At 42.6% G+C, this 576,716-nt stretch overlaps 4 protein-coding genes across 31 annotated transcripts; 2 read left to right on the top strand and 2 right to left on the bottom strand.

Annotated features, from left to right (window-relative positions):
- Positions 1-18,707: 18,707 nt before the first annotated feature.
- On the top strand, positions 18,708-97,985 carry MOB2 (MOB kinase activator 2). 6 transcript variants are annotated; one of them, XM_080405941.1, is made up of 5 exons: positions 18,708-18,757; positions 85,869-86,029; positions 87,229-87,322; positions 93,749-93,873; positions 96,670-97,985. In XM_080405941.1, the coding sequence occupies exons 1-5, from the start codon at positions 18,723-18,725 to the stop codon at positions 96,978-96,980; spliced, it is 726 nt and encodes a 241-aa protein (XP_080262067.1). In that variant the 5' UTR covers positions 18,708-18,722; the 3' UTR covers positions 96,981-97,985. The 6 variants fall into 6 exon arrangements, with proteins under 6 accessions (XP_080262067.1, XP_080262066.1, XP_080262069.1 ...); XM_080405940.1 differs by lacking the exon at positions 18,708-18,757 and adding an exon at positions 38,699-38,831; XM_080405943.1 differs by lacking the exon at positions 18,708-18,757 and adding an exon at positions 38,897-38,918.
- A 20,356-nt stretch (positions 97,986-118,341) lies between these two features.
- BRSK2 (BR serine/threonine kinase 2) lies at positions 118,342-434,440 on the bottom strand. Of its 18 annotated transcripts, XM_080405930.1 has the most exons (23): positions 433,121-434,440; positions 275,893-275,987; positions 224,726-224,811; positions 211,650-211,790; positions 200,679-200,795; positions 190,467-190,500; positions 189,495-189,563; positions 186,414-186,560; positions 178,980-179,011; positions 173,354-173,518; positions 172,631-172,728; positions 167,399-167,549; positions 163,475-163,540; positions 159,477-159,500; positions 153,586-153,646; positions 148,996-149,608; positions 147,813-147,861; positions 142,949-143,072; positions 140,378-140,558; positions 139,606-139,695; positions 131,087-131,134; positions 119,414-119,430; positions 118,342-118,745 (listed from the first exon to the last, which is right to left on the bottom strand). In XM_080405930.1, the coding sequence occupies exons 1-23, from the start codon at positions 433,212-433,214 to the stop codon at positions 118,473-118,475; spliced, it is 2,775 nt and encodes a 924-aa protein (XP_080262056.1). In that variant the 5' UTR covers positions 433,215-434,440; the 3' UTR covers positions 118,342-118,472. The 18 variants fall into 18 exon arrangements, with proteins under 18 accessions (XP_080262056.1, XP_080262057.1, XP_080262059.1 ...); XM_080405931.1 differs by lacking the exon at positions 131,087-131,134 and having other exon boundaries at positions 119,414-119,478; XM_080405933.1 differs by lacking the exon at positions 131,087-131,134.
- A 1,198-nt stretch (positions 434,441-435,638) lies between these two features.
- Positions 435,639-508,962, top strand: TOLLIP (toll interacting protein). 6 transcript variants are annotated; one of them, XM_080404071.1, is made up of 8 exons: positions 451,509-451,570; positions 452,135-452,286; positions 470,731-470,835; positions 484,567-484,716; positions 488,628-488,810; positions 489,905-490,057; positions 490,717-490,807; positions 501,079-508,962. In XM_080404071.1, exons 4-8 carry the CDS (start codon positions 484,678-484,680, stop codon positions 501,291-501,293), a joined length of 681 nt encoding a protein of 226 aa, XP_080260197.1. In that variant the 5' UTR covers positions 451,509-451,570; positions 452,135-452,286; positions 470,731-470,835; positions 484,567-484,677; the 3' UTR covers positions 501,294-508,962. The 6 variants fall into 6 exon arrangements, 5 of the variants coding, with proteins under 5 accessions (XP_080260196.1, XP_080260197.1, XP_080260194.1 ...); XM_080404070.1 differs by lacking the exons at positions 451,509-451,570; positions 452,135-452,286 and adding an exon at positions 435,639-435,715; XM_080404068.1 differs by lacking the exons at positions 451,509-451,570; positions 452,135-452,286; positions 470,731-470,835; positions 501,079-508,962 and adding exons at positions 473,014-473,151; positions 494,584-498,099.
- Positions 503,677-553,633, bottom strand: LOC308071056 (uncharacterized protein; the record flags this gene model as incomplete). The annotated part of the gene is made up of 28 exons (XM_080405917.1): positions 503,677-525,667; positions 527,156-527,199; positions 527,925-528,145; positions 528,356-528,504; positions 528,771-528,927; positions 529,553-529,957; positions 530,996-531,361; positions 531,889-532,061; positions 532,110-532,228; positions 532,650-532,801; positions 533,657-533,833; positions 534,440-534,461; positions 536,277-536,542; positions 537,284-537,418; positions 538,211-538,305; positions 538,764-538,928; positions 539,013-539,131; positions 540,503-540,726; positions 541,719-541,869; positions 543,243-543,490; positions 543,708-543,715; positions 544,336-544,642; positions 544,740-544,849; positions 545,687-545,777; positions 546,402-546,516; positions 546,923-547,184; positions 547,583-547,636; positions 553,561-553,633. The coding sequence occupies 28 exons, from the start codon at positions 553,631-553,633 to the stop codon at positions 517,245-517,247; spliced, it is 12,831 nt and encodes a 4,276-aa protein (XP_080262043.1). The 3' UTR covers positions 503,677-517,244.
- Positions 553,634-576,716: the final 23,083 nt, after the last annotated feature.

Genomic DNA, 576,716 nt, shown 5'->3' with positions numbered 1-576,716 from the left:
TACTATTTGGAAAATTAAATGCTAGGTTTAGCTCATAATTTTGTATCATTTGAATTTATTTTGAACAAAACATGAGCATACTGAAGTATGAAAACTATAAAATTATGGCATAAAATCAACATCAATAAAAATCTGTCTTATACATGGCTTCTCCTCTCCCAGTACCCGTGCAGCTGGGCAAAAAAAGAGCGATGTAACAAATGTGTTGCTACTCTTCGTGGCTGAGACTGGAGAAGGTAAATGTGGAATTGTCAAGGTGGAGTTGAAAATGTGAAAACATTAAAGTGTTTTTTATAGTGTTGAGAAGCAGGAAACAGGGTGGATCACTTTGAGGAAGAGGAGAATTTTCCTCTTGAGGCAAAACAAGCAGGTATTTGTTTTGCCGGTTGGCGTAACGTGGCACCCAGCATAAGTGTTGGTACTGCAATAACGGCAGCCACGGGGCTGGGGGAGCAGGCCCCAGCCACCTCTGGCTTCGTTAGTTGTGTCTGATCGCTGCTACCATGACCCTTCCTCTGTTTTTATAAACTCTTCTGGAGAAGGTGAGTATAATGACTCCATTAGAAGCTGTGGAGCTTCCTAATTTTGTTTGACTTGGCATAAATAACTCTTGCTTGGTAACTTGTTCTGCTCACTATGCACCACATCTTTTTTATTTTAATTTTTAAATTTCCGAATACATACACTTTCTCTCCAGAAGAGGGTTTTAGCAATTGCTGAAGAATATGTAAAGGCAACCTTGAAGTCTTCTTTTGTGGAACTGACCTTTAAATATACATATTTATAAGGAGTAACAGGTCTTTATAAAAAGCACCATAGTATCCTATAACAAAAATCGTTGGTATCACACGAAGACTATGTATTTTATGCTGTAGTTCCCTGAGCACTTTGGGCCAACTGGACTGCCGTGAGAAGTCCTCTCTTCTCACTACTCCAGCTGTTTATTCCCCTCTCTTTGCCAGCTCAAGTGCTTGAGGGATCTCGTTAGGAATTGGTTCCTGCTAGTGATGCAGGTTAAAACTAAAGGAAAGAAAACAGCATTTCAGCAGGTTTAACTGGGATCAGTTTCTGATCCAAGTCACTGTACTGCTGCACAAATTACCTCCACGTGGAAGAGGCACAGAGGGAAAGACTGAGAGACGAGGAGTGATGGAGGGGGAGTAGGATCAACTCTAATGGTGGTAGTGACAGCTTGCTGGCTGAATGTATTTGTGAAACTGTGATGTTAAGTGGTATGGTGTCACAGAAACAAGTTATGTACTGGATGAAATGAAACATTTTTTTTCTGTAAAACAGGCTAAAATTATCAATTTTCAGTTAGGTAATATGTCACTGAAAAATAAATATTTAAATGATTAAAAGTTGTTTCTCTTGTTTGCTACAACTGTGGATCCAGAAATGTCACTATGATAGACTATGCTTCTGTTTGGAGGAAGAAAATCAACTTTATATTTGATGACAAAGTGTCATCAGTCAGGGATGGCAAAATCTGACTGCCCTGGTAAACAGAAGAGCAGAGGGGCTGGGACAATTGCAGAAATGAGCTGTGTGTCGGTTTTCCAGGTATCCTGTTTAATTGCTGCAGATCTCGTGAGAGTCTGTGGTGATGGTTTATATGTATGTGTGATTTTTTTTTTTGAAATGCTAATTAGGTTGATATGTTTTAACAGATGCTTTAGCACACTTTCTATAAATGTGGTTCTAGCTGAGATTTAGCCTTTTAAACTTTATTATCATTGTTGGGAGAATAGCTTCTATATCAATTTTTCTGCTAAAATTAGGCTAGCTCTCTTATATTCAAGTTGCTGTGCTACAGCAAAGTGAATGCAAATCCCAGTCATTCTGTGTAATTTCTTTGTTCTGTCACTCTCTATGGTAAATAGTCAGCAAAAAAGCTCAACTCTGAGTTGAACTGGTTTCTTCTGTTGACATTACACTCCCTAACTGGGATGTGGCGTATCCTGGGGACAGGAACACATTCCCTTTGTGGGTAGTCCAATGTAATCTTCTGGTAAAGCACTGATTTTGATAAAACACATTGTCCGCTGCTGGATGCAGCTGTTATGTATGAAATCCTGGTTATTGAATATGCGATTATAGAAGAAAAGTGATAAATGTCCTCCCTCTCTCTTAGTGCCACAGATGGCAAACTCGTGTTGGTCAGGGCTACCGAAGAGAAGTTAGGAAGTAGGATGTGCATCACATACTGTCTGTTGCCACATGCTCCCAGCCAGATGTTTTGTCATGTGAAAATTCAGTGTGTAAACTTAAAAAACAAAACCACACTTTAATATGAAGCTACATGAAGTTCTCAGCTAAAATAAATTATACTAGGATGTTCTTAATTCACTTTCTTTGCAAGTTGTACTTTGGTGTGTGACTCATTGAAGATGACTGTAATTTTGTTCAACCTGAAGTTACCTAGCTGCTGTTCAGAGTACATTGACTCTTGTGATGCAGGCCACTCTTAACACTTCCAATTTTGTGTGCCGTTTTTCCCAGTAATATTTGTGCCCGCAGGATGCGAGGGGCAGTGTCAGTACGCTTGCTGCAGGGGGAAGCTCAGATGCGGCACTTCAGAGGGCTCTGGCGTGCTGGGAGATGCAGCCGTGCAGGTTTATCGGAGGCAGCTGGTTCTGTTCTGTGGACAGATCCATCTGGGGTGGAGGGGCAGCAGGGAGGGTGGGCCGGTGGCTGGCGGAGATTAGCTGGTGACAGTTTTGCTGGGAAGCATACCAAGTTTTAGCTGCGCTACCGTAACAGAGATAGGAGGTGAAAAAGGGACAGTGAAAAAACCCCAAGCTCTGCTGATCTTTTTCTGTCAGAAGAAACCTTCAAGATTTGGTTATCTGCATGTAGGTCTAATTGCAGCCTTGATTAGAGGAATGCCTGACACTTCCTACTTCAGTAAAGATCTGGCTGAGCTGCTGCAGACAACGTTTGGCGGTGCAGGGCCTGGATGAGGAGTTGGAGCAGCTGTGCCCTTGTGCAGGGAGAGGGAGGCTGTCAGGTTTATTGGATTACCTCTTGTCAGATCATGGCAGTGCATGCTTCTTAAATCCCTCGGGGTAGGGAGGGAGTGTCGGAGAAGGGATGGCTTATTTTAGGTAGACTGATTTAGACAGCAGTCGATTTTTCTTGTTCCTTTCCTGGGGAGAAATGTGGGAAGGTTTCATGAAAGGGTAGCGTTCGGTCTTCCACGTGTTCGCGTCTGGTGTGGTGTCTGTGGGCAGAAGCTGCGTGGCAGGTAGGAGCTGGGCAGAGGGCCTGCAGCAGCTTGATTCGTTTCTGTGCCTTTTTGTTTAACTTCAGAACATGGTGGGCGAGTGCTTGCTCTTAATGCTGTTCCTACTCTCCTGCTTTTCCTCTCATGCTTTTTCCTAAGCTTATGCTGGTTAAGTGTTGACAGTAAGCATTTGTTCAGCTTACTGCTTCCCTTTGTGTTAAAGGGTAACTGTGAAACCTTCCCATAGTGAAAGCAATGAAAAATTTCTGAGTTTACTTCTTGGCTGTTGGAACCTCATGTATTTGGAGAAAGTGATGGAGGTTTTGCGGGATCTTCAGCATTCTCGTAGTCTGTTATAGAATTATTACTATGTCAGGTCTTCGATCAGTTTCTTAATACATGAAGCAAATGCTTTGATCTCCCAACTGAGCAGAAGGGACTTGAGAATAATGCTTTTCAAACAAATACTCTTGGTTGGTTATCTTAATCCTGGAAGGGACAGCCTTGCTCCTGCATGTCCAAGTGTACTTCTGTACTGTCTTTTGCTGTGCTTGGAGAACTGCTGGTTACTACGCAGGAATGGATTCCTCTTGGTGAGGAAGGTCTCCTATCTTTTGCAGCTTAGACTCCTCTGCTGGTTGTAGTACTGGCTGATCTGAGAAGTGGGAGAATTGTAGGTACGTTCTGGGACCATAAGTTAGACATAAGAGATGAGTCAGCAAATACAGTCTTTTTAGAGGAAAACATGCAATGTTTGAATTGCACATAGACATAAACTCTGTGTTGTGAATGAGTGTCCTGTGCAGGTAACTCTATATGGCTGTGAGAGTCAACTTGGTGTCCAGAGTTTTGCAAGTGATACAGCTAGAGTTCTTAATCTTTTCTTTTAAGCATAGTGGGTGCTGGCTTGAAAATGCTTTTGAGTAGCAGTTTTCGCTCCCTCAGAGCACAGTTGTACAGAAGTGTTGATTTAGGCTGTGGTGCCACCGAGGCAAAGGATGGGATTTTCCTCAATTGGTTTTGCCACTAGCAGAATATTGCTGCTTGGCGAGTTTGTCATCTTCAGGAGACCATGAGATGCTGCACCAACAATTTGTGGCCGCATTCAGCGAGATGTCGACAAGAACTCTGCGGGATGAGGGAGAGAGTTAATGGAGGCCAGAGAGATACAGGCATGCCTTTTTAATGTTTTAATAACAAACTGATTGTCATTTGTAGGAAATGATAAATGATAAATCAGCTATGACTGAATAGTCCGAGATGTAAACGTAAAACTGAAGTTTTGGAAGGCATCTGTAGAAGATCACTAAATGAAGGGGCTGATGGGTTTTGGCTGATTTTTTAATTTAACAAAAAACTTCCTCGAAAAATTTGGAAGAAATTTTGAACAGGTGATCTGTGAGGATTTGAGCACTTGAGAGAAAGAGATGTGCTATATCCAGCTCTCACCTGTTTCCTAAAATCGAGGCTTATAAAGTCCTGTAGTTTAATTGTAAACTTTACGGGTTTTTTTTTCCTCCTCACCGTAGCCCACTCAGTCTAATTGGGAACATTTTACAATGGTAATGAACTTGGCAAGAGAAGAGCCCTTTGCCTGGTGCCAGAGTAAAGCAAATAAACAAATAAGGAAAACAAAAGAAGATCCCTCCTTGTCCCCTCTGCGGGCTGCAGGAGCGGCTGGCACCGCTGGCCATGCTGGCGGAAGGGTGGGATGGCCGCCGTGCATTCCACACAGATGGCCTGGACCCTGGCCACCCCAGCAGAGCAGAAAATACCATGCTCTCAGCCATGCCACTTGTGATTTAATTGGAACAGAAGCTAACTTTAAAAAGTAGTTAATTAAGCATCAATTAAAACTGTTTTTCTGTGTTTCCAGGAATTACACAACCATTTTGGTCTCCCCTTGTTTGCTCAGGAGAAGCTGAATTCTTCCATCGGACAAATATTAGTGGGATCTTCATCTTAAGGATAACATCTTTCCTTTGTGGGGCACCTTGCTACTAAGAAAGTCCCAGTATACCCATCTGAAGAGAGCGCAGGCGTCACCCGAAGAGAGTAATTCTTCTGTAGTCACCTTTTCTGATTCTTAGCAAAATACTGGCCTTCTACTTTCAAAAGTGATAAAATCATTCTTCCCATGTAGCAAATACCAGTGCTGTTGCTCAGGAGCATTTGGGGCAGCTGATTGTACTTCCAGACTGATTTATATATATATAGTTGTGATGATCAGTGCTAACTCCTGACAAAAAAAAAGTGACTACACCTTGTAGTTCTCTCGAACATGCACTCACAAACTGTGAACTGAGGTCTTAGTATTTTATGTATTAAGATTGACTGCAGAAGAAATGTGCTGGTTCTTGTAAGACAGGCACTCATCTGAGCTTATCTTGCATTTTGCCATCTGTAGCACTGATGACAGTAGCAGCTTCTTGCCATTAATCACATCTGCAGGTAGCACGGGAGGGAGGAGTGGTGCCTTTTCCTGTAGCTTACTTATTGTGTGGTCAGCCACCTTTAAGGAAGCAAAATGCCGTAACCTTAATTAAAGGATACAATAATGATGCTTTGTAGTTACTTAGCAGGCAAAATCTGACACCATTAAGGAAGTAGAACACCCTGTCCTTAATTGAAGGATATAACGATGTTTTGTAGCAGTTTAGTAGGCAAAATCTGTGATTAGTGTCACATATTGTTTTAGAATCTGGAGGAGTAGCTAATGTTTGTGGGGTGAAATAATTTTAGGAAGAACATGGAAAACTTATTCCACCTAATTCTATAGGGCAGTCTTTACACTGTGAAATGTTGCTCGTAGTTCAGTGCTTCCTGGTGTTTGGTAAGAAGCCTCCTCAACACTGCTGGAAGTATAAAAAGCTGGGCTATGGCTTCCACTAAGTGTTTAATGATGGGCAGAACGGTGCTGTTTAGAAAACTAAATTCAAGTAGTCAGTTTCCAGCAAAATATTCCAAGAATGCTATGCAAATCCATGTATGAGAATAACAAAGCACAATCAGATTGTCTTGCTGGAGGCTGGTGGCAGTTTAAGGCCAATGCTACAGCCTCTGCTGGTGTGCGGTACCTACCACCTGCATGTCCCCAGTGCCAGAGTGCGGAGGGAGAGGTGAGACTCGCCAATATTCTTTGGCTTGCAAGACCGCACTGTGGCCTGACGTATTGCTTTTAGGGGACTGTGCAGCTGTGGAAGAACGTAACTGTAAGCTGGAGGTATTTCCTTGTGATGAAAACAGCCAGCAACCTTGGATGAGTCTCTTTTGTTGCCCTACCAGAGTTTAATCCAAGTTTGAGTATCACAGCATGGACCTGTTTGAAAACCTTGTGTTACACTGGGGCATCTTTAGGTGCAGGTGAGTGCATGGTAGTTACCACTGCATTATTTTCACTGAAAATTAAAACAAAAAACCCAGCCCCAAAAGCAGCAGTATTTTATAAGGTTTGGTGTGTTGCTTTTTCAATATCTGCACTTTAACCTACAGCTCTTAAATTCTTACTGATAGCATTTTACAAACCTTCACAAGACTAACTGTTGTACAGATCAGTTTGCTTTTACATAAAGGTAATTTAATCGTACAAGTTTCATGCTAATGTTGGGTATGACTGTGCTAGGTCTATAATTTACTATGAAGTGTTTTTTCCTCAGTTTAACATTACTCTCAGGTACAAACAAGAGGACAAATTACTTGTAGTGCCAGATAAATGTGTACTTGGATGTCTGATGAAAATCTGTCTTTTTCATTTTTTTCTTCCGTGTATATTTCATAATGTCTGTTGTTCTAAAATGTCCAAAGGCAATTACCAAAACCGAATCAATGCTGGATAATTATGAGAGAAATGTACTGCCTGGAGCCTTTTATTCTAATATCACCTTCCTGCTAATTACCATTAGAGGAGAGAAATTACATTAGTCACTTGGAAAGGGTAGCAATCCCTGTTTTAACAAGCCATGTAGCTTTTTTCCACTGTTCTCAGCATCCCTTTGCCTGCTCGGTCAGGCTCAAGAGAGAAACCTGAAAGTACATTGTGCCTTGTATTGTGAATTGCTCTTTCTTCATTAGCCAGTTCTTCACCAGGGTTTATAATTATGGTGCTGTGAATTCTGTTAACTAATGATTTTTGGGTTCTGTTGAGTTCAGCTATTTTTTTGATGATGAATTAGTTTATTTCTTGCCTGAGTTGCTTGGAGGAGCATCTGTGCACCTAGGCTACCAAGGCCCTTCAGGAGGAGGTAGTGTCAGAGCTCTCTGCTTTGGGAGAGGTGGTGGCTGTGTGCCTGGTGGCTTCAGACCAGGGTGACACCCCCTGTGCAGATGGAGCTGGTGCCACCAGTGCAAGCTTCATCCAGCAGGGCACAGAAGACCAGCGGTAGCGGGGCTGGCTGATTACTTCAAGGGTATCCTCAAGGGGCAGAAATTTTTGAGCTTTTTATGTGACAGTTTAGCAAGTGTTAGCTGGTAATTTTTCAGCACAGGCAGAACTGAACTTTGCTTTTAAGGGTAAAAGAAAGAGAGAAACATACTATCCCTAAACACGAATGTAACAACATGCAGTGCAGCAGTTACTAGAAGAGAAGAGCATGTCGGTTGAGGATGTATGGTATTCCATCCAGGGAAGGGCTGGGAGGTGTTCGTGCACGAGTGTCCACATGTATTTGGGAGAACATGTGTTCCAAAATATGTGGTAGTTTTCAATAATGCCTTGCATAATAAAGTTTACCAGTTCATTTTCTTGATAAACTAATGGTTTGAGTTCTTGAAATAACTTGTCCATGTGAATAAATGAAAGAGGAAGTATTTCACAACAGTATTTCAGATCAGGGTTTTGTTATAAAAAATGTGTAAAGTAAGAAGTAACAAATATGAAAGGTTTGGGTTTGGCTTTGGCTTTTTTAGTTCTTAAATGCAAGTTCCCTCTTTCAACCCTGTTCTTAAAGAACTGAAAATAGGAAAAAAAAAAAAAAAAAAGAGAAATAGTTCATATTCAAAACATAGTCTCCAAAATGATTTCCAAAGCTGCTAGATAATCAGATAAAAAAGTGAGGAGGTGAGACATGGAGTAATACTGCTAAAAAGAGAAGGGTGGCTTTTTTTCCTCAGCCTGCAATGTCTGTTCCTTCAGCCCTCCCTCCCCAGTAACCGTTCGGTTGCCTTTAGTATTGTACAATGGGGAAAGCGGTCGGTGCCAGCTCATGCTCTGACCGCTCAGGTAGCGGCTGAGCTGCACAGTGGAAAACTTAGGCAGGATTGCAGCAGTCTGTGGTGTATCTGTTGTTGGGGAAACATTGCATAAGAAAAAGTAATCAAGTAATTTTGTAGAATAGTGGAGAGTACTTAATGACTTTTTTCAGCCTAACTGAAAAAAACCTAACAGATGCCGGTGTTCCTGGAAGTTGCTGAATTCATGGTCGTGGTGCCTGAATCAGGTATGAACCTGGTATCACATAGGTGGCAGAAAATGCAAATCTGCATTTGGTTATGTTCAAGATGTACCATAGACCTGTTACAGAGAATGTGAGAAGTTTCTAGATCTCAACCCTCACGGAGTCCTTGAAGAATATTTGATGAGGATGATAAAATACTTCTAAGCTTGCTCTTTGCAAGTAAGTTTCCTTACGTTTCCAGAGGGAGGGAGGAACAGATTTCTGCTGTCCATATTGTTATTAGTATTTGTTAAGAAAATTTACTAGGAAATGGTGAACATGGAATAAGATACTCTTTTTAGAAGTGGAGCTGCTCTTGTGAATAACTGGCTTTCCAATTTCTTGCAGTGGCTACAGAGTGCTAGTTTAGGACTGAGATCTGCATTTTTGTTTTGAATTTGGCCATTAGCATACTAGGTGACTTCAGACGTGTCTCTCCAGTTCCTTTTTGTTTTTCCCTTCCCATCTTTAAAATGGTGAACTCCCAGGTATGTCATTGAGATCTGCGGGTAAAATTGATTTTAAGACTGATAGTTATATCCTTGAGATATTTAGTCTGCACCTTATTAAAGCTGGTAAGAGAGCTGCAACATTGGTAGGTGTGATAAAAATCTGGATAGGCAGAGGGACAAATGAGTTCCCCTCCCACCCCCAACTTTTATATTGATGCAGACTGTGGTAGCAGAAAATGCAGCACACCTTTAATGTTAGGAAAGTGATGCCACCAGTAACTCCAAACTGGGGTTGAATTTCATTTTATTTCATTTTATTTTCAGTGAAACTGAAGTTTCAGTTTCAGTTTATTTTCAATCGGTCGGTATGGATGTAGTTATCAATGTGAGCTTTGCTCTCGCCTGTTGATTTGGAAAAACTTTGTGGGTGTTGGTTCTACAGTGACTGCTAGCACAACGCCTTGGCGATGGCTGATAACCTGCGTTTCTCATTGCAGCAGTGCTGTTGTAGGCCTGAAGAAGGAGCAGTGGTCAGAAGAATAGTTTTCAGCTGCTAGAAAGAATCTCGCAAAATAACATACAAAATATGTTTTAAAGTGGCTGTTCTGTTACATTTAGTACTCTTCAGTGTAACAGGGAAATTTTTGCTCGGGTAGTAGCCTGATTTGCAGCAGCAGTATTGTATGCAGTAATGAAGAATCTAGGGGCTCCTGGGTTGCAGATAAATGGAGAAATTAACAGCAAACCATCTGAAGAACAAGCTGAAATTAATGTCCTGTACAGCTGTAATTATCTGGGTTTCTGGAAAGTTATACTTTATAAATGGAATCTTTTCCCTGAAATAGCAAAAATCTGACTTTTCCTAAGCCACGCTGTCAAAAATGCTTGTATTTTGATTAACTGGGTAATGAGAAATAACCGTACTGTTGTAGTCCATGAAATGACTGATAGTGAGGATGAGGTTTTGAAACAGAGCAATTTCAATTCAGCTTGGCTTGTTTATACATTTTAAAAAAGTAAGCAAGGGTTGGCAATAGAGGTACCATTGTATTGTGTTTCTAAGTTATCTGTGAGATGCTACCAGGAATTTAAGATACATCTGGCATCACAATAAGCTGAATGAGTTCTGGCAGCATTTACAGTTGAAAGCTCTAAACGGTGTTTTGTGTACTTCACTTTTCAGGGTAGATAAATCTCTTCCTTGCACCATGTTTTCAAGGGAGCCTCTGAAAGATGCAGTGATGCAGCAGGTTTGTCAGAGGCATACTTTACCATCCTGGATGGGTCTTTTTTTGCCTAGAATATCTCCAGGCCTGAGTCGGATGGAAGGAAATGTGACACTCTTGGGTCCTGTGGCTTCAGCTTAAATTTCCATCTATGTTGTTGCTTAGGCTTTGGGTTTCTTATTGTTGCTTTACTGGTAACATGATAACTATGAACACATTTTTCACTAATAATTTTTCCACAGTGGTCTGGGACATGCTTGTCTGACAAGAGTATAACAGAAAACACCCTATTTAAAATTACTCTTAAGTCATTTGTGTTTCATTATCTTAGGAAAACTGTACCCTGATTTGCATTAAAAACCCTTCCATCTTCACCATCAGCTTTTAAATCTGTAATGGATTTCCTGTTGTGTAATACGTGTTTTAAATGTATATGACTGAGGGTTTTCAAGGGCAATTTCCCTCTCCTGTGAACTACTGCATCTTCATAAACATTTTCTGCCATCCCCGAGAAGGTAATTCTATGAAAGATTCCAGTATCTGAAGAAGTAGTTTCCTTCAGAAAGGGAAGTAATGTTGGGCTGAGAGCTTTCTTTAAGAGGAAGGCCACCACTAATACTAAGGATCTGAAATATTTTTCATCTCTTCCTGACCTATAGATGAATTGCGCTTCAAGTTTTTAATTTAAAGTCATCTTTCTGCTTGTCAAGCATGCATATGACCTGATGTATGAGATGCATCTGATTAGACAGTGAGATGTCTGTGAGAGAACGGAGACCTTTATGAAGGGGAGACTCTTCTCTCACCCTTTGCTTTGTGGCTGCCCTGTCTTTAAGCTGCTGCCCTAAACTGACAGCTATGCAGAGCTGTATAGCTTCTTAAGCTTAGCAAGTTATAAATGGTATTCCTTATAACGACCTTGGAGGTGAATAATTGCGTTTTCCCAGCATACGTAGGGAAGATGGAGAGTGTCGTACTTTAGTCTCTGTGACATGTTTCCAAAGGAACGTTGTGCAGCCTCAATCAAAGCAAGAAGATAACATGTTTACATGAAGGATGCCGTTGCTTCTATCGCAGATGTCATTCTGGAAGTGTAGTGAGAATGAGAGGAAGTGGAGGACTTCCTGCATTAGTTTTTGTGGCTATGCAAAGAGGCTCTCTAAATTGCAGCTGTGTTGCACAACTGATAAGTTATGTTAGGCTTGGATAAGTCTCTTGAGATGTGAACTAATATACCTCTTTGTGCTGCATGCATCCTGGTTAATTTGTTATTAACCTGGAAGTCCGAACAGCAGTAATAATGACTGTGTGTGCTACTTATCTCTACATTTTACCTTAAGTCTAATACTTTCCCACAAAATGTGTTGATGCTAGACTATGTCCTTAAAATACCATTTACCCCTTTGGGAAAAGCTTCCACAGTAAACGAAGTACTTGGCACATGAGTAAAAGGTCTGCATAAGGTGGGAGAAAGAAAGAGGTAATGGGGGGTCTTTAACAGAGTGGTGTTATATCCCCCTTACAGGTCTTTAGGCAAGAAAAGGAGAGATACTAAATGGGAAAGGATTAATTTTCGGAAAAGCTCAGCATATATGTGGTGTGCTAGAGGGAAGACTGTTACTTAAATTCCTTTCTGAAGTGTCCAGACTACTTTTATCTGATTTCTAGATTTTGGCTTGCAGGTACTGCTGCGCTGGATGAGACTAGTTGATTAATAATTGTATTTGACTCCTGCACGACGGGTTTATAAACAATTGATGAAATGTTACTAAATGTATTTTATTGTCTTTTTGGTGATGACTACTAAAGGGTTAATCATGTTTATCTGATTAATATATAAGTTTACAGTATTTTTACAGTATCTTTACAGTGGCTTTAGTGAGTATGTTTTCTATTTACTCAACTTCCAGTGTTAGTTTCTTTTTCAGCTTCTAACTTTGCCTGTCTGACCTTTTTTATTAGGGTCTGGGACCTTGGTGAACTTTACAGTAGGGGATGGGTGATTCTGAGGCCAGCTTGTGAGACATTAGGTTAAGGTGTTAAGGAGAGGTGAAGACTCTTTTCTATCTTAGACCTCTGTGCTTTTGTACCCTGTACATCAGCAGGGAAAGTGCTTTGGAAAATACAGGTTTGGGAAAGTGCTTTTTTAATACCTGTGGATAAGAAGTGTTACCATGGTGGTCAACTGGATAGCGAGAGAGCTTTTCAGAAACAGTAAAGCATACTGGATTTAATCAGCTCAGCCTTGCTGTCTTGACATGGATTTTTCAAATTATTTTTAATTTTTTTAGTGGTCATAATGATCACTCAATTTACAGAATCAAATATACTGTAGTAATGTTAGGAGGGGGAAAATCATAGGTGAAAATGACTTGTTGCTTCTGGGTATTTTTTTATTGGAGAAAATACCTTCTGGAAATCAGCTTGATTTTCCTGCCATTGTACTCTACTGCAGGTGTGGATATCCTGTATTAAAACGGGCAAATGAGAGCAGTACTGGTTCCCAGCAACCCAAAGGGTGTGTGTTTGCCTCTGATAACTGCAGGATGTTTAACATCACATGTTCAAAGATAATTGAGGACTCCTCTGCTTTCAATGAAGAATGAGATGGATTATGTCATCTCTGTTAAAGATATAATGCTGACATCGCCAATTAGCTAGACACACAAGATCTTCTGATGAGATACTGATCTTGTGTTTTAAGTTACTGTAAAAAAACCCCAGAAAACTCTTTCAAAGCAGAGACCAAAGACAGGGATGGCAGTCACACTGTAAAAGCTGGTCCATTATGCAACATTAGGATGAAAAGCAGCAGGGAGAAGCTGAACTTCCAGAGTCCAGTTGCTTTCCTGTGTGCAGTGCTGTTGACAACGTAGGAAATAATTAATATAAATGTGCATTACGAATGCTTAAATTTAAGTGCATAAAAAGGTTGGATGCTTTAAGTTTTTCATATTCATTACAGGCCACGTATATTTACCCTTTTTTGATGTGTGTTGATGTCTTTCTCAACAGTTTTACCCAGAGAAACACAATACAGATTTCCTTTTCATTAAGAGGCTCATTCAGGAGTTGACCCTTCCCCACAGGCTGGATCAGGTGGGAAAACTAAGCTGGCTATCAGTTCTTCTCTGCCTGGCTTTAAGGTTTGAGTTATTTTGTCTGTGTAGGTGTGAGAGTTCAAAACGTGGACTAGTCTGCCTGTTCAACTGCATGTGTTACAGTTCTTCTCTAGTATTGGGTGAGGACAGTGTTTCAGAACATGTCTGTCTTCTCAGGCTTTGTATAAAAAAATATCTCAAAGGTCACATAGAGTGAGCGGGCTAATTAAGGATAAAAACGTTTTCTTTCCGTGTAGTCATGTATCAGTGGTAAATTCAGAAATACTTTCTTACATTACTCCTGTTATAATTTTATTTCATCAACGTTACTTTCTAAGGCAGGACTGAAACTACCATTTAGTATCTTCCCTAGATAGTTTTCTTTAGGAAGCTTGTTCTGATTGGCTTTTTGAAATTGTAGTGGTGAAATTTTGTCACAGTATTGGAAACGAGGGCTTGGTTTTTTAAACTGCTTAACCTCCTTTGCTGGAATGGTGTTTGGTTCATGTCTTCCTCCTTTCTTTTTTTTTTTTTTTAATATATATTTATATATAGTTGAGAGCTGCAGACACCATAACTGTGTCTGCACTTTGCATGAAATCTCAGGCAAGGAGTATCAGTCGGGTACTGGCAACAGAATTATTTGATGTCTTTGGTTACTAAATAGATGAAAGCCGTGTAGCACATCGAAGGGCTTATCTAATCTATCATTGTGGTCTACACTTCTAACCTGACTTCCTTTTAGACATACAGAAGAAGCCTACACGGATTAAAGGTCATGGTATGTGTATTGCTGTCAGACTGCATCGTTATGGCAAATTGATGCATTTTGTTCCATGCCCTCAGTCTCTGTGGACTGTAATTTCTGTGAAAGGTGGAGATGAATAAACTTGTTCAGCCTTATTATTGAAACGTGGAACAGACATGGTCGTTCGGAGGTTTCTGCCCACTTCTCATACTCTGAATTATTTCCCTGGAATACCCTTCTTGTAATCATACCATTTGCATGTAGTTCTCTGTGTAGCCTGGCCGTCTGAGTCCAGTTTTTATGGATTTTTTTTTTTACAATTTTGTTTTACAAAAAACACAAAATATTGCTGTTTTAACTGCTCATGATGGAAGGGATGTGCTGAAAAGTGGATTTAGAATATGCTTCTGTTGACAGACAGGTCTCTTCTGTGGTTCCTTGGAGAGATCTTTGGAACTTAATGAATTTTTATTCTGTAGGATGGTAAATCTAATTGAAGTTGTGGATTTAAAAAAATTATATGTCAGTTCCTGCTAACCCTTTCACGCGATGGATGCTTTTCTTATGCTTGCAGACGAAGTGGTTCAGCAGGCCTAATATCTCCCCGCCAGAGAAACTAAGCATCTGACAGCTGAAGTAAAGGAGTGATAAAGCATGGTGAGACTGCCAAGCAGGAAGATACTGCTGTAGTGACAAAGCATGTGGCAGCACTCAGGGCTTTCAGAGGATAATCTAGCTGCAATGCTTTTGATTTCTAAGGGAGAAATTGCTAGAAACATGATGCGGTTTTATCTCGACAGTGCTGACTTGGACTGGGCTATGTGTGGTGTTGCTTCTACCGTTGCAGGAACAATTTGGCAGCATCTGCTTTTTTTGAAGTGTTATATATAACCTGTCCTCCACAAAAAAATTACAAAAAGGTCCTTCTTTTCTCAGCTTTACTGTGTGCTTTCAGTTCGGTGGTAACAAGGGGTACCTTCCCATGAGGGCAGTGTGGCCTGTCTGTTCTTGAATGCAGCCATTAGAGCTGCAAGTAAATGAGTCCAGACCACCACATCTGATAGCTGTACACAAGCATCACTGAAGCAACACAAGGGCAAAAGGAGACTATTCAGTAAAAACAGATAGGTTGAGATGAGTAGCCTTTTTGGTAGGTTCATATGGGGGTCAGAGTGAGAACAGTGGCTTTGAAACTTCTGTGTATTAGGTGTCATTTTTGGACCGAAGCTTTGATTTTATGAGGAGGAATTATCAAAGCTCAGTCTAAAGAAGGGATTTTCGCATGCCAATGATGACAGATACTTTTGCTTTGCCATGCTACTTATTTAAAGTCTTCACTTTGTCATTGTTAATACACAAATGGGATTTTGGCGTGCTGTCCATACATAGCTTTTTTGTTACTGGCAATTTTGGTCCTGCTCCATGACTATAAAAATTAAGATACACTTATGCGTTTTGGAATAAAGTCTGAGTGAGTTAAGTAGTTGGGTTTTTTTTTTTCTTTTTTTCTTTTTTTAAATAAAGACTCGATAGTTTCATCTTAAAGACCGACCACAGTGTTTCCACTGTGAAGGTAAATTGGTTCAGGTTGTTTACTGGGGTATATTTAATTTCTTCTGTGGTTTTAAAAATCTATTAACAAATTTAATGTTGTTTTCTATTGTATCTAGACTCTTTTTCAGGTAATAGCCACCAAGAGTGAACGTTATAGAGGACTTGAAAGAAGCTGCGAACATTTTTTCTTGCAGTAAAACGCTGCCCCCCCTTTTTTTTTTTGTATTTAAAGGGGCAACCAGGATCTGCTTTGAAGCTGGGGTGCGTTCAGTTTTTCTCTTTAAAAGAGAAAGTCTATCCTCCCCGCAGCAGCGTCGCGGGAAATGAAAGGTTATTCGGAGCTGGTACAGCCTAGAGAACAGGAGGAATGAAATATTTAGTGTTATTTAAAACAAGCACTTTTAAGATACAGAGTTTCACATGTGCTCTTCAGAATTTGAAGGGTGCCGTGCAGCAGCAGATCAGCCCCTCTCCTCCTCGCCAGTTGAGTAATAGCTCTTTATTTTTTCCTGATACAACCATTGCTGCAAAGTGACCCCTGCGCAGGGCCCTGGGTTGCTGTGTGGGGTGGGGGTCTTTGGGGAAGGGGATCCGAGGGGCAGCCCCACGGGGCAGGCGGGCAGCGGGCGCTCTCTGCGCTCCTCTGGAGCCTGGCGCGCTGCTGGGAGGTTGGGATGCTTTGGATGAGTTGGAGGGGATAGAGTCAGCCTCCAGCTATGGAAACTTGCTGAAGTGCATGCGGTGTCCTCCCAGCAGCTTTGAAAATCGCCTGGTGGCTGCTGCCAGCTGGGGATTGGGGGTGAGATGTGGGCTTTCCTGGTCCTGAGCATCAGGACGCCGGCGTGCTCTGAAGTGGCGTACTCCCCTTGACTCCAAGGGGTGTGCTTACATCTGTTCTGACAGGTTCAGGTGCCCTGTGTTCTACCACTTTAAACTTCGGTGCTCCTTAGTGTTCCAAGCTGATGTGTTGTATTTATCTTGCACTTTCAGATTTTGTACAGTATTTCAGTCCTTAAGTTATCCAGAGTTTCAGATTGTTACAAATAGCTAAATCTCAAAGTGGGACAACAGTTGAAAATGGAAACATTGCAAGGTTTGTATCTGAGAAAGTAACGTGATTACTGTTAGTAATCAATTACTGATTATGGTATATTTTATTAATTCAGTGTATTGAGTATATATATGAATATATGTTCTTTAGGTGTCTTGGTTTTACTACACAAGGTGACACTGTTGTATGACGTGTACTGCAGATGACAAAGGATAACTTTAAATTCATTTTTCTGAGGTTATTTTTGAACAGCTCACTTCCTGGTTGGTTTTTTTTTTTTTCCTTCTCTGTTTATCTGCTCTTTCGTTGCTAAAACCATGATGTGTCTTTAGTGCTGTAGTGCAGTAACTGGTTTCTGGAGTCTAGATGCGCTGGCACGGTATTACAGTATGTAAACATAGAAACCTGTCTGATGCTTTTGTAGCCCTCATGGGAAAGAAGCAGCAGAAAAAAACCCCTGATAAAGCAGAACCCTGAATATTGTGAAGGCTGACAGAGGAGAAGGAAGACCAAGGAAAACCGAGGTACATAAACGATGCGGGGACTGTGCGTGAGCTTGTAAGTAAAGAGTGGTGTGCAAGTTGCCCGTTGGACTGTGCAGGCTCCTCTTTCAGCAGAGGGCAGTGCGGGTCCAGGCTGCGGTCACAGGCAGCGTGGGGCTGTGCTGAGTTGGCCCCAGCACCAGCTTTTAGGAATGGCAGAATGCGGACATTCAGCTGGGCTTGTGAGAGATGGCTGGGGGAGGGCTGTGAATAGCTTTCAGAATCCCCGTGTAAAACGAGGGGCAATCTAAGTATCGCAGGACGGAGTTCCGTTAGCCGTTTGTGGCAGGGTTGCTGTATTCTGCAGTTGTCTGCTCTTTGGCCAGATAAATCTGTCGGTGATTCCATGTGTTCCTGCTCACAAAACAGAGTAAGTCCAGCCCACAGGAGCCAGCAAATGTGGTGAAAGCAAGACCTGCTCTGGACTGCCGCGCATGCTGTCTGCCGATGCAATGCAGGATGACTATTCTATTGCGACAAAATAAAACCAGCTTTTCGTTTTATTGGTAATCCCCCACGGCTTGTTTTTCTACTGGGGTAGAATGCATCTAACGGTGTGACTGATGGCAACGTGGAAGTGTCAAACACATTATATTAATTGTAAAAGCTCCATTTGAAGCCCTTTTCCCCCTGGTGCCTGTTTGTACGGTTTTAGGCAGCTTCCACAAGGTGGGGCTTTAAGGCTCCGCAGTTGGGAATTTTTCCCTCTTGACTAATAAGCAGAAAGATGAATGGAGTTTATGAAATCTCTTAAAACAGGTATAAAACGACCATTTCAATGCTTTTCAAGAAAGTGGGTAGGTTTTAGAAAAAACAGACTCGGATATTTTGGCTTCTTTAATACATCTGAGTCACTGGAATTGATGTTATAAAAGACGAAAGGAAAGATTGGAAAAAACAGTTCTCATTACTTATTTATTCGTTTGGAATTGCTATTTCTTTGCTTCCAAACTGATTTGAAGGGTAGGCAGAACTAGGTAGAGAAAAGCATTATAAAAATGATTGCTAAATCTCAGTTTATTGGGAGGATCTGTTTTGTTGGGTTTTTTTTAAAACAGTCCTACCCAAAAAGAAGAGGAGGAAACTTTAGATAACAGCTATTCTGATAGATAAAAGAAAGGCAGAAAGCATATTCCTTTCTTTCGTGCAGCTGTCTATTCAAGAGCGAGCTATGTATGTGTACCCTTTCTCTAGAAGAGAACCCTTTTCTGTTTTTCACTCTGCCTGCTAGAAGTTGCATCTCGCTGAATTCTGGAAAAGTGCTACTAGTATTTCAGGCTGTGTTTCAGTAATCAGTTTTCTTGGGCTTCCCACGTTTCTTTGAGTATCTGAGCTGTGTTTTACTCTATTGCCATCTTGTTGGAAATCCCCTGCTGTTAATTTTGTTGGAATGGAATTCATCATCTGCTCGCTGTGCTGCTGCTGGTAAGACAATTTTATACATTAACTAGCACAGAGGTGTGTGGCCATCAGCTGGTACTGTGGTGACCAAAAGAGGGGGAAGGAGGACTGGATGGGGGGTAGCAGCAGGAGGGAGAACCCAAAATCTTGAGTGTCTTTCCTGTTTAGCTTGTCTACTTCAAGCCAACCTTTTCTAATGATAATACACATTAGTAACTTATGTTTGCCACATCTTTGTGTGAAACAAAACTTAAGGATAGAAGCAGTTTACTGAGCACTTGTCACAAGTACTTTCCCTCTCGCCTTTCTTCATTAAATTCCTATGTTACTCTCAATTTGTCTAGACCAAGAGACTTCATCAGTACTTTCTGCAGGATCTATGTTGTCACTTCGTGCCTTGGCTTGAGTTATAGTTGAAGGTTGGGAAACATTTTCTCAAAGTAAATTTGTGTTGTTTCTTTCATGCTTTGCAGGTAGTGTGCTAGTATGCAAGAAATAAGAAATCAGTTACGGTTTTTTATGTTGTGGTTCAGGAGTCTCCCTAGGTCAACAAGCGGGACCCTTAAGCACTTGGAAAAAACTGTGTATCAGAAATCCACTTTCTCCATTTCTAATGTTGCTACCCTCCTATCCAATGGTTGTTTCCAGTTTTAGGCACATAAAGTAACATTTGACAAATGCAATAAAAAGCAGGTGCTCTTTATGCCTAATTAATAATGAGTTAAGAACCTCTCTGGACAGGCTGACTGCTACTGAGTTCTGGGCTTTCTGTAGTCCAGGAGCTGAGCCAGCCTGCTGGATCTGCAGCAGATCCAAGTTAGGAACTCTTCTTTAAACTTCAGTTTCCCTCAGATGCTATCACAGTCTTGACATGTTAAGAACTGTATAAAATGTATTTTTCATCTGGTTCAGTCTTCCCCCCCCCCCCCCCCCCTTTTCCCAAGTATTCTTGTCATGCAATATCTTGGAGTATCAATCAGTTTGTTACTAAGCTGAGCAGATGTATCTGTTGGTAGGGAAGATGTGGGAGACTGTTTGGACAGCTTTATGAAGAGCTCTTCCCTGTAATATAACATTAAACTAGATTTCTGAACCACAACCTCAGAATAGATACTTGACTTGCAAAAAAAAAATAATAATGAAGTAATATGAGCAGAGTGTCGGAGTGAGCTTGAAATCATGGGGGGTTGTTTTTGCCCAGATCTTGCAGGACATGCATGGTTGTGTGTGGGCAAGAATTCTTGCCCTTCCCTCCCGCTGCTTCTGCCAGTGTGGATGTCCAGTTTCCAAGGGCTCTTAAGTACTCCACCACTTCTGTTTCCTAGCACTAGCAGAAAATACCTTTCTTTTATGAAAGCAGTATCAATTACTTAAAAATATTGTAGGTGTATAGTCCTTAAGTTCTGTAACTGTGAGGTGTTCTATAGCAGTCGGTTCCAAACTCCAATGGCTGGCTGTGGAGTCGGATATTAATTACTTATTTCCCACACAGCTTCACAGAAACAGTGGTTTTGACAGGGAGTTTTGGGGTGAGTGAAGATAATACAGGTAAGGATGCTGAGGGTATATCTACTAGGGGTAAATATTTATTTTTTTATATTACACAGCCTAGTGCCCTGTTGACCAAAAGACCCTGAGCAGACAGTTCAGAAGCATTCCTCTGCTGGTAACAAAATACGGTTGTCTCGGAGCAAAGATTTTCTTAGCCCTTATTAGCTGAAAGATCACAGTTGCTTTATTTAAATGAACTTTGGTATGAAGATATCAAAATAGCAACCTAAACCAGATGCTTCCAGGGAATACACATGGAAAGGGTCTAAGTGCAGCCTAACCACCCTTAGAGAAAGGAATAGGCAGTTGGCAACTACTGAGCTGGATTCCCTTATGGTCCCTTTTCACTGCAAGTCCTGTTTTCAGAATAGAATGTGAAAGAAATGCAGCATAGCTGTTCGTTAGCTTCAGATCAGTGCGAAAAATCCCAGTGCAGCATACGAGGAGAGAAGGGGGATGATAGTGGAACATGTCACGACTGGGAAGATACAACTTGTCTAAGAAAGCTGCCTGTGGCTTCAGCGTTTGCTTTTTTCAGGTTTACTAGTCTACGGGATTACTGTCCCATCTTCTGTATTATTATCTTGGATTATTCCTCATGTTGCTGGTAGATCTAGATGCTCATGAAACTGAGAGACTGGTAATGCAAACTTTACCCTTTTGTTCCTGCTCTTAGTGCACTCTTGTCCTGGGCTGTGGTACAATTGCTATTAGAGATGTTCATGCTGAATTCCAAGATAGCCCTTTGCTGTGATGCAAGGAGAGTAATTATTACACATTAAGTGCTAGGCTCATTTTAGCTTTAAAACCAGAAATGAAAACAGATATGTGGAAGTAATTCTTAAGTTCCAGTGTAGCAACCCCTTTTTATTTCCCACTATTGTCCCAAAAATAGTCTAATTGCTCACCCCGAAGCCTATTACAGCTTAGCTTTCACTGCTGGACCAAACGTGTGCACTTCCCATCTGAATTTAAAAGCAACAACGTGTAGAATTTGACAGATAAAGCAGTAATCTGTATTAATCATAATGGATTCTTTTTGCTCTGTTAGCATATCCTGACAGGTGATTGTCTTTTCGGCTGTTACTGCAATTGTCTTTTCCCCTCTGCTTTCCCTCAGTTAATTTGCTCCCTTGGCCTTCTTTGTGTACTTAAATTCTGGGTTTTTTTTTTCTAGGTTTTCTTAAGAGCATGACTAATTCCATGAGTTTTAAAAGGTTTATCCTATCTCTTTTTTGTTCATTCCACACTCTCATACTCTTAGAAAGTTTTTCAGATGTGCTGGCTAGGGACCCAACCACAGAAAGGTCACTATGCAAGCTCAGCGCCAAGGGTGTTATCGGATGACATGGCTTCAGATCGGAGCCCAAACATCTCTCGCCATACTTGCTGGATTTTAGTCTTCTCTCTGTGAACCACCCTCACAAATCTCTAGCTTTTGTCTAAGCGTCTGATTAGTAAACCATTGATTTAAGGAAAGAGAGTTCCCCTTTCCAGGGGTAAGGTGATGGGTGTCTTGGCTCATAATGGGGTGGTTTGCTGTGTCTCCTTATGTTGCATTGACTCTATAGCTGATAGACTTAATTTTCTATGATTTCAGTACCTGGCTCACTCCATCCATGTTTTGTTAGCTAGCTGGTATTAGCTAAGGTTTATGGGTGGTCTGTAACTGGTTTCAGTTTTAAATAACGTAATTTCTGGGTCAGACTTTCAGTTCCTGGAATTGGGTGATGTTCTAGTTGTAGCCAACCGTTGGTTGTGGACGTATGACTTGAATTTCTGATGAAGCTACACCTTTTTTTAATCTATTGAGAAACCAAAGAAGGGAGGAGAGAAAACAGGAACTGAAAACCAGTTCATCAACTACAGCTATTATACAGTAAATGACTGCAAATGACACGGTGGACATTTATGAGCAGATAAATTTGAATTAGACAATCCTAAATGTTTGTGGGAGGAGCTATGGGTATCATCGTGCAGTTAGTATATTACCCTAATGAGCAAAGAGATCACACCCCTTAAATGAAAGGAGTTGTCTGAAAAGTTTGAAATATTTGAAATTAGTTATGAATCTTTTATGCAGTTCTGAAAAAGATCAGTTTCTAACGACATACAAATGTTAGGGAAAATAAAAATACAGTATGCATGATAAAAATCTGGCCAGGGTATCTAATACAGCTTATTTGTAGCATTTGGCTTTCAAACTATCCCTTAAAGGAATGGTGAATATTCTTCAAGATATTTCTTGTATGATATTTTGGTCAAAATGAGATGGAAGATACCCTCTTGCAGGCAGTATTATGACAAATGTACATGATAAAAGGGACAGGAGGAGATGGTCAACTAACTTCTAAAATCAATGGTAAACCTAAAGAACAAGAATTTGACTGGAAAAACACCATCATGAATGTGATAGCAGCACTGCAGTGTAATAATGCCTCTAGATTGTGTTGCTTTTCCCACCAATGAAGAAGATGGATTTTTTTTTTTTTATTACCCTTCAAAGGACTATGCCGTGCTTTGCCTAATTTTTCCCATCACATCACTGTTTTGGTAGTTTCCTTTGAGGTGCTGGATTTTTAAGGTCCTGCCCACAATTGGGAAGTTTTCTGTGCTGCTGCAGCTTCTCTGTAACTTTCCTGTCCCAGTTAGTTTTACTGAAGTTTTGTAACTTTCCTGAATTAATAAGAGCTACATTAGAGTCTTCCTGACAGCTCTAGTCTTTAAATGGGGACAGCATTTGATTTTAGAATAGTTTATGCCTAAATATATTCCGCTCTGAAGCATCCAGCTTTATTTCAGATTTAAACCCTCTTGGGTCTTGGAAGTATTGTTTCTTTTATATATAAATATATAAAATAAATCAAGTAATGTCGTAGCCTTTGATATGAGTATTGTTGAAGGAATCCTGAAGAGATCTTACAAAAACTTATGAAACTGTTGTTCAGTGAAGCCTCAGTTGGGAACGATATTTTTTTTTTTTCATTCTTCTATTTATTTTGGCAAAACTTTGGTTTGAAAAAGTCAGAGACATCAGTCATTCTCTGAAGCTTGTACATGAATGTATAGTGTTGATGATAATGCTGTGTTGGTCTTTGACTATACAACGGTCTGGTTCTGTTGTCCCAGTGCAGAGATTAAAAGGACTGGTTATCCAGGCAAGTCATAGTTTGAAAATAGTTCATTGTAGGGTGGTGGTCCTTAGTGAGTTTGAGTATGTAAACTGCTGTGTCTGGCACGTTTCAGGAAAACCTCTTGCAGATGACAGGGATCAAAAGGAGTGAAACCTGTCACCTGCCTTTTTCTTCTGCATCTCTTTGTAAGTAGTGAAAACCGAGGCTCTGCTTGTCTGTTAGTGCATTGCTAAGACCCCCTTCCTTTGCCCTCTTCCTGACTTTCTGCAGCTTTGTAGGGAGTAGATTGTATAAAGCATGCCCCTGGAAAGCAGAGGCCATTAAAAGGTTTAAGACAAATTTGTTTGAAGACAAAGAGGGCATTGAGGAAAAGCGTGGAGAGGGATTGAAGGGCTTTTGCAGTGCAACAGAGCCTTGTCTGTGCGAGACTCAGCCTGCCTCTCGGTTCCAGCAGGCTGCTGAGAAGCAGGCCAAGAAAAGACTCTCCAAGACCCCGTTCCCTTCATCTGAAGTCTGCCATCTGGACAGAGGATGGCTAGAGGGTTCCTGGAACATATAGAAAGGAATCTTGAGGGCTGAAAATAAATGCCAGTGGAGACAGGAAGTGTCTGAGACGCGGAGGGTTGGAGGAGGGGAGCTGCTTAGCATCCCTGCTCTGGAGGTCACAGCCCTGGTGAGGATGAGGCAGATGGGGAGAGCCTATGTGCCACGCTTGGAGGTGCACAGCTTCCCTCCGAGTGCTGAGCCCCCTCCGTTTACGGCTTTATATATGTGGGGGCATTTTAATAGTTTGTTACAGGGGTTCATCCAAGTGATTTGGGTCTTTTTCCATTGCAGGAAGGGGTGCTGAAATTTGTAGCTCTTGGCATACTAGGGATTTTGAAATAGAAAAGGCTTATAGAAAGATAGAACGGTGCCAGCTGGTCTTAAATCTTGATGCTGCGGTGTTTGAGTTGTCTGAAGCAGCGTGTTCCCTCAGCGTGGCGTTTGGTGGGGAGTGCTGCAGTTGGGTCAGGTGATGCTTCGAGGGGGCTATGCTGCCCCAAATGATTTTTCTCCTGTAGTAAAACCAATGAGGTAGGATATTTTATTCCTGTAGTGTGCTTTAATAAGTGTTTAAATACTGTAGAACAATATTCTTCCTTTCTGGGTTATGAGGGTGGCATAGGCTGTGTTCTTCTCAGACACCTATCTTTTCTTCCTATGAGAGCCTCTTACGCCTCTAGAATGTTCTTTGCATGACCTGTTTGTTGTGCATTTTTAAGGATAACTAGCCAGCTCATGGTGAGTGTTTTTGCTTTGTGTGCTGTCCTGTAAGTATTAAGTTGAAACAAGGTAAGTTTTAATTTCCTCAAGATATTTCAAAGAAATGTGGTCATGAAGCAGGTCCTTCCTGTTAGTGAGCTTTTCAATGCACACGGTAAACTACACAAGATTTTGGGGGCATTATCATCTAAGGAGTGCTCTTAGAAGGCCAAAACATTGATTCTAGAGAAAGTTAGACTCAGTGCATAATGAAAATGAGACTATCCTCAAGTGTGTACTGTATATCCCATGTGAAGGTGGTGGTACATCTCTTACTACTGACCTTGGAAGTGGAGTGTGCGTTCAGTGGCAGCACTTGCTGGCCCGCTACAACTGAGTGGTAGCAGAAAGTCTTTTCTGGGTAAGAGAGATTTCCAGAGCAATTGTTTTATTAGGTACGTGCACTGGTGGCCACCTCGGTGAGATCACCACAGATTGTTTATGGTTTGACTGAATCTTAACGGGGTAAGGAGGGCATGATACCTAAGAGGAGAAGGTGCAGGCTTGGAATGAGGGTCATGGCAACAAAGTTAAGTCATTCTCAGGTTCCTCGTGGTACTTATTCAGTAAATTAGCCTGTCAGCCTGATGTTTTAATACAGTTCCCTGGTAGGACTATGAAGCTAAAAGAGTATATACGTAAACAACAAAAATCTTAGTCTAGGAATTCTAATTTACATGTCGATCAGTAAACTCCAAATTTGAAAACCATATGAGTATTGTAAACTTCTTGTAATGGAAAAAGTAGATCCTTCTACAGCAACATCTTTACTGCTGGAAGGTTTGTCTTGGTTTTGTTTCCCTCTAAATGACTTGATGCACTGTAAACGATGATATATCAGGAAGGACTACAATTCAGAGGCTTTGCATGCAGCTACCATTTGAATCTGTAAGGGGGGAAGTGGAGCTTCTCTGTGCTCAGGTTAAATCTGTCTCCAGCAGCGGGATGTGTTACAGAGTACACCTGCGGTGGTGTGAAGTGAAATACCAGTTTACAGGTTTAAATGCATCTTGCTCATGAGGAAGAAATAAATAGTAGCTTACACAATCTCTGTGCCAGCTCATTACCTTACACATGGTTGGTTTTGTGTGGGTTGCTTTTTTTTTTTTTTAAATAAATCCTTAAATATTTTAGGGTTGAATAGCAGTAAGCTGGATTCTTTGATACGTTCAAGAGGAGTGTGACACGTTCTTTTCTATTGCAAGCCTTATTCCTGAGTGGTGTTAGTCCTTCCATAGAGCAGTAGCTTGCCAGAAAAGGAGTTTCAGTAGTTGGTCAATGTTTAAATGAGCCCTCACTGAAAGGGAGTCTGTTGTTGTTGTAAATGTCAGGATTTTAGGTTGCTGTTGCTTCTGCAGCAGTAACTTCAGAAATTTTGTTAACCTTTCCTGGCTTGTGGTATATGTAATTGGAGCACAGTGCAGTATGACAACATGGAGAGGGCAAATCTTTCTTTAGATAGGCAGAAAGAGCACAGAAGAGACTTGGTATTTACGCCAGGCTTGAAAAGAAGCCTTCTCAAGAATCATGTTGAGTTTTCAGGGCAGTGTTTTTTACCTTTCTGTCAGGAGAAAAAAAATAAGCAAGAGGCCTTTTAAAGTTAATCTTTTTGCACTGTCTAGAGACAAGGACAAAATACAGCTTAAAGATTATGGCAGTTGTTTCTAATACGCTTAGTCAAAACTTGCTGCAGTTCCTTTTCCTCTTTGAGCACTTGCTCTGTTATGCTTTGGTGGAGTTGGTGAAATTTATCATAGAGCTTTTGAGGAGCAAGCAGAGTGATGGAACATTAAAATACCTGCAGGTGAAAGGTGGAATGTTATGTAAAAAGATTAATGTAAACACATATGTATGTGCTTTCCTTGTAACACATCATTGCTTTATGCCTGACCCACAGTATGAACTCTCTCTTTGTTGTTACGGAGTCCCTGCAGCTGCTGGTCGGTGGTACACATCAGGGAAGCAACTGGGTTTTGTGTGATTGTGCCAAAATACGTGCGCGGGGAATGGAAGAGAAGGAAAAGATGTCCTTGAACGTAAGCTTGATTCTAATGTGTGTGCGGAAAATCTTGTAGTATACTTGAAATTATCTCGGTCAGTAAGTTAATAAGAAATGGTGACCTGTATTAACAAATGTGCAAGTGTTGCAGTGACATCCCCTAAATCTGGTGATGAGTATAAAATATCCATCGCTGTTTAGGAGATGGGGGAAACTGGAAGAGGCAGAGACATTACAGGGGTGAGGCAAGGACTCTGGCTCTGGATTTATAGTATTTTGTAGCTGCTTGCATAACTGTTTATTTGGCACTTACAACTTCAGAGATAGAGATAAGGCATCTCACTTGATTATCCAAATTCTTTGGTATATATTGTTACATAAGCACAGTGTATGAGGAAAATGAAATGCTGTAAAAAAAAAAAAAAAAAAAGGGGGCAAAAAAAAAGCTGACAACTTGCAACAAAGCTTTATAAGAACTGTTATGACTGGTATAGGACCACAGCTGGCTCGTGCCCTGGTAATGATTCACAGAAAATTGAAGAGCCTCTGTTTTTCACCACTTACGAAGAATAAAGCTTTTCGTTACTTCCACTTCAAGTGGGTATGTTTTTAAAGGTTAATAGTGAAAGTACAATAATACCAGTTTCTAGCTTTCACTGCTCTGAGCTGAGCTTTATCTTATTTGATGGCAATGTAGTGAGGTGTTTTGTTTCTAAAGCAAGCAGATAATCCACTGTTGTACTAGGATGTGGAGAGTCTAGTGGTGTATCTCAACAGAATATAATTTTTCGTTGAATTAGTTGTCAGAAGGAAAAAATAGAACAGGAGTGATTTTTTGAATGATGTTCTAGCTGAGTTTTAAAATAAGAAATGGGGTTTCAGCTGTTGGTGTGCAAGTTGATTTGTAAATGTGAGGGGTTAAAGCATGATGCTTGTTTGATGTGCTCAGTATGACCATAAACAGCTGGTCTGGGAATGCAGCAATCTGTTCTGGTGACTCCCTGGGATTGAATTTAATGGGAAATGGAGAGCTCTTCTAACCTTTGCAAAGTTTTATTTTTTTCTTAAGAAATTTGTAGTAACTGGACCAAAGAGGTGAGGGCTGCAGGTTGGAGCGAAAGGCAGGTCAAAGGTGAGGAAGCCGTGCGTGGTGAAGTTTGCTTTGTACTGTTCTTCACAGGCGCTTTCAGTTGTCAGATGGGCACCTGAAAAAACGAGGGATCCTATGCTGGCGCGGGAGCCTGAAGGGTAGGTGTGAAGTACAGTATAAAGGTTAAATACAATCATAGAGTGGATGTGGGTGCAAAGTACAGGTAGGGAGAAAGCTGGGTAGGTAGGGGAGGGAATGCCAGCTCTGCTGGAGGGAGAACGATTTCCAGTTATTAGAGGTTTCCTTCTTTCATCACCTGGAGCTGAACCCAGCAGTCCTCTTTGCCTGGCTTGCTTGTCTAGGCTAGCAGAGCAAATGCCATTGTAAAAATGCTCACGTATCCTACGGAGGCTGAGTGGTTACAATCTGTACGTGCAACAAGGCTGCTTTAAGGCCTGCAGTCTAGCTGTTGCATTTTGAAACTGGAGGTGCTTGACATTGCATGCCCAAAATTGCTTTAGCATACATCTTTTTGGATATGTACCATGTGGCTAAAATTCGGGGGTGGAGGGAAACGCCAGCTTGCTTGTTACACTGGTGATATCCCTTAAAAGTTATACTGGTGATATACTTTTTTAAGGTTTTACTTATTGTACCAGAAGCAGTTTTAGGACAACCCGTACTGTGTCTTAGTATTTTTTGGGTTTGCTTCTAAATGTGACAGGTAGAGGTGCTGATTACTCTTTTTACGTGACTGTGAAGATACAGCCAGGCTTTTTTGTGGATTGGTCCTTTAAGGTGTTTTTTTGTTGTTTCTCTAGTGGTGGGGGGGGGGGTGGTAGGGTTTTTTTTTCCCCTTTCGCCCCCCCCAGGGTAAAGAAATAAGATAAGTGAATGTTAACTTATCTCGGTAGATTAGCTTGCTTGCTGTCTCTAAACATCTGACAGAAGACAAGGGCGTAGTGTGAAAATGGCCCAATACCAGCTACTCAAGCTGCTGGAGAACCTAAGCTCTTACTCAGCAACAGCTGTACTGTTTGACCCTAAGCAATCTAATCCATTTTTGTCCCATTTTACTGTCTAAAATGAGAGAATACTCCACATTGCAGAGACCTAAATGGCTTGGCTAATGTGATAATTGACCTTTGAAAACTGTATGCTAATCAGTATAGGTTTTGCTTGTGTCCTGTTCGGCACTGTAGGCAAGGCTGCTTTTATTACTGTGGCTTAGTAACAGTAAGCAAAATTACATGAACTTGGATAAAAATCCAGCTAAATAAGTAAGTAAATAACAACAATAGTAATAATACATTAGATAAGTAATAGATTTTCCAGAATAGCATGTAAGGAGAATCTCCCTTCACAATTTGCTGTGCAAGCCTTTCTTCTGCCCTTTTCACCCTTCTGTCGCGAATCTAAAGTGATGTTTAGAGAGAGTTTAATGATTGGGTTTTGAAGTCATTCTTCTGAATCACAAATGCAAGCTAGCCACTCTGTGACCGTAAACAGTGTGCTTTATTCATCCAAGACTTAGGTTAAATCCCCAGTGCGTAAGTTGAAATTCTATAAAAAGGTTTGTGTCTAGAAGGAATGGCTCCACGAGTACCCAGCTTCTTGAAAACAAGCTCCCCACCTCTGTGACGTGCCTGTGTTTCCCCAGCCACAGCGAAGGAAGCTGTGTGTGGAAGTGTACGGGTAAATACAGCTACGCAGGTTAAAATATATGATTGTAGCCTTACTATCCCTTCTAAATCCTGGAAGAAGTAAAGGTGGAATCTATAAAGAAGGGAAGCCTAACACAAGTGCAGCATTGAGTAAACTGGATACGTTGGCCGGAGAGACTTGTAGGGAAGGAATAGGCTATGTGAGATGTACCCTTAGTTGTGCTCAAAGGAAAAAAAAAAAAAAAAAAAAAAGTATTTGCCCATCATACACACATAAGAAGGGGGTGTGTGGGGCTAAACTGATGATGTTTAAAATCTTCGATGAAACTCATGAGCCTTTCAAATGACGGGTGATACCACCTGTAAAACATGATGGTTTTGAGGCAAGTCTAACCTGTCACATGAAGTTTTGTGACTTTGTTAATTTGGCAGTCAGTTTTTCAAATTAAAGTCACTTCTCACTTATTCAGTTTTCAGCCAAAAACTGGTCCTCTCATTTAACCTGGATCTGTGCAGCAAGATTAGCCATCCTCTCAATTTGTCCTTATTCTGGGTAAAAGCACAGCAAAACGATAAAAATTCTGTTGTTAGCTTAGAAATTCTGCTTTTAACATTGAGTTACTCCATCTTTTGCGAGGAAGAAAATGCTTCATTCCCAGAGTAGGTTTATATTGCTTTGTTCTTCCCAATCACCTCTTGGCTGCTGAAGTAGTATGTTGCCATGTTTCTGAAGGCACTTAAGATCCGCTTTCTAGGCTAATCACTTTTAGGATGTGAGACTGCATATAGGGATGGGGATGCATTACGTGAGGAGTTAGGGATTGCCTTGGATTGTAGGTTTTCCCACTCCATAAGCTAGATGGACAACTACTCAGTGGAAGTCTTTAAAACCAGAAGTGTGGCGAGGCAGCAGCTGTGCAAAGTTCAGTTGAAATTTAGTGGTGGGCGTACAATTTTTTAAAATCTCTTGACTTGACAATGGTGGCGTATAAAGTAAGAATTTAGTAATTAGGATTTGCCTACAATATTGCCGTGGGAACTGAGCTCAATGTTCAACAAAAATCTTTAGATAAAGTAAGTGTGTATGCACAGAAGAGAGAACAAAGGGTAGTTATTCGGAACTGAAATTCAGCTTCTGTCATGTAAGAGGTATTTTGAAAGGCACGTGGCCTAAGCGGTGAGGTTTGAATTGAGAGCTGAGGACTTCTGAATTATGTTATTCTTTCATCTGGTGCTTGGCTTTACATGAGTCACTTCAACTCATAAGACCTTAGACCTTTTATCTTCTCAGTTTCTGGCTATCCAAGTGCTTCCCAAAGTGTCGTTACTGCCGTTCTACACTTTAGGAAATGGAGATACAGAGTGGAAGACATGAGCCAAACTGGTAGGTGTAGCAGGTTCTTCGTTCCTGGCCTTAAACTGTTTAAGTGTCAGGGAGTCTAGCATTTATAGCTCCCACCTATCCGATACTGACAGTCCGGTATTCTAGCCTTGAGAGAGTTTTTCTTCATATTCACTCTGTGCCTTACTTAATACAATGAAAATGCACAGTACAGATGGTGCCCTGTGTGTCTTACCCCTGGTAATGTAGAAAGAAGCAGCACTGAGATTTTGATTCAGTTTCAAAACAGTTTCCTTTACCTGCTGCACTTCATAGCCATTTCCTCCTGGGTTTTTCCACTCTGACTGTAACAATCACGGAGATGACACAGATTGCAGGGATTCAGGGCTTTCTTCCAAAGTGCTGTAAGAATTTCCAAATGTGCTGTATAAATGTTTGTTAGTGTTCTGATGTCCTCAAATAGGATGTCCAGACTCTGGCTGGGGTGAAGTACTCTTGCTTGCCTTTGAAGGATGGATGGCTGGGGTTATGCCTGGGATTTGTCTGCAAAAACACTTTTTTGTTGAACATTTAGGGTCTTGCAAAAAGGTGAGCAGCAGCTGAAGTCCAGTTAGGCAAGGCTTTGTTAGGGTCACCTAAAAAGCCAGTGTTCAAATAATTCATGTTGCTGCCTTTGTGTTTGACACACATGGTATTTTTCACTCTGCATTTAATTTCAGAGAAGCTGTTTTATTATGTGCATCAATTTAGAAGTACAGAATAATCTGCAAAAACAGCATTGTTTTTGTTTTGAGCTAGTCAATTCTCTCTCAGGGTGTATTACATAAAGTGTGTCTGATAAGTGACTCTACAAATGCAGGATATGATAACTTTTATGATTAGAATTTATTCTGAAATGTTCAATTCTCAATTTTCCTCCTGTTTTCATATCATTTAGCAACTGATAGATTAGCTTAAAGCTTCTGATTATAGTTGTCTTCCTGTAATATGTCTGTTTGGCTTTACAGGTTTTTGGGTTTTTTCTTTGGTGTGCTACCCCCACTGCTCACAAGCTTTGTTTCCCACATGTAATTCCTTTGGTCAAAGCCAGCTATATTCCATGGGTGCAGAAATGTTCATTTGTTAATTTTTACTAGATACTGAATTGCAGAGAGTGGATCAGTATTTCCCCTTCCCAAGTAAGCATTTTTGCGCAGATCTTTCAGACCCATCTGAATTAAGAACTGCAAAAGAACAACTTAGTGGCTGCCAGATTTGTCGTCTTTTACAGGTGTAAATGTTAAACTTCTTAAGTAAATAATTTTATAAAATTTATATTATTTGGCAATAAGAATCTGCATCTGCAGTCTGAACTTGGGGCTCAAGGGAATTTCCTCTAGTGCCAGGGGAGCATTCTAGAGTCCCATCAGTCTGCCTGTGCAGTGGCGAAGATAGTAATGGAAGAGATGAATGACTCTATGAGCATGCTGCCGCGGATGTGTAAGAGCAAGCTCATCATCAAATTTAAAAGGAGATTGAGGGTGAGGGCCTGATACTTCACATCGGAAATATTTTGATGACTGAGCACATAGCTGTTGTATATTTCATACCTGTTGTACTCACTAACCTACATACAGCGTGCAGTATGTCTTACAAAATTTATACCCTTATTATCCAATGGTATTTCTTGATACCTCTTGTTTTTAATGATTCATTCTGTATTTGACCAAAATGACAGACCTTTTTTTTTTTTTTTTAACTATCTAAAGACTTTTCCTTCCTTTCTATTGTTAAAGGTTCTATGTAATAAAACTCTTACTTTTGGAATGCCAGCTTTCTGTATTGGAATCTGGGTACCGTTTCGTGATTAGCAAAACCAAGCTAGTTTTAAACTTTTTTTTTTTAGTAGAAGAATTGCTTGCAGCTTTTAGTACCTTAGCGTGAGACCACTTGGCCAAACTTAAATAAGAGAGAGGCAAGTTGTGCAGTAGAAAACTTTTAACTACTTTTTCTTTCTGCTTGCTTTATAGGCTTCAGGGATTCACACATGCCTGATCATGTGTAGTTAATTTTAGCTAAAGTCTCTTTCTCAGAAATTTCTCTCCTGTTCTCCCTCTGTGGTACTTCCAGACTTCTCCTGGATTGTATCATTAGCTAAATTTTGCAGCAGAGACTTTTATACCGGCTGGGACCGCTCGGGTGGGGCGTTGCGGTAAGTCGTGCAGTTGTTTCCTGTTGGTGGACTAAGGGGCAGTGCCTGCTCCGAATTACCTGCCTGCTGCTCTTGCCAAGAACATCAATCTTCTCTTACTATTTATTATGCTACTTTATGAGCCTTCCTTTGAGATGGACAGGGTTGTGGGGGCTGATCTGAATGGGGGTCTTCATGCTCTGCAGCAGTTTGCCAGTTCTATAAATAACTGTTTGTCCACATAGCTGGTCTTAATGCCCATCTGCGTCAAGGAGAGCCACTTTCACCCCTTGCTAAAAAATTTATTTTGCCACAGTACTTGTGTTAACCCTGTGTAAGGACCTCTCTTTAACACTGAAACTGATTACTGAATTCTCTCTAGCTGCTTCTGATTTTAAAAACCTAGAAATCATTTAAGGTAAGTTAAAAATAATGCAGTTGAGCACTGTGAAGTCTGACACCAAACTCGCATGACATTAACTCTTTTAGACAGCCCTTCCAAAGAGTGATCTGTCTGTGTTCATTTGCTCCAAACCTACCTCCAGGAAGCTGCCCAAAGTGGGGGATCAAAGTGGGCAGTGTGCCAGAGGTTTGTGTTTCAGACAGTTTGGCACACACTGAAAGCTTGGTCTTTCCTGTACTAAGCCATGGGCAGATGTCCATTAAGGATGATTAGGCAAAATTTATATAAAGGCCTTGTAAAACCTTGTGTGGTTCTCCCCCCTCCCATCTTCTTACTTGAGAAGCTTTGTGTGGGCGTGTATTTTTTTCTAAATTTATAAACCCTGGCTTTTGCCCTTGTCCGGTAGAGACTGCTCACCCACCCTTTTCCGTTTCCAGGCGGATTGCTTTTCTGTTATTTCAGTTCAGTAACTTTCTCCAGTGCTGTCCTGTTTTGCTTATTATGAAGTGCTTGCAGTAACCCTTTTGGTGCTGCTGTCGTCTTTGCCTTAAAGCAGGACTGGCTGTTGTATTAATGTAAAAAAATATAATCTTTTCAAAAGCAAATTAAAGACCTCTCATGTGTTACGGCTTTCTGTTTGTATATAGGGAATGTGGTACGGCTTTCATTTGTATATTGACCGTTGTGGTGTCCCCGCACAGGATTTTTTCTTCTTTTCAATATGAAGCCAAAACCCCCACTGAAATGGATTTCTTTACAGCTTTGGCAACAAAATCCCTTCAGCTCTGAAGCTGAGGCAGCACTATCTTCATGTGCAGAATGAATTAGCAGAATTTGGGGAAAACGTTTCTTTCCAGCTATGTCTCAGAGTCAGTTTTCCTGTTCTTCTTTACTTTTTCGTTCCCTATCCAGCAACGATTGATACTGACCTGTAAGCTCTTTGTTTCCCCAATATCAGTGTTTAAATTAAGCCTGAATTAGCAAAGTGGTTAAGTAGAAGTGGACCTGACTGACCTACTATTTAATACCCTGTGTGATGTGCAAACTAATACAAAGTGCTGTAAGTGCATAATCAGACCAGAAAAGTAGACTCAAATTTGTTTCTTGTAACAATTCACTGTTTCATTGATTATCTTGGGAATTAACTTGGCTGGCCCTTAAGTGCAAGTTATGATGCAAGACAGTAGAAAACAAGGTTAAGCATTAGGTTAGTGTGTATTTTCCAGGAGAAAAGGGAGCAAATTGTTCTCTTCAGTTGTGGGACAAATGCAAATAGAGCTTTCAAAGGCATTGGAGGGAATGGGTCAAGGATACATGTGTAAAATAATACTAAATGTTGTAGAAGTAACTTCTAACACCTGGAAAAAGCCATGGCTCTGGAAAATAGGGTACATATGGGCACACTGTCTCCTCTCTCTTTCCTGACCAGATGTGGAGGACTGGGGTTGCTAGTGAGTGTTTCTTCTTAGATGTAGAAAGATGTTTCATTCATATGCAAAACTCCCTGGATGAATAATTAAACTCTGAGTGTACTGTAAGTCTTTCCAAGTAGTAGAGGACTAGCTATTCTCTTCTGTACCCAGCTTTTTACTTAACATGTACGTTTCCTTATTAAATGGAGATTATTTTTTTTAATAGTAATTGAAACGGGGATCTTTTAATGCTGTTTTCAAAGCACAGAGTGGCTGGGAGACGGATTAAAATGGTAAATCATCCATACTAATTTCTGTTATCTAAAGAACTGTACTTGAAGCTAATGTCCAGAATAACTGGGCCAAATGGTCTTGTTGAAATTCCCCTCAGAAGCAGAGCAGTAATTGGATGAATGTTTAGCCTGGGAACAAATAATCCATGCTAAAGTTTATGGATTCTGCTTAGGGAAGGGAATAAAAGAGAAGTGGGCTGTAAGAATGCTTTATTTGTCAGAAGGGATCTTAAGGGGACGTAAAGATGTTTTCCCTCCTCCCATGTGTTTTCACCGCAGTAATGATGATTCAGCTTGTGTATGCTCTCTGGAATGTGTACGTGTAGGGAGAGGAGAAAAGGTTTTCTTTAGGTGCAGCTACTTGAAAATAGTGTAGGAGATAATGTGTGTAGCATATTGCCTCATCATTGTTGCCTACTTCAGCGAGTTTGTCTTTATTTTCATGTTGACTAAAAATAAAGGGTTTTTTTATCTTTATTAACGAAATACATTTCTCCAGATGACCTCTCTGAAGCAGGAATTCATTGTTTCTGAAGCAGTCGTGTTGGCAAGTAGGCTTTAGCTGTGTTTCTGTGGTAAGTTCTTTTGTCCATGATAGCATTTTGGGATCCCAGCATCAATGTGGCTGGCTCTGGCTCCGATTGGACAGTTTATATTTAGTTGCTGGTTTCCTATAATAGTTTTCAGATGGAGATGTTAAAGAACACATACCCTTGTGCTGCTGTAATCCTTGACAGAGCATGGAGGGGTGAGAAAGAAAAAAGGCATTGGTGTCTTTCAGAGAAGCAGTTTGGAAAAAACAGCAGCTGCTTTGCAGCAACATCATGCTGAAATTTATTTTTAAGAGGTTAGGTAGCCAGTCAAAACAAAAGGCTCTGAAAATCCATGGGTATATTGCTTAAATTTTGCATCCAGAAAGGAGCTTAAAAAAAGCTGTGGGAAGGTCTGCTTTTTTTGTTAATTACAAAAATTGTGATTCTTCAGCTTCCAACAGTAGTCAATTGCTATTAAGTAATAGTCATCAGACACCACCTCCCAATAGCTCTTGTTTCATATTGCTGGCACACTTCCAAGGCAAATTAGTGGACACCCCATAACCGCAGTGTCATATATGCTTTAATTAAACTGTCAGGTGCATCTTTTCAGTGGGGCATGATTTATTTCACTTAAAACTGAAGACATGCCAGATTTACTCTGAGCCTGGGTTTAAGACCACCTCTCCAGAAATCTTGGCTTCTAAGAAGAAAACTTGAATTCAAGTGTGTGTTCGATTCTGGGGTTGCAGAGCATTTAGAAGTGATCTTTACATAGCAGTGATTTATTAGCTTTAACTATTTTTTCTTCTCCAAGTTATTAACCAAATGAATCATCCTGGTTTTCTTTGATAAGCTTCCAAGAATGTGTTTTTGCTTTATGCAGGACTGGTAGGTAGCTGCCCGCAGGGACCTCACTTCTAGCTCTTTGGTGGCTGTAGTGACTCTGCGCTCCCTCCTGGGGACAGCGGGGCCTGACCAGAGCAATTGGAAGAATCGGACCCTGGTGCCAGCCAGGCGTGTTGGTGGGATCTTTGCAAAGTTGATGGTTGAGAAGAACACATGGTATAATTCTTCCCCATGATGCGTGTGATAAAAGCAGAGTGCTGCTACCACTGTGGTGGTATTGTATTGGACCTGTGTGCAGCCCTGGCCAGTATAACTTATTTTGAGGAAAAGGAAAGCATGCTGTAGTCTGGTTTGGGTTGAGCTGGTTTGCCTCATGTGGTTACACTGCACAATTTCTGTTCTTTCTTCTGGCTAGCAGTGGGAGCAAACCATAGAAAGCTAGGGATGAGAGACACCTGGAGAGGTCACCTAGTCAGCTCTGGAGCAAGATCATTGCAAAGGCCTACAATAATGGAGACTTTGTAATCTATTTCTATACTTAAAAGAAAAAAAACCACACGCCACCAACGACAAAAAAACCAAAACCACCCCTCTACCAAAAAAAATCTAATATTAACATGGTTTGTTTCTTGCTTAGCTCAAGTCCCTTTGTGATGGATAGAGCAGGAAGAACATTTTGTTTCCTTTCTCTTTACAGCAGTGTTCTGCATTCTCGGAAGGTGTTCCCTTGTTTTGCTCTCTGCTTTCTCATCTGTGAGATTAATAATATTTTTGGTGCTCTCTGGGTGCTCTCTCCAGCTAATTATGCGTTTGTCCTCAACTAGGGTGCTGGGGGATGGGCACGATACTCCAGTTTAGGCCCGATAGATGCTGGGAATTGCTTTCTGTCTTGCAGACGCAGCATATTTGTACAGGTCAGTCTTGCTGCCTTTTATCAACAGTACGACATAGTTGATTTCTTCAGCCTGTAGTTCATTGTAACCCTTTTTTTTCTCTCAATATTTGTGATCTAATCAGTCCCTATACAAGTATGCCTGACTACACCTAACCGTGTAATGTTGGGCACCTAGAAAGAAATCAAGCAGTTTTGGGTTTTTTTAGGCTGTTTTTCTGTAACTTAAATTTTCAGATGACAAATTTGAAAGAACAACGCGAAGATGGGTTAAAGATAAAAATTCAGCTTAACAAACATTGTCATTTGGCAGTGTGATATTTGGGCCATTAAAATACAGAATAATGTTGTACTTGGGCCAGAGTACTGTGGGACCCTACCCATTGCTTTCTTCTGTGTAGGTAGTGAATATTGAATGTTTCTATTTGGCTAGTGTGCAGTTTTCCCATTATGCTAGAGCAGTTTCACCTAGGCCACAAGTGACAGTCCTTTCAACATTCATTGTTAAAAATGTTTTTCACGTGATTTATTACTTGAGTCAGTGCCGATTTGCTCACAGACAGTAAATGATCAGCAATTATCTGGTGTAATTTTTGCTTTGCGTGGTAGATTCACTCCTCTGGTCCAGATGTTCAACTGTGCAGCTGTTTAGTTCACAGCTCTCGGGGAAGGGTAGGGTGAACAGAAAAGGAAGGAAAACGGCCTCATCGGAGACAGTGCGATGGTGTGATTTATGCAGGGCAGCCTGCCCGAGACTGGGCTGCTAGAGGATATTTTTCTCTGCTGCATTTGAGCGTGACTTCACATCTGCCTGTCTTTTAACTTTCAACAAGGAAGATGAACCTTCTAACCACTAATTGCGTGTCCCTTTCCGCAGGTGTAGTTTCCAACTTGATATTAGGGGGAGAAAAACTACGGAAAAGTCTGAATGTTTGTTATTTAGGGCATCTTGTTTAGCTGCCTTGCGCTCTGACGGTAGTGCTGGATACTTGAGCGATAGTTGCAGCGGGCTCGTGAGAAGAGAGGAATAGATCCGAAGCTGCTTTCAGCCTGGGAAGCAGCAGCTCACCAGTAAAACACAGCTTTCTAACAGCATTTATTCTTGCACACTCAGGGAGCGGTGAAGGTGTTTTGTAAAAACGGCTTCTCCGTGAATTTTTGCTGCTTTTCCATGGTGGGAGGTGTGGTGGGGAGATTTTACACCTCGAGACTCTTGCTTGGCTGCAGGCAGTTTCCTCTGGGCTTCCTGCTAAGTGGCTCTGGTGGCGGTTTCACATTGTTCCTCTCTGATGACTCAGAGAAACAGGAAAGAGATCCCCTGGTGAACAAAAAGCGCAACCACCAGACAGGTGCCTGTATTCTGGTCTAGCAGAGGACAAACCACCTCATTCTGGATTTTTTCCTAAGATTCTTATCTGCAAGTATGAGACTCAAGAGGAATGGTTCATACACGCTGAATGGGTAAGAAAGAGCCTGCATCCTCTTTTGAATCTTCATCGTTAAAACCACATGAAAACGGAAGCCTTTGGTTTTCTTCCTAGTGATGGGGTATGTGAAATAATGACCAAGTCTTTTGTCTGAAAGAGCAGAGGATCACAGCATGTAAAATATGCAGCTTATTTAGCTTGCTTTTTACTGATTTTTTTTTTTTTTATTAGATTTACTTTTAAAGCATGTGCATTTGGTGGGGACAAGTTAAGAGTTGTCTGTGTGTTGAAGTAAGGTGGATCTATTCAGTAAAACCACCAAAGCATTAGGAACGGTGTGATTCCCGAAGAGATGGCTGCAGTCATTATTTTAAGCATTTGCCAGCAAGCAGCCTGGCTTTTGATATGAGCAAGAGCTGCAATCATTAAATGTGATGCTCCCTGAGAGGAATACAAATTACTTTAAATTTACTCAGTCTAAGTAGTTTCAAGTGCCTAAACCCACTCTGAGTTACTGTACTGATTTATTCCGCCCCCTCCCCCCCCCGTCCCTAAATCCTCTCAGTAACAGAGAATATACCATTACTGGAAAGAAGATAACCAACTAGATATTCCTTGTTTAAGGAATCTTTTTGTAATAATTGAAAATAGACAATTTTCAGGTGAAAGTATTTTTTTAATAATTGCATTTAATTTTTACTAAGGCAGATTATCGCATGCCTTCATACGGTGTGTAAGGTTTGTTTCTCAGCACAGCATACCTGACTGAAGAGGACCTGTACATCCGTGGTGTTGTGTCAACCGTTCATTAGTACCTGGCAGGTGACTTGACAAATGAAGAAAGTTGTTAGCCTTGGAGCGTCGTTCTGCTTTGCTGCTGCTACTTTTAACCTTCTGTAATGAGTAAGCATTGTGATAGTGCTTCACGGTGCGGTCGGCTTAGTGCTGCGTTCCTGCAAAGCCCAGATGTATTTCGGAGTACAGGTGTGCAGACCAGCCCAACACTGCCCAGTTGCTTGAAACTCACGGTCCGCTGTGCGCTCGGATGGCAGATGGCAGCACAAGCAGATCAGACAGGAGAAACTTCAGCAGTGTTGTTCAGCTGGTCTGCACTGCTTTTTGCCTGCCCTGGCTTGCACAATGCCACGTAGAAGGGTCCTTTGCATGGATGCTAACATCTTCCTGGTTTATCCTTAACTATTTAAATAACTGTAATAAAAATGCCATTATCTGACTGCTTACAAAATCAAACATAATTGAAAGTTACTACCTTAGAGTATTTGGTTTTAAGCTGTAAGATGAGTTTGTCACTCGACGGGATTTAGTTTGTACCAGATAGAGGTTAAGAGTATATTAGCATTAACTTGGTTTTTTTTTTGCAGAGGTTTTTTAACCCTTCGAGAGATTGTTTTAATTTAGAGAGTCCATTGATGTTGAAATGTAAAATGTAATAGATACTGCTTATGCTAAAGGAATCGTTTAGGTTTTAGTTATGGGAAGCACAATCTTTAATTGATTTGAGGTTTATTAAAAATGAATACATGGTACAGAACTTCAGGGAAATAAGTTGTGCAAGATCACCCTGTGCATCTGTTCTGCCTTGTTCTAACTTGCAAGATGCTGCATAATCATTTTAAGGAATTTCACTTGTTGTGGCCCAGTGCATACCTGGCATGACATTTTACGGCAAGCATTTAACTGGAAGTGTTGTATTACAGTGATTAAAACCAGTGGCACCCAATTGCTTGCATGAAAAAGAAGCTTCAACTGTGAGTTTGTGGGAGACTCCAATATTATCTGATTCTAACATGCTGATGTGCTTCGCTCTATTAAACAACAGATGCCGAGGAGTGAATTTATCTAATTAAAGAAATTCCTTTTATGTTTATCTCTTGCCTAGATGGTTTAATAATGCAAGGTAATGGAAAAAGAGCTTCAAGTATGTTTTCCTGTTTAGCCTAAACTTTTGGCGTGTCAGCAGAAAGGCTTGTTTTGATCTTTAGGGATTTTTGTTTGGGACAGCGTGTTCCACTTGCCAGGTGGAGCGGCTCCCTGTTGCGCAGGTCACTTCAGGAGAGGGGAGCTTGTTGGGGTGGAATGTTGTAGGGCAAAGACAAATGCTGCTGCAGCAGGTACCTGCACATGCCAGGGCCATAGCCACCATGGGATTACTCTTCACAGCCTAGTGCATGAAAACTGTGCGCTTCTCTGATTAAAGAGAAAAAGGGCGGGGGGAACTGGGTGGTTTGTACAGCCAAACGTGAGTACCTCAAACTCATCAGCATGTTCAGAGATGGAATTGCAGAGTATGGTGGTAAAGTTTCTGAGTATACTCCCAATCAGACAAGGTGGTGTTATGCTAAATGTATTGCTAAATAGTATTAAAGCTTAGTTGTTGTGCATCAAGAGCAACAGCAGGGAACTCTTTACATCAAAGGTCACTTTGTTTGCATCTTCCTTCTGTATTGAATCTTATTTTGTGAACTGGAGCTACTGAACTTGCAGTAAGTTCACTTTAGGGGGTGTAACTTAAGTGTTCATGAGGGAGAACAAGAACTCTGTTTGAACCCTCAATTTTTGAAATGAAAGTGTAACTTCTCCTTAGGTACTGTATCCAGATGTTCTTAAAAAGTAAATAAACCATGCCTACCTCATTATGTTCTCACAGATTGATTTTTATCAAGCTCTAGATGGTGTTTTTGTTTCAGGTGATGCTGATATCTTGGATGAGGCAACCAAAAAGGGTGATTGGAGAAGCCCAATCTCTAGGATACAGGGGTTACGTGAAGACTCTTACATCTTTTGCATAAAGATGCTCACTTTTCCTTTTAATAGTTCTGTCTCTGGTTTCATAAGGTACTCCCCGAAACTGCAGGTATTTGGTCCAGAAAAGCTTGATTCTTGCTTTTCATTTTGCTTGTCAACAAGGAACTGTAGCAAGAGTCATCGCAATAATTGGTTTTTTTGTTGTGTATGATCTGGTCAGGCTCTGACTACACTTGGAAACTCATAAAGGGGAAGACTGCAAGGGGAGCTAAGATACTGGAAAACATTTTCAAACCCAATACCGGTAAGAAGCTCCCCCTGCTTGGACTTTTGCCTGTTCTGTTGTGCCACAGCTAGACTATGTAAGAACTGTACACATATAAACTGGGAGCAACTGAAATCCAAAACTTCACTTGGAAACTGTGATTTACAGGTTTTCTTTGAGTGGGTCTTGCTGGATGTGGGCATGTTTGTTCTTGCTTTCTGAAGCGGGTAATGATTAAACGTTAGTGGAGACAGGGGTATTTGGTGCTGAGATTCATCGGAGGACACTGAGTTAGGAGACCTCCCTTAACTTGCTGAGCCTGAGGTAGAAATCTTGCCAGCATCTCTTTGACAACATTAAGTCAGCTTTGCTGTTATATGCTAACCTGCAGTGTGCTGATTATATTTCCTTGCATTGCAGAGTTTCTTTTTAGCAATGATCTGTTTCAAAGGTCATCTTAACTTGGGGGAGATCCCTTTATTCGGTTGGTGCTTTGTTTATTGATGGTGAAAAATGCACTGGCACTGCAATAATTTTAGCATCACTTTTTTTTTCTCTTTGCAAATGCTTTTTTTTTTTTTTTTGTCTTCCCATGTCCCTTTAGTATTTGGAATTACTGATAGTGTAAGTCTTTGCATACTGGTAAGGTGTCAGATAACAAATACTGTTTATTACACATCTATTTCCTCTTTTTCTCCTGATGACTTAAGTTCAAGGAAGGGTGTAAATCCAAGCGTGCATTTCACAAGATGTGACCTCAAACACACCCAAAACAAATATGCAGCTTGAACTTTGGTGGTGTGGTCTAAGCTTCCCGTGCCTTTTAGAATCATAGTATACAGGCTTACAGACTCCTATAACCTCTGTAGTAGCGCAAACGGACCCGTGCCCATGCTGTTTTGCCTTCACAATGGCCATGCCCACTGTAGGAAAGCTTTGCTGCAGTGTTAAGTAGATTGTGCAGTTATAGAACTGAAGAGCTCCTTTGGACAGCTGGCAACTTGCTGATCTTGCTTCAGATACCATAGGATATACTGATAAACGGTCTGCTAGGTAAAACTGCACCCAAATCGGGATTTCGGATGGCCCTGGTCAGTGAGCCCGTGTGGTGCCGCCTCATTCTCTTCTGCTTAGCACTGCAGTTTTGACAAGGCCATGCAGTGTGTGCTTGGTCTACAATATTTTCTAAATCAGTGCATGTTTAGAAACTCAACAACTGTCTTGAAGATCACTGTTTAAAACTAAGCAATGGTCTCTGCAACTCCTGCATAGTGGCCAGCCCAAACGCAGGGGGATGGAAACTGAACAGCATCAACAAGAGCTTATTTGTTGAAACAAATATGTAGCACAAAGTAAAATGTTTAAATGTTAATCAAATCAGTTTTACCTTCTCATCATTACTGTGTGTGATTCTGCGCTGCTTAATAGTTGCTGTGGCATGTTTTCCTGGGACGCTAAGGGCCACCGGAGCGTGGCTGGGTCACGCGTGCAGAAGTCTGGCAGGGGTGAGAGCTTTGAGCATGCAGGGTTTGCAGCTCGCTGCTCCGGGCACTTGCTCAAATTTTGAAAAGTTTGTGTTAAGCTTGTGTTGTTGGTGTTCCAGCTGAGAATTCAAGCAGTTTGACATCTCCCTTCCCAGTGCTGCCCTGGGCCTTTCTGAAAATGCTCTTTGAGTTCTGCTCTGCATGGAGACTTTTTTTTCCTGCATTCATTTCAGGACTATGTGTACATGAAAGTGATTATATATAATCAAAGGCAGAAGTAACCGATCCCTTGAAACAAATTCAAGTTGGACAGGGACAAAATACTTAAGAATATCTTAAAGATTAATGGATGTCCAGCTGACTGATAAAATATTGCTGGCCCCAAGATCTGTTTCCTCTGCTCCAAGTCGCTGCTTTAAACTAATGACTTGATCTTGAGCCAAGCACTGAAATTGAAAAATAAATTATTTTTCTTTTGTGTTTCCGTCTTCTGCTGACGCAAAGCAAGCCAAGGAGAAAAAGTAGTGTCTTATGTTTGTTTTGCCCAAAAAAGCAGAAATCGGAAAGAGCATAATAATAAGCCTGCTTCAGAAGGCTTTTTTTTATTCAGTATCGTTGCAACTACAGGAAAAATAGCATTAAACAGCTCATGAAAGCCCATTGAAATAGCTCCTCTGGCAGACATAAGTACTGCGAACACCCAAATATCTTATCTGAGGAGAAGCAGCTGCTTGAACTGCTTTACAGTCCTCCCAAATCACCACAGTTTGTCATGAAAAAAGGGAAAATCCAAGGGTAGCAGTACAGACTGTTATCCTTGGAAAGCACAGCCCAGATTTATCAGATTAAGGCCAAAAATATAGATTATCCACTTCAGTTTTTGTTGGATTGGGAATCCATTTTTTGCAGAGTCGTCTTTAGAATGCCTTATGGTGTCAAAAAATGTAAGCTGAGGTGCCGGGCCAGCGCTGCTGAGCGAACTCTGCCTGACTCCAGGTGATCCTGGTGCTTGCTCAGCTGCCGCCGGCTGTGCTCAGGTGTGGCTTGGTTAGGGGTTTGCTCCTCTGCCTGCTGAAGCTGACTGGTTTCCTTTCAGTCCGCTTCAGCCAGCGTGAGGTGGCTCCTCGAGTGTCATTACAATGCCCCTTGTTTTGTAAGGGGAGGGCTACCGCAGTGTGTGGATGTAGACCGCGATCTGGGGACCTTCTGCCTGCTCCGAGGACAGCCCAAACGTGGCATCGTTCTCACGCACAAGCAGCACAGGTTTCCTTTATGAAAGACTTCCCCATAGATCTCCCACGCCGCTCCCCTGCATCCCGTATTTACCCTCGCGTTACTGCCTGGTGACACAGCCAACGATGGGGACAGGATTTCAGCCCGGCACCTCTTCCCCGCACGTGGCAAGCGGGGGGACCAGGAGGGGCTGCTGGCCGTTCCTGACGGCTGCTGCGTCCCTGCGCCTCGGCGGGTCCCTGGCACGGGTTGTGGACCCCTTTTCCCTGCTGCTGGCGGAATGCTGCGAGGGTATGGAGCCATCCAAAGCTGCAGGAGAGAGGTGGTGAATGCTGGAAAGCAGCAGCAGGGCTGATGGTGGTCTCGCTGTCACCGTCTGGTGATAACTTGCCACTTGCAGCAATCCCACCGCATTTTGGCGTTAGTTATGTATCCTGGGCAGTCCTGCTACTGTCCATCTTACGTGAGAAAGTGACAGTATGGTTGCCAAGTAGAGGGAAATGGAAGTACGGTGCAAAATACTGAACAACTTCCAGAACTGTAATTCTGAATCTTTTCAGTTAATCTTCACCTTCAAGAATGGAGTTACTTTTATAGCGGCTGTGGGCATTGTTTTTGTAACTGTTGTCCTCTGTTCAGCCCGGCTGTTCTGGTGGCACTGGTCCTGCAACACAAGATTTATGATCTCAAATGTGTTTTCTTTGGGATTTTTTTTTTCTCGCATATGCGAGCATTCAAAAGGAGTTTACGCATTTTTATATTCATTAATGATGTATGCATAAAGGTTTAAACTGTAAGCCTTATATGGGGAAAGTATTACGAACATAACGCTTCTAAACAGACGATTTCATTAGAACTTGCAGTGTGAGTCATTGTTGTTATATTAATAGAGCCGTTCCCAAATATGGATTTGGAACTGGGCCGCCCTCATGGTGAATGCTGCAGAAGACTTACAGAAAACAAGAATTTACATTAAATATAATCTCTTTTTGGGTGGGTGGGGGTAACCTCTTGATCAGCTAGTTCTTCAGATCAGTGCAGCATGTAGTGTAGAATAATTTTGTAGTACTGTACTACTTTATGCCAGATGTTATTTTAGCTGGAAAAATCTGTATTGTCTTTTTATGTGAAAAAGTGGTTAAGAAACAAAAATCTCCAGCTGTGACATAGAAGGATGCTCATTTCAATACGTACTCTTAAAGCTAGCCTGATCAGTTTATTGCCAAAGGGTAGGAGATTTTTAAATCAAAGAATAACCTATAGGAATATATGCTCATTCTCATAGCTTGTGCAGCTAACAGTAACTCTTTACAAATATTTTATTAGTCTCTGCCAGAAGCAAAGATTTAATTCAGAACTCCAGAACGTGCTGCTGCAGGTCTTGTGTGTGTGTGTGTGTGTATTCTTCTCTCCCTCTTTTTTTCCGCCCCCCCCTCCCCCATAGTGTATATACTTACTGGAAATATCTTACCTCTTGATCTAAAACAATGTTGTGCTACACATTCAAGAAAACTGTTGTCCTTGCTCTTACACAGAATCTCAGGCAGTGATAAATGCTCATATTGGGATTTGAGTATTACAAAGATGTTGTTCCAATAACAACCTGGGGCCAGAACAGGGAACAACAAAACACTTCAGGCACTTCACTTTTTTTTTTTTTTTTTTTTTTTTTTTTTTTTTTTTGGCACCTTCTATGCCACTTCCCTCCATCCAAGTGCTTTGTGGAATATGTAGTGTAGTCAGGGCTTACTTTATAATGAAGCTAGTATATATGCAGGGTAAGCAGTGCCCACTAAAAGTAGCCATATAATTTATCTGTTGTATGCCAGAACTATTAACATCTCAGTTTATAGCTCATTAATAATAATTAGGGGCAGTAAACGAACTGTAAACTTTTATACCGGTTACTGTGAATTACAGAATCGGTAGCTTGACATGCAATGGACAGATTATTTCTGTTTCTTCCTGCTAAGATACTCTCAGGACTAGAGATTTTTAATGGGATATTCCTGTAAAAGCATAATGAACAAATGTATTAAATATAGCCATTTTAAAAGCTTTTTTTCAGTGAATTCAAGCTTTCTGTTAGAATAGAATGGGAACTTGTTTTCTTCCCTTACCTGCTGTCAGATCATACCTACAATGATGATGATGTAAATTGAGGTTTCTTTCCTCATACCTGTACTGAGGGGACTCTTGGTTATGGTCCTCTCTACAACTAAGAAAGAAAAAATAAAGCAAAGACCTGTTAATGATTTTTTTTTTTTTTTTAATCTTCCATTCCCAAAGCTCTACCCTGCCAATGATGCAGGATGAACCATCATTTTCCTCAGTACTGCTATGTCAGCTAAACAAAAATGTGAGTTATTTAACTTACTCTGTGTGGGAGAGAACATCAGCAATGCCAATGGATGCTAAAGATAACGAAGCATCGTGCATTGGCAGGAAAGATCCTAACGGACAGCACCATGCTGACTTTACATGTATGTCAGGTTTTAGTGGCTTGGGAGCTCTATTGCATGGCAGTGGTGCAGCTGCTTTGCTCAAAGGTGTTGAAGCTATTCTCAAAGACAAGTCTTTGCTTTCCCAGTCAGTTTTAATTACAAGTATATTCTTGATGCAGTAACACGGCAGTTTTCTGAGGGGAATTTAACAATCTTTTCATTATAATTTGATGTCATGGAGCTTGTTAGGGGATTTTTTTGTAATGACTGATGGCTCATAGAACACTCTGAGGAGGAACTACGTTGACTACGTATTTAAATGTTTTTTATGGGGTTAAATACTGTGTTTTGTGATATGCTGGGGACTCTTGCTGTATTTAAGATTATAAAAAAAAATAAATTTCTAGCTCTAAAAGGCTGTTCAGTCTGACCTTGACAAGTACAAATTAAAGTAGTTATTCAGGAACTGAAAGAAATGAGATTTTTTGCAGGTTTATTCCATCTTTTCACTAAAATAATTTGATTTCTCAGGGGCTGGAATATGGTTTTTGAGAGAGTTTGACTCCCACCCAGTTTAGCGCTCTAGTACTAAGCAGTTTGGATATTAGTTGCTTTCTGTGGATAACATACCAAACTTAGTGTGTGATGCAGTCAAGTCATTTTAGGATTTTTTTGGGGTAGCTCATACACAGGTAATTTCAAACCAGCATCTCAGGATTATTTTTTCCAGTGGAGAGCCTTCCTTCTGTTCATGCCAATTCTTTCCTTTTTACTAGTTTTTAATATACGTTCTTGGAATACATACAACCAACAAGAAGATGTGTTCCTCCGGACATACGATTTATGGTTATCAATTGACTGACATTCCTAGCAAACCTAGATACTTTTCTGTCCTAATGATTCCCACCCCCCACCCTCCCCCGAGCTAAAGACAATATTGTTTCTAGCTTATGGTTTCTGAAGTGGAGGTGTAGAACTTTGTGTGTGCTCTGGGGAGTCATATTCTGCACTTAAAACAGTATAGCCTCATTTATAAAATAGGGATAAAAACGTCTAGCCACTTTATAAGGACCTTAAGAGCTAATTAACTTGCACAGGTATTTAAAAAGGCGTATTTCTTTGAGTTTGTTGACTTTGTATGTAAAGGTAAGTAAAGTCTGTGCGAGGGTCTAACCAACCAAAAACTTGGGTAAAAATAAGCAATTTTTACATTTATGGTTAAGTCTGCATGAAATATAAATACATTTGAAAACAGCAGCACCAGGGTGAGTAAACATTAGTAAGCCCAGCCATCCTGTCGCTTACCTTAGAATAATTACTGGTCTGCACTTGAAGAACAAATCTCCATGTTGCCAAACTCCACCTTTTTCCTGCCCAGTCTGTAGGTGGGAGAGCCTTTATAAGAACCTATTTCCTGTTTCCCAGACAAGGGAGGGGAAAAATGTGTTTTCTCCTTGTTCTGAAAAACAAAAGCCAGGCAGTGACTGCGTACCTACATCGGAGGCCAGCCTGAAGGGGAGCCTGCAAGCAGCCGAAGCCTACAGCGAGCTCCTTCCACCCACCCCTGGCGAAACGGCGCGTGGCTCTGGCAGCCCGGCTCATCGGGATTTCCCCTCAAAGCGTGATCCGAGAGACAAACCGGCCCAGAGGTGCTAGAAGGGGCTGGATGTGTGGGTTTTATTATGTCACTTTGACCCAACCTTTGAAACATTGGAAAAATTGTCAGTATCTGCCCCCTTTCCTTGCAGGATTGCTTCCCAAACCCCGTATTTTCAGTTTCATGGATCAGTTTGTCACAATTATTGAGCTTTGAAGAGTGAGTTTTGCAAGGAACAGAGGGCAGAGTGGCAGGGAGGGAACATGTGTTGAAGCCACTCACAGAGTAATTGTAGCCTGTTCCAAGTGCAATGCTAATATCAATTTGTGGGAGCAGTAAAAACGTCCAGGATAAAAAAAAGAACAGAATTATTTTTTTCTTTTGACTTAGAGGGTTATCAGTGTAGGTGTGGCAGTTACGTTTCTCCAAGACAAAGTCTTGTTCATTTAGATTTTGAGAGCTACTCCAGTTCTGTGCCACGTTACATGAACAAGAGTAGCTCCAGCCTTTTCCCACCTTAAATTTTGAACGTTATTTATATGTGTGCATCCTGATTTAAAATAGTACAAATTGGGACTGCTGTGTTTTAAAGTCAACTCCACTGGTACAGATTACAAAAATAAATTCTACTTTCATAGAGGCAGCTTCAAACATGTTGGAGTTGATGCCTTCTCTCTGTGCTCTCCTTTTGAGAAAAAACTCCGTACTTTTGCTCGCTGTGGGAGAACTTTGTGGCCAATAATGCAGTACATGATCAATAGCGGCATCTCAGTGCCCACATGCAGGACGAGTAGTAGTGCATCACTGTGTATCGGAGAGGTCTATGAATAAGCACAACAGCTCTCCTAAAAGTGGTTCAAGAACTAAAAGCCAGGTCTTGAGTTTTGCAGAAGGCAGTTGTGGAGTCATCAGTTCCCTTTTCTCTCTTCTGGTCCGGAAAGGAATTGCGGGGTGTGTGTTTGCTGCTTTTGCTCTGTCCGTCAGTGCCCACTGACTCTAGTAGTTCTGGAGGGAATTTGGTGGGAGGGAGAGTTTCTTACTGTTCTGGAGAAACTTAGTGGACTGAATACATAAATCGAGCTCTTGACATTTTACATATATTGAGAAAGCTAGATGGGTTAGTAAGTTTTCAACTTCACTGCCATGATGCTGTCAATAGGAAGAAAGAAGTGTGACTTTCTACTTTTGTATGCGCAGGACAGTTTATCACAATAAATCTGCTCTGTAGCATGGGTAAGTATGATAATGATGAGGTGGTGTCTGTGTTACAAACTACATTGCAATACAGGTTAAATACTTTCATTGTCATGTCCCTGAAAAATAATTGCAGTGTCTGTTCCCCTGTAAGTACATATTGGAATATGGCAATGCAATTTCAAAACAGGTCCATCTCCGAGAATCAAAAAAATATTTATAAATAAAGTGTTTCTTTAAGAGCATGCTTCACCTCATCCTTAGGAGAGTAGTTGCCTATTTGCCCAGAATACATACTTCAAGCTTCATACATGCTTCAAGGTTGAGATGCTCAGGCTTAATTTTCTTTATTATTATAACTTAGAGTGATCCCTCAAAGGGTGGTTGGAAAACTGCAAGGCTGGGAGGAGATTATGGTCTTCTGGTAACCTGTGACTGTGGTCCTTGAGCTGATGCGTGAGCTGAACAGCTCTGCTTGGATTGCCCCTCTTCTCTGTCAAGTCAGTTTCCTATTTCTCCAAGTTTTTTCCTGTGTTCTGGAGCACTTCTGACTTCCTACGGCAATGTTTAACACCATGTCCTGGCAGCCTGGAACAACGGAACAAGGAGCGATGTGTAATTTTTCTCTGTATACAGTCTTATCGCTCTCATTTATGGGAACTGATGTAGTTACACACATGGTGTAACAGGGGCATTGTTCTTTGCAAGTGCATGTGTGAAGCTGTTAGCACGAGCCTGTTCAGCCGTACAGCTCAGCCACTATAGCGGCAAACCTCCCGCGAAAGGGACTTGCCAGCCCTAGCTGGGCTTCTGTTGTTTCTTTTAGACCTCCAGTGACTCTGAATTTGCTTTGTCGTGAGCTGCATCACAGGATTAAACTGACAGAAAACAAACACTATGAAAACGTACAGTTTCCATTTGGTTTGGGCAGGGAGGAGTGAATCGGAATAATCCTCTCTGAAGAAGCTGACTGATGGAGTGGCTTAGCTGTGTGGCCAAAAGATGCCATCAAAGTATTTCAGAACATTCTAGTGGCATTTTGTGCTGGTAGATGATTAAAGAACACTGTTAGGAGAGGGTTTGATAACCTTTATTTGTTGACTACATAAGCGCTGTTTAAAAACTGGAAATTAAAAAATTTCACTTGCAAGTTCTAGAGTGTCTGAATGTCAGTGTTGTTTCGTTTCTCTATAATGTTCAGCCAATTTTTGAACAACATTGCAGCTTTTCGATAAGCTACTATTTGTATTTGCACAGAGCAGATGAACGTTGCCTTGATGGAAATGCAAGGCTGTTTGTGAAAGGTTACACAAGTAGAACAAATGCCAAGCTGCTGATCCTTCTCGTTGCCAGTCTGTTTTTCTTAAGCAACAATCTGCTAGTAGCAGTTGCAGTACAAAAGCAGATGCGTACGGTACAGGAGGACAATCTGGCTCCCTTTGTTGCACGGGGAGAGAGCATGGGCTTTCCAGTTTTGTTAGAAGTTGATTATCTGGAATTGGAAATGAGGCAGTAAATGAAGCCCCAACGAAGGTAAACTGCAGCTTTTGCTTTCAGTAGAGGTGTGACACGCTGAAGTCGGGAAATGTCTGCAAGTTCTGACGTGCATAATGGCAATCTGTTAAGCCTTGGGTTTCTCGTCCACCAGGCAACCCAACCATCCTTGAGTATACTGAGCGTGTTAATGCAGAGGGTGAGGGTGGGTCATGTTTTTTAGCGAGTTCAGGTGCGGATTGAATATATTTTCTCTGAGTTCTGGATGTTAAAAGTAGCATCGTTAAAGCAAATCAAAGGATGGTATCCGAGGGAGTCAGGGGGCACAACTTATTTTGGGGTCTTTCATTGCTCTCCCCTGAATATGTTCCTTGTAGAGGATGGGACGAGGCATTTGCTCTTTCTGAGTGTAAGGAGTGAGGATGAGGAAGGCACTGGAGACAACAGGCAGCAAAGTGAAACCGAGTGGCTTTTCACAGTAATGGTTGTATTAGCAGATGGTAAGACACACTCATTGAAGTTTTAGGCTGTATCATCTTCCTTGCTCCTTTCTACACAGTCCCTTGGGTCAGATAGTTTAATTGGAATCAATACTGCTTTTTGCTCAAGGGGACTCAAGGATTACAGTGGAAGCAACACAGTGGTAAGGAGGTAATTTTATGTGGGAGAGGACACGACGTTTTTGCCATGTGCTCTCTGTTTGTTTCTTAGAAGGTAATCTTGGATGATAGTGCTGTGGCTTTTTCCCCCCATGGTTGTGGGTAAGGAAGCGAAGAAAATGGATTACAAGAAAAACAAGCTTTTTTTTTCTCCTTGAGGTTTTTTAATCAAAGGTAGTGCAACCTGTGTGGAATGAAGTGATCATAATTGTTACTAAGCTGATTAAATATTTATAAAACGAGCTATATTATATTTATAGCTCCTCTGTCTGGAGAATGTGAGTTGATGGTTTTATAGCTCTTTCTTTCCGTGCTCAAATAATGAGAACTAGTATTCTTTCTGTTGTCTTAAGATGCAAATACTATGTGAATTTCTAAATGTTAGAAACATAAACGTTTTAACCTTGCAACATTATTAAATGAACGATGGTCCTTAATTTGTTGGGGAATGAAGATCCAGATAGTCTTGTGTGCTTGCTCACCCTTATTAAGGTTGTAAGAATAGCTCTAGATCTTTTGATCAGTTGTGCTTTCATTGTCTTGAGTAGGCACTTGGATCCCATCTAAATTAAAAAGGCTGAAAAGACCTGCAGTATTTAAAGACTGAAGAAAAGATTTCTAATAATGAGGCATAAGGGAAATTTATTTTTTTTTTAGTTTCTCAGAAGGTCAAGAGGTAAATATAGCATCTAGCTAATGAAGTTAAAAAAAGGAGGGGGTGGAGAAGAAAGCTATAATCTAACAGGATAACAATCATAATTGGAAACATAAATGGATGTTAAAGCTAGATGATTTCAAATATTCAAAGGATGCGTGTTTAACGGTGGATGTGATCAGCCATTGGAACAAAATGCTGAGCAAAATAACATCTCTCTTGTAACATACACAAGTTGAAACCAGATGCCTTACTGGAAGGCGTGCTTTTGGCTAATTAAGCTTTGGGTTCACTACAGGGGTAACTAGACGGAAGGCAGACAGGAGCTGAAGGCTGGTTCTGACCCCAGAGCCTACCGCTCTGGTCCCTGCGGTGTGTGTACCTATAGCGTACCCGAGCATCTCTGCTCCGGGAGCTCCTGCTGTGCCCTGCACCTGATAGCCCCCGTGTCCCCATGGGCCCTGGGGGGGCTGTGACAGGGGCAGCTGCCCTGCCGTGGCCGCTGTCCTCTGGGCTCCCGAGCAGGAGATGGGCGGCTGCATCACCCCCTGCACGTGCGGTGGCCGTGACTGGTGCAATCCCAGTAGATCAGGCTTTTCAGGGAGGCATGGGTAGGTGCTGTGGTGTACGAGCCCAGCGTGCTGCTGGAGGAAACGTGAATCACTTGGTGGAAAAACCGGGCGTTACCTGCGTACGTGTTGTCTCCGCTCCAGATGTCTTCTGGCGTTGGTGGTTGGGGTATGAAGAAGGTTTTTGAGAGTACACCTGCACTGGAAGAAAGTCAAGTGTAGTTATAGGCAAAATGTGGTGGGTTTTTTGGTTTTTTTTTTTTGCTTTTTAGGTTGGTTTTTCTTGTACCAGTGTAGCTTGTTTTACTTGGGCAGTGCCGGGGCATGGGTGCGGGGTGACGTACACGGCACGTGCAGGGCACAGGTTTTGTAGCAAGTGCTCTGTCTACGGCAGCAGCCACGCCATGCTAGCGTGCTGTATTTGTGTAGGCAAAATATCTCCTTGGATCAAAAAAAGCGCATGTTTTCATTGTGAAACAATTAGAGTATGTAAGCTATGAAAACCATAGTGGGGACGCAACTATTTAGTTTATCTACAAGGTTACAACAGATGAACTCAACCCCACGAAGGGGTGTGCAATGCTGATTGTACCTACCTGGCAGATCTTGTCTCTGAATTTCAAGCTGTGATAAGTATTGCGTGTTTGCCTTGTCTTTAAAACTACTGTCCCCTGCCAAACCATTACCGGTGAGGACAAAGCAAGAGTCATGAGAGGAGGAGGAGCTGTACGTTACCTGTGTGTTGCTAACAGCTGGATCCTTGCCAATTCCTTGCCCATTCCTTCTCCAGCTGGCTGTTTAAAAGGTAAAGCTTTATCTGGGGAGGCTTGTTTCCTGAAGGACTGAACTGATTCCTCGGACGGTGATGCATAGTTTCTTGTCCCTTTTCTTTTGGTGTAGGGAGTGAACAGCCTTCCTTTAGCGCTCCCCCTGCCCTAGACCTTCCCCCCGCCCTAGACCTTCCCCCCATCAGGTATGCAGAAGGGCTTGGGGCTGCGGCGAGCCAGGGGGCATCTCGCTGCTCAGCCCATTGATAGCAGAGCTTCACTTCTCAGCGGCATTACTTCTGTGTCTGTTCTGTGTTTTGGCATGCACCCAAATGGTGAATGGATATGGATATCGACTTCAGCTAGGGGGATTTTTGACAGCTTCTTTATAAATTTGGTCATAGGGAAAGGCAAGAAAGAAAATACTTCGTACGAAAATGGCTAGTCAGCAGGCCTGCAGGCAGGGGTGCTAGCAGTATAGCTGCTGTCAGGTTCCAAATATGCATGAGCACTTGCATATGCAAACAAAGTAATACCTAATTTGTGGAATAACAATATTTTATTACTTTCAGGAAAAGCAATAGCAACATGTTTTGGATGCTGTATTATGAAAAGCAACTGCTGTACTGTTTTATGATAAAAGGATTCTTTTCAAAATTTGCATTTAGTTGGCCATGTATTAATGTAGAGTATGTATTGGGAAGAAAACTCAGATTTGCTCCTACCCTGCAGAGCTAAAATTCTGTGCCTTCATCCCCTCTCCTTCCTGGCCCTCTGAGGAAGCTGCATCATATTTATCATGATTCTCAAACAGGTTAAGATTCAGCCTTTTAATTTCCAGTTTAATATAGCACTTGAACACACCAAATTCTTTTTGAAGCTGATCGGTTCATGTGCGTATCTAATAGCCTGGTTGGATTGGGAAGGCTGGAACTGGATCCTTAACGGCGTTTGTACTTTCTTTTAGATTTAGCATGGAGCACGTAGGAGAGCAACAGGGAGCAGAATCTGTATTCTGTGTTTTACCATCCTGAAATGAAAACCTGAGTTCTGAAGTATAATCAGAAGCTCAAATAGGGAGTGCAAACCAATATACCAAGGTTAGCTTTTGAGTGCTTGGTTTCTTAGCTGTTCAGTGTCATCTTTTAATGTGACTGCTGCTCAGGTGGGCCCTGCGCTGGCTGATGCTTTGACAGAGGTATGTGCACAAGTAAAATGATGTAAGGCTGCATCTGTTCAGAAGAATTTTGCACGGTTCATACTTCTGAACAACATATGGAAGAGCTTGTAAAGTTGAGATGATATTTTCAGTCATCTGCTATGTTTTGTTCCAGTGCTTCTGGTTCATGTGTGTGAACTAGAAATACATTCTGTTTCTTCTTTTGTCAGATGTGCACCTATCCATTTGATGAGAACGTAAGGAAGAAACTCCTTGATGCCCCTTTTCCGTTGAATTCACATTTAGAAGTGAATATTTTACTGAAGCTTTAAGGCTATTTTGGAATCAGCATGCCAGGGTTTTTTATTCCTATGTAATGATCTTGTCTTAGAGAAAATTAAGGCAACTGTGGTAAAGACAAGGGAAGAATAATAGTGAAGAAAGCTGAAGGAGAATTGAATACCTGTTTTGTAACACTAACAAAAATACAGTTACTGAAATAAAAAATAACTGTTCCTTTACTAAAGTAAAAACAATGAAAAGATTGGTGTGTGTTTTTGTGGGAAAAAATTTCTAACAAACTAAGAATAGTGGTTAAATGTTTGTCCTCTTAAAAGTATCCTAGTCATGATGCAATTCTCAGCAAAATGTACTATAATTATACAGGGAAGTTGCTATTTGCATAGTGGAACACAATGTATTTTCCCTAGTTTCAAATAATTTTTAGAACAGAATGTTGAAAGAGAAAGGCTTATGTACGTTTGCTCGATACATACAGTGTGCCTTCAAAGAGCAGAAGCAGCTCCAGATGCAGGATGAATGCATATTCCAATATTCTCTTTCACTTCCCCAATAGGAAGCCTAGAAAAATACAAAAATACATCGGGTAGTGTGTATCACTGAATTTAGATAAAATTTGATATATATATGTTGCTTTAGAGAGGGATTCAATTTCACTTGCACCTCAGAGGTGGTATTGGCAGAGTTGGACTTTGGAGAAGTCTGGAATCATCCTTCCCTTCTCTGTTACCCCGCGGTATTTAGTAATTGTGTCTCCTTGGATCATACTGGATCACCACTTGCCTACCTCTTCATCCTTGCAGTAACGCCGCAACTTCAAGGCCATTTCCTAGCTACAAAGCAATTTTCATCATGCTTTTGGAAAAGATGTCTTTGCCATGCTCATGGTAATGGTATTTCTCAGTAGCTAAGTAGGAATTATCATAGTGTGGCATTGTCACCCATTGATCTGAGCCTCAGTACATATTGATATGGATGAAGTCCTGAAAGTGAGTAGTTTAGGGCAATTTGCAATACAAGGCATGAAAAATGTAAATAATAGTAACTTTTTTTTTTTTTTTTTTTTTTTTTTTCCTGGCTGTGGAATTGGGGTAAAGACTTATTTAGCAAAGTTCATGCAAACAAGTCTTGGTAGAGATGGAAGGTCCTCCCTTCGATTTCTGCCCAGTACATTAAGTGTGACTTTCTTGTGCTTGAGAGCAGGCAAGGCTAATTTTCTTATTGCATTACTAAACCATGATAAATGACAATCTTGTCTAACCAGACCAGCAAAGCTCTTCTGTCAGCCAGTGCTTTTCTTTGTTTCATAGTAAGTAAATATCTGTTCAAGACTTGCACTGGACTATGGGGGAAAGGTGTAAATCCAGCTGTAGAACAAATTCTAGGAAAAACGGAGGTTTTAAACAAGACAGAATCAGAAAAGCCTTACATACTGCAGCATTACTCAATGACAGATGTGTTTAACAGTGTTTTTAAACCCGTATCTCTCTCTCCATGATTGGCTTAAACTGGGACTCTTCAGTTTTGATTCTACCATTTCTTTTCTTTTTCCTTGATCAGATGAGATTTAGGTTCATAGAAGTTTCCTTTATTTTATGGTGTTTCTCTCTTGAGGTGTAATCCATGATTGCCTCTTAACCAGCGTTTACAGTGGTGCAAGCATGTCACAGTAATAAAAATACCTGTGTCTGATAGTCTAGCTATAATTTGGAAGGCAGTTCTGTCTTAAGTAGACCTTCTCATGACCTGTGTATGCTTCCAGGAGGGGCTTTTTAAAATGATTCAAATATTCTGAGCCTACAAAGGAAACCTCTGATGGTTTGAGATAATTCAGGTGGTGGTCTTTTATATTATTTTTGTATAGAGAAGTGGTGTTTTCCCTGATTTTTACTCTTTTGGGTGCTGTTTGAGGTGTTCTTTTTTGTTTGGTTTTGGTTTTTTTTATACTACTAGCATGATTTCACTCAGCAGCTAGCTTAACTTGCTTGTGAACAAGCGTCATTTAGAAACAACGAATGTGATGCAAACCCAATAATCTTTTGTTTACAAGCTTTTTAAATCTACCAGTTCCTTATTGAACTGGACCAGCATGCTTCCAGCATGTTAGCGCAGTGCCTGAAAAAAGGGTATGGTAGTCTTAACCTGAAAATGTATTATCTTGCTACTTTTTGTCCAAATCTGTCCAGAATTTGTAGGAGAGGGTTGATTACAAGATCATATGATCACACTGAATTTTGTGAGATGCTTGATTTTATACTGTCAAAGCGTGAGGTTCAGATCGAATGGGTAAGTGAATACACTTAAGCCATTTTCTTTTATCAGGAAATCGAAGTATGAAGCCTGGCTATATTTTTGTAACAAGTTTTAGGAAAATTCCAAGCAACGTACTTTAAGTTAGGTAGTTTTGTGTGGCCATGGCTACGTAAGCGTATATCCCACTGGCAGCGGAGCTCTCACACAGGCAAGATGGGCAAGTGCAGTGAAGACCCAAGACAGTGCTGCTGTGGGAGTATTATGGGTTTCTTGTTTGTAACATCTTGACTATAACCAAGTGTCAAGAATTGGCCTGTAAAATGTCAAGGTTGGTTTCCCCCCGCCCAGTGTGTCATTTAACAGTTCTTTTTCAGTATGTTAAGTTTTTCAAATGGCTCAAAATGCCTCATCAGCGGGATGTTAGGTTTGGGGATTGCTCAAAGGCAAGATCTCCACTTTTACTTGCAGGACTGTTTGAAATGCAGCCACCTAGCTTCAGCAGAGGTGAGTCCCTATGACAAACTACTTGTTGGTGTCTTTCTGGAGCCCTGTGTCCGTCTCCAGTACCTGCCTTTAACATGCACGCTGACCAAACAGGTTTTACTTCAGAGCTGTGGAGTGGCCCCTCCTCTGGGCTGAGCTGCCACCAGCTTTGCAAGGCTGAACCACTGCTGGAAATTTGTCCATCTCCTTCACAAATCTGAACTATTTCAGATTTTAACTTGTGTACTTTATGGCATCGTTTGCGTGGCAAAAGCTGTTATTGGCCTCCCGTCGCTCTGGTCTGTGCTGGGCCTGCAAGGTATTAAGAAATCAAATCAGCTGGGATGCAGCACGTGTATTTTGAGTTTGTGGAATGCAGACACGCACTGCTCTCTGGGTGTGAACCAAGTTAATTTTGTGACTTCTGGATTTTGTGGTCCTGCTCTTCAGAAGTAGTAGCTAAGGGATCATTCTGTAAGTGCCAGGAATTACAATTAATAGTTTCCCCTTTTTAATCTTACATAATGTAAGCTCTGTGTGTTATATTTCGTAATGCATGCCTGGAGAAAAATCTCCTAGAATAAATTTCACGCTGACTTCATGAATTGTTTTTCCCTCATGCTGTCATCTAAACGTGACATTACCAGATAAAATAATTTGCTATACTGAGATGAAGCCATTCTTAGCACCAAAAAGGAGGGAAACATATTTCCTTAGTGGCTCTTCATCTGCCTGGGAAAACTCTGCAAGTTCACTCCCAGCATCTCCCCTTTTTCCTTCTACGCCTTTCCCACCCAAGGGTAGATAGTCCTGACCAATACCAGTGCTGACACAGATACCCCCCTTTCCTGTGCTGATTACACCTTGGGCGCTCAGCCTGGAGTTTTGTGCCAATTTGCAATTAAGCTTTTGTTTTCCATGCCATATTTACCAAAGTCTGTGAAAACAGTAGTTGTGTTGTAAAACTTACAGGGAGAGTTCTGTATCTATGTAGCAAGTAGCTCTGAGTATGTTAAACAATCCCTAGGGAGAGCTTCTTAGCCAAGTTTTAGAAGTTTTACCTCTTTATGTGAAGCTTGAGGTCCAGCATATTTGGGGGAGGGAAGGAAAAGAACAGGAGTCTTTCATTTTAGCTTTTCTGTATGAAATGTGTGTTGCACTGATGCTTTGCTGGAGCACAGCCTAGTTAAACTTCAAAATTAGGGCAAGATAAAAAAGAACCTGAATGGTAAAATGTGAGACGAAATTCTCACTTGTATTATCCCTGGGAAGGAACTAACAGCAGCTGCAATGGTATAAACTAAGCATCTCAGTCTTTACAGTATGCTGTGAGGACCCCATGCAGCCCATCAGCAGGTACTCTGCTTAATAAGACTTCTTCCTCTGGCTTAACCTGTGAGAGGCACGTGTTGAAAAACATCCTTTGGGGCACTCAGAATGATAAATGCATTAGCTTCGCTGGCACATCTTTACTTGTTTGTGTTTTCTCCTTTCCTCCTCCCCCACTGGAAGAAAAAAAGGCATTTCATCCTCTGTGATAGATGTTGCCTGTCACCGGAGCTTCAGTGTCACCTGGAGTTATTCCTAGGCTTTTCTCCAGCAAACTTTGTCTATGCAGAAGACAGTTTTATGAGGGTGATAGATCTGAGCTGTTTATTTGCAAAAAATTTCCAGTTTATTGTTCCTTTGTATAGTGGTGCCAAGCATATAGTTTTGCAAGCTAGAAAGAGGAAAGCTCGCTGCCTCCTGAGGCTGTATCATTGTGATGTTTTGCTGTTCTGGAATGAACTATGGAAAAAAAAAAGTACTGTATGGGGACTGCTTCATCCATCATTATATAGCACCCTATTTCAGTGGTATACAGCACCTTAGTGCAGAAAGCAAAGAACCTTTTCAGTGTGAAGCAGGGGAAACTTTAAGCAGAATACAGTCATCTTGGAACTTGCCTGGGATTCAGAATGATTTTTAAAATCAGAATTATTTTTATAACAGTGCTAACTTTTCAGGGATGCTACAAGGTCTGAATCTGATGTTTCTCTCCAACTCCATGGAAGTTCATTGAGTCAGAATCTACTTGCCCCAAACTCGCCTGGAATAGCTGCTGTGGAACCAAGTGTCCTGCCGGTGTGTGTTTTGCAGAGGGCTTCTGCCACTTGATGTGGGCTGACTTGGGAGGACTGCTTAAAATGCAGGTGATAAAAATCAGCTCTGTCCCCTATTACATGTCACTTGTCCATGTGGAGTCTGAATGGGACCATCCCCTCCTTTCTCCATAGTTCTCAGGTACTTGTTCAGTGCTGGTGGAGTTGAGCCTCTCCTGCTGAGCCGCTGCTATTGCTGCGTCCTTCAATACGTTCATGGTCCTCGGCTCCCATCCACACACACTTCTTGGTGAACCTGGCTTAACTTGACACTTCAAGGGATTTTGGAACAATACCCACAAGCATGCCAGAAATACAGTACCTCTGAGATCATGATTTCTTTGTTTGGTACATACAGCAGCCAGCAGTCACTTTCCTCTTCCTTCTTTTCTTTATTTTTTAAGTGATACTCAGTGAAGCCTTGGTTCTTCTAATTTTGGTCATCCTTTCCAATATACATTCTTTGGAGTTCCTGGTGGAACTGTACTGATATTTTGAGGTATTTTGCTGTTCTTGCTGCAGTCAATTGTTTCTCATGTTATGGATTAGGTGAGAATATAATGTACCATTTTTTTTCTCTGCTTATTGCAGAAAAGAACCCCCACGCTACTGATGAAGCTGGAGGTGGTGGTTGCAGGATACTGACTTGTTACCAGAGCTTCCAGTAATGCAGCAAACGTAGGCGCCTTGTCACTTACTAGTGGGCTGCTTTTAAGCTCAATCTTTTATGCACAAACTTTCTGGAATGTGTGTAGCCACTGTTGATAAGGCTTGTATCGCAACACCCTTGTGTAGTCAGGAAGCCTGATTTCTCCTGCTGTTATCTCAAGAGTGGAGCTGAAACTATACCCTTGAAATCTTTTCTTTCCGCCTTCACTACGATCACCTCCAAACTGCTTGCTGACGCTGAGGCAACTTTGCCTTCAGCCTGTCTTCTGTCCCAAATCCATGCCTTTACTGTCTACATGGAGCAAAGCTGCTCATGCCATCTTTGCTGCTCCGCGAGGATGACAAAATGGAGAGCAAATGTAATCTCAGTATAAATGCCGCTTAGAGGCAAGCTAAAGGATAAAACGGTCTCATTGCTGATTTTGAGTGGTTCCAGAGATCTGGGGATGTGCTGTGAGGTAACAGGAAAGAGTACTTGGTTAGATGGTAGCAGGGCACACTGAAGTCAAACAAAAAGTCTAATTAGCTGTCAAAACTGAGCTGTATGTCAGGCAGGGACACACAGTAAGCTTCAGTTTGATTTGAAACAGAACTTTACAATCTGACATTACAAGGGCTCATTTTTATGCATATAAATGCTAAATTGTACCTCAATCAAAATAGTAGTTGTGATTTTTTTTTTTTTTTTTTTCTCCTTGACATTGTTTGCTTGTCTGGGTTGGTATGACTTTCTTTGCCAAATCTCTGGGTACTAGTATACATCCATGTGGTGGCTGCTATACACTTGATTTTTATGGAACCGTAAAAGGGGCACATAAATATGTAATTGTTAACTGCTGCTTTAACATAATTATAAATACAAAGCATTATTCATGACATTTATAAGTACCATTCTTTGGCTTGGTAGTGGGGATCAATGTAGAAACCTTTCCATCAGTGTAATGTAAGCACATACAGTCGCGTGTAGGTGGTGGGAAATGGGGCTCCCCTCTTCCCAGTGCACCATTTCGTGCCCTTACTCTGTGCCACTGGTGCTGTTGCTGTTTTGCTGATACGTCTGTAGGACCGATACAAATCATAAAGCTGTTGGCAGGTCCATTCACAGATATTTCTGTCAACGTTTTAGTGGCGATTTCCGTACACAGCTCCGTGAACTTTCAAAACTGGCTGGTGGGCAGGGGTTGTGCTGGAAGCAGTTTGACCCTGCTGAAGCATGCTTGTGCTACGGTCGGATCCAGCAGTTGTTACATGCAGAGGAAGTTGAAAAAGCAAGTGAAAAAGAGGCCACCGGTGGATGTAACTAGGCAGGGGGTCAGGTGGCTCAGGCACACCCTTGAGGAAGTGCAGGTACTCATCCTTCAGCATATGCATAGGCAGAGATGGGACCAGTAGCTGTGTTCAACTAAGCATATTGTCTTTAGATCGAGTGCTGCTCTTCCTGGATGCAGCAGCTTTCAAGTAAACTCATTTGTGTTTGCACATGTGCTCTAAATCTTGTTAAAGTGTGAGACTCTGTACTGCAGATGTGTTTTAAATTACTTATGTTGATGCCATATATATAAAGCGCGTGTACTTAAGTTGTGCTTCCTATAATAACTTTGTTTCATTTTTTTTATTATTTTGGAGCATTTAAAATTGACTTTGAGAGGCTGGGTTTTCCCACAACTTGCAATAAAATCCAGTACTGCAGGTAAACTGTAGCATGCAGTTGATCCAGAAAGGGGATATTGCTGGACGGGAGGAAAAGCGATAGGTGGAGGAAAGGCTGGAAAGGGGGCTGCGGAGACATGTGGTTGAGGAAAGGGAGAGGAAGGGGCTGGTTTGATGGAGAAGTGGGTCATTTATCTGGGTCAAAGTAAAAAGATAGCAGGTTTAAAAATTTTATTTCAGTTGATCTATTAGTTTTAACAGCAGAGCGTCAGTTGCAAACCTGTGTGAGACCACTGAAGCTCCATCTCTGAAGCGTGAATGTTTAGCTGTGAGAGTCATGGAGAGGCCAGCTTTCCTAACACAACTGTAACACCACAGAGCTGTATTTATTTTGGTTTGACCCCTGGATTTTTCTTTAATTTACTTTGGATAGACAGACTTTTATTAAAACTTAAGCTGCTTTATATCACAGGCTTGTTGTTTTTAGGGTGTTTTTTTTTTTTTTTTAACAAACAAAATTCTCTCTGTGCAGATTTCACTGGTGAATGAAGTGAGGGCAACTGTTCAGCTTGGCAGGTGTCCTTTCTCCATTTGCCAGGACTTGCTGTTTAATGTTTCTGTGACAAGTCACTGTTACTTCGGGAAAAGATTGAGCAAGCATCAGCTTTTTCAAGGGTAGGATAATCTTCTGCACGAAGCGCCAGGCCGCGGAGTGGAAAGCTGAGCTGTGTTCAGCTGCAGGCTTCCTGTGTGCTATCAGTGAAGTCATTAAAACTCCATCTGAAGTGGATTGCTTGGAGAGTGGGAATAAAAATACTTCCCGCTTCACAAGGGTGTGGATGCCTGGCTTGGACATGCAAGTAAAAGTGTGTAACTGGCAAACGCTGCTGCCCGTGTGGGCGCTCTGGGACTGAGCGGCAAGCGCGCTGTTCCTCCGGGTTGGGTGACGTGGCTGCAGTTTCTTGGGTTTGTGCAAACAGTGGTCACATTCCCACCCACTTTGGACAAGTGATGTTGTGTTGGTGACAGCAGCAATGATGTGATTTGTGCTAGGTTTGGTTCGGCAGTGTCGGTTTTCTGTTTACTGGGGACGATGCCCGTTCAGTAGACAAACCGGAGTGCTTGGCTGGGGAACTGCCCCATCCAGCCGCAGCCAGTGTCGCAGGTGTACGTAAAATGGCAAAACCACTGTGTTCTCTGAGATGTCACACATCGGGTTTTGGCGTGTCAGAAGAAGCGATGTCCTCGGGGCTTTGTGTTCTCACATTTTTTGCCATGGCTTGGCTCCAAATGCTCCAGCAGCGAGCTGTGGGCACAGCTGCCTGCCCAGAAGGTGTGTGTGGAGCTGTGGTTACATGCCGTGGCTGAGGAAGGAGCTGGATGTTGAGCACCTTTCTGAGGCCTGTTAGGAAAACTGATGGCAAAGTGGTTTCTCTGTGTAACACTTGCTGGTGTGTCACCGCAGGCCTCGCGTCTGGGGGTGCTGCTTGGTCACTCGGCCTCTGAGGACCATTACCAGGTGCCTGCTCTTAGCTCTGGCCATAACGGCAAGGTGGCTCTTGCTGTTGGCGATTTTACTCTTCTTCACCCTCTCGGTTTGAGCTCTGAGGCCTCGGTGCCGCTGCCGGGCTGGCGCTGGCGGGGCAGAGCCGCGTTCCTGGCAGCACGCACCCAGCCCGGCGCCAGGCCGAGCCCCGGCAGCGCTGCCCGGCCCTGCGCACAGAAGCCTCGTTATTCCCGTGTCTTGCCCACAAAAGCCTCGTTATTCCCGTTTCTCACCGGGCGCCCGGCGTGGCCCGGTACAGGTGGGGCCGGTGCTGCCGCGCTGCTCTGGGGCCGCCGCAGGCCGGAGGGGGCAGCGCCGGCTCGGGGGCCTCGGGGCCGGTTGCCGGCACCCCCGGCAGCGCCGTGCGAGCGGTGCCCCGCCGGGGGGAGCGGGCTGCGGGCTGCGGCCCCCGCCGCGGCCTCCGCGGGCCCAGTGGGGCAGCGCCAGGCGGGGCGGCCCGGCGGGAGGAGCCGCGGCGGAGGGGCCGGGCCGGGCGGCGGGGGAGAGCCCGCCCCGAGCGGCGGAGGGGCCGGGCCGGGCCGGGCCGGGCGGCGGGGCAGAGCAGAGTCCGGGCCGAGCCGTGCCCACCGGCGGCCCGGCGTTTCCCCCGCTCCGCGCCGCTCCGCGCTCGTCCCGCCGTACCATGGTCGGGGATCAGTGCAGCCTCCCCGCGGAACGGCCCGTCCTCGCCCCGAGTCCCAAACCGGGATTAAGCTGCAAAATGGTCCTGCAGGCGGTGGGCAAAGTGCTGCGGTAAGGGGCGGGCGGGCTGCGCCGCCGTGGGCGGGGGGAGCCGGGGGAGCCGCGCGGAGCACGGGGGCTGCCCCTGGCGCTGCGGGCCGTGGCCGCGCTCCCTGAAAAAGGAGTTTTCAGGACGCGAGAAGGCGGCGGGGGTGCTGGCTTTCCCGAGTAAAGAGCCTGGCCGAGACGCTACATGTGCCTTGGCACGTTTTCTGCAGCAATGTCGGAAGATGAGGGGAAAAAATTGCTCGTGTAGCTGAGAAGGGCTGGTGTGAAGGCTGAGGCGTGCGCGGCTGCGGGGGCCGGAGCCAGGCTCGCTGGCAGAGGACGTGCAGTAATTTGATTCGGAGCAGTTCTGACCCGTTCTGCTTTGCAGGGGAAAACATCGCCACAAACACTAGGACTAGCAGCCTTGCTCTTCGACAACCGCAGGTTTTTATTTCGGTTGCGTTGAGAATACTTCTCGGGGATCTGTGGAGAACGCCAGCGCTGCTCCAGAAAGGAGCCTTGTTGCTCCAGCGTAACTTTATTTGGCAAGCTGTCGTTTGTCCCGGTTTCCTGCGCTCTGTTGCCAATTGTTAAATGTTTGTCAACAGAAACATTATCCCTCTTCCTCTGTTGACTCACCCGCTCCTCTCCCCGAGCCAGTCTGGGGGAGCCCTTATGAAACGTTCTGGTCACAAAGCGGCTGAGCCCTGGCTGTGGATCAGCCCAGGGGGCTTGCCGAGAGCTGCCTAGAGTTGCTCTTAGAAAGTGCTGTGTTGCAGTACTTTTGGGTTTTTTTTAATTCCCCGCCCCCCCCCCCCCCCCAAAAAAAAAAAAAAAAATTTCCTGTGGAAAACATTAGTTTGAGGAGTTCAGGATTCTTCAGCTTTTTAACAAGTCTAACGGCCCTTCTTTGCATTTTTGGGGGGTGGTGTGTCTCTAATTCAATATGGTGTTACACAGCTGGTCATATCATAAAATCCTTTGGCCAGCGGCTTGCTATTCATGCTGCGAACCTTTTGAAGTTTTTGGTAGCTGTTCTGTTGGCAGCACTCCCAGATGTAAATAGATGGGTGCCTCGGTGGGGAAGAATTGCCAAACCTTTTGTTCAGCATCTATGGCAGTTTATTTTAAAGCATAGGTAACTTCCTGTGACTTAGCAGCAAAACATACATTTTTATGATTTGCTTGGTACACGTTTTTTTAAAAAGTATAAGTTAACGCTGTTCTTTCTCCTCCAACTGGATTACATGCAGAAACTGTGCATAATGTTATTTACTTTTTCCCCCCCGAGGTTTATTTTCTACATATGCTATAAGACTGTTGTGAAAGCAGGAAAAAGTTATCGTACATGAAATATTTTGGGCTTTGGAATTAATGGCATAACTTTATTTTGCTAATCTGTTATTGGAAGGGAGTGACTACTATTTTCTAGGAGGGGGTTTCTTTAATGTGTCTTTTCATTCTAGGTTATCTCCTTTTGCACCCAGTTAGAAATGTGAAGTCAAAAACTTACTTTAGATGCCAGACCGGTTCTCTTATTTCTCTTCTTGAATATACATCAGATGCCTTATCTGACCTTATGTCTGTTGCTTCATTTTGCTTTGTTTAAGTTTTTGTTCTAGAAAACATAAGCTTATCCTATTCTGCAAAGAGCTCAGGCAGCATAACAGCACATGTAGTAGCTAGGACTAGTATTTAATCATTCTATGATTATAGGAGCCTTGGTAAATACTAAGTCCAGTCGGAGTTTCCTCATTGCAGAAACTCTGTGTTAGTGCTTCAGAAACTGTAAGCCTGGTGACTGTGAAAGAAGAAACCATGTGAGACCTTGTTTAGGCAAAAAATGGTGGCTTATTGGTGACAGCTGTGGTGCGATTTCTTTGAACATACAGACTTCCAACAGCAGAGCTTTGTCTGCTTCATTGTTGGTAGAGAAGAGCAGGGGGCTTAAAGATTTGGTTGAATGCTGAGGGGTAACACCAGCCTGAGAGAGTGACCAGCTCGCTCGTTAGTGCTTATGTTGTAGTCGTGTGAAGTTAAATGAGATGAAGCCCATGTTACTGTAATGGTTTGCCATCTACTTCGGAGTGAGTGTAGGGCAAAGCGTATCGAATACCACTGTCGAGCCTGGCCACCTGAAACACTGCTGATGGAGTCTTCTGTGGTCTGTACAGAAGATGAAGGGATATTAAACTTCGGGGGAATTGATACTAAACTTTGAAGTAATTTTCCTTCTCCTGACCAGCCCTACACATGGCTCGGGGTTGAGATCAAAGGATATCTTTCTTGTGCGTAGCCTGGCGTTATGAAAAGCCCACTGCATTTTAGACTTTTTTTCTCAGGCATGACTGGGAACTGTCGTCACCACCGTTCCCTCCCAGCCCTCCACAGGCTGCCAAGGACTTGTAGACATTCACAATGGACAAGGGATTGAGTGTCCGTCTTCTCCCTAAAGTGCCCTCGGTTTCTGTCTCTCTCCTGGGCGTGAATTATAAAGCTCAGTTGTTCCAGTATGTACTTAATCAGTATGTCTTTCCTCCACAGCAAACTTTTACATTATTTACGTGAGTTGTGTGTGCTCATAACTCACTCTCTCGAAGCTTTTCACATGCATGTTGTTTTCATTAGTAGGTCCAAGTCCTTCTAGCTGCTGGGTGCCAAATAGTGTCTGTGTCACACTAGTAATAACAGCTGCCAAAGCAAAAATCAGTAAGCGGGAGGAAACCAGGAGGAAAGTGTGAGCAAGTGAAAAGGCTTCACAAGAAGAAGCAACTCTGAGAACCTGAGTTGAGTTTAAAAGAGCGTGGGGAAAGACAGCTGAACCAGAAAGGAGGGAAAAATGTAACAAAAGCAACAGATGTGCTCTCAGCCTTTCTAATTAATTTTTTATGAAAGCTACTGTTAGGTTTATTACTCTTTCAAAGTATTAGTGATTCAGCTGTGAAGAACTCTGGAGATGCTTGTATCTTTCATCATATGGGTTAGTAAACTGTGTTTAACACTTCAGGGATGGGACCAAGACTATACACTTGTAATGATTAAAAAAATTAAAATACCATTAGAAAAGTGTCATCTCGCCTTTAAAATTAATCATGGCACTGCTGAGATGAAGTTATGTATATTCCTTAGCATAGTGTTTAATTAGGGCTTTCGTTTCACTTCAGATGTTTTTGAAATATGTTAATCTCATTTTTCTCCTCTCCTGTAATGAATTGTGTAATTATTTAGCCCATGGTTAGGGAGGGGAAAAAACCAAAATGGATGCAGTTTTTTTCTGGTTTTTATTGTTTTTGTTTTTCTACAAGTTGGTGGCTCTGGAGAGGTAGAAGGGGAAAAAAAAACCCAATGTAAAAACTTGAAATACTATTCTACTTTTCAATATTAACTGTTCAAGTCTTTTGTGAAGCAGCTGACTCCTGTTAGGTTCCTTGCAGAGGTGTGCTTTTTACCGGCCTCAAGCAGCGCGAGTGGAAGACGCGGGTACACAGGGCAGCTCCCCTCTTTGGTCCCAGCGGATAACCGAGCTGGCCGTCAGCATTACTCAGAGCTGCGTGCTGGTGAGTTGAGGACACAGTGTTCGCTGCTGGTGCCAGTGCCTGAGTCCCGGTTCAGGTGCTCACCTGCAGCTCTGAACTGCAGCACGTTTGCTGCGTCGTGGCGCTTCAGGTCCTGCGCAGGTGACTTTCGGAAATCCCTCATGCAGCTTTGTGTAGTCAGTGTGTTTGCTTTTCAGTCTCCAGTGAAACCGAGTCCCTCTGGGACAGCTGACTAATAATCTCTGATACGGTGTCAGGAACGAGGAATGATGCCAGCTACAGAGTTGCGATGCCATTGTGTGGTGACTTCTGATAAAGTACGCTGCGGTTTATATGTATGCATAGTCCAGGGTGAGTGTGGGAATAGGTAACCTGGAACTCCTCTGCCTCCAAAGAGTTCCCTTCTTGCAGCAATGTGCAAGGATTGACTTGGATACCAGCCAAAACTTGAAACAAGCCATCCCACTCCTTTTGGGTAGGTGTGCCATTGGCATTACTAACAAAGTGGAATTTTTACAGGTGCTTTTCAAGAGTGTAGTAATGTCTTCAGTGATAGTGTGATAAAGATTGCTTCAGTCAGATAAATGAGCAGGTTTGTGTTGGCATCTTGGATGGTGCTATGCATTTTTACATCCAGCACGTACAAATTTTTGAAAAATCAAATTCCTTACCTATTTCTCAGATAATTCATAGCAAGATCAGAAAGAAACCAGGTTAATTTTGACATTAGATTCTATTTTTTTAAGTGATCATGCGAAGTAGTCTTAAACGTGTTCATGAAACAGGATGTAGGTGGGTGGAAGCGGGGTGTGTTTGATGTGGCTGCCTCTTCTCCGCTGCCTTGACTCTCGTTGCTGAAGATAGCTGCTGTCTGTGATGCTTGTGTGTATTGACAGGACTAAAGCAAATATTTAAAAAAAATCAATCTTGTTATATCCTAATTTAGGTAGAAACATTTTTCAATTATTTAGTCCATTCTGCAGTATTAGAAAGTAATTAGGAAGAGCCTTGTTATCATTAGCTAATCTGGTTAATGCAGAAGCCCAGGGACAGGCAGAAGGGGGGGGAGGGCAGTGTGCACGGAAGGGGCTTACGGGCAAAATGCTCTTCAGAACCATGCCAGCTATTCTTATCCTGTTCTTTTTCTTTCTTCCTCCCACAACTTTCCATGTACCAAAATAGTTAAAAAATGTTCATGGGTCAGGGCAACTGACATCACTGATTGTCGTGCTGCCTCTTGGTGAATATTTCCGTAGTGGGAGCCAATTCCTTGTTCAGTGAGAGCCTTTCAGCACCCGGCTACTGGGGAAGGACCAGAAGGACCAATGATGCTATGGGGCAGTAACGTCTTGTGCTTTGGCAAGGTGTGACCGGGCCAGAGGGGCTTTCTGGTAGCTCTTCTGTGTGTATGAAAGCACAGGTGTGCTTGTGGAGCTGGTTCTTTGACACAAATGTCCTGTCCTCGGGACAGAGCAGGTTGCGCTGACGGCAGGCGTGTGTGGCATTGCCAGCTTGGTGTGGACCCATGCGACTGGGACATGCCCTCCGGAGAAGCGGCTCTCCCTGCTGGTCCGGTGGTCTGGGCGTCCCCCGTGTCTTTGGGATAGTAGTCTGTCTGTTCCCTCGTGTTTGCTGCAGGAGTGTCGTGACCCTGGTGCATCTATGAAAGTTGGTGAGCAGCGTACGTTGTATTAAGTTAATGAAGAAGTCTGTGTCTGTCTTCAGAGGGATTTACAACATTGAGCTGTATTTTGGTTACATGTTCTACATCCTGTGAAGCAATAGCCAGAGGGAGAGGACTGCTACAATTTTTCTGTGTGTTGAAATAACCCTGTAAGGTATCTCCAGAGCTAGTATAGGAAGGGCACCTGCCTGAGGTTTAACAGCATCTCCCTCTGTTTTAGGGGCAAAAGTATGTTTCTTTTTTTCTGAAGATTCCTCCTGGACACTTTAAGAATATATTTGACTGTAATCTGAAACTTGCAAAATTATTCACCTTCCTTTTATCTAGTTTCCTTGGTATGCAGCTGTTTTCATCTGCGCAAAGTATGAGCGTGCAACATTCATCCTTCTGGCACAGACTGCAATTCCTGGTTTGTCTCTTTGCCACCTGGGTTGTAATAGCCCATGTTTCTGGTGCTGCTCTTTATGGAGAAAGTATCTGTATCCCAAGCTGTCTGTGCACGCCAAGTTCTTTACTAAATAAGTTTCTAAGAGGAAAAAGAATAATCCTCTGTAGAAGAGCTTTCCTGTTACTATTCTGAGGACCTTTGCTGAAGAGGTGTGGTGTTAGGAATGTGGTCTCCCACCAGTTGCTCTGTCTCTAAGATGGCTAAGACAAAATTGATCCATTCCCCTATCATACATCTTTCTCTGACTACACCAAAGCAGAGTTTGATAGAAGTGTTCTTTTGTTGAGGAGTGTTTTCTAATCCTTTTTCTTAATCCCTGATGCTGTGGGGCTCACAGAATCTTAACTAAGACTTTAGCAAATTGCTGTTAAAGAAGATGAGATGTTGCTTTTCTTTTAAGAGCTGCCAGCACGTGGTCTCTGGAAAGAGAAGAGCATGGGATGCACGGATTAACCCTTTCTTCCAGCTTTCTGAAGAAAAATACCCCACTTTTGGAGTTAATGGAGTCCATTAACACTGGAGCTAGGCTGGTTGAGCTTGTCAGAAAATGCTGCTCTGTTAATTTTCCAAGTTAATTTGTCTGATCCTAAAATAAGTTCAGAAAGGCTTTTGCTCAGACAGCAGGAACTGCGGGTAGCAGATGCTCCCCAGGTGAAAGGAACATTGTGGAAGCCTGCGTAATTCCTTTTATTTTTAAAAAAGGAAGCATCAGCAGTGAGTGCAGCTGTCCTCAGAAAGGCAGGTAGTGACAGAACCTTTAAACTCTTAGGACAGCTTAATATCAGGATAAAAAATTATCCCGGCATACCATACAAAGTACATGGAGTTAATGAAGAAAGGTTTGGGCGGCTTCATGTTGACTTAGAAAAATTCAAACGCTAGGAGAATTGACGTGAGGTGCACCTTGGTAACTCCACTCGCACTCCAGACACTTGCCCAGATCTGCTTTTCAGTCCAATGTGACCACAACTCCCAGATTCAGAACACCAAAACCTTACAGGGGTAAGTGCTGACAATCAGCAGGCTGCCTTTGGCACGGCAGGGGAAAGGAAACTGATAAATGAGGTTTTGCTGATTCTTCGTTCTACAAAGTCCTCAGTTTTGATGTGACTCATTTCTTCAGACCAAACTTGTGCAGGGAAAAGGTAAAGCTGAGGTCTTCAGACCATCATCTGTGTGAGACAGAAACTGTATTGTTTCAGCTGAAATACTGATTTTTCTGTTGTTTTTCAGCATATAAAGCATTCTTTCATGTCCAGATACATCGTTCAAATACATCACGTTTTAAATCCACACAACTAACTTAGCAGATTAGTTAGCTCGACTACTAAGTGATTTCAGTTAAGCTTTTTGAGGAGGATTCCCATTGATCTTTGAAGTAGAGACTTCAATATTGAGAAGTGGATCACCCAACAGGGATAGTGAGCTACTCCCAGCGACTTCTTCACTGGTTAGGGACCATCTTTCGTTTCTTCACAGTGAAGCTACTAGTGCAGCTACGCGTGAGCAGCACGGTTTCGTCTCTGCAGAACCAGTACGGACTGTGGGTCACTGCCAGGAGTTGAAACGGGGCTTCTCCGGCGAGCAATGCTGGCTGGCTTTGAGGAGCAGTAGCGGCAGGTCACAACCACCCGGTGTTCTGAGGCACGATGTCGGGCTGCAGAAGCTCGTGTGAAAGCATCCCTTCACCTGGCGTCCGGGGGAGGAATCTTAGATGTTGGTCTCTGCTTGTATGAACTGATTAATTGCAAGTCCACACGAACAGTTGAAGATACCACTTGTCATGTGCACCTGCAGCCAAGGGAATCAAACAAATTCAGTATGCAACTGTGCATCTGATTTTAATATTTATTTTTGAAAATTACTAGTTTTCCTTAGCCCGTTTCTTGGCCTTGCTTTCAGCATTTCATTAGAAGGAATGAATTTGTGTTCCAGCAAGCCCTTGGAGGTAACGCTGCAAGTTTGAATATATCTGTGGTTTTGGTTTCTTCTGTTTGCTAATGGATCAGTATGCATCTGTAAAGGTGCTTCTGCTTAAGCTTTCTGGTCTCCCTTGGTGTATCCTGAAAAGTTATAAATTAGGGTTGGGATTCACTGCTGTCTAACAAGCTAATTAACAGTGGCTGATTTAACTGTACCAGTAATTAAGCTGTAATTCACCCTACTATTTTTTTCAACCAGTGATTCAAATATTCTTTACTTTGGCCCATTATTCCATAGAGTTTGTATCTTAAATAGATTTTTCTTCCTCTGTTGTAAAGAAAGCAAAACTTTAATGCATGATTTTGTAGGAAATACTGAAACAGCTGTGTGATACTGATGACAAAACCGAACAGAGCGCACTGCATCGTTCTGCCACAAAGTTAATTTTTAAGCTACGTGGTTAGAGTAGTGAATGTTTTGTACATATGATTTTTAATGAAAGTTACGTAATTAAGATAATGCTTTGATTCCTTTTACCATCAACTCTTTCTTGCTCTGCGAGGAGACACAAATTATGCTTTCTAACTATGGGTTTCAGGTTTTTAGTTTAACAAGATGGTTCATATTAACACCAAAAGGTACTTGCATCACAGGATCTGATCGAAGGCATGCCGGGAGAGGGGGGATTTCCCTGAACTAACTTTGGTTTACATTAAAGCCAAAATGTCAGCGAAAGAAAACAAAATCCTTTTTTGATATTCAGAGCTGCTGTTGAGAGAGAACTGACCTCGACCCATGGTCATTTCTAGTAAATAAATATCGTTCCCAATTAAAATGCTGCAGTTCATAAAGTGCAAGAGATGAGTTTGTGGAGCTTGATACAGTGGATGAAAATTTCAGGCGGGGCTGCTTCTTCACACTGGTATTTCTTTGCCCAACCTGTTCAATAACTAATGACTGGGTAGGTAATTAATTCCTCACAGCTGTGTGTCTCACTGCAACAAGATGCACATGTGTGCGCTAGTACAACTGCTTCAAAAGTGAGTTTACAGGTGCAGGCATGTGGAATTGCTTATGAATATAGTGAAAACAGCTTAGTTTTTTCCCATGCTATATAACTTATTTGAGTTTACTGAAGCTCCTACAAAAAAGCTAAGCTGTTTGAAGTAGCTATTTTGTTACCGGTTCTTACATATGCTCTCAGTTGTGGTGTGCTCTAGCACTCTTCTGTCCTATTAAACCACATTTTTTTAGGTGTAAACCAGACAGTGTTTACGTGAAGGATTCAGCTGTTGAAGTCCCACCTTTGAAAACATCACCTATATGTAATCGTACGGTAGGCAGAACTGTAGTAGCAATGCCAAACAAAAATAACTAACTTATCCTTCCAACGCAAGACACTTTTTGTGCCTAAATAGTTGCAATTTGCCTGGTCCTGCGGGAAGTGCAAAAGACAGTCCTTTAGTGTTCCTCACCTCTGGGGAGCCGAGGAGAGAGACAACAACTAGGACTGAGCTCAGCTGCAAGCTGGCATGTTGCACCATGTTGAAAAATATTTATCTATTGAGAGCACAGACTCTCGGAGTGAGTATTCTCATTAACTCTTTGGGGAACGTCATGCAGTCCGTATTGCCTTTGTCCAGACTGCACAGTATAATTATAAATGTATTTGTAAACGTTTTTATAGACTTTCAGAAGTTGAGAATTGTAAAATTCAGATAACAAGCACATCAGATGGTATGTACCTGTCTTCCAAAACATAGTACGCGGGTAAGGCGGTGAGCTTGGCCTGCATATCTGACATACTTTATTGCGGGTTTTCTCGAGGCTACAGTAGTACTTACAACTAGTTAGTATTGTTAGAGGAATTTTTTTGTTTTACAGAGAGAGCTTGTAAGGCAAAAAAGGCAGTGAGGAAACTAAACCACTCTTACAAAGAAAAATCTGTCTGCGCCCTGGTACTCCGAGCGGAGCAGACGGTTTGTTTGTGTATCTTGGGCCATATAGCAAGAAGGCTGCCGAGGCCGGGTTGCCAGGGTGAGATAATTCCCAGCAATTAAAGCGCAGTTCTATCCTGAAAAGCAACTCTGTGCAAGCTGGGTTGTGAAATCCCACATTTACGAGGCCGTGAGGTTTCCAAATCAAATTTGCTCAGTTTAGAAATAAAAAGATAGCTTTGCAATCTGCCAGCTCTACACATTTCGTCAGGGTTGGAAGATAACAGCGTCTGCAGGGGTTTGTGTGCTGTGGTGGTGCCCACCCTCCCCACACTGGTGTACCAGAGCTGCTGCCTGGGCTCTTCCAGACAGGGACAGGGCTGCCTCAGCGGAACCAGGAGGAGCGGCTGCTGCCAGAACTTGAATTTCATCATGACACAGAAGTTAAAATCACTTTATTTAAGTGCGTTCCAGTATAAGATTACAGGATAATAAATCACTGCCTCAGTTAATAGACATGTCTGAAAACACAGGGAAATAGATATGTTAATTAAGAAGCTTCTGTTTTTACTACGGTACACTTATGTTTTCTTTGTTTGCAGAGTCTAAAAATCTTAAAAGAGAGATACAGATTTTTTTTTTAATGCGTCAATCATACTCTTTTTAGTTTTTCCTTGCTGTTTGCAAGAAGTTTTTCTGGCCTCTGGAATTTCAAGATCATGTGTTGAAAAAATACTCTTCTGGCTATTGCAGTAATAAACCCGACAGGCCTATATTTGCCTTTCCCAAAGTGTAAAAGGTGTTAACAGCCACCCCAGAACTTACTTGCTTTCAATTCTTGGTGCGGATCACTTGTTCCTGTGGCTCTGCATGGTGGGAGATGTCCCCACTGAGGCTTGCAGCATCTGTAACAGAAGCAGGCTCGCTATCTCTGCCATTGTCTGCTCTCAGTTGAGAGCCACTTTTCCCCTTTGCCTGTGTGTTTTAATTAAGAAATTTAAGGTATGCTGTAGATCTCTACCTTGCGCTGAAATGTTTTCCATTATAGAGAAAGAACTATTTCTCTCTGACTTCAGAAGGTCCCTAGAGAGCCAGTTCAGATACCAATGTTTCCATATACAGATATCCGTGCCCGGGTGAAATGCAGCTCGTTCCTGCTGTCTGGCTGCAGTGTGGGAGTACATTCACCAATGGAGGATGAAGAGGAAGCATTTGTGTGGCTAGAATACAAATGACATTTTTCCTTAAGGGGGAGGCAAGGATACAGGTATTGTGTATGGGCGTGATGGGTTTGGATGTGTGCCTGGGGACTAAAACAAGCCGCTTGTTAACAAGACAAACCCCAGAACGCAGAACTCCAGCCTGTGTTCTCAGCTGATGAACTCAGGAATGGCTGGGCAGAGATGCCCTGGAGAGTTGGCGTGGCATGGCCTCTCCCGTGCCTTGGTGCCCAGCGCCAGCGTCTGCTCGGAGAGTACGGTTCTAGGGAAGGAGGCATTGCAGGCAGGGGAGAATACACTAGGAGACACCTGAAGCTGGGATTTGCCACCTTTCTGCTCAGTTTTTGGCTTGCTTTGTCAGCCAGCCAGAGTTTGCCTACAGTGGGAGAGTTAAAAACAACAAAACCAGACCAAGAACCACCCCCCCACACCTGTCACGGGCCCAGGACTTGGGCATCTATGATGCAGTGTTCAGCTGTATGGTTTGTTCTAAGCACTGGATAAATTAATTGTTGCAACACTTTTAATCTATGACCTACTGAATCTCTCTTACCACAGACCTAATTTGGCTCCACGAAGAGCTCTTGCAAATAAACATCAGGGAAGATTTGTGACCTTTTTCTTGCCTAATCCCCAAATTGCCAAAATCTGGACTGTAGTAGATCGCTCGGGAAAACAAACTTGCTGAGGCTTCGTGTTGGCACCTCCTGGTCTGGATATATTAGGGCTTTTTGGCACAGAGGTGAGAGAGAATATTTCAAAACGAAAAACAACAGAGTATTTGCTTGGGTAAGGTAATTCTCTGTAGTGATTGGTTCCTTTTAAATTGAATTGCTGGCTCCTAGAAATAATCTGTCTCCCATCTGACATAGTTTCCCTGGCGTTCCTGGGGCTCTGTCCCACTCAGCCCTTCCCAAGTGTGTTGACTGGAGGGGAACTTGGACCAGTGCAAGGGTTGTAGTCAGAAGACCCTCCCCAAAGGCACCCGGAGAGGCTGGACACCTCCTCTCCGTCTGGGGAGGAGTTCTGGCAGGTACACCCAGAGAAGAAAGGGAACTCCAGTCCAGTGTGTTTTACCACAAGAATGCACTCTGCACATTCTTGTAGCATTAACTGAGCCGTTCGCATGCCTGGCCTTGCCTCTGTAGCCGTTCTTCCCAGAGCTGCACTGCAAGGAAGGTCCTGAGCAGAAGAGAGGGAGCAGCAGTGGTACCTGGCCGCCAGCAGATGCCTGGGACTTTCAGCACCGTGATTTGGGAGGCAGTTAATATGCAGCTGACAGGCCACTATGGGCAAACAGGCTGGCAAACACTGAGCTGGTGCTGGGGGAGCAAGGGAAGAGAGGAGGGACAGAAGTGGAATCATAGTCACGTAGGTTGGAAAAGACAGTTTCAGATCGTCAGGTCCAACTGCAGACCTAATACTGCCAAGTCAACAACTAAACCATGTCTTTAAGTGCCACTTCTACGCTTCTAAATACCTCCAGTGATGAGGTATGACTCCACCACGTCCCTGGGCAGCCTGTTCCAATGCTTGACCACCCTTTTGATGATGAATTTTTTCCTGGTATCCGATCTAACCCTTCCCTGGTGTGACTTCAAGCCATTTCCTCTTGTCCTGTGGCTTGTTACTTGGGAGAAGAGACCGACCCCTCCTCACTGCAGCAGAGACCTGCAGGGTCTCCCCTGAGCCGCCTCCTCCCCAGGCTGAACACCCCCAGTTCCCTCAATTGCTCCTCACAGGACTTGTGCTCCAGCCCCTTCCCCAGCGGGTGGGTGGGGAGCTGGGGAGCAGACAGGCCTGATGGACCCCAGGTGTAGCATGTGCCCGTTGCCCCAGGTCCTTTTTGCTTTGCCAGCAGCATCGGCTGGAAACTCAAGTTTGGCCCCACAGAATGTTTTGGTCTTTCTGTTAAGAAGCAGCATTATGAAATAATGTTATGGCACTTGTCATCCTTAACATGCCTGCCATGCCTTGGCACTGACTGTTCACAGCAGAGCATCCGGAGGCCAAGCAAAGATTCCCTTTTAAGGCAAAGAGCCACTGTGAGAATCCAGAAGAAAAAGTTTCCCTGGCATGTAGGGTACATTCTTCTTTCCTCCTTCTCTTAAATAAACTATTAGTAACTTTTAAAAACAGAACAAAAATGAAGAAGCAGGGCCAGAAATGCTGCCAAAGATATTTTATGCGGCGCAGCCCCCTTAGACCTGTGCAGCAACTGAGCCCTGGAGCTGACCTAGGGCAAGAGAGGAGGAATGAAGCTGAGGTCAGAGGGGTCTACTGGGGACCTGGCTTAAGAGGAGATCAGAACGGAGACTGTCTTAAAAAGCTTCGTCTCCTTCCCTTCCCCGGGCCCTGCAGAAGCAGTCTGACCGCAGCAATCCATGAACAGTTGTACTGGCTGTATGCCGCAGCTGGGATTTGGGCTTGCTTTCCAATACCTTCCACAGCTTCCCTTCCCATGCTGATGTTCTTTTTTCTTTCCCAATCCTGAACATGTATATGTACATCCAGGATTTGTGGTCTGGGTGTGCTGTTACATGGCATTTTCAGCTGAAGACAGCAGCGATCAGGGTTCAGACAGGACATGGGATCGCAGAAAAATCTCCAGATACTGATCTCGTATGGTTTTAAAGGAAGAGGGAAACACAGATATCATCTCTGGGTTTTTCTCAAAGGAAGGGCAACTGCTGATGTTCAAGTGAAGCTTGTTACTCACCTTTTCTTGAATGCTATACAAATAAAAATGTTGAATTATCAAGAAGTGGTTTTAAAGCTGCCGAGCGCCTCTAAGCTTCCCGTCCTTCTGCTTGACTGGGGAGAAGAACTGTGGGCTGCTGGGCTAGGGAGCCAGACAGCCTTCAGGAGTTTGTTCCTGTCCTGTAAAAACTGGCATAACCTGCTGCTTCGTTGTTCTTGGTGGGTGTTTGTCGCCAGGACTCACAAATTCTAGCTCATGCAGCTGTTTCCTTCCTGCTGTAAATGGGTTCAGGGCTCCCATACTTAACGCTGAGCGTTTCTAACCAGAAGTTAACAGAGAACTTCTTTCCAGTAAGGTGCCACAGAAGAACCAGAAAGGTAACAAGTAACTGAGCAGCTCACCTGGTTTTCCTTGCAGAGCTGTACCCTTCTGTGATGGCTGAACTCTGGATTTTCTCTGCAAAAGGAGTACATTGGAGGGAGGGAGCTTGCATACTGACTTTTTTTTACCTTACCATGTCCCGTTCCACTCGCATCCCATCTGACTCCATAGCCAAAGGAGAGAGAAGCTAAACCAAAAATATCCCATATACCTTTAATTTTGAATTACAAACCCTTATTCACTAGAAAATAGAAAAACATGAAAGCGCTCGTAAGGCTTGGCCTAAAAGACACAGTTAATATGTTGGCTTACTGCCTCCCTAGTTTGGTGTTTTAAGAAGCTAACCCCCATCCTCTTATTACCGAGAAAGTAGGTTTTGGCAGGAGTACTTCACTCTATAATACTTCATCAGCGGAAGATATTTTAAAACACGACACTTCAAAAGGAAAGGAAAAAATTACAGAATGAAATTCGAAGGCCAAGGTAATTTGATATATCTGGTAGTTCGGTGGTGTAGAGGTGCACCTAGGTGAGGGTGAACATGGTGTCGTTGTTGGAGACTGTGAATGTTCTACATAAATGTTTTGGTTGGGAATATACCATTCTAACCCCCAAAAATTTCTGGGTTGTGAACTATACAATTTATAAGGCGCAAGCTAGGTTACTTGACAATAACCCCCAAAACCTCAAGTGACTTTCTAAATACCGTTGAGTAACACTTCTGTGGGCATCTTATTCTTCGATCTTTTTTTAAAATAGGTTTTGTGCTACTTGTGCGTGCATGGCTAGGAACCGTGGGCCTTTTGCTCTCACCAGCACACGCTGAACACTTCACAGCTGGATTGCCAGCAGTGGAGACACGCTGCCTTCTACGTTTGCTGGGGATTGCTAGGATTGTACCAGTTAACCTTGGGTAAGAAATAGGGTCAGTTACTAACAAAAATAAAACATTACTAATCATAAAACAAGCATCTTTGTCCTGTAGGGTTCATAATCCGTGGTGATTTTCGTCCTCACAGACTTGAGATGACTTCTGAGTTTTGAGATTTGCAAACAGGGAGACAAATTTGTCACGTAAGGCCTGTTGGACCTGTTCTGTCAATGTTCAAATGGAAATCAGTGTGTTTGAGACTTGGCTGGAACCTGAAACCGGTGCCTGATCCAGAGGACACAAAGTGATTGGAGTTTTGCCTGCAGCTCTGCTCACCACTAGGTTTTTTTTAATAAAGTCTTTAACTTTATAAAAGTTGCTCTTATATCTGGTACTAAACCCATGTTAGTATGCCACATTAAAAAGAAACTCTACTGATTACTTGAATTTAAAATATAAAAAATAAAGAGCCGCTCACCCCAAGGGTATTTAGTTGGGTGTGAAGGCTGGGAGATGGTAACTGAGGCATCACTGTTTGTCCTTGAATTGGTTGCAGTTTCAGCTGCAGCGTAAGGAAACTGCGCAGCTTGCTGGAGGCAGCAAGAAAATAATATAGCTGTGCTGGTTCCCTCCAGAAGAAAGGAATCCTGAATTGATAGAGATGATGATAAACTGCATGATCAGTTTAGGGACATTTGGCATTTAATGAATCACTAGTGTTCCCTCTGTGTGATCAAGCGTGTAATAAATCAGATTCTCGTGACCAAAACCGTGGATCCATGGATGCCTGGTGCAGTTCCAAAGTGATGTGAACTACATCAGGTCATGAAGAATGTCCACGCAGGGGGCATTGCGTCTTGGATATGTCTTTAGCTAAATCAGATTACTTCACGTGTGCTTCTTTCCAAGCAAACGGTATCAGTTTAAAATTAAGCATGTCTTTAGTATTTGTGCCATGAACAAACTTTGAACCTTACAGTCAGTCTCTGCTATGAAATGGGAAAAATACTTTCCTTGAATGGTTTTAAAACTAAATACCTGGATGGTGCTTTGAAGATGCTCCAAAGTGTGGGGTTTTTTAAACCAAGAAACTACTGGGCATCAGATCAAGAAGGAAATGAGAGAGATTAGAGGAGGATCTTTATTAACTGAGATGGGATAAGAAAACAAGCTGGGAAATTGGCAGTTTTATTTGATCGTAACAAAGCAGTTAGACCAAGGAAAAAAAATACCATGGCCCAGTGGGCCTGTCGTTTGGTGGAGCGTCTTACATGGCTCTTTCTCCAGTGAAACTCAGGCACACCTCCAGCTCCTGTGTTTTCTCAGCTGAACATGCGACTGGGTACGGCTCCCTGCTAGAAGCCTTCAGGACGGTCGTGTCTTTGGCTGGAGCCAGTTTACCAAACCTCCTTCTAAGACTTCAGACAAGTGACCTGTCTCCTGCTATCTCCCATCGCTTTTCCTTCTCTGAAACTTACTCACAGGTGTGGCCTTGCCTGTAGCATCGTATTCAATTGAGTGCCTAAAACTAAATAAACACAAACCTACCCTGGGAGTTATCTAAAGAATTGGTTTGTATGCTGGTTTGCCTGTCAATAAAAACTGCGGAGTGCCGTCTCCTTGGATTCCCTAAAGACTTTTGTTTCCTTAATTAGTAGCTAAGCACTGATAGACAGGTTTGGGGCTAACCTTTTGACAGACCTTCACCAAACTGCTGTGTAACAGCCATTCCCCCAGCTGCTTTGGAGGTGCAGTTGGTCCAACGTGGACGTGTTAAGACACGCTTAGTAGAATTCTCGTATTTTTTAAGAAAGACACGGGTAAACATGAATCAGGACTTTGGTTTGCTTTAGGGTGCCTGTAGCGGTGTTTTCAAAGGTACTGCCCTTTTTGTGGTCTTATATGACATTTAGTTGTTCTTCAGTAAATAATCGTCTAGAGGTGATGGATTTTAGTGTTTCCTGAATAGAACAGTAAAACTCACTGTTGCGGCTTTTCCTTTCACTCAAAGCAGGCTGAAGGAGCTGCTGTCTGTGCTGCTGTAGGCGCGTTGCTGTAGTCTTCGCTTACAAGGGAGTTCTGGGACAGCTCAGAAATGGCTACACGTAATTTTTCGTGTTTGTGTGCTTCAAATGAAAAATTAAGAAAGGCGTCTTGAGTGTGAACAGCTCGCAACAAAGGGAATAATGGATGCTTCGCTTTGCACATTTGGAGTTGGTTCCACGTGGATGGTGGTTTCTTACAAGTTTTTGTAACGGTAGCGGGCTTGGAGGTAGGGGAGAGCGAAGCAGCTAACGCCTGAACTTCACGCTGTCTCGTAATTCTGGTAATTGTGAATGTATGAGCTTTGATTTATCTAGAACGTGGAACTATTATTTGTTGTTCTTAATCACACACAGTTGTGTTTATAAAGCTGTTTTTTCTGTACTGCTGTATGCTCCAGCTTTGCAAGTTTGTGAAGAAAATGCTTTAGTAGCGACTAGTATTGACACGGTTTCCGAACTAAACCCAATTCTACAGCCTAGACTGAGCGTGACTCAATTAATGTGAGCAAGTCTGACTTTATAATCTAACTTACGCCTAATTGAGGGAAGATGTGTGGTCTGGTTCAAAACTTGATGTTTGTAAGACTGGAATTTTTTTTAGTTTGTACTCGGAGTCTCTATTTGGGCCATGTAGTGCCCCGACTGCGCTGCATGCAGGTCATGAAAATCTGCTGGCAGAAACAATTTCCGTGGCCTTGCTTTTAGCTCTCAGTAGCTGCAGAAGATTAAAAAGAAGTTTGTGTTGCACATGGTGATGTGACATTCAGGTTTCAGGGGGGTGAATGAACCCTTTGATATCTGTGATTATGGACACTTTGCAGGTTCAGTGACGATACCCATGAGTCAGGTCCGTTTTTAAACCAAGCCAAAGCTTTGGAAAGGGGCAGAGCATGGAATCCTTCAGGAAGCTTCTGCTTGAAGCGCTCCAGTTCCAGGACAAGGCAGTTGTGGAAACACTGTGTCTATTGGAAAGACACAAAGCGGCTGAATATACTCATCTAACAGAACTGAGGTTTGGTGGTAATGAGGGGGGTTGGGTTTTGTAAAAGGACCATGTGTAGTCGTTTGCACTAGCAGACTCGCCAAATAGATTTAGTGTTGAATTTCCGTTTCTTTTCTTGAAACGAGGAGAAGATGCTGAAGTGAGAATGAGGTACACACTGCCCATTTCTGTTCAGTGGAAGGCTTGTTTCAGCCTCCTGTGTCTGGCTTCCTTCTGTGGTTTCCCTGCACAGCCTGGCTCTGGGACAGACTGTCTTTGACCTCTTCATCTCTCTCTCCCTTCCTCCTCCTCTCAGAAGACTGCTCTTAGCTGACGTGGCACAGCCCTAACCTGGGGCCCTTGGTTTGAGCATCCTGGAAGTAAAGCGAAGACACAAACTCTGTTCTGTCCAAACTGCTTCTCACTGGTGGCTTTTCTCCCCAGTTGTGCTTCATGTAGTTTGTCAAACCAGTCTTCTGGAGTTGTTTTCTGCGTGATTGTTACTGAAACTATAATTCTCTTAAAAATCCACTTATCCTTGAATGCCTGAATCCTGCCCTCCACTGCAACCAAACCCCAAAACCACTAAACCTAAATAGCTGAAAAAAACCCCAAAGAGTGTGTTCTAAATAGATCTTACCTGCTGGGCCTCTGACAGACAATGTTATGAGGGTGCTGTCTGGAGCGTGCCAGCCTTGGTTTCAGCAGTGTAGGAGTAAGGCAGCCTGTGCTGGGAATTAAGCAAATCAGTTGCCTGGAGTATTTTTTACTAGCTTAGGGCCAAGTGCATAGTTTTAACTGGATTTACACTGTTGACTTGTCAGGGGAAGGTAGTTACAAGTCTTAACATATTCCTGCAAAAGGAAGAGGTCAAACATGTTGCTTCATCTGCCATAAAATCAGGTTACAGACTATTGATTGAGACTGTTGTTTCATGCTATTAAATTTTCCTTGGATATCATCTCAAGTTCTGTGAAAATCCGAAGTCTCAGACCCCAGAATAAATTAAAGATATTTAAAGAAGCCGTGAAAGATGTACTTAAGGCCCTCCTGCAGTTCCTGCTCTCACGGACTTTTCTTTCTTATCTGTAGCTGATTTTTCCATGGTGAAGTTCATAGGAGATCTAGCAAAGTACAGGTTTGAAAACAAGAATAACTAGCTGATAACCAGGAGCTGTTGGTCTGAGCAGCCCCTCTGTATTCAGAGCCTTGCTCTGAGGAACGTCTGACTGCACGTCATAAAAATATTTTGTTGTGGAGCTGCTATGAGAATTAATCCAGGTTACTTCATTAAATAAACGTAAGGGACGAATCTTGGATGAGCTGCTGTGGAAAAAGGAGATGGCAGGAAATGTGGGGGAGTAGCCGTGCGCTGAATTCATCTTCGCGGGTACTGGTTTGTTTATTCTCGTGTTGTATTCGTATTCTTTAAAACGTGTTCTATGTCACAGGCATTTTCTCTCCAACCATGAAATCCACCTTTCTGATTAACATACGGAAAGAAAGTGTGACCGTCTTTTCCCTGCCAGAGACCTCCTACAGTGCTTTCTGTGCATCTGTGGTTTGAAAATATACTGTGAGCATGTAAAGGTATATTGTACTGCTGTCACTAGGTTTTCCTTATTTTTTCCTTGACGGTGGCCTTCCTGAAGTCTTAAAGTCCTTCTGGTCTTACTGGTTATAGAGTTAACTTCCTGGTTAGAGAGAAGTGTGACAAAACTCAGTGCAAGTTCAAGACAGTAACCAGCGGCAGTGCTGGCACGTTACGGTGTTCCTTTCTTGCGGAAGGCAGATCTGGGTCCGTCCCTGGTGCCGTGCTGACAACGTGGATGATGGGTCCTTCTGAGGATGGGTTTAATGAACAGATCAATAAAGAGCCCATAAAGAGAGAAACGATTATACTTTTTTGGGGGAAGGCACTGATACTTTAAACACCATTCCAGGAAAGACGTGTATCCCATCCTCACGGCAAAAATCAAGACTGTGTTTATCTCAGACAGGGGCAAAGTTGGTAATTGTGTGAAGTATGTTAAGAGCCACAACACGAGGTTGGTTTCCTTCGGATGGGATCTAGAGGAGTTTCAACAGCAAACAATGCAGTCATCTGTAAAGGTGGGCGTGACTTGGTTTTACAGGTCCTTAAAACCTTTTTAACCAAGAAAGCCTCACATTAAAAAATCCTGGCATCTCCACCTTGTATTATTGCCTTACTGCGCTTGTCCCTCACCATTAAATAGATCTTCTGTCTCCGATTAGGTGGATTTTGTAAACTGCAGTAACACTTGGCTGTACGACTGTTTAACCACACAGCTGAAAAGACCAAGGTGCTGACCCGCCGTCCTTCCTCAGAAGTCCTCACCAAGCCCCTGGCCCAGGAATATGGGTTGGGTTGAGATTCTAGCTTGAGGATGTTAAAAACAGTGTGAGAGGAAAACTAGTGATTGCAACAAACACTTTAGAAGTGGGAGATGAAGAGGCAGAGTATGCCGTGGAGATAAGTGCATTTTATGGAGCGTGGTTTGTCTGCTTTTATAAACCCAAATGGAAGGTTATTTCATAATACATTGGATTTTAAAGGATTTTCAGGAAAAAATGAACTCACATCTTTCTCTTTCAGGTATCCTGGGAGTTGAGAAAGTTTTTGTAGTTATCAGTGCTTCTAGCTGGAGTCACAGATGCTCGCTTCCACAGTGTAGGGCTGGAGTAGCGAGGGATGCCGTAGCGCTGAGGGCTGGAGTAGCGAGGGATGCCGTAGCTTTGAAGGAGCGGTGCCAGTACGTTGGGTGGAAGGAGCGTTTTTCCAGCTGGGAGCTATCTCCTTGCAGCAGGCCACTTCTGCTGTCCCTCAGATCCCCGTTTTGCAGGTGCCAGTTAACGGTATGACGCAGGAGATGGTTAGTGTGCTCGCGTGCGGAGCTCCTTAGGCACAGCACCATTCCGCTGTCACGACTGTTCGCAGGTGTGACGAGAGACCGTCACTCTCCCAGTAATTTGCTGGCCAAACTGGCAAAGGGGCAGTGGAGATGGAGCAGCTCCATCTCAAGTTTCTTAATACCATTCAACATTTCCAGTGTTACTTGAAAAAATTGACTGAGTTCACATACACTTTTTAAGAAACTATCTTTTGCTTTAAATAAAAAAAAATAATTAAGGGAAAGGGAGGGAAGGCAGGAAAGCAATGTAACCACAAATGCAGGAGTTTAGCTAAACCAGCTTCTTTCAGGTTTCTGTAGCCGTTCATCGACAGTACAGGTAACCTTTCTTCTCTTTCTTTAATGTCTTGCAGGAAGTCCAAGGGAAAGCCAAATGGTAAAAAGCCAGCACCGGAAGAGAAGAAACTTTACCTAGAGCCAGAATACACAAAATCCAGAATTACTGACTTTGAATTTAAGGAGCTAGTGATGTTACCACGAGAAATAGACCTCAACGAGTGGCTAGCCAGCAACAGTGAGTATTGTAGTGGTACAGCTCGGAGCTTGCTGTCCACACCCCAGAAGGCATTCATTCACTCTGTTCCTTGTTACTGTTTTCAGTACTTAGAAAAACACTCTGTGACTATTTGTGCTTGCTGCATAATGCACGTAATTATACCTTGAATAGTAATTAAGCTGTCTTATGTACAAACTGTGTTCAGCAGCATGGCAGCCTCGATGCATTTCGTCCTCCCGCTGCCTCGCTGTGCCACGAGGGCATTGAAGGTTTTGATGCTTTTTCGAGGACCATCAGATGCCCTGTGACCGTAAACTGGCTGGTTCAGCACGTTGCTGATGCAAGCTATTGATCTTCCAGAAGCATTGTAAAAATGGGAGTTCATTAAGATTTGTATGTAAAGCAGGTTATGCCTAAAGCCAGAAATTTTGAAGTATTTGGGTTGGATTTCTTTTCCCCACTCCTTTCAAGCTTTGGTGTGAATTTAAACTGTAGCCAAGTGGAACTTGGAGATGTGACTGACTACGGTGACTGAATGCTGTGCCTGTGCATGGCAGTCCTGATTTACAATCATTTCTTGTGCTTCTGCTTCACCTGCCAGCCCTGCAGCTATGACCCAGTCTTGTTTACATTTTCAACAGTATGTGATAAGCAAGAAACTACTTTGAACTGCAAGCTAGGAAAGTTTACAGGGACTCATTAAGAAAAAAGTGAGTGCCCCCTGAGGAGTATTAAGATGCTGTATTAACTCAGGAGGTTTTTAAAAAGTAGAAGTGTACTAGTTTTCATGCCCTTACTTTTTTTAAAGGAGATACGTTGTGAGAATTATTAATGCTGTTTTCTAGCCAATGTGCATTTTAAGTCAGACTTCAAAAAAATGTAGCAAATTGTTTGCCTTCAGCTTGTAGTAGAGTGTTATACTGTAAAGGTGAGGCTGATGACGGAGACACTTTCCAGTCTTGCTGCTTAGTGAGTAATAAGAGCTGATGCATCACGGTGCTTTCATCTTAAATCAAAACAAGAGCTTTCATTCCATGTACCTCTTTGTTTTGCAGTTCATCATTAGACTCATTTAGCTAAATCATGTTTAGATTTGTATGGAAGCTCAAGACTCTGAGGTCACTTCGCTTGCTCTGCTTAACTAATTGTCTGGAGGATAACCAGTGTGTAAAAGTATTTTACTTCTCATTTTTCTTTCTTTTGTGTTTATTTTTCAGCAACAACTTTCTTTCATCACATCAACTTACAGTATAGTACAATCTCAGAATTCTGTACAGGAGAGTCGTGTCAGACCATGGCAGTGTGCAATACGTAAGTCAATATTTACAATTACAAGGTTTCCATGAAGTCTTCAGAGTTGCCTGGGGGAGGATGTTGCGTTGGGTGGCACTGGGCCAGTGTTTTACGGCAGATCTGTACTTGGCGAGAACGTGGCAGCTCGTACAGCCTCTGCTCCCCCTCAGCAGTGCAGGGTGCTGGAAATCTGATTTTGTGGAGGGTTGGAAGGGTGAGAACCTGTGAGTGCTGTGAGCTGGTTTTACAAGGTCCGATCAGAGAGGCAAATTACCGTGTGTGTAGCTTGAGGGGAAGAAGAGCAAGGCACAACTGTCCTTACTGGTAACAGTGCCGAGATGCCATAGAAGGCCAGGGAGAGAAACTGACTGTGGGAAGCTCAGAGGGTGCCTCTGGTAGCTGGAATGCTGACAGAGCACCATGCTGCCGACAGGTAACCTCTAGCCTGACGTGAGCCCCTGGCTTGCCCAGGCCCCTTGAGCACAGAGGACACAAGTGGCAGCTTTGCAAAGAGTAAGGAAACCGTTTTGGTTTGGCACTTTCCCCCTGTAGGACTTAGTAGACTTTTTTGACGTGAACTAGCTGTCACTTATGAAAGAAAGCTTTGTAGTTTTACTGTACGTGGTGAATGTAAGAAAAAGTTCCCGTAAACTCCTGCTCTTGATTAGCACAGTCCAGCATGATGGAATATGAGATCTGGTCCAGTATGAATAAGCCTGTTGAGTTGTGTGGGTTTTTTCCTCCAGCACATGCGTTGATTGTCCTTTTCTTCCCTCTTCATGCATTTCCTGGGATTAATTTACTTGAGATGGATTTTAAAACAGAAGACCGAGCAGTTAATGTTATAGTACATCAAACAAACATCCCAGGGAATGTATGCAACAGAACCAGAGCTCTGTATTGTATCTCTGACAATAATTACGTAGTGCTTAGAAAGGAATCCTTGCTTAATGTACTGGGCGATCTTGTACACTTGAAATTATTATCGGGGGCTTTCATTGAGAGCACTCTGAAGAATGCAGAGTGTACAGAGAATACTTTTGCATTTAAAAGTTGGAAAGATAACTGTCAATAGAGAATTAAAGGCCATGCTAGGGACTTTGAAAACAGGCTGGAACAGCAAGTAATATCTGCTGGACCCAGATTTTATCAAGAGGAGACTGCGTGTCTCTAAATGATCTCTAAATGAGAAACAGTGATCTGTAAGATGAGCGTTCTGTTGACTTTCGCTCCCCATGCTTTCTGATGTTTAAATTCCTGATGAAGCACTGGCTTGTCCAAAGGAGCGAGTTTAACTGTTTATCCACTTGGCTGATGGGAAATAGTGGCTAAAAGGAGGTTGGTGGCAGGGAACCTCTCTTAGTGTCGTTCTGTTCTGTGCTAGGGAGTCTTAAACGAGTTCTCTGTAAGCATTTCATGCTGCAGAATAAAGCAAGGAAGTGCTTGTAGGCAGCTCCAGCTGTAGTCTAGATTTTTGGTGGTGAGGACTGATGGCAGAATGTTCCTGTTCTGTTTTGGGAATCTGAAAACCTGCGCTGTTTGGGAGTAACAGGAAGCATGTCTGCACTTGGGTGAAGCGCTTGAAAGGGTTTGTGTTTAGCTAGATTGTAACAACTGAAGTATCTTCCTGTACTTGGGGGCAATGAGTGATTCAGGTTTGCAAACTGTAGGCTGCATGTTGCATTCTTCTATCAAGTGTGCGGTGTCCATGAAAAAACTACCGAGGTGAGATCCCCCAGCTACACACCTCGGTATGGTTCAGCTTTCAAGGCCCTGTTCGTAACTCTGTTCTCCAAGTATCTCTTAACGACAGTTTTAGATAATCCTCATCTTTATAATCTACCTTTCCTAGCTCTTCCCTTTTGGAAGAGATATGCCTAAATGGAACGCAGAGAATTGCCCTCCAAGATGCTTGTTTGTTCATAGTTATGACTATGACAAAGCTGCCTGTCGCTTCTCCATCCCCCTCCTGCTTTTTAAAAAATCTTATCTAATGAAGTAAGGTAAGGACATGCTTATTGTCTTGGAGAAACACCAGTTGGTATAATTTACTGTGCCTTTGCTTTGTCTCCAGTATATAGAGTTCCACCTAAACATTAAGGGTCTGTTGCTGATCAACCTGATGGACACTCCCGATTTGACCTTCTGTGGCTGTGATCTGTTCGTTCAGCTACTTTGGAATAAAATAGTATCTGCTTATATTAGAATGTCACATAACTACATACCTTGGAATATGGGTGCACTTTGCCATTTTTTTCGGTGTGGATTTCTTAGGCAGTTCAGTACAGAGGTCTGCATTCTGTTCCCGTCTTTTGTTTTCCTGCCCAGTTCTCCAAGGTGCGTTTTGGATCACACCGTTCTGGTCATACCCAAGGAAGGTTACTCGTATTTACGGTTGAGGTGTTGAAGTAACTACTGAGAACAGGCTGCTTGTCAAGTTAACCTAGCAGATACTCAATCCTAAGTATAGAGTATTTGCTGGCAAAATAAACACCAGTTGCAGTTACATATTTGAGGTAAGGTTTTAACATCTCAGAGGAGTTCCAGCCAACTGCTGAACTGCAGACAGGTGCAGCTTTCAGGCCTCTTGTCAGATACATGGGATGGCGCAGCCATCTGCACACAACGAGGAAGGGGATTTCTGCTTTGGCTCACTAAGAGACATCTGACCAAAAGTTGGTCTTCTTGTAGAACATATGGCAGCGTTTGCTGGTAAGGTGGGAAAGTACCAAGAGAAAGAGCAGAATGGCCGGTTATCCTCAAAATTTAATGACAGTGGCACAAATGTAGCTTTGGGAATGACTTAAATTTGCTCATTAGTATGTTTATTACTTACTGTAAAGCAGTTTCTGTATTTTTAACACAGTATTTACCATTTAGATTTAGTATGCTTTTTATAGTTTATTATTACACAAAATAGCTGTAAAGCACCGTGAGCTGTAAACTGGTTTTATAGCTGACATTTGGGTAAAACTTCTCAAAGTGCTGGAGCGGAGTAACTAAGAGCCTACATAGGTGCTGTTCACAGGGCTGAGATTATAAAACTCCTGAGGCAGAAATCAAGGATGGATGCAAACTTCCCGGCAGCCCACAGATAAAAGTGAAAGGTTTCTAATCTTATACTTTCCTTTCTCATGTCTGCCTTGCCCTTAGTGTCTCTTTCCTTCTAGAAATCTTAATTAAAACTTGCATGCTTTGCGTTTTCTTATATTTATGTTCCCTGATCTGTGTATTCCTTTCTCCACCCCCATCTAAACATTTCTTTGCCCCTATCAAACCATCAAAGCCATTCCGAGTTGCTGACAAGCACTACGTTACTGCCACTTGATATCAAATGCCACTGCGTTTGATACCATTTGCTGTCTTGCTTTCTTCATAACTCGTCTGTTAGTATTCCTAGCAGGACTGTCTCGCCTTCCTTTCCAGACCACATCATCTCCACAGCGTTTGCCTCTCCCTCCTTCCAGAAGCCCTTCTTATATACCAGCGTAACGTCTGTTTTGCCTTGGCTTCTGTGTCATCAGCACGAACCTGGAATGTTTTAGAGGAGATGGGAAAAATATGCACATATGCTAAGATGCAGCATTGTGACTTCATATGCGTTATACTTTATTATTTGCGTCATAGGCTTCTTTCTGTTAAACCCATGGTCATTTCTCCCTGGGATTTGGAGTGGAGCTGCAAATTCCTCCTGCTCTCCTTACTGGGGAAAGTTTAGATCTGCCAGAATTTTTACATAGGAAATAAAATAATCAAAGTCTGTATAATGTGAGCACTTCCTGGTGCCTTTCAGTGTCATCTTCTTGTCCTTTCTGCTCCCCATCCATTGCCTAATAGGGGACTGTACTGCCCTAGTGCCAGCAGTGGAATGCAGTGAGGCTTCCGTGCCCGCCGAGCCGCAGCCTGCTTCCAATCTTGTCAACGGAGATAACTCCAGCGCGGGTGGGAGATGCTCATGGCATGTCAGGGGCTCCTCTCTTCCTCCAGGGCCTGTGAAGACTGAAGCACTTGAAACGCGGGGAAGATGCATGATGCTAACCAGCAGCACAGTCCCTGTAGTTATCCTCTTACTCTTAATGATTCTTATTTTAAATTCCAGTTTTGCATAATTAGCCTGATTTTCAAGGAAAGGCAAAAAGGGTATGCAGAGGGGTGGTGCAGCAGATTTATTCACTTGGGTTGAACTTCTACAGTTGCCAAACTTTGACTAAAATCCAACGATCCAGATTCATTTTTGCACCAAAGGCCAACGCTAAACTGTGCTTCCTGCCTTGCAGTTGAGGAGGTGTGCGGCGTGAGAGAGCTGCCGAGGTAACAGACAGTTCGCTCTGCTTCTGCTCTGGGCAACAAGCTTTGTCTTAAGACCCCAGATAAGTCTGGATTACCTAGAGCTGTCTTGCTGCAGCTTACTGCAGGACTAGACCAATGGGGGGGCATCGTGTCGTTCCGTCTGTGCGGACCGTGTAAAGGTGGTGAGCGGTGGTGGAGGACACAGTCTGCGCCCAAGGGCCCGAACACTAGTTCTGGTGCCTGACATCACTCTGCAAAGAACTTTTGACTCCTGCTGTTTCCTTCCACTTGCTCACCTTTTTATGCCCTTTTGCAGTCAGTCCTGCTCTTTCCAGTAAACAGACACAATGACCAAGCACCACATGCTGGAAATGAGCTGAAAGAAAAATTCTAAATCTTAAGTGTCTGCAGAACTAGTTTCCAGTTGCTTTTCCTCTCTTCAATTCTGAATTACTCTACTCATTTCTGCAGCTTCCTCTTCTTTTCATACAGCTTGGGGCATGACCAGTGCCATTAGTGCCTTCACCTCACCGCCCTCAGGTCCTTGAAGGATCTTTCCAGGCAATGAAAACACATTGTATGTGAAAACTTTTCAGTTGCTACTTAATACTTTTCTTTAGTTGACTCAGGATTGTTCTGCTGGTCAGTATACATAAAGCTTCACTTTCCAAGTAGCATGTATAGATCCTTCCAGTTCAATGCAGTCTAGTCCTGTCGGGCACATAAAAAACATTTATCTTTAATCTTTATCTTCCATGCAAATAAAAAAAAAAATGCAAAGGTGGCTAAATGTCACACTGAAGGGATATTTTGACTAGGGCTACAGTGAGGCTTGTTTAGTGATTTGTGTGAAGAACGTCAGATAACAGATAATTAGCCGACAGCAGCAGAGTTGGAGCTGAACAGGCAAGCAAAAAACGGCACCCTGGCTTCATGGGCTCACGCGATGGATGAGGTGTCTTTCTAGCCAAGTTCTGATGCTCAGACCACTTCCAACCTTGCTTCCAAAGGCAGCCAGCAAGCACCACCTACACTGTGTTCTGGGAAGACAATACAATGGGTTTCTTATCAATCCCATGATGATACAGGACTGCGCCTGGAGTGTTTGGAGGAAGCATTCGGGAGCTGGAACTCAAGACACCTCAAGTGTGACAGAGACAACAACAACAAAAAATATATATATATATATTTGCCAAATTCCTTCATTGTAAAACATTTCTTTCTGTGTGCCTAATGCAGTAGCAAGTTCCTGGTAACAGTTAGAGGTGCTTTAATTAGTCATGACTTAAAAAAAAATAAAAAAACAGGAACAAACCTTCAGTGCTTTCATAGCTTCAGATTCTCCGTCAGGTGGGGGATGGCTGCAGTTACTCAAGAAGATGCTGGCTAACTGACTGCGTTAGGGCTGCTTTTGAGGAGCTGGGCAATATGTTAATGTCTCCTGTTCCTTTTGGATCCAACAAGATTATTCACCCGGTGGCAGAGTCAAGTGTAAACGCAGATGTTTTGGGGAGCCTTTACCCTCTGTAACCTGTTCTCTGTAAACTGTAACAAAAGCAGTCAAGGCACGCTGGCAGCAATGTGCGGAAGGGTCCTGAAAACTTTCCCCAGGTGAGGTGTGGGCACAGGGTTTGTAGCCCTGCAGCGGCTGCGCGTTCGGCAGGGCCGGCTTGCACAAGCCGGTGTTTTGGAGCCACCCTCTGTCTGTTCGGTAATACTGCGCGAGCAGGTGCTTCATGTTCTGCAGGGGTTAGCACTAGAAGATCACCAGGTCATCACTGTGCGGTGTTGCTGCCCTTTAAAAATAGTAACATAATACTTTCCTGCACAGTTCTATGGACTGGATGTAAACCCTCGGTCTGCCACGGACGGGGGTTACCGCTGCCTGAGCGGAGCTGCTCCCCTGGGAGACCCGTCGGCAGGCGTTCTGGGAGCGCATTGACGGAGAGGAACAAAACTGGCTAGCCGAAACCCAGGGGGTTTGATGTGGAAGGATCCCCTGAAGGGAGTCTCTTCTGTAGCACCTATGATGTATTTTGGTAACGTTGCAGCTGTTGGTTTATATTCTTTAGCCGCCGAGATGTTTTAGCTCCTGGAGGAGCCGAGCTGAGGAGCCAGGGTGTAGTGTGGTGACACTGTCACTTCTCTCCACAGACAGTACTACTGGTATGATGAGCGGGGAAAGAAGATCAAGTGCACTGCTCCTCAGTACGTCGACTTCGTCATGAGTTCAGTGCAGAAGCTAGTGACAGATGAGGACGTTTTCCCGACAAAATACGGTATGTCTGCTTTTGGGCAGGTGCTTCCTGCGGCGCTCTGCAGATGCTGTGAGGTGCAAGCTGGCATTCAGCGTATGCGGTAACAGCAGACAGCTTTCACACTTCCTTGTTTGATGGTTTGGGGCTTTCTTAAGGGGTATTTTAAGTTTGGCTTATTCTTGAAGGCAGAGTTGCCCTGTTGGCATATGAACTTGGGTGGAAGTCTCACAGTCCTGTCATCAGTATTCCATCATCGATATATCTTTTTCTTCAAGCATTTTGAGATCTTCCAGCCTGTATTCAGAGAGGATAAAAAATTGAAAACTGTCAGCATGTGTTTAATACAGCCTGCTGCTAATAAAATTTAGCCCTGTTATTTCACTATTTCCAGTAAGGGGAAAATCAACTGGACTGCCAGGACTGTGGCTTGTCTTCCCTGCTCAGCCAGGCCTTGTCTCACAGACTGCTGGCAATCTCCCTTCCCTTCCAAAGATTAAATGTGATTTTTTTTTTTTAAGAACCAAAAAGCAATACGAAATTAATTTTAACTCAGATTTATATCCTAACAAGACTGCTACACGCAATGCCTTTGGTGAAGGGGAAGAAAATAAGAGACCTGAAGTTATTGTAGGTGGGTTTCATCAGGACTGAAAGCAGCTGCATTCCTGAGCCATTTCAACAGATAATCGGGGAACTAGGACATCACAATACAGCAAACACTGAGCTACTAGCGTTCACTTGAAAGCATCTTGATCTGGAAAAGGGCAGCGTCTAGTGAGACAGTGCCTAGTAAGCTAGCAGCAGTTGACTAATTTTTTTTTTTTTTATGCTTATTCAAGGGCAGTGAAGGTGTTTCATGCAAATGATTTGTCTGTGTGGCCAGGATGCACTTTAGACCAGTAACATACTCTGTACTGTGCACCATGCACAGGATGGCAGGTGGTGTCTGAAACCAGGACACCGTTACCACAGTAGCTGTGCAAGGATCATTTTTTTTTGTGCCAGCACAGTACTGGACCAGCAAGCACAATTTCATAGAATGGTTTGGGTTGGAAGGGACCCTAAAGATCACCTATTTCCAGCCCCACCCCACGGGCAGGGACACCTTCCAGTGGACCAGGTTGCTCCCAGCCCCGTCCAGTCTGGCCCTGGACGCTGCCAGGGATGGGGCACCCACAGCTGCTCTGGGCAGCCTGGGCCAGTGTCTCACCACCCTCACAGTAAAGAATTTGTTCCTGATATCCAATTTAAATCTGCCTTGTTTCAGTTTAAAGACATTACCCCCTGTCCTATTGCTACCTGCCCTTGTACAAAGCCCCTCTCCAGCTTTCCTGTCAGCCCCCTTTGGGTACTGTAAGGCTGCTATAAATAAAGTCTCCCCGGAGCCTTCTCTTCTGCAGGCTGAACGGCCCCAACTCCCTCAGCCTGTCCTCCCAGGAGAGGTGCTCCAGCCCTCCGAGCATCTCTGTGTCCCTCCTCTGGGCTCTCTCCAACAGGTCCGTGTCCTTCTTAGGCTGCGTGGGGGCCCAGAGCTGGATGCAGCACTGCAGGTGGGGTCTCGTGAGCGTGGAGAGGAGGGGCAGTAGAGGTCACCTCCCTCACCTGCTGGCCGCGCTGCTTTTGATGCAGCCCAGGGTACGGTTGGCTTTCTGGGCTGCGAGCGCACGTTGCTGGGTCACGTTGAGCTTCTCATCGGCCAGCACTGCCAGTCCTTCTCCTCAGGGCTGCTCCCAATCCATTCCCTGCCCAGCCGGGATTGATACGGGAGGTTGCCCTGTCCCAGGTGCAGGACCTTGCACTTGGCCTTGTTGAGCTTCCTGAGGTTCACATGGCCCACCTCCCCAGCCTGTCGCGATCCCTCTGGGTGGCATCGCTGCCATCGGGCATGTCAACCGCACCACACGGCTTGGTGTTGTCAGCAAGCTTGCTGACGGTGCGCTTGATCCCACTGTCCATGTCACTGACAAAGATGTTGACCAGCGCCAGCCCCAGTATGGGCCCCTGAGGAACACCGCTTGTCACTAGTCTCCACCTGCACGTTGACCTGTTGACTGCAACTCAAATGGAGTGGGACCATCCAGCCAGTTCCTTATCCCCCCGAGTGGTCCATCTGTGAGGTCCGTGTGTCTCCAGTTTAGAGACAGGGTTGTCCTGCGGGACAGCGTCAGATGCTTGGCACAAGTCCAGGTGGATGACATCAGTCCCTCTTCCCTCACCCACCAATGCTGTAACCCTGGCACAGGTGGCCACCAGCTTTATCAGGCACGATTTGCCCTCAGTGAAGCAGTGCTGGCTGTCACTAATTGTTTCAACTGCACCTGATGGAAGACACACGCTATTTCCTCCCATTTCTCTTCCCATGTGGTAGAATTTCAGCAGTGAAACGAGGGAAGTTGTTATATGCAGTTAGTCAGCCTGCTGCAGCCCACCCAGCCCCCTGGGGACTGGCCGCCCAAGCATTAGGTGCTTCCAGGGGCAAAATCTGCTGCTCTTGGGCAAACTAGGTAAGGACCCAGAAGAACCTCTCATTATTTTTATGCTCAATAACAAAAAATGTTGTGGTTTTAAAGAGTGATTACTCTTGATTTTTTGAACCCTTATGGTTTAAAACAACTTCAAATGAAAATGCTTAAAACCTCCTTAGATTCTTCCCCTGAATTCCCCTAAAAAGAAGGCAAGAGGATGGTACAGGCCCCCCCCCAGTTGTCTGCTGTACAAGGTGGGCTAGTAGCTCTTAGCGCAGCTCAGCCCAGACGCTGCTGTGGGGCTGAAGGTGACAGCTGGAGCTATCATGGTGTTTCTTATTCTTCCTTTCAGGCAAGGAATTCCCCAACTCATTCGAGTCTCTAGTGAAGAAGATCTGCAAGTACCTGTTCCACGTGCTGGCCCATATCTACTCCTCACACTTTAAGGAGACTTTGGCACTGGAGCTGCATGGACATTTAAACACACTCTACACACACTTTATCCTATTCATCAGGGAGTTCAACCTCGTGGACCCTAAAGAGACCACCATCATGGACGACCTCACAGAGGTCCTCTGCAGCAGCAGTGGGAGCAGCAGTAACGGGAGCGGCAATGGGAGCAGCAACAGCGCAGGAGCACAGAACCATGTGAAAGAGAGATGAGCCCTTCTACAGGATCAAAACTAACATTAAAAACAATATTATATATTCTGTGCGTATATGTCTGTACATACAGACATATACGGCAATGAGAGCTGAAAGAAATTAATGCTGCCACCGCAGGACGCGTAGCCGTATGGGACAGTATGGAGCTTTGGTCTAATGCGCCACCTGGCAAGAAGTTGCACCAATTTTATTTTATTTTCTGTCCGCTCCTCCTTTTACCTATTCAGATGGATGACGAGTGCTGTTTTTAGAGAAGAGCTGAGCTTGAGAGTGGGGCCACTCCTGTTTTTTTGGTTGGTTTCTTTTGTTTGTTTGGTTGGTTTTTTGTTTTTCTTTCTTTGGTCTTGAGTGCAAGTCCTTTGTCTTTCTAGGATGGTGGTCCTGCCATTTAAAAAATATCTATTATATTATAAGAAGTGACTTTTACTTTGAAGTGGCTTAAAGTGCAGGTTTGTTTGGGCTTTTTTTGGGGGGTGGGTGGGGTGGGGGTGGTTTTTTTGGTTTGGTTTTACATAGACTGCCCCTTACCCTGCCAGAAACTCCCCCGTTGAGTGCATCTTGCCCTTTGTTAGTTTGGAACGGGAAGGAACTCCTGGCTTGACTAGAGTAGCAACCAGGGGCTTGCTTCGTGTTGGGAGTGGGCACAGTTCTCCAGCTGTCCCATCTACCTGGTCACCACACGTGAACGTGCAAGAGGATCCACAAGCCTTTCTGCTTATTGCTCCTACAAGATATATACTCTTTTCTCTGCTCCCCTGCCTCCTCTTTTCCCAGGCACACCTTTACAACTGAAAAAGAGTAAGGTCACTGGAGTCCAAAACCCATGTGCAAGAGCCACCACCGTTTGCTTCCCACTGAACAGAGGCCCGGGGAGGGGGGAGAAGGGTACATTGAATCGGTCACCGCCTGTGCTAGAAAGATGGCTGTTGGCATAAAATTATATTGTTGGCTTATTTTAGTTCATCTGTTCTATAATAATAAAAACAAATCTATCAGCCACAAGCTTTGGTTTTGTGTTTGCAGCGTCAAGTCGGTGGAATCCACACATAGAGCTTCCCTTTCACCACTGAATGCTACTGGCCCTGCTGTCAACCAGCTTTATAAATGTTTGTCTTCCACCGTGTGACCTTACATTTCTAATCGATACCTTGCTCTTTTCGGTAGTGCTGGGAACCTCCTCTCCTCCCCAGGTAACCTGACGGTAAGCACTCTGAAGATAAGCAGCACTTGGAAAGGAGCAAGCTTCCTGTTCGTGTGTGCTTAAATTCTGCAAATGCAGTGGGCTCCTGGGGATTGTATCACACGATCTGTGGATACAGTATTGTATCAATATTGTATCTTGACAGTCATACTACTCTTGCCTTCACATTTCCACTGAATTCTTGTAGTCAGCACTTCCAGTTGGGAAAATGCCAGGTTTTGCTTGCAACTGTGCTTCTACCAAATATGTGGCAGCCTCTGAAAAATTTTTGTTACTGTTTTCGGTCGTTATCCTAAGGTTTATACGTCGTTAGTACCTGACCTGGCCTGAATCCTAGAAGGTTCTCCTGAATGAGGTCTGTGCCTGTAGTAAAAGTCAGTAGACAGAAGGAAAGCAAAGCAGGTGCAAAGAAAAAAAAAAAGAGGGGAAAAGCACAAGCAAGAGGACAAAAAAGCTTGTGAAGAATATCCAAGTGAGAAAAAGAGCAAGAAGTCATAAAAGTGAGGAAAAAATGAACAAAAAGGTAAGAGCACAGGAGAGGGGAAGTGGAGGCGTGAGAGAGAAAACGATCTCAAACTTGGTGAGCCCAGACCTGTGCTGTGGTTGTTCCCGGGCTGTGGGTAGCTTGGGAACCTGCAGGCAAACGCACTGGAGTCTCGCTGACCTCATCTGGGTGCTGTCACCAGGCTGTTCAGGAGCACGCCTTCCCCACCACAGCCTCCTGCTACAGCCTCCGTGTCCAGGGGAATGTTCCCAGCCTCCCTTCACACCGACGTGAGCCTTTCCGTTACAAATTCCCTACACTGACATCTGAAGGGAAAACCAGGTGTTGGCAGAAGCGACCACAGCAATGTCATTTGTCAGGCCCCTGTGCTACTCGCAATTGGAGCCTAACAGCGGAGGTCAAGGTAAAGTAATAGCAACAACTCACACCCAAGTATTTCTGGTAACTTCCTATCTACTTACAAAAACGCATTTGCAGCCTGAATTCTAAAAGACGATTTAGAAGTGATACACCTTTTGGAAGGCTTGACTTGAGCAAGAGGCAGTTCAGCTCTCGCTGACAAGACTGACTTGACTATGACTTAAGTTCAAGATCACGTAGTGACATCTACATCAAACGCAAGGGTGACTGTACCTTAGCGTCCCACAGGAGAACCGACAGAACCTCGCAGGACGTCTGGGAACCCGTGCACTGGGGCAAAGCAGCGAGCCGTTAATTCAGCTACCAGGAGAGCAATGAGGTACCATGTTCTGGAAGAACCCGCTGCTGTTCATGGCAGCTGTCCCAAGTTTACTCTGTAGACATTCAATACTCCTGAAAGCACAAGATGCTTCATCTAGTGGAGTAATCTTGTGTTTTACAAGCAGTTAACAAGAACACAAATAATGAATCCTATTTTAGTGTAGCCTATCTTGTTGGGTTTAACAGTGGGAATAAGGAAAACGCTGAAATAGCGCCAACACTAATGTTCTTCTTGTCAGGAGTAAATGTTACTGTAAAGCTCAGCCTCAAGGCATCCAAGAATATTTCAGAAGCTACTGGATTACGCTGTAGTACCATTAGATACAGAAGTGCCTCTAAGTCTTCAAACTCTGCTTGGCTGACGCCACCGAAGCTGTCAGTGGCTCTGCATGCTTGCAACAAACCACTGACTATCCCCACTGTAAGCACCCTGTATCCATAACAGGATAGCTTAGCTCTTCTGACACTGAGGATATTGTCGTGTTGCTGCTTTAGATGCATTTTGTGAATTGTTTAAAGCACTGTCAGAACAGCCGCAGCACCTTACCTCGGCTACATTCAACACCCCCTCCTCCCCAGGCCCTTTGCCCTAAAGGTCGTGACATACCACACCATTGTTTAAGGGTTGCTAAGTAAATAAACCAAAATAAAAACCACAAAACGCCCCAGAAAAGTAACCAAACCCTGCTAGAATACACCTTTTGAGCTATGTACACACCCACCCACCCGTGGCGTACGTGCCTTTTGCAGGCCTGGCCTTGTCAAGCACTCGGCTTTGCATGTGCCTTTGCGGAAGCCCTAACCAACCTTCAGCCTAAACCCGCGGCCGTGGGCACACACCGTCACAGGGCTAAAGCCTTTCCCTTCAAACCAACACCAGCCCTGTGCCTGTGTTGTAGGATTCTGTTCCTGACACCCGCTGCTCTGGACACAGAGTGACGTGCTGAGGTTGCAACAGTTTATATAGCAATGGGGTCAAACGTTAGAGAAAGCTGAAACTCCCCCCGCCCCCCCTTGACATTATCAGTAAGTCTTTGGGGCTGCAGCGGCCTTAGGAAATCCAAGCATAAATGCCTGTAAATAAAAACAGGAGGAAAAATACTTTCTTCATACATGCCACATGGCATAAATTGCCACAGGTTGTGTCCATGACACGGGCTACCTCTGGCCATCCCTGCACAGGAACTGCCACTGTGTCTTTTGCCCAGGGCAACAGCCACCTTTAGCTCTGGCCTCAAGGCAGTGAAGCTGTGTGGAGATCACAGGACCAGCTCCCCCCAGCCCTAAGGGAGGTCCTGAAGTGGCAGGGTGTGAACGGAGCCAGACAGCTTCTAATTCAGCCAAGCAAAATCAAAGCGATGCCTTTCTCCCCTGAGAACTGCAGAAAGCTATCAAGCCTGAGATCCCATAGAGCATGCTCATTTTATATATGAATAACAACCTTTTAATCAACACTCTTAAGAAAACACCTTGCTTCTTGTGGAACACTGCTCTGACAAGAAAATCTGAAAAGAAAGAAGTATTCCGGCCCTGAGATGCCACCAAACATGCACATACCAAGGTGCCCCTGGAAGTGACGGGGGGCTAAAGGTGGATCTGCCGGGTAACAATTAGCTCCTGCACGTTAGCACAAAACTAAAAAGCCGTCACAGAAACAAGCAGTCCCGTAAAAGAACAAGCCAATTGTGCGAGCGCTGACCAAGTATGCTGATCTCATGCATCCAAAGCCACACTTCCACGAACAAGCCCTTACTCACATCTGCCATGCAACGTGTCCCAGCCATCCTTAGCTCTCCACTTCAACTGTTAACAGAGACTTGAACCCAGACATACCGTTACCTAAACTGAGCACGGAGGAATAGGTGGCTATTTTCTTCTGTTCAAAGCTACTAAACAAATGAAACTGATGTTTGTGTCTGTAGCACAACTGGCAACACCGGTTTAAATCTAGTTGCAACGCCGGGGCGCTGGCCACGGTTACTGCGGAGCTCGGTATGGCTGCGTTACCCTCGCTGCCGTGGCAATACAGGCGCCTGAATACACGTCAGTACCTGGAGGATGGAAAGACAGATCTGGTCTCTTTACAGGGTGTAGCTATATGCAGTACAGACAAGTCCCAGTATTTCCAGGGGAACTGATAATATAAAGCCAGAAAAACACCAAACAGCTGGCAAAAAAACCCTCACTGTGCTCATGAGGGGGTCTCCATTCTTTTCATGGACAGAGGAACTGTTCTGGTTGTGACAGCTGTCACAAACAATAAGGCTTTTTAAAGCTAGATTAGCATGTGACTGTCAGAGAAAACAGGAATTATGGCCAAGCACTCAGATGAGAGAACATTTAGAGAGCTTTGTCTAGCCAGAAGAAAAAAGAAAAAAAGAAAAAAAAAAGGAAAAAAGAAAAAAGGGGGGGAAAAGGGGGCCAAAAGGGGGGGGAGGGGCAAAAGGGGGGAGGGAGCATCGCCAAAAACGGGGGGGGGGAAAGACTAGCCTCACTTCTCTGTTTCTGTGTTACCATCTGCTAATTATTTCCATAATATTTAAAAAAAAAAAAAAAAAAAAAAAAAAAAAAAAAAAAAAAGAGAGGCAGGCATTAAAATACTCAGATGCTTTCCCATAGACCAGCAAAGATAGTTAACATTTTCTCACAGAGTGGTGCAGGCTCTTCCCTAGAACTCCTCCTTTTAATGGTCTCCGGGACAGTTCAGAAGAGGCGTACGAAGGCCAGCCTGGCCGCCCAGCGCAGCAGCCCTCTGCAGCAGCAGCTCACGTACAGAAAGGTCACACGCTGCCTTGCAAAGGGCTCGGGCTTCTGTGAAACCACTGCCTCAGCCTGACACCAGTAAGGCTTAGGAGACACTTGCCCCAAAGCAAGCAGTGCCCACCAGGACCACTGAAGGGAACCAAAACAAGGAAAATAAAGTGGTCCTTGGCACCAGCCACTGATTTACCTACCGCCCCGAAACAGCGAAATGGCCTGGTGTTCCGCCAGGAGGGTGTTAATGCTGCTGTACAGGGGGTTGAAGGTGAGTCCTCAGCCTGGTAAAGAGCAGAAAGGCTGTGCAGCTCTCCAGTGCCGCGCACGCACTGGGCCCCCCATAAGGCCCCAGCGCTTGCAGTCCTGTCCTGCTGCTGCCTGCATGGGCTGGATTCCTTTAGGAAATGAAAGCTCTATTCCCAAGCAGGTGAGACTCCTAAATTCCTTTATTGCCCCCTCTTAACTGCAATTGACCAAGTGTCAGACACAAAAAGCTGACCTCCGTAGGATTCATTCCCAAAACTATCTCAAGAAATACTCTTCCTGAGTATCAAAGCTTATGGAGTAGCCAGGGTAGAAGAGCTAACTCCTATAGGCTGTCAGACAGTGAGATAGCTGTTACAGAAATTCATCCCAATTCTCAGTCTTGGCCAGTGTGGGGGTTTTGTTTAGTTTTACTGCAAGGTAATGCTAGAGCCTTTACTGGTTCTGGCACACCAGCATGCAGAGGCAGATAGCATGCATAGTTTATAGTTTTGGATGACTAAATGTAAGCGGTAATTTTACTTTGCAAGGTAGAAATACATTGATTGGGACACTGATATTGCAGACAACCAGAATACACATCTGCCTACTAAAAGAAATCACTTTTATGAATAAGAAGAACCCTGAGCCCGGCTCCACTTAAAAAGGATAATCCAGGACAGAGCTTGGAACGGACATTGAGTAATCTGAGATTTTTACAGTTACTTGAAATCTATATAAAACCTGTAAAAGAAAGAGCTCTGTGTCCTTTTCAGCCAGGTTTACTGACACTCAACAATTTGGGAAGGTGAATTTGAATCCTCATGGCTATAAAACCTGTCTTCTGCTTCTTGTATTCGCTTCTGTTGAGACGAATTGTGCCTGAAGACAAGCAGTACCCACTGCAGCAGAACTGTGAAAACGTTACCTACTTTAAGATAATAATAATAATAATAATGATAAATATCTTTGAATAACCTTATCAGTTTATCTTATCAGTTGTTTTGAACTGGCTTAAGTGAAATCTACAGATTTCATATATACAGAAAATACAGATGCTGTGCTGTGGTCAGAGTGTCACAGTCTGGGCACGTGGAAAGGACTGCAGCTCGGTCAGGTAGCTCCTAGCAAATCTTGAAATGAGATGTGCATCCAGACCTCGGTACTATGCATCATTGTAAAACTGTTATACCAGTGACACTCTCCATCTGCAGAGCCACAAAGACCCAATGCTTCCCTGAATTTGCACCTACTGACCCCATAAAGTTTGTGCACATACTACATCCCTCATTTCGCTCCCAGAAGGATGGCATTAGGAAGGTAGTCAGGCACTGCAAAGCCACATTTGTCGGCATCCCGCTGTCAAACAGACATCACATTGAAGCCAAGACACTTGGGAAGAATCAGGTGAAATCTGTAGAGCAAAAGAAAGCAGACACACCATTGCCAGATGGACAGGTAAGGCTCCTTCCATGTGAGATTTTTCAACTGCAAAGCCGCTACTCGAGGGAGTAAGCCAGGCCAGCTGAAGCTCACACCGAGCTCAGCACTGAGGCACCAGGAGGCTGCATAGCGTCACCCGCACGGCACAGCACAGCCCCTTGCAATTACCAGCAACTCTGTGGTGGATGTTCAGCACGTTACAGAGCACGTTTGTACCACACACCCCTGGCCACAAACTCCACGCTGCACGCCGTGACGGAGTGCACTTTGCCACTCGCTGGCTCATTGACCTGCGTGTGCTCAGGGCTGGATCACAGCTGCCAGGAACCTGTGGGTGCTGCTGGGACTGGGTAGGACTCACATGCTGCTTCTGTGGACTCCTGTCAGCACCGGGCTGAGAGCTGGTTTGACACCTTCACAAACCTGGCCCTGCCACACGGCTGTTCATGGGCCATTGTGGGCATCTGGTACCCTGGAATCACTTTTCTTCTGCCTACGTAAAACTATTAAGCTGAATTTAGTAACATGATGGCAACGTCGTGAATGAAGTTAAGCTTGTGGTATAACCACTGCTTAAATGTGAAAGCACAATGAATGCTCCAATCCATCAAGGAATTTTGATTGGATTAGAAGCCCTCTGTGCTTCATTTTAATCTCCCTGATGAAGGCAAAAAGCAAAACTACATCTGGATGAGAGATTAAAAAACCCATTATAACTGTTTAATTATCTGTTATTACTGGATTAGCATTCATTTCTTATCCAGGTGCTCCTCAGATAAATAGCTCAGGTGGTTTATAAAAGCATTGTTTTATTTTGCAGTGAAAGACTTCTGGTACATGAAACAAAAACACAGGGCTTTTTAAAGTCAGATAGCTAAACCAAAGAAAGCAGACTCCATCTGCCTGTCTCTTCTTCTTGCCTGCGCCAAACATTGGAACTGCTGGCTGACTTCAACTAACCTGAGAGACCGGTGGGGGTTTCAATGCAATTCGAAAGTTTTTACAAGTTTTACAGAAGCAAGCAACCATTGGAAAGAGACTAAGCCTGTAAATAAACCCTTGAGTTTCCTGAGCAAGGAAAAAGTTGCAAGCTGTGCTCCTATGCTACTGGATACCAAGGAACCTGTGTGAGAGTACACACTCATAAAAGTCCCCAAACACAAAGGGATAGAAGAGCTCAGAATCGACTGCTAAAACCACAAATCATGCAAATCCAGCTGCTGAAACGTGTGCACTTGTTCCACTGCTTGCACAACTGGGCCAGTCTGCGTGACCCAGGCTTCCTCTGCAGTCTCTCTGTTTGCAGATACCAGGCTGGATCATAGCGTACACCACAAGAGAGAGAAGAAACGCCAAAACAACTTTTCTTTCATTATCAAGATAGAAATGTAGCATTTGCATCTGCAAAGGACTAATCTGAAGTGATGTGCAGAGAAATGAAAGAACCTGCCTTTAGGGACAGGCCACCGCGGAAGGCTGTGGACCTGCCACTGAAACGTGCCGTTGCCAGGTTAAGATCTGGATTCAAGTTCCAGCCGAAGCCACAGAGCTCCTATAAACAACCGGGAGAATCACCGAATTGCTTGGCATCTCAGTTCCTGAACCTGCTTAACGTGGACAACCGATACCTCCTTTCCTTCTTGTCTGTCACACGCACACAAAGCTGTCCCTTGCTGCACTACCAAAGCACGCAAGGGGACAGACGCGTAGCTGTCACGTGCTGCTGAAACAAGCCTCAACAACACGCTGCAGAGTTTATCTGCCCAGGCTCCTGTGACAGTGGGCTCTACTTGACCTTTCCCTTTGAGAACAAGTAGGTTATGCGTGGTCCTTCCCCTCACACAAACGCAGACTCTGACGTTCAGCTGTGTCCCTGTCATACCGAGACTGAGCCCTGTCGTGTCTCTGCAAAGCTACGCAGAAGCCAGACAGGCTAGAGAGGGGCACGTTCCACCTCACTTTCATCCTCTCCTGCCTCCGCACCACACACCATACAGCTTGTAAAAGCCTTTAGGAAGCAGAGAAAAGACAGCGTCTCTGTTACCCCATTCTCTCCGAGGAAGGTCCCATGTTTGCTCTTCTCCATTGTAGCTCTTCAGCAGGGCATCGTACGAGGCCCGGCACAGAGCACGCCTGATCCCCAGCTGCTTCACGGAACATCTAATGGGTGACACCATATTCTGCCTCCCTTCAGGAATTGTGCATGCTACAAAGCTCATCTGTTTTCCCCACCCCTCTCCTGCGGGGAGCAGAGCAGCAGCAGCTGTGGAAGCCATGGGTGGACTGGGAAGTTTATCTTCATGCAAAACACATTAGTAACATGCAAAACGCACTGTCTGTACTTTCAGGTGGCGCCATGACACTTGGTTCTACCCTTACCACTCACCGCAGGAGCTGGCTGTGGCCAGTGCTGATCTGTAGGTTCTGGCTGACTCCCCTACTGCAGCCCACCACCCCAGGAGGTGGAGCAGGCAAGCGCAAGCAGGAACCTGCACAAACACAGCCTGGGGCCAACTAAGCAGAGACCAAGCACAAACTACACACACGGCTCAACAAGTAGTTAGCCCTTCCCATTACAGGGCAGTACAACGTAAGGAGACCAAAGCCCTCTGTCCTCCTTTCTCAAATCAGGCCGTCGGGCAGCAGGCTGACGTGCTGTCAGGCTCTCCTCTTTCCTCCCTTCCTCTAAAGCAAACCTCCAGTGCAACTCCGCTGAAATGGGCGGTCAGGGCTGTGTCTGCTTTCACACCCCTGTATGATCGCGCAGCCCAGATATGCTGTGAAGTATCTGGCAGAGCTACTTTTAGAACTAGTTTATTTTTAAATCAATGGCTGTAGCTGGCCCTTGGCTAGGTGACTAACCAAAACCGAGCCCCCACACGCTAGCAACACGGTTAAAACCAGAGCTAGTGCATCAAATTCAATTAAAACTGCACTGAAATTAAGAACTTTTCTAAAGGTTTTCGTTCTTCTCAAGTGTAAAATGCTCAGGGTAGGCCCTCATATAACCTGGGCTGAAGTTCACTGGTTCAAAGCAAGCCCACTTTTGTTTATGAGACTTTCAGGCTCATTTCAGGGTCAGGAGGGGACACTGCGAGCCACCGCTCTGAACTCCCAGGTACCACAAGGCACCACAAGAGCCCCTGCGAATCCCTGATTTGCAGCATTGCTGAGGGAACTCTCCCTGAGCAACACCGTTTCCTTCTCCACTTGAAGCTGGCAGCTAAGCCCCAACCCAAACATTTTCCCTGGGGCCGTTTGATAATCCAGCAGCTGTGTCAGCTGCAGTGTTCCGAACTGGGCTGAGCACACAACACAGCACAATGAAAGAACAGTGATGCAGAAGTGGAACCAGGAGCCAGAATTATTGCTCATTTAGGGTCAACTCTACAGCCAGTTTAACCCAACGAGGCCAATGGCCTTGTACAGATTTCTATCAGCTAAAACCAATTACCCATCTGTCTTGAAATGTTTCCTGCTAAGCCCCCTTTAGTATGTCTGGCTACTATTGCCACGTTCATTTTACCAATTAAACTTACTCAGTCTTTTGTAATGCATAAGTCACGGACATTATTGGTCCTCTTTTAAATATCAGGCAGTACAAACGTGATTCCTCCATCCCTCAAGGTTGATTTGTGTCTCAGTTGCCTGAACCGACATGCGCAGCTCCCTGTTGGGGCAGTGGCTATGGGCAAGCCTGTGCCGCTACTTCCTATGACCACCCCTTCCTAGGACAGGGCCAGAAATGCGCACACAGTCTCCACGTGCTCCTCAAAAGGACGGCACAACCCTGCTCCAAGGCTGTGTTTTTCACTGCCTCCTTTAAACCCTCGCCCTGGCCGACACACCTCCGCAGCATGCGAGAGATCAGCAAGCTGCAGGGGCACGCGCCCCGCAGGACGCGCCAAGTCGGGGCAGCCGGTCTGCGCGCTGGCGAGAGGCTGCGGAGACACATACCGCGTTCCGGCCGCACAGCAGGATCAAGGCCACGCCAGAGCACGGCACGGCTTGGCTGGGGCTGCTCAAGCCAGAGTCTCTTCTCGTAACAATTTTCTCCTCCGTCACTGCCTTGCAGATCACGCATACCTGAGCTCAGGGCTTGGTTCAGCTACTACAGTAACACGGCGTTTTCAGAGGGTTTGAGGGTTGCTTAACTATGTTCCCATGGAACAGCAGGAAAAAATTAAGTCAGCACTTAAAAATCTCAGCCACAGTAGCTGGACTAACCACTAAAACCTCTTTCTTTATGCAAGGGAAGGTGCTGCAGCTTCAAAGTTGGTGGAAATCCAAATGGTGCTCTCATACCACCTGATAGACCTAAACAAGAGCTGATGTACCGCCACCACCTCAGCGGCTCAACTCGTAAGTGGGGAATACCGCGTGGTGAGTACACGGAGCACTGTGCAGCAGGACAGCCTGCAGCCATGCCACCTTGAATCCTAACGGTAGCAGGGGAACCTCCACCAGACAGAGAACTTGCTGGTTCTTTATCTGTGGGCCTCCCTACCTGCTGCCAGGACACAAACCTCAGGTGTGCCAGGATTTTACAGGGAACAAGACGACTACCGGCTGCTCAGACTCGCATATACGCCTACTGACCTATGCTCCCATTCGGTCCAGGCTTCTTATTTTAAACTGTCTTAGGGTAGAGTGAAAGACTGACTAAAATTTACCCAACCAAGGAGGAAGACACCTCCAAGACAGGGAGTATGCCTGCGCTGCCTCAAACGATACAGGGAAACTTCAGCTCCTGGGAACTCTGAAGCGGTAGTGAGTGAATCAGTTCTGCATCACATGGCGCTACCTGAAGCACCAGCAGATAAGCCGGCTCCCGGGCTGGATCCAGTTGAGCTGCATTAGCCTGGCGCCGTGCCAGCTAACATAGCTCAGCCACCTCCCACACCCAAACCAGCTCATTTACAGCAAGCTCAGGCATCTCTAAGCAGAGGGCTGTTCCCAGCCTCTCAGCAGACACGTGTCTGCGCGCTCTGCTTTTGGCACCTAGGGGAAAAGCAGCAAGCTGCCTGTCCTTACTGCAAGAAAAGGAGTTACCAGACTCACCACCAGATTTACTCTCCAATGCTCAGGCTTGCTAGTTCGTTGCTTAGTGCAGTGATGAGAAATAAAAGATATTATGCAATATTTATTATTTGGATAACAGCAGCATTTAAAGCCTGCATCAAGGTCAATGCCAAACATCATTCCCAGACTAAGTCGTAATCCCTCAGCAGAAGGATCAGACCAGTTGACAAGCCAGTCGAAGGAGGCAACATATAGAGAAAGATGATAGAAACAGAAGGGATGAAGCCGCCTGGCCACAGTCACCAAGCTTATCAGTTCTGGACAAATAACAGATCTCAGCTCTTCCACAGGCCATCTCCTACTTCAGCTGCACCCTCTGCATTATCAGTTATCACAGAACACGTGCACCGCAAACACTGCCCTTAAGAAACAGAAGTTTATCAGCATCTTTATCAGAAACATAATGACCACAATCCCCCTCTCTATGAGGGGCAGAAACTCATGGGACTGGTCCTCCAGCTCCATCCCCGTGACGGGACCTGCTGTCCAAAGGGACTCACGCTGCTGCAGGCCTGTTTCTGGGGCTGGTGGAGGGGCTGCTGTGCCATCCCCAGAGCTCCCTGCACCCCGCCACTTACACTGCTACATGACAGGATGAAGCATCAAGGGCTGCTCCTACCTCCTTCTCTCGCTGTCAAACCAGACACCAACGAATGCCTGGTCAAGATGTAGAGGACAGCATTTACCCAGTCAGCAACTGCTGAGTCATTACTTGTACATGAATGACAATCAGGAAAAGCAGAGAATCGGGGAGAGTGGATAAAATGCAGTATAATAGCTGAGGAAAAGTTTGGCAGGGGTGAATAACATGATCTTGTGCTGTAAAGTCACCTGTGCAATATGCCACGTTAATAGTAATGTACTGAGTAGGGTTACCCTGGTAAGCAAGCCACGTGCTAAGCAGGGCAGTGGCATGAGCAGAACTGAAGAACCTGGCTGCCCAAAGGGCTCAGCGCCTGCCCTCCGTGTGTGCTCCCCACGAGGCTCTGCTCTTGGCTGGCAGCCCAGCACTGGGACGGCACCCTCCACAGGTCACCCCTCCCGGTGCAGGCGGCAGGGAAGGATCTGCCACTTCACAGGTGAAAAACACAGTTGCAGAAGAAAAAGATGCATTGGGAAGCTAATGGGGCAGCAAACAGGTCTGGGTTTGGCCGGGTGTTACCACCATCGCAGCGTGGCAGAGGCAACGCTTCAGTCTCAAGTTGAGCACTGACTCCTCCACCGCTGACTGAGCACGGTTGCCTGCAGCGCCAAGCTCTAGCATGCTAAACTAAACCTAAACACAGAAACAAGGAAATAGCACCGTGGACCTTCACCTCCCTCTTTGAATGCAATTCTTAATTCAGCCAACCCAGGCCTCTGCCAGGTGTGGCTGCTGGGGCCCTCCCGTGGCCCTGTTACACCCAAGAGTAGTGCTGCTAGCAACAGCAGCACCACCAGCTCTGATGGCACAGGCTGCACACCGCACAATCTACCTCTCAGCTGTAAGTTATGAACTATTTAGCGCCCCCCCCACTTACCAGGTTACACACTCAACAGAAGGCAAGGGGCAGGGAAGGGAAGAGAGCTGTGCTTTCTCTCAGATGCCGGCTCTCACAAGCTCAGCAGAGCAAGAGGCATCCTTCTTTACTGCTCTTATCCAATCCAATTAAGATTTCAGCCATCCCCTCTGTAAAGTGCTGACAAAGCCGTCATTGCTGTGCCATCCAACTACCTGGCAAATAAACATCTTCACACTGAATGGTTAAGGTTAACTGTTACCTGAATTTACATTTGGATTCCCTATAGGAGAATAAACTTGAGAAATATAAAACACTACCAAGCCACAGCGTGTGCCACAGACCCCTGTTCTGGGGCCACATCTCCACTCCAGAGATGTTTCTGAGCTATCTCAGCGCAAGCAAAAGAGTGTGCCCGAATCCCATGCGAAGTATAACAGCATCGGAATAGCTCACATCGAGATTCCTCTCTGAGGAGCCAGCAGCGTCAGGGACCCACGGCAAACTCGCTGTGTTTCAGACAAAACATCAGCTTCCCATTCAATGCCCAGTTTCTGCTCCTCAACTGCAGTAAAACAGGAATGGTCTAACAAAATCACCTACTTCTTATACCACACTTTCAACAGTGATCCTGAAAGCTCATTGCAAAGGAGCTGCTGCTGCCTTCCTCAGCATCTTCATCTCTGCAATGGTGAGAAGGGGCGAGCCCACTCCCACAGCAGGCAAAAGTGAAAGCCAGGACACTCCGCAGCCCCAGCCCAACCCTCTTTTCACCATCCTGTGTAGAGGCCCTGCTGCAGAAAGGTAACAGCACCCATCGAAACACTGGCCTAAAGCTGGGTTGACAGAGACTGGACTTTGGGACAGATTTTAGTCCCAAGACTCTCAGGGTTTTTTTAAGCTTTTCTGTAAACACAAGCTCTACCTAGTCCACACAAACACAAGCTCTACCTAGTCCACACCCATTTCTGCTCTCATTGTGCAACCGGGTGCTAAAACTGCAGGCTCTTGGGCAGCAAAACAACTTCCTACATTGCATTTATGCACAAGGGTGTGGATCAGGAACACTATATGAATTGGAGCTCATAAGCACTCCCATAAAGTGACATGAGCTCTCAGTGAGGACTCCATCTGTAACAGTCTTAAAAATAGCTTTTCGCATATCCTCAAAGCATCCCTAACGTATGTAGCTCCAATATATTCCCTCATGCATTCTTGCACCTAATCGTGAGCAGTGTGAGTCAGTAAACTGTATCAGAACCATGGAAATAATTTGCTTCAGACAGGAGAGAAATCAGTATTCACTGTACGATTTATATAAATAATAAGATTTGACCGAGCCAATTGCCACAAACAGCATAATACTGGAATGTAATTCCAGGTAACTCCAGCGTGCACACCCTGCTACCAAGTCAGGAATGCCTTGTTTCAGCTTAGTTTCATCCATTCTAAAACCCGATATTACTTTAAGAACAAGAATGTCCCGCAGAGGACACCGAGATGTGAAGCCACTATTCGAATCCAAGTACTTTTCAAGAGTATATGAGACTTTACTGTAAGCACAGCTGCTTTTCTGACAGCTCTTCTAGCTAGAAGTGCCTCCTATACCAAGGCTGGCTACTGCCCTAGCCCAGCCTGGTTTCCTTCTATTCTGGACAGCAGAGAATGTGCCACACTAGCAGTGCTGGGCCAGTACTGCCTTCTAGTCCCACGTACCTCCACATGAGAGAGAACGCTCAGTAGAAGCACAAAAGCCACAACAAAGAGGTCGTCAGTGAGAAGCTGAGAAGCAGAGAAATAAATCCCTCTCCTCTCCCCAGCAGCTGTTGCTGGAACAGGCTCTCCTGAGAGGTGGTGTGCTGTTCACCTCAGAGACACTGAGAAGCCATCCAGACAGAGCAGCAAGCAGCCAGTTTTGAGCAGGTCTCCAGAAGTCCCTGCCAACCTCAACTGTTGTGTGGTTCTGATTCACATCTAGACCCCTCTGCCCAGGCAGATGTCCCTGACTACACCAGCTATGGAAACAGCCTGACTGCAAGCAAACTCTTCCTTCTGCTAATGCTGTTGATGAAAGCTTGTCTTCCCTGACCTTGAAGCTGTGTTATCTGCTTTGGCTGCAAGAAGGCGATAATAGCTCCTGACAATGGCAAGAGTCAGCTCTGAGCCGGTGGAACAGGAAATCCCATTTCTCAAGCCCTTCAAAGCCTGCCAGCCTGCCTGGCACAGTTTCTCTCAGCAGCACTCAGTGAGATTAAAGCACTAAAAATAACCCACACAATAAGTTGTGCATTTAGAAGAAGAAAGGACTTGCCCTCAGTGTGGGTTTCCCTTCCACTTGTGGCCTCAAGTATCCCCAGACAGTTGAACTGCTAGGGTTTTGTTCTCCAAATTAAACAGGAGCTGCAGCTGCTGAAGTGGTTTTAAATAAAATAAGAAGATTAAAGGGTACAACAAAGAACTAAGATACATTCCAGTTTTTAAACAAGTGTCTCTCTTCCCTCCCTGTTGTTTTCTATAATAAGAAACTCAGAGCTAAATCTGTTTCCTTACCAAAACACTCTGCCGTTCTATCATGAGCTCACATAGAGTTGGTTGTATACAGCCAAAATGCAGCAAAGGTAGGGGGGACCAGTCCTGCAGACCTCCGTACAGAAGACAATCCCTGTGGGCATTCTGCTGCAGTGTTTAAGAAAGTGTCCAAGACTGTTGGGTTAAATGCAACAACCCCACCCCCCCCCCCAAAAAAAAAAAAAAAAAAAAAAAAAAAGACATACCTCTTAACAGCAGGCACCCGAATTAGCACTACTGAGAGGCCTTACACACATTTTGGTGTCTTCACAAATGCTGGTCTTTGCCTATGCCTAGTGTGAACCATTAAAGCTCAGTCATTTGTATCAGATCACTTTCATTAAAGACAACCTGACTACTGAGGAAATTTTCATGCATCACCTGTGAAGTCTGGACAATTTGCATTAGTACTCTCAAACAGAGCTGACTTCTTTCTCGGCCCCTGAACAGACGTACACTGACATGTGGCAATGAGAATCACCTTTATGACTACAGGCTCAGCTGCTCATTCGATGCATACACACTATTTATTGCTTATACAGCACATGTCAAGTACTGATTCAATTAATAACAGTTCACCTTGAGCACAAATACATTTTTCATGTATGCATGTATCTAAACAAAGTTATTATCCACATGCACGCAGACAAACAGCAAGTGCCAACCACTCTCACACACTTACCTTCAATTTACACTCAGAAGGTCATACGCTGTGTTGTTTTACCCAGAGGAAATCAGACAGATGAACGTTGAATGTACTACATTTTTTAGGTACTGGGTCCAAGGGGCTGGGCTCTCCAAGAGAAGCAGAGAGCAGAGCTCAGAATCACAGCAAATGAGGCGCAGGTGTCATGGCTCACAGCAGCCACTCCTGGTTGGGGGTTTGGGCGAGGGCAATAGCCACCACCTGACAGCAGAGATAATCCAACTACCTCAACGACAGAGGCAAACCAAAATTCTCTGCTGCATTTACTACTTGCCTTTGGATTTAAGCTACAAAACAGGAAGGGTGTTTTGCAAAGAATACTTTAAACATAAACTCAACTCACCCAGAAGTACAGCTCCTCCTGCACACTACAGGTGATAATATAACACCATGGAACTAGAGACTGTGTTATAACATGGTCAAACAAGAATGCAGAATAAATGTGGGTAGGCCCTAAGCATGAGGTCCTTCACTTTGCAAGCTCATTGTTTTCTTCTTAGAGCTTTTGGAGACCATCGTTAGCAATTCTGGGGACCCTAACTGTGAATACTGCTAGGGACATAAAAAGATCATACAAGTTTATGAACATTTCTGGAAACATAAGAGGGAGAAGCACCTGTAGAAGATGCACACACCTGTTGCCATGCTGCTGCTAAATCCCATTGCCCTGTGTTACCCTCCAGGCCAGTGCATCCTCTGCCTTTCAGAGCTGCAAATGATACACAGATAGTTCCCAGTTCAGGGTTTCCAGTGTTACAGGAACCAAATTCTGCAGCACTTGTGATTCTCCTCATCTTTTGGTCTTTGTCAGCTTCTCCACTCCCCTCATGCTTCTCCTCCCTCCCCTTTGGCTTCAGCAGACCAATAAATCTCCTGAAGACCTCCAAACCACTGTCTTCTTCCCAGATAAGAGTGTATTCTGTATGAATAACATGCCTGATATTGAAGCGATTGTGCTCCTGTCCCCCTTCGCCCCTCTGACACGTGTGTGTGTCCCTCCTGCTGCACCCTGCCCGCACAACATGGCTGCCCAGGGGCTGCCAGCCGGGGCACAGCCGCCACAGCTGTATCGGGCACTGTCCTGCAGCTGGTGTGTCCTTGCCAGCCCCCTGCCAGCCTGCCCGCAGAGCTGCAAGGCTGTGCCAGCACCTCCCATGCGGAGCCCCGCAGGCCGGCGCGCCAGGCTGCGGGAGGTGTCGCAGGCCGCAGCCACTGCCACGATGCCCCTGACAGGCGATGGCCCCAGCGCCCCCAGGCCCTGTCCCCACTCCCCAGCACCACCACCCAGCACCCTGCCCAGCCTCAGGCGCAGCGGGGGTGGGATGGCAGCAGCTCTGTGAGGCCCTGCAGATGGAGGGAGGCCCCGGGCCCCCCCTGCCCTCGCCTCGCAGCTGCGGCTGGGTTGGCCCCACAGAACCTTCCAGATGGTGCCACCCACCTGGGGACAGCGCTGCCCCGGCCCACCGCCCTGCACTCCTGCAGGCCCACCTGCTCCTCACCGCCCCCTCCAGCGGGCTACCCCTGGAGCTGCCCCTGCCGCCTGCTGCCTGCCCCAGGTCAGCGCTGCTGGGCGCTGCTGGCTGCGGGCTGAGGCGGGTGCTGCTGGTGGCGGCTGGGCATGGGAGTGTGGGGCAGGGGCTGAGTGCCTGTGGAGGCTGCTGGGGGCCTGGGCCAGGGCCTGCGCCTGCCGTGGGCCTGCCCTGTGCCTGGGCCTGCCATGGGCCTGGGCCTGCCGTGGGCCTGGGCCTGCCCTGGGCCTGGGCCTGCCGTGGGCCTGGGCCTGCCCTGCGCCTAGGCCTGCCCTGGGCCTGGGCGTGCCGTGGGCCTGGGCCAGCCAGGCCACATGGGGAAGTGCCCACGCAGGCCTGGGTGCCCCTCTAGCCCACAGTGGCCAGAGCTCTGAGCCTCCCGGGCAGCGGCCAGCCCAAAGCTGGGAACCCACTGCCCCGGGGGGCACCACAGACTGACTGGCCCCCCATAAACCCCCACCCAGCGCAGGCCGGGACCTACCTGAGGAGCTTTGTCAAATGTGTGTGACTGTTTCAGGCGGGCGGAGGAATCCTTCCTATGCTAAACCCGGAGGCACCACGAGCAGCTCAGGCTACAGAAAAGGTCACAGGCAGCAAAGGTTTGTGTCGGTACCGCCGTTTCCATCCAGCTCCCATCCGTAATGTGGGTTAATTCACACGTTACAGCAGACAAGTGGCCCTGTGGGGCCAAGTGGCCCTCGCAGACAGGGCGGGTGTCTGTGCAGCGAGGAGATGGTGGCAATTCCACGGCCAGGAGGACGCTGCCCCATGTGCCCATCATCCTCGACTCTGTCGACGCAGGAAGGCGCGAAATGCTACTTAGGGCCTGACGCTGGCCAGAAGTTTGTTTTCATGGACATAAACAGGACACTCCACAGCTCGTATCTTTACTGAATGAATTTATTGGTTTTTGAACTAAAGTTGCTCACAGTTATTTAACAAGGGATACATCAGATTTTTTTGTCCATTTTAAACCATTAAATAATGTCAGTTTGTGTCTGTATATGTGTGTGTGCGCGCGTGTGTGTCTTCAAAGTACAAAATAGGAAGGATAACAAGAGGTATTGCTTTCATTTATTCTTATATCTTGTGTAAGTAATCCCCTTCCTGCTTGTACCACATGGGTTTTGCTGATATAGGTATTTTTAAATTATTATTATTATTTTGTATTGAAATCCCAGCCTTTTGTAGAGGTACAATGTAACAGAAGCATCAAAATCTATACACAAGGGAAGAGAAAAGAGGGAAAAGAAGGACGGGGGTGATGGGAGGGGAGCTTGGAGGAGAAGTAGAGAGAGGGAGGAGGCAGGAAAGACAACGAAAGCAAAAGAGACTAATTTACAGCAATGTCATGCAATTAAAACTGCCCCCCTCTCCTGCACCCTTGCCTCCCCCCCTCCCCAGCCATCACCCCCTGGTGTCTGACATGCACACAGCAATACGAGAGAGAAAAGTTTAAGAATAGGGAAAATAAATAAATAAATAAAACAAGAAAAGAAAATAAATCCCTCCCATTTGGGGGAATGGGGAAACGGGGCAAAAGTCAAAGGTCTTTGCCCCAGTTGTGTCTTTTAAAAATTCTTTTTAATCTTCAAACCTATGTACAAGTAAAACTGGTCCAAGAAGGGGAAAATGATTAAAAAAAACCAACAACGACAGCAACAACAAAAAAGAACTCATCCAACATTATCATTAAAAAAAAATAAATCTTGCGATACAACATACACCCATAGGAACCCAACGAGCAGCAATCGAAGGTCATAAAAGAGCTGAACACTAATGCTAAGCCTACATTCTTAAAATCTCAGTCAAGAAGTACTTCTCACTGTGTTTTGTCTTCCACGCGTAAAACCACATCTTTTTTGTTTGTTAAACCTTTGAACTTGGGCCAGAATAAGTTACACTTGGTCACATAACTCTTGAGGAGGGGGAAAAAAGGCGGCAAGTCTTCTTTCTCAAAGTCACAAGATGAACGCTTACAAGGTTTCTGTGTCTTTTTTCCCCCTCCTCCCCAAAATAAATAAGAATCAATGTTGCCTCTACACAGTTATTAAACAGAAGATATATCTAACAGCTTATTTTTTTTAAATATATATATGTATATATAAATAACCAAGACCTAATAACTGAAACACAAAAAAAAGGTCCCCATCCACCCAAGCCCACCCTCCTCCCCCTCAAAAAAAAAAAACAAACAAAACAAACCAAAACCAAAACAGAAACAAAACAAAAACTTTATAAAAATATCTTGCAGTAATTTTTAAAGTTTACAGTAGCTTTGTGATTAAGTCTCCCATTGCCCTGACTCCACCTTGTCTTGCTCTGATGAACTAAGTGCCAGTGATTTGCACACACACACACACAGGAAATAAAACTCAAGGTAAGTCTCTTTACTTCCTCCTCTTCTTTTTTTTTCTTTTTTTTTCTTTTTTTTTCTTTTTTTTTAAGAAAAAAATCACCCAAGCCAACAAATGAAACTGGTAACTTAAAAGAAATAATAATACTGATATCAATGCAGCACTAGCAACACAACAATTGCCTCTAAATGCAGGGTGTGGTGGAGGATCCAGCTGGTCGAAGAAGGTCCCAGCGCGGTGGCACAGTGGCAGGGAGTTGACAGGTGGGGAGGAAGGTGTCGAAGGAGGAGCAGCAGTAGCAGCAGTGACAACTGTGCCTGGTGGCGGGAGAGACAGTCCTTGGCAGAGTCTTGTCCCTCTTCTTTGCTACCAGAAGTTGCCTTTTCCCTAAGTTTTAATGTTTTGTTTGTATGTGTTTATTCATTGAACCCCCTCTCCCTCCTAAGTTTACTCCTTTCCCCTTCCAGCAGGTCAAAAAGCAAAATGATACAGTATAAAAAAACCAACCGTTTTGTATATAGATGTATGTACGTATGCATATTTATATATAAATATACACACATATATACATGTATATATAAAAAAAGGGGGCAAAAGAAAAGGAAAAGGTGGTGGGGAGAAAAAGAAGGTTAAGAAAATCCCGTAATGAAGCTCCCCAATATTGTCTTGGTTCAACGCTTAGTTTTGAGTTGCTCCTGGCTGGTTTCTGATGAGAACGCGCTCTGGATTCATGAAACACTGCGCTCCCGCTACACCCGTCTCCTGCCCCGCACCCTCCCGCTCCGGGCTGAGAGTTCACCTGCGTGGACAGAAGTTGCCAAGGGTAAAGGTTTCACTCCAACAATTTGCAACCTCCTTTCAGCCCAGACTCTGCAATCCCATAACTGAGCAGATCTCTCTTGTGGAGCACCAAAAAAGAAAGAGGGGGATGGGGCAGGGAAAGGCGTGCACTGGGGAGGTGTCTGGGGAGAAGTGGGGGAGAAACCCACTTCCTGAAGGGAGAGGGGAGGCTGGGAACCTCAAACAGGACTGGTCCTTGGACAGTCTACATCGGTTGCCTTCCGTCAACAAGTGTCCGCAGAGCACAGAAGGTGAAGCCGTGGCTGACATGTTAACTTTTCGGGATAATTCCTGGTAGCAGAGCGGAAACAAGTGGTGTCGTCAGAAACACAGAGAGAGCATGAACAGAACAAGAAACAAAACAAAAGAAAACAAAAAATAATAATAATAATAATAATAATAATAAAAAACCCAAAAAATCAGGAAGGAGGAAAAAAGCAAAACATTCAAAAAAAGGGAGGAAAAAAAAACCAATTGAAAAAACCACAACCCAAGATCTGGTGAACTGGGTTTGTCATCTGTGCTACCTTTTCTTTTCTTTCTTTTCTTTTCATTCTTTCATTTGTTTGTTTTTGTGTTTGTTTCTGAGATATATATTATATATCATATATAAATATATATATGTATATATATACAGTCATTCCTTCATACAAAATTTGTCTATAGACAGTTTTGTACTGTTGTGGCAAGGTATATACATCCTTCTAGTTTAGAGGCTAGCTTGCTAAGGAATATTCTTTCATTCTTTCTTGCTTTTTTTTTTTTTTTTCCTAAGTTATTTAATTTTTTAATGTGTTTATTTAAGGTTGGTCTTGTAGGCCGACTGATGAGACCATCTTTGCCTTGTCTTTGCCAGCAGGGTACTTATTGTCTCCTCTAGACCCATAGTCATTAGAACCGGAATCGCTCCGCTTGCTGTTTGCGCTATGCTTGGTTGGCGTGCCGGGGGGATGGCTCACCTGCCCGTTCTTCTCGTCTGAAAAAAGTTGTTTAATTACGTCAAAGAAGTTACTCAATGGGCTGCCTGGGTACACAAAACAGAGGAGACAAAAAAAGAAAGAAAGAAAGAAAGAAAGAAAGAAAGAAAAAAAAAAAAACGGAGAGGGAAAGAGAGAGAAAAAGAGGAGAGAAAGAGAGAGAACAAACAAACAAATGAACAATGGGGTTTTTAACGAGAAGAACATGATGAGGAGATCCAGAGCCACGTGCGTGGGGGTGTGTGGGGGATGAAGACAATGAGCAGGAAGAGGAAGAGTGTTTAGGATGGGAGACCTACAGAAATAAAGAGGCTGGGACCAGAAAGCATCTAAGGAAAGGTCCTGGGCTTCTCCTGAGCGGGGAGCACTGCTGTCTCACCTGGCAGGAGGACACAGTATGGTGTGGCTGAAATAGGTCAGTCTATTACTTGGAGTCACTTGGCCACTCCACGCTGAAACGTCAGTGAATGTAATGCTGGATACAGGCAAATCCCATCTTACTGCTGCTGTTACAAACATGGGGCATTTCTACGTCATTGCCAATTGATGCTTTGCTAGACAGCCTTGCTAAGCTCTCTGGCTACACTGGGCATCAGGCTTTCTTTGCTTGCATTTCCTTTCTTTCTGAGCTATCTCCTTGCTCACCTTCCAGTCACCAAGCCTGAAGCACCTGAGTGCTCCAAGGGAAAGAGCATTTGAAAAATAAGCTACGGCTGACGTATTGCCACCTGCGTGTACGGTTGTGGCTTGTACTTGGAAGCTTCTAAGCACCTTCAGATCCTTCTTACGAGAGGTACCTGGAAATGAAGATGCTGAATGCATGGTGGAAGCAGGCTGTGACGCATCTAGCTATTCCGGGACCTGCCAGCGTCAAGAACTACTTCCCCACTGTCCTGAATTCACGTTCTTTCTACGATACAGCCTCCGTGACTCTGACACCCACTGTGGCAGAGCTGGAGGTGCAGGGCTGCCTGCCGGCAGAGCAGGGCTCCCATGACGCCAGCCACTCCGGCAGGCTGGGTGCTGGGCTAACACAACCTCTCATGCCGTTTGCCCCGCCGGCAGCAGGGCTGTGTGCTGTTCAGCTTGTCCGGCCAGGGGACGTGTGGAAGGTCACACCGAGGAAAGGCTCTGGGGTGCTACCGAGGGAAAGGGACCAGCTACTCCTGGAAAGGGAGCCTTTGGGGGGCATTTCTCGTCCCTTTTAATTTTCTTGAACTGCAGGATTAATCCTGATCAGACATAGGAGCGGTCACACTGAATTCTCTGAACACAGATATAGAAGGTGTTTTTTATCTAACACAGACCACGGAGGCGATGCCTGTGTGTAAGCATTACAACCGCACGATGCTTTTCTCAATATTATGACTGTTGGCTCCGTTGTTCTAACAAATCCAAATTATTTATATCTCACCTAAGTAATTTCATTCTCCACCTCCCAGAAAGGAACAGGCCCCTTGCATCTGCCTTCCAACACTGTGGCATGCTGCGTAGAGTGGAACCTTTTGTCCCCAAGATGGGAACATTCTGTTGGGAGCAAAGGGCTTTCTTCATAGCAGAGATTGCCACTTAGCCCCAGCTGGTGGCACGGGTGGCTTGGCAATACCGTGTTTCCCTTCACTTTCATTACAAACAGAAGCAAACAAGTTACTGCAGCAGGGAAGTACCTTCTATGCACGGTAACTTGTCTGAGGAGCTTGTTGAGCGCTTGCTTATTCTCCAACGGAAAACGCTAGACAGACATCAACTGGCTTTTATACAAAGGAAGAGGAAATACGTAGGATTTGTGCCCTGCAACACTGAATGTGTCACTCTTTGTTTTTCCAGCCCCACGCTGATCAGGTAGTTGCACCTTTCTCTGCGTGTGAAGAGGCACCGAGAAAAATCAGACAGCTGGCATATACAGCGAAGGATCTCAATCTTATTAATTTAATTCATTCCTTGTCTTCCTCTACTTGCTGCTGTGTGGTTAACTTCCTGCTGGCCCTGGTTCTGCCTGTGCATTCAGTTACACCAGTGCCACAAGAAATGGCTGTCAGCTTCTGGAAGGGCATCATTCAGCTGACTGACACCTTAGAGATGGGCCCAAACAGCCAGGCAAAGCACATGTCTCAGTTTCTGGCCAGGAAGAGAACGGCTGTCAAACTCTCAATCGCTTTGGGGTCAGACCTGCATGAGCTCCACCTGCTTCCTTCCACCGGCATGCAAATACTTTGGAAGGGGGATAGCTGTTCCACAGCTATGCCTTCTATATCCAAGCTTTCCCCAAGCCTCCCTGAAACTGTTTTAGGTTTGTGGGCGCATGCTCTGCTCAGACTCATTCCTGCTTCTTTTAGGCAGATACTCTTTTTTTCAGTGAAAAGAAAGAAAAAAAGAAAGCAAACACTCAGCCTTGAATGCAGGAATGTGGGCGGATCTGGTTCTTATGTGGCTTTGGACCCCTCATCTTCATAAGCAAATGGAGTCAGCAGAGAGAATGAAAAAAGAGCACTGAAAAAAATGCTGGAGAGGGAAAGACTGCTAGGTTGGGAGAAGAGGGGAGAGGAATATCTCTAGTTATTCAGCTGAGCAGTTTATTCAACAAGCTTAGAGGGAAAGAAGAGGGCAGAGTAAGCAGGGCTCTGCAGGAATCAGGGAGGCTTTTTGTTTTCATGTAGACAGGAACAGCAGACAAAAGTACAACTTGCAAGAATGGCGCAATAAAACATTTAAAAAAATATATTTATATATCTTGTATTTGCTGAGTCCTGATACAGGTTTTTTAACCATCCTATTAAAATATGCAGCCCCTGTTTCATCCACCCTTTCTCCTCCCCATGCCCTACTGGCTTTCAAGTGCCTGGAGATTTATTGCAGCAAAAGTATTTAACAGTCTGCTTTTCTTTGCCCGTATCACCACTGGATTCCTTACAATCAGCATTTTCAGTTAAAATTTTAATGGGAGGTAAGAAATCCTTGGGGATGTTTAAAGAGAGCTACTGAAAAATAAAATAGGCCATTTCACTAACCCTTTCCTTCCTTTGCCTTTTGTAGTACCTGGTCTTGTAATTAAATACTAGGTAATAATGCTCTCCTACCTTGCAGTCAGGGAAGAACTGATCCTACACCAAGCAATACAGACCATCACTGCACTGAGGCTGCCCACGTGACAGCTAGTTAGCCCACTCTCTTGGGCTGGCCTAGATGCTGGTCCTTGGATAGACAAAGAGTCCTCACATTTTTCTCTGGAGATACATAAACATGGGTCAGCTACGTTGGAAGCATGAAAATGGTGTGTGGTGTTGCTTCTCTTAGTTCTCAGTTCCCTTTGGGCTTACACGTCCAGTAAAACAAGACTTGAAAATGAAGGTGATGATGGATTAGAAGAGTTTTTTCAGCAACCTTCCGCTCCTAGCATTCAGTGCAGTATGTGTCATAGGCTCTTACACCTGGAAGTCCACCCGGGAGCCTCAAAAAGGCTGCCTCTCTCATTTCGGGAAGTGACATGACATCCCATTTCCTCTGGACAGGGATGAAGTTTTGGCTCACTGATTCTTCGAAACTTCTCTGGTGTTTCATGCATCTGTAACTAAGGTCTTCTTTCCCCTTGAGAGCAAATGTTCATCAACACAGAGCAAAGAAGGCGTGAAGGGTAGCGAGGGTGAGAAACCGTGAGAAGGATCAGAGACAGGAGGGGAGATTCAGGGCATTGGGTTTACATCTATTAGGAGGCGATGGATATGTGCATTTTTGAGTTAGACCGAGGAGCTGTAATGCTGCAAGACGGGGAAGGGGAATGGGTTTGAAAACAAGCACTGAAGCTTATGAAAGGGTCATGTATTGAAGGGATGCTAGAGAGAGAGATTAGGGAGGGGGCGCGGGGGTGCGGCACCTGTGGGTAGCACTGTCACGGCCAGCTATCACAGAAGAAGTCAAAACTGTGAATATGCATTTGGATACAACAGGCACTAAAAGGAAGAAGCCAGGCTGGAAACAGACACCAAAATGTAAAAGGAAGCCGGGCAGGTGGCTTGTATCAACCCTCACAGTCCTCAGCGTTTCATCTGCTGTTCTTAGGTCTGTCCTGACACTGACCTAGCCCCAGTGCTGTCTCGGTTTGAGAAGCTAAGTGGAAGTGGAGCACCCAGGGAAAAGAGGAAAGAGAAGATGAGGTGATTCACTCCAGGCCCCAGAAGTGACACCAGGAAAGGATGCACCTTGCAAAAATCTGCCCTGACCTTGCAAAGACCCGCAGAGTCCTCCACGGCAAATGACCCATGGCAAATGACGGGAGGTGGTGAACAAGCAGCTTCAGGACAAGCCTGGAGGCTTCAGTCCCTGATTAGAGCCTGCTGTTTTGTAACATTTTAAGACAGTCAGAAAAGGACTTGATCCTCTTTTCTTTGAAACAAATAGCAACATTCCCATTGACTTAATGGAAGCAAACCCTGAGGCACTTCCTTCTCCTGTGAAACCACCTCTCTCGAGTCTATGTATTTTTAATGCACTAATCTTTGTGGTGCTGAACACAAAGCTGCACAAAACAAATATGCCATCTGTGAGATTATCATCTTGCCTTTCCTTTCTGTATAGCCGGAGAAATTTTGAGTTTCTGCATTTTTAGCTTAGGCTTTGGGAGAAAGTGACTGGGGAAAGATGGGTCTCCACTGGAAACAGACACTCTTTGTCAGCCTGACTTCCCCTGTGCCTTCCCTCGTTGCTTTCACATCCTTCCTGACTGTCTTCTGCCCGCCTCTGCTGCTGAGGTTTTCCTCCTGTACTCACTCCTTTCTCTTTACCCCTCGTCTTTTTCATCCCTAGCTTGCTCTGCATTCCAATAGTAGCTGTGGTTTCAGTGAATCGTGTAACAAAAATCCAACTCTGTTCACAGGGAGCATGGAAACACTCTCTTGACGGGAGATCATCCATTCCCTTTCACACCCATTTTACTACTTTGACAGAGTTCTAGCCCTCCCTGTGAGGACCAGGAAATTTTTGCCTGTTTGTTTGGTTCCTGTTGGCAGAGTCCCTTCTGCCTTTGAAAACAGAACACTTAAAATACACAACGCACTCCAAGAGTATATGCTGTGAAAGGCATGACAGAAAAAATTGGCCCGTTCCTCTTTGTTTAGTTGTAATATCACGTAGGGGTCTTCCTCTAGACTATGGAGCCCCCAGCCTAGGCATTGTACAAACACAGATCAGAGAGGTGCCTCAACAAGCTCACCGACTGCTGAAGAAGGCTACAGAAATATTTTTTTGTTTCTAACGGCTGGAGGAAGACCCCTGCAGAAGACTGCAGAAGGGTGACAGAAAGGCCATTGCAACGCCTTGCTGGAGGCCACCACACAGAACCTCCTCCTGGTCTGTGAACCCATCCTAGGCCACCTGAAGTGAGCTGAACAAACTGCAGAAATGCCAGGATGGGTACTTGTCTAAAAATATAGGAAGTCACAAAGTGTTTCAAGACACACAGATGTGGTTTTTACCAGAAACATAAACTGTCACGACAGACTGACCGGAACAAGTTTTCCCATTTACGTTTCCCCCCCCCGTTAGTAACCTAATGGGACAGTTGTTCTGATTTGATTTCAGTTCAGGACTAGAAAATGGAGACGGCCAGTCCCCAGAACAACTCCAGTTTTAGCAGGACACCTGAGCTGCACCTGGGAAAGGTGACGTCCAAAGGTAACACCGGAGGAGCTTATGTTCCAGAGTCCTTGGACTCTGCCAGTGAAAGTGCCGACTGGGACCAGTGTTTGCAGGCACAGACTGCTGGTAGGAACTACTCAGATTATCACACACTGTCAGCACAGGTGTCTGTGCTACCGGCAGAAGGTGGGAACTTTCAATCACTACATACCCGGGCAGATCTGAACCAGCCTGACATCCGAATGCACCATGACCCATCCTTGTTCTCACTCCCCTAAAACGCCCCATGTCCTTTGCAGGAGGGTGGCCCAATATTCATGGCTAGCCAGATGCATCCAGAAGGCCATTCTGCCTCCACCTTGTACTTTTTCTCTCTCTCGTACCAGCACAGAGAAGCTGAGGTCAGTTCAGCCTCCCCTGTCACAGCCAGCGTAACTGAGACAGGGAGCTCTGGGGTAATGACTCAGGGAACGGTGCACACAGGCAGCAAAGACGCAGACAGCCGAGGCATTATTTCCTTGCTGCTGCCTTCTCAGAGCTAAGGCGTGAGCGATGAATCGGGAAAGAAACGTGTCCCTCGCTGGCGAAAGCTCTGCCCGATCCAGCACCACCACGTAAAGTTCAGCGAAGGAGACTCGGTGACGGAGCAGGGAACCATACATAGTTCGGACAGCTGGTGGCACTGAAGGAGCAGGCAAGGACTGTGGTGGGATGAAGAGATGCCAGATTCCGTTGGAATCACGCTGTTCTGGCAAATTGGCTGGTAAAGGACTCGGCCCAAGAATTCTTTGTATCTCCCTGTCCTTTGACAAAGATCTGCCTGCGCAAGTGTGTGCTGAGAGGGGAAGCTGGCGACCTACACTCGTAAAGCCACAGCAGACGACAGTATTCTGCTACCCATTCTCTCAGAGGCTACTGCTTGCTTCATTCCGACTTTTTGTCTTTAAAAATGTCAGAAATCTATTGGCACTTCATAGTATGATTTTTTCCTTTCCTGCCAGATGGATGTTCAAGTATTATCTTACGGGTTTTAAGTTCTCTGACCTGTTCCAAAGGAGAGAAACGACCTGTGTCTGCTGGTGAAATGTTGCCTCCTCATTTCCTCTGAATCAATCCCTTCAAACTCTGACTCAATCTTCCAGGGAGGTCATCTCAAATTTAGCTTAGCACAGCAAGCAAATATTCACATACAGTATCCTGAAGCACTGCCTGCTATAAATAAAGTACTGTGATCCTAATTAAAAAAGATATCTGTGTTTTCTGTATTAAATATTATTACAGAGAAAGAGGGAAAGATCTTGTATTGGGCAGCACAAATCTAGCCATAGCTGCCCAAACAGGCTCTGACATGTACCAAATAGCTCAGTACATCTGGATTCATCTTCAGTGCCAAGTTGCCATTTTTGTTGCTACCTTCTTCTACAGTGCAAGAACTTCAGTCATGAACCGGAAAAGAAATGTCTCCCCAACATAACACTAGAATGAAGACGCATGATGGCAGCGTGGGGGGAGCCATCCATCCATTTGGACCACCTAGGATACTAGTGGAATGGGCAAGGATAACTGGGAAACCTGGCTTGAGCTCAGGAAAATCTGACTTCTCTTACTTACCATGATCTACCCGTTATGAATGAATACGTGACCTTTCAGGTGGGTCTTCTTTCTTTAATCTCTCATTTGGGTCATAATTTGGACAGAAGAATCAGCCATGCTCAGAAAGACGAGCAGCCAGCACATTTTTCAGAAATGCTAATAAACCCCCCCTGTTCTGACCACTTCACAGTGCAACAGTGCTTACAGAGCCACACGCTGCAACCACAACTCGGGTGTGATGCAACCAGTTTTAAACTACAAAATGTATCCTCGTTTCTTCAGTAGCTTGGGATAGGCTTGCGTCTGTAAGAATCAAACTGTGATTGCGAGGAGCTACGGAGAGAAGCCTTGACTGCAGTGCAATTGCTCTGTGCACAGAGGATGCCTGGCCATAGGGGACAAGGTCAGATGGCTCTGAACAGGAACCTACGTCAAGTCCTAAACACTGGAAGCAAGAGATGTGAGTGGGATGCATTGGGAAGATCAGAGAATCACAGAATGGCTGGGGTTGGAAGGGACCTCTTGACGTTGTCCTACTTGAAGAAGCCCTTCTTGTTGACCTTGACATCCCCCGCCAGATTTAATTCCAAATGGACCTTAGCTTTCTTTGTCGCAGCCCTACATACTCTGACAACATCCCTATATTCCTCCCAAGTGGCCTGCTCCCTTTCCACATTCTGTAAACTTCCTTTTTCTGTTATAATATGAAAGATCTGAAAGGCAAGTGGAGTAGTTTCTGCTTCGATCAGATCATTGTGGTGATGGCTGCTGGTACACACAAGGATCTGTAAAGCTTTTTGTTTAACTCTGGTGCAAGGAATCAAGGTTTTGAATTGTAAGCAGCAACACAGGATATTTAAAAATAAACATGAGATCTTCTGGCCAGCCTGTTGTCCCAGGGTTACGGTCTAAGACTTTGCAGGAACCTATGTTTGTGCAGTGCCTAACATGATAGCGTGATGTGACTGGAGCTGTACTAGTCAGATCATCATACTCTTACCATCATCCAGTTCCATGGAAGTGCCGCTGATGTAAGCGAAGACTTCCCTGAGAGTCATGAGGGATGGAAACCAACAAGCCAAGACTGCCTTACTTGGAAGTAAAATTAGCCCCAGACAGCTACAGCGTGGAGACTGGAAAGTTTACAGGCTCCCTGGTGCTTCTCAGAAGGTGAAGGTCAAGAACCAGGAAGGCTTTGCCGAGCCTCCTGCCAGCAGCCAGCCCCTTGGCAAAACATACTGCCTAAGGACCCCCAAAACCAGGGGATGGCTGGGAAGGGGAGCTATCAAAGGCCAGACACCAGCTTTACTACTAGAGTCAACCACTCCAAGAAATTCTCAGCTCACTATCTAAAGGACTTAAAGCCGTTAAGGTCTGTACAGACAGATGTTTTTCTGAACAAGGACTACCGAAATGGCACGGTGGGCTTCTGTGTGGAGCATCAATGGCTCCAGGTCCCATGTGCCCAATCTACAATGACGCTTTCTAATTCCCCGCTTCGTGGCTGAAGCTGGAGGGTTTTCCAGTTTGTGTATTATCTTGATTTTTTTTTTTTTTTTAATGTAAAGGCTCTGCGGAACCTATTAGAACCTCATTGTCAATTATACAACGTACTCTGCAGTGAGACAGACATAAATACCAGATTAGATGGTAGTAAACATCTCAATCCTGCCTCAAAAGAAACAGAATCCAGCATGTTCTTTTACAGCTGTGTTGACTTTCTAAGGCTTAACTGCAGCACGTAAGGTGGTAAAGCTCATTAGTCACTAAACTGATTTGGCTCTGAATACACACAAGGAATAGATCAGCAAAGTCGGAAAGCATCACTCCTAGAGGTGGTTTTCAGGTTACAGCTGCGTTTTAAAGGTAAAGGTTTTAATTTTTACCAGGTAAATTTAATCTTACAAACAGATATGAAAGACTTCAGGGAAACCAGTTTAGTCTTTCTGACAACAGAAATGCCCATTCCCCTGCTTAAATGGGTGGAAACGTAGACTAAAATATTCCGCCCCAATGCGCATTTCAACTTTATAACAAGCCAAATTATTTTCTACTGTTGTGAAATACTAAGAATTGGCAGCAGCTTTCTAGTGTGCCAGGTAAGGTTTGATACAGCAGCTATTACATCATTTGGGTATTGGCAGCTCCTACGACATACCTCTGCTGCTCAACATTAACTTGTTTTTCAATGCCAATGGCTATATGCAAAGTCACTTCTCAGATTGATGAGCGCTGCTAGCAGATGAGATAACGTTTAAAGGACTAAATAAATTTGCTTTGCTGTTAATTACAACATTCAATGGTTTATAGTGGGTGAAAAGACATTCCGTATTCCCACCAGAGCTTTCCCATGGCTGAGCCAGGCATCAAGCATCTGGTCAGCTCTTCCTGCTCCAGTGTTAACTCTTCTGCAGGAATGACCCCCTGTGCTCACTCTCAGAATACAGAACAATGATGAGGTCAAAAGCCCCACACGGTATAGTTTTTCTTACACTATTTGTTGTTACTAGCTGAACGCTGCATCAACTTCACGGGGGGTTCCCTGTCCTCAAAGCCATAGAGGACAGTTCACCAACAACAGGCTAATTGCTGGTGTCATTCCCTTTCCCTCCCCTGTCCACCTTGCGGGTGAGCTCTCCTGCACACAAAATAGCTCTTCATTCGTACGGGAGGGTGGAATTCAGCACGGTGCCCTCACCACTGCTTACGTCGTGTGTGGGCACACCAACAGGAATATGATTTAAAGCAAGCAGCTCCATTAAAGCCCCATAGCCCATCCTTTCTCTTTCTGGATGGATGTATGTGTTCTGTCTGTGCTGTAGCTGCCACAGAATAGTGTCCCTGCTGGCCTTCACCTTGTCCTCTTTGTCACTTGTTGGATTGATGCTGACACTGTGACAGCTGGAGGGTTTGCCTGAAATGGGAGTGGGCAGTAATGCTCTCTATTTAGAGAACGCAGAGCACTGGCTGCTTATCTGTACAGCTCAAATAACTTGCAAGCAATCAGCAGAATCAGCGTTTCAGTATTTCCATATGATGTGAATGCCTGATCCAGGCAAGAAACAAAGACTTGAGGGAGAAGAGGGATTTGCTGTCTGAAGACTTCAAGAAGAAGCTGGGAGGTCTGCCTACAACTTAAATGAGTTTTCACGAGGAGATCTGAAATAGTATAAGCCAGAAAACTCAAATCAGAAAGTAAACAAGCTCCTCTCAGAGCAAAGAAAAGACTCCCACCAGCAAAGCTGCAACTTAAGGGAAAGAGATCACCTGAAACACGAGAAACGGGCCAAATCCTGCCTCAGTCACACATGCATAAACCTAATACTATCTCCCCTGCACCAACCTTTCTTTGTTGTTACAGACTCCACAACAACTCCAGAAGTTTACAAAGAGATGACACAGGAGCTGCAGGTCCAGCTGGAGAGTGGTACTAGCTCAGTGATGACTTCTCAACAGCTTGTGCTCCCTTTCCCACAGATATCTGAACTCTACCTAGGCACCAGACAGGAAACCTGCAGAGAACAGAGTTCTCTTGTACAGAACCTTTCCGTACAAGAAATGAGACAAAACCCTCTCTTACAGTATTTGGGTATTGTATTTGGAGGTGTCAGGAGGGGCACAGGTAATGAGAGAAAGAATACACTCCACGTGTGGATAGAGGGGAGGGAAGGCAAGGGACAAGTTAACCAAAATTCACGGAAGTCCAAGCAAGTTGAGCTGCAAGTTTTGGAAGAAACTCTTTTTTTCCTCATTCCTAGCAAAATTCTGAATCTCCAGTAGGTTTGCTACTCCTCCAGCTAGAGACACAACATCCTTCCCCAAGCCCAGACTGGAACTATAACAATTTACACTAGCTAAGTGTCTGACAGATAATATGCAGTGGGCCCTACAGAAGATTTAAAAGGGTCTTACCCCAAGGATATCTGGGGAAGAAGGGAGTGGATGCAAAATGGAATTAAATAACATAGCAATCCTGTCTCAATAAATAGCAGGAAACCAAGGGAAACAGTAGCTAGCAGGGCAGCATTCACCTTTGCTGTAGAAAATGCACCGAAGAATCATGTATCAACGGCAGCAAGTAAACAAAAGAGGTAAAAAAACACAGGAAAGAAAAAGAAAATCACTGGCCTGGGTTACAGTGAGGGAGGGAATCGCCAGTGCAACACCACACACTTGTGCTATGAAGGGGAAAGCTGTGGCGGAGCCTGTGCACCTGTGCATGGATGGGGAGGAGCAGAAGAAGGGGTACAGGCTCGTGTCCACCAGGTAAGTGAAAGACACAGCGGGCTGTTAGGGGGTGGGCAGTCTTGAAAGAGCGTGGGGAGCAGGGGTAGGGAAGGGGAACAGGTGGAAGGGAGAGGACGGCGCATTATTATGTTGCTCAGCAGGGGCTGGGGAAGGAGAAAAGGCAGAAGGGAAGGAAGTTCTTACCACATTTGGAAAGTCTGCCAGTCATCAACTCCATACAGTTAGTGGTGTCTGGATCATAGAACGGAAAGAGGAGGGAGGGAGGGAAAAACATAAAAAAAGGTTTCCACACCTCTGTGCATAAAGTAGTAACTTAGCACATTATTACCTGAAGCAGGAAACATGTACACATCTCCGTCTTTACACAACCCAGGCCAAATTCTGCCACCCGCTGTGCGCCAGTGCAAACCTGGCCCTGTGGCTGAGGGGATGCTGCCCCAGCCCCGCTGCTTCCACTCACCTCTTTATCGGAGCTATAGGTATCGATGAGACATGGGAAATACTCTGCCGCTACATTAGCAAACTAAAAGCCTCCAATACACTCTTTCACCTGGCCAGCTTTGCAAGTCAGCCTGCAACAGCCAGGACGTGCCCAGCCAGCTGACCTACATGCACCAAAAACCCGGAGGGAGGAGGAAATGCAGCACTGTGCTGTTGGACGTGGAAAGAGAAGGCTACTTACACAGCTCAAAAACATCTTTTAGACCCCGAAGGATAATGTCCAAGTATGAACAAAACTCTGCCTCTCTCATTCATGTGTAGTCTCTTACTCCTCTTGCTTTAAACACCGCTCTTCCCAGGCAATGGAATTACTTCTGGAAAGGGTGGCAGAATCTGGCCCTAAGACGTTACTGTCCGCTTTGTGTATAGCTCCCATTGCCACAGCCTCTGAGCGCTACTTACTCGGGTGCGATAAGCAGAAGGAGCTCTACATGTCAGCTTCGAAGCAGAAAGGACCAGCCCTGCTGGACACTTCCATGTGGAACCTGCTGGCAAGCCAGATCTGCGGCTGTCAGCCAGGATCCCCTCGCGTTTGGGGTGTAAATTGTTGTGTCCACGAGTGCGGGGTGAAGTGGAGCACTCGGTGCTGAGCTAACAGTTACAGCACCCAGTGCGGTCTCAGGTTGCCTCTGGCCTGGCCTCTCGATGAACACTTTGGTATTCAAGAATTGGGCTTCTTGGAAACACGCACACATATGCTGAAAATCCCCACTGCTGGGAAGCTCTATGCTCCCTGTTTGCTGAGAAGTCTGCAGGACAGAGGGAGGGATCCGCTCTCAGCGTTCCTGCCCTTAAATACCGAGGAAAGCAATACCGAGAAGGGGGAAGGGCTGCTCGATGCGCCCCGGTAAGCTGAACCCGTGCTAGAAGCGTGTGGATGCGTGTGTTTGCTGCTGCAGCCAGACCCGAGCTGCACAGACCAGCTGGGGGAACGTGCAGCGCAGCGGGCAGGTGCTCAGGCTGGTGGTGCTGCTCCAGGCACCTGAGCAGCAACGACACGCTCGCCGTCCCCAGGGTCAGAGGCAGGCTGCTCGGTGGGAGATCATACCCACAGAAGGTCTCTCAGAAAGGCACAAGACTGAGAAAAAGAGAAAGGGGGGAAAGGAAGGAGGTGAAGGAGAAGAGAGGCTTCAAGAACTGGGACGAGGCATCCGAGGTGTCAGAGCCAGGTGCTTCCCTGCCTCAGAAATTCTTTGGCTGCTCTGACTGAAGGCAGATTAAGCCCCCAAATTACATCTTTCCCTGAAGATGCCAAACAAGTTTAAGAAGTACCCACAGCTGCTGACTAAGCCAATGATCAGAAGTCACGATTAGGAGTTTGTATTGGTTTTTTTTTTTCCTTTAATAACTTGGAGAAGTTTGTGGCCTCATGCCTTTTAGTGGTTCCTGTCCAGCTCCCTCTGAGTCACCTCCGCTTTGCCATACCGCAGTGCAACACACGTCCGTAGTGGTAGAGCTCAGGGCATTCACCCAATCATTAGCAGAACCTACGCTTTGAAAAAACACCCAAGAGCAAGGAAAGCCTCAAATATGACCACAAGATTGTTTCTGACTCCAACACCTGGAATTTCCCCCTCAAGCCTGTCCAGACTGACTGGCCACACAGCTAACTAGCAGTCTGGAAACAACAAAGGCAGTATTTGGATCATGTCAGAGCATGTAAGCATTGTGGCTGGTTTACTAAGATTCTCCTGAAATGGGTATTTCTGTTTTCTTGTTCATTTTAACAAATTAAAAATCATCGTGTCTCCTTAATACTTCAGAATACCATTTTTTTTTCCAAGTCACTCGCAATCAGTATAGCTCTTTTTAGTATTTCATCTAAAGCTAATTGTGTAACATTAATTGTGTGATCAGAATGCAAACTGACAGACCTACACCAGGAAAAAAGGATTGTAACGTTGACTTTTTGACAGCATAACATCTTGGGCTCTGTACTTCATTTTGTTCCTAAAAATTAGGTTTGCAGGTTATAGAATTGGTTTTGATGGAGAGGGAAAAACACAAACCCTTTCTTGAAATAAAAGACCATGGAAAAATACCAAAGTAATGCTAATAAAACCTCTTATTTGTCTTTCTTGAAACTTCTAGACACAACTATAATTTGCATTCTCTACATTGCCATGGCCAGTCCCAGAAACTGCGAGGGAATTTATTTTTAATGTCTTTCCAACCCATGAGCTGGTGGTTTTCCCCCCATTCCTAAGGCACAGCAAACATGAGCGCACCAGACACAGTAGCTCATGCCACATCGCCTGAAAGAATAACGGAGTTAATATGCCTTCAGCTTCTCTGTTATAATTACTTTAATACTTCTTTAATTTCCATCATATTGTAACATCTGCTTTAGTAAATACTCTTCTATATGATAAAATATTTCATCATTTTAAAGTAGAATTTTCATTCTAATTAGAAAGACTTAGACTCTTGGCTGTCAGCTTCTGCTCATGGATAATAATCCATCACCCAGTGACTGTGGGATCCAGGTGTTCGGCGGGATGAATAAAGCCAAGGCCCAAAGGCTTTTAGCTGTCTGAGAAGTGTTGATGGGTCATCTAACTGCATTTTTAATGTGTGCTGTTTCATTTTTTAATTAAAGCATAGTGTCAGTGTCAGATCTCAATCCTTCTGATGACAAGGCAATTCCTTATTTCACAGAGATTGCTGGCAGTCACTCACGCTTTGGATTTGACCAAGCACCCTCACAAATGACACCCAGTACAGTTCATTAACAGATGGAAAACGCTTTGGTTAAAGCAAGACCTTCCTTCAAAAGGCCAAACAAGCTCTGAATCCATTAAAAAGTGCTAGTGTTCTGCTGACCTTTCTTTCCCAATTTTCTTTTAATTTCTGTGTTTCTGTCTTACATAAATTTCACCATCAAGCTGCCTAGTTTGTGATGCTTCTGATATCTGTGAGACTGAGACTTGTCCCAGCCCAGAAAATCTCACCCAAACAGCTGCTCCCCTGAGATCTCCAAACACTGGGCTAGGTCCCAGAAAGCACTGAGCATCTCCTGCCAGATGCTCATAGTCCCCAGTAAACATTTCCATTAAGGGAGATGATGTCAAGGGAGCCACCAGCTCCTCTGGTCCAAGGCAGTTATCATTTAGTTGGAATTCCCCGGTGTTTGGGTGCCTATTTGAAATGCACTGCTCTCCTATCAAAACTCTGGAGAGCTTGGACTTTTTTCCACATGCTTTATTTCAGGACTATTCAGTTAATTTTAATGAAGGCTGTTCAGTATCAGTACTAAAGCTCTTTAGCAAACAAACAGTGCTCTGCCAATCCAACCAGGCGTTACACGGCACCTTTTGTAGGTGGGAACCACGAGAGCAAGATGAAGTGATTGCCCCAGACGCTACAAGAGTGGCAAGATGTGAAGGATCGCACAAGAATGCAGGAAATTATAAACCTGGGACCTGGATGATCACCGGATAAAACTGACGTGTTCCAATTCCAAGCTGGCATTTGCACAGGTCTGTTTTGAGTCGGCAGCTGGAGGTTCACCTTGCAAAGCACTTCATTTGCTCCTCACTCCCTTTTCTGTCTTGACGATAAAACCCATCACACATTTAGAAACCGTACGTTTCTTACACATTTTTTGTAGCAAATTGGCCAGCCTAGACCCCTTGTGAGCCGTGAAGATGAACACCCAGAATCCACAGACCAATACCCTAGCAAAGTCGTTGGAGTCGTGTGAATGCGTTTTGCTTGCTGAGATGTACACCAGCACAGTGAGGGAGCGTGGGTGCGTACACAGGAGACACACAACGAGCAAGAATTTGCGCTGCCCTATTTTGAAGCTGGATATGGTCTCTAAACACTTGTTTCTGCTGAGGAAAGGCATTTCCAGCAGTAACACTGAGATGCTCTGAACTTTGAGACGCTAATGGCTAAAGTCTGAAAAGAAGCTACTAAATATAATAAAGAAACAGAAAACCTATTATGAGGAAGTTATAAAAGCTATTTCAGTATTGCTGATTGCCCAGAACATGAGAAAATAGGGAAAAATAAGAATATGCAGCACCCCACACTTAAAACCAAAGCCCAAAGAGGCAAGAAAATATTAGGGAAATAAAAATTGATACCCTGTGAATGATCACAGATGGCTTTTGCATGTCCCTATTCACCAGCTGTTTCTATTACTCTTTTGTGCAAAGGCATTGGAGGAAAACAGATTATGATTTAATGGAAAGAGCATTGGGCTGAAACAGGCACAAATCTGAGATGTTTTCCTCCATGGAGAGAGATCCTTCTATCTCACTAAAGGGCAGACCTGCCCAGGGATCACTTCGGTAGAGAGTACAAGGCTCCGGGACGGAGCTGTGCACGGACAAGACAAGCCCAGCTGCTCTCACGGACAGCGATCCTCGCTCTTGATGCAGAAGGGACCGTCCTTTCACGGCCTCCCTGGGCTAATGGCTTTCGCAATACCAGTAACAAGAACACACGGACAGCTATTCCAGTTCAGATCAAAGACCAAAAGTGCCTAGTGCTCTGTCTCCACCAGCAGCTACACAGACGTGCAGGAGCGTAAGGGCAGGCGAAGCACAGGAGCGCTTCCTCCTGACGCTGCCTCACCCTCACCGCTTTCAGGTCAGAGACCTCCCGAGCCCGCTGTGGCTTCCCTGTTTAGCAATCCTCATGAAGATCTCTCATCCAGGGAGTTGTCCAGCCTTCCTGTGAGTCAGAAGTACTCAGGGGAAGATGAGCATCTGCAAGCTCCTCGCATTCAGAACCTGCTGCAGCGAGGAGTTCCACAGGTCTTACCCTCCATGAAGACACGCCTCCCAGTAATTTTTTGGTACAAGGATTCCACTGCTTTCCTATGACGGCCTCTAGCTCTTTCATTAGGAAGAAAAAATGAACAACCAATCCCTATCTACTTGTTCCATGCCAGTCACGAGACCCAGTATTGTCACAGCAGTTACACCACAGCGGATTTAACGTCCTGAAACGTTAAGGTCAAAGGCTGATATGTTGCACTAAACGTGGCCAACTGGACAGTGGATTTTAGAAGTATTACATTAGCTTTTGGGATAATTTCATTTATTTACACACTTATTCAGGTAAGGGAGGGAAGCTATTTTCCTGCTTCAGAGTATGCCAGAAGAAATAAGCACAGCCAGTCTTAGGAAGGAAAAATGGAAGTGGATGGAGGAATACCCAGGGGGAAGGGAGATTGTAAGGTGCTCAAGCGTGACACAGAAACACACCTGCCTAAATCAGGTAGATACCAGGCTCACATACACACACACACACAGATGCATGGGCAACACGACATCTACAGACACTGTTGTGAGCTGGAGGAAACGAGAAAGAGGAAAGTGTGTTCTGAAACCCAGGCAAGCCGGCGTAGTGGGCTGGCATGCTGCTTAACAGATCAAAGAGGGGCAGGAGAGAGAATGACTATCAGTGCCATGTGCTTATCAGGCCTTGCTTTACAGGCTTTATCCTGTGTTCATTGAATCTTCCCCTTCTGCAGGCCTTCCTTTACATGCATGCGCCTTGCACAGGTGGTTTTCATCACCCCGCCTGTAACACCATTGGAACTAGAAGGCCGGGGAGACAACTGCGCAGAGGATACACCTGTGCATGATGACCTAAGAACATCTCCCGTGATGGGCCAGTATTGCTGGCCAGAGCCAGCAGTACCCTCAGAGATAGAGGAGGAGAGGCAAGGTGACCTGCGAGCTCCTCCCGTTGCAGCAGCGGGCTGCCTACAGCGTCCTCAAACCAGGCACCCGAATAGGAGTCCAACCACCACAATTCTGTGAGGTGTTCAGGGCTGGGGATATGGGAGAAGAAGAGAAACAGAGAAGACTCTGCCTTGTTTCTAGTGAGAAATGCTGCATAATTCCATGGCAATTTCTAGGAAGCTCCTGCACACGTCTTCCCAGCCACAGCTAAGCAGGGTGCTGAATGCAAACTCTTGCTGTCCCTTCATCCCTTTGTTTCCCATCACTCTCCGACTGGCTGGGAATGTGAACCACGGGGTCTCCCTACTTTGAAACACAGGTGTATCTTCTTGGTAACAATCCTTTTCCCCCTTTTCTCTTTTCCTTGTACTACGTGCTCCAACCTATTTTCAGGTTGAATTACTTCTCTCTCTTTCAAGAGACTTGCTTCAATATTCCTGATCAGGTCAGGTGATGTGATACAGGATAGTCCGGCATCCTGTCTCTCCCGAGTATCCTGCCTGGATAACTCCCTGCTGAGGGAATTCTCATTTTTAAGTTTCAAGAGACCACTTTCGTTTTTGTCATGTGAAGTTGTCTGTTCCTCTGGTGTTAAAGATCAGGCTGGACCTCCCTTGCTAGAATTACATGCTCTCATGTAGCTTTAGGCAATAGAAAGAGACTCAGTGAAAATAATATGATTTCTCCATTCTAGAACCAGGACAGAACTAAGTCAGATACATTTGTCACAGCACAGTTTGCCCTACACTTCTCCCTTAGTCAGACAAATGGGTTTTATTCCTGCTATAGTATGACTTTCTTAGGGAGATGCCTTGCTTCACGTGCAAGTGTGCAACAAGGTCCAAGTCCTTCTAGAGAGCCTCAGTACCTAGCACATACTAGGGTGAAGAAGTTAAGAGAGATCACCGTCTATTTACTTGAGTTTTTTCCTCACTGGAAAGCAAGGGTACACTTCCTTCCCTACGAAACAAGGAATGCCTGAACATCGTTGATGCAGCAGGGGTAATATGAACTAGATTTAAAGGATGCTTTTCTGTCTAATTTCCCTCACTCCCACTTGGCCCCAGCACTCCCCAAGAGCAAGGGCTGGCTGGCAGAAAACTCTGGTTGCTTCCTTGAGTTCGATTTAATTTCAGAAGTCCAGACAGCAAAAACCTGAATCAACCATAGTTCTCGTATCCTCACCTTTCCCGTTTCCTAACAGAATAACCCATGTGCTGGGCACCCTTGCAATCCAGCGTGCAGAAGGTCAGGCAGTGCTGCAGGGCAAAAGCAAAGTGGAAAACAGTATTTCCTGAACTGAGCATACTTCTCTGTCATGGAGTAAGCATACACTCTTCTAGATGGAGTTTTTTATCTTCAGCTGTGAAAGCCCTACTGCTAGACCAGAAGGATGTAACCCATATGTGCAATGAGCCAAGGACACCTGGGATTTAACTGCAGGATGCAATGCCTACTTCATTCCCCCACTTTTGTCTTGGTTTGTTCACACAAAGGTCAAGCGTGGAATGTGGCTCTCACATATAATATTGTTACTACCTTTTCATCATCATACGATGGGAAAACTCTTCCCACTCCTCCTGCCTCTGTCTTCTTCCTGCAGCCTCTGTTCTCTACCTTGCCCCTACTTCTCCCCCTGTTACAGTCTTTCTGCTTCTCTCCATTTTACCCTCCCTGAAGAACTCCCAATAGCTGAGCTTCCTTACTTTTTCAATTTTCACCTTCTTCTTTGTCCTGTCCTTTTAAAGAAGAGTTAACACTGATAATTTTTCATGTGTGTGTGTGTCACCGCTAGTGTTCACAGTGCTACATAACGGAGGGATAAGGCCAGTTTCTGAATTATCAGTTCAGGCTTGCCTGCAGATTCACACTGATGCCATTGCACAGGGTCACACACGTAAGACTTTCTGGACCACCATGAGGAATTGAAATTTACTTTAAAAACAGGTAAAATATAGCTTCTGCAGAACCTTAGTATATAATTTGTGCTACCACAGTATCAGGCCAAGAATTTGATCACGCTGCTGGAAACTATTAGCCACCTTTTGACCACCTCAAAATGCTGCTGTTAATGGCTAAGTTAAGAAGTAGCTCTCAACTTTGTTCTGGGACCCTCTGAAGTTGGAGGTTTCTAAAGTGTGTGTGAAGGGTTTGAAAATTGGGTGTCTTCTAGAGCATGTCCCTGTTCTGGGAGATTTTGGAGCTGGAGAAAATCTGGAAGATCTATTGATGATGCAGCTTTGGATGGAGGAGTGGGCAAATGGCTCTTTGGGTGGGAGGAGGGCAGAAGCTGTTCAGCTGGGGAATGCACTGGGAGTACTGGTGTGGGAATGAGAGAGGGAGGAGCAGGGTGGGTGCGGGGAGTTACTGCTCTGTCTGAACGGAGCTCGTCGCTTGCTGTAATCAGAGGGATGGCCTCCCTCCGCCTCCTGGTACTGAGAGGCACTTGACCTTCCTGTCCCTGCTGAAGCGAGGTGCTCAACAGTAGAAACTACTTACCTGATAACTGCTGCACTGAAGGCTGGTCATGTGTGCTTAACAACTGTGCCTGAATGGTTTCTACTACCCTCTTAAAACGACGGCTCGGACCTGCGAGGAGAGAAGAGGCACAAACGGCCGTGAGAGGAGCAGGAGCCAAATCCTCACACAACCCAGGGGCTGGAGGGGAAGGATCACAAGCGTCTGCCCTTCAGCCTCGTCCCCAAGAGTGTAGCTGTCCTTCGGGCAACGGCACGGCTCTGAGGAACTCTGGTGCAGCCCCCCCCCCGTGAACAGGGACCGTGCTGTGCTGGACCTAGCAGGAGGGAGGGTGGCTTTTGTGTTCTTTGGTAAAGACAGCAAGGGGGGTTGGTTGGCTGGTTTGGTTTAGCCCCGTGGGGGGGCACGTGGCTACCCAGAAGAAAAGGGTCAAACCACAACAGGTGACTGCACGTTTCTGTTCCAGCGGCCTCACCGTGCCCAGCCGAGACACTGAGACCTTTGTGTGAAACAAGGAGACAGCACAGGGAGGGCTCAAATCCGATGCACAGAGCAGGCATTTTAGTGCTAACCATGGTGGCGGCAGCTTCACCTCTTTGGGAATCTCTTTCCCTCCCAGCATTTCCATCATGACCAACACCATTTTTGTTCCTGATGTGCTTCTTGCCCAGTCTGACTCTCCCCCCAGGTCAAGACAAGTTATGTTCCTTCCCTGGCAGAGCTCTCTTTGCAGGTTCTGCCTCAGCAAAGAACGAGCCAGCCTGCACCCACCGCACGGCTTTGCCACGGTTACCTGATAGGAGTGTGAAAGTGACAGAATAGATCCCGTTCTCCTTCTGCGCCTCTCCCCCTTCTGTGTATGTTATGTCCACCTGGAACTTCACTGGCTTCTGGAAGACAGCAGGACCTCCTGTGGACTTGTACTCTGCACGGAAACTTGTCTGTGAGATGACACTGTGACTGAGGCTTGGGATCTGAAACAGGTTGACAGAAGGAGATAGTAGCACCAGAGCACAAGGGGAACAAAATGGCAAAATTTGATTTAGAACACCACACGTTTCCAGAGTGGGTAAGATTTGCCAGACTTGCTTCTGGACTTGGATTTTTAATGCACAGAGCGTTCTTGTGAAATCCGTCAGAGTGTAGGTTGCTTGGCACTGCAGAAGAATGCACCGCTCCTCACAGGACTGACCCAAATGTAAAGGCTGAATATTGATGGAATACCCACCATGCTTATAAAATCACAAATATATTACATTATTATAATGTAAAATATTTTTTACATTATTAATGTAAAAATACAATTAATTTATATTGCACTACAGAATTACAATATAAAAATCCAATGTTGCACAACTTCATACACTCAGCCTTCCTTTCCCTAGTCATCTGTCGCAGCACTCTCCAAACTATCGTTACACTCAGTCTCATAATCTGAAGGTCGTGACTTCAAGCCTCACATGGGGCAGCAATTGTCACAGCACTCTCCAAACTATCGAGCTGCAACAAGGTCTTTTACCATCTCATCCCAGCACACTCTTCATGCCAGTCCCTCTGCTGCCTTCGCCTCATCCAGGGCACACTCACTCTCTCTCACTTTTCTCTGTTTCTTCCTCCTCTCTTCCTCGGCTGCTCTCTCTTCATCAGCTGCCCAACCCCCTACCAGAACCAGCCACAGCTGCACCTTAGCTACATCGGCCAACGCGCCGCCCCTGAAGCCAACCACAGCTGTATATTATCAGTGCTAATTAACACAGCTTCGTTCCTCTACACTCATCTACCAGTTCCGAGAAATGTCTTTTGCTGAATGAAAGCTGATACTAAGGGAGAAGGCAGAGAAGTCAGTGGGATGTAAGACTGGATATAAAAAACCACCTGAGTAGCCTGGTCTGATCTCACAGCTGATCCTATTTTGAGTAGGAGACCTCCCCAAGTCCTTCCCAGCCTCAGCTGGTTGGTGGTTCTGTGATACCAAATAGACATCAGGACACAGAGCAGACACTTAGACAAGCGCCTGGGATATCCACAGGGAAAGCATACCTGCAAATAACTTACCCAAACCACAACTCCTATCAATGTGTAAAAGAACTCTGAGAAGCTTTCTGGTATCAACTGTATCTTCAGACCCGTGGTAGAATTTCATAACTGCCTAATTTTCAAGCAGTTACCATTCACAGTTCCTGCCAAAACGTAACATGCTCATGTTCTATTTATTGCTCCACAAAGGACCAGATTTTTTTAAAATATAAACTCAAATCACTTGGAAATCTGGCCTCTAATTTAGGAAGAAAAATGAAGACGAGTTCTTTGAGAAGCTGACCTTAAGGCTTAGGCTGTGACAATGCATTTAAGTTGACTGTAGGAGACGATTCATAGGGTTTGCACACAAATCACTACGTCACGCCTCAACCCCCACGTGAGGGGTATGTACAAGATCACCAATACAGACGGCAGTGCACGCTACGCAGGAGCGCAGCGAAACGCACAGAACCGATGCAGTAACATGGCTGCTGCAAACCACTCTGAGATGGATCCCAGCGCCTGACGTCTGCTACTATACTGCATCTGCTCCTTCTATGCCTTTACAGATAAAAGGATTATGGCTGGGTTTTTTCTGGAAGAAATTCATTGCAGCACCAGAGACGCTAAAAAGGAGTGCAGTGTTTTGTGGAAAACAATATCAATTCAACAAATGATATAAGGAATTAAGTCTCCTTCTCTTAATTCTATTGAAAAAAAGTCTTAATTATATTGTCAGCTACCTTGAATTGAAAAATCTCTTGAATTAACTTTACTGTGCTGACATTTTCCTCATTGGTACTTCTAGATAGTAAGAATAAGGGCTTTCTATAGGAAAAAACCGACAATTTCCCTCCGTTTTCCTAGACTGTAAATAAACAGCTTCTGCAACAACTGAAACTCCGGTCACCAGAGGAGGTGCCCCTTCTTTCTGCCATACAGCACTGAAGAGGAGATATAAAGTGACAAATGCAGATGTGAGACAGGATTTTCGTCCAGCTACAGTGGTGGAGGGCATAGCCAGCAGAGAGAGACCCAATCCGCTGTCCCAATGCTGTGACAAAGCAGCAAATCACTGTCTCGATGCCACACCAGCAGTGTGCTCCGACTGCAGCCGTATCCCAAGTGCCGGCAACCTGGAGACCCTGCCAAGGAGCCTGAGACCTTTTCTTGCTTCAAGAAGTACTATCTGCAGTTAGAAATTCAGACTGAGACCAGTGGAGGCCCGACTCAGGAGGCCACGTAAACGAACCCCGCTGAGGATGCACTCGACGGAGCCGAGCCGCTGCCCTGTAACACGTGGCACAAGGTGCCCTGGCTCCAGCGGGAAGCTGGGGTGACTTACCGAGAGGAAAGCATGGACAATATCAGCCTTAATGGAGCTTAGTGGTTTGTCCTTAATGACCACAAAAATCTGTTCTTCTTTCTCCAAGTTGATGAAGTTACCGAACCAGGATTTTTTGGCAAGCCTGACGTGATGAAAAGAAAAGAGATGGTTTAAAATATTGCGTGCTGTTTCTCACATACCCCCAGCTAGAAGGAAGAAATATTAAAAAAACACACATGAAAGTTTTGATAACCCTCCAGATGTGATACTGTTATTAACAGTGAGTAGAAAACAGTGTCAGAGAATATCCAAAACAACATTTCGCTTAGTGAAAACTGCTAAAATGATGGACTACCCTGCGTTGAGTCTGGCAGCATGTCACCAACAATGAGAAATCAGGAACAATGGTAACCCTTTTGACTGAGCCAATATACCAATTAATACTGCGTAGATAAAGTGCATGTAAGGCAGGGTTATATAGTAACCTTAAATAAATAAATAACACATTTCTGGTTTGTCTCCGGGGATCTCTCAATTTCTTGTGACAATAAGAAGATGCTGGTAACACAGGGATCTAAGTTTCCCCCTAACCAATTTCAACCCCTTTGGTGTTTTAGGACTCAGAAAGTCCCTTTTCTGAAGGTGGCCTGTTGGGGTGACACTACAATCACAGGATCTTGCTTTAAGTCAAGCTGTAGGCTTCACTGGACCTCCAATCTGTCAGTGAGTGAAATCCACGCCTATGCAGAGGGCCAGGACAAAGGCTGTCCCATGCATTAGTCCCATTCAGGGTGTCTGTATAACGAGTGAACTCTGGCCATCCCACAAAGGAATGAATTTTCAGTACTAAGGGAGAAGGTATCAACACCATGCACAACACAGCCCAGGCTTTCCACTGACAGCAGTTCCACTTCGCAGTTCCTTTCAGCATCAGATGGTGGTTTCATCATAAAATGAAATTGCTCTGCTTTTTCACACTGATTGTACCAACAAATGTTTGATTTTGCTTCTTGTTTCACCATCTCAATGCACTTTGTTGACGTTTCCTTTTAAGTAAAACAGGCTAAAGGAAAAATGCAGAGACATGAACGTTACTGGGACACATTACCCAGAACTTGAAGGTGGCACCTCTGACAGGTATAGTTTTGATGGCACAGAAGATGCTGTCAGCTATGACATACAGCCAAAGAATTGCCGGACCAACATAAACCCAGGAAAAATTCCACTGAAATCAGCCATATTCTAGTAGGGAAGAATTTAGCATGGAAATGTCAGAAATAAGAAGACCTGCCACCAAGAGATCACAGGTTTTTTCCTCCACAGGGTATTTTATAATGCCACGACAAGTCCATTTTCCAGCATGGCAAGCAACAGCCTTTCACTGGTTTTGGCGGACATTCACTGCTGTGTGGAAGACAACCTCGGCGGAGGAGGGGAGCCATCTGCAGAAAGCATTGCTGTACCTCCGCTTCCCAGCAAAGCAATCAACAGCTGGAGGGAGTCATCAGTAGATTCACTTGCTGCAGCAAAGACTCGGAATGAGGAAGGGCAGAGACTAGGAGAGAGAGGAACAAACTAGCAAACTAATTTGAAGTCTAGACCTTCGGGATAAAGAACAAAGCTTGACTTCAGCAGCATCCAGCAATTTGCACTCATTGCTCCACGGATCGCCCAGCTGTCGGCTCACCGCCCATCTAATGCGCACGGCACAAAGCCCACGACCAGAAGACCGCTCCACTGTGCAAACAATCATTTGCTTCTACTTACTGCAGGCAACCCAAAATAAGGGTACAGGAAGATGCCCTTGCAATTTGGTAAACCAGTGCCCCCCACTCAATTAAAGTGGGCTGGAAAACTGTCACTCCCTAAAATATTCATGGGCAGCTGTAACTACGCCGGTGAGCCAGATATTAGCATAGGGAGCAGTAAAGAGAAAGGGCCTCTCATTTAAATGGGTCGTTAAGGAGCCAGGGTTAGAGTGTGAAAGGAAATTACATACTAATTAGCTCATGTGTCTCACACACACCATAACAACTCTGCAAGCCCCTGGAGAGCTGGGGCAATAGCTCCCTGCATGTAAAGGGTCTATGCTCATTAGTAAATTAGCACCTGGTTATCCATCTAAAACGGCTGGTTGTCTTAGGCTTGCGTGTGCCACGGCCTGACCCGGGGCTGGCTATGGGGACTCCAGGGGCCCACGGGGGTCACACATGGACGCTGGGCCTGGAAAACGCGTGCATATTTAATTGCAGGTCTGCCGTGTTAAAATACGGCTTTTCATTTTTCTGTTTTTGTTAACGGTTTTGTTGGTCCTTCACTTATAGGTCTCCTAACAGGTTCAAGGGAGCCTGGGCCACAGGGGTCTTCTCCTGCTCAGCTGGGAAACTTGGTCTGGGGTCTCCAGAGTCTGGCTGAGCTCTTCTCTTTGGCAAGGTTATCGCCAGTAATACTGACCCCGGAGGATTCACTGAGTCTGGGCTACGCTCCAGCTTGTTAATCACTGGAACTCACTAAATAATTTTGCTGGTGTCACATAAGATGGAATAGATGCCAGTGGCCTCTCCTGTTCCTGGAATGAACCAAACCAGGCCAGAGCACACATGCTTTTCTCCCCCCGAGCAGCAGAACTAGCTGTGCCCACACCTGGGAAACACGCCGCCGAAGAAGGGGGGCAGCTGTTACGTGCTGCTGGCGCGGGTTAGAATGGGCATGCGCCAAGGAGCCTCGGCACCCTGAACGCGATGCTCTAGCATCTCACAAGATCAGGCTGTAAGCAGTATCAGATGCACTTAAAATTCACAATCTTCCCTCGTCATGGCAAACCTCCTAAGGGGGAGGGAGATGGGAGGTATGTGTGGGAGGCTGGGTATGTAGATTACTCTAGGGAATCTAATCAGGTGTCCAGTTGATGAAAAAGCAAATAGATTAGCATGAAAATGGAGGCTGGTGCTTTATTACTTCACACTGAATTTCTCGCTGCTATAATGTTGTTCCTTTTCCTACTTCTGGAGCATCTGACTGCGTCGCCTTCTGGAGAGCCTCACTGTGTACCCTACCTGTTCCTGAGCGCCCGGATCCATAACCTCCAGAGGTGTACCTACTTGGCGTAAGTAACAGCATTTCTCCCCCAGCAAATGCAGCTCTGCAGGTTTAACACAGCCGGAGCGATGTCTAAATGCCATCCCTAACGCATTCTCTAGGACTTTTCATATGAGGAAGCAGAGCCCTTCCCAGACATGTCAAAGTGCATTACCCACTCATCAGCCCCGTTAAATGAACGGCAGTCATCGCTGTACCAGAGCCGGGGCATGTATCTATCGTTCAACCATGAGCTCAATACAGCGCCTGATACGGGTATCTTATTTCTTACAGAAAAGGAGAAAACACTAGAAAAAATAAAGACATGTGGAAGTGGGCACTGAGCAACAAGACATCTATCGTTAAAATATAAACCAGTTCATTATTTTTTATGACTTTTATTATGTTTACTGCAGGGTGCAGCCCAATTGAACTCATTAATATGGCAATTATACAGAAAAAGAAAAAGGGCCTTAGGCTTTGACTTGCATCCAAACTGCCTCAAATGACAGGTACTACTTCCCTATACCAGCTTTTAAAGAGTGAGTGGGAAGCAGAGAAGGCAATAAATTAACAGAAAAACTTCCACCGATATACATACATGAAGAGGAGAAAATGAATTCTGAAGATTTTCTGCTTTAATGGCCTTAAAAACATTTGAGATGAGAATATCATATATTTCTTTGATAAGGATGTGTTCATTTTATGAAATTCTCTCATGCCTCTCTAATAGCAAATGCTCCGAAGTGTTGGAAACACAATTTATTCCGTTTATCTTCCTGGATTTCTTTTTACTAACCTTTACTATTCCCTACCTCTCCCTCTCCTGAAGCCTTCGCCCCCTCCATTCTGCAGCATTAGCTATAGAGTGCCCATCTTATACCAGATAAATGCCAGGTCTGGGGAAAGTTGTTAAGGCAACATCATTGTCACCAATTATAAAACTTTGGGCCCAAAATCTCCATCTAAGACTCATGAATATTTCACACAAGTATCTTAACAAAAGGCCAAATTGCCTTGGTTGGCAGGGTAGGTCTATGGGCACTGGGTGCACAAACACAAGCTGTGAAAATAGAAAGGAATAATTTGGCATCTGTTGCATATATTAGGAAGTGTTTGGAGCCGCGCTCCCTGGCAGGGACTTCCAAACCTGCCATGCAGTGACGCACATTTGTGCAGCGAAATGGCTGAAATGTACGTTGACTTTTAGGGAATGAGTCTGGTGAATATGAAACAGCTTCTGCATGTCCCAGTGCCGCTGCCTAGAATTAACACTGCGTTTACTATCGCAGCCAAAGATTCCTCTGAATTATCTTAGCAGAGGCTTCTGCATGTTATCCTGAGGATGCAAACTCTCCTGTACTAAGAGGAAGACCTTTTAGCGCACAGTTAGTGCCAGTATAAGCCACTGATTACCCTCTCCACTCCTCAAGAGTGGTCTGCTCGACAACCAAATGAAGTAAGAGAGAAGGAACATGTTACAAACCTAGTAAATTCAGCGAGCCATGAGAAAATGAGGTGGTTACTGGGAGACTGTTCCATCACCTGTTGACTCCACTGCCATTACCGAGGTATAGACTTTATCCAGGTCATCCCATCCCATCCCATCCCATCCCATCCCTTCCCATCTCCATCCAATGGTCCTTAGCAGAAGAACCATTTCACATCTCTATCCCGTTCACAGGACAACAGGTTACCATCAGATATTGACCCAGAACAGGAGTATATTGCCCTATGACATTCAGGCAAGGAAATTACATTGGTATGTGGTGGAAAAAAAGTAACATGCTGGCAAATTACTTACTCTGGGGATGATTCTGGGGTTAAATTAGACATCTCCTCTGGTGTAGGTACTGCCCATGCACGCACAGCCAAAGAGAGGGAGGGAGAAAAGAAATTGCTGATTCAGTACCCCTTCCATTTTCTGCTGTATACCAATGAAACAATTCTGGCTTTACACCCTCCTGCATTTGCCCACTGCCTCTGCAGACCAGTTCTGACATTTGAACATTGGCCGTACGTCTCTAGATCACTGTATCTAATCGAGTGCTGCATTTCAAGGCTCGCCCTACCCCTCCTTAAATGATGCTATGAATCTGACTGTAATCTTGCACTGGCTTCAGTGGTCTACAGTTCAGACCCAGCCCCTGTGCTGCTTGACACTCTCACTGCTTGACAACTGCTTCAAAGCCCAGCAGACACGGCTCAGTCACTGCTGCAATCCTCTGCATTTCCCTGAGACAATGCCCCTGACCATCACGGTTCAAAATCTAACTCTTCCGTGGCTGTAATCCTCCTTTCCCACGGGATCACATCCCAGTGCCCTGTAAAACCACAGGGTGCTGGGATAGCTGCTCATGACATCTGAGGATAACGCATGTGACTTTGGGTGCCCTTTGCCTGAACGCAAAAAGCCACCTGGAGCTTGAAGCAGAAAATTTTGCACATCTTAACACTCCAGAGACTCTCAAAAACTGAAATAGGCCAGCAGATACGAAACCACTGATTATATTAAGGGGATTTTTATACTAATTACCAAAGGAGGTAAAAAAAGCATTAACCAAGATCAAACAAGCTGTGCTTCAGAAGGACAATTTCAACCTATTGCCACGGGCTAGTTTTTCTCAGCTGAAGGCTCAGCCCATGGCTATGGAGAGGCAGCGCACAGCCACGGGGGAAACAGCAGAACTCCAGGTTCGCTGAACAAAATGGGTGGAGAAGCTGGAGATAAAATTTTCTTGTGTTCTAAGAGCCACAACAGGGATAGCAAGAGGGCTCAGGAGATGCTGTGGGAGCAGGTGCAGTGGCACGACAGAGCCTGCTCACACGTGCCTTGGGTTAGGACTGGCTGATGCCATCGCTCTCGTTTTCAATAGCAATATTCAGGCCTCAGGACCTGAAATCTGCAGAGCCACGGAGAGGTATCAACTCGCTGCCAAATGTCTGCCCAAATCAGAAGGACCCTGCGCGTCTGGGTGAGCACTCACCTTGCAATTTCCGGCGATGGAAGCGAGGAGACCCCAGGAAACTATTCTTGATTGAGTTGAGTCGTGTCCTCCATGGCATTCCTCCAATGCTGGGGCTGGATGGTGGTGTTGGGTTGGGTGTGCCTGCTGGGCTCTCCTTTGGCGTATGGACAGGTGTCCCCTTGGGGGTAGGGAGGGGACTTCCCCTTGGAGAGGGGTGAGGGGTGACCTGTATGATGGGGATAGATTTGGTGCTTGGGTCAGTACTAGAAGGGAGCAATCTAACAGGAGACATAGGGTTGGTCTGCACTTTAGGAACAGCCAGCTGTGGGTTAAAGCCGGCAGCAGGCGAGCGGCCCTGGGCGTTCTGCACAGGGGTATTCTGGGAAGAGGGCGCGCTGGTATTGCTGGTAGGGAGTGGGTTGGATTTAGTAGACTGGAGTGGTTTTTCGGCCAATTTGCTCTTGGATGGCAAAGTCTGCGTCTTTGGGTTGGGCTGAAGTGCTGGCTTTGGTTGGAGTACATGTCCAGGCCTGGAGGCGTTCCTACAAGCATCAGGGTCCAAGGAGACTTGGGGTCGGGGAGAGAAAGGGAGGTCGGAGGTCTGAGGGGGGATGAAGAACTTTCTGATAGGCTACAAGACAGACGCAGAGTGTCCATGCACATCAAAAACAGTGAAATACGCATAGAGCGGGCGAGCAGAGAAAGGAAAGTCAGAATAAAATCCATCCGAGTCACAAAGATGCACCATGTCACAGGGAGACACAAGAGATGGAGGTGAAGGGGTAGTGGGGGGAGGGATTTTGCAAAGAAACAAAAACGAACAAACAAACAAAAAACAAAAAAAAAAAAAGACATGCAGTTAGCTGGGAACACAGCATAATCAACAACAGCAGCAGCGGCAGCAGCAAGAACAACAGTGTCATAACAGGCTTCATCATATTAACCAACCATGTGTCAGCAAAGGAAAACAACAGAAAGAAAAGTAAAACAAAGGAAAAGTATAAAAAAAAACCAAAATGAAAGAAAGTAACCAAGAAAAAAAGAAGAGAGAAATCTCTCTGGGATTGTTCTGATTGCCCTGCAGTGAGAGAAGCACGATGCTGTAGGGAGGTGAGGAAGGGGAAGAAGAACCACTCAAGCCACAGACAAATTGAGATGTGCCAATGGGACCACCTCTTCCAGCTCCAAGTGCCTGTATGCAAACCCAGCAGAGAGATGGAACTCAAAACAGGTGTGTGATACACACGGGGTGGTAGGCGATACACACAGCTACTGCACACAGTGGTCAGAACCTCTTTCCTTCCTCTTTACCCCCGTCTTTGGCTAATGCGCACCCCGGCTGCGCCAGACATGGCAGAAAGAGGGGGCGAAGGGAGAGGGACCCCGCGTGGGCATCGCCTCTCCTCCCCTGGCCTGGCAGGTTAAACCGCTCAGCCTTCTCTTGGAGGCTTCCGAGCACACACCACCACGGGAAAAATACGAACTCAGGTGGTGTTTGGTTTGTCCACAGCTACAGCCAAAACTTGAGTGAGGCCTGGCAAATATTTTGTTTATCTGGGAAGAGATGATACTTCCCATCAGACTTTATGCTTCTCCGGCAACATCCCTCATTGTACTGAAGGACAGCTTGACAACTGGAATTTCTGTCATAAAGTCACAGCAATATTTGCCATTAAGTCCCAATTCTATGGAGGGGGTGGGGTGAGCCATTGTTTTGCAAGACACAGTTTAAAAAGAAAAACACAACCAAAGTTCATAATCCATCACCGAGTTACCAAAATGGGATTATGATTTTTTTTTTCCCAAACAAGAACATATACACACGTTAGAAGCATTTGGGAAACCAAACAAACAGCAATACACAGACTTGGGAGAATAGAAGCCTTTTAAAGGGATATTAGCAATCTAAAAATCACATTTAAAACAAAGGTCCTTACAAAACATTGCTGTTAACACCTTAGATTACAAGCACTGGCAGAATTGTAAAAATAGAAATCACTACTCAAAGTCTTTTGGTTTGGACTGCGCTCAGATTGTGAAGTCTAGAAATTACTATCCATTATAAATGATTTACCATTATAAGTTTTATTATTTTTATTATTATTATTATTATTACAATTATAATTATCATTATTACTATTACTATCCATTCTTAACACCTACAAGCTGTAACCAAGCACTGTCCATACATACCATGTACACATAACGATGCCTCAAATCTCAGTCCCAGGTAAGCACACTCACTATTGAGTTTACTTTCTGGGTTTGATGGATTAGCCCAATGCTGTCATATTCAAAAAATGCAGAAATGTATTGAAGACTTAAGTCCTAAAATTGTTTGCATCAAAGCTGTGTAATTACTTCAAAGGACTTAGGGTTAGGCCACCAAGACTAAAAGAAAATCACTACATCAAAACATTTGTGTTAGGATTGTAAAGTTAAAACTAAAGTGTGCCATGTTGGTAATTCGGATAACCCATGAGAAAGGAAGGGGAAAAGAAGAGGAAAGTGGTTAATTTATGGAAGTCACTACCAGCATCTGACAAGTCATCTTTTGCAAATGACACCAATGGATAAAAGTCAAAGACTGTTGATTGCAAAAGTTTCCTTGCAGTTTTTGTATCTTACATGTATGATGATTTGAGAAACAAATTTGAAAGAAAGTCGGTCGAATGCAGCTCCCTCTTAAGCCATTAAGAATCTGAAGGGGCACCCTTAATTACCACATTTTTAATAATGAAATAAAGAACACGATCAGGTCTGTTGTGCTGGTGCGATGGGGGACACCACTGAGATTTCAGAACTCCTAGTTGCTGGAGGATTCAATTCATCATAGAACTGAGCCTCAGCAGCACACAGAGTGAAATGTGTATTTGCTTTTTAAAGTATGTTCTCTTTCAATAATCTAAGGTGCTATTAGAAGCATAGGTAAGGACGTTTAAAAATTATGATTTTTATTCCAACATTTCCTTTTAAGCCTCACATGTGACCTGCCTTAATATTGTTAAAAAAAAAAATGATTTTTATTCCAACATTTCCTTTTAAGCCTCAAATTTGACCTGCCTTAATATCATTATGATCTGCTGAAAATGCCATCTGGTTGCTAAATCCCTTTGAAGACTATTTAATCAACTGCCTCTTAAAAGAATAATGGTAAGATACAGCAACGATGGAACAGATCTTGTCATCCTTATTCTTTGATGTAGTCCTACTGAGATGCCAGAAATTGATCCCAAGAGATCAATTAATGAGATTAAGATTTTGGTTTGCTACACTGGATGCTTATTTTGTGCACACAACTGTTTCCATGCTCTTTTTCAGTACATTTTGCAGTGGTGTAAGAATTCTCAGGCTCCTGCTTCATTCCACTGACACCCAGGAGTCCCAGTGCAGAAACAAGGAAATGGATCTTCACTGGTTCCTGGCCCGTTAAAGATGCAGAGGAGACCACAAACACATTTATGCCAGTTGCAAAACAGCGTAACAACTGATGCAAACCCAGAATGTGTTTCAGAAAAGAGTTCCACCGAGCAAGGAGCTGGAAGCTGTATCAGTCTGTAAACTTACAGCTGACAGCGTGTCTTTATGCAGAAGAATTACACACGATGCTACTGGGGAATTACAATGTTAAACACTTGGAAAACTGATGTTACCTTCATATACCTAAGAACAGATCCAGAGCATCCGTACCCTAACACTGTATCCATTTCCAGTGGGGGGATGGCATCTTCTCCTGAAGTCATGAAAAGTGTGGAGAAATCCTCCAAAGACTCGGCCAGGCAACGGGGTAACCTGCACGGCCACAGCCCCCCAGGCTCCTTGATGAGGCCTCGACTTTTGTAAGCACTGCAGCCTTGGGGTGACTAAATGGCCTCGCCAGACACGAGGAATGCTCACTCTTATCCCTAAAGAGTTACCAAGGAGAGGGACGCCTCTGTCACTGCACTAGGAAACTGTAGTGACTTTGCTACAGGTGTACTGTCAAGCACGTGTTGTACTAGCTGAGGATCAGCGCTGGCCGAGTATCTGTATTTAGCTGGCTGTATACTGAACAAGGGCAGTGAAAGTACCTTATTTAGAGGGGTTTGAGTGTTCTTTTCTCATCTTAATTAGCCAGCTTCTTCCTCTCCTTTTAAATTTGCTAGCCCTCAAATTTCTACAACCTATTTTCTCTGACTTTCTAATACAAGCTATTCTGAGGCAAAGAGCATCCAGCTGGCTGTGACCAGCATGGTTTGGCGCTCTACTGTGACCTGACTGAAGACAGCGGTGAAACCCTTCCTGGTGCATGGTCTGAACCCACGCCGCACACGGATCCCGGCTGGGTCTGGCGGTGTTTAGTCACAGCCACGTTATCCTGCATGCTGATGAGACTGGAAAAGGGCGAGGGCACAGCCAGACCCCTGTAACAGCGCTGGGAACATGTGAGAAATTCTCTGCTCGTATTTGTAAATAGCATTTCCCTCACCACTCATGAAAATTTACAAGCTGCCAAGGAAAAACAAAACATCCCAGCTAAGAGCCACAGCTCTGGAGCAACAGACGTCAAAAAGCATCAAGCATGTGTGAGTGAACTGGACTAACAGATCTTGAAGCGGCACCACTTACCCTTGGACTGCTGAGAGGACTGGTGGAGAGCCCAGACGACGCTCCGCTGATTGACCGAGACCTGGATGGACACAATAAGGAAAACAGCCCTCAGAACACTTGGACAGGTAAGAACCCTGAACACCAGCCACCACAGGCACAGGCATGAAGTGAGGAGGAGGAGGGAGGCTGTCACTGGAAAAGCACAGGACTCTTTCCTTTCACTACTGTCACCTTTTGCAGCTGCCCCACCCTCAAGCCAAAGAAGCGCTGCTGCTCAGGGAGGACACTATAATCCCTTTTCATTAAGGGAGCCGCTACCTTCTTTTTGGTCATCAAGCACCTGGAAGCTACTGCGCCTGACCTGTGCAAGCTGAGCTGCTGGATTCCAACAGGACTGTCAAGACATCCGTGTTGGTGCTGAGAATTCTCTCCCGCACAGTGCTGGTAAACACAGAATGAGGCATTCTCTGTCAGAAGCAACATGGAAAAGCACCGTCTGTACAAGGCACAAAGGTAGGGGATTCTTCCAGATATGAAGAAAAAAGCGCCAGGTCTCCATGCCCCAGGCACAGAGTCATTTCCTACGGGATGAGCTCCCGTGCTGGCTTAACCCCTGCCAGCCCCCCACCGACGGAGCTCGATGGGGGAACCCCTGCCAGCCCCCCCCCGATAGAGCTCAGGCCTCCCCTCTCCAGCAGGACTTCCCACTGCCCGGTCTGCTCGATGGGTAACGAGTTCTGCTGTGGTTGGTGACCTGACTGGTATCAAGATAACAGCCCAGGTGCCCTCAAAAAGAGGCCAGTCAAGGGAGAATAAACCGTCCTGCTATTTGCTGACAAGGTCACCTACACTGTAATGCTCTTACGCTCTCCAGCGAAGGCCGCCTATGAAAAATATCAGCTGTAGACAATAAAATGTAGGAATGGGCTATGCTAAACGTGCCGAAAGGGCAGACAGGCCCAACACACAAACATCTCAGCAGCAGAAGTTTCCAGGAGGAGGCCTGCCCAGCAGGGAAAAAACCCGCCTGTGTGACTGTGCCCGAGTAAGCCCCACGGGCAGCTGCCTCCTACCCCTTTCAAACAGAAAGTCACCTTGAAGACCGAACCATCTGACAGCAGAGGACCTGGCTAAGAACCTGGTTGTCCAACAACCACCATGCAATGTCAACGTAGCAAACCTACCAACGTTTCACCTGCAGCAAGAGCCGTGAAAGCAATTACTTGCCTTCAGGTAACAAACATGAAAAGGTGAAATCCTGTAGAAGCTCGGAAAGCAGAGTGCGAGCGTGCATGTGTGTACATATGCGTGTGTATACACATACATATTTAAACTCGACATAGGTCAGAGAGTTCATGTCAGTTTATACATAAACGCATTGAGAACACAAATTGTCTCAGTTCACTCTCTTCTACTGTTATAGAAGAATCAAACAAAAAAAATCAGTTTATAAAATGGTGTCCCTGATATATTAGTAAATAAATTTGAGTAGTAGTATTACTAAAAAAATGTGAACTGCAAGGGGAAGTATTTCCAAGGGAAGAGCGAGCTACAACTGAACACAATGGCTGGTCCTGTTCTCTCTGTTTGTATCCTCTGCAGAAACTACTCACTGATGGTTGTCTTTGTATCTCATCGCGGTCTGTCCATCCCAGTAAGCAGGTGAAACCCAGAAGCCCTGCCTCAGCATGCTTTTTTGCCAGATTAAATATAAATTTGCGCTGTGAAAATCTGGGGCACTCATTCTACGCAGAAACTCCCCACCTACGTTCGTCCTTGTACCCTGCTGCAGTCTGCCCATCATAGTGCAGCAGTCAAAACCTAGAAGCTCAGTCTTGGCATTCTTTTGCACTAGATAAAACCTAAATTTGTACCATCATGATCTGGGGCACTCATAAAGGTTTATGCAAAGTAATTTTGAGGGGAGAACCGTCTGCCCCACTTTCAAAAGGCTGTTTTACGTGCCTCTCCTGTAACTGACGTAGCTGAGCGCAACACAGATGTGTCATGCGTATGGGAAGTCCATGTAGTTAAAGTCTTCCTCGTATGAGTCATCAGAAAAAGCTTCTTCCAAACCATAAATTACAAGAGGAGCCTATAGGTTACCTTGGACAAATGTGGAAGGCATTTAGGTGCCCAGCAATGCAGCTAAACACCTGCTTAGGAGTTAAACTCCCACTAGGAGATGTTCCCACCAACTCTCAACAGTGGTGGGAAAGTCCTCTCTCACACTCACCTGAACTCCAGGATACTTGATTAAAAGTTCCAATCTGCTATTTCCTTTTTGCAATCAGGTGTTTCGAACAGTCCTGAATTCTCCCCTCCCAACCCCATTGCCTCCTATGTTTTTACAAAAACGATCACACGCATGGAGGGCAGAACATGGCAGGCCCCACCTCCCAACTCCCAGTTCCTTATTGGAAGCAATATTTGAAAAAAGGGTTGTTGTGTACTGTGTTTTCATCCAGCCTAGGAGCCTGAGGTAGGGGACAGAAGAGAGAGTTAGTGTGAAATCCTCCTGGAAATGCATTCAGTATCCACATGATTGCTATCAAACAAGCTTTATCTCTGCTGCTGATTTACATGCAAAATATGTAAGAAGTAAAGTAAGCCCTATAGCAAGTTTTAGTTTGTCCACACTGGAAATGGTATATAGGAGCAGTGGAAAGAGTTTAAAGGATCCCGGGTTAATTTTAAGTGTTGGAGTGAAAAGAGAGCTGTACATATTCAAAACTTTTCCCCTTTACCAGAGAGTGCTGGTATGGGATATGACACCCAGACTGAGGAGCTTTTCCTTGCATCTCCTTCAATTTAATAAATCTCCCATAATTTACCTTTACAAGTGGGACACAGTTCCCAAGCTGGCTATAAAATCTCAGTACAGTGACAGGTTCTATACTCCAGTACAGAAATGCTAACGAGCAAAAATGACAGATTTGTCCTTCCCAGCAAGATCATCTTAGCTGGAAAACGCCAGAATTCTGTTGGTTTTTTTGTTTTTTTGTTTTTTTTTTTTTTTTTAAAACCACACACACATGCACTGCTCCTGTATCTCAGAGTCAGGTGGACAGAACTGGGACAGGGCCAAAAGTAATGAAAACGTTGCATTATGCTGAAACACTGTAATGAAAAAATAGAGAAAATTTAAATTTTTATCCCTCTCACCAGAAAATGAAAGCATGAGGCCCTACAGGCAGCACATTAGGATGGCAGACCCTGGAAAATCTTATGTGGGGAATGAGGAGAAAAATATGACATCATCTTATCTCTGTGGCTACAAACTACATTTATTCAGTGGGAAGTATCTATTAGTAAGTAACATCCTATGTGTCTCTATAGGCATTGCATATCATTGGAAGCATTAAATCTATACTTATTCCAATAACTTCATACTAAATGCAACAATCTAGGAAACTACAAACATTGCAATGTGGCTCCTTTTTCTCTGTGTTTTGCACTGCTGTATGCTTGGGCACTAACTCGAAGGAAGCCATCAAAAAGTTGTTGAAACTGCAAGCAGGGAAGTCAGTGCAGTTGCTCGGATAAAGAGCATTCCCTCAAAGACACCTGCCAGGTTTAGAGACCCAAGAAGTGGCTCTTTAGACCCTTCCAAAGTGACACAGTTGTTTTGCCAAGCCTGGAGAGAGGAGTGGAAAAAACCCAAACAGAAGGGAGCTAGACCCAAGGCTTAGGAGGGGGAGGATGTAGAAGACACTCTAACCACAGGGTGGGCACTGAGACCATTGCAGGCTGCTCCTCCCTCTCACGGACTGACAATAACCTGGAGACGTCTGAGCTATGAAAGAGAGAGGCCAAGGACTGACGAAATGTGCCTGTGTGGGCTGTGCTTTGTAGATGTGATGATTTTATACCTTATTCAATCTGTGTGATACCTCAAAGTCAAAAGGTCCTTTGTTTTAAAGCAGCTTCTTACTGATTTTACTCAGCTGCTTGTCAAAGGGGAAGCCATGTGAGGCCCAATTCATGTTAGACCAGTGGTCTCTTACTGGTGAAACTGGGGAGCTGGAATCCAGTTTCCAGCTGGTTTCAGAGAATGGCAGCATTTCTTGAGAGCTGTGAGAGGTGAAGGGCTGAAGCCTCACGCTGCTGAGGTGCAGGCAGAGAGAAACACAAGAAGGAAAAGCGCAGCTGGCCTGGCAGCCGCACCCCCCAGCACCCGTACAGCGCGCCCCTCGCTCCATCAGCGTCCAGGTGCTTTAACCAGTGCAGCTGCTGGTGCACACCAGGGCAGTACGAAGGCTTCACAGCCAGCAATTAACGTTTGCGTGGGATTTGGCATTTGTTTCTTCCTTGAACGACCGTCTCACAGAAATTTGTCTTATAATCAGCGGGGGGTGTGTGTCTGTGCTTGCTGCAGTCCCAGCAGAACCTGCTTTCACAGCACAGTTTTACCAGGACGCTGATACAGCCTCTTAGCTGGCCAAGCTGGAGCCATGCTTCCAAGGAGGGCAGCCTGCAGCATGCATGCAGCGTGCAGTAATGCATCAGGCTTGTGTCCCTGGGTGAAATGCCTTAGAAACTTTGAATTGGGTTGATTCCACGTGTTGTTTTGAAAGTCATTCCCAAAATATCCAGCCAACCTCTTATTTGCTTCAAGCATAAATTGGGTGGAATTTGATACTCCTCTTTGCTTGCTCACTCAAATGAAACCAAAAAATTCTAAACCGTATTGCAGGGTATGAGACCCCTGAAAATGACCTGAATTAACCTGCGATAGGTGAGCAGCCTGGCGTTGCGTGTTACAGCATTTCATCGCTATTACTCTTGGGTGTCTAAAAGATACAACCTGTGCTTCCTTCCTCTCTGATCCAGGGAATACGAACAGAATGCCTCTGATGGTCCAGTGACTTAACAGTCCCAACTGTGCAAATAATACTAACTGTAACAGCTCTTACTGGGAATACTTATGCTTAGGTCAGAAGGTCTACTCATGATAATAACCACTTGTAAGATGAAGCCTTACAAATAGTACAGAGAAAGGACTTGCAGGTGTTGGTAACACACCTCTTCTTCCTTTTAGTGCAGACAGAGGGTGATGTTGAACAGCACCACCTTCCTTAATTGGCCAATTATACTAAAGTTCCATTTATAAGTGGTTTAGAAAGAATTAATAGATAGTAAAGCACGCTACAAACATGAGAAGCTACTGGTGCTAATTAGCTTTCTCAATATGTATCCTCTCAATAAGCTTTTGCTGGAGTCTGTAGTGATCTATTACAATGTTTTTATTAAATCATTTACTAATGAAATATTCTCCTTCTGTTAAGTACTTATAAATGGAACTTTAATTTGAAGCGTGACTGCATTCCTAGTTGTATGTATATCCACTTTATTGAAAGTAAAGACCTTTGAAGACGTGTGTGTCTCTAGGGCCATCTGTTCACCTCTTATGAAAACATATACTAAAAAGAGAGGGAATACCCAGCATTTTTTAAATAACACGGATGGGATTCAGCTTCATCTTAAAAAAAAAAAAAAAGAAGAAAAAAGAATAAATTAGGATAAAAATTAACTGGAGGGTACCAAACAGATACAAAAAGTGCTAAACAGAGAAGGGGTTTTCATTCTTGGAGGGTGTCCTGGTACCTGCACAGTGTCTGAGGATAGTTCTCTGTGCCCACAGACATTGAGACATCGAGACAAACAAAAGAACAAAAGAGAACCCAAAAGTAAATTATATGGAGTGTGACTCCAACATAAAAGCATACAAACACACACAAAAGCACCAAAAATGCTTCTTCCCACATCTCTCTCTCTCTCTCTCCCTGTGTAACACCTCGTTCACTGAAGTGTGTCAGCCTGTATTGTATTTGTAAAGTGCAAATGAAAAGTTTCTCTACAAGATACAACAGGTCCCGCAACAGGAATAATCCAAAACTAGAGCTTACCCCAATGGATCAGCACTCGCCATCCTCGGAAAGGGAAAACGGAGAGGGAAGGAGAGAGAGAAAGAAAGAGAGAGGGATGCGGAGGCAGGTGGAGAGAAGAGTAGGAAAAGCAGAGTGAAATACTGTTCGGAGAACTGAACGGTCATAATTATTGCCACCGGTGCCTACATCTTCAGAGACCAGGAACACTAGGGGGACAGTTTCATTTACCAGAAAACAACTTTTGTCCTGCTCATAATATTGCAGACACATCCAACTTTGGCACTGGGGAGTACGGAGAGGGACATACTGAGGCTGTAAAAAAAAATTCCCAGCCAAATCCCAATTCAAGCAGTCAGCAGAGCAATGGGGTTCATACTTCATGCTGCATTTCTTTTCTGCCTCTCACATAAGGCACAGTTACATCAGACTGTTACCAAGGAAATTGTTCTTTTTGTCCCCAGTTTGCTCCGTGTTGTGTCCCTCTGTCCCCCAAGCTGGCCTGGTAAGAAGTACTTTTTTTGCCACGAATGAACTGTGAAACGTATTGGTTATTAAAGCATGCATTTCTGAGCCAGCTTGGGAGCCCAGGGTACAAGATTGTAGCTCAAGCTGTGAATCCGCTTTGAGACTGGCTTATTAGTCATGATGGCCTTATAGTCAGGAATTCAGATCAGCTAGAACATACCAGCTCAGCAACCCAGCACTTATCTCTGTGGATGCCATCTTGTGCTCCAGGATCTCATTTTTCATTTAAAATAAATTCAGTCTCTAGGTCTTAAAGGTTGCAAAGAAAATCTTTCAAATGTGAATGGAGAATAAATCAATGCTGTGCTGAAAAGAGTCTGAAACAGCAGCTCTGAAAGCAGAATGAATCTCTGGCATGTTGACTTTGAAACCTAGCGACAATCAAAAACTTGAGTATTCTTAATTTTTCACTACTAACCAAAGCATTCAAAATCAGAAAGAATAGTCAGGTTATTAAGTTTTCAGAGGTGCAGGTAAGCCAACTCAGGAAAGCGTCACCACCTTTTCACATTAAGAAAGATCAGATTAGAAATAACAAAAATTCGGGTGTTCTTACACCAAATTATTTTCAAGTTGGATGCAGCGCTTTTTTTTTCCTCTCTGTCTCGTTCTCTCTCTCTTTCTTTCCATTTTCAGTAACAGGCTCCCAAGCTGCCAGAGCTACCTCTGGCTGGGTGAGGAAAATCCATTCTCCACAAGACGGTCACCAACAGAAATGCCAAATTTAATATATGCCCAGTAGATTTCACAGTTTCCTGCTCAGTGCAACTAGCCATGCTTCCAGTTACATCAACACTGCAAATGCTGGGCTGGGCAGCGCAAGGCAGTTTTGAGAAAAGTTAAAATTAAAACATAGTTAGAATAGAAAGAAAAAGTTGTTGTGCTACGCACTGATAGAGAAGTGGAAAGAAGCATTACATTAAGTTCTTTTTCATGTGTTTGAGTGACACTCCATTTATATTTCGGCCTGGAGTGCAAATTTGGGTAAGATCTAATTCATATACATACAAATACATATATATGTATATATTCAGGGACATACACTGTCCTCGATTGTACCTGTACAAATCTATCTACAGTGATGTAACTGAGAAGAGCAAATTGACACCCATTGTATACTGGAACGTGTGTGTATATTTATACAGAAAATACACCCATATTCACACATGCAGAATATTAAAACGTAAATAGAATGGGTGCAAGAAGGTTGATTAATTTTTCTTTCAAGTCATTTTCCCAACAGGGAAGGCACTGAAGAGGTTAACAAAGAGAATGGAAAGCAAATTGACAATAGGGAAAAGGAAAAGGGAAATGAGGTTTTAAAAAAATGAACAATCCCAGGACACAATAGACCCAGAAGCGCAGACATGTGCATTCCCTACAATACTGAAGCAAGTGAACTACGGAGCTGCAGCAACCCAGATACAGAAGAAGAGAAGCACTGAAAGAGGGGGTGAAAGAGAAAGTCAGAAAGAAAGAAAAAGAAAAAGAAAGGGACAGTGGCCTCAGCTACTAAGACAACCATGTGCATCTAGAGGGAAGGGACCCTTAAAGATGCAGTATTCCTTTAAAAAAGACATCATAAAGTTGGATAATTAAACACTGGCCAAAAATTTAATGGCCACCATGATTAGCTGGCCCCATTTTGCTGGGGTCCTCTTTGCTGCCTACCCCTTGCTGCCGTGTGGCTGTGCACAGAGCCAGAGTCCAGGCCCTCTCACTTGCCCACCACTGAGGTTCTGCATCCTAACTCTTCAAAGTGGGAGGGAGGCAAGACCACAGCAAACGTGGTCCTCCAAAAGTCAGCGTGGTCCTTCAGAGAGAAGGACCTGGGGGACCCCTGTGCAGTGCTCTAACCTTCTCCTGCCGGACTCTGACCAGTGTCACCTCTGAGAGGGAACACAAAACGTCCGTGTGTATTTTGAAGTTCCCCCAGCGGTTACTGAAGGGTCATTCCCTTTGCTCCCCCCACAGCTGCAGCAGCTGCTAGAGTGGGACAGGGCGACAACAAATGGTGCTGGGAACATCTGCTGGCAGCCCCTTCTCCTGTCACAGGTATCATCTCTGCACTTCTCTTACTGGACCTGAGTTTTAATTACTGTGGAAAAGCTCATCTTCGGAGGAGTCTCAGACTTAACTTTTAATGCAAGAAGTGCCACGTGGTCAAGAACAGGATTTATGTATCGGGGGAATCAGAGAAAGGAACAGGAATTCCTGTGTCTGTGGTAACAGTCCAGGAAAGCCCACGCACGAGAGACTGTATCACCACTGCTTCTTCACGGCTGTGAAACTGGGAGCTTTCTAAGTTCGGGTCCAACGCTTGTTCCTATCCCGGCATCTTAAAGAGGGTGCTGGACGCCCCGCGCCGGGCACAGCCTCTCCTGCAGACGTTCTTCACCGTGGCGGGTTCAAGAACTGAAACACTGCCCACAACGGGCTGCCCCGGCCTGCAAAAGGCCAACACAGGGGCTGTCCCTCACACATCCTACAAGTCTCCTGAGGCTTAAAAGCCACCTTTTATATAGAAAGTTGCTGTTAGAAGGGGAAATGGAAAGAAGAAACGTTTGCCCAGTCCAGAGGTTCCTTTACAGAACCTACTGCTTCCCCCTTTTTGAATCATATGGAATACTCCTAACCATTCAGTAAGCTAAGTGTCTGTCCAAAATGTATAAGGATTACATTTTGATGAAGAATTATCCATTGGGATGCCAGGTTTTAACATTAGAGAAAAATTCTCTTCCCCTGAGACTCAAATTTTAGGAACAGGTCAACTAAAAACTTCCCCAAAAGTCTAAACTTTGTTGTTGTTGTTTCTGGGCCCACATGAGTCCACTTGAACTCCCTAAATCTGGTGGCCTGCGTGTCTTCCATTGTGCCTCTATTCACAGTTGGGAGTTACACTTTCTGTCACTCTTTGTCTGCCACTTGAACTGCTCGATTGGAATCATCCTCCGAAATCTGTCTCTGGTCACCTTTTCCTCTGGTGTTCTCTGGTGCAGCTGCAGCCAGGGTAATCTTAAGGAGTTTGTCTCTCACCTACAGGCACTCAGTATTGTGCTCTGCCGGGCAGGATTTCCCAGGTTTCCTACCATTGCTGTCACTGACTCAGTGGTGCTGCTGTTTCTAGTGCTGGGAGCGAGGCACTCGGGGCTTTTCTAGTGTTTTATATTCCAGTCGTTCCCAAAGCAGTCTTAGCAAATATGTCTTCTGCCCTGGGCGTCCTCGCTCATGGCAGAACCGAACCAGAGGTAGCAGTAGGATGAAATTTTAGGGGCAGAAAACCTTGGTACAGTCAAAAGCTGCATTTGGGACAGCCTCAAATGAATAGTGCTATAGAAAAATACATGTAGTGCGGGGCTGTAAGTATCCCACCCTCTGAGTTTGTCTCTAAAGAGAGAACGGCTGGGTCCCCACAGGGAGAAGGTAAGTACTGCATCTTTAAGGTCTCAGCAGTGAGGTAGAGGAGAGGAACATATTGTCAGTGTTTATACCTTTCTTCTTTGTTGAATTTGGGATTGGCTTCAGAGATATCCAGGCTTTTACTGAACATTGTTTTACTATGGCAGGAACAAAGCGAGAAAACAGAGTTACTGGTGTGGACATTTATAAAAGAGAGTCACCTGAAGCAATGCTGGACACCCAGCCCCCCAACCCCTCCTCCTCCCCTTTTTAAGCAATTCTCTAACAAACCTTTCTTTTACTTTCCAACTATGGCTCCAGCCTACACACAGTGCTGAAGTTCATTATCTCCCCCTGACTTCTGAGGTCTAAGATGACGTCCCCCACACATCCCTGCAAACTCTGTTCTCCTTTACACAACTGAAAACCCAGGTACCATCTACTTTGTCACGTTGTCCGGGGAAAATAGAACATGCCTGAAGGCACAAATTGCAAAGTGCTCATTACTCAGACTTTTCTAGAAGACCTCAACGCTAAGCACAATCGGGGAAAAGGTTAAAATCAGACCACAGAGCCTCTTAGAGGAACGGTAATCCATTCTGTAGTCTAATTTGTAGGGTCCATTACCACTTAGTCCCAACTCTCTTCCCTATACTCAGAGTATAGAGAAATGCCCTTCTTGGGTCTGAATCCCTGAAGCTTAGAAGCAAAATTCCCCGTGCTTTGCTAAAGAGGCAGCTCTCTGTAATATATTTCACTGTAATATGCTTCGCTGTTTCACAGAACACTGCTTCCTAATGTTAGCTGATCTCTCATGCAAGCTATCCACTTCAATAACCAGAAGAAAATGAATAGTTAATGAAGCCCATTTTAGAACAGTTTTTGGACTCTCACAGCAGAGCTGCTGAAAATTTCTGGCATATCCCTGGGGGAGGCTAGCTCCCATGGAATTCTTCCTAGTCTGTGTGGTTTTGGCACCAGGGACAAATTAGCTGGTATTGAACTAAGCTCAGAATCTACCTCTTTTCTCTTGACTTTTCAATGAAATACCAGACAGTCTGAGAGGCGTGGATACCACAAGAGCAGAAGCAACTAAGAGGTAGTTATAAACCCGTTTAGTTGACAACTAGCAGGGAAAACCAAGAATTAACAAAACTTGGTCACCAGTTTTAGGGTGGCTGCTGTTTGTGCATACTAACTTTGCCTTGTACGAAGACCCAACGGAGAACACAGGAGAGGTCAGCACAAGCATTTCAAGGAGCCTGTAAGCTCAAGGAGCAGCCTTTGTGCTGAGTTGCCCTGCTCCATTAGCCAAAACTAAGTCACTGAAGGACCAAGTTTTTCGCTTCATACTTTCTCAGCCTGTAGGGCTGAAGGCTGCCAAGTTTCAAATCTCACTGGGAAGATGTGCCCTTCAACAAGCCAAGACCAGACCCTTGTTGGGTTCCCTCATGGCTACCAAAAGCACAGTTCATCACACAGACACATATACCAGAGGTCATAACATAAATCCCCATTATGCAAGCAAACATCTGTTTACTACTGGGAAAAAGGACAATAGGACTAAATCACAAGACACATGGGCGTGTTTGGCCCACTGGTTAGAAGAGTATCTCTGTCAGCTCAAGAAAGAAGCAATGGCTCTGTGTTTCTGGATGTTTACAAAAGTCATCTGGGTCTAAACAGGAGACCTGGTTCCATGGTCCACCTCCCTGTCTTCCCAGTGTTGTAGAATAAAAGCACTGCGGAGTCATCTGTTGAGACCAAAGAATGTCATTCTTAAAAGAGCACCCACCCCTGGGATCTAAGCCCTACTGCTGTAAAATCCATCGTCAGTGGGTCATTTCATGGACATAACATGCGACCAGCCATTACCCTTCCCCCCCCGCCCCCCCTTGGTGGAAGGCACTTGTCATTTTGTTACTGATGGCTCTGACAGATGGTGCCCCATCAGCAATGCATCGTCCCCAGACAACCCCCATGCAGTGGTGTTCATTAATGAAGCCAGTTCACGTTATAAACGACTGTGCTGCCAGCAACACAAAATGTGCCGTTGTCATCTGTGGATGTGGATGGTATGAGTTATGGAAGCTCACACATGGAGTAAAATAACATCCTCCCTTTAACCCCTTCCAAAACAAGCACTACTAAACCCATCGTCATCAATCACGGTGTCAATACGTCCCTTTCTCCACCCTCCATCACACCTTTACGGCCAGCCCTGAGCTGTGGTATGCACTGCCCTGTATCTCTTCTGTGCCTGGCAGGTTTTGCTTCCTCCTTAAGCCAAAGTCCTTCTCTACCGATACGTAGCCTGGCCACGTCTCTGCTCTGAACCATCTCGGACCTTTTGACTTCAGTTGTTTCCTCGTGTGCAGAACTGAGCAAGACATTTAAAAGCAAAAGAAATACTTTGGACAGCAAGACACAGCGTTGCCTCTTCAGACTCCTGAATCCAAAGTGAAGGCTGAGAGCTGGAAGTGAAGGTTCCAGCTCTCAGCAAACTTGGGGATCAATCTAACACCCCCAGTTTGTTCCGCCCAGTTGGACACTCGCTGTAAGCTCTGCAGAGCGCTGAGCCTCGCAGGCAGCCTTGGGGCGAGGGAAAGTGATTCACCCTGGGTGGCTCTGGGAGCTTCATGGCCTGTGCACCTGCCAGGTACCAGCTCAAACGCTGCAAGCCCAGTAAGGAGGCAGCGGCTCTTTGTCGGTTTTGTTCATCCTCATCCCTTTGAGGCCCGTAAGGAACACTGAGCACACCCTGTCCTGAACATCTCCTTTGCCCAGCCTCCACGTCAAAGCAAACCAATTATTCAAGACAGGTTTCCAACCTACACTGCGATGAAAAATCTTTATGGCAGAGTATTTGAAGGCCACGTAGCTAGTCTGAAGCAAGTCCTAGCAGATTCTGGAAATCACCACTTTTTCCTCACTGTAGACAGAACTGTAACAGTTGCCAGCAAAACTTTCCAGCAATACTAGGGGCCTCTGGACATGAAATTATTTCACGTTTTTACCCAGTTCTCAATCAGCAGAGGGAGTTTCTGAGCACAGCAGGCTCTTTTTGAGCAGATCTTAACAGCTGAACAAAATAATCACGTCATAAAGCTGAAACAGAAGTTACAGCAGCATCATCGTACATATACGTGAAGCGTTCTTTTATACTGATTGATTTATGCAAATATGAACCCAAATGTCTGTGCTTCCCTTAGGCTAGTCATATGGATGGAGGGAGCAACTTCCATGGTTCACAGAAGTGAACTTCCACAGTTCACTTACTCTCCCACAACCTGCCTTGAGGAGACGCTGCTTTCCTCTGCTGTTTCTCCACGAGACTGACACTTCCTTTGATAGAAAAGAGGCAAAAATATGTATTTTCCATCACTTTAGAGGCATGTGGCAATTTATGTGGGTCAGACGCATGCTGGCTCTGACAGCACATTTTAGAGGCATCCACAGATGCCTGGACAGGGCTTTCCAGATTTAAGCTGTTCTGATGACACAGAGGGTGGGGTTCATCTTATTTAAATTCAGGTGCCCAAAATCTAGGCACCTAATCCAAGACAGTCATCTAGATTCCTATTGTAGGCTACGGAGACAGAGAGGAACAACTGGAGGGTAATTTATCCCACCTAAGATTGCTGGAACAGAGGACATATGTATCTGAGACCTTCCAAAGCCCTCGTCTGTCCCCATTGCCTAGAGCCTGTATCACGAGCTTAGACCAAACGCCTGTGTCCTCGACAATTAAAAAGAGGTGAGATGAGTCTTGCCCAGAGGACACGGTGGTTTCCTGAGCAATAGCTGCAAGCGAACAGAACCCTTAAGCCCCTGGCAGGACTTCTGGTCCTGTGTGCATAAGTGCTGCTGGCTGCCAGATCATGTGGCACATGTGCTTGGGAGTTGTCACGAGTGCTAGTGCCAACAGAAAAGCTCCACAGCTCCTTTGTACGTGTAACACAGAAAGGGGCAGCAAACCCAGCGAGGCAAGACTCCTGGGTAAAGGAGAGACCCACCTCTGTCCGTGTTGTGCCATTTCAATAGCTCTGCGAGCAGGGACTGGGGAGCCACCGTCTGTCACGCTGAGAACCTCCATCGACTTCCTCTCCGGCCGCCGCTTCCCATGCCTGTTCAGCATTGGGGAGTCCACGCGCTTCCTGGGGGGATCTTTACGAAAAGAAAACACCGTCAGCTGAATTCGGCTGTGACTTACCTCACACAGGTTGGCTAAACCCTTCCTCAACCTCACCCCCACACCTCCCCTTACGGAGACGGGGATCTTCATGACGGAGACAAACTTTTGCAGTCTCTCCCTTCCTCCAAATTTGCAAACACTAAGACCTAAGTTGCAATCCACCGACAGAAAGGAGCACTGCTACTGCCCTGAATGCACAAGCACTGTAAAATAAAGGTACCGCTATAGCGTAGCTCGCAGAAATAACCTTACAGAGCTTATAACGGTAATAACAAGATGACAGCATGGGCTATAGCACAAGCTGTTAGCCAGAGCATAAGCCATGTAGGGATCCCGCACATGTACTCGGGTTGCTGGAGCTTGCTTTCGATGTCCCTGCCAGCGAGACTAAATGTCACACAGGGACAGGAGGACACTCTGAACTCAGAATTGCATCCTCCTCTGAAAACGCCCTTTTTTTGCATCTTTAAGATTAGATTTCAGGTTTTCCCCACTGCTTTGTATTTTTCCTCCCTTCGACATTAGAAATTAAACATACTTGATCACCCAAAATGAATCTCCAATGAGAGCTACTGAAATTTATCTCACAGGTCAGTGTACAGCTTTTACTGCTACAATAACTGAAGCGCTTTACACTTTTTAACGTGTAACATTTCTATGAGGTATTGAAGTGCTACCTTTACTTTACAGAGTGAAACTGAGGTCTAAGAATGACATATTTAAAGGCAATTCATTCCTAAAGGTGCTAAGAAACATTTATTAAGGTACTGAGGAGCACACCTAAATTGCTTTGAGAAGAGTAGATACCAGGCTGCACTGCAGAAGGGGGCTGGCCAAGCCATGCACACTTCCATGGTGCAGCAGGAACCAAATGCAGACCCGCTGAGATGTTTTATTACCGACATCTCTCATGGCATCCAAACAGTAAAAAGGAGGAAGGCAGAAAAAAACTACAGAAGGATTTTCTTTCCTTTGGCTGGGCTATTTCAGTTCCCTGTCTCTATTTATGGACACAGTTTTAATTTTAGTGGGGAGTGACCACCTGTAAAAACCAGCATTCTTCACCCCTGCAGTTAGACAAAAGCTCACAGTGCCCAGCCCCCAAGGCTTCTTCCTCCGCCAGGACTCCTTTATAAAACCTGAAACACCACACCTGACAGTGGTACTGCCTAGTCTGATGGTATTATTTTTATTATCCTGCCCTCCTCACCCCCGCCTCCCTCCTGCTTGTTTCTTCTCTCACCTAATTTTTTCCAGAACAAGATCTTTAAGGCAGGGCTTATATTTGAAACGATGAGCAGAGACGGCTCACATGCAGATGGGCTAGTGATAACAGCTGACCCCATCACAGTATAACCCAAGTATTCTTTGTATTCATAGTAATAACGTTCCTCTTAAAAATTAATTAAAAAAAAAGCAGTTGTATCTCACTCTATTTCAGTCTATGTCCAGTCATAAAAAGACAGTAGAAAATACTAGCAGGGGCAACGACCTCCAGATTAGGAAAAATACATAGTGCATACAGTTGAGGGAAAAATAAAGGGAGATGAACCTAATAAAGCAGTTCTACTGGGTGACTTCAGCTGCATACATGGAAGTGGTCCAAAGGAAGCTGGGACAGGGTTTAAACATTTCAGACTCTGGCTTCTTCCAACAAGTTCGAAATATGAGAAAAGATTCATCCCACAGGACAACTGCTGGTACCACAAGTGTGACTAGAGCCATGTAACACAAGTAACGACAATGAATTACGTTTGGTATCAACAACGGAGAGCTGATACTAGTTTTGCAGAGGGATATCGGACATTAGAAAGGAAGGTGGAAGAGTGCAGTTTAAAAGAAAGGAAAAGGAGGCAGGAGAAGGGAGATGAAGAAAGCAGCTAATGTCAAAAGAACGGACTTGAGCGAACTCATACTGCATCCATCTTAGTTAATATTACAGTCCAAACAACAGAGATGGAAAAAGGCAAGAAAAGCATTTAACGAACTGATGTTTAAAAAGGCAATTTGATCCAAGCATGTTCAAAACAGAAGACTTCACCAAAGGGAAACTCAGCTGAGTGACACTTACAGAAGTGGACATTAAAAGACAGAGAAGAAATCTGAAGAAGAATTAACTAAAGACTTGAATATCAGGTTTTTGTACAGCCATCAGGAAGAGAAAGCTTGAGAGAAGGACGGTTGCCAGAGGGACCATGAGGGAATCCACAGAACAATTAAGGAGGAGAAGGATATCGCTAACAAGCTAAATGGTTCTTATGTATCAGCCCTTGCTGCTCAAGATGCTGGAAGATACTGATTTACAATCTGTATTTTAGACTATCGAAGAGACAGACTAAGCAAAAAGAGCAGGTGGTGAAACACACCTATAAATTCAGCAACAGCAATTCACAAAAAGTTTGATGGAAAATACATCCAGAAGCTTGCACAAAAGTGGTTGAGCTTTTAATAAAGGTATTTGATTCCTCTTTAAAACTGCCTACAGTCCTACACTATACATGGCTGAGTGTAGCAAGTAATACACATATTTTTCAAAAAGGTTTGAGTAAGAACTGACAGGGCACCAAATCTGTCATCCCTGTCAAGTCGAAAGATACTAAAGAAATAGTTCAATACACAGCCATCCTGCCATAAAGACTAAAATGGCATCATATGAAAGCAGCAGAAGATTTTGCAGAAGTACAGGAATTAAAAATAGGAAAACCTCCCATGTTTGCCCTTCTCTTCCTGACCCTGGAAATATTTCACATGGGGAAAAAAAATCAAGTTCTAGTCTGGATCTATGATAGTTTTGAGGATGCATTTTCCTCTTATTTCACATCGGAGAAATGAAGCCATTCCTAAGGATTTTTACAGAGGAAGAGAGAGTAATTTAGGTAATGATCCAATTATAAAGGCATTCATCTGGAAGGTGGGAAATAAAGGTTCAGCTTCCGAGTCTGGACGGGGCGCCTATATCCTATACGGCTATTCTGGCCCAATCTCTTGTTCTCTGGTTTGTTAAAGAAACTCCACCCCACAAAAAGGTGTCCCCTCAAGGAGACATTAGTTGACATTCATTCATTTTAATGATAAATTTCTCATTTCTGTGTTTTCAGGTAAAGAAAATGCGGCTGGACTTGAAAGGCAGTGAAGGCGGCCTTTCCCCGGCCCTTTGAGAAAGCTTCATATACCTCAGACAGGCAGAAGGGCCACCAGAAGAGAGTGCTAGTCTGAGCCTGCTGTACGTGTACCTGCATCCACCCTTTCTGAGAGCCAACATGCAAAGAAAGAGGAAAAAGCAAAGTACTCTGGGATGCACTTTTCCCCTCCCTTTCTTTTCCCACAAGAGCTTGGGCAACACGCAACTCTTATGAACGTGGCTTCCTCAAGCTGCTATTATTAAATCTGTTACTTTTTCCCTGCCCTTCTTTGTGCAAGGCCATGGCTAACGGCTAATGATGAGATATTCATCAGAAGCAGGACTGCTCTTAATTAAACCTTGCCCCATGTTCTCAGAGACACTGCTGGGAACAGAGGCGGTGGAAACCTCCTGTGGAAGAGGAAATACAACCTACAAACACTCAATAATGCTCAAAGATTCTAAAATGTGCCGATAAGGCACAATGCTACATTCAGAGTGGTGTTTCCCTGTTGGGGAACATTTTCACTCCTTGCACAAAAAAATGCAAGAGTGGAGCAGAACAGTTCAGTTCAAACCATGAAAACACTTTGCCACGTACACGAGAGATACAGGATGTATTTAGGGTATAGCACTTACATGCTGGATAGGAAGATTCTAGAGTCACCTCGATTCTTTTCTTATGACAAAAATATTTCTAAAACAAGATGGTAGTGTCCTTATGTGGCAGGCTAATCTGAGTCAAAAGCTCATTAGTAACGTGCCAGACTATAAACTGCACTGAACAAGGGGCTTTTGACCACAGGACCTGCAGCTGGCACATCTAACCATCTTCATCAGGATCCCTGCTAGTGTGCTCTCTGTAGCTCTGACCAGGGTAAGAGTTTAAAAACTACTGTGTTGCATAAAAACTTCCATCTCTTCCTCCATAGAAGAGAATTCCCTGCAAAATTATAGAGCCTGGAAGCTGGATAAGGTAATAATCCAACAGAGTATTAACAGACTCACAGTTCAATATACCACTGCCCCGGAGGCTTGGGTGATTCCAGGTGAAAATAAAGAGCACTTTGCTTATAGCCTTCAAAGTGCTGAAATAAAATAACTTAAAATCACAACTCCACTATGTAAAAATGCTATTTCAGGTCATTGCTAGAAATGGACTAATCCTTTAGTAGTTAAAAGTTTTGTCACTCTGCACAGCAAGAGCCACTTACACAGTTAGCTCCTTAGGGAAGCATTTTTCCTTTCGTCTAGATTAGTGAAGTCCTTGGTGATGAACAGTACCCTAAAATACTAACGAACAGTTCTTTGGGAACCAACAGGTATCACAAGAGCTTTATAAGATATATAATCTTACTGCATATTCAGCTTTTTAGATCTTTCTACGATAGTCTAAAAACATAGGATTTTGATGTATGTACTATAACCAGGTAAGTGATATCATTCATACTTCCACCAGTGCATGCATTTGCCTACGGAAAAGAGCATGTGTACCTGCGTAACTCCTTGGGGATGCGATGCTACACAGTCTTACTAGCTCAAGTCTAGAAGCATCATTTCTGCAATACTGCATGTAGATGAGTGATTAGAAAATTCCACCACCAGACGATGCTAATTCTAAACCTCGACTGCTTGCGCAGAGGCAGCCTGTGTGTCCACATGATGTTTTCTAAGAAAAGCCCACATTCAAGATCAGATTGGATGTTTCTGCGCTTTGAGACAGACACATCCTGAAAAACGAAGCCTGCGAGTTTAATCACAGCCCCGGCCTGCCTGCCTCAGGCTGAGCATTCTCCAATGCTGGACACTGTTTCACTGGGAAGGTAACAGTGATGCTAGGGTTTATATTGATATTACAAAAAAAAAAAAAAAAAAGGTGAAGAGGAACTAGTTGAGATGGGTTCATGGTGACAGAGGTCATATTTGTAGTACCTATTTCATTTCTGGGGGGAAGATCCTCATCTTCATGACTGGGATACCTCTCCTTCCGGTCAAGCAGAAGAAAATAAATCATTTTCTCTTGGTTTTCCCTGAAAAAAAAAAAAAAGAAAAAAAAAATCATTCAATTTGAAGAAAAAAAATCCACATGTAGATAAACCCTTCTCATCAAACACTCGGTTACAGTTATTCTACATAAGCTGGAAGGTTCACGTGCCTGCCAGCGAGATACACAACCCACAGAGCCTTCGAGAACCTCGCTCCCCAGCAAGCAGCTCGTGAGCAGAGGAGACACGATCCCCACGTTACACACGCCGAACCGAGGCACAGGACAGAGGAGGCAACGCGTCCACAGAAGTCCAAGGAGGAGGGGCAGCCAGACAGGTTTCCTGAGCGTCTCAGCGCTCCTTCCACTATGTGGCCCTTTTAACACCTCAGGAAAGACACCAGCTCTCAGTATAAGCTTGAAATAAATAAAAATCTGCCAGCAAAGGCACAGCCAACAGAAATAACAGCGACGGCAGCTCCCCGCCCGGCGCAGGAAGGCTCAGCACGTGTGCCCAGCACCTCGCCGGCCACGGGGCGCCGGGGGGGCGAAACTGCTGCTGGTCCCTCCCAGGAGAGACATCAGGCAGAGCACTCGCTCCCTCTCCCCAGGTTTATAAGCATCCCAGCCCGTGGACACCCAACTGATATGAAGACTGAGCAAGTGCTTACTCTTCCGACAACAAGTCCTGTAAGAGTTTATTTCGGTCACGGAAGCAGCCTAACGAGTGCATGCTATCTAACACGTCTGGGTCAATATCCTCCAAGGAAGGGAGAGAACGAATCTGCACCTTTCGAGGGATTGGTTGCTCTGGTTCTGGCTCGTTCTTACCCCCTCTGCAGAGGAAAGAAGATGAGAAAGAGAAAGGGGGACAGGGAAAGGAGAGAAAAGAAACATGAGTCACAACTGAACCCGTAGTCTGAAACACAGCCTGCAGCAACGGATGGAAAAGGCTTGTTAAATTCCCACTGGGAGACCAGAGCTCCCGACCAGACAGATAATTCTTTCCAAAAAAAATTGCCGTGAAGGCTCAGAGTGACCAGCACCTTGTGGATTTGGGTCTTTAATGAGAAGTGCCTGCGTTCAGTCAGCAAGGCAGTAGGCACCTCACTTACCAGCACCTTCACAATTTAAGCAGCTGCTCAGCGTCCTGATGCCAAATGTTTCTAACATGCTAGGCAGCTTTAGAGGGGCTGGCCAGACCTCAGGCCATCAGGCTGAAAGGCACAAGCTGAATGGTTCCCTTTCAAAGAAGGAGCTGCAAACAAACCGCCAGTGTTTGTCACCAATTCCGATTACAACGGGCATTGCAGCAGCTTCTTTAAAGCTTCCGATGGGGTTAAGAGACCCCAGTGTTCAGGTCCCCACTTGACACACTTTAAAAAGGGTTTTGGGGGAAGCAAGTGGTTTATTTATATGCCCTAATATCACAACCTCTACTTCTCTTCAGACATGCCAATTTGAAAATTGTGGCTCAAGCGTGATGGCCAAGGTCAGTGGCAGACCTCAGAATACACCATGAGCGGTAGAGCATATACTGCTTTAAAAAGAGTTAATACAGGCTTCCTGCATAATTAGCTCATCCTGTTCGCCAGGCTCAGGAAATATTATTTGTTGCAATTGAAGGCCCTGACTGTAAGAAACAGGTCGAGGTCTCAGAGTATCTATAACTGACCGACTGATGCACATTGCAGGCACCCCGAATAGCGTTTCTTTTCATTTACAGTGAGCAATTTACATAAACTCTACCCACCCAGAGAGGTGGGTTTGGTGTGTGTGTGGGTATTTTGGTTGGAGGAACTACCTACCCTGAACCTTTGCTATTTCTCAGTGGATGCTTTGTGCGTGTTGAGGATTTCCTACTCTTTGGGTGAGGTCCTCCCTTTCCTTTGTGTGAGGGAAATGTGTGACTGTTGGGTCCAGGCTCCCTGGGTGGGCAACAGGCATCAGGAGTATTTAAATTGCATCAGATGTCAACATTTGCTGTTTATGGGGTTGTGTTTGCGCAAGAGAGTCTTCCTTTTGATGCTGGCAGAAATCAGGCGAACACAGCCTGGGAACTTACTCGCACTGTTTAAAATGCTCTGGGCTCAGATGTGAGCTATCCACGTGGCTACACAGAAGAACGAGCTCCAATTCAAATGCCCCTAATTTTTCTTGGGTAAGTTAGAAAGCAACTCTGGTAGGGGATACAGATGAGATCAAGGTCTCAGCCAGCGTACCAAAAGGAGAGCCAATGCAGATTATCTCCTCCAAGGTAAGAAGGCAATGCTGTCACTGCAGCCAGGGCTCTGACGCTGGGCAGGGCAGCTACATGCCGCACCTCAAGCACAGGAGATTGCTGGGTGCTACTTGCAATTTCTTTTTAAGCAGCTGAAATGCAGTTGTGAGGCACCTGCTCTGTTAACTACGTTTGTGGGGTGTCACTTGCAGAAAGACTCCTTGCAAATTTTCATTTTATCTTCTCTTGAAGCAATGAGAATGTCTTCAGCCCGTAGGGGATACATGCCATGGAATCAGACTCCGGTGTGCATTACAGGGGTCATGACAACATGGGTCAGATCCCTCTTCTCTTACTCTGAGCACTCTCACACACCCTGCTCAGTTTTATTCACTTTAGGAGGCTGGAAGCAGAATATACAGGACAGAGAAAGAATCTGCTCCTTGGGACTTGTTCCTATGCATCAAACCACTAAAACACAGCTTCTGATGTCCTCCTGGAATCTTGCAGAAGTGTCTGTGTCTTCTGCAATGACACCATGGTCTTAAATCTAAGGGCTAGATTCAAAAATCCTCGTTCAACTAAAGAAAAAGCTTATTCCTTGAGTGCCCTGCTTTAAGAAGTAGTGACTCCTACCTCTTAGGATCAGGATCTAGCTCTCATCAGGTAAGAAGCAATGATTAGATCATAACCTTGCACTCTTAAAGCCAGTGATGACCTTGTCAGTAAGATAAATTCTTGCGGGATGGACCTTTAAACAGCAGCTGAGTGGTTTTGGTTTTTAATGATCTGCAGTTCACTGTTAAAAGGTATTGACTTAATTAATCACTCATTATGTTACAAGCAGATGACCTTAAGGTAATTTAAAGAGATTAAAAAGAATTACTGTTTTTGAAAATTTCCAGAAAATCCGGGTTCCCTACTAGTGGCCCCAGCCTACAGCAGAGTACCACCTGCAAGCTCCTTTTGTATCAGCCAGCGTGGGAGCCACTTCCAGAGAGCACAGCTTGCCATCTTCTGTAGCTTTTCCTTACGCCCTGCACCTGATCAGCCTCAGACCTAGGCAGGAATTTCCACACCTCCTCATCAGGTAGAAGCAAAACCTCCTAAGAGGCACCTCGGCATTCGGCAGCGCGATGCCAAGCTTCGGGCAGCGGCACCCGCCGGCTCTGCACTGCGAGTGCCACCGCTGCACTGCCTGTGCCGTCTGCGCCTAGCAGGGAGTGAGGAATGCGTGGCGTTTCAGCCCAGACAGACATCAAACAACGTCACATGAGAAATACTGCAAATCACGGGCATTTTTTGAAGGCCCACATGAATGTAATTGCTGCTTTGAAACCCATCCTCTCTTGTGAGGGTCGGCGCACGCGGCGGCTGTGATGCCAGAGCCGGGCAGACTTCTTCAGTCTCTCCATGAAATTCCCTTGTGCATCTCACCAAGACGCACATTTGCATCAGTGCAAAGCAAAGCAGAACCAGTACAGTTTTTCTTTTTCTGGTTTTAGTAAATTTGGTACCTTCCCAATTAGGGCAATAACTCAGTGTTACAGGAATATGTATTTACCATATTAGCTAATTTTATTTGCCCTCTTGCCTTATTAAAAAGATGTGAAAATAACTGCTGTTTATTTGCTGATTAATGATAACCTGTGCTTGAGGTAAAAGTAAATAATTTCAATTACAAAGGCTTAAAAAACCCTTGCTGAATTAATTTGGGTGGGAGAGCAAGAAGAACTGGAGGTTGGTGATGAAAGGTTTCTCTTTGGTTTCTTTTTTCCTTTTTTAGGCTTGTGAATCATGATTTCTGCTTTCAAGACCTCTTCCTCTGTCTTCCGAGTCTGCAATTAAATCTTTTCCTCAGTTTTACAGCAGCCTTAATATCTATTTGAAGAAGTAAGTGAAATCAGTTACGTGTTCCGAGTACAACTTTCAGGTCAGTAACCTACATATGACAAAGAATGAAGATTTTACGTAGAATAGTAGTGTTCCATGAAATAAGGAAAAACATGAAAGATGTGGGCAAAACAGCCACAGAGTAAAACACTTCTAACCCCTCCTTCTCTGTCAGCATCAATATTTCGAGGCAAAGTGAATGCAAGAGGCTGTGAAACATCACCAGATGAAAGTAGCTGAGTTTTGGAGGTGGCAGGGTTATTCACAGACTAAATTTAGCCAAAGGAGGTTAACCTCTTTAGGTCAATCCATGGCCAGTACAGAGAAAATGAGAAAGCGACTCATTAAAAAAGCTATTTTGAGCAGAAACTTCATTTTAGGCAATCTGAACAGACTTCTGGAAGAACCTTTCTCTCTCTATTGACTACACTCGGAGTGAGTCTAGGGGAGACTTGCTTTTGCAAAACTCAGTTTCCACTTCTGAAAACAGCCTCAGATGCTATTTCCATCAGGGTAAAAAAGCTGTTTACTGTGTCAATCATCAGAGCGCGTGACCTTCATGGAGAAGTACATGAAAATGTTCAAACGCTTATGTCTGCAAAGAAATAAATCTTCCAATTCTAAATAAATTAATAAAATAACACCTGCCTAATCGTGCATGTGAGCCTGGGACAACAGTCCTCCGACAGGTGGAAACTTCCAGGCAAAAATCTTGAGGAGGGTTAGAATAATAACTTAACTGATCGATGACATATCATTTCAGTTCCTATTTCAGTCCTGATCAAAGCACATAGAAAGTCAGCTCATTTCACTCCACGAAGGAACAGGGGGAGCAGCTGTCCAGTGTGATGGAACCAGCCTTTACTGCTGGAATTGCTAGTGAGACATTACAGGAAGGGCAGCTCAGAGGTTACAGTTAGAGATTTCCCCTGTCCCCTTCTCCTACATTTATCCGTAAGAGTTTTACAAAATAATATCTGCAGCAAACAACGCTCTGATCCTTCTCTGGTTTAAAAAGGTGCCAAGTCTAGTAACTGCAGAGAGCATGAGAGCACCATGGGCAGAGGGCTGCCACCCTTTAGGTGAACTAAGAAAAAAACATGTTACTCAACAAACTGTCGAATGCCCCTCAGGTCCTGTCAAGGTCAGGTAAATCCAGAAGTGAACATGACCCACGAGACACAATCAGAGAAAACAAAATGAATCAGAACAAAGGTGTATGATTTTTTTTTTCCTGGTGATAGGCTTAAATACCAGTTCATATCATCCTCAAGTATTTCCCAAGAGCAATGACAGGATTATGAAGGCTGAACTTCCCTTATCACCCACCTGGGGAACCTGTAGGTATGCTGACCCTGAGAAGCATGTATCAAAGCATCATTTCTTTGTTTAATATGTGAAGTATTCACCTTAGTTTGATTAGGTTATCATCAGTATAAAAAATTACTTTATTTACTTAGGTTCCTTGAAATACTATCAATGCTATGCAAAGTGCAAGGTCACTTTTAAAAGCCATCAATCTTCCTTATACCCAAACCACTAGACAGTCGTGTACCTTTCCCACAGACCTCCTGTTTCACTGTCAAGACTGCTGCTCTTAATCAAGTCACAGAACTACTCTCACATCAACAGGTTACAAGGTCACAAGCAGCCTCTTAGCTTGCTGCAAAGGAGGAGGAGCAGGGATTAGAAGACAGAAAAGCTCTTGTTCACAGGTACTTACTTATCAATATCATCACTTTTGTTTCTACTTCTGAGAAAAGCCAAGATGCCAAGAAGTAACAACTGAAGGCTTTCTTGTCAAGAAGGTATTACAAGGGATTGTATGTAGCTCTTCGATGGAAAACTAAATATGGTTGGAGTTGGGGCTTTTTTTGCTGATCACCTGCAGGTATCTTTTCAACACAGCAAGTTGCTGGACTGAATGTCTTAGTTCAAACAATTGTTAGCCGCTGTATGAAAAGTTCCTGGCTTGGTATGTATATATCTACAGATGAAATTATATGAGTAGCAAAGGATAAAAAGAAAAATTAGATGCCTTCTGTCCTCTGCCACTTTCTCCACATGTATGAAAGCTGCTTTCAGACTCCAGTATCTCCCTTCAGAGATCACTAGAATATTAGCTCCTGTAACAGAACCAGTAACGAATACATACAAAAGTGAATTTAAAAAGAGTTACTTACATATACCATATGTGTTTCTGAATATGTTCTAGCTGTGAAGGAAAAGAAAACAACAAATTAGGGCTGTAAAATAGAAAAGTTAACTCCACAAGACATCCTTATTCAAGGCTTATTCAAGTTAAGTCCAACATTCCAGAGATGGATCCGTGCAAACAAAAGGAACCTTATTTTGCATAAAGAGCACGCTCCTCCTCAGCCACCCCACTGGAAAGGAGCCCGTAATTCTGGACATAAGGAATCATTCAGGAGCAAATCCCAGGAAAATGCACACAGAACCCTAGGAAAAGTACAAGGCTTCACAGGGAAGTGTTTTGGCAATGGAAGTTTTTCCCTTCCTAAGCCTTTCCTCTGTAAAACTTAATTGAAGCTTAGAAACTGCTCCTTTCTGTATGTGCATAACAGCTGATTCTTTACACCTCAAGTTCATTTCTAGTTTGGGGGGGGGGGGGGGATAGGACAGGGGGACAGAGAGAGAGAGAGAAGGAAGGAAACAGAAACAGGTTCAAACATAAAGTGAATAAACAAAATACGCTGTGCGTGTGATACAACCTCCCGCCACAACCCATTCCTGACTGGCTTCTCATTTATGAATAAAATCTGATGACCCATAGAATAAGGTTCTATGTCAAAATAATACCATTCATTGTTCCAGGGTTCGAGGGACCTGGCAGAGCTGAACAGTGGCCCTGTCCACCTGTGGGAGGCAGATCCCAGCAAATGTTACGTGATGACCATGTTTTCCACCAGTATGGGGAAAAGAAAGTCGCAGCCTTTTTCCAAGAGAAACTCTTGACCAGTAAAAGAGAACACGCTGTTCACATGACATAGAGCATGTGAACCTTCCTAATTGTTTGTTTTTTGGTTTTTGGGGTTTTTTTTGTGGTTTGTTTTTAAGCATCATCACAGTAGAAAATAACTTTTTCTAGATGCCCAGGGATTATTCATTATGTGGACAATATTTCTCATATTACCCGTTATGAAGCACCTTTGTATGTGCAGAACAATATGCACACTCACTGCACACAGGCTTGCATTTGTGCAACACGCAGGTGAGAGACAGGGGAGGGCTGGGAGGAAACTCAAGTGCTAACAGCTATAAGATGAAATCACAGACTCATTAAACTGGTCAGGAAGAACGGAGACAGCTGTCCTGCTCTTATTACTTTCCACTTCAATTCCAGAATAATGAGAATCAGAGAGAAAAGGAAAAAAATAAAAAGAGGAACACACAAACAACAAAATCACAGAGATAGAAAGTAGGAGCAAGAAAGCTCAGAGAGCAAGGAATCCGAGACCTCTGTGCTATGGAACAACAGCTCCATGCCTGGGCAACCAGGGAGATCTGAGGTCGGCTCTGTATGAGATCATTTTTCAAGTGAGACAGGGCTTTTCCTGAAAACAAAGAAACAAGGGAATACAGCTTAGGAAAGCATGACAGGAGTCTGGAGGGATCTGTAGGAGACAAACAGCCTCCTTTAAAACCAAGACTGAACCAGCACCGTGATCAGAAGTGCAGTTGGTACTCACGTACCTCGCTGTCCTCTACCCAGCCCAGGCACTGGGAGCACCAGTACCCCCAGCACCCCCCCCCGGGCTCGGGCAGACTCGCAGAGCTTCCAGCCGGGAGTTCACCAGAATCCCCCTTCAGCAGAAGGGGCAGGAGATACTATTCCTGTATTAGGTAGTCCTTTCAGCCCTGCACCGCTAAGAGAAAGGTGGATGTTGCTGACATGCTGCCATCTCCCCCAGCAGCTTAACAGAGCGAAGAGACACCGTGGGTGCGCCCCCCCCCTCCCCGGGATGCAGCCCCCTTCCTCTGGCTCTTTGCAAGCTGCAGCACAGACACAGCAGAGCCTGGTTTGTACAGTTTCCATGGGACGGGATTTTAGCGCGGTGTTTATCGGTCCCTAGCACCGTGGGGATCTGCTAAGGAGTGCACCCAACCTCCTCCGCATCTACTCGTTATTTCATATACACCGCACGGAGGGTTAAAGACATTAATGATTTCAGACAAGATGCAGATGATAACAGCTAAGCGATGTCCAAGCCTCTTTCATGCCTGTTTCTCCTGCTGCATTTTCTGTCTCCATGGGTCACGTTGTTCTTTTGTGTCTGTGGTACACAGAAATGCCATGGCGAAGCAGACAACTGCACATCATTTTCTGAGTCAGAGAGGGGGAAGAAAGGTGGGTCACCAGTTCATGCCTTAGTCACAGAACCCCTGGGCTCCGTCAGAGATGTCAAGGAGAAATCCCTTCTGCCCATCCTTGCTGAGCCACCTCCTTCAGGCTAAGGGATCCCTAGCATTTTTCCAAAAGAGAAGCCCCGTAGCACCTTGACACACACTGGGAGGTGTGTGAGAGCCCCCACGGCTGCCGCTCACCCACACACCCACCGCCAGCCCACAGCAAACCCACTGCTGTGAAGCACTGGGACATCCCAGGTAGGAAAAGCACTCTGTGAAACCGATTTCTATTCCGATTCAAACATAATCGCACTGAAATGTTACTACAAATGTGCTTGCTGCTGCCAACACCTTCTCCGCTTTTTTAAAGGTAATTAATTAATGCTTTGTTGCTTTTCATCTGCATTAAAGTGACAGGAGGGTTATGGGAGGGCGATTGGTTTTGACAAGGAGAAGTCTGTACGCTTTTTACTATGCGATGCAGGGGAGGGAGACACACAGTGGGAGCTAATCTCACTCCTCCTGCCTTCATTTAAACACAATGTTTAAATGCATTTAAGTGACGAAGGCATTTAACAACCCTTCCCAGAGGGTTCTTCTTGCTGTTTGCACATGAGTTTGCCAAATTTAATGCCATTTTATGGAAGTTGTAAAAATGCTGCTTCCTAATATCTCCTAGCCACCGCAGGCAATTGTCTCATGATGCCATCTCTGAAACGACAAAACATGCTCAGATCCATTGCACATGCACAGTCAGAGGAGAGACTTCTGCCAGCTCAAATGCTGTGATGGAGGGAGAGGGGGAATTCCTTTATCATGGTTTTATGCAAAAATTAAACCTGTATACTGAAGCAGCACCTAGGAGCCCCGCTCACAGGTGAGAGACCCACTGCGCTCCAGAGCTGTATAAGCTCATCAGAAAAGGAGGTCTCCTCCCCCAAGGAGCTTACGTCTGAATCCTGAGGCAGGGAACAACAGATGGAGACAGACAGGCAGATGGAAAACAAGACAGCACTGTCTACATCCTCGGCACTGATCTCAGCAGAGCGGTTGCCAAGCTAAAAAGTTCTGACCTGAAGAAAAACTTTCTCAAAGTCTGTGGATATGGATGAGGGCTTCTGGGCTTGAACTCATGTCAGATTTCAAAATTCCCTCTCCAGGAAGGGAACAGTCTGAAATCCATCTGTGCACTAAACAGACCCACACCTCAGATGAATCTTTCTCATTCAGAAGATCCTCTAGTCTGAACTTTAAACCTACTGTTGAGTGTCAAGAGAGAGGCTTTCCTGACCGAGGGATTCACGCTGGCAGTGCAAACAGCACCGGTAAAACCGTTATCTGTGTCAGTAGTAGCAGCCGTCCTGTAACAGCCTCCAGGGACCTTGACAAGGGCAAGGTATCACTGTGCTACGTGCACGGTGCATGAATAGACCCTTGGCAGCCACAGGCTTACAGCCTAAATATATCAGCTGGACAATTACCTCCATTCCACAGGCGGCGAAGGGAGATAATTTACATGATGTGATAGGCGCCTTACCATAAGACCTTCTAGAAAAATGAAGAAGGAATTAGATGAGTTTTCCCTTGTTCATTTTTTTTAACATTCTTTAGATGCTGTGGTCCACCATTAGCATGCATTAGATTCAAGAAAAACCAAAACCAAACAGACAGCGGAGAGGAGATTCTGCCAACGTGTGTAAATTGAAGTTCGATAACATTCAGGGTCAGGTATTTCAGGGTATGTGGACACCCTACATGGAAGACCCTGGAATAAAATGCCAACAGTGGAACAGCAGCAGCTTTATCAGAATAGCTTATTCTGCAATATCTGCTCTGATACACCTTGCTCGACAGACAACGTTTCAATAATGCTCATCCACCTTGAAATGGGAAGTGGACCAAAAGCTCCTTACTCTCCCTCTTTGCCTTTGTGTTTCTGTGGAAGAAAATATCAGCTGAGAATGCAAATGGGTTCCACTACAGGGTCTGTAATTCTCTGCTGTAGAGATGCTGAATCATTTGAAACCTCCAAGGAAAAAAAAACACATTCATGTTCTGAAGAGCACGTAACTAAAAGAAACCTCAACCTGTGGTACTGCAGGCACTGAGAGCATTCATTCTATTCCATGAACCATCTCAAACGTAAAACTTAGTTCACTTTTCCCTTTGACTATTTCCCTACTAGGAAGATGTCCCAGAATATGGCTAAAATGCTTCTTCTAATTTCTAGCCTACTTTTATGTAAGGCCATTTGACATACATTTGGGTTTGTGCCTGTATCTTCCTTTAGTTTCAGTAATCCTTCTCTCCCTAGTAATTACCTCTAATGAATATGCAGACAAGCCGTACAACCTTTCTTAGACATCACCTGTGCAGACTACACAGAGCTCTTTTGGGCTGTGCTATTCAGACAGGCTCTCTGACCACCTTCGTACTCTTTCTGGGTTTGATTTCATCTTTCATGAGTGCGAGTGGTCTGAAATACCGTGACCAGCAGCTAGCACCAACTTTTGCCATCTACTGAAAGAAAAACATGGGTTCTTTTATTTTAAAGCACGTTTAGTAAACCAGGCCCAGTAAAGGAGAGTGGTCAAGGATGTCCCATGAACCCTACTTAAGGCTACGTAATACTGGGTGAACACGAACAATATTCCGCTAAGACATCACAAACTCGGTTTTCCATAATTGAATCATATACAAAGAAAGGTAATGACTATTTCTTAAGGCAGGAAAGGGCTAGTAACAATAATCCCGAGTACCCTCCTCTCCATTAATCCTCTGAAGCTCTAACACTGAAGCCGAATGATGACAGTTAAATGTGAACGCTAGTTCTGTTTTTGTTGATCATTTTAACAGATGGACTGGGGAAGGTGTGGGTGTGCTGTGAAATGGCAATTACTGCAGGGAGGGAAATGCAGTTGGATGAAAAGGAAAAGAGATACAAATCAAAAAAAGGAACAAAGCAGAGAGAAAGGGAAAAATGAAAGAAAAAAATTCTAGTGACCTTACATTCCACTGTATTTTTCTGCTGAATTCACCAGTGAGATATTGAGGAAATGATCAGTAATGATAACAGCTACATCTGTACTTATTGTACCCAAGCCACTATTCCGCTCAGATCTTTGTAGAAATATCAAATCGATTCAAGTGAGATACTTTCTAGGAATGGAAGCTTCCAAAACCCCCCATATTTATACCCTTTTTGACAGGACACGGCTAAAATAGAATTCAGATCTCTCCTCAAAATGAACTGTCTATTCCCAGCTCCTGCATGGTAAACAAAGAGCTCCCTTCTGCCTGGCGATCCGAGCAGCACAGGCAGTGACAGCAGCAGGGACAGCAAACCAAGAGACCCTCCAAAAATGAAAATAAGATTGCTGTTAGTAACAAAGAGCTATCCTTTTCTCCTCCTGGCTCTCAGCTCTTGAGTATCTTCTATTTCAAATTCTTACTCACAATTCACTGGTTAGTGCTTGTTATTAACTATCCAATCTGTTTTTTTCCCTCCCTAAGGAAATAAGAGCTTAATTTTGATCAAGAAAAGGAGCAGGGGGAGTGTCACCCTGGGACCCTGATTTAGCTTCACTGTTTTCTCTCTCATGCGTGTATATTCTCTGCTGTACTGCACCACTCAAAACACTTAGGGACTGTGCTCCACGGAAAAACTCAGTCAGAACAATTTGGAGATCCAACCTCTCGTGACCTGCTCCCTGGCACACTCAATCCATCAGCACTAAAATCTTTCAGAGAAAAAAAACCAACAAACCCAACAGAAAACCCGTTATGTTTATATTATGGAAACTGAGCTGGAGAGGGACTCGGTGACTTTCTTGTCATGAAGAACAGCTGTCTCATGCCCCAGGGTACAGCCTTAACTTCTGCAGTGTTCTTTCCGTGAAAATGCTTGGGAAAATATTTTCTTTCTTTCTTCAAAAATCTGTTTAAAAAAGCCCTTTTAAAGTGCCTAATTTTTTTTTTTTTCTACTTATTCAGTCAGTGCTACTTATGTATTGCAAATGTGATGGCTACCGGGTTTGGAAAGGTAGGGACATTAGTAATAGCACGAAGAACTTTTCACCTGTGTCACCAAACAGAGCATGACCTGGTTTCGTACTGAATGAAAGCAAAACCAGCTGCAGCTGTCAGGTAATGCTGTGAAGAGAGTTGTGAAGGGAGTTTCAGTTCCCTTCTTAGCAGACAGGTGTCTGCATCCCAAAAGCACCATCACAGCTGGCACAGACTGATGCTGTTGTTAGCAATCTCAGCAGAGAGGCCAAGCAGTGATCTGAGAGTTTATTTATAAATATTTTAGCAGACTGAAGAACCAGGAGGAGTTTTAAATTTACATTTCTTTATACATACTCCCACCCAGAATCTGTGAGCTTAGTAAATCTGTATAAAATCATCACCACAGCCTGACAATGGGATTTACAAGGGCAATGTACCCATAAAGGCAGACGCCTCCACTGACAAGCAGGCAATCTTGCTTTCCAAAATGATTTTAATTGCTAATTTTTTTTAATTCCCCAAAACATTAACACAGTGTTAATGAAGGATACAATCACTACGCAGTGCTCACCCTTGCAGGGTCTCTGTGGTAGTGATGGGATGTATCCTGGATGCAAAGGCTCAGTGCCGAATGCCAGGAGCTCAGCACTGTGGGACTAATGGTGCTCAGGAACACGGGGCACAAGAGGAAAGAGCAGACGGGAGGACCTCGCTCTGAAGGCTGCTGGAGGGTAATGCCGAGCAAACGCAAGATGGAACACAAGGTAGGTTGTGTGCCATGAAGTGAGAAGCCCTCGCTTTTGTCAGGAACGTAAGAAAAGCATACTCTCTCCAATAGCGAAGCTCCAAGTAACAGTCCTAGCGGTTTTGACCTGCCAACGGTTCTATCACATCCCTGACAAACTGCGGTACCAGCTGGGAGAGCCAGACAATTCCGGCAGACTCTGCAGTGTGCTAACAGGTCAGCAGCACCGAGGGATTTCTTCTGAGTGCCCACTGTTACACGGGAGGAGAATTACGAGGCTAGAGAAGAGACGCAAAGATAATCTGCCCTCATGATTCAAAAGAGAAGGTAACTGACTTCTTCCCAGACGCTCTACCACCTCCACTCATCCTTCGGTCAGGAGCAAACACACGGCAGTGGCAGCAAATCAACAAGCTACCTTAGTCAGTCAACTGTAAACGCAACAAGGTGGCAAATGAAGCCTTGCTCACATGACTCGCAGCAAATGCCTTCTTACCGTGAGACGTTTCGAGGCATCCACTTCAATCATCCCCCGCAAAAGGTTCTGACAGTCTGGGGGGATAAAATGTGGCATGTGGAACACTCCACGTTTCACCTTCTCCAACAGTTGCCGCAAGTTGTCGTCATCAAAAGGCAGGGCACCCTGCAGGGATGTGACAAAGTGGTGGATGGGAGAGACGAGCAAAAGGGAAATGGAGTGAGCAAAAGGAGAAAAGCCAGGATAAACGTGGTGAGAGAATGGAAGAGAGGAAGTCAGCTCATAATGATTTATTAGAATAAGTGAAAAAAACTTTTTATCTACTGAAAATAAATAATTTCTTGGTGCTGCTATATTTTCTCCAACACAGGAAACAAAACCGAGGACAGTTTTTTTATTAGACCTTTAATTAGAAAATAACTACCAGTATAAAACATAATAAAAAATATGAAATTGCCTTTCCAGGCAAATTCACCAAAGATGCATGGATTCACTTAAATTCAGCTCAAGCTTTTGATCTTCTGGTATTCCTCCTGGGCATACTTTCACAGCAGCAATGTTTACCGTCTCCTTATTTTTAATCTTCCTGAGACACATTTATTGCAGACATTGAAAAGGAGGTGAACAGCATTTGAGAGACTTTCTGTAAAGAACATCCTCTTCCTGATGGAGCCGTGAAATGACACATCTGAAAGAAACCCTAACCAACACTAGCCTTTGGAAGCTGCAGACCTTCTACCTGTTTAATACACTCTATCCAGTTCTCATGCTGTGGTCAGGTCATCAGTTCCTATTGCTTCCCTACTGCAGCTCACTTACATGAATGGCTTGAGGTTTTTTTAGCGGAAATTACATTTTGAATAGCTCATCAGCTTGCCACAAAAAGTGGCAAAAGACCTACCCTTGCTGCAAGGACAAAAAAGAAAAAAAGAAGTTGAAATCTTTAGGATAACGCCACCAACTGAAGCTGATATCCTTTTATAGCAAGTCTGCACCTTCCTAGATATTCTCACTTCCTTCTTTCACTGCCTAATTCCAGTAAGCGCCGAGCTTCCTCCATTTCCAGGATGGCTTGTGGGAAGCTGCAAGCTGTCAGCTGCTGTGATAATGAAGCTTTAAGTTGTCAGTTCTGGCACCGCTTTTACTACAGTGAGTAGTGCATCTGTATAAGCAACCCCCTGTCTACAGCCTACAGACCAACAGCTCTGTTTACGGCCACCTCAGAACACCCACCTGATGGACCCGTGGCTGGGCACTATTTACTGTCGTCTGTTCGGTCCAGCGGCCTCGAAGAGAGAGCCTCCCTTCTGCACCACCCCCCGCGCTACCTACTTCTGTCCTAACCCTTCCAGACTTAAAGAAAAATCAATTCTGATCGCTCAGGACACTGGCTAACGCAATTTAAGCCCCGATGAAGTCAGCAAGGCTGCTCTGTGGAATTTCCTGAAGGTAACAACTACAGCTCTTTTATTACCACCACCCGCCGTTATAGCTTGAGACTTCTTGTAGCGTTTGTCCTGACATAATTAACCGGAGAGCTCCGCGCTCTCCATCTGTAATAGATGTGTTTCGATCATCTCGCAGGCTCGTGTATCTACGTAGGAACAGATGAAGATGCACCGACAGAGGGACACCAAATCTTGACAGAGAATCTCCCTGAAAATGAAATGCCCGCTCCTACAAATCCTAACCATCTTGACACCTTCTCTCTTCTACTCTTACGAACTCAAGAAGTTATACTAAGAGCTCATTATACAGCTCTGTTCTGTGATCAGCCATGAAAATAGCTGCTCAGGAGCAATAGATGACCAGGTGCTATGTAGTTAGATGGTTAAAATTCTTCCCTTGCAACATCAAGATAAAGAATCTACAACTTTAAAAATGTCAGTGAATTTTAATGATTAAAAATAAAAAAAAAAGGAGTAAGCTCAGTTAAGGGGTATTAAAGCATCATACTGCAATTACTTTGAGGTATTTTGATTTGGGCCATTAAAAAATTATAATATTTTTTTAAACAAAAATCTTTTACAATTTTCAAGTATTTTAAGCAAAAATAATGTGCAGAATGTAACTCTGATTGGACGTTGTACAAGTGCTTTTGCCAAATAAAACATTTAAGTGAAGTAATTAGTTTTACTAGTAAATCTACAAGGACATCCAAATTTGACTTCAGGCTTGTTATTTTTATAATTGTAGATGATCATCTCAACTATTATAGATATTAAAAACTTAACATGCACATAAAATCTATTTTCATATACAGTATTCAATCTGCACATGGAATACGCTTATATGAACATAAAGTATATTTTCCTACATTATACTATTGAAACTGAGAACAAATGCCAAGCCTATCTGCCTTCAGCTGGACATCCAGTTGCTGTATATTTAGGAGTATTACATTACCACTGCAAAACAGAACAAATCCCACGGAGAGCTGAAACTTTGATCGAAAGAAGGATAAGCTACAAGATACCACATTTTGAATACTAAAGAAAGTATTACTGAGCCAGATGGAAACTAATTTAAACTTTGTACTACTGGCTCAGTTTTATATTCCCAAGCGTACCAAATTAAAATGTAGCTCAATACTTGCATGAAGCAAAATTGTTGCACTCAAATCTTCTCTTGATAAAACACTGCAGTTAATGTATGCATATACCTACTGAAACACATCTATACATACAGCAGAAAAAACAAACGCTTCCCCGAACCAGCCATATTTTGATCCTGTGAAGGACAACTTATTTGACAGTCTCTGTATCCTGCAGCTGTAATCCTGCACATCCTTTCCAGTCAAAAAAATGTGCTGCAATATCACAACACAGCAAAGAGCTTTTATGGAGACAAGTTTTTGATGCTTGCCTATGCTCTCCTGTGCAGGGCAGCCGCATTTCAAAGCAGCAGTGAAATACTCCTCCTGCTTTTCCTTTGGGACTGATGTAGAAGTAAGAGAAAAGGATGCAACTGAGAGGTACAAAAATAGAGGAAGTAAAAAACCCCATCTGTTCATGATGTCAATAGAATCGCCATTACATACAGCAGCATTTTTGGATTTTTCTTTTCTTTTTAAAGGATAGTGCAAGGAAGATGACTCACCACTAGCAACGCAAATAAAATGACTCCGCAGCTCCAGACGTCTGCTTTCCTTCCATCGTATTTTTCTCCCTGCGCAGCAATGACACAGAGGTTCAAAAGACTGCTCGCTAGTAAATGAATTAATTATCCTTGAAGAACATGAGAGGGGAGAATGGGAAACCCCACATTTCAATTCAGCTACGTGCTTCCCAAGTTGGCCTTCCCAACTAGGAGGCCATGACACAGCCCATTAATTGAATTTTTATGAACATCAGTTTACAGCCTTTTCTGGCATCTGTGAGAACAGGCTCAGAAGTAGGGAGCGGGGTAGGAATGGTCAACAACTCACAAATGACTAGACCTGGCACTCAAACAGTGTCAGAGGGGCATTAAGGACACCAAGAAGGTGTTTTTCTCTTCCCTGGTTCTTCAGGGAGCTTGTCACCAGTCATATTATTTGCGAACTCACAGCACTGTCTGGACAGTGTCTTCTGTACGCTCCCTGCTCAGCTTTACGTTAAAGGTACGCTTTAAAAGATGGGAACCTTGAGCACTGAAATCTTGGATACTTATTTTCAGAGGACAAAGGGAGAGCAGAGGGAAAGGATAGTTCGTATTATTTAACAGAAGCCAACACCACTGACAGCCAACCCCCGTTCTACTGAAATGACAGCTACATCAGAGACAGGGAAGCGTAGGGGACTGCGTCCCCTGGGCGGAGAGATCAAGCTCAGCAAGGCTTCTGTGTTTCTGTCTGATCACACGGCATGAAGGGTACTGCGAGAACAACACACCGTCGTTTCCCTCGCATGGTCGATGTGGCTTGATTCAGGGCTGAGCCAAACAAACAAGACCATAGTCAGGTTCTTGTGTGCTTTCCAGTGTTGTCTGTCTTGGACGGACTTGCTGTACGGAGGGTTCATCTGCGTCCTGGCAGATGACTGAATGACACTTTAAAAAATATATTTATACATACCAGTGTTAACAACTTACCCGAATGACTTCAGGGCAAGCATAATGTGGTGATCTGAAACACAAAATACAGTCAAATGAGCATGTAACAGCCTGGTATTTATGGATTACGTGCATTTCCATTTTGTTTAGCAGAATCATGATTGGCTCGCTTATAAAGAATGCAAGTGTGCAAAACCAGCAGATTTTTCCTTAACGAGAAAACATTTCTAAGAAACTCAGAAAACGGTCAAAAACTAGCATAAATCAAAATTCTGTGGCCCTACTATGAATTTCTTAAAAGCAAGGAAAGAAGAGAAGACGCGGCATATTCTGTGACTATATAGAATTCCAGCCTTCTAAGGCCACCCTTGAACTTGGCCTTGTATCTAATTAGAAGGAAGGCCCACGCTGGGTAGCCTTTTGTAAGAAAAAAGACAGAACAGTATTTTCAGACCAAACACATGCATCCATAAAGCACGTTTTGCATTTCGTCTGCTAAGACTGCTCTCAATTACTCCAGTGCTCATAAAAACTGCTGATTTCAAGACTTCAACATCCTTTTTTTTCTCTTTTAAAACACTAAAAAAGATGGAAAGTAGTACTATTACCTAGTGGGTTAATATATTCTTTTTGCATCCTTCTACCCATATATCTCCAGTTTGATTCCTCACTGAAAATAGTTAATTACTACAGCTTGCCAGGTAATCATTTTAATTCCTAAAGATTATAGCCATGGCTATTTATTTTATAGTCTTCATTTAAGTAACTTGACAAGTAAAAGGGATGCAAACTGTCTCAGATCTGTGTGCAAATCATGCTATTGTTTATACTGACACCTCCCAGCAGTCTCTGAGCCTGCCTTCATTTGTGCATTTGTTTCTTGTGACAAACGCAATCATGGCTGGGCAATACCTGTCGCACGAAGTAATGAGCAGAACAGAAGCGCAGTGAGGTTAGCTTTGTGCTAAGGTGCTAAAATAATGCCCAGTGAGACAGCCAATTAATTGAATTTCCATACACACTACATTTATCTTATGGCAAAATACCATCCCGTGGGCACGGAACGCCCTGATTTGGTATCACAGCTTTTGGCAGACCATGATAATAAACTCAGGGCACACTTGGGACTGCAGCTGCCTTGGCAGCAAAGCTGAAGCAGGGAGAGAGAAATGCCGTTGATCCCTCACCAGTTTTAGGAAAGATGGAATTCAGAAGTTTAGAACAAAATTTAATCCACACCCCCCCATTTAAGAGGTTATTGCAGGTATTCTAACGAGGTCGCCCTGCTCAGTAGTGATCCCAAGTGTCTTAATTTAGATTGGATTTTAAAAACCTCCATTGAGAGTAAAAGCAGACAACGAAAGGAGAGCTGCCCTCGGGGTGCTGGCCAGGGTGGGCTCTTGGGAGACCAGAAGGATGGACGTGTGCTCCGTGGGCAGGACGGACACCGGGGCTCTCCTGGCAGCTCTGCCACTGGCAGCCATATGGACACGATTACCTGACATTTGTAAAAGCTGCAGCTGCCCACAGTTTGGAAAAGGTGACCAGACCCTCACCATGAGTCTACTCCCCTGACTAAAGCAAGAGCAATGCCACCACAGCTCTCGTACCTCACAGAAGTCGGCGTGACTGAATTCACAGGGATTCGTACAAAGCTTTAAATTTTTACAGCAAAAGCTTCTGTAGTAACAACGAGTGTGATGGAAACAATAATGAAATAAAGCTAAAGCAGTCAGTAATGTTAAAAAAATTATTGCTTCTGGACTAAGCGGGGGCTGATTCAGGGGACTTGCAGCATACTGCTGGCCACTGCTGGCGTAAGAGTGGGGCCACAGCGAGACACTGAATTCCTTCATGTTATATATGTGTTCCCAGCCCTCCAGTGTGTATCGATCCCTGTGAATTTGCTTCTTTATAGCAACCCAACAGCTACTCTACACCTCTTCTTTTTAATACCCCTGAGCCTTAACCACTAAAGAGTCGCGTCACTGGACTAATACACGATTTCACAAGCTTTTAGAAGCCAAGTTAAATTATTCTTGTGAGCATGCTTGGCTATGGTGGCGTCTTTTCTTCATATCATAAACCCAGTGTATATTGTACAGGTCATCCTTAAGGTACACACAAATCGGAATGAAGGAGCAGCACCAGAACCAGGCCTGCAGCCCAGGCCTGGAGAAGCAGAGCCCGCTTGCCTTTCCTACAGAGGGTGACTTGTGAGGGCACACGGTACATTAAACGGCTACTTCAGGTGGTGTCTGCGGCTGAGCTAGAAACTTAACCCAGCCCTCTCAAATCCTGCCAGGTATCCTGTACAGTTCAGCATCGTCCTTCAGCACAATACTTTTTGGGTGGCCATGCCATCTGGGGTGCACTGGAAGAGTCAGTATCAACTTGCAGCGTACTTCTGAGTGTTTATTTATATATGACGACTCCAACAAAGCTTTCAGAACGCTTAACTGTGGATGCTGAGCAAGGCAACCAACCTGACAGCTTCCTGTGCTAACATCTTTGAAAAGAAGGTGAGTGTTGGGAAGAACCAGGACAGGTATGTACCTCTTCATGTGTCCCACTAGCAAATGTACTCAAAGCCTTCACTCTGCTGAGGCCAGCTGTAGGGCAGTGGAATCTGCTAGGTGTCTTACAAGGCACAACTGAAATTCTGCTAAATTCTAGGAGAACGCGTGGAGAAAATGCTGTAATAAACCCTTTGAGCAAGTTGGATTGATTCAATCATTCAACAGCTGCACTGCAACTGCCCAGAGAGCACAGGTTTCTGGCACAGCCGTTTGGAATTCCTGCCAGCACACACTAGCTAGGTATCTGCAGCATTGCCTTGGCTAACAGCTCTAAAAGGGATCCTCTGGCCAGCCACAATCCATAGAAAAGTCATTTCCATGCTGCCAATCACAGAGCAACTTCAACTGCCTTAAAGAGAAACCTGAAATTTAATAAAAGATCTATTTATCTTTCTACAGAGTCATGAATATTTCTTTGGCTCTTATCACTAATTATTCAATATACGTGTGTCAAGAGCAACATTCCCTGCCTCTTCCCCTAGGCCATCCCCTCATCGTTCAGCAACATCTCTGTGCAGCAAAAGCCACAATCTGCCCTTGATAACAAATAAGTGTATCGCTCAGCAAGATCAAGAAGCAGTTGCTGCCTGCGGGTACTGCTGCAAAAAAAGCACTGATGCTGGCAGTGTTTATTTCAAGGGTGATGTGGATTTTCCCAGGCTAGTCTGCCTGGGGCAGGAAGGGCTCTCTGAACGGTCATTCACAGCTATGACTCTAGGACACTGTAATCTTAAGGACCTTGGGAGACCCTAGCAAAGCATTTATGTGGGATTTCAACCAGAGGAAATAAGCCAGAGTGCCATGGTGAAATCCAGGACAGCCCTGGGCAGGTAAGTCAGGCATTCAGAAAGAAACCTATATATCCTCGATGCATCTATCCTGAATTTCACCTGAGAAACTAGAAAAGTAGTTCTTGATCTGTGCATAGCAAGATACAGCGCAGCTACAGTAGACCTGAGACCACCGGGGCCACGTCTTCAGTGCAGATGTGACGTGCCTGTGACCTGCGGGTCCCATTATGCAGGTAAGAGAGACCTGCACCGTGCACACACAGATCAGCTGCCCATGCACGGTTTCTCTGGGGACAGATGGCAACTGCTTTTGCAGAGAAGCAGCTGGCTGATCAGGAAGCACAAGGAAAGCTGTGTGATCCTACTCCACAGTGTGACAAATCATGTGTTACACTGCCTGATGGGCTCCCAGGTCCCATCAAAGACGAGTGTCCATGCCTGGGTCCTTTGGTCCTATATATAGATGGTACTATTTGAGGAAGAAGAAAAGCTTCTTTGAGTGCCATTCTTCAGGCCTCGCAGCTGGAGGCACAGCTTCTGCAGAGAGGGAGGAACAAGAAGTTGCCTTCCTTCTGTTTTTCTTATGCATGAAGTTACCTTGATACAGGAGGTTGTACAGGTGCACTGAAGTCCTCCCACGCCTCGCTGTTTTTGTTGTTGCTCGGATGCTGGAGTCCCTTCCTTCCCCCCTGTTAATCACTGTCTCCAAGCTGCCTTTCAGAGACAGGAGCTACCCACGAGCGTAAAAGGCTGCCTGTGCTTTCCCCTCACGCTGGGTAGCAGAGGGCTGAGATGAAGGGGAACGCCAGAGGAGTAGAAAAATAGATAAAGGGAATTCTTCAGGAGAAGGACATACATTAGAGCATCCTGAGTGGAGAAAGTGACAGCCACAGATCACAGAGAAAAGAAAGGGAGAGACTGAAGAAAGGGTTCCAGTAGCAGTGGGTAGTTAAGGCTGCAGTGAAGGCAGTAGCTGTAGGTAAGGCTGTAATTAAGGTAGCAGCTGTAGTTAAGGCTGAGCGCTATTCTGCCATTAAAGCTTCAACTCAGTCATTTAGCTTTATATGAGAAAACTCAGCATCTAGCCCTCAGCCATCTTACAGTTGTTTACTCCTTGAGTGCAATTACATTTCCGGGGAATCTGCAAATCAGTTCATCAATTAATCCATCAGTTCAAATTATTAAGACTCGGAACCTTTAAGAGATCTTAATTTTAAAAAACGAAACAGACCCCTGTATTAAAAGGGCACAAAGATTGCAAAGTTAAGTATTCAGAAGTTAAGACTTGCTAAAGCAAAGCTTGCCAAGTTGACACTGCCCTCAGCGGTCAGCCAGGCGGGCCGGGGACATGCTGCTGTCCCCAACACCTCTGCTCTGCTCGTGGCCGACGTCGGGAAGTCTGTACAACGTGGGGAAGTTCAGCGCCATGAAGGACAAGCCTGGGATAGAGGCAGCTGACTGACGGACTGGAGAACCAAATTCTCTCTGCCCCTGCCACAGAACCCTTCTGTGAAAGAAAATGAACAGGTGCCTTAAACTGAGATGCTCACAGGTAATTATAAGTTGCAGGTTCCCCGTTTTCAAACTCACAGTGTGACACATCTGAAGTTTGATTTATGGCGTTCAGAAGTGTGCGGAGCCGCGGCTGTGGTCGGTAGGACTCTGCTCTCCCAGCAAAGGACTGTTATCAGGCCCTGAGTATTCTGATACCAGGACCCAGAGCATCCAACTGGTTGTTAATTTTGAGTTTCATTTTGCAGAATCATGTGTCCTCATATAAATCAGATCAATGTGGCAAACATAATACGAGAACAGTCTACTTCATATTTGTAAACCTAAGACACTATGATGAAAATCCTACCTAGCATTCATAGCAAGGCTTGAATGCAGTGAGCAGAAATTATGAATGGATCCATAAAATGAATGATGAGGAAAAATCAAATATTAAAAAGCTGTTTATTCAAAAAAGCACACCATCCAAACACCAAATGAGGCAAAGATTTGTTGGGGAAAAGCTGTACAAGCTCGTAATTAATGGCCATACGCTAATGTGCATGGGCTAAGTTAATGTTATGCTGGCAATCTGAAGAATAGCACATCTTAAATTCTCAGTTCTTGATTTGGCAGACTTAAACCTCTTTTACCATACCCTGGGATGTATTATAGGGGAGGCTGGTATTAACAGTTATTAATAAGGTTGTCAGGTATTTCCCTTTATAATCCTCATTTTAAGTTGCTTATGACTTACAATCAATTTAACAACTTAACAACAATTTTCCTTGCTTTTTGTCTGCCTCAGACTGGTTTCATGTTTGTGTGTGCATGCTACCTAAGCCTAATCTAAATTAAATGTTTTTTCCCATAACAAAGGGAAAATTTCTATATCCTCAACTGCAAAGGGAAAACTTGAATATTTGTTTGCATCCTCTAGAAAAATGTACTCAAACTGCCACTAGAAAACTGCAGTTTGCATTTACTAGCTAAAACACTCTGCAGCATCAGGATCAAAATTCTACCTGCACTGTTAACACTTCACAGAACAGTTCTACCTGAAACCGACACTGTGAGCTGGCAGCTCATATCACAAGGTACCAAACCTCAAACCAAAGGGAGTGCAAAACCAACAGGAAACAGATCTAGGATTGACAGCAACTGACTGGGACAACCAGGTAGGGGAAACTAAAGCTGGAACCTAAAAAGGATCTGGGATCTGAGGCCAAATATGGAGCTGAAATGACTGGGAGAAGTTGGCAAGACTGGAGTGTAAATCAGGGAAGGAGACGGAAACAGAGTGCTGGGAATCAAAGATCTCCATGAGATGGGGTAAAAAGTACTAATTCTGGCATTTCCAATCTTAAGAGTCTAAATTTGAAACCCTAACAGTAAGTGGATGCAGGACATCTGCGTATGTTTTGGACAACATGCACCCATTTATTATAAAGGGGAAAGGATACAGAATCAATCATAGAATCGTTTGGGTTGGAAGGGACCTTAAAGATCATCTGGTTCCAACCCTCCTGCCATGGGCAGGGACACCTGCCACCGGACCATGTGCAGCATCTTGTCTTGTCATTAAAATCAGAAATGCTGCTTGGACACCGAGGTGTGTGGCAAGTGTGTGGCTCTTCTGAATTAACGGCTCATCACAGGTGTGCTGACACACCAAACACAGATGTAAGGGAATCTGGAGCTAGACGACCTCTGGTAGCATTTCTAACAAACACACAGTGCATTGGTTGTTATAAATACCCTGAGCTAAAAACGAGCCAGTCATCAGTCCTAATGAGAATACGTCCTTTTTCGTCTGATCGATCCAGGCAATCTGTGGGTCTGCAAAGTGCTGCTAGGAATTGCTAGCGAGAGCTGGGAGCAGGGTAATCGTGCTGGAGTTGGAAGTTGCTGTTTTCTGCCATTACGCCACTGACAGGTGCGAGGCTTTCTTCTCACTCTCAGTGAAATCCTAACCAGCATCGCTCGTCCCACATGCACACAGCTTTCTGTGTCAGGCCAGGGGTTCTTCTACAGAGACACCAACACGGGGAAACTGTTGCATACAGTCAGTTGTGGGAATGTCAGCAGTGGTCTCAGCCTCCGCACTGACTGCCTCTGCAGAGATGGGAGCTGGTGCTGGAGAAAGCTCCATGTTCATGTCAGCTCTGGCTGGCTCTTGGTCGGGATACGTTTGGAGGCAGGGAGCACAGAGACTGGTACTGCTGTGGGCTCTCAGCCACCTGGCAGTGTGCAGTAATCTCCGTGCAGTAGGACTCAGCGTTTCAAAGCTGTGATGAGTGAAACAGAAGCGAAGAGATGGCAAAAAGGTTTCTGCAAGGGGCAATGAGGAATTTGGAAGGATCTTTGCAAACTCACAAGAATTGTAACTCAACAGTTTCCTCTTAAAATCCTTCATTTTAGCCACAGGCCCTCTTAGTTCAGGAAAAGGGAACAAGGCTCAGGGAATGCCCCAACCGTTTCTACTTTTCCAAGACTCCTATAGAAATGACTGCAATTTATGTTCAGAGCAACTTGAGCACTGCAATGACTCGCTAAGATGGAGAACTGAAGCAGAGAAAGGTAATTTATCTTGTCTAAGACCACCCTGAATGCCTTCAGCAGAGACAGAAATCAAGCTCAGATCACCTGGGTCTCAGTCCTGAGGTTTAACCATGAGGCACTCGCTCTTCTTGCCTAGTGACAACTCAGGATAGATTGGACAGTATCTACCATTCTGAAACGCTGCAAGGCAGCAGGCTGGGGAGAACTGTGGAAAGAGACGGGGAGTGTCTCTGCATGCCATTGCCTGGATGGGTAAAGAGGAGGAAAAGCCAAAGAGATCTAAAATACTAGCAGCAGCATCCTACCGCATCTTCTGCTTCTCCCTTGTCCGCTGTTTGCTCGCAGACCTCCCCTGCTCCTGGAGGAACGCAGAGACTCACTGTGTTACTTTGGCATTGCAAGGACCATCGCTCCGTGAGACTGCCTCGCTGTGCAATGTCTGCCATAAACAGAATTACTCCCGCAGACCCTACACACAGCTCCTCTTCCCCTCAAGGGTCTAAAGCCACGTGTTTAAAATGATGGCTTATTCCTCTGTGCTGCGTATATGCAGGATTCCCACAATATACATTTCCAGTAATGGGGATTCATTACAATCAAGGCCTAACGTGCAGTCTGTCAGTGACAAATTATGTCAATGAAACAGCAAGTCCATCCTTACCTCCCTCTCCTACACAAACACAACTGGACTGAACTTTTGATTGTTTCCCCCAGGTAGGCACCAGTGCTGGAGAAAGCCATGCAGATGCGAGGAGCAGCTCTCAGAAAACACTAACTCTGAGGTATGCAATACAGCATACTTTAGGCTACGATATTATCTTCACGAGGCCAGACATGGCTCTATGGTGACCTACAGCCTACCCAAACTTTGGACTAAACTTAGCACTTCACTTGTGACAGCAAAGAATTTTTGATTGCACTGTGCTGCGCTGACAAAGTTAGCTGCATCACACGGCTCAACCCCATCTGATCCTCCCACTCTGACTGACAGAAATACCTGGAGACTCCTTGTGTGACTGTCAATGGAAATGTTACAGTTTCATCTCATTATCAGTGTTCACAGCACAGATAAAACCATTCTGGAAATTAACTTCTGGGTGCACGGAGGAGCATCTCATTAAAGCTCTGTACCTCAGCCATGATTCACTCTGTTTTGCTCCTTTTCATGCTGGCTGAAAGTACCAGCTACAGGGGTAGGTAAAACTGTTGCCTTGAAAAGCTCTGAGGTTGGTTACTGTGTGTGCTCCAAGGGAAAGGGAGTCATAACTGGATTGCCTTTCTTTGTGAACAGTGCGGCATATTGTTATATACTCCTTCCTTCCTTCCTTCCTCCCTTCACCCCCCAAACCAGAGAGATCACAAGACACCAGTATCAGCCATGCTGGGCTCCATGCCAGGAGAATTAATGAAGTGGTGTAATAGCTCACACGGAGGCCTAGTGATTGGCACCACACTTAAAATGCATCTGCAAGGCAGGAGATCATAGCGTTGCTGCTGTGTTCTGTTTATTACAGGCACATCTCTTCCGTCCCATTGATTTCTTTACTATCGCGTTTTAAGGCCGCAGTGTGGGGGCTGGCTCTGCTTGAAGCACGGAGGTTTGAATTCCAGCACAGCTTATGGGAAGGAGCTCTCTCTTTGAGACTCTAGACCTGGATGACAGAGCCCGGTGCTAACAAGAACAGGAACCCTACCGAGAGGTTCCCAAGGAGTTTGAAAAATCTTACAGGGCAATGTGAGCCCAGGTTGGTTTTTATACTTCCTCTTGTTCTTTCCATGGAAGCAAGTGGGGAAATTTTCTGTAAAGAGCGTAGAGGCGTTGTGGTAACTGCAGGGAGGACTTCATTTCCTAATCTAGGGGGGAGGTTTGAATGCAGCTACAAGCAACAGAGGTGCAGACTTGTAGCCCCTTGCTTTTCATCTGTGTTGTTAAGAGGTCAAATCTTGACTTGACACAGACAGAAGGAACGGGTGGATCTCAGTGTACTCATCAACCAGCATTCGATCACGTCATGAACTTCAAATAATTTTGCTATCCATTATTCATGACTTGGAAAGCAGAGCTGTGCAGCTCAGGACTGAGAGGCAGTGGCTGGGCTGTGCAGGGGACCACGATGGCTCCACGGCTGCCCCGGCTGCCTGGGCTCAGAGCACGGACTGAAGGAACACGAACTGCAACCCGCTGGGGCCGCGGCGGGCCTGGAGTCACCGGAGTCACCGGGCCGAAGCCAGGGACAGTAGGTCTGGATGGGAGGAGGCGGAAATCTGCCGGTACTGTCTGCAGCTCCAGTTGCTGCTGGATGCTGTAGCAAATTCAGACACAGCTGAAAGCTGGCGCAGTGGTGCCAGGCTGCAGCAGCTCAGTGCAGCTGCTGCTCTTGCTACAGCTCAGCGCAGCAGCCCCCTGCACAGTCAGCATGGCACCAAGGCTCACCTCTGGGGGGCTTAGGGGGCAGGGTCCAGTGGTGCCTCTAGAGGTGATGGTGATGAGAGGGCACTGCCCTCAGGGAGCGCGTCCCCAGCCAAGGACCCAGGATTTGCTCAGCTCTTGGGCTTATTATTGCTGGCTCCCTTAGAAATACCTAGAAAGGTCTTGAATTGCTGTGGAAATGTTTTTAGATTGCCCCTGCAATAATCCTCCCAGCAGTCTCGCCTTGCTTGTAATTGCAAAGGACCCTGCTGCAGCCATGCATCACATCAACTTACTGTCTTGCTGGGAAATAACGATGCATGGTGTAAGTCTGCAGGTCTTTACTGAAACCCTTACTATAGACAACTTTCGTCTGGAAGCTATCACTCATTTTTGCAACATGTTCTGTGACACTTACCCACAACTGGTTTCTAACAAGCTGTCCCCAACCTGCAGTGATGCCATCCCAAAGTCTGCTATCCGGATGTTGTTCTTTTCATCCAGCAGAAGGTTTTCTGGTTTTAAGTCCCTGTGGCTGTAAAGAGAGGATCAAAATGTGAGTTAAATTATCCACGACAGCTTTCCCACTCCAAAACTTGTTCCTTACCCAGCACAGCATCCAACCTATTACATTTTAATTGATTTCAGGTTTTTTGCTGTCCCAGGCAGGAGAACACACATACCCAATATCCAGCCTTTGCAGTACTCTAAACACCCCCCAAATGCCCACTCCTGATGAATGCAAGGCTTGAGCCTGCAGTGTACTGCCAGGAAACGAAAATCTTCAACTTCCAGCAATACCAACACAATCTGAGGGAGAGACTGAGAGAAATAGTTAGGAGGAGAGTTTCAGCTTGGATTTAGGGCTGATACACTCCATCACATGCCTTGAGGTAGGAGGCAACACCATCAATACATTCTGTCAACAACAGGGAACAAAAGGAGCGATATCTAGAGAAAAAAAACATCCTTGATGTAAATGCTACTGCAAAAAGCCCCTATTAGGAGTTGTTTACATAGGCACATGGCTTTGAAATAATTTTGGGTAATTAGGTCTGATAGAGAAATCCCTTCAGCCCAGCACTGCTTATAACTGAGGGCGCCAGCAGTGGGAAATTAAGCGAGAGGATTCCCTCCTTTCCATCAAAGCTCGATTCTCTTATTATTTGGTAACATGGGAAGAGCCAGGCAGCCATGACCTTCAGGATGGCAACTCCTGCTTTCAATCAAAGGTTTCATAATTGGCTAGTTTATTAATCTCCATTATCCGCAGCCAACACCACTGTGCAGCCACGTCTGCTTCTTAGTACTCAAGTGCTTCTGTACAACTATAACATTTACATGATTTTATATCCAAAGACAAAAATCTCGCACAAAATTTGTGATGACTTTGCTTTTTCCCTCCTTTTTATTTGCAACTCTCAAAGAGTCACAGAGATGAGAGAAGCACTTTGAGCAGACTAAAGCAGCAGCTCTTTTCTTGGTTTTGCCTATGAGTAGGCAAAACGAGCCTTTGATGTCTTGCTAATAAAAGGTCCAGATAGGAGCACCGACACCTCGCAGGCAGAGCGGCCAGCTCTGGTGGCCAGTCACAGCTGGAACCTGTGGAACATGGGCAGCTGACAACACGTGCAAGGATCAGGCAAACAACAGTCATTTGCAACAAGGGGTCACTAAAACCATCACCCTGACCAGAAACCGAACTCAGTAAAAGAACCAGCGTTAGGACAGTCTAGTCCAGTGACACCCACGACGCAAGGCAGCCTTATCGTCAAGCCATGTCCTCTTCACTTTTTAAGACGTTCCTCTAGCACTCCTCCTGTACCAAAGTGTACCAAAGTACCTCTACGCCACTGTAAAGAAGGACAGTCTCTGCCTTCTCAGAGAAACACGAGAGGTACGACAATGTCTTGGAAATTATCTCCCCTGATCTGACGAGAAGATGGGAATGATCAGTTAGAGACAACTGGTGAACAACGCACAGTGATTCTGTGCAAAACCAGAGCACACTGGAACAGCACAGCTGGGGAGTGTAACAGGTGTTTCCAAGGGAGACTTCCAGCAAAACAGCACACATTCAAAGCAGGCACTGTCATTTACCTTATCACCGAGTCCTATGTTTCCTTCCCCCCTCACTTTTTTAAAAAGCATAGAATTTGGTCTCCAATCTTATATAAACAGGATGAACCCTGCATGTTAACGTGGCCTTGTTAACCATGGGCAGACAATCCAGTAGATAACGGTGCCATTCAGATTTGCACATATTTTCATCTGACAGAGCAAAGGTGCTTTATCAAATCTATCTTTCTCATAGAAATCAAAGTTTCAAGGTAACTGGAGACAGGATACTTATTAGCCATATAATAACTATCAAGATAGTCATACCTACTTGACAAAAAAGGCATGAGATCAGTGACAAGGAGATGTTCCAGAGGCAGTGAATGACCAAAAGAACCCCTGCATGCCACCATCAAGGACAGCAGTCCTGGACAAACGCAAGATCATCAACATCTGCCAAATGTGAACACGCTGCAGCTGCAAAAGTGCAATGGAGAGCTCACAGTCCTGAGGCAAGCTGGGCAAGCTGGGCACTAATGAGACAGTAGTGTGTGATTTAATCTTTCCTCCAGCAGACATCCTGGACAGTTCTCATCTTGCAACTGGTTTCATTAACGAGGTGCTGGGAAGATCTCATCTGACTGGGGAGATGCCCTGAAGTTCTCCTGTCTGAGGACAGTGGCAAGTAACAGCTCCCTGTAAAGCGAGCAGTGCCTGTTTGATGTGATGAAACAAGAAACCTCCCCATAGCTCCGGTGTGTCCTTCTGCTGTGCAGTGTGTGGTTTTTCAGTGGCTGTGGTTGGTTTCCAGTCTTGACCACTGCTCCTGGCTGACTGCTGGACAGGTAACATGGTGCAGAAGCTGAGGGTGCTGCTGTCTGTGCCTGTTCCACTGTTTGTGCCCCGACTGATATCACTCATACACGTTCAATCTATAGCAGGCAGACTGCTGGCATGTGCCTTTTGTACCTAAAATTTGAAATTCTTTGCTTATACTAAACTCATGTAGTTCTTTTAGAAAGAAGAAAGAGAACTTGAAGGAACGATCAAGGCAGAGCACGACCTAAGTACAGGATGTCCACAAGCGTTTCTCCAGCCTGGATGCATGCTCACTATAACACATGTTATTTCAGGAAAATAGTGCAGCTAAAGGAAATGCAAAACTGTTCCCCTTCCGTGCCCCAGAGCTACCAGCCTTAGCAGACCTGCCACAGGCCCTGCCTGGAGTGGAACCTATGTGAACCTTGAGCCAACCCCACTCCCAGTCCACCAAGAGGCAAAAGGAAGGGACGACACCTCTGAAAATGAGAGCAGGATTCACTGGTGGAAAGGAGTCTCTGCCTCCCTATTTCATCCCGTCTTTGCATCAGCTGGGATCCACAGACAGATAGTTTTAGGCCTGGGTTATTAGGGAGAATCGAGTGGGATGATCAGGTTCCTATAAAGTGGTCAATATATTCAGGGTTTTTTTAGAGAGCCACTGCAAAGGAGAGAGGGAAAAGGGGGAGCCACCATCCACATTCCAAACACGGAGTAAGCCAAACCTCCTCTGCTGTGCGATGCTCTTCCATGAATGCTCAGCCTGCAGGGGCTGATGGTGGTCTTCAGGCAGAGGTCCTGACCCACCTCCCAGAGGGCATTCTGAAAGCTTTAAATTGGGACCTGGGGATCTGTGGGACTGGGATAGTATGTGTGAAAGGAAACCTGGGGTGGCAACACACCTTAAAGCTTTTTTTTTCTTTTTTGTCCTCTGGACACTCACCAAAATAAAAGCAGGAAAAATTATCAGCTCTCCACTATAGCCCACTGAGCAGAGAGGAGAGTGGGGACTCCGTCAGGAATTGTTACATTCATTGCTGACTGGGCCCTAAAATACAGGAACTGTCATACCACAGTTTTGCATTTCTCTGACCCTCCTCCACCCCTCTTTCAACACAGTCCCTAGTGCCCGGTACGGATGGTTTGCACAGGAATGTCATGGTAGCCTCAGTATTTGTTTTATATTGTGCCAGCACCCCTCTCAGAGATCAAGGTGCTGGTGGGATCAGGCAGTTGCTTGCACATTCAACCACAAGAGAATTTTATGCCCCAATGAAAATTTTCTTCCAGCTGGAACATTTCTCTGCTATCCATCTTTAGACCACTTCGAATTTGCCGAGGCAGCATCCTGGGGGGATAGAAGTCAGGCCAGGAGTCTGCACCACAGTGGCAGAACCAGCATCACTGCCACCGAAAATGAGACAGTGAAATGCATTTACATTTCCCATCTTTGTATTGCCAGCTTTTCAAACGCCAGAAGGAAGGGAGAGGAACATATGGGAATAGGGAAGGTTTGTTATAATTTACCTAAGAGCCCAGCAGCCTGGATAGCCTCATGCATTCATATTTGGGAAGAATTCTCTTGTGCCAAAATCAAACAAAACAAAACAAAACAAAAATCCCACCGTATGTGGTAATTACTTGGCATTAATGGAACATTGCAGAGTAAATGCATTTAATTTGGTCCCATTCCAGCTGATCTCTCTGGCTCTCCATGTCTTATATGACCGCATCAACTCCTCTCTCTGCAGGTGAACAGAGGACTCGTTACCCTTTCCTTGTTCGAAAGGCTCTAAAGCTGTAGGGGCTTTATCACATGGCTGGAAAATCAGAAGAGAAGAAAGCACCTTCTTTATTGACAAACACGGCAAACTCTCCTATTGAGCCCTGCATGTGCTGAGAAAGAACATGAAAGAGAAATGCAGCACTGCAGAAGCAGTCAGTGCAACCCTGATTGAGGGTGGCCACAGACTCCCAGAGCTTCTCAGCCAAGACAACAGAGCAAGAAGTTAGTACCAGGAGCCTGCGTATGGCAGGCTTTCGAAGGGAGAGCGCGTGAGTAGAAGCTGTGACAGGGGAAGCACACACTGTCAGCCTCTCTGCAACGTCCCTCTTTCACAGATGCCAGCAAAGGCTGTACAATTCTCTTACAGAACAAGACGGATACAGAGAGAGGTCTGAAAAAATTGTCCCATGGAAATGGGCACAGTTCTTGGTGGTGATGCATAGAAAATGAAAGGCACACACATGCGTTACCATGTTCCAGCTTCCCGCTTACGCACCAGCCACGCTTGCTTTCCAGTCACTCCCAGCGATGCTATTCAGACAGCTCCTCTAGCTGCCTCCATCGCCTTCCAGTCTGTCCTCCTGCTCTGGGAATACCCCTGTCTCTGTACTGCAGGCAATCGCAGCATACGTAAAAAAGAGAAGTAAAACACTCTCCCTGTCACCCAGGGTTGGCAGAAGATTTTTGGAATCCAAGACTCCAGACCCTGGATTCAGAGGAGCTATGTTACCTGGCACGAGACGATGAACTAACCCATTATTTTAAAGTGATTATTGAGCTGAAACGTTCATATCAGTTTCTATGACAACTTATTGTAGGTCACAGATTTCTAACCCAAGAAACCTCCTAATTGGAGTAGTTGCAGGTCGTTTGTACTAATCAAATTGTTAGCTACTTTGAAAATGCTTTTCTTACTGACCCCAAACTCCCAGAAGGGCCAGACCACAGAATAATTGTTCTGTAGTATGCCTCTTAAAAGTGCCTGATGTGATGCAAATAATTTATCAGTAATAATTAATAGAAACAATATTTTTTATTTTCCTGAGCAGAAAAAGCCTTTAATCTTATTTTTCTCTTGCTTCTGCAAATCAGATCCCAACTTTTACCTACCTACAGCAGAATCTTTGTTTAAAGCCATGGTTGCTATGCACAAATTTAGTAATTTCACAGAATTCTGCAGAAAAAGTAAATATCGTTATAGCTAGGAAAAAGGACAGCATCTATAAACATATCAGGAGACCTGGAGAGGGTTTGTATGCATAAAACCTTGCTTACTTTTTAACAAATACTTCCACTGATCTGTTAAAATACATTGTTTCTCCCTACCGACCTCAGCTCAAAACATATATTCATGTATTTCAATGCCGGAACAGACTGCCAGGTCTGATCACCACTACTGTACTTGCCAGAGAATGTCACCCGGCTATGCTTATGATACGATAATGCCATTTTTGACTTTTCAGTGGCTTATGTAAAGAAGTAAACTTACAAAAATACATGTTCTCTGACTTTAGCTGAGCTGGTAACTTAGCCCTTGGCATTGCAGATGCCGTACTTGATGGCTTTTCTCTGGTTCTCTGTACAAGGGAAATCTCAAAATTCCTCACTGTATTAGAATAAGTCTCAGTCACTGAATCCAGATCTGAAACTCCCAGATTTGGGCAATGATTGGTGAATCTTAGCTCTCAACAGGGAAAAAGGTACCCTTCTCGCTTCTAATGGTCCGAAAGAAAACTTGAAAACCTAAAGACTTGATGACCAGAAAAAACCAAACTGAACCAGAAACCAACCTGATTAAACACCACAATTTCTAGACCAGTTTCACATTTGGAGGCCTTAAGTCACGATTTCGAAGCGCCCAGCTGCTGCAGTCCTAAGCTTGCCACAGCCCATCCCTGCAGAACGCCCCAGCGGGCTCCTTACAAGTGACGCAAGGCAGAGCAGGGGTCCTGAGGGGGGTGGCACCACCTGACAGAACATGGCACCTGGATTCTTTGGCGTTCTCTGCTCCTTGAAGACACCCCAGATTTCTCCCTAAAAGCCTGCTGGCAGTGCTCTGCAGCTCCTGCCTGCGGGAATGTACCGGCGGCGCTGGGACTGCTGCCGTGAAATCCTGAAGCGGTATTTGATAAGAAGCTGTGTGCCCCTGCACCGAGGGAAGAACACAAGGCAAAGTCAAACCAAGCTATTCCTCACTGCCTCAGCCCGCCCAGTCACACGGCCCCCCTCCCAGTCACACAACCCCCCTCCCAGTCACACGGCCCCCTCCCAGTCACACGGCCCCCCTCCCAGTCACACAACCCCCCTCCCAGTCACACGGCCCCCCTCCCAGTCACACGGCCCCCCTCCCAGTCACACAACCCCCCTCCCAGTCACACGGCCCCCCTCCCAGTCACACGGACCCCCTCCCAGTCACTCGGCCCCCTCCCAGTCACTCGGCCCCCTCCCAGTCACTCAGCCCCCCTCCCAGTCACACGGCCCCCCTCCCAGTCACTCAGCCCCCCTCCCAGTCACACGGACCCCCTCCCAGTCACACGGACCCCCTCCCAGTCACACAACCCCCCTCCCAGTCACACAACCCCCCTCCCAGTCACACGGACCCCCTCCCAGTCACTCGGCCCCCTCCCAGTCACACAACCCCCCTCCCAGTCACACAACCCCCCTCCCAGTCACACGGACCCCCTCCCAGTCACACGGACCCCCTCCCAGTCACACAACCCCCCTCCCAGTCACACGGCCCCCCTCCCAGTCACACGGACCCCCTCCCAGTCACTCGGCCCCCTCCCAGTCACTCGGCCCCCTCCCAGTCACTCGGCCCCCCTCCCAGTCACACGGCCCCCCTCCCAGTCACTCAGCCCCCCTCCCAGTCACACGGACCCCCTCCCAGTCACACGGACCCCCTCCCAGTCACACAACCCCCCTCCCAGTCACACAACCCCCCTCCCAGTCACACGGCCCCCCTCCCAGTCACTCGGCCCCCTCCCAGTCACTCAGCCCCCCTCCCAGTCACTCAGCCCCCCTCCCAGTCACTCAGCCCCCCTCCCAGTCACTCGGCCCCCCTCCCAGTCACTCGGCCCCCTCCCAGTCACTCAGCCCCCCTCCCAGTCACTCAGCCCCCCTCCCAGTCACACAGCCCCCCTCCCAGTCACACATGGACGCTTCAGCCCTGTGCTACTCAAGCACAGCCCCAGGCAGTGAAAGGAGAAAGGACCCTCATAATTGTCATTTATCAATATTCATAGAGAACCTGCCTTAACCCCTCTTGTGCATGATCGGGGGGAAAAAAAAGAAAAAAAAACACCTCAAAATGAAACCCAACCAAAATAAAAATAAAACGAGCTAATCATCCGGCTGCTCACTACCGCGGGGGATTTCCTTCCCGTGTCACCGCTGCCCCGCGCAGTAATTGGCATTATCTGTTATCTCTGAAGCCCTAATCAGGTTTGCCACGGGGCACTCTCTGTAATCATATTTTTATTTGTCAGCCTGCCAGCCGCAGGCCCCAAGCGCGAGCTGGGCCGAGGCACGAGCCCGCCGCCCCCCGCGCGCGGCGCCAATCCGGGCTCGCGCCGGTGATGTCACGCGCGGCCAATGGGGCGCGCGGCAGCCCCCGGCCCGCCCTCCTGCAGCATCCCGGAGGGGGGGGGGGGGCTCGGCCCGGGGCCGGGGGGCTGCGGCGTCCGGGGGCGATGGCGGCGGCAGGGCCGCGCTGAGCCGCCCCAAAGGCCCGCAGCTTGGGAGGCCGGGCAGGCGGCACCGGGGGAGCGGCGGCCGGGGGGGCCCATCGGCTCATCGCCGGGGGAAGCTGCCCCGGCCGGGGCGGCCTCACGGCGGCGGCCTGGGAAGGCCAGGGGCGCTGAGCGGGAAGCGCCGGCAGTGAGGGCGCCCGCTGAGCCAGCCCGGCCAGCTCGGGCACAGCACCGTCGGCAGGAGCCCATGGTGCCTCCGCAGGAGGCGGGCTGCTGGCACCCGCGGGTGCCTGCGGGTCCCTGGCACCTGGTGCTACGTACACAGCAGCGGCCCTAAAGGGCCCCACAGTGCGTTACCTATAAGCTTTCCCCCGTGGCCAACCTGTACCACAAAACCCTGGTAAGTGGCTGCACCTCGGAGTGAGGCACATCAAATACTGCCCCGCTGCCTCCATTAAATAAAGTAAGAACAGAAAGCTCATACTTTCGGAAAACTGCCCACAAACAGACTAAGCTCCGAAGTGTATTCTGCTTCCTGGTCCGAGCTGCTTGTTTGTAAACACCTCCCAGACGCAGGCGATCCCTCCACGCAGTAGCAGCAGAAGCCTTTTACTGACGGGAGGATTGGGGAATCCTTTCTGATTCTTTGATCCAGGAATCCTGCTGCATCAGTACATTTTGAGCGCTGAAAGCTGAACGCGGTTACATACTGCTGTGAAAGTAAGCCACAGGTATTTCAGTGTTTTGGGAGGTCCAGGAAGAAGATGGGACAGTGACATGGGGCTGGGGACACCAGGCTATCAATCTGTTCTGCCAGTAGGTTAGAGGCACCCACATTTAGTCATTAACCAAAGCTGAAGCCTTCATTTTTCAACGTGGTCATAACTGGATAACCTGGCTGATGAGATGATTTGTCATTTCGCTGCCCCACGACAGGACAAGGTCAGGCTTCATTGCTTAGGAAAACACATTAACTTTTATACTCACACACATGCACACAACTATATTTATGCATGCTTTGATTTTTGAAAAGGGTTTAATGATAACTGTCCAGAATAGAACACAGAGTCTAATATAACACAGACCACACAAGTCTCAGAGTGACCTGGAGGGAGGGAGAGCTTATGATTTACTGCTAATTTATTCAGCACAAGATGCTAGTCAAGTGGGAGCTGGCAAGGAGACAGGGGATTTACTTCTAAACAAGACTACTGCCCACAATCCAATATGTTTAACAGAGGAAAATGGGTTCCTCAGGAGAGATGTGCACTCTGTCTTGGAAATTGCACATATCGTCAAACCTGCAGAGGTGCTTGTCTGTCTGACAGCCTCACCAGAACCCTCACTCAGTTTATTAAAGTCTGCCACATCGAGAAGCATCCATCACATGCCCAAAGGACTAGTATGTATGCGTATATAATGCATGTTCTCATAGAAACTTCTATCCCGATGGAAATTCATGTTTTTCTGGAATATTCATTTGGAAGAGTAAATAATTTCTCTTCAGTTGTACTTCAACATTTCTGAGTCTTCTTGGATTGGGTCTCCAAGCGTTAAGCCAAGCAGGGAACAGAAACATGTCTGTATGTGATCCGTCAGTGCTTACGCTGCCTAGCCTACACAAAAATTAACAGCTGTACAATCTCCCAAGGATTATGCTGATTGTAAGAAGGTCATGATCACTCAATGCAGTTCACTAGCAGGGAGGAAAAACTGTGGAATTCCAGAATTAAACTTGACAGAGGTCTCTGCCAACAGAGAAAACTTAGATCCTCTGGGTAGGGCATGCGACCTGCCCTTGGCTCCTCTGGGAATTTCTCTGACCATTGTAACCCTGCCTGCGCCAGGCAGCCATTATCCTCAGGACCTTCTCACCCAGATCTACCACCTCGGAACTGCATCTCCGGCTAACAGTATACTTTTCTTAATATATCGTCAAGAAAGGCTCTTACTTCCCTTTCCATTTATTAGAAACATGCTCTCTTTCAGATTAACATTTCCTGTTGAAATGAGTCAGAGATGTAGAGGGAGGGGGCTAGAAGACCAAGTGAAACATTTAGGCATCCTTTTTTGGTGCGAATACCTAGTTTGCAAGTTCTCAGCACAGAACTTGGGGTGCAGAGAATCCCTGTACAGTCACTGAGAAGTAACCGCATAGTGACCGTGCAAATCCAGCCCTGCAGGATCTGTCAGTGGCCCTCGGCCGCTTGGGGAGGGGATCTGTGGCCGTCTGGGGCTGTGGAGAAGCAGCCACACGGACATAATGCAAATGGTCTCCCTCCGCCAACCTCACTGCCAGGAGCTGCATTTCTGAGAAATAAGTGGGCAGTTGCGGGCCAGCCACTATACAGAAACTCTTGTGCTCAGACTGATTATAACAACTTGATTTCAGTATAATTTAAATTACCTAAACTTCCTGAAGATGAAGGAGAAACTGGTCCAATTTAAAACGCCACCTGAAAAGCACAGGTTAAACCACACCTGATGGTCAAATTGTATGATGGAGTTAGTGAATATCAATAGCAGTCAGATCAAGGAAATTCTTCCCTACTGGAAAGGAAATTAAAGGCAACAGTGACTCAAATGCCCAGAAGGGACTCAGTGAAGGTTGCCAAAAGCCAGCAGGTTTCCAAAAACTGAAGGAAGCCACAAAATGACTTTGCTGTATTTGTAATTGTCCAAAGTTTCTTCAGGGATTCATTTTGATATAGTGCATGTAATTCTCGGTTATTAGCAAGTGCCACAAGAATGATGGAAATTCAGCTGCTTTTCCTTGGTGGTTTTGGTTGTCCTGGTTAAAGCATTCCCTGTGAATGAATTCTCCTCCAGCGAGAAATGACAATCTTCTCCCTGAAATGTCTATCTGTGACTGACGCACTGTCTCACAGATGGCCAAGAATCTAAAAACACATCAGCACTTTACACAATGCTTTTAGAGCTTTACAACATCAGTTACTTAAAGGTATCAAGAAATAAGAGCTCTTTATCCTGTGATTTTATGTAACGGCTAGCTCCCGTTGGAAATGGCTGTACTCACCATATTGAATGACTATGGCAGAAGTCTAAAGCAGAGATGATTTGTCGGAAGAACTTCCTGGCTTCTTTTGGCGTCAGTCTTCCCTTTTTTACGAGATAGTCAAAGAGCTCGCCACCTGACACATGTTCTAGCACCAAATACCTAGAAAATAACAAAGCCAGGATTTTGTAAGCACATTATCATAACACGTCACTCACACAATTATACACAAACACACGGTCAAGGAGAACACTTCTGTAAAGAACAGGGGAAGAGAATCAGAATTTTAAAATCAGGGGTGATTAATATTTTTAACAGGGGTTCTGCAGACTTCAGGCATGCCACTGTTGGATTCAGTGTTCAATATAACAGTGAGGGATAATCCAGAAGCCAAAATTGCCTCAAAAGACCAGGAGGGGAAGAAGAGAATAATCAGGTATAAGCTTTCACAGCAGCTCTTAAACCTACAGTGGAATAAGACGGCATGCTAGGAAGCCTTAACCAAGCTGGCAATTCCTTTATAAAACTGCTGTGGTGAAGCTGCACTCACATACTGTTCTGTCTTGGACACCTGAGAACCAGAGAGTTGTCAACAAAATAGAGGGAAAGAAAAAAAAAAAAGAAAAAAGGTGAATAGTTTAGAATATGAAAAAAGATAAGAACAACTATATGCGTGCAGCCTATGTAAGGGCTTCAGCTTTTGCTGCTGAACAGCAATGATTTGCTGGAGTAGCTGCTCTCCCTTGCAACTCACATGTGAAAAATGTGACACTGAGTGAATAAATGTGGCACAACAGGGACCCAGGAGCAAGAGAAGAAACCTCAGACCTCACACAGCACTCCTGGCAGGCAGAGAGAGAAGCAGGAGATCTTCTGGAAGGAAAGGACTTGCCATAGATGGGCTATCTTGTTGTAAGCAGGGGTAATGAAAGGCAACTAAGCAGAGGAAAACTTAGTATAAATCTCTGGAATGTTGCCTAATAGTGGGAATGAAAGAGTTTCCCCACGGCAGTAGCAGGAACACCATCAACTGAACCATTTAAAAAGAAACCAGATATAATATGGACAAAGCAACAGGCTTCTGTTGGCAAGAGGATTGCTGGAAACCTCCGTGGACTTTTTCCATCTCTACTGTGATTTTGTGCTCTACTGTCTCCTTGCTTGTTTGCCCAGCTTACACTATTCTAATACAGAACGAAGAAATTACGCAGTGAGATTACTTAGTCAGAATCTGAAAGTATAGTATAAACAACAGATTATTATTCTTTTTACTGAAAAATCACTTTTGTTCTTTGGCTCTGCTAGCTGGTTACACCCTGAAGGAGAGGCAGGAACCTGTACCCTCACTGCCTGACCCCCCTGATGCGAGTTACAGGGTCGCATGGCAAGGCTTGTCGTCTGAAAGGTGCTTTCTGTAAAGCAAGAGCGCAAGGGGGAACAGGGCATTCCAACCTTTGGCAGGTGGTTTGAGAAACATCACCAGAACACTTGCAAACAAGAATTAGGTCTTTTTCCAAATTTTGAATGTAATTCTCCGTCCCCTCCTCCAACAGCACAGCAGCCCAGGCTGGACATGATGTGCTGCGTGACCCCCATCCCTCAATGCCTTGCTTTACAGCAAGCTAGTTTTACTGCCAGTATTAATCCAACTCTTCAAATCTGTGTGGACAATGAAAATCATTAATTCAGGATACTGTCTTTTCTGTACCTGAAGCAGTATAATCTCAGAGGAAATTTCTAAATTTGAAATGGAAAGAGGAGATTATTATACATTTTGGGGTTAAACTATTCCTTTTTTTCCAACGTTTCCAAAAAGATGGAACAGTAGGAAGACTAAAAGCTGCTCTGAGGAAAGTAAAATTGGCTTAATGATAACAGCGTTAGCCTTGAAGTTGCAAAAGTGGGATGTGAGCTCCTGGTCCATCATCAGCGCCTGTGTGAGTTCCTTGTGTCAGCTCCCAGCCAGCACAAGGAAAAAGCACTTCCCTGCCTTACAGAAATGCAGCAGGAGGCAGACATTAACACTGTCTTGCCAGCTAAGTAGTACGAAAGCACAAAAAAGGGGGCAACAAAATGAAATTATAAACTTTAGGGAATTAAAATGGTATTTTCTGCATTTTTTTTACCAAAATAGAAACAGTCACAAGAAATATGGTAGTATTGACATTTTTTTCATTAAAATGACTAAAAAAAAGAGAAAAATCTTGACTTGAAAATCACATTTGGAATATGTGGATTATCTTCTCTCCAAGCACTGCCTACTGAGTACACTGGTAATTCAGAGATCACTGTTTATCCACACTACGTTTTTTGAGCAGGACATAGAACTGTGCAGACGGAAACCATGGGCACTGGGGTGCCCACATGTTCAAGTCCCAATCCTCACTTTCCCAAGCCTTGGCTAACGTGGTCTGGTAAGGGGGTTTGCTATATAACTCATTCTCCTTCGCACGCTAGCGACAGATCTGGCTAACTATCCCATATGGCAGATCCAAGCCTGGCACAGAATCAATCCTAAAATTCTCCTTGACAGCTCCCTCTCTCGCTGTGCCCAGCAGAAGCTGGATACAGCAGTGCATCTTGCCCCCAAAATTCAAATTGCTAGCTGCTTTCTTTTTCTGGGAGCTATTTTATGAAGCTGATTGCAGTTACAGGCATACGAAACACCCTCCACGCTGGTTTCAAATGCTCAGTTTTGGAAAATTACAGACCCAGCATTTCTGTCACCCACAGCAGGAACTGCAAAGCAATTTATTTTCATCAACTTCATCTTATTAAAAACACTCAACAAAAATGCACTGACACGTTGTATGAAAAATAAAACAAATTGAAAGACAGGGAGCATTTACAAGGTTATTCATTTCTGCTTGCCACCTAGAAGCACCAGATATAATAATGGAAATGAACAGGGGAGAACATTTGAAAAAGATTTGTGCCTATGACAAGTCAAGGGACGCAGAGAAGCACAGCGACGATGTATTCTGATCTGACAAAGCCCCCAACATGACAGGAGTGAGAAGGACGACAAACACATTTCCCAGTGGTCAAGTGCAAGAAATAAATGCTGCAGGGATCATTCCACAAGTACTATGTGGTTATGTTGCAGCTAGGATTTCTGAGTTTGGATCTGGAGCTGGCCACCTGCCAACCCTATTACCTCCAGTGCGATGCATTTTATTTTTTTTAGGACAGCCCCCAAGTAGAAGATTTTTGATTAAACAAGGGCATAATTCAGCACCTGCCTCCATCCCTATGCAAGCCAATGTTTTGCTGGCGCATTACATGGCACAATAGTAGTACACATGTTATTTCCAAACAGGCCAACAAGGGGGGTTTAAACATTTCCAGGTGTTGCACCGGTTCTAACCATCACTGTGCAGTTTACACAACCCCCACTAAATGCTATGTATCTATCCATCTGTGTACGTGTGAGTGTGTTTGAGTGACCCCATAAAAGAAGAGAATACGTGCTCTGAAAAGCCGAACAGAAAAAGCAAAGGAAAGAAAGAACATTATTCCAGAGGCTGGAAAGTAAGGCACACAGGCACTACGCCTTCCCTGAGAATCTGTGGCACAGAAGAGAATCCAGATCTCCTGAGTTCACGTCAGCATCTAAAATCCTTTACTTTAGCAAAGTGCTATAGGATTGGAAGTATGTCGATGCCAACTCTTGGAGGATCTAGGAGAAGGTAAATAACACATAGCCTGCAGGGGAGAAAAACACTAAGAAGTATTATCCTGAGTTTCCCCTTACCTTTTATCTTTCCCAGATATGATAGGTTCTCATCTCGCTACAGTACTCCTTTTCCCATTTATGCTAAGGAGGTGAGTGAACTCTAAAAATCCTAGAACAGTAACCAGAACTAGTCTCCTTTTCCATTAGGAGATGAAAAGTAACTTACTGGTGAATTAAGCTTTTTTAAAAATCCTGTCTACATAAGATTGACAGCATCAGTCTTCCCACTGTAAAAACATAGGAATCCCTGCTCTGTAATAGCCATTGCAGGAAGGTTCAGGGAAAGGAAAGAGCCAGCCTCTGGCTGGCAGCATGCACACTACCTGCTGTGATAATACAGAGAGGAGCTATATTAGGACAAAAGACTCTGTAAGAGCACTTAGCTCTCAAATCTTGGATGCTCTGGACACACACCAGCTCTTCTAATCCTTGCATTTCACATGACAGAAGCTTTACACGTTATTAACCTCCTGTTCTTTACTGATAGGGAGTTGCAAAGCCAAGTGACTTGCCCAGGGTTACAGCCACCCAGCATCAGAGCTGGGATTAGCACCCATGGTCCCTTTTGCCTTCTGCTCCACGCTGTCCCCATCACCAATTTCCCCTCTGCTTGCTAGGAGACTAGAAAAGCAAGAAAACATGATGTTTCTGCAACTCAATATGAAGCCGAGTGCATGTGGTGTTAAATTCTCGATTACTTGCTTTCCTCACCAGATACATTCTTCAAGAGGTTGCAAAACTTTTCACGGGCCACTGACTGCTTTCATACAGACACCAAGGTACACATCTTGCATCGTATCTCATGTCCTGCCAAGACGTGAAACTAAAAAACTAACTCTGGTGAAATTTTTTTAAATACCCAGGCAAATGATTCGGTGTTCTCACAAGACCCCCTCCTGCACTTGGAAGAGCATAATTATTAATGACAGAGCTACATCATCATTTTTCTTCGGCTCCTTCCTGAAGACTGCTGTGATGCCTGACAACAGCTTGGACTCCCCCATCACAGGGTCTCCCGCAGCTGCTTTGTGTTTGGAGGGCAGGCTGACCCGGGCATTGGCTCTGTTTTGTCCCATTCTTGTCCAGTGCCAGCACAGCAAGGTATGACCAGATTGCCTTTGCACTACAATACTGCGAAGACATCGCTTAAAACAGCAACAAAGAGACTTTTGGTGATGATTCCTCCTTCCCATCTGGTGGACTATGCTACAGTTTCTTAAAGGCTGCCTTTGCTGAAGCCCTAGGGAGCTTCGAGGAATAACTCACAGAGCTCTCACCGAGGCAAGGCAGCTACATGCTACCTCCAAAGCAGGACTGTTAACAAAAGAAATAGGCTGGCTCTGAGCAATGCCTACAAAATGCTGTTAAAGAAAGACTAACTGGCACAAAGGCCATCAGGGCTATGCATCATGGGATATTTATGGTAAAATAACAACAATGAAAAAAAATCACCCAAACAAAACACACCAGTTGTGATCTGTAAAGAATGAAAAGCCATTAGCAAGAATGGTGTGAAATACTAGAATTCTTGCCTGTCCTGGGTTTGGCTGGGATAGAATTAATTTCCTTCCTTGTAGCTGGTACAGTGCTAGGTTTTGTGTTTACTATGAGAGTAACGGTGATGGTTTAGTTGCTGCTGAGCAGCGCTTACTCTAAGTCAAGGACTCCTCCGTTCCCCGCGCTGTGCCATGAGGAGGTGCACGAGGAGCCGGGAGGGAGCAGAGCCAGGACACTGACCCAAACTGGCCAAGGGGCTATTCCGTACCACAGAGCATCACGCTTGGTACATACGCTGGGGGTGGGGCTGGCTGGGGGCTGCCGGTCACTGCTGGGGGGCTGGGTGGGTGTCAGGGGGGGTGAGCAACTGTGTTGTGCACCGCTTGTCTTTCTTGGGGTTTATTTCTCTCTCTTTTTGTTACTATTATCATTATTGTTATGACTATTATAATATTTTACTTTATTTCAATTACTAAACTGTTCTTATCTCAACCCATGGGGTCTACCCTTTCCTGACTCTCCTCCCCATCCCACCAGGAGAGGCAGTGAGTGAGGCTGTGTGGTACTTACTTGCTGGCCGGGGTTTAACCACGACACAGCCAGATGGGATTGCCACAGCGGCCCATCACCGTACACCCCAGTGTGGGTATGCGGCTCCAGTTTTCTCAGCCTTATAGATGAAGACAACTTATGAGACATTCACAGCTACACAGATGAGGTCCTCTGGGACAATACAAATGTATTTATTATAAAAGTGCTAAATGAATAGAGGTCTTTAGATGAAAGCTCATACTGGAACACAAATATTTCAGGTAAGCATTATAACTGCAAAAAACCAAGAGTAACAAGAAATACTCTCTGGTGCTCTAGGAATGGTAGTCAATTCACATAGCTTCTTGTTTTGCTCAGGCAGTAGAGGGTTTCCTCATACGGGCATGTGCTTAGCTGTCTGTTAGGGAACCAGTTAATAATCCATCTTTTTATTAAATGCTATGATATTTACACATATGACACACAACGTCTCTTAAACCTAAACGAGTATGCTGGTCTTCTACATGAGCCTGAACATACCGCGGGGTACATCACACACTGCTGGGTGATGTTCTAGGACTTTTACTGTGCCAGAAGTCAGACTGGATATTCACGTGGCACTGGCCAGCTTTTAAGATGCCCAACTTCAGGCGTGCACTCCAGCACCTTGCAAACTCCAGTGCAGTTATACAGAAAGAGATACACAAGAAGACATGAAAAATCAGAGTGTTTCTGTTTGCTTTCTGTATGCTCAAGAGTTTACCGTTTTGTGATGCCTATGGGTAAGACCTTTCATGAAACGACCACCCCTGCTGAGAAGCTCAGGTACCCTGGTTTATCACTTAACAGTTGATACTTGAAAATCACGAGCATAACCCTAAAACTGCGGAACACGGCATGGCGCAAGACACTGCGGAGTTGATGCAGATGTCTAAGCAATTACCGAGGGCAGGGACACATATCAGGCAGGGATCTCCTTTGTAAAGACAGATACGTCTTTAGTTCTTTCCTGTGCCTATGTTTGTTAGTGCCAACAGCTGTAAAAACCTCTTGAAGTTTGGCCACAGAACGGAATACTGATGGCACCGGCTGCCGCACAAGCGGCACGTGCTCGGCACTGCCACCAGTCCTGCTGCGCTCTGAACCATCCCACCGTAACCCACAATCCTCGGCAGATTATTCACAAGAAAATCACTCCTTTTGACCAATTCGGCTAAGAGCTAGAAGATTCATTACATTTCAAAGCTGTGGTGAATCAGCAAGGGATCTGTCTGGAGCGGCAGGCTGCCAAAGAAAAGCCTCTCGAAGAAAAAAAAGTCCTGGCAATTCCTCTTCCATGCTACCACCCTACTTGCAAAATGTCCTTCCATACATATATGAAGGGATATATGTGTAGCAGGGGGGAGGTTAAAAGCTGCCCAGCCAAGACTGACATGTTGTAGTTCTTTGACAGTTTTTTCACTGCGCTGTTTTCTATTGATTAAATAATCTCTATCAGATATTAAGCCCCTTGTTATTGGCGCAGCCTATAAATTATTCAGAAGTTATATAAATTCTTATGGCGGGCATGAATTTTTAAACCCTAATTTGGCACCAGGCCAGGAACTCTGGGTTTTTTATTTTATTTTTCCTCGCCTGCAAGAAAATGTGCATGCATTAATTTATTTTTTTTTTTTTTCCAAAAGACAATTTTAACTCCAGTCTGCTTGTTTGAATGGAGATTATATTTGATCGCTCATTACCTTTGGCCATGAACAGGTTGGAGCTTTTGGAGAAAAGAGAGGTAGGAGATTATGCTGGTGTGCTCTGTACCTTTAATTTACTGGGGCTGACAGGGGTCCGAGCAGTGCCTTCATGGTGTGCAGTCATGCATGCCGTGGCCCTGCAGCAGCCCTCCTTTTGGGCACACGAGACTGAACGGGTCCAGCCGGAGGATCCTCAGCACAGGACAGGCAGAGCTGAGACAACACTCATCAGCTCGCTGCTGCAGTTCTGCTGTTTGAGTTTCACTCTTCAGAACCAAGCGGCCTTTCCCTTAACAACGACGGCCCAGACACACACCATCGCCTACTGCAGCCTGATAGAGAAATCAGGCACGTAACGTCCTGTGGCCCTGGAGCTCCATCCCCCCTTGTCCTTTGCTCACGTCACAGAATCGCTCCACTATGGGCCTGTTTTCTCCCAGGCCCAGCATCCTGGCCTGGATGGTGCACGAGCACATCAGGCATTGAGCAGAAGACATGGTCAGGCTTTTGGGTAGAGCTTATTAAGACCGCGTTGCGCAAGGTGTTGCATTAATCGTCACCACCACCTCTGTGCGAGCCCTGCTGTGTGCCGGCCGGGCATCCCTCCCGCAGGCGGTGCCACCTGCCCTCGGCGCAGCGCCCTCTCCCCTTGCCCCCCTCCAGCCAGCCCCGGGTCCCCAGGCCCACCTCGCCTGCCGGCCTGGCGCTGCCCCCTCCTGCAGCTGAAGGGGCTTCCCTTGGCCACACCCGCTTGTGATTCATCACAGGGCTAAACCAAGTCAACAGCAGAAGAAAAGGGGTCAAAGTAGCTGGTTATGAATATTTCCCTTAATTCTAATCAAGGCTCAGGTGGAACACCCTTTTGCCTTCCAATTCTGTTCTATTTTCTTTTCCTGAATCCATGGCGCCTGACGCCCCACAACCAGACTACCAAGAAGCACACCTACCACAAAATTAATTTTCAGCGCTGAGCCCTGGAGCTGCTCCAACTTTCTGAACCTTCCTTTTGCTTTGAGACAGGTTTCCCTGCAGATGGATCGAATGTCAAAGTCCTGGGCTACCAATAACCAAAGAACACACAGAACCCTTTTTTTCTGTTTTCTCGCATTCTCCGGCATCTCACAATCAGTTTTCAGCAAAACTGAACAGAGTTACAGGAAAACCCTGCAGGAGAGGACTGGCAGCACGAATGCCTCTGCAGACACCACCAGAGTGTAAGGCATTGACTCCTGCTGTCAGCTGATCTTGTACAAGCCAGAAACGTGAGTTGTGCACAGGTAAGAGATACTTTAATTTTGTTATCCGGCTGATTGGGAAACACTTTCACCTCTGAAATCACGAGGTGGTGTGTTGTGTATATCACAGTGAGGCTTGGGCACCTGCCCAGTGAAAGCACCGTACTGCTGAATGGTGAGAAAGGGACTTGTGCTTGGAAAAAGAGCCAACGAACGCATGGTGCATTTCAGAGAACAACATTCTGATGCCCACTCCTTCTGTTGAAACAAATGCTTGTTTCAAATGCTGATTAAGTTGGACAACACAGAGATTTAAAATAAATGCTCCCACAAAATTTCAGAATTTGAAATCTTCAGTGTGAAAATGTGAAAATTAATCGATATAAATCTAGACATATATATACAAATATCTGTATGCACCTATAAATAGAAATTTACATATATATATATACACACACTGACACTGATGGACAGGGAATCATGAAATGCTAGTATAAACATCTGAAAGAAAAGGGCATGGAGTGGTCCTAGGATGTCTTTATTCTACCTCATCTCTACTCCTTGCCAAACCACCAATAATTTAAACCAAATAGCTAATCAAACGAAATCAAACAGGTAATGCCACCCCTGTTGGGAGTTCTGCAATAAACCCACCGGTCAGCTTATCCCCTTTGGAAAGGGAAGGCCCATCTCCTGTGGATTATAGGATGGCACTTAAGCTGCCATGCTCACAACTCCAACAATGGGACAATTGCTTTTCTCAGATCAAATGGAAAGCTGAATTTACTGCATAGAATACAGTAAATGTACATATCAGAGATTTAAGAATAATGCAAAAGATTGTTTCCTAGAAAAGACCCGAGCCAACCACTTTGCTCATGAAGGACTGGGTTTTGTAGGTTTCCTCTTACTTAATCCTCAACATGTCTGCTCATGAGAAGCTCGGTGCTGCGAGCAGCGTGTGAACCCTGCCTGCCTCTCCGTTGCTACACGAACTCTGCCCAGGTAAGACCTTTTCTCTACCTAGCACAGAGCACAGAGGACCAGCGCCCAGGTTCACACAGTTCATTGCGGTGCAGAAACCGAACGACGAAAGGAGGGTTTCCCCTCTGATATGCACTACAGAACACACCAAAACGTTATGAGCTTTCTTACCACCTCGCTCATTCCCTTAGTTTATTTACATTTCCCTAAAATTCTTGACTGCTTGAACTTGGTTAGTCAAAATGACTGGTGCACACACAAATTTTGGTAGCTCATTGATCAGTCCCTATTAGGAACCAGCAATGTAAGTTCTTAAACAACTCTGGGCTTATCCCACACCAGCCTACTTTAACTCATTCTTGATCTTTAAAATGGGAGGATGATCCCCCCATTCCTGGATGTTTTCTCTATTAACATTATACGATGGCAGACAGGGAGGCACAGGTCATCTATAGCTACTTCTAAATTTCTTCTTACTGTGGACTCCCAATCTTGCTTGAAGGCCATCAAGTATGATCATCCAACAAATATGAAACACTTCAAATGTCAATAATATTGCTAGTTTAGACAACATAATGTATAGCTGAGGTGGTATATCAGCACACAGACAGAGAGCCACAGCGCAGCTGTGTTTTCCCCTATGCACCTAGAACTGTAGTCCACAGTTTTACTAAATGAGACAACTAAAAATGCTGGATAAATTGCTGGAAGTCTTAGAGCTCATAGCTATCTTCATCTCCCCGACCATTCTGGTAGAAAAAACCACAAAACAAACAGAAAATTACTGCTAGGCTAACACACATATGCTAACAGATTTTTATTTTTATTTCTTTAAAACTCATTTTCAGTGTTAAATAAACTGTGGAAAAAGGATTTGATTCATGGTTGCATTAGGAATCTACTCAACCAAAGCCCCTTGTCACAAATTAAATCATAAACCAAAAGTCAAACATGATTTGTGAAATTAACATTTATCGAGGAAATACTCCCCAGCGCTGCATCGTGATTAGTCTCTGGCTCCTGAAATATCACCCATAATTCATAAGCTTCTCTGAAACCATGCCACTACCATTACTGCTGGGATGGCACGTGTGATGGAAAGGCGCTTCCACAACCAGAGAGCAATCCCTTTAGCGATGCTAGTGAGAACTGGAGGTCACTGTGTCTTATTATTTGGGAAAGTACGTGCATGCACAGCTCTCAGCCCCCACGCACATGTCACACCTTGCCCCTCCACAGGCACTCTCTTCCACCTCTTAGATTTATCCAAGGCCACGACTGTTTCTAATTTTGAACACGGAGGCTTGCCAGAAGCTCTGCATTGTGCCCTTTCTTTAAAATAGTGACTAATAAAAAATGAAACATAATTAACAGTCACTGGCTCTTTCAGAGTCAGTGCCTTTCAGCAGAGGGATTCAGTCAGTGCCCTGGCGGGGAGATGCAGACAGCTCAATCTTGCAGGCTGAGAAGCTGCAGCACAAACAAGACTTAGTGATTGTTGAAGGCTAAACGGTCACTGGCAAAGCACATTTTGGAGCCCAACAGTTTTTAGAAGCCAGGATAACCAGATATAACTTAAAAGATATGGGATGCTTCCCTTTTCAAGGTGATTTTCAGCAGGAAGATATTTTCCTGCTAAGGAATGCAGTCGCTTTTGGAAATCTTGGTGTAAGGCCATCCCCACTGCTCTGGGCACTAGATATTTGTCACTTGGAACAAAACAGCCCCCCAGCCTTCTGGAGCAGTGAAGGAGAGCTCAGCTGAGCTGCTGGCTTCAGGGGCATTCAGAGCAAGAAGAAAGCTTCAGCACCTCTATAACCCATCCCCTCACTCCAAGTGACGATCACAGCCCTTCTCCTTCACGTATTCAGACACGGTCTCCACCACCCAAGTACACTACACCTGCTTGGAACACATCAGCTGCATGCTGTGTTTATGCATGTGTGCATGTATTTATGTGTGTGTATACCACAGATTACACAACATACAAATAAGCCGGGATCACAAAGAAGAATATTCCCTCTTTCTTAACCAAAAGAAAGCCTGGGGCCTCATCCTACCCCCGGCTTTAAACCAGAATACAGAGGAATGTAGTCTTACATTTCAGGATTAAAGGAGAATTTACTGGCTGTAAATCCGCATTTCCCTTTGCCATCCTTCTGCATGCAGAGCAGGCTGCATTACATCTGGGCCTCTGTCCTCAGCTGGGGCAAACTGGGCTTAATGGAGCCGTGACCATTTATGCCGCTGAGGATTGAGCACTCGGCATGCAGCTCAGCGAACATCTGAGCCAGCCTCCATCCCGTGCCTGCCTGAGGTCACTCTGGTGACCGCACTTCACCGTGGATGGCAGGCTCTGCCCCAAAGGAGGATGGAGAATCCAAAAGAAATTACTGCCTGCTCTACTAAGCTACCCCACAGGCACAGAGGCCTCACTTCTCAGAACACACATTCATTGCTCCAGTAACGAGACCGGCTGAATAGTCCGTAAGGGACTGCTACCTCCATTCAACACGCTTTCTTTGGGTAAACAGCCATTCCCTTCTCGTGTTGTGACATTAAGGAGAGGTCACCAATGGATGGTGGGCTTTAAAAATAGTTTAATTCTTTTTTAACCACTCTCCTCTGCTTGCAATAACCAGTTAAAAAGCTGAAAATAACACAGAGTTCCCTACTGGGTTGCCCTTTCCCATTTGGAGAACATTGATTTTTTTCCCTGTTGTGCCAAGATTAATGTGGCCTGTTTGTTTGACAACAGATTCAACAGATCTAGTGCCCTGTCAAGCTAAAATGACTCTGTCTGTGGACAACATCCCTGTCTGGCACTGGCAATGATGGGGGGTTGGGGGTGGGGACAAGGCTTTGCTACTTAACTGTTACTGCAGAACCATCAGGAGATTTCAGCAGCCCTTAAAACCAAAAAGTGTTATTGATGGGGCAAATTCAAAATATTGCTAGCGAGAGTCAGCAGTTTCAATGAAAACTATTAGGCAAGGGAGGTTATCCAAATTATCCACTGGAACAGTCTGTGACAGCTTTGATTCAAAACACTTCCAGATCTTACATGTACAGATCTTCTTCCCATCTTGCTGTTTTGACAGAAAAAGTTGGTTTGTCCTCTCTCCTCCATTTAAGTAAGAAAAGAAACAGCATATAAGTAAAGTACAGAGAAGAAAATGAGAAAAGCCAAGGAAATAAGGAGTGTCCCTTCCTCATCCAAGTGCCAGATATCACATGGACACCAGCTGAGGGTGAAAGCACACCCTGCTCCATTCTTTCAGAAACGTTACCAAGTTCCAAAACCCTCTTGTCCCTCCCTTCCTTCCTCCGTCCCTTCCCCTTCCTCTGGCAAAAGCCAGTAATACCTACAAATATTTTTTATTTTCGTAAACATCATGCAGCTTTAAAACGTGGGGATGTTCTATCAACTTCAGGATGGCTATTTCCCGCTCCACCTGGAAGAAACAAAAAGAAATACAGAAGATTAGAAGCTTGGTCTTTAGAATACATGAGATATTGTCACACATTTTCTTCCCATTTATCCATTTTTCACTCCTCTTTATATGCAGAGGGTATGGCAACTTATAACAATATATCTTGTTTAGCACTCACATCATTTAAGAGCACTCCCTGCTCTGCAGAACACAAAACCAGCAAAATTTCAAGGTTGAAAGAAAAGTCCCAAATCTACCAAAGGGAATTAGCTGTAGGAGTTATATGAGTATTCAAGGCTGTTCCTGCCTCACAATCCAAAGCCAATGGCATATTCTCAAAGTACAGAAACTCCAAGATGTCACTTAGGGCTCTCCTGACCTCCTGCAGGCACCGGTGTGGCTGCACCATGTATTGTGTACTCAGTTAACATTAGAAAATCCTCACCCCGAAGAACCTGGAGTGTATGCAGGGGAGACAAAGAGCAGAAGACAGACAGCAATGTGATTTTGTAGCTGCACAACTGAGGCACAGAAAAGGAAAGAAATACATGAAGTGATGTAAGAAGTACAAGGCACAACAAGAAATTAAGCCTGATTACTGAAGACACGGTGTTCAGAGCCTTAAGTGTAAGGCTGCGCTTTCTCTCAATTCCCAGTATGACCAAGCATGGCTACTTCTAAGAGCGTGTATTCAACAGGGAGTTAACAAGTTGTGACTAAGTCCCTGTAATTAGTGCAAGCCCTGTTCTCACCCAAAATTCCTATCATAACTGCTGTGGTGCTTTAAACTTGAATTTAATCAGGGTATTCATTAGAGATGGAGGCAGCGCAATTCCTCAGCTGTGAGCAGAATTGCTCTGTGCTGCTTGAAGCCAAGCTGTAACTGCTGGTTTGACCTAGGCTAAGTCCAACAGAGTTAATGCAGCACTGTGGAGACTGTAGGTAACAGAAATAAATTCTGCAACAAGACACAGTCTAAGCATTGCACTGTCGGGCATGACAAATTTCCAAGAACCCACAAAGGCAGGAAAAAGGCCTAAAGAAGCGAACAAGGAAAATGAGGTACGGTTCTTTCCAGTCCTTCGAATAACTGATTGTCCTGGAGTTGCTAAGCTAACAAGCAAAACACGAACAAACGACACCACCATCCCTTAACATCTCTCCTGCAGGGACCAGGCGAGTAATTAGGAAGTCACCCCAGTACACATTTAGTTCTTGATGTCCTTTAATTTCCTGAGATATCACCCTCTGCTAAACCTGAACAGACAACTTTCCCTGAATGCCAGTAAGATACTCAGCAGGAAATTAGAAAGTGGTAGTTTTCCAGCGCTGTGCAGAGGAGGAAGATTTCCCGGCATGTTGGTTATCACCCCAGATCTCTCTTCCTCTGCACCACCACACAAAACCAGCAAAAGCAACTCTCGCACCACATCGCCCTTGGCCTTCCTCGTATATCAGGATGGAGAAAAGGGTGTTTGTACATCTGTCAGTCTTTCAAAGATGCTTATTCCTCCCTGCAGAGTCAAAAGTCATTGGAGAGATCCACTTCCACACTCGGGATCTCTGGGAACAGCTCCTTCAGGGAAGTGATTAATGCATTTAAACATGTATGTACACAGTTCAGCACTGCCAGAAGAGCTATGAATTCAGTGATACACAGTACTCGATGGTGACAGCTCTGTAGGCGTCAACTTACTCATGACCAGCACTTAGATGAAAGCCGCTTATACAAATAGGAAACAAAAGTTGGGTCGATTTCAACTGTACAGCTATTCCATCGAAAAAACAGGGGGAGCGCTAGTTTATTCCATTTTTGTCTCCTCTTCAAAAAGATCTGTTACTCTTTTCTCTTATAAGATATGCACTGGTATTTGCAGAAGGCTTCTTCAGCCCTATAATTGATAAAGTTGGATTTGCTTCAAGAATGAGGAAAAACAAACCAGAAGAAGCACCCACTCCCATAACAGTCCTCCAACGGTACTGTGCTTCAGCCACAGCACCATGTACCACAGCTGCTCAGAAACTGCAGCTCTGATGAAGTTCCCTTTGGGTGGCAGAGCCCAGGTATTTCATGGGCAATTGGACCACTGCATGAGCTACAGCAGGGATCACCACTCACCCGTTCTCCCTCCTGGGCCATATCCTGCCTGTGAAAGATTAAATTCCCTGCAGGTGGGCTGTCTGAACCGCCTTGGCAATTCAGTTCTGAAAAACCTCTTGGTGGGTATGGTGGCAACGGATGTTCAGACCAAGGGAGTGATGGATGGCAGCATCCAGCCAGCGCCCTGCTTGGTTACTGTCCTAAAGCAGGAGAAGAGGCAGTGATTTATGAGTGCCACTTGGACAAGGGGATTCGGTCACACCACTGCATGGCCTATGATCGATAAGAGAAAATCGGACCAGAAAGCAAATATCCACTTACTACCTACAGGTTTACACCAGAAACCAGTCAGAAAGAAATAACTCGAGTTACTTGAGTTTCATCATTTGAAGTGTGTGAGTGGGAAAGGTTCTGTGCACATTTTTAACTTCCTGGGAACTAAACCCGGAGAGGAAATACAGTTTTGGAGGTCTTGATTTCAACCCCAGGCATGCAGAAAGCATCCGCCTTGGTGTGCCTGGCAGCATTTCTCTGCGCTGGATGGGGTTCAGCGGCGCGTTGTGCTGCGCCACTCCAGCGCAGGCAGCAGGCAGCTTTCCACAGCCTGCTACCTCTCCTAGCTGTAAACCAAGGACAAAGCTAATCTACTCATCTCAGTAAGACTTTATATAATCCTTCAGGAAAAGGCGGTTTTATGAAGGAAGAGTGTCATTACTGTAGTTCTCATAGCCCAGGCCTTGGCCCCATGTAGAGGAGCAAGACACTAATGGCTGTATTATTTCAAGAGCTAGAGATTCCCAGCTCTCTAAACAGCAATCTGATAAAGATCATCCTCAAAAATCTTACAGCAGTGTCCCGCCTCTTCTCCCTTCCAAAGAAAAACAACAGTTCATAAAAATGTGCAACAGACCACCTTCTCAAAATTACTGCTGCAGCCATTACCGATGGGTGACTCCCCCGAATCCTGCTCGTTTTTGCATCTGCCAGTAACTGATACGGGTTGGACACAGGCTGTAGGTCTCGATAGCGGTTTTACTGACGCATGGCTCAGGAGGACCCAGCAGCCTGTGTGTCATTAGCAAAGGAGCGGTATCCGAACTCACCGGCAAGATAAAGGAGGCCTGAAATAGCATGCGGCTCTCCCTGCCGCCCCCGAGTTTCCCGGCCCTGGCATGCCTTTTTTTGCGCATCCCTGTGCTTGCAAGCCACGGAGTGCTGTCCAGCTCAGAGCTGGCAAGGACAGCAAAATGGAGAAACCCTGCAGGGTTGTTTGCTTTAATGCAGATGCAATTATCAGAGAGCAGGCCAAGCTCAGAATAGCCTGTCTAGGGAGGCTCAAAGTCTGCGATAAACAGGAAATGTGGAAAAAACATTTGCATAATAGTTAAAAGGGAAAGGAAAAAAGTGAGGCTTTCTCTGTCACACAAACATCGAGTCACATCATAGGGTCCCCACTACAGCCAGGGTGGCCTCATGCCCACCGTTGGTAACTGACTGCGCAGCACCTTGGAGCTGGGGAGGGAGCTGTGGAAGGGTGTGCAAGGCAAATGGAGACACACTGCTAACTCCTCACCTTGCAGGTGCCAATTAGAGATTTTAAAAATCTATGCAGGAGGCTGATTTGACAGGATGCTCCAGTGATTCGGCTAATGAGAACATGCAACACAGGGGCAACGCAACCCTTCGAGTAATAATGCAAAACTCTGGTTTCCTGTCCTCCATCCCTACTCCACGCTCCTTCTCCCCCAGACAAAATGACATCTCTCTGCTTTAAGCCTGTCTCATCAGCACAGTTTTTCCTGGTGACAAGTGCTCTGCTCTCTCACCTCGTGACTCACAGGCACACCGGGTGCTAATTCACCTGGAAGGCAAGAAGGGCAGGTCGAGAGAGCTTGATAGTTTGTCTCAGTGATGAAGAACATTTCCTTTTCTGTTACATTCATTCGCTCAGTAACAATTGGGTCACCCATCGCCCATGTGGTGCTGTGAGAACTTGAAAAATGAACCGGACATCCGTCTTGTATTACCAGGTTGTATTTTATCTACCAAATCTGTGCAAGCAAAATGCAACAGTCATTAATAGCAGTGTTTCTCAAAGAACACCTACATGCAAAAAGCTGGGGGACAGCAGATGATAATTCTCCTTGGATGCTTTGAAGTTCACCAGCAGCACACCACAAAGCTCTCTCTCTCTCCACTGACACCAGTGGCTCCCATACTGCTCACAACGCTGGCCTGAGAAGTACGGCTGGAGCTACAGAAGTGGCAAGGGGCCACGAAGCCCTGCAGGCTGCAAACGTGCTGGACTGCCTTTCCTACTCAGAGCAAAATGGTGGAGGGGGTATGGAGGTGGTAGGTGTTCATGCGAAAATCAAGCTCACTGATGTCAAACCTACTTTGCTTTGAAGTAATTACTGAAATACTTTTGAGAACCAATGGCTCAGTTACTAGAAACTCAACCAGGACACGAACTTTCTTTGAGTTCAGAATTATTTAGATTCAGGATGAACTTCAAAGGATGAAGAGATTTGGATGCTCATCCAACTCCTAAGGCTAGAACTCCAGTCGGAAACCTTGTACCAAAGTACTAGTTTCTCCAGCGTCTGGCTTGCTGCGCAGTAATTTGCATTTCCATGATGAGAGCACAGAAAGCAGAGCATAAATCACTGTGATACTTCACTGAGTTGAAGTGGCAAAACCAAAGGTATCAGATAGGAAAAAAACTAATCTCAAGTTCTCTGGAAAGTCTGTGTTCCTGCTGTAACAGAAATATCACAGGAACAGACCCTGGGATTATATTCATTTGCTACTTTTGCTTCTGTGTTATGTGGGACTGAAAGTTAGAAATGGTGAAAAATTACTGGCTTTGGTGAAGACCATCTAAGTCACCTGCTCACTCTTCCTCATAATCACAGAATGAATAAGCTACTTTTGAAATGATACAACAGCATTAAAGCAGAAATGGCTTTGTACAACAAGTAGCTGTAGGCCTACTATGTCCCGTAGGGTCAGCACTGCTGTGGGGATATCGGGCTTCCAAACAAACTTAAGCCATTAAGAAATCTAAGCAATACCACACTGCATCAGTTGCATCCTTATTTTCAATGGGAGCATAAATAGAGTAAAAGTGGAAAAACCATCAGGTTTTAAAGGATTAAACATTAAAGTACCTTCCTCTGAATTTAGCTGATTTTTCACTTGAAGTGGCCTTTCATTACATACACCCCAAACTCCTTCAGCAGGCCATTCCAGGCGCAAATGGAGAACCACACAAGTGTCCATCTGCGGAAAGGATTTCCTGCTGGCGGCACAGCCATTCGCGTCACGCTGCTGAAGACGGGAGCCAAATTCAAAATGTGTTGAAGTCAACAGAAGACCTCAATTGACTTAAAGTGGGCTTTGAATCAGACCTTCTAATGATCATTAAGTGGTATCTGGAAGAAATCTTCTATTACACAATTATGACTAATTAAATGCTTTAACATGAATTCAGGTTTTCTGCTAAGTACTAGTAATTACAAGAAGATTCTATAAAAAGTGGATAAATGAGGGGGGAAACTATACTTAGATCTCCACAGAATCAGGCAGCTAGACAATGCTGTACAAAATACTTAAACCAGACAAAATTACTGGAAAGCTGAGCAATTCCTCATTTTATTGAAAGCTCTATTATGGGCTCATTCCACCACAGTTTTTGTTTGCATGTATGCTTCTCAAAGCTATTTCCCCATAAATGAAAATGAAAATAGGTATGTGTGAGAAGCAAGTGAGATGCATATTTGATGTTAAAATTTGCATGTGCAAACTTCTACACCATGAAGCTTTAGTAGGAAAATTTATTTTCCACAAACTACTGTTACAACAATGTCAGTTTCTACTTGTCTTTATTGAAACAAGTATTTTTCCATATTCCTTCAAAAGTGCAAGTCTAAAGCTCCACTGAATTTCAAAATCTGCCATAAAGTCTAAGGGTATGAAGTCAGCTGAACAGACACTGTGAGAATTTTCATGGAAATCCTTTCTGCTGGTACCAACAGACCTCCACAAGAGGAGAGGTCTCCTAGCCTGGCCTGGCGTATTGATTCCAAGGACTTGAAGTGACAGGGCTTGGATCCTACGGGCTCTCTAATCATGGAAAATCCTACCCAGGAACTCTGTGGTTTAACTCGCTAGTTAACACCTGCAGTGTTCCCCGGCGCTCTGCCATAGGCGACCGAGTAAACATGGCATTCAGACTTATCTGCAGCGTATGCTTCTTTAAGAAGCATCAGGGCTTCATGCAAGAGACAGTGATGGGAGCTGACAAGGAGTGGATTTATTCATTCAGCACTTCAGATTATCTGCTGCCTGGTGGTACACAGCTAACGAGTGACTGACACGCAAGTCTCTGCCAGCAGTCAGCAGAACTGGCCCCTTATACCAGAAGGCAAATAGCCTCCCTGTGCCTCCTGTCACCTTTGGTGAGTGCCACATCCTGGCTGCCATCACCGAGCAGTGCAGGACACAGGACACAAACCAACCTGATCTTTGACTGGCCTTTCCTTTTCCCTCCTTATCCTGGCTTTTAATGTTAATGCAGACTGTGATTTCTTTGACCCGAAGCAGAATGTTTGCACAGCTGTGTGTTTTTTTTTTTTGGTTTTTTGTTTTTTTTTTTTTTTTTTTTTTTTTTTTTTCTGGGCAAGAAAAACTAACTGGTGTGTAGCCAGCCCAGTGTTTATGAGAAACCCACCACCCCAGACCAGCAGCCTTGCCAAGCCTGCTGAACACCAGCATCTACTGCTCCAAAGCAGCACGCTCAGACCCTCTTGCACGAGCCCCCCCTGCCATGCCAGACCTGCAGTGCTCACCCCAGACTTAGAAATACAAGCAATGCTGCAGGCAGTACTCCCCTGCCCCTTCCCTGCCTTGATGGACCCACAAACTTACGCCTGGCTTGTTTCAGGGCCGTATATGTTAAAGAACGCAGGAACAGGAAGCCGATGGACAGGCCCTGTGCCGGGAAGGAGTGTAAGTCACAACTCATTTTCCCCAGTAGAAATTACTTCTGCTGAAGGTAGGAGGGGCATTCAAACAGATTTAACGCCTTGTGGGCTGCTATGCTCAGCTGTGGTAAAAGTTGCTACAGACTGAGAAGAAACAAGCTGCAAACCTGAGGGGTATGGAAAGTTCAACTTCAATTAGCACAAGTGCATAGCTCCTTGTATTACTTGAGACACCACAGATTTAATATGGGCAGTACCAAAGACAACACTGGAATGTCTGAGCCAAACAGTGGGTGGAGGATGCAAGAGATGCTGAATCCCATTTAAGGGAATATGGGCAAGCACAAAGGAGGTGGTAGAGCACAGCACAGCACAGCATAACACATTCTGCCAAAAATTTAGTGTAGAGCTTCTGAGAGCATTGGTTGAGGACACGATAAGGCAGAAGGGCTCCCAAGAGCATCCAGGAAAGGGACTGAGACAGTGAAGCGATGCTGACAGTACCATGGACTGGATGCTTAAGGGTGTCCACCATCAGTAGGAAGAGAAATTCAAAAGCACAGTTTTGCAAAAGGTCCAAAGGATAAACTCTCCACCAGTTCCTATGTCTTGGCTAGCCTCTTTCCCCCTCTTGCTCTTTTTCTCCATTAGTCACAATGGCCTTGTGTAGCTCTTTGGCATTGTCTTACACAACTGTCCTTTTTCTCCAGTACTCTTCCAGAAGCAATCGATAGGATTGCCGCTGCTTCCTTTTCTACATCTTTCCTTAATGGCCATCTCTGGTTGCCTAAGAAATAATGGAGGTAACAAATGCTCCTGGAGAGGGCAGAATAGCTGGAGCTTCGCAGAGATGGGAGGCAGAACGCCAGCCAGTCTTCATCTCTGCCTTGCCCAGCTCCACAACCAGCCTAATGACATCAATCATTTCAAAGAGCGGAAAACAGCTAATATGATTTTTGTTACTCTACTGTGTTCTCCTGTGCTTCACTTTTGGGTGCCCCTTGTCTCTTTAGATGGATATTTATACGTACTTGTATATTAGGATCTCATTTCAGCTGCGTTAATAAACTCAGCGGGACATAAATGGTTGATACCTAGAAGAGATTCTCCATCTTGATAGTCTCTCACAGCTGGCAGTGGTGGAAGCAGACACTGAAGCAACCTACAGCTTTCCCCTTTGTTTCCACTGTCTAAAGAAGCTGTTGAAGCTCAACGGCACCTCCCAGAGGGACATGGTCCCAGACAAACAGCAGCGTGGACCTCACCCAGGAGCAGTGGGAAGGCCAAGGGCAACACAGACTCGCCAAGTTCATGTTTGCACTTCATTCTGCAATGAAAGAGGGAGCCCTGAGGGGAGGCCTGGCAGCTGCAGGCAGAGCGATCACCAGCTGACTTTCTGCCAAACTGGAGCCAGTAGCTGTGTGCTCGGGGGGGCGAGCAACCCTCCAGCCCAGCTCTTCTACCACAGCAGGACAGCAACAGTTTCCATCACACTGCAGCAGAAATAGCAGCTCCCGTCTGATGCGCGCTAGCTCTACATTAGCACTTCTATGTCCATCCCATCTTAGGGATGTGGATCCCAAGAAATACTTTCCTTATCCATGATGTTAAAGTTACTCTGCTTTGTCCGTAAGTGCTGTGAGTGCAGACACGTCTGAGGAGCGTGCTTGTCCAGCGTCTCTCTATAACGACATGACCATAACTGGTGTACCTCTATAACGATATGAACCAGCACTTCAGTTCCAAACATCCCTGCCCACTCATCTATATGATGATTATAACTTAAAAAAAAAAAAAAAAAAGTTTTCTAAAAAGGGATTATAACTTTTTAAAGCAGACCCATGTCAACCACAAGCATGTCTCCTTATACCTTGCAAGACAAAACTGAGCAGCACGGGAAATCAGCAGTGAGTGTCACTGCCTTCCTCCCTGGGCTACCCCTGGAGCTAGCCAACAGCAGATGGGCTAAAAGCCCCGTAGTCTCAGCTCTTCAGTAACTCACACAGCAAAATCTGCTTTATGGGCTCAGCCTCAGTCCCAGGTCAGGAGTAAACTAGAGGTGGACAGTTAAATGCCTGTTTTGTAAAACTGTTCCCTCCCTTCAACAACCTACTGCACCTCAGCGCTGAGAGATGGCACAAGCTTTCCAGACGATGCTAGCTTTGTCCGTGCAGTCTGACACTTCTTCCTTCAGCATCAGGGCTGCATCAAAAATAGCAACATTGGCTGGGAGCTTGCCATCAGGTTCTAATCTACAAAAGGATGGCTAATAGGGCAGGAATCGTAGTACAAAGCAAGAGGCAGGAAGAGAGAGGGAGAAACACAAGTGCATATTTTGTATAACTCTTGAGGCTGCCAGTGCTCACTCCCTGCCTCTCCTCAGGTTCAGCCGGCGGCAGAAGACATTACAGCAAGACTTGTACTCCCCTCAGTGAAGACATCGTCTTCCTCTGTTTTGTACAAGCAACAAAAGCAGCAGAAAATTAGTCGATTGCTGCCATCAGCATCCAGGATCTCTCACAGCTGGGAGTTAAGAGATCAAAGCCAGCAATGAAGGAACATTTTGTTTCTCAGTTATTTTATCTCTGCTCTTCTCATATCCTTCCCATCACACACCAGTCCGTTATGGCTAGGGGTGCTAATGACATCTTGCAACCTATCAACATCAATATCAGGATCAAGAAACCTCTTGGCCAGGGAGGCTTACAAACAACACTGTAAAGATAGGCTCTCGGGCATCTCGGAACAGGCGATGACGGTAAGCCAAGTCATTCCTTCTCCACATTGTCCAATGCTCCTTTAGAAAGAGGGCTCAGACATCTCTTGCCACGTTCTTGCAGATGGGCCCAGCATATTCTCTGGAGCTGAAAACAATTGTTTTCCACATCTTCCTCGTATTTTCCAATACATTATTCAGTCTGGTTGGACTTTCAGAAGTACTTAGCATTGGCCTATCTCTTCATCTCAAAGTTCACGGGACTATTACTACTAAATGAGACCACAGTCAGCCAGCAACAAACAACAAATTCCATCTTTTAGTTCCAAGTCCCTAGAGACAGGTCTTGTAACATGAGGCCTGTCTCACTATTTATGAAACTACGCCTTGAACATTACATCCCAGATCCCGCAGTATTTCTGAGCCCTAATGGTGAATTCTTCAGCTTCACCACACTAAACTAATGCCAAAAGCATTCCCTGTCCTAAAATAGATCATCTTTTCCACATAGTGACAATCACTTCTGCAGTACAGAAAACCTCTCCCCCGAGTTACCTGCGTTGGTCTGAAGCAAGCTCGACGTTTATGAGCAGTGGCACACCGCAGTGCAGACGCGCCCACCAACATGGCATTATGGCATGGAGACCAGGGAGAGCTAAGAAATGAAAGCAGTTTAAACTTGAGGAAGGTGGTAATTTTCTTACTTCTAAAGTTGGTGTTGTGGGTTGTGCATCTTCAGAATAGTCACCTTTAAGTGCCATTGCTTACTTGAGACTCTTCCCGTTCCTTTGTATCTGCCCTACACAACACATCTAATACAGAGTTCAAAGCTATCTGGCTTCTGATGAAGAGCAAAGACAGGATGCAACACTTTGTTATGTCAGGCGATAATGCATTGCTATAGAAAGTGCTAATGACTCAAAAATTACATAGAGGAAGCAACAGGAAAGTTCTAACTATGAGCAAATTAGCTTAATTCCCTGAAAAGAGTGGACTTGACTGGACACACTTACTCGAGCTATTCCTGAAAGCAGCAGAGCAAGGATTCCAAAACCAGAAGACATTTGAACACTGGGCTTCACTTAAATCACAGCACCTTAGGCCTGTACACCTTGGGATGCTTTGGCACATACACAGGCATCCTTGCTTCACGATCCAATCCAAAACCCCCTGCACTTGCCAAATGCTTACAACACTTACATGTGCAGATTTAAAAGTGCTCGCAAACATTTTCCTAGGAAGATGGCTGGCTAAATTTGAAACCAGCAACATTTGAAATGGACAGCTGGGCTACATCTACCCCCCTCCCTCCCCAACTTTTCAGCATTTTCTGCCAGAGAGCACATTCATCAGCCAGCTGAACCTTGTTCCCAGATGTTTGGAACATGCAAAAAACAACCTGTGAATCGGGGATTTTCCAAGACTCAGCAATATGGTCACAACAGAGTTTTGGAATGAAAAGGCAAGGGATATCATGTTATCCTCTCTACAGAAAAGAAAACCAATTACATCTCTTCACAGCAGACATAATTAGCTTCCTTCTTTCCAATGGAGAAAGCCTTTCCTTCCATGAAAAGCTTATACTGCTTCCCACACAAACACGGGACAGACAAAAACCCTCCCAAAATCTTGCTGAGGCGGATGCCATGCTGAGGAGACCCAGCGGTGACCTCAGACAGGAGGGAACAGTCCTGTGCTGCCAGGCTCGTGTCAAATCCTGAGTGACACCAACATACTTGGGAGGAAAGTACCGCAGAGATGCTCTCCTTGCACCATACAGAACTCAGTGAGTTTGGATGTGAAACCTCAAGATATTCAGGGGCAGGTGATCGTTACATTAACAGATATATAATGGCAGGGATTGGAGTGCAACCTACTGCTGTATAATATGGATTTGTGTGTGGTCAGAATTTTCATTTGTGTACTGCCTCCTTCCCTTAACTCATTCCTGTACTGAAACAGCACTAGTCCCTATTCGGTGTCCCTCCTCTGAGCAGGAAATGTGCACTTCAGTTAAGGGATTTGCCTCCTGTGCTTTGTTGCTAGATGCTGCGGGATGGCAGGGCAGCACTTTCAGATGCTCTCTGCTGGGCACGTTTTGCCAGCTCCAAGGAGCTGAGGCGAAATAAAGACATCTGCCAAGCACCCTTGCAGGGTACCCTGGAAAGCCCTATGGAAATTTACCCCAGTCCCATCTCACATTTTTTTTGCCAGAGGAACACAGTGACGTTGACAAACCCCTTTTGTTTCTGAGAGTCCTGAAATTGTTGCTGGGTACCGTTCAGTGAGAAAGGCTGGGACAGCAGCTGATAAGGAATCCTGGTGATTTTAGGAGGCCAGCAGCATTCTCTGCAGAGATCCACATACATAACTGTTAACAGAGCTGAGGCAATTTTCCCTCCCTCAGTAACAGTCTTACTCCACCCCAAGCGGACCACTTGAAGGTTATCTAGAGTTTTGTCATGTCCTTCAGTGTCATTCTGCTGCCCACATGTTCCTGTATTTAGAGCAGGGTAATGTTACACATCCAAACTGGGAGCCTGTTCTTTATTTTGGGGTAGATTCCTTATGCCACCACAGAAGCCACTCAAGAACAACCACGTTCTGTGAAATCCTAAGGACTGTGAGAGTTTTTTTCTGACTATTCCTCTTCTGGTTTTGCATTCTTATGCTTGCTAACATTTCTAAACCATTAACCTTTACTGCTCCATACTACTTTTTTCTGAGGGAGAAGTGATTTTCCTTGCAATTTTCCAGACCTTTTTTCATATTCCCTTCAGGGTGGCTGGCGACATGAACTTGTAGAAAACGTTTTACTTCCATTTCATCGAAGTGTTGAAGTGCATGCTTTGGTCTGCACCACCACTATATAGTCTAAGGTCTATGCATAAGCCACAGAAAGACAGCCAGATGATGAAAGAAGGTGATGAAAAAATCGCATTGTAACTTCTAGCAAACCTATAGGAGAGTAACACATCTAGTTTGAAAGCTCTTGGTGGCCAATGCGAATGTTTTTGGTGGACAACCAGGAAGTGGGGATAGTCCTTACTTCTGACCCATTAAACAGGCATTTTGCAGAGGTACTTTTTTGATGAGATTCCTTTGGACGTGTCTTCATTTAGCCAGGAAGCTAGGCACTGTCAACCCCCTTCCATCCATGGGGACGGTGACCTGTTTGAGAAACCCGAGATGTCTCCACAGGCTATAATTTAGCACTCTCCAGGCACACCAAGACCCCTGAAGCACTGTTGTGTCTCTCTGATCCCTGATCTTGTTCATGATCTGCAAATGATCAGTCACGTAAAACCCACAGGAGAGGAGGTTGCTGCCTACCTACTGAAGGCCTGAGTTTGTCAGTTCTATCTCACTTAGGGAAAATACATACAAGTGTACAGTTCTGATACATTCTCGTTAGGGAAATATGAAGCAGTTCATTAAGTCTGAAACAGGAAATTAGCAAAAGATGAAAACCCCAACAAACAGCCCTCCCTTAAAAGTGGTCTGAATATTTTCAAATAAGACAGCATCCCTTGTAGAGGGAAAGGAAATGTGTAGTGCACAGCTGTGTTCTTTCCTCGATCTGAACTGTAGTGGCTCTTCTTCATCCTTTTCCATGATAAGTGTGCCTGTTCTCCAAGCCTCCGGATGGGAGTCAGCACCTCTGTTCAGCTCTTCAGTGGCATCACGCTGCTGCTGATCTCCTTTAGACCTGAGGACCCACTAAACCACCCGGTTTGCAGCAGGTTCCTTCTTCTGGGGAAAGTGTCTGATGTTACAAGTGAACCCAGGACCTCAGAGATGAAACAGGACTGCAAGAATCTACAGAGAGTTTACATGAATGAATGAGTCTAATTTTCAAATTCAGGCCAGAAGCAGCCCACCCAGCCTAATTTTTTCTCCCTCGTACTGTTTATTCAACCAAAACCATTTTCAGACCACCTGAGGGCATTGCTTTCATGGGTGACTGTGCATTTTACCCGAAGTCCCATTTGGCAGAATGACTTTTATTATAAGCATTTTGGTTCTGCTGCCCCTGCTGCATGCTGCTTTTCTCGGCTTTCTGGCTGCCTCCAAGTCCTGTGCAAACCTCCCTCTCCACAACGCACCGGGGATCCAGCAGATGCACAGACTACGTAGCTGAACAATCACTCTGTGCCTCAAGCGCTGCCAAACGGTTTATTGTGCAGCTTAGGAGGGCATAAATATACTGTTGTTCTGCTACAGAAAACCAGGCCGCCTTTCTAGAAATGCCCTCATTTTGCTGGAAACACCACCTGCATTTTACTGGAGTGATCCTAAAACAGCAGAACGAATCCGGCAAGGGGTTAAAACAGGATTTGTATTTTATTTTTAACCCAGGCTGGAGAATTCCCTTCTTTCCTTTTTCTCTTCCCCTTATGACACCTCTTTAAATAGAGTTGCTTTTTCCAGCCCCAAACCCACCTAATGCCAAGGGGTCAAGCTATGTTTCTCAAGTCCTTTGTTCCCTGGAGCAGTATGGGGGCGCGAGATAAGTCTTCGCCGAAGCCACCAACAATTAAGACATCAGCACCATTAAGAGCTGCCGCCTTCTGTGCAGTCAGCTCCCTGTAAGCCGCCCCCAGTCCCCTGTGGTGTCGGAGCAGCCTGCCTCTCCCTGGGGATCTCCCCAGCCAGCTCTGCAGCGGGGCTTGTGCTCTGCTCCTCACACCAGCCTGCCTGCTCATTAATCATTCGGGATGCGACTGCTGCTGCCACTGCTGCAGACACCGAAAGACTGAAGATGTTGTCTCCTCCTTGCTACGCAAGGCTTTTCTCCCTTCCCCAACTGCTTTTAAAGGGAAACATCCTTATTTTTTTTTTCTTTTCCTGCGACAGAGGAATATAGGTTCTGACCTTAAAAGCAGGGAAAACAGTTGTACCGCAGTCCTCACGGTGGCTGTGGCTGGCTCGCTGCTCCACTGACGTTCCAGCAGAGTCAGGCCATTAGAATCTATTCATGGAAGAAACCTCTCATGCAAAAGGCCGCTGTAATTGATGCAGAGCTGGACTAAAGACTCTGTGCCAGTTTCCCACCCAGGTATGTCAGGGATACATGAAAGTGCCAGCTGTTGGTTGAAGCACAGCTGCTATTCTCCTTCAGTCCCTGAAGTACAGAACTCTGGGAACCAGAACAGAAGTCAGAGCACTTGTGAGGCTACTCTAACTTACCCTTAGAGACAGGAATATTTATCTCTGCTCCCTCTAATGCAGCAGAAACTCGAGAAAGCAGACTGTGCCCTTCAAGCTACTGACAAACATAACTGCTTGGCAAAATGCAGTATGTAACACCAAAAGGGAAGTCCTCTTTCAGTAACAGCTCTTCCAAAGCAAAGATGGGTCAGCAGCCAGAACAGGACCGCCAAACATTTCCAAACTGTAAGGCATGTTCCCTTTTTTCAACTAATCAACAGAAAAATGAGGGAGCTGCACATGACCTGATGTGCTGGTACAAAGCAGATGCAGTGATGTCAGAGCTCCTATTCCCTCTGCAGCACTGGCTGAGCACAAACAATAACAACAACCCCTTCACTGTCACAGATTGCCCTTACAATGTGGGTATTTTGTCCTGCAGGACAAATAGAAAGAAGCAGGAATCTAGAGAGAAATGCAGAAAAATGACTGCTTTCCACAGACTCCTCGGGCAGCTCTGATGCACTTGGGGCGCTTCTACCTTTACACAGGACTTGGCTTGTACAACAGCTCCACTCAAACCCAGTGAGAGGATTTAATGTTCCTTTGGTATTAACATCCACCTGCATCTCCTTCCCTCCCCCCAGTGACCCCCACCCCCGGCCCGGCTCGCCCAGCTCTGGAGTGGCCAGGCGCAAGGTGGTCTTTTCAAGAATGGTCGTCATCCTTTTCTTGTCTTGTTCCTTTGTGCTTTCCAAACAATTTTTCTTCAGGACCCTGGAACAAGCAGTCACTTCAAAAGAGTGTCACTATCACATGGATGGTGGCCCAGGCCCTGCAGGGCACGTGCGAGCAGGCAGGCTGTATTAGAAAGCATCAGCCCTGACCACCTCGCTGGCAGGTTCTCCTCGCTGGTGCCTGCTGTCAGGCATGCAAAGCAGCCTCCTGCTGCGGACAGAACCTGGCTCAGGCCCCTGACACATACTAGCACCCTTTTTATTCCCAAGAAAAATACTCCTCAAACTGAAGCGCAGGGGATCTTCTTACAGAAGGATTAAGGAGTTTTCAGTGTCTTCTTAAATGAGTTTTTTTCCAAAACCGCCATCATCATAATTTTTAAAAAATTCACCATTGAGAAACACAAAAAAGCTTTCTGTAATACTGCTGACAGTTAGCATTTGTTTCCCTCTGGGAATCCAGGTCCTGCCAGTGGGAGTTTCATCAGATGCTGACAACTCCCCCCATCAGGCGTCCCCCTAAGGAAGGATGCTTCCCCCTGGCAGCTCTCCTGCTGGTGACAGCAGCAGGTAATGCCCACGTTTTCAAAAGGTTCAGTAGTTTTGGGTTCTCCACACTTAAGCACTATGGAGACAGATTTTCAGCTGCTGAACTATTTGCAGCTAAGGTTTTAAGAAGAATCCCCTTTATGATTAGGTTATGATAGGATTATGATATAAAAATCAGATTTACAAGTTGCTCAGACACTATAGTTGGCTGGGTCTAATGGAAATCTGGCCTAACGATGGAGGTTGAGCCCCTCTGAAAAGTCCAGGCCTACCTATGCCCTGAATTTTGGAGGTGCTGAGAGGCTGCTGCGGGGTCCCACAGATGGTGGGAGCAGTCAGTCCCATCACAGCAAATGTCTTCTATATATTCCTCAAGAAAGCACCCCGAATACTGGAGACATCTACACTGTTTTGTGTAAATACCCATATAGAACAGAGAGATTATTAAAATCAAAGAAAAGGTGAAGTACCTTTTACTGTATGTACATACATAGTTCCAAACTTGACTCTGAAGGAGGCCTGCATCCGATCCCACCTTTGGCATAACTCTCAACAAAATTATAAGCATCTAAAACCTGGAGGTTTCATGGGTGGGGTTAAAGTTGGAATGATTATCTGAAATGATATTCAAAGGAAGCCATAAAGCTGTCTAAGGATCTCATAACTTAGTCTGGATTCGCTGGGTCTGGAATGACTCTGGGAAATACCGTATCCATACTGGCTTGCTCTGACAGGGACCAAAGGGGGGTGTGAGGTGCTGAGCTGGGATTCAGAAAGCGTAGCTTCACTTGCTCATTTTCTTGATAGCTTCTTTTGCCCTGGATGGGTTACTTAATCTATCCTGTCTTAGTTCGGTATTTAGAGAATGGAGGCAGTAAGGTATTGCCTTTTCCCACGTCCTGCTGGCCTTTTCCATGCACCGCCTGTTCAAACCGTAAATGCTTCAGGTCAGAGATGGTCCCTTGCTTTTGTTTTTAAACACAGCTACAGCGCCTAGTATGCCAGGACACGCGCTAAGACACACCCTCTGACAAACACAGACAAAAAATGATGTTCCAAATGTCACCACTAACTCAACTTACAGCCTGCGGAGAATGAAGCAGTGGGGGGTGAAGTCTGCAGTATGTCATATGGAGCAAAACGCAAGTTCAAAGCACGCTGTCACAGCCAAGCACCTGACTGTGGTTGATGCTGGTGCTCTTCTCTACTGCCCTGGCTCCATGCAAGGAATCAGGAGTCAAAAGCCACCCTCACCTGAGTCAGAAGTAAGCAGAGACACTGCACCCCTGAGCACAGAAAATGCAGTGCCTCACAAGCTGGGAGGGGGGCAGGCGGCATTACAGGTGGACCGGCAATAGTAGAGCGAGCTTCCTGCTGAAAAGCAGGGAATCTTTGTCATGACAACAGAGAGAGCTGTTAAACTCTACAACATGTGCAGGGAATGTAAAGCTAGGCAGTATTCTGGGTCTCCTGCTCTCAGCAGGGAGGAACTGGCAGGATTGCAGCAGTGAATGATCGTTTATTTTTAACTACAGTTTCTAAAGCTGGTGATTTTGTTTGTTTGTCACTTTTTATTTCATCCAATGCTCTAGATGGATACTAGCTCATTTTGCAAGCTTTTTTTTTATATTATTATTGTTTCTCCCTGAAGCAGGGGCTGCAAATGCTGTGATAAGTAGACTGAAAGGTTCACTTAGTTTCAGCTGCAGTTTCCCTAAGTGCTTCTGTGTCCCCTGCTGAACTGCTGTTTTGTAATGCTGTGGAGGTGGAGCACATTTTGGAGATATTCCGCAGCTCTCCTCTTGCCTCCACCACACCATGGAGGAACCATTTTTCTTCTCCCTTCCCTCCTGTAAGGGGGTAAGAACCACCAAGGAAGGAAGATGTACCACCGCCTTCTTCAGGCCTTTTTGCACTGACCAAAGTCTGAAAATCTAAAACATTAACGAAGCAGTTTCATGCTTTGCTCTTGCCCCATGTCCTTCAGGGTGTGTGAACACAGCTTGCCGCAGACTAACAAGCCACACAGCAAACACTTCACATCGTGGACTAACGTCAGGGGAGCAGAGGATCGAGAGCTGCAGCTCAGTGGTCTGAGGAGAAAGCTCTGCCAGTTTGTGCCCCTTAATAATGGGCAGCGAGCACAGAGGGCAAGCGTGACTAGGTAGGAGAGAAGAGGCTATCTAGGGAATCATGGAACACGAGTGCTGGGCTTTGCAGTCCGTAATAGGGGTGAGTCAGCCTCTGAATTGCTGCGCTGCTATCTTGGTTACAGTAGATGCTAATTCAGCTGGTCAGGTAAAGTGTGCTTTCAGGAGGCTAATACAAGCAAGCATATTGAGGCTCTGGGACTTTTCCAGGCTTCATCGCTGTTCTGCCTGTCCTAAAGCGAAGAAGCACTTGTGAAATGCAAATCTGCAGCAGGGTCTGCGACACTAGCCTCCTTCAGTTTGCTGGGACTGGGGATAACACAAGACTCTGGGCTGTTTGGCAGATCAGTGGGGCGGTTTATCCTGCTTTCAGAGGCGGCTGGAGGCACTGTGCTGGGGAAGGGCTCACCTTCTAGCAGGCACCTTCCACCAGCTTCACAAAAACATACGTGGAAACTTTTAAAAGACTGATTTCAAAACCCACAATTAACCATTGGGACAAAATGACACTGCTCCCTACCCTGCTTCTTAAGTACCCAGCACAACTTGAGGGTCTCCTCTGAAGGACGAAGTGCCCAAACTAAAGCCTACTGCACCCAACTCAAAGGACTCAGGCACTGGATCAGAACCTACCAGGCTTTTGGACTCACACTGCCAAACCTGCAAACTCCTAGCTGGTCTTACTGCATGGAGGGGAGGTGAGAAGGTAATAAAGAGGGACAAGACTCCCAAAGGGAGAGCTGACATGTAGCAAGGGGCCAGGTAGTCCCCTGGATGCTGCTGCATGAGGCAGAACAGACACAGCTCTGCCCTTCAGTAGCTACATGGACCTGCAGTGCTGACAGTAACAGCTCGTCGCTGTCAGCTAATGAAGCAGCTATGATGACGGCAGTGCAGTCAGAGCAGACCCAGGCAGAGGCAAGGGGCTGTTTTTAGGGTTATTTTATCCAGACTGGGACCGTGCTCCAGCCCCTTGGGAGCTGACCCTTTTCACTGAGCTTTCTGGAGGGAGCAAAGGAAAGGAGGTGAAATTCTAAGTCGAGACACCAGAACCAAGCTATTCTCTGAACCACTCTTTGTTGCCGTCTCTCCGTAAGCCTTCAGCCTCCGCTCCCTCCTCCCCTTCCCAAAAATAAAGCACCATGATGTAAAAACATTCCTTTGGGGCTGGAGGTGGAAAAACTAGGACACCACAGTTCGGAAAACGCTCAGCACTGCATGAAATATTCACTATCAACCTAAACAGGTTTTACCCGGAGGAGGGTATGATGAAGAGGGAACGGGGAATCAATTTCACTGTCCTATGGTTTGTTATTCTGGCTGCTTCTTCTCTTCTCCAAATAAACTAAGCTTTTTGGAAGCTCCTGTCTGACCCAATTCGCATTCCCTCACTCTATCCATCCTGTTTTATGAGCAAACAAACATGCATCCTAAAGGCATCCTTGCCCAATCCTAAACACCGCTGCTCTCCAGAACAGGGCTAATAATGTAATGATGCATCAGAGGGAGAAAGAGAGCGCATGTGCGGCTGAACGATCCATCATCATCTGTGCACCAGTGGGATGGGGACCCAGCAGTGCCCCCAGCCCCTGTGAATGGCCTTCGTGATACCTTCGCAGAAATGGCAAAAGCAAAACAAAGGCTGCAGGAACAGCTTTTCCTTCCTCTCTGCTCTTCAAATGTTGCACTTCAGGATTGGGAGTGAACCGAAATACTTCTTTCTATAACTGATTACCAGATTTTTTTCTTCTGGGTTTTTTTTCAATGCAAATGACAGGAAGAAGACGGGAAAGTATTGGAAAGCAGGAAAAAAGACTCAGTGACGTTGTCAGCCTCATGTGTTCACATTCCACCTGCTACAGTTATAGGTTTCAGTGCAGCCCCAGCCCGAAGCAAAATTAACGGGGTGACTTTGTGTCTAGGCATACAGGAGGTTCAGCCATGTCACCAGAGAGACAACATCCCGAGCAATCATGAGGTGTTCAGATAGTGTAATAGGAAAAGGGTGAAGATCAGGAGAGGTGATGAGAGGGATGACATGAACTACATCTGTGGCTCCCTGGGGGTATCCCAGGATGGGAAATCAAGGCAAAGCCAAAATGCCCAGGTAGAGCTGCAAGGAAGGAAGATGACATTCCTCTGCCTGGGATACAACTCCCAGACTCTCATAATGCCTGACAAGAACTGAACCCCCCAGGATTTTCAGCACTCTGTGCATTCAGACAACACATATGGGAAATCACACAGTTTTTTCAATGAGCTCTCGCAGAAAATGGGGCTTATACACAAAGCCAGCTCCCATACATCGACAGCTTCAAAACCCTACGACTGAAAACTAATCTGCAATGAATACATTTTCCACTCAACCGAACCCCAAACCTGCTCCAAAGGGCATTTTCCTAACGGCAAAGAGCATGCGCACTCGATACTTTTTCCATGTGTGAATGTAAGGAGCTGCATCACCCTACCAAAGCAGGGGCACCAAAGGGGGCTATGCTTGTCCCACCTGGTGCACGGTACCCTCTCCTACCCTCGCAGCTGGAGCTGCTTTGCTCGCTCATGTCGTACACTTGACGGGATACCCCAGGGTATCCCTCGGAGATATCCGACCAGGCCAGTGGGCCTACAGCTACGGCCAAACAGAGCAGTAGTGTCTGCAACCTGGATGTGAATAGTCGGTCCCAAATTTACCAACGCCATACAAAAAGGAGGATTTAGGCACTCAGCAGAGTCTCATCTTAAAATTTAATTCTTTGTGTTGATAAAATCATTTTTTTCATATTTATCAATTATCATTTTACTGTTATTTTGCTAAGGCCTCATTTAATATCATGCCTTTGTTTGGATAACTGTAAGTACAAAAAAAGACAGTTCTAGCCTTACTGAGACTGGGAAAGCAGTTAAGAGGCGGGCCTTAGACAAGGGGTCTGACTAGTCCAGAGGTTTCCCAGCAGATGCCAGCAGCCACTTCTTATGGAAACACGCTAACAAACGGAGCAACTGAGGAGCGCGTTTTCCCTCGTTTATCTACCCCTTTCAGCTTCTGGCAATCAGCAAGAACCATTTGACCTGGGACATCCACCCAAGGCTCTCTTTAACTCTTGAACCTATATGTGCTTTAGGCTCCCATTATTTTGCAGTTTTGTGCTGGGGGCTTTGTTCATTATAAATCCTCTACCTCAATCATTTAATTGATTCCCCACTTGTTCTGGCAGGTCATTCCCTCATCACCTCTCAAAACCAATGTTCTCATGATAGACCCATGGTCAACAGTAGCAAGGACAAGGACTCAAGATTTCAAAGAGTATTTGAGAAATGAGATGAAGGCTACCTCCCAGTACCTATTTTTCATCTTTTTCCCAGGAGTTCACTCACTTCAAGAATTCCACTTGCTAAAAGTGGCAGTGTTTTCTGCTCTGTTAAGTGAAACTACACAGTAAACGATTGTATATGGTTGTCTGTCTTTTTTCCTCTATAAGGACAAAGAAATCTTTTTCTACTCATTAATGGGAAGTTCCTAAATGCTAATGTGTTCACTCTCTTCACTGATGCTTTTCTAGAGGAGTAATCATTGGAAAATAAAGAAGACTCTTTAATCAGTAGAATGGAATGAATGGATGGATAACAGGTAAATGTTGTGCCTAGCTTAGATGGAGGAAGAGGACAGGTGGAGAAAAGTCACAGACGAGTTCATATTTATACCAGTGAATTAAGTTGATAAGTATTTATTACTAACAATGCTCTGCAAGAAAGCTCTACTTCTTTTTACTACCTGCTGCTTCTGTTTGCTTTTAGGTATAAAGTTGGCCTTTATGATCTGAAAATTTGCTCTTTTACTGGAATTAATATACATAAGAACAGTTTTTAAAAGGATTCTCCTTTTGAAAAAGGTCGGTTCTATGCTGTGTCCCTAGAGGGCTGCAGCAGGAGGGGCTACTGGTGGTAGCATCAAGGAAGACTGACCAGCTGCATGGCAATAGTGTATTTGACGAATGGCCCACCTTCGCTGTCCAGGCAGACCTCTCAGACTAGGCTTCTCGCCAGGGGATGGTGTATTTGCTCTCTGTACAACGTCAGGAATATGAAGAAGTCACATGGCCACTGTTCCATTCAGAATTACAGTCTCTGCTAGATACAAACAAGCAAAGCCTTACTACCTGCACGAACCACTACGCAGCTTGGTTCTGGTGGCTTCTGCAAGAAAAATCAAGAATGCTCCCAGGGGTGTACAAATTGCTTAAAGAGACACTGCCTAATTCCTACATACTCTGCAGGGCTTATTGAAATCCTCCAGGAGACAGCCACAAGCACAATTAGAGCTGGTTCCAGTAGCACACAGCTGCATCCTGCGATAAGCAGGGGATTGAGAGCATGGCAACACAATTTGACTCAGCCAAAACGGCTATCAGAGGGACTGATCACCGCGATCTTCCCCTCTCCTTGCGGTATGCTGTCACTGTGCTGGCAGCAACAAACTTCACAGGGAATAAGCACACCTGGGACAGGGCAGAACTTGGCAGGCACCTGGAACTCGGCAGATGTCAGGTGTTTTATATAGCATGCGTTTTCCCTGGGAAGTCAATCCATTTGGATAAACGTTCACTGACATAAATGGGGACAGCAAGCCTGCTCTCTTCCACCTGCTAGCTGCATTGCTCGGGAAGGGTGGCCACCATTTATTTACTCAGGAGGAAACTTCCCTGAGAGCAGATCTACACCCTCTTGTCTCCAAGCAGAAGTCATCACTGCATGTTCCTTCAGGGGCAGCTGGTGGTTTGCCTTCATCTGTTAACTGCAGGCACAGAGACCAAGCTGAAACGCCTGTCTCGAATTCAGGACTCTGTCATTTCACTAGTCAAAATGCCCCAAAGTCTTTTGGGCCTTTGTGCAACCTAAAACCACTAGAGTTTGGGGTTTCTGGGGCAAAAACACCAAGGGAAGGTTTCAGTGGATGGATTAAGCTTTATTTGACTTACGCAGGCCCCACCAGACCTGTGCCTCCCAGTCACTGGGCTCCTTGTACTCCACAGCGACAAGGTAATTTTCCACGTAAGGAAGAGCATATTAAATGTGAATAATGGCAGTCTATTGCTGACTGATTCCTTCCACGTGAAAAAGAGGAATGTTAACTCTGACATCACCTAATAATAAGCAATCTGAAAGGGATCTGAAGTGAAAACCTTGAGGGTTTGTTTGCTTTTGCCCTTTGGGTTATTAACTTGTGTCTCCCTACAAACTGGGAACAATAATACTTAATCTGCAGGACTGTGATACAGTTTCATTCATGAATTCTTCATGGAATTCACAATGTCTTGCAAATCAGTGTGAAACTCTACTGAAAAGCAGTGCTCACACAACGTGATACAGGGGAAATGCATTATGCCAGGAGCAAGACAACCTGATGTCTTCTCTGCCTCTGCCATTTACCTTCCACGGGACGCCAGGTACATCACCTTCCCCTGGTCTATCCTTCAACTGGCTGTTGAGAAAGTAAAGTTTTGGAGTGAGGATTGCCTGTTCCTATCTGTTTGTACAATACCATGTTCACACTTCAGCCAAGTCTACGCGAAATAACACAAATAATAATTTCAAAGACAACATCTGCCCTGTATCATTCTGGTAATGTGCTTTAGATAGAAAAGATACTGGATTAGTAAGTGCCAATCAGAAATACAGAGGGCCAGCCCCTCTGCAGCTGCCCAGGGAGAGCTCTGGAGATAAATAGCTCAGCTATATCTAACTGGCATGTATTGTTCTATGGGATTATTAATGCCTGCTGCAAACTTGGCTTCCAGTGGGTGCCTTCTCTGGGATCAGTGGGTGTTCACAAAGCTTTTCCTTTGCAGAAGGTGTTAACAGCACTGCTTACAAGTAATATCCCCAGTGTCTGTATTGTCATGGGGATTTCTGCAGATGGCTCACAGTGATGACTGTTAGTAATTTATTACTGTTCCTTGCTCTCCTTGCTTCTTTCCCCTCTGTGCAGGCGCTTTCTGACACTGGCCTGCCTGCCTTTATCCGTAGCAGATAATCTGCAAGGAGCCTTGGCAAAGGCAGGACGCTAGTCCAAATGAGATAGACAGAGCACCTCGGACAGGTGCACAGCTCAGGGGCAAGTGACAGCACAGCCTTAAGTCAAATACGTCAGCCCTGGATTAGATAAACTGGCAGCCAGCCACCAAGAAAAAGTGCCTGCCTCTGAATTCAGCGATGTCAATTGTCACAAAGTTAAAAAGGGATGGAGGGAAGGAGAGCAGGGATGGCACAAGCTGGTGAACACATGCAGGTGAACCAAACTGGACAGAGAAAAAAAAAGACAACAAGGACAACACATGATAAACATACTCCACTAGCACAATCTCTGTCCTGCTGACCTTGGCCAATTATTAATGTTATTTTAGAGCACATTTAGGTCTGCTCTTAACATGAATCCCTCTGGACTGGAACTGGGAAAAACGCCACTCAGGCTGCATGAGGGAATCTGGGAGGAGTGGAATGAGGCTTTAGTGCCATTTAAATAATTTTGTCCCCGCCTGAATTTCATGCTGTGCAACTTTCTTTCTCTGGACCAGATACCACATCTCCCCGTTACAAAAACAAATGGCACATCTGAGTCGGTCATGCTGCTTGCAGAAAGTGGAAGAAAATGAGGGTGGAGAGGGGAACTGCTCAAACATCCAAGATCTTTTCTTACTGTTATTCTTCCTGACAGGTTAAGATGCATCTACCAAGCTATTTGTGAGATGCAATGAGCCCGTATCTTCATTTACCAGAAAAAATTGCACAATGCGAGTTGCTGGGGAGATTCAGAACTTCAATGAGAGAAGTCGAAGGGCTGTGGTAGGCTGGTAACCAGCAGCCTGGAGCTACAGGACTGAAGTCAGAGAGAGGTTCCTGACCCAGAGCCTGAAGCAAGGCCATGAGAGAAGCTGTCTGGAGGCAATTTATGCACCTCTGGACTACGGTGTGCATAGCTCTAGCTAAATCACAAACTGACCAAACATGCCAGAATATTTTAAAGGAAATTGTAGCCACTGGGTCTAAAACTTCCTTTTTACTTGCTTTTTTCCTGAGATTTGCTTTCACACACCTACAGCGTAGTACCTACTCTCTTCCCCTCCTCTTCCTTCTTTCCTTTTTTATATCACAGTTATAAGTAAATCATAGAGAACTGAATCTACTGAGTTCTGCCCAATCTATTTCTATTTAATCTCATAGTCTCCCAATATTCCAGAAAAATCAGGAACGCCCCAAACAGAGGAGAACAGATCTTTAAGGAATACAACAATAAAAAGCATCCCAGCGTGAGCAGAGCAGCCGTTCACTAAACTCTAGTCACAGCTGGCCACTGCCTCCCATGCAAACGTGGCATGTGCCTGGCCTGAGACAAAATCTGAGTGTGCTTTGCCCTAGGGAGTGCTGCCATCAATTTCTGTCACTGTTCTCTACGTGCACCTGGGCACCAGCTATTTATACCAGTTGGCACTTTCAGTCATCCACATACTTCACATAATTCATAAGCCTAAAGCAGTAAACACCCACCTTCCTGCCATTTATATCTTTCCCCAGGAGAACTGAGCTCAGACACAGCATTAAGGTTTCTGCTTTTTACCCAATTTTCCAGCTGGGTTAACTGAGGCATGCTGAGGTCAAGTGACTCGCCCAAGGCCACGCAGTCAGCTGCTTAGCCAGCATTGCATCCCAGGCGCCACCAGTCCCGCGGACATTCGCTCCAGCTGCCGGACCGTGAGGCTTCCCTCTGCATTGTCATATGGTGCACACAACACCTACGGGCCAGAGGAATCTTTGTCTTCGACTTCCAGCGAGGAGAGGCAGAGGAAGGGAAGGAAGCGAGTGGGAGGCACTATGGCGGGGATGTAGCTGTAATGAGGACAGGCGCAGGTGTGGGAATTCTCATTTAGGAGACAAACAGCTGCTCTTGGTGACAGACAGAGACTATAAGTGATTAACTTTAATAAGAATGACACTTAAGTATGCATCAGAGCTTCGGACAGGCAGATCCATGCAGCTTGCTAGAGATGTGCCTTTCACAGCGCCCAAGAACACTAAGCATCAATGGGAAACTGCCTTTAGACTGTGTTGGGGACTTTTCAAATTGCTGACCTCAGTTCACAGGAAAAGCAGCTCCCACGGAGAAGAGAGAGAAGTAGAAACTGCATCACGCTGCAGCTACAGGGTTTATTAGCAAGAGGAATACTGGAAAAGAAAACTTCACAGACGGTGCTCAGAAACGTATCTTGCCTTTTGGGAGAAGCCCCACTAAATACATTCCTCCATTTATTTAAAATATATAGAGCAAAATGTATCAAATAAACAGGAGGAAGGCTGGTGACACAAATTAAAGCCAAACCTGCTCTGCTCCAAGCAGCACTCTCCCACACCTTGTTCACTCCCCCAAAACCAACGACAGATTCAGGAAACAGCCTGTTCCCTCCTGAGGATAAACAACCTCATGGCCCAAAAGCAGTAGATTTACTAGGGGTTGTAACTGGAACTGCAGTCCTAACCCTTACCTTCACCTGATCAGCTTCTCCCAGCATGCCTTCTGAGCTTTCAGGCACACGTGAAGTGGTTGCAATCACACGGTTGCACTTACTATGAACCGAGAACGTGACAAGATCAGGCTCTGAATCTTACCATAAAGGCCACTCATTTGCAACTGGAAGTGTTTATGCTCCTGTATCTTTGAATATGCCTTTGATTTCTTTGGGAGCTGGACTTAATTTTACAAAGCAGGTTTCTTTCTCCTCTAGAATTTACAGGGCAAAACACATTGCTGTCACAGCTCTATGCCTGGTTTCTTCTCTATGCAAGAAAGCAAATTTTAAAAACAAACAAGTATTCTCAAATTGCTTTGTACAGGGAGCAAACTAAAACTTGTCTTTTCCCATTCAGCAGAGATTTGAAAGGGTATTAAATCCTATGACAAAACCAAATTCTTGGTCCAGAATGATATGTTCTACGTGCAGAGTTAGTTCTGAGGTGCTGGAAGAAGTTAACATTTCAACAGCTATTCCAGCTACTTCCCTTATCTACGCAAGTCCTATAGGTAACCTCACAAAATTTCAAACAAGCCACAGGAGAAATATTGTTGTTGCTGCCACTGTGCCACACCAGTGATTAAAATACAGATCTGCGAGCCAAGACTCTAGACGGGTTTCTTTTTTGACCTTCAGAAAGGTTAAAACCCCCCAACCTTCCCCAAACCAGCCACTACTGAGGACCATAACGATGTTGGGCTGCTAGCACCTCCCTCTTACCTTCACTGGTCTGTCAATAGTGTCCACCTACCCATTTTACTCCTCCTTTTAGTCTTTCAGCACAATCAACACAAGTGAACCCTGCACCTCTGCCACTCCCATTCCCAGTCCAGCATATCAATTTAAACCACAGATAATGGTAAGCTAATGTGCCTGATGGAGCCTTCTTTTCTGCCAGCTCTGCAATGGGAACAGTAAGGAGCAGTAAGAGGATGCTAATATCTGCAGCCATTTGCTTAGTGCTGCAGGAGACCAGAGCCCCTAGTTCCACTTGGTGCGGACAGCGAAGAGCAGGCTGTGACTGCTGTCTGGTGTATTGGATTATCAGTAAAAATCTGGAGATTGTTTCTTTTCTCCCACACTCAGCCTCTCTGTCTTGGGCAAAATATCCTTCAAAAACATATGTTGATTTAGCACATTATGGATCCATGAGAGAAAGTGAAGAGCTGAGAAGCAGAAGTTTAAGACATCACTGCAAAGCCAAATGCCATCAGTAAGCATGTGACTGCAAGAGAAGAGATCTTAGTTCCTCCTAAGCTGCACGGTTCGTGAGCTACAAGGGAAAGCATCATCAAGCTTGTGCACGCTTCCAGTTGCCACTGTTTGTCTGGGTTGTTTTTTATTACCAGACACTTTTGAGTGAATGACACACCCCATTATTATTATGTAGGAATACAGCAGTCAAACAATGCCTGTGCAGAATCTACTGCTCACCTTGTTCCCTACGTCTGTGCCCCTTTCTATCTGGTCTTTCTAAAGACCCCCAGGCAAAGATGTTTTCTCATTGTCTGAGGGATTACATTATTTTCTGTGCCTACCCACTACTTATGTGAGAAGAAGGGCATGCACTGTTCATTATTTACTGTAACAACCTCTCCTCTCGCCTGTTTTAAAAGGTTACAGTCAGCTCAGCTAATGAGAGGGTAGCCCATGCAACCAAGATAACAAGGGACAGAAACTAGAAACAGTGAATACACACCAGCAACTAATATAAATGGTTTTGCTGAAAACATATTTCTGAAAAATTGGCTTAGTTCCAAATGCGTCACCAAAATCCTGACAAACAGATTCAAGGAAGCTTCAGTAAGTTCACAAACTAGCATCCTGATCATGAACTTGGAAGAGAAACCAGACCTACATTTTCTGTCAAATTAGTTTGAAATGAGTATCATAACCAAATTTGCTGAGGAATATACTTCAGGGGACTTTGGGTTTATGTCAGCAGGAAAGACAAGAGATACCAGCATGGCATTTCCCATTTCACAGTTCTTCTATCACCAGTGCAGTTTGAAGCCACGGGTATATCTACCGTACCTAAACACCGCAGCGGGTATATTATAACAAAAGCAATGTATTGATCGTATCTCACTGGTTGCCAAGCAAGGAGGGAGATCCTGTTGTACAGAGCCCTCTAATACCAGCCAGTAGATCTCTGAAACGAAGATGGAGACCGTAAAGGAAAGTCTCACTGAGGGAAAGCAAAAATGCGTTTCCTGGAAGCTGGGTGCTGGCAGGAAGGGTCCTCAGTAGCGCATTCAGGCCGCGCCCAAGGACTTGGAGCTGGAGCACATAGGCAGCTGCAGCGATGTACAGCCTAGCGCAGCAGCGGGTGCAGATTACAGTCGTGCTGACAGAGGCAGAATAGCTCCTGGAAATGAGATGGCAGCCAGTACACAGCAAAAGGCAGATGAAGGCCCTCAAAGTGCTTCAGATTGGAAATGACATCCTCCTTTGCCACATGAATAATTGTTTGGCTTCCATTAGGAATCCTCTCCATTTCTATCACAGTTTTGTTGATGTACAAACAATTCTTTTTTAACAACGCGGACATTTCCTCTCTCCACTAACGCTCTTAGGTTTACCCTTGGTGTCAAGATTTCTCCTGCCTGCTGGTTATGAAGTCAAGAAAAGGCAGTTAACAATAATAAAATGGAGTGGTAGACATGGCTCAAACAGAACCAAAATGCTTTGGAAATTAGCTGCTTCCCATGCAAATTGTCTAATACCTTCACTTGCATCAGAATTTCTAACTCAAGAGCTCAAAGCATAGCAATTTATGAAAAGCAGATTTTAGTTCTGAAGGCTCCTTGAAGTTAAGGCAGGTAAAATTTCTGTGGACAGTCTGCAAGCAGTGAGGTAAAGGCTGTGAAGAACATTAAGTCTGAATCTTGGAGCACACTCATTCAAATGATAGGTAATTTTGAATACCACCTATTTAAGTACTCAGCTATGAGATATGTTGCTATCTCCCAAGATTAGTTACCCTTGAACATTTGATGACAAGTGACATATCTAAGAAGGCAACTGTGATTCTGTGTTGGAGCAGAGCATTTTCATAAGTGACTACTGTATTTGAACCCCCAGTCGGAGACCTCACTGAAGGTAGTTTTTGGAGTGGGTGACTGAAACGTAAGATACAACAACTTCTGTAGAGATGTCAGGCTTGCAAGGCTGAACTCAGTGGCGACAGGCACACCTCCACCGAGGCTGCTCCCCTTCCGTCTCGAGGCTACAGCAGGATAAAAGACTGTCAACCATATTTTGTTCACTGGTTGTGGCTGAAGACGGTAAGAGGAGAGGGAGTGCAGGGCTCTGTAGACAGACTTCTGACCTTCAAGGTATTTCTTTTTACTGTCAGCCACTGTGGCGTAGGGCTGGCTAGCACGGTAAGGCCCTGTGCCATGGCACACACGTGGTAAGGAGCGGTGAGCGTGCCCTCGCACTGTCTATAAAGTCCACTTGCCTGGAAAGGTGGCACCAGGCTGCTGGATTCTCATCCCAGGCTTTGCCTTCTGCTCCTGCACTGAAGTTCATGGCTATTGTGCCTAATCCACACACATCAGAAGTTTACTACAAAGAGACTGATTTTTCTTTGTGAAACTGATAGAAAAAGATGAGTACTGCAAAACTTGCTCTGATACCAACTGGAGCTGAACTTACTGGCTAATTATTTTATTACTGCCCATGTCAACACCATTAAAACTTCTGTCCAAGTGCAGGAAAGGATTTTTAAAATGCCGAACACAATTATTAGAATACATTTCCAAAGTTCCAAACGATCGTGAAACACATGTGCTAAGATGAATCATTCGCTACTAACAAGTCAAACTTTATTCAAACTACAGACAGGGCTCTGGACTACAAACGCTGCTTTTATAGGAACATTTTTTTCAACGGAGGCCAAATAAAAAAAAAAACCCAAAACACCAAAACACAACTAACCATCAACATCATGTGTTCACTCAGCATAGCCAGAATGAAATAGAAATTAAAAATAAATTTCAATACTATAAATTCAAAGATGCCACAGAAGGTATGCAAATTGTACGCCACAAGGTCTTGTTTTTTGTTTACAAAGAATGTGTTTTCAGTTTGATGGAGAGGCATCATTACGGAGGGAATTTGAGGCATTTTAAATAGCAGAAGCACTCATTAAGAATTCATTTTTAGCAGGAAGACTGGAAAAAAATTAAAATTAATGAGCAAGATGAAGTTGGGGGGGAACTTTGAAGATGGCAGCTTCTTGCTAAAAAAAGACACACGATATTAATCACAAGCAGCTCACATGCATTTATTACCCCCAACCCCACTGTCACATCTCCAGGACTAACTCACAGCTGCTTCAGGTTCACTTTGTGTTTGGCTACTTGGCGAAGCATGGTGTGGCCCCTCAGACATAGTGGTAAGAAAGACAAGGAATACATCACCAGGCAAAGGACAGGGTATAGCCTGTTCTTTAAGTCGAGGTGATTCCATATTCCTGCAGTGGCAACTACACAAGACCCTCAGGAAGTGGTACAAGTACAGTCTATACCAAAAGGTCAAACTGACTACAGCAGTTTCCAAGCAGGAAAAGCACAACTAGTTTTGCTGCACCCACTATCATGTACCTTCTGTAAACAAATGGCATTTATCTGGGCCATTTTGTAGCTGGCACATTAAAACACTATAGGACCTTTTAAGTCTCTTCAAACATCTGCCTGGTTTAGGACCTCATGATGTGGACATCAGAGAAATTTTCTCAAGCATCCTTTCCTATCCCTTAAGTCTTAAAAGGAGGAAAAAACCCCACAAGTCACCTTTCTTTAAACACACACAGACAAGACTGCTTAACTAATGCACAACACCACAAAAGTTTTAAAACATTCAGTGTTGTGCAATCATCAATTTATCCTTCAATACCCTCACACAGTAAAATCAAATTCCAATTACTCCTTCTGTACAAAATCTTGTTTGTTTCTTTAAATTCTTATAATCTTGACATAGGTTTTAGGGGGGGCTCTGGTTCAGGCTTGCTATAAAAAGGGGTCACTACGAAGAGGAGATGTGGGCAAGCCTTTGCTCTCTCTGGATCTCTTTGTTTAGACTAAAAAACCTGAAGCTGGATCTGAAAGAGAACAGACTAACCCAAGCTGAACCCCCCTGGCAGTGGTAGTGTGGAGGGCAGCCTGGGCAAGCGTGAAATGCCTGGGACAGAGAGGAGCAAAAGCAGCAAAGCCGAAGTTACTGGAGTGAAGCAGGAATAACGGGAGTTTCATAAAGACGTTTGAGGGACTAAGCATTTGACTTCAGTTTCATTTCACACAGAGAACATGCCAGAAGTTCACTTCACGCTAAGCATCTTTCTTACTAATATGGTGTTTTCTCAGTGTGATACTCCTCTGCGTTTGACCATTCCCACTCGTGCCCGGCGAGTTGTTTCATCTCCTTCTGACCCTGCTGAACACCATGCAGAAGAGGTGCCCTGCACAGCAGACACGAGCACAAACCTACTGAGGGACAGCTTTCTGAAAATGATGTCCAGGTCTGTTCCAAAGTCCGCTTTGTGATCCAAAGATCACAGAGAGCTGTGGATCAGGCCTAGATAAAGCCTAAGCTCGTGTGGAGGAGAACTAAGACATTTCCATGCTGGGCAGAGATGTCTCAGCCAGCTCCAAACAAGCTGCCTAACGAGCCTACGCCGAGTACTGCCCTCATGTTTCTGTCCCCAGTGGGCACGCTTCAGGGCTAACTGCGGCGTCTCGGCATGACCCTGTATTGCATCATGCAGACGTACCCCAGCTGCTTTTTGAAATTACAGCAGCAGCAACAGAACGGGCAGATTATAATTATAGGATTATTCCTTCTTAATATTTGCCCCTTTAACATGTGGTATCTTCAACAACCACATCTGAAAATGGGTTGAAAAGACCGCATGAAAATTCTCCTTTAGGACTCGGCTGACCCAAATACACAGTTCTCTTGCTCTGAATTCCCTATGTGGTGCAGGGAGACAAAACTGCTCTGTTTTCTCTCTCTCTCTTTTTTTTTTTCCCCTTCCATAATACTGCATTGCAGGACCGAATTTTCTGATTATCATGCAGTATCTTATTTTGATTGTCCTTTCCTTAAATGAAATGATTCTGGTATCCTCAGGATAATCAGGAAAGATCCGTCTCCTGCTCCAAGGGGGTAGGTAGTGCCTTTCTGTACTAGGTGAGCTTAAAAGCATACGTGCAGTCAGAAAAGTGGTTGCACTTCAGGGCGCTGCCAACATGACTGTATCAGACAGTGGCATGACAACATGTGACTAAAAAAAGCCGTGACCGCAGAAACCCCTACCATCGATGCAGTGACAGCATGAAAACACAATTTTCACTGGTTTAGCTTGCCTTGCATAGGGTGAGGGTAACGAGCAAGGCTGTATACCCAACAGCAGTGCTGTGCTGGTATTGCATAAGTAACTTGACAGTGCGGTTGGCACAGCTTTCAAAAAAATCTCCTCTTGCTCCCTACTGTGTATTTGGAGACAATTTTGCATAGCCAAACGACACAAACAAGGTTTAACGCTTCCATCATCCTTGCAGAATAAGCACAGCTGTGACAGAAGAAGTAATAACTACTTTGGATCCTGTATGATCAAGAAAGCTAACCAACTAACCTTCAGGTGCAGAAGCTTTACCTTCAGGTATCACTTACCAAGTAAGTGAGTTTCTGGAACCAGCAATTAGAAAATCCTTTTTCTCACTTGCAAACTTGGACACATTTGGTCTACAAGCCACGGAGAGAAAAAACCAAACATAAACCCCTAAAATACAATGGGTTTCTACAGACACATTTAGAAGCAGAGTCATACTGCAAAAGTGGTCTTCCAGTTCCTCAGCAAACCTGCACAAGCATTTAACAACTGCAAGAACATTCAAGGTCAAAGGCAAGCTCTTTTTGAAGATAAGTTGTCTTCTAGCTATAGTGCTAAAGTCTGCAAAGTAGAGCCTGTATTGCAGATGAGATGACTGGGGGATCCCTAAATCAAATAGCAAGCTCTACGAACAATATACACAAATGAGAGCTTTATTGAGCCCTCTGCTTAAACTTCATACACAACAGGAGAACTGGAACGGGAAAGCTGGCCATTGCTCTGCTTTGATGAATTTCTACACACCAGCACCAAGCCTGCTCTTCTCATTTCAGCACAGTGCACCTACCCTAGATTGCAAGACTGAAGCAGCTGAGGGATAGGAAAGCACAAACCCCACCTCAGCATAGAAAAGGAGGAGAAGGCAGCACTGGTTATAGTTTATGTCTACCAAGCTAACTCTTTGCTGGCCCCTTATTGTAAGAGCTTTACCAAAATGCCAGAAGAGCATGAGGAGAACAGTCCTGAACACTTGTGGGTACTGCCCGTCTATCCACGTGATTCTGGCTGAAACTCCTGCAGTCCCATCTTAGCATGTTTCAGTAAGAAGGCAGAACGTAAGTGAGAGGTAAGAGCTTTCTGTTTCCAAAGTGCTGGGCTGATGTCTCACAGCAGTGTAGGCTACCGCTCCTTCTCCAGCCCAAGCTCTGGACTCCAGGGAAACATAGAATACTGTCCTACAACAACACAAAGTGTAGCTGTAGACAGTGGGAAACTGTACATAAAAAACCCAACAACCTGTTTTTGGCATCTGCATTGTTTAGATTTTCTATGAAAAGATATATTGAGCCAGACTGTGAGTTATGCAACCTGCAGTTACTCGGCTGTTGACTGGCTTTGGCTGAAAACCTCCACAGCAGAGACTTCCCAGGCTGCTTAACGCCGTGCAGAATCAGGCCTCGGATGCAACAGAATGGAAGGTGGGATCAGTCTGAGGTTAATAAATGAGGAGGAAACGCAACAAATTAAAATGCACTACTGGTAAACGAATGATAATGAAACATCGGAAGAGCACAGTTTTCCATAATGCTGAGCACCTTAGCTGAGGTGGGACTGCAACATGAAGCCCAAGAAGGAAAAAAGACTTCTGGTAGCCTGATTAGTCGCTCACAGTATTTCTGACATTGTTGTGACATGAAGAACTACTTGGAAAGTCTGATCTGTTATTTGCACAAAAAAAAAAAAAAAAAAAAAAGAGTAAGGCTAGCAAAAAAGAAGGAAGCAGTCTGTCAATTAAGTATAACATTTATTCAACTTGGAACAAATGGATGGAGAATGAAAACGAAAATCATAGAAATCAGCTGTGGATGTGCTATCAGACTACAACCAGAGCCCAGGGTGAGACAGGGAGCAGATTTTTCTTGTTTCTCTTGAAGATATGAACACCAACAAAGCCATTTCAACTTGCCTGGCATTTTGCTCTCCAAAATCAAGGCAAAATAGGTAAAATGCAGTCTCACCCTGCTTCAAACCTGAAATGTGTATTGTCCTCCCACCAGCAGCTCCAAGTTTTCTTACAAGTAACAAGTAATTTATAATGCTGCAGCACAGGCAGGAGTCCCAACACGCAAGCAGAAAGCTGGCCCCATTTTCCACTCGTGCTAATTCATCAGCATAGGGACTAATAGAAAAAGAAATGCAGTGCACTTGCAGGTACTTAAGACAACTTTGCAGGACTGGGGAATGTAAAAGCACGGGAAGAGAAAGACACACAGAGCATAAGGTTCAGAGGCTAAACTGTTCCAGGAAGAAGAAAGGTTAGCCTTTGTGTATGATTAAGTGGTTGATTCTGCAAAGCTGGGCAGGTATCAAGAACTGGTTAATTGAGGGCAAGAGAGAGTTAGAGTACAAAGTGAAAACAGAGCAGTCAAGGGGAGAAAAACAGCTGCCACAAAGTCTGTTTTCCCTTAGGGTTTCTAGTTATCATTTGAAGATAAATATACTTTTCAACTAACCTATTCTGTGCAGCTAATTCTCTGGAAGTGATGAGAATCCACTAATACTGTTGCCTAGTGTATTCAGGAGTTGATGGGCCTGTACCTATGTAGTGTCCTTTCAGATTTTGTACCTAATAAACCCCCAAAGAACACAGCAGTGACGAAAGCATTGTATGCATATATTCACTCATCCCTCGTACCAGATGGCCAGCAGGCATCCCAAAGCAAGTGCTAAACTTATTGGGATGTGTGTAACAGTGAAGAGGAATTAAAGGCAGGTTTCTGTACAAAGAGGGGAAAAACGTGCCACCTCAGGTTTTGCAGCTGTGGACAGCTGAAGGACAACAGCCCCTCCAATGAAATAATTTGATCTTTGCCGCCTCCAAAGTTTGCTTTTCAGAAGGCAGCCAGATGTGCCCCCCAGGAACTGAAGCTATATATACATAGCATCAGGTATGACACACCGGGCATGTTTCATACTGCAGTGTGTTTTGGGAGTCAAAGCACTTTCCGTCCCTCACATAGTGCTTTTTCAAAGGCAGAGTTTCTTAAGTATACGTACACATTTACAAACAACTGTTCAAAACTTATTCCCGTTCTACTCTGGTTTTCTGATCTATGTATTTTTGTGGCTGCATTGTACCAGCAGACCCATCGGGTGAATTCAGATCTATAGGAAGAGACTCACTCACAAACCCATGCCGTCCATGCCCTTTGGTGCTTTGTGTGAGACGTCAAGATCCCACAGAAACCTCTGCGTTTCTTCTCACATCACTGTGGCACGCACAGAGAGGGAGGTGCCCAGAAGCAAAGAACATTTAGCATAATGACTCAGATGGGTGGTCAGCAGTTTAAACCAGCCACTTGATGTTACTATAATGAGGATTCAGTTTAACAGTTGTTCTGCATGCACAGAAATCCCACCCCACCCCCCATCCCCAGGAAATCACTTTAAAATAAAACAAATAAATATCGAATCATCTGTTTGAGAAGAAGGAGGTTATGGCTTGGAAAATGCGTATAATGGGTGGAGCAAAAATGCCCACGGGTGAGTAAAACTCATTTCTCACAGCAAGAGGATCAGGGAGCCTTTGAGTTTTATCTCAGGGATGACACAGCATAAATAAAGCTCCAGGGCCAAATTCAGACCTGTGGAAAATAGCTGCAGTTTTGCTGAATCCAACAGGAGTAGAATCCTTTTACGATAACTCGGAGCTTAGGCCAGTATCCATTATACACATTTTGAGCCACAGAAATCTTGCTTGAAAATGAATGAAAGTTATTCTACGATGGTTAGCAGAGTTACATCGTATGTAACTTACTCACCAAGCAACAAACACCTGTTCTATTACTGTCTACTTAATCAATCAGAAAATTCCTGTCCAGCGTCAACACATTCTGATGCATACAGGATCAACCCTGACCTTTCAACTACTACATCATTAGCTTCCTGAATCTCATAATCACACCCAATTCATTAAAACTTACTCTAAGGAATATGCCCAGCCCATAAAAACCTGAAACACATTCTTTATTTCTATAGGGTTTAAGTACAGGCTTTAAGCTTAGGATATCTAAACATCTATATATGCATTAAATCTATCAAGCCATAACCTTTGTGCCAGGCCCTGAATTTTTCAGTTCTGCTCAGATCACTCACAATCTCCTGTTACGTTGCGTGCTGTGGGTCTATATATTTGTAGTCCTGATCATAATAATGCTTAAGTTGTTGATATACACTGGTCGAAACACTGTAACTTTAAAAATTCATATCTGCGTATGCAAATGAATAAGCTGGTACTTCTGACTGGCTATTAACAGCATTTTTTTTTTAAATCAGGCTGTGTTAAATTCTGTATTAAGTCATGTTGAAGGTCGCAGAGCTGGTACCACACCATTAGGCGTGATGGCAGGACATGTGGCATCTTATTTCAGGTTAAGAACGCACACAAATAGAACCTAGGTTTGTTTGAGTTCCACTAGTTTTGAAAAAAAGGTAAAGAAACAGCTCTTAAGGTACAAGGGTATTAGCAGACCACAGCTAAAGGCTGAGCTGAGGTCTGAGGGTACAGAACTAGCAGAGAGGTTATAACTACAGTAGCTGTAAAGGACGACAGTTGTGGGGCAGTCTGAATAGAGGTACACAGAGGACCCAGAATCAAAGCAGAGAAACAAAAATGTATTTGCAGTAGTAGCAGACAGACAGCTACAGGAAAAGGGGAAGAAGAAATTAAGGATGATACGAATGGCATTGCTGTTCAAAAGATGTGTAAAAATAAGGGGAGAGAAACCAAGCAACCCTAACTGGATCTGCACCTGGAAAACAAGTGGAAGAGAAACAGGAACTGTGATGAAAGGGACAGCTGGAGAAATGATATCAGAGGATGGAGGTCAAGCCTCTGTGAGAACCAGCAATTTGAGAGAGACAGAAATGAAAGAGTCAGAAATATCTAAGACCTCTTTAGAAGTGCAGTGAAGGTATGACAATGTATTCATTATTTAATCTATTATCTGCTAGTCGTTCCTCAAACTACAGTTACAGAACTTTATATTTAGAATTTGATTTGTATCTAACACTTAAATCACAGAAATTGAGTAATCATGTCTTTTATTCCAGCCCAGTGCATTTATGATAACCGTCCAGTGTTCCCTCCTACAGACTGCCAAGATCTCCTCTCAAGACTCCAGGCAGGCTCTAGGAAAGCATTCCTCCTTTGCCTGCTAATGTGGTTGCTCTCTTGTCAGTACTCAAACCACAAACAAGATGCAGTCGTTACCTGAGTTCCTTTAGGCTGCTTAAGCCTCAGCATCCCCTCAGTACAGCAGCCTTTGACCCAGTCCATGCCGCTGCTGAAATGTCTGTTTTCACCTGCTGAGACCTCCATTCTCTGCATGCTAGTTTGTTGAGTCTCAGTTTTACTCATCAATTTTGTTTCTGCTGCCCCTTTTCATACTAAATTTTCCTGACATGGCTCTTAATTTTACTGATTGGTTGTTCCTACCATGAGGCTGCAGTGTTCAGTATTCTCCACAGTTGTCTGCGGCATTTTTTTTCCAACTTTGACAGATTTTTAAAAATTGTTTTAAGTCTGTATTTGATGACTGACACAAAGTTACTCATTACTGAACACAACAGCTGAGATAGGTGTCCAGTCTCTCTCCTCATATCTGCACTGGGGTTCAGGTTAGACATCAGGGATGAATTAAATCACTAGGTGTGTAATGCAGCACTGGAACAGGCTGGCCAGAGAGGCTGATGAATCTCAATCCCTTAAGGTTTTCAAAACCAAGCTAGACAAAGCCATGGCTGGCCCTTGTCTGACTGGGAGACTGACTGTGTAACCCCTCAGCATTCTTCTTACTTCTACGATTCTACACATTTGTCCAATATTTCATTCCTGTAGCCAGTAACAACCTGGCCATCTTAGATTTCTTCATCCTTGATGAGGATGATGATGATGAACTCTTCCTCAAGCAGTATATCACAGCGCCAGCCTTGCCATTTGAGAGTCCAAACGCTGGTTCAATTTCTATTGTGATGCATTTGCAGCCAAACGGATGCAGAGACACTGAATCATTGCTGTCTGCCAAAACGTGGGTGACAGGTTGCCAGGCGGCAGGATGACTCAAGAAACTAGATGCCCTCTCGGTACACAAGCAGCAAGTGGCTGTAACCCAGAGGATACTCTGTCCTCAGTCACTGGTGACTGGTACCGCGCTCTCCAACACTAACTCGAGCAGCTTTCAGCAGTGCTTTTACGTAAAAGTGTGCTCACGCTATCAGTGGTGCTCAGCCATGCAGGAGGACAAAGGCACCTTTCCTCTTAAAAACAAAGGCTTTAAGGTTAACAGATGTCTGAGAGTTTTTTACAGGCGGTATTTAGATATGTTTCTACCTGTTGTTAGACTTCCATGTCAGCCCCAGTGAAATACATCTTACTATTCTGCTAGGCTACCAGGAGGGCCCAGATGCCTTGTCTCTTGTATGTATATTATGGTACCATGGAGAAGTCAAACCTACAATTTGCACTGCGCTGCTGCCCAGAAGGGGTTTGCAGCTCTTAGGTATCCCCCCAAGACTACCTGTTGATCCAAGTTCCTCTGTGGCTGCTAAACTCACAACTTACACCCCTATACGAAAAAGAAATGAAAACACGACCATGGATGACTGTGAGAACAGCTGTGTGCCGCTGTCCTGTGTCCAATGATCTTACCCATTTGTTCTTAAGTAAATGTTATTATTTTCTGGATTTGATAAATCAGGGATTGATATAAAAGGTGGAAATGAGGATAAAATGAATCCGTAATACCTAGAGGATAATATGCACTCTCCTACTATGTGCGCCTTTCCTTTCTGCTTGGCAAGTGCTGCAATGGATGGTGAGGGACAACAGGAGGTTAGCAAAGGACAGAAGGGATTTAGGAAGAAAATTCAGGGACAGCTGAGGGAGCAGGAGTGAAGAGAGGAAATTCATCAAAGAAAAGCAATAAGAACATTAGACTGAGGGGATTTATTTCATGGTATTAGGAAGGAAATGTAAGAAGAAAAATCTCTAAAAAATAACTTTATGCTAAAGTATTTCACAGCTGGGGGAAATTATCCTGCCTCTATTGCCAGCAAATTCTTTCTGCTGGACCTTCTCCACGCACACGAATCTAGGCACGCACACCAGATTTTTGCCCACGGAGCAATAGTATGTTCCAGTCTGTTACAAGGATCCACGGTGACAGGTTTCTGACCGACAAGTGTGACTGGATTTCAAGAACACCGTAAAATGTAATCTATCAGCAATTCTTATAGGACAACTATATATGTGTATCATAACTTGAAAATCTGCTTCAGGTACAACGGAGAAAACTAGTAACATAACCCCTGTCTCCTGGTATGTTTATTATGACCGTTTTTGCATATTCTGGTGACTCCAGTTTACAACTTCTCACCTAGGTTACTTAGTTATATAGACCTGTACAGAAGGGTGCAACAAGCTATTAAGAACTGGAGGAATAAGCTAAAATACATACCCCATTAAAAGACAGGAGCATTCCTTACGAACAAACTGGAGATGAAACTAGGTGTTGCTGTCTTGTTTATACATGTTGCTATTATTTATTTCCTGTAGTTAGGCCTGCATCTAAGGGATACAGACGATGAAGAATGTTTCTGTCTCCTGGAGCAACAGGAAACCTAAAAGGAGAAAAAACTACAGATCTGCACTCTGTCGTGTTACACCTTGCATCAGTGATGTTTCCTCACCACTTTCCTACTGAATGTACAGAAGAGGATGTACTTAGGAGAGCTGCAAGCGATGTAAGAACATTACTGCCTGTGCTGTATGCCGGGAACAGGAAGAAGCGATGACGTTTCTTACACCAGATCCTTCTGCTTGAGTGTTGACAGCTGTCGCCCCTGCCTTACCAACATGTCCTAAAACAAGACTTTGAATGTGTTAATTTTAGCATAATCTGGAGCATCCGTCCCAAGCTTCCAGGAAGGGCAATGATTTTTGTTGCCTGACTGAGTTTTCACAGAGCATTCTTGAGAAAGCCAGCCTGCACCCCAGAATTTCTTGCCACTTTCGAAAGTCCCTATTTCCCCCAGGGGCAATGCATGATAACGTAACAGAGATGTTACTGAGCCATCGTGACAAGCTGAGAGACTGCAACAGATGCAGAAGTTCAAGATTAAACTCAATCTCTCCTTCCCTATGGTTTGTAGAGAATTAAGGTAACATCTCCATTATCCCTCACAGCACAAAGCCATTGCTGCTGCCTCCCCATGCAGCTGCAGAGTGTACCGTATTATATTACACCGCAAGGTTCAAGAATACCAGGTGTTCTGACAAAGCAGCGATTACTTCTCCCGCATCGGAGCAAAATCAACTGCACCATGGCTACAATTTTGCCACTGTGTGGTAGCTGGACTGCTAGAGCATGGGCCTGAGCTCTCTTAGGATTAGCACACCTGGATGATTCTCTTGGAGTTGGACAAGAAACACATTTTGAACTAAAACTCTGGAGTCTCCTCTATGTGAGATGTGTGCATGCACAGGAGGACAGCCAGGGAATGCAGAGAATGGTTTATTGCTATGGGAGTGCTCTTGACGAACAGACCAGCATACTAAATACGCGCTAACCGTGTCATGTCAGGATGCCAGGAGGCAAGGCAGTGAGTTCAAAGGTAGCACCTAGTAAAAGCGAAAATGCCCAAGTACCTAAAGACTTACCACTAGAGAGATCAACGTGCTCTAACAGCAGCAAAGCAAAGCCATGGCATAGTGTATCCAGCTCCATCTGAAGCTCTGGAACGAACAGTTAATTGCACTGGGATTGAGCCTTCCCAGATTTTTCCTAAATTTGTGCCAACTACTTAATAGCATGAACTGCAGGGATAGACTGAGAGAGGCCTGGTTTACACTTAACAAATGATCAGCAAAATGTTCATGTTGGACAGAAGAATACAAAACAAACAAAAAGAGCCTGCATCTCCTAACTGACAGTGCAATGCCAGTCCTTGGCTCTCAGTTGTACCAGTTGAATATCCATTAGGTGACACATTTTGTCTGAGCTGGGAAACTCACAAGTTACATAGGGCTAAGAAATGCTTCTTAACAGAAAGGCACTGCTGGTGCACAAAGCACCACCCAGTTGTGTCAGCAAAAATTTAAGATAATCGTTGAACAAAGTCTTTGCTCAAATGGTTGCCTTCTATATACAGGGATGGACTGCATCCTTTAATTGGGATGGATCAGTATATTGATGTTTACGGTGCTTATTCTACGTGATAGATGAAGGGTCAAACACCTGAGCCAATTCTGGTCTCAGTCAATCTACTTCAGCATTGATGTCCCACTACTGATACAGCTCTTCTGATGGAATGCCGGTTCTCTTTTCAGGGGCAAAGAAAAAAAAGAATTGAAAGGTTTCCAGACAAGATTTGGAATGTGAAATACAAACTAATGTAAAATGGAGTCAGAAGTATTTTCATCTGCAACCCCCCAAAAAAGAGTTTAAGATAGAAAATATACAACAACCTAATCCACCCTTGCCAAGTTACTCTTGGTCCTCAGTAAAATCACACTGCAAAGCACACACTGTGCTGCAGTGCTGAGATCACAGCATCTTCCTCCTCCTTAACTGTTTACAAGCTTTTCCAATGACACCAAGCAAACACTGGCACAGCAGAATCATGAAAACAGGATATAATAGTCTTAAAAAAAACAGAATACATCCTGGCACAACACACACTCATTCAATTCCAGCATGCATGGTAGGATGAGGAATGATTTTTTTAAAAATCCTATACTATTGCTTTGGTGCTTAGAGATCCGGGTTTCGTATGGTTCACTCAATATTGCATTCACACTGCTGACTGTATCTGAGTTTCACTCTGAGCTTTGCTCTCAGTCCAGGAAGAAATAGTGTGAGCAAAGACGACCATTTTTCTATAAGGAGCTGTGTAACTTCAAAATCTCTCTGCAGTTCAGGAGAGAAAACATGCCCCCTAATTCTTTTTTTGCTTAAAAGATTTGGGAAGTGATTTTATCCATAATTTAAAACACATTTCCTATCTGTAAATGTGGCTAATTCTCCCCACGGCTCAACCAGAACCCACTCTCCTGTGGCATCCTCTGCTCTCTTCAGACTGATTAATTAACCACAAAACAGAGCTGGTTGAAGTGCCCGTAGAAAATGTCAAAAGAGGTTTTAGCTTAAGTCAGACCAAAATCCAAATGCTTTGTAGCATTTTTCATTAATTTTCAGCGAGTTTGGAAAAAAGAAGTAAAGTTTTAAATGCACCCAAGATCCTGCGGCTGCAGGTTGAAATACCTGAGCAGACCCAAGGTTCACATCTGGAGTCACAGAGACCCCAGCTCCAGGCAGCTCTGCTAGAGACCACCCGGCTGGGGGAGTCTGCAGTGTCAGGTTCCCAGACCGACTGGGTGTCCAGCCAGCCAGAAATTCTGGATGTACTGCGGGATCTGACCAGAGGTAACAAGCTCTGAGTGCCTGTAACAAGATTTTCACAGTCCACATCTCAACCCTACAGACTGAGCCTGGAAGCCAACCTACACCCGGGGCCCCACTTGCCTTTCAGGGTGACTCCCACCAGTTGTCCCTTCCAGGAGACAGCACCAAGCCTGACAACAGCTGAGGACGCCGATGCTTTCTGCCACCCCCCCAACGTAGCAACGCTTTTTAGGGTCACATCTCTCTGGCTGGGGATGCTGGGTCTGCCCCACACCTGTGGACTCTTGGAGCTTCTCTCAAGCCTTCCTACATCTTGGCTTGATAACCTGGGGCTCCGAGGTGGTGGGAGTCTCTGTAGAGCCTGGGCTTTCAGGGTCTCTGCTTTGGAGATGGCAAGTGGGACTCACTAACAGCCTGCTACGAATCCAGAGAGAGTTCAAAAGAAACCTAGTCTTTGATACATTGGGAGTTCACTGAGCCAAAGTTATTTCAGAGAAAACATTTTAGTGAATCAGCATCTTTTGATAAAACTAAGCTTTGGCAAAGGAAGAGGAGAATTCCCAGAAGCTTTGGTAGAGAAAGCAACATGAAGTCAAACCACGGTCTGTCTCACCCCAAGCGCAAGCATGGTGCAATTACAGCGGAAACAGTTAATGAGAAAGCTGAACAGGAAAGGTTTCTACAGGCTAATTACTGACAGCAGCTTCACAGGTGGATGAGGACTGGGTGGCAGAGCACATTTAGACATCTCGTCTCTGGGAGCAGTTATTTCTCTATCCAGGCATCATGGTTATGATCAAGTGAAATGAATGGAAAACACATTCCTTGACTTCAGCTAGCTCCAGCCAGGGCTCCTGAGGGACATTTGCTGCTGTACGACCGGTGCGTGAGGACGGCAGACTGACGGTGTCTATGTGTTTGCACACACAGGGCTGTCAGTACAACATGTTTGGTACAACAGAGGTTTGAGCCAGACTGCTGCAATACAAGTCTGTGGAATTAAAAGTAGGGTGGAAAAAATAGGGCCAATTATTTTTATAGCTTGCCCAAATGCCTCAATTGATCATACTAACTTTAGAAAGCAAAAGGCACTGTGAATACTTGACAGGTTTGTTCCTCTGACAGGTACATCATGTGCTCATGATTCCTGTTTAATTTCCTTCTTTAAGAATACCTCAAACTGTGTTCCTTGTGGGTGTGGTGGAAAGTGGAGGCGGAGAGTGATTCTTCTCTGAAGGAAAATACAATTACCAACTTCTTTAACTGCTCAAACAGATGACAAGTGAACAGGCTTTCAGTGCTCCCCACCAGCTCCACTTTAAAACAAAACACTCTGCATTATACATTCAGTAACAGATCCCTACTCCCAAACTCCCTATAGCAGAAGGGAGCCAGGGAAAAAAGCAGCCCCTTTTATTTTCCCTGTGTTTCTCATATTGCAAGGTGCTTTTTTATCTCTTTGAACTCCGAAGAGAGACTTGTACGCATGAAGATGTGCTGCGTTAACTGGGTTGCTACTGGAATACGAACTAGGGTCACAGAGGTGGGGGGTGAGTGTGTGTTTGTGCACTCACATTCTTTGATGAGTGCCAATCATTCCTGCAGTTTGTTCACCACCTACGCACTGTCAAACATACACACAGACAAGCACACACTTGTAGTCTGCTCTCTTCCAGTGCTAAAAGCAGACGAGCGTGTGGTAATTCTCCAGGTTAAAGATAAACCACCATGAGCGTGAGTGTGTTTTTTTAACAAGCACATGCAATGAACGTGCAAGGGACGATCCATGTAAGTGTGATCACATTCATTTGTACATTGCAACCTGCATGTTCAACAGCAAGTAAAAAATACAAGTATCAGAGAGTACATACATGTTGGGGGGGGGGGGGGGGGGGAATTTAATTTCCTTTATCCTTTCATCTTTTTTTGCCATGAATACAAGGTCCTCTGGGGTATTCTCCTCTCACAGCAATATGTCAATCAATTGGAAGAATAATAGATGAGTATCAGCAAGTTGGCACAGTGTTTCTTAATCAGGGAGTTCTGGGAAGTTTGATGAATGCTTTAAAACATTTTCTTTGGGACTTCTGTTTAATAAACGGAAATACTTGCCCTCCTATTTGCTACTTTTAACACAACAGACTCTGAAATCTTGTGTGCCAGTATCCCAGATTAATTTAAACACATTTCACTGGTGAAATCATATGGTCTCATTTCTTTGTTCATTGGTACCCAGTGGTAAGGGTATTCAGTGGGGTTCAGCGGCAGCATAGCACCATTTCCGCTGCTGTCAACAGTAAACCTCCTAAACACTGCAGCTGGAAAACAATTAGGCTACTGAATACATTAAGAAAATATTCTGATTTGGTGAAATTCAGTTTGATGTTGGTGAGTTGGCTTTGGTAATGTCAGGGAAACCGCCCTTGTTATGATCAAAGCTGAATTTGAACCAAGTTACACTATTCCATTCATTTCTGTCTCAGATTTAGCTTCTCCCTGACACTCTTCTGATATTCTGGTAACGATTTCTGTAGAGCAGGTCTCCAGTCAGCAGCTGAGGACAGCTAGGTCAGCCAATATCACAGTCTTTTGTTTGAAAAGTCCAAAAAATAAGTATTCCAAAGCAAAGATGCTGCTCTCCAGTATTCTCTTCTTTAACTTTGCTTGGGGGAGCCTAAACTTCTGCTTCTGCAGATACCTTGCACAAGTGCCTCTCCCTGTGCACCAGACAGAGATAAGTGACTTTGTACAAACTTCAAGTGTGTGATTAGAAAATCCAAGCTCTGGATTTTAAGACCAGAGAGCCTGTTGCATTAATCTAGTCAGAGATAAGGCACAGCATGGATCAGGAACCATCCTCAACTATTTCCTGCAGCTGAAGCTGAACTAGGACCCAAGTTTTAGAAAAAACACACAGCAGTTAAAGATGAAGTTTAATTGTCTTTCAGGGGGAGAATTCACCAGAACTTTGGGAGGCTTGTTCCAATCAGTAACTTCATCCAGTGGTCAAACAGGCCTAGAATTCCTACATTTAATCTGCCTACCTACAGCTTACAACTACTAGTTTACAATAAGATTTTTGCCCCAAGACTGTAATATCCTCTATTATCAAACGTTTATTCTCCTTATCAGTATTTACAGACCTTAATGAAGTTACGTCTTAACCTTTTCTTTAATAAACTAGGTAGATTGAGTTCCTTGAGTCTCTCATAAAACATGAACTCTTGATTCTTTACTTAGTCTCTCAGATACTTCCAAGTTGTGCCCAATTTCTGAACTTTTTCCTTGAGGAACAGGCACCTCAACATGACATGCTGCATTTCAGCAGTTTTTGCAACAGAACAATGACAGTTATTACGTGACTTTTGGTAGCAAAAAGGGAAACAACAGAGATTAAAGGGAGAAAAAACAGAATGGGGGAGCAAAGAAGAATGAAAGGGGTTAAAACCAGGCAAAATAACAATTGAAAGAAAATGGAGAAGGAAGGAAAGACTCCAAAGTAGGACAAGGTAGTAAAGAAATCAGTAGCTATTGAAATAGAAGCTCAGGAAGAAGCAAGAGATGACGAAAAGACCATGCAAAGCAGTACCTATTTTTACAAGTATGCTTTCGTAACTTATCCTGACGGTTCCAAGAGGCTGACACTCGACCCTGCTACCTATCCCGCCACTTGATTATTTCAGGCAATCAGTAGCTTCCAACAGTAATCACTATACAATCCTCTCTGCTTATGAACACACTACACTTCTGAGGAATTTTTTGCTAGCAGAGCTCATTAGCACCACAAGGTGCTAAACCAGCCAGCCAACCTCCCCGAACCCACCACCCAGGTTTCAGTTGAGCGCCGAGGGAGAAATGTGGAAAGGCCTGTGTCTCTTCCCTCCCCCACCCTGGAACTACCTGCCTCGCCTCAAGGCCAGGACTGGAGGCCTCGGTCAGAAGAAACAAAGGGCACATACACACAAAGCACACATATGGAGCTCTGGGCTCCAGTCATCAAGCCTGGAACATCTGTGGCTTTCTCAGGATGCGTGTGCAAGTAATTAGTCCAAGGCCAGCTGTCCCCTTCTCACTCTCCACCCTTTATGCTCCCATTGCTTTCACTAACACTGGCTGTCCAAAGAGTATTTTATCTGACGGTCCACCAAAAGAGCAGGTTTTTCATTGTTTATTCTTTGGAAGGAGGGAGTGGAAGAGAATTGGTGAGGTAGTAAAGAGGAAAGGACTCTTCTGAGTACGTCTCATGAGACACCTCAATGTTTCCAAACAAGCTTTTGCCACATCAGAGGAAAGATTTGCTTTAACCTTTATATTCTGAAGTTATAATCTCCAAATGCTTGTGGCTGGTACTGAAAATGCAACGATCAGCAGTGAGCTTTCCTGCAGGAAAGCTTACAGCTTTACAGACACATCTACGTCTTGTATTCTGGGCCTAATTTCCCTCTCAGTGATCCAGAAGTAATTCAGGGAAATTAATGAACCTTATTTCAGTCTCAAGATGCTCCCTATAATGCACTCATTTCTGAAATCTTTCTGCTGATTTGTGCTAGAGCAAGCTGGAGGTACCACGGGAGGCAGGTCTCCACATCAGTGGTGCAGCTGAAGAAACCCAGCTGAAGCTTTTACCAGTTGTATGAGAGCAGGAGTGAGACCAGAACCAGCCCTTCTGTTCTCATCTGTGAAATTACATTTATAGCTTTGCCCCAAAACCAGGCTCCCAAAGAGGCCCAAGGTGGAGCTGGGGAAGGAGCACCGCTCCCCGGCCGGTGTGTAGCAGTTACGGGCATGACCAAGCCGAAGGCTCGCATGTGCATCGGGCGGCCCTGTCCTTCAACGGGGCAGCAAGCACCTGGATGATACATTCCCCGCAGCTTGTGCTGCATCGTGCCTTCCCCTCTATCATCTCCATAGCAGCAGTTCTGCTAATTGAGACCAGCTGCTTCAGTTCCAAATTCTTCTCTCCAGAAATATCGATACTACGACGTTATGATTAGAAAGCACTTTACCAAATGCCTCTCAATTCTGCACAGCTCAGATGAAGAGCAGCTGCAGAAAGAAGGGACAGTTCCCTGAATGTACAGAATAAAACACTGCAAAAATACTGGAGAAATTAAGGCTATAAGCAGCAAGTCAAAATAGAATAATGATGGCAGAGAAAGCAGCCTGCTGTATATGCTTGTGCCTGTCATTTTAGATGTCAAAAGGACTGTGAGCAGACTTCTTCCTTATGCTCTAGGATAAATGGCCACAGCACTGCAGCATTACAGCTTCATGTGGCAGGTGTGAGTATTTGTTGGATCCAGTTTTTCTGTCCAAGGATGGATTAAAGCAAAATCCTTCAGTCTGGGCCTGGCTTGGGAGAGTAGTTGTGGTATTGAATCATTGGCTCCAGGGACTGTTCTGCACAGCCCACTGGCAAAGAGACTCACTGGAACTGATAAGCTAGTGGGAAGATTTGCAAAGTAGGAATGCCACCACACCACCATGACTTGGCTTCACTGTTGGCTGTTTCCCTGTGGCTGCTGACTGTATGCAGCAAGCTGTCAGCTGGATGCTTCGCAATGGCCACACTGGGATTGCCAAAAGCTGCAAGCATTTCTCCCCTTCAGGCAGGCTGGATTAAGCTGGCTAACAGTACAGTCAATTCCAAATTCACTTAGAAGTTGAGGGCCCTGCTTGTGAGCATCAGACACAGGACATTCTCAAAAAGACATCTGGTTACTGAGTTTATGCAAGAACTGGGCAAACCAATCCCATCTGTTGTTCCAACCTCCTGAGCACAAAGAACATAAACCTTGAAAGAGAAAATCCCACCAAGAATGATCTGAAAGTGAGACTCACAACACAACACGTCATTTCCTCCTGAGAAGGATGCTGTACCATCGTACAGAAAGCATGGCATGGTTCAGCACGCGGCTGTGTAAACGAGGGCCTAACACACCGTTTCGCTGCTCAGATTTCATACTACAACCAAGGTAATGCAACACAAGTAAAGCAGAGAGATCACTTTGCTATGCTAAATGATTTGCCTCCTACTCTGAAAATCAATGAGGTAAATAAAATGTTTTATACAGGTATCAGACAGTGTCTCAGCAAACAAAATGCTCATGTTTTTTAAAAATATTCCTGCGATGTTACCCTGGGAAATATACAAAGTGTTCAGAGTCTCATTCAGTTTTTACCATTTACACACTTTTTTTACTTTTGTGGTGTTCCACTTGTCTGCTGTCCTTTCAAAGTTGCAGTTTTCATATCTATTTCACTTTCTAACTTTCGGTCTATACTAGAAGTCTGAATCCACAGTACTGTGGGAGAGGGAATACATCAATGAAATTCCAGAAAGGTAAGTCTGAACACATTACAACTGAATATAAATTTTAAGAATCCTTCTCTGAAGAACATAAAATTTACACTGTATAGACTGTCTGCATATTCTTTCAATCTCTGTTTTCTTTTTGGTCTTAGTAAGGTTGCTGTACTTACTTGCTGCTGGAAAACAGCTGACACAGAAGTACGTGTAAGAAGCAACAGTGTAAAGATATATGCTCCATATGCTTATAGGGAAGTTACCTCAATAAGTACGCTGCATGCAGACCTGTTAGCGTCATTTGCAGGTGACAGCTTGATGGAATTCTGTTGATTGCAGAGCAGTTGTGTTCCCTCCCATCAAGCTGAATTTAGCCTTTCTACTCACCAAATCACATGAGTAAACTTTTATGCATACATTTATTTTATTTTTAGGTTTCCAAGATCAATCAATGACGCTCATGTAAGGAGACTGGTATCACAAGGCTAGGAAAAAATGGAGTTAAGCTTTTCTGAACACTGGTGTCATTGGGACCATCAGGACAGACATTTTGTTGGTTTCCAATGGCACAGCTCTGCGGATTGTTACCAGAATTACAACAGCTTTAAACAGGCATGGACCTTGGCGCATCAGACCATAACAAACTCATGCAGCCGAGCAAGCAGTAGGAGTATTCAAACAACAGATGCACCAGCCTCTCTTAAATCTCTTCCTACTGACATTTGTACACCTCAGTCTGCAATGTACCATAACTATTACGCACTGCTGCAGTGGTGGAAGTCAGATGCCCAACACACATCTGCCCCAGCAGAGAAGCCACAGCTTTGCAGCTGACCATCTATTTTGGTCACAAAGCACGGGCATACTCCCATTTAATTTCAGCTGCCCTAACCTCCCCCATAACTAAATCATTGTTATTATGCTCCACATAATCCTAGTACTGACAGGGATGTTTGTTATACGTAATTAAAGATATTAATTTTGCACGGAACAGAAGACACAGAGCCAAGATATTTTTTTTTTAAATCTCCCATTAGAAAATTACCTTCATTAGCACCGACTCGCTGAGCTTCTCTCTGTTGACTATTTTTATCGCGACCTTCTGACACGTGACACAGTGAACCCCCAACTTCACAAGCCCTGCAGAAGAAACAGCAAAATAGAAAGGAAGAATTGGTTAGAGATAGTCACTGTTCAGATTTTTGCTATTTGCATGCCACCCAGCAGTTGGCAATTTATATGCAAACAAATCTTCACTAGTCCCTCCTCCAGCCAGATAAGGTCTTGTGAGTAATGAAGACCCTGAAGCCCACATCGTGACCATTTTGCAGTGAAGCCATCAACATTCTTAATGCTGCTGCCGTTTCTGCCATTAAAGCTGTATTTTTGTTGAAGCACTGTATTCCAGCTCTCACCACTCAGTGTATCCTACCAGTAAGAAGTGAACTTCTCCCAGTTTAACTGCACTAGGCTAAGGCTTTGGCTGACACCTGACATCAGTGGATGCTCGGAAATCATCAAACTAGATGGTCAAATGTCTGCAGTGTAGAAATAGCCTCTACGTTTTTCTAGCTCCTTCCAGAGCTTTTATGATCATAATAGAAAGGTTAACACTGTGATGAATGGCACTGTAGCATGAAGGAACATCAACATATGCAGATACAATTCTAAGTTCTTTTAACTTGTTATTATTCACTATATCCTTATCCTCAAATAACTTAAGAGCACTGTTAAATGATTACATTGGCAAAAGGATATGGATATCCCTGACAGGATCAGGATGTCCAAGTGATCACCAAAATACAGAACAAAACTCCCATGAATTAAAAGAAAGATGTGAGTAACATACACGAAGCATGAGCTTCTGCCAAATTTTGATCTAAACCTGCTGACCTGTGTGAAAATACCTTGAGATATCTCCCACAAGTGTGTTTATGACAGTCCCCCGAGCTCTCAGCTCTATCGCCATTAAGAAAACTTGTACCTGGAAAAACTGTACTTTGTAGGTCTATTCGAGTGAGATCTTGTTTCCTTCAGCTTTTGCTCTTGTCAAACATACACCTGTAGCACAATACCTGGTGGGCGGGATCCCACCCCACTCTACACACAGTATGCCAAATTGCCGTTCAGTTTAATTCAGTCAGAATGAAGTAAGAAGACATGGCACCTCTCTGGTGTCGGCAAGACCTGCTGGGCTTCACAGAGCATTTATGGGCAATGACACTGCACAGTAAGAACAAGCCTAGCTCAGCTCGCCGCTCCTAGGTTGGGTTGCCATCAAGATCCCAACCTCTCTACTGATGCAAACCACAAACCAAACATGTTGCTTTATCTGCAAATTGAACACAACGGATCTGCAGTCCAGTGAAACAACAAACACAGCGCTTCATGCTTCATATCGAGGGATGAATATGCAGACTATTGCCTAACTACAAACTGTCCCCAGTAAAGTGAACTGGAGTTTCATCAGGGACTCCAGCAATCTCCTGCAGATACTTGTCTATCTTCTTGCTACACAGTTAATCAGGAACTTGGAACCATTAATCGCTCGTTATTATGCTGAGAAATAAACTTCTGACTTGCTTCCAGTTGCATCTCTTTTATGGCATGCTCAAGTGTTCTGGGTATTTCTAGTCACATAATTTCTCGGTCTCATCTGGTTAAATGCTGACATCCTTACTTTCAGCCATGACATAAACAAGTCACAAAAATTAAGAATGCAGCACACTGACAAATCCATTTGCGACTGTGTATAGCAACAGCCTGTCCTCTGCCTGAAGCGGCTGAGCAGCACAGCTGGGGGAAGGTGCTGCCATGTCCAGCCAACGCTCACTCGTATGTCTGAATCTGGTCTGTTCAATACATTTACAATGGCACCCGTAGCGGTACTGGCTCTGTGTTCACCGTTCATAGCAGCTGCAGACTTACTTATGCTGCTTCTCTTTAGCTTTGTTCTCTGTTTGGACAGTGGCTACTTGGCACCACCTTGTTGAAAATGTGCATGGTTTCAAACCGTGCCAATTGCTTCCTTCCTGCTTCCAGCACAGATCACGGCCCTGCGTCACTCACAGCACAACCCTGTCACTCTACATCATTCTTAGTTGCACTTTCAAATCTCAGCAGAACCTCTTAACTCGGTCCTTTGTACCTGGACTGCCAGGATCTGCAGCACAGTGCTGTACAGTAACACTGTATTTTCAGTGTTACTGTTCAGTTTCATTATTTTCAGAGGTCAATAAAGGTGAAAAACAACTACTCTCTGTAACTGGTCCTTCACCCTGAAGGAAATATAAAAGCTTCCAGTATCTCACACTTCAGGGTTTGATTTCAAATGTTGTTGCTCCCAAATCAAGACATCTGTTCCACTGAACCCAGCTGATCTGTAAACTATTTTTCCTTTGTCCTCCCCAAAGCACCCCATCGTTGAGTCATAAAGGGTTTTACCCATAAACTTCTGGGACACCACCAGGCTGTACAGGCAAGCTTCTCAGCACCCTCTGTCCTTCTGGCTACTAACCTACCACAGACTCAAAAATTAAGATTAAACCATTGCATTTACTCCAATCAAAAAGTTAATCAGCTGTTAGAAGACACTGCAAACTTTGCAAAAACCACACTGATACCAAATCGCACAGATTTTATGTTGAATTAATTTCATCAACCTCAAGAAGTTGTTCTTGATTTACACCACAGTACCAGAGGACAGAATGAGAAAACACGAGTGAGATTTAATGTATTTTTCCTCTCCTGATTTGCATTTTGAAAATCAAGGAAAAAAAACGCCCTGTCACCACTGTGTGTTCTGTGGAGACAGAACTTTAAGACAACTCTCTGAACAGCCCAAGACAGCACTTTTCACTGTATTAAATTCCGTGTAATTTTAGGGTAAAAATAAAACAGGTCACTCTGCCTTGCCTCCTCCCCAGTCCCCCAGCCACATCCTTTTGCCATCTGCATGCCAGCCTAATAAACAAATAATTAAAAATTAATTAAAAAATAATTTAAAAATCCCTCTTAGCAAGTCCATCTATAGCATAAGGCTCTCCTGCTACTACGAGGAAATCCTAATTGAGCTTGGTCAGGAAGGGCTTGTACTCAGGACTGCCATTTCTGTCCTGTAATTTCAGTCGAGGATCTTAACCCTTCAGAGATGGCTTACACGGGGATTTGAACTCCTGTGGGCTTCTTGATGCTTAGGAAGCCCTTCTACCGACACAGAGAAAATAAACCATTCAAGAGGTAGTACGTATCTGCTTAATGACAGACCCTTAGAGAGAATAAGAAGCAACGATGTGAGCAAACTGCTGAGGTGTTAACTGAAATGGAAGTGGCAGCAATGCCCACTTAGAAACAAGCGTCCAAGGTGCGCTTACAGCATTGTGACAGAGCCGGTGGATCTTCCAGATCTTCCTCTCCTGCATATGCAGCTGTTCCAATCTATAGGAAACCTCCAATACAAACATGCCATTAAGTTAGGTACTGGTAAAGTTTATCTATATATTCAGGCCAGCACAGGTACCTGTGTGGTCCTCGAAGGAGAACAACCAAACCAGGCTTGCTAAGAGGGTATTTTGCACTGCCTTGGCTTAAAGCAAGTCTGCCAGGCCACAAACAGACTTTGAACTGGTCAGCTTCATGAGTAATTAACCCCTCAGATGCAGGCAAGTAACCTTCATTAACTCCATCTGAGATGCTGTGGGAGTCAAGCACTTGAAGTTCCCCCCCCCAAGCTGTCACAGGCACGGATTCCTTCAGGCACACTTCAGATTTCCCTCCGTCGGCGGCTCCGGGGGTCGCAGGCGCTGCCATGCTGGCACGTTCAAACAGGCTGTTACAACCTCTGGGCTGCCAGCATTGGGCTGCTTTTGATCTTCGCCACTGAACTGCACCAGAAGCAGCCCTACAATTTCAGGTTGGGGAGTAAAGAAGAAACCACGACAAGCTGAAAAGCAAGGGGATGTGTGAGCTAACACTGTCTTTTAATTTGTAATTAAAAGCCACAATTTGAAAAACACTGAGCATGAGGAACCCCGGATGACAAAAGGGAAAGATACCATTCAAGGAAGAGCAGCAGAGGGAAGCATACAGGCCTGACAGTGCTGCAGCATTCGACCTAGTAACAACCACGGCTGCCCACTCTGCTGCTAGTAAACTCCCACTCTGCCACACTTAAAGATACACAGATCTTTTCTGAAAAAGACAGGAGCTTACCTGATGAGCAAGGGACAGATTTAGATCAGCTGGACAGCCCATCCTGAAGCACTACAGAAAGGAATCCTTTATTTTACCCAAGAAGAATGCACCGTGGGGATGGAGAAACAAAAGTTTCCCTCCTGCTGAGACAATATATTTACTGTGAATCCCTGATCACAGCAAGTCATCTCCACGGCCTATATTGTAACCGGCAATCAACTCCATGACTTTTTAACCAAGGACAGGATTTCAGAAAAGGCTGATTTACTTTCGCCTTGCATTCTGTGCAGCAATTTTCTCTAACACAGACTGAATAAAACACAGAGTTCAGAACTGGTGCTATTTCATATCCACTTTACAGTTGTGTAAATAGCAGCATGAGGGAACACAACTGTGGATAGTAACACCTCACTAATGATCCTGTTATTACAACTCTTCATTAGAGAAAGAAACGTTCTGGGAACAAGACAGAAATGTTTTTCAATCCTATCCAAACTTGCAGTCTGCCAAAGACACCGATCTGAAACAAATTACCACTTTGAGAGAGACTAATAAATAATGAAACAACATTGCTGTTTAAGTACAGCACTACTGGTATATTCATTGCTAATGAATAATGTTCCCACAGTTTTTCAGAAATGCTAAACACAAGTAACTCCTTCTCCCGATTTTTAACTTAAGGCCAATAACTGCTTCAAGAAGTGGAATGAAAAATTAGGTACATTTGCTACATTTAATACATATGATTTTTCCAATGGTAAATGGAAGTCTTTAATTTTTTTTTAAAATAAAACCAACCCAATGCCCTATTTGTAAGTAATGACAAATTTCTGTAGTAGGGAAACTAGCCACTGATTTCAGAAGACCAACTGCACGTTGCTTGCTCTTCATTCCACTTCATGGAATGCGTTGTCAAAAAACTTCTCAAAAGATCTGAGCAGAAAGCCCTGGTCTGGCCAGTAGTATCTATTTTGGCTGGATGAGCAATTAAAGGAATGTCTAGAGAGAAATATCACTCCTCTTTTAACTTGAGTTCGCTAATTGCCAATTATTTCAAGTCAATGAATACTCTGCAAATGTTAATCTAGGCACTGCAGGACACAAATGTTTGTGGTTTACTTCAGGGCTCAGACTAGTACTGGTAACAAACTATTTGGATTAAAGGAAGAACAAAAATCTCAGGCCAAACAAACTCAAAAGAAATCTTAGTGTGTGTACACTGTCACTGCGTATGAGCTTTGGACATATGATCTTTACCTTATGAGTAATGTTATTTATCCCCACAAATCGGAGGTTGCCATTGTAAGTCTTAGAAGTACTTATGGATGCTCATTCCTGAAAACTACATATGCTAGCATTTGCAAGATCTGCAAACCTTCAAAGATGCCAGCTTAGAAAATCAACGCTTAAAGCAAACAAAAGCATTAACATAACTCAAGTGGAACACAGGACAATACCTAAAATGTAGTATTCTTGCTCTTTGTTCTCAACAGTTATCTTCACAAACACTGTAGTTTCAATTAGGGTTACATAGTTCAGTTACAGTGTCTAACTCTGCTGACTGCAGTGAAGTTGCTTTAGACCTACAACACTGGAAAATGGATTAAAATTTGGCCCATAGCAAGATGATTTCCACAGCCATAAAATAAGGATAATAACACTTACTTACCTTGCAAGGGCTGTAGAAGGATTAACTGATTAATCCTTACAAAGAGTGCTGAAAAGGGATCTAAACCCTATGGAAGTTTTATATATTACAACCAGGAAAACTGCATTTTAAACACAACCTGGAAAAAAAGCTCTAAATATTTTTTGATTAATAGCTTCCACTTCACTTCCCAATTCTCAGAGCACATAGAATTCTGGTCTCCTACAATATGCATCTTATTCTCTTCTTAGCTGCACTGGAAAGAACTTTGTTACTGAGCATCCTACTTATGGAAACCAATAATTGCCCTTAATTACTCAGTCTTCTCATTGAAGAGCTGTTTATTTTTCTATAGCAATTGTTATCTCTAATTATTGCATTTAAATAAACAGAGCCTTATATCAAGTGACAGGGAAATTATACAGTATCAATTTATAATTGTATATGGGGAAAGGAGGTATAGGGTTGTCTAGAAATCTAAAAGGATGAGGATGGAGCTACCCACATTGGTAATGAAATATTTTGACCATGGGTTCTAATACAGAGAGATTCCAGTGCTACAAGGCTGTTCTGAGGGCTCATGCAATAACTGCTTCTAAATTGAATAAACTGTAATTACTGTAGGACTAAAGCCAGAGTTCAAAGGAGATGTTCATCAGTGCCAGGATTCACATGCCTCAGCTCAGAGCGTAGGGAAGCTGCACACTGAATTGCTGTAGCCTGGATTTGTTGTCCTGAGCTATGAGCACCGTCAAATGTACACTGGCTCAGGCAGCTGAAGGGGCACAATCCTACGCTCAGAGATTGGTGAGAACAATGCAGCAGCTCAGATGTGACTGGATCCACATGCCTGATATTAGAGATCAAGAGGCACAGACATGTATATGTACACACAGCAGCTCACCAGGAGCAGGTTTTACACTGTATGCCTCAGAGATTATGGTAGGATCATCCTCCAGGCTCAGCAGGATCAAAACACACAGAACCAACATCACCTCTATTGATTTTTACCTTGGTCTCTTTCTTACAATATTTCATAAATCAATATTTCTCAGAAACTCTTCGTGCCCCCTGAATATAGCAAAGAACGTGACCGCTGAGTCCCTTTGACATGCTCTCCTTCCCATCTCACCGTACACGCTCACGTGCCTAAAGGGAACCGGGACACAAACCTGGATGGGCACACTGGTTCTGTCCTTTGCAAAATGCCATTATTTCATCAGCCAAGCTCTAACAAACTCTCGAAGTCCTCTTGGATCTATCAGCAGCTTGTGATGTCTGGTGGGCTGAGCTCCTATTTCAGATCAAGTCTTTGTTCCCATATAACAACACTTGGGAAGCTACGCTTTCCTGCCACTGGAGAAGTGCAGACTTCAGCTTCCAAAGCGTACAACTGAAAGCGTTTGGGTCGCATCCCCACCCCCTGCAGATGGGGTATGAGAAGAGTGGTTTCATTGTTTTCAAATGAAAAAGATAAATTAAATTAGAACAGATCTTTCCATTGATGCACCAGGAAAAAAAATATCTCTTTTTTACATCTCTGCATGGGTATTAGGAAAACTCTGCTTTCGCCCACAACTCTTCTATTCAAAAGCTTTTCTTTCCACTTTCCAAAAGCTGTACGTGTACATCTCCTTGAAAAACTCTTCTTGAGGAATGATGAGATCCATGTTCCCCTTCAGTTTTCATTAATCCTTTGTCAGGAGATGACCAAAGATGGCCATTTTCAGGTACAGCAGGAAGCCAGCAGAGCTGTCTATCCTGCCTAAGATATCTTTTAGAAAACATGTCATAGTAATTAGGTAACATCTGGGTAATGAGCCAAAACATCTCTGCTTGGTCCAATCACCTATGGAGAAGAGCTGATGCACTAACAAGGAAGGAACACTGCCCGGCAGAGGAAGAGGAGGTGAGGAAGGAGGAGGGAAAAGAGCAGATGAACTGCTCTTCATATGTGCTTTAGGCTGATGTTAATCCCATTTGCTATGCTCGTTCCTTACATCTCCCTTCTTCACCCTACCTTTCCACCGCCCCTCCATCAGGAAGTCCTCACCCCCTTTTGACCCTCCCATCAACCAAGGTTGTTTCAGCTAGGTTATATGTATATGAATAACTTATATTAAGAAAGGGGGTTACCACGGAAAAAAAATACAGAAGGCAGAGGTCACACTCTTCACAAGATTAGGCTCACCACAGAACACTGCATCCACCCAGCTCCGTGCTGATACAGCTTACTCTGCCCCCTGACATCTCTTAATTACCCGCTGACAGATTCCTAACGGGATTTCACTGACTGCCGACATGCTGCGCCTCAGTAACGGCCCACGGGGTGATCTGGATTAGCTGTATTTGCACCCGTGCTATGCACGAGGCACCAAACAGCAAGTCACGAGCACGTGCAGCGCATCCCAATTCCCACGAACTCCAGAAGGGCCTGCTGGTGGCAGTGGGGTATGGCCCATACATAGCAAAGGAGAAAGGCACTGGGTAGCCACTGCATACAGGGTTCTACAGCTACAGGTTTTTTTCCAAGGACAAATTGTTCTGTACCCAGTAGAGCTAATAGGGGCTCATCTCTTGCAGATCCACACCCTGAATTTCATTTCAATGTCCACCACAAAACCCTGGATCCTCTTCATGTTCCCTCATGAGATCTCCAGTCCCATGCCAACAGGTCCTCACCACATCTATGGACATCCTACTCTCCCCCCCAACGTCATAACATCTACAATTTCCTGCCATACCTCGTCTCTGCCCCAGTGTCTCTAGCTTCTCACGTCTCCTGCAGTAACACCCTCCACAGTTTTACCCATTTTTCTGGTGGTTCACTTCTCACTTGCACAGTTTCCTTCCACATAGCTTACTCTCTCCTTTCTCCTATGTAGATGACGACAGATGCTGTGGCTAGTCCAGACCTGTGAGCCCATCATGCCGTTGGTCAACCAGCATCTGCCAAACAGAAGAATATCTAACACCTGCGTTGTCCTTGTATTTCCCTCTCAGATTTGGTTCTTTCTCCAACTCCCAACAAAGCCTGAAAGGACTTAGTTACCTTTGATGTTTAAGACTGTGAGACCTTTGTTAAAGTCATTCCATATACTTCCATGAAGATGCTCCTGCCATGCGCTACTGTGTTATCACAGACAAGAGTGCCTATGGCCATACAAGGCTGGGGTTTGGGTGGCAGCACAGCAGGGACACCTTGTCTTCCCCGTTCTGTACTTGGCTCCCACAGTATGGCCCGAGCCGTTTTCAAAACGATACTGAGACCTCCCAAGGCAGCAGTAGGCTTTGGAATTGAAACCTGTTGGGTTAGTACCTGAATTCAAACCTCTCCCATTGCTAATGCAGTTCCTCTTATTACAGTTTCAGACTTCTTGTGTTTCTGTTTGGAAGCATATCTGGATTATTTATTTAAAATAAAAGTGGCTTCCTAGTGAAACAAGGCTAATACAGACACCTTGCATGTCTAGCTGTCTATACATGGCTCCACCTCTGACAACTTTGGATCCCACTGGCCCACACCAACTAAACTGACAAAATCCTGCAGCTGGCTACAGAGAGACCTTGTAAGTCGCCCCAGTCCAGGAAAGGTAAGGATACAGATTAGCCTGCAGTCATTCACCTGGCTGAGATGGTATCTGGCTGGTCAGCCAGCAGGAGAGCGAACTCTTGAGCAGAGCCCAGTTGTACTGCCTTGGCTGCAGGCTAGACAAGGGGATAGGGATGGGGAGGGGGTGGCCCTGAGGCTGTTGGAGGGGCAAGAGATTGGGGGGAAGGCCTGGGGACTCATAACAGCAGACTTATGGACCTACAGAACACAGGTCCATAGGATAAAATGGAAAGAAATAATATTAGTAAGATTCTGGTACATTCCCATGACTCCCACAGCCCTACAATGTGGGCCTATGTAGTATCAATTTGAGCAACTGTTCCAAGTGCTTTCTGTCCCCTCTAGCGCATCATGTGCATTGTAAAACATGAGGGCAGGGATCTCACGACACAATTGTAACAGAACGCTTTTCCCATTTTGCACTCTGTTGCTCTGTAAAAAGTATATGAAATGCCACATTTTCTTAATTGTACTGAATTTGAGAAACCCCAACCCCCCAGCTTAGGACAATAGAAAGAAAGCCCATATGAAAACTGATTTCTGGCTTAAAAAAGGGAAAGTTACAGCAAAAGAATTAAAGGTCAGAAAAATTAGACTATTACCATTTTAATGAACAGAAACAGGCGTATAAAAAAACCAGTTTTCAAAAGTATTTCCTTTAACGTGAGAATAATGGCTCAGGTCACAGCATGGAGCTGAAAGCATTTATCGACTTCTACACCAAGAAGAGCAGGAGGTGCCTGCTCATGTAGTACAAACTTCACTGCAGCTGGTTCACTCTGTTCCTTACAAAGAGAAGAAAGCAGGGCGTCATATTCAATGGTTATGAAAAAGGCTCAAGCACCTCATTAATTTAAGGTAAGGTTCACAAGAAACAATGTAATACCTAGAGAGCGCGGTCAGCTGTGCCTCCACAAAAAAGAAAGAAAAGTGTATTTAATTTCCTTTCAAAAGAGAAGTCATTGGATAAATACAAACACGCACGTCACAATCCACCTACAATACGCAGCTTTATCACTTGGAAATGCATACCAAAGTGGCTGATGCCAAGCATATCCTGAAACAGAGTTCAATTTCAAACCCAGGCAGGAACCGGTGATTATAAAAGGACATTGGCACGAGAACTGTGCTGTCAAAACACATCTTTGTGTCCAGGATTTCTATGCAACAACCCCTGCCTGGGTGGCTGGAAGATCCCACAGTGAATTTTTCTCTTCTGGAAGAATTCACTGGAGAGGATGATGAACAACCCCATGGGTCTGATCTAAAGCCCACTGAAGTCAACGCAGTCTCATCTGTTTCAGGAATTTGCAGACCAGTTTCTTCATCAGCAGCTTACACCTATCCAAACCTTGCTTCCTCTGATGGGTGTTGCTGTAGAGAATGAGTTCGAAGTGCTGAAGAATCTGGCTGTAGAAGACCTTACAGCTATGCCAGAACCAGCTGTTCTTTACCAAAGTGTACAAACCCCTGTATACGGTAACTATAACTAAGGCAAAACAGATCTGCAGGCATTGTTATTCTTGGATCTACAGCACCTTTTACTGTACCACTCCCACACACAGGAAAGGGTTCCACCTTTACTAAGACTGGTAATTTCTTAGTATCAGAATAAAATCCTTAAATTAGGCTCCCTACAAACACTAGTTCAACACCAGATCCACAATAAAGAAAGGTAAAGAGTGGACGAGTTTTCTAGATGTCAACAGAGAATCTAATCCCCAGGGCTTTTCCTCTGATTACTTTCTATTCTATTAATAATTCTATTTTTTGGCCCCACACAGTTAGAACGAGGTGTCTGAATACTCAGGAAGATTCAATTAAAAAAAAACCAAAACCTTAAGAAGAAGGACAAGTTCTAAGCCTGGACAAGTTCACAGAAATAAGCAAAAGACCAATAAGTATCTTCTCCCTACAAGCTCCAAAGCCTGGGCAAAAGTTAAAAATACCATCCCTCAAGAACAGCACTCCCACATGAGGACCCAGTTTTCCCCGCACGTACACTACTGTGATCCCATTGGCTTCCTTGGAATGATTCCCAATTCCCAAGAAGAGCTGCAGCCCTCCCAGCCTCCCCAGGGAGGTGACACAACACAGCGCAGACTACAAACAACGGCCACAGAGCAGCTCAGTGTTGACTCAGAGGCGCTCACGCTCAGAAGAAGAGGCAGCTCAGAAATAATTGAGATTGCTGTGCCTGTTCAGTGTCCCAACATACACAGGGGGATAAACGTGCTAAGGTAATGCAGTACTACGCAGCAATAATGGCATTAGACAAATCATGTATCACTTTCTGCAAAGCCACTGGCCTTAAGGGATGCTGCCTGTAAAGAGCACAGAAAATAAGTCTTGTCCTGATGAACATTACACACACTTAAGTTCTTTGGCTGTGTATTATGAGCTCCTAAGTGACTAGAAACTGCTGTGGTATTTTTTACTCGTACTGCGGGGTCAGGCCACTCACACATTAAGGCTATGGCCAAGTCACCTAGAGGGGTATGCAGGAGTCTCTCCCTGAACGCAAAAATCAGCAGCAGCTCGGCAGGACAGGTATCCTGTCGCAGCGCTCTCCAAACTAGCCAGCTGCAACAAGGTCTGTTACCACCTCCTCCCAGCACACTCTTCATGCCAGTCCCTCAGCTGCCTTCTCCTCATCTCTCCTCATCTCGGGCGTGCATTCTCTCTCCTCTTGCTTCTTCCTCTCTCTCTTCTTCCTCGGCTGCTCTCCCTTCATTGGCTCTCAGCCCCTCCACAGAACCAGCCACAGCTGCACCTTAGCTACATCGGCCAACGCGCCGCCCCTGAAGCCAACCACAGCTGTATATTATCAGTGCTAATTAACACAGCTTCGTTCCTCTACAATACCCCACAGAAACATTATTTGTCTGTGACACTCTATGCTTAAGACACCAAAGGTTAGAGGTTGCAGTCAAAATCTTATTAGGGGAATAATTTTAAAAACTGTCAGCAAGAATAGAAAAAGACTCTCAAAGCAGGAACTCTAGCAATGACCAAACACAGAAAAGCCTCAGTCTTCAGAGATGGAAAGTCCAATTCTGGTAACTCAGCCTGCAAAACAACGGGCACGGTTCGGTCAGCCGGACAAACCAAACCAGTATGGGAAACTGCGAATGGAGTAACCTGAGTTCTGTCACCAGAAGGTGAACGGCAGTGCCATGCCCACAGGGTCTGCTTCCCGAGGGCCAGGCCAGGCCGCGGGGGCCTCCCGCTCGAGCCAGCTGGCTGCCTGCAGCAGCAACAGGAGTGCCTGAAAGCGTGTGTGTGCGGTGAGCCTCACCAACAGTCGGCTGTGTAGCGGATCCAGCCCCACAGATTTCAACTGCACAAGGAGCTGCCCTAAGCTTTGTGAGGGACCATTTTTACTTGCAGATACGAGACTTCAAAAGTGCTTAACACTGGATCCCTTCCCTTTCATGGGGACAGAAGCCCTCACAATCTCCAGGAGACAGACAGAGGAACACAGAAAGAGAAATTTACTTCTCTGATAAGGTTTGTCTAAACAAGAGGCTTCTATTCTAGTTGCAGTTGAGAAAACCAGAACTGAGAAAGAGCAAAGGTGCTCCCCTCTGGTCAGATTAAAGGGAATTAAGGCAAGTCTGTGCCCTTGTGTGATTACAAGTTGTCGAATATGATGGAGAAACCTTCTGCCCACAGCATCAACTGTAAATCCCCACTAACAATGACGCAAGAAGCCTAGAATAAAGATTCTTTTGAAAACCTTTGTCTCTCTTCTCTGCAGTGCACTCTACTCCAAATTTACCTCTGCAGCTGTATGTGAATGTTGCTGTGTACTGTACCTGCTGTGTACTGTACTGGAAAGAAAAGGAACCTTCTGAAAGCTGAGGCAACTGGGTGAGTAAAGCAGGAACGTCCAGACTGCACTTGGTGGCAGATCACTGGGAACAGCATTAAGAAAACCAGGGCAGCAGATGGTCAGTTATTCAGCAACAGGGTTAAAAAAACAAGTCAAGGCTTCTCTAAACATTCTGCCTGGTTTGTGCTAGTGGTCCAGAATCCCCTGATGTAGAGAAAAGAGAGAAGAAAAAAAAAATATCTAGAATCTGCTGTTCGTTTCAGAGTCACAGAAGCACACACGTGGGGAGGGACCTCTCAAGATCACCTAGTCCAGCTACAGCAGGGTGCCCAAGACCATGTCCAGCTGCATTTTTAATATCTCTCCACAGCCTGTCTGGTTACCTGTCCCGCTGTCTGACCACCCTTACAGTAAAAAAGTGTTTCCTTGTGTTCAGACTGAATTGCATTTTAATTTGTACCCATTGCCTCCTGTCCTGTCAGGAGGCACTACTACAAAGAGTCACCTACCTCTTCCTTCCCTCCCATCAGGTATTTGTTCACACTGATGAAATCCCCTCAAGATTTTCACCAGGCTGAACACTCTCAGCTCTCATCTTACAAGAGATGCTTCAGACCCTTCTCTTAATCTTTGTGGTCCTACTCTGGATTCACTCCAGTAAGCCCGTTTGTATCTTGTACTGGGGAAGCCCAGAACTGGATGCAGTTCTCCAGTCGTGGCCTCATCAGTGCTGCAAGCAGAGGGGAAGGATCACTTCCCTCGATCTGGCTGATCCTACAGCCCAGGGTACTGTTGTCCACCTTTGCTGTGAGGGTGCACATGCTCTTAAAAGACACCCAGCCATACAAACGGCTCTCTTGATTCTTCCTGCACAGTAGGAAAGACATGCTGCTGGACTGAGTATTAATTTGCTCACAATAATAACTTCCCTTTTTCCTACCCCAGTGAAGTTCTTACCCCTACCTTCAACACTCCCAATAAATCCATTTTTGGGCAATTGGTAGAAGGAAGAGTAACAATACACATAACTGAAGGTGAGACTTCCTCCTCCAGAGACCTGGCTTTAAGGTCTGGTTGGTCTCATTCTAATTCCAAGTGGGGATCCCCACTTGCTGCAGATCCCAGAGCAACACGGTCTGTTATCCAGAGCCCAGAAACATCAGGTGAGCAGTAAGGTGCACTGTGAAGTAAGCAGAGCAAGCTCTGTACGGTGTCTGCCCACAGGTACCTCACGTGCTGTTGTAACTGTTCACAATGAACTATTTAAAAATCATTTTTTCCTTTACATTTATTTTTAAATGGAACCAGCACACCTAGATAATAAATAATAATTTTTATTTTTTTAACCTAATCTCACTTCACTTTCCAAACAAACAGAAGTTGATGCAAGTTACCGATAAATAATATATATCCATCTACACTGAGTAGAAAATGCCAGTCATCAGTCTATCATGAAACAAAAAATTATTAAAGAAAGCATGCAAATAAATGCACATTAACTACACTATGACTTCAGTGAATGTGCAGTGGTAAAGAATGTCTTCTCAACCACAGAAAAGAAATACTAAATTTTATGTAAAGAGAATTTTTTTTGCAAATCAACATACCTGGATGGCCACCACCTTGAAAATCAACCTTTTCTTAGGAAAATAGCCAAAATGTACAAAGGATAAGCAAGTATGGAATCAAAAAATGAAATCAAGATTTTGCCCTTGCTGATATAAACCATAATAAAAAGCCATGATTTTAATTACCTTGATTTAAATATAAAATGATATAAATTAATCAACACTGCTTTTCAGATGGTAATTCTCCTCACAGCTAGATCAGCCCCACATCAGAACGTAACAACAGTGCAAACAAGAATGCATTGCTGCAGCCAAACCCAAGCTCCTTGCTGGCATCCTCGCCACTTCTGCACTGACTCTACTGGCATTGAAGACATGGAGCCTTGCTCCATGGTTCCAGGTTCACATTTCCTAATCTGCTGTTGAATGTGGGAACTCAGCTGATCAAGACGAAAAAACAGGGATGCTACGGGAAGTATGTCAGACCTTGAGGCGCGTTCCAGCTTTAAGCAGAGCTTAAGCTTTAAGACAAAGTCAGAGAACTGTCTACAATTTGATGGAGCTCGTGAGGTGAACTAGGCAGAATCAATGCCAACCAAGAAGCAAAGACATGTTTTTAAACATATCATAAAATCATAGAACGGTTTGGGTTGGAAGGGACCGTAAAGATCATCTAGTTCCAACCCTCCCGCTTTACATACTCCTATATATAGGAATTGGCACTCTCTCACCTGCCCACACATGAGCAGACAAAGCGTGCTTTACAATACATTTAACACAGTAAGAATAGGATGTGCAGAAAATAATTTTTTTCCAGTCATTTTTAAGCCTCATGAACATAATTCAGGACTATGGAGAAATCTGTCTTTAAAGAGAAAATACCTAACAGAACACAGAACTAATTATACGAGTGACAGCCCTATGGAATTATGATTGCTGTTTATACTGAAAGACTCAACCCAAGACTAGGGCTCTACTGTGATCAGCATCACACATACACATAATAGGTGCTAGGCCCTGCCTTGGGGTAGATGTTTATGATCCAAACAGATCAGGCAGTCAAAGAGTACACCTAATTATACACTATTTTTCTGTTTGAAGATAAAGACTTTAGGCATGAAGAAATTGGGCAACTTTCTGAAGGTCACACGGAAACCCTGTAGCAGAGCTGGAAACCAAGCACATGCCACAATCACATTTTAGGTTGGTGGGAGTTGGTAAAAGTAAGAAAACCATTATTAATGTATTTTTGACTACAAACTATATGCTAGAGCAGAAATAATTGGCCAGTAGATGATCGTTCTTAGTAAATTCCAGATAAACCTCACAGCTACCTCCTGCTACAGCGATGTAAAAGGAGAATAATTCCATTTGTGCCACTACATCTGCTCCTGACTTACAGCAGAAAATCTGACAGCAGAAGTGGGGTGTTTCCTATGTTATATGTGAATGTATAAATTTGGTGAGAGAGCTTTCAAACTTATGATCCATTTAATGAAAACAACAGTAACAAAATTGCAACGCTGTATTTTAGCTAGGAGAAAGGTTGTTGTTTTCTAGCAGCAACGACTGAAGAACAGAATAAACCATGGAGGAAGATTTCTCTCACCTATCATTTTAATCACGCCGCTCTAGGAAAAAGACGGGTCTGTAGCAAAATGATAAGCAGCATCGATAAACCAAGCCGTTCAAACGGAAAGGGTTAAGCTGCTGAATGACTGTGTTAGGAGGGATGTTATCATCAGCCGGTGCCCATATCATGCTCTCACCGGCGGCAGCAGAATGGCTGCCACAGCTCGCGTTCTGCTTGCTTAGGTTGGTTGAGTGTCCGCTCAACACAGCGGCAGGGCTAAGGCAGGTCATTGTGCTGCGTGTGCTCTGGGACAGGGAGGGCTGACGGGGATGATAAGTGCCGCTCCGCAGAGCAGCAGGAGTACCGACTGGCACATGCAGGGAGGTACAGTACAATAATCTCCCATCTGCACGGTATAGCTTTGAATCCCTTCCCTTACAGCTCAATAGGTGCATCTGCTGCCCCTCTGCTAATCCTCGACATTGTTTAAAATGCAGATCAGTGGAGATCATGCTTTTTCTTTCCCATTACAGACCATAGCCTAATAAAAGAGCTTTAATCACACAGACAATATTCTATCTCTTGCAGGGTCTGCTGCTTCATTCTTTCCTCTGCCTTTGTTTGGAAGCCAGATCTTCACCAGGCACTAGCAGCCGCAGAATATAATTTTGCAATGCAAGGTTTGAAGCCAGTTGCAGTGACTATAACCTTTCCCAAAACTGTGGCATTATAATTAGAAGACTGTGACTGAAAAAGGTAAACAGCAGGGAACTCAGGTCATAGGAACCCCCTGAGAAAATGCATCCTAAACCCCTGGATATTTTGCATGATTTAAATGTAAAAAGCAGCATCAGCAGACTTCTTTACTTGTCTTTGTCTTCCTAGCACTAATGCACTATGACATATTTTTAGATGTCAGAAAGTACAAGAGCTACAGAGGGAAGCAATGGTTAGTTATGAGACTGAGAAAAACTACTTTATTTCACATAAAGAACATGTACATGGACATACGTATATGTAAATGCTAACCTGAAATAACTAGCTCTTTCCAGGCCATTCTACAGCCAAAGGAATGAGCCAGTAAGCTGGAAAGCTGTTCTTGCTGTGATGAGAGGGAGATCATGCAAGTCGTCATTGTAAAAATAAGACCGTGAGATCCACTGTAGTTAAGCCCTGATCCAGCTGTGAATCTTCTGAGGAAGAGGTGACATCCCTCCCTTATATGGCTATTGCCATCAGTGCATTTCAGAGTGAAGGACCAGCCTGCAATTCTCCTCATATATGCTTAACCTTAAATTAATTTTCTTCTCTGGCAACCTTAAATCCTGCTAATAACTGTAAAGCATAACACGATAAATCTTGTCTATCCCTCTATCTGTAAATTGGAGCAAGAAAGATAAGTAAACCCAATTATTTTACTGATCAGGATATGCCTGTCTTCCACAAACACACAACATATGGTGGAGAGGAGGGCAAAGGAATCCTTCCTGTGTTCTTACGTTCCAAGAAACACGTTCATGGCATGATGATAAAACACAGCACAGCACTTCCCCTACCACAGGGAGCAAGACAGATACTGAAGGAATAAAAACCACAGAAGGGATGTGGCTAAGAGGGGTGTACCCCTTGCCACTGATACTTCTAGAGTCACCAGATCCCCAAGAGACTAACTGAGGACAACTCACTGCTTGCAAGACTTCCAGATGCTATTTGGAGCTTGGCAAACACCAAACCTGCTTGCTGAAATACCAGCTGCCCTGCAGTGACTCTCTGCTGTAGCAGAGCCGGCTGGGCATCACAGAGGGTCTCGAATGGCATGATCCTACGGGCAGACACCACCAAACCCATTCAAGCCATTCATTCCTCACCATAAACACATATGCCCGCTTGGGTTACGAAGCCTGAGCAGCTGCTGTGCTAGCCACTGACTTCCTAGACAGCAGGAAACCCAACATACTCTGCCCTACTTCCACATCCGTACGGAAATTGTTGGAAGCAGCAGTCCTGCCCGTCAGAGCCTCTTTTATTTGAACTCAGGGGAGTCCCTAACAGGAACTCTGCGTCTGTTAGATTTGCTGATCAAGGACAGCCCAGCACGTTGTCCTCTTCTGCCAGTTGCCATCGTAGCAATTAAAGGGAAAAAGACGACGGGACAAGTCATTTCATCAGTGCACAAATGCATATATTATTTGTCTCATTATGTAGACACAATGTGATTTTCAATTAGCTGTCCAATGGTATGATCGAACATAAGATACTTTAATTATGTATTTCATGGACATGCTTCAAAGGTGCTGTTTCAACATCAAAATAATTAGCTGCATGCGCAGGCAACTTAGAGAGTTCCAGAGGGCCTGTGGTTACTTTCCTTCTTAAGGATACAGAAGAGATATTTAAGTTTCCTAAGTGCCGCCTGGTTGCAAGAGAACTGCACCTATGTATCTGTCTGGAATAACAGGTGCCCGTGCATGTGTGGATGGTTGGGTTCCTAAAGAAACCCGGGAAGCAGTCAATAGCCACCATATGGTATATCTGATGCTGCAGAAGCAGCCCTCTGTGAATATTAGGTCACATTAGGGAGCCTTTGATGAAGCATCACGGGATGCGCACCCACACAAAGGCAGGCACACATCTCCACATAGAATAGCCAAACCAAATCCAGGAAAGGAGAAGCAAAGCAGAGATGAAGAGGGCAAAAGGTGGAGAAAGTCTGGAAATGAACCAATGAAGACAAGTCACCCTCACTTCCCCTCTCACCAAGCAGCGGTGCTGCCCTATAGTAGCAGTGTCTCATTTGGTGTTTGTATAAGCAGTAGTAAATTACTACCTCCTGGTGAAAAAGGTGAGGAAGATGCTATGAAACAAGTTTTCCCCAATTAACAAAGCCTCCCAGGACCACTTATACACTGTCCCCTCCTAATAAGGGCACCCCCAAAGTCATAATCCAGTTCTCCTCCATAATTAACATCTGTAATTACTAGTATACAACACTATGGCTAAACTAACGGCCCTGCTCAGAACATTAAATATTTATATCTGCATTTTTGTGCATATTAGATGCAAAGCATGCAAGTTTCATAGCAAAAAACCCCTTTTTTTTTCATACCAGATTTCAGTTTCAACTACTGGCTAAAGTATCTCAGTACTCCTAACAGAGTCTAGATGGAAGGTTAAATTCTGGCAACCCTACACCAGCATACGTGAATATGAATTCATTTTCTTGTTACGAATAGCAGTGTCTTAAAGGACCCCACCTGCCAATGATCTCTACCAAGGTGACCAGATGACACATACCACCAATGTATCTAGAATATTTTGCTTAAACACCTATTCCAGAGTCACTTAAATTTGTGCCAGAAGGAATTAGGAGTATTAACTGAAAGGGGAGAAATGGCAAGTATAAATGTTGCCAGAGGATACTTATTGTTCCCACAACCAGAATGCCATATGACATCTCTCCCAAGAAACAGTCAACTTCTACACTAACCCCCAATAACTCAATTACCTGTGCCAATGTCAAGGCAGAGCTTTGCCCTTTCACATCTTTTGTCATATATATTTATCTCCTCCTACATTACAGCAGTCCTGCTGGCCTTACAAAAGAGATCCCTTGGTGGAAATGAGGCCTGACAGGAAAACAAGGCAAAGATTTTGAATGCATAGAGGCATCTTTTGTAATTAAGGGGTTTGGTTGTTTTTCCTGTAGGTATTTATAGAAGGTTTATTTGTTTGTGAAGGGAAGCTACTAAGCTTCAGGGAGTCATTTCAAAATTGTTACTCCTTCAGATTTAAAGTGATTTTTCTGCCACTGAGTTCTCTGTAAATTATCACATAGAGAATGGAAGGACATAGTGTGTACCTTCAGAATATGTGAGATGGCGAGGGGTACCACACAGGCAGAAAACTAAAATTTGTCCATGCATCCCTGCTTTCTGCCAGCAGAATTAGCTGGGTGATCCTCAGCAGCAGCGAAAATGTCAGTGAATCTTACTGACATCAGATGCCAGTTTCCATGGAGGATGGGTATTCCAGTACAAAAGGTATGTATTAAAGCAGAGAAGAAATTGTTTACCACCCCCAAAATTTGGACAAAGTCATGTGTTGTAGTTTCATATACGTTTCAAACTCACAGAAGCTAACAGTATTTCTACAAGCAGCAGTTCAACCTTCTCATGTCACCTCCACACATTTTCTTGTCCTTGTAGTAAATCAGCTCAGAGAACTGACGTAGGTGAAAGCCAATCCAGGAAGGAAAAAAAAAGGGGGTTAACTAACTCAGGTCTGTACCCAAACCCAGCGCACCGAAGAACCACAGAACCTGCAGGGTCACTTTGCCTACCAGCAATGCCACCTTAGCCACACTGACATGTACACACACAATGCTGCAAGTGTAGCTCCAGAACTTTCAAATTCAATTCATTTCTCTGTTACAAGCTCCCTTTGCATCATTGATTAATCATTTTTTTCCCAAGCCTCAGTTGCCCATCAGTGACATGGTGCAACTCCTTTGTTCTTCCCATCTACTTGGAGCATAGGGACTTTAGCACCAGGGCAACAGGTTAGTACGATCTGTACAGCAACAAGTACAACACATAGCCAGTTCTGACCAAAAAGCATAGGCACCGCTGCATTGCAATTATGATACAACAGTAAAAGAAGGAGAGCTGACAGCTCTGCCCCTTCCTAACTGAAGGCCATAATCACTTCATGAATGTGACACTAGTTCTTTTGGAACCCAGGTGAGATAAACTCTGTCTTGCGTGTTTGGTTCTGGTGTCAAGTAAGACAAGGCACTTTTTCTGGACTAAGGCTGACAACAAACAACTTATCCTGTTAAACGCACAAGACAGGAACTCTAAAGACCTACATTCCCAGCCTTATGGAAACTATCCTGTGGGACCAGCTATGTAAGTGCACCACTGAACACGGACGTAACTACCTCAAGGTCTTTTTTAATCTGGGCCTCAATCTTCCTATGCCTTTGTTTTTTTCATTGGTAATATTAATCTGCCACACAGAAATACTAAGGATTAACATACTCAGGTTTGTAAAAGGTCAAAAGTACTTTGAAGGTGTTTTTGTAAAGGTTCCTTTTCTTCCTCCTTAGAACTGAGCTGGAAAGATATTTGCTGAACTTGCTATTTCTAACTGTTCCACAGCAGCAGGTGTACAGAAGCCATCAATTCTGACTGACCAGTCTGCACCTGTAACACATCCACCCCAAGTTTATATTTCAGCCTTTACATACCCCACTCCACCCTCCAGAATGTATTATGCCCCTTAACACCAGAGTGGGTCAGCAAAACGGGTAAGCATAGGGGTCTCTTCTTGCACAATTTATGTCTTCACTTAAAGCAAATTACTTTTCTTCTCTTTCAAAATCACAGAGGTACAGCGAGATTAAACATGTTAAGTCAGGTCTAATCATACACATACCATTTGTAATCGCTTAGACTGATGGCTCATTGGCTTTAGGGATTTCTTTTCAAAGTTGCTTCTTAAAAATAAATGTATTTCATAAAAAGGTACTTAGTCTGTGCTGCCTAGCATGTATGAGCACATGCCACTGCGAGACAGAAACATGCCATCTTCCCTTATCCTTCGGACACAGCTCTGAGTTCCTTAGTTAAATAAACCATAACCACATTGTGCAACTTACTATGACAGCAAATGTTCTTGTCATTTGTCCTTTACCATATATTCCCCTTTTCTGTATTACAAGTTCTCCTCCATTGTATTAGGAAATCAGCAAATGATTCATTTCCAAATAGCACACCAGAATTCCCAGCTATGTACTGAAGGATGTACCAGTTCTCATAACCTACATATTTAAGTTGGTGACATTGACAGCAGTAAAGCAAATGAGTTCAAGTCGATAAACAAAATAGGTGCAACTGAAGAAAATACATAGTCTGATCTTGGTTAAAAGCATGTGAACAAGAAGGTGGCTAATTGAGATTAGTGGAACTACTTATGAGTCAAATCAGTATTAAAAAGGGAGGACTACAATCACCCTTTGTAAGCAACTGAGAACCCTGACAGTACTGTCACACTGCTCGACAAGTCGATAACTCATCTCCTGAGTGGAGGGAAACTATGCCAAAGATTTCATCCAACTGAGAAAGCCAAGGGGCTAAAAGGTGCGTGTATGCCATTCACCTACAGAGTGGGAAATCCACTTTTAGACCTATGCTTCCTATTGCTCAGCCTACAGATTAATTTTAAGCTTATTTTGAATTTTAAAAAATCCCAAGAAAATACATTTCAGTCTACAGAGCAGAAGAGCATCACCAATTAATAACTGGGATCCCTTTACTGGAGACAGTCAAGCTCTAAGCTTTCTGTCAAGGATATGGAGTGCATGCATACACACAAAAATATTATACAAATAAACCCTCATCAGATTATGCAAACAAAAATTACTCTGCTACACACAGGCTCACGTTAGTCTTTATGACTAAGAAAAAACAAAGGAATGTCTAAGAATTAACAAAGAAAAAAACCCACCTAAATCTCTGGCAATGTCCTCCTAGTTGTCAAGCACCAGGAACAACTGCCAGAAGTTAAAGTAACTTAGGTGAGCTCCATTTGATCTGCATATTGTACTACACATGCATTGCTAAATCTCTCGATGTCCAATTCTAGGAAGTCACACTGGCAGGAAACCTCCCCTGCAGGCAAACATGGCTAAAAGACTTCAGCAGCGCTCAGCATCTTTTGGCCAAGCTACCAAGCTCAATGTTTTCTGTACCAAAGTGCCTAAATAATAAAGCCAGTGAATGGGCAGCAGAGGCAGCTATGAAAACAGTTTCCATAGTGAAAAGCATCAAAAATGGCCCAGGAGTCACAAACTCCCTTTTCCTTGTGCTCAACTGGAGGCTGCCCATCTGTGCTTCCTTTGCAGAGACTGGCTTTTTCTGTCTCCCCTCCATAACCATCTTGCTTCCAACCCCTACAACACAAACTTCTAACAGTTTCAGTCTTCCCCACTATAATCAGACACGAGTGCCTTTGCCCCAGTTATACTTTGGATGCTTCTGGAGGGGCTTAAAAGCCCCCTTGAAAGAAAAGTGAAATAATAACATAAGGTTCTAAATCATACCAAGAAACTAAAGTACTGCTGCAGATCCCAATGAAAACAGAGAAGCAGAATACATTGCCTGAAACTCAGATTTCTTTAAGCCAAGGCAGAAATAAGGATTTCCTTCTGGCAAAGAGGCAGGGTATCTGTTCCACTGCCTGCCACGTAACAGCGCTAATCCACCCATCTACAAATCCCACCATACACACAATACATGAAACCTAACTAATAAGCAGAGTGTGAAGCAGAAAGAAACAATCTAGTTCAGTTTTCCAGGGAGATAATGGCCAACTGAGCCATTTTTCAGGATTTTACTTTCCAAAGTAAAAAAGCAGTTCCAATGGTTGGAGGTGTGTGTGTGTGTGTGTGGGGGGGGAGGTTGGTGTGTGTCAACACAGCAGATGATGTTCAAAGAGATATCTTAAAACCTCCTATGAATACAAGTTATTCTGGTCTAAAAAGAAGACGTTCTTTTCCTATTGCCTCCCAGCCTCCTCCCAGATATGCTGACAAAGAAAGATGAATGGGAACTGCAGTATCAGAAAGCGCCTACAAGGACTGGAGTTTCTCAGGTAGAGATGCAAGACTGAGGAAGAAGGGGGTCAAATCACCACATCATTTACTTGAATCAAAATTAAGATTAAAAATTCTCTTTCTGGACCTAGTGCCTATGTGAAGTAGAGGCGATGGATAATGGCAGATCAGCATTCTCAATCTTTTCCCTGTTCTGACCTGATACTAACAAAAAAAGGCCTGGGGACTCCTATGCACCGATGAGTGTGAGCTTAACTCAGCAATAAACTTAACCAAATTTCAATCAATAGTACTCAGAGATAAGCAGTCCTTTAAATGAAAAGATTTGCTTTTCTAAAATCAGAACAAAGAAGGAGATCTACAGCTAGTGATGGACAATACATTTCAGCCAAGATTATTTTTCAAAATCCAATGTGCAGATTTGGTAACAATAAGATATTTTCAATTTCCCATCTTTCTGCCAAACAGTTCAGAACATTATTTAAAACAATAAATTGAAACACATGTTCTTTCTGAAATCTATTTTTGCATTTCTTTCTTCCGAGAGCATACTCGTTAGCGTCACTAACTTTTCACAAGAACATTTTAAAGTGTCTAATTTTACTACTTTTCCATTATTTTTGCTTTCTGCTCTGCTTGACAAACCTAAAGAACAGCAGATGTGTAGGGAGAAAAATAATCTATATTGCTAGTACGGTGTCTGATAAAATAAAACCAACTCAGGGGACTTTTTTTCACCCTATAACATGCAATACGATTAACATTCTCCCTAGAAAGATGCACTTTTCTTCCAGGTCACGGGGCCATCTGACTAATTTGACTCAAAAACAAACCCTCCAACTATGACCACCTTGCAATATAGTAGTGGAAAGCATCTAGGTCACACAATCCTGTCTCATCCAATTTGGATGTAGTTCTTCCAAGGATATAAATTCATTAGAAAGACAGACTGTAAACAAACACATACACACACAAGGAAAAAAAAATGCAGACAGACTCTGCCTGCTTGCTCTGCATATACATGACTACTTGACCCAGAAACCAAAGGTATCACTTCTAGTCACTGGGTTACACTCACTCACCTACATAACCAACTCAAGAAATTTAGCCTCTCCACCACTTTACAGACCATCGCACAGCATTTCAAAGGAGATTCTCATTCCCTCTAATTTATTTACTACTCAAAATTATCCCTAAAACACCAAGCTGCCAGTCTTACAATGAATTAGAGTTTCACCCCACTGAGAGGACACTGGGGATTCCCGAGGACTTCTCTTGAAGTACGATGGTAAGCAGACAGTGCTGGAGATATCAGATTCAGCTCTGGATTAGTTCTGAGAGATTTTTAAACACTCCACAGAGATCCAAAATAATTTGCAGCAACTACACAATACCCAAAACACAGTTACTGGTTATCTTTTTATCATCTGATTAAAAGCTGATCTCCTATAAAAGAGTATAAAAGCCATCAGCTGATCTCCTATAAAAGAGTAACTAACTTTCCCCAATCAGCTGAGCATAGCTTTCAAAATTAGAAGGGCTTAAGGAATGTCTGCGCATTTGGACATCTCACAGAAAGCTACAACTTCATGAACAAGTAGAGATCAATGCCATGTTAGGGATTTAAAAGTACTTTTTATCTTTTTTTTTTTTTTCTCTTAGTCACCTGTGTTTTGCCCAAGACAGGAACCGTAAAAACAAGCAGCTCTAAGATGTCATCAACCAAGAAAGAATACAGATCAGGTTTTCTTGCAACTTCCAAACAAAATCATTCCGCATACCTGGGCAGTTGCAGCTGCAAGGATATTTCTGTATCACTGCTATATCCATGAAATTCCCTCCGTTCCAGGGCTCCCAGGGAGCCCTGATCCAACCACTGCATCATGCGCAACTCTGCCATGTTAAAACCTCCTGTGTGGATGAGTGAATTTACCAGTTTCTAATTTTCTGTCATCGCTACAGTCAAAGACAGAAATTAATTAATTGGGCATACACAGTGCTCTTGCTTACGCTGCTGTCTAGCACAATTAATTACCTGTGCTAGGTTTGGAAAAGTTGATCGACCCCCTACTGCCTGTCCCACAGGAAGCGTATCACTCAGTGAATCTGAACACAGGGAAATCAACTTGCTGCAGTCCTACACACATTTCATTTATGATAACAAAAAAGAAAAAAAAAAAGTGGAAACCAAAGCTTGTAAATATGTCTATACTAGTTTAAAGGCCAAGAAATGATTTAATTGAAGAGAAATAGATGTATTTCCTTAGTATATGCAGTAGTATCTTGTATTTCCTGCAGAAAATTCCTGAAACCTGCAAGTACCGACGTTTATTCAATCCAACCTATATTTTGTTACCCAAAATAAACTCCACTTCTCTGCCATATGCTCAAGGAGCGTAGGGAATCCTACACTGCCAACATTAGGCGTTCATCCGTTGTTGCAATAAGTCTGAGATATCACAGGATGCATTCCCATCTGCTTTTGAATTTTGCTTCGACTAGCAAGGCTAATAAATTCTCCAATTTGCCCCATCATTTCCCGTAGGAATGTCACACCCAACCCAGCCAGCATTTTCTGTCCACAAAGACAGTACAGAGCAGCAGGGGCACTGGGATGGATAGGAAGTGCCCAAGCTACCTGATGGGAGGACAACCTGCACTGCAGCCCTTGTCACAAAGACTGCTGCTGGGAATGTGCCTCCGAGGGACGACGCTGGGAACAGTGGGTCCCTGCAGGCTCCAGTAACTTTGGGACTGGACTGTACCGATATGACCCCTTTGGGTAAAGGACGGTATTGGTTGAACCACTTTGGGAACCGGCCAACGAATCAGCCTTGGTTAAAAGTACTGTTTTCCCAATTCCCCCTGCTCTGACAAGAAAAACTAGAAATTCACATCAAGTACAGCGACCCTTTCCCTGTAAGCTCCTGGCTGGGTCACAGACCACATTCTCCTTCTCTGCATGGCCAGCACATTGAAAAGAATTCAGGCATTTAAAATAATGCCAGTCTGCTAAGTGCAAAATCAAGAATAGTTTCTACTGCAAAGAAGCTCACAGCCTGAGTTCCACATCTCAGTTGCTTGCTTTCTTACACATGAACAAACTGCATATATATATCTACACATGTATGTGTATATAATTGCTTTGTTTGTCTTCGCTTGCATATCACAAGACAGATCCAGGCTTACTGGATTTAATCCAAAAAATGTTTTAAAAATATAAGATAAAGTAATGAACATAGGACAGTCCATAACATTCAAAGGAAGCCTTCAAAATGCAATTTCTGTATGCTTTCCTAAATATAATTGAAAATAAAATAAATGCATATTTTGCTTTTTCTTTACAGTAATTAATACACTGGGGGCCTAAGGACCTTTATTATCACTATGAGAATTTATGGTTTTGGTAGAAGAGTTGTTCTTTTTTCCCCTTCAAAAAGATATTCACAAATCAGAGGAGAAATCCTTTGAAGCAGGCGGCAGGGACTTCTGCCCACTCCTTACGCATAACTCTTCTAACGTGATCTGACCAAGACGCAGTTTCTCCCCTCCAGCCCTCAGCAGCATGAATCTTGCATCAGTCAGATGCAGAGGATCTCACAGCCCAGCACCTGGGATCCACTGAGGTAAGAGATGAGAGAATTGAAGCTCTCCAGGGGGTCTCGGCAATTCCGAGCACCATCCCAGCCTCCTGCACCACAGGTACCTGGAAGTGGAGTTCAGCCCCTCGTGTAATTTGGCTATGACACATCACAGGCCTTTTCTTCTTGACACAAGCCACATACATATAAACTAAGCTGGCAGCAAAAAGGTGGGGAGGGGATGAATAATTTTGCAAACGTTTTCTATTTAACTTTCACTGTAAACAATCTAGTTCAGAAACAGAGTTCAGACCTGGGTGGCATTTTCTGGAAGCCCCTGAAACTGGGTGGCAAAGGAGTCCAAATAAATAGTTCTGGTATACAAGCATGGACATGGGGAAAAACGAGGTGGGCAGTCATTCCTGGAAACATGCTAAGTATCTCAAATGCAGATTTTAATGTTCATGAGTGACAGACACTTTAAAATCTGAGATCCTGGCCCCAGCAAAGGCAGAAAGCATTCAGGCCCTGATCCAGCAAAACATCTAGGTGTGTGCTGACCCTGGAGCACATGCAAGTCTGTGGCCATGGAACAACTCGAGTGAGCAACTGCCTTGGATCTCTCAGTGCTTCTGAAGTCAGCAGAACACAAACAGGTCAAGGTTAACTGGGATGACTTGGGGCAATCAGTACAAGATACAACTTCTGACTGGATTTTATGAAGCATCTTGCATTTCTTGTGCTGGAGAGACAAAGGAGTAGCATGTGTATGTATACTCTGGATAGAGTGATGGCTTCAGTTTAAATGAAAGGAATTTCCTCAGAACAAGAAAACTGGTCATCACTGCTCGCTTTAAAAAAACCCAGAGGGAATCACACAGAAAAATCAAGAGCAGATAAATCTAAGAGAGAGAAAGGGGCTTGATTTCCTAACTTGGTTCAGAAGGGTTATGCATATGACAGAACTTTTACTGTTTTGTCTATCTGTTACTATCTACTTCTGCTCTGATTAAATGTGACTGGCTTTCAGTCTTTCTCAAAGTGTGTTCCTTTGAGTGTCACGTGTCCTTTGAGGAGTGAACTAGAATCAAGTCCCTCCACAGGTGGAGGTCTGAGGTCTGAGATCATGTGCTTAAACAACCTGGAGAACACTGCAACGTTACGCTAACATAAGCGTGCCAGATACGTGCAACAGGACTGTAAGAAAGCTTCAGCCTGTCTCATTGCTCCTCATTCTCCATTTCTGTCTAGAAAATCCAGAGGACCCTCTACCATCTTCTAGGGACCAGTTGTAGACAGACAGGGAAGAGCTCCAAAGCAGCATCAGGGCTGAATGGTGTTTGTGTGTTTATGGCCCCTCTTGACAACCATTAATAAATTAATTAAATAAATAAAAAACAGCTTAGTCTGCATTATTTCTGCTACAAAGCCTTTTCCACACCACGCAAACACTCCCTCCCGTGAAGACAAAACTCTTCTGCTGGCAGAAAAGTTCTTTTTTCAGCTGTGCCTTCTATTATCCAAAAAGATGAGCACTGCTTCTGTGCAAGCAATATTCTAAAAAACCATGGATTGCTGAATCAACCACATCTGGATTGCACTGGACCTGAACACAGACCTTCCCATACCCGGGTCAGTATCTTAACTCAAATTCTCCCACATCAGTTGTAAGTACACCTCAGAAAACCGGAGCAGAAATAAATGTATATTAGGAGGATGGAACAGATTATTTTATCAAGCTGCCTGTGTAGTTCTTGCAGCTCCTGTAGGACACAACAATAGCTCTCCCAAATGGACTTTTGAAATCTTGGATTCCTATATCCTGGTTGGCAATTATGATTCGCAAACCTAAATCTTTTTTTTCCTTGTCCTTGGGCTATTTGGCAACGACGTACCAAGCAGGAAGACAGAAGCCCAGTTCTCATGAGCCAGGTTGGTGCTTCAGGGCTGAGGGTAGCAGAAACTAGTTTTGACAAGTTAGCCATGCAAATATTATGCGCCAGTCATTGAGCAAGTATCTCTGCGCTGCTCCGCTGTGTCACTGTCACAGAGACCAATGCATTGTGACAATTTTCATACCCAGAGTTAAACTAAACTAATTTCAACAGTGCTTTGAAAGAGAAAGAATTAACACCAAACTTCTAATGCTTCAGCAAAATAAATACTAACAATTTAGAGAAGCAAAACATTTATGAGCCAATCCAGATAGCCACCAACGTATGAATTGCAAAGCTATCTGTTCACCCACGCTAAGCCCCCTGGAGTCCTCACCAGTCCAGCACAGCTTTAATGTACCTTCCTGCATGTGCCTCCCACCCTGGGTGACACATGAAGTGCAGGTAAAGTGCTGCAGAACTTCAGCATAGGTTATGACTAAATAGGATCAGGGACACTAAATATACATACAGCACCTAACATAACATAGCCCTGCTTCCTCCAAATGAATGTTTAGACATCATGATGATATGAAAAAACTATTATAGCAGTCAGCTAGAAACAGGAATGAGAATCCTGCAAAAACTATATCAGTTTTTTGTGTTATAATTAGGCATGTTCAGTTAAAATAAAATCCTGATTAATTAACAATTGCCAGAGGACCTCACCTCTCAGTGCTTTTCCAGCCAGTGCAGAAATCTTACAGCTGTTAGACAGAGAATGAAATCGGTCATTTGGGTCACATTTCCTCATAGGACACAACATCATTACAGACAACACCAAAACCAAACAGAAGCAAGGGTTACAGTGGTTCAACATCATGTACAGAGGGTAGAGGCCACATCACAGCCTCTCTGGTTTCCACCAAAGGTCCTTTTGGGTGAATGAAGTTGTAAAAGATTCATGCTCTGATTTTTCTGAACTTCTCCAAGCCCTGGCCGTTACATTTAGGCATGGAAATAACAGTCATACTTCTCACAGCCTTATGCACTTTACACACCATTTTTCAAGCAGTGGAGGCACATGCTACTTTTGGAAGGTCAGCATGGAGACTCAGTTGGATGCACTGCATTCTCTGCCCTTTAGAGGCTAGGCTGAAAGCCACTGTCACCATTTCACTCTGTGATAGAGGGCAGATAACCTGCCACAGCCAGAAATCAGGCAGGCTCCCTCCCTGTGTCTATTAGTGACGGGCACTTAACTCCATTTCATTCAAAATGGGAAACAACCTGATCCTATGGCTTTCCACTTGAAATAGTAACACTCTGCTTACAGCAATGATGTCAGCATCCTCAGCCGTGAGACAGAAATATAAGAAAGCCAGCGTAATGGAAGAAAGTTTCCAAAGGAAACAGTACTTTTCATAATTTTATTTATGTTTTATTTACTTTCCAGGTTCTACTAATGGGAAACAGAAATGCTCACAGAAGAACAACTAACTGTAATGAACTTTGAATTGGTGCGGCCTTTCCATTCAGAGCTTAGTATAAACATCCAACGTGCAGCGAAAAGAGGTCTAAGATACAGCCTTTACCAAGGCTTACATAACAGTGAGAAGTCTTTGTACCATCAGAAGTTTCCATCCACAGTTCTCCCAGCGGGAGCCAGTAGCAGAGGCACAGCAAGAGCTGCCTTGACTCGCTGCCCAGTATCTGTCTGTACAGAAAGACTGATACTCGCTGTCCAATATCCTGTTTTTATAGAAAAAATGCTACCCACAAAACACCACTAGCAGCAGTAGGCTTATTATTTATACTATAGAGATGAGAGGGTAAATCACAAATGTATAAAACTTTAGGGCAAACCAGAAAATATTTTACACTGGGTGGTAAATTCTTCCTTCCAAACAGCTTACCTTTTCAACAGGTGTGAAAAGTAGAAAGTTTCAAAAGGAACAAAAATGCACGATAGGTTCTATTCAAGGAAAGAAAGGAGAGGGATGGAGGGCAACAGTTTCCAGTTACATTAACCCCACTTCTTCTTCAAGGGTCTTTATTTTAAACTGTTGAGGTGTATTAGAAACCTCCAGCTTGGTTTGCCATTAAATTCTCCTGTGTCACTGCACGTAATAACACAGAAAGCTTTAGAAATGTTTCTGCTTTCATTACTTTCTCCTACTGGATGCCTAGGTATTTAATAACTTTATCATTTTACAGTTATTTGTATTCAAAATAATCTGTAAATCAAATTCAAATATAACAGCACAAAGTGGGGGCAGACAAAAACAATTATTTAGTATGGTCTGGAGTAATAACTCAGTTTAATGTGACAGAATTTGGCACAAGAAAATGCAGGTTAAGTACCAGGCACCATTTTTTAACAGCAAGCTCTATCAGACTGAAAAAAAAACCCTCCCCGCAGAAAAATTCTTTTTACTTGCTTTTCAAACAGGACAGATGATGGCACGTATCACATGGAACCACCTGCAAAGGAGAAGTGACCTAAACCAGCTTCCATTTCCATCCTCTGAGAGTGATCCACAATCCAAAAGGTGAAGAAAACCCTTTCAGGAATCCATTATAACCCACCCCAACCAACTGGAAAGCCAGACAATCACAGCCCAACCACTGGCAATCCAACACTCGTGGAACACTACTAAGATCCTGAATTTTATTGTGCTCTGCTCCTGCTTTTTAGGACTCTACCTGGGAAACTACCCACACCATGAACTGATTTAAAGATCTGATCTAAATTTAGTGAAATTGCAGATGTTTACTCATATATTCATCTTAAGCTTGTTTCTAACTTCTATGCCAAATAGATACAAACTTCCTATTGTGTTCTCCTGAACTGGGGCTCTCCTGTATAAAAAAGCTTACAGAATTAACAACTTATTATACATATACATGTAATAAACATGCATGTATTGTTAGATTATATGCATTTGTTATTCATTTATTATTAAATATCATCTATTTGATGTAGGAGCCACGTTCCGTTTTCTGATTCATTGAAGAAAGGTGTCTACTAAAACCATTATTTTTTCAAACTGAATTAAATAAGTAAAAACATGTCTAAAATGAAGAATACAATGTAGTAGTCTCTCAGAGCAAAATAATATTGTGCTGTGAGTGCAACACTATCTATTTAAATTTCTCAACAGATTTTAACTAATTCCACAATAGGCATATGAATTTTCACCTTCATTTCACAGGTGAGAACACTCAGGCTCAGAAAGATTAGATGCCTTGCCCAGTCCCATGCTCTAAAGCTAGCAACAAAGACTCATATGCGGTTAGGAGTGTATCTATGTTTTTATTACACTCAGGAGCATAGTATTTCAGTCCTTTACAGTACTCGCAATCAATATATCCTCGTATTTTTCCTGTCAGAAGGGATTTGTGACTTTCACCATTACAGAAGCTGAGAAGTGAAGGCACAGAGGTATGTGCTGACTTGGCCAAAGCAAGTTGCCCAGGGGAGCTGGTGCCTGAGGCAAGAACAGAATCTGGACCCCCAGAGTCCCAGTTCTTCTTACCTTCATGTTCCTCCTTTCCTATGAAATGTATGTATTTCCTTCTTTTGCTCTCGCTCCCTCTCCCTTCTGTCTTAAGTGGGTCAGTCCAGTAATCAGTGAGATTTTCTTGGAGATTCTCTAACTGTACTTTTCACCAAAAAGACATCAATATGTACAACAAGAATTAAATCAAACTGATATTTGATAATATTGTGCAAAAATAGTCACGATTCATGAGGTAACACCACCAGAAAGGGGGGAGAGGGAAGGCCACAGCTGAAATACATCCACAGGCCATTAGCAGAACAAACCAACTTACGCTGAAGTTTTCTCTCTTACCTCTGTGACACACTGGATTATTTTCTCTTGTTAAGAGCCATGCCTTGTAGTTACTGGACTGCTTTGTAACTGAAGCAGCAGGAACAGGTAAGAGGTAATTCAAGATCTGTTTCCAAGCAGTTTATGTAAGCGGGTCACTCCACACAGCCACTTTCCACAGGTCAAGGGGAAATGAAACCTGGACTACCAAGTTTTGCAAGACTTGTGCGTCATTATATCACAAAGTGTTGCATTTACAACAAAATCCTTAAGCTAGCTGACTTGCACTCCTACAGCTTCTCTTTGTCTTGTAGGGTAAGCAGAAAAAACTCTGATACAGACAGACTTGGGGAAGTCTCTGCTCACTACTGCAGTGTCTCAGACACCACTTCCCACCCTCTGGGTACTAAAGTAAAGGAGTAAGAAAATCGCTACACAGTATTAAAACTTGACTTTTTTTTTCTTTTTTTTCTTAAGCCTTTTACTCCAGCAAATAGCTCAGGGAACACCAAACTGTTTGATGTTTTAGTATCCTATAGCATCAGCTGGGTTTAGGGAACTAGCTACAGCTTCAATCAGCGCAGTAATCAACCTTGAGTCACTTCATGCTGTAATGATGGCACAGAAATAGCATTAACATGTGGCCAGAGGTGCGTTTTCCTAACTGCTGATGAAGGGAGAAAGGCAGGCCCACAGGCAGCTTCCGGAAATGTCCGCAGGGACAGCCATATATCACCTTCTCCGAAGTGCCTGTAGTCAGGTTACACGTTGCACAGCTGGCACTGCAGCAATGAACCACCCTCTCCTACCTCTCTTTTAAACACATCCCCCCCAGCCCTCCAAATCACCTTCTCGGCTCGGGGAAAGGCAAGGAACTGCTACTTCTCTGCTGTTTTAAACCTCGTACCATCACCAGCGTTCCACAAAGCTGTAGGTGACAATGCAGTGGGTGAGCAGCCCCGGTAATGCCAAGGCATGCTTTCAGGTCACAGCTTACCCTGCTGTTTCGTCTCTCACTTCTCGCAGTTATTTGTACAATAGGTCACTCAGCAGTTGGCATCCACAACACTGTTCACCGGACACCGCATTCCCAATTTAAAAGCAATGCGAGCTGAGCAGTCACAGTCCTTCGCCCTGTAATCAACTGGTACAACACTCCTACGTGAAACTTCAACATCACCAACAGGCAAAACTCACTGCTAAGCTTTGCATGAGGAAAGAGACGAAGTAACTGGACTTACAATAGAAATGGACTTCAGAAAACTTATTTATAAACCATGATTTAAAATACGTGGAGGGTTTTTTTGTGGTGGCACAATGGCAAATTTGAGTAGGGATGTGAATCTGGAGAGATCTCAGTCACAAGGCACCAACAGAGTTGGTGTGCTGCACTGGAAATTCTTATCTTGGCATTAGAAAAACCAAAACCCAAACTAATCACGCCCTACTTGTAGGACCTGTACATGGCAAACTTTCAGTAGTGATGGATGTGTCACCTTCTGAGTACACCATAACTAAGAAAAATACAAAACGCCACCTAACATCAACATTTTGTACCAGTTTAACATCCCCCTTTGAAACAGAAGCTTTAACTAGGCATTTTCCCTCTATTTTTAATCTTTGGTCATTCGGCCAAAGATTAATCATTTTCTTTTAATCACTGGCATAAACTCTGAATAACTATATTTTTTCAAAATTACTTCTTTGGTTGGTAGCGAAGCTGCTCTCATGCTGTGAGCCTCTGTTGGCGGTGTTACCTGCTCTAATTGTGTACTACAGGTGAGGGCAACCAAACTTTTACCGCTGTGGTGCCTGATGGGCTGAAGCCCACTTACAACATTAGGGTTTTATTTGCAATGCAGTATTTTTATGACACTTTTCCAAACCACAAAACAATCTAACTATAAAACTGTCAGGATATGAAACCTGTATTTTTAAAATTGCTTTCTGCTACAACCATCCCATTACATTATCAAAATGGAAAAACTATTAAGATTAAATTATGCTTTACCATTTACTTGCTGCTAGTTGATTACTTATCATTTTCCCCCTCAATCTAGACAATGGAAGTAGGTAGCCACATTCAAGTTTAGATCATATTAAATTTTAAGCATTATGCTGTATTTTCCAGTTCTTCAGAGAAATACTTAGACTGAAATCTTCCAAAATCTTCCAATTCTTTGTAACTGCCACCTATTTCCATACGCATGAGAAAATATGTCAAAGGTTACTGCGGAGTTATTTAAATTCTTAGTATGAAAGGACAATCCAATCTTGCATTTGATTACACAATAGAAAATCTGATAGTTAAGAAACAGTTACAGGGCTTTGAAGATCTCATTCTGAAGCTTAGTTTACTTTCTTTGATCCTATGGCCAAGTTGGCAATTTTGTGATGCTTTTAGTTTCCCATTTATACGGGAGGGTCATGATACTTTTCTCACCTCCCATGCCTGCTGTCAGTATGTTCATGAAAAACCCCATGGGACAATGACCACTCCTCATTTTACATGAAATGGTCCTAACTGTATGTCTCTGGAATCTGGGTATTATAAATATGTCAACAGGTACAAAGACCTTCCACAAGCCGAACAGTGCTCCAAAAATTCTTACATCAGCAATTCTTCATAAAATCTGTTCTAAAACTTTGTTTCCCTAAAATCTATATACATTAAAAAAAAAAGCAACCTCTCATAAAATCCTGAGCAAACTGTTATCAACTCGGAAGTTATTTAAGCACCATTTGCCTTTCTCTCACGTGTTAGAAGACTCTCTAGCTGTCCTGTCTTGGTCCCACTTCCAATGCTAAATTAATACTACAAGTCCCAGGATTTTAAGTAACATGCGAGTTTTTTCTATGCTTTTTTTTTTTCTTTCATGTACCTTCCAAGCTTGAAAGCTGATGTCTAAAATTGAGGGAGAATAAAGCTGTACTTGTGACATCAGCCAGATTAGTGATTTGTTTAAATTGTTGTCATTGCAGAACAAAGTATCTATCCTATGGTAGATTAGCATTTACAAGCTAAAATTATGTATTTTGCTTTCACTGAAAACACTCTTCCAACATCTTAAACAATAAATAAAAATAGAAAACACAAAATCACCTTTTTTTTTCTGAGAACAACAACAAAATTCCAGGACATCAAAGTGTTTGTTGTGGATTGGTTGAAGCCACAGAAACTACAATTCAGAATTATGATGCCAACTCAAGTGTAACTGTAATGAAAACCTGTAATAATTAGAGGCGTTCAATCCAGACACGATAAAAATAGCAGCGTGATGCAGACAGAGAAACATTCTGATAGGTAACCAAGAAAATGAAACCCAAATGAAGGATTATTCTTGTTTGTAAAGAATCTATTCCAGTGAGAAATTGAACCATGACCCATGAATCCAAAAGTGGTGAAGGAACCTATTGAACTAAGATAAATGTGGGTTATTTTCCTGGCAAGAGATCTATCTGAGACCTGTGAACAAGAGAGTAGGAACAAAAGCTACATATATGTAACAGACTCCTTTTTAAACCTTATAGATGTCTTAGCCAAGTATTGTCTAGACCAGACATTGCTTTTCTTTTGCAACTAATAGAAACCAGAGATGCTCAAACCACAGTCTCATTCTGTCAGACACTCCTCGGCTCTTGCCTTTCACTTGCAGCAGCCTGCAGCTCTCCAGCATTGATATTCCCCAGACGACAAATGAGTGGTAGAGCCTAGCCTCTACAGACCAACCACAGCACTTCTTAAGTATCAAGACAAGGCAGATCTGTTGGTATGTAATCTGGCTGCATGAAGTTCTTTGATCTGAAATTCTGTTAGGTCAAACTATTTTACCCTTCTCCATCTCCTCTTTGCTTCTTTCTATTTATTTAATGACAAACTTTATTTGTAAAAGGAAAAATTTTGCCAGGCTTTAATAGTACTAAGACCTCATTCAGCAAAGCACTTAGGTACAGTCCATATACCCAAGGCTATAGTTAGCTGTCCTGTTAAATGAAGACCTGACAAAGTCCCAGAAAATAACCTATAGACAACTAGACCAGATCTTTTGCATATATCCCCCAATTTAAGAAAGGCATGCTCCATCCCAAAGAAGGTGGCAAGCACACGTGGGGACAAGGCTTCCTCTGCACTTTACTGCTAGCCCCTTCCAGCTCAGTAGTTGAAGCAACTTCCACATATATGCAAAACCCTGGAAGAAAAAGTTGTACCCAGAGGCAGTGCAGAGGAACTCCTTACTCATTCCTGTACGTGTGCGTGGCTGCACAGTACCAGGTAAGATCTGTCTCTGAACAATTTTCAAACATATTAACAGGAAGGAAATGCGTTCATCTTCCTTCAGAATTACAATTCTGACATTTTCTGAGTTAGTCAGACCCTTTAACAGGAAAGAAAAAGGGAAAAAAAATCACTCAAAGAAATTACCATTGCTGTTTTTAAGAGAAACAAGTTTCTCACCTATGCAGACCTCTACTTCTTGGCAGAAAGCACATATAAAGCTTTCAGCTTGAAAGGTATTGTTCTAGAAAGTTGTAAATGACAGAGATGAAAATGCCGATGAAAATGCCATCTCAACCTTAAATACAGCGTTGCTACAGCAAGACTATAATGAAATGATAAAGTGGCTGCTGGCTGAGGAGAGACAGAGGATTGAGTCAGGTAGAAATGAGATACATGAGAAGTAATTTCTTTGCTTTTCAAAGATTTGAAAAAAGACCAAAAGCATTATTTCCCCACATGAAAGAATTTTGCCCCTATATAATAAATTTCAAAAGGGAAATGTCAATGCTACAAGTTTTTAATGCAGCCTCTGGAACATATTTAAAAATAACTGGATTAAGTTCTCATATGGCATGTTTGCGAGAGCAGGAACCACAGATATTTACTATTTACTTAAGGGCTGGATGTAGCACATTAACAACACTCACCACTTTGGATCCCAGAACTGTTAGCATGCCAATATTAATACGGTGAAACCCAGCAGGATATAGACACTGTCATTAGCACTATTAGACATGCTACATGCACTAATAAAGAGTTGTTGCTTTCTCCAGTGTAAAGCTGCCTTTGCCCACCATACAGCTGCGAGACACACTTTCAAGCTTTTGTCTAATTTTTGCATCCTTATATTTGAAGATTTCCATTCACAGTGCTTTCGGTATGTTATATCACTTTTTTTTTTGTTTTGTTTTGTTCATTTGGGGTTGGTCTTTCCACTTTATAGCTTATCTTTTACACTAAGACTAACAGTTAAGGCTGGAAAGTAGCAAAGAAAACTTACTGGTAATAAGAAACACCATAATAGGGAAGTGGTGGCTGCTACCACTATAGGCCTCCATAATCAAAGATGACTCTTCCAGAGAGCATTCGAATGACTTTCCTTACTTGGAAAAGGACCCAAAACATACCTCTTGACAATGAACCCTTCTGCAATTCAATGTTAGCAAACAGCCCCCTCTGATCCGCCCTGCCGAAGCCCCGAATCCTGACTTGCACTGCAACTGGGCCCTCAGGAACCCCCATCGCTACAGGCCTTTTGCTGTGTAAACACTGCTGATTATTTACCAAAAATTCCAGGTGAAACATGACTCTGCTTGCACACCATAGAGAGCACAGAAAAGTCAAAGGGACTATGATGGGTCAGCCTGTTCTTAGATGGTGGGAGGGAACAGCAGATAAATGCACAAGAGCCTAGGGACTGCGCCACTTCATGTGGGACTCACGTCCACACCAGCAGGTACCAGCACAGCCCTATTTCACTTGCAAACGTTTTTTTCTCCTAACTGAACTGCAAAATTCAAAAGTTTTGAATTATTTCATAGTCACATAAGACTATTTCAAGAATGTTTGCTATCCTACTAGCAGGTGAGAGGACTCTGAGAGCTTCGGTGAGGGAAGGTTACCGATGGCACACACCGGCTGCTCTGTCCCCGCGGGTGTCCAGTGACGTAGCTGTATGCGGTGGTCTTGCAAGGATGCAGAGCTGTTGCACCCCAATGCCAGTTTTCCTTTCAGCTCTTGGTGAGAAGACCTATGGTGTCCTTCCTGCTTTTCTCTGGAGCTGAAAAACATGTTGTTCTTCTTTTGTGTATTCCTCTACTTATTTTTTCAAAGGCTTTTCCCAGTGGGTTTCCATGACTAAAACAGGATGCTCTAAAAATTTGGATAGAGTCCCTTCACTGCAGGTAACATTTCAGTGCCCCTTTAGCCATCATATCAGAGGAAAAGGATCTGAAAAAAAACCTACGGCTTTTAGACTGCATCAGTAATGAAAAGAAGCAACCAAGATATTTTATTCAAGCAAAACAGCAGAAGAATTTGCCTGATAAGATACTTAAAAATATTTTATTAAGGACAACTTGATCTCTCTATTTTTAGGATACTTAAGGAAGAAGTTTCCCTCAAAATGATTTAGCATATCTTCAAAATTTAATTAATTTGATAGGTTAATATTATAAATTAACAACAAACAGTAAAGAAATAAGAGTGACTAGTACAGATGATGGTCAAAATTATGTAAGGAAAAACGGTAAATAAGATTTCAGAATAGTTTTCCAATAGCACTCACGTGGACAAACAACCAAGGAAGCAAACACCTGTCGAGCTCAAGCTTGGCAAGTCTTTGGAAGAAGATTAGTTGGCGTTGTTGTTTGAAAAAGCAGAGGAGTAACTTGGGCTGGTAGATGGTTCCTTCCAATGTCTTGTTTTAAGCTACGACAGCGTAATGACTATGGGGTCCTGTACCAACAGTAAAGCTGAAAACAATTCTCTCCCTGCTCTGCAAGGGCTATACTGCAAAAATCCCAAAGGAATTTCAGTGATAACCGGAACTTAGGTTTAATTCTCTCCAGATGCTGACAGTCTTCCAAGACAGGCATTTTCTGGATTTCTGCTGAAAGTCATCAACAGAGACAACTTTTTGTGTTACCCACCTACCTTTTCAGCTACTTTGAGCTCAAACAGGCTAGGTCTGCATTCTTTAAGGTGAAGGACAAGGCATATATTAATTACACTGGTTAGAAAAACATGTCTTTGTCAGGAAAATTCTAGAGCATCCATAATTAATATCAGCATAAAGATTTGAAGAGAGACAGACACAAAGAAAACCCAACTGAAAAGGATAAGAGAACTTCTGATCCTGTCAGCTCCACATGCAGACAGAAGACAGTGGTCAGGACCAGGCAAGGGCACAGTGCTGGCTCAGGGATGAATCGCCAGTTACCCCCCTGTTTCTAACCAGTGTGAAGAGAAGCCTACACATAAAGGCTGCTGGTTATAAACTTATTTGCAAATGCAATAGTTGGATGCCAAAATCATTAACATGTCCTAAAATCCAAGTCACTGGGCTCTTAGGAAACACACAGGAGCCAGGATTCATTACTACTTTATGACTATTTCATTTAACTTGCTTGACACAAAAATCTACTTTCCATAGGCAAAAAGGGCTGAGACAGCAAGAACTGTTATTTTTAGATATATTTGCTTGATTATAGAGAACTCATTTTTTCTTGTGTTTTCCTCTGGAAAAGAAAGGGAACTGAAGGCTACAGAGAAAGAAAATTCCCAGCCCATCACTCCGCTTGGCTAGTTATTGTGAAATCCAGCTTCCAAAACGAGGGAGTGAAAGGTTGGAACAGGAACCTTGTTTTTGAACTTCATAAATTCACAATAAGTGACTGAGATAAAAGATTCAAATTCATCACCATTAACAGCTTCTGGGAGATGTGAGCAAGAGTGAGCATGAAAAACCCAGCTGAGCTTGTTTTAAGATATGATGCTTTGAGGACTACTAAAGCTATCGCTCATCATTCTTCCACACACAAATAGGAAGCGATAGGAAAAAAAGACTATTCTGTGGTGGAAGAAATAAGGTTAAAAACTGAAATGTTTTAAGCAACATGGGACATCAAGAAGCAGGATACATTAGCTCAGGCCTTGACCCAGTGTAGCTTCTCTCCATCCCTCATTTATCCATCCAGGCAACCCGAAAAAACACATTACTCTAAGATGCTCTGCTGAAATTGCAAGTGAAGGAGTTGTGAAAGAATGAGAAGGGCAGGACTCACCCCTTGGTTGTATTGGACTAGACTGTCTGAGGCAAACTGAATGTTGCTGTTCTTCCACAATTTCAGTGCATTTACCCCACAGATTAATTAAATCTTCTATGTGGAGAAATAGAGCGTGGGATGATACTAAATGCTACTATCAACATCTGACCCTTGAATAATAAGGATTCCAAATAACCTGCCTGGAATATCCATAGCCACTTCATGCAGTCGATTTTATCTCCTGGATTGAAATAACCCATCAACAGGATCGTGGGGGTTGGTTGGTTAATTTTAAGTTTGATTTTCAGTTGTGTTACAACAAGTGTTAGCTAAGCAATTTCTAATAACTGAAAAGATCAAGTCTTGTATAGCAAATTTTGTATTTTTTTCAGCAGAATATAACTATTATATCCTTCAAAGAGAGGAAAACCTCAAAATATTAATGGTGGAAATCTGCTTGCCCAGTCTTAGGAAATATAATTAAACACATAGCAATTGCTAATACGAATGAACTTGCCACCTTAAATGAAGATACAAAGGTATCACAATGAACTTCGGTCTGAACATTACAAACTCCTACCGTTATACCTCACTACAAGGCATAACGGTATTGAGGGACCTTTATTGCAGCAATGACCAAGCTGAACTTCCGAAGTAAAAATAATTGTCTGCAGTCAGCACGTTGTTCTCAGTCACAGAAATTATTTCCTCTTTGAAAGGCTTTCTTTTCTTTCTCTTCCCAGACTTACCAGCCTCACTTTATAAACCTGTAATTCTCTATTGCATTAAACCCAAGGAAGTCTGTTCCTGGAAAGGTACAGACCATTACTTCTTTGTTTTCCATTAAAAGAAAATGAAAACAAACTGTGCTCATTCAAGTGTGTGGAATGGGAGAGTATAAAATTGAGGCAGAAAACACACCACCTCCTGCTCTTTATAGTTGGTGAGGTTCCTGATGCAGTTCTTTGATACTTATTACCTTTCAAATGAACTCTTGCTCTAAAGTTAGTTTTTTCCATTTTTTTTTTTTTTTTTTGTAAGAAGCCCTGAGGCTTCTAAACACCAGTGCAACACAACCCCTGTCTCCAACCCCAACACCACACGGACAGAAAGTAATCTTGTTTCCCTTACAGTTTAATAAAAATAAACTTGTTAAGACATATGAATAGGTACAAAATCTAGACACTTTGCCTAGTAGTGGCTGCAGAATTTGACATCTTGACTAATACTGCAAAGGCATTGTTTGGCAGATTTAATCATGATACTAGACTCAAGGGGCAATAGAGGTGTGAAGAAAGTAGCTGTGGCCATAGTTCATTCCATCAGTTAAGCTATGACCAGCTGATACAGAAGATCACAACTCTCTCTTGACCCCAATAGAAGGTTTTCATATACCATGAAATCCTGCTGCGCTGTTCTTGCATAGACAGCAATTCTAGCAGAAACAATATTGGCTACTCTTACATAGAAGTTTCTCTCTCTGATGTTTCTATCTCCCATTTACCTTATTAACCTGCTATACCCTAATCACCTTGTTCTTTAACAACACAAAGTACTGAAATGCTACGGCACCCCAAGTTCTTTGACTTGAATCAAACATGACATAGCAATAGGTGCTACAACAGAACCAAAGTTATCACGGTTTAGCTGTTCTCCAGTCCCAGCCTGCAACACTGGGAACGCAGTTTTAATCTCTCAGAAGCACACATCCGTTTTTCCACAGCTTAAAACTTGAAAATGTTACTGAACATACACAAAGTTCCTTTGATTTATAGCCTGTTCAAAGCCAGATACATAAAGAAAGTTACGTGAAGTATGTGTCAGTAAGGACCTGATCCTACAGTGCCCAGAGAACCAATACGAGAGTTTCCACACACTTAGTACAAGGATCAATCCTGAAACACACTGGTATCTGCTGAAAAGTGACAAATCCATCTGGTTGCCAGAAAAAGCCACAATGCTTCAGTGCAGCAGCACAGACGTGGAATCAACACTTAATGAAACAACAGAAAAGGTGTCAGACACTACTCAAGAGGAGTTTTTCATAGGAAGCCAGAGGCCATCCATACATATTCAAAAGGATTTGGATAATTTATTTGACCTGTGCCCCAGAATGCTGAAAGCTGCTTCTGGTCTATCATTTATGATACATAATGCCAAAACATCTCTACTCTGCACACTGCAAGTACAATACACCCTACTCAAACATTCTCTTTTTTCTAACAGTGGGAGAGAAGAAGAAACAGGAAGATAATTAAAAAATGGTAATGAAAATAATACAGAAAAATGTATAGGGCCTGGATCACAGCACAATTTCAAATGTAGCATTAGAAAGTGAGGAGGAGAGAGATCTAAAGGAAATGTAAATATGAATAAATAAAACCAAGCACTCATCGCACTAGCCGCTTCTAGCTGAGGAAAAGGTGCTGCTATACTACATCCTGATTCACTACTCTGTGTAATTACTTGGGGGTTGAACTTTGCAGTGGGCTTCCAACATGTGCTGTTCAGGAAAAGCAGGACATGAGCAGACAGAGTAAATGATGAGTTCCTGCTGCGTGACAGGGCTTTAGAAAAGGCACAGAAGGGCACAGCAAAGAGATATGAATGTGTTCACTAGACTCAGCTCTGACGTCTCCCAGCCCTGCTGCTGGTGTATCCAGCAGCGAAGGAGTGTTCCACGTTAGCAGGGCTGGCATCACAAACCATACCAGACCGCAGCAGCGTGCAAGGTGGCCTCAGCACCAGGGACGGGGGAACTGCTGCCCAGCTCTGACATGGCAGCAACTGCTCACCTCCCCCAGCACACCCTAGCATGGGGAGTCAGAGCTCAGCGAGGCCACCTGCCAGGTACCAGCTCTGCTGTTATTAGTACAGAGACAGACATCTGGTGACTGACGAGGAGCCACCGATCCTAAACACTTTGTGTTACGTCATTCATCTTCTTTTACTCCCTTCTGCTAAACAGCACCACCTTCCAAACAAAGCCTTAGCCGGGGTTTGCCAGTCTGCTTTGCACCCAAGGGAACGTATGTGGCACGCATGAGACAGACCAGCAGTTTGCAAGTGGTGATACACTCTGAAACTAAAACTCAGGCTCCAGCACTTGATACTGACAGTACCTTCCTGAGACATTTGTGTATCAGTGCCTTCAAAATTGCTGCTGTTCCTCTCACTTTTGCTTGCTCACGCTCCAGCCAGCCTTGGAATAAGGGGTGCTCTTATAACAGTAGTCTCAAAACCCTAAGATTAATGAAAGCTACAAGCAAACATGAAGGAGAAGCAGAGGTGATGTATTCAAACCCACTTGTTTCACTCGGCCAATGCAAAGGACCTAGGCTGTATGAATAAATACATTTAGTCTTAAAGTCTTAACCAAATAACTTCATCATCTAGAAAGATAAGGAAATGCTGACTAGTCTAAACTAGTAAATTCCCTAAACCTGACAGAGAAAAATACTTTCCCTATACAGTTCATATAAGCGGAAGAGGGACTTGCAAAACTGAAACCAGCACCTATTCTTACCCATTGCATTCTCCACACTGGCACAATGTCTTTGTGATGGAAGGCATGAAAACTAACTCACAGAAAACTAGTATTTAGCACAGGAATGAGGCTCTGGTTTCTCTGGAGAGAGAAATGAGAACTGACATCTTTGTGTCTTCTGTCCAACTGTCCTCTAGAATGAGCAGCACACAGCCCATAAACAACGCTGTGAAATAAGATGAAAGACCAGAATGGTAAGGTAAGTCAATCTATGCTTCTCATTGCAAGAGGATTTGATATTTGCTCCCTTCTGTTTTCCATGAAAAGCAAGTAAATATTTCATTACATGACTCTCGTATGCCCAGCAGCTGAGTGAAATAACAGTGATCAGTATATACAATATATAACCAAAACACAATGCCAAAATAGACTTCCATCACAAACTGAAACCAAAAAACTAAAATATGCCAAAACGATTAAAAAATATGTATTAATGGCAACCTAGCGGACACGAAATTGGATGCAATGGTTTGTGGAAAGACTATATAAGAACAAAAAAAGCCGCCTGAATCATGAAAATAAACAAGGTAACACTTCAGAAGTGTTGCATTATCTCTCAAGGCATTTTCTGATGTTGAGCAAAGAGCAATTCTACATTTCAGAGAAAAGAAGTTGTGCTCATTAACAAAACTTAAGGAAACTAATTCCTACATCACTTCCTTTTGCCAAGATTTCTGTGGTTATTAGTTGTTTACTGCTGACTGTTTCTCCAATGAAGTCAATTTCCACTACTGAAATCAGTAAAAAGCTGCCTGTATCAGGGCTTGCAGAAGTGTTCAGGCAGTGTGGCAACTGGCAACCTTATTAAAATGTATACAAATACCTAGAAAAAAGTTAATAAAGGCCTAGACCTACACAGGTTCTTCAAAATAAACTAACTGAAGTATTTATGTTTTTCTCTTTTCCTGAGTTATCTTTAATCATAAAATAAAATACTGTTTTCTGTAAAATACAATGCTTGAATTTATTCAGAATACAAATTTTGCAATGCATGTTATCAGAAGACAGTGAAAATGACTGAGCAAGCAGCACAGTATCTCATGCAATTCTCATAACTAAGAACCAAAACCTACAGGAAGCATGCCATGCAACACCCAGGTACCTCACAAAGCAAACCGAAATGACAGCCTAGTGACCAATTCACTTTTTGCAGAAGCCCATAGCTAGCAAATCCCAAGCTCCTAAGCAATAACAGAAAACACTGACAAAGGTCCTATGCTCACACACAAAATTGTTTGTGCACTGGAGTACCTGCGAGCACTTCCCTGCTCTCCTCTCCCTCCTATTGTTTCGTTTGGTTTTAGTCTAGAATTTCCACTAAGTCACAGCCCGCAGAGTACGTGTAAGCAGAGGAAACTGAGCCCACAACCCATGGCGCTGTACAGGAAAGCTCCCTGGCATCTCAAGTGCTTGATCTCAACATGAAGAGAAGCCAAACAAGGAGTATAATGAGTATAAACGGACCATTGCAATTTATAGGCTGTATTAATAATTAAATGCTGGGTGTGCTGTTAGCACCTTCTCTTCATCCCCACCCACGGGTTCTTTAATCATCCAACATCAGGGAACTTGTATTTCGAGGTATTTGTTCTTAATGCTTCGGGGCGTAAAACGCTACCCTGTCCTGAAGTGCTACAGCCCTTGTTTCTTCAGTGTGGTGACGGCTTTTTTGTGTTGCTGTTGGAGTTTTGTCTTTCAGAGTTTTAATATTTTAAAAAGAAGATCTTTCTATCTGGCCGCACATGCAGGGAAGAGGAGAGCTCACAGTTCTTTGCAAAAGGAAGTAAGAGACATGAGCAAACAACATATTTTTTTAACAACTGGCGCTCTTGTTTAGGACACCAGTTTTGCTCATAACAAAAAAAAAATCTGATACAGAACGGGGAATTAAGCCAAGAGAGACTTGCAGTTCTGACCCTCCAGAGTAAAACAGTCAACGGCCATTCAACAAGCAAAATTCACTGCTCCAGAGGGATGGAAAGTGGTTCAGACTGACATATTTCATTCCCTTCAAGGCCACCAGTGACCACGACTTCCCCAAAAAGAAAATCACCAGCTTAATTAGGCTCCTGTAGCAGCCTTAAAAATGGAGCTATCCATTCTCCCCCTCCCCTTTGCAGCAGACACTTAAAGCACTTTCCAGGAGTCTGACAATGAAGGTGTTTGGCTTTGCGAGGCTTGCAACACAGCAAGAAGCCATCTGCAGCCCGGGAAGACACAGGGCAGCGCCTGATTAGGAATTCTGCGCAGGTTTCCTATCTTCTATCACCGTTCTCCCCTCCCCCTTCACATCCCTTAGGGAGACCAGTTCCATATTCAAAGCAGCCTGGGGTCTTCAAGCAGAGAAATGTGCATGATTTGTACTTGGCATTAAAGCAAGGAAAGAACTCCAAAATTATAGCAGCTGCATCCAGCCCCTGAGACGGCCTAGCACCGAGAAGGGATTCAGAGGGTCGCATAATTCATTTCACCTGCAGCAGTAGCATCAGGGGAGGTTAAATATGTCACTCCATCACAGTGAGGCAGTGGGCTGGGGGAAGCCTTCATCACTCATCCTGTCAGCTCTACACCTCCCTTCACCTCGCATCAGCAGGGGGAAATGGGGAAGATTTTCTATAAGCATACGAACACCACAGTGGGGGACACAATGACCTTACGAGTTTCTCCTTCTAATTCGTGAATTAATTGTCAACACCTGCCCTGCTCCACCAACTCCCCTCCCTGCACTCCATCTTTCTTACAGTACAAAGGGCCTGATCCTGCAATACCAACTCCAGTATGTAAGCTCAGCACCCTCCTGGGACCACACATGCAAATGACATTGCAGAAAGGTCAGGTACTAAAGGATAAGATGCCCCATCCAAATACAACCAACCACATTTAAATGACACAGGGACTTTGTTCCAGGACAGGTACATCTTTCTTATTTAGCATTCCTTGTAGAAAAAGGTATTTTTTCATTATTTTTACTTTTGTGGAAACTATTCTTGACAATTTGAGGGCCTGGTCTTTTCCTACAGAAATTTTTCTAAGCAGATCTTCTCCACAGCTTTAATTCCACCCAGGCCTAACACTTCTCTTCGTTGCATTGCTGGCCAGAGCTCAACTTTGAGCACTTCAGGAGAGGATGTCTGTCTTCAGGTACTGCACAAGTTCGTGGATATTTGCATTTTGTTACAATAAATAACAACTCGCCTGTATCGGGGTCTTTGGGAATGTAGTGACTTCAGCTCAAGATTTTCTCTAGAGAATTCAACTTTTGAGGTATTTCTGTGACACGTCAGTTGTCCATGATCATTGTGCAATAAAAGCAGAAATGATACCAAGATAAAGAAAGAATAAAGGCAACATTTAAGTTTTCTGATAAGATGCCATGCCATCACAAAAGATCCATTTGATACATAGCATAGATCATTGTCCTTAAAAAAAAATAAAGGTGTTTAATTTTGTATATTTCATAAATGACAGAGTAAACCACAGAAGGACTTTGGTAAGAAAACACAAGCATTTAGATGTTTTGATTTCTGGTATAGATAAGTACATAGAAAAGTAGCACATTTCTTGAAAGTCTAGGAATTAAAAGGGATATTTTGAATATATAATTCAAGCACAGCAAAACCAGAGACAGCCAACTGAAATCAGTGCAAAATTAAGTATTATTAACATACAAAGATTAAAACCCAGTAAGCGTGCAAGTCTTAATTTTTCTCCTTTCTGTCCTATCTCGGACATACAGGGCTTTATAAACAAATCAAAGTATTAAGAGATATACTCAAGTCATTTATGTACCTACAGTTTAAATCTTCCAGCACTCATGAAAAATGAAGGGCTTGTTCTGTTTCGCTCCAGAAGCTACACTCTTAAGGGAAGAACTAGCCCACTAGCCTCCTGCAGAAAAATTCAGCATAAGTTATTTTTTGATGTCTTGACAAAGATAAAATGCAGTCTCATTTGGTGCTTTTAAATTTTTTTTTTAAAAATTCATATACCTGTTTCAAGATGTTGGTTTTGATGCCTTGAAGCTACGTCTTTGACTGGTTTTCACTGTGTTTTCTCCCCTGATTTGAGTTGCTAAACTTAGTAGCCATGGGTCTCTAGCAGTCTGTTCTGCTCTGCCACTGGTAATGCTCCAAACACTACAGAAAAACTGCAGGATGAAGGGAGGGTTCATAATCAAATGCATACTGGGAAAAAGGTTTCTTGCCTCGGCCAGTTATCTACAGCTCATGTGTACCTATCTGTAAATTAAGTGATACATCAGCAGGTGAGTAATTCAAAGCATCCTTTACTTCTCAAACACGAGACTACAGAGCAGTAGGCAACTGAGCCCGATTACCAGTGGAGTTAAAAACTGATATATAGAGAGGGAAGAATAAAATGCCCAGCTACTTCATCCTTCAGAGACTATTTCAGCCAAGGGCTGGACTGGCAGTCTTGTTTAGGACACCAGTTTTGCTCATAACAGCATCTATGACTCACAGCTGGGAGTCGTTCGCTGAATTCCAATGGGATTTCCACAGGCCAGTGCGGAAAAGGAGTTCATGTCTTTTTCACAGCATATATACTTTTAGAGGGTCCAGACTGGCAAACAATGATTTTAGCCATATTATAAAACTATTTCACAACATGGGGCAATTTTCACTCTTTCAGAAAAGCTTAAATTACATTCCAGAAACTGATGTGGCAGCCTAGGACTCAGCTGCTTACAGCACAGCAGGGTCACCAATTGCTTAAGCATAGATGGCACGAATGGATACATCATCTATAAGCCATGCTCCTTCTGCAACACTCCTGCCTATATGTTTTATACTGCCAAGGACTCAGCAGCATCACGTATCACACTTCCAGAAGGTTGTGGGTCAACTGGCGCGAATTCAAAGGCGTATAAAAGAATCATAAAAGATGTTTATAAGGGTTTAAATAGCAGCAGGAAAGTTTCAGTCCAGGAAAACTTTTCTAATGGTGAGATCAGTTTAATACTGGAAAAGTCACAGAATCTCCATGTTTGGGAGGTCTTTCAGAACAAGATAGGCAAAGTCCGCCAGAGATTGTCTGGATAAAGGATGCAACAGGTATCTCTTGAGGTCCTTCTCATATTCCTATCAAACCTCTAACAGCTGACTTGTGTAAAGTCTATGATGGAAGGCAGTAAAATGGTACAGGTTGGAAGTTCTGAGCAGTGACCAAATAAAGTACTGTTGACTTTCATTTGCACTTTCAGGCCCACTTTCACAAGCACTGAAGCTGAAGACATTTAGAATTAGACTGATTTCATTCTGATTCAAAGGGAATAGAAAAACTGTAACCAACCAAATACAAAGTTGTTAATGAACAATGACCACAGCATACCCATCAGGGAATCAAGCCTCTTTTTCCCCCGTTATCCATTGGAAGTGCTGAACCATGTAATTTCTTGGAGCACAGCATGTACTACTAGTGCTGTCCCACAGTCTCACCTCTACTGCAACAACTGACTTTATTCCCCACCAACCAATCCTAACAACACTTTTCACACCCCACAAGTATCCCCGTACAAACCAGAAATATTCCAAAACCAAATCCCATTATATGTAACAACTATGGCTAAAGTTTATTGAGGATTCCAGAAAAATCATGTGCACACCTACATTCCTCAGCATTCTTGAAAATCCTAGGCTAAAACTGTACAGTAATAGCAATAGCTATCACATCTGTCATTCAAGTTCAAGCTTCCTTAATTGGGATGAGGACCTCACTATGCAAGCTGCAGTATAAAGGCTGAAAAGGACAGGCCACTAACTTTGAAAGTTTAGAACTAAATCACAAAACAAATTAAAATAGAAGACTTGGATAGAGACTGAGAAGGAAGATGAAAATAAGGATAAGGTTATCTAGATCACCTAATCACAATCAACTGGGTGTTTTATGTTCTGTAAGGAGCATGAATAAATAAATACCATTAGCAATCCCTAGTCTGCTGCTAAACCTCGCCATCATTAGCAAGCTGATTGCTTCTAGACACTAAACGAGAGTCAGTCTTAAGGATGTCTTAAAGGAGGGAAGATGATGTCAGGTGGGCAACTGTGCATAAAGGACAATGTGTCACAGGCAGTGAAGACACAGACAAACACAGTGGGGGGGCACAACAGGAAAAGACAGAAGGAGGAAAGCTAATGGGCTCTGATGGTGGGAACCAGAAGCTTGAACTTGATACAATAAAAAAGCAGAGTAACTAGAAGAATCAACGAGACTGTGACATGATCAGAGTTACAAGCAATGAAGACTATTCTAGCACACATGGACCAAAGTGGAGGCTGACAGAGGTGTTTGAGAGACCAGTGAGGAAAAGGTTTCTGTGATTAATAACCAGTGGGGTAGGGAGGGGAAGAAAACGGAGTTATGATTTTAACAACGTAGGCAGATACTGGGAATTCAGCTTGCAGCCAAAAGAAACTATTCCTCAGAGTTTAGCTGCCTGGATTTGCCTAATTATGCTCTCCAATGACAAACATAGGACATGTTAAAGAAGTTCCCTATGCCGGGATCTCCTCACCACCTTAAGAAGCCTTAAGAAAAGCAAAACTTTCAATCTAAAATTGGTGGTAGGCAGACTACAAGAGCTGGTCGAGTGTTATCTGCTTCATGGGCATTCTCTTTCAGGACTTCCTTTGTTCAGAAGTCTGAAAAACTCAATCAATAAACTTACATGTGAAGAACTGTTTCAAGATGTTGTACACAAACAAAATGCCTTTTACTCAAGCCTGTAATCTTTCACCTACATTAAATGCACTCTTCTTTTTAAGCAATGGAATGTGAGTAACAGCTAGAAGCAGCAGGCAAACATTGGTTTCTGTCCCATAATACGAACTTGCCAGAAAATGATTCCACGAGCAGTCGACCCAGTAGATGCACAGAAATCACAAGAACTGTAATGCTAATTTTGCAAAAATAGGCAGGTGCCATGGACACCTAATATAGAAATAAGAGGGAAAGGTCTACTGGAATAATCTTTCAAGAAAAATTACTACAAGAGGGAGTCCAGTGAAGTTGGTCTGTTTCTGATTGCCTCTCCTGCTTTGATGGCACCTTTATTGTTTCTTCATTTTAAAACTATTTACTGTACTATATACTATTTACTGTGAGTGCAGTAGAACGTTGAGTTTCGCATGGTGTGTAAAAACACAGTACAAAGCCCTTATCAGATGGCTGTAAAATTCCTGTGGAAAAAAACAACAGTATTTTGACAGGCATAGAACAGTTGAGTCATTGGGTTATGTCCACTAGAATAACTTCTGTTGTGCTAAGTTTTCTGGAATGCAAACCACTGCCTACCTACTACTTAACTTAATCTGTTAACTTGGCTAAACTATTCTCTCTTGGGAGAGTTTGTGAGTCACTAAACTAAAACTGCCTTCAGCAGAAAAAACACTCCTCCCCCCAATCCCAGCCCACGAAAGCAAAGCAATGAAACACCCAGAAAAGCAAAAGAAATCCAAGAGAAGATGATCAATGTGAGTTTTGATCTTTTATCTCTCTGAAGCACTGCGCTTGATGCACTTGATGAAGAGAGGCAAACTTGCCATTAACAGCTCAGTGATTTTAAGTGTCTTGTCTTAGGTATGTGTCTGGGACTGCTGCCTAGCATCTCTTATTTGTTTTTAAACCCATTTTTTTCTTCTTTCTGAAACTGATTTCTGAATGTCATGCTCACAATCGTCTATGTATCCAACCATGACTATGGATCTTCTGCACCGAGTGGTTGTTCAGCCTCCTTTAACACTGCTGATGGGATGGCATTTAAACAAAATACCAAAAGAATATCAGTGCACATGAGCACAGAGAGATTCCAATGATGAAGCAGCTAGCTCACCCGTACAACCCCAGGCAACAAGCCTGGGAACACACTCCTCTTGCTTTTCTCAAGAAGGAAAGCAAACGCAACATACTGGGCAGTCATCAGCCAACAATGATTCTAGTCCCATCATAAGAACTTTTTATTATCCCTGTTCTCCCTTAGCTATATACAAACACCTTCACAGGAAAACAAAGGCTACAATCTCTTTTACAGGAAAGAAAATTCAGGACCATACATGAAGTTATCAGCCTCAGCCTGGAGAGCCCCAGCAGGAGGTTTTGCACAATCTGGAGTTTTCAGCAGTATCTGGTGGAGAAAAGAAGCAACGTTCCTTGTACTGGGGGAAGCAGCAGGCTGCTCAAAGCACAGCAGGGATGATGACCAGACTCAGATAGCCCAGCCCACACTGCTATCAGATAGTAAAATGCAACTACAGCATAAAAGTTGTGGTCAGTGTGACCTCACTGCTTCCAACAGTTGAACTAGATGGATTAAAGCCAGCTTGGTTAAACCTGCCTGTGCTACAGCCTTACTGCAGATACTCGAAGGAGGAAGAAACGTAAGGACTGAGGACTAGCAGAGCAGGACACGGCAAAAGCGAGAAGAGCTGGAATCACAGTGCAGCTGCACACAGCTTTAGAAGCAAATGTATGAAGTATAGACTGCTTGCAGACAAAGAAAGAATATCAGAGGTTTGTGGTTGATTTTGGTAAAACAAAGTCAGACGTATGAAAAAAATTAAGTGAATTGATGCATTTTGGAAACATGGCAGGGGCAGAAGGAAAGAGGCTAGAGGACAGGGCTGAAGAAATTTGGTTGTAATACATGTTACAGTTTAACAGCAGCAGAATAGAATGGATAAGCTGTGGCAACATAGCAAAGTCAAGCGTAAACCTGAAACAATGCAGCAGCTGTTAGTGTGGGGGGAAAAAAGTATGCATTGTGATAGAGAAGACCAGCCTCTGTTCTTTGTGCTTTTAAAGAGAGGTGAGAGCTTTGTAATGTGATTATTTACATCTCCATGTAGTAATGCTTACTGCTGCCAACTATAAATATAGAAGGGTAGAAAGTTTGCAATAGAAAGGTCAGAAAGGAGAGTCAATGGTAAAATTTCAGTGAATGAAAAATTTATAGTATGTAACTTCCTATCCTGTACAATGCATCCCTAGGCTTCCACATGGCGCCAGTTCCTACCCTAAAGATTAACAACTGGATTCTGGGGTTTTGCACTGCTGTGACTTTCACAGACACAGACTATCACTTGAGACAGAGTGTGAATCAAAATCACAGTTCCCTCCTATCCTGGCCAAAGAGTAAGACAAAACTGGGTCCTCCAAAGCACTACAAGAAATCACTTTTCAGAAAAGGCTGTTAGAGCAGGGCAGTCCATCACAACTCTATCTAACTCTGTGGAATTAAACAATGAAAGAAAATATCACGTATTACTATACCACTCAGAGTAAGAAGTGCCCCTCAGCTTCAAAACACAAGTATACAAGCATCTAGAAGCATTTGACTGAACTGTCACTCCCACTGTAGTGCCAACAGTGATTATCACGTGTCCCTCCACCATATCATCCTTAGCAAGAGATCGTGGGTTCTCATGGCAACAGAGGCCACCATGAAAAGTCCAAACCTGACAGGATGTCCTCTAAACCAGCACAGGGTTGGATGGAGTGTTGGCATTTCACCCTGAAGTGCTTCAGCAGCCCCCAAAATACACTGCAGCACATAGCCTTCCACGAGCAGGACTTTGACTAGATGAATTAATCTAAATGTATTTCAACTTTAGTTTCCTGGAATTAATGCCTGATTTGCACTACAACTCCCAAATTTAAGAAACCAAAAGCCATTTGTAGGGACAGAGCAGCCATGACATCTGAGGAGGCTACTCAGTAGCTTCTTGCACCACAGCAAGCCATAGTTACATAAAGATTCTTTTCTCATCCCTATTGGCACAGTACAGCCCAATAAGTACTAGTAATCAAACAGATGTGCATCTGGCTCAAAGCTGAGAAGTGTTACACAGGAACCATCGATTTCAAAAGGGACAAGACCCGTGTTTGACATTCTGACAAGTCAAAACCGTTTCTCTGCTCCTGTCCCTTATGTACCCAAGAGTGAGTCTATTCTACTTGGAGTTTCTGAAAAGCTCTTCCCTTATGTTTGGTTTATACAAGCCAGTGGTTTCACTTCAAGCATAGGCCTCCTAACCCTGAGTTTAATTTCCTGGTATCCTGAAAGTGCGTGAAATACAAATACCAGCGATATCTTGCCTGTGTTTCATATCATTAAAAGTACTGGCTAGCAAAATTAAGTGAAATTTTAAGAGATATCCCAACTACAAAATTTATTCTATCTCACTTCAATCCCTTTGGTATACATTTTTGGTAATCTACGTAACCTCTTTACAACCCTGACACACAAGCAGGTCACAGCATCAGTGCTGGACACCTGAGTCTACTTTGGAAGCAATCCTTCAAAAGGACTAGAGGAGCCAGAGCTCAAACTGGCTGGACACTGAAATGGAAGGGTGTCCCTTGATCTCGGTACTGGAAAAGGGTGGCAGTGTCAGGAAGTCACCGCAAAAATCCTTTCTTATAGGCCACATGAATCTATTGGTGTTCCTAACTGACAAAGCTCTCCTCACTAGAACAAAAAGCCATGGAAGATTGTTTCTGCCTTCTCCGCACACAAATCAGAACAGGCAAAAAGTAGTTTGAAGGATTTTAAGCGTTCTCCGAAGTCTTATTCTGAACCACATTTCAGCTCCATTCATGCCTGCTTCAAAACTTTTGCTTATTTTTCTTCCATCTCCTCCCTCCTCTTCCCAAAGCCCCTGGAAACACAACATTAAGTGTAATAAAATGCCCATACCTATTAAACCAAACAAAAAAAATATTATTCTTTTTGTCTGGGATTTGGATTTTGATGAACTGGAGCCTTCCAGGACCTCTGCTTTGATGTTTTCAGAAACATCAAAAGATTAAGCTTGTTATCAACATCATTAGCACGGCCTGAAGATGTTTAATACTCCAGCACATACAGAAAATGCAGCATAGAATCCCCCAATGGACTTTGCCTTGCTTTTATTCCTACTTTTTGATTTTGTTTTTAAATCTGTTTTGCATTTCTCATTCAGAGCCATTTGCCTCTCTTCCACCCTGCCCCATCCTCTCATTAATTCACCAGAAGAGCTTTCTAGTGCCGACCTATTCCCTCTTCCTGAAGGGAATTTTACAAACTCTTTTCTCCCCTAGCATGACATAACATACAGCAGTTCTCCTGCAAGTGCTCACTGACACATACAAAAACATGGCACATATCTTCAGTTATTTTACTGAAATGAGTCAGAAGAGGTTTGGATTTTGTTTTGTTTCAAGTCTTTTTTGTTGTTGGTTGGTTGTTTTTTTTTTTTTTTTTTTTTTTTTTACTACAGGTATCATTTTCAGGAAAGATTTGAAGGGGAAATGAGGGAAAAAAGTAGAGCTTGAAATCCTCCGGAGGAAGAAGCAGCAAGCCTGTGATGCTTCATCTATTGATTTTGGGAAACCTACTTCCAAGCCACATTTTAATGACAACCATTAATTTAGACCAAACAGAAATTAACAGAATACATTGAGCTCACTCCACAGGTGTTTCTTTGATATGAAACACACCATCCATAGATCAAGCCCTCAGCTGTTCAATACCAGACATGCCTTTACAAAGACTGTTGTTACAAAACCTAGGGAGTGCTCATGACACCTGGCTCTGCACTTTCTCCCTCAGATGGTGTGGTTATTTCACCATCTACATACAACACAAGGGCCGTTCAGCATACATGCCTATGAGACTGCACAGGACTAAAAAGACCTCCTGCAAAAAAAAAAAAATTGTAGCTAGGTTCTGCAGCAGGTCACCGCCAGCTGTCTCCACAGCCAGCATACATGTTGTGACACAGTCTGAAACAGTCTAAGTGAAGCCTCTTGCTTTTACTCTTGCAGGGCTCCATACTTCTCCCTGGGCAAGCACCTGAACACCAGCAACCTAACTGGTTTCTTTTTCTGAAACTGCCACTTTTTGCTGAGCAGGCAGCACCTTGTGCACAAAAGCATGGAGAGAGGCCCAATGATGCTAACTAAACTGTATGTATTTTAATTTAAAACATTGGCATCAGACTGAGCTTGTAGTTTGATGATCCCTTACTTTTGTAAGTCAGTCCTCCCTATCAACTCTAAGAATCAAGCCATATTCTTTGAGGACTGGTCAAGCAGAGAGATTCATTCCAACACTACGAGGCTTCTTTTATTGCAAGCAACATCATTATAAAAATCTCACTGCATGAAAGGATCTACCAGTGACAAAAGCTGTATAGGCTGACACTGCTCTGCCGTCCTTGATAACAGTCTCATGTAATCCTCTGAACGAACTACTGCCTTCTCTACTCCTTTGCCATGAACAATGTATTTCATCTGATTCTCTTCCATAAAGCTATCAACATCTATTCGGTTATAACATGCATATTTGTTTAGGGCTATAACTGCTTAAAGGAGAAAACAGAACAGGTCATCACATACCAAGCTAGACTGCACAGAAGCATGGAAAAGGATCAGCAAATGGATTCAAGCCACAACTTAGAGATTTTGTGGGTTACAATACCTCACTGTTCTGTCTAGGTCTAGTGTTGCTACATTTACATAAACTAATGAAAATATGGCTGTAGCACGGTCCTCACAGCCACATGCTCATTACCCCACTAGCCCCAGGAGGTATGTTGAGGTTGGCATGGACATGCTAGCACTATTTGCTGCCTACATCAATGCAACTCAGTGACAAAAGCAGAAACCCTGAAATATCTGAAACCTAAATGTTTTCTTTTCCATCTTTTGTTACAGAAACCCTGGATTCAAATTTACCATAGGAAACAATTCAAATGCATCTGGAAGGCACTGACCTGCAGCCTGGAAGGTGTGTACCTGTCACAGAATGGTTTAGGTTGGAAAAGGTTATTTCCTCCAATCCCCCGTCAAAGATACATACCTGTACATATCTTTCCCATAAAAGCATTATATATTTCAGTGTGAGTACTTGTTATGAGCACAGGCAGGACAACCAGGAGGGACTTTGCAGGTCCGGGGGGCAGTACACATTTCACAGAGCAGCATGCAGAGAAACTCACGCAGTAGCTGCCTGCAGTACTATATACCTGACCTTGCAAAGACCTACAGTAAATATTTTTTTCACTTGGAATTATCCCTCAGACAACAAAATTCAACCACAATGCTTTAAAAAGTACAAAAGGAAAGACATATGAGATGGAATTTTTATTAAGTGATTAGAGGAAATTATTACTGCAGAATCCATCTCTGTCACATGATTTTAACAGGAGAGCAGCCATGACTGGTATCTTCCTGGAGCACTGTATTGTTACAGGTGTCTCTCTCAGACAGAAATAGTTCACTTTATAAAGTGTCTGCACTCTGCCCTTTAAGGACTGTGTTGTTCCTACTATTTGATACACTCAGTTTAATAGCACATTGTCCAGACTTGCTGAAGAACTGGAAGACTGCCATTCTTCACACGCCGCACAGATATTTTTGGCTGACAGAGCAAGCAGCAGCACTGCTCTGCTACTCAAGAGATGGGCCAAATTTTGAGCTTTTTTAGGCTGAGGCATACTGCCTGTTGATCTCCGCGAAGTCATGTGCCTGCATCCTGGAACGTGGGACAGCCTGGGTTCTCAACTGCTTCAAGAGCCATGCTGTTAGATACTTATCCTGATACCAAACTGAACGTATCAGAAAGGCCTATACAATTGCCTCAGCTGTTTGCAACACTGGTTAAGAACATACATATCCAAGCTACAGTGAAAATATACCTTAAAACCTTCTGGTTTCACAAGCAATGTGGCACTGTCAGTAAGCACAGAACACTAGACTCGAGACCTCAGCTTTATTCATGCTTCTGTCAGTGGCCTGCTGCATCATCTTTGTAATTCACTTCACTTTCCCTCCATAATTCAGTTCCCCTGACTGCCAAATGGAATTAACAGTATTTGCTTTCCATATTGAATGCTTTGAGAACTACCTTTTACAGCTGCTACATAAAAGCATTACTACTAAAGTCATTGTTCTGAGTATATTTAGGAACTCTCTGTGTGAAATGCTGAACCACACTTCTAATATCAGCAGGATATTAGAAGACCCCTTGTCTCACTGGAACAGTTTTAATGAGCTACTGGAAGTAGCTCCATGCATGTTTCTACAGCCACAGTGCTGCATAACTTGTCCATACATCAAACAGTCTTGGAATATTTACCTTCTTTTCTCTGAACCCTCTTGGCTGTAAAGATACAAAGGCTATTCATATGACTGGCAATGTGCCAGTACGAAAATCTGGGCAGCCTAACAACTCCCTGCAAGACATGTGAAGGTAAGGTGGCATAGAGACAACAGGAGGCAAATTAAATTCCCCAAACTCCATCTTTCTGGGAACTGGAAATTAAAAGAATTGAGGTTTTGTTGTGCGACCTCTTTCCAGATCAAAGATTACTTGGCGACACAGAGGGGACAGGTTGCTATTTCATTCTTCATTACTGGTTGTCATAGCTTGATGAAAAGATTAAGCAGTAAGAATAGCCAAGATTGTTACTATAATATTCTGAAATTTGGAATATGCTAAAGCAATTATTTTAAACTGCAATGATTAGTGAGGCCTGGTACACAAAAATAATAATAATAAAAGAACACTTCTGTGACAATGTTGCATTTCCATTAGAGAAAGAAAATACTCTTGCCTGTTCCTATGCCCCTACAATGATTTGACACGGCAGGAATGTTTAGGGCAAAGTAAGCACTTACGAGAATCTATGAAAGGCTACAGGAAGTTCTCAGCCCATTCTAAGAGATCTCAGATAAAAACAATCCAAGAGATTTCCTCCTGTGTTACCACATGCAAGGAACAAAATTTCCACCTACTGTAGACCTCTGCAGTGTTTTCATCCAAACACCTTACTGACAGTGCTTTTGGATAGATTTCCAGAGCCTGACATCTCACAGAGTTTCTATTTATACATCTCCACCAGCTAAACACACACATGTATGAATACATCCTCAAGCAAGATAAATGGTTGGTTGCTATGTCAACAGCGCCTAACCAGGAGGGAGAAACAAGTACCAAAGGAGAGAGGGGAGGCAGAAGACATAATTAGCTACTTCCTCCTCTGAACACATCTACAGTGAGACTGTTTACTTATAAGATTCGGAAATGAAACAACAAACCTTTCATTAGCATTCAAAGATGTGAAATCCGAAGATGTCTTCGCAAAGCCTGTCAGTACTAACTAACCATCTGCATCTGCACCAGGAGCAAAACATACAGACACGAGAGGGGGAAACACAAACGGGATCCGTTCCGCTAGAGCCTGCAGGGGGAAGGACGGGCACATCTCCCCTGCAAGATGGTTGCAAAGACCAATTCAAAGGCAGCATGCCTACAGGTTCCCTCCCTCCAAAACCAACCTTGAGGGGATTCTTGAATCTAAACAAAATCCATCCTTCCAAGCTGTTCAAACAGCATGAGCAGAAAGGAAACACAAAAATGGTGCCAAAATAAACACACACAAATTAAATGGAAATTACCTTGACGAAAGTTTACTGAAAAACATATGCAAGAGATAAGTGATAGAGGCAAAACCACCAACTTCAGAGAAATTACACCAGCTTAGACCAGCTGTGACATAAACCTAAGTGTGGAGAGAATGCATAGTTAAGACTGGAGTAGGCTAACAGCATGTTTTATGGGGTGAGGGAAACACACAGTGACAAAGGGAATATTTTGAAAAATACCTTTTCCCCCAAGGTCTCTCTAGCTTTGTCACTGTTACCTCCAGGACATAAACTCCATGGTCTTCTATTGGTAATTTGGAGAATGTAGTAACTTTACATAACTCCTCAAAAAAGACAGATAAAAATGCTGATGTAAATGTAAAGAATTATTACTGTTGCCATTACTGAGGATGCTGTAAGATCCCCTGATGAGTTATTAGCAAACCTGATCCTGTTTTTTACTCTAGTTAAGACTCTTTGTTTGGCCTTTTGTGCAGAAAACATGACAACACAGTATATGCAACCTAAGAAGAACCACAATTCTATTACAATTTCTTGGAAAACAGATCCTTTACTAATCATAGCAACTACTATGTGAAAATATGACAAAGTTCACTCCAAGCTATGGACATGGGTCACCCATACAATCCTGTTACCATATGACAATGCAACCCTGTCAAAATTAGTGGATTCACACAAGCATTAACAGGATTAACATACTGGTTTATCAGCCACTACGCACACAATTCCCTAGACAACAAAGCATTCCCATCACTGGGATGAAGCATGGCAATCATTTAACTGTATCGCAATACAACATGGTAATTTAAAAACTAGGATCAAAGGCTACCACATGCACAAAACTCCGAGGGAGGGAGTCTTGACCAGGCAGAACATACTCTCTTTGGATGCTGAAGTCAGTAACTCAACAGCAAACTTACACTACCTTTTGATGCCCATGAATAGATAGAGCCTCAGCTCGACCTGTCATTTAAAGTGCTGTGGCTCCTGAGTCTGATTGTCACACTGAATCTGTGTAAAAATCACTGCCTTCTGAATCAGTGACCTCACTCCCAAAGCAGAGTTTTCTTTGATGATAGGTATTCTAAGCCACTACTGACCTCAACCAACCTCACTTTGTATACTAAGTTTAAAATTTGAGGCTGTCCGCTCTCTTAAAAAGTACCACCAAATTTTAAACATCAAAATGCCACCAGAATCCAAAACCATCCTGCCATAGACCTCATTCAAGGACCACTGCCAACAAAGGGAGGACTCCTATACTGTTCAAAAGGATTTTGGTTAAGCTCCACACAAGTAAAGCATGACTGGTAGTGAAAACAAGATCCCATTTCCTATGCATAATTAACACTACCATGAAGCTTCTTGGTGCACAGGAGGGACTGTCAGCTTGATTTCACCTCACCTCTGTCCTAAACTTAGACCTCTCCAGCCTCTCCACATCAGGCAGAGAACTCTCTTCCACTCCTGCATCCTTGCACCTAGTAGCTCTCTCTCTAGGCCCCAAGAAAAGGCATTCCCTTCTTTAGAAGCTCAAATCCCTGCCAGCAGCAGCATCTATTGCAAGAGTTCACAGAGTCACCTCTTTCCTGCCTTCTCAGATCCAGCTCCTTCAAGGCACAGGGATGGAGTTGGTGGCATGGGTTAACCAAAGAAAAGGTAAGAGCAATAAAGAAAGGACAGAAAGAAGTGACTGAAATAGAGATGACAGTGGTACCTGATGAAAGCCAAGGAAGAAAAAAAAAAAAAAAAAAAAAGAAAGGTAAATTGGAGAGGAGGGAGAAAGAAACCCTGAGACAACGAGATATCCAAGAATAAGGGAGGAAGAATGTGCAAGAACTGAGCTGGTAAGCAGAGGAAAAAGAGAGCTAACAATACTACTCCAGGCTTCCTCATGTTTTATATCTAACTATGGGAAGGGTATCCAAGGCTGCTTCCCAGGGGTTCATTCCTAACCCCACCTGCATAAGCAAGATACATGCACTAATGAGGTTTTTATGTTTAAATTATTTCTTTTAGAGCAAAATCCAGAATAGTGCTTATTAGGTTATAGTGACCTCCACTTACTGATCCAGTAACTTGCATAAAATATTCTTAAAAAAACAGCCAAACGGAAACCCGCAGATCGTAATTCAGCATTGTACACACTACAGCAAACTGCTTCCTAACACAGCAATCAATCAGTTTTATCAGCTGAAAATTGGCAGAACTGCAAACTCTTAGTGCTCAGGATGGGAGGGGAAACACCAGGATTCAACCGACACACTGTTCCAGGGTTGTGACAGTAATCCCAGTACCAGCACAGGTAGGTTTCAGTGGCTTCTGGGGGTTAGGATTCCAGGTCACAGGAGCTGCTAACCTGCCAGTACTGCTCACTTTCCTAGGAGCAGCAGAGAGAAATTAGAAGCAGGTATTTTGACTCTGAATGCCTCATTAGTTATTTTCAGGTAGCAACAACTACTGATTGCCTTAAAATCTTAGGGTTAGCAGTGGGATTTTGGAAAGTAAGAATTACAAAGCTGAAGTGATTCTTTCCCTTTGTGTGACAGAAAACAGCAAGTAAAGAGCCAATGTCAGCAGATTTGAATAATAAATTTGGGTCAGCTGTAGCAGTTTGAATTTATGTTCAAAAATTTACAATTAAGGTTTGGAACTGGGTACTACATAATGAATTTTACTAATTGTTACTAAATTTTCCCAGGTTCTCTGAAGAAAGATAAGGACAGGTGTCAATTATTTTATTTTTTTTTTACACTTGACCATTAATTTTATATAATCAGACTATCTAACTTACATTCACGCCGGCTATTAAGGTTCAGTATTGCAGAGTAAAAAACCTGGAATTATTATTTCATTTTAGAAGGTACAAAGATGTGATTTTTATATTGTATTCTGAATACTGAAACACTAGTTGATACCTAGTTTACACTGACAGCTAAAGCTAGGAATAGGTTATGACACCAAGATGGAAAGGGCTGAAAACTTCCCTAAGACCCATACTGTTGTGAAGCTTTTAAAGTAAGCTGAGAACTAATGTAAAATATTTTACGTATTTTTATCCTAGACTTTAGCTTTGAAATGTTTTTCTATAAATTCAAGACTTGGGTTAGAGTTGGGGAACAGGACAGTAGTGGTCAGTGTCTGAACTGTTGCTTTACTTTGCAAACATCAGAAAAAAGGCATCCACTAGCACCACTGATTTTTCATATGTAACTCGATTTCAGGATGCAATAAAGATGTTCTACTCCACAGAATTAATTCAGCATTAAGCTGCTAGACAATTAAAATTGATGTGAGTCTACAGATGGCATGCCTAAAATCAATTAAAAGCTATTACATCACATAACTGAATTTGGTTCTGTGTTTTCAAACCCATGGATCTTTGTTCAAGCTTTATTTTGTCCATTTGAGGAAGTGATTTTCAAACATTTTATTCTTATCACAATATTGTACTAATGTTCTTTTAAGTTTTTTTTTCTACTCAAGAGGTGTCTGGAATAGGGCAAATAAAAAAGGTCCCATTCAGATATTTCAATGAAGCTACAGAAAGGTGACAAGCAGGAGTTAAACAGGGGTGCCAGAAAAGACAGAAGCAAAATAAAGACTACCTGACTCTAACCACTGCTTCTGTAGGTGTCGAGAAATTCAATTCTGCACAAAACTACAGGAGTGCTCTAAGCTATTTCAACTGGCTTTGGACCTGAATGGATAATGGGGGAGATGACAGCATAGCAATTTCCTCATTCCTTTATACACCAAACTACTTATAAATACTTCGGGGGGGATTCTGAAAAATAAGCAAACCTGAACTCTAGGCAACTTAAGAAGACAACAGAAAATGAATAAAAAATGCTCTGTGAGTGAATGAGGTCATACTCTTTGAAACACCAATTAAAGTCTTCAAAAGCTAAAAACAACGGTGTTCTGCTAAGAGCTAATCCTTCTATTGAAGAGGAAGAAGGCTGAGGGGTAAGACTGTTTGAATTATTAATATGACCCCATGTTAGTCTGCTACATTGGAACAATGAGATGAATTATAGTGAGGGCAATGTTATTTTAAATTACTCTCAGCAAGGTGTGGAGCACTTACTCATTTCCTATGGGTTGATGTTTACATGTGTGCATGCATTCCTCTCATGCTCCTCCTGCATATATGTATCGACCCAACTCAAAAATATTTCCTATGTCCAAAAGAAAAAAATAATTACTGAAAGAGCAGATTCACCCAAGAAAAAGAATCTTTTTACGGCAATAACTTGGTTACAAAAAGGCTAGAGCTCATAAGCCCTCAAGGCAAAGCCCTGTATGACAGGAGAGAATGAACTACTATGAAGGATGGTTTAGTAAATGAGCCATGGGGTTAGGATTTAGGACACCTGGGTTCAAGCCCTCTTCAGTTAATGGTTCTCTGTGTGACTTTGAACAAGTTGCTTAATTTATTACAGTTTCCTTTTTGTGTAAGGCAGATGATGGCTTCCCATCTCACAGGGTGGGGAGTGTATTATCTAATGATTCAATGATTCCAAGGCAATCAGATGCTATGGACACTATCAATTATTGTCAATTTTGTAATGTTAAAGAGGAATGTCGTTTCTGAATGACTTTTCCAGAAACATCGCCTGGGTATGCAATGTCTGTCACAACTTCTACCAATATGCTTTGCGTTCCTCGCTATTTCTTATTCTGCAAACGTCTCTTCAAACCCACCAAAAAAGTCTTTTGGGAAGGATAAGCTGCAGGCTGAAATTCTTCAGATTTGTATTAATGCAGGTGAAACAAGAATCAAGTCCAAATCTATTTCCATCCTGAAACATTTTGAAAGGGCACATATATACCAAAAAAGGATCAAACGTTAAATAACAGCAGACATTGCTAGATGTGGTACACTACAAGTCAGACTACAAACTGAGACTAAACAGAGAGTGTATTTCCTCCTCCAGTTGCTATTCAAGTTAAATGTATACTCTGAGCAATGAAAATAGATTACATTAAGCACAGACTGGGTCTCATGGGATCTGCATTCCTCTTGTGATTCTGCCATTAGCTTTCTCGGTGACTCCAAGTCACCCATCTTTCACACCTGTGCTCTCCTCAGAACATCTCCCACCTTTACCACCAAAAAAGCATAGCAATATTTGAAGTACTTTGTCTTGCAGACAGGAATACCCTAAGCACAATTATCTGAACCCCACAATAAACCCTGACGTTCAACTTCTTCTACATCTATAATACAAGCTGACTGTAACACAGATGAGCACTCCCTTAGCTTGGTTCCACTTGAGCTGACTTCACTTCCAAGGAAATGAGCTTTGCTGGCATAAACTCTTCAAAAACCAGTAAACAGTTGCAGTAAAAGTTGTATGGTTTGAGGGAAGAAAAAGCTGCTAAAGCAGTATATATGTGCAGTATACATTCCCTTGGAACAAAGCACATTAGAAATAATAAATACAAAAAGAAACAGTAACTTTTCAACCAAATCAGCTGATTATAAATGCAGAAGACAGCCTATGAAAATGCCTGCATTCATGCACCACTGCTTGGGCACAGCAATGACAGGTCTTGCAGACACAGTCTCCGTCATGTCTTAGAAACATGTAATTAGGTACGCTTTAGATCAGGCACCATGGCGGCTCCTGAAAACATCTACAGTCTCCCAGGATGGAGAAGGTCCAGGAAGCATCACTGTTGCAGTTAATGCAGCTCAACATATTTTAATGTATTTTCCTTTGCTTTTCTTTAGTCCTCCAACTGCCAGCACATAATGCAAAGATCAAACCCAGCCATAAGCAGGCTAGGACTACACATTCATAACAGCAAAAAGGCAGCTCAGCTAGGAACCACCCTGCAGATCTACTCTGCCCAGCTCTCTTTCGCACAAGCACACATAAACGTGTGAGTGAGTGTGCACATGCACCTAAAACAGATTTACTTATTTGATTTTACAGCTTCCGCCTGTGCAGCACATAGCTGTGTAGCCTGCTTCTCTTGCCAAAACACATATTGGCATTCTAGTGCTCCAAGCATTTTCCTTACAACAGCTTTTACATTTTTAATCTCCTTTTTGGTACAGTAGAATGGGTGTTAAGGTATGAGTCACATTCTGTACATAAAACATAATGTTCTCATCATTTCTCATCCAAACCAATGGAGATCAGAAATTTGCAACTTTTTTGTTTGTTTGTTTTCATCTGTACTCCTCTGTTCTATCACTATTTCTCCCTTCATCTCAACCTAAAAGGAAACTCAAACTGTGGCCATTAGCTACAGAAAAAACATGATTATTTATCACTTTCCAAGTCTGGATACAAAAAATAGCAACCATTTTCAAAACAGAATGTTGAAGCAAAGTATTTTCTTTAATTTATATTTTAGTATTTATTTAAAATAAAGCGTTTCTAAAATATTCATAGTATGTTTTTGCAACCTGTTCTTTCCCTCCTGTTATTATTTGTACCTATACAAACTCTGAACATCTGCCGCCAGTGCAAAAATACGAGGTTTATAACTGTCATCCCATGTACCAAAAGGCACCTCTCAAATCACTACGGTCCATTATCCCAGTCCTGAAAACAGGGGCCCATGATTCAATACATCAATACATCAATTCTAAGAATAAAAGATGACAAGAAAAAATGTGTCCTGAACTATAAAATATGACCAGAAAACTATTTAATTGTTTTATTATTTTGTTGCCATTTATTCCCCAAAACAAGCAAACACATTCCAAATTGTCCCTAACTAAGTGTGACTCCTCTGCCTGGGGCACAGCTAGGTACAGGGTGGTCCTCAGCTGCAGCCACTAGTCAGCCACAGCAGCTACAGACAACTCTGCAGCTGCAAAGTTCTGCTCCCTGCATTTCCTGTGCTGCATCCTGGGGGGAGGGAGTCCTGGCGACAGAGTTCAGACGTGTACATAAGCATACGCAGGCCTCGCACACCACTCACCTAAAGCCACACTTCTTTGCACTCCAGCGAAATTTTGACACGGCTGCTCCCTGCAGCTCAACAGCAGCCAAATTCTTCTCCTCTGCCTCCTCACCGCCTCCGTAATCACTGTCTCAAGGCAGGATCTGCCTTAAAGAATGGGGGTTTTCTTCCTGCATCTCCACCAAGACTGACTCCCTCTTAAGAACACACAATAAATACCTGGATAATACTTCAGCAGAGGAAGTGAAATCCAAGGCTTGCATAGGGTAGAGGCATTCTGTACAACAGACATCACTAATTCAGATTCAGATCTGTATTTCAATGAAATATAAAGCTGGGATCCTGAGTTTTGTTCAGTTGTGTTTCTCTTAAGTATCACGGCCTAATGTTAACATAGGAAATTAAAGCTCTCTTCATAATGTCTCTCCCACGATTTACCGATTCCTCTTTCCTCCTAAACCTCTGGGTAGACCTAACGGGAATTTAATAACCACTGATTGACATTACTTGGTAACATGGTTTCTGATAGAAATTAGAAACTTCTGCTTGAGAAACATCACTAAAGTGTTCTGTGGAATTGTGCCAAGCAACATCAAACTCCTTCCTGCGTCTACAGGTGTGAACTTCATTCAATACAAGATTTGTGGCAAAATATTGGAAAACAGGCTGGCCTCAAGCAGGAATTCATATTTTAAAAAAGATTCTTCCAATGTTTTTAAAATCCATTATGCATACAGGCCTCTCTCTCATCCCCCTCACAACAACATTTTGGAGTAGATGCTCTCAAATAAATAAATTTTGGCTTTTAGTCTCAGTTTTCACTTGCATAAAGCAATAAAGGCTTCGGACTAACTCCTAAACTGAGAATCTCTGGTTTGAAAGAAAAGGTGGCTACAGTCACCTAGATTTCCTGCTCAACTGAGATTAATATCCTAGAAAGCACTGACAGTGAGCAGCCTTAAAGAATGCATTGCAGTATGTACCTGGATTTCTCACCACAGCTTCACGTGTGAAATGCGGTACAGGGACAAAGCAGAGTCACATATGCAGGAAAGGCCTATCCTTTCCAATTATTTAAGGTATGACAGTGAAACTAAAGATGGACCACACACTTTGCAGTTCAACTATGCAAAATACAACCCCAAGCATGGCATGGTTCCAGTAACACAAGAAAACTTTCACTTGCTTCCACATCTCATGCAACGTTACTCAGTCGAACCATCTCTCCCACTCCATATTCATTAATTATTTCTTTCCCTCAAAACATGTTGTTTCTTTTGGGGAACAATTTTCTTAGGCAGATAATAGTCACATTAAATCCACCAGTTCAAAAAGAAGCATTATACCAAACGAGCCATGAAATTCATTTTACTTTTCTGCCACTAGTATGTCAGAAGCTCTGTGTCGCCTCTAATAAACTTCTCCAAATGAGAATGCTGATAACTGAATAATGCGACATTCCTAACAGTGAGAAGGCAGAAAACAATTACATTAAGAAATTAAGGGGGAAGGGGAAAAGCAGGCTGGAGATATCTTGCTTCAAGTAAAATCTTGCTACCTTAGGATTTTACACTCTTAGGGGAAAAGAGGGCTCGTAGGCCACGCATCAAGTCTATGCTACTCTTAACGAGACTATCCTGATAATACAGGACAGGACTGAAGTGTGCCCCAAGCAGTATATCACCACCTGAAGGGCCAGAAAAATTAGCATAAAGAAGTGAAAATGATAAAGGTACTTGTTTAAGATGCTTCAGCAATATTCTCACTCAACAGGTTTGCTTGCAAGTTTGCAAGAAAAAAATGCATTCATACTGAAAAAAACTGTAACAAAAGGAATCTACTGCTGTCATGGAACACAAAATTCCAAGTTGAGTACTTCTCATCTTTTTGGTCACAGATACCCTCTTTTCCTTCATATTCTCTTTTATACCAGCAAAAACAGAAAAGCAAACCTAAAGAAGAAAGAAAGAAAAAAATAACAAGTCCGCCACAGAATGTAAGAGAAAATATCGAAAGTAAAACCAGAACAAAACCAAAAAAAAACCTTTGAGAACAAATGGAACTAAATCAAAATAGGTATTTTCAGCTGGTTGATTTTTTCCATTGCCATTTCCTGTTTTTCAATCAGCTCTAATCCTTGGCTGGAGAATTCAATGGAACTGTATCAATTTATATTTGCTAAGGATTTGGCACATCATATTAAGTATTTCCCAGTGTGATCATCTCTCTAAGTTAAGTAATTAAAACATTTCATACAAATAGGGACAGAATCTGTATTTCAGTTTCTTGACTGATCCCAGCACAGTCAAAAGGGCTCCAATTTTCTCACATGAAATGAACTGGAACATTTATTTGCACCCTGAGAGTTATAATGCCATACCCATGGTGCCTAGATACTTTTGTACACTACATATGCCCCCTCAAAATACAAGGGGAAGCACTAATAATTCATAACTGTGTCTACTTTTATAAAGTCATATAAACATCTAATTAAGCAGCCCTCTTCCTCTTGTCTAAGACATGGCAGATTATAGAGTCCAAGAGCCCAGACTAAATCTGTCCAGTATAACCAGATACAAACTTTCCTCCATTAGGGTTCATTTTTACCTGTCTGATACCTAAAAAGCAATGTCCACTGCAGAAAGGGAATTACAACCACACAAGAGGTGATACGGCTGGTACCTTGATTACTATCAGTCAGCTGTGATTAACTGAAGCACTCCGAGTTGAACTTCACTGGAAAAAGAAACAGAATGGGGGAGGCAAATCCATGTGTCCAATTTTCATTCTATTTTTACTTGCTTTGACTCTGTCTTGAGTGTCACAAAAGCTACGTGAAGAAAGTTTTAAATTTAAGACCACTGGATATACACATGCATTCTCACCTAGAATAGAAATTTTGTCTCTTTGTCAAATTTGTTGAACAAATTACGAAGGGAATATCCATCGCAGATTATTTTGCTTAGTTTACTCTGTGAAACAGAGTTTGCCAAGCCTTGCCTTGATAAAAGAACAGAGCCCGCACTTTGGCTCTGAAAAAAGAGGGTGAAGAATTATTTAAAAGGCAGATTAGTAGAACACCATTTTGCATTTCATTCTAAGCCACAGGAACCAACAGAATTATCTTCTTTTTTTGATAAGTGCAGCCTTGGATCCAACCCTTTATGAGATGGATCTTTAATGAACATTATATATTCAGTCTTTGTTGTTAGAATCCAATCTTGCTTTCTTCTCCTACCCATCAGAAATGTAGGCTTCTACAAAAAAAACCCAGGAAACCAAGGAAATTACAACAACGAGATGGACAAAGCTCCCTCTAAATATTACTGAAAGGATGCAGAACAAACCAGTAAGGAGAGTAAAGAAAATCATCATAAAAATGACAGGGATTGAAGAAAAATTAAAGAGTCTGAAATTTTTCTTAGGAAAGAAAAATATCTGCATCTGACAACAAATTAACAAATATCTTTACTTCAGTTCATGCTGGTGGCAATTTATTTTCCCAGTGTGTCCCCAAGGCTTTAATAACTTGATGTCTCAAAAGGGTTTTTTTTTTTTGTACCATATGTGTCACAGCAAACTCTGGCAAACTGTTTGACCACAGGAAACTTGTAAAACATCAGCACATTCAGAAGCACAAAAGAAGGTGGAGAAAATAACTTTTACAAACTCGGTCAAGGATTACAAATTACAGAACAGTAAAGATGGAAGAATGCATTCCCCGCTCCAATATGTGGAAAAAAAAGACCATCAGGTGACTCAAAACAACATCTCCAGTCTGGAGAACTCTGACCTCTCGCTGTTAAGGTAAGAATTTTGAGGCCAGAAAGAAATATTCCAATTACCTCACCCAACTGTTGCCTGCATAACAAGCCTCGACCACAGTTTGCAGACTAGAGACCACAGAATTTAAAGGATATCCACCTTAATTTATGAGGGGGGAAACACCTCCTTATCAATTTGTACCACTGACAAAATATCGTAACTGTATGAAGAAATAGAAATAAAAACTGCACCTTATTCCTAGTTCACACTTGTCTGACTGACTAAAGATAACCAACACACCCATCCCAGCCACAGCAACTGGTTTATTATAAAAATGTGGTAAAACAGAAACTTTCACCTGAATTCATGTAGATAGTGGTGATTAATACTAAATGAGACCTGAATTCATACTCTAAACAAAAAGTAAAATATTGCTTACTTTTTGGGCTAACTTCTAGGAGGAACAGAAAAAGACTTGAGACCGCTGACACAGGACAAGACAACTCCTGCTCAGTTTACAGCGGGAAGAATCCTGCTGCTGTTGCCCACACTGCAGGGATGTCACTGATGTTCCCAGGGCACGTGGCAGAGCATGCCTCAGCACTCTCCTAGCCACAGAGCCAGTAACAACTGCCACCCCTCCCAAGCTTGTGACAGTAAAACCTCTGCACTTTGCTTTGAAAAAAATATTTTGAACATTCATCTTCAAGGGAAGGAGGAAAAGCCAAGGCTGACCAAAGATACTGCACACTCCTTTGTCTGCTCCAGTCCATCCAAGGCAAATTGTAGAGATACCCGATTCCAGTTCTGCACGGATCATACTGTGCAGACCTTATGAATGAAATAAGCTCCTAAATGCCTACACAATTTACCAAAGATAGCATTCATTTATTATACTGCTCCTATAGAAACAGACAAATTGGTTGAGTTTTAAATCTACAAAAGGATCTTTTTGGAAGCTTTGCAACTGAGCTCATTTACATACAGAAATAAATGTTCAGAGTACACAAAAGTAAGACACTGAGTTAAGGCCCCTCTGAAAATCTGGCCGAGCCATGCAATTATACCTCTGATCCATAAACTACGCCATGCTGTTCAACCACTCACCGGTAAAGTCAGTGTAGACACCGAGAGCTAAGCCCAAGGCAGAACAGCAGGACAGAACGTGCTCCACATAACCCCAATAGTTTCATAATCTTCCAGCTTTATACAAAGCTGCCAGATCTGGCTGCCAGATCCTTCAGATGCTGGAAACCAAGGCAGTGAAAAGAACAGGCATGTCAGAAGATAGCTGTGAGAGGACACTACCATCACTGCGTATTCTTCTACAGTGAAAAGCAAATTAGGAGACAGATAGAGAGGGATATGAAGGAAAAAGGAACCACGTGAACTACAACTGGGAAGCAGAAAAAAGCATAGCTGTTTTTCAGCAAGAAACAAGAGATTAGCATTCAATGCGCAGCATCAGAAAAGCACTGTATTTTGTGGTGAAAAAAAGAGATTGAGGAGGAGAAGGCTGGATTCATTGGTTTATTCCCATCTTTGTCACTGATACACTTTTATCTCCAGTTTTGATCCCACTGCCCTATGTCACAGCATACCCACCAATAATGGATATGAGGTCTGAATTTCAGGAGCGCTTAGCACTGCAACTCCAGATTCAGGCAACAGGTGCTACAGGTATTCAAATGGTCTGCGGGGGGCAGGTGGAAGAGAAACCAGGTCTCTAATGCTTACCTAACCTTTCTGGGATGTTGCGAGGATTAGTTAACTAATGCCTGTAAAACGGTTAGAGATTCTCAGAGAAAATGCTGTAGACGTCAGAACAATAATTTGAATCAAGCGTCACATAATCACTGAATGTGTTTTGGGGAAAAGCCCATGCTTGCAAACTACAAAGAAACAGAACGTTGCTAAAAGTAAAGAGGAAAAGAGGACAATCAAATGCTACAGACTTTGTTTCAGCAATGAGAAGAAAAGCTGAGCTATAAAGCTAAAAAGCTGAAAAAGACGAGTTAGCTTATTTAAAAAACTTAAAGACATTCTCCTCAGCTTTTGAAGTCAAAGTTCAGTGAAAATTAGAGGAATAAGACTTCTGGAGGAAAAAGACCTTATTTGCCATCATGGCACACAAGCAAGACAAAAGCAGGACCAAAAGAGATGACAGCAGCACCAGCTGCCCACCATTCCCACCCCCGCCCCCTTCCACACACACCCGCACGCACATGCACACATAGATTGCCATCTTTCACCCGATTAATCCTCTCCCAGGACAGATTAACGCTTATCTGCTCAATATCCATCTGCTTTGTGATTTCAGGAGATTGTAACCAATCCCAAGGCCTTATCAGCGCCTCTACCCCCATAGGCAGATGGGAAAAGATGGAAATCATCGTGTTCTATTAGCGATGGCAGTGACAACAGGCTAACACAGCTGCCTCTTTCCCTTGTTCCCTCATTCAGGCTCCTCAGCACAGGAAGATTGCAGTATGGCAACACAGGCAAAGCCACCTTCTCCCTCTGCTTGTCATTCACGTGAATTAATGAGTTTACAGAGAAGAGCAACTGCTAAATGCTCTTTCCAAAACAGGTTTAATACAGGTGCATTTCTGTCTCTGCCCCAGCTCAAAGATCAGAATGGATTACAGAGACAGGAAGCAGAAAGGAAAGCCTCGAACTATTAAGATTTAGGCATTTCAGACATCTGTGGACGTGCAGCACAGAAAGCAGTGAACAGAAGTGCTACAGCAGTATGCTACTCTCTGGTCACCCACTCTTGTCTGGGAAAGGACACAGACCCATCCTCTGGACATCCCTACCTGAAGGTTCCTTTCTCCAGCTCTTCAGGGCTGCATCCACCCTTTAATTCAAAACAATTATAAGCAAAGAGGGAAAACAATACGTCAGGTTGCCCAGTTTATTTGCAAAGGAAACGTGTCTTCAGCTGTACATCCAAATGGAGCTATGGCCTTTACATTCCACAAATGAAAGATATTGATTTCTGGCCTTCCAAGTTCCTCACCCTTCCGTGTTCAGACTCTAGCAAGAGTATGGTAACGATTTGTAAAAATCTAAAGGAGGGAAGTGAAGGGACACAAACGTTTTTAAAGAAACAAAATCACATTAAAAATCTCACTGCTGTTTAAAAATATCTTACACAGTATTGCCTGAACTAATACCCAGACTCCAATAACCAAAAGATACAGAACAAATATAAGGGTGAAAGAAAATACTCTCTTTTTTTCCCTCATTTACTTCACTGTTAGAAGTTCTCCTGGTAGTATGTGTTCTTCCCACATTTCTCTTTATTCACGGGAGCCCACACCAGTACCTGAAACTAGAATTCCATTAAAACATGTAGTTAAGCAAGATAAATCCCACTCTAGAATGAATAAAGTGATTTAAGCATTCAAGTAAAATTACACAACCTGATCAGATTTGGAATACTGAATACTTTCATCAAACTGCTCACAATCCACAGACAAAGCAACGATTCTTGATGTGCTAACGCAACAAGCAAATTCGTACTGAATATTGTTTGGCTGCCCACTGGCAACTAATTAACAGAAATATATATATAATCCCAGAGCACAAACATGGCAATATTTAAAACCTACATAAATATATTCTTAATCAGTGAACAAAGATCTCAAATCCAGTAGGATGTGTAAGCCTGAAGTCATACCTGGCACCTCTCCTTGGAAACAGGACAAGTTTTCTAATTCAAAGGAGAAGCGTTTAAGCAAATCACTACAGAGACAAAACATGTATTTCTACAGGATCTATCTGAGCAAATCCCAAAGCACTTTTCAAAAGCTTAATATAAGACTGTTTTTTTCTACCATCGAAATGTAGCGTCTTGTATGCTGAAATGTGATAGCTCTTTACTAAAATGGGGCAACAGTACAAAACTGCTTAAGACACAGAGTAAAAGACATAGTAAGTAGATGCGGAGAAGAAACTAGCAGAGAAAACCGTGATTCCCCAACCTGGAATTCTGCCCAGAAAACCAGGTCTAAAATCTCTTTCATTAAATGAGTTGATGGGCTCTTTAATAACTCCAAGTGGGTGAGACAAAACACACAAAAACTCGGTTGTAAATGTGCTATTTGAATAAACAACAACAAAGCCAAACAAAAAGAACATAACAGGCACTGTACATAAAGCAAACATGCACTGTCTGAAGAAGCAAGAAGGAGCATAAGAATATATTACATTATTTCTAAAAATGTCTTCTGGACACATGGAGAAAAGCTCTTTTCCCAAAAGGTCACCTGCATTCTGCACCCAAACAGCAAAGCCCACAAAATATAGGAAACATAATGTTTTTAATAATGTAGAAGGTCACAGTATAACAGGTCAACAATCCATTAACTCTCCTGTGACAGTCTATTGTTCCAGCACCTTATGAACTGAGGCAGTAGCTGGCTGAAACAGTGTAATAGGGTATGATATTGATCTTATACTGTTCTTCTAATAAATATGGACTCCTTGCCATTGCTAGGGTAATGGAGTGCCTTACAATCTTTATTATAATTATGTTCATAATAAACATGAAATAGTATTTACTCACTCTTTCACAGATGAGGAATGAGGAGTTTTAGGCAGCTGAATCTCACTGTTTTCCATGGCTGACAGATACTTAAATGTCTTTCAAGGTCTGAGATTTTGTGAATAAGAGAAGAAGAAAAAAAAAAAAAAAAAAAAAAAAAAAAAGGGAAAAAATATCACAAAATGGATCTGCTGGAGACCAGGGCATGCGGATCCCATCCACTGGCACAGCTCTCACCTGCTTCCTAACAGTCAGTGCAGACTGAGAGTGAAGTACATACACTATCTCCTCCTTCGTAACCACAGATAGATACAAGGAGCAAAAGGATGACCACTAAGGAAATGAAAAGTAAGTTCAAAGACCTCTCTGGAATCCTGTGTTGTGGGTAATCTTTTTCAGAAAAGTCACAAAGGAAGGAATCCTATGAAATCTAGTCTCAGGGTGTCTGTAACCTCATGTGACACGGTATATAAAGGGAGGAAGAGGGAGGTATAAATTATTCACCATGGAAGAGAACCAAGCTAGACATCGCCTATGTGTCTAGAAAGAACTAACCCTAATTCCATGATTCTATCCTAATTCTGTAATTCTGAGAAAGACTCTAGATCCCTTGTATGAATAAAAAAGCTGTGCACAAGGCTTGTCTTGATTTAGAAAAAAAACTCTTGGCTTTTTTGTGAGTGCTGCCCAGCTTCTGTTCCAAGATGAAAAGGTGCCGCTCCTTAAAACACCAACCTAAAAAATAAAGTACAGCTCTAATGCCAGCTACGAGACTTAGTATTCCTGCCTAACATCATCTCTCTATCACAGAGAAGGAAAACAAAGTCTCATGGTGAGGCACTGCTGCTCTCTGAAGCACAGAGGACATCCTCTACAACATAATCGCTAGGTTAGCCTCCTCACTATTAACATTCCACAGTTCCCCACTTCAAAGCTTGTAAAACAACCGTAAATATTGAGTAAACATATTAATATCTTTTTAAAAACAGTCTGGAAAAAGCTGTGATTTGGTAGAATGCAAGAGGAATGATGAAAATAACTTTTGCCACCTATCTTTAAATGACATTTTAAAAAAAGAAGATTGAGCTGAAAGATGAAAGCTACTCATCTAGAGGTCAGTGTTCTCAGCTGCAACGCTCAGTGCTGGCCAGCATATCCCACAGCTTTAAGGAAACATCCCAGCCTTTCCCTAGTCTCTCACTTTCTGATGCAATGCTCATTTCAGGCACTTGCAGGTTATGATCAAGTTGTGTCACATTATGATCAGTTTATGTCAGGCTGACAAGTAAATATCTGACTGCTTTTGCCTACTATCTCACTGGTAAACAAATGTACTATTTTTTCCCCCCACCTTATAGTCAAGATTTAGTTATGAAGAATTATCAGCGTATCTGCTCTACATAGGCCAACACCTTTAATATCATCTGCCCGGTTTTTTGTTTCTTTGCTTGATTTTTTTTGTTAGTTTGAAATTTTCTGAAAAATAGTTGATAATTTTTTTTACCCTACTTCACTGGAAACAGTTCCACAGTTCTGTCAATGGTCTCACTAAGAGCCATATTGCATGATCTAACATGGTTCTTTTCTAATACTACCTTGCCTTTTTGTTTGCTTCATGTGGAAAGACCTGCAAGGTACAGATTCAGATGTTCCAATTCAGTATGGGCAAGCAGAGAGTGTTTTGGACTACACCATGTCTAGAAAATAATCCTATGGTGAAATCTATTTCACACCTTCAGTGAGCGCTTTCCATTTGCTTCTCACACTGTATGCTCTCCTCGCGCTGTTAATTGACTGTGCTCAGACAATACTCATGTAGCACAATATGGCTGACACAATGAAGTTCTTGGTTACAACTTTCAGAATCTGCATGACGCACCTGGAACAGAAATCTCAAACCTCCCCAGTGTGCTTCAGACTCTCTGGAGAACCTTGTAAAGACAGTGGTCAGTGCTCTAGGGAAGCAGTGACTTGCATTATGATCACGCCTGCCTTCTGCAAGAGTGTTTTTCCTTCTTCTTTTTACCTCCAGCTGCATCTTCAGTCATCTAAATTGACATATTCTTCCTCAATGATATTTTACCCAAGCCATGCAGTAACTATCATTCCACAAATACCTGACAGCTGGCAATAGTTAATCCATGCCTTCTTATCAAGCCTCCACCTACTCTGCATCTTTCATCTCCCTTCCTCGCTCTTTCTTTCTTCCATCTTGGGTAGCACAGCTCGGTAAGAGTACAGCTAGCTATCACACACAGGGTTCTTCCCCTCTCTTTGTCCCCTTATTAAGCACCTCAAAAGGTAACTAGTCCAACAAAGACTTCTAACTTCAGTAACTGCAAACACTGACATTGCTCACGTATGTCTGTTGCCTCAACTCCTACCTTTAGTCTATCGTCTCCTCACAGCCTTTATCCATCACAGTCAAACTACCACCTCTTTACACAGCTAGTAACACTACACACAAGCAACAGCTCTCTTTATTCTCATTTTCAGTTCACAACCATGCAAGATGTACAGCCTGGTGCACTGCAGGATTTGTCAAGTCTTCCTGGTCACAAGAGTGTCCTGATTACAGATTGTACAAACTGGGCACCTGTCAAATTGCCGCAGCTCTCTTGTTTTCCAAGAAGCAAAGAAGATTTTTCAGATGTCAAACATTATATACTTAAATGGTAAGTCAAGGTATTTTAGGTCTTTTCCTCTACTAGATACTATACTGAGCATTATTTGGTGGCTTTGTCTACTGGGATCCCTACTCTTGCTGATTTCACACTGGTTTTTTGGCATAGAAACCGAGCTATAGGCATTGGTCCATATTTCCTACTCTCTCTGAGAACGGTTTGTGCTTTTCCATCTGCTCGTCTGACTGGATGGATGTCTAGGAATAGTGATGGTTCCGACTCCTTTGCCCACATCCTACATATTTTAAGGTTTCACTGGGGAGAAATGATGCCATTTTGCACTATTTGTTTCACAAAAAGCTGCATCAAAGATAGGGTCAAAAATGGGAACGCAGCAGCTGGCTAGTCTCTTCAGGAGTTTGGCTGTACTATTTTCTCCCTCGTCTCAGAAAGAGCTGAATGTAGATTTTTACTTCAACAGGGGAGGATCTGATAATCCCCTGGTGGGCGATACCATCTGGCTGCTCAGGGACACATCCTTACATCAGAGATACACAGAACAGTATGATACACAACGAGTTCTGGGCTCCACGGAGCCCTCACCACTGGGCATCCACCCCATGGGGAGTGGCCACACTTATAGTCACTGCACACTTATAGTCACTGCTTTATCTTCTGGTAGCAAAATAATTTACAGAATTTCAGTCTGTTCCTGTTCACTGAAGTCAATGGGGTGGTAGTGACAGAGTATTGTCACTACAATTGAAGTATGGACTAGCTAATTTCTAGACTGATGCAGAATTGGGCCCCAAACTGCAAATCCTTGAGGGGTCTTTTTGGAGAATTGCTATTCTAATATAGTTCATGGAGTGAGGAGGTGGAGCTTGGAAGAGAGGCCCAGAAAAGAGGTGAGGGCAAGGAAGGAGAAAGGTTAACATTCTGCAATGACAGCTATTAAATCTTACTTCCCGAATAGACATTTTCAAGTGTATGTTTAATTGATATTCTGACATGCCTCTGGCTAAAGCACTTACTACTTCACTCCATTAGGACTCCTGGTTTACAGCTTTACACTGTATAGGAAGATGAAACAGGTAGAATTCAGAATAATGGAATAAATCATTCCTGCCCTCCTACCTTTCCTCCTGTCTACATGTGACAACACAATTCTTGTTTTTCTGTTGCACTCAGTACATCACATGTCACCCTTAGGACATTTGCAGTAACTTTTGGAGAGGAGAAGTAAACTTTCCTTTACCACGGAGCACAGAGATACAATGTTGTTTAGTTCACCCACGGGGAAGAGTAATCAATAAATATATTACAACAGAAATATTCACAAAGGTCTAATCACTAGAACTTCCAAAGTACAAACTGCAGGGAAGTTTGGACCAGTAAAGGCTTTTTACATAGCTGGCAAAAGAGCTGTTTAATAGTGGCCATCCTTGACAGAACCCAACAAGAGTCAAACCTGCATCATAGGAGTCTCTTTGAGCAGTGCCTCAATGAAGCAAGCGGACAGTTGCTCAAAGCTTTGGAGCTGTTAGCGACTTTACTGTTTTGGTTACTGCACATTGCAATGAGAAGCTGTAAAAGGGAGAGCCGGTCAGCAGAACCCTAGTAAGCTTCATTTCCAAGGGCAATGGGAAAGGGAACACATCCTGACTGTAAGTAATAGCTACAACCAGCAGCCTTTCCAAGCCCTTTGTAGGAACTAGGGAGTCCAAATCAAGGATTTCTGTTTCAGTGGTCTTCTGTGACATTAAATGTGAACAAAGTAGCAAAAGCCTAACTTTTCTCATTGCTTATCTAAGGCAGAGATAAGTAGCTTTTCCAGCTCTTCTAAGACAACTTCAATTCTGCATTTCTTGTTTTCCTATTTGCTATTTTAATGTTTTAAAAGCAATTACTCGATACACACATGTAACTGGACAGCTACAATGCATGTGCCTATAATGAATGTGCCAAAAAAAAAAAAAAAAAAAGTGTTGCCTGAATGACCTTGAGATCTACCAGTCAGCAAGTCCTCTCCATCAAACTCACACCAGACAACCTCCCCTAAACCCACAGGAGCTGCAAGCAAGAGGGTTTCTACATCTCACAGGACAGGAATGTGAAAAAGCCAAAGTTTTTTTAAACTGCTCCAAAAAGGAACTGCTTATTTATTTATCTGTGTACCTTTTGGACAAATACTGTTGCTCAAGGCTTCTGATTTTTTTGTAAATAATAAAGAGACATTTGCTATAACCTTCCTTCTTGAAACAAATGTTTTCTAATTACATACACAATGCACAGGCAGAAAAGGCAAGTGGAGAAGAGAGAAAAGATGCAGTAACTTTTCACACTGCTAAGGTCATGGCAACCTTGAACGCTCCACTAAGGAAAGAAATGGCATCCTTTCTTTAAGAGCCTTATACATATCACAAGGGTCTACTTGTAGTTAACTTCTGAAAGTCTTCTGTCACCCAGTACCAGCCACTACAGTGCAGCACATGTGCAACACAGGATTTGCACAAGAGAAGGGAACACAGCAAAGGAGGGGTGACATGAGGAACAAACATACAAGTGATTTTCAAAATGTGCTCAGTAGCAATGAACTTCACTGACATACCTCCAGCTCGAAGTCTGGAAAGCCCCAGCCCCTGCTGCTATGATCTGTGCTGCCTGTACGAAAACGAAGCCAGGGCTTGATGCTGCAGACCCATGGGAAGCTAAGTGCTACTGTGTAAAATTGCTTTGCAATGCACGTGTCCTGCTCAAAGCCGACTCTGCTCCCTGCACCTTGAGCATCAGAAGGGATTTAATTTCCCTGCAAGGGCCCATGAGAAATGAACAATACAATGTGCACAGTGGGCATAATCCTTGACTCTTGTTGACGCCACACAGAAATCCATTCTGTCTTCTTCTAATCCTTGCGCGCAGCCGAAGCTTGCATGATGAAGCTGAAGGGACAGGAGCTATTTATAGCCTTTAATTTCATCCTGCATCAGTGGATTTTCAGGCAAAGGAAACAGAGCTTTTAGCTTGTTTCCCTTTTTAACCTGTTCAGTGCTCACAGCTTGGAGAAGTCAAGTTAGTTTTATTTCAGAGTCATTTAGCCGTTTCAAGGATATAAGTATCCAAAAATAGGTTGAAACTGCTAAGTGGGTTCGAACCCGCTTTTAGTCGCAGCTCAGGAGCAATGCGGGGTTTCCCACTGCTGCCCCTACAGTTCTGTAGATGTAGAAACAAGGGAATATACAAAGCAACTACGTTAGCGCGATTTCAAGGGCTACGCGGGCACGCAAACAGAAGGGCGCCGCTAGCCCCTCTCTCTACCCTGCTGGGTCCCCGATTCCCATTTGCTGGTTTGTTTTCCGTCTTGCTCCTTGTACCTGTAAAGTCTCCTGCTCCACTGGCACCCTTTTTAACGTGGTCACACCATTACAGCAGATGAGTTTCGCGCAGGTACACAAAGCAGGGAGCTGCCTGCATGAGATAGTAGACCTCCAGAGAGCAGCAGCCTCTTAAATCCCCTAATCCACAAAGCACGCAACACTGGCCTCTTGCAAACAGACCTGAGTGAACAACTCCGAACAACTAAGACATTTCATGAAGTCCACGCTCGCTGTCTGCGTCCTGTAATTTTTACAAGCTTACTGCCTATTCAGTGTTTTTCCTCATTATTTGTGTTGCCTGTGATTTGACATTCCAAATCCAGGATGTGATCTATTTTGCTTTGTTAGGCATGACTGATTCAGACACAAGGAATCTTTTTTTTTTTCCTTCCCATGTGCAGGAGAATAAATTTTGTGAGCATATTTCTGCTAAAAAGCTGTTGCTGAACTGGAATTTGTTTCATCTTTGTCTACAAGCACCCATTCTACTACAATAGCCTAACATGCCTTTGTAAAGCATATGCAAAAAAACCCCCACCTTGATTATATTAAAAGGCAAGAAGAAATTCTAATAAACATTCAGGAAAACATCAATAATTTGAAACCAGGCAGCAAGAAACTAAAACACACACCAGGGAGAAATTTTTTTTTTAAAAAAGGCAGAAATACAGGTGATAAAATCACGTGGTTAAACTGACTAACATGTTAATTTAGCCACTTCAGTTAATACTTCTATACATAAGTAGTGTATCTATCCCAGCGATCACTCTACACGGTCATCACTGCTTGGCTACTTCATGCAGTCGATCTGGAAGCAGAGTTAGCACAGGGGTGACGGATAACTGTCCGAGTTTAAGGTGTACACTTTGAAATGTATGAAAGTACAATGACATGCAAATGGTTTAGCTGAACTATTTACGTAATGAATGGAAATCCCAAAGTAGCACTGTGCTAATGCATGGGAAAGCAAACAAACAAATAAATCAGTAACAAAATCCAAATCATAAGGCAAACCCAGGCAGTACAAATCCTTTTAGCAGAAGACTAGCAGCACACCACCACGAGTGACATGCAGAAAGCCAGAAAATCAGAGGTGGGCAATGGGTGTGCAGTAAACTAGATGTACTTTTGCACCTCAGCTAGAAGAGCATTGCTTTTCTAAAATCCCCAGAAAACCTGGAGACCAGTCTTTGGGACCTCATGTCCCATATTGAAAAAAATTTCAAAGCTTTGTTGTGTCTTCCTTTTTATTTTTTTCCAGCCAAGAGCATGGGAAGTAATTCTAATGTCTGAAAAATACCAATACATCCTTTCTTTTTTTCCTCTTTCTCCATTTGGACTTCTCCTCTCCTTGATCTCCTCTTCATTTTTAAGAGCCTCCGTGCCAGACATATTTTAATTTTAAAATTAAACTTACTAATCAAATGACTGAGGGTATAAAGCACTGAAGCCCACAAAACTTTACCTATTTGAATCAAAGTATGTTATTCCTTTTCTTTTTTTCCCACCCTTTGCCAAGTTTTGAATCAAATCTCTTTTACTAAAGGTTATAAATTCGCCCTTATTTCCTACCCAAATGTTAATATTCACCCTGGGTTAAGATTTTTAAATCACTTTAAGAAAACTGAGCAGACTATGGCCATTCCCTTCAATAACAACCAATACCTTAGTCCCTCAGGAGTTTAAAAAACCCCATAGGTAGTCAAATCTTTCTCTCAATGACACTGGTAAAGAAGCGGAGTTATTCAGAGGGGTTCTGCAGATATGTCACTGATGACAGTGAGTTCAGATTTAATTTCCGGAGAGCAATATGTACAATATACCTTTCCTGACCTGCAACATTTGAGTATGTATTGATCAGATTAAACTACTGGATTGGAAATATGAGAGGATTTTGAAGAGAGATATGTGCGTACATGCACATATAAAAATAAAGCTATATAAAAAATAATCACCTTTACAGTTACAATACTATGCTATATAAATGGACAACGCTTCCCCAGCAAACAGCAACATACCTCAACGTAGCTGTTCTGATGTTTAGTTAACTTGGAACATACAGTATAAAAGAAATCTTACGGATCGCTCCTCCACCCAACCCAAATGTGGACTGCTGTGAGTCCTACATACTCCTCATCACCTGGCCCTCAAAGAGACCATTTATTTATCCACTGAATAAACAAAGCAAGGAGCCCGATGAATCCGTGGGAGAAAACTTGTTCTAATACAGAAGAAAGCCTGGAGGGATGAACTCGTTTGGGGAGGAGAGGGAAGTGTGATCAATACACACATATATAGACTCCATGACCAAATTTGCAAAAATAAATAAAAAAAAACAATTTTATATGAGCTTCTGGTCTGAGTCTGTTGTCAACTCTTCTATGAAAGAACCAATAAAATTTAGATAAAGGCTTAGGCTTTAATAAAGAATGTTCTCTCTCCTCGTCTACCTGCCCTATTAATCTAGCCTCTTCCCTCCTGCCAGATCTCCTAAGAGGTCATAATCTTCTAGCTGTGACATCAGTGTCTGTTGCTGTGGGGAATGGTTGGCAATATCACTAATACTGGATTATAATCAGCATGCTGCAGTGTATGCCAAAGCAAGCACACAGATGCGGGGAATGATTTTGAGCTCCATCTAAATGCTTACTTCTATTCAAGCTCCCCACTGGAGTAATAGACCACACAGGGCTGTGGAACAGCTCTGCAGGGAGACGGTGCCTCCCCACAGGACTAGCCATCCCACCAGCACCAATTCCACATGCACAGCTGAAATCCTGCATGGTTTCTCCATCCAGTCTCTTCTCAGAAGCAAGCTGGGAAGGCTGTCCTTGTTGCAAGCCCTCCTGAAGGTCTGTTCCAAGTCTCTGCCTGACCTCTCTTCATCATTATCTTTATTTTCCTATCCAATATGTGCATACCTGAAAATAGATGGATGCCATCAAAGCCACTGCTTCCTTATTTATTTAAGAAACTATGCCCATAGCTTTACTGACACATTTATAGAACAAGATGTTGAGAGGGAACAGAATAGTTTTCTGACAGAGAACAAACCCACTGAGTTCAGTATCCAAAACTGAACAGCCTGGCAGATCCAGCCTGAAGATTTTACATAAAACTGGGGTAAACCTCAGCAACACCTTGTCCCTTCACCACACAAAAGCTAAGTCAAGCTCTGCCAGCATAACCCTTCTCAATGCATTGCATCTCTGACATGAACACATCACCTACGTCTGCAACAGAAGCCACTTGAATTCAAACCTTCCTGCCAAGGACAAAACCATACGCATGTGACAAGTTTCATTATGGGATCTCAGATTGTACATACAACTGACAAACAGGAAAAGCATATTCCAGTTTCAGAAGTATAAACAGCACATCATTTATGCTTTGGAAACTACCCCTAAAACTAAAATGCACTTTCAAAAATCATTCAGTGGTCAACCTTTAATAGATCTAGTTATTGCCACTGCAATTCTCTCTCCACTTCCAACAGAATTTTTTTTTTTTTAAGTAATTTTAGGCATACATAAAGCAGTAACAAGAATCACCCCAAAAGAAATTTCCTGCTCTTGTCCACAGTCCTTCAAGGAATATCCTCCTTGCCAGGTATTCATTTATACAGTTGGTTATAAATGAGTAATGATAGTAACACAAGATACATTTGGGACACTACAGACCAAATCTTCATTAAGTAGAGAAACACAAGTAGGCAAAATGAAGAGCAAATTCCTGCACATTCCGCGGTTCTGAACGGCTTCACAATCTACGCTCCGAGATGCTGTCTTTCTGTCTGTTACTGTAAACCTTTCCAACATAATGAATAATTAAAAGCAGCTAGATTACATGGTATATCACATTAATGACCAGAAAACAGGGGTTTATATCATCTGTCCATTTCTCTCTTTTATTACCTGTAGCATTGTTGACCCCAGTCACCTCCTGAACATTACTCCCATTTAACCTGCTCTCTGCAGCTTGGAGCCAAAGGGACTAATGACACACAGCTTAAAAGAGAAGTCATCAGCAATGCCAGCAGCGTTCTCCAGTTAGAAGCTGCAGCAATACTGCTTTGTGACTGCACCTTCTCCAGCGACTACATGGGGTCTGAAAAACGTATTTCTCAGGGTTTTTTTACCAACAGCATGCTCCTTGGCACAGATCAAGGATGGGAAAACTTAACCCCAAATGTAACACATCTCACCAGCTTGGGGAAGTGTGGTCAGAACAAAAAGTTGATTTGCAACTCTGCACGCAACCAACATTCACTGCGATCTGTCTTTATCTTCTTTTCAGAAGATACTCACTGAAGAACAGCATCAGCCCTCACAGAGTTACCAGAGAAGAATGAAGGAAAAAAATTAAAAAATGGAGAGACTTTCAGTGGTAGGGCAAGTTTGAACTTACATTTGCTGTGGAGTAGTATGCATACTATTCATAGTAAAGAATTCAGCCTAAAGTCAGTTAAGCCTCCAATTAGTTTGTGTGGTATCCAAGTATGATGCCAATAAGAGAGTAATATGTTGTCAAGAGGAAAATTATCAAGACAATTGGCTCAAAAATTATTTAAGGGAAATAATTTTTCTCTAAAAACTAACTTTTTTATCTAAGTTACCTAAAAATAACTTAGATTATCTTATATATTATAATAACTTATAATAAAAGTTATCTAAAAACTATATCTAAAAAATAACTTTTTTCCTCTAAAAAAGTATCTGTCTTGTTTCTAGCGCATGCCAGCCTTTCTTCAAAGGCCTGTTCCCCATTTTCTCTGGCTGTATACCAAGAATAACCAAAAATATCACAGACTGTAATTTCAACTATTTACAGCATAGCCAATCGCACAAAAAACACATGTGTATCCTGCACATCTGCCACCATCCTGCAACAAAAGGGGGGGGGGGGGGGGGGCAGGATGGAGGATCCAAGACATGCAACAAGATTTCCAGCATGTGAGTTGCAGTGATGTATTTGCAACACAGCACATCATGGCTACAAGCAGCCCTAGAGGGGCACAAGCAGATGGCTTGATATTATTCTCCAGACCTTGGATTGCCAAGTGGTAATAGGGTTGTAAATCATTGCTGTAAAAAATCAGAGACTGGAAGTGTAAAAGTGTGGTATTATTTCTCTGTCAAAATGTGCATAGTGTATCTATACCACTATCTACTGTATAAATATTTTCTTCTTCAAGAAGTTGTTTATCTAATGTTTTGGCTCCGCAACAGACCAGCCTCCAGTAGTCAAGAGAAGTAGTACTTGGCTGCAGATATTAGTCAGAAGTACAAGCCACACTTCAGAAAGAAGAGACTGGAGATGGATTGAAATTCTGTAAATGTTGAATGAAACAGTTCAAGATCACCTCACATCTCAAACTATCACAATCCTATGAGATACTCTCCTATGAAATACCATAGAGGAAACGGTACTTTCTCTCTGCTTCTCGAAACAATGAAATCTCTGCCTAACCCCTAAAATCTTCACTGCTTATACAACAGTCCAGGCTATAACTCACTCCAAACTTCCACCACTGCCAACTACATTTTGCTAGCTTGTCTTTGCCCACTCCAAAGACCAAGGAAGTCAGTAAAACACTATTTAGTGAGACCAACTGCTGTGGGTCAGGATTTGTAGATTCCATAGAAGCTATACTTAAGCTCAGATCTGGTATTTTCAGTTTTCCCCCAGATTAATTCAGACCACTGAATCTGAGAGGTTTTAGATAATACTGCTGTCAGTCTGGGGGGGGTGGGGGGAAGGGAGAGGACCCAGCACTGAATAATTATGCTTAATTACGCTACTAAAAGATGAATTATTCCATCTCTATCTTGTTACAAAACAGAGGATAGAATGCAAAAGGATTGATTTCAATAGGTGCTGCTGGCAATATTTCACAATTGAAAATTCAAAACTATAGAAACAATTTTTTTTCCATGTAGGATATGTAAAAAAGCGAACATGATAAATTCTAATATGTGGGACAATGAAGAACCTAAAAATAGAACTTGATCACAAACTGAGCAAACTTTTGATGTGGCAAGAGGAGAGAAAACACTACCTCTACACAGCTAGAAAGATGACGATATTATTCAACACAGGAAAAAATGGGGCCCAAATTCAGAGTTTCTGTAACTGTTGATATATCTTTATCCAAAAGTTATATTACCTTTCCTTTTTACTCCCACTTCCTTGCCAAGAAGTATAAATATCACCTTCATTTCCTTCTCTGTCTACACAAGGTCAGGGAGCTTTACACCCTTCTTCCTGGAATGCCTCCACAACATGCCTGTTCAGCACACTGCCACACAGAGACCATCGATCTCTGCAGTGGCACTGAAGTCAGAGGGCCAGAAGCAGAAGTCCCAGTGTTGCAAGAAGGTACCCAGCATTGCAAGAAGGTACTACGGGCTGACAACAGCCCTATAAGAAAGAGTTGGTGAAGACTGCTCAACTAGAGGAACATACCTAAGCAGGAAAAGTATCTGAAAATGTGATTATGGAAGGAGTTAGAAAATCATTCCTTAAAAGAATTTTGGGAAAGAATGATGCAAAACAAGAATGCATACTGTTTTGGTGGCAATAAATTCAAAGGAAAGAGACTAATAAACAATTCAGTCAGCATCCAACTTGGCTCCAGGTTAGCCCAACAAAGGATGAGATTGCCTGTATTTCAGTATGGGTATTGTAACAAGCTTTAAGCATGAGCCCATCAGAAAGTGCTTGAATGCCTCCAAAGAACAGAAAATGCTAATGCTATAAGGCCAAACAAAAAGCTTCTGCTAGCCAGTACTTAAATCTGTTTCTTAATCTCTCCGTAATAGCAAATTGGGTTTTGGAATTCTAATAACTTAGACTCACCAAGATTTAAAATACTAGCCTCGAACGAAAGACATCTGAAGATATTCTTTGCTATTAAATCTACAAATAGAGTAAAAATTTAGCCTAGTTTTTAATTCTCATTGATATGCCAAAGAAGACAAAGTATTCTTGCATCCCTAACTGGCACAGACACCAAAATCTCCAGTCAGTACATAGCCACTTCATTAGCACATTCACCTTAGGAGTTAGGAACAATTGCTTACTTGAATTTTACCTGGCTTAGTCCTCATCTTTTTCAAAAAAGCTAGCAATTAAATGATTAACCTAAACTAAATGCATATATACTTTTGCATTATAAAGTCATAGGAAAGATGAAGAGACCCCTTCAGAAGAAAATGTAGGAATCACTGACATTTAGAATCACCAGCACCATGTTTCACTGCAATCAATGTAAGCATGAATCTCGAAGAATTATTCGATGAATCAATAAGTGAACAGATGGATACATCTTCTCGATAACACATTCAGGGCCTCCATAACAATAGAGCACCCTGGATTTTCAGTTTAGTAAACAAAGGGAACAGGCAAAACAAGAGCTGTAGGTAAGGGTGAGTTCAGGTTAGGAGTGAAAGGCAAATACAGATTTATCTCACCATCACAAACAAAAAGCTCAGACCTGACTTAAACCTTCTCATTCTTGCATGGATGACATTGTGATATTAAACAATAGCCAAGTGTATCATGTTGCACATGGAATTTGGCCTACCCAATTGCATTAAATTTCTGATTCAGAACATTTAAGATTAGATTTATAATCCATCCTAAACAGGCTACAGAAACCCCATCAAAGTAAACCCAGAGGCTTTGACACAGCTCTACTAATAGGAGCACAACAGCAACAGTAGTTCTGTGTCAGATAACAAATGACATTTTTCAGGAGCGGAGAGGAGAATGAGCAGGCACATCCCTGCTTGCTTGAGCAGACAGGCAGGCACATACACAAAGACACCAATCTATCCTTGTGCCAGCAGTCACAGCTCTGCCTTCCTGTGGAAGCTACACCCACTTATGCTGATTTGCTCTGTAGATACTTTTAGAACCAGATCAACCTGTGCAAATCCACAGAACCTTATTAAAACCCAGTGGAGCACTGCCAGTTTGCAGCAGAGGAGAATCTGAATCTTGCTGTACTTTTGGAGCCTGTTTGACTGAAGGGTTTTACGAGGGAGGGAATTCCTTTTCTTTCATCTTATTTAAATGACCTGCAGTTACTATGGTTACTCTTAAGGCATTTGAAATCCGCCTGCATGATGCAATTGGTGAAATGACAAGGCACAAAAATTGATGTTCCTGTGAAACACGCCGTTTACCCAGGACAGAAAACCAAAGGTTGTAAATAGCTGATGCTGAGGATCTCATTTTTAGCACATTGGCTCCACCTCAAACACTTTCAGTGCTATCAAATTAGCATTTCCACTGTAGCTCTCTTGGTGACATGGGGCACAAGTGCCTTTGTTTCAACAAAGCCCACTGTGTAAGTTCACTCCACTGAGGCTTTAAGACAATAGAGAAATGTCATTCAAAGAGCAGGAAACAATGAACTATTATCTCTCTCATTTATCTGGCCTATCTATCGGACAGGGAGCAAGAAAATCTTGGTTTCTTTAACAAATTATGTCATAAACTGCAAAAGAGACAGCAAATACACTCCCTTCTTGTCCTGCTAGGGTTGCATCAGCTGACTGTTAAGAACACTTTCTCTGAGCGTTCGTGCTTGCCCATTTTCCCCTATATGCCATATCAGAATACACACTAACAAAAGCCACGTTAAACTGTAATGAGTTACTGAATAGAATACCGGAATCCAGAAGCAACCACTCATCCCTCTCCAGCACAGCTATTTATACAAACACCAGTGTAGACATATTCAGTCCAATAAAACCTGTTATTTCAAAAATGCAGAAAGTGTTGGCGTAACTTTCTTTTTTTCCACATGCATTTTAATTCACTAACCTGCCCCAGGCTGACTACTCAATAACTTACCTTTTCTTCTTCATCCTTAGCTTGGTACCATCTGTGACTACGAAACAAGGAAAATGGCAGAGGGAAAAGGAAATGTGTGTTAAATAAAATCTAAATGAGGGATTCAGATAGTTGTTTTCCATTATTAAAAGAAATCAAAGTGTTGTTTTTCCAAACCACAAGTGTACAACACTGTACACACAATAAACACAAAACAAATGCAAACCAGAAAGACAGTCCTGCTTCTTTAATTCAGCAACTAAGAACTAGATTGAGGATGCCCATGATTTGCCCTGTAGCAGAGGCTGACATGATGACACTTCCAGTAAGGCAAAGAATTGCCATTTCAGGCCCTGATCCTACATCAGTGATGCGCCTGAGAGCCGGGCCACTGACTTCACGGGTCTAAGAATCAAGCCTTTAGGTGTTAGCACAGTTGCTACATACCACAGAAGAAATACTCACTGAAGGGTTCTGGCAGCAAGGGACACCAAAGTTCATGGTTAAAAGCTGCTTGCTCAGCCTTCTAAAGCTTCCACTTTTCATATCACGTCTCAAGTTGCGTCATGTGTTAGTGCTTGTAAATAAATTTGTAATCAATAAGGTATCCACTGTCCCCTCAAACATAAATGAAAATTTTAGAACCAAACCAAAGATCTTTGAATGGACTCTCAAAACAGACATGATTCAATGTTAAGTTACATGTAAATAAAAATCATGTCATCTCTAGGATTCAGAAGCTGCACTCCAAATGACAGGTGATCTTTTTGGACCCACCATCTTCAGTACACATCCTTAGATCTCCAAATACTTTTTTGATCTGAGACTTTCAGCTTTAACAGCTGCTTCTTGCTAAACCTAATTTAGTTAACCCCTCTAAAATTATCTACTTATGTCACCATTATTTTAGAGCCTTGTTTGTAAAAACTCCTTCCAAATCACCGTCCTTGAAGGACTAGAGGCACCTAATTCCTTTTTTACAGCACTTACATCAACAGCAGTGACAAGGCCAGAATCCACGGACAAAAGCCTTCTGCTCCACCAGTCTCTGCAGTGCCAAGAAACATTTGTACTATTTGGTTTCATCAGATATGTACAGCTGCACATAATGAAAAGTAAAATGCACTCCAGCCAAGCCTTTGGACGGCAGATTTGGGATGTAACAACATTCTGAACTAGGCAGCAAAGCATTACCTATATCCTTAAACACATCTCCCACTCCTCTGGTTAGCAAGGCCCCAAACCCTTTGCATGCTTAATGTAGGGATCTTCATCTCTACATATACAGGCGATGTAAACACAGGAAGGAGGGCTAAGTGAAGGGGCCCTAAACAATTCTTCAAGCTTTTGCATAGCTGCTGTATTGTTAAGCAGCAGCAGGAGTATGAATACCCTGGATGTACAGCAGCTGTTTGTGTTTCAGCAGGCGGGAGATGGCTGGCTAGGCTACAGAATAAGCAGCAGGAATCCTTGCTTTGCCAGTCCAGTCTTACCTTACAGAAAAGGAGATGAGGAGGAACTGTCTCCATTCCCTGTGCCCTCCAGGTTACTGCAACATGAAGACTGCACTCAGCACTTCACAGCCTGAGTGATTCTACTCTGGAGGGCAGCTGGCCAAATGACAGTCCAGAAAGATAAAGAAATGTTCAGGGAAATCATCACAGAATGAAATCCTGTTTCTAATAAAAAAAAAATATATGGTATATTAAACAACTTGCTGTCACTCTCCTGCACCAAGGGCCTCACTGCATTTGTATATCCTCTGGCTTACAAGAGTTGAAGTCATTCTTTGTGCAAAAATAGGAACTGTACTTCCCAAAGGACCTGGCAAACCACCACTGTAAACACAACAAGTATATCTGATCACACAACTTTTAGCTATAGCATAATCCCTCATGCATTCTAGTCTATAAATCTTGCCATACAGTCCCACAGGCTCTTCCTCAAAAGTGTTATGTTATGAACACCAGGAAAAAAGGGTGGGGAGGACAGAAAAATTCCCATTAAAAACACATAGTCTGGAATGCCATTTCAGCAGCTATCAAACAGTAGAATTAATAGTGTGCTGATTTAGGGCAGGTATTTCCAAAGGATTAGAGTCAAAGTTTCCATCTTTCCTAAGAACTATTCAGTAATTTGAGAGCTAAAGATGCTACTTCTGCAACCCAAACCAGTTATACTTTAGCTTCTACATCCTCTTCACAGCAGTTTTATGGCTAGGACTCCAGGATACAATGGAAAGGCCACAGCAAACACTGAAAAAAGTCCTGAACTCGTTCATCCAACGTGCTACGAAATTAAAAGACTAATCAGCAGAATATTTCAGAGGGGTTTGTATCAGTGAACCTGAATACTGATGCTGCCAAACTCTATGTATGCTGTTCATCTACATCTGTGTATGGTTCTCAACCTGTAAGAAGAGTGGATAACTTATCATATCAGATATATTTCTGATGAAACCTTAAAAAAAATATTGTACACCACTGGAGTCACCAGAATGGGAAAATAAAATAGCTCTACATTCCATTTGCTTATTTCCTTCTAGCTATTTTTAAAATTAAAATAATACTTATCCCTACAGACCAGTAACTTCCCTGTCATGTTGCACAAAGCTCTATTCACGTGCTGCTTCTGTGCTTCTCAGATTCACTTTGTTTACTCTGGCAAAACTCATGTTGGCACAACTGGAAATTAAACTCACATAGTGACTACAAGCTTAAGTTCAAGATTAGTAAGATCATTTCACTGACATTATTGAGAAATAAAAGACCCAACAGCTCCTGTACATTCTCTCATTTCCATCAAGTGATGTCAGCAGAGAACATTTTAGTATTACCCTCAGAACAAGAGAGCAAAGGACACTGACCCACGAAAAGGCAGGGGGTGGATGTAGCAGGCAACAGGCAAATCCACCCAATCAAAAAGTTGAAGATTTTGACAACAGTTCCATCCCTCATTTATCTCAGTCTGCCCAAAGGCCTCATCCCAAATGCATTATGAGCATTTGCTTATATTACAATATCTCAATTAACTAACGAGTGTCTCATGAAGCTGAGACACAACAGAAGGACAGAGCATCAAGAATACCTCAATGTTAAAACTCGCCCACTCAGATGATATTAGAAACCTAGGCATATCTGATCTCTGAACGTTCTACTGCAGCAGTTTTGAAAAGACATTGAAAGCAAAGGTTTATTTCATCCCTTTCTTAGAAAGCCTAATAGTTAACTAAAATCCCTCTGGACTAACACATATATCATAGGTATAGATTATACTAGACATATTTACATAATATATACAAAACAGATATCCATTAACTTATCTCTAATTACATGAGCTCCCTACTAGTACACCACAGGTGCAGAATAAATGACCATGCACACAACACCAAAGACTTTATGGAAATACAATAATTACAAATGAGAATCAGAATATTACTTAACATTTCATCTTTTCTTCTGATTCAGGATAAGAGATATCAAACTATCCCTCCACATACATGTGTACAGGCACATGCAGATACTTTTCCTTGCCTGTCGATAACAGAGAGATGTCTCAAGAAGGGCCCTTCAGTACCCTGACAGCTTTGACAGCCACTGTCATTACAACTTATCAAAAGGAGGACATAGCATGATACCAGTATGTTAAAATCCCTTCCCCAATTCTGCCCTTTCCTTGTTATTTCTTATCATTTGCTGCCAACACTCCTTTACATTGCAGGATTATCACTGACACCCATCATTTCAGAGTAAAATTTATAACAAATTAAAGACCTTGCTCTCTTCTGTCATCTATTAATTCAGAGAAGCATGAGTTTCATAAAAGCACAAAATTCACTAAAGGTCACATCCACTGTCCAAGTAAGTCAAAACTGTATTTCCAATGGATTAAAATCTGATGAGTCTGGATGAAACCCTAAAATTATAATAGGAAACATATTTCATTAAGAGACCGCTTAAGAAGATCATCACCCACTTTGAGGATTAATATGAAAGGTCTTTATTTTAAAAGACACTTTATGGTACAACTAGATTTTCTAGCAAGTTGGATGGTCCCTTTGAGAGATTTTGCCTTGCATCTTACCCCAGGGTGAAGCTGCAATGACAGAAGCTACAGAGAAACCAACTACAAGCTGGGTAGATCTGTGTTTACAGAAGATAGAAAAGTGCGAACGAGGGGAGCAGAGGTTTTCTGGTTTTAGCTTTAAGTCTGGCTTGATCAGAATTGATCTTTTAATTCCCCCTTAATTCTACCCCCAGCCCTGCCTTTTTCTGTCTGAGTAGAAATGAAGACCTAGAGAGGACGCATACTTGAGGGCCCAAGCATGTCTTTTGTGAAAACGAATAAATAAGCATTAACAAGCATTAACAAGCCACAAATCCTGCTTGATTTTGGGCCAGTTACTATCTTCTTTATCTCCACAGAAAATCAAGCTATATGTGAGTTGGAATAAGAGCCACTGTCTGCGTAATCCTGCCATCATCCTGCAAGATGTTTTGATAACACCAGTCTACTTCAGCAGCAGCAGGGTTCGCGACCAACTTTTTAGTCCAAGCCTGAAAATGAAGAACTAATGACTTCTTAGGGATGTGTTTAATACACAGGAACATACCTGAAATGTAGACACAGATACCAAGCTGTTAGCCCAGAAAAGAAAGCAGCACTCAAGTGCTGACATGGTTTAGCTGGAAAAGGTGAAAGCATCTCTGGTGGCATCATCTACATCACACACCTCAACTGTACCACAATCCATGAATTAGTTACAAGACAGCAATAAATACATTACCTCGAAAGCTTGACTCTTAGTTTATGTGTTACTTTAGGAATTTAACAATTCATTTTGAACATTCTTGGTCCTCTGCACTAGAAGCTGTTTTAACAAAAGCTCTAAAGAATGTTCTGACTTATTCTCCCAAAACAAGTACTTTGGTGGGGCTTTGGTTTGGGGGTGTGGGCATGTGTGTGTGCACACTTTTTTTTGGTGAGTTTTGTGGGTTTTGAACAATTTGTTCTTCATTTCAGGTCAAATCATGCCCCCAAAACGCTGTTTATTCTTCTTTTTCCTTCCAAAAACCTCAGTTTACAGAGCTGTAACAACAGAGCTTGGACAAAGCTTTGTCTCCTCAAATGCAAAAGAAATCATTTAACTGAACTTGGTGCCAATTTGGGTGGTGGCAGCCTTTTAGCACACGAATAGAGTCTTTGAAACGATCAGAATAAAAGCAGAGACCAGGATCTATCTTTATAATTATACAGCGTTGAATCTAGGCTGATAGACTCTCTGTGGCACAGAGACATGGTAAAGCTAAGGTGAACTTTCACATTTACAGATATACAGCATTCGGTGGGTCACCAGGTCAGGACTGCCAAAGACTCACATCCTGCCACCTCTAGAACTCTTGTTCTGTGTCATACACATATCCAGGGTTCAGAGCAATGAAGGCATCCAGAGCAGGGAGGTGCATTTCCACTGGATACTGGAGGAAAAAAGAAGCTTTGAAGATCTCCAGTTCCCAAAGGACTCTAAGGTATATTAAACAGCTTCAGTAAAATAGGATACAAGGTAACTGGATACAAGGTAACTCCAGGTGTTTTATTTCAAGTCTGACAAGATAGTCTCCCTGCCATAAAGACTTTGTACATTTCAGTGATAATTCTCATGACAGGATGAAGCCCTCATCTCTTACCAAGAAGCCGCTCACAATCTCCAAGACTGGCTGCTACCTTTCAGCAAAGGCTTTTTTTACTATTTGTTGTGACTAAAAATTCAAATCTGATTCAGTGACAATACTGTAAGTCAAAATTGTTAACGTTTCTGTCCAAGGCTTCTAATTTACAGTGCTGCTAACTTTCCTCTTTGCCATGAGGGGTTTTTTTATACTTTGCTTAGTGTGACCGGATCAATGGAAAATAAATGGACATTCTACTAAGAACTCTGTGGGTGTGAAGTTGTGCACTTAAAAAAAAAAAAAAGTTGTGAGTTATTTCAAATTCAGATTAGTATACACATTAAATTGGTTCTCTTAAACTGGCCCCAGGGATCTTTGCCCACCTCACATGAAATTCCCTCAGACAGGCAGAACAGCTTTCAACTCTGACATGGGATCCATTTGCTTCAGCAATGGACAAACTAAGATGCATTGGCAGCTCATACCGATTTCACTATTTGCTATAAATCTCAAATATACTTGGGTATTAAGTTCCACCAAAATGTTATTTGTTAGAGAGGATTTAAAAGAAAAAGATCTACTTTCTAGTCCATGCATGACTCTAAAGCCAGTCTGGCACACTGATGCTTCAGTGATGAACGCTCCCCTGGTAAAAAAATGATATGATACGGTTATTAAAACAGCACGCCCAGACGCAGAAGTCTGGGAGTTCAACTCACAGCTATGTCACACACTTCCTTGTTAAGTCTGAGAGGTCATTTAATCCCTCTGTGATCAACATATTCAATAAAGCTTATTACTCTTTTCTTTATACTATCCGTTTGGAATAAACACATTTATGTACTTACTAAACTAGAAAATAGGGCCTGAATCACGTTTCAATCCCCACAGTGCCACTGTAGTATTGAGTTCTGACACCAATTCTTTGCCGTGGAAAGCCAGCTGGGAAAAGAAGCTGTGGCTAAAAAAAAATACATCTGCAAGTGTCCTGCTAGAAAACCAGTTTCAGACTGGTTGCCCTATCAGTAAGAAAGGGATATACTGAGGTCTGCCGAACAATTCCCTGATGCAATCCATCCCTGTAGCCAAACAAGGTAAAATTCACAATGCCATCACCGTTTACCCAGCGTAATTCATTAAGTGCTGCTCAAAGGGCAGATCTGTAAGACCTGAAGACCTGGAGTCCATCATGCGATACAGCAGTCATCAAGTGACAGACAACAAACCAGTAAGCAGTAAGAAAAGCACATATTTTCAACCAGCCATCCAAAAAGCATTGTTTCCTCCCTGGTGCCTCACAGTGCAAATGATTACAGCGTGAAAGGACATTAATTCTCTAAAACCACCACAAAGGCAAAAAAAAGAGAATCCTAATGATTTGATTCTGCATAAGCTTGGTTCCAATGACAAGAATTGTATTAATGAAATGCCTCTGACAGTCACATAGATGTTGCACTAGAGTCCACAGGGACAGCTCTTTTCCAGGAACGTTAAGCAGCTGGCTGATCGCAGAGCAAGTAGGACCATAAGAAAAGGAAATGAAGTCAGTTTTCCTATGGGTTTGTGTGCCATTTGGTTTCCAGCAAGGTGCAAACCTGAACTTTAAGTATCATTTAAGTTACTATTTTCATATCAGAGTTTTTTCACTTGTACTCTCCATCTGTAGTGCCTAGTAAAGGTTATTCCTGTGATGCTGTTTTCTCAGCACGCACCATGGGCACCCCCACTCCTGCACTGTGGAGGCTGTTACTGTTCTTATCAAATCTGGATTAAACTGGCCAACAGGTCCACAGCTGGAAGGGGAAAAAAGATGGAAGACAACCAAGGATGGTAAAATCGTTCATGATCACACAGGCCTTCGTCCCTCATGAAGGTTTTAAGACGCCATGAGGTAAACTTGTAGCATTTTTAGCCCGGTAATCACAGCCCCTTTCAGAAAGCCTCTACGGTTTCCAAAGTCAGTTGGATAAAATAAGAGACATATACAATGCAAAAGTGGAAAATGAACAGCAGGGAGAGATGATGGGGAAAGGATAGACTTCTACATAAGCACAGAATTAGTGCTCTGTACTATTTCTGCCTCAGCATGTTAACCTTTCTCTCTCTGCCCTCCGCTTCCCTTTAGTTACTCACCATGAAATAAGTCTTTTAATTGCTATGTAACTAAGGCCATCTTTCTGGCAGATTGACTGAGGAGGCCAAGCTGCTGTCTAGGGACTACAGGCCCTTTGGTGACAGTTTTAATTCTGGCCAGAGTAGAGAAGTCAATAAATCATTCTTGCAGAAGTTGTTACTGACCCTGAGCAAGCCCTGGCAGGAGAGATGCAATGTCTATTCACTAGGAAATAAAGACTTGATAATTTTTGTTTTATTTTAAGTTTCAGATACAGAACAAAGAAGATGAAAAAAAAAATAAAGGGGGCAGGGGAGGGGAAAGAAGTTCGAGAAAGGCAGGAAGTGCAAAGCACAGCTTTCAATGTCCAAGTAAAGGAGAACATTTATTAAGTTCTGTTGCTTGACAGACCTAGCGCTGACTCACCTGGAGCACAGCTGCATTGCCAGGATTTCAGGATATTGACCTAAACATCAAGAAGGCAATAATATACAACAGTCCTCTTGCATTGTTCTTGTGGGTTTTATTTTTTCTTGACATTGGTCAAATTAAATTTTTCTTTTCTTTAGAGAGTCTGAAAATATTTTGGATAATTAGCTATGACATTATTATTTTCATGGAAATGTGCTAATTAATATTAGGTAAGGCGTTCTTTCAGAAAGTGCAAATAAATACTAGTTCATCACATGATTCTCCCCCCCCCCAAATCTCTTTGTAGTCTTGGTGACAGTGGCTGTTACACCTCCAGCCTGCTTTGATATCCACATTTATACTGTGGAACTTCACCAGCCTTTGTAAGACTGTACTTTTAACTGATGGAACATTTTAGCTTCCAACTTTATTTTCTATTTTTTAATGAAGTTTTAAAGTGATGCTTTCATCAAAACAGGGAATTTATTCAGAATCCCCAGTATGTCAGAAAAAACAGGAAAGGAAGGATTAATGGCCACATGGTTTTAAGCAAACACTGAAGGGAATTTAACCATGTCCTTTGAACACAACAGCTCAACAGTTCCTCATTTTTGCATTCAGGAGGCCAAAAATGCGTATCACAATATGAGCATTTGTTTCATACACACACGCTACACAAATCTGAAGTTAATGGTCTTCAGGTGAAAATGAGTAAGCACTAGACTGAAAACTCTCAGTACCTTTCATGACAGAACTATTTGACAAGCAGCAGCTAGCAAGTGCCTTCTACAGGCAATCTGCCTTACTCAGCATATACAATGTACCTGTATATAATGTTACAGAACACTATATCTGTACAAGCTACAGGTATTCTAGTTTTTGCAGCATGGATAAACCACACTTTTCATCAGCAGGTTGGGTAGTACAACTTTCCAGTGCCAAGCAAAGTATTCTCAAGATGCTATCATCTTAGTACCATAATGACAAGACTCCTTCAGAAATATCAGCAAGTAGATGAGCAACATTTTGTCACACGTGTAAAAACTAACATGTTCTGACACAGTTTCATACTAACATGGCATTTATTTTAGATGTTTGTCTCTAACCTTTCCTTTGACCGATATGAATTTTATCACTGGCTTCACTGGAAACAGGAATGAGCACTTTATGATCAAAGATCCAAAAAGACCTTTGTATGATGTAAGAGGAAAAACTGAAGTGTGGAGGATTCTCAGCACACAAGTGCTAGCTACAAAGGATAAATGCAGCAGCTAACAGCAGTTATTGCTGTAATCCTACACTGTTGTACTTGAGAGAAATATTACTTCTCCACTGCACTTGGCATATCTAAAAAAAATTACAATGGCATGTCGAAGTCACAGCAGAGGTAAAGAAAATAAACCCAGCACATACATGCTCTATTATCGCTTCACTTCATCATCGACTAGAACAGAGGAAAATCAATAAGAATCCCATACGAACACATCCACCATAATAAAATATGTGGCTTACATACATCAAATCCTAACAAGTCTGCCTGCATGCTCAGTGGAGAAAATCACTTCATAAAACAATCCCAGGAGAGAACTAAAAAACAAGAAAGGTTTCTACAGAAGAGACAAAACTGAATTATGTATCCAGAAGATGAAGAGATAACAAGAACTCTTCATCAATATACTGGACTTGACAGGCCAATGTTTTTATCCATTATTCTAAGTCTTAGTTAACTTCACACCTTTGAAGAGCCACATGCATTTTTTGCGTATGATGGAATTGGTGGACTGAAGTGACTGGTGTCTGTTTATGTCCTCTAATTCATTCAGTTCCTTACAGAAACAACCCATGTTGAACAGCAATGACTACCTGTTCAGGTCTCAGTTGTTTCTCTGTAAGGAGAGGGAATGCACTGCATCACAGTGCCTGCTTCCAGAATTGCTTTGGGAAGCGCAGCTGCCTAGAGTTGGAAATTTTTCACAAAAACTCCTTCTAGTTTTAAAGTCCTGCTAATCTCCAACCATTCATGTAAGACACGCAAACAAGTCAGGTTCTTTTACACAATGCAGGTTCAGGAAATACATGGAATAAAGCCTAGATTTTGCTCACAACTGTTTTCAGTTATTCTGATTTGCCACGCTAGCAATAATTTGCTCCTTGCCCTGTGCCATAATGAGTTTCAATTTAACTGAAGAAAGGATTTGTCTGTTATTTGAATGTAGATTTTTAACAGTTTTTTCCATGTTGACATCTAGTATTCCAACCCAGGATCTGTCTCAAGCAGTTATCTATAATATTCTCCAGATTTAGCTTCTACTGACCTCCAGTAAGCAAGCCAAGGTATTGAAAAAAAACTGCATCAATTTGAAAATCACATTACCCCAGGAAAGTTAAAAAACTATTCCTGTAATTATGAAGATTATTGACCATGAGAGAGCAGACAAGTTGTATTTTGTTTGTGATTTTAAAATCTGTTTTATTATCTTGTCTTTTATTCTTCAGTTTATTTGTTTGGCATATTTAGCAACTTCTTCTGTGTAGCTGACTATAACATTTTCTTTGGTAGCGTGTAACCTTTCCTAGATATCAGGAAATAATTTAATAAAAAAGCACTACCAGCATAACTGAGACAGAAAACATTTTAGCAAGAAAGACATAATGAAGAAAAACAATGAAAGAATAGGCCTGAGAATCATCATGGTATTGTGGCTTACATACTTTTTTAAAAGACCTAGCATAAAAGAGAAAAAAATTCTAATAGTAAAAAAAAAAAGTTCTATCATGAAACTGCCCTTTACTATCATGTTGTTTTCCTAATCAGTTAAAACACAAATTCAAACTGAGAATGCTCCTTGAACATTCAGCTATTCCAATTTGCTTGATCTTGGCTACTGCCTATTACTCCATATTGCTTTTACAATGTCCTTTTATTGAATTTTTTTTCTGCTGCTGTCCCATAAGACCAGAGTGACTTCTCAAATCAATTCACAGTGCACCTGAATCAATTTCTGAAGCCCACCACATCAAGGGAGCAACCTTTTTTGAGACTAGAGCTGGTCATATGAGCGTCTAGTCCATTGGTTAAATTTCTCCTGTAATTCAGTGTCAGGCTTTAAACCCAGTACAGACAGTAGATAAAACATATGCTTGTAAAAAAAGAGTAGCGTGTAAACTGGCATTACAGGTCTTATAGCGAACATCCGACACAACAGTTCCCTTCTACTTGTGAAAACAACTGAATAGTCCCAACTTCTCAGCAAGAAACTGACATTTGGCCATAACTCCCCACAAAGCACATTGCTATGAATTAGTTTTATATCACAGAAATAGGACTTGAAACTTTGATAATGGTATTTAAAGATCAAGCATTAAACCCGTAAGTTTCTTGGATTCAGAGTATGATTCCAAAGTCCAGAGGATTAACTAGTATACCCAGGAAGATGACCTTGTTTCTGTACTTAAAAAGGGGGAATGACATATAATTCATTAACAAAAGAAGTCTAGAGAAACTCACAGTGCTGCTCTGTGACGATCTCCTAAGATCTGTACTGGGCATATTCACATCTTATTCAGAAACCTTGCTCCCCAGGGAAAGGCTATTAGTCCCACTCTCACAATTCTCATCTCCCCAGTAGGAAGAGCAAATGATGATGATTTAGTTTCCTCTCACAAAACACTACTTTCTGAGTGTCTACTCTGCAGATGCTTATTCCTGAATATGCTATTATTCATTCTCTATTTTTCCCAATAGAAGTCATATTTTTGCTGTATTTACTATAACAGTCTCAACAGATTAGAAAAGGTATCATATTTGCCTCTTTCCTAGAGCACTTAATTGTAAGACCCAGCAGTTCTTCCCCACTTATTACCACCACAAAAGTGTCATTCCTATATCCAATTAAGAAAGAAGGTACTCCAAACTCGTGAACAGAAACTTTAATTACACAGCAGCTTTCAAATATTAAGAAGATTAAATCTATGTAGAGTAGAGAGATGAGCCACTCCCAAATAATTTCATGTGGACAAAACAGTACCTTTTTATTACTGTCATGTTATTTACCAAATAAGTTGAGGGTCCATAAACATTGCAAATGAGTGCTGGTTTGTGCTCAGATTTTGGGTACTGTTCATAAGTCACATACCTCGAAACAGTATTTAATTAAAAACACTTGGGAACAGAACAGCAAAATACTTTCAGAAAGTATAATAAACAAGGTGTTGCATTTACCCATTCCTGTTCACAGTTCAGTTTAGTGCAAGTACAGTGGTTCTTCCTTTTGAAGAGCTCCAAATTCTCTTTTCCCACTAACAAATAAACAAGCAGTTCCCAAATCTTAAGTTTTCTTATGTTAGGTGAATGTGTTTATAGTCATATACCTAGATTTTGTGTATGTGTGTGCATTTAAATATACAAACATGTACACATTTATCTATGCAAAAGAGAGAGAAATAGGGGAAGAGGTGCATGGATAAAGACCTCTTATTTCCTTCTTACACATTTCTAGCACCATGCTTAAATGCAGTGAAAACTGAGCTTCTAAAAAATGGCTGGGTATTAGTCATCAGTATAAAGTTGATGCCTGTGTAACAGAGCAGACCCAGAAAAGAAAGACGATCAAAGGGGAGCCATTTTCTCCCCACTCCCCAACCCAAAAAAGCTTTTGCTTCTTCTTGGAGGTGACACAAAAATTCCCATTTACCTTTGGGGAAGTTTTGTCCTCCTTTTTTAAAGGTGCTGTTAATGGCAGGTCAGTCTGACCAAAGGATTCTGCTTTGGAATGAAAACAAGAGGAGCCTTTCCTGGTTCTTCTTGTTCAAAGCTCAGCTGGAGTCACATTGTGGTGGTTTTTAAACCCATTACAGCACAATACAAAACACAGAGAGAGAACCCAGAAACGTGGACAGGTAAAACTGGTGCTGTATGACATGTGTCTTAAAACTCATCTTAGAATCCATTTTCAACTAATGCCCCGTTTTAAGTCTCAGAAAGATTATATTGCTCTATCTCAAACACAGCAAACCAGAAAAGCCTGCTTCTAGTAAAATATAAGGGAACATCTAAGGCTGCATCATTACGTCTTCACCATTCAGCACAACGATCGCTGCTTCCCAACCTTCATGTTCCCATGAAGAGACATTATCACTGAAGTCTCTACTTCCCACTTCAAAAACTTTTCACAGTTTGTAAGCAGACAGGCTACATTTTGCCATTTCACTGTCCTCATATTTTCATAATTCTTTTTACACAAAAGTAACGTTATTACCTCCTGCTAAGCTTCACACTTCACTGGGCTCTCAGTAGATTAATTTCCTTGAAGTAGGCTTATACACACCGGAGAACCTGTGATTCTCTTTGTACAGGAGAGTAGTTACATTGGTTTGTCAAATGCCTTCCTAACACCCAAATGCTGTTTTCTAGGTTACAGCAGGGAGGCAATCGATCACTGCAGAGTAAAAGGATACCTCCTTCCTCTTAAGGCAGCTTATACTAACACCAGTCATTGGCTATACCTGTCTCCTTTCTTTGTGCTGGTAAACTCCAAACCCAAACAGGGTGAGAGGATAACTGCAGTGAAAGTACAGACAATGGAACATAATATATTGGAGCTGAAAGAGTTTGACAGCCCATGCAAGCAGGGAAAGAAATTAAGAGGACACTCCTGGCCAGAAGTGACACAGATACAGTGAAGAACAAAACCATTCATTTCTTCCCCCTTTCACTTACCAAACAACTATTAAGCAAAGCAGGCAGCCACCTTACAATCTTTTTATTACTGTTAGCAACATTAATTCTTTGAACAACTCTAATGGCAAACTCTAGTTAACAGGAAAGATTTTATTTCTGGGACAGTTTTAGCTCCCTCTCTGCCACCTTGCTCCTTCTATTTTTGCACACACAAAAAAAAAAAAAGAAGGGATGATGCATAAAAGAATATGTCTGGAAAAGTACATGGAGTGCTATTGGCTATCACCCTTCTGGTGGTCTGTGTCACGATATCACAAAAGCAAGGGTACAAAAACAGCAGGAAAACCAGTGGCTAAGAAGGTGACTTGAGGAAGGAGAGCCATATTTCTCGCTCCTGGCATGCAGCACTAGTTCCGTTTCACAGATGCTGGCTGGCCTAACCTCAAAACTCCTAATCTGTTTCCAAACTATGCCACATCTATGCCCCTGAAACTTTGTTTCAATACTTCCAAATACACTCATATTTTAACTCATGAGTGAATACTCAAACATATCTGTAGGCACTAAGTTGTCAGGCAGTGTCAGCGTACACAGTATTGCAGTTATATTAATTTGGAAAAACAGGAGAGTCACAGCTGAAGAATATTATGGTACTCTAAAAAGATTAAAAAAAAATTAAAGAGTGCCCAAAACACCTCCTAGAATGAAGTCCTGCAACTTTTATCCATGTTCAATATTCATTACGCACAAAATCCTGAGGAATTCATGTTTAAGCACCACACACACCAAGGATCCCAGAATCAGACCCAGGAAGATATGCAAAGGTAGCAACCTCCTTTTTTCATGCCCAATTACAGTCTTGGGTGTTTTAAAAGAAGCAACCACTGCAAGGACAGATATCTTTTTGCATGCAAAAGAAGTATATAGAGAGGTGAAAATTTGCAATGTCTTATAAGCACACAGAAATCCAGTAACCTGGGAGGGGTTCTGGATGTAACAGGGTCTTCCCTCAACCAAAGGGGACCACATAATTCAGGACCAATTGTAGGAGAAGTTGCATACATCACAGCAGGGGGTGCGTGGGATACGACCAAAAAGTACACACCACAACACTTTCCTTTATACAACTGCATTATACCTACAGGGCCATAAATATGCTTAGTGTTTTAAAAAAATATATATAATTCCCCCATCTCTAGGACCTTATGTTTCAGGATCAGTAATGTGATAATACTTCTTAGAAATGTTAAATTTACTATAGCTATTTTAAAAAGTAAAGAAACCTTAGAAAGCAAGAGTATAGAACAGAACCTTGCAATGATTCAAAATATAATACCACTTCAATGCTTCTTGGCATTAGCTGAAGGCACTTCTAGTCCAGTAAAAATAAAAAATAGTTAGCACTTCACCAAGTGTCTAGAAGCTCTTTAAAAATTCAATGCTGCATATGCAATAGGCACTTCGATTGTCACCCACAACAGAAATGTTATTATATATGAAGCAGTACCTGACAGCTATTTCGTAACATACGGCATTATGCAACAATTTGTTTTGGTTTGTTTATTTTTAAGGACTGATTCGACAGAAACTTGCTCACAATTACAAAACCAAAACTAAGGTGTTTGAGCAAAAATTCACTGAAGACTTTTGTCCACTGACACCCATAAACTGGGCTTTCAAGGTGAAACAATGCACCAAAAACTGTCAAATGATAAATAATTTAGAAGATGGAAAGAAGGAAGGAAAAACAGATAGGTATTGTTGAGAAGATAATCTTAAACTTTGATACTCAGCTAAAGGAAAAATTTATGAGCCACATTGCTAAATCTATAGGAGACAGCCAACCACAAATAAGACACAGGTCTCCAACGTCACTACTAGTGGTAGTTACAAAGTATTTATTCTTGGAGTTCCTAAAGGTTCACCAAAAGATGGTTACAGTGTCTCCTTAGAGTGCTAGGCACTCTGCAAGTACAGAAACGTAGCTGGGATCATTCCCATAGTCGTAACAGGGGAAGACTAAGCAGGAGAGAGGAAAAGCTGAAGATCCACGCAGGGAGCACAGCAAGGGCTTGTAACCATCTGGGCAGTTTGAGGAATGCGGGGCAGGGGGTGTGTTTACTTCGAAGAGGACACCTAACCACAAAGGGAAGGGAGGAGCTTGGAATAAGGTGATGTAAAGTGAGGAGGGTGAAAACAGACAGGACTGAGGAAGAGAGACTGAGGTAAATTTGAAGCACATCACCAGTGAGCAGAGGCAGCAAATGCCTGGGCCAGAAGCACAGGCCGCTTTTGCAGCTGTTCCTACCAGCTGGTGTCTCTGGTTGCTCCCAGAAGCTGCTTCCTCAGGCTGAAGAGCCAGGTTGTGAGGGGAAGAGGCCCAACCACGGTCCTAGTTCTACCTGCATAGCCACATCCCGGGGCTGCAAGTCCCACAAAGAGACTAGCAACACAGATCAGTTGAGCCTGTGTTTGAGACTGCCTGGAGTCTTTCATCTGGTTCCAGTCATTCCACTCCCAAAAGAGATATCAGTTATGGAAAACAATACCTACTTGGAAGGACTATTCTGTAGATACTTAAAATTAAACAAACACACACAAAAGGCTGGATATCCAGAGCTCACCTAATAGTGAATAAATAAGAAATTATAAAAATAAATATAGGAAAACATACACATCGATGATGGAAACTAATTACTGTAGTAAATGCAGGTATGAATGACAGTTAAGGAAAAATAATAATAAAAAAAAAATAGAAGAATGTAGCGATGCAGACCACTGTAACATCTAGGAAAGGAACAGAAATTGCAGAACAGTCTCCAGAGCAAAAGAACAAAAAATTCTTAAAAAGAAGCACAGGCCAAAAAAATGCTTAAAAAGCCAAAAGAGAAGTCTTAAATAGTGTACAATACATAACAATCCTCCCGTGAGAGTGTTGCATGGATAACCTAAGGCAGCTTCTCTAACACCTCTTTGCTGATTACACTTTGATTGAAAATACATCAGTATTTGCTAAGACTTTAGGTTAAACCCTCTTACAAATAGTGCTGTTGAATAAACTCAGAACTTAAAACTATCTGCATACAGTAAACTGGAGCACTCAAAAATTAATACACACTTACAGTCCATATTTCAAAGTTGAGAACACACTCCTGAAGAGGAATAATGGTACTATTACTACTATTATTACATTACTTCAAAGTTCCTAATTTGATGCTTCCCACATAACAAACACACTGGATGTTTATAATGTTCCCTTAAATGGGAAGATTAACAAAAAGAATTCATGATACAGGCCCTGTAACTTACTTCAACATCATTATCTATTTCTTTTATAGCATAGCTTGATTAAATTATGTGGAAGATTAAAAAAGAAAGAGAAAAATAAATCAAGCTCTATAGTATAAAGGCTGATACTAGGGATTTTTTCACTAACATAATGAGATCATACCATTAAGGCTCTACTGCTTGCAACTTACAAGTAATTTTCTTGCTTTATGAGATACTGTCCTTCATTCATACACACACTCCATTATGCATTATAGATAATGTATATAGGAGACTAAATGGAAGAAATTGCAATAAGCATTTCACACAAGATAATGGAACGGATATACGATATAAGGGAGACTCAGCATGGATGAAGAAATCCGCTTATCAGGCCCTCCACAGTATTTCAGCTATTTATGTAAAGTTTAAGCATCATTATCTGGAGAAGCGGGGAAGAAGGGGGGATCCACAGAGGAACAAGGTTATTCATTTGCTTTAGTAAGCCTCAGTGATAAACTATTACGCACATTCCCCATGCCCATAACTTTCAAAGACTTACCTTCACTGAGACTCTGGGCTCTCTTTTGAAGTTTTACTAACAGTAAATGATGTGGTTGATGCCATTACTACATAACATTGTAAAAGTGCAGGACAGAACTGGGAACAACAGTGAAACATTTTTAAAAGCATACATTTACACAGGGCAAAGATATTTTACCATTACAAAATCCACAATCCTGTTACAGTTCTCTTTACTGTCAGCTGTCCGCAATTCCAAATCCAAGTTCTACTGCTCAGTAATAAGTAAGGAGACCTCCTCTCTGGAGCAATACATACTATTCAACTTTTTTCATCATGGGAGGAGTTTAATCCAAATCAAAGCATTCTGGATCTCCAGTCCCTCCACTGAATTTAATAAGATCCAGATAAGGCTTCTGGAATTTAACATAATCTCACAGGCTTAGCCAAGACAAGAATCACTAAAATTTAAAGACCAAACTTGCCTTTGTGTGTGAGTTATTCCTCAAGGGATGTTTTCCTGGCAAATTAGGATTCTGGACTGGGTCTCCTTCTGTCAGAGATTCATTTCCACTATAATTCCCAACTCTTCAGTCTGTAAATTTCAAGGAGGTCTTCAGTACTGAAACAATTTGTGGGGATGAACGGAATCCACAAGTAAAGAACAGAACCCTAAAGCTCTTACCTGTTTTACCTGACCAGAACAAGTTCACCAGCAGACAGCGAGACACACAGATGTTCCCACTTTTCATTACAATTCTCTCAGTAACATCCTGGTCACAAAACTCCAAAAAGAAACTTTCAAAGCAATGGCAAAACATGGCGAATTGCCTTGGAAACCGGTTTTAAAATATTGTTCTCAGCAAGGTTTCACAACTTACAGAAAAAAACGTTTCTTAACCACTGACTGCCAGCGTCTCCATTTTTAATACCTGGTTTATGACCTTCACAGTCACTCTGACATGCAGGCCAAGCAGCATGTTACCTTATTATGTCAACCAGTGTCCAAAACACGGGTATATCTTCTATGTAGAACTTGCTCTTGCATTCACTGGGTTTTGCTACTGATAACAGCAGCACTAGTTTACAAGCCTCTTTAATCTGTAGTTGCTCTCCACAGTTCTTTTTATAAATGTTGTCAAGTGCAGACAAGTTTAAAAAAGTTACTTATGTCAACATTGCCTCCCCTCTTCCCCACACTCAGGTTTTCAACTGCAATGCATTAACACAGCACCCCCAACAAAAAAAAAAAAATTAAGAGGATATTGTCATAAATAGAACACACATCTAACTACTGAACTCTCCAAACCCCCTGCCACTTTAAAATCTTCTGTTTAGTGAAGAATTCAAAAGGACAGCAAAGGTTACAGCACACAGTGGAGGAAACTATCTCCAGAACAGCTCTTCCAAGTGAAAAAAAAACAAAACACGAAAAAAAAAATCAACCCTTCCATTGGTTTCTTGATTGTTGCTGTGGTGGCATTGAGGACCTTCAGGTAGCTGGATTGAATTCACATACATAGTAACAACCGTGAGTAACACTCAGAAACAACAAAAACTCTCAAAAGATTATTCCAGTTTCAAATTATGTGCATCTCAATTTATAGACATTGACACAAACACAGGGAAAGAAGGATACATAGTTGCAAAAAAACAGGTACATATATAAGTGAAAGTTAAGAAGAGATACACAGAACAAATGAAAAACCTTGAAAAATACAGTGGTAATACCATATACTTGTACATAGTCCTTTTGAAATAAAGAGATGTTGTATTTCATGAAAAGAAGTCTTTTAAAAGCAAAGAAATTGCCTTACAATTGCATGCTCCATGATTTTGAGTGTCCCTATACCATAGTCTCTTAGTTTCAGGGTCAGAAATCCTGAACAGAGGTAGTTAAACAAATGAGACAGACTGCAATTGATAAGACATTTTTCATTTTCTAGCATCTATGCAAGACTTCCCTTCTTGGAAAGCCACATCCCTTCTGGTGGCAACAAACCAGCAATTAGAAGTAGGCTAACTAAACCCCAAGGGATTATTTTACATTCAGTGTAATTTGTAATATTTTTTTTTTAATTGCATCTTAAATATGGGTGCAATTAGGATTACAAACGATGGTAACCAAGACTGTCAAAAATAGGTGCAGATACTTACTTTCCTTAACTGTAATGTTTATCTCTGGAATTTAGGTCCCAACTTACCTAATCACCCAAGGACATGATCTTCAAAAGCATTTCAGCCCTCTACACAGTGCCTCCTTTCAAAATCTTCACCTTTCAGAAGGTACTGGTTTTAAAATGGTTTTGCCATCAATCCACAAAGATGCAAACTCCAACGCTCATGTGTATCCCAAAGCAGCACTGCAGCTTTATTCTAAGTAGTCACTGTACTTGGAGATAATGTCCTGCAAATATTAAGCCTACAGGAAGGTCACAGTCTTGCATATATATGCTTCATCAATTTACAAACTGAAGACAATTCTGCTGTTTTTCCCTCCCAACACAGTACAAAGCTACTTGTATTTCCTCTCAGAGCAAGGTGATCAAAATATGGGACTGATGAAAACAAGGAAGATCAATTAGCATGACCAGATGCCCTTCAGGTTTTCCTACGTGACTGCACATTTCCAGCTGAGAGGCAATGTCATTCTGACCCACGCACCAAGCTGGAGGTGAAGCAACAGTTAAAACATGGAGCAGGCAAGACAACAGCAGAACCTGAAAGCCAAAACGCTGGTGCCAGAAGAATGCTTTAAACAGCCTTAGATCTTTCTGTTGCTACATAAAAGGGAACTCAATAAATAAAAACACCAAAACCATGCAGATTGGGTGTCTCCCCTGCCACCACTTAAAATCAAACCAACAACAAGTTTTGTTTTATTTACACTATTGCTCCAATATTTCAGAAGCAAGCAGGACTGCATAAAACAGAGACTGTGTCAAGAAACCCCACGGACACACGAGTCTTTTTATCTCTTATCTAAGGATGCCAGATGTGGCAGCAAATTAATTGTTTATTTTTCCTGACTTGAATACAGTTTACTGAAATTTACTAGACAAGTCTGCACAATCTGTGAGCCCTGAGACTGAATCAATCTGAATGTCCTGTTAATACATAAACTTACAAACATAAGGCTTCCCTAAAGAGCCAAGGGGAATGCCCATCAGCATGAAGATGACTATCGCAAGATGTCCTATTTTTTGTAATAGCTCCAGCACAAATTACTATGTATGGCTTGGCTCCTCAGAAAGAATCTGCAAATTCAACACACATACAATCATCCATAGCATGGATTAAGTCTGTAGGGACAGAGTGGAGATTACCTGCACACAAAGATTTACCCCTCCCACCCCATCCTTTCTCTCCATTTACAAGATAAAGAGAAACCACTCTGAGCGTGGTGTGTGAAATCACGCCATTTACGGTATTACCCTAATAGGTAATCAAAGAGAAAAAAAACCCTGATCATGGATACAGGGGAAAAAACATTACTACAGACAGACTGAGGACTTCTGATACTATGCCAGAACTGTGAACAGGCCAACTTCTGTCACAACAAAAAGAAATCATGTCCTACAGATTTGCATCTCTCAAGAAACTGCTCCCCTGTCGAACAGCCTTCATGCAGTGCTGCAGCACAATACTAGCAAGAATGATCTCTTTTCTGAAGAAAGATCACTCTTACCTGACATGGTCCTCAGAGGTTCCCATAAAGCAGCAAATCCAGGACCAAAATTTCTGCTTCCACACCAGCTGGCACATAACTAATCACTGACACTCCAATGTCTGTATCAACTTCTTGTTCTAATTTCTGTTCACTTCAATTTTGTCTTTTCTCAAACATTTTCTCCCTCAATCTTTGGTTCTCTCTAAGATATAATAAAAAGTAAACCAAAATGCCCTATTAATGCAGCATTAATAATCAAAAAGTCTTGTTAAAACCCCTCCATAGTTTATAAAAGAAAGTATTTACCAGGCCTTTCAAAGACTGAATAATGCAGGGTGTTAAGCCATCTGTGAAAGGTGTGACGACTTGAAATTTATTCAGTAGCATAGCAAGAAAACAACACAGCATACTGCTAAGCCCTTGTGTCTTTATATGTTCTGAGATTTCCAACAGAATTTGTTTTGCAATCACCAGGCACTAAAAGATTAGATAGGTCATATTTTGTTCAAGGCATCTCATCTTACCTACTTAACTAAAAAAAAAAAAAAAAATTAAAAAAAAAAGGAGAAACATACTGCTACTAAACATGGCTGAATTAAAAATTTTAGTTGTCTGTGTTCCTTGAGGGACAGGGGATAGAAGTATAAAAAAAAAACCCCAAACTACTCCAGGATGTTACTTACAAAAAACAGGAATAAAGGGGGAAAAAATTCTGAACAATCCCAAAAAGCTACAACAGTTGCAGCGTATGCCTCCTCACATCACCCCTTACTACCCTCAGCTCAAACTACCTTCAGCCAAGCAAGGGATGGAACCTCATATAGTTCCTCATTTTGTGATATATACTTCTTATAGGTCCCACATCAGGTACCATGGACCCATGAATCCAATTCAAAACCATTTTAGATTGAGACAGCCTTCTCATCTTAATAGCATTTCTTAATTACTAATTTGTAGTTACCCTTACATATTTCTGTAGTTCACACAATCTGTAGTCCACTCACAGGTTAGGCCTTTTGCCCTCCCTCTGAGAGGGCTGGCATGTTCTTACTCAACGGAATTGGGTTTGCATGGCAAGATTTTTGTAGCAGCAGGGCTACAGGGGTGGCTTCTGTGACAAGCTGCTAGGAGCTTCTTCCACATCCAGTGGAGCCAATGCCAGTCAGCTCCACGATGGACCCACCACTGTCTAAGGCCAAACCCATCAGCAACAGTGGTTGCCCCTCCGGGATAACAATATTTAAGAAGGGGAAAAGAAAACAGCACCACAGCAACTGCAGCCAGAGAAGAGAGAAGTGAGGATCTGTGAGAGCAACAGCCCTGCAGACACCCAGGTCCGTGCAGAAGGAGGGCAGGAGGAGCTCCAGGCACCCAAGCAGAGAGTCCCCTGCAGCCCATGGTGAAGACCCTGGTGAGGCAGGCTATCCCTCAGCCCATGGAAGTCCAGGAACAGATCCCCATCTGCAGCCTGTGGAGGACCCCATGCTGGAACTGGGGGGCATCCAAGAGAGGCTGTAACCCTGTGGGAAGCCTGTGCTGGAGCAGGCTCCTGGCAGGACCTGTGGCCCTGTGGGGAGAGGAGCCCAGGCTGGGGCAGGGCTTGTGACCCTGTGGGGGACCCGTGCTGGAGTGGGTTGTTCCTGAAGGACTGCACCCCGTGGGAGGGACCCACACGAGAAGAGTTTGTGAAGAACTGTAGCCCATGGCAAGGACTCCTGTTGGAGAAGTTCATGGAGAACTGTCTCCCGTGGGAGGGACCCCATGCTGGAGAAGAGTGTGAGGAGTCCTCCCCCTGCAGAGGAAGGAGTGGCAGAGACAATAAGTGATGAACTGATCACAGTCCCCCCTGTGCCACTGCCCAGGAGGAGGCAGAGAATTTGGAAGTAAATTTGAGCCTGGGAAGAAGGGAGGGGTGGGGGAATGTGTTTTATAATGTCTTTTTATTTTATTACCCTAGTCTGATTTGATTGGTAATAAATTAATTTTCCCCAAGTCGACTCTGTTTTGCCTGTGACAATAATTGGTGAGTGATCTCCCTGTCCTTAGCATGACCCACAAGCATTTTGTTTTCTCTTCCCTGTCCAGCCCAGGAGCAGCTTTCACGGGCACCTGGCAGCCAGCCAGGGTCAACCCCCCACATCAACCCCTTTGCTTATTTGAAAATATTCAAATCCAGTGTGCTACCTCAACTCATTTTAAAGAAAAGCAGCACATTAAAACAGCTGACTTGCTTGCCAGTAACACTGCAGTTCTATTCCCTCCTTAAAGAGAAAGAAAAAACATTTGAAATCAATAGATACTTCATGTATCTGTTAGATACCAATATATATCCAATAGATATCTAATCGACAGATTAGATAATGTATCTATCTTTAATAGACTACAGTTACAGTGGTGGCATATACCACAAAGGGATAAAGAATTTTTAGGAGGATTAAAATATCCCCAAAATGACATACAGCAAGGGTTATCTGAAATAACACAGCAGATTATTCTTGCCTAAATACCACAAATACTTTCCTGCTATTTGGATAAACAGTTCTAGGGACATTTTTCAAAACACTTTTTAACGGTCTGCATTTGTTTTAAGTAATTAGAACTAAAAAGTAGGGATATTTTAAAGATAGAAAAATAAAACTTCTGTGAGGATTCACAAGCATCATTTCAAGGATCACTTTTGAGAATTCAGTACTGACCGAGATTTATTTAAAAAATGCCACTAAATCTCATTTATACTGGTTAGAAATCAAAATCACCATCTCTATGGTACGGCATACATTACAGATCTCTGGGTCTCAATGGCTTTCTACAGTCACCTACAACTGTTGTAAGCATCCTTTTACACCTAGGCCTGCAACTCCTAAATCCTTCTCTACAGCAAATCCTCCATTTTCATTTTTTTAAAAATTAAAAAAGTATACATCCATATATAAATAGAAAGTTAAATAATCCTCCAGCAATCTCCTAAACATGACAGTGCAGATTATACTACGGTTCCCAACCCTGCCCTGCCAGGGAATTATTTTAGTAATAAAGATATGCTACAGAGAGCATCTAACTCCAGCAGATTGTCTTGATGGCAAGGCTTGACTAAAGAATAAAAAAACCTTGGACAAAATAGCAAAACACAGCCAAATCCTTCAGAGCAGTACTTGGTCACAGAAAAGTTAGCTTTATTTGTGTGAAATGCAATTACCAGAAACTCACATGAAACCAGTTGTACTGGATAAATGCATCAGTTTTCAATTTAGTCACTAAAGTCTGAATGTGTGACTGACATAGAAATCTTACTTAGCACACAAATACAAGCACGCAGCCGGGGCTCCGGCATTGCTTTTTCACTGAGGGAGAAGCAGAGATCTTGGAAGAGGAGGCAGATTCAAGCAGTGGAGGCTGTATCCCCCCATCTCCTACAGTTGCTCAGTGTGACGTGGGTCAGGTTAGGCTAGACTTACCTTTGCAAGTAAACTGGTGCAACAGGACTAGATAACTAGATTGAAGCATTTAATGCCAAGTCCCTGACACACCTACACTACACAGACAATTCAGGCATTTTATTTCACTATAGTTAGTCAGGACCCTGAAACAACTGCCACCGACACACAAGCAGTCTGCAGCTCTCAGCAGGATCAGCCCTCGATTCAGACCCTCTAAGACCCCATTAACAGTTGTAAATCAGTCTTAAGTAATACCTCCTTTATGCCTAAATATTTTAAGATTCCTGAAGGAAAAGTGCTTATCAGTCCTGTGGTCACACTTCTATGCTCACATTTAATATTATTCTATCTTCTAATAATAGTTAAGTGGTGGCTAGGAACAAATGTGAAAATTTGTAGTAAGATCATGACTTTTCGGACATGCACACCCTCAAGAAAAACCAGCATGTTCAGATCATTTACATACAAAAATTACACCAAAAGTGCAGTTGGCTTTCTGCTTCAGAGAAAACCTTCAATATGAAAAAGCTTCTGCATCCTGTGTGTACACATAGACTCAAATAAATCACTCCCTACAAACTTTCCGTGCAAGGCAAAGCTTATAGTTCCAGAGCCTGTTCTTATAACTGGGGCCTTCAGTAAAATAAAGAGAGTAATGTCCGGTTTTACAGACCACTCATGGTGAAGCGAGAGAATTTCCAGTTTTATTTTGAAAACAAGAAGCAAAAGGAGAGAGGTTTGGTGGGCTATTTTATTTTTTAAACCTGCTCATACACATAGTGCTTATTTTTTTCTGCAGATGTTTTAAGGTGCAGCTGAAGGGAGCACAAAGTAAAATAACCTTGTGGATGCAGAAAGCACGTAGCAACTAGGTGACTTCTTTGGGGACATAAGAATTACCACACTAAATTAGGCCAGTGGTCCAGTCTGACAACAGCCAGTCTACCAATCAGAACAAGGAGCTAGAAACACATATTCACTGTATTCTTCTTGATCCCTCTGTATTTGGCTTTGTCTTGTCACCTGTTATTTCAGCATCTGAACACATTCCATTCTCTTCTGTATATGCTAGCAACATAAATTTCTTGGAGACTTCAGGGATGGAACAGATAAAAGTGGTATATGCATGTATTTTTCATTAGAGGATAGAGGGCTAACTGATACTGTGAATACTACGCTGGTAGAAAAGCTTTAGCAAAGTAGAAAGGTTTTGCAACACTTCCTACAAATAGTTATACTGGATTTATATAATCTCCTCTATGACTCGGTCCACAGCCATATACACATCTGTCCACAGCCACATACACAGATGAAAAAATTCCTTTAGTATTTTATTCTAGGATTTAGCAACTACAACTTGCCAGAGAAGAGCATACATAGGCTGCTCTGTAAATCTTACCCTGTAACAGAGTAAGAGATTTGTCCTATCTGTCTTGTTAATGATGGGCAGAGCAAAGATCTCATAAATACAGTGAAGCACTGGAACACATCTGTGTGGTATATACAGTGGGGAAAGAGAACATTGCTTTGCATCAACAAGATTTTAAGTACGCATTCGCTTTCCTCAAACACAGTAGACATTCCTAAGAGTGGAAGACAAGAAGGCCCTAACAAATGACAGGGTTTCTTGGTCCAAAAGCAAGTTTTCAGCTTGAAGGCAATTTCCCATACACACCTCCTCCCAAATGTCACAGAAGTCGACACCTTCGCCTGATTCCAGTGCAAACTTCCATCCTTGTGATCAGGAACATCCCTTAGCCACACTGCTTTGTGGCCTCATTATTCTGTACTAAGGGAAGTTGTATTGATTTAAAGGTAACTGGTTTGGTAGGGCTTTTTATTAAATTTTGTCTAGCTTTTTTTTGTTTTGGGGTTTGTTTTTTTTTTTTTTTTTTTGAAGATGAACAAGCCCAACCACCACAGGGAGCATTGGCAGTGAAGATGCCAAGAAATAGATTTCATATGCTTCCTGCCAAAGTATATTTGCACACTATCCTTCCACAGCTGACTTGGAGCTGCAAAGATCTGTTTTCTTTGGCCCTTCAAAGTTTGGTTGCTGCTTCCCATATGAAAGCTCAACAGGAAGCCAGGCTCCTTGTGGCAGTTCTTGAAGACACTGGCAAACCTGCACACTGAAACCCTGCACCAGTGGGAAACTCCCACAGGCCCACAGCTACAATAGCAACACTCGTATTTGGAAGACCTTCATGCAGAATTTCTTTTCCTTAATTATTGTAGGGAGCTGTAGTGGTGGGCTTTTTAACGATTTTTTAATGCAGACAGTCAAGAACAGAAACTGCAACCACCAAGCCTCAAAGGATAAGTTAGAAATATTTAGGTGGGAAGAGACGATTTTTTCACTGTCCCAGCTTGTCTCCAAATATGCAAGCTATCCCTATAGCTCCTTGGGAGTCTCCGTGAGTAACTACATGCTTGAATACAACAAAGTGTCACAACCAAGAGCAACTGCTGATCTTCCTTCATCAAAAATCATGAATTACATTTGGACGCTATCCAACAGGTGCAACTCCCAACCTTCAGAAAACAGCATGAAGCTTGCATATAGCATTTCTTTCTGTGTTACGATAGTGGGCATTCCTAACTAATCCCAGCATCTTTCTTAAGGACCTCATTCTTCTCAGATCCAACATGACACAATCAGAAAAAATAAGCAGTTACTACCTTGGAAAACTGCCTGAATGTTTACAGAGATGGGTCAGGTGCTATACTGGATCACATCAAACTGCCAGTGTCCACCTGCTGTCGGTAAAAAGCAGTTAGGTGAGCAGCACAACTAAAGAAGCCTGCTCTCCCACAGGTATTCAGTTCGTACCAGATTCTGTGGTTTCTGAAAGGGGTAAGCTCACATCAGACTTTTCTGTAGGTAAGCCATGTGAAGCATCTCTCTTCTATACAGATTTTCTGGTACCTAGAAAAGGCTGAGCTTCCACTGCAGTATTTCCCTTAAATGGAGCACTAACCTGCTTTCTTTCCTCTAAATGACAGTCTGTTTTCAACAAAGTTTTAAAAAGTTTTAAAAAACTCAATTATACGTAACACTGCTGCCTCTCTATCCTCTCAGTGCAACTAGCCAACATGTTTGTAACAGAGGTACACAGAAAGGTGTATTTCTTATACTGAATCACTGGTAAATATTTCAGAGATGTCACAGAAGTCCTGGACCAAGTACTACAACTACATTAACTGACAAATAGATTGGAAATGACAGGAGTAAGATGACAGGAAAGGAAATTTGGAAGTGACAGGAGTAAGATGACAGGAAAGGAAATTTTGAAATCCACGAAATGATACTGGGCAAAAGCAGCTGAAGTGCTATTTATACTGGGTAGCAATAGGTATTTCCCAGATATCATCACAAGTTTTTGCTTACACACCACTAGCAGACAACAAATAAATTTTTATCACAGGCACAATCACCTTGTTTCAGCAGCACAAAAGATTAATTTGATCCAACACTGCAACACAGCTCATGCTAAAATGATGGCAGGAATATGCAGCTATTTGAGTCAACAGTATCATCCACGCCCTTACATTAAGGTGCAAATTTTCAGTACTGACATCTGAAAATGTTACATTGACTGATAGAGCCTCTCAAATGCCAGTGCATAGAGTAAACAACATAAATTGAATGCTATGCTGTCAACAGAGTGGTACTAAATAGGGAGTGTAATTTAGCAGCGCACAAGTGCACTAAACATGGTAAGTATACCTGAACTGTTCCTTTCCAACACTGATTTATTGCATTTCTTAATGACACTGCAAAATAAATCTGCTCTATTAAAACATGAAGCTGGCTAACAGTCCTGATTTTTTAAATATCTAGGAAAGCAGTGGCTCTGTAAAAGATAGGACAGGCCCATTTGTACACTCACTGGGTAGCAGCTACTAATAGTCAACTCGACTTCCCCACATCCTGCCAAATAGTCAAGTTTCATCCTATTGACTCGTCCTGTTTCTCCAGATACCCAGACACTGCAAAACAGAGGGGGGTTGGGTTTGGGTTGGTGGTTTTTTTTTTTTTTGGTTTTTTTTTTTTTTTTTTTTTTTTTTTACTCGATTTCCATATACTCTGCCAGGAGCTGAAATAAGAACTCTTACCATTGTGCTCTACATCTCAAAGCTGTTCTGGGAACTTTGGACAAACACTTACACTAACTGCCATAAAAATGGAGATGAATTGCAGAATTCTGCCCTCCATTTCTCTGGTTGTCAGTAACCTTTCATCTTCAATAACAAGTGAAGAAACTGGACAAAAGTAGTAAGGAGAGGGAAGAGGGAGGAAAAGCAGCTTTTTACAGATAGAGAACTCTTCTGAAGGATCCAAGACTGAAGAAAACCTGCCTTGTTCCTGCAGACAAAAGCGCCAGTGCACTGCTCAGTCAAAGGTGTGATTTCCAAGTCTCCAGCACCATGAGTAGTGTAAGGTGCAAAATGAGAGCCAGAAAAGATTCACTATTTTCTTTCTTAGATTCATTTTCCTCCATCCATTTCATTATTTGTGTTATGACACTATAAAAGCTTCAGTCAAGATCAGATTTTCTTGCCTCTAGTCATTAAGAAAACATACAAGCAAGAGAAAGGAAGATTCATTTACTTGCATTTTACAGACTGGAAGCTAAGATGCACAGAATGATGGACAAACCCATGCAAACACAGCTTGCAGAATAGACAGAAACCTGAATGTAGATCTGAGAGAATCAAAAGAAAGGCTGCATTTCCTATGTCATTTTGCTGCATGAAGTAGAAAGAATTTTGAAAAAGCAAGAAACACTTTTGTTAGTTAGTCCACAGATACTACTTGTGCACTAGAAATTATTTCTGTGGTAACCACCGATACTACTTTCAAGTAAAAAGTTAGGTCTTTTTTGGTTTGTATGGTTGGCTTTAGTTTGTTGGGCAGCTATTGGGATGTGGAGGAAGCAAGTAAGGAGAACAAAATTAAATCCAGTTCAGTTCAGAAAATGAAGAATTTAATCGCCATTCAAGAAGAAATGAAATGTAAGTCTTTTTGTCCTGTCTCAATCTACCTCTGCTTCTGCAAAGCTGAGCAAGCACCTTTCAGACAGAACTATACTCAATTTTTTAGTGTAATGCTCAAGATTGCAAATAAAGTTCAAGTAAAATGATAGAGAGAGGTAAGTGCATTAGGGGAAGGGGAAAAAAAAGCAGCAAGAGCTGTGTCTATTTCCTACCACTTCCTGTAAAAAGTTACTGAGATACCAATCAATGATATTACACAAAGGACACCACTTTTAAGCAATCTACTTGCTTTCTGAGCAGCTGTTGAAAAGGGTCTTGGTTTTGTCTGCACAGCTAGAACAAAGGCTCAAAACATTCAGATGATTACCTGTCCTTTTTCCCTTCCAATCTGCACATTCTCTAACATCAGGTGGGTTTTGAAACATAAAAATCTGTAACCATGAAAAGTGACTGTTTCAGAAGACTTATAAGGTAGTCTAAAGGTAGGGTAAAAACAGAAACCTTAGGGTAAACCAGGATTTTTGTTCAAGGCTGCCCCATCACAGAAGGATACTCAGTTTTGTGTATACAACACTGCAAAGAAACTAGAAATCTATGACACAATTCAAACACTTTCAACTTTAGGTCAGATCTCTAGGTAACATTCCTAATTCCATCACCAATTTCTGTACATCCGGCAGCAACACAATCTCTCCAATTCAGGCTCCCCACTTGCAAAATATGAATAATTCTATGTACTTTATCTGAGTGTTATCATGAAACTAAGACTAACATTTCTACAGCGCTTTGAGATCCCTGAGTAGAAGTTGCTATAGAAACATACCGAGTGTATTATTAATTGTGATTAAGAAACTGAAAATGTAATGACTAAGTATTCATGCACAGAGCAGGAAGTCCTTATCTGAACTCAGTAACAGTACAGAAATAAATTAATCTCATATACACTTGTATTCACGTAAGATATACGTGATCCACTTGTGATATGTTACAGTGCGAGTCTGTAGCAGTAGGTTAAATACTGTAAATGACTGTACTCAGGTTATATTCAGAACATTAAAGCTCTAGAAACCCGCCTTTTGCTCAAAAAAATCCCCACACCTGCCAGCCACATACTACTGATCTCACTATCACTTTTTATCAAAGTAGCCATCACTAAAAACTGTTCCAAGTCCCAATTATGGTTAACATTGCTATACAAAAAAACTATCACTGTAAAACAGGGTTACTCTCTCTTTCATTTCAGTACATGGATGGACCCAAACACGCAGTCGTTTACACTCAGAGCTGCTCGCGCTCTACTGAAGAGCTGAAATTAAAAACATGTCCATTGCCACTAATAACTGCAGGTTTATTCACAGGATGAAAAGTCTCAGATTATAACAGCATGGATACAGTGACATTGTATTTGGTAGCAAAATTAAAGAGCAAAAGAAATAAAGAGGAAAAACACAGAGACAAGATTGAAAGGTTCTGCCGTTTTTATAAGTACTGGGCACCTCTGTTCTGATAATTGCAGAGAATTTTTCAATGCTCACTTTTGCAATCCAACATATGGGCATAGTAGATGAGTACAAGTTTCTTATATGTATGGAAAACTGATGCTGAGACACATCAGGCACAATTTTCAAGGTCTATTATTTTCATTTATTTAATTCTAGGTACAAGTGCTCCAAAGGCAATCAAACGGAATGTTAATGGGATACAATACAAACTCCTGTGCCTGAAGGTTTTTAAAATGTCAAAGTAACTTAACAGCAGAGAAAAGAATAAAATCCCAAAAAGAACTTCCTGGATCTTTATTCCAGTCGTTAATTCCCTTGGTTCCTTGGCTTGGAGGCTGAAGTCCCAATTAGACTGTGAACAGTGGAATGGCTAAACAGACAGCAAACTTAAATGGTTAACCACAGCTATTAAGATTCCTCCCTACTAGCTCAGATACTAGCAGATCAGAATGAAAAATGACTGACACCAAACTAGAAACCGATCATCCAAAACAGAAAAGTTAGAACAGACACAGTCCTACTCCTAACAAAGCCAACAACAAAAGACACCACTTAATTTCAGAAGAACAGCAACTGACCAAATAATTACACGTTCTATGTTCACTAAATTGGATTTTTTGGCTAATCTTTTCTGGCTTAAAACCAATTTATTTTTTTCTCCCCAAGTCCAAAACTGTATAGCACACCACCACTTAAAAAAACCCCAAGACCGTCAAACTTGCAAAATGACCTAGCAATGTCAGATCTCACATAAGTGACAGGTTCATGCTGTCAATTAGAATTTCTGGAAAAACAGGTGGATTTTCATGGCTAAATATGGACTTGAGAGCCCAAGATTGCACACATAGTGGAAGAGCTACTTACTATTATTATATATAATGAGGAGCCTCCAGCCTTCTCTCTGGTATCTAAAGTCCCTTTATATTATGTAAACATGGCACATCTTGATACTAATAGCATTTATTATACAACTACTGCTGAACTGCACATCTTACTTTTATCTGTTACATAATAACTGATGCTTCCTACAGTATTCAAATTAGAAATTAATTAGGCTTTCATATATACAATAAAAAAAATTCCCAATGAAATTGAGATATTTTAAAAGCAAATTTGGAATAATTTAAGATTTTATTCTTTCCCTTTACTTGGAAGTAATTTTTAAGGTCACGTATTAAAAAGTTACTTTTAATCAAAATCAAGTTTTACCTAACTTTTTATAAATCCTGACAACGGGGTAGAAGTTTTGTAGAAAGCCAGGGTCATAAATTATCTGATCAGTGAGGCTGACCACAAAAACTTACTGGCATCTCTGGTTCAGTCATCATAATTAGTATAAAAATAAAAAAGTTAATCTCCAATACAGTGCAGTTATATGTGTTGTACTACCATCAAACTGTGGAAGGGGCTTCTGCATAGCTAGAGAAGCAACGGTAATTAGCAGAATGCTTTTTTTGGTTCACTAATTAAAATAACAGTGCTCTAAAAGATGGTGTCCCATATGGAACTGCAAAAGGTTTTCCAAGAAGTGAATAGAAAACTGGCATACAACACTCAGCATCTTTCCAAAAAGAATTTAAATGGTTTTGGTAGTTTTTTAATTTTGGTTGGTTTTTGTTTTTAAGGGGGTGGGTTGTGTTTTGTTGTTTGGGGTTTGGTGGGTTTTTTTGGAGGGGGTGGGTTGGTTTTTTAATTCTTGTAAGGCTTTCACGATGTACTTACAAGTATAAAAATTTCAAATTTTCTAGCTGTGCTTTTTGTGTAGCAAAGACCCCCTGAAGTCTTTGTATTATTGTGACCAAAACCAGGCAGAATGCAATCTTAGCTGATCCACTCCTCCAGGCAATAGGCTACATCTATATATCAGCTTTCTGCCCCTGCCCCACCCCCACCCCCCAAGATTGATGTCACAAGCAACTATCTAGGGAGCAGCAGGGAAGCCAAGCTGGTGACCATGTTCAAACGCTCCAGTAGGTTATTGAGCAGTGCTGTTAGGTGCCACAGTCCAACAAATCTGTTTCTCTCTATGTAAACCAGAGTGCTTCAGAGCGGTTCATCAGGCAAACAGTACAAGGCTGCTTTTGTACCACCTTCCTTCAGAAAGAACTACTCAAAGGTCAGCAAATCAGACAAGCAAAAGTCAAAACAAAAAAAAAAAAGGGGCGGGGGAGAAAATAAAGTTACCATCATATGATGCATAGATCAGAAAAAACATCAAACTCTTCTCAAATAAATGTTCTCTATGGTCTCTTTTTAGTATTTTAGACAGTCAGACACTGTCCTCACATGAGCAAAATAATGAAAATTCCCTCTTCCTTTCTTGTGTTGTGCAAGTATCAATTGCTCTAGTTACTCATTCACTCAAGTACCACCAGAAGAACAGTCAAAAAAAATATGAGAAGAAAACGTGACAAAGATAGCAATTTGCACTGCTGAGCCAGAGAGGGCAGTAAGGAAAGATTTGATAGCTCTACAATCAATAACTGATAAAAGTATATTCAGTTTCATTCATAAGACATAATCTAGACCCTACACAGTCAAGTGGGAAAATTTTTACAGATTGCATCTGGCTCCAGATCAGTCTCAGGGTGATATAGATCAAGGACGCATACCCTAATTACAAAGCATGCTGAGCACCACCTGCAAATCACTGGCTAGACTGAACTTCCAGTGACTTCAGCGCAAACAGCAGATACCCAGAACCCCATAAAGCCATCTCCTATGCATGAAGCTGATGAAAAAGTCTAGCAGAATGAAGCTATGAATCAACTCTGACTCATAAAACATAGCTTGCACATCACAGAGATAAGGAACCATATCTTTGGCACGTCTGCTGCTAAACGACCCTTCCTTCTTACTAAAAAAAGTGAGCTGATCTAAGGAAACAGTAACAACTTCCAGTACATCACTGTTTCAAGCACCTCTGCAGAAGCCTGGTGAACCTCGCTGGCCTTACAGCAGTTCTACAGATTTGTGCTTGTGTTTCCTCTGGTTTGGCTCAGTCCAATGCACAGGCAGTGCTGCTTAATGCTCTCCGAGAGGCTTTCACTTCTTGCTTAACAAAGCTTTCCTCCCACATGTCATATGTATTCAGGCTACAGCCTTGTTTATCTAATATCTCCCTCTTTCTCTCTCCCCCTCCCCCTCCTATCCACCCCCTCTTTCCCAGAAGAGAATAACCATAATGTGCCTATCGCTTGCAGAAACAGACAGCTCAGCTCCCCCTTGCCATCTGGTCATACTTTGGTCTCTCAGCTGTCGTCAACATATGAATCCCGTTGTTTTGACTAGTGGGGTCCCATGGAACAAGCAACAGTGCAGATTGCAGGGAATCAGGATGCCCTTTTCTCTCTTCCTTAAACCAAAAAGCAACCCACGTAATTAGAAAGTGAAAGAGTGTTTGTAAAATGCATTAGAAGTCACAATTCTTCCACCTTTGCTCATGTGACGATCCTGCCAGCAACAACAGGCTATCCTGTAACTCTGCAAATTAATAAATTTACATATTTACTTAACTTCAAGACATGTTTTGCTGCCTTCATCACCAGCCCATGACCATGCTGTCCTGCTTACTCTTCAACCTTTTATCTCTCTAAAAACAGAGAACAAAAATCAAGCTCCCACAAATGGCAAAGGTACATATATAAGTCCTTAATCCGTAAGGATTTATCTTCCCAAGATAGGAGATTTTAAAAGATAACTCAAAGTTTGTACTGGCTGGTAGAATGGGTGGGGAGGAGATTTAAAAAAAAATAAAAATTTTGTGACTTAGCTTATGAAACACAGAAATTTCTACAAAAGGGAAATGGTCAATATTATTTCTAGGCTACAACAGCATTAGAAGTTTATGGTGTATGTTGATCATAAAATTAAAATGTAATCTTTTTTTTAAAGTACAAAGAACCACAGTTGGTTCATCACCCCACGTGCTTGAAATGTAGTGGAAACAGCTGGGTCTGAACCGTTTGGCAGCATTAAGGAACACAACCCCACCTCAGGTCTCAGCAAAATGACCAGCTCACGCTCCCCCTCTTGCCAAAATTGAGTCAGTTAAACTCCCAACAGGCATCCGAATCCCTCCGTGAACAATTCTTCAGTGTGTTCAGAACCCAGCACCCGAGATGCACAAAATGAATCTTTATGTTTGGATCGCAAAGAAGGCATAACTTAGAAACATGCATTTAAAAACTCACATCGGTGTCTTAGTAGTAAGTTTGAAAGACTGCTCTGTTTTCCCATAATTCATTTGGGACAGCTTTGTGAAAGCTTCCTAAGATCCGTTTCCAAATCCTATACTTTTCAAAATTCAGGTTTTATGCAAACAATGTTGCTGTTCTCCCACTGTATCACTAAAATTATTCACCTTGTCATGTTTTATTCAAGTAGGAGTGTGTCTTGTGCTCCAACAGTTCAACACATGCTTGTTAGTCTGGCAACCGCTACATAGTTAAACCTTCGCCTGTGAGTATGTGAAAAGATGTTATATCACAAAACATATGCAAATGGAGAAACAAAGCAAAAAGATAATCTTGAATTATATTCACATAAAACACTCCATTTTCTCTCACGTAGCATACACGCAAAGGATATCATGAAGGTTTGCTGGAACAACAGCTGGGTGGCACAACAGGTCTCCCTCCAAAGATGCAATACCATTTGAACCCTTTGTCTCTCACACCTATGCCTACACAACCAAAGTTATCATCACAAGTAGCTGTCAGCTTCCAGGATTTAAAGTGTGGTCAGACTCCAACTTTCAACAAGTAAAATTGTGAGACTAGCATCTTGCATCTATATTGTGGCAGGTATCTGCCTACTTGAGCACAATTACAATAGCAACAAGTCAAGACAGCACAGGCCTCAGCATTGATTGGGTTTTTTTTGATCCAAGTCCTTAACCTTCTAGGCAAGTTTATCCAGCCCAGGTCTGTAATGCCATTGCTTCACTCTATAGGTTGTTCACCTAGTAAGATGAAAGACACCTCAAGAATGCCTACAGATCAGTCATATCTCCTATGGCACAACATAGGTACCACACATCACAGAAAAAGCACTAAACTTTGCAGGACTGAAAACACTGTGGAGACAACAGGTAGGGAAACAAGCTTAAAAATGGTTTGGGTTTTTTGTTGAGTTCTTTTTGGTTGGTTGGTTTTTGTGTGGGTTTTTTTTTTTCAGATTGCTCCAATATATTAACAGGGCAGCAGGCAAAAAAATTATACTACTACCATCCATATGGTACCCGTTTTAGAAGTCACATGAATTCACTAAACAACTGTCACAACTACTAAAGTTTAAAACATGAAAACTTAAAAACCATATCAAGTATTATCATCTCACTAAGTGCAACAAACAATGGGTAGAGCAAAAATATGTATCTTCTGAATTCCAAATACTGCCCAGGGCTACCTGAGGTCTGGTGTAATTTACAGCAGCCCAGAGTCCTGGCAAGTTCCTACCACAGATCAGCCTGGCACTGAAAGAAGTCATGCCATCATGCAGGCTGCCCATGCAGGGGCCAGTTCTACAGCCAAAGGGCATACCCTGCTCTACATTCAGCAAGATTCCATAACACACCTACATTTAATTTCCCACAAGAAACATTGACAATGCCCTTCATTAGTACAGCAGTATGACCTTAATTCACATAAAATATATATTAATGTATATTTACTTACATCCATTTATATCTAACATATACCTCGCTATAATATTTTTCAGAGGGTTTTTCTTAATCTATGCTGGTTTATGATTAGCTGTAAATCCCCTAGGATTTTTTGATCTAAATTAAATACACCACAAGTCTGAGAGGAACACTCCGTCTCCTTACAGATAAACCCCACTTCTTATCTGCCCAGTGCAGCAGCCTCTCCCAACCTTCTGTACAATCAGAAAATGTATTTCTTATCTGTACAAAGTCAAGCCTCTGACAAGGCTCTTCCCCTTTCAAATGTCACCACCATTCCAGTCACCTCCTTCTCCCTCTCTCCCCCTGCTCCTTGTCATTTGCTAGGGAAACATTCTCTGAGAACTATCAAAAATTGTTGTGACCCAAAATTATACACGTGAGTAGCGCTATTCTATGCTTTTAGTGGTTCCCCATTTTCTCACCAGCACCAAACAGCAACGCACAGTAATGAACCCTCAGTCAGTCTGTCTACTGGGCTAATTTGTGGGTGGCAACAGTCACACAGTAGAGTTGGCTATCTTCAAAGAATCTAGCCATAGTAATCAAGACAGTTTCACAACTCTTTCTTAGGACATCCTTCAACAAGCAACCAATTTGCCTCAGACTGCCGTGGTATAAACCAACATTTTTTTTTGGTACAACCCCCACATTTTTAAAAAGGGAAGTAAGTAAGATCCAGGGAACTACAAGCTGCTCAGTGTCACCTCAGTGCCTGGCAAGATCATAGAGCAGATCCTCCTGGAAACTATAATAAAGCACATGGAAAATAGGTGATTGGTGACAGCCAGCACTGCTTCACTGAGGGCAAATCGTGCCTGATAAAGCTGGTGGCCACCTGTGCCAGGGTTACAGCATTGGTGGGTGAGGGAAGAGGGACTGATGTCATCCACCTGGACTTGTGCCAAGCATCTGACGCTGTCCCGCAGGACAACCCTGTCTCTAAACTGGAGACACACGGACCTCACAGATGGACCACTCGGGGGGATAAGGAACTGGCTGGATGGTCCCACTCCATTTGAGTTGCAGTCAACAGGTCAACGTGCAGGTGGAGACTAGTGACAAGCGGTGTTCCTCAGGGGCCCATACTGGGGCTGGCGCTGGTCAACATCTTTGTCAGTGACATGGACAGTGGGATCAAGCGCACCGTCAGCAAGCTTGCTGACAACACCAAGCCGTGTGGTGCGGTTGACATGCCCGATGGCAGCGATGCCACCCAGAGGGATCGCGACAGGCTGGGGAGGTGGGCCATGTGAACCTCAGGAAGCTCAACAAGGCCAAGTGCAAGGTCCTGCACCTGGGACAGGGCAACCTCCAGTATCAATCCCGGCTGGGCAGGGAATGGATTGGGAGCAGCCCTGAGGAGAAGGACTGGCAGTGCTGGCCGATGAGAAGCTCAACGTGACCCAGCAACGTGCGCTCGCAGCCCAGAAAGCCAACCGTACCCTGGGCTGCATCAAAAGCAGCGCGGCCAGCAGGTGAGGGAGGTGACCTCTACTGCCCCTCCTCTCCACGCTCACGAGACCCCACCTGCAGTGCTGCATCCAGCTCTGGGCCCCCACGCAGCCTAAGAAGGACACGGACCTGTTGGAGAGAGCCCAGAGGAGGGACACAGAGATGCTCGGAGGGCTGGAGCACCTCTCCTGGGAGGACAGGCTGAGGGAGTTGGGGCCGTTCAGCCTGCAGAAGAGAAGGCTCCGGGGAGACTTTATTTATAGCAGCCTCCCAGTACCCAAAGGGGGCTGACAGGAAAGCTGGAGAGGGGCTTTGTACAAGGGCAGGTAGCGATAGGACAAGGGGTAATGTCTTTAAACTGAAAGAGGGTAGATTTAGGTTAGGCATTACAAAGAAATTCCTCACTATGAAAGTAGTGAAGCACTGGCACAGACTACTCAGAGAAGCTGAACACTGGCAGGGATGGGGCATCCACAAGGCCAGGCTGGATGGGGCTTTGAGCAACCTGGTCCAGTGGAAGGTGTCCCTGCCCGTGGCAGGGGGTTGGAACTAGATGATCTTTATGGTCCCTTCCAACTCAAACCATTCTATCATTCTATGATTTTATTGCAGGGGCTAGAAAACACACTATTACCAAAGGAACTCATAACATGAAAATTTAATGTCAAAGCAACACATGCAATTCAGAACGACTAGAAGGCTATTGTTAAAACACACCAAGGATCAAAACGTGTGAACCAAGCTACTTGTCAGTCCTAAAAATAAGCAAAAATGGGCTCAGACTGTTTCAGAAAATGTGGTGCATTTGGCAAAGTACTAATGGAAACTTTGCTTTTCCAGCTGGCTACATGACACCTGGCTCAGATGAGGTAAGCAGGAAAGGGGAAAGGATTCTAGATTCCAAAACTGGCTTTAACCATTCAGGATGACAACTCATCACTTATTTTTGAGCACTCAGAAGACTTTTTCCTCACCCAGCTGTAACTTACTGCAAGTGAACATAATTTGTAAAGTAACACAACAGTTCTGCACCACCTTTTCCAACAGCAATACATTACTCTCCACAGTGGGGGTGTCTGTATCTTTTTTTAAAGAACAAAAAAACCAAACAAAATTATATTAAGTGTAGAGATCCAATCATAAAGACTGTGTTAGTGATAAATTTATCACCCTCACTGCTGCACAGGTCAACAAGGAGCTCAGATAACTTGGGAAGATATACTTCCACAGGGGTTATATTATTCAGAGACTTGCTTCAAAGCAATTGCAGAGTGAGGACATTTGTGCCATACAACTCAGACCCAGGTGTGATGACAGCCTGATACACTGCAGCAACTAGCAGCTTTGAGGTCTTTAGGAGATTTTTGGAAAGTCAGTAGATCTTTAAAGACTATTTGCAGAGTCATTCTGAACTAACAGCTAATGGCATGCTCCCTTCTCCTATGATAGCTCTTTTATAACTGGCTGATGAGAATCAGCTGCAAAGGAAGAAGATGATTTTATGTCTCAATTTTGAAAATTTTAAGATGTTTTTTAATACCAAGCAAATCAATAATCTGAGTATTATGTCCCTCTTCTTGGTTCCTTCCATCCTGATACTTTCAGCTGTACCATAATTTAGACAAATCTTTACCATTTAGTCTGAATACCTAAAAGCATTACAGTTTATCGTTGCCATTAAAACCAATTTTCTTCATTTCGTATCCTTTCACAAACTCAAAAGTTTTTGGAGGGTTCATGAGGAAATGCAGAGGTTAAACCTTGCATCACTTCTGCACCGCAACTGCTAAAATTAGGCTGCAAACAGTATTTGTCTTTGTGCCTATCCACAGTCTGTCTCAACGTCACAGAGATATACAGATATAAACACACGTACCCTATGCATAGAAAAATATTTCATAGATGAGAGGCTTTTAAAGCATTGAAAGACAACATTAAAAGCCACTTCACATTTATCAGTGTTTTAATGAATTCAGCTTGAAAAATGCTGGACAGTTCCTTTTGTTTGCCAGAAACAATGACTTACCATTCTCAATGGGTTTCCTCTAGCAAAACATTATATAGGTGGCTTAATTCCTCAGAATCAAGATATCACTGGAGAACTGGGAGTTGAAGAAATGCAGCGTAGCCCATCACTGTGCTAAGAATCCATAAACATATGTACAGTGTCACGTTATACATCTAGGTCAGTTTTAAATAAATACGAGTACACAGTTGGTATTAATGCTCTCTATGTACTCAACAAGGACCAACAAACAAACGAAGTCTGACGGATACATTGCCTGTGAAAAATGGTGAAAAACTTTTGTGTTCTGCTGGACACTCAGAATAGCTGTTGCAATTCAGAAACAATTATTACTGAATAATGTTTCACTAAGGCACAAAAAAAGGATTTAGCATACACATGCAATTTTCTAATGCATTTTTCAGAGTACTGATGCTCCTGTTTCAAAATATGTGAAATGAAACAGTAAAGAAAGTTACTTTAAAATTGTCAGTTATTTGTATTATGGAAATGTTTAGTACATGAGTGCATGGATACGTGAGTGTTGGTTTTTTAAATATATATATATATATATAATGTTTTGCAAGAGTAAAAAGTACATTTCTTTTTAAATGACTTTTTTTGGCCTCTGGCAGTACTTAATATCCATGAAGTTTAATCTTCAGAATGCAGATTTCTCAGGGTAGCAACTGCTCGCTCAGCCAGGATGAAGCTCCCTAAGAGGATGGCTCTCAAGGTATTTATATAATACGGAAACAGTAACCATAATCATCAAATGTTTATCTCAGCTTAATGAATTGATTCTGGATCTCTGCTACTTGAACAGCTGAGAAAATGGGAAGTGTTCAAGAATGATGTGAGAAATGAAGTAATGACTTACACTATCAGCCTGTGCAGAGATATCCTTTAAAATGATAATCGTGTACCCATGTTACTGTATGATTTGCTATGATCTTTCTATGCAATGCATAAAGTTGATAGGAATTTTATTATAATCACATTACAGAGCTGTGCTCTAGCTATGTTAAAAACAGGTGTCCAATTGTTCAGTTTCTGATATTCCCAGAATACCAAGTAACTCCTACTTCAGAAAGGGTTATATACATCCAGCAAAGCTGAGAACTGGCCCCAGGGCTGTAATACACTTCAGTATTACCATTTCAACATGGCTTGCTCCTATCTAGGGAGGTGCAAAACCAATATTGCTTGTATTTTTGTCATTTTGGGAAGTCCATATCTACCACAGAAGCACAACTTTTTTGCCTCACATAATTTTTCTCCACATATTTGCTTTGTTTTCGAGACAGCTACTGCCCCTCATCCGTGACATATAGTGAAAAGCAGATTCTCCCCCCGGCTATCCAAACTGAATGGAAGTGTGACTTGATTTTTAGGAACCTTCATAGACTTCCTCCATCATTTAAACTGAAGTGAAAAAGAAAGTCAACCTGCCTTCCACCAAGTCCTGCCATAATAACAAATAAATGCTACCACTGCAGGAAGCGATAAGGGTCTCAATTCAAGAACTACATGTAATCACAGTTCTTGCAGTTGCTACCATTGACTTCAGACAATGCAGTCAACATGAGCAGCAAGCCTGTGTTTTGTCCTATACTATTTCTAAAGAAAAATCTCTACAAAGTACCGTTGGTGTGTCTTCTAAGTGTCAGATTGGAAAGGGTATTCTGATGGCTTCACCAGACAGATAATGCCATGAAGTAAGAAGGAAGACTTTACAGGAATCTAGGTAGTATTTATGCACCAAAAAGAGAAAGAGTCAAAAAGTTTGCACAGTGGTATAAAACATCAAGAAAAAAATATCTGGATGTAAATGAAGTTATTTAACAGCTATAAGACTTTAAAAACTGGGGTAAGGAAACCGAAGAGCAGAACTATCCTTCTCAGAAAGTTTGTTCTGTATTAACTCTCTGTGAAAGGAGCACCCACTCCAGCACTGTAAGTGCATACTGTACTGACAGAAGCCAAATCACCTTTAAAACTGTACACTGGCGAGGAGACTCTCACCTATCAGCATTCATAAATGGCAACAGTGAGTTGTTTTGAAACTTATGTTCTCTCTCTCATGTGTTGTCAAATCCAAAACCTAAAGAAGCCAAGCAACAGGACTATTCTGCTCTGACTGTCAGTATGACCTCTGGTATAGTTCTGAGACTATACACTCATAGATAAGATCTAAAGATAGAGAAGCCCAAACCATGATTTCTCAATCTGACAGAATTTCTCCCATCAAGAGTTAGAGATTTAAATGGCAATACCCAGTATTTTTAACTAGACTCCACATATTTTTCACCATTGTAAAATATTGGTTGTCATAGCCACTTCCTTCTTCAGATCATGACGCTAAAGAGATGTGCATAGCAGAATGATAAGAACATGTGCTACAGCTGATCAGATCACCAGCTTATTTAAATGAACACTGAATTCAATCGAGCTACCCTAAATTTACAACAGATAAATACATGGCTTATGGCTTCCCTACTAGACAGACTTCATTGTGCAAATGAATCTTCAACTCACCCTCTGACTTCAGTGAGAAGGGGAAGAAAAAAGATGCAAAATAATTTCCCAACACATGACTGAGTACAGAAGAGAATAGAAGGGCAAATTCTAGGAAAAAAAAATAAATCACAATTTCCCATTTTGTATCACCATAGTTGTTTTCAAGAGGAGGGTTATTTTTGAATGAAATGACTGATTCAGCCAACTTTCCCTACCACACAAGGAGACAGCACAGCTCTACTTGGAAAAACAGTTCATCATCATTGAAACTACTAAGTGTCTGTCTTGAAGGCCAGCTTCTCTGTTGTGGCTTTTCTCTACTTCAAGAGGAAAATAAGCCACACAGAGAAGTCACCTACAGCTCCCTTTCTGTGATAATCAGATTGTGATAATGTAGACAAGAGCAGGAATTGTTCTCACATATGTCACTGAATCTTTGGGAGACCTTGTATTAGTGAATGACTGGCATGGCAGATCTCTGCTTCAGCACATTTTTTCATTCTACGACATATAATACTGGGCCAAAGTGAATAGCAAGGACTGCACTGGAGCCACCTCCAGTAAGGGGACAATGCTACTGGAAGCAGAGACTTCTCACTCCCACAGGAAACTTCCTGTTAGCCAAAGAGAACTGAAATTAGACTACTTCACACCAAACTCAGCAGAGAATGAAGTGTTTTGATGATGCTTTAGACCCTACCCTTATACTCACTAAGGAAGAAAAAGGAGTGGCTAAACCCTGAAGGTCTTCCCAATTCATAGCTTCAGCAAGTCTTAGGGGCAGAATCAGTAGGTCCAACATGACATGCAGAAAAGGTCTCATTAATAATGGCTACGTTTCAGGTAAGACGCAACCCTTGCAGAAAAATGAGGTGTTTTTTAACATCAGGTTTGGGTGCTTCTTTAATACTTCTTTTGCTGAGCTCATTTTACATTATATAGCTCTCATACTGGCCTCCTGTTTCCACTTCAGCAGCCACTCATCAAGTCCCTGTGTGGCACTCCAGTGAAGCTGGGAGGCATTCTCCAGAAGCAACAACCCTTTCAGCCCTTGCCAAGTCTGGAAGCCCAACTCTGACACATAATGAAGCACTGTATTTCAGTCAACGTCAACTAAAAGAGATTGGCTTCAGAAACCCTCTGATAAGGTGTTCACATTGGTGGGAACTCATTTCAAAGCTGAAGCATGATCAGCACAAAGTTTCACAGTGCAAAACTGGAAAATAACTAAAAAAAGTTACATCATGATCCCATTATAAATGAATGCATCACCTCAAATACCAAGCCCTTTAGATCTTGTTTTTCCAACCTTAAATCTCTACATACAAAATAGCATTTCTAGATTATGAGCATTTGCACTTAATCCAGATGTTGCTGTTCTCCACTGCTGAATCTAAAACATGATCTTCAGTTCTGATGACACAACCACGTAACCGATTATGATGTTGATACAAATGAGCATGACCTGTTTCAGCAAGCTGGAGAAGGTGGTGATTTTGGAAACTGAAATGCAACTTTCACTTGGCTCTCCATCTAGCATCATAAATAAAAGTTAAGGTAAAAAGGTGACTGTAAGTAACCCAAACTTAGTTTAACTAGAATAGCTTAAGGCATAAGTGATTTACTGAGTCCAAAAGTTTATTTGTAAGGTCCTGAACTGGCTTCGTATCAGATTTCTTGCAGCTCTGCTTCCATATACTGCCCACGACTGCCATGTACCAGCATAGCCTGTAAACTGTTTTAAGCAGCATACATGAGCTATTGCCTTTCAGCAACTATTTTTCCTTATTCTGGGGGAAAAAACAAACAAACAAACAAAAGATAAATCTATTTTAATTTTCTTCCTAAACATGACAAGGGGAAAAAGATGCTGCAGAAGCCTCAGACACAGCACTTATTGGTTTTGTTCTGTTTCACCAGAATGTTTAACTCATGATGACATGCAGGATAGGCGAAGACCTTCTGATATGCAAGGTCATTCTCAAACCACAAATATTATCAAGAGCCTTAAAGTCCCTAAAATGTCATGTCGGAAGGCATCCATCACTACTTAAAAGGAGCTGTGGATTGCCATTTAAAGGTTCTGTTTCTTTCCTCCTTCCCTGCAACTCCACGAAGATTAAAAAATAAAGGCTAATAATAAAACAATGTACACAATATCCAGGGTGGGCAGTGGGTAAACAGCCTTACATAGATACTGAAGCGAGCACTTTTGGGGGGGAGGTGATGGTGGTGTAGGGATCAAAACAAATGAGAAAGAAAGAGGGAGGTTGCTCATTAAATAATTATGGGGTTTAGTCTAAATTGCTAAGTCAGTCACCGCATGTTTAGCAGATGTTACTGTGTAAAACTAAATCCAATAAGATATCAGCATATTCCTCTTTTTCTCCTTGCTCTACTTCATAAGCAGGATTTCCATGACCAGACAAGCATCCACTGAACAGCTGGGCACACTTCGCCAATTTTACAGCAATCAGTAATCACTGAACCCATCAAGTTCTCCTTCCAAACCAGAAGCACCAAAATAACAATAATAAGCTTGCAGAGATGAAAAACATTCTTCTATCTAGTCATGTTTTCATACCCTTTATACTGCAGTTATATTTTGTTTGGGTATTTTTGGGAAGTCGGAAGAATAATCATCTTCATGGCTTTATATTTTCTTCTCTCATTTTGGGAGATATGGAAGAGAGATGTTTTATTTGGTATTTCAAGTTGCTGATATTTTTGGTGACCAACAGAAAGGTAAATCAGACATCAGAAAATCCTGTTACATATTATGATACTCTATACTTCAAAAAAATTCTCTAGGTTTCATAGAACACTGAGTCTTCAACTTTCAAAGCAGCTTGTGAAAGGGAGATTATCAACCTTATGGGTGACAAAACAGAAGCGTCCAGAAACGAGTCTCAAAATCAGAGATAACTAAAAAAAATCAAACCTCCTAAGCTTGAGTCCAGCCGTTTGCTCACACATCTAGAAAATCCTTCAGGAAACAGCAAAGAAGAAATGGATTTTCCTTTTAATAAAAGCAAAAGGGTAGATGGGCATAAGTCAGTCACTTCTTCAAAATTCCTTAAGTGGAACCTTAAGGACTTGCTTTGAAAAAAAGGCTATGTTACAAATAGAAGGAGTGACAGAAGAAAACCCCACAAATCTCTCAACACCTGGATACACTAGTTGTGACCTTTACAATCTCAGGATCTCTCAAGTATCCAGCTATCCAACAGACTGCTACTTCTGTATTTCCCCTGTGGTCATACTAAGATAGATCACCAAAACCACAGATCATGATACATAAAGATTGTGGTGCACATACTAGATATGGCACCAAAACTTAAATTCAGTTCTGAAGGGGTTAATAGGGAAATTTGATCCTTTATATTGCCGTAGGAAATAAGCAGTACATCCCTGATGAATGTGACAGGATGCATCAGTTCATAAAGGGTGAAATTTCCCCTCGCGCAGCAGGCTAGCACAAGACCAATGTATTCCTTAACTCCCACTTAAGCACTGAAAACAATGAAATATCAAAGCTTGGTGGATGGACAGCATGACTATAGGTGAAATTCAGTGTTGACAAATACATAAGAGAAAGAATGTGAACTAGTGATATACATTTGACTCCTAAGTTAACTGGAGTAATTCAAGAAAAGACTTACCATTACTTTGGATGGCATATAAAAATACCTGCTCAATGTGCAGAGGTAATCAAAAGTGACAACAAACTGTTGAACAATGAAATCTAGAATTATACTTGAGAATGAGATAATGCCAATGTATAAATCAATGATACATCCTCAGTTGGAATAGTGACCTCGAAAACGTGTAGCAGAAATAGGTAACACTACGAGACATGCAGCAAAAATGATGAGTGTGTGAGGATTGTAACAGAGTAGAACAAAAATATGCAGATTGCCAGTTTTGAATACCAGAGTAAAAAGAGACACACTAAATAACATTAGGCAAACACAAGATGATGAAAGGTAAAGAGATGATATATTCAGAATGCCCCCTTTTCTTAATACCAGGATATGTTTTATTATGATAAAGTACAGAGGAACAAAGTTTTAAATGGAGAAGGAAGTAAAAGGAATAAATTTTCCTTTTCATTCATTTGGGGGTTTGTGCAATATACAATCACATATATCTGAAATACAGATGGATATTGGGAATAGATTCATATCCCTATATTAGAACAAAAAAAAAAAAAATCAACTGATAGATAAGCTTTGACACATTCAGATAGAAGGCAACTACTAACCGACAGATACTGAGGACAAAAAAAAAAAATACTCCTACTATTGGTGATTCTGAAGTCAGCTGCTGCAACATTTCTAAAACTAACCACTGAACAACATCTACGACACCATACACAAGAGAGAACACTGGTCTGATACAAAAAACACTGTTTTATCATAAAGTTCCTGCTGTGTCCATCAAGAACTAAGTTGTCTGAATCCGATAGCAGTGTAGAGTAGAGATAACCAAAACACTTCCAAATTAGCAAATTCAGGTATCAGCCTGACTCATCACAGCAGTCTGGAGTCCTCCTTGCCTGGTTAGCAACTGCAGTGTAGACATACACAAAGTTGAACTAGGCTGATGTTTGAGCTTGTCAGTGCCAAGTGGCATGAGATTTTGGACAACATCCAAATTGCTTGAAAAGACAGGCCCTCTTACAGTTTTGCATCTTACTTAGATGAAAAATTATGTGGTTACGGACAGTTCTGGAAAAAAAACCATTTTCCTACAAACATTGTCCTGAAAATCAAAGATATTTAGACCTCAGATTTGTAACCTTACCTGCAGCCAACAGTATCTCTGTTTAACTATGCATGTTTCACATACTTGACTATTTATCAATGGGTATTAATGTAAAATTAACAACTTCTAAGCCTTTTAATGAAAAGGAAAGGAAGTGCAAAACCTATGAAGACTGATGTGAAGCCAGCTAAGTATTGGGAAGCAACCAACTGAGTAAACCTCAAATGAAGGACTATTGTTATTTTCTCAAGGATTTAATTCATGCAAGGAATTGTACAAATGACTTCCCCTTCCTTAACACCTCCTATTGCCAACAGTCAGACAAAATAAACCTAGTTATATAGATATTTTTTATCAAAATCTCTTGAGAGAGGAAGAAGTAATTTTCCAAACTAGAGGTCAAGCATAAGAATTTTAAGCCCAAAGGTCAATTTTCTGAGACTTGTAAGTACTTGTGGACAGCTTGGAGCAGAGGCAATATCCAAGCTGTGGCTATTACATCAACAAAGAAATATAGTTGCTATAAATTCAGAGATCATTTACTTATAGAAAGGAAGTAAAAGGTATAGGTTATGGAAAAGCTTTTTCAGAGACAGAAATAAACATGCACATCTTTGCACAGAAAGGGTGTAGTACCTAAAACTTCAGACAGTAAAACCTTTCATAACATGTGTGGGTTTGTATTTCTTTCAAGTAGGAAAGTTTGAAAAGAGAGAATCCAACATCCAGACCCTTTCCCAAATTTAAAATTTATAGTCTCTGCCTTTACACAGAAGGAAAAATCCATAACCAGGGTAAGTCAGTCCAGCAGCATTGAGTCCAAGGCTTTTAACCAAATAGCACCAGCTGAGGATCTAGCCCACAGTCACAGAACCTGACCTTTCTTTCACTTACACTGGATAAAAAGAAATCAACTCCCACTCAGGTGATGGGACACAAATTCAGACTGTTACTGTAGTAAGAACGCATGGTTAAATTATGTTTTCTGAGCAGCAGTGTAAATCTGAAGTAAGACCAAATAGCCTCAGAACCATCATGCCATTTCTACAACAGCATAAGAAAAGCACCAATTTGCCTGTGGAGAGAGGCAAACTCTGGGCTTCTTGATGATCTCATATAGCCCGCTTTTACAGCCTGTCATTATAATAAATACCCTTCAGTTTTTCATAATGGTGAGTGAGCTTACAGTCAATCACACTCCACGGTGCTGAGCCTGCAAAGCAGCATGGATCAAGATCTTTCCATTCCCTCTGAAATCCAAATCTGGATTGCTCCAGCTTGTTTTTCAATAGAGCAGTTTTTTTTTCAAATGCTACAGTTCGATTTTACACTGCTGCTGGCAAGGCTGGGAATCAAGCTAAATCCAGATGCATCCAGCAGGGAAAGTTGCCACAGGGAAAGAGTGAAAAATCAAAGGGTGAACACTAAGATGATCCTATACCACTGACTTGCTGAATGCCAAAGAATCAAGGTTTAATATAGCATCAGAAGAATAAGTAAACCTAAAAAGTTACCTCCAATACTGTCAATAGTTGTTACTATAAGAGTCAGAGATAGGCTTTGTTGAAAACACTAAATGAAAGAAAAAAATGCTGCTGCATATGTATTGCTTGTTAGTCACCCACTTACATTTCAAATACTAAATGCTTCTATTCAGCAATATATGTCATTTTAAATAAGCATCACAGTTCACAGTAAGAGAATGCAACAGGGTTTTTTTTTGGTACAGCTTATAAACAAATTGCATTTGACTAATATTTCTATCTATACTCTTTAATGCTTATGGTCCACTCTGTTGAAGTTGTTTAGCCTACATCTAATTCAGAAGGAGCAGCTACAAAATATTCTCACTTAGAACAGCTTTCTGGCAGCACACATTTGCCAGCTTCAGTGTGGTGACTCTTGTATGGACATGTCAAAGAAATTGTCCGTGAAGCACTGGAGTTGCAACAGGAAAAGTTAAAAAAACCCAAACAAACCACAATTGCAGAAAGAATAAAAATCTGACCCATCATTATGTGAGAATTTTCTTGTAAAATACAATCTCTGAACAAAATAAAATGATACAGATCTGATGACCAGGGAGAAGTTTAGACTCATGTAAAACAGCTTGTTACAACCAGGGGAAACCAAAAACTTCTGGACAGAAATGTGTCACTTTTAAACTGATATATAAACAGTATTTTGCACATTAACTGGCTCACATTACACAACTTCCAAAAACATGGTGAAACAGCACATCTATGCAACCTCACAGCATGACAAACATTAGGATGGCAAAAAATTACCAAGGTTGCACGACCAAACTCACGCAGAACAAAACCACAGCCAGTAAGAGCACAAGTGAATTTTAAATACTTGAAATCTCAGTACTCTGCAGGTTAAGAGATAAAAGGAAATCGAAGAAAATGTGCATTTCAGACAGGCTGCTGACACTGTAATCATAGCTGCTTCTCTGTTAAGGCTAGGGAACAAAGTCTTGGAGATTTAATTCCTCCTAGGATATACATGTAGCTACACTGGAATCAAACCAAAAGTTTCACCAAGTTGAACACCCTACAATTCCAGCAGTGGCCACAAACCACCTGAATTCATTCTTAGGCTGGAAACAATCATAATTTGAGATTTTCACTACACTGAGTATTTGGAACACCCAAGATGGGGTGGAGGTACTTTGCTTTTCTCATTGAAATATGACTCACTTGCACCTCATCCCCAGTCTAGTAATTAAATTTTAAAAATAAATGTTACAACAAAAATAAAAGAAATACATATATATATATTTAAAGGTTTCAACTATCATAGGCTGTGGCAAAACAGGGCAAATTTAGTTTTTTAAAAAAAGTGAATACACTTGTTCTAGCTTTTGCATTGTTACAAAGTTTATGGATTCAGTTTAAAAGTTTGTAACTCCACTGAATGGCATAATGTTTAGCTTGGGCCTCTCAGAACCAATTTGAAAAGCATGTTGAAGAAAAATGATACAAAGGGGCCAAGGTCTTTTTTTTTTTTTTTTCCTTTTCTCTTTTTAAGCCATGCCTGAGCAAGCAACAATCCATTTTTATTCTGCCTCCCCAAAAATGACCAGCAACCTACTGCAACGTGTGTTACAACACTGTATGTTTTAAATCACAAACAAGAAGTCGAATAAGCAAATATAAAAACACGTTTTGCAGGTTGTGGGTTAAGAACTAGAGATGCCTTGACCTCTACTACCACTCTCTTTTTATGTTTTAAAAAAAAAAGATAGCTCTAAGGTGACAAAAGCACTGAATTTTTAACATTTAGAGATGCCAAATCTCCCCTTTCTTCATCTTATTTTTACACTAACTTATCTCCAGTGGATTTAGTCAAAAATGTATTTCTTTACAATTAAGAGCAGGAAAATTGCAAGTAAGCTTTCAGTTTTAAGATCAGTGACAGGGTAACTGGGCAGGGGGATGGGGAGTTTTCTTCTTTCTAGCTTTTCCCTTTCACTTTGCTGCCTTTTCACCCTATGTTAAGTGCAAGAATTAAAAGTCAGAAGTCGACACTATCCCTTTAACATAAAAGCTACAGGGAAAGTTCTTTGCATGGAACAGACTCTGACCCCAAACTGTGCAAATGATATGTGCTCTAGGCTGGACAGCCTTCATAATTCAGCAAAACTGGCAAAAAAAAATCAAGACTTCCACCCCTAAAAGTATCATGGCTGAAACAATACTTCTGCATCATATATCTTAGCTGACATAAACGTCTTTTGATAACTGTTCGCAATTATATTACAAGTGATCTGAAGCACTATCCAGTAAGGCCAAAGATTTCTATTATCTGCTGTCCACAGTATAAAGTACAACCAAATACTGAGAAAGGCTCACAGGCTACAACCACTGTCTACCATTTAAAGTAACAGAAACTATTCTACATCTTAAATGTTTTCTACTTAGTATTCCCACTAGCCTTATTTAAAACAAGTAAAAAAAAAAAATAATCAAAAAACCCACAAAACAAAAAACCAAATACACAAACCTAGTCAGTAACTTTAGTTTCATTTTACAGACACACAGTAGATTTTAAACCCCACAGTCAAAAATCAGTGCATTTTAAAACAACTAATTTTAACTGGAATTATTTGCCCTAAAACCTGAAGCTTCATAAATAATAACTGAAGCTGCACAGAATTAATTTAAAAGTTTGGGGTTTATTGTTTTGTTTGGTTTTTTTTAAACTACAACTTCAGGCTTCAATCATAACAGAATTATAAGTCTTCCTACAGAGTATTTACGCAGTAACATAGCTGCAGATACAGCGTGATTTTGACATTTACTGTAGTCCTGGAAAGGGAACAAGCCAAGTGCATCCCTGGCACAACTTTAATAATTTCAAAAAACATTTGCACATAACTCTGACTTAGCATCTCAAAAAAAGTAAGGAGTAATATTTTATGTTATCTTACTTTCTGAACTCCCATTTTTACCTCCAAGTACATAACTTAAATAGGTCTTAAGTGGGACTCAAGTGATAGCTAAATCTCATACCAGCAAAAGGGCAAAATTCACTCCTAGGGTACAGATGAGAAGATTCTCCTTCCCCATTAACCGAAACATTTTTCTCAGGCAGTAACTTGCAATATAACGATCATTAACACCCATATAACAGACTAGTAAGGTCATCGCTTTAAAAAATTCTTTGATATTTCAATTTTCAAGTTCATCAGCAGCCTCCTCAGAAATGCCTGCATTCCTAACAATTCAGCCAGTCTTAGAATAACCCATTAAGCCTTGCCACCCACTTCACATCGACCTATACCCTTTCCAGGCAATAGTTCTGGAAGCTGAAGCTTACTGAAATAGCATTTGGTAAATATCATTTTGCCAAATAAGACTGTTGGTATTATCAACTGGGTTTATTTATTAATCTTGCTTTGCCTTTTACATTCTACTTCCAAATTTAGGTGGGGGTGGTGATGAGGTGAAGATTGGAAAGGAAAAGAGAGGAGATATGGGACTATGTGTCAGCTTAATTTGAAGCATTTTTAAAGGCTCCTCTGAGTCTGTCAGAATTTCCAATGACTTAAAAAAAAAAAGAAAGAAAAAACCCCACACCACCAGAGGGCTGCTGCCTGCAGGAAAATGAAACTGCTGCATTTTACCACTGCAGTATAATTCTACCAGCTCCATGGGAGCATAAATAAAAGTGACCAAGTTATAAATCTTTTGTAAGTAGAACACACAGCATCACACAAACATAGTTTTACTCTGTGACATTTTGTTTGCGAGATCAGGGACAAATGTCCCTAAGGAAAGAAGCAACAAAAGTCAGCATAGCCACAAATTGTCAAAATGTGAACATCAAAGCAATTTTTCTATTTTATTAGATAGTTAAAACAACTTCAGTTCTAAATTGCAGCCACAGAGATTTCAGCATTTATGTATCAATATTACAATAATCAAATGGAGAAGCTATGGATGACAAATACAACATGAAAAAGCCTCAGAGGTATCATCACCTGGACAGATCAGGCTGTATGGTCCAGCGTATCCTCAGGAGATGAAAATCCACAGAGGTACAGTAAATAAAATGAAGTTAGGAAAACTGAATACTAGCAAAAAAACCCAACAAAAACTGCAAAAACAAACAAACCCAACACACAAACCACACACAACACAACCACTAGGCTTAAACGGTAGGATTATCCCAGGCCTTTCCATGCTGCTTTTTCTTTCTGAAAAAGTTATCAATACTAGCTGGCTAATCCCATCAGTCCCAAAAGGGAAGGGAAGTCAAGCATTATCTTAGTTTTACAGCAGGGCACCATGGAATTAAAAAAAAAAAAAAAAAGAAAAGAAAAGATAAATTAACTTGCCAATGGCCCCACCCCAAGTCAATGGCTGAGCCTGTTAGGGCCAGTGAAGACTAGATAGTTACTGTTCCTGAATATCTGCCTTATAACTGCACAGTGACGTGAACAGAGCCTGTATTGTACATGCCTCTATTACTCTTTCCCCAAGAAATGACCCAGCTAGGACTCTGCAGCATTCGAGAAGTTGCATACCTCTAACCCAACAGGCCTTTAGGGTACAGAATAATCTTTCACATCAGAATGAGAACTCTACAGGATCAAGCACAAGGTTGGCATTTTGTATATAAAAAGTCCAAGTCTGAAACAAAGACACAGATAGACACAGTGTACAGTGCATTGCATATATAAATGCTCAGTTTATCCACATCTGACATACCATATTGATTTGTAGCTGATGCAGGGTTTATCAAGAGAGCAAAACAAGGCACAACTGGTACAAGTTAATAATCAGGTAAAGATGGGGATGACTGGACTTCTCCACAGGGCAAGGTTCTTAAGTGCTCTGGAACACTTCTCCAACCATCAAGACAGCCTGCACTGCCCTATTTTCACTGCTGCTTCTGCCAGAAAATAATAGTGTTATCCACCGGTGCTAGTGTTCCAGCTCTGACTGCAAGGAAGACTTAGCCTTTGATCAGGATACTTTGCCTTGACACGTTTTCAATTCCCACCAGTTCAATGAGGAGAAAAAGGCCTATGACCCACAATTTTCTCCCCTCTCGTGGACTCCTCAGGAATTTGCAGTAGACACCTGAACAGTACACATGATGTTAAGCTTGCTATTCTAATCTATTTTTTTATGAATTCCTGAGAAGTAGTCCACAGACCACCTGGTTCCACAGTCACAGGTGCCAAAACACTAAGAATAAATAAACGTTGGTGGAGCTATAGAGGCTCTTGGCTGTAACTCATCTGATTCAATGGTGATAACAGTAATGGTGATGACAGCACTACGACACAGATCCAGAAACCATGCCTATTTTTGCAGCATTTCCTTTGAGCAGGAAAAGCCAGCTGGTAACAAGATGGCAAATGTCCCAACCATGCTAGTAGCCTGGTTGTTGCTTTCCCTAGCAAAGATGAAGTAATGATAAAGGTAAAGACATTTTTTTCATCCTGAAGCTTAATACAAACTGGTCAGGTAATCTCAGCATATGTAAGTGCGGAATACAAGAGAAGGAATACTGCTCAAAGTATCAAAACATTTGCTTGCCTTTATTTGTCTCATAGCTGAGCAGGACAGACTTCTGCTTTAAGGACTAAAGATAGTAATTTGTAAAATGCTGGGCCTGTATTTTCAATTTGAATTGAATTAGTTTACAGTTTCATTCCACTCTGTGCTCTAATTTGCTTGAATATTCACTGCAGAGATGTATTCCTAGGCTGCTCTTAACTAGAACACTGCCGGAGGTCTGCCTCTACTGCCATCAATGAGAAGCTTACTCACGGGTCAAACTCCCCTCTCAGATAAACTTTAGCAAGGCCTTGAAGTCACTGGGACTACATAGATGTAACAGAGTGGGGAATTTGACTAAGTAATGACTTCAGCACAGTCAGGAAACAACCAGAAGCAAGAGATGTGCTTTCATAAATATGAGCAGTGAAATAAACCAGAGACCCAGAAGAAAAGCAACACAGGACAAAACCCAGAAATACTAGGACAGATCTTTCTTTGTTGTTGATAATTACTGATTTTAATCAGGTTTACTGATCTATAGGAGTGGAAACATTGGAAAAAGTATAGATTTAACTAGTTTGAAAAGCTAATGAAAAACCACTTAAGGCTGGTTCTCACAAAGTATAAGGAATCTTAAAAGCTGTGCCACTCATAGCCATGTCTTTTCATCAAAACAAATGCCTGCGTTTAATAGGGCCATAGTGCTTATGCCATTGCCAAGTCCTAATATAATATGTGGCTTTGTCTTTGGTGACGATTTTTGTTCAGACAGGCATTGCAAACACACAAACAGCTCTCAGTCTTCCTCTCAGCTTTCTGCAGGAAAGGACTACTTCAAATACTGCCACTGCACCAAAATGGATACATGGAGGAAATGCAGAGAGGGCTCCCTTCTTCCCACACTCCCCAATCACTGAGCTCAGCTCACAAGCAGAAAGGACCAAGTTCTAGCTGCAATCCTCCATGCTTTGCACTGTTCCAGCAGCAGAAAGTAGGCAGGAATCCAGCCTATCAAGCTGACTGGGGATTGCCCCAGCATCAGGAAATCACAATCTGGTTTAGCATCACTTTTTCCTCCTAACTTTAAGAGTCCTCAACCAAGGTGAGGACAGTATCTGAAGAGTAGCCGTTTTCCAGCAATCCCAATCTGCCATAGCAACATCTCATGGCCTTCAAAACCAAACACAGATTATAGAAGTTGTGCTGTTTAGAACAGCTTTGCTTCAACCTGATTTCTTACGGAAACAAAATTCAAATGTTCAGGCTGTCTGCCTGCAGTTGCCCCATAACACCAGAACAGATTGGCAAGTTGCAATCAAGTCAAAGGGCAAGGGAAGTCCCTAAGATTCTATATATCTCATGGAAAGTGCTGAATTTTTTTTTTTTTGGGGGGGGGGGAGGGGAATAAGAGATTCAAACTATTGCTCCCACAATGGAAAGAATAATGGTGATTTAATCCTTAAGGTATTCCAAAAGAATGAAAAAAAGAGATTGACAGGCAGCAGACAGCTCCAGACGAGCCACAAACACTGTCTTCACCTAGCCCAAGAGACAAAGAGAGAGAACAGGAGGAGGAGGAGAATACAGGGTACATAACTGGAGGAAACAAGAGATCCATAGTTCCACCATTCACTAAATAAGTTATGGTTTACTTGCGCAGGGTAACACAGATGAGTTGAGGCTGGAAGTGTTCTCTGAAGATCATCCAGTCCAACACCCTTGGTCAAAGCAGAGTCAGCTAAAGCAGGCTGTTCAAGTCTGCATCTAGTCTGGTTCTGAATATATGCAAGGATGGAGACTTGGCAACTTCTCTAGGCAACCTGTGCCAAGTTCTCCCTCACAGTGGAGAAGCCTCTTCCTGTGTTTAAGTGGAACTTCCTATACACAAAGGCCCAACTAAGATTAGTGCCTTACCATGAAAGGGATTATAGGCAGATAACGTAACACAAAATTTCTTCTCAGTTCAACAGGTAGGCAAGACACATGAAATGTAGTGGACAAAACAAATATAAGAGAAAAATAATTCTCCAAGGACACACAGTCCATCAGTGCTAATTTCCCAAAGACAGTGCATCTGTAAATGTAGTGGGAGAAAAAAATCTTAGAAGTATCTTATTTTTCAGTCTAGCATGACCATACAGTTAAAAAAAATAATAATCTCTAACGCTAACCTATGCTTATTTAGAAACAGGCTATTTTCTTGCTTAAGAGTATTTTTACTAGCTCTTCTAGCAATAACCATCAACTTAATTGAACAGGGCTGAAATTATTAAGGGGCTCACTCTTGGAACTGTAACATCCATAGAAGTTTTCTGAGAATACCTCCAAAAGTCTTCATTCATTTTGTAGGAGATTGCAGCTGCAGAAAGAACTTAATACCTGTCCAGCATCCTCTAGATTAGGATGCCAATCCTTGACCAGTTTCCAGTTTGAAGGGGCAAAACAACATTGAAGTTTAAAAGAAAACCAACAAACAAACAAACAACCCAAAAAGAAACACACACACACCCCCAAAAAACCCAAAAAAAACCCCACCAAACCAAAACACAGGTGACCAAAAGGAAAACCTTCAAAAGTAAAACTGTAGAGCAATCCTGTACCTGCTGACAGCAGGTCATCTCAATGTGACAGCCAAGCTACCCATCATTCACAACCTGAAAATGAGAGTTTTGCAATAGAACACTAGAAGAAATTAAGAGATTCCAATAATGTAAAAATCCAAGAGATAAATCTATTCCTTAATCTTAAGGACAGGGCGCAGTTATTAAAAGAAATTCACACAGTCAATGAATAAAACTTACCCAGGGTGAATGGCTGGCATAATGAGTAATTCAACCCTCAGCTGGCAACCAGTCAGCAAAAAACATGAGAAACTTTAAAACATCCCACACAGTGCATTTCATACAACAAGGATTTGGAATGGAAAGTCTTCTTTTCCTACTTGATTTTGCTAAGACTAGTGTTTTATTGCATTTGAATTAAACCACAAGTTTTTGTCCTAGCATGGCTCAGACTTTATCAGAGCAGAATATTGTGGGGGTTTTAAAATAAAATTTAGAAAAAGGAAATCATACAATCACCAGGTCATGTTTAGCTGTAAATATGTTATTGCTGGTCCCACTTTCTCATAAATTATACTACCACAGAGCAGAAGAACCAACATTACGAACCTGGGCTATGGTGTACCTAATCCTGGACCAAGGCAACAAAACAACCACTTTTCCAAGAAGATTCTCTGTGTAGAAATCTAGCGCCTATGTTGCTAGCCACATATAAAATAATTAAGAAAAAGAGTTAAAGAAGGTAAAGAGCCAAGCAATTACACGAACATTCCCTGCTGGGTCAGTATGAAGACCTGGTACACTCTCACCGGCAGCTAAAGGACTGCTGTTCAACCTTTGGCAGACTGAAACTTGAGAGCTTTAAGAGTAGGCTTTAGACAGACAGTAGAAATTAACACATTTTTGGTCCAGACCCCTTTGCTTCTCCCAGAAACCAGCTCCTCCATTATTTTTGTTCCAGTCAATAGTGCTTTTAATAGCTAAACGACAAGGGCAGTCAGTTTATGGCACATAAGGCTGAACACACAAGAGGAATGACACTGCAAAAGCAGAGCTTGTTAACACGTATGTAATGTAAACATTATTAAAAAAAAAAAATCACACTGATTATTTTTCTTCCACATTAAGCATATACTGCCAAAGACAGCAAACTAAATAGCAAGAGCCTCAGGATATAGAGTATGTCGTTTTGTAAGTAGAAGCAGGCAGCCAGAAGAGCACTTTCTAAATGGATGCCTGAAAACAGTTTTCCGTCTACTTTTTTATTTATTTTTTAAGTTAAGCACTTCGCTGGAAATATCATGCTTGTAATTCCCACATCGCGTTGGAATACTAAAGCAAAAAAAAAGGAAAAAAAAAAGGTTGCACTTGCATACCCTAAGCCACTTGATTCTGGTTTCTCTCCTCAATTCTCCCCTGCACCCTGTATTAACCCATTTACCATCAGGTGATGTTGCAAATATTGGCGCAAAGCTTTTACCAGCAATCATCTCTTTTTGTCCATAAGTGGCAAGTTATCTACTTTTTTCCAAACTCTTTAATTATCAAATCACTGATTATCAATTAGTGGATGTTAGATAAGAAACAAAAAAGCAGCCCATTACCAGCAGTAAGCCAGAAAGGAATGGTCCCTTCCAGTCTAACCTCACCCCTTTCACCACCCCAAGCTAAAAAGATTTATTTGAACAAGAAATTAAAAAAAAAAATTCTTTTCCTCTCAAGTATGCAATAACCTTTCTTCAAGAAAGGCAGAGGAGGAACAGCAGAAGTCCAGAAGGCAGAAACTGCCTGGCACAGCCATGGGATGCAAAACAGTAAGCTCAGCCATTACAACTTTGTGAAAGAGTTATTTAGGGCAGCTTTAGGGCTACTTTAATTTATGTCAGTTGACAATGATCTCTGTGGCCTTCAGGAAATAATGAAATAATTTTCTCAAAATAAAACAGAGCACTGACAATGCAAGGTAAGTATTCTATTCTACCCACTCCAGCACTAACTATTCATCAGCTACCTGCACCAGCCTGAAGGTTACTCTGCACTACCACGAAGGCAACAGCACCTGCAAGAGAATGTACCTGGATTTGTTTAAACACTAGCATTTACCTTCTCTGCCCATATTGCTCTTTATCCTCAGTCTCACAACACACTTCCATTTATTATCCTTTAAAAACTGTATCCCAAGGTCATTGCAAAAGCAGCAGTATATTCCTGTTTATACGGTCCACAGGACTTTGGCGATTGGGTAGGCATCTCTGCCACAAATGACGCATTCAAGAAAAAAATGCTTGCAGCTACATCAATAGCAATTAATACACGTTTATGAAAGGAACCAATACAGTTTCCACTGTTCCACCTAAACTCCATTTAAACCAAATTTTCAAAAGCTATGAAGCAATGAAAGAAATCTTCTAGGTGGATTTTTTCCATGTTTTTTACCAGAGTTTTATCAGTAATGTTTCTAATCTGCAAACAGAATTAAATTAATTAATAAAAATGTTATACCCCTATTCAAAATTAAACACAGAATAATCAAACAGAACTGGATGAACACTAGTAATATGCTCTAAAAGTACTCATGTGAAATCAAGTAAGTTTGATTCGATCACATTTGTGCGCTTTTTAAAAAACCCTTCTGGAAAACTTCACATCTTCCAGGCAAGGGTGCTCATGGGAATCATGTCCAAACTGTCCCGGAAAACTACATTTTCAGTTTACACTTGCAAATATTTATGTTGGAAGTGCTCGTACAACTATCCCAGTAGAATGTAATGCTCTTACGCAGCATATCCAACAGACTACATTCAAGAGTACAATTTAAATCTTTTGATATAGGTAAAGTGCACCCAATCCATAAGTGAGGTAAGAAAGTTGGGGAAAGGAGATAAAAGTAGTCATTTACCAGAAAAATCCAAAACAACTAAGAACTTAAAGAAAATCACTCTGCGTTTACACACACCCCAGTGAAGACTGTTCAAGTTCATTAAGAACACTATTTACAACAAATTATTCATGTTACTCTGCAGATCGTTATGGAAGTTTTGGAGAAAAACAGTACTGCTTATGCATGAACTGAAAAAGGAACAATCTCCTCATAACTCATAAGCAGAATGAACAGTATTATTCACTAGGCTTGCTAAACATTTTGGGTTTGTTTAAAAGAAACCAAGGAAATTTCTTTGGGATATTTCTTAACAGAACAACCCATATCAAACAAAAAAGTCCACCCTTACTTATTTATCATGGGCTTATGATCTTTCTATTGAAGTCAGCTCAACTTAAAACACTGACTGACTTCACAAGGGCAATTTACAATATCTCAGCATTTGAAGAGGAGCACTCCTTGAACATTCATTTATGTCTCTGCCTTTACGTTCATGGAAATCTGTATCTAGGCTTCCACCTCTTCTTATTTTGACTGTTCTATGCATTATACATCCCTCATGCAATGTCTCTAACTTCAGAGGGCATTACTTCCAAATTTCTCATTTCCTTTCAAATTTCTACTGAAAGCTGGGATTCTTTCATCACCTACATTTGTTCTATATTATCTACCTAATAATTTTGAGGTTGATATTTATTATTGCCACTGAAATTGCTGTTTAACTCTCTAAAGTACAGAGTTTTAAAGACTTCCCAAAATAAATATATGGAATAAATGTACAGTATACTGAAAAATACTGCAATGTTAGAGAATACAAAACATATACTGGCTGCTCCACTCAATTTACAACATGAATTGCAAGAACCCACTTTAAATGCTACGTTTGCTCTTCTCAAGGAATCACAGGTTTTCTAGAGATCAGAAAGAATTCCTTTCAAGAGGTAAATTCTATTGAGAAGCTTTTTTAATTTCTCCAACCTCTCTCAATATTCTAACGCAGCCCTTTGCACTGTAGCAGCGTGACATCAGAGCAGTGATGGAAAGCAGAAAAGTGCTTGAGCAGTGCGAAAACACTATTTGTAAAATCACTGCTTCTGTAGCTTCTGCTTGTGTCTGAAATGTCGGTATATAAATAGTCATACAGGCCTACTCATTTGACAGCATCTGAATTTTAACAACTCTTGGGTGAGAAAGCTTACTGCGCTTTACAAAGAAAAACAATCATTCAGAGCCTACTCCTATCTCAACAAGTTCATAATGATTTTGCTACTGATATTGGGGTAAAGGATTAACGGCATGCCTCTGCAAAGTTTGCAGAAAGATGGAAGCTAAAAATCATTTTCACTGTAGTTAGCAAACAGGAATTTGCTTTTAAAACAAAAAAAGTGAAAATCATAAAAGGGATATCTTTGCAGTTCAGACATGCGGCCTGGTAATACTAGTTTACTTCAGTCAGTAATGTAGGCAAACTACTTCTGAACAAATGTCTATAAAGGAAAGACCAAATCTCTCAAAACTCATGGACTTGATGGATTTTCCAGTAACTGTTAAGTCACTATGACATAACTTTTTTTGGCAAAATTTCATTCTTAAGACCTCTACTGCCCACAGTATTGCTTGCAATATTTTATTTCTATGATTAATAATAGTTTAAATCTTCACAGACTCGTCATGACAAAGGGTACCAATTTGCTGTTTTGAAGGAAACTTTACAAAGGAAATTAAAATACATATATGAAAGCATTAATAGAACATATACTGGTTTGTTGCTTGCTTGTTTGTTTAAAAAGGCCATGGGGGGAACTACAATGATTTACACCTCTATAATGACATATTCATCTAGACAGCTGAACGGAATAAAGTTGTACTCCAGATTCTCTCTAGATCCAACACACTGGGCCAGACAAAAAAAAAAATTCAGTAGCATGAATGAAAAGGATATACCTTGTTTAGCCTACTTACCCAAGGAAACCAAACTTCTGAGATCACATTGTCTACCAAACCCCCTCAAATAGATCTGAAGCTTTCAATTTCAACCAAATTTGACAAAGACAAATTAAAAAAATTAACAGATTTCAGTTTCGGTTGATGTCATGGAAACAGGTGGTTAAGGCTGTAAAGAAACATCCAGTTTAAGCTCTCACCAAATCAAATGCTATCAAATTCACCAAGACTCAAATTTAATGATTCCTGTTCTTACATAACCCAATAGCATACTGCAGAAGACCTCATTGATGGCTCGTATATAATTAACATGTTATACAGAAAAATAACTGCAAGTTATATGGTATAGGAATGCAGTAAAGGGACCCCCTGCATCTTTTTGGGACGGCTGAACTGCTGTGAGTTTCAAACAGGATTCTTTGTATTGAATGTCTGCAGGACTGGGCTTAAAACAGAATTAAAGGAACAAGACAAAATGGATCAGCAACAAGAAATTTTTCACTGAGTTTATTTCAAAGTGAATAGGGTAACTCCCACTTAAAGCCAATTTCTTATTGCTTGTAGACAAAGCAGCATTTTGGAAATTTCAACTAGACATTAAGTCGGTGCCATAGCAAGCAATGACGCTGAAGCCTGTGCAGCGACTCTCACACGAAAACACAAGAAAACCCTCCCAGACACTGAAGCCCTCCACTTCAGTTCCTCATCTTTGCACTCGTTCACTATAGTCAATATGAATCGCTCTTAAGAGTTTCAAGGGTAAAACACAGGTTAATAAGGCCAAAAGAAACACATAACAAAGACATGTGTGGATTTTTTTTGTAAAAAAAAATAAAGCAAGGAATACGCAAGTAGTGATTTCACAGAGAAGTAGTGGAAAATGGAGAAAAGCCTCTGTTAGATCTAACTAAAATAGCGTTTCATGATCATGCTGGACTGGGGTTTCTCAAGGCACACTGTTTCCACATGTGTTACTGTAACATGACACACATCCTTTGCTCATTACTCTTAATTACAATGAAAGCCTCCTATAATTAACTGTAGAAGAATGTATCAATGAAACTTAGATAAGCCAACCCTTTCCCCACACATCCATGTATATATAATAAACTTTCACACTGACAGTTCTATAAAATCTATTTTTTTAGTACAATAATTAAGATTATGCTGCCTTTTGTATTCTTGCAAAATCATCCAAATATAGATTCCATGAGCTAGTCCTTCAGCTGCAGCAAACGAGAGGTGCTCTGAATTCAACCTACTACAAAAGCAAACCATCTTACTACAGTACTCATATTATACATTAAATTCATATGTTTCATTATTAAAAATAATTTTCCTTCATTTCTCTACCATTCCCACTACCAGCAAAGAGCTAAGTGCAGACATTTTTCAGCACTGCCCTGTGTAGCCCTTTTCCAGCTTCTCTGATTAAGAGGCCATAATCCTCTCTGTGGCATCAGTCACCCTCAGCAAGCTTGACACACCAGCCCAGAAGGCCGTTCAGGACAAATTTGGTATACCTGATTTTGAATTCTAATCAACGCTTCCAAAAACAGTTGTTACCCTCCCAATTCAAACTGAAGGCTTTTCTGCATCAGTTTTGCCCACCCACAGCCAGATGTCACCAGGTTCCACTAATGTCCCAGATAGAGCAACTGGACTTCTTGGAGGGACCAGTAGGCTGCTGTTGGTAAACACTTTTTCACAGGTACTAAGGTGGCAATCAATGAGAACTTCACAGAGAGAAAGCCAGTGAGAGTTCCACTTGCTGTTAAGTTCCCCCTTCTTGGTACCCTTTCTAAGTCTGCCCTGAACTATGAACCCACGCTCCTTCCCAAAACCCCCTTCTTTTGATCTCAGTAAAAAGCAGGTAAGATTGACTAACACATTCATATAATATTAATGTATCTGGGAGCAAAGCTAGACCTGACTATCCCAAATAACTTTAGAGAATCAATAATTTTTAATTCAAAATAAAAACTATGAATATGAAGATGACTGCAAAACAGATAGGACTCTGCAATGCAACTTACACTTTCTTTCTATTCATCATTATATTTTGCCAGATTTTATTTCTCACTCTTCCCCATCCCCTTGGGGGAAAAAAAAATATTCCAAGCCATCAGCTCTTAATCTTGCAAGCCTTAAAGTCAAGCTCTAAAGGAATTATTATAACCACTGTTTTCTTCAGCTGTACGCCACTGCAATCCAAATTCAAAGTTGCACACCATGACAACATACTATGGTGAATCAGGCCCTCATACTGCGCTTGTTGTCCTCTCCCTAAAATGCTGCAGGTTGCCTGCTTACCCTCCGAAACAAGCAAAATGAGGACTAGCTACGTACCACACACTGTTCATGCCATTTTGCATGCTCCGAAATGTGATTAGCACAGAAAATGCGAGAAGACCAGAAGGCATATTTCCATATTTAGCCACATATGTTTAATACAGAGCTAGATTTCACCTCAGTGCATTATTCCGTTAATCAAGGGTGAGCATAGCAAGGAAGACATAGGCTGACATCAGCTACTTTTAAGATCTCTCTTCCTCTTCCCCCCACCTCCAGCTTCTATGACACCATGCATTGTGCATTTCATGTGCATTCATGTGTGCAAACAGCAGAGGCTTATCTATAAAGATCAGGTATATGGTAAAACTGCAAAAGGAAACTTTCACCCTTGTCTAGCTGGTTGAAAAACTGCAGAGGCCAACAGCAGCAAGCCTCTAAATACATCCTGTTCTCCCTCCACCCCCACGTCTCTAATCACTTAGGAGGAAGATAGGAAGATTAGCAGAGAGGAGAAAAAATAACCAAAGCTGCAGATAACCCTTTAGGACCACAATGTCAGGCTACAAGACCTGGAGCAAGAGGTTAATGCAGCTGTATTTTCAGGAATCTTCAGATACAATTCTATCTAAAGGGGAGGGAGGGGTGCTGAAAAGGTGAGGAGAGAAAAAAAAGGAAATGGTGATGAAGACAAAAATGAATTTGTCATCTACAGTGGGCTCTTTGATCACCTGGAGTACCCAGGAAAGGATTACTAGCAGAAATAGAGCAGTTTTGTTACCAATATACTGCAATTTTTAGGTAAATTATTTTAATTATCATCATCACAACAGATTTTAGTAAGAACACAGCTGCAGAAGTAAGGGCTAATTCAGCTATGCAAAGAATAAAGGTGGTAACCAAAACAGTGACAGAAGCTACCTTCAGCAGCTGATACACTGAAGAGATTTGAAAAAAAATGGAATATAAATAAAAGTCACTTTCACTAGAAGACAATGTCATCTTCATCCATGTCTCTGAACGGTTGCTATGGGGTTGTGAAGAGGAGGGGAAGGATGGGGGGGTTATAATCAATCATCTCAGAAGAGCATTGCTTCTTACAGAGAAAGATCTGGATTTTGACTGTGTCCCTAAGAAAATTGCGGACTGCGGAGCTGCTGCCACGCAGGGCAGTGAGGAAGCAGGCAGAGCAGAGGCAGCAGCTGGGGATGGAAACGCCTATTAAATCCTTTAGACAACAGATGGGCAAAGCTCGGCTGGGTTATTAAAAAAAAAAAATACACCACAATGCATCATGTTTTATTGTCCCACCATAATGAACAACACTTAACACCCACATGCCCAAAGAAGCCCCCCTATGGCTGATCTTCCCCTTTCCCTAAATTATAATCTCAAGTACCAATCCACTTTCGGGGGGCTCCCAACCCAATGCCATCGCTTATTTCACCTGTTACTAAAAAAAAATAAAAATAATATGACAGACATTTGGGCTTCTTTTCAAGGGTTTTTCTTCCAATTAATGCTCCCCTGCCCTTGAAGTGAATATGCTATCCAAGCAAGCAACAGTAAGTCCAGATCTTGAACGCATTTAAGGGATCTAATTATGTCATGTAGGGCAGAAGCACCTGCTCTCTGCTAATTCCCTCCACTCTGTTTCCTCTTTTTAATATTTCTTACCATTGTTCCATTCAGAAAAATCTGCTGGGGACGAGTTTCATAAACAAGCTTTAATAATTAAATAATCTCCCCTCCCCCCCAATCCCTCCTACAAAAACACAGCATAACCAGAATGAATTCTGCCACTGATCCTCTATTTTTCTTTTATTTCAGACCCTACCCACAAAAACCACCAGCCCATCCATCCATATTTGCTAAATACCCACAGCAGTCAGTGCCACAGACATACTGTACATATCTCCCCCCACCCCCACACCCCCCAACTGCACCTTAAGGACTACACCCTTTTCAATCATGATGTCATGAAATACTGCTGGTGACTCCCCCACTACCACCACCACCACCTCCTCGGTACTACAGGCTGTGAACCTTTCATTTCGATATAATATGATTAAAAGAAAATGCTCCTAAGTAGGGCAGCGAAGAAATTGATGTGAAAATTCACCACCAGCAGATCATCTATTTTCTTCCTCTGCATGCACTCTGGCTGTCATCAGAACAACACCCATTAGCAGGAGTAATGAACATAAAGCATCTTGGGCTTTTTTTTTTTTTTTTAAGAAAGAAAAGAATTAAAATTAAAACTAAAAATAAAGGCAAAAATACCCTATGAATATTATCTCCACTAAAATAGCAAATGGGAAAACCTGAACCCTCAAATATCCCATCCCCAGCACCTCACTGGCTGCTACAGCACCTTCCCTCTAGCGCCGGTGCTGCTGCAAAAGAACCAACCTGTCTGTCCTTTTCCTAGGGTTTTCTCCAAACGATAGGGTCCAACATACTGTGCATGTTGAGCTCCGCTGCCTTCTTTCCCTGTTGATGTCATTTCTACCTGGATCTGTAATTCTGCAATGTGTATGTGCTGATGAGCTGGAATTTCTCTCTCTGCAGTTCTTTAAATTCCCACTTTGCAGCTGTGCAAGCAAAGCACTCTTTTTCTCTGCTTTAGTCCACTTGGTTGCAGATTTTTTTCTTCCTCCTCTTTCTTTCCTCTCTCTCTCACGTGCGTCTTTTCCTGCTGGGTCTGCCTGGGACACTGATGGACGACGGAGTTATTTTAATGTTCAAAGAGGGGGATCTACGATCCAAGCCCAAGGAGCATGATGCTGGTGATCCGAGCTCCGCACGCCTTGTTCTCTCTAGGAGCTGTTCAAGGGAGAGCCAGAGCTAGAGCAGCGGAAGAGCTGGGGCCCGCAGCTGTGACTGACATTAAAAGCAGCCAATCCCTTCGTCTCCCACCTCCTTCTCCCCTCCTCCTTCCACTACCTTTTCTTTTCCATCAGCAGCAGTTACTGCCTCTGCCTGCTACAGAGCATCATGATTAACGGCAACAGCAAACACCTAAGTTTATCGGTCTATTGATAAGGCACAATTAAATATAGTTTAATATGTATATTATTTTGAGACCCAAACATACACTTTTTTTTTTTTCCTCCGAATTATACTCCACTATGCAGCTGTACTTGCAGAGTATTAAAGAAAGGCTGAGATTGTGGCAGGAAGTAGGAAAGAAAAGAAAAAAAACCACTACTACTGAAAATGGGCTTGAGAAATTAATTGATTCTGTTTGATTCTGGAGGACCTACATACTCTGTGGATTTTACCCTTTAAAGACAGTCTTTAGGGGGGGCAAATAGAAAAAAGATAGGAAAAAACCCAGGGCAAATCCTGTAAATACTGAACACAGTGGGACCTGCTTTTGAGTTTGATGGGAGCAAATTGACTTCAGGTCCTTAGATGAACAGATCAAAAATTGTATGGCCACTGTCTTAATTGGAAATACAGCAGAAAATTCAGGGACTGGATGGCAAAAGGAACTAATTCCCAGACCCACAGGCTCCATACTAGCAGTGTTAGAAAACTTTCACTGTTTCTGTCCAGGTACCTGTGTTTAACCTTCAGAGCTTAAGGAGTTGAATGAAACAAAAGATTCTGCAGATAAGCTTCAGGTTTGGCACAAGCCTATGTACTTTCTGGATTCAAGACCATACAACAGTTTCAGACAGACTCCAGGGCTATCAAGCTGAAAAAATTACCATACACAAGTTCCATTTTTACCTTCTCTTCTCTGCTCCAATCCAGACAGAAAACTGGTCAAGATACTCTTATCAAATTGTAACTGAGACATGACACACAACAAGGATTCTTCAGTCAGAGACGGAAGCCTTGACAAGCCTGTAAAAGAAAGTGGCTGTAAAGAGAGGGTAAAACTTGAACAAGCCTTATCATTATCTTTTGCTCATTGAAAGAAAAGCCTATGTCATTGTTTTTTTGTTTTTTTTAAAGAGGGAAATTCACCTTTTTTTTTTTTTAATACTATCTACTGATGGCAGCTGCTGATGTAAATGGGAATAAAACTAGAAACTGGCTCTTTACCTGTATCACAGACAACACAACTACCCAACAGGTTTCAGAGGAGTTTACAAGATGAGGAGGCCGGAGAAAACCAGGCCAGCGGATTGAAACCTCCCATCTCCTCAGGTAATAAAACCCCACCACTTGCTTTGACCTTCCCCTGCTTTGCTCTTTGTGGTTCACCTTTACTCACTTCCAGACTATGCCACTGCAGCAACCTGCCCCCAAACTGCAAAACACCCCAAACCATCCACATTTCCCTGTGTCCCCCTCCAGGCCTCACCCGGTGTGCCCATCCCACCGAGACCCCTCTGCTGGGTGGACTGCCTCTGCCTCCTTCCAACGGCAACTTCTGCCCCCACCGCTCTTTCCTCCCCTACCAAACTCAACTCCAAACTGCCATTTCTCCAAGCTCCCTCCCCAAAATCTTTCATTAAGCATTGTTCTTCCCCCACCTCATCGCAAGCCTAACAGCCGCTCCTCTTTCAGCCTCGCACCTCCTCACACTCCCACCCAACCCCTGTTCCCCTCAGAGAGGCGAGGTGCGTCACCTCACCCTGCGAGCCCGCAGCCCCTCACCGAAGAAGGAGGAAAGGCAGCTGGGGGAAACCACCCCAACAACCGGGGCTGCGCTCCCCCACACCGAGCTCCCCTTCCCTCTGCCCTGCAGCTGCCGGCGGGGGGAGGAGAGAGGAGGCAGCGGACCCTGCCGGCAGCCCCGGCGGCGCGGCTGCGGCGCGGCACCGCTCTTCCCGCCAAAAGTGGTGAGGGGGGGCGGGGCCGGGTCGGGCTGCGTGGAGCCCCTGTGGGGCGGCGGGGCGCGGGCGGCGGGGCGCCTGGCGGGCCTGCCGGGACGGGCGCGCGCCGCGGCGCGCTGTGGGACGCGGGGCTGGCAGCGCTGGCGGGCCGCGGGGCTCAAAAGCCCGGCTACGAGGCCCAGAAACTTCAGGGTGGATTCAACAGGACGATCTGGTAAGTCTTGCGACCCAGTTAAAAAAGAAAAAAGCTCTCTGGAAATGGAGGCAGAAGGCATCTTCCCCACACCCCGTGGCTCCGGGGCCCTCCTCTCACTGCGGCTGCCCGCCTGCGTGGCGCTGTGCCCCGTGGCAGCAGAAGCGCTCTCCCCGCTGGGCTTTTGGCCACAGAAATCAAGGTTTGGGGGGAATCAAAATGTGTCATGTTCTCAGACCTCTAACTGCCCTTTCCGTGCTGGCTGTCTGCGCCTCTGCCACCCTGCTGTTAGAAGGGCTCTGCACAGCCAGCAAGGGGCAATACTGAAGGGCAGGAATGTCACCGTAACTCGCAGAAAAAGGAAAAAACCTGTTTATTTGTCTAAATTACCAAATTATCCACACCACTGTATTAATACAGGGGGTGAATATCAGCATAGATCTTTACACTTAACATCTTTTTAAATGCCAAGATTTGTATTTTAAAGGGCATTTAATAGGAGATTATGATGCCTGCACGTAGATAAACCATATCTGGGTCGTGATATTAATACAGAGATGAGCAGTCGGACAGTATTGTCCATCCAAAACCCAGCTTGTGTTCACTCCATTGGGGAAAATGAGTTAACAGAGCCATGGATGTTACAATTCCCCACTTTACGCCACAAAATATGTGTCAGCGACATGGGTGGAATAGGACCAAAAACATGGTAAAAAGCATGTGATCCTGACTGGAACATCGGGGAGTTTAAAAAACAGAACAAACACCAAAAAAATGCACATAAACCCCTCCACACACACACACCCCGGCAAACACACACCACCACCCCACACCAGCCCCCCAACAAACCCCAAACCCACACCTTTTGGGCCTCTTGGTTACCTGGTTTTTTGATTCCATAGGAATATTCTTCTGTATGACCTATTGCCACAAATTTGACCTTTCATCCTAAAGTCTTTCTGAAAAAATGTTTGGACACTTCCTGATTTCTGAATAATCAAATGCTGTTTATTTGTTCATATAGAGCAAAATCCCATTTATCTGTACCCCTTTGATCTGAAACTCACTCCTTTGAATCTAGGTTATGTCCCCCTGGTGTGAATTACTTATACAATAACTCCCTCAATTATTTGAAGCCCTGTTTATCCAAATGTTTTGATGTTCCAGAAGTATTTTTAATAAACAGGGCTCTGCTGTCATTGGATATATCAGATGTCTTTGGGGATGCATATAGGATGATTTCCCCTGACCTTATTCTGTATCATCTTGTGCTTAAATGAACAGGCAGTGTAAACTTAAGGGTATAGTTAGAGTATTGGCACCATCTTCAGTACTTTTGCTTCTTTCCCCATTAATTGTTTTTCTTTCATTGTTCTCATTAAAGTACTAAATCTCAGAAATTTCACTCAGGAAGGACTCAACACAGATGCCAGCAACAGTTTGCTTGAGTAAGGAGTGAATAAAAAAAGTAATGATCTATAATTTTGCTTAATTTTGTCGTACTTCTGAAACAAAGCAGAGCAAATTTTTTTGCATTTTTGGCATTTTTCTCCCACTGCCATTGACAGTAGCTTGTGTCTAATGGAAGTCCTCAAGTTCATTTGTTTTCTTAGACACTTGCCATTGTCATTCTTACTCCCATGAGAATCTTAAGGGTCAAGATGAATCATGTAGTGATGAAAGAAGCAAAAGGAAAAAAAAAACAGGTCTATGAGGACATTTTGGTTGGAACTAGATGATATTTAAGGTCCCCTCCAACCCAAACCATTCTTTGACACTTTATTCAGTGTCTTTCATTTGTTCAGTTGAGTATGTTTGTGGAATTAATAATAGAAAGTAAAAGAAGAAAGTTTAAGAGTTCCAAGAAAAGGCACCAATAAACCAGTGTAATGAGCATGGAATGAATCAACAGTCTTCTTGTGGTAAGAAGAGTTCACATAAAATAGGAGATTGCCTCCAGTTGGAATAACCTAATAGATAATCCCAATGATAAGGATATACGAAGGATAAGCAGGACAAGAATACTCAGCATTTGCAATGTCAGAGTCCATTATCCTGAATTACATATTCTATCCACATGCCTGTGGACACATTACACCCCTTTGATAAGTGGTATTAGAAATAAAATATTTTGGGAATTAACCTCATTATAGAGATACTCCATAATAAACTGAGCCGGGTATCTGATGGACATTAGGCATCAATGCTGTTGACAAATGGGTAATACCTATATTGAGGATAACTATTACCAGTCTGCAGCATCTCCAAACAGATGCTAACAGTCTAAAATTGAGAATTTGTCCCCTTTGCGTTACATATGTACCATCTTCCTAAGAAGCGGAGGCAGACCCTAGGAAAAGAAAGGATGTGATTTCAGTAAGTGGATCATGTTTCAAATTCTTAGAACACCCGTAGAGTTCAGACACTTTTTCTACTAGCCAGCAAGTGCTGAGGAACTTGAACTAGTTAACACTGGTTACTGGAAGACAGTTCTTCCACAAAGACTCTCACATTAGCAGCTCCTAAAGTGGTCCATGTCACCCAGCAGAGGTATACCATGATAGTATTTAGATAGATACTTTGGATGTTTTTCTGTTGTCATTATTGCTGGGTTTTATTTATTTATTTAACTATTATTGTTAGGATTCTTGGCATTCTGAATATTCTAGTACCTCATTGTTAATGTTCACCCAGTAAAATGAACTGTTGGATCATCATTGATGGATCATCTTTGTTTCAAGCTGGTTTAAGGTAAAAGCTTGTAAAATCTTTAAGAACAGAACAGATAACTGCCTTCACAGTATTACTTCCACTGGACTGTGGAGTCTGTTTATAATTTTGGAAATACTAATGTCCTTTTCTCAAGCTTGCTGCTGTCATTACCTGTGCCTCACAGAACTGTTAAGCTATTAAGAAACAGAAAGGTCTTTCCAGTTTAATAAGGCAATGTGAAAACCTCTCTGTAAGTTTTTTTCATACACTGAGCTTTGTATTTCATAAAAATATGAATACTCTATACAGACACATAGGTTCAATGTGTGAAGTTTTTAACTAGGTCTTGATGGAAACCAAACTTGAAAGGAATCAGACACTTTGGGGTAAGGTAGTTCTGTGATAACTGACCTGTCTGAGGTACAAGAGACCAAAAGGATGTTCCTCTTGGGTTGTTAGAGCAAGTGTCTCCCTACCCTAATATCATGTCTCCAGCGGTACCTGCAAACACAAGCTTAGAGAAGAATTAAGTCCAGGGCAAGTGTGTATGATTCTTCCCTGCAGTACTCTCTCAGGAGCTGATTGTTTTCAGCTCAGGGACTTCCTAACCCAGATGTTGTTTCTGTGTATGCTGTAGCCCTCAACAGATTTCTTTTTCCGTGAGCTTGTTTTTGTCTTCCCTTAAAAATTTGACACCATGACAGATGGCCAGCTATCTCTTCAGATTATGTGCATACTTCTCAGAAGACAGTGAATCCTTGAGACAAGTAACATCCATTGATCAATGCTGAAGAACTCCAAAAAGAAAATAAAACTATGGGTGAGGCACCATTGTTGAAATCGTGCAGCTGTATGGAACAGTTCCAGCTGCAAGGTGACTGCTCAGGAAGCCTAGAAAGAGTAGAGCTGACAGACCAGAGCATTTGGTGCTTAAGATGTAGAAAATAGGCATGTGAAAACAGAAACACAGTTTCTGGCTGTGCTTTTCTCTTGTAGAGTAATTCTATCCATTCAGCTTCTGCTACAAAATGTGTGTGCAGCCTGATCACAGGCTGGCAGACTATATCATAAAGAAGTGACTGTTAAGCACATATTAGCAACTATCATGGATGTTTTATAGGCACTCTAACAATGCAGTGAAGTGTGATTGTGATGTGAAATACACTGAACAAAATAGATTTTTTCACAGGTGGTTCAGTGAAACTTTCAGTCAACATCCTAGAATATCCCTGCATTTCTCAGCAGAGATGTCAAGTAGCCTAAAAGGCTTTGACCGGGATGAACAAGTGAAAATATTAATTCTCTAGACCAGGGGTCCTCAAACTATGGCCCATGGGCTGGATACAGTCCCCCAGGGTCCTCAATCTGGCCCCCGGTATTTACAGACACCCACCCCCGCCGGGGGTTGGGGGGGAAACCAAGCAGCCGCAGATGACTTCCTGCCACTTAATCCACGCACCAGTCCCCTGTTTGAAAAGTTTGAGGACCCCTGCTCTAGACCACAGGGGAACTTTAACCAGAGAAAGTAAGAGGTACAGTTTGAGTTAAACATGCACCACCTATCTACATGGCTGGACACACAGTTCCTGGACAGGCACTCAGAGCAGTCATGTGAACACAGGTAGAGCTGATGGCCTTATCCTGCTCCCCTCTCTGACTGAGCAGGGTGGAAGTCCATTAGTGATAAATAAATAAATAAATAAATAAATAAATAAATAAATAAATATGCATGCACAAGGTGGATGCCTCCAGCAACTGGACTTACACAGTCAGTCTACCCAGTGGCAGGCCCCTGGGTCCCAGTCTGCTCAGTTGCTGGCACCTGTGCATACAAGCCAGTGAGGCCAACAGCCCCACTCCCCCCTGCCTCCCCTGTGCTCTCATGGCTAGAGATGCACAGGTGCTCTCACAGATGGAGCTGGCCCTTTGGAGACCCCCTCACCCCCTTGTTGCCAGGTCACTTCACCTTCTCACCATCCCTTAACGTGTCCCACCCCTAGGCAGTGAGCCCCTTAGTCTGAAAGCTGACGGAGGGATCCTTGATTTGCGTTCCTGCCACCCCCTGTGCTCATCTTGGCTTGTGCTGATCGCCCCTGCCATGGGCCTGGGAGGAGACCGGCAGGGTATTATTTGGGCACCTCTCTCTTGTTATTCTCTCTGAGCTCCTTCATGGTCTTTTGTCACACAGAACTGTGTGTTTTGCTGTTGGGTAATTTGTCTTTTAACTACAAGAAACACTTTGATTCTTGGTTACAATAGCTTGCCATTCCTACTGCAGGGAGAATTGTAGAAATGACCCTCAGACAGGAATTGTCATACAGGAGGCATGCTGTATCTCTTGGAAGATAAGGCATACCTGGCATTTGACACACAGTGGGAAATTGCGAAGTGCACACATTTGTAGTGATTTAGCACCCGCTGGGAATTTGAGAAAAGGACATCCAGCCCTAGGTTCCCACAAAATGTTGGAAGGAAGATTTAGAAGTAAAGACAGGCCAGCAGCTGATGGCAATGGCAAAACGATGAACAGTCCCCTGCTCCATAAAAATACATTATCCCAGGTATTTGGTAAAAGATAAGAGATTGGCAAGGTGAAAAAGTGGGACTTTGTATTCACAACAGTCTCACAGAAAACAAAAGGCATTACTCAAAAACAATAAAAGAGTGCCAAGCTGAACAGTAGGCAAATAGAACAAAGGAGCCAAGATCCTGAGGCCACTATGCACCAGTAGGCAGATCCATATCTGTTCATCAAATTGCCACACATAGCAGTGGCAAGTGCAAAAGATAAGCTTTAAGGAAGACAGATCACAGGATGGTAGTTGGGATGAAGACTGCAAGTCAGGTGTAGGTTAGCAACAGCCAGCAGACTTGACAGCAGAATCAAGCATAAACCAACAGGAAGAGTTTCATCTGATGAAAGTAATTAAAGAACTGAAGAACAGTTGGAGGGGTCAACAGGATATTGCTCATCAAAAGTAAACCAGCTACATGATTCTTCTACTGCTAGTTGCACAGGCGAGGAGGAAGAGGCTGTTCTGAAGATTTGCATGCTGAGGTCTATTAATTGGTGCAAGTGGTTGATTATATTGCTCAAAATGCTGGGTTTTCTTATCACAAAGGAAAACCAACATCATTTCCCTTAAAATGTGTTTGCTAACTGCACCAATTGTTTGTTCATTTGGGAAAAAAAGCCCAACAAAAGTAACAAAAACCATACACTGTAATACTAACACCTTCCTCAGTAATTGATTTTCTCCAGAGCCTTTCTGCTCAGTGACAGACCCAAACACATTCAGAGTGGGAGCACCAGTGACAGACCCAAACACATTCAGAGTGGGAGCACCAGATACTAGATACAATATTTATAAGATACTAGAACAATACGTGGATAATCAAGCTATGCTTATGCTGCTAACGTGAAAGTACAAAAACAACAAAACCTGAAAAAGCCAGCTCCAGAATCCCTGAGGTATTGAACAGGGCAGTCCAGAAGGCTGAAGCACTTTCCCTGCCTCCCCAAAGAATTGTAGGAGGGGATTTCAGACTTTCTAAAACCTATGTTTTAATGACTTAAAAAAATAAATAGAAAAAAGTAAAGGAAGTTCTGAAGTTTCCGTAGAACCATTCAAGCACCAGAAGGTCACAGTTCCTAGCTCCATAGGTGATGCAGCTTTTCAGAGAGAATGCCAGCCTGTTGGGAAAGCCTCTGGTAAAATAAAACAATACTCAGATTAAAGTTAGGAGGATGACCAAAAGATGAACAGCGAAGTGCTTTTTAAATCCCCACCTGCTGGTGATATAAAAAGCTGAAACAAACTATAGCATTGTAATGATTAAATGATTCAGCAGGAACAGTATGAAAGCGTTACAAACTGGTTGAATAAACAAACTTTGGAAAATAGAACTCTGCCACCTTACACAGGTTTTGCTTTTGGTTAACTTCATGAGCTTCGGCAAGTCACTCTGACCAAGAATTGCCAAACTAAATAGTGAGTTTATGTGTCACAGATACTAGTCACTCCACTGGCACTCCTAAATATCAGTCCTATTAAAATTAGTTAAAAGTAGGCAGCCCAAAGTTGAGATGTCTAAAATCCGATTATTGCCTTTAGCTTCCTTTACTTTGTTTCATTCCTTCTCAGAAAATACTTCCAACTCACCTGCTCTTTATGATATACTTTGAGGTCTTTGAAAAGGGTCCTTGAAAAATCTGAGATTCTTGAAAAGTTGTATCAGAAATGTATTCTTTGCATATTACTTTTGTTTTTTTCACCTGCCTAGAAATGAGAACTAACACTCCAACCACAGGACTGAAGGATCTTCTTTTTTTTAGTATGGTCAGTTTGCACTGACCATTGCAACAGTTCTGCTGAAAAGCTGGGATACAGCTGCTCTGAAGAACGGTCCACGAACCCCGTGGGAGTAGCAGCACACACTATTAGCATGAGTGCCTACTTCAAATCGCTCCTGCCAAGGCAAAAGTTATTCTCTCAGAAAAGCAGTAAATCAGATCACCTGCTCTTTTTTTTCACTGTGGTTAGTAGGTCACATACACTTAAGGATAGATTGAGCCCTCTAGGCATGGGCTTGCCTCGGGTACGGTACAGCATGTACTATAAGAGAAGAGTCCCAGAAAGTGCTTTTTTTCCTTCTCTAGCCTTTTCCACCATGATTTTTTCACATCTTTCCTCTGTGTCATCCTTTTTTGAGTGTCCAGAATTTCAGGAAATGCTAAGAAGATGGTCTCGATAGAGATAACATTTCTTTGAGGGCTTCATAACAGCCAAATTCCAAATGCCATCTTTACTCTTTATACACCTAAATGTAAGAAAATGTCTACCCAGTGATTCACTATTAAAACATCAGATAAAAACCTATGGAATTTCCAGTTTGTCATGAGCTGGACAACTTTCCTTTCCTTTGCATCTTTTCTTTGCACAGCCCCTGAGATGGAGCTAGTTGATTGTACAATGTCAAGTCTGTAAAATACAAAATAAAAAAAAAATATCCTGGTGAAATCCTGAAATGTTTGCTAAATCTAAGGTATTCATTATGGCAAGGTAGAAAAAAGTCTTAAGGGCTTCTCTCATGACAAGACTTGCATGACACTTGTTAGTAAAGAAAAAAGAAAGTTTGAATTCAATGTATGCCCTCATCAGCTCATACACATAGATCCCATTAATATTGATGAAAATCACATGGATGCACCAATGGGACAGTAGACGCGTAGTTGAGTTAAAAGTGTCTGCAGGAAAAGAGTAGCAAAATGATAGTGTCTGTACAATGTACCTCTCTTTCTCAGTGCTCCGGAAGATGCTTTTACATACCCTAACTCAGCAGCAGTTTTGTGCTTTTTTACTGATGGGAATTTTCAGACCCCAAGTTATTTCATTAGGTAATACCACCCATATTTAAAATGTCAGACTCAAACTGCATTTCCCAGTGTGAACGCTGAATACCAGTGCCCGAAGGAAAGTTTTATAGCATCGATTAACTGCAACCATTTGTAGAACTGACAAAGCGCTGCGTAAAAGGTTTATTCTGACTTTTAGATGTGAGTATTGTGCATCATTTTTATAACATGCAAGCCAACAATGATGTACTTTGTTACTGCAGGTCAGAAAAACTTCACCCCAGTGGATAAATCACAGAGACTGACATTAGCAATCCCAGCACTTGCAAGGCACAGGATGAGAGAGACCACAGAAGAGGTATTTAATTGGGTTTTCCTCTTATCCCACTTCTGGTAAGAAAAACAAAATATACCTAAATGAAGAACACACAGCTCATGTGGGAAGAAATACCAGTGAAACAGGCCTGAACTGGAATGGTAGAAGTAAGCAAAATACCTGTAATGAAGTTAGATGAGAATAGTGTTGTATGTCTTTTAAAAGTCCAAAGACCAGGTCCTGAGCAGGTATAGATAAACTTCTAAAAAATCTACCAAGTAAATAAACATCAGTGGTGGTGAAGTCAAGACCTGGCCTTAACACTGTTTCCATTCTGGTGGTCATTTTTACCAAAATTAACACATTTTTTTAAAGGGCAATTACTGCTGCTTGTATGTTCTTCATATTAGCATTTAAATATTATTAGATTCTATGCTACAGTTTGATGTAGATGTCCAAACTTGAGTAAGCGCTGTATCTTAAGAAGTACTGATCAGACATAAGAATGTGACAATCCTGCTCCCAGTGATGACTCTCTCCAGTTCACAAAGACAGGCATGTGCTACAGAGAAATAAAATAATTTACCCAGCATCGTTTGAGAGGTCTACAACTGAAACAGGGTTGAAAACAGATTTGGAGTCCCAATTCAGCAGCCACAAGGCAGCTTTTTTTCTCTATCTCTTGCCAAAAGCCATGAAATCTTTGAACACCCAAAAAGCAAAAAACCACCTAAAATACTTTCTGCTAAAGCTTAGAGACTTGGTATGGGGTCATGAAGTCCATCTGATTATTGATGATGTGAAATCAAGCTGACTATTTCAAAGGAGACAAGTAGAAACAACTTCGCCTGAAAAACAGAAAGAATCATGAAGAGTTTAAAACCGCAAGGGTCAAATACTGTTGTTCCCATTATAGCAAAAATTGTGTGATCAGTGACAATAGTTAAAGATACTTGTGACTCATAGACACTTCGGATAGAGTTCTAGATGGCATAAATAGGAACAGGGACACACAGAGTAAGAAATATGAGAATAAGATATATAAAGACAGGAAAAGATTTGAGTCTACAGATACAGATACAGATACTGATACAAACGATACTGAATCCTGCCATTTGAGAGATCCTTCTGCAAAATGGACCTGTTTATATGTGACAGACTTCTGGCTCACTTTTTGACAAGTCAGTTCTGTGTGAACCTAAGTCAGATGTTTGAGTACCAAGATCACTTAAAAAAATTTCCACTCCACCTGTAAAGATTTGGATAATTGCAAGTCAAAACCTTTTTGCCCTCTCATGCGGAAATCATGGTGGTAGCTCTGCCAGCATTAGTAACAGTACAATGCATTTAAGTTATTCCCAGCTACCTATACAACTGTGAAAAGAATGTAGCACATTACCTTTGTGTTCTGTATTGTCTAAGGCAAGGTCTTGAAAACCAATACACACACACGAGTGACGTCAAACATGGAATTTCACAGATGGTTCTCCTAGCTGGTCAATAATTCTTGATCTCACAGATTCACAGTAGTGAATGATTGTCTATGCAGTGACAAGTGTATGGAGGGCACAACACACTTAAATCGGTGAGGTCTGGCACCTCCTGTCCGTACACCAGGTTTCCTTTTTATTTTCTCCCGCATTTTAATCCGTCCTGTTCGTGGGGCACCTAGTGCAAATGTGTGTTACTACCCTCTAGTGGTCAACGTCGCAAAGTTGAAAGTCCTCCTACTAAAGACAGCTGGGGTAGGGGGCCCTGATCTCAGATTGCAGACAGGTTTTGTAGATAACACTATTGAGATCCACCCCAAAAATGCATTTGTCTGGCAGAATTGAAGCTTGTAAGCATGTGAACAAATCCATTATACACAACCTGGCACAGGCTGCCCAGAGACACTGTGGATGCCCCATCCCTGGATGGGGCTTGGAGCAACCTGGTCTAGTGGAAGGTGTCCCTGCCCACGGCACGGGGTTGGAACTAGGTGATCTTTTAAAGTCCCTTCCAACCCAAACCATTCCATGGTTCTGTGGTTCTGTGTGTGTTCTCCTAGCCTTCGGGGGTAGGCTGGGTACAGTGGAGTTACAGGTAATAACTCTAATGCTAAAACAGGCCAGAGTTCTCTTTGCTTACATCTGTGGCTCCTCAGAGAACAGAGCCCCTGTGAATGGCATCTCCAAAATTCTTCTGGGTCTTCTCTGTTGATTGCTTAGGTGTTTACACAACAGATCCCTATGGCTGCATCTAATCATAACTCAACTGTCAATCACTTTTCAGCATTGGGAGCAGTGATTTTCTATTATCAGTTCGAACTCCTTTAAGTATTAGTGTAATATATAGCATGGCATGAATACTGGGTCTGAAAGTACAAACAGACAAGCTCAGATCTTCAGCTAATGTAAATTAGTATCAGTACCACTGACCTCATGGATCATATTATTTGAAGTGAAGAGGAACTCCCCTGTCCAGTGAACTTTTAGCTTTCTATTTAAGCAAAGCTGCTAGTAGATTGACACACACTTCATTTTTTAAAACTTTAATGACTATTATGTGCAATTCCCGGAAATATTTAAACAGCACATTTAAGCCTCCTTTGATCATGAAATGGTTAAACATGTGAAAACACACTACAAAAGACTTGAACAGAGCTTTCTTGACTGGACTAATGCCAAAGCTATAAACCAATATCTTGATGCTGAAAGCTATGAACAGCTACATGAGTGGCTTAGGATTTCATCTTAAGAGCAATTTGTATGCATTATTCTGCATAACTGTACATCTGGTGACAATAGAAAACATGGTGCATAAACAGGCATAGCCACGGTTACAGACAATAAATTCAGGTAATCACTGGCCTTTTCTGTATCGAAGCTATTGGGGTTCCCTCTAACAGCCAGGCTATGCTTGATAAAAAAGCACTATCAGAGCCTTCTAGGGCAGACAAGGAGTCAAAAGCCACAAACAAATTTGCTTTACTACTTTGGGGAGGAATGGGTAAAGGCTGTGGAACAGAATAGCATCTGTGGGCTCTCTCACTTCCCTTCAACCCCTATTATCTGCAAGTAACAAGATTTTAGCTTTCTCGGTCACTGTCACCGTGGAGACCATGGTTCCCTCAACTGTGCAATGCAGCCAGATACCCACCTTTGTGAAACTGCGGGCGAAGTATCCTTTTCAGCCTGCCAAAGTCACAGTGTGGTTGGCAACACGGGACAAAGAACCAAAGTAAGAAATAATCACGGGAAAATGATTGCAGTAAAGTGATTTTTATGCTGTGGTATCCATTTCTAGTAGTAGAAAAAGAAGTCTCCCTCCATAACATGCACTTCATGAGTTCCCATTGCTGCCGAAGGTATTTTTTTCCATAGAAATGCAGAAACACCAATTTCTGAGGAACTTTGATTGCTCTGAAACGAAAGCATTCTGCTTACAATGCATAAAGGCATTTCATGGGGAGCCCTGTACTGCGTAAGTCAGAGTGCAGGATGGACACCTAGAGAAGAAGCTTTCTTTTAAACAAGTTGCACTGAGATGTTTCATTTCTCTTGTTTCTTTTTTTTCCCCAAAGCAACTTATTTTACATAATGAAAATTAAAGTGATACTGTGTATGTTCAAAAGAGTTGTCTGTTACTTGTAGTTCTGACGCAGCTTTAGCTCTGGACAGGGAGGTGCAATTAGCATATGGTGGAGAGTCTGATGTTTGAGCTGTAGGTGGTGGTGTTGCGTTATGGGAGTTTAGGTTCAGTGAGGGTGGACTACTTAAAAGGAGGACATAGAGGCAAATTGGGGTAGCTAATGAATCAGTTGCCTTCAGCTGCTTGACAATAATCAGCTTTCCTTTATCCTCAGTTGCCTACGTAACATCTTTTAGAAATGTGAATAAATATGGAAGTCTTACATTTCAACATGATTTAGGAACAGAGGTAGCACAGCAATGCAAGCATAAGTGGACAGATGCCAGTCAAATAATGGGAGAGGTTATCTTTATGAAGACGGTGCTTAATGACAATTCTGTTCACCATTTTGCCATCTTTATGTAAACTCATTCTTCAGTAATGTGGTGTTTTAGATTTCAAAGTACATTTTGCAGTAGACTTTTTGGTTTCAGTCAACATAATGCGCAATTTGTCTTGCAGGCAGAGTCTAATCTAACACCCAATAGAGATAATTGACTTGAGTGAGATTTGCATACACAGGAATCCCATTGGTTTAGTATTTGTATACAAATCAAGGAATTAGATCTTACATCTCTATGAACTGATACAGCCACTGTTCCTATTTACAGGAATTTTGACTTACCTTGTGGTTTAGAACTTGTACGTAAAAACATCCATCTCACTTCATTAGTAACTTATTCTTTGTTACAACACTGTATTCACACTGATTTCCAATGGCAGAAAGGAGACAAGCACTGAGGCCTCTGCATTTGCTGCATGAAAAATGATACTTTCAGCTCCAGCCCATAAACTGGTACCAGAGTGGCTTCCTTGTGTGGAGTCGAACTGACAGACACGCAGGGATATCGTCATTCTCTTCCACATAGCTGTTGCTAGGTGCCTGTCGGTAAAGCTCTCAGCCCCCACCATCACTTGTGGGCAGATCTGTGGCCAACAAGTCAGTGATAAACGGGAATAACAGCCCTGCTTCTCCCCTGCAGTTGTTGATATGAAACCGTATATGAGTTCATGTCAGGCAAAAAACCCTTTCCAAAATCCCCCCGAATAAAAAATCTTATTTGGGACCCCCAGCACATGAACAAAGGATTTTTTCTATAGCCTCTGAGATTTGGCAATGGGCTGGTGTCCCCCTGCAGCATTAGGCAGGCATGGTCCGTTCTTTGCTCAACACAGCAACTTAACCACAAGGGCATAAGGTATAGTTAGCTGAGTCTTTGCAAAGATTTGCAGATGGAAGATGCACTATGGAAAGAGTGAAGAGAAAGCAGGGAATACTGAAAGCAAACTGGAGCCCCTTGGTCTTTCAAGAAAGAATGTCACCTTCACCATGCTTTTGTCTAAAGGTACCTTAAAGAGCAACAGCCTGAGAAGGGTGAAGTTAAACAAAAATTTGAGGCTGAGAAATTACTCTGGATACAGAGAGTCACAGGCACAAATTCGGTCATGCATTTAAGCGGACACTTAGAATTAAGCAGTTGGAGTGCTTACTTAGAGCAATTTCCAGACAAAGACAGTACTTAGACGTCACTCTGGGGACATTCAACTCAGACAGTGCTTAACCTAGGTTTTTCCTCCTTCATCATGCTCTGAGGAAGCCTGCATTGCTCCCAACTCTTCTGGGGATATGGAAAAGTGAATATGAGGATATTGGTATGAGAAGCTGTCAGTCTCTTAGGCTGTAGTTTTGTTTTTCTTCCCTGGTGACAGAGCTTTCTGTGTCCTCCTGGCAGACACTATTCAGCTTAATCATCATTTAAACAGCCGGTTCATTACTCTCATGAGTTTTCATGCCAGCTAACAGTTTTAGAGTCGCTTTTCCCTGATCACACTAAGACATTCAGATCCCTTCTTCATTTTCCTTTGCTTGATCTCCACAAATGCTGACACATGCTAACTTGACTCAAGCTTGTTGCTAACCCAAATAATCATAACAATTGCTAACCTCCATTTAATGTCTTCAAAGAGGGGATTTTGGTAGTTTTTTGCTATCTGAAAAGTTGGATGTATCTGTGTTATTTGTCAGGAAGGTCATTCAAGTCCAATTCAAAAGTGTCACAGATGACAGATCTCTGGTAGGACACTTTTTAATTAATTTAACTTAATCTACTTAATGGATTTACTTGTAAGTTATCAGAAAATTCACTCAGAGCTTATGTGCTGTAAGTTTGGGGATGATACATGGAGTCTTTTTGCATACTGCATAGAGGCTGATGCCTTGTTTTTGTTCAAAAAGCAGTGTTGTGGAAATGTATTCAGCAGTGGTTTTGCTGTTTTTCGTATAATACTAGCCTCATCACTAAGGTTTCAAAAGCCAGACAGCTTTAAAGTTGGGAAGTTCCCAAGTTTAAGCTGATGGTAGTGTAACACAATTGCATGTCAGAATTACATTATTTTTTTTGTCTGACCATACCTCTTTTAGTGCAAAAGTGTTTAATTTTAGCTAACAAAATTAATTTCATTATTATGGCTAAGTGGTTAGCAGACCTTACTTATTTACTGAATATTAATGGAATCCTTATAAAAAGACAATTACTGATTTCCCCTTTGGTTTTTCTATGGTCGTCATCACTGTAGTGTGCCAGAACTTCACACTTTTTTCCCCACAACATTCTTGTTACTTATTTTTATTCATATTTTCCAGATTGAAATTGAGACAAGAGTGGTTATATGGAAATTGTTTAGTCACTTTGTGTTGGGCATTATAAATTAAATAGTTCTCATTGATGCTAATTTTAGCTGCAGATTCTTAGTACACCTGATCAGATACTTAAGGAGTAGGAAGCAATTAATGAGCACATGTCAAATATGTGACTTCTTATCTTGCAGTGTGTTATCTGAGGAGTATCACAGTGGTAGGGAAAGAATACAGTTTCCCAGGGTATCAATGATTACCTTAGGCATGAGCCCATTCTGTCCTCTTCTTAGCATCCCCAGCTCCATTTGCCTTGGCAACATCCCCCACCTTCCAGCCTTGGTAACAAATCGGGAAATATCATGTGGAACCAAGAAACAGCAATGAAATTTGAACTGATATATATATAAAGAGAATGGAAGCATTGGAATTTAGTTGTGAAGAGCCCGGAGGGAATACTTGGTAAAGTTACTAACAACAGACAGACTCCTTAACTGCCCAGATACTTCATATGCTGTCCAATAGTTGCATTGCCAAAAAGGGGCTAGGTCTCTGCTGGAACTGGTATATGATATCCTTTGAAACAGATGCATTGATTTGTGCTTCATTTAGGTTTGTGCTGACAGTGAGAATCTGTCCCAGGAATACCCGACTCCTGACTTCCATCACGCCCTTTGAGGGCTACTGAATACACAGGAAGACAATAATTAGTATTAATATTCTCAGTGACTAACTGGAGAAGAAAGATGGAGCAGGGTTTTTGTGTTGACCAGAGAAAAGGAACCTAAGTCAGTGAGAACTGGGGAAAAGCTAACTAAAATAAACATAATTTGGACTAAATTAGTGAAATACAAGTAAACCACTGTAACGATGGAGGGGTGGGGGCTGCTTGTTTTCTTTTCTGTTTTCCCTGTGAATTTGCCAAAAAGTAATTGGTGAAGAAAGGAACTGTGGCAAAAGTAATTCAGCATAAAAACCATGGGACTGTGTATACTTCTCTAATTGATCATGGTTTACATCAAAACCTAATATTGTTTATACTCAAGTGATCTGGGGCTTACTATTTCATGTGGGTTTAGTATGACTGTCTTTGTGTTTACTTTAATGGAATGTGGAGCTTGAGATCTTTACAGTGCTCCTTCTTCTGAAGAAACTGTGAAGTGGAAGGTGAACATGCTCAACAATGTAATGGATTTTTTTTTTGTTTTAATTTCTTTTGTTGTTTGTTTTGAAAAATCAGAAGTATATTGCATCCCAAACATTATATGAAGGATAACATGGAGGTACAAGTAGTCATTAAAAAAAGCTTTTAAAATGAAACTAATAGTAAAATATTGAACAATTATGCAAAGCATTCAAGATTGATCTAATTCATTGCATGGAGCTCATAGTTCTGTAACTCTGTCTGCTTTATGAAAATATTATTATTCTTTACAGCAGTTGTCAACATTTAACTAGCTTGGATTTTTTGTAAGAGCTTTTTCTATGGCTGTTCCTTTTCATAGGTCTGATCTAGAGCCACTGAAACTAATGGGAATTTTTCAGGTGACGGTGCTTTGCACCAGAAAAGCATTACTCTGCCTCTTGCCCCAAAAGAACTAAATACATAGCAATTACTAAATGGATATAAGTTTGTTAAAGGCCCTGTGCAGAGGAGACTGCTGTTTATTCCTACCCTACGAACTACAGATATGTGTAATTTGTAGTAAAGTCGCACTAACCAATTTCTTTCCCTTTTACAAAACGCAGATTTCATCCAAGTCTTTCCAGTCCTCACCCCATCCCTGTGGAAAGCATTCTGTCTGTGACCTCTTTGATTTATAGTCAGAGAATTCCCACAGAAGCACCCCTAGAAATCTCAGCCAGGACAGTTTCAAAGGAATCAAAAGGCAGTCCCTCTGGTAAGCATATTCCATAAATTTAGGGATTTACAGGTTGATCCTAGTATTTTAAACTCCATTTAGAAACCTAGTGGCAGCTGCTACAGACCCAGAAATATTGGTGTCATAATAATTTTGTCATGATGTTGCTTTGAAAATTGGTCATAGAATTGTTCCTCAGCTTGAGTTTCCCAGGGGCACTAAGATAAAGTGTAATGCAGCTAAATAATCTTGAAGCAATAGAAGGAGGGATTACTCTGGCAGAGATTACCCCTGGAAGAGAGAGTTGCACTCTTCTCACCAGATACAGATGAGAATATTGATAATAAATCTGACTGAGAAAAGCTTTAGCATCCTTCTCTTTTATCTAAACAGTAGAATCCAGCTGACATGTTTCTAAGCTAATGAGGCCATCATATAGGACACTTTTGTGGTGGCTATGCAGCACTAGAGAACCTAGCCCGGTGTTTAGATTGTGTAAATCAGCTCTGTTATCTCCTCGCTAAATTGGCAAGTACTGTCATTCCCAAAGCCTCCAATAGCTTCAGGAATCAAGCTGCCATCCCTAACTTTATACCTCTGCTTCAGGACAAAATGAAAGTGCTTCTCTTAATACCTAGAAATCCTTTGTCCTCACCCCACTCATTATTACAATATCTTGAAATTCAGCTAGAATGCTTAAGTAACTGAAGAATAATCTCCAGAGATTAAGAGATCTGCAACAAAAACAATAGGAAAGTGATCCCTAGAGTAGGGGGCTTTGTGATTCTTCTTTTGTTTATATAAGTCCATAGCAGCTTCACAGAAGTTACAGCAGCAGAAAAATCAAATGACAAGAGCCTCCAGCCCCACAACTGCTATTTAATTACATCTTTTAAAAGGAGGATTTTCCAATGTAAAAGAGGAATTTGAAAGTGGAGGGAGAGGCTTGTGTGAGTTTTTCACAAAAGGCCCTTATATTTCCTGTTACCTGCTTTTGTTGATCTGCTTTTATATCAGTTTTTATGTTGTGTTTTGTTGTTTTTTTTTAAACTTAGTGACCTACCCTTATCCCATATGGGGAAAAGATTTGGGGGTTAGTCTTTTTACTAGACCTCTGTAAAAGCTAGAAATGATGGACACACGTTTATAAATCTGCATAGTCTTCATAGACTTTTCTTCCTTACAGACTGAGAGCTTCTTTACCTATTTAAGTATCATCAGGTACAGCGCCAGAGATATCTGCACTATCTCTGTAGACAGCCATTTGGTTTCCCCTTTCTTGGCAGTCAGTCATTTCACTGTTGTTCTGGGCTGAGCAGACACATAGGTCTTGGATTTGCCCAGGCCAGAGATTAGATCGCATTTAAGTGGCACTGCAATTATAACATTTTCTTCTTTCCTCTCTTCTCAGCTTCCAGATTTGCTTCCTATGCTGCCTTCTTCAGCTTCCAAAGTGTTAATTCCTTTACTGTTTCAAGTAGCCCAGCCCAAAGCATCTTCCTTTCCATAACCTGTTTCTTTCCTAAACTGACAGATATTTTTCCCCTCTGAATCTTTTGCAGTCTTCATTTTCTGTCCATCATGTTTTTCAGTCAGTCTGCCTGACAAATCCTCCCTCACTGTGCTCCCAAAAACCTGGCTTTTGATCCAGTGTTCAGCCATTTCACCTCTGGGCTTCCAGTCCTGTAACTTGGAAGATACAGCAATAAAGCAAGCACAAGGAAGACTAATCCCTGAAATGGACTAGGTAGTTCTCCTTCCTATTCTCCCCCAAGGCAAACACATTGACATTTGGAGTTAAGTTAAATTCTGACTATATAAAAAGAAACTCCAGCTTACCTATAAAGTTTCTAATGGCTAGCACTGAGAGTCCCTCAGAGGGCAAAAACTGGGGCAGAACTTGCTGCAAATTCGTAGTAAATTTCTCTGGGTAATGGCAGGGAAATCATTCTTCCTCTATATAAGCAAATCTTACTGTGCTCAGGCACTCTAAGGAAAGCTATTAATCCTGGGCCTGATCCGTCTTATACTAGTGTAAATCAGAAGGAAATCCCCTGAAGTCAGAGAAGTTACAAAAATGCATAAAATAATCTTAAATTATTACTAAGGCCAGGAACCCTGTTATGAAAATATGGACTAAGCCTCTGCCTCTCCATGCAAGTTGGCACTTCTAAACTTGCTAACATGAGGAGCAATGTGATCTAGCAGGCAGAGCACAGAAATAAGAGCTGGGAGGCCTTGACTGTGTTCCTGGCTCTGACAGTGACATATTAGGTGACAATGAGCAGATTATTTTACTTTTGTAAACCAACACTTCCCCTTTCACCCTTGGTCTTGTTGGTCTGTAAATTCTTTGGTCTCAACAGGACCTTTTAAGTCTGTCATTATGTAAGTAATAACGAACTGACCCTTGCGAAGACTAATTCTAAAAGAAAATTAAGTTTATACTGAAGTTACTTAAGAATCAGAAATAACATATCAAGGTATTGTTTATTAGCACTGGGATTATATAACGCCAGAGCAATGAGGCTGTTTTGTTACTGCAAGACTCATTTGTCACAACAGTCACAATGTTTTCTTAACATGACAAGAGATCGGTCTATCTAACTTGCAATTAGGGACTAAAAAAAAAAGCTTGACAAAAAGATCTGACCTTAATTTCAAAAATTAACACTGTGACAAAATACAAACGAAGTGCATTTTCAGTTTAATTAAAATGCCACAATTACAATGTAAATAATTGTATTTTATTAATCATTGGCATTCAAGCTTGAGACTGGAGCAATACTAATGATAATTAAGTTGCTGGTGCAGAGTATGGTGCCTTAATAATTACATAGTAGTTAATACAGAGTGCTAACTAAAACTGGGAAGTTCTGCATAGCAATTATGTTATCTAAGGCTGCTAATTAGTTATGTTAATTTAGAATTACTTTAGTTTCCTGTGTAGACTGGGCTTGTTAAACTGCAAGTCCCCATTGCCACTTCTGTCATACGCAACAGAACTGTTGCTCTCTTTCCCTTTCCATTGAAGTTTACACAATGACGTTTCACATCATCAAAGCATTCTCTAAGGGAGATGATTCTACAGCATCTTATACTGTATTTGTTAGTTACTTGTCTGGCATGTGCAGGTAGCAGCATGTTTATAGCTCAGGATGCTTAGTCACGAAAAGGGCTCTTCTGATTGTGAGTGTCAAAGCGGAGTCCACTTTTAAAAGTCATTACTAGTCCTTTTTACAGACAGAAAAAAAAAAAAAGGTTATTTTAAGGGATATCAAAAGAATGAGGACAAGAAACTAAGCTGGTCCAGAGACAGAATTAAAGCAGTCATTGGTAATTCCTGCTTGCAGTTATAATGTTGAGGTCTGTGTTTTAAGATCTGGGCTCCTGAGTCAAGATATGGGCAAGGAGCTGTGAAGCCTGAAATGCCAAATCATTTGAGCTGAATGTAGTGTAAAGTAGACGTTGCAAATAGCTTGAATGCACTAGGTCTCAAATGTAAAGAGAAATTGAGAAAATACCCTGCAAGGGAAAGTGAACTGGACAAAAGGCCCCACTTGTCAATTTAAAATTCTCCAGAAATATAGACATCAAATGGAGGAATATTAATGAGTACTTTCCTTCCATCTGCAAGGAATGACTGTTAGGAAAAGGAAAACAGAGGTGCAGTCTTCTTTCAGATACAGCTTGAGTGGCTGGGAGTCAGTAACGAAGTGTCCCAACTCCTTTTACCATCCCATGACAGAGTGGTTGTCCCCCAGTTTGGGAATGGGTGGCATTTCTTCTTTACACCTTCTCATTGGGTTGTTACAGATAGCCGTAAGATCTCCTCTTTGCCTTCTCTTCCTAAGACTACAAAAACCCACTTCCCTCAGCCTTTCCTAATACCTTTTATGTATATATATAAGCCAAGATCCACAAGGGCATTTGGGCAACCCACTCAACTCCATCACCTAAATGCCGTTATGCATCATGGCCTGATTTATGAACACCAGACAGTCTCTTTGTTTCTTAGACAAGTAAGTTGCTTTGCCCCTCTTGTGGAGTAGCTTACACCCACTGGAGGCAAAACCTTCTTTAACTGATCCTTCCATTCCCTGCCTTTTTGATCTTAATAGAGAGAAATACATACTCCCTATGTATTCACACAGTGCTTTAAGGGATGGGGGACGATGGTGACAAGTTCCTGCCCGGCGCAGCAGGTGAGTCTCTTCCATGACTACCCCACCTTCCCGGGTGCCCTTGTGTAATAGGTACAAGGTTCTGCAAGTGGAACCAAACAGTGGTGAGGACGATGGTTCATCTAGGCTGGAGCTGTCTTCGAGGTTAAGTTGTCCTAGGCCCTACATGAAAACATTTTATTAAAAAAAAAAAAAAAAAGAAAAAAAATGGTTTGTTGTCATAGGACACCCTCTTCTGAGGGGAACAGAAAGTCCAGTTTGCCTTCTTAGGGAAGTGTGCAGCCTTCCTGGGGCCCAGGTTAAAGATGTGATGAGATGAAACTTCCTACCCTGGTATAGCCCTTGAATTATTATCCATTAATGCTTTTTCATTAGGCTGTGATGAAGTTGCAATAAGAAGTCCAAGAACCATCAAATTAGACTTCAGGGCCTTGAGACAACTGGTTAGGGGATCAGAAGCACAAGTAGTGTCCTCCTCTGTCCTTCCTGTTGCAGGGAATGACGAGGAAAGAAAGAAGATGACCTAGCAGATCAATAACTGGCTCTGAGACTGGTGTCAACAGCAAAATCTAGGGTTTTTCAATCACAGGTTGGTCTACACGACACCAGGCCTGCTGGCGACAGGTAGGGTACACCTGTCTCAAAGGGGAAAAAGGATCTTTGTGCAGGAGTTGGCAGGGCTCATTGGAAGAGCTTTAAAATGGATTTGTAGGGGGAAAGTGATAAAACCAGGCTTGCCAGAAATAAGCCTGGGGGCAGCTAGGTCCTTCAGTCTGCTCCATGATGTACTGAGTACATGAGAGCACATCTGAAATGTCCTGTACTAATGTGTGCAGCATCCTAGCCATCTCAGTGCAGGTATGGGATGGAGATCCACATGGCAGCAAAGACGCAAGGGTTGCTGATGTGTTAGAAACCATGTAAGCACCTGAGAACAGTCGCATAGGAATTGGAGCTTCTCCCCACAAAAAGGTGTCAGGATCAATAGCCCAACGTAAGCGTGTCTACACCGGTCTGTGCAGCAAGGGCAACAAAGAGGAGCTGGATGCCATTTGTGCAGCTGTAAAACTGTGACGTAGTTGCTCTCACGGAACCATGGAACAACTGGAGTGCTGCAATGGATGGCTACAGGCTCTTCAGATCTTGATGATCTTAAGCGTCTTTTCCAACCTAGATGTTTCTGATTCTATTCCTTCATGTCTTTAGAGAAACAATCTGAGTGCGGCCAACATGGAATCGCAAAGAATGTGCCTTTTTCTTTTCTCCTTTCTATTGGCAGAGTAACGGATACAAATCAACATTTTGTGCTAATGCAATGGCAACATCAAGAGCTTTAAACCCTGTTCTTATGTTTTCTAACATGTGCTCTTCTTTGATGTTGACTACTTATATTGTGAGGATAAGTTTCTAATTTTCGAACATGTTGCTCTGAGCTTGTTTGAAAAGGTATTGTGGCTATGGGGAATCTCCAGAGGTGATGGTACAAAAGAGTAGAATGCCTCCCTCTTCGCTCAGCTTTTCTGCATGCAGGAGCTATTTTTAATATTACAAATTAATACATATGGGGAAACAGATCCTCTCGGCATTAGTGTCAGCAGTATCTGAGACTGAAAGATACAGAGAAGCAGGGCTGGCAGCTCTAAGGGCTGTGTTGCCCCAGGCAAAGCAGCAAATCTCCCGTGTCGCTTCACCCACACATCTTTACCGGACAGTTGGCTGTCCCTAATGTTTTGCTGCACTTGCCAACCCCAGTGATAGGGCTAGCCTTGCAAAGAAGTTAAGCAGATCAGCTTACTCAGAGACACTGTATCCGACAACTAGCAGTTCCATCAAGAACTAGCAGCTCAGAGCCCTGCTTATCAGATGTTGAAGGTGTGGCTGCTTTTACTTTTTTTTTTTCTTTGGTGACTTTATTAGATTTTGATCTAGGCCTGAAGTTTTAATTTGTGTCTGTATGTTTTCATAAAACATCTGATTGAGGACCAAATTCTGTTCCAGTTACTCTATAATATGATTCAAAAATGTTACATGGGAATGGATTAATTTAGTTCCACATAGGGACTTTAGGGCCTCATTATGAACTTTGGAGTCCACATAGGAAATCATCAGGGCTATAAAAGAATGATTTTTATCTTCCTTAGAAACCTACTTGAGTGGAGATGTGAAACAATTCTGCCAGTTGAGGTGTGAAACTTAATTCTGTTGTTATTTTCCTAGATTTGTTTCTAATCTAAGCAAAATTGTTTTTCAAGGAGTAAACACTATTCAGAGAGGCAGACTTCTGTTTTCTGTGGACAACTTTTCACAGTTATATATAACTCCAGAGGCACTGATACCCCTCATTCAAGCTGCTTAGTAATTTTTATGACCCCAATTTTACAGAACATGCAGCTATCAGGACAGACTGAAAAACTCGCATATGCTGCCCTATACAAAAAAAAAAAAAAAAGAAAAAAAAAAAAGTCTTGCATGCTTCAATGTAGCCAGTAACATCCTTTGCAGTATCACAAAGCATTTTTTGAACATAAACCAATTACATTGCCCCAGCATGGGTATCTCAACTGCAAGTTCACAAACAAGGAAACCAAGATGGAGAAGGTTTAAGTAACACAGTTAACAGGAGGTTTGTGGTTAAGACATAGACTCTAGAAATCTTTACCAAGTTCCTCATGCTGTAATTACTGGGCTGCAATGCTGAAGTGCTTCTCCCTTGAAGCACTGCTACTTTACAGCCGCTCTCCTGGCTATCTCCTGCAGACCATCCAGTCCCTCTTTGAGTTTATTTGGTTATTTTCATTACTGTGGCAGTGTCAGCAGAGGCAGTTCATCTCTTTGTTCTGCATGTGCAAGCTGGAGGGTCTCTTTTAGGCAGCTGTCACATACCACTTGCTAGCTGCATGACCACCAAGATATGAGCACTTCTGTCCAGGAAATTCTGAGGTGAGCCACTTAGCAAGCTGCCTCTGTATGGGAGCTTTGTCGAGAAAGCCAGAATGCAAAACACTCCAAGACCTGAACTGCCTCTGACAGATGAGCCATTTCCAAATGCTTTTCATATACCACAGGGTAAGAGCAATTAGCACAGTTCAGCTGATGTGCAGCAAGGTCGTGCCTGCTTGTTTCAGTATCTTCAGCCCTAAGGTCCCAGCACAGTATGCGTCAGGCCATTTCGAAAATTTGGGCTTTTGTCTGAAGACAGGTCATCCTGCATCTGCTTCTCCTTCAAATCTCCCCCAAAGTACAGACATCTGTACTTTGTTTCAAAGACATGGAAGGCAGTTTGGCATGCAGCTCCAAATGTTTCTCAAAATCTTCCCCACAAACCCTTAGAAATACAGATCCCTGTGCTCATGCTGTTCTCCATGTGATGAAATAAGTGGAATTACACCACTGTAAGATAGAAGTGAGGGGAGGAAATGGCCCCGTGAGAGACCCTTCTGGATAGCAGTGGTGAAAATGAAGCTGTTAATCATCATACTGCATGGCGATGAGACACTGCTGCCAGGCTAATAAATACTCTGATCCAGCATGGTATGGATGTGCAACCAGATGTGTTCTTGTCTGCCGAGGCAGCAGAGGGATTTCAAGGTCCATAGTGGGTCTGCTGGAGACAGAGGAATTATTAACAGTGTTAGCAATTTGAATAGTTAAATTGATGGGGGGCTCAGGGAAAATGTCAGTAAATTAAAAATCGTTAGAGACATTTTGAAAAGCATTAAGGTTGAGAATTCTGTTAAAGGACGTGTTTATTACAAAGATGACTGAACCCTGTTAGAAATGAAAATATCACTTGACTGAAAGAACAAGGGCATACATATGTCTAAGTACACACAAACACATTCATACACACTGGCAAGCTTTTAAAAGAGCAAATTTCAGACACATAAAATGAAAGCGAGAATTTGAACAGGATGGGGAGTTGATATGGAAGCTTTTAATTGCTTCCTGATTTCTTGGGTCAAGTGTTGAATATGATAAAAGGGAAAGCAGAAGAGCATGATTATCTGTTTGATTCTCCCGCCTGCTGTTCTGTGAATGGAAGTGGTGAAGCACTGAGGAGGGGGCTAAGGGAGACTGGTCTGGAGAGAGGAAGGAAAGAAAAGGCTTCTCAAGACTGTCTAGTTTTGTGCATGAAAAGTTGGAAATACTGTAAAACTTAACTCTTTTAAGAGAAATGCACTGCTGTATTGTCTGAATGTAATGAATGCTTCTTTTCTTACCATAATCAGCAGAAATCATCCATCTCTAGAATGTTTTCTAATGTCTTGATTAGCACAAAGTTAATTTGGTGCTTATAAGTCCAAACCAAGGGGAGCATAATATTAACTTAGGGCCAAATCTTCATTTCCTTCCTTCACCAACTTCCTTTTGACATAAACAGTCATTTCGTTGAATAAGGAATAAGCTTAAAATATATGAGGACTTTATGATTTCACCTGTTAATAGAGTATTTCCATGTTACTCAACACGACATTTTTCTGTTGTGCATTTTATTCCTCTCTCCCCAAAACCTTCTGAATACTCCCTGAAATACAGCAGGTCCAGTTTGGTGTAGCACTCTGGCTTTCCAGCTTCCTTTCAAATAGATAACTAGAATTTGGACTTTCATTCTAGTAATACCAATAGACAAATTGATGTTGAATGTAAGTACGTCTTTTCCAGATTTGTGGCAAGCCACAGTGGTCTAAGGGGTACCTTCTTTTGTTTTTGAAGGCTGAACATTTTTATCCTTCTCTAATTGTAATATTCCCACACTGTTGTCTACGGGAGTTTGTCTTTCTCTCCTGCATCAATATACAAGACAGGCAGGGATGCCACACTTCTAAAAGAGCCACATGGAGTCTTTCAGGAGGCAGCCTAAAGCTACCTGAGGAGTCATCAGCAGGGTTTTCCAGTGATTATCACTCTCCTTAGTCTCCCTTGGGTTTTGTGCAGCTGGTGGAGTGCGGCTTTAGTGTGTGGTTAGCTGTGGTGCACAAATCCTGTATGGGTTAAAATAAGCTGGGACATCACCTCATGTCCTCCTAATAAGGTTTTCCTTCCATAGAAATTCATAGTACATTTCTGAACCTCCTTCTCTCTTCCCCCTCCCTTTTTACTTCTTAGTGAAGTGTGTTTTAAAGGGACAGTGTTCAAAGATGTTTTAATAGAAGCTCTACATGCAGAGCTGCTGCATGTCCCACACTTACTAAAAACAATAAGGATCTTCCACCCTGAAAACAAGGCTAACAAGCTCAAACTTTACAATGCAAAACTAACCACAATCTTTCTTGCCCCTATTGCCTTTTCTCCCCTTTGTTCCCTACAAGATTAGTGGATGCTCCCATTTAAGAGACATTTTAAAAGGGCAGTTTTTTGAGGCCACTTGGAATTGACTTTCTTGATACACCTGATATCTCTACAGAAACCTAATTTGCAGCATGGGGCTTTGTAATTTCATGCTAGAACAGCATAAAATGGAAGAATAACTCATCCAGAAGGAAGGGATTATGTAACAGTAGCAAAGGAGAATCAGGAGAGACAGTGCAGATCCTTTGGAAAGTGAGGTTGCTGATTCTGCAGCGCTATATACCTGCTAATTGGTTTCAAACAACAGGGAGATACATGGCCAACAAGCGGAAGAAAAGAGAGGGAAGAAAAAAGCTTGGTATTAATACAGCTCACCTAAATTCACTCAGACAAAAAGGCAGAGATCACGGTGATGTCCTGACAGATTTCTCCATACTGGGATAATAAAATGTATCAGAAGTTAGATACATTAGATGTGAATAATATGTTTGGAAATGAGACACATTTGGAATGCTTGGAAATCAGACTGGTATTGAAGGAGAAGCTGTGAGCAAGAAAAGCTCTGAGCCCACCAGGTAAGGAACATACTACAAGTCTACAAGTTCAGGGAAGTTCAGAGGAATTGCATTGTGCAGATGAAAGGATAACTGGAAGAATTAGCTGCACTTCTGGCAGTAGTGAGTGAGAACAAATCCTGGGCATGCTTCTCCTTACTGCATAGGTCTACTGAAGCCAAACTTTGGGAGGACTCTCTCCTTTTGTTTAAAACCCAAAATGTCTTCTGTTACATTTAGAATATCTTAAAGCTCTTGCTGTTAGTAGCAGTTTGCTTTGGACTTCTCAGTTACTATTTTATCAGCAACAACATTCTGCTGTTGTTTTGTGGGTATATTTGATATAGTGGTGCAAATCTTTTACCCATGCTTCATTTTTTAAAATAAAGGATTATTGCCATTTTAAGAATAGCTATAAAGGCTCTGCAGAGCTGTCCACATCAGTTTAGTAACCTCCATTTGTACTGGTTTTGGCTATGACAGAGAATTTCTTCACAGTAGTTTGTATGATGTTGCATTTTGGTATTGTGATGAAAACAGTGTTGCTGACGCAAGGATGTTTTTGTTATTGGTGAGCAGTACTTACACAGTGTCAAGGCCTCTTCTGCTTCTCACACTGCCCCACCAGTGAGCAGGCTGGGGGTGCGCAAGAAGCTGGGAGGGGACACAGCTGGGGCAGTTGACCAAAGGAATATCCCATACCATATAATGTCATGCTCAGCAATAAAACCAGCAGGGAGTGGAGGTTGGCATGGGCTGCTGTTGCTCAGGGACTGGCTGGGTATCAGTTGGTTGATGTTGAGCAAGTGTTTTCCTGTGCATCACTCATTTTTCTTGGTTTTGTTTTGTTGTGGGGGTTTTCCCATCTCTTTGTTGCTTGTACTTCCCCCCCCCCCCCCCTTTTTTTTTTTTTGTAAATTATTAAACTCTCTTTATCTCAATGCACCATTTTCCCTACTTTTACCCTTCTGATTCTACCCCTAATCCTGGTGAAGGGGGAAGTGAGCAAACAGCTGTGTGGTGCTGAGCTACCTGTCAGGGTTCAACCATGACACCCCTTCTGTGTGTTAATATATGAGTTCATATGCTTTTTTTTTTAGATATTGAGTAAACTTTAGGTTCTGAACGTAGTTTTCTTTTAATCAGATTGTTAACTGTGAATATATTTTATAGTGCATAGCTGCATGTAGTAGACACCCAACAGAGAACTTGCTGCCTCAGGCAAAGGATACAAAAATATTCAGTTTGTGCTAATCTGACTGAAAGTGGGCGATGTGCAGTGCTCCATCCTGGAGTCCACTTCCCTATTAGATTGCCAGCTTCCAAGTTTTTTCACCTATGGGTCACACTGCAGAGTATATCTTTTCTCCAGACTTCGAGAAGAGCATGGAGGAATTTAAAGATGTGGGTGGATTTAGTATGTTACTTGCAGTTTGCTAAGAAGAGCTTTCATTAGTGGACACTAATTCAGGCAGTGCATATTTACATTTTGCTAAACCCTTTTGTTTGTGCATCTAGAGACAATATGCACAGGAACTTTTAAAATACAAATAAATAAATACATGCCATTTTGTGGATGGAAAGTTAAATCCTAAAGACCTACGTGGCAGCTGACCAACTGGTAATCATGTTGAGCCTTCAGAATTATCCCTGACATTTGTGTGTAAAGCAGGTAGATGAATCTTGCCAGGCAGGAGCTAGCAAACAAACAGTACACTGAACAAATACGATACAGGGAAAAAAGTCTTAGATGGTGAAGGGAAAGCTGTGATTCCAGGACATTATTTTCACTGTAGCTTGTAGCAGTGGCAGTGGAGGAAAATTCCATGAAAAAGATGAAAAGCCTAGAATAACCCCTTAATCTCCTTCGTGCCTGTCCTATGTGACAACTCACCCTTTGAAAACAGAGAAGATACACTCTAGAATAGGAAAGTTTGAGCATAAAGAGATTGGGCAATGTTCAGAAGTAAAGTGAAGACAGAACAAAGAAGGTTTGTATTTAAGATGCTGAACTGTGACTGAGAGGAACTGAATTTTCTTCCTGCATCCTTCTTCCTTTTCCTCTGGCAAGTCACTTAATCTCTCAGTATCTCAGTTCTCCAATTGAATAATGAGGCAGTAATATTAAATAGTGCATTTCTTTTCATATTTGAGAGCTTTTGTTTGTTTTAAACTAGAATAATTTTACAGAACTGAGGTAGGAAATGTAACTAAATGGTTGAAAGAGAAAAGTGGAGGGGGGCAGAAGAGAAGGAGTTGTGGCAAAGGCTGAAGGTAGGAGTCTCCTACCCTGGATCAACAACATCAGTCAGAACAGTGTATGTACACATAAAAATGGTTTAATCAGAGAAAGTGCCTGGTACAATTAGGTCCCCATCTAAACAGAGACCTTTGAGTACTATTGTTATTGGGCAACAGTAGTAACGAGAGGGGAACTGCCTGTAAGGGGTGTTTGTGACAAAGTAGTCTGAACTGTACTGTCTGACAATTCACTGACAATTGCAGCAGTGCAAAGCCAGACTGATATTACTTAATTCTTGTTGCCCAGTGCCACAGGGAAAGCTATGAGAAAAACAAATGTTCAGTGGGGTCGAAGTTAAAAAAGAATCATGGTCGTGAAGAAAGGTTCCCAGAAATGTGTCCTGAAGAGAGTCACAGAGGATAACTCTGCAGTGGGGTAGATCACTTTGTTGCCTTCATTTTTCAACAGACCTTCTCAACTAGCTTCAGTTGCTGTCCTGTACACGTAACTTTGGTGCTGTGCTCCCCCTGCCCCGCCCCATCCTGATCTTTGTTTCTGTGCAGACGCTCAAGTGATAACTACCTGTGACGGTCCAAATGGGTGTGTCTGGTCCTGGTGGCTGTATCATATATATGACATGACAGCCAAGGGCTAATGTGAGCAATGTGCCTACCCTACCCAACAGTGCTGGTCAAGGTCTGATTCAAGCCAAGTTTGAAAGAAACTTAACTTCTGTAGTTGGTATGCAAAGATGACTTGACTCCAAAATTAGTGGACAGCCCTGGGCCTGCTGAGCTCTCCTGCATGGCAGCAGGCTGCGTGACAGGAACTCCCCTTGAGGAGAGATGCGCACCAAGGTTGCTCCTTGAGGCAGAGAAATTCCTTCTCACAACAGATTTCTCGGTAAGTGATTAATAGCATGATAAAGTTTGAAGTCTTAGTTAAGTGGTATAAAGGATTGATTGTGCACATATAATCCTTTAGATATAAACCATTGACCAAGTCTGAGACCGAGTCTGGATCTAGCCACATCTAAACTCCCCTCTGAGAAGGAGCTCAGAACACAAGAAGGAGCTTTCTGAACCTCATGACTCAATGGGAGAGTCTTCCTAACAGTTTTGTCTGACCCTGTCCTCTGTGCAGTAAATACTCAAGTGTACCTTGCCATCAAATCTTGTTAAACCACTGTTGCATTTACTATGCTGTTTTATACCAATAAACATATTGCTGCTTGTCTCTTACGAGAAACTTCAGAGGCTTCTGTAGGAGCCAACAGCAGCATTGCAGCTTGCAAGTGCATTTACAGTATAAAATTGTTACTTCAAATGACATATAAATACGTGGTGAATTCTACTCAGATGGAAAACAAATCTCTGTTGCTGATAAACTGTTTCAATAGCAGTATTTACAGGCCATACAAAATTAAGGTTGTTCTTTTAAACCAGGGATAAAGAACCAAAATGAGACCAAAAAAAATCACATATGCAGCACTGTCCTTTCTACAATTTGCAATCTTCGTGAATGATGTATAGAGGGCTCAGATAATCCTATGATGGTTCTGTCTTTCCCATCTTTATTTTAGGGGGGGGAGGGAAGAAAGAAAATTATGTGCTTGGTTGTCACAAAGAAAAAGCGAAGTCATATTTTTAATGCACATATTTTTCATGTTCTGAATATAGCTGTAGGGCTGAATTCCTGCAGGGAAAATGGGCACAATTACAGTCAGGTGACGCCACCTTTGCATTGAAGAGACCATATGTGCCAGAAGGTTTTACGCAATGCTGTAAGCATCAGAAGGGAAGCTGAGCAAGAAGTGACTTGAAACAGGTATGTGAGCGTATGTGTTATACAAACACATTACATGTGTGTTATACAGACTTTTGCTTTCTTTAGAGTTTATTAAAACTTCAGTTAAAACCACAGTTACAGCAGCAACTCATTGCTTTTAAACAGCAGTCTTCTTAGCCTGAAAACTTTACATACAGAGATAATGAGAACTAGCTTTTTCTTACCTGCCTTATTTCATTTTCAGTCTTTGATTTGATTCATTACCTTTCCTGGCATTCATTCTTTCCATATGTATTCTAGCGGACAACTTGAGGTATACATGAGGTGTCATGAGAGTTCATATGCACACATACTTGGGCAGTTATCCTAACTATAAGACCATTGTATGTCAACAAGTTAGTGATGTATGGAACAGTTAACCAGAGAAGGTGAAGGCTTCTTATTTGGGCCTGTGGTGTGCTGCACAGATCCTCTGGCCCCAGGGGAAACCTAACCTGCTTATTGTAATGAAGGAGCCTGTTGGCAGCTCCCATGTGGCACCAGTGATTACACCACCTGCGTGTCCTGTATCTTAAAACACACTTCAACACATTTCCATTTTTCTGCATTTTTCTCCAGCCTTTTAGAAGATAGAAAGGAACGAAGTACACTGTCTTTTAAGTATTGGGTTTGTAATTTCTTCCTGTAAATTACGGTATGTATATTACATATTGCAGTAAGTGCTGAAGACCATGATCAAAAGGACCTTTTGTGCTAAGCACTCTGTGTGTGTTCATTGACACGGAGATCCTGCCCTTGAGCATGCAGATTTGTAATGCACAACAGGTGTGTTAGTATCGCCTGTTTGGGAGTGGAGAGGCAGTGTGGCAAGATCAAATTATTGAGATCACAGAGCCTATGGAAACTGATCCTAGATCTTTAACGAGTCTAACAAGATGAGTATTGCTTTTGCGCTTAAAGCAATTAGCTTTAAACACAAGACCAATACCTCATCAGAAGTCTCCCTTGTAGGGAGAAAATTAATTTTCTTCTTCACTCAGATACTTGTGTACTGAACACTAAGGTGACACCTAATGATCAGTGAGCAGAAGTAGGAGCTGGGAAGTGTTTGATGTATTTAGCTACAAACTAGACTCATCCAGTCTAGATGTTTGAGAACTCTGAAGCGACAGGTGACTCACTATCTAGTTGGTTTTCCTCAGCACTGTCTCTAGTCCCCTAAGAACTTTGAGGTTGTTGGCAGAAACCTGCTACAAAGTTGCCAAATGTGCTGCATTTTCAGAGGCACTGCGCTCCTGCAGCTTCCGTTGACTTCCCTGAGGCTGAGGGAAGGCAGCTCTGCAAAGCAAAACCAACTGTCCCTCCCTGGGCAGAGCTCCAGGCTCTCTTTGTAGGTTGGTCATGACTTTAAAGGAGGCTGAGGATTTGACCACAAGGAAACCAGAGCCAGTATGTACAAGAATCCTATCACTACATGCACCAAGTGTATTTCTGTGCAATTTACCCTGTTCCCCATAGCCTCTCACATTCAGCAAGAAAAGCTCTGGAGGAATGATGGAAATAGTAAATCAGGCTATGGTATTATTTGAAAATAATCTTTTTCCAAAGGGAATAACAGGCTAGGGACTTTCAAGAAGGTGGGACTTTAGAGCTGACAAGTGTATCTAGCATGTTGATGTGGTAATGAAATTAGTTCTGCACTGTTTGGTAAACAGCAAACTTCCTTGCAAGGTTTGTGATTAAACATCTAACAGAAAATAATGATTTTCTTGCAGGCATTTAGGCACCAAATATAAAGAGGCACAGGGAGAACCAACCAGATAAAGAACCTGCTAAATATTAGAATTGAAAGCCACTATTATCATAGAGTCCTCATACTATTCACTGTTAATTATGAAAACTAATAGCTACAAAATTGAAGTACCCAGTGGGAGACAGTATGACACTGAACTTGCAGAATTCCTTCCCCCTTCAGTCCCTCTACACAGGCAAAAAATTGGTGCCTATTCTGTAAAAAACAGCAGTTAGAGGAGAGAGATGGCATATTGATTTGCCTCTGTATCTTGTTATTGAGGAGGAGCAACAAATTAGCTAAATTATGAAGGAGAAAAACTGTGTTTTGCTGCATGTAAGCAAAGATTTCTATAATTAAATACATTAAGTAAACAGAAGAGCAGTTTGCTTGCCTGCGGATGGAGTGGGAGAGAAAGACTTTCTGCCCATTACTATGAGTGTGGGGAATTGTACTTTACCTGAACCAGTGGGAAATGTTTGTTATGTTAAGCAGAGATTCACAGTTGCACTACTTGTGCCTACACAAAATACTAGATCAAATGAGAAATGTATGAGCAAATTGAGTATGCAGTATTTGGAAGAAATCTGAAAGAAATTTGGGCTTGTTAGCATTACTCTAAAATAATATCCTCAACTTCCTGAAGGAAGTTGTTCCTTCTTCCTGTGTTATTTCACTTATTTTTCATTGTTTCACTCCTTCCGTGTCTTGGTTTGTATTTTGGTGATGGGAAATCTGGTGAGTGGACAACAGCAATTCCTTCATTTTTCTATATACTTATTTTCTTAGGAAAAAAAAATAGAAAAAGAGAAAAGAGGAGAAGAAAAGAGCAAATAAAAAATGGAACAACTATATGGAGAATCTAACAGCATATTAATGAGATTCCTACAGTATCTACTCACAGACTGGCATGATGCTGGGTACAAATACAGGTATAACAACTGAGAACACTGCACATCCTCCTTCTGTGAGACTAGAATGCCAAAATCTAAATTGCCTTAGTTTTTGTCTTCAAATAACGACTTCTGAATTCTGTCTTTTTTAAAATGAGGCAGCAGGGAATTCTCCTACTTGAAAAATAATCTAGATAAAAAAGGATGATCTGATTCAATAAAAAAGATGTGAAGATTTAATTTGCTAGACTTCCTCTCTAGAGAAGAGAGCAGATTCTTTTTTAAATAAACAAGCATGTTGATTTATGCCCAATTACTGTGGGTAGGTGGTTTTGCCAATCAAACATAACAGGTATACGTTGTAGAACAACTTGAGGAGTTGTTGAGAGCATGCAACTCAATAAAAACAAACAGGTCACCACACTTAAGTAAGAATAATGAACTGCAAAAGCACAAGGCAAGGAAGAACAAGCTAAGTAACAGCATGGCAGAAAAAGATTTGGATGTTAACATAGATCATAAGCTGAACAGGAGTAAACAATGTTATGCTGCTGTAAAAAAGGCAAACCCTTGTTGCAATTTATAGCCAATGTTACAACCTACAAACCATTTAGTAATTCTTCAGCTCTCCTTGGAGCTGTCTGTGCCCCAGCTGGAATGCTGTGTCCAATTTTGGGTACTTCAAGGAAGGTATGGTCCTGTTTGAATAAAAAGAGAGGAAGACAACAATTATCAGGCTTCATAAAAGTATACTTAGAGGTGAAGGCTGAAGGTATTGGGTTCAGTTTAGACTGGCATTTGTCTGAACAGCTGAGCTTCATAGAAAAGAAAACTAAGAGGTAAAACAACAGCGGTTTTCAATACATAAAAAGTATTTTCAGTGAGAGGAACAAGCTGTTTTCTGTGCCTGTAGTGGACAGGGCAGACATTTTGCTCTCATAACTGTTTGCTCATCTCCTTTGAAGTGCTGTCTGGAAATTGAAGTGTTATCCAAATAACAGTAAATACAGTTTTTGCACTGCTACAGTTTTCCTGGTGCATTAAAAATGCACTTAAGAAATACAATTCAGGAAAAGCATGGTGGAACTGGAGAAAAGGGAAAAAATCATAGGAGATTGCGCTTCTCCTCTGAAGCAGCTGCTGTCTGAAATTGTTTTCAAAGAACCTTCTCCTCACCTCTGTGCTGAGTGAACCTTCAGTAAATCCTGGCACAAGCTTGATTTGAAATGAAATAACTCCCATTTTGGAGTGGACTGTGTGATGAAGATGTAGTTATAAAATAAATACTGATTCAGCTCTAACTTTCAATTTTGTCCTCATTAAGTTGCTCAACCAGGTGTTGAAGCCAATAGAATTTGCTTTTCCTCTGTTGGAAAGCTATTTTGAGTGCAGCGTGACTGAACAACAGCCACTTATTAGAGGCTCGGCAGTCCTCTCGGCTTTTCTGCTAGAATCCCCCGCAATTGCTCGAACAACACTTTTGCCAATACTCATCTAGCTCAATCAGTAGCTATAACTCTGGAGTATGAAATTATGCCATAGTTGAGATGGTGGTAAGTTGCCTGCTGTTTAACATCTCTGTTTCATGGCCTGGTGTCGGGAGGGATGCAGTGCTGATTTTGAGCTTCAGTTTGTATGTAGTTCTTTCTCTCTTGTCTGTCCAATTGAATTCCCGTGTAGTTTCAGTGCAGTATGCATCCTGGCTGGAATTCCTGTGTAATGTTGTTGTGTCTTCTTACAGAGTTGCCATGTTTCATGCTGGAGCTATCTTTCCTTCCTGATGAGGGATGTAATCCTCCTGCATCCCAACTGGACTGTGAGGATTAATTAAAGTTTGCACTGCACTGTGAGTACCTTGCATGCTATTGAAGTGGAAATTATTGTTTATTACAGCCAGTCTGAATGCTATCTGGGATTTCCATGTTATTGTTCCAGCTCTGTTGTGCATCACCAAGCTTGAGCTGGTACTGTGAACAAAAGATTAACATTGTGCTCTGTTGCTGTGTGTTTGGTGCTATATCCAGCACCTACATAAGGCCACATACATCCTGAGAAGCTGTGCTCAGCACACTAGGACTCTGAGGGCTTTTCTGTAGCTTGAAGCCTGCAACATCCCTTTCCTTTTTCTGCACTTCTGCTTTGGTATGGGCTGGATCCACAGAGCAGTGGATCCCATTGGCCTTCTCCACTGTCACCCTTGTTTGCTATTAACCTCAAGCCAGCTTTGGGGGACTGTGTAAAAAATGATGGTAGAATTGGGCTCTGCATTTTGCAAAAGATGCTTTTTCCTATGCAACAGAATTGTATCTCGGTGTGTCATCTAAAGTCCTATGGGGACATGGTGAAAAGGGCTGACCTTGCCTGAGACCCAAGCCAGTGTTAAAAGTGATGAGTAGCCATCCCACAATATTCTTGTGTGCTTGTAGCATCTACAAAACTTAACTGAAAACTTGTTTTGCTAGTTCATGGTGAGATCCTTCATTGGTCTCTGCAGGGTCAGATGGATAACTCTGAACTAAACAAATCACAGCCATGATTTTTTTTACTCTGCTTTTATGCACTAGCTTAGTCAGCTTAGTTTAGCTATAAGTGCATTTAAAAAACACATTCCTGTGACTTCGCTGTCTTCATAAGCCATAATAAACAAACAGGGTTTAAATGATGTGAGAACTCCCCAAGTATCATGACAGATACTCATTAGTGACATTAAAAATGGCATAAAATGTAACCACCCAATTCACTTGTGAGCTTTCCCGGGGAAAGACATCAGCTAACAAACAGTTAAAAGGTCACTTTCTGGCTGAAGGATTCTATTATGTATCTCACCTAAATAAACTGGGAGGCTTGACCTTCTTAAAGGGGCACGATTTTTAAAGAGGTACAAATGTAGTCCTTTCACGACACTAATTACTGCTGTCTACATTTTTGTAGATCTGACAGGTTAGACCCCAACACTGAGCTGCCAAAATTTAGTTGCTGTCCCATGGAGCGTTGTGTTCCGTCACTCCTCCCATAGTATCAGACTTTCCTCAACCTTTCAAGTGTCCCTTCTGGTTTTGTGAACAAGCACAATGTTAATTTGGCAAGAATTCTGCTGTAACTGTTCTTCGGTGAGGACGGCATCCTGTGCATTACTCTCCTCTGTACCATGAGACATCAGTTTCTGGTTTTATGGAGAAAAGCATGGGTGGTGTCTACACTTTCAGATTCTGGAGACGGGCTAGGGAGCAACGCCTATTTGATAACTTCCAAGCAATCACTATATATGGACATATATTTGTTTCTCTCTACACCTCTCCAACCTGCTGTCCAATTTCATTCAGTTTTTACTTAACTTCTTCAGAGATAATAAGCTCTTAGAAATTTCATAAAAATAGGTAGCTGGTTACAGAAAATAAACCATATTAGTGATCCCACCAGGCAAAGGTTTCAGCAAAGGTAATTGTCATCTTTGGCATTTGGCCTCGTATTGAGGAAACAGCATGGAGAGCTCGGAAATGTGTTACCTCTTACCCAGCCAGCAGCTGGGAGCAAGGAGATGAGTTTATAAAAAAATGTGAATGGAAAGCTCCAGGTGAAATTTCAGAGAACATGGGGCTTATGACAGATCTGTAGAAGCAAGTTTAATAGAAGATGTGGGAGATGAAAGAGAGCATCAAAGCAAAAGAGAGGATGGAGAAGAGGTGCAAAAGGGGTAGAAGCATTTAGGAAAGAACAGATGAGGCAATGGAAAAGGAGAGATTCTGGGAGGGCCAAATGAAGAACTGGGAAGAACAGAGAAAAGACTGGGAATCAGAATGAAAGACTGATACAGGAGAAACTGACATCTAAATTTTTATTACAAGATAAACGCAATTTATTGTCATTATGGCTTTTTTAATTACCTTTCAACCTTTTTTTAATGATGACCATATGCTGCAAATAACAGGGGTTTATGACTTGTTCTCTCACCTTTCCCATGGCTTACATTCACACTTTAATTACTACATTGACATCAGATGTCTCGCTAATGTTTTTGCACCAGTGCTCCCTATTTGTGATGATACCGCACTTGGGGAAGCAGAACCACCTGTCCCTCCTGGGCGAAGGCTGTTTGCTGTGTCGTGGATGTCCACCAGATGGCAAAGCCGGTATTTTTGTAGCGTTTCCAGGCCACCTTCAGGTACTAATTTACCCTAGGGAGAGTGGGGGCTTGTTTAACAGCAAATCCTTTACTGCATAGTTTAAAAATGGTGATTAAAAATAAGTGTTTAGATTATCTGTGGATTTCCTAGGAATAATAATAAAACAGGAAAATAAAAGAGGCAGTTAGAAAATGGTGGTGCTGTCAGGAAGGCACAATGTTCACTCTAGTCACTGCCTATCTCTGGATGAGCAAAACCTCAGGAATCTCTGAGGCAGTGTTACTACTTTTTTCTGTTGATATAAATTTTATAGGGACAATAATTTTGTCTCATGTCTAACTTCTTTGAGATTGTTGTGATTAGACCCGGTCTTAGAATGAAATCCATAGTAAGTAAAACTACGTAAGTTACTAAAATAACTGCCCATGACTTACCTAAAACTGATTTCCTAGCTTGTTAGACGTAAAAATAACAATGAGGCTTGTTAATGCTCTTTTCCCTCCAACCTGCCCTCATGATGTCAGGATTGTAATTATGGAGATGAGCACTGATCTTCTTCTGTTACCTCTGTGGGTTTTACTTACTGTTTTAACCATGTTGGCTCAAGAAACAGCTATCATTTAACCATCAAAACTGCTGGATGATTTAGAGTTCATGAAAGAGGCTACATCTGGGTAGCATCTGTTATAAATTAATGTTTGTACAATGCTAACTGTATTGGTACAGAAGGTTCATACAGACAGGGCACATATCTGATACTGTAAGTGCTGAATGTTCTTAATCATGTGGCTTAATTTGACATTGCATTGCCCCTTCATACAGAGTACTGTCTCTGCTGAAAGGCTTATACAAGGGGCAGTGAAAAAAATCTAGTCCCTGTAGCTTCGTCCAAGCAGCTTAACCCCTTCTCCCTGCAAAGAAAAAAAACCCAAACAACCTACGTCAAAAGGCTCTTTAAAGACTTAAACTAAAAAATACACCCAACCCCCCCCCAAAAGAAACAAAGGGGAGGAATTTACCCTTCTTTTTAAAGAAAAAAAAAACCCAACATGTCTTTTCAGGTTTGGTTTCTTTTCTGGTGGCAGGAACAAGGGAAGGATGATGTGCTGCTTTAATGGTTTTGTAGGCTGACCTGAATTCTGCTTCCAGCAGAGGAGCGTGGGCAGGGGTGCGGGGCGCTGCAGCCCTTCTCTTCTGCTGGCTGTTGGCGTTCAGCTGGTTCAGGGGCTCCCCATCACTCCTGTCGGCAGTACGTGTTTTTCTGAGTATCAAGACACAAGTAAAAAGACGAGGCTGTTCCTGCTGCAAGTAGATGCTAGGGTAGCGGGGGAAAAAAAGCTAGTGCTAAATTTGGAGCGTTCCTAATTGCACTGTTCTATTTCCAGCTGCCAAAATCTACACTAGAATTTTAATTAAGGGCTAAATTCATACAGCAGATCCTAACAACAGGAAAGAGTTATGTTATTTAAATAGGCTTTGAAATGATCAAATTTTATCTCCCAGAGCAGCACAGGGATGAACATGAAAGCTGCTTTTGTCCGTGCGGGCAGGGCCGCGCTGGCTGCAGCGCTGGCAGAGCTGCGGGGCGGGGCGAGCAGCGCATGGCGAGCGGCCCTGCCAGGCACCCGCTGCTCCCGCGGGCCGAACCGGGGTGGGGGGCCCCCGCGGACGCCGCGGACCCCGGGCCAAGCCGGGGCCGCCGGCCGCAGCCCCGAGGTGCCGGCTCCTGGCCAGCGCCGCGGCGCCCCCCAGCGTCAGCGGGCCGCGCCGTGCCGGCAGGGCAGAAGGGCGCGTGCGCGGGAGCCGCCCCGCTCGCTCGTCGCTACGCGCATGCGCGGGGGGACCTGCCCGCGGCGCCCGCCCCGTCCCTGCGCGCCTGCGCACGGCGCGGCCCTGGAACCCGCCAGAAGGGGCGGGGCCGGGTCAGCTGACGCGGCGGCAGCGCTGAGTGACGGCTGGCGGCGGCCGCGGAGCCCCGGCGGAGCGGCGGCCTGGCGGGGCGGCAGGAGGGGTCTGGGCCCGAGCCCGAGCGAGCCGCTATGGCCACCACCGTCACCACTCAGCGGGGCCCGGTGAGTGCCGCGGCGGGCGAAGGTTCCCCTTCGCTCCTGTGACTGCGCGGCGCCGGTGAGGCGAGGCCCGGCTGGGGCTGCGCTGGGCTTCGGCCCCGGCCCCGCTCCCCTCGGGCCGGTGCTGCGGCGCCGCTCGGCGGGGGCGGGCTCGCCCTGCTCGTGTCCCGCCCGCCGCGCGGTGGAGCGGAGCGAGCGCTCGCCGCTTGCCCGGGATGCGGGGGCGGGGGCGGGAGAGCCTGCCTGCCTGCCTGCCTGCCTGCCTGCCTGCCTGCCTGCCTGCCTGCCTGCTGCTCCTCCGCCTGGCGGAGAGCCGCCGGGGAAGGGGGCGGCAGCCGCTCCTGCGGGCTGGGGGCGGCTCTCTGCCCACCCTTTGTCCGCGGCCTTCCGAAGGGTTGGGCGGCTTAAGCCTACCCACAGCTGAACCGCTGCGGAGCGGGGCAGAGCTCTGCGCCCTCAGGGGCCGGCGGGGCGCGCAGAGGCCGCCGCCCCCGAAGCGGTCACACGCCGGCGGGCCCGCGGTGCCGGGGTGGGTGCTGCCCCGGGCTAATCCTGCCCCACGGAGGGGTGCGTGCTGCGGTGTAACATCAGCCCTCCGCTGCTGTGCTGTCCCTGTCCGCTGCTCTGGAAGGATCTGGTAGTCCTTGGCAAGCGGAGGTGGCTCTGCAGGTGAAATAAGGTTTCTTAAACAATTTAAACGACTAGAAGCAGCAGGGTTTGCGTGTGCGCCTGTGCAGCCTCGGTGAAGCACCAGAGCACTGAGTTATTAAACTGCTGATCTTGGAAAACCGCATCGTTGTTTGGTGCTATCTCCTGGCAGTAATACTACACGATCATCGATTTAATTCCTTAACGTGCCTTATTTGTCCCGTCTTCCAGAACAGATTCTTTTTATAAGGATTGTGGTAATAGTTGTGGCGTTGGAAGAAAAGTTTTAAGTGGAGGATTAAGGTAATAAAGTTTTTTGTTGTCTCTTGATGGTGTCACGAGAAGACTCCAGCGGCTGGCCCCAGAGGTCCTGTGCAGCGCTGGGGGTGCTGGCACCCAGGTAGGATTCTGTCAGAGTGTACCAGGTTTTACTCAAAATAATATAAATTTCTGGAAAACGGTCAGAGTTTGTTTAAAAGTAATTTCACTTATAGTTAGTCTTGGGTTTGTTGGGAGGAGATGTGGGAGCAGGGACAGAAGGGACGGGTAACCAAGTGGTTTGGACAGAAGGGACGGGAGGCCTGGCCGCAGTCTGGGTTTGCGGGAAGGTGAAACTGCAGATATTTCTCTCTCTGCGATGTAGTGGCATTTCTTTTTGAGAGAATTTTTACTTGCCTATGGTGCTAAGCACCTTGTTGGTATTCAGTGAAGTACTTTGAATATCTGCTTGGTTTAGGTTGATGAAATATTCTTCCTGGGCTAAGATTTTAGAATCTTCTTGGACATGGCTACAATCTTACAGATGTTTGAAAATCATAACTGCCTAGCCTTTCTGAAATGTTTTAAAGAACCTGTATCACAACACTTGGAATGTTACTCTTCTAGATGTCTTATTTTAGAATTAACCAGGTGCTCCTGTATAAGCTCTTGGCAGTCTTTTGTTACTTAAAATTGATTTGAGTCTGACAAGAGGAAAGGCATATGATGATTTATCTTGTACAACTTTGGCTTTTTGGTTTTAAATTTTTGGGGTTTTTTTCCTGTATGTTCCTAACATTGTTGTGCACTCTTTTCTTCCTCGTCTTAACCGCTTTAGAGATTGGAGTATTTTTCAAATGACTTAATAAATTTTGCAGTATTAAGCTGCCATTCACGGGTCAGGATGTTGATAGGTTACATGCCAGCCTTTCTTAATTCTCTCTAGAGAAGATAGAATTCTACTTGGTTTTATATATACAGCTGCGTTACAAATGAATAGCCACTAAACGGTGCTAAAGGATTGGGAAACGTTTTCTCTTTAGTGCTGGAGAGAACAGTTCTGTCCCTTTCTGTTTGAACAGGTGAGAAAACATTCAAGGTTGTTTTGTGCAGGTAAGAAAATAAAGTATGCTGCTATACTGTTGCCAGTCTTGTTCTTACACCTGTGCTTTCCAGTTTATGATGATGCTTATTTGGTGAATAATTAAAATTTCTGTTTGCTGTTAAGTTTTTCAGAAGAAACAGAACTGAAATTCACCCTGTCTGTTATTGGTAAATATTCTGCTAGAATACAGATTTCTCTGGCTGTTTTCGGGATGTTATGGAATCAGTGTGTTTCCACATTTTGTGATCTTTTGAGGACAGACTTGAAATCTAAACTGTGGCTGAATATATAAGGGCTGCTAAATGATATATTTTTCCAAGTGAGAGTTATTAATAATTGGTTTGATCAGGCTTCAGGTTAAATCTGAGACACCAAAACCTTGTATTTGTGATTCCTTAGCTAGCTAAGCAAATCCAAAATTAGTATCTGTGATTATTGACCATGCTGGCAAGTAGGTCAGATCCACCAAAATTAGATCAAGTACCAAACTAGGACTACCTGGATCTCTGCTCCTAATTTCCCTAATAATCACTACCCAGATGATTGGAAATCTTCTAATGGCCAGGCTATATTTATAATGACTTCTCTCATCTTGTCCTAATACTGTCATTTAACTATTAGTTTTGTTGTCTCTGGTATTACTGGAAGTTTTGTCGCGACTCTTCAGAACTTTGTTATCTTTTTCTGAACAAAGGTGGTGAAGAAGCAATTCCTGTTTGTATTGTCCAGTACTGATACATGTTACGCTGTCACACAAGCAATTTTGAATACAAAGTCCTATAACCAGAATAATTGTGTTGATAATTTTGGGTATAATTGAATATTTTATTAGATGTTTTGTTTCTTACTAGAATGTGGATATATGTAGTATTAAAATCTTGGTCTATGAATATGGAAATCTCATTAAGACACATTGTTGCAATCATTTCAGATTCCAGAAGTTGTTCAAAAAGTTGAGGGAGTAAGATGAAATTGAGTGTTTCTAAGCAAAATGTGAATTAATTTTTAAGTGCTGTGATCTGGTCTCTGGAGCATGTTCCTTTGACAGAAAATGTTGAGGGCAGCATTGATGATGCTTTGAAGTTCTTGCTTTCTACCAGGTAAAAGTACTACCTTAAGACACTAAGTGACTTGTTTTCTGTTGCATTCAATGACATTTTCTTGTAACTAGGCCTTGAAGGAAAGAAAGATTTGTACTGGTATGTCTAGTAGTAGCGTAGAAAAAAACAGAAGTCTGTTCCTGGAATTGATGGCAATTATCCTTCTTCTTAATGATAATCCCAATATGAATTTGGGGTTTTCCTTGTTTTGAGCTGTTTCTGTGGCTTTTCCCGATGTTATTCCTGTTACCTTGAGTGCAGTCCAAATGCATGAAACTCAAATATGCTATAAATGCTTCTTGAATTTCAGATGTCTTATGGACACTCACTCTATCTGTAATTTTTAACGTCTGTTTATATACAGTAGTTCCTGCCATACTCGGCAAGATTTCAGAATTATTGTTTTAGTGAAGAAAGGAATCTCTTTTGATTATAATCAAATGGTTCATATTGATTTCTTCTTCAGTAAAACCAAACTTTCTTTATTAACAGTGATGCTTTTGCACGGTGGAATGTATTTTGCAAATATTTAAATGTTAGTGTCTTGGACTAATTTAGATGTGCTGGGAAAATCCAGAGGCAGCAGCTAGTGGCAAAATACTTGGTTGGCAGTAAATATAGGTGGTGTACTAGGGGGAAAGGGAAAAACCTATTAAGGTGATGACTGTAGGATCATAAAGTCTTTAAAGGTAGGCATATGGAAACAACAGAAGCAACAAAATAGATGGAAATTTTCTGGCAACAGGAAAAATCATAAGAACAGGAAAAGTGTCTGGTACCTTGCAGTACCTGACACATTTTTTGGGATGTTTAAAAAAAGAAAAACAAAACAACACTAAGAAAGCCCAAACGTAGAACCAAACAGCAGAAATCCGTAAATGTAGTAAACTTAATTGCTGTTATTTGTTTCTTTGTCCATCTCTAAATGGAAATGCTGATGTAGAGCCTTTGAGTACAGTTCTACAGGAGTATAACCAGATGTGTCATGCTATAACACGAGTTAGGTAGAATCCTAGAACAGTTCAGGGTAGAAGGGATGCCAGGAGTCTGTGTTGTCCCACCTTCTTCTAAAAACATGGTCAATTTTTAATTTGGGCCAGGTTGCTCAGGGTTTTTTCTGGCAGGTTCTTCAAAATCTCTAAGGTGAGAGTTTTTGCAGTCTTGCTGGGCAGTTTGTTCCTTGCTGTGGTTGCCCCTGCAATTAATTTCTTTTCCCTCCTTATTTAATGGCAAACATCCCCTGTTTCAGTTTGACAGCTGAAGTCTCCTTTCTTCTTGCCTTGTATCTCAGAAGAGAACCTGGCTCTGTTTTCTTAATGACCTCCTCATAGATACTGGAAGCAAGGTTCATCCCAGGTTTCTTCTACTCTAAACAAATCCTCAGCCTGTCCTCACAAGTCTTGCGCTACAGCCCTTTTCATGGGCCATCCTGGTGGATCTTTGCTGGGCTTACTCAAGTTTATCATTTTTCATGTACTACTGGCCCCCAAATGGGTTGCATTGTTGCAGATGTGGTCTTACGAGTGCCGAGCAAAGGGAAACAATTGCTTTCCTCAGCCTGCTGGCTAGGCTTCTGTGGATGTAGTGTAGTATGCTGTTAGGCTTCATTGTTGTGAGCGTGCTCTGCTCATTCATGTTCAGCTTGCTCTGCACAAGGATCCGCATGTTTCCCTCTGTAGAGCTGCACCCCTGCCAGTTGTTCTTTAGCCTGTGCTGGTGCCAGGGATTTTTCTGGCCAAAGTACAGGACTTTGCACTTGCTGAATTTCATGGAATTCCTGCCACTGAATTTTTTCTGTCTCTCTGGTTGTTGGTCCTGTCCTGAAGTATACCGGTCATTCCCCTGCCCCAATTTTGGTGTTGTCCTCAAAACTGATAAGGGTACATTCTGTCTTCACCTCTGGTTACTGATAAGGAAAAATATTAGACACATAAGTTAGTCTCAGCACAGACCTCTGAGAAGCTTTGCTTTTAATCCACCTCCGGCATCATTAACCACTGAACTTGTAACTTCTGAGCTCAGCAACCCAGCCATTTTTTTCATCCGTATTGTTCACCAATTCTATTAATTTTATTGTATAAGGCAGCTGGAGTAATCGGGCTTTTTTTCTTTTCAAAGCCTTGGCAAGGGCTGGCCATTCCTACTCCCTGCTCTTTTCCTCATGTGTCTAGAAATGGCTTCCAGAAGTATTTGCTCTATGATTTTCTTAGCGACCAAAGTGAAGCTGACCTGTCTGTGCTTCCTCAGGTCATCCTTCTTGCCCTTTTGAAAGCTGGGTATGAGACCTGTCTGTCTCCAGTCATAGGGAGCTTCCTCTAATCTCCATGACCTTTTAAAGATGAGAGAGACTAGCCTTAAAAAATAGCAGCTAGCTCTTTCAGGACTTCTGGATGCGTCCTATCTGGTGCCGATTTTTCATTTGGTGTGCAAAACATAGAATGATGGTTCAAAATTCCTGCTCATTCACTCACTTGTTCTTACTTAGTGAAACCATTTAAAGGAGAATGGTTAGAACTTTTCTGAGTAGCTAGGTGTTTAAAGCTCTTTAACATGAAACTTGTTTAAACCTAGTATTAGAGTTTCTTGGTAATTGTTAGTGTGGAAACCTTATTTACAGTTCCCTGAGTGTGCTTGCCATGGCACATGGTTTGGTAAGTCAGGGTGCTTGTGGTTGTCTGGGGCTGTGTGTTCCCTTTCCTTCCCTGATGTATGTACTGGTACTCGCATGATCAGTTGGTGAGGTAAGGGTCCTGATGACTTCCCTTTATCTCCAACATTTGTTTCATTTTCTTCTGTCAGCCCTCTGCGCTAATGCACTTTAAAATTGCCTTGGCACCATTTAATGTTGTGCGAGAAATGAGGGTGAAAACAGGAAGGTGAGACTGAGACAGCCCAGTCCTAAATGAGCTTGAATAGCTGTGGAACATCACGCTGCCTTCAGTCTGAAGGAGTTGAGATGCAGTTTTTATACCTGCAGTGTTTCACTTCGAAGATTCTCAAAAGTAGCCCTTAGGTGGTTGTAGCAGATAGGAAGGGCAATGTTATTGTGGTTTTAGATAATTCATATTTTTGAAAGGCAGTGCTTGAAAGTTCCAGTAAAATTCAAATCTTATATTGAATACTTTTTTTTTGTTCTACAGCTAATGGCAGAGCAGGTTTGAATTTCATGCTATTTCTTAAAAGTTGTTACAGTGAGAGAAGTGCATTTGATGGGTGTTGAGTAGGATCAGTGATACAGGCTTGCCATTTAGGTTCTCCTGGCTTTAAAAACAAAAACTGTGGCTGAACTCTAGTTATGTAACTGTGTATTTTTGATTCAAGTTTGGAGGTGGCAGTTATGTGCCTGCTTTTAAATGCTTCGAGGAAGACAAATTAGCCTGTTTTCTTTACAGATAAAAAGATGGCACACTACTGGTATGTCTCCATCAATATGGAATGAACTGATAATTAGCATAAGACCTTACTGAGTTGTGTATTTTCCTCAATAAGCACCTATCACCGGGACTTGTGTACCAGATCTCGGTCAGAGCTGAACGTTCAAGGTGGGAGCGTATGGATCTCCTGTTCCCTGCTCTTCCTTTTGGAGGGGTTTACCACTTGGATCTTTTGAGGACTTAATTACACCAGCTGTTTTCAGTTTCTGTGTGTGTGCTTTGCAGTTCCAGAGTTACAAGGTAGCTTTCGTTGAGATACATGAATCACTTAGCTTAGATGCTGTAAGAAAACTTTGGTCTCCGTTATAGATCTTTTTTGTCCCTTTTGGACCCCAGTATAGAGACTAGTTTATATATTTTATTTTGCAGCAGTATTTGGGTGACTTAACAATGTTAGAGTTCTGTTGTGAATGAGTTAAGCTTTCCAATCTCCATGTTAAGACGGTGGAAACGTGACGTGTGCTATCCTGTTTTGAGAAGTTGACAGAGGGAGCTTGCACATGCGGGAATGTGATTTCAGGGCTGCAGGCACCACTTCTGACTGTGGGAAATCTTCATGATGCTTACTCTTAGAGATGTTGATAATAGCAGATTTGAAACTTCCTAGAGGTCAGGGGCTGGAGGGGACCTGCTGTGTTGTAAGTGGCACTGCCTTGCTAATTCTAGTGCCATTCCAAGTCTTTTGTAAATGGATTATGTTTTATTTTAAAACTTAACTTATTTTTTTATAATGTGTATTCTACTGAGAAGGCTGTTACAAGACTCTGTCTAATTTCCAGCCTAACTTAATTAGATAAGCTTTCTTTTAATGTCAGTGCTATCTTTTAGCTTAGTTTTCTCCTTCTGCACACCTGGTTTCCCCCCCCGCCCCCCCCAACTTCTTAAAACTTAAACTACTTAAGATCTTAATTGCAAAATCTTAAGATGCTTGTAAGCAAGACTGGTTCCCGCTTCTCCCTCCCAGTAGCCTAGCAGCAGGCATTCAGTACTTCCTTAGCTTTTTTGATAAACTTCCTTTCTGGCATGTAACACCTACTGTTGCCAGGATCCTGAGGCTCTCAGCAATAGTCACATACAATGTGATTTGGCAAGAGCTGCAGTTCCTGTCTCCAAGATGCAATCTTTACATGCAAGTGCTGTCTGATCTTCAAAAGCTATGTCCTAGAGGCCTGTTAACGTCTTAAATTATGTTCTGTAGGCTTGCATCTGCTGGAACACAATTGAGTAATCCTGCCTGGGATTGCAACATAAGCAATTGCACTGTCTTTTTGTCTTGATGCAGTGGACAGGTCTGTATTAAATATGTAAGCAACTCTATAGACAACAGGAATGACTACAGCGTGATGATAGATTTTATATACCACTTCTAAAATATTTTATTATAGAATGCTTGTTATTTAATGTGATGGTCTCACTAAATGTGTTATTAATAATGTGCACTGAGCATTTAAAAACCTAGAAACAACCCAAGTTGTTGAATTGACAGGAATAGAATTGACAAGTAATAGGTAGAAACTTCCCCTTCTCTTACCATAAAGCTAACAGAAAATACACAGTGGCTGCTGATTCATATTGGCACAGGTGACTTAATTCCTCTAGTGTGCTTCTGCTTTGAACTTTTCACGATGGTTCTTTCTTGTGATAAACCAGGTTTTGAATTCCTCCATTATTGCTTTGAGTATGGTGGAATTTTGTCCCCAGGGTTTGTTGCAGGCCGGCCATGCTTAACACTGGAAAGCATTAGGGCATCTTTGTTACGTTGAAGAATTCTTGGTTGTTGTCCTGGTTTCAGCTGGGATAGAGTCAGTTTGCTTCCTAGTAGCTGGTACAGTGGTGTGTTTCTGAATTTAGTATGAGTATAAAGTTGGTAGCACACTTTTTTTTTTTTTTTCGCTGCTGCTAAGTAGCGCTTACTTTAGGTCAAGGACTTTTCAGTTCCCTATGCTTTGCCACCGAGGAGGTGCCCAGGAAGGCATGATGGCTGACGGAACCAGCCAAAGGGCTATTCTGTACCACTGAGCATCACGCGCAGTGTATAGACCGGGGGGAGTTGGCTGGGGACCACTGATCGCTGCTCGGGGACTGGCTGGTGTCGGTTAGCGGGGGCTGAGCATCACTTGTCTGTCTTGGGTGTAATTTCTCTCTCTTACTGTTGTCTCCCTTTTAATCACTATTATTATATTATTACTGTGTTTTATTTAATTTCAATTATTAAACTGTGCTTATATCAACCTGCAAGTTTTACCTTTTTTCCGATTCTTCTCCCCATCCTACCAGGGGGTGGGAGTGAGTGAGAGGCTGTGTGGTACTTAGTTGCTGGCTGAGGTTAAACCGTGACAGTTATGTTGAAGAAATGTCCATATGGTTATGGTTCGTAGGAAACATTGTCTTTATGATCTGTCTTGAAGGTGACTGTGAACGTGACTTTTTCGAATGACAACAGTATGCTGTTTTGTCACAGGAATGATTGGATGCAACATGAGTGATAAGTGAAAGAGCTGGGTGCCATCAGCTGGCTTATGTGAATGGGTTAGAAAACTTGGTAGCTCTGGCTGTTGTATGGACTGCTTACATGTTCAGTTGCAGAGCAGCCTTGCTCTGCATGTTGTACGTTTTTCAGAGGATTATGTTGGAATTTCGTGGTTTTGAAAGTATGAGAACATTCTCCACATGAGTTGACAGTTTTGTCATTTAACTAGTTCTTTGTTCATGCTGAGAGAGCTAGACAAAATTCTGTTGAATGTTTTTGCTAAGCTTTTATTTATGTTCTCTCTTTCCCGTTATGAAATTGGAAGACTGAAGTTTGAAGGGCTTTTTTCTTTTCCTTCTCTTTTTTAAGGTCTATGTTGGTGAACTTCCTCAAGATTTTCTTCGCATTACCCCAACGCAGCAGCAACAGCAGATCCAGCTGGATGCCCAGGCGGCTCAGCAGCTACAGTATGGAGGACCAATGGGTACAGTGGGCAGACTCAGCATCACTGTAGTACAGGTATAAGCAGTACCTTCTTTGTACAATTAAATAATTGTAATTAATTAATACAACTAATTTTTTTGATTGGTGGCTACAAAAATTTGAGTTACTAAGTGACTTTTATATAAGGAATGAGTAATTTTTAAAGACTTTGTAGCCTTGTGTTACTGTACATCAGCATTTTGTCCAGCTTCATGTTTCATAACTGCATGGTGCAGCAATTTCCTGTAAACCTTGCTATTATAGCACATAATCAAATAAACTTTTTTTTTTTACAGAAGGCTTCTTGTAGAAACACTTAATATTGGAAGAACTGGAAATTTTGAGAATATTACAAGAAACTGCAGTTGCCTTACATATTTTTCCTGAAGTGACTGCTCTGTTCCATCCCAGTTTCCTGTAATGCATTTGCTGGTTTTCTTGGGGTTTTTTGCAGGCTTTCTTACTAATCACAAGTGCATAGTCCTAGCTCTTTATTTTCTACCTCCTCTTTTCCCTTGTTACCCTTCTTTCTTCTATTGACAGTACTGTATTAATGCATTCATTATGCATAAGATTTCAGGTTTTGAAACTTGTATGTCTTAGCAAAATTCTGGTTGCCTACATTAACATACCAAATGTTCTTTATATTGTCTTAACACACCACATCTACTTAAAAGTGCTCTTTTCAAGTCATTTTCTAAAAACATACCAACGAGATATTTAGCCTCAAGTTTTGCACCAAGGCTGGAATAATACATGTATGGTTACAGCTTCCATGGTGAGGTCCTTACTGGGGAGCAAACCTATACAGGGTCTCTCAGGAAAAGAGGGACTGATCCTTCCTTTCTATGCGCTTCATTGGTCAGTTTGTTCCTTCACAGCTGATATCCGTCCTTTGCAACCTGGGGTCATGCTTTTTCAAAGTCCATTACTTCGAATGTCTAGACACTTGAACTGCATTCAGTTGCAGCCCTTTTTCTAGTTCTGATGAGTTTCCCAATCTGTGTTCAAAGAGTGTAACACTGGAAGCCTCTTGTGCAACTTTGATCAGCAGAAAAATGTTACCACTTCTAGAGCATAGTAGAAGAAGCTTTAGTATTATTTTTTTTTTGCAGAGGTAGGGGTAGATGTTGCAGGTTAAAGCTCAGGCCTATAAGGAAATAAAACATTTATCAAATAACAAGTCCTGTCTCTCTTGACTCTCTAGCAGTTTCTAACAACTTGTATGCTACTCCATAGGTTGTCCATCTTTGGCTATTTGCTTGGACAGCTTAAAGTGGTTTTTTGTCACGGGATGTTGCTCCAATCAGTATAGATGGTAGAAGTTCCTGTAGCAGATAAAAGGGGCAGACAGTACAGTGTTCAGGAACAAGGTTTGCATCTCACTCTGAGTGGCTGTGTACAGAAACATCCAGATCCCTGTTTGGATGGGTGAACTGATGGAGCTGATATTGGTCCTTATCAGGTTCAGTCCTTGTTTATTTTTAGGTGCTTATGCAGATAAGAAAAATCTTTGTTTTGCTTGAAGAATAAAGCCTAACGGCTGTTCATGATGTCATATCTGTAAGTAACCACTTGTTACAGAATCACAGGATAGTTGAAGTTAGAGGGGACCTCCTAGAGTTTTAGTCCTGACTTCATCCCATCCCTATCCCACCCTGGCCAGTGCCTTAATCAAGGATTAAGGAGGATGTTACGTACAAGAAAAGGCTGAGAGAGCTGGGGAACAGGCTGTTGGGGGAATCTACATGAGTAGTCCCCACCATCAGGTATTTGCGAAGAAGACAGCTAGGCTCTTTTCAGTACTATTTAGAAGAAAGGCAAGAGATTGCAGTAAGCACAAATTGAAATATAGCAAACTCTGTTTAAATATATGAAAAAACATTTTACTGTGAGAGTTGTCAGCCGTCAGGACAGGTTGCCCAAAAGTATTGTGAAGCTTCCATCCATAGAGACACTCAGAACTTGCCTGAGCATTTGATCCAGCTTTGAGTGGGGAGCTTGGGCTAGACATAGTCTAGAGGTTCCAACCAACCTCAGCCATTCTGTGATGGCTTTTGAAGTGAAATCTTCAACTGTATTAGTGGCCCTTTGCTGGACTTGTTCAAGTACGACCGTGTCTTCTACTGGGCAGCCCAGAACTAAAGAGAACAGCACTCCATATATGTTCTCCCCAGTGCTGAGTAGAAGGGATGATTGTCCTTGACCAGCTATCTGTGCTTGTCCTAGTGCAGCCCAGGATGCTGTCTGTTGTCTTTGCTGCAAGGGTGCATTGCTGGCTTGTTTCCAACTTGGTGTCCACCAAGACCCCCAGGTGCTTCTCTGCAAAGCTGCTCTTCCACCAGGTAGCCTGCAGCCTATAGTTGTACATGTGGTTATTCCTCCTTTGGGCAGAACATTACATTTTCGTTTGTTGAACTTTGTGATTCCTGTCTGTGCACTTCTGCAGCCTGGCCTGGTCCCTCTGAATGGCAGTACAACCTCGAGGTGTCCCAGGAGATAGTCTTCTGTACCTGTCTCGGAGTTCATGGCAAGAAAGCTGTGGGAATCGTGGCTGTGTATTGAGGCATGTGGCATTCTGGATAGGAGATTTACTATGGCTTAGTTAACCTGTGGAACATGAAAAACTGGTTGAAGTCTTTTGTATTTAAATATGTGTTGATAAAGCATATAAAGCAGCATGCCTTAATGCTGTTACTAAAAAAATGGCGGAAGATGAGAAAATATGTTTGGGAAGGTACTTTACTGCTTTTCTTCCTTGCAGATATATAGGAATGGTGGTGAGTTTATCTAAGCACGGTTGATTGCGTCTTTCCTTTTGGTGAAGTTTGATAAACTGGTTAATCTTCATTATAAACTTTTTTATCTTTTATGATTAAACTGCTAGACTTCAGAGTCTAGAGAGTGAGTAACCTAGGTGCCAACCTTCCTACTTTGTTAAGCTCACATTTACAAGAAACTTTTGAGGCCTTTCTCACCAGCTCTAACATATAAATTACTGAACCAGCATGTTCCCTGAAGGCAAAAAGGGCTTTCCAGGCCAGAGCTTCATCCATTGTCACTAAATCGTATGCAAGTCTCAACTGTTCCAGTTCTTTAAATGTTCTGTAGGTAGGAGGCATCCTAGGCACTATGTTTTGTCACTTGTCTTACTATAAAAAGAACTATAAGCTGCTTAGTACAAGTCAGGGAAGCACCATGTCCAAAAAAGTCTGATTTCTACTTTGCATATAGCTGTGCAGCAGTACTCTGTGTTGTCTTCAAGGCTGTCATCAACTTGGTTTGCTCTATTCCTCTGGTGTTACAGCAAAAGGATCTTGGGTATCTTTTTGATTCTGTACCACATCTCTTTTTACAGTCAGGGAGAACTTGAGTTGTCCACTGAATTAAGTAATATCAAATGCTCACACTGAATTAAGTAAGTTTTTAATCACTTCAGAAAGTATGATCTACTAGATCTTTACCTCAGTTAAACTGCTGTTGCAGTTTGTGCTTTTGTATTGTGTGATATTCTTGAAGCTACTGGATTTCTGTATTTCGTCATTTAAAAGTACTTCAGGGACAGGCTACCTATACAATCAACTTACTGCCATATCGGAGAGCCGATATCTAGACAGAAATTGAAGTTGTTGCCATTTCCTTGTAATCATACAGCTTTTGGTTTGGTATGAAGTAACTAACCTTCAGTTACTTGTGAAGATGTGTATTTTCTACAGCAGTCAAGTTAACTAGAAGTTCCCTTTTCAAGGTCTCCCAGACATTTAGTGGTGTCATTGGGTTATGTTTTAACTCTTGAGTGCTGTTTTTCTTGACATTTTCTTTCCTGTTTACCTCATAATTGAATCTAGTCCTTTGTTCAGTGTTTGATTCTCTTTGTGAACTAATATTAATTACCTTCTCAAGTTATGGTTAATATTACATGCTTACAGGCTTTCTTCTTTTTCCAGGCAAAATTGGCAAAGAACTATGGAATGACCCGCATGGATCCATACTGTCGAATACGGCTGGGGTATGCTGTGTATGAAACTCCAACAGCACATAACGGAGCCAAGAACCCCCGCTGGAACAAAGTGATTCAGTGCACTGTTCCCCCGGGTGTGGACTCTTTTTATCTAGAGATATTTGATGAGGTCAGAACTACTATATTTTTCCTTCCTCCCCATCTCCTGTGTTTGGACTGAGGTTTGGGTGAAATCTTGCAAAAAAGGATTGAGTTACCAAAGGCTGTTTCTTAGCTGTGCTGTCTGGGAGATGATAAATTTTTTTCAGAATCCCAACAGCAGCAATCCATAAGGCTTTACTCTTCCCCAGGAATATCAGAGCTGTTACTTTGGTAGCTGATAAGGGGCATTAGCAGGGTTCCGTGCAAAGGAAGAGAAGCAACAATGTCTTGAGTGGTGTTTAAGCTCCTCTTCGCTATCAAAATGCCCTGAAGCCTTATATTCTGTACTGTCCCTATTAAAAATAGCCTGTTTATACAATGCTGTTTTACTCAGAAATTCTTCGGTGTTATTCTAACTCACAAGGAGCTTGGAAGCTTTCCCAAGTTCAGAAATGCTGAGAATAAATGTCAAATATAGACTGTGTGTAGTCACTAGGATTTATTTGCAGAAACTTAAGAGTCTGCAACTGATGCTGAGGTCTGTGGTTTGCCTCTTTTTTTTGCTGCCTCTCTTACTGTGTGTTAAAACTTGACACTGCAGCAGCTGTGCAGTCATTATGCAAGTGAGGCTTTTGGATGCTATTTCCTGGGCTTGGTTGATGAGTTGAATTGTCTTCTTTCGTGGCTGCAGCAGGAGTGGCAGGAGCAGTACTCATATCTGCTCTTGCATTACTGGAGCTCACAGCCTTTCATAGTGCTGTGAACAGAAGCTGTTTACATTCATTTAATGGCCTCTAATATGATGTCACTAGATTCACGCAGGCTATGCTGATAAACATATGTTTTATTTCTAGAATTGTTCTGTTCTAGGTTTTCAGTTTCTTATTATTAAATAGCTGCAATCAGTCTATTAATTCCACTTAAGTATTATTCATCCTTGTTGGAAAGGAGATGGCTGCAATATTTACTGATACTTCAGTAGTTTCAAAACTAATAACTTGAAACCAAAATTGATAAAATTAAATAGCATAAAACTGAAGTCAAGAATAATTTTAAGATATTTTTTTTCCAGTATAATTAAGTTGATAATATGTTTGTTTGTTTTTTTAAATTATATCCCAGCGGGCATTTTCAATGGATGACCGTATCGCTTGGACACACATTACAATACCTGAGTCTCTGAAACAAGGAAATGTGGAGGATGAATGGTATAGCCTGAGTGGAAGGCAGGGTGATGACAAGGAAGGAATGATTAATCTGGTTATGTCGTATACGGTAAGCTGAGCCTGGAGTGGGAGTAGGAAGGGAGAAAAGCTTCTTGGGTAGTGAGAGGGAGATATTTTAAGGTTGAAGTAGAAGTAGTTCCATAGCACCTTACTGGGTGTTTGTGTGTACTAGTGTTTAAAATAATATATAAAATTATACTGAACTTTGTGATTAGCAGTTGAAAATATTATTTAAGGCAGTAAATACTTTTTGTTTAGGTTGTAAATGGGTATTTATCTGGTTTACCTAAAAAATAATTGAACTCAAATTTGCTTCTAGGACCATTCAGGTTTGCTCTAAGATAAAATTTATGATTAGTATGCTGTGTAGTCAATTCACAAGAATAAGATATGAAAGCTGGTTAAACCTCTGTTTTGAAATAATTGGCTTCAGTGAGAGAATTTGTGAAACTGCTGCAGAAAGAAAGTTTGACATGATGTGTTTACATTGATTTATGGGCAAATTAATTGCCATTTAAAATGATGGTAGTTCAGTTAATTTGCCAGAGATTTTGCTTAATATAGTTTAGCACTTAGTATAGTCATATTGTAATATTGAACCTGGATTTGCAATGTGACTCTTTGAAAATACTGCTTTAATTGTTTTAATTGCTGGTTTTGCTTTGTTCTATTTCTTGAGTAGTTCTAATCTGTGTTTTCTGTGTCCAGTCTTTGCCAGCTGCCATGATGATGCAGCCGCAGCCAGTGGTCCTGATGCCCACTGTGTATCAGCAGGGAGTTGGATATGTGCCTATAGCAGGTATGTTTTCTTTCTGTGAAGACTCTTAAAACTTCCAGATGAAGGGTTTTGCAGAAATAACTACCAAATTTCTCCTATTTTTTCAGAATGGGAAGGAAGCTATGAGAGATTTGTCCTTAACTGCTTTTCCCATTATATGTTCTTGGGAGGGGAGGAGTGAGTGAATTCTGTGTAGGTCTGCTTTCAGTATTGTACCCTGTTTAAGGGAGCTGTGTCGGTTTGATTGAATGGCTTAAAATGACTATCAAGTTGGAACAAGTAACTTGAAGGCTTCTCTTTTTGAATATTTATTTTAGACTGTCAGGTCACTGAATAATTAAATACCATCAGGCTGCACTCTAACTTGTGCTTATTTAAACGGTGGCAATCCATGTATGAAACTCTTCAGACATCAGAAAGTGCCCCAGATGACTTGTGCTGTCAGACCTGCAGCTTAAATAGCCCGTAAACAGATTGACTCTTCCGTGGTCTTTGAAGGTGCTTTGTTGGAAGCTTGCTACACAGCATGGGGAGCGTGTAGCACAGCGAGTGAAAAATGTTAGGAAGCTGAGATCGTTACGTAAATAATCAAGAAGAGCTAAAGCAGGTATTGTCAGTTCTCTTGGTCTGTGCAGAGTAGGTTTTGGACTTGTATAGAAAGATGTGTTAATTTTGGGTTTGTAACTTTTCTATCAAAAATGAAAAGTTTAAAGTATGTAAATAAGCTTGAATTTGCCCTACTTACATAACTGATAAGTAAAGTTCACTTGGGTTTTTTGTGTCTTTCACTTACAGCTCTTAAAAACTCCAGTTTGCATGGAGATTTATTCAGTTATATGCGTACTTCTTAAATAAAACAAGATACAAATTTACATATTTGAATTTCTTTGCATACAAGTGCATGAATGAGTGATAAGAGTGTGTGGGACCTAACTGCGGTGCTGGAGGCTGACAACAGTTCTGTTGTGTGAGTTTTTTAAAGACTCAATTTCTGATTGAATTTGAAATTTCATACTCTGTAAAGGACCATACCTCCTGTTTCATTTGTACAGAGCTAAGTTAGAGCAAAACATGGAAAAGTTCGGTTACATACTTCTTTCCTGGATGAAAACATGCAGTTTGCTTCGCTTGAAGTGCTTTTATCCCTATAGCTTAATTCTCAGGATTTAAGTCTTGCTTGCTTTGCCAATGAACTGGTTCCAACTTATGCGTGCTTCCTGAAGTGTGATGCCATTGTGGTAAGCCAGACTTATCTGTAGCTTTTCTGTGTTTGAATTAGATACCATATATTTTTTGCTTATAGATTCATTGCATCCCTATATGCTGAAGCAGTTGGTGAACTTCAAACATGCTTAGCTCGTGTATGGTTGAAAGAAAAACAATAGCTGGGGTGGTACATATAGCAATGTAATAAAGGTGCTGTAGAACTTCTTGAACAGATCAACACGAGAATATCCCTATTGCAAAATTACAGTGCCAGCCAGAGTACGAACAGCAGAAATGACAAAGAGAGTACTTTCAGGTATAATTGAAAATAGACGTAGAACTGAACAGATAAAACTGATATTAGACCTTCAAAATGGAAAAACAAATACAGTGGTGCATCTTGATGTTCAGATCTTATGTTCTGCAGATTTTATAATTTCGAGAATATTTTTGGTAATACTTCATAAATCTATTTGGACAAGTAAAGAAATAACTAATGTTTAGCAATTGACATTAGTGCCTGACATTCTAGCATGTAAGAATTTTCCTTTATGTGCCAATTTTATTGATCTGTATGTTGAAGCTGTGCCCTTCTGCAAAGTTCCAGCATGTTTGTTTTAATTACTGCTATGATAATCTTCTGTATTGAAAATTCTTCCTGATTCTGTGACTTGTATTTGTAAAGCATTGCAAAGATGTACCCTTGGATTTGAACTTTTGTTCTAGGAAAGCTTAAATATACTCCTTTAACTTCATAAATGCCAAACCTACTATGAGCCACCTTTGACGTATTTTTGGTGGTTATGATTTTTTTTTTAATGTTACTGTGCTTTGAGTTTGCTGGTTTAGAATTTCTGTGGGCACCATCAAAATTTCTCAAAGCACTGTGAGTTTTAAAGCTTTTGCCGATTCACTAATCAATGACCCGCTCATAATAATTAGATGGATGGTTAGGGTTTGGACTTTGAAACTTTGACTTGACTTCAGAATACTTTTACTGTTTCATACATTTAATGGTATGGCTTAATAAGAGTAATTTCAAATTATAAAAGGAACCAGTAGTGCATCTTGGAAGACCTGGAGTATTGTCGGAACGTTCTCTGTATATGAACTAGGGGCTGCTCCTGGATTCTGTATCGTCTTGCAGCAAGGCGCCTGCGAGCTGCTGGCCCTCCCTGCCCAGCTGAACCGATCGTACCCCGGGGGGAGCTCTGCCATATGCTTCCTTTGGAACCCTGCAGGGTTGTCTCTCTTTTTGAGGCTGCCTCAAGAAGGGCAGTGGTAGAACATCAGTATGAAAGGAGGAGATTCTGCTCTTGGGCAAGACTGTAAGAGTCTAAATCTTATCTATGATGGAAGTACAGTGAGTGGACTAAAATGATTATCCAGACAGTTTGAGTTATTTGTTAATGTCCAAAATAATTGTGCTGTAAGAAGAGGTGGCATTAAGTTAAATTGAGAAGTGTCACAAAGGCCAAGTTGTTTTTGTGTAACAGAAAATTTTTGTTCAAAACCAAGTATACGTAACTAACCTTCTAATTAAGGTTGAAGCAACTAATTCCTCATGCTTATCTCTTATCATGCAAGCTGAGGTAAATAGTAGGAGCAAGCACTTAGTCACTGTGTTAAGCACATGAAGCTTGAAATGCCAACACAGGTAATGTTCTTTTCCCCACATTTGATGGTAGATGTTACAGAGCTGTGGTGAGAGCAGAAATGGCCACAGAATATTCTTGCACCATGTTGATTAATTTCAGAAGTTTTAAAAATGAAAAACTTGCTGACAGTAGCACTAGTTGCTACAAACTGTAGTTGCCATAGATGATACATGTGTGGATTGTTTCAGAAAATTTGAACTTGTCAGTCCTGTTGCTCTTATGGAAGTTATGTTTATCTACCTGTTTGTTTTTCTAAAGATTACTCAGTTTAGGCTGTAGAAGGTTGTGGTATACTAGTTGCTTACAGTCCAGGCTGATCTTGATAGCGTATCAGAGACAGTAAGCTAAGAAAAGTTAGTTCAATAATCAAGACATATTTCTTACCAGCTAAGTATTCATGGGATAAATCAGCAATCTATTTGTACTTACCTTACAAACACCTGTGCATTAAAACCCCATGTGTTTCAATGCCCTATCAGAGTCCAGAATATCATTTTTTATTGAGGCAAAGGTGTGTGTGTGTGTACCTTATTTCTCTAGGTGTCTGTATTGAGTTTCATGGGTTACTAACGTCACAAGCTATTTGTTGAGAAAACCATGGATGTATGTTGCCCTTCGTGGGCTATAAAATACAATCCTTGCTGCAGACACCTGGTGGTTTACTTATTTTGAAAAGATTTCCTCTGTTACTTTTGTAAAAACACCACATTTAGGAAACTTGTTCAGAGTGCTGAAGCAAATTAGTTGGTAGACTGAATCCTAGCAGCATTTAGGTTTTGATATGAGGTAGTTCAGGTTTTACCCAATTGCCTCAGTTTATCCAACTTTCACCTTTGGAAGCTAAATGATTAATTTCCTTTTGAAAATAGATTAATATTTCTTTCCCGTGTCTTATTCCTTTCCCCTTGCCCCTTCATTTTCACCTATCTTTAGGGCTTGAGTACTTTGCTCTGGGTAAGTTTCCAAGCTCTTGCCTCACTCCCATCCTCATTGACTCAAGTGTCTTTGCATGAACTCATCTAAACAGCTTTATTTGTTACAGCAGACTGTATCACAAGGTATTGCCACTGGGATGTCACAATAGAACAATTCAGGGCATCTCCTGGAAATTGTTATAGCCCCTCTAACCTCTTGGAAAGTCTTAAAAGGCATCTGCTCAGCTTCAAGCTGTAATAGTTAAAGTAATTGGCGGTAATGGTGTGAAGGATAAAATGTGATTTGATGGTTCTGAAACTGTTCTGTGTCAGAGAGCTGGTTTCTTAGAAGAGAAACTGATCTTGAAACTGTTCTGCTGCTGCAAGGTTTGGGGAGAAGCAGGTGATGTCATGACTTTTTGTAAACTTGAGAGTGAAGAACTTGGTTCTGGAATGACATTGAGAAGACAGCCTACCAGTTGCCTTCTGTTAATCTTCAAATAAGCCTTTTTTCAAAAAGATAACACTTTTTTTTTTCATCAGTGTATATGTTTCGTGCACATCTTTGATCCATGTCAAGTTAAGCGTCTGTCTAGAAGTCTGAAGGCAAATTATGTTATAGGAGATCAATTTTCCTTCAATTTAGACTTACTTTACTATGACATCTTTGATTTTGAATTGTGCAAAGATATTGTGACATCCTTAGCTTTGATAAAAGCATTGGTGGTCAATCAAGTATGTTCAGAAAATTCTAGAATTACTCCTTGCAAGATAAAATGTCATTTCATGATGCTCTGAGTTTTAGAAATATGGAGTAAATAAAACTGATGTGGTTGTCACAATTTGGTTTATTCTGAGCAGTGGAACTGCAGAATTTTTCTGTGGGTCTGTACACTTCGCTGTTCTAGTAGTTCGCAAAGAAGCAACTTCTTTTTTTAAAAAAGGAATGGTGGTATACATATTTTAGCACTGATTTTCCTGCAGCAAATATCATTAAGTTCTATTTGTCTATTTTTAAAAAGGATACTGATTTCTTCATTTAAATGAAAGAATTAGTGTTGAGAATGTTCCCGAGTTTACTTTGAAAGGGACTATGCATGGGACAGAGTAAAAACGAGTGAAGAAATTAAACACAGGGCACTGAACCAGAAAAGAAAATAAAAAGTGTGTAATGCCTTGTGTGCAGGTAGAAAAAGTTTACCCTGTTAATTCTGCTTTGATGCTTCCATTGGCGCTCACAGCGATTGACTTGCTGTTGTACGTGCTTGTTTCGTGTATTGGAATGTCACTGCTTATGTCAGCATGTTTGCCATTGCCATTTCACTGAACTGGAAAACTGCTTCATTCTTCTGATTTATAACACTTACCTAATATCTGAGAGCAAAATGGGAACGTGCAATTCCATTGACAGTGAATTCTTACGTGGTTTAGTTTGTTTTCACCTGTTAGGGAAATGAAGTGCTTAATATGTAAAGCAACTTTTTACTGAACATTTAATAACTTTGGCATTTATTATAACTTTCTCTAATGACCGCATATATATAATTTGCTAAATTTTAGTGTGTAGTTCCTTCAAGCTTATGCTTAAGTCTTGCTTACTGTTTTATAAATCAGAAATTATAGATGCTTTTAGCCTGAGTGTGGAACAAAGCAAAAAACCAAGGTACTCTTTACATTGGTATTTGTATAGCTTGAATGTTGAGTTTTGTAACAAGTAAGCATTTATTATGGAGGGTTTTATTAAGAATCACTGTGATAGTAACACCTGTTTGTATATAGTGTGGTTGTAGACAGCATAAACTAATTCTAGAACTGTTAAGAGCTGAGAAAATGGGTTTTGAAATTCTTCAGTGGAAAACAATGCTATTAAGAACTTTGTCTCTAAAATCAATAATTTAGACTGAAAATAATACTGCCTGTACAGCTATCTAGTTTCATAATTATCTTGTTTTGGTGAAAGCAGTAAGAAAAACTGTGCTGATCTAGATTTATTTTTTTAATTTATTTTCTTTTTTTTTTACATCTACAAGACACTGAAACTATTGGTAAGCTGTAGGATGCTGTGGTACTCAGTGAGCCTCATGTTTCATTTGGATTAATATTTTTAAAGTGACCGGTATGGGCAGTTCTACACAAGTTAGGCTGATAGTTGGATAATCTTGGGGTGCTGGTGACTTACTAAAGAATTTTAGGAAACTTTAGATGTAAAACACAACTTCCATTGCTCTGTTCTTTTGGGTACTTTGCAACTTTTTTTTTTTGAGGCCATGCGTCTTTGTTCACCTGTTGTAAATATCTAGATTTTTTTGTAGGAAATGTGAGGAAGGAGTTGAGACTTGTTGAAGCTATGGAATAGGCAGTCTGAAATGCTGCTCGATACGATTATTGGGTAAAGTCCGTTTGCAGTGTTGAGGAGGACTGCACAGTGGTTTGACTCCAGGGTGCACACGTGGTCTGATTTGCCATATGTTCAAACACATAGTGCCAGACAGAATTCCAGGGGCCATAGTCCAAATGGCGTAAGAAGCTCTAGAGCTAAATTTTAGGCTGCTGTGGAAGAGGCGATAGGTGTCCTGGTGGTGTGGCCTGGCAGAGACGTGGTTCCAATGTGTAGGTAATAAATGTATGGTGAGAAGGACACTTCTTTTAGTTGCCAGCATGAACCTTTTCAAATAGATGCAGCCTGTACATTAGACTTAAAGCATCTAGTTTCTTTTTTTGCCTCTAATAAAACTTAAGATCATTACAAGGGGAATTTTAAAATCAAAATTGGAGAACATTGGTGGGTATGGAGGTGCTTACAATTCAGTAATGCATCCCTTCAGATAGGACAGAAGTCCAGGGTGAGGAAAGAAATAGCAAAGAGTATGTTAGGTAAAATCACATTTGCAATGTATGCAGTCAAACTATATTCAACTATAGTACCTTTTGAGCCAGAACTGATGTAAGTTAAGATGGGTTTAGGCGATACAACCTTGAATGTGAATTTTAATACAGCTTATTGAAAGAAGATATTCACTGAGATACTAAAATTATGTATAAGCTAGAGTGAGCATAGACATTTTTAATGAAATACATTAAAGAAAATCTGGAAAGGCAAGGTAAGTATTGGAATTGCTCTTTGCTTTTTTTTTAGGAGATACTAAGTCTGAGTAAAGTAGTACAATGTAGTCTCAATGTACTTGATCACTTAAGTACTTGCAGTCATTATGCTGAGATGAGGCTGCAAAGAGGCATACTTGAAAACTATGTTGGTTGTAGATTTGCTTTACGTTATTGTGCTTTTTGAGCAGTTAGAATTCCAATAGAAGACAAGCAGCTTTTGATCTACTCCTGGGTAATATATGAAACCTGGTTCAAAAAGTATTTTATTTTGAAGATGTATGATAGTGGTGACGCTAACAATTCACCTTTGTTTAACTTAAAAAGCAGTAATTGAGATTAGCTTGCTTTTTTTTTTTAAACTGGTGTACTAAAAACTATGTAAAAAATGTTAGCTTCTCAAAGTAAATGTATGCCAGATTTAAAAAAAAAACCACCAAACTCCCTTGATGAACCCTAGAAAAATCCTCTGCAGTACAACAGTAAAGTGGTTTTCTGCCAAAAATTGGGACATCTGCCCGAATGAGGGAATGTGAGAGTGTTAAATTACGTATTAAATCTAAACAGGTAATAAGGTTGAATAACAAAGCTTTTGAAGATCAAATGTGTAAGGAGTGTAGAACTATTTATGTTAAAGAAGCAGAGAACCTAGAATCGTTCAGGTAATTAAGTGACTCTAAAGATAAAAGTATGTAAGGGAGTACAAAAAAAAGCCATTTGGAACATGAGACCATAGCATGGGGGAGGAAGAGACACCTTAACAGAGACACTGTTAAGATGATCAGTAAAAAAATGCAGGTAAGACGACATTTGTTCCCAGTCTTGCATTTCTGATACATTTTTTTTTTAACTAGTTGCAGTATGTAACCTATTGCTTAATTTGCCTTGCATTCAGAAGACTGGAGGGTAGCAAACTGAGAATTCTTTTATGAACAGTTCTGAGGTAACTGTTTCCTATTGCGCAGACAGATTAAAACCTATGGAGATTAGAAAGAGCTGATTAAAACAACTAACTAGGTTAACTTTAGGAGAAGGGGACATGGTTATGTAGGGAAAGCTCATACCTTAGAAACTGTAGGCATATGAGTATGTGGGTAAGGATCATGTGGTCTGTGCATATCATCTTGCCAGCTGCATTTTGAACACATTATTTGCAAGGACTCTTCCTGTCATATGATGTCATATGATACAATAAAGGTCCTCTTGTGGTTGTAAGAGCTATTTTGAAAAGCTGATGAACAGATAAAGATAAGTAATGAGTCATCCCCTAATGGCGGGAGGCCTTTGGTCTGGGGGGTGCATCATATTTTTTAAAAAAATAGAGGGAAGGGGGCTAACAGGCAGTTTGTCAAAACAAAAACTCTTAGCAATTTATGAAATCTCTGACTGCAGCAGGTTGCAGAAGGATCTTACAGTAGTAAATGGGAAATAAAATCACATAGTAAGGCTGGTGTTAAAAGTATTATATGTAAAGAAAAAACTAACATTTGGTGGTGATTTCTTGCTTGGTCATTACGCACATAAAGATCTTTGAATTACTGTAGACTATTCTGTAACAATCATGGAATGGTCAGGGTTGGAAGGGACCTCTGGAGACCATCTAGTCCAGCCCCCTGCCAGAGCAGATTCTCCTAGAGCACATTGCACAGGATTGCATCTGGGCACGTTTTGAATGTCTCCAGGGAAGGAGACCCCACAGCCTCTCTGGGCAGCCTGGCCCAGCGCTCTGTCACCCTCAAGGTGAAGAAGTGCTTCCTCACATTCAGAAGGAACCTCCTGTGCTGCAGTCTGTGCCCGTTACCCCTTGTCCTGTCGCTGGGCACCGCTGCGAAGAGCCTGGCCCGTCCTGTCGGCACTCGCCCTGGAGAGATGTGTGCATCGATGAGATCCCCTCTCAGCCTTCCCTTCCCCAGGCTGGGCAGGCCCAGCTCTCCCAGCCTGTCCCCATACGGGAGATGCTCCATCCCCTCATCACCTCTGCAGCCTCTGCCAGCCCCTGCCAGCCCCTCTCCAGCAGCTCCCTGTCCCTCTGGAACTGGGGAGCCCAGCACTGGGCACAGCACCCCAGATGTGGCCTCACCAGGGCAGAGCAGAGGGGGAGGATCACCCCCCTCAACCTGCTGGCCACGCTCCTCCTCATGCCCCTCAGGATCCCACTGGCCACGAGGGCACACTGCTGGAAAATCAAATCAAACTTTTGATTAAAGTGTGTGTGTGTTCACACACACTGGTGGCACCCTGGCCACCGGGACTCCCAGGTCCTTCGCATACCAGGTGAATAGTGTTTCAAGCAGTGGACAAAATGCTCGGGTACACGTAGAGAGCAAACACAAAGGCTTTACCAGGCGGCTGTGTGAATCGGCGCGTGTTTGTGCAGAGGTGCACGTATTTCTCCTTGGCACCAGCATGGCAGAACTGGAAAAGCCACCCCAAAGGTGTGGGACTACGTCAGTCAGGTCTAGAACTATTTAGACAAGACGTGAAATACAGCATTTTCAGAAGTGATAACGGCTCTTAGATGTATACTACAGCTGGTTTTAGTTTTATAAAACCAAATGGTATTTTCATTGATGGATTTTTGCGTAATTATAAAAATTAAGTGATGAAAAGGAACTTAAGTCTAATAATTTCTTTTAACAGGAATTAGAAAACTCATTTCCTAAGACAATCTTTGTAAACTATCAGTGCTTTAAGTTTTCACAGATGTACAAGAAGTTTGTAAGTGTCAGATGAATGTTGTCCTCTGGCAGCAGCACAGGTTGGAGCAGTGTGTACCCCTGTAGGCATGAGAGGAATTGCTGTTCTGCCACTTTGTGACTTTTGCAGGCTGAACTTGATGGAACTTTAACCAGAGAAAAACATTTGCTTAAAATTTGCTTATGAGTGTCATCGAGTCTTCTTGTGGACCTAAGTACTTCGCTTTCCTTTGAATGCAGCGGAGCTTGCATGAATTGAATGTCTCAGTATCAGTTCTGCATATTGCTGATGTAAAATCATCTTTTTCATCACAACGTGAATACACTAGGGGGTAAAATATGATGGGGGGCAGCCAACCACACCTTTCTGTCATGCGCTTAGTGTTCGGTTAGTGATGTGTATTCCTGGTTAATGCAAATCATACCTAATTCTTGAGCTGTACCTGTTGCCATACTGTAGTTTAGCACTTCTGGAACATAACTTGGGCAGAGAATCTGTTCCAGAAAAATGTATTGTGATTGCAACGGTCTAGGTCTAATCTCTGCCATCTCCCCCCACCCCTGAGTACATGTTAAAAAAAAAAAAATAAAAATTTATGACTTGGGGTGAGCCATGAGCTGCTTTCTTCTTCAAAATCATTGATTTATTTAATTTAATTTAATTTTCCACTCATGTATGTTTTGCGGGTTTTTTTTCTTCTGTGTTTTGCCTGCAGGGATGCCTGCAGTCTGTAATCCAGGCATGGTGCCAGTGGCAATACCACCTCCTGCGGTCAACCCTCAGCACCTGTGTAATGAAGAGGACCTGAAGTCTATCCAGGACATGTTTCCCAACATGGACAGGGAAGTAATCCGCTCAGTGCTTGAAGCTCAGAGGGGGAACAAGGATGCAGCTATCAACTCCTTGCTTCAGATAGCTGAAGAATCATAGATTCGCACTTCCTGCATAGTCCTTGTCCTCGATGCCACTTATTTTTACTTGCCAAGCCAGGGATTTAGCTAGAGGAAGAATGTCCCAGCAGCTTTCTGTTAGCGAGCGCATCCTGTGTGAAAGATTGTACCCCTTTTCTCCTTGGACATTTGGATCTTTTTCACTTTCTTTCTCAATCTGTACATACTCAGTTTAGCTTGTGTCCTACAGTACAGCATTGAAGCATCTTTACTATCAGCTATGCCCTGTGTAGTTATGTTCTGATGGGGTGGGGAGTAATGCTGCTTTTTTTTTTCTTTCTCTCCCCCTTTTCATAAACTTGTTCTTACAAAGTAACTCTATGCAGTACAGGATTTACTACTGTTTGTTAGGTTGGAAAAAACCTTCCCCCCGCGCGCCCCCCCCCCCCCCCGGAAGGCTTCCTCTTTAAACATAATTGATCTGTTAAAGTATTTAGGTTTCATCAAGCAGCCTGTGTCTGCCAGAAATTAAAAGAAAGACCCTTACCTTGTCCTGTGGTGTTTAGTTATTGCTGTGATATATTCAGTTTCTGATTGAAGATTTTTTGTTTAATAAGCAAATTTCTTAAATTGTGCTGTTGGTGTTTGTAATGAGCATCTTCTATTCAGTTAGTCATCATACACCAAAGCAATATATTACCTGGTGTGCATTTGGGGCTTTATCCTCCCATACGGTGTTGTTATGTATCTGTAAAATCCTAACAAGTAACTTTTAACTCGTACAGTATGTATTGCTGTGGCAGAGAGCGGGACTGAGCCTTAATGTACTCCCACAGTTAATTGCACTCTACCTACTTCTGCATTCCCATGGCTGTTTCAAAGGATAAGTGCAGAAGGCAAGATTTTTATTTTCTTTCTACCTGGAAAGTTACTGAAGCCGTAAACAATTATTTAAGGTGTTGTCTTACATTAAAAAAGCAGAAATCTATGACCTGGTTATAAGGCTTCTTTCTTTACACCTTTATTTCAGCAAAATTACAGTTTTGTATTAGTGGAAAAATTGTGTATTTTCCTGTAATCTGAAATAAGAAGCACGAGTAGTAGCTTCAGAATCTTTGAATGGCATTATGAGTTACTCAGTGGTTTGTTAGACTACAGCTGCTGTAGTCAATTTATGAATATTTGATGCAGATGGAAATAAATTCTTTGCGAGAGAAAATTTAACATATCTGAGTTTATAGCCTAATCCTCAGAGGAGGTTGGAGGTTGCTTGTATTTATTGTTAGTGTTATTTTTTCAGATAACAGTTCATTTTGGAGCTGCAGAATCTTACAGTATGCACCAGTTACACCCGCTGGATAAAGTTCTGCGGTGTCTGTTTTTGTAGATGGTAAAGTAATGCACTTTAAATAGTATGCACCAGTTTATTTTTCCAGTGATGTGCAATGTTGCTGTTTTATCTTTGTGATGTTTGATTTCAAATACTTTCTACAATAGCCATAGACCTTTATATTTTCAAGAGCTGGAATGAATGTACACTTGAAATCTAGGCTCGTGAGTGATTCGTGAGAACATTAGAGCTGGGTTTGGAATAGGAAAAAGGGACCCATATTCCCTTCTTCCCCACACTTTGTCTCATGTTCCACGATTAAAATATTTTCTTCATTATCTGCTGAAAAGCTGATTTTATTTCCTCCCCCCTTACATTCAAGAAGCCGTTAGGTAGCACTGGCAGTAGAGCATTACTATTTATTTTTTTATGATTAAAAGTGATACTGAAACTTTAAAATACAGCACCAAAAATCATCCCAGCTTCTGAGCTTTTAAAGCTGTCTTTTCATAATGTATGATTTTAAGTTTTTAATCCCAAATGAATCCCTTACCACCTTAAATTTACTGTTGAAAGGGTAAGTGTCTTCACACATCTTCCAATTGGCTTTTCAATAATGAGATTCAAAGCTATAGTTTGTGTCCTTCAGTTGTAGAGTTACCGCATTTTATTTTCTAAAATAAAACGGGTGTTCTTCAAGAAGTTAGTCTTGCCCCTTCCCTACAATCATGGTAAATTTTTTGAGGTGTTTAGTCTTTATAGCACAGGGTTTTGTGACATCTTCACCCAAAAAGGGTAAATCTTGGTAAGGATTTAATGCTTCGATATCTCCAGGAAGAGTGTCTTGCTCTAACCTTTACACAGATAACATGAATTGCTAGGGATGGAACAATTCAGGGAAAATGTATATATTTAAATTTTTATATTAAAACGTTGGGATCCATAATACAGCTTTTTATAAAAGCAAATGGTCGTGGTTCAACTTAATGGCTGGTAAATCGTACTGCATCCTATTAAGCTCAATTGCAAGCACAGAATAAACGCCTTTCAGTCCTAACCACGGGAGGGGTAAGTGCGAATGTTGGGGTCGCCAGGTTTATTCATAAACTGGGCTGGGGCCTCTGGGGGAGGCTCTTGACTCTAGAATTTTTTTTGTTCTTTTTAAGCAAATATTAGACAAAACAGGGTGGATGTGTGAGTTGAAGATGGGACGTGTAGGAGCAGTATGGCCAGTAGATAGATTTCAGCACGTTACACTATACTTAACTATTTGTTCTGGGGAATTTTTGTCTTGATTTTAATTAAGCATTATAGCTGAAACTCTTATGTCAAGATGTGCTACTTTTATCTTTTTAAAAAGAACAGAACACTTACCATAAGCCTGTTCAGCTTTTCAGCATATATATCCTCTCAGTCAAACTGTTCATTGTCAGGTTTGAATTGGAAAGAGGTGAAAAAAGGCAGGGAACGTGTGGTTATCTAGCGTCTGTGGAATTCAGGTGTTGGAGCTGAAGGTCTGTTTCTTGATTTAAAACAAAGAAGTTGTCACCCGCTATGACTGTAGCTTTTGACAAAATGCTAATGGGATAATGCTACGTTTGATGCTGCTCTTCTACTCAACAGCTTTCAGCAGCTTGGAGCCAAAGCCAGCTGTGTAAGACAGGCATCTGCTAAAAGTCAGTGCTCTTAGTACTAGTCTGAGTCCTGCCAAGAGCCTAAACTTGCTAAAGGTAGGAATGTTTTTTGTCTAGCTAGATCCTTGCTACTTTCTTCTCTACTGCTCTTTGCATCTGCTGATGGTACTGAATGTTTTTTCCCTTACAAATGTTACTGCTTGTTTGGTTGATATGTAATACCATACAGAGGATGTTTTTTGCTGTAATAATTCTGAAGACATTGTTTCTCTGTATTGAGGTCCAGTGTCCAAATGTGTTTCTTGCACTCTAAAGTACATTAACTTTTTCATTCTAATTTAATAAATATATCATCTAAATGAAAGTGTATTACGTCTCTGTTGGAGGGCACCACAATTTGAGTCTTCGTCTGTAGACTAGTCTAGAATTCAAGTATCAGTTACTGTCTTACTTTGGTCTTTTGCTTGTTAGTTAACAAGTTATGATGGTTCATACTGTGATCATCTGATGGGACTAGGATGGTAAGGGCTGGAAAGTGTTGAAGCATTCCTCTGGGCGGGTGCCTCTTTCTGCCTCGCCTGGGTGCCACACTCCAGGAAACGTTACGGTGTCAGAGACCCGGAGGGTGGAATGAGGCCACAGCAGGGTTGCGTTGGTGGAAGGACAACGTTGGAGGGCAGGGAAGGAGGGAAGAAGAGTGTGTGGGTATGGAGGAGATGCTCTGCTGCGTGAAGGGGCTGAGACGTCTCCAGATGACAGTGGTGTCCAGGTGAAGAGTTACAAATAGACCTTGTCCGTGTGCCGGTTTAGCTGCAGTAAGAGCTGGCTTTATCTGCTGGTATATAACGAATGAATGTTAAAGATCTGGTTCACATAGCATCTCTGACTGCAGAGCTGGCTTGGAAGTTCTGACATGGTGTCCCTCGTTCCGAGTTGTTGCCCCTCCCGCGTTCCTGCGGCCTGTTTGCTGCTCCCAGCTGTTGGGCTGGTGCCGGCAGCGGGCTGTCCGCAGCGCTCCTGCTCGCCGTCAATACGCGCCTCGGCGTGTGGGGCGAACACTGCGCTGAGCCTGTGGAGGGAGGAGGGAACCAGCCAGGCTGTGATGGCGCGGAACCTGCTCTTGCAAGTGGTACCAGCCGGCTGGTGTGGTGCTGCCCGGGGCGGCCAGAGCAGCCGCCTCTCACGGCAGGTGACTAACGAACCTGATCATTGCAGTCACGAGGTGGCCGTTTCATGAGTGAGGTTCTTCATTTAAACAACAACATCTGCTTCTCTCCATAAATGTGAGGTTTGATTCGGAGCTTCCTGATACCAGCAGGAATATTTTCACTGGACTCAGTGGTTTGGATCGGGCTCTGCTTCGTTGCAGGTCACACGGTAAGTGCTGGCGTGAGAGAGGCTTTGGGTTACTGTTCCATTTTCAGATGTCTTTTGTTCATCAACTCTGCGTTTCCTTGATTGTTAATTGATCACGTCTATAAAGCTTTAATATACATTTATTTGGATGTTTTGATTTGATTCAAGTCCTACTAACGGAATAGGCTATTGGTTTAACCTGTATGCTGCTGCTGGCGGAGATCACTGCACAGAAGATGCTCCCCCGAGGTACCTGCTTGTTGGGTTTTCAGATAGCACTGCTAAGAAGTCGTGAAGGGGAGACTGTTGTTTTTTTCAGCTCAAATCAAAGATCAGCATATGGCTTGTAGCAGGATGACTGAGAACTCTTTCCCTCTTCATCCTAAATAATACATTTGAAGTGCTGGTTTTGTCCATTCGCAAAAGACCACTTGAAGCTACTAAAATGTGGGCGTCTGAATGACAAAACCTTGGCAGGATGATGCCAAAAGAAATGATGATTTTATTTTTCGTTTATGGCACAGAGTATTATGTGAATACTTTAAAATGATAAATTTAAATACTCCTGTTGAAACAACTGGTAAGACAAATCTGGTAACTGCTTTGGAGCACGCTTTTTTAAAAAAAAAAAAATTAAAAAATGGAAAGATGGTTTGTGTGTGTCTTGGAGGTTTCAGCATCTTCACACAGCATGGAAGCAAGAAGTGGCTGAATACTTCCCACCATGCTTCAGGACTTAAATTCATGTGAGCTGGAGCCTCGTTACCTGAGGACCAGGAATATTCGAGGGAACGTTTCAAAAGAATTAACGTGAGCTGGGTCTTCACTGCTAAAATACAGGAGAACCGCTAAAATGTACCTCAGGAGTGGCTCAGCCTGATGGGCTAATCTGAGTATTTTTATATTGAAGGTGATCCGTTGCTGCTGTCTTCAGTGCAGGGAACAAAACCGACAGTGAAAGCAGCTGGGAAAATCGGAGAAGCTTAATCACTGCAGTGCTGCGGTGTCAGCTGTCAGCGTGACCGTAAGGACTATGTTGTTACCGTCTCTGTATGAACAACCACAGTGCTGCTGTGATATTAGATGTTAGGATGCATTGTGGTTTTGTTTCTTTGATTGTCAGTTTTACGTTTGAAATAAAAACGCTTGTTTTGCTGTTACGTGAGTTGGGTTGGATGGGGTGAAGGAAGCTTATGCAAAAGAAATTCTCAATCCTTTTCTGCTGGAGGCAAAATCCAATTAAGAGTCTTTCAGTACCGCAGAGGCTTTAGAAAGTGGAATAAATAAAAATGGGTTCAAGGTCTGCAATGCTTTGATTTTTAGATCTCAATCAAAAAATGTATGATTTCTGTAACAAATACAAATGGAGTGTGGTTGGTCGTTTAAAGGAGGTCAGTGATTTCTGGTCCCTTCTGACATTGCAGGAAGGAGGTATTCTTTAATTTGTAGCCAACTCCTTGTAAAGTTCTCGGTCCCCAAAATCATGAAGATGTCAGGGCTTTGTGCGATGCTCTGCATCAGGCAGGCCCTTTGGCACGCACCTCCCGCATTCAGGCTTGGGGTAAGTGAGCGGTGTGCGCTCCTGTTCGCTGCCGCTGCGGTAGCTGGGGAGCCTCGTACGCCAAATCGGAGACTGACCTGATCTTGTCAGCAACATGATCTTGAGGCTCAGGAAACAAATGTGTGAAACCAGGAGATGCAGAAGTGAAGGTATCCGGGAGAATGTTCTGGCGTAACTCGGGGCCAGGAAGCGCGTTGCCTCTTACTGAATGGGATCTGCGTCAGCAGGTGGTACCTTGTTACCTGCAGCGGCAACAGCAGCAGTGCAGGAACTGCGTGTGTGGGGTAAGTAGATGACATGAGTGAACATGTCAAATTCTTTAGACATAAAGTTAGTGTATTAAAAACATGGGAAGTGGTATCAAATGTGAATAGAGGGAGGGAGGTGAATGGAGTCAGGAGCCAAAATCAACAAGAGAGCTTCTTAAATCACTGCCTGGAGGTGCCGTTTCAAAAGATGAACTGGGAAAAGTTACACTGAAGGTGAGGAGGAAAGAGAAATGGTGTAAGGGGAGGGGGGCGTGTATTTATCCTGGTGTTTAGTATTTCTATATTGTGCAAATTTTTTCAAAATAAGCTTCAGACCCAGGGAAAGATGGATAAATAAAGGCCTGCTGTTCTTTAACCAAAATGATTTGGAGCTGTTGTTTCCCAGCTTACAGGATAGTTTCATTCAGTCTTTCAAATGACTTTTACTCTGTTGGGCTGTTTTCCAGTTCCCCACCTGACTGCACGTTGGCATTTTCTGTTTTGGAAAGCCTGGAGCAAGCACGGGCCGGTAACGTGTTTGGGGAGGTGAAGGGCCCTGCACGAGTGTTGTGCAGGTATCTTGCCCGTGTGGCTTGTTAAATTGTACTAAATTCTGTCCTCCAACTGATCAACTCTGGGTATATATTGTAGATACTAATTTAAAACTTAACAGATGCTTTTCATGTGATTAAGTATTACAGTTCCACACATGCCCTGACGTTCACAGGACAACAGCATTTCCTAGGTATTCACCCAGCTTAGATCATCAGACAATAAAACCTGCCAATGGCTTTATTTGCAGTGGGACGTTTTAATCAGTGAGCTGTTTGAGATTCTCAGTGTGGTTGACAGATTTGTTTAGAAGAAGTTGTATTGACACATCAATAAACACTATGGGCAGTTACACCATAGATACGTGTATTAGTAGGTAACATTCCTAGCACAGTAGTCCCTGTGATTGACTAGTTAGTGGAACAGGAAAAGGAGTGTTCCCTTCCCTGGTGTAGGTAAGTGCTTTTCTATGCTAATTCTTAATTTTCAGTGAAGCATCAGTATATTTGATCGTGGTAAATACCGTAGGATGAGAAGGCAGCACTTTCTGATTGATTTGACACCTCATGGAAATGACGGGAAAGAGCTCGGGGTTTATTTCATATTACATACTGTTTCTTGTTTAAAATATTATCCGTTAACTTGTAGTTCTGTGTTTTGCTGCTGTGATTGTACATATAACTATTCAGAAATTTTGCTATAAAAATAAGGCGTACATGCATTTTCTCCTTCTGGTTCTAAGGAGCTTGATCTAGTACACAATAGCAAGAGATACTTTAACATCAATGGTAACTTCTTGTGTATCGAACAAATGTATGTCTTCATGTTTTCTTATTTAGCTGATCTCTGTGCTTTCAAGTAATTCCTAGAGGTCCCTTGGACTTGTAGTTTGCTCCAAAGAGAAATCTGCATGCTTGCCTCCTCCTGAATCCCATTTACTTAAAAGTGTAAATCCCTCAGGTTTTCTTCTGTGTAGGCTTAAGGAGAAAAAAAAGGTACAAAAATAGATGTTCCTAAAAAAAATAAAATGATTGAAAGCTGTATTTTAAGGAGAGCAGAGAAAATTCAGTGGTTTTCTTTGCAGTGGACTGATTGGAAAAAAAAAAAAAAAAAACAAAAAAAAACCAAACAAACAAACAAAAAAAAACCACACAAATAAAACCCCACAGACCGACCTCCTCCCCCCCCCAAAAAAAAAAAAACACACCACACAAAACAACTCAAACAAAAACAAACAAAAAAAAAAACCAAACAAACAAACAAAAAAAATACTCAAACCTCCAAAAACCCACTAGTCAAGATTCTCTTCTAAGCGGTGAGTTGTGGTGCTGATCTGGCTGGTTTTTTTCATGATCACAATACTTGATCTGTAGTTTTGGATTGCAGTGCCATCTCCAAATTAAACTCCCAGGTAAACTATCAGCTACCTGGCAATAATGTGGTATTCGGCTTTGAGAAATAGCCTCTGCATCTTCCCTAATTGAGGAACTGAAAATTTAAAAGTAACGTTATGTGCTAATATAATTGATGTCTGATGGATGAAGGTGCTCTGCAAGGCTTAGTGTTCCCAGCGGAATTAAAAGAGTAGTTGCTGGTTCGGTTTTCTTCAGAGAAGCGAGCAGTGACCGTCAGAGGGCAGCTGAAGCCTTAAACATCTTTACCTGGTGCTTAAAGGAGTTGAGGAAAACCTGCACCAAGTTGACAAATCTGCCTAATTGTCCACACTGCTTAATCCTGACGTGGCAGCAGGTCTGGCAGCAGGTCGTGCCTCTGAAGGCACGATACATAGGGATCTACTGATTTCATTCCAGGATCGCGTTCCACTTCTAAATAAACGTGTATAAAACATGCAATTATTTGCTCAGACAGTTACCCTGTGTTTTTCAGCCGAGCCTCCAGGGCAGATTCCAGGCTTTGTACTGTAACATCTACTGACAAGGTAAACGCTCCAAACCGCTCAGGTAAAGGTGATGAGCTAAGATGAGCTACCGTGAGAAAAGGCAGCCAGTATTCTCACTGTGAAAATCCATTCCAAATCTTTTAGGTAGCACAGGAAACAAATGTGCAGTTTAAAAACATCCTGAACCTCTTTATGAATATTGTTAAAACTATGGGCAGGAGAATTTTCTGATTTTACTGAGTTCATTGACCACACTTTTAAGAAATCTTCAAGTAATAGGAGCTTCCGTTCATACATAGATTTGTTTCTTCAGCTGAAGAAGTGAGCACTGATTTCTACAACCAGATGCGTTTAGATTTAGATCCTGAAATGGTAGTGATGGATGAAGTTTTCTCTTCCTTTTTTTTTTTTTTTTTTTTATACTTGTCTAGTGGCCCTCTCCACTAATTACAGGGGAAACAAACTACAGCCTGCCTGTTCCCTCCATCTGGACAACTAGGGTACAGCGAGCAAATGAGAGGGGCATTTATCTCCGCGCCTTTGACGCCCGCGCGCAGAGCTGTTAGGACCTGTGTGGGGGGATTTAACCTCACCCAGGAGAACGGTTTTGAGAGCGTCTTTGTTCCCAAAGGCTGCTAGAGAATATACCAGCTGAGGTAACGCCCTGATGCCACTGGACTCTGTCATTTAGGCAACGGGGATGGGTGTCAAACCGTCACCAGTCACAGAAACTGAAAAATAAGAGACAAAACAAAGAGAAGAGCCTTCTCCCTGTCACTGTGATGTCTGTTTGGCCCATTACATCCATAACAACACACAGTAAAACTTCCTCTAGGCACAGGAGTTAAGTGCAATGTAGCTACAATTTTTTCTGGTTTGTTTTTTAGAGACCCCTTAAACCCCTTTTTTCCCCAGAAATCCCCAGTTTTGTGATCAAAAGGAAACAATTCACCTATTTCTGTAATTTAAACAAGAATATTTCAGTCATCTATTTTTACTCTTGACTATTGTAGCACTTTAAAAAACCCACAAAACACACAAACCCCAAGATTTAATTATTTGACTGATATTTTTATTATTTTTTTTTACAAGTAAGAAATGAGAAAAGGTGATGACAAACTGATGTAGGAGCCCTTAAAGAAAGAGCACAAGGTATCCTGGGGAAAACAGGATTCCAGCTTTCCTAGGGTGCCTGCTTGCTTTTCCATGTGACCTTCTCTCTCTTCTGCTGACTTTTCCCTGGGGAGCCAGGCGCTGCGGAGGTTTCTGCAGTGCATGCAGTCATACACAGGCATTGCTCCACGTAGGCATAGTTATAATTTATGCTTGTTCCATTTTGGCAAGTCAGGGTCACCTCTCTTCTGTGGCTGCTGAGCTCCTGGCAGCAGCTACACTCATGTTGCATCTGGTTTGCTTCAAAGGAGTATCTGTGTTGCGCCAGGGAAAGAAAATACCACTTCTCATTAAAAACCTGACACAGAGAAGCCCCCCAGTGTCACTTGTCTTGGGGGTTCGGCGTGTGTGTTGGGGTTTTGTTGTACAGCCTCCCACCCCCTCCCTCGAATGTGATTTTAATTACCTGTCTCTTTAGTAGTGCAAGTTGCTTCCATTGAGTCTGATTCTACTCAATGGAATCATATAAAGGCAGTAACTTCCTTGCTATTCTGGGATCATAGAATCACGTAGGTTGGAAAAGACCCTTAAAATCAGCAAGTCGTGCCCTGCATCCTGCTCCCAGCCCTTGCAGACGGGTGTCCCTTTGGGGACCTCCCCACGTTGCTAGGGCCACCCATGAAGGGCTGACAGTGGCTCAGTGAGCACTTCTGTCAGCTCCCTCGGTACCCTGCAGTGGCTGATTGAGAGACCAGTATTAATGAGGTATAAATGAGGCCGTAGAGATGCTGAATTAAGTGTTTGGAACTCACATGGAGAAGCCAGGACAAGTGCCTTGGCAGTAGGCCAGCTCAACAGGTTCGGAAGATTCGCAGTCACTGTGGTGGATCACAGTTGTTTTGCTGTGAACTTTGCAGGTTTGACCTTCATAAAAAGAGAGGGGTGGGGGTGGAAATGGATACTTCACATCACCAGTTCAGAACTAAATGACTGCTAACACAATTTTGAAGTGCGTGATGTCTGATGATTGGGATCGGCAGTGTGTGACGGGGGTGGTGGATGCTGTGTAATGTATCTGGAGTTTTCAGGTTGTCCTGTGTCCGCTGCCCAGTGGCTTTGGAAGGTAATGAATGCAGAGGCTTAAGCGCTGGTGCTTGGGGTTGTGGTATTTAGTATCAGGAAAACAAATCTGCTTTTTCCTTTTTGCATAGATAGTGAAACACAGTGTCTTGATAAACAGAGTAAGTGAAAACTTGAGGGTGGGGGTGGGGCGGGGGGAGGAATCTTTCCATCCACTTAAAGATAGAAGTTGAATACAGTGCTCTTCAAGTAGAAAACGTGAGTACAGCATTACTTACGTTTGCATATTTTGCAGCAGCCATCGGGAGTAGTCTCTGTTTCATCCTTTGCAAAAATAAGGAAGAAGGGTTTGTGTTAATGCACAGATGACAGTCGTGAGTAAGAAAATAAATTACCATCACCGATACTGGGCAGAAGGCTCCTCTGTGATGAATGAAAGGATGGATCACTTACTGTCGTGTGTCCCCCCCCCAGAAGTCTTGCATCTTTGTAGCCACATGCAGAAATAGTTAGCTTTTCTTATTACTAACATTACAAGATTAATTTCATTCTGAAGACATTCCTGCAACTTTAGCGAAAGCAATTTGTTGTGTTCTTCCTTGCCTCTCCTTGTTCTTTTAAACTGCTTTCAATCAATGAAGAATTGATTCAAACTTACAGGATCGCACTCCTTGGGGTTGTACTCAGGGCATACTTTTTTAGTTTGGACTGCAACAAATTGATCTTCAATTTTTTCACATTTGTAATGGCTGCAATGATCTAGTACCAGGATGTCGTCAACCTAAGATTTCATAAGAAAAGCAAAGAATTAGGTTTTTTTCACTGTAATCAAGTATAGTATGATTACTTAAAAAATGCCTGAGCTAATTAAGCTCTCACACCTCAAAGATTCTAAGATGCTTCTGACCTTTCAAGCAGCAAAAGCAAAATTTTGCAAACTAGCTGGCTTGGAAGTTGAAATCCTGGATCTGAGCATTCATACTATGGATTAAGAACCATTACCCAGTTATTCACGTGTATCAAGAAGTTGTTATCCCTAGTGTTCAGTTCAGAAAACTGGTGTGTTGTTTTCAGAGTATTTCAGTATTAATTAGACTTTTACTAGTAAGAAACGTGAGTTGACTCTTGGCCAATGCACGTTAGAAAAGCTAATGGAGAGATCTGAAAACGCAAGGAATACTTACATTGAGCACGTGGATGGTGCCGTTACCTAGTTGGATGCTGCAAGCAACTGGAACGCACTTCCCGCAGCACTTTCCATCCTCAGTCGTATACTGATGACCCTGCTCACGAGGATACAAAAGTATTTTGATTTGATGATGGAGAATTCTAGTCTTCTCCTAACTGAGGGCTGACGGCAGCCTAGAGGAGGTGAACTCACCGGTGGGCAAGACGTTTCACACTGAACTCTCTCACAGCGCATAATATTTGCCTTAGTCACTGGATCTTTCTCAGAGGTGCAGGTACAATTAACGCATGAATCGTTTACTACTGACATTCCAACCTGGAAGACGGAAAAACAATTAAAATGGCAACTGTTTCTAGATGATGTATAGGCAGAGAGGAAAGCATTGCTGAGAACCGTTAAGGTTGCTGAAATGCCAGTGCAACGGAGCTGTTAACTCTCTTAGAAGATAAAGTTGTTTGGCTTTATGCCTTGCAAGAAAGGACACATTAGGAGGAAACTAATGGAGCAGTACAAAGGGGAAAAGTAAATTAATAAAATACAGGTAAGACTGGTTTGTACTGCCTCATTATTGTGCCAGCTTTTTAATGCTCCATTTATGAGGTTTTTTCCCCTGTATGTCATGTTATGTGGTTATAAAACAATTATAACTTAGAAATGGAGATCAAAATAGTTGGATTTGTATGCAGATACATAAGCAGAGATACAAATTTAAACATGGATTTCAGTCTTTCTGAAATGTGTCCCCAAAAGACTTCAGTGCTAATGTTTAAATTTTGACTAAATGATTTAAGTGTACCAAGTTTAGCAAAAAAATTTAGGTATCAAATAAAGCATAAATCGTAGCTTTATGTTTGAAGGTTCTCTGGGCTTATTTCAACGAGCGGATGAGTCTGGGCTTGTTTGGAAAATTTGTTGATTCCAGAAATGAGTTTAAAAAGAAAGTACATCACTAAAATGGTACGCTTGTGTTTCACGCTGTGTGTTGAGGAACTCTTCTGTGGCAGTTTTGGTTTTGACATTAGAAAAAAAATGTAAGGACTAGAGATATAAAACATGTACTGGGAAAATAATGTTCTCAAAGGCTTATTTTGGTGCAAAGGTTGTACATTTCACTTTCGGCAATATACCACTGTAAGTATAACATTCTTACCTTGTACAGCGTACCGTTGTGCACGCAGATGCCATCGAATGGGTCTGGAAAACCAACAATAAAAAAAAAAATCTGGAGTAAACAGAAATTGTGAGACTCCTAAGTAGTCAAGATGTTAGCAAGTTTTTTTAGTAGCATGGAGATTACTGAAAACTTGCATTCAGTCCCCCTCTGCATGCTTAGACCTTGTATCTAGTGTAGCTGACTGTTTAAGTCTCATCTTTGAAATTAGCTAGAAGAGTTGAGGAGGAATGGCTTCAAGCTTGAACGATGCGTGGAAAAAGTCCCTTTTTTGCTCTTCTGATACCGGGTTAACCACAAATTGAGTTAGCTGTTTCTTCTTCAAAACCTAGAAGTCTAGTAACCTTCAAAGGTGCTTCAGTGATTGATTCTTCATGACCTCTTAGAACATGGCTTGGATGGAAGATTGACTCGGAGTGGGGAAAAGGGTATTCTTACTGTGGTAATAGAAATAATTGGACAATGTGGCGGAGCCCGTTCATGCCTTTCACAGAACTACTTCATACTTGGCTGTTCCATTGTTTTCTGTTTTGAGATTTAATTTATGGCTACCTTTTTATTCTTTTGTATAAATATATGTATAAAAATATGTTTATAAAAATTATGTACACAAATAGACATTAAACTTGGATTTTTAAGTATTCATGAGCATTCAAGAGCAGCATAATTATTGTTTTGCATACACTGACAATTCAGTTACTGATTACAATTCACTGATCTATTGCTTTGTGTTACTTGCTTTTATAGTTAAATTTTCTGCTGGCTTATTCTTGTGTTTATGCATCTAGTTTAGCTATGGTTAGGCTGATGTTAACATGCTCCAATGTTACATTAATAATATTAAATAAAAGGCATGAATAATCTTTATGAATACAGATACAGAAATAGTTGAGCAACATAGACCACTTGAAGGTTTAAAGTAGTATCCGTCTCTCCCACCCATTCCAATCCTCTCAGCAAACTTCATCAAAAATAGCATTTTGTTTTCAAACAAACTTATAATGCATATTTAGCCAAAAATGGGTGCATGTTCACTGAGCCAGAATAGTCTAAGGAAGGTTTTGCTGTTACCATGATACCCAAAGAACTCATCTAGGTATGAACGGAAGTGCAAATGTAATTTACCAGTCTGTGGCCTGGTATTTATATATGTATTTTTAATACTTACTGCACTTAAATTCAGGACAGCATGGGTCTTTTGGTGGTTTTACAGTCTCCAAATAGAACCCCAGTTCACACTCTGGTGGCTGAACAGACTGGCATAGGACCGGCCGGCATTGTGTGGTAGCAGTGCGGGGGTCGCAGACACACTCCTGGCATTCACTTGTCCAGTTCTCTCCAGGCTAAAAATATGGAAATGGTTTATTCTTAAGTGCTCTCTCACCCTCGCTGCTCTGTTTCAACATAAAATAGACTCTTAAAATAGGTAGGGCATTGAGATTAGAGTTTTCTTAGCCTGTGTTTGCAGGCCTTAAGAACAGGCAAGCTAAGATTGCAGAATTTTCTTCTGTATAGAAAGAATGAGAATTTGCCACTTTCATTGCTGGTCTACTTATTTCTATGATATTTAAATGTTTTTTATTTAAGAAAAAAGTCTCTGCTGTGGTATTAGTGAGCTTTTCCGTCTCCAGATTACTTAAAAGCCTAGTAATGCCAGGCTGGAGAATTGTGCGCTATCAGGTCATTTGTAATGTGACCAGCTGTGCACTGAAATACCTACAAGTTGACTTGATTTGGCTGTTAGAGGACAGAGATTGGGCTGGTGTTGCAGCAGTGATACATTAGAAAATAACAAGGGGAACCACCTTTCGTGAAGGATTGACATCAGTACAGTTTCTTCCTGCTGAGGTTGTTGTGCGGGGTGTTGCTGAGGTTGTTCCTGGGGTGGTTGGAGGACATGGCCCCAGGGTCGGGGCAATTTCACATTCCTCACTGCAAAGTCCATAAACCTTGCAGCCAGCTGCGTCTGTTATGGTGTATACCAGTTCCCCTGTGGAGGAAAATTGAAGAAGAAATTAAAAGACCAATGAAAACACTTAGGCAAAGAAAACAAGAAAATACTGTGAAAATGTATTCATGTATTAAAAGTTCTGTATTTGATGATTTTCAGTGGTTATCTTTAATTAAGTAGAATATTAAGGGTCTATATTGCTTATGAAATTTTTTTATAACTGTAAAATAAGACACTTACCAGGAGAAAATAAATTACCATACATGTGACAAAAACATGGAGTTGTTCTGCTTGATGTAACGTATGTAGTTGCTTCTATTGTGACAGGTGTGCTGGGGGAAAGACTGGAGATGGCCGAAGTGTTTGTTGTAACGTGACTTGATTGTGATGTACCGGTTGTAGCTACTGTTGAGCACAAAACAAACACTAGTTTACAACACAGGATTTTGATCTCATAATTTTACGTATTGGAGAGAACTGTGCACCGTTCCATCCAACATTTTGGATGCCCTCAAATATTTGACCTACTGCTAAGTGGAGACTGTGAAAATCCTTTAGCTCTATGCTAAATATCATCTGAGATTTCACAAATATTATGACGTTTAGCTCTAACGTATTCAAAAGTTTCAAACTCACCACTGTCTCCCTCAAGCTCAGGATAAGTTGTATCAAGGCATGGGGTTCACACACATCTAACAGATATTAACAGCAGAGGGAAATGTAGATGAAAAAGTGGTTTAGGTACTGGATGAAATAGTGATGGCAGACAGAAGAAGTCACAGAAAACAATGATATGAATTTTGTCATAGTGAAACAGCTGTTTATAAGCTTTCCAGAAGTAGACAATGACATATCTGGCGTGGCTGTGGTAGTGAAACGTCTGGGGAAAACAATGGGGACACCACCTCATCCAGTAGAAGAAAAAGATGCTTGAATAATACCTGTACGGCCCCTCGTGCTTGTAGTCGCTAACTGGGTGGAGGGAGTAGTGGGTGCTCTTGTAGTCTTGCTTGTCACCGTGGAGGTTTCTGTGTGAGCAGACGTGGTCGTGGGTGTTGTGGTGCTTCCTGGAGTGGTCCTGGAGGTGCTGGTGGTGCTGCTGGAGTAGGTGGACACTGTTGCTGTGGGTGTGCTGGTGGTTGCACCTGTTGTTGGAGTGGAAGAGGTCCCTGTGGTGCTGCTTGTGCTTGTAGGTGTGGCAGTGGGACCGGGGACAGCTGTGGTGCCAGTGGTGGTGGTTGTCACTGGTGGGTGGGATATGGTGGAGGCTGTAGTGGTGGATGTTGGAGTCTTGCTTGTCACCGTGGAGGTTTCTGTGCGAGCAGACGTGGTCATGGGTGTTGTGGTGCTTCCTGGAGTGGTCCTGGAGGTGCTGGTGGTGCTGCTGGAGTAGGTGAGCACTGTTGCTGTGGGTGTGCTGGTGGTTGCACCTGTTGTTGGAGTGGGAGAGGTCCTTGTGGTGCTGCTTGTGCTGGTGGGTGTGGTGGTGGTTGTGCGTTCTGTTGGTGTGACAGTGGGACTGGGGACAGCTGTGGTGCCAGTGGTGGTGGTTGTTACTGGTGGCGGTGGCGTGGTGGAGGCAGTCGCGGTTGATGTTAGAGTCTCGGTTGTCACAATGGATGTTCCTGTAGAGGAGACTGTGGTGGAGGGGCCTGCACTGGTGGTTGGCGGTGATGCTGTTGTGCAGCCATCACGGTCACAGCACAGCACCCTGATCTCGTAGTTGAAGCACATGGGGTACTTTTTGATCTGGTCCTTGTTTCTGCACACAAGCCCCGCGTCAAGGCTGCACTCAAACTTCTGTCCCAGTTTGTCCAGATCCCTGTCAGGGTAATCTTTAGCACGGCACTCGATGCCTTGAGGCTCGTCGCACAGGTCATAGCCGGCGGCTCGGATTTTGGCAAACGTCTCTATGTCTCCGTTTTCACTTCCAGGTTGAGGGGAATCCACGTCAAACCACTGGGTCCAGGCACAGCAGCTCGTTGTGCTGTGGGGGATGTGGGAGGGACGGGTGGGTGATGTGGTGGACACTGTTGGTGTGGGTGTGCTGGTGGTTGCACCTGTTGTTGGAGTGGGAGAGATACTTGTGGTGCTGGCCGTGCTGGTGGGTGTGGTGGTGGTTGTGCGTTCTGTTGGTGTGGCAGTGGGACTGGGGACAGCTGTGGTGCCAGTGGTGGTGGTTGTCACTGGTGGGTGGGATATGGTGGAGGCTGTAGTGGTGGATGTTGGAGTCTTGCTAGTCACAGTGGAGGTTTCTGTGTGAGCAGTCGTGGTCGTGGGTGTTGTGGTCCTTCCTGGAGTGGTCCTGGAGGTGCTGGTGGTGCTGCTGGAGTAGGTGGGCACTGTTGCTGTGGGTGTGCTGGTGGTTGCACCTGTTGTTGGAGTGGGAGAGGTCCTTGTGGTGCTGGCCGTGCTGGTGGGTGTGGTGGTGGTTGTGCGTTCTGTTGGTGTGGCAGTGGGACTGGGGACAGCTGTGGTGCCAGTGGTGGTGGTTGTCACTGGTGGGTGGGCTGTGGTGGAGGCAGTAGTGGTGGATGTTGGAGTCTTGCTAGTCACAGTGGAGGTTTCTGTGTGAGCAGACGTGGTCATGGGTGTTGTGGTGCTTCCTGGAGTTGTTCTGGAGGTGCTGGTGGTGCTGCTGGAGTAGGTGGGCACTGTTGCTGTGGGTGTGCTGGTGGTTGCACCTGTTGTTGGAGTGGGAGAGGTCCTTGTGGTGCTGCTTGTGCTGGTGGGTGTGGTGGTGGTTGTGCGTTCTGTTGGTGTGACAGTGGGACTGGGGACAGCTGTGGTGCCAGTGGTGGAGGCTGTAGTGATGGATGTTGGAGTCTTGCTTGTCACAGTGGAGGTTTCTGTGTGAGCAGTCGTGGTCATGGGTGTTGTGGTCCTTCCTGGAGTGGTCCTGGAGGTGCTGGTGGTGCTGCTGGAGAAGGTGGGCACTGTTGCTGTGGGTGTGCTGGTGGTTACACCTGTTGTTGGAGTGGGAGAGATCCTTATGGTACTGGCCGTGCTGGTGGGTGTGGTGGTGGTTGTGCGTTCTGTTGGTGTGACAGTGGGACTGGGGACAGCTGTGGTGCCAGTGGTGGTGGTTGTCACTGGTGGGTGGGCTGTGGTGGAGGCAGTAGTGGTGGATGTTGGAGTCTTGCTTGTCACCGTGGAGGTTTCTGTGTGAGCAGTCGTGGTCGTGGGTGTTGTGGTGCTTCCTGGAGTGGTCCTGGAGGTGCTGGTGGTGCTGCTGGAGGAGGTGGGCACTGTTGCTGTGGGTGTGCTGGTGGTTGCACCTGTTGTTGGAGTGGGAGAGGTCCTTGTGGTGCTGCTTGTGCTGGTGGGTGTGGTGGTGGTTGTGCGTTCTGTTGGTGTGGCAGTGGGACTGGGGACAGCTGTGGTGCCAGTGGTGGTGGTTGTTACTGGTGGCGGTGGCGTGGTGGAGGCAGTCGCGGTTGATGTTAGAGTCTCAGTTGTCACAGTGGATGTTCCTGTAGAGGAGACTGTGGTGGAGGGGCCTGCACTGGTGGTTGGCGGTGATGCTGTTGTGCAGCCATCACGGTCACAGCACAGCACCCTGATCTCGTAGTTGAAGCACATGGGGTACTTTTTGATCTGGTCCTTGTTTCTGCACACAAGCCCCGCGTCAAGGCTGCACTCAAACTTCTGTCCCAGTTTGTCCAGATCCCTGTCAGGGTAATCTTTAGCACGGCACTCGATGCCTTGAGGCTCGTCGCACAGGTCATAGCCGGCAGCTCGGATTTTGGCAAACGTCTCTATGTCTCCGTTTTCACTTCCAGGTTGAGGGGAATCCACGTCAAACCACTGGGTCCAGGCACAGCAGCTCGTTGTGCTGTGGGGGATGTGGGAGGGACGGGTGGGTGATGTGATGGACACTGTTGGTGTGGGTGTGCTGGTGGTTGCACCTGTTGTTGGAGTGGGAGAGATACTTGTGGTGCTGGCCGTGCTGGTGGGTGTGGTGGTGGTTGTGCGTTCTGTTGGTGTGGCAGTGGGACTGGGGACAGCTGTGGTGCCAGTGGTGGTGGTTGTCACTGGTGGGTGGGCTGTGGTGGAGGCAGTAGTGGTGGATGTTGGAGTCTTGCTAGTCACAGTGGAGGTTTCTGTGTGAGCAGACGTGGTCATGGGTGTTGTGGTGCTTCCTGGAGTTGTTCTGGAGGTGCTGGTGGTGCTGCTGGAGGAGGTGGGCACTGTTGCTGTGGGTGTGCTGGTGGTTGCACCTGTTGTTGGAGTGGGAGAGGTCCTTGTGGTGCTGCTTGTGCTGGTGGGTGTGGTGGTGGTTGTGCGTTCTGTTGGTGTGACAGTGGGACTGGGGACAGCTGTGGTGCCAGTGGTGGTGGTTGTTACTGGTGGCGGTGGCGTGGTGGAGGCAGTCGCGGTTGATGTTAGAGTCTCGGTTGTCACAATGGATGTTCCTGTAGAGGAGACTGTGGTGGAGGGGCCTGCACTGGTGGTTGGCGGTGATGCTGTTGTGCAGCCATCACGGTCACAGCACAGCACCCTGATCTCGTAGTTGAAGCACATGGGGTACTTTTTGATCTGGTCCTTGTTTCTGCACACAAGCCCCGCGTCAAGGCTGCACTCAAACTTCTGTCCCAGTTTGTCCAGATCCCTGTCAGGGTAATCTTTAGCACGGCACTCGATGCCTTGAGGCTCGTCGCACAGGTCATAGCCGGCAGCTCGGATTTTGGCAAACGTCTCTATGTCTCCGTTTTCACTTCCAGGTTGAGGGGAATCCACGTCAAACCACTGGGTCCAGGCACAGCAGCTCGTTGTGCTGTGGGGGATGTGGGAGGGACGGGTGGGTGATGTGGTGGACACTGTTGGTGTGGGTGTGCTGGTGGTTGCACCTGTTGTTGGAGTGGGAGAGATACTTGTGGTGCTGGCCGTGCTGGTGGGTGTGGTGGTGGTTGTGCGTTCTGTTGGTGTGGCAGTGGGACTGGGGACAGCTGTGGTGCCAGTGGTGGTGGTTGTCACTGGTGGGTGGGCTGTGGTGGAGGCAGTAGTGGTGGATGTTGGAGTCTTGCTAGTCACAGTGGAGGTTTCTGTGTGAGCAGACGTGGTCATGGGTGTTGTGGTGCTTCCTGGAGTTGTTCTGGAGGTGCTGGTGGTGCTGCTGGAGTAGGTGGGCACTGTTGCTGTGGGTGTGCTGGTGGTTGCACCTGTTGTTGGAGTGGGAGAGGTCCTTGTGGTGCTGCTTGTGCTGGTGGGTGTGGTGGCGGTTGTGCGTTCTGTTGGTGCGGCAGTGGGACTGGGGACAGCTGTGGTGCCAGTGGTGGAGGCTGTAGTGATGGATGTTGGAGTCTTGCTTGTCACAGTGGAGGTTTCTGTGTGAGCAGTCGTGGTCATGGGTGTTGTGGTGCTTCCTGGAGTTGTTCTGGAGGTGCTGGTGGTGCTGCTGGAGGAGGTGGGCACTGTTGCTGTGGGTGTGCTGGTGGTTGCACCTGTTGTTGGAGTGGGAGAGGTCCTTGTGGTGCTGGCCGTGCTGGTGGGTGTGGTGGTGGTGGTTGTGTGTTCTGTTGGTGTGACAGTGGGACTGGGGACAGCTGTGGTGCCAGTGGTGGTGGTTGATAGATGGGATGTGGTGGAGGCTGTAGTGGTGGATGTTGGAGTCTTGCTTGTCACCGTGGAGGTTTCTGTGTGAGCAGTCGTGGTCGTGGGTGTGGTGGTGCTTCCTGGAGTGGTCCTGGAGGTGCTGGTGGTGCTGCTGGCTGAGGTGGGCACTGTTGCTGTGGGTGTGCTGGTGGTTGCACCTGTTGTTGGAGTGGGAGAGGTCCTTGTGGTGCTGCTTGTGCTGGTGGGTGTGGTGGTGGTTGTGCGTTCTGTTGGTGTGACAGTGGGACTGGGGACAGCTGTGGTGCCAGTGGTGGTGGTTGTTACTGGTGGCGGTGGCGTGGTGGAGGCAGTCGCGGTTGATGTTAGAGTCTCGGTTGTCACAATGGATGTTCCTGTAGAGGAGACTGTGGTGGAGGGGCCTGCACTGGTGGTTGGCGGTGATGCTGTTGTGCAGCCATCACGGTCACAGCACAGCACCCTGATCTCGTAGTTGAAGCACATGGGGTACTTTTTGATCTGGTCCTTGTTTCTGCACACAAGCCCCGCGTCAAGGCTGCACTCAAACTTCTGTCCCAGTTTGTCCAGATCCCTGTCAGGGTAATCTTTAGCACGGCACTCGATGCCTTGAGGCTCGTCGCACAGGTCATAGCCGGCAGCTCGGATTTTGGCAAACGTCTCTATGTCTCCGTTTTCACTTCCAGGTTGAGGGGAATCCACGTCAAACCACTGGGTCCAGGCACAGCAGCTCGTTGTGCTGTGGGGGATGTGGGAGGGACGGGTGGGTGATGTGGTGGACACTGTTGGTGTGGGTGTGCTGGTGGTTGCACCTGTTGTTGGAGTGGGAGAGATACTTGTGGTGCTGGCCGTGCTGGTGGGTGTGGTGGTGGTTGTGCGTTCTGTTGGTGTGGCAGTGGGACTGGGGACAGCTGTGGTGCCAGTGGTGGTGGTTGTCACTGGTGGGTGGGCTGTGGTGGAGGCAGTAGTGGTGGATGTTGGAGTCTTGCTAGTCACAGTGGAGGTTTCTGTGTGAGCAGACGTGGTCATGGGTGTTGTGGTGCTTCCTGGAGTTGTTCTGGAGGTGCTGGTGGTGCTGCTGGAGGAGGTGGGCACTGTTGCTGTGGGTGTGCTGGTGGTTGCACCTGTTGTTGGAGTGGGAGAGGTCCTTGTGGTGCTGCTTGTGCTGGTGGGTGTGGTGGTGGTTGTGCGTTCTGTTGGTGTGACAGTGGGACTGGGGACAGCTGTGGTGCCAGTGGTGGTGGTTGTTACTGGTGGCGGTGGCGTGGTGGAGGCAGTCGCGGTTGATGTTAGAGTCTCGGTTGTCACAATGGATGTTCCTGTAGAGGAGACTGTGGTGGAGGGGCCTGCACTGGTGGTTGGCGGTGATGCTGTTGTGCAGCCATCACGGTCACAGCACAGCACCCTGATCTCGTAGTTGAAGCACATGGGGTACTTTTTGATCTGGTCCTTGTTTCTGCACACAAGCCCCGCGTCAAGGCTGCACTCAAACTTCTGTCCCAGTTTGTCCAGATCCCTGTCAGGGTAATCTTTAGCACGGCACTCGATGCCTTGAGGCTCGTCGCACAGGTCATAGCCGGCGGCTCGGATTTTGGCAAACGTCTCTATGTCTCCGTTTTCACTTCCAGGTTGAGGGGAATCCACGTCAAACCACTGGGTCCAGGCACAGCAGCTCGTTGTGCTGTGGGGGATGTGGGAGGGACGGGTGGGTGATGTGGTGGACACTGTTGGTGTGGGTGTGCTGGTGCTTGTGCCTGATTTGGGAGTGGGAGAGATACTTGTGGTACTGGCTGTGCTGGTGGGTGTGGTGGTGGTTGTGCGTTCTGTTGGTGTGGCAGTGGGACTGGGGACAGCTGTGGTGGTGGTTGTCACTGGTGGGTGGGCTGTGGTGGAGGCAGTAGTGGTAGATGTTGGAGTCTTGCTAGTCACAGTGGAGGTTTCTGTGTGAGCAGACATGGTCGTGGGTGTTGTGGTCCTTCCTGGAGTGGTCCTGGAGGTGCTGGTGGTGCTGCTGGAGTAGGTGGGCACTGTTGCTGTGGGTGTGCTGGTGGTTGCACCTGTTGTTGGAGTGGGAGAGGTCCTTGTGGTACTGGACGTGCTGGTGGGTGTGGTGGTGGTTGTGCGTTCTGTTGGTATGGCAGTGGGACTGGGGACAGCTGTGGTGCCAGTAGTGGTGGTTGATAGATGGGATGTGGTGGAGGCAGTAGTGGTGGATGTTGGAGTCTTGCTAGTCACAGTGGAGGTTTCTGTGTGAGCAGACATGGTCGTGGGTGTTGTGGTTCTTCCTGGAGTTGTTCTGGAGGTGCTGCTGGTGCTGCTGGCTGAGGTGGGCACTGTTGCTGTGGTTGTGCTGGTGGTTGCACCTTTTGTTGGAGTGGGAGAGGTCCTTGTGGTGCTGCTTGTGCTGGTGGATGTGATGGTGGTTTTAACGTTTATTGGCAGGGCTGTGGGACTTGAAACGACTGTGGTGCCAGGGGTGATTGTCATTATGGTCTGTTTGGCTGTGGAGACAGAAATGTTTGATGTTATAATCTTTGTTGCCGTAGTGAAGGTTTCTGTCTGAGCAGATATAGTCTTGGACATTGTGGTGCTTTCTGGAGTGGTCCTGGAGGTGCTGGTGGTGCTGCTGGAGTAGGTGGGCACTGTTGCTGTGGGTGTGCTGGTGGTTGCACCTGTTGTTGGAGTGGGAGAGGTCCTTGTGGTGCTGCTTGTGCTGGTGGGTGTGGTGGTGGTTGTGCGTTCTCTTGGTGCGGCAGTGGGACTGGGGACAGCTGTGGTGCCAGTGGTGGTGGTTGTCACTGGTGGGTGGGATGTGGTGGAGGCAGTCGTAGTTGATGTTGTAGTCCTGGTTGTCACCGTGGAGGTTTCTGTGTGAGCAGACGTGGTCGTTGTTATTGTGGTGCTTCTTGGAGTGGTCCTGGAGGTGCTGGTGGTGTTGCTGGCTGAGGTGGGCCCTTTTGTTGTGGGTATGATGACGTTGATTGTGGTTTGTGTTTGAAGTGGTGAGGTCTTTATGGTACTGGCCGTGCTGGTGGGTGTGATGATAGACGTTCTGGTGGGCGTGATGATGGTTGTGCTTACTGTTCGCATGGTAGTGGGACTGGGGACAGCCGTGCTGCCAGTGGTGGTTGTCACTGGTGGAGGAGATGTGATGTAGGCGGTAGTGGGTGTTGTTGTAGTCTCAGTTGCCAGAGTGGACGTTTTTGGTGTTATTGGCTTTGTCTGGTAAGCTGTTGTTGAGACTGCTGATGTCTTTGTTGTGTGTGAAATTTCAGTTTGAGGAGTTGGTTCTTTGGCTGGCGGTGTCTGGGTGTTGTTTTTTTGTGATTCAGTTGTAGTTGTTTCTGGTGTTGGTTTTATTGTTGTCTGTGTAGGAGGTCGTGTTGCATTTACAGCCGTAGTGATTTTTTCTGTGGTTCTTGGTGTTGTAGGTTGTATTTCAGAACATGGTATGTAGCTGCAGCATGATATTCTGATTTCGTAATTATAGCATTGCTTAGATTGTTGGTCTGTGTTATTGCATGTTAATCCTCTGGTTTGACTACATTCTACTGTTTGGTTAAGATTGTTTATGTCTATATCTGGGTGTTCTTTGGCTCTGCATTGAACAGCATCTGGATGTTCACACACAGTGTGTCCTTTGTTTCTGAGATTTTCAAATGTTTCATAATCTCCACTGTCCTCTCTGTTTTCAGGCTGTGTGCAATCATACCATTCTGACCATGCACATACCTTCTTCACACATACGGTTGTCGTTACTGTAATTAAAAGGAGGAAATATAAGTCTTGTCTGTTCTTGTTAAGGAGAGCACCAGGAAAAAATTATTCATCTTCCATACACTTTAATGTTGCATGTAATATTATATATTATAATGTAGTATTTTAAAGCTAATTAATTTGTTTTGACAGTCTTGAATTTAATTTCTAAGGTATGTTTTGATATCATGTCTGTATTATTTTTCTAGTGGTACTTTATGTGACATTTATTAAAAGATTTTGGTTAAACATAGATGAAATTATATCCTTTATGTGGAATTCATATATAGCATGATTACTATGGTATAAGTAAGAGGAGGTTAACACTTAACTGCATAACCACACAGGCTTTAAAATGTTTTTACAGGTAATGACTTTTCTACTTATTTTAAAATTATATATTGAAATATATTTATAAATATAAAAATGTATGTAACATATATATTTGGTATATAATACATTATAATACACCATACACATAAAATTTATAATCTAATGTTTCTTTTCATATACTTAGCATTATGAAGTTAACCATGTGGAATATATACCACTTCCTTCATATGAATTTTATATACTAGAAGACTTAAAGTTTAATTTTCAGTTCTTGCTGTAATATTGTATAATTTTGTGGAAATATTTCTCATAATTTCTCAGAATTATATGGTGACAATAAGGATGTAAGTGCAGGAATAATATAGAAGTGTCCTGCAGGAGTAGAAGGAAACTTTGGTTATTATATACGATTGGGAAAGGTTCCAAAGAATGGTTTTAAATAATTTGAGCATTCTGTCAAACTAGATTTCTTATTTTCAGTTTGCAATAATGTGGTCAGTAATTTTAAAAAGGCAGTAATTTTCTTTTGTGTTTTCAGAAGTTGGTCTAGAACTGGTGGGGTTTGTCTGCAAAGAAATTAGGAGATTCACCATGGTGCAATGATTAGTAAGGTCTATTTTTTTTTCCCCTGGAAAACCCATGATGAAACAGTGGAGACTGAGCTCGTAAGAAATGCTGTTCTCATTTCTTCATCCTTGATTATGGTCATCTACAGGAACTGAAGCTGCCAGATGAATTGGTGGCTCCAGCAGAAGTCAACAGTTTTAACTAAAATGATATGCCACTAACTGATGAAAAGATGCTCCCTTTCAGGCAATTTTCAGTCCCTTCCAGAGATTTTTCAGATATTTTAAAGAGTATTCATGCATACCTGAAGTAGTAGTTGTGGACTGAATTGTAGAATATGGAAATGGAGTTGTTGTCTCATTCCAATATTGACATCTAAAAACATTTCTGCTCATTGCTCCATTGACATCACATGTTGCACTGAAACACCATCCAGTTCCATCTGTGGTGCTGTAGATGAGTTCACCATATTTATATGTCTGCCCTTCATAAATGCAGTGGCATGCTGTAATTCAGAAATTTGTCAGGCTTCTATGAAAAGATAATATCCAGTATTTAATTTTCTTAATAATTCTTCTTAGCTGTCTTACCTTTTTCATCAAACTTGCACTGTAAACCTTCTGATGTGCATTCACTGAAACAAAAAACATAAAAACCCACTTTTTTTTTTTTATTATTATTATTATGTGATTTTATTAGTCATCTTTCTGCCAGATACTAGCTAGCATCAAAGGACAGGACACTTTATTTGTGTTTATTTCTTGAGTGTCCAGTTCATGTTGGCTTCTTTTTTGCTATTGTTTTCCAGAATCTTCCTTTATATTAACCCCAAACTTACTAATAGAACTGAAGTTAAATATTATGCAAAGCTACAATGGAAGTCTTAAGGAATATTATCAGTCTTTCTTCCTTATCCCTTATCCCTTGCACTTGCAATGTGTTTGTACTAAAAAGCAGGCTAAAAAGGCAACGTGTCTAAATGCTGCAAGCATTATAAGGATATAATAAAATCCATTGAAGTAGTCTCCTATTGGATATTTATACTCCTGGAACAATATTTTTCCTGCCATAGGAATAGGAAATAGAGAAAGCCTGGTTGTAGAGGACTTACTGTTCTCTTTATGTATTGTATCTTTATGCTGAGGATTTACAACAGAATCAGGAACAAATTCAACTAAGCATAAAATCACAGAAGAATTTCTTACTACTAATGTAGTAAGAAAACTGGCATTAGATAGTAAGGCACTGTTTTTACACAGGCAGCATAAACTAGTCCCGGCATGTAACAGGAACATGCAGTTTCCCACCACTGTTTTGATAATTTTGATTTGTACACAATTAGGCTGGTATGGTAAGTCTTACCATACTTTACATTCATCCCTTCTGTATATCTTTCCATCTTCAGTATCATAACAGTCACAGAGACTAACGCACTTCATCTGATCCTCATGAAAATACGGCTTTTCTGGTGGGCAGTTAGGGTAGCAGCCTGGAGGAAGGAAAAGGAGAAGGTAGAAAAGATGAGAATAAGATATGGTCATCAAAAGTTCTATTTGTGCAGAATGTGTTTGCAGGTCTTGCTTTTAAGTCTAGGAAGTAATGTAGAGCATCAGCAGAGCCCACCCACAAGGATTTAGTCCTAGAAATATTTTTAACTCCAGTTTCCATACTCTGTCTCCATTCAGGTGGATGCAATGATGTTGAAGAAAATTGAATGGTGCAAATGCAGCTGATGGGGGAAATACACTTCATTAAAGACTGTTAAAAAATATATAGTGTACCACTTAAAGGTACTTGCAGTTCTTTTTACCTTCTAAACCTGGAAAGTTATGGAAGCATTTTCCACTTGGGTTCCTGCAGGTCTTCATACAGGAAGCTCCACAAGGCTTATAGTGCCATTCACATTCCCCTTGTTGATTGTAGTAATCACAAAACAGTGCTAAGGAGAAACAGAAATGTGAACACATTCGGAGAAAAACAGCTTTTTTTTGACTCATGTCTGTTCACCGTATCCCTGCAATGCTGCTTGAACAGTCTTGAAAACCATGAATGAGTAGGGGAAATTGTGTGACGATCAAAACAGCTTAGTGTGGAAAGTCTGTGCAGTGAGAGTATACACATGTATAAGATACCTGAATGTGTGTTCAAGGACATCAGCAAGGCACTGAACACTCTCAGAAGAAATGTTTATGATATAAAACTCACGACAGATTGATGGGGTTCTCCAGGCTATGCAGGCACCAACTTCACTACATGCTTGAGCGTAGGCAGCTACTGCTGTACAAAAGCAATCACAGTCTCCTCCAGTGTCACATGCACATGCATCTGTCACACATGCTTGGTAATATTTTGCTGGTTCAACCTGTTATTAAAAAGAAATGTAATACTATACATCCTGCCATCTAAATTTTCTTAGCTTTGGTAGGGTAGTTTTCTTCAAATTGTAGTATCTCAGAAGAAAGACCTACATCAGTAAATTCTTTTTCTTTTGTTTATATACACAAACACCAGAGGTGATGCCAGATGATACATCCAAATCACATATTGACAGACATTTAGACTCCCAGACTTTTGTCATAGTGGAAGAAGAGATTAATGTTCCCAAGCAATATTAGGCAATTGCACTTCAATATGAAGGTCTTTGCCAGTGGCAAGAGCTACGGTAACAGGATGAGCACAGTCACCCTACATTGTGTGGTATATACTTGCTGTCAGGTAAAGACTGTGCTGATACTTCATTCTATGTTATTATTTCATTGAGCTTGTGTTCTGTACATGGTGTGTAAGAATTTTTATTCAAGTGACACTACAAGAAAATACATAGTCATTATGAGATTATTATTCTTGCATAATAGTTCAATATTTCCTCTGAACTAAGTGTCTTTTTATTACTTACAGATAGGGACTATACGTCTGTTCCATTGAGCGGGAATCAGGTTGAAGTTTTCCTGATGCAATTCAAAGTGAAACATGCTAATGAATTAGGCATACATGTTAAAATGTATGAGGATAGCAGCTTCAGTAATACACAGACATAGTCTTAAGAAAGTAAACTTCTGCCCTGGTAATACCTGAGAGTGACAGGCAGCAAACACGTTGCTATTGATGATGCTACACTGCTTCTCTGACCAGGACTTTCGATAAGGGTTGGTAGAACATGGGTCCTTTATGTTGTTAGCATCAGGACAGGTAGAGGATACTTTCCAGCTGTTTCCAAACTCTAGAACATTCTCTACCACAGACTGACTCCTTGTAGTAAAATCATTGATGCCATTGCCATCATAATTTCCACAGAGGCCACAGATCTGGCCCTGCAAAAGAAAATATATAAAATAGTAATGGATGTCAGAAAACTTGAAACAGCATCTGAGACTGAAAGAACACTTGAAATTCTGCTCTTAGAATGGTGCCATTCCATTCTAACGTTCCTGAACATCCTCATCCTTTGTTTCCTCAGCAACAGAACACTGACCACTAAGGCTAGAAGGATACTGCTGTTGTCTTATTTTCTTTTAAATTTGAACAGTAAAACAGTCTTTGTCATTGTAACCATCTGTCTTTGAGGTATGTCTTTAACAGGGAAACGATACTCGCAGTTACCTGACTAAGCTTTTCATTTAAGCCTTGTTTTATGCAATAGATGTACATATAAAAAAACAGTCTTACAAAGCTGTCCAGTCCAGCCACATAGTCTACTCATTGAGTCTTTAATGCTGTGAATGCTTACAGATATAAAAAGAAATGATGTTTTCCTTGCACATCCAGAAATATCCCTCCTTCTAAATTTACATATCTGTAAGACTGATAGGCTACAATAGATGCTATGCTTTCTCTATGAATCTAAGGTGCGTACTTTCCTTATTACTGCTATTTTTATAAAGTGCCAGAGGGTGAGGCAGCAAAGGAACCTATAATACTGAAATAAATTTGTATATTTATTTCTAGTTCTAGTTTACACCTAATTTATATACTAGTTCTGAACTAAACCTAATTTATATACCTAATTGAAATATCACTGTGGTATACAACAAGATAGCAAATTCCTCATTTACTATGGTTTTTAGCACTTATGTATCAGAAGATAGAATAAGGGGTATGACAATAGGAATACATTTTCCTTATCACTGTTTAGATATATATTTGCAAAATACATGGTAGCATTTTACAAGAAGTTTTCACTCATAATATTTCACTTCCTTGTTTGTGAAGTATAATAATTTCATTTGTGTGTCAATGAGAACCAGAAACAATGAATTACTGTCAGGATCCAGACTACTCATTTGATTTCTACACATGTAGCTATGTAATTTTAATAAGGTCTGATAACCTTTACCAAGGTCCAGTGAATAATTTTAACAAAGTCAAGTCTGAAAAAACAGTTTGCCAACTCAAGGTCTGTTAGGACAAATGGGTACTGAAAGCTGTCTTCAGAGCTCAGAACAGCAGCAGGATAATGACATGGCTTCCTGAGGCACCAGGGGAATGAAAAACAATATGGGATGTCCTGCAGGAATGCTAGAGATATCACCTGTTTGAGATCTTGGCAGGCTCTCAACAAAATTCACACACAGTACGAACCTGGACTGTAAATTGCCATTTAACTGATAGTTTCGCACCTTAAAATTGGGGCTGAGCTTGATGAAGAGGGTGGTTTTCTTGTCCCACATGAGGATCAGTCCACTTGTGGTCTCAATTACCAAGTACATGCCCATATAGCGGACTGTGTATGGCACCTTACCATTCTGACCTGTCTTTACGACACTGACATGCTCCTCACCAAGTATGAGTTCATAGCTCTGAAACAGGAGAAAAAAGTGATTAGAAATTCACTGAATAGCTGCATCTGTGCTCTTAAATATGCTTTTCTGATTTTTAGAGTACTAAAAATAGTTTACATAATGAAAACAAATAATCCAAATATGATAAATCAAGTCTATTTGTTCAAATCTCAGTTCCTGAAACTGTAGTTAAAAAAAAAGTGTTTTAAATGGTGTAGGTCAAAAAAGGGTGTTTTGGCATCATGGGGGAGCTACACTGCACAGAATAATTTTCTGACATGACAGACTGATTTTTGCTAAAGACTGTTTTCCTATAGATCTGTAGTTTGTCCAATAGTGGTATAAGACAGTGTGGGAAATGGAAAAGATAAAAACCTGGGAAGTTCTATCAAATATTTCACCTGAATTTCGTTTAAGCTTAATTTACAAGTTGATTTGCTTTTTAAAATATTTTTCTAACTTCCTTGAAGTGATGGATATCTAGGCTTCTCCTAAGCCCTAAACAGATTCAGAACAAAACTGGTCTATACGCAAAACCTTCTTACCTCTAAGAAAACTTTGATAGATTTTGAGCAAGTTGTCCCAGTGTTGCCACAGGGAATATTTTCAGTGATAACCCTGAAGGTTCCATTGGCTCTGCCACTCCTCCCACAGTGGTCCTGGGTAGAGAGTAACATTTTAGAAGTCCATTGTTTTGTGGACATGATCAAGGTTACATCTCATTTACTATTGCTAATTTTCAGTACCTGGACTAGTGTGTATTCACAGTTTCCATTGAAACTGAACCTTGTGTCATCAAAGGTGTTATAATGACCATCTCCATAAACAGCGCAAGTGCCCAGACATTGATCTTCAGTGCATTCCCACTTTCTATTCTTGCAGAAACTAGGAATGAGAATAGAACATTTTAATAATAAAACAACTCACTGTTTTGTGCAAACATATCCCAACAACTTAGCATTTGTTTGGCAACTCATCCCTAGTAAATGTTATATTGATTCTGGGGGTAAAATAATCTTAAATTTTTCATGTAAAGAATTAAAGCACAATTCTGTTCTGCTACTCTGAACTGCAAAGTAGGATAATATTTACTGAACACTGTAGTCCCAAAGATTTCCTCCCATTCTGTGCTTTGGCCATCTGCCTACATCAGAACAAAACCTGCTTGTACTGTTTAATCCAAAACTAACAGACCCATCAATTGACAAAATGTGCAATCCAAATCTTTCCTTACTGCTGAACTACTTAAGATCTTAGGAGAGGCAAATGATGGAACCAGGAATGATACTTCAAAGGAAATATTTACCAGGTGTTACAGTCAACAATGATCTTTTCCCCGGGCTGATACATGGCTTCGTTGTGAATACATGGACATTCCTCCTCAGGAATGCAACCACCATTCCCGTCTGATACAAGCCCGGCTGGGCACACGCAGCCAGATACACATTGCGTGCTATACTGGAAAAGTCAAGAGGAAGATAGACTTTCAGGATGAAGTAATCACAATAGAAAAAAGAAGATTAAATTATCGTAAAATGTGTTTATATGATCTTATGGCTGCCCAGCTTAAATGGGAGAGAACTACAAACTACTTATAGGAAAACGGAACCAAAAGGGAGTTATTAGCTATTAATTTAATAGAACATCAATCTGTTAAAGATTTTATGTAGGTTTTATGTATGCCAATTCTGATTGCTCTGCTAGAGTCTGTGGAATTTGAAATACATTGAATCTTAAGTCTTGCTCTGTGTTAGCTGAAGAAGCCTTGCACTTTGTAGTGGGTCATTTGCCATTGAGTGGAGCTTTAAAAAGAACATTAGTAATTTATTAATTTTTTTTCAGTTTGATTGAGTTACATTGAAACATGTTTATCTCATGTGACACTTATTCACTAGGTGGCATGTGGCTACCATGAACCTAGGTGAAGTAGTATAATTAGATATGCAAGAATTTCACAATAGCATCATGGTACGAGAACAAGTGATTTCTCCTGGCCAATTTATAGCCACTTATTTTTTACTAAAGAAGTAAAATGCATGGCAGAGCCCTAAATATTTTCACTACTAATTACTTTATCTGTATTAGCTGAAGATAGGTAGACACTAATCTTACAAATCAAATAGGTTGTCACTTTATTATACTTTGGTCTAAAGGTCCCATTGTTAAAGCTCATAACATGGTTTTAGGCTTTTGCCACAAGAAATAATTATCTGTGTTGTAGATCTGGAGCAGATCAGATAGATCAATTACTTTGGCACCAAAAGCACAGACAAAACCTGGAAGCACCGTTTCATCCAGGCATGACATACTTACACACTGCATATCCAAAGTCTGGCAACTTTTTTGACATTCTGCTCCAATTGTTCCTGCAGTAGTGTTTGTACAGTCGAAGTAGACCATAGGAGATTCACAGACTAGAGGAAGGGAAGAGATGAGAGCAGTAGGAAATGGTGCAGGGTTTACCCCCACAGCTGTAGCCATTAAAGCCAACTAGAAATTATGTGGAAATTATGTATTTCAGCTAGCAGGGATTGCTGTCCCTATTCAATCTGCTAAATAGATTCACTTCAGAGCACTGAATTCCCAGAAAAAACCCCACAGTATTTAAGAAAAAAATATTAAAAAAGAGGTGTTATTAATCTAGGTTCACTCCTGCCTTTTATGACAACTGTTGTACTATAATTCAATGAGAAATACTATTATTTAAAGATCAATTAAGAAAAAACAGTTCTATAACTATTTCTGTGCAAAACCTGGCACAGAGAAAATGGTAGGTAGAAGATTTATTTATTTTTTTACCTGGATTTGGATTGTGTGCTCCAATGCAATTCAGTCTTCCCTGAATGCAAGTGCTGCAAGAGAGGGGAAACGTTTTTTTGTGTTTTTTTTTCTCTCAAACCATGTACTGAGACCAAGAGCTACTTCCCTCTTGTCAGGTTTCAGAATTTTCAAAGGAATTCCAGAATGCTGTTTTGAAGTCTTGGGAAAGAATTTCCCTCAATACCACTACTAGTGCTGCTTTCATATGACAGCCATTATTGCTTAACAGGAAAAATCATACGTTGAAATGAGTATGTGTCTCTGCTTGTTACTTACTTTCTCATAGTATCTCTCCTTGCTGGTGCAGTCATAGTTTTATGCTTGAAAAATCATGGAATTAAATAGAAAATGCACCTAAATACAGTTGCTTTATCAATGTGGAAATACCATGTTATCATAGAATCATGTAGGTTTGAAAAGGCTTTTAAGATTATTAAGTCCAACCACTAAATCATGCCTTTAAATACCACATCTACATTTTTTTGAATACTTCCAGGAATGGTGACTCCACCACTTCTCCAGGAAGCCTCTTCCAGTGCTTGATAACCCTTTAAGCGAAGAGATTTTTTTCTAATATCCCATCTAAACCTCCCCTGGTGCAACTTAAGCTCATTTCCTCTCATTCTATTACTTGTAACCTAGGAAAAGAGACCGATACCCACCTTGCTACAACCTGCTTTCAGGCAGTTGTAAAGATCAATAAGGGGTCCCCTGAGCTTCCTTTTTCTTGAGGCTAAACACCCCCAGTTCCCTCAGCCACTCCTCATAAGACTTGTGCTCTAGACCCCTCACCAGCTTTGTTGCCCTTTTCTGGACGCTCTCCAGCACCTCAGTGTCTTTCTTGTAGTGAAGGGCCCAAAACTGAATGCAGGGCTCAAGGTGCAGCCTCACCAGTGCCAAGTACAGGGGGACAATCACTGCTCTTGTCCTGCTGGCCACACTATTTTAGTTAGATATAAACCAGGATGCTGCTGGCTGCCTTGGCCACCTGGGCACGCTGCTGGCTCATATTCAGCTGGCTATTGACCAACACCCCCAGGTCCTTTTCTGCCAGGCAGCTTTCCAGATGCTCCTCCCCAAGCCCGTGGCATTGCATGGGGGTGTTGTGACCCACATGCAGGACCTGGCACTGAGCCTTGTTGAACCTCATACAGTTGGCCTTGGCCCGTTGGTCCAGCCACACTGCAGAGCCTTACTACCCTCCAGCAGATCAACACTCCCCCCACCAAGTCAGTGTCATCTGCAAACATACCAAGAGTGCGCTTGATCCACTTGTCCAGATTGTTGATATTAAACAGGTCTGGCCAAAACACTGAGCCTTGGGGAACACTCCCTGTGCCCACTGGCAGCAGGATGTAATCCTGTTCACCACGCCTTGGGCTTGGCTATCCAGCCAGCTTTTTACCCAGTGAACAGTCCAGCCACCCAAGCCATGAGCAGCCAGTTAGTCCAGGGGAATGCTGTGGGAGATGCTATCAAAGGCTTTGCTAAGGTCCAGGTAGACAACATCCACAGCCTTTCCCTTGTCCACTGAACAGGTCACAGAAGGAGATCAGGTTCGTCATATGGGACCTGCCTTTCATAAACCCATGCTGGCTGGGCCTGATCACCTGTATGTGTCACCTGATGGCATCAAGATGATCTGCTCCATAACCTTCCCCGGCACTGAGGTCAGGCTGACAGGCCTGTAGTTCCCCAGATCCTCCTTCCTGCCCTTGTAGATGTGCATCATGTGCTAAGCTCTAGTCAACAGCGACCTCCCTGGTTAGCCAAGGCTGCTGATAAATGGTTGAAAGTGACTTGGTAAGCACTTTCACCAGCTCCTTTAGTACCCTTGGATGGATATGATCCAGCTTTATAGACTTAAGTATGTCTAAGTGGTGTAGCAGGTCACTAACCTCTTCCCCTTTGGTTACAGGGGCTTCGTTCTGCTCCCTGTCCCTGTCTTCCAGCTCAGGGAGTATGTACCATTCTTAAAAGATTAAAGTTGAAAAAAATGAGAGAGCATTGTATTGAAATTCAGGCGAGGCAATGTAAGACCAGTTTAAACATAGCAGATTTTGATGAGAAAATATATACACTATTACTGGAGTGATTTGCAAAATATTCTTACCATAGAAGCCCATTTTCATGGACAACTCCAAATGGTATGGGAGATCCTTTGTAGTAGCAAGGGCATTCATGAGCAGGCACACATTTGCCACTGTCATCCATGTAGGTTCCATTTACGCAGGTGCAGCCATCAACCGGGACAAACCTAATGTTGCATATGATGTCAGGCTCACTCAGAGATCGACAAGTGGGTTGACAGGAAGAGATGGTATAGCTGTAGCTTAGGGATTTGGGACATGAGGTGGTGTATTTTGCTTGAAAGAGGGAAATAGAATAGGTTTGTTAATTCCAGATGGTAAATTCTCGTGGGAAAATACCCCACATAGGCAGTAGAAATAACACAGAAACAATACTAGACGCCCCTACCTATGTTGCATTTTTCATGTAAATGTATTTCTGAATACTTCCAGAGTCAGACCTGAAAATCTACTGTACATGTGGAGTAAGCAATGTATGCAAAGAAGAAAATATTTTTTCAAATGAAATTTCAGAAAGAAACCTCCATTTGGCACTGCCATTCATTGCCGAGACTTCTAAATCTTTTGAAGTATAAGACAAGATGTCTCCCTGAACGTCTCCTGGTATGCTGAAAACAGACTTACTGGATTGGTGGGACTCAGCATGCAGCTTCAGAGACCTTTCATTTGCAACTGTTCTGATTAGTAGTTCTGCTTAGTATTACTACTACTGTTATTTTAATATGCCACATTTTCTCTACCATAATTTGTGATACATAAAGCTGTAGTGAAATTCAAAGTTGCACAGAAATAGGTGGAGGCACTTCCATAACAATGGTCTCTTTCCTAAGCAAGCTATGTCTTCTATCTATTCATATTCACTCTTGCTAGCAATGGATTGATTCTAAGGGAACAGCAGAGAATTACTTCCAGGAGTGCACTTAAAATCCCTTTCTCAACATTCACTATATTTGTTTAGGAATCAGTATAAAATGGTCTCTGATCAGCAGTTTTTATTGATTTGCGTTCTTACGAAAGGTGATAGTTAAGAGTACTTACAGCAGACATCAGTTCTCCACCCGTGCAGCTGGATTCCTTTCGCAGCACAAGCTCTCACATAGGAAGACAGGGCTGCACACAGACAGTCCTCACTATTTGCACAGTTACATGTGTCAAACATGCAGTTCTAAGAATGCACAGGGAAAAAAATTCTCAGCGCTGGCAAAATTGCCAATCCAAAAAAAATGCACATTATCTTTCTGGTCTTATGCACTAATCTTCCTTTAGATATGCTTACTTATAGACAATGCTAACACAGCTTTATCACTTTCCAGTCTTTGTCTAAGTTTCCTGACAGGGGAGAATGAAAGTACTGGAAATTCAGATTATATCTGCAGTTATTATTGGGAAACAATGGTCTTAAAGTCTGCTATACATTTGACAGCTTCATGTTCCTCTGAACCATATTTACGAATATGCTGCACTATAACATACAAAGCTGTATTCACAGTATCAGTCCAGACATGTCATTTCACCCATGTCCATACCTGGATGATTCATCATGATAAGAAAGACTGGCAACACATTGATAGCAGAATGATGATAACTAGCTAATGGACTTTCTGTGCCGGGTAGTTAGTAATGACAGAGGTGGCTGATGAGGCAACAATTCACTGATAGTCAAACAAGTATTTGACATGCCTTTACATACACTTCCTACTACATGTATATATCCATCCCGGAGTAAATAGTTGCCTTCTCATACGCAAGCAAGTCAGGATCTTGAAGCCAAGACTGACAATTGAAATAAGGTAAAGTTACAACACAAACAGAAACACATGTTGGAAGAAGGAAGTGCTGCAGTACAGGAGTTAAAATACAGGCATTGCACAAAACATGTCTGGAACAGTCCTTTTCTGGTAGCTAGTTGTAATGGTCTTATTTCTACTGTTTCTAAAGGGAAAACCAGTTTAAGTACCGTGTGGTAAACAGAGGGATTCACTGCATAGTGACAATCAGCAAAAGGTCCTTTGCTGTCTGTTAGTAGTCCACACCAATGCTGAGCATATTTTTCTGTGAAGAGAACAAGGTAAGTGTGCATTACTCTTGTATTTCGTTATTCACAAAACCACACTGTCCTGGTCTATGAAGCCAGTTCTGAAATTGTATCAAGTTTCTCTGTCTCTTGTCCTTTTTTCACCAGCTTGTGGGCAAAGATTCCTAAAACCAGAGAAAGAGATGAATAAAAGATTTCCAAAGAGACTGCTGCCATCCGCTCCTCTGACACCATGCTGTCAGCTTAGACATCGTATCTGTTCTCAATGACTATATAGTTTCCTTCAGTTATGTTACTATGACTCTTCCTTTACTTTGTTACTTATCCCTAGTGCTTTCATTTTAACATTTGTTTCTGATTTCAGATGTGTTTTTACCAAGTATGTAAGTCTTTATCCTCTCATCTTTACTTTGCAACATATGTGTTGCCTTTAGGGATAAGCAAAAAAAACCTAGAAAAAAATCTAAACACTCACCATTATCAATGCTGAGTGCACAAGGGTTCTCAAAGCTGTGCTGGATATTAGGACATGAAGCCTGAGTTTTCCATGTATTAGCAAATGCTGTTGCTGTTCCTTCAATTATTCCACTTATGACCTTGAAGTCATCAGTTTGGATATTATTGAAATTTCCACAGAGACCTGTTGACAAGCAATGAAAAGTTTATACTGCTCATACTAGACACAAGACATTAAGCAAGTTGTTCTTTTATTTCATTCACTTACCACAGGTCTTGTTTTTGAAAATAGGATCCAATCGCACATACACTTGCATGATAGGTATGATTTGGATTTCAAGGAGGACACCAAGGTTTGTCTGGATGATGATGAAAAATGATGAAGGTCTGAACACAGTGGCATTAGCTAGAGATGAAAAACAGAATGATCACTTTCTGAATGCAGTCAAATGCTGGAAAAGGTGCATCATTATAGTATTCTTCTTGAATTTCTGTTGCAACTGTTGCAAATTCTGAGGTGAAATAAAGCCAATCTTTATGAAAATGAATCAGAAATGTAGGTCAAAATTTACAGTTCAGACTTTGCTTGTAGCTACCAAGTTGTTAGCTTGATTTGCTGTCTCAGCATTAAGCAGTTGGAGATTACCCCTTCCAAGAGAATAAGAAGGAAATACTGTATGGCACTGAGTGTTAAAAAGAATACTTTTATTTTTGTTTCTAAGCTTGTACAGCATACATTAGAGCCCTCACTCTGCTGGAAAGGGAGAATAAGCAGATCTGGAGATCAGAGATATCACATGGAATCATTAGTTGCATAGAATTATTAGTTATTAAAACAGAGAGCAAAAATCAAATTTCTGTCTGAGGAAGTGTAAGCACAGGGGTGGTAAGTTAAAAAACAAACAAACAGAAGAGGTAGAAGAGGCAAACATATGTCTTCTGTGTTCAATTTTGAGAGGTGAGAAGGAAGTGAACCTTAAAGTGATCAAATCAGGAGAGCGTAAATGCTGTTTGCTTCTGTTTGAACTCTTATTTATGCACCAAACTTCCACTTCTGCTTGTATGACTCAGGAAATATCCCAAAGAGAACCAAGCTGTGAACGTGCAGGTTCTGAACAACTCACAGTCCTTTTATATCCAACAGTTTAAGAAAATAAGCAGATGTGGAGCTGAAGTTCAGAGCTTATTGCTGACTGATTGTTAGGGAGAAAAATACCTGCTGAGAAGGGCAGATGGGTGTAGATTGAATTCACAAACACACCACCATCAGGTCTGACCTCGATGAGCTGTAAGGAAGAGGAAAAAGAGGCAACTGTGTGAAGGATAACTGTAGTCCAACAAGGAATGATAGTGATGATGCCAGTGATATTAATTAAAAATATATTAAATAAAAAGTGTGGATGTTTTGCAATTTCACCTCCTCCCTCTTTCCACTTTGTACACTTTACTGGTTTTCCTTGTCATAAAAGAATTATTCTTGAAGAGACTTTCTCAACTCTTTAGAGAATTACATCATCTTGGTTTGAACACATCTTTGTGATGAATTACATCCCTTACTGTTGTACCTGTAGTTTCTAATCTAAAATCTCATGCTTTTTCCATCGAATTGGCAGAGAAAATAGCTTTCTTCTGCTTTGTGAGTACAATAGGGTTTCTTTATGAACTTCCACAAAGGCAAATCTATGTCTCATCTGACTTTTGTAACAAAATCAGTTTTTTTTCACTTGATTAAGAATAACATGTGTTTATCTTATATGCTGACCATATGAGAAAGAAATGCAGTTCCCTGACTGATTAAGGCCTAGCTTCTTTGTTCCCCATATATTTAATAGTAATTTCCCATGTTCATTTTGCATTCTTACAGTTTGTCCATTATTCATGCGGAGGGTCACTGTCTTCAAACATGTCTCAGTGTCTGTTATGCCACATTTGCGTAGTTCTACCAGGATGGTGAAAGTTTCATCTGTACAATGCTGAAAAAAAAAAAGCCAAAAGTTATTTCATGGAAGGCTGATTACAGAAGCTTTCCCTGTAAAATTCTCTCTAACTCTGAAAAACATATTTCTGTTTCTGGAGAATCCCAAATTCCTGGCCTTCTTTGGCCTAAAATTCAGTTTTACCTTTTGTAATTATTAGGAAGAATGAGAGAATTAGGATTTGGTTTTGCATTTTGTTGATTATATTCATATTGGGGATTTTTATTCATACCTATGTCTAATGTTTGATTCAATTGTACTGTATCTCTCATCTTTCTGTAGCTGATATCAATGCTAGACAAAAATTTCAGATAAAACATTTTTCAGGAGAACAGTACATACAGCATTTTTTTAAAACTGAATTGTGCAGATAGGGAAAAAGGAAAGCGAAGAACAAACAGGAGAAGTTCCTAAAGGATCAAAACATTTCACTTGCACATTTCTGTAAGTAAATACTTTTATTATAATTAACTTTCAATTTTTCTATTTCTTACAGCTTATTTTTAAATTGGTTTGGAAATGTTTTAAATCTAAATGAAATATATCAGTTGACTCAAACTGATTTTTGGTATTTGAACTTCCCAAAAATGTAACAAAAATATTAGTCCTATAAATTAAAAATAAAAATTCAAATTGTTAGTGTAACTTTTCAGACTTGTACCATTTGTCCAATACCATATAATACAGTAACATTGCAAACATACTGCAACTCAGTAAGAAAGCTGGATTAATAACTCTGAAGAATATAGACTAAGCAAGTTCTTAAAAAAGGCAATGCTCTTCAACAATTAACTACATCACAGAACTGGAAATTTCTCAGTGAACACCATATACTTCACATGACATCCTGATAGTTAACTGATGATTGTCACTTGAATGACAGCATATGTTCTAGGAAGCATCTGGCTAAGAGGCAGTTGAACATCTGTATGTTAAAAGAGGTGATTGAAATCACCTTTTCTGTCTATAAACGTGTAAGGCTTTATGACCTAGTAATTTCTGATCCCCACCTTAGAAAGGACATAAGTGCAGTCTCCATGGTGATCATAATGTTTTTTATCATATGTGGAAATGTGCGAACCTCCCTCTACTGAACATGTTCCTGGACATGACATGTCTTGGCAACTCCACTGGCCTCCATTACAGGTACTGGGGGAGAGAGAATAAAGTTAGATGAAATCATTAACAGTAGTCCAGAGTAAAAGGAATTTCAGCGATGTTAGGTTCAGCTACTTTGTTACTGTTTTTCCCTTGAAGCTGTAGTTTGACACACAACAAATCTAGGTTTAAGACTTTCCAAATCATCCAACATGTGATGCAGTGCATTAAAAGGAGTGACTCTGGTATGCATTCACTTTGCTTATTTAGTTGTTTTCCTTCTTTGGACAGGCGAACTTTCCAGCAACAGGTATTGGATGAGTAATTGCTTGGGTTTTGCAGCTAACATAAACCAAAATGACAAATTAAAATCTCTTCTGGTTTATTATACAAGTGGGTCAGTAACTAACAGAAATGTGACCCCACATCTACTCCTGATGCAGAGCATATCTGTTTTCTAAACTGATGTGGTAGTGCACAGGGACAGGATTAATAATTGTGAAATCGAGGTTGCATTGTGTCATCCCTTGCTTTCTCCAGAGAAAATAAATATTTGCAAATACATAAATGACTGCAACTTCATTCCCCTTAGAGCAGTCCAAATGTTTGAACAAAATAAACAAAGAAGCATTTTCATTGACTGGTGAGAAATCTAAACATTGTAAAGCCTTGCTTTGATCACATTGAGTTAAAGTACAAAGCTAGTTAAGGCTGTTGCTAAATAAAACAAAGAATGTTCTTTAGGGGTATTTTGGAACTGTAGCGGTCAGTTAAATACACATATCAATTACCAATGATGTAATTGCATATAATAAACCATTACACTCATGAAATATATGAGAGGAGACAGTGAGAAAAGTAACAAAGGTTACCAGGAATGACACTGCTCTGAAAAAGAAGTTCCTGGAGCATAGGTGTTGCCATTGTAAACACAGGAGCACTGCTCATGGGGAATGCAGCCAGAATTGTTGACGTCATCAAATACAGTCCCTAGATTAAAAATAGACAAAACCTTGATCAATTAAAGAGGCATTTCCTACACACCATTTTTGTTTTTTACAAATCCTAAATATCTTCTTAGAGACAGATCTACAGCTATTGTGAATGGACATACCTATGCTGAAGAAAGTAGGACTGCCAGTTTGCACAGTGAAGAATTCAACCTTTGTATTCTTAAAATCCACCTGCTTTGAAAGAGGGACTTATTGTAGCACAGGTGGCTTGCTGAGAGACTAGTCTTGATCTGTTTGCTGTTCTGCTTTCCTGCTTTCTGAATATTGCACATGCATTGGCATTCAGATATCTTTTCTCAGCTGAGACATGACAAATGCTTGTCACTTGCAGCTATGCAAAATGCAAATATAGGAGGCTTAAATGCCATGGAACCTGCCCAAACCCTAAAGGTAAGCTGTTATTGTTCTTTGAGATCAGAGATGTGAGTACATATGAACTTGCCTGGGGGGCAGAAACAACCATCCATACAGTGTTCTTCACAAAACTGAGATCGTTCAGGATTGGTGCAGGTGTCAGCACAGGGGGAGCTGCACTCTTGGTACTGCATGTTGTAAGGACACTTCTTGGCTGAAATTTTAAAGGAGGAGAGAGGTTTTTTTTCAGTCAAAAGTATTGCTAGTACACTGTATACAAAAATATATTTATTTACATTTTTCAGCTAGATGTAAAACCACACTAAATGGCAGATTGACCACCAGCTCTCAAAGCTGTCAAATTTAGTCACCTAGATCCATATTCTACAGTTGGGATGTGCTTCCCATGACTGTCTGGTACTGAACTGGGTCAATGACTGGATTTCTGGGGACAGCAAGGTAATAACCCCACAAAGTCAGCAAGGCCTATGTTTCTACTGAAGGCACCTTTCTTGCAAATACCTGTATTGCTAGTGAAATGCAAGACATAAATTTCTGAAGATTTAATATATTTGCATTTTTTAGATACCATTAGAAGGGCAAAGAGTACCTCATGGGCTTTTGTTTTGGAGCAAATACTGTGACAGTATCAACAGCTACACCCCATGATCTAGTATGTCTCTAATTCAGTGCAAATCTCTACAAAGTTTAGTGGTGCAAACTCCTCACTAACAAGCAAGAGGAGATAAATAAGTTTTTAACCAGCTAAACACCTATGAAGACCCAATCAATTAATAATTCAGAATAAATCCTGCTGTAGCCACTATGAGAAAACAGAAATACAAGCGAGCAAGTACACTTCATTCTTTCTCCTTTTTTTTTTTTTATTTGCTTCCTTTACTGTCCTAGTACATTAAATAACACTTTGACTCTCAGAGTACCCATAGTGATAGTGATTGTGTTTAATCCAGTTTGCATTAAAACCCTTAGCTCTTTTGATGAAGACTTCATGCTTGAAATTGTATATCAGAACCCTCTGGAGAATACAATTAAATGGCCTGTAATTTCTCATGCATCCTCAGCATCATTGGAGAGCTTGTTGTTTGCTAATTACTGAACATAAAGTAAGGCTATCTCCAGTGATACTTACGGCACAGTTTTGAGGTTCTCCAGTTCAGAGGATGCCCACCAGCATGAGCACACTGCCGGGAGTATTCAGCAAAGGTATGACATATGCATGAAGCATTTTTAGATTTTTCAGAGCGGCACAAGTCATCTTGACAAACCATAATGTACTCTCTAACATCAACTAGGTCATTACACTCTGCGAATGGAGAGCTGGTCAGTGTTCTCTGGCATATGTCATCCTTGGGAGAAAAAAACAAAACAAAACTTCCAGAAAATAGAATGGAGCAATTTTTTGGTATTGTTTGCATAATTAATACAGTCTCATATTGCTTTTAAAGTTGTTTTTCCTGTTGACCCACCTGAATCTGTAGAAAGGTACAGATAAATTTGAAAAAAAAGTTTAAAAGAATAGTTAAACATGCTTACAAAATTGTCAGTGCAATTATTTGGCAAGGTAGAAGTGGAGTCTTCACAGTATTCTGTTGGCCCATCCATTTTCTGCATATTCCCAAACTCCAAGGCTGTCATCTTAATATCTGTGCAAAAGAAGTTTAATAATGAAGGTTGGGGGGTTTTGTTCAATGCAACTGCCTGTTACCTTTTTCTCCTCTCAAGAATTCTGCTCAAGACTGGCCAAGGCACATAGTTCCCTTAAGTCTTTAAACCTGATCATCACCAAAGGAAGCAATATATCACTGTCTCAATTTACCTTGCACAGCACCCTGGAAAAAGTAAACATTAGAAAACAATTCTCAGCCTATTGCACCTAGTTGCAAACTGAGATTTTTACCAGAAAAATAGCAAACTGTTTTCAGATAATATTGAGTCCATGCAGGGAAGAGAGAAAAGAATCTAAACAGGGATTTGGACAATGGAGACTGCTGTGAGACAAGGTTTAGGAAAGAGTTCAAGCTGGGAATAGACAAAATGATGAAGTTAAGGTTTTACAAAGATTATGCAGTTCAGCAGACAAATGTGGATATACCAATTTTAAGACAGAACCGAAACGATAAATTTACTGACTAGACAAATACAACTGCATTGGTTTATTGAATCTATTTCTATATTTATTTATGTTACTAGTGAAAAGCTGGCTCATTTTTATGGAGTTAGCTGACTAGGTAAATAAAACCATGGCATACAAGAAATACGTAACCAGTTGTTAGCACCAGTACTGTATTTATACTTAAAGTATTAAATTACATTATCTGATCTCTGTACTACATATTTTTTAACAGAGATGGAATCGTATTTTCTGGGTAAATCATTTAACAGGATAGGAAAAGCAATGTTGATCATGTTAGAGTTAAAGGAATACAAAAAAAGCATGTTGGAGACTTCAGAAACCAATTTTCATTATTTAAAAAACTTACTGTTTGAATAGAACTCATTGTAAATTGGAAAGCCATTGAAGTCCCCACAAAGTCCACAAGTCTGATTGACATATTTCTCATTCAATTCCAGCTAAAATGACAGGCAGTAAATTGACTTTAGTATAAACATTCTAAAATACATTCAAGACCACTGAAAGTACCTGCACCTGCTGCCTCTAAATACTTTTCATCGGCTCTGTGTAATTTTGTTTAGCAGCCTAATTCAAACCTGAGGGATAGAATGAAGATTTGGCTTGGATTTGATTTACAATGCAGAGTCCAAGCTATTGATGCTACTGATGCAGACTTAACTTTTCACTGTAATATCTGTCTTGTTCTCAGCCTCTGTCTCTCTATTCATTCTTCAGAAAGAAAATCAAATCCACAGCAAAAATCAAGTCCTAAGAGAGTGAAATTCTTACAGAAAATGATATTTGAAGGGGTAAGTAGGCCTTGTAACAATGGCAATATGTTAATGATATAATGAAAATGGTTTTTCACCCTATTTTAAGCAGATGTCTGCTATCCACTAGATGTAAATCTGTGTAATTTTCTTTAGGACTAACTGGATGCAAACCTATGTTTATTGTGAAAGAATTGCTCAACACTATGAGATGAGAAGGCAATAGTAAACCCCTAAACAGACAGGGACTGGCCTAATCAAAGATTAGCTCTGGGCTCTGAAGCTGTAGACGGGTCCAGGAGAAGTTCTTACCAGGATACTGTCATCTTCATTCCACATTAGCACAATACCCATTTTGCTGACAACTTTCACATAAATGCCACTTTTCTCTATCAGAATTCCAGATTGGCTGTATGGCAGTTGAACTCTGGGAAAAGGCAGAAAGAATGCTAGGTATTTTCTGATCCAGATGTTTGATAAAGAGGAAAAAAACCCGCTTGTGGTATCCAGCATCTGTAGGGATTCTAAAATAATGCAGTTGTGTGGAAAGAAAAGCAATTAAAATTTAAGATGGTCCAACATTGTCAAATATGAATCTGAATCTGGATCCACCTTCTCAGGATTTTTCATCTAAATTTTATTTTAGAGGCAATCTTTAAGGGAAGGATTGATTTACTGTGAAAGGAATTAATAGCAACTTCTTCATTATTTTGGCAAAGTTGTCAGATCTATTGAAGAACACATAATTTCCCCCACCCAAATACACCAAAGTACTTGGCAAGTTTGAAAAAAAACTTCTGTCATTACCAAACAAGTGTTATGATTAAACTTACCTGTTGCTGTTGATCATGACAACACCCTTTGTTAGTTCAGCAGCAACACCTTCAAGTTTCATGGTGATGCGGTTGACTGTTACAGTATTTTCCTCCATTATGCGTCTAATCTGGATGTTGAAATCCTCATAGGGAGCGTTGCAATGGGATGAAAAAACGTAATTACAGAGTCCAGGGAAGGAGAATATGTCTCCATCAAAGGTCTTAAAGTGGAAGTTGCCCCACGTACTGCACACGCGGCCATTGTGAGCAGGATTGGAAGCTGTGAATTAATACTAGCTGTAAAAAAATGACTTAAAATTCCCAGTCTTAACATAGTGAAAGTCAGCTTTTCCAGGGCTTCATTGAATAGTTTTTGCCTGCCTAGCTCCATTTGTTGTTTTCTGTCCCTCTATCCCTTATAAAACTGTGTATCTATTCTTCGCTCACCTTATACCTGTTACTCATCTTATATATCCCATAGTTGTAGTTATGTACAGCTAGAGCTTTACTTGTTGTCCACATTTCAGCTAAGATAACAGTTCAACATTATATTTTTTAATCACCCTTTTCCTCCTCTTAATAATCCATGATTTCCTTTACCCGTGCCTTTCCCTATTTGTATTAGATTCCTCTGCTTACGTCCCCTAAAATTGAAAACTTACTGAATACTTTACTTACGGGTTATTACTGGATTTGTCAGCATTGGCTGGATGATGTTCACCTTAGATGAAACTGTAGCAGAAGTTAGAAAAAAGTAAGAAAGAAACCAGAAACAAATATAATAATATCAGAATTTGCACCTTGAAAGGACTAGAAAGTTAATATACCAGATCCAATGAAACAATGTTTAACCTGATTTGTTTTACACTGGCCGTGGATCAGGTCAAAAGTGCATACTAAAATTCAAGATCAGGATAGTTAAATCGTAAGAAATTGCTTTCAACTGTGATGATCTACATTTTCTACCTTTTAATTTTGACTCTTTTATGAAACTCTGTATTGTGTTAGGAGAGGCAGAAATTCACGGTTCTGCATATTGGACTGCTTCAGACACGTCGAACAGTACAAAAGGTTAAGCTGTATTACGCTAGTCTGTTACTGGTACAAAAGCATAGTTGCCTTCCCATTACACCTCCTCTTTCTAAGGAGGGAATAAAAACTTTAATTATCCACTTTTTTCTCTGTTTAATATTCTTCTGTTAAGGGCTTAAAAGTCCTTAGAAATTACTGCAAATCTGTTGTACAGGATGATCGCGAATCATTACATGGTAAAAATCAATGAAGTTGCATTTTCATCTTGATTTCCCAACATCAGCCACTGACTTTACAGCTTGCCAGAGTGCTGCCATTTCCTTGTTTTATAAGGAACCAAACGTCCTGCACTTTGATTTTATATATACATATTCATGCACATATGCATACAGCCCCTACAAACACACATCTGTTTTCTTAGTCACCAATTATTATACAAATATAACTGTAGTGTCTGTGTTTACTAATTGGTATTTAGTAAATATATTGCTATTCTTATAGTGAGAGAGGCTTGTTAAGATAAATTTATCTTTATTTGACATTGCTGTCAATATACTAAGGAGGTTTTTTAGGCATTTTTATTATTTAGTAGAGATGTAGCAAATAAACACAAACCCAAATATACGGTATACATGAACATACTATTTTGTTTCTGCTGAACAACCTCAGTGTCCTTCCTTCCTGCTTCCTGTTGGATTTCTATCTGGGCTCCTGTGAAGAAATTGTAAAAAGCATATTAAATACAATATTCTGTGTCTGAACTTTTAAAGAAAAGGTTTAGATAGAATAAAAGGACCCAGATACACCTCTGTAAGACAAAGGGTAGAGTCCTTTATCAGATCAGGAAAAAATGAAACAGGCCCCCAAAAAAGGCAAAATGTCATTGTAGAAAGAGGCTTTCTATTACAAATACACAGAGTTTGAAATCTAAATAACATTTCATGTGTGTCTGCTTTTATTTTCTCCCCTTTAGAATTCACTATAAAGGATTCTAATGACTGGATCACAGCCCTTATTTCACTGCTGCACTAAATCTCACTAATATGTGAAACATTTACAGGAAAAATGCACAACATCTAAGAGAGTAATTTGTTAAAATTGCTGTGTAGTAGTTAAGAAATAGTAAGAAAAGGCACAGGACTGGTTGAAAGAAACAAGGGACTTAGGGCTTCATCCAATAATGGCTGCAGATCTTTATATGCCAGTTTCTTTAGTACCTAAGCGTAGGGCCTTTTTTCCTGGAGCAAATCTAAAGCCTCAGTCAGGGATCTAGATTTGCTTTACAGCTGGAGGCAAGAAGGTACCTCTGCGTGATAATACAAAAGCCCATAGCCTGAGCAGTAACCCAGCAGAATAACCAGAAGAACCACGTATCCTGTTCTACCCCTCTTCTCAGTCTGAGATGGTTCAAACTCACGTCTCCTCTGCAGAAAACCTTAAGCATCATACTGTAAGTCTATTTGACCAAGGGTTCATGCTACCCCAGCTGAAGCTGATACACAATGCTGAAAACAGTGGGACAGTGACAAAGGAGGAAAAATAGGCCATAGTCATATGACCACATGATTAGGGCACTCAGCTACATCAAAACTGTCCTATTCTTGTGCCTTGCTTCAAGGATTATTTTTGTACCTCCAGTTACATGGTTACTGGATCAACTATGTGAACTGTCTTCCAGATGAGTTGTCCTCTCTATCATGACTCCATAAGTTTTTAATTCTTCTCTATGCATGGCTCATCAATACCATACCAGAAGAGGCATTGGCAGACTTCTGAAAGATGACAAATACTGACCTCCAGAAAAAGGCTGACCCTGAGCTTCTAAGTCAGTGCTCTAAGCTCTAGTCTTTTATAAGTAAATATGGCAGGCATTTCCTGTAAAAGAAAAATGGCTAAAACTTTATTTTGTGAAGGATGGAATCCTGTCAGCATGAAATAACCGTGCTTGGAATATGTTGACTAACATGTACCTATAACCTGCCAAGTTTAAATCCTCAAAGGATTTAGGTAATGAAATGAGTAATAGCTGAATACTTATCAGGATTATGTGAATGAGCACTCTAGGTGTCTAAAGAATCTCCCAAAGAGGAACTGCCTATGTAATTTAGTCCTAAGCTAAGTCCCCTTTTTCCTTATATATAGGTGGGAAGAATTCACTGACTCAGAACTGGATCCATAACACCCATCTCATTGAACAGGGAGCCTCACTGGTGGAAGAGGGTGAAATGTCAAAATCAGGGGTGTGTCATAAACCAAAGTCCCCTTTCATAAAATCATAGAATGGTTAGAGTTGGAAGGGACCCTAAAGATCACCTATTTCCAGCCCCCCCCCACGGGCAGGGACACCTTCCACTGGACCAGGTTGCTCCCAGCCCCGTCCAGCCTGGCCCTGGACACTGCCAGGGATGGGGCACCCACAGCTGCTCTGGGCAGCCTGGGCCAGTGTCTCACCACCCTCACAGTAAAGAATTTGTTCCTAATATCTTATCTAAATCTACCCTCTTTCAGTTTAAAGACATTAACCCTTGTCCTATTGCTACATGCCCTTGTAAAAAGTCCCTCTCCAGCTTTCTTATAGGTCCCCTTCAGGTACTGTAAGGCTGCTATAAGGTCTCCCTGGAGCCTTCTCTTCTCCAGGCTGAACAGCCCCAACTCTCTCAGCCTGTCTTCATAGGAGAGGTGCTCCAGCCCTCTGAGCATCTGTGGTGCTTACATTCCTTGCTGAGCATTTCCCCCATATTAAGATCCTCAGCCTAGATACCTCCATGAAATCTGGACAACTACATTTGCCTTAAAAATAACCAGATCAGGAACACATCATCGTTATTATTATCATTATTATCATTGTTATTGTTATTATTATTGTTGTTATTGTTGTTATTATTATAATTGTTATTATTATTATTATTATTGTTGTTGTTGCTATTGTTGTTATTATCATTATTATTGTTATTGTTACTATTCTAATGTAACTTCTGGCTGTGCCCATCATGTAAGCAGAATGAGTGCTTGATACTAGAGCTGAAGGATCTTTGTCTGAAGGGATTCAAGCGCGGGAGACTGATGGCTTTGGAGGACAGGATTCTGGGCAGCCTCACCATATCTAGAAGTTGCTGCAGTGCCTGCAGGTTCTTTCAGACTGAAGCTTTTAATTTTTTTCTCACTAACTTTATGTGTGACAACTAGTGATGTAAAAAGAAGTAACTTAAGACAGAGTTTAACCATTTTCCATTTCCTGTTAGTCTTTCAGTATCACAGATAATACCATTATCCTCGTTTCCTGAGGGTACTGAGGCAGCTGGTGGAGGAGCTTGCCAAGCCACTCTCCATGATTTATCAGCAGCCCTGGCTGACTAGAGGAGTCTCAGAAGACTGGAGGTTAGCCAGTGTGACGCCCATCTACAAGAAGGGCCAGGAAGAGGATCTGGGAAACCACAAGCCTGTCAGCCTGACCTTGGTGCTGGGGAGGGTTATGGAGCAGATTGTCCTGACCACCATCATACAGCACATGCAGGACAGCTGGGGCATCAGGCCCAGCCAGCATAGGTTTATGAAAAGTAGGTCCTACTTGATGAACCTGATATCCTTCTAAGACAAGATGACCTGTCTAGTGGACAATGGAAAGGCTGTGGATGTTGTCTACCTGGACCTTAGTAAAGCCTTTGACAACATCTCTCTCAGCATTCCCCCGGAGAAACTGGCTGCTCATGGCTTGGGTGGCTGTACTGTTCACTGGGTAAAAAGCTGGCTGGCTGGCTGAGCCCAAAGCATTGGAACAGGCTGCCCAGGAAGGTGGTGGAATGACCATCCCTGGAGGTATTAAAAAAATGCATAGATGTGGTTTTTAATGATGTGGTTTAGTGATGGACTTGGCAGTCCTGTGGTAACAGTTGGACTTCATGGTCTCGAAGGTCTTTTCCAGCCTGTATGATTCTATGATTCTATGATATGGTTAGGTAAATGCATTCATATCATTATAATTGATACTGATCAGGTGAGACAAATTCCTCTGTAAGTCTTACAAAAAGGTCAGAATTTGCTCTCACCCAACACATCTATGGGAATCTCAGCAGGCACAGAATCATAGAATGTTTGTTTATTCTAGCATGAGAACCTTTGTAACAGAGAAAAATAGCATATACATGTATTCTCGGTCTGTTAATTTTTCTCAAGGAAACAGCAGGGTCTTTTGTTTACTTAGCAAATACATATTTCCCAAAGAAGTTCTAGCTGCATTGGTTTATTTAGCAATTGCATAATGCCAATTTGTTGACCATTATAAAAGTAAGTGTCTTTCAGTTGTAAGAATAGTCAAGATAATTTACTATTTGATAATTTGGAAACTGACCTAGTTATTAAGTATTTCTGGATGCACCTTGCTAAGTCTATATCCAGCTGCAAATAGTCAAGCACAGAATGTTTGTGGAGGTGGCGTGGGATTAGGCCAATATCCTTTAGTCACTCAGGACATCTGAAAATACTTTCCACAGAGTGTGATTCAAATGAAGAGGAGTTTTCTGGACACTGTCTAACACTTACACACTTTTCAAAGCAATTTATCAGGTAACATTGGGTAGTACAAATAATGTTCTTGTTCAGTGAGTGACTGAAGATGCTTTTGGCTGATGCTGCGTGAATCTAAACGTAAGCTTATACTCTTAAGTGACTGTTGTATTTTGTGGTTAAATCAACTTGCCCGTATTTTAGTGTTTATTTCATGAACTATAAAGGAGCCTAAAATTATATTTGCACTTGTCAACCTTTTGAAAATGATAAGCAAGATAAATTTACATAAGCAGTCTGAAGATTTAAAAATGTTAGTTGACAGGGCAATAATTGCTGTAACTGAAAGGGACTGACTTGGCAAACGGGCATTCATGCAAGTAATTTCAATTTGAGTGGTCCCATTGACTTAATAGGGCTACTCATACTAATAAAAACTGTCAAGACCAGCCTGATGGATATAATATTGACAGGAGAAAAACCACATACAAAATGATGGGTTGCATGTGTCAAATAAATCTCCCAGTCCTGCTCACACTCAGTATCAGTAATTTATATAAATATTTGGCATAGGGTATTATCAATGCACAATTAGTTACTGAAAATCATTGCCACGAATATTCCTTTCTGGTCTATTTGCAAAAAGAAGTTGCAAGAGATCTTGAGGAATCTGGTATTAGCTCCTGGTAGATGACAAGATACTGGGAAAGACTGACCAGTGGTCTGATCTTGCAACTGGAAAATACAATGTTTTAAATTTCATAAAAAACCCAACATTCATAACCATTCCTAATACAAAATGCGACAGGAATAAAATGCTTTTGTAAGGCATAAGCGATATGAAAACCTGGCATTTTAAGACATGATTAACTGTTCTTTTGGATTTGATCTTCAAGGTTACCTTCCAAATGTAGTTCTATGCAGTAGTTTGAGGCATTATTAAATTAAATCAGTCCAGTTAATAGACAGACATTACATATTTAATGAAAACTGAAAAAAAAGATACAAAGAACGCAACCATCTGTTAAGTGAAACAATAAAATTAGTGTAGTTGTTTAAAATATATTACTATATCTAAAGAGAGTATTTTTATTTTCCCAATAAAAAAGAGAACTTCTTACCTATCTGATGGATACAGCAAACTGCTAACAAGAAAGCCCATTTTTGTACCCATATCCGCCTGCCAAACCCCATTTCGAGTGGAGTCTGGCACAAGGATGTTGGGTCTAAAGTTGGTCAGGAGGAACAATTCCCTTGTACTCTGTCAGTCTTATATAGTAGGTGACTTTGGCTTCAGTCCCAGACTGATTCACAGAGTCTAGAAAGGTGGGGTTTGGGGGATTTTAGCAAATGAACAGGTAAACAGAGGATGCTCTTCCTTCCTCAGAAAGTGGTCAATGGTATTTGCATTTTGGGCCGAGTATATATGTACATATATTTTGTTAAGGTTCAGCTTAATGAAGAAACAGAACATGACTGCAGATGAAACACAGCTCCTCCTCCACAAATAACAGGCCCTAGAACAAATTTAATTTGGTGCTGCTTTACAGTTATGCAGATAGCATGCAAGTAACTATTACAAGTTTTTCAATACTGTAACTGATGCCAGGCAGCTCCTTGGCAAAAAAGGATTTCTGAAGTCTGAGGAGGCATGGAGTACTTCATATGTGGGGACCCAGCATTAGGAAGTCACTCTGTGCCTCTTGGGGCAGCTAATCTTCCTGTAAAAAGAACAGACTAAAATCTTTGAAGGGTCCTGCGCTATGACACGGTCACACTGCGTGTACGCCAGGGAAACTCTTCTATGTGGCACAGACGAGCATTAGGCACCTGTTTGTGGAACATTAAGCCAGCTTCACCTAGATTATATCCTACCTTTATTACAGGTGGGCTTAAACCATGAAATCTACTTCTGAATTCTCTGTATAATCTGATTTTGCTTTCTTGTAGAAAATACCAGTAGTAATTTCAGGCAGCCTTACACTAGCTTTGTATGGAAAAAAGAGTTAGATTGATTATGGCCTGTAACCATGATAACATTGTTTCAGTATCATTCCTGCATAATTCTGTTTACATCCATGGACTTACAAGGACTACAACTTAGAGAAACAGGCAATGATTCAGGCCTGTAAGACTTGTCAGTAGATGTTTTAATGTACTTTTTTACTGAAGGTTGCCTTTTTGCAGTTCTACTGGATTATAATTTCAAAAGCAGGACATGTCACTTTATCCTTCTTTTTTTGGTTTGGCATTGGAGATAGGTAGGATGATTGTTCTGGGCAGATTGCTGTCTCTTTCAAAGGTCAGTAGACCTTACTTTAATATGGTAAAAGATGGACAAAAATGTTCAAAGTTAGTGAAACCATTATTTTAAAACTGCTAGATATGGTGAAAACAACGCACAGTCCAGCACTTGGTATACATAACATTTACCCTCGGTTCATCTTCATCTTCAGCCTCCTGCCAGTTTATAAGAACAAAGGCAGCTGGTGGATGCAAAAATCTTTGTTGTAACAAATGGAATGAGAGCTGCTGCTCAGTGAGGGTTTTAGCAAGAGGTACCTGGGTAGTATAGTTGGGGTGGGGGAGCCACAGAAGGAGAAAAAAAAAAAAAAAAGTATACTAGAATGTGTAGAGATGCAGAAAGGACTTTTTTGCATAAAATGGGACAGTATTATCTTCTGCCTGTCTGGTAAGATTCAGTTCAGCAGTCTCTGCTGATGTTTGCCATTTCTGCTGAAGTAGGGGAAGGAAACCAAGTCAGGAAGGTGTTTTAACTGTAAAATGTGATCACAGCTGATTGCCTAATTTCCTTGGGTTCTTAACAAAATCCTACCCTGCAATTAAAAATGTTTAAATATTTCCGTAAAGGAATAGGAGAGTATAATACAATGTTCCATTCAGGTGTTACTGAACTGTGTCAATTTTTTCCCATTTATTTCGTTCAGCCCTTATTTCCACTTTTGTTTAGTACTAAATATATTAGAACCACACTCATTTAGTATTATAAAATGAACAAAAATGAATTCCTTTATGATATATCTGGATTTGATTTTTGGACTGAAATCAGTGGTAGCTTCCTATGGCAAGGTTGGGGTACTTTGGCCTGCTGTATCATGAAACATGTTCCCTGTCAAAATATCCAGGATGTTTAATGAAGTTACATCTCCATAATCAGCAGTAAGCTGTTTACACACCTTAGATCTGTATCTTCATGCTTCAGCAGACCAGGAGAAAAGATTGGATTTCCTGTCCATAGAACGTTGTTTTATTCTGTGCTAGTACTGATAATAAACATAAATTCATTGGTACATAGAGAAGGCAAATGATATCTTGTTTACGTGACCAGTTAGCTGTATTAAATATATATACACTAGTTCCACGTAAGCAATTAAACAAGCCATCCAACAAACTAGTCTTTCAGCAACTCGTGTGTGCATACCTTTAGCAATGGGCTACGTGGGATGGTCAGAAATAGCAGAGCTTGCTTCCCTTCTCAGTTATACCCACCCCTACATGAGGAGAGTAACAGAATACCAGGATTTTCTTGTGTTACTTTAAAATACTTGGAGAGAGTTTCTTGTTTCTCATTGGGTATACTAGAGCAAAGGACTACTGATAAAGGGAGGAGTTTTCTGAGGGGAGCAATTAGTGCTTCTGATACTTGTGTGGTGAAGGTGAGGAGGGTGTCTGTATCTAAGATGACTAGGTGTCAGTGGGGTCAAGGCTATTCTTTCTTTTGTCCTGTGTCTTTTTTTGGAGTTGTTGCCAAGCAGAGTGCTTGTATCAAATGCTTCTTTCTTCTAAGATAGTTTTTTGTTTTCACTCATTATAACTCTTTGTGATTAAAACAATGTAATTCAAACTTGAATACGCTGCTTCACTAAGCATTTACCAGGGCATGGTATTATACAGCTGTTGTGAAATTTGTCCCAGTTGTATTTGAAGGTGTTCTTCAAAAGCTGTTGCTCAGATATTTTTCTCAAAACTTTACATATTCTGGAGGTGTTGTGATAGCTACTGCTGAGACTGAAATTTTTCACCTCCAGGGAGCAGTGGTATTGAAATGATGTTCTAGTGTTCAGCTTATCTAACCACACAGCCTCTTTCTCTTCCTCCCTCTCCACCACAAGGAGTGGGTGAAACTGCTAATAACAAAACAGGTACGGAAGAAATTCAGGTCACTCTGTTAGGTAGCTTATGAGATTTTTAGAAATTATCAGGCTATGAGATTTTACTGCTTGCTGGGGAAATCATATACATAGATGAGAATATCACAAAACCCAGAAGGGTTTAAGTAAAATTGTTCATTGATCGCATGGGTAATAGCTCCAAGTAGTTCTTGTAGATTAAAAATGTAGCGGGAGGACTTCTGAGTTTTCCAGATGGTACAGTGAAAAAAGCTTACCTATGCAGGCAGGGAGGATCAAGCTCTCCTTTTCAGTTGCATGAGAGGAAAGAAACCCCAGAAACAAGTCCTGAAGTATGTTGATAACAGGAACTGAAGCAGCTGTCTTTATTGTTAATGTAAACCACAAATCCACTAAGGGACCACAGTTTTGGTATTGTCTGGCCATAAACCAAAGCACTTTCATTTGCAGGAGGGAATGTTCAGGGAGGTGTTGAAGGCATTTTTGTTTCTTCCTTGTTTTTTTTTCCTGTTTTTCTCAGGTTTTAATGTGTGTGAAATCCAGAAGCTTATATTGACATCTCGGTGTCAAACAACATTGAAATTAATTTAGGATATTGTTGGGTTGATATAGACCAGCTTATTTTGTAGGAGGCTATTGGAAATTAATTACAACAGTTAAGGATACAGCTGACATATTCTTCTGATTCTTATTTTCAAAAATCTATACCAATGGATTGTTCACTGAAAGTGCCTCTTGTAATAGTAAATTAAATATATATGTTATTTGACCCATAATTCTAACAATGGGTATATTCTCTGCAATTTTACCTTTTCATCTTGGTTTCTTGCACAGAAGTATGGACAAGATGTGAGACATTGCTTATACTACTTTAATGTAAAATTTTGAATGCCACATAAAATGTGAATATCATATATACTGTGAATACTATAATTACAACTTGAAAGTAGATCATATAATATGAGGGTGGCAAAGGCAAGCATTCAGAAGTTAGAAAGTGGTAGTATTAAGGCATTAAGAAAACCAAAATTCATCTGCCTTCTCTCTTCAAATTACAACTCCACTAGTGTTGAGAACTTCTACCTCCTCACAAGTATGATAAACCAGAGACAGCTGGGACCTGGGAAAAGCTGCATTGTGCCTCAGACTTGTGAAGACCTTACTTGCCACGTGAACTGGGAAAATGAATGAATAGTTGGATTGGCCAAAGAAGAGAATATTTATTGTGGTGTGGAAAGTAAAGTAATGACAGCCTGCAATTAACGTAAACCAAGTTGGCATTAACCTAAGCAGAGAATCCGGCACACCCTTTCCACCTAGCTCTGTAGAGGTTTCGATGCTCTCTGTGGTTTGCCCTGGTAATGCTTTTCTCAGCTTTCTCTGCCTCAACTGTTCTTTCCTTCCATCAGTTTACAGGTGACTCACCAGGGTTTTGCTTTCCAGCCCTACCCAGGGATTCAAGCTCACTTTCCACCCTTTTTTTTTAATGGCTTCTTACCTTCCCACTAATAAATAAATGCACTGCCACTGTGGAAGAAAATGGAGGACACACTCTGGCCACAGGTTCTTTCCCTGGTTCTTGGAATAGATGATGCAGTCTGTTTTCTGTTTAGTATAGCATGTCACATCACTTAAGAATTATCTCAGAGAGGCTTCTCTATGGAAAACAAAGCTGCACATAGCCTCATGGTGAAAAGCACGTGGAGCATTAAACTTTTACAGTGAATGGCAGATGAGCTCTGTGTTGTATGTGGCTGCTACTGCTTTTCAGTTTGTTACAGTAGCTTTAGAACTGGCTGTGCAAGGTACTGTGGGACACAGAAAACTGGCTGTGGAGATCAGATCATTTAAATGAAAAACAAGTGAGAGCAAAGCAAGAGGAGTGAAGGTTAGAAGAAACGAAGTAACTTGCCTCATTTGTCAGTGACATTAGTCATAGTTTCTTAATTGCAGAGTGACACCTTAAGTGCACAGTTGTGCTGTCTCCTCTTTTCTTGATTCTGTTTCAAAGGATTTGGAAAAGAACCCTGTAACTGGTGTGTTGAACTGTTGACAGTCAAGGAAGAGCAGAGCAAGAGCTCTGCTCACTTTAAGGCAAATGAAAGATGCAAGGAAAATAAATGAACATCATGTCTAATACCTTGGCAACAATGGCTTCTGTGCATTTCAAATTGAATTAATGAAATGTGGTAATTTGTGTTGTGGTTTTCAAATATAATAGCTCTTCTTAAGCATACATCTTGCTTGACTTCTACACGGTCAGTATATAATCTACATGAGCTCAAACCTTCTTTCTCATTGCGATTCTTGCTCCTGGGCTTTAACTATGTGAGTACCTAGCTGTACTGGCTGAATAATTTTTTTAGCTAATTGCCATCCTTGAAAAATATCTGGAAAAACATTTAATAGCTTTGCTGGCAGAAAGCTGCTATGTGTGTTTATCTCAATATTTTTGATTGTTGGGTACTATTTTTTATAAATTGGGAAAACGTATATATCTATGTGGAGAATCATTTTTACCAGGTTTAATGTCCTTAGGTTCATCACGCACTTCATTCAGCTGAAAGCATAACTTTTCCATTGTACATGCTATCTGAAAACTCAGCTGGTACATTTTCACCTTCAGTATTTGCTGGGTTCTCACAGTATTGGGGTGGTGTTTATAGCTCTCATTTGGTTTGTCTGGCTGGATTTCAGTTTTGTTTTCCTCTTCTGCATAGTGCTGAGTGAGCTTTTCCAGACTAATTTCACCACTGATGCTTTGTTATCTGTTTGGCATTCACTGTTCTATATGTTGTTATGCTTTTCCCTTGTCTGTGCCCGTTTTCTTCATCTCATAAATTGCTTATTCTGTGTGATATTAATAACATATGTGAGCCAAATATGGCCTTTTGAATCCTTGGTGGGAGGCTTAGATATAGTTCATTTTTTCCCTTATTTTTCTTCTTCACGAGCTTGGCATAATTATTTCTCCTGCTCCAGTAATTGCATGTAGCCCCTTATTTTAACGATTTTTTTTTTTTTCCCTAAAGCATTCTCAAGTTTTCATTTGCATTTCTTTGCCTACTTCAGAATCTGCTGTTGATCACATTTTGGTGTATTTTCCTTGTATTGTGAGGCTTTCTCAGTGATAATCGATGATTCATTTCTGCATCTGTTTACACAAAAAACTATTCACATTTGAGTATGTTCATTACTGTTGCACTTATCCTCAGTGCTTGACAGACTAAGTTTATGCCCATATTGGTAGGTAACTTTAAGTCTGATGACTGAATGTGGGGACCAGGCTCTTGGTTTAACTCCTGTCTGCAGTGCTGACTGAGTTTAGAGGCTCAGCTGAACTGCTGAAGGAGCCAAGCTTTCCATCCCCTATGCCATTGTCTGCCCTAATCTTCAGATTAATGGAAGTTACCTGATATCCATCCTGAGCAGACAAACAACAATGCAACAATTCAGTTTTCAGTTCATGGCTCTTCTGCTCCTTCTTTCCATGTCTATCTTCAATAGAGAGTACAAGACCAATCTACAAGTTGAGAAAAGTCTTATGCAGTCCAGTTAGCAAATAAAAGCTCAGCATAGATAGTCTTGTTGTGGGCTACCAAGTGTGCAGCAGAGTCTGCCTGTTTTGGGATAGCTGATGCTAAAGACTATCATGGTAGTTCCCCCACTCTCAGCTCTGTGACATTCTGTTCTACCCCATTAGTTAAGATGCGATTCCCAAGAAGTTCAAACCCACCTAAAACAGAGCTGCTGCTATCTCCTTTTCCCCGGCACTGGCTACACGTCCATTTCCTCCCTAGCTCCAGCCTTGGCACTCTTATGGCCCCCACAGTGAACCAGGTTAGTGAATAGCCTGCCTGGCTCCAAAATTTCATCGCCCTTTTCTGCAAGATTATCCAGGATGACTTTAATTATTTTCTAAAGTTTTGACAACTATAGAAATCAATATTTTTTTGTGGCTTATGATCTATTGCTTCTCCAAATTCTTGAGTACATGAACTGAAAACACATCTTTTATAGATAATGTATTTGTGGCTTGAAATTTTTTGGAGGGAGATTCTAGGACTTCATACAAGCCCTCCTTGTCTTCTCATAACACATCTAGATGCTGCAGGAGCACCTGTAAGCTTTTCCCCTTCCTACTAATTCTGTTTCAGTCTTTCTTTTCCTCACTTATTTCTATTTCAATTTCAGAGCTCCACTTTAACGTTCAAAAATCACCATGAGATTGCTAAATGTGCTCCTGTCTGCTCAAGGCTAGGGAACCAGTGTTCTAGTTTAATTCCTTTTTCTATATATAGTCATCTTTCATCAAATTCTGCCTAAAAGTAGGATTTTCTGGATCCCTAGGCATTGTCCTATACATAAGACATCACAAGGGCTTCCATGTCCATGGATAGGCTGTGAGCCATGTAGCTGTGGCTATACTACACTGTTACAATGTTCTGTGAATGCTATCTGTCAAAACGTATTCAAAACAGTCCAGCCTGGCTGTGAGTACAGCACCTGTGCTCTGTGTTCTCATCCAGCAAAAAGAATAAGAGAAGCAAAGAATGGATGTGAATTTGGTGTTATCTTGCCCCAGTCTAATCAGGCAAAGAAGCTAGGCAGGAATAGGTTTAAGCAAGCTTCTGCTTTCCACAGACTGAAGCATCATCCTTTATTTTGGGACCAAACAAAAATTATGGGACAGCAAAGTGCTGCCTGCCACTGCTGGGGTACATAAAGAGCTGAACTGAGTTTCAAACCACTTGCAACTCATTCAAAGTACTTATGCAGAAATACCCAGCTTTTGTTCCCTATGTCTGAGTATGAGCATGAATAGGACACAATTAATGGTAAGAATCTTGATGTTTCTCCTACTGCACTGTTTGCTTCCAGTTGCAGCAAAAGTTTTCACTATATCAATTGCTGTTATCATTTTACTGCTAAGATGAGTTTTAATTTTAACTGTTTTTCTGTGCAAACAGAAAGAACATCCAAAGCAACTCACACGTGGTTTAAATTAATTGCCATTCTGCATATGGTATTTAAGGGCCAGTCAAAGTAGAACACTGATGGATCTCATGCAGTCAGGATTTGCTGCAAGTCACCCATTCTGTTTATTCTTTGCACATCGTAACCTTTCTGTCTATGCACGTGTATGCATGTATATGCATGTTGCTCTGCTAGTTTACTGTAATGAATATATTGCAACTGCTGAAGGAGATGATCCTGATAGCTGTAATGGGATTTGTTTCTTCACTTCTAGTCTCAAATTCACAAAGAGAATTTGAAATGAACCAAGCTTTATTTCTTCTCATTTCTGTGACATACATCTGTAAAGAAGAAGGGAGTATCTGCAACTTTAGCAATCTCATTTCATCCAAATTCAACTGCATTTAAGGGCCACTTCCAATAATGGTGCTGACTGATCTGTAGAAACATTGCAAAGAAACAGTAAAAAACTTTTTTTGCAGCTTTCTGAACATAATGAGCAAGATACTGATTTCATTTCCATGCTTGTATGTCATATCCAAAGGTATTCAGGTACTCTGCTTACAGATAAGAAGCTTAAGAATCAGACTAAATGCAGATAGTGTGGTATTGAAGTGACTTAGTTAAGACAGGAGGTCTGAAGAGGTGTCTGAGATCCTGAAGGTCATAATCCAAACACCTGTCCATACAGGCTCTTTATGAAACTCTTAAATAAGATTTCTTAAAATTTGTGGGTTAAGGTATGAACTGTTTGGATCCTATGTAGGAAGGGTAGACTTTAATATGAAAATCAATCCCTGGGAATATAAATCTTGCTTCCATCTCATTACTGAGCTTGTTGATTCTCTGTCAGGAAACAGCAGGCAATGGTGTGAAGGGCTGTGAATTTTCTCCACCACTTTTTTTCATGTGCTGATGCGTTTCCATGCACTTCAGCTGCATACTCTACAGCATCCCTCACTCCTGTGCCTAACCCTTGAATCCCACTATTAGCTACAAACTGCAAACAGCCTCCTCTGCAACTCCAAGCTGTCTGTACTCACCCAAATGTCCTAACAAATGCTCTTCCAACTTCCTTTTAAATTCAACATGTGCTGTCTGCAACATCATTACTTGTACTCTAGTATTCACCTGCCTATTGCTTCATAAACCCCTCCACACAAGAGTATCTCGTGCTTTCTGACCCTTCATTAAGAGAAGAATCTTGGGCACATGCTTGCTGTGTACACTTGAAGCGGCCTCTCATTATCAGTCACTGTTTCTGGCTACAGAAGGATGTCTTGCTCTTCTGAAAAGGGGAAGTGGAGAGGGTTATAATATGCGTATAAAAGAAGAGGAAGTATCAGGAAAGCAATTGAAGAAGCAGAAGTAGAGTTGTGTTCCACCAAGACATGTCTTCCAGCTCTGATAACAGCAATCCCTAGTTGCAGGTTATTGTAGCTCAAGTAACTATTCAAATCTGTTAACTCTTCTTTTGATAGCATCTAAGTAATAAGTAAACATCAAATTAGCTTATTAAATAACATTGCATATAAAAGTGCTTGAAATCTCATCATAATGAAAAAAAGAGGATACAGCTCTTTTCATTATATGTTTCTTAGGGTATCCCACACCCATATTATCCTGAGACAGCGTAGCTTGTTGTCTGTGTAGAGCGCAATATCTAAATTCATAAACCAAGTACTTAAGACTAAGATCAAGCGTTTTGAACAACCTGTTGAGCTTTCCCAATCCATTTGTTGATAGAGTAGGTTAAAGCAGTTAAACTGTTTCAAACCGCTTGCATCTCATTCAGAGTACTTTGGGAAACAAGCAGAAATACTCAGCTTTTATGTCTGAGTATGAATGTGGGTAGGACACAATTCACAGTAAAACTCTTTATGTATATTGCAAGAAATGTAATTAGAAATGATAGCAAAATAAATTGGCTCTAATTCAGAATTGAAGTGGTGGTGTAATCAGTAACAGGAATCTGATGGGGCTGTGGTCTCTTACAGGAGTGGCTATGGCAGTCTGCTGAGAGTTGTAAGTTCTTGGATTTCTTTTCAACTTTATGATTTCCTTGTAGAATGCCAATGTGTGAAAGTCCTCGGTGTGTCTGATTTCTCTTCTATCTTTTGCCTGGCTAAAATAATGTTATTATAAATGTCTCAAGAAGGAACTAATGAATTCTACATTTACATACTAGTATGATAGGAACTTGATACTGCTTGTTACTGGAGTAAAAATCTCTGATTATTGGAAATCAGTAATAAAAATGCTAACCCTTTCCCCCAGATTTTGGTGTGCAGAGGGTAGAAATGGGCTCTTCCACCTGCAATGACTTTGTTATACCTTGGCACTAGGAGCAAATTACAGTTTCTTTTAGGCTGTCCTAATTTGAGCAAAGGAACTAGTCCTCTCTTGTTCCACTCATGAAAGCAGTGTTTCACCTCCTGCTTTGACTGTATTGAGTAACACTCAGATGAAACCAAACATCGGCTGTGCCATGTCCTTCCATACACCGATGCACATACAATGCCTTACATATATCCTTTATGGTTCACAGGTCAGTATCACAGCAGCCCTGAGCTTATAGAATCATAGAATCATTTGGGTTGGAAAATACCTTTAAGATCATCAAGTCCAACCATTAACCCAACACTGCTAAATCCACTGCTGAATTGTGCTTCTAAGCATCATATCTAGACATTTTTTGAACAATACCAGGGATGGTGATTCCACCACCTTCCTGAGCAGCCTGTTTCAATGCTTGATCACTCTTTCAGTAAAGAATTTTTTCCTAATATCCAATCTCTGCCTCTCCTGGCACAACTTGAGGCTGTTTCTTCTTGCTCTATCACTTTTTCCCTGACAGAAGAGATGTACCCCCACATGCCTACAGCCTCCTTTCAGGTAGTCATAGAAAGCAGTAAGGTCCCCCCGAGCCTCCTTTTCTCCAGGCTAAGCAACCCCAGCTCCCTCAGCTGTTCCTCATAGGACTTCATCTCTAGACCCTCCACCAGCTTTGTTGACCTTCTTTGGACATGCTCCAGCACCCCAATGTCTTTCTTGTAGTGAGGGGCCCAAAACTGTTACAGTGGTTCTGTGATATTTCAAAGGATAATTTCAACGTAATGTGTAAAGTTTCAAGCCACAAACCTGACCAACTAAAAGGCTTTTTAGGCACATTTTTTATATTTGAAAGGCAAATTGACTTCTTTTCTGCTTGCTTTCAAGTTTATAAGGAGTTTTTCCATTGTATTCGGTTTGAACATAATCACGTCAGCTATGAGGGACTGTTTTTGAGTCTCTTACGTAATACGATGTATTGTTGGATTAACAGCAAACGTGCTTTAATTGTGAAGGCTAAAATCGTCTCAACCACAGAGCATGCTGTACATACACCCTGGACTATTCAGTGGGTTTTCACATTTTTGTGTTACTTTGCTCCTAACAGAAGGAACATCCTGTGTATTTCAAGATCAAAGACAAATAGGACTTTTGGAAAGAATATCCAGTTTGACCACTCACGAAAGAACTCAATGAGCTTATTCTGTATGTCAGACACTTTAGCTGTACCCAAGAAGACATCTGGCTACAGAACTATTTGCTAGGATATTTGTGGAACAAAGCCATATAAAAGTTCTGAATGGAGAAAAATCTTTGATATGTTAAATTTTGAAATCAAGGAAAAAAATATGAAGTAGAATGTCAGGAAACACTCATGTTTGTTCTTTTGGGCGTCACTGCTAATTAGTCACTATTCCAGCTAATATTTGCTCATAAAGAGAAAGGATAGTGAGTATATTTGCGCATGTAAGTTAGTCAGTTCTACATCAAAAGTTATTTAAAAAACAATTTCCCTCAGACCTTTTTTGTTCAATGGCCCTTGAATGTTAATGTGGGAAAGCTGTTCCTGTGTGCTTACAGGCAGGAAGATTATCTGAATTGATTTAATGAAAAACATCTTGGGAAAAGAACTGTCTTCAGATATTTTTTATGTGGTCCAGAAATCCAGACAACTAATATTATGACAAAGATCTATGCAAATTTATATTTTTCTTAAATTATGCTGGTTTGCTAAAAAGTAAGAATTTGCACTTTTAGTTTAGCGATTAACCTTAGATATTCTCTATTCTTCACAGCTGGGGAAGAACTTATTATACAGAGAGCATTATTCACCTCCCACTGTAATCAATGAAGAGACTTCTATGGAAGCTCATGCAAATTTCATTAATCCTTTAATAATGTATGCTTTGATAACGATTGTATCCTTTCACATGCTGCCTTACTAAGTGGACAAAATGCTTCCTAGCCCAAGGTAATGCATAATGCAGAATCATGGAAGCTGAATGACTGCATATCTACTGACATGAATGATTATCTTGAGCCATCACTTACACATTAGCTGGAACATGACTGACTCTAGTTTTGATTTGTTTCTGAATCTGTCTTACATCCTTACCTTATGGCACTGCCCAATGTGATTATACAATGTTTTCCACACTGAGACCTTCTTTCCAATTGCTATGATTTTGTCAAGCTTTTAATTGTTAACATTTTAGACTTTTGATCTACTTGTGCTAAATATTCCTGGAAGGAGGAGGTGGAAGTATTTCAATTGGAATGATCCAGCTTTTCAGAATATGGCAAGAGAATACATTGCTTGATATATCATTTAACAAATCACTGTGTTGCAGCATGAGGGAATTTAGGGGGATTTTGCTTCTATTTAAAAAGCATGTCTTGACAACTACACTTGAAAAGCAAACTACTGTTTATTAGAATTTACTGGAATTTGAGTTGTTCATACAGCTGCTGCTGACGTTTAGCTCTGAGAGGTCCTGGTATTTCTATTGTGTGGCAAAGCATTTAGTAGATGTCAGATCAAACTTCACTTTTCTGTAATTGAGCAGAAAAGTAAATGAGACGCTGGGGAACAGAATCAAACATTTCTGATAAATATGTGTTTGCTTTGCTAATAATTTGGAGGGTTGTTCACATACACACATACACCCCTCCAACACTAACACAAAACAAGAACAGTAGGTAAGTTGGTGTTGGTTTTACCCATATCAGAACTACTTCCAATCTGTTCATTGAGTATAAGACTGACCGCAGTAGCTGAGAGGAATTGTCCGTCCAACCCAATCTTTGGCAGTGGCCAATGTAGTGTTCCAAGGAAAGAGCTGAGCAGGCACAAAGTGATAATTCTGAAGAATAGCCTCCTATACTCCACAAATAAATGGCTCAGAGGATCTCTTTAGGTTCACTATCTTTATGGTTTTGTTGTTGTTATTAAGTTAAAAGGGCACATGGATTATGGTTGCAGTCAGTATGGAGAAGAAGCAAACTTACAATAGAAATTAAAAGAACTTGAAGGCAGACTAATTTTATCCTCTTCCTGACTTTATGTTGCAGCTCAGCTGTTGCCAGCAGATCAGCTTCCTTTTCACTGCCCCTTTTCTTCTTGCTCTTGGCTGTTGCTGCTACTGGATTACAAGTGTGACAGCTTCCTCTTACAGAAGCCAAAGGGAGATGGAAAGTGGAGCACTGACTGGGAAAGAGGGTGGAGGAAGAAAGTGGGACTTGAGGATCATAAAGGGAGAATAGCTTGGAAGAATGTGTGACAAGACAGAATGCAGAAAGGTGTCAGAGGGAAGTAGGTACCTATGGATGAGTGAGGAAGCTGAGAGTGTATGTGAGGTAGCAACTGAAAAAAAGAATGGTATAAAATAACTTTTTGTACCTCCAGATCCTGGAGGTAAACTAAATTAAACACAACTAAAGACATGGGCTAGCCTTTCTGACTGAAAGAGTTAAAGGACTTAGTATAAAGAATTCCTTTTTGTACTGTTCTGGGCAAGCCATGGAAAGGACGTCATGCTTCTGAATTTTATTTGTCTTGGAGGTGGTGTGCGGACATCCTTGTATCTCACAGTCTCCTTTAAATGACATTGCTTGCTGGAGTTTAAGAAAAGTTTCTGTCCCTAGTCAGCTTTGATCCCACCCCTCTGATGACTGCTGTTCACACCATGAACACTGTGACTATTGTCCTTAAACTAGCAGAGCAGGGGCCACACTACTACAGAAATTAGTAGCAAAATCCCAGTTCCAAGCAGTTTTATGTTTCCTTTAAGCTTCATAAATGCCATAGGTAACCTTAGATGCCTATTACTGTTCTTTCTTTCCTCCCTTCCGTGTCTTTGTATCTTTTATCTCCAAGAATTCTCACATTTCATGTTTGCACAGCAGAGCAGAGAGTAATTCTATGCCACTCTACTACCAGCACCACCATGGCTTAATAAATATCTAAATAAATAATAACAGGGCAATGCAGAGAGTTGTGAACAAAATGAAACTCTAATCTAGTTTGGCAAAGCATGCATGTGTGTATTTCAAAGAATTGATTCGACCATAGTATGTTACAGTGCCTAGCACAGGAACATCCTGGTCCATGTGAGTGGCATTCTCAGCTGTTAGGGTAACACTAGAGGCAAAGCAAGCATTTAGTTTATTCTGAAATGTGTATGTTCTTAAACTACCTTTCTGAATAAGTATGTGGAATGGAATTGGGTATTAAGTGGAATCTGACTTTACAGACTTAAGTAATCCCAGTTGTTCCAACAGAGCTATCCATGAATTTACAGTTTCATAAATTCTCAAGAATGTTGCTGAGTTGACAGCTAAGAACCAGTACCCCACATCCTCAAAATAGAAATCTTCTTAATGAAATGCAATCAGAAAGGTAGAAAAAAACAGTGAGGGGGAAACCAGAGAAAACAGAGGGAGAGAGAGTAGACAGAGTAGGATTTCCCTTTTCTTGCTACTTATTTCCTCCTATAAAGGAATGTAACTCACTCTGTTGCATGATTTTTACAGAAACATTTCAATTAAAACTCCCAGTCCTTGTTCTGTGTTCTTGCAGTCTTCATGTGGCTTCCGAACAAAGTGTCTTCATTACTTATATTGATCTTTTCATTGGAGTACATTTTTGATTACTTTATCTACCAGCCATTATTTTACAGGGCTCTGATCTGTCAGCATGTGCATTGAGTTGGGGTAGAGCCAAGACCATGCCTCAAGGGCATTTTTAGGCATGAGGCTGAAGGTAATACAACCTGTCCACAATGGCAGTCTCTGTCTGAATGTTTGCTTTGTATGGATTCAGTTTGTGTGACACCTGTTGAATATCTAAGCCTTTGTCAAAATGAATAGGAGAACTATTATCAGGGATAAAATGACAGCTAGTCTCAACCTTTGCAGAACTCAAAGGCAAAGCAGTTTTTCCAGTTAGGAGCACTTTGCCTGCTATCAGCATCTAATGATGTCATGTGCATGGATAGATGTGGAGGAGCCTGAAACAACCTATCATGAACCCAGATTCAGTAAAACAAGCAACCACCACCTCCCCAAACACATCAATATTAATACCAGAGGAACTGATCTTTTCTGCTGGGAACAATTCCTCAAGACCCAGGAGTCTTGCTGGGATATGTTTACAGGTAAAATACTGACTTCTTGTTTAGAATTTGTCTGCATGACTGTTGCATATGTTTGTGTCTTACATGCAACGTAGAGACGTGTAAATAGAACACTATAGTATGCTCTGCTTGAAGTTAAAAACTGGCGTTGCAGCAGCACAGCTAGTGGGAGTGAATCCTGCAAGTCCCTTTTACATCTAGCAATATATATAGATATATTACAGTAATAGTACTGATTGTTTAGAGTATCTATAGTGGAATAGAAGTACATGGAGAAAGCAAGCCTTTAAGCATATTGCTAAAATAATGCAGGATTCCTCTTCAAGTCAGTGCTGCAAATGTTTTCCTGAAGCTGACTGTGGGCCAGATTCAGTCCTGACTGTGCAAATCCAGTCCTCCTGGCTTCAGCTGAATGGGCTAGAAGAGTAGGATTTGGCTGGATTTCACTGCTTCCTTAGGTAGGTTTATCTAAGAAATAACTCTCTAATGGCAAAATATTTATTCATCTTTCTTCGCAGCTGACTGGAGGGCTTCTGTGCCAAAAAAAGCTTGCCTGTTTTTTCTGTTTATGTCAGCTGAGCCAATAAAACATTATCTCTACCTACAAACTTTATATTACTTGTGACCTTCATTTGAAAGAGAAGGCTGGGCAGACTTTGGAGAAGTAATGGTACTAGTAGCTCCAGACTGATTACTGAAAATAAGAGGGAAAACTTTGTTTGAAAGGTAAACAACAGACAACATATCTGTACTTTCCTTGTAGATCCTTTCCCCTTTGGGATCCTTGTGCACTAACCACAGAAAGTACTCTTAACGTGAGAGTTCATATATATATCTCAACACAGATTGCCTAATACAGCTGAAATATCTGAGTTGCAACCTAGATGACACAGCTTCTTGGGAGAAAGGAACAAAATTACCTGTTGCCTCAAGCAAAACACTGTTTGCTATTGTATTGTACAAAAGTTCAAGTTTGCCAAAATAGACCAATGACCTTCTATGCAACTGCTGATAGGTGAGTAAATCAAATTCACAGCTGTGAAACTTCCTGTGTGATTCTGAAAGCAGCTAGTTATGTTTCCTGGAGACTAATAACATAGTTTCTTCAGAAAAGTGAAAGCTTGTGGATTTTGTTCAAAACATAAAGACACAGTATTATTTTAAAAAAAATATACTGAAGTATTTCAAAACCCTAAGAAAACATCTGTGTCAGTAAATAGAATGAAACAGTAGCCTGTATCATGTAAGAGAACAAGTGCAATATAATCATCGGCACAAATAAGCATTAAGCTGCATGATACAATGGATATTAAGAATGAAACAAACAATAAATAACAAGACTGACATAGCCTTAAGAAATATAAGCAAGCATAGAATTCCCTTTTTAGTAAGGTGGCAAATCGGCTCCCTGCATACATTCTGCTGTTTCCTTGTAAGCAGACCTGTTTGATCTTGATGCTCATTACTTCAGCAGTCAGGATTCTGAGTTCATTGGTGTGACACAGCAGATCCTCAGCAGTGCCAGAACATGGTTTGGCACACCTTACAGAGAGGAATATGTACAGCTTTGAGCCTTTCCTATATTGTCCTGATTCAGCCCATTGCCTAAACTAACAGTCCTCGGCCTTGCCTGTAGGCCCTGTGAACAGAGCAGAAATGTGCACCAGGCAGACACAGGGGAGCATCTGCTAAGGCACACAGGTAGCTGTAAAATGCAGTACCGGTGCAACCTGATGTGCTAGGCAGCCAGCATCAACGAGCAAAACCCTCTCTATTCTGTTTTAACCTTTAAAGAAGCTAAAACCATACCAAATCCCAGTGACCTTAGAAACTGGACTTTATGGAGAATGGTTGGGTAGCTTCCTTTGTTCACCTGTGTATAAATCCTGTGTGTTTATACCACCTGTGTAAATGCTGAGTGGTGTGTGTTTTTCCACAGACAGAGGAGGGAGACAGGGGCTGAGGGAGGCTGGCCCTGGGGCTGCAGCAGGACCAGGGCAGCCCTACCAGGGCCTGCAGGTGGTGGGCGGCAACCTACCACCAGCGCTTTTCTGCCCTTTACATGTAATCTGGGGTATGAGTTAACAGGTTACCTTGCTGAGGAGGATAGCTTGTCGTTTCTGGGTGGAAAGCCAGTGATTTTGTTTGTGCACAAGCAGATGGGGTTGTTCCACCCAAAATTCCTGTCAGAAAAAAAAAAAAAAAAAAAGAACAATTAAAAGAAAGCAGGGGAAGTCCCAAGCCTTTCAGGCACAGTTTTGGTTGCCGCTCCAGGAGCAGAAATGCAGCAAAACTGGCAAAGTCCTCTCAGAATAGGTTTTCCGAAGAGGCAGGAGTACCGTGCCGCAGGTATGTACCTCGCTGCCTTTCTCCTGAAGAAGCGGTGATGAGGGTGAGCTGCCATGCCTGGAGCTGCAGGCACCCCACTCGAGGTGCAGGGCACTGCCCACCACCCCTGACCAGTGGCTGCACTGAGGTAAAAGTGCCTGGCAGCCCCCGTGAAGGGCTGCGCTTTCTCTGGGAGGCAGATTACACCTTGTGTTTGGGCAAACATCATCCCTGGGGCTTTACCCAGCCTCGATGACAGCCAAGAAATGTGGCACACCTCATGCTGGCCACATTAGCTGCTCTGCTGCCAGCTGCCCACGGGCGAGGCGTTTCCCGCCACTGCTACCTCGTGTCCTGCAGTAGCCAGGTGTGTTTAAGATGGCAGGCCTGAAGGCCACCTGGGGAAGGGGATCCTGTCTCTGTTGTATTTCTTAGGAGGACATGCCTGGAGCTTTGTGACTTTTGGGTTAAGCCCTGGGAAGGACACAAGCTCCTTCTGCCTGGCCCCTCACAGCTCCTGTGCTCCCACCTTTTTGCAACATTATCTTCAATGGCTTCTGGCAGCTGTCTTGAGTGGGGAAAGCTCTCTGGAGGTAGTGGGTTGATCTTTTTCCTCTCTCCCAAAATGCTCTTACATCAAAAATGAACAGGTTGTGCCACATTCAGATATTTTTTTTTCATCCTGTACTGTTTACTCTGAGCCCTTGTGAAAGGAATTTTCAAAGAGCCATTTGGGGTACAGTGTGGTTTGATTCATTATTATTTAATGGCATTTGTGACTAAATTATGTGTGGGAAATTATTTGTAATGCATTGCATGAACTCTGTCTTTCATATAAGCTTTTAACAAACACAGTTGCCAGAAATGAAGCAATTTACTACTGGACAGCTTTATTATGGGCAGCTTCCAAATGCTTATCTTGGACATGTTACCAGATGATACTAATCTCAAATTGCTTAAAGTGAATTGACAACTTGAAAAAATAATCCTGCCTTTAGGATGATGGCCCTTTCTTTATCATTGCCATCATAAATACAAGAAAGATTGTAATCCTTATGCTCTGCTTTGTGTTTGATTCCTGGCATATGAAGGCTCCTGTGACCTGCTGGAAGGCAGCTTTGTGAAGAAGGACCTGGGAGTCCCGGTGGCCAGGGAGTTGCCCATGGGCCAGCAGTGTGCCCTCGTGGCCAGTGGGATCCTGAGGGGCATGAGGAGGAGCGTGGCCAGCAGGTCGAGGGGGGTGATCCTCCCCCTCTGCTCTGCCCTAGTGAGGCCACATCTGGGGTGCTGTGCCCAGTGCTGGGCTCCCCAGTTCCAGAGGGACAGGGAGCTGCTGGAGAGGGGCTGGCAGGGGCTGGCAGAGGCTGCAGAGGTGATGAGGGCATGGAGCATCTCCCGTATGGGGACAGGCTGGGAGAGCTGGGCCTGCCCAGCCTGGGGAAGGGAAGGCTGAGAGGGGATCTCATCGATGCACACATCTCTCCAGGGCGAGTGCCGACAGGACGGGCCAGGCTCTTCGCAGCAGTGCCCAGAGACAGGACAAGGGGTAACGGGCACAAACTGCAGCACAGGAGGTTCCTTCTGAATGTGAGGAAGCACTTCTTCACCTTGAGGGTGCTGGAGCGCTGGGACAGTTCTGCCCAGAGAGGCTGTGGGGTCTCCTTCCCTGGAGACATTAAAAACGTGCCCAGATGCAATCCTGTGCAATGTGCTCTAGGAGAATTGCTCTGGCAGGGGGCTGGACTAGATGGTCTCCAGAGGTCCCTTCCAACCCCAATGATCCTATGATTGGGTGATTCATGTGTGCTAGAAAAATCATGGAATAACACCAATATGACCATACTAGAACGGGTGAACCAAAGTAGGAGAAAGTCTCTGTCTCTCTCTGGTAACTCTGGTCTATTTGTTTATTTTTAACCCTTGTGTGTTGCTCAAATGTGCTCCCTCAACTGAGTAAGTGAGGTGTGCTTACTGAGGCATTTGGGATGTCCAGTTATTTTTTTGGTTGGGGTGAATGAACTGTAAAAAGGAGTCTCCGTGCCATTTTCGTAGTTTCCTGAAAGTCTCAGAGGTTAATCACAATGCATATTTGTATTTTCCTGTGAGGTAAGTTGAGATCCTGCCAATATCACATTCACTGTGCTTACGTCAGTGTAATGCTGGCAGGTTTTTCTGCGTGTCTTGGAGCACAGGCTAGTTTGATGGCCTTGTGACTTGGGATTGCTGCTTTGTGTGAATTTCTGCTTGGGAGTACAAAAATGGCTTCTTTGATACCAAGGCAGAAGAGCTCATGAACTTTTTGAGGTTTGCAGGAGTTGAGCATACTTGAGCTATTCTTTGCCCTGTCCCTGTGGTGTACTCCAAGTCTCGTGAGCTGAAAAGGAACAGATTAGAGTAGATCATGTTATCTTTTAATCAGCTGAAGTCTTCCTTGTGTCAGATAAGTGACTGATGATTTTCAATGTTATGGTACAGTTTTGTCACAGGAGAACTTGTAGGAGTTTAAGTATAAACAAAGGTTTGGCCCAGATTTTTGCACAACTAAATCTCTTGCATTTAACATATATAAAGGCAGTGTGTAAGATCAAGTATTCTCATGAGGTGTACATTTTTTACTGTGTTCCCTCTGCAACCTGGGCTTTTTGGTGATTCCACAGATGTCTCCTTTCTTTTCCAGGGTGTGATTCAGCAGTGACTCTGTTGGTTTTATGTAGATACAAGTGAGGCCTTGGTTGCCTTTGCTGTGGAAGGGCTTCCTTTCAAGGTTGAGTTCTTGCACTGGTGGAAATTCACATGTGAATCCATGTGGTCTGATGGCTGACTGATGGCTTTTTTTAGCATTCCTCCTTTTCTCTCAAGCCCGCTGTACCTCTTGCAAAGATAGTGACATAGAGAAATTCTTCAGGAAAGTATTTAAGAGGAAATCTAGTAGATCAATGATAAACTAACATGGTAAGAGGCTACTCTTCGTTTATGTAAAAAAACAGATTTTGTGAATTTTCTCTTAGATGTCTGTATTCTGCTGGAAAGCTTGCATCAGAGATGCCTTTTTTTCTGGACCTCCAATTTGCTAGGTTGAAACAAAATTGTGGGGTACTCTGTTATTTCAGGTTAGTAATTGCTCTGAATTAACAGGCTGTGTGTGTAAAGCCTCTGGTGTCAACAATTTCAGACTGAAGATAAAAGATAAATGGGAGGCAGTGTTGTTGATGGGTTTGTTGTATACATACCATTGCTGGTCTTTACAGATTGAAAGACTGTTCAAATGCTGGTCGTTAAAATCCTGGTTAGGATTACCGAGGGTTGGATTATATTGATCCCATAGCTTCCTTGCTAAACACAAAGGTGTTTTACATGTGTCTGCTAGATCAAGTGTACTGTGACAACTTCTCTATGAATGTGGTGCAACTGCGGCTTGCCATGAGGTACATGATTCAATATTGTTTTGCATTACCTTCAGTCAACAGAAATTTAGTGCAATTATAATGCTCGTTTTCTGTAAAATAGCAAATATCTGAATAATGGACCTGAATTTCCATTAAAATGAGGTCATAAAGCATGAAAGCATTAATAGCAGAGCAAGTGATAGAACTGCATTGCATAAAATAGTCTCATTCTCCAGAATACAGAGCAACCACCAGCTAACACGAGTTTTAAAATTCTGTGTGGAAAAGGGGAAAAAAGAAGCTGCTCATGCATTAGTTAGGCTACATGACAGGAGTCCTGAGTGGGGAGCAAATGTACGAATGCCCAATGAAAGACTGCTGGCAGGCAATATTGAAATTAGACCTAAAACCTTTGAATATTTTTAGTTTTTTTTTACAGCTGGAATAAATTCTGTGTAAGTGAATGATTTCTCTGCTGCAATTTATTTGTGTTCCAAAGATGATCAGATAAGAAAGGAAAAAAAATTGTGACATATAAACAAGTCTTGATACTTTATGTGGAACGGATGCCTGTAGATTCAAAAGTTAAGAGCAAAGTTTATCTTAAAGATTTTAAAGTAAGGCGATAGTTATTATGTGGCTCACTTCAAAGTGCCTTGAAATAAACCCTTTTGACAGAAAACCTTTTCATATGGACGTGGAAACTGTGAGCCTAGAGCCCTGTAGTGTCAGTGTTGGTGTAATATACATTAATTATCTACACTAATATAGTTCAGTGTGACCTGCACAGTATTCTAACCTGTGTCAATGAACAGCTACCAAGCCAATCGCTTTCTTCCACTTAATTGTTTATTGTCTTTATTAATTACCTATGGTTTAAAAAATTCAAGATTTATTTCTGAGAGATATAACTGATTTCATTCATCCCAGTTTTTAGAAAGGTTTACTTTGGAGCTGTTAGCCAGTTTATGTCAGCAGTAATTCAAAACAAGGATAGGTCCTATGTAAAGGGAAAATTTAGGAAGCCTGTAAGGCTGGTCTACTACATCCACTGCAGGTCTCTGTTTTTCACTTACTCCATGTCTTGTTTCAAGGAGTTCCTGCAAGTCCTTCCATTTGCTCTTTCATGCCCAAAGCATGTTGTCCCAGGTTCTCCTTCTCTTGACTTGAGGGTTCCTATTTGCTCTTTGGCAGCACTGGGACTGTATCTGTGATACAGATCCTTCTCCAAGGCAGTGTCTTCAGTACATTACCAGCTACGGGTTAAATGTGCCTCCATGGTTTGCCTTGACTTATTTTTCCCTTCCTTGTTTCCTTATGCCTATGACAGGACCAAAGTCTGTCCATTCCTTTGCTTCTCTCTCTTTTTTCTTTTTTTCTTTATTCACTTTTTCACAGACTCTAGGTGGTTTTTGGCCTCTGCTATCCCTGTCATTATCACCTCTCAGTCTCCAATGTGCTACATATTCTGTGTGTCTCATTCCCTTCTTCCTCATCATAGTTGTTTTTCCTTTCTCAGTGAGTTGTATGAAGTGGCTTGTGACACAGACTTACTACACAGAGTTTTCCATGGAAGAGGGTAGCTGCTAGGATGCTGCTTTGCATGGAAGATGAACTTGCATGGAAAATGACCTTGAAGCAACATGCCGAGAACCTCTTATTTCAGTGGGTTAACTGTGGGCAAGGAGCTGTTGTGGACCAAAGAAGTGCATAATAATTGATTTTTATATTATAGACAATGTATTTTCTGCAGAACGAGTGGAAGAAGAATGATTTCCTAACTTGCCTGGGAAGGCCAAGGAATCTGTCACTCATCAAAGTGGTCCTGAATTCAGTAGTAGTGCTGCACTGGGAAGCCTGGTGGGATAGGTGGAAAGGAGAGAACAGAGCGACATGCCACCTGGGGGCTCACTGGGAAACAGAAGAGCCTAAGGACTGGAAAAAACAGACAGTGAAGTAACAATTTGTC

This window comes from Falco punctatus (assembly GCF_963210335.1).
Source record: "Falco punctatus genome assembly, chromosome: 10".
NCBI classification, from domain to species: Eukaryota; Metazoa; Chordata; class Aves; order Falconiformes; family Falconidae; genus Falco; species Falco punctatus.
This window is presented reverse-complemented; position numbering and strand designations above follow the sequence as displayed.

What these genes read in the sequence shown, in the direction of transcription:
- MOB2 (XM_080405938.1), top strand. Translation starts at nt 64,769, where the DNA reads ATGGTCGGGGATCAGTGCAGCCTCCCCGCGGAACGGCCCGTCCTCGCC. An exon ending in CGAGTGGCTAGCCAGCAACA is followed by an intron (nt 86,030 to 87,228) that starts GTGAGTATTGTA and finishes TTTATTTTTCAG; the next exon opens with CAACAACTTTCTTTCATCAC. An exon ending in CGTTTTCCCGACAAAATACG is followed by an intron (nt 93,874 to 96,669) that starts GTATGTCTGCTT and finishes TCTTCCTTTCAG; the next exon opens with GCAAGGAATTCCCCAACTCA.
- BRSK2 (XM_080405920.1), bottom strand. Translation starts at nt 433,214, where the DNA reads ATGACATCAACAGGGAAAGAAGGCAGCGGAGCTCAACATGCACAGTAT. An exon ending in TACGAAAATAAAAAATATTT is followed by an intron (nt 211,791 to 224,725) that starts GTAGGTATTACT and finishes GTTATTTTCTAG; the next exon opens with GTATTTGGTGCTAGAACATG. An exon ending in CACTTTCACACTCCTATCAG is followed by an intron (nt 139,696 to 140,377) that starts GTAACCGTGGCA and finishes CTCTCCTCGCAG; the next exon opens with GTCCGAGCCGTCGTTTTAAG.
- TOLLIP (XM_080404067.1), top strand. Translation starts at nt 475,153, where the DNA reads ATGGCCACCACCGTCACCACTCAGCGGGGCCCG. An exon ending in TCACCACTCAGCGGGGCCCG is followed by an intron (nt 475,186 to 484,566) that starts GTGAGTGCCGCG and finishes CTCTTTTTTAAG; the next exon opens with GTCTATGTTGGTGAACTTCC. An exon ending in TGGATATGTGCCTATAGCAG is followed by an intron (nt 490,808 to 501,078) that starts GTATGTTTTCTT and finishes TTTTGCCTGCAG; the next exon opens with GGATGCCTGCAGTCTGTAAT.